Source organism: Lethenteron reissneri, chromosome 7 (genome assembly GCF_015708825.2).
Source record: "Lethenteron reissneri isolate LAM-NWPU_2019-01 chromosome 7, ASM1570882v1, whole genome shotgun sequence".
In the NCBI taxonomy this organism is placed as follows: domain Eukaryota; kingdom Metazoa; phylum Chordata; class Hyperoartia; order Petromyzontiformes; family Petromyzontidae; genus Lethenteron; species Lethenteron reissneri.
This window is the reverse complement of record NC_083785.1, coordinates 7,346,136-7,833,780: the sequence shown is the minus strand read 5'-3', so window position 1 is coordinate 7,833,780 and position 487,645 is coordinate 7,346,136. Positions and strand designations below refer to the sequence as shown.

Below are 487,645 nucleotides of genomic sequence, written 5' to 3'. Positions count from 1 at the left end.
ATAATGCCACTCGACTGATTCGGAGTGAGACCTCTGCTGTCAAACCGGAGCCGGTCATGAGCACACTGGCCAGGTATGGGAAACTCTCCACACTCTCTACAACTGCCCCATCACCGATTGGGAATTGTGGGGTGGATTGTCCTATGGTACAAAATACCCAGGCAGGTGCTTAGTTTTGGTGAGGCTGATGGTAAGGCCCCACCTCTTAGTGGCAAGCTCCAGATTCAGCAGCAGCGCCTCCAACTCCTCCTCAGAGTGAGCAGCAATTACCAGATCATCACACACACGCGCACTAACACACTCACACAACACTCACTCAGTAGAGAACACACAAACTCGACACAGAAAGACGGGACTCAAACCCAGGTGCTTCTTGCTGCTTAGCACAAGTGACACTGCCCGCCGGAGTTGCCGTATTTTCTAGCTCCGGAAAGTAAAACGCACCTGGTTGTCAATTTTTTTAAAAAGGTGTGCAAAAATGTGGTCACGCACGCGCGCGCGCACCGATAATAAGACCCACCCAGGCACCTACCCACGCACCCACCCACGCACCCACCCACGCACCCACCCACGCACCCACCCACGCACCCACGCACCCACGCACCCACCCACGCACCCACCCACCCAACCACGCACCCACCCACGCACCCACCCACGCACCCACCCACGCACCCACCCACCCACGCACCCACCCACGCACCCACCCACCCACGCACCCACCCAGGCACCCACCCACCCACGCACCCACCCACGCACCCACCCACCAACCCACCACGTGTTTGCTTAAAGACACGCAGCGGGGTGTAAAAGTGCGTCTCGTAATGCGCATAATTCGTTGCATTCGCGAGAACCAAACTTTTGCTCGACCCGCACTAGAAGCATCGTTACGTTGTTGAACACCTGATTTTGCGAACATCTGATTTGGCGAACAGCTGATTTGTTGAACAGCTGATTTGTTGAACACCTGATTTGGCGAACACTTGATTTGTTGAACAGCTGATTTGGGGTTGACAGGAATGCGATGGAGACATCTCTTGTATGACAGTCGACCCCCAAAATGATTGATGGCTGAGCCCTGTAGATGATTCCGCAGCGCCGATGGCCACGGTTGGCTACGTACGGTGCGAATGAAGTTCAACATACGGTACATACAGTGACATCATCACATGCCCCAGCTGCGATGATGTTGCTTGACTTGCAGGGAGGGCTGTGCGGGCAGCAGAGGGCAGCAGCTACCCACAGTAGCCGCAGGACCAGAATCCACATCAGCTGCTCCGTCTCCAGGCCTCCCACCCCCTCGCCTCTCTCCCTCGTGTCTGGGACTCCGCACCCGAACCACACACAGACCGCGTCATCCGTCTCTCCGTCGCTTGTACAGGTCCCTAGCAACCATAGCAACGCTACCATCTATCCATCGCCTGTACAGGACCATAGCAACCATAGCAACGCTACGGTCTATCCATCGCCTGTACGGGACCATAGTAACCATAGCAATGCTATGGTCTATCCATCGCCTGTACAGGAGCATAGTTACCATAGCAACGCTACGGTCCATCCATCGCCTGTACGGGACCATGGTAACCATAGCAATGCTATGGTCTATCCATCGCCTGTACAGGAGCATAGTTACCATAGCAACGCTATGGTCTATCCATCGCCTGTACAGGAGCATAGTTACCATATCAACGCTACGGTCTGTCCATCGCCTGTACGGGACCATAGTAACCATAGCAACGCTATGATCTATCCATCGCCTGTACGGGACCATTGTAACCATAGCAACGCTATGGTCTATCCATCGCCTGTATGGGAGCACAGTAACCATAGCAACGCTACCATCTATCCATCGCCTGTACGGGACCATAGTAACCATAGCAACCTACTCAGGGCTCGAGTATTGCCTCAAGAGCAACTGGAGCAGGAATCACTTTGCCTCTCTCTGTCCCAAGATGAAGCCGACGGCTTTGCACTTTGCCTAATGGACTGTGCCTGCTGGGATTTCTCGAGGCGCTGCTTAGCCGAGACTACGTCACGCCACGCGAGAGGATCAACACACGGAGATCCGCACAGATGGATTTGTTGTAATTGTGTTCCGTTCAGCCAACGTAGGTGCTTCACAGGAAATACAAATCTTGACCCCCCACGCGCCCTAGGATAGTCCCCAGGCATGTCTAATCTCCCATGGAGGGAGGGAGGGAGGAGAGGGAGGGAGGGATGGAGGGAGGGAGGGATGGGAGGGGAGGGAGGTCAGGCAGGTGCCTTCGCCGCTATGGTGCTGGTAGCGCAGCAGCAGGGGATCTGTTTTCTTGTTGGTGTCTATGAACACAGTAACACACAATGGGACTAATGTTACACGGGAAACCCGCGTTATAGCTTTGATTTAAAAAGGGAGCACATAAGCAAACAAAAAAAACGACATGGTGAACAAAGCAAAGTGCCGAAAGACCGAGCATCTTTCTCGTCTGATCGTTAAAAAATGGAGGGAGGAGAGGGAGGGGAGGGGCGGAGGGAATAATCGGGAGAAAGGAGGGAGCTAAGGGTAAGGGAGGGAGGATTCCAATCGGGAGAATTCGAGTGGGGAGAAACGGAGCTCATAACGATGCAGACAGCGGAGGCAGAGAAGAATGAATGATGGAGGAAACGAGAGAGGCAGGGAGGAGAATGATGCAAAGAGGGAGAGAATGAATATTGAGTGACACACATGGAGGGAGGGGGAGGGAGAGGGGGGAAAGCAGCGAGAGTGATGGAGATGAAGACAAGTGATGGGAAGGGAGGCAAGGGAGACTCAGGGCCTCGCCTTTCAGTCCCACTAAATAAGTAACTCCGCTCTCAGTGCTCTGACATGCGCGAGGTCGGAAGGCGCGCGCGGCACAATGGGCGAGGAGCGAGCGATGAATGAATGCGGACGACCGCAGAGGTCAAGGGATGAAGCGGGGGGAGGAGAGGGGAGCCCCTGGGGACAGGGGGCAGCGGGGGGGGGGGGGGACCTGGGGGGGATGGGGGTGGGGGTGATGGGGAGGCGAGACACACTCGGTCAGAGTGGAGGAGAGGGCTGTGTGAGTGACGTCGCTTCCAAGACTCAGACGTTTGTTTGTTTGTTTGTCTGGAAGTTACTGGCGAACTCTCTCCACCCCCGACTGCAAACATAAGATGTTGTTAGCCTCGGACTTCTCAGGTGGTAGTCCTATCATCATCAGCAGCAGTAGCAGCAGTAGCAGCAGCAGCAGCAGCAGTGGTCTATCCACTGCTGGTTAATGGATTCGTCACGCCATCGGTATCCTATAAACTATTAAACTAAACTTTTTTTTATTTTACCAGGTAAGGCTGAGCAGCTCTTTATTCAGAAGCGACCTCGCCATCACAAATGATAGCTCAACGAAGTGGCTTATCATCACCGCGTAGATGATGTTATTATTATTGTCGTGCAATATTGTTACAGTATACGTCACAGCAAAATTTACTGTATCAAGGTCCCACCTGAAGACGGAGACTTGTGTTGCCTCCTAAACGTCGTGATTTAATTTAGTTATTTTCATGTATTATTATTTTATTTTTTACTTACGTGACTTTACCGAAAAAACCTAAGAGTTTGATTTGAAGCTTTCGTGACTACATGAATCCATACTCTTTGGTTATTTCGGTGAAGTCACGTAGGTAGAAAAAATAAAACAAAAGCAGTTCCACTGCTGGATTATTTTTTCCGCCTGAGGATGACCGCTTGTGCCGCGATCGAAACGTCGTGAAATATTATTTTTTGTTTTATTTTTCTACCTACGTGACTTTACCGAAAGAACCAAAGAGTATTAAAAATGTGTGTTTTAATATTTGTGTGTTTTTTCAATCCTTTATATTAAGTTCGCTTGCTTGCTTGCGTGCTTGCGTGCTTGCTTGCTTGCTTACGACCGTGCAAATCTTTCGGTCGTTTTTTAACCCACTTCCCGTGATCCAATAGAGCTGACATTTTGCACACAGACTCGTTGTGCGAGACAATGAATGTTCGTAAAAAAAATTTCCAAAATGTTACACTGTTTAGGGAAAACAAATTAAATATTTAATTACCAATTGCTTAATAATGGCAGACAATCATCTGATCCATAGGTGGCAGCCATCTCAAGCCAGAGGACGAGAGGACTCTAGCCGCCACGCATATAAAGGATTTATAGTGAAAAACTTTGTTTTTACGGGTTATACTTATTTATTATTCAGGGCCTCTTCATAGCATATGCTACAGGCCCCGCACTAGCTTAGTCCGTCACCGCACGAGGACGGACACCACGTGGTGGGGGCACGTCGACTCGCCACGTCACAGGCGACGACTGTGACGTCACAACATTCAATTGTGACGTCATCGATTTGCATTGGTTCCCTGTTCCACGTGACCTGTACTCGCAATATAAATACATGTACATTGAAAGGAATTGACTCACGCGTTTCGGTTTTTTTTTTTCTCTCTCTCTCTTTAAAATTACGTTTCATGTCCACGAACTCCTGGACTATCGCAAGTTAACTGTTTAAAAGCAAATTTAATCGCACATTTCTGACGTGACACGATCACGATTGTTCCAGCTACTCTCTCCGGCGAGTGTCGACGCCGTAAAGAAGGGCCATTGCCCGAAACGTTGCCTACGTTAATTTTAATTATCATATCGGGCAATGTTACTGTCAATGTTCATCTTATTTGAGTTGATGCACTTCAGGAGGAACATTTTTACCAACACGTATTCGCTTAGTTGGCCTCCTGAATTATTGAATACGATTCTTGAAAAGAGCTCACACAACAACAGACAAAGATACCCCGCGTAGCCTTTACAGACTATTGGGGCAAGTGCAGTCAGCGAGCAACACTTGAAGGCCGGTACGGCGTATGGAGGAGTGGGTGGCCACAACGACGCCCGGCCGCCTTTGTCTTCCTAGTGGCACTAGTAACAGTACACATTTTAGGCTGAGCCGACCTAGGGGAGGCCCAACACAGGTTCAGATAATCACCACTGGTGTTGGCCGTGAGCGGGAATCGAACTCGGGTCGCCGGTTTCGTAGCGCAGCGCGAGCCGCTGCTACGCTACCGCACCCCACACACGCGCGTGCACGCACATACACGCACGCGCGCACCCGCGCACGCACATCCATTAAACATTGAGAGGAAGTTTGACGTGTCAGCTTTGAGTGGCTCCGTTTGTAAACGTATCGAAAGACCATTGTGTTGAACGCACGCGCGCACACACACACAGACAAAGATCCCCTATGTAGCCTTAACAGACTGTAGGGGCAAGTGCTGTTAGCGAGCACCTATGAAGGCCGGCACGGCACGCGAGGGGGTGGGTGGCGAACACCACGCCCCAGTGGTGATGTTTGCGTACCTCATCAGGTGCTCATTTTAAGGCTGAGTCGACCTAGGGGAAGGCCCCCGGGACCGGTGCAGATATTCGTCACGGACGTTGGCCGCGAGCGGGAATCGAACCGGGGCCGGGCGGCTTCCATAGCGACGCACTTAGCGCACCCACCGCACCTCCACGCGACCTCCACCCGTTGAAAAACAAAATAAAAGAAAAGAAACGCGCTCCCTTCAGGGCGCGACATTCCACAAGGAGCTCGCGGTGCGAAACGTCGGACGTCATGCCGAAGAAGGCGCGGGCGCAAAAAGTCCCGCCAGACGACACCACGGGAGAGAAATCGCCACCGCTCCTTCGGATGAAGCCATCAAGCGGCGAGTGATTGATCGACGTTCATGGGGCGGGCGGGGCCATGGTGGCGGTGGTGCTGCGGCTTGATGCTGATGATGATGATATATGAAACCACGGGGACTATGGTGGTGGTGGTGGTGGATGCTAATGGTTGATGGGGGGGGGGTGTTGAATGTGGTAGAGAGATGGAGGGCGCCACTCTGACGCCTGCGTCGTTAATGCCGCATGCTTGATCAAGTCGTAGCAACGGAGCGATGATGGGGGGTCGAGGGGAGGGGGGGCGGTGAGGGAGGGGGGGGGGTCACTTCATCAATGGGTGGTCTCTGCTCGAGTTTTTTCTCCTGTCTTTGTGGGGGGGGGGGCGGGTGGGTGGGAGTGGGGTGGTCCCCGGTGAGAATCAGTGATGGGGAGGGGGGTTACGGCTGTCAGCGGAGCCGTCTCAACACTAACTGGGACATTAAGGGTGTGTGTGTGTGTGGTTTGGGTGCGTGTGAGTGTATACATGTGTGTGTGTCGGGGGGGGGGGTGGGCAGCGGTTAGCGCTACGAACTCGGCGACCCGAGTTCGATTCCCGCTCACGGCCAACACCAGTGGCGATTATCTGAACCGGTCCTGGGCCTCCCCTGGGTCGACTCAGCCTCAAATGAGTACCTGGTTCGGTGTGAAAAACATCGCCACTAGGGAGACAAAGACGGCCTGGCGTGGTGTTGACCAGCCTCCCCCTCGTGTGCCGTGCCAGCCTTCATACGTGCTCGCTAACAGCACTTGCCCCAACAGTCTGATAAGGCTAAACGGATGGGCAGGGGGGGTCTTTGTCTTTATGTAATAGTGGGGAGCGGTAGTGTAGTGGTTAACGCCCTGCGCTACGAACCCGGTGACCCGAGTTCAATGCCCGCTCACGGCCACTTAACGGTGATGACTATCAGAACCGGTCACGAGAATCCCCTAAGTCGGCCTGGCCTTACGCTAGAAACTCGTGCGGTAAATCTTGATTTGAAGCTTTCGCGACAGCAGGAATCCATACTCTTTGGTTCTTTCGGTAAAGTCACGTGGGTAGAAAATTAATAGATCACGACGTTTGGATCGCAACACGAGCCGACCGTCTTCAGCTGAGAGAGAGAAAGCTACTGAAACGAGGGCTTATATAAGCCTGAGATGGTCTTCAATAGCCACTTCCACAGCCTCGGGCAGACCATCTCTAGCCCTGCCATCTTCCCCCGAGGCTGCACCCAGCTCAGGCCCATATAAGACCTTGTCTCAGTAGCTTGATCTCTCTCTCACTTGAAGACGGTCACTTGTGTTGCGATCTCAACGTCGTGATCTATTCATTTTCTATCTACGTGACTTTATCTGATAGAACCAAAGAGTATCGTGCGGTAAAGGTTAATATCCGCTGCTCGAGTGGACACGTTCAGCCTCAGCCTGCCCTAGCATCCACCCTGGGGTTTATACTGGTAGGAACCCACTGGTTCCACCAGCCCACAGGGGTTTATTGTGTCCGTCCGTCCGTTCGTCGTGCAGGGAGGGGCTGGGTGGGGAGGGAGGGAGGGGCTGGGTGGGGAGGGGGGGTGGGGAGGGGCTGGGTGGGGAGGGGCTAGGTGGAACGGGTGGGGAGGGGCTGGGTGGGGAGGGTGGGGCTGGGTGGGGGGTGGGAGGGATGGGGCTGGGTGGGGAGGGACTGGTCACCCCGTGGTGCCCTTATAAAACTCAACGTTTAACCTACTCACGCCGGCTTGTGCCTGCCCTCACAGTCGGGCATATTTGCGGAATACACCACGCCGCTGTTGACCCTGGCCATTGACCGAGCAACCCAACGTTCCTACCAGCTCCCTCCGCAGGAATGTGTTACCCTGCCAGGCTGAAGCGTACGGAGCGCCCGTGCAAGTCTCCAGCGACCCCAAACCACCTCCGGGTGGGCCCAGAGCGCAGACCCCCCCCCCACCCCCCAGCCACTGCCTCTGGGAGTTCCGCTCTTCATCGAAGAACCTCCTGGTGCTGTGGCCACGTGGCCTGCAGGATGGACTGCTGCTCGAGAGAGATCCTCTCCCTTGGGTGGTGTGCAGGGGCGCTTCGAGCTATTTCCACGAGATGGCAATTGCAAAACACCGACTGTGGGTCCCCTCCTCCTTCCTACCGGCTCACTTTTACTGAAATTCTTACGGATGTTTTTAACCCCGTGTACAATCATATGTAGGCTATGACTATTTGTAGTATTTTAGTTGCACAGTGTATTGGGGTTAGGGAGAGACAGGCTCACAGTGACAGGCTATAATACAGGTTTTTTTTGGGTTAGATCGCGTAAATATATAAATGTGTCGTTAAACCCGCCACCACCCGGCACAGCCAATTAGTAAGGTTTATCACGTGAAGAGAACGTGCCAATTCGTTACTAGTGTGGTATTGAACACGGAGGCACACACTTGACTTGAAGGCAACACGTTTATTACACAGCCCCAACAGGGCTAAATACATCAACGTACACACTCTAGACCCCAACAGGGTAACTACATAACCGGGTCAGTCAGTAACGTCCTGACTGACCCACGATGCCGAGCGGAGACTGAAGATCGGAGAGACGTGACGCCGAAGGTTGATTCCAGAGAACAGCCAAGAACACCCTGGGGACTGCCCCTTTATGCCACTGGGCGTGGCCTCGCTCCGCCCTCGACAACGCCCCCTTCGAGACCTTTCCTGAAGGATCTCGACCAAGCGTCACGTGTCCCTCAAGCCCCCCTCGGGCTCCTTTCATTCCTCTGTTCCGGTCACGTGCCCTGCCGGGTTCATTACCATGTCCTGACATTCCCTCTCTCAGGCCATCACCAGTTTGACAGCAGAGGTCTCACTCCGAATCATCGGCTGTGTGGTCTGTCGCTCCACACAAAGCTTTGGGTCTTCTCAGCCACGGTCATCTCCTCCCTTCTCTACGCTCGCGAAACGTGGACCCCCTTAATGGAACATCTTCGCTGGTTAGAAACATTTATTCTAGATTTGAAGCTTTCGTGACTGCAAGGATTCATACTCTCAGGTTTTTTCGGTAAAGTCATGTGACTTTACCGAAAAAACCTGAAAGTCATTTGACTTGACCGAAAAAACCTGAGAGTAGAAACATTTAGGCTGGCCTGCCTACGATCCCTGGGTTTAACCTGCAGGCTGGATTGTGTGAGGAGCTCACAAATACTTGAAAGATCTGGACAAAGTCCCATTGGTGAGCTCCTCCAGCAGGCAAGGTTGCATTGGCTGGATCATGGAGCCCGCACGCCCAAGCACCGCATGCAGGCAAGGCACGGGCTAGAGAAGAGATGGAGTGATGTGGTACAGGAGGACGTGGAGCTGAGTGGACTTGCCGACGACTGGTACCAGCGGTGTCAAGATCGGCCTCTGTGGAGGAGGCTCGTGAAGGACACTACTGGGCAGTTGGAGGCAGTCGCCCTCCAGCAACAACGGAGGGCAGTGGAGCGAAACACAGCAAGTTGGCACAGTAGGGGGCACAGGTGGGGCATCGGCCAGTCATCTCAGTCAGTCGACCCGTGGCACCTGGGTCTGTCCCGTGAGACCTCCTTCCAGCGGACATTCGACACTTCACGTGACCTTAACGTGCACATAGCCTGGCACAAGCATCGTGGTGACGTCACCACCACTTAGTGGCGAATGGCGGTTGTTGTTTAATCTGGAGCAGCGGTTAGCGCGCTGCGTTACGAACTCGGCGACCCGAGTTCGATTACCGCTCACAGCCAACACCAGTGACGATCGTCTGAACCGGTCCTAGGCCTCCCTCTAGGTCGACTCAGCCTCAAATGAGTACCTGGTACGATGTGTAAAAATCGCCACTGGGGAGACAAAGGCGGCCGGGCGTGGTGTTGGCCACTCACACCCCTCGTGTGCCGTGCCGGCCTTCATAGTGCTCGCTAACAGCACTTGCCCCAACAGTCGGATTAAGATTATACGGGGGATCTTTGTCTTTGTGCTGCTATTGGACGCCTGTGGAAAAGAGCTTCATAGCTCATCGGATTTCTCCAGCTTAAATAGAGATTCTGATTCTGATGCATTGTACATACGATACCATACCGAACACATTAGACGTACTTATTATTTTACATCAGTTAATACAAAATATTATATACGCCCTATATACTAAACAAATCAGTATTTTATATGAGTTAATTATAATTATTAATTAATAAAAAATTAACCCGTAAAAACTAAGTTTTTCACTATAAATCCTTTATATGCGTGGCATCGGTTTTATTTTATTATTCATTTCTGTTTTTCTTGAGTAAGAATTTCATTTTTATCACATTGGTATTTTAAATAAAATATGAAAAAAGACAATTCCTAAAAAGTGGAAAATATAGGAAAACATTTTTCACGAAAATAAATTGTCACGCACAACGAGTCTGTGTGCAAAATGTCAGCTCGATTGGATCACGGGAAGTGGGTTAAAAAACGACCGAAAGATTTGCACGGTCGTAAGCGCGCAAGCAAGCAAGCAAGTGAACTTAATATAAAGGATTAAAAACAGAAATAATTCTAAAATATATTGCTGCTATGCACTCCCGGGGCTGGAATCGAACTCGTGGACCCTGGGAAGGGGGCGGGGCAAGGGAGGGGCTTGCCGGGGCCGACGTCACGCGGTTACGTGGTCACGTGGCGCTCCTTCCACTACCGCACTGCGGAAAAACATGGCGCCCCGGGTGAGTGTTTGCTCAGCGCTCCTCTCGGTCCACAATTGAAGACTTTGTCACCTGTCAGAACGATCACACATAACCATAACAACAATAATGCCATTTCGAGTGAAATATACACACGTGAAAAAAATGTATTTGTCGCGGAGAGACCCGCTGGCCGGATCTGATCGGTTTGCTCGCGTTTGTTGACGTGTTTATGAATGGACCCCCTCCTCTCATTTATCGATCGCGATGTGCGGAATTTTAAATCGGCATGTTGCTGTAATTAAACAATCAAAAACACCGATACTACAACATTGTAACAGCAGTCTGCCTCGGCAAGCAACAGACCGCGCTTTCCCACCTGATGACGGACGCTTCTGCTGCGCCCGAAACGTCGTCGATTTATTTTATTTTCTACCTCGACGTGGCTTCACCGAAAGCACCAAAGAGTATGGATTCCTGCAGCCGCTAAAGCTTCGAATCTAGATTGTAACGAGAGTAACCCAACAGCGAGTGTGTCCGTCCGCTGACGTGTTTTGAATGACAAACGACGTACAAGGCGCGCTATATCAACATAAATAATATAAACAGAAGAGAATATAAGAGTGGGGGACGGTGCCACGTTCTATATCGCATGATGTGACGTGCCGGTATACTTCACCACACCGGGCATTGCTCTCGTGTCGGCTTGTGAAGATGTTGACGTGGCGTGACAATCAACGTAACGAGGATTAGCAACGTCCAGCCCTTTTTAATTCCACTGCTGTCGGTCGTGGGAGCGGATTTGGATGCGAGGGGGTGGTGTTTGACCATACTTCACCACTCTTGGTGGTGGTAAAGGTGGGTTGGTGGGGGGGAAATGGAAGCACAGTGCAGTGCAAGTATAGATTTTTTTCTGCAGTGACCTCTGCTGGTAGTAGAATCACGCATCAGCCTACAGCACCGTGTTGTATGCACTGTGGTGGCCGTGCCCGTGCCCATCCCCAAGTTAGGGTCCAAGATCGAGCGCATTACAAGTGGTTTTGGTCATTGGCATTGTTATTCCTGCATTTTCAGTGCGACTGTGGTCATCCAGAGCAGACCGTGTAACGTATCACGACGCAACGCCCCCCGATCCACAAATACCGAAAGACCAAAGAATATGAGACCCAAGAATATGAGACATCGACAGTGAAACACTCCGCTGCTCCTGACGCGGTTGTCTGACTTGACCAGCCTGAATCAGAGGTCGCAAACGGGTTTTGATTCCTTACCCGTACCCGGCCGCACCAGGGTCGCAAACCGGTACCCGTACCCAGCCGGGTACGGGTAGCCGGGTATCGGGTAGGGTACGGGTATCGGATACCCAATTGCGACCTCTGGCCTGAATGTCGAATTGTAGTTGTTGCTGTGCGTCTACGTCTGTTATACGAAAGAAGTAGAAGGATACACAATAGATATGCCCCATGAATTACGTTGTTAGCTATTAGGTGTTGTCGACATGGCTAAGTAAGGTGAGCCCCATGGAAATGGAGCGATGATGTCAGTTCAGATTTTGCCATCGCAGGACCATTGAGGATAACTACAGCATGGGAATACTTTCAACGATCAGTGGATAGAACATGGATATCATGATGAGAGTGAGGGTGGTGACGATGAGGCCATCAAACAGCAGTGGAGAGACCGGTGCTGTTGGAAGTGAGTCTTCATCCAGTAGTGGATAGACCATGGCTGTTGATTATTATTTTGAATGTTGTGCTCTGTACATCACAGTTGATGATGCGAATGCAGTCTAACGATGTGAATGTTGTGCACATTTTTAACCAGCAGTCGATTGAGCATGGCAGATGTATGATGCTGATGATGTTTGTTGCTGCTGCTGTTGTTGTTCGCTTTGTCACAGGCGATGAAAGCGGCGAGATGCCCAACGGACGAGCTCTCCATCACGAACTGCGCCGTCGTCCACGAGTCTGACCTCAAGTCCATGTGAGTGAATCAAACGCAACGCTTCCACCGCAGCAAAAGCGAGGGCATGCAGCGTCCGCACCATCCTTTCGGTGCGAGACGTATCTCGGAATTGCTGTGGTTCACAGACCAATTGAACATTTCGATTTAAAGCTTTCGTGACTGCAGGGATTCATCTTCTTGGTTCTTTCGGTAAAGTCACGTAGAAGGGAAGTAATAAAATAATAAAAATAAAACATAATAAAATAATTCTCACGACGTTTCGGCCACAGCACAAGCAGCCGTCCTCAGGTGAGAATTATTTTATTATGTTTTATTTTTTATTATTTTATTACTTCCCTTCTACGTGACTTTACCGAAAGAACCAAGAAGAACGATTGAACATTCTCAGATTAACATAACCCATTGTTATTAATATGATCACATTAACCCCTTTCTGATATTTGCACCTGATAGGCTCACAGTGATGCGATCACCTTACTCTTATTTCAGACCGGAAACAGGAAGACTTCTTCACATTCTGGCAAAATCGCCTGATGTAGCTGGTTGTAATCACCAGCGAAACGTCGTACTCGAATTGTAAATGTTGTGGGTTTACTCTCCAACACACCGGTTTTCTGAAGTAGTTACTAAATCACATGTTTTGTTAACGTGACAAACCTTACTAATTGGCTGTGTCAGGTGGTAGTGGGCTAACGACACGTATTTATATTCTTGGTTCTTTCGGTCGGTAAAGTCACGTAGAAGGGAAATAATAAAATAATATAAATATAAAACAATAAAAATTCTCACGACGTTTCGACTGCAACATGCGCAATAGACACATATTTATGCGATCTAACCCAAAAAAAACTTATTATGACTAATATTGGTCGCGAAAGCCTAACTGTTAAATCCAATAAAATCTGCCGGTAGGGAACGATGTTGCTATGCGGTATTACCCGGTTAGGAAATCTGCTTTTAATATTTTCGAATTTTGCCTATGTTGGACCGTGACTCCAGCACGCGTGTGAATGATGCTACAGGGTCTTTAACGTCCACTATGTGACCTGCCCATGAAGTGTCTCTTTGAAGTGTAATTCGCATGTCTACCACAATCTGGTCTTGGTTCCCTCCCTGGCCTGGACAAGAAATGTTCATATATTCTCGATTCACTCATTTCCCTATTTGCATAGCAGCTTCAGATGTGGTCCCATTTAGGTGCTTTATGATTCCAACTTGTACCGATTGATTCCATGCCGACGGATGTAATTCCATCCGCAGTATTCCGGCCTTTTTAAACACAAAATTGTAGTAAAAACACAACAATGCCTGCAGTGGAAGCAAAACGTATCTGACAAAATAAAAGTGGAAGTCAGAGCTCTTAGCTCAGACAATTTCTGAATATTTTTGTTGTTGTTTTTATGCTATGTCACCTGGTCAGAGAGCAGCTCACAATCGGAAAATTCAGATCCTAGCTGACGGGTTACTCAGCCCATCATCTCATGGAATTTCCACGACTGGCGCAAGGCTGTTTACAGAAAACTATCATCGCCTCGATGCTCATTTGAGCAGGAAATCACTTGAACGTTTGTTCACTGCTTCCTCTTTCTCTTCTCAGTCACGTGGCGGTGATCACGGGCCCAGGGCAGCGCTACGTGTTCACGCTGAAGAGCCATCACTCTGTAGTGCCAGGGACCATCGCTTTCAGCCTACCCCAAGTAAGCGCCAGCACAGGCACCGGCGACCCCTCCCTCCCCAGCGCACGGGCAGGAGGGCGCTCAAGTTTTTCTCTGTCACGCGAACTTAAAGCTGATTCACAATCATTTATCTTTTGGAGGTTCGGCCACTTTGCATGATCTGACCAAATGTTGCGTTAAGGTCCCGCCAGCACCCGAAGCAGCCAAACAGATTTAGCCGTTGCGCGTGCAAGCGTTTATCGCACTCATTATTATTAAATCGGCTCGCAGGGTAAGTTTAAGAACAATTCTCGCAACCAAATTTAGTCAATTGGGATACGACGTCTCATTTGATAGTACGTCAAACGTAATCGGGACAAGATCCAGGAAGTCATCAGGACAAGATCTGTGAATAAAACATTTTCTAAAACGAAGAATTAAGCTGCACGGCAAAATAACCATGCGGCTTAGTACGCATTAAATTTAAACGTAGCACATAATTCGTATGTTTATAATGTGTGAAATGCTCAGTACGCAGCTTATTTGAACACTGATTCCATCGGTCTTAAGTGGCTGTCCGCCAAAGCAGGAAGCTCGCTCACCCTTGTATCCATATTGCTTGTGTTGTGAGCAAGTGAGCTTTTATTTAGGACACTGCGCGCCGTTGACAAGATGTGGAAGTGTTTCTACTCAGTGATATTTGGACCTAACTTCACGTCCACAACAATGATCCAGACTGCTATAATTTGTATCGAGCCACGTGCAAAATTGTAATAGTATTTATTGTCATTTGTTTCTTGTGGTTTTACAGAGGAAATGGGCGGGGTTGTCACTGGGACAAGATGTGCAAGGTATTCTCAATTTTTGTATTTGTCCTCCGTAAAAACACCGAGCGGTTCTAGCGATACGCTGTGAACCCGCCGAACCTCAGTTTCGATTCCCTGTCGCGGCTGACACGAGTGGCGAGTGGCTTTCTGAACTAGTCTACATCAGGAGGTGCAAAATTAGACGAGAAAAATCTTGAGTCAAATCACAGTCTCGAACCGTGACAGCAAGAGGGGTGACTGGTCACGTGGAGTGTTGGACCTGGCCCAGCTGTAGTGCGCTCAGCAATTGTGGCAGAGGTTCGTGATTCGTACCCTCACGGGCCACCCCCCTGGTTAATGCTGTGGCTGTATATCAACTGTAAAATAACATGCACCATCTGCATCACAGTGGACATGAAAGAGTATACTCTTAGGTTTTTTCGGTAAAGTCACGTAGGTAAAAATAAATAATAAATATAATAGAAATAATAGATTCACTGTCTCACTTGAGACAGTAAATCTAGCTGTGACGGTCCCACCTGATGACGGAGACTTGTGTTGCCTCCGAAACGTCGTGATTTATTATTTTATTTCTGTTATTATTTGTATTATTTATTTGTATTATTTATTTTTTCCTACGTGACTTTACCGAAAAAACCTAAGAGTATGAATCCTTGCAGTCACGAAAGCTTCCAATCTAGACATGAAAGAGCTCCGTGACATCATTCGAAAAAGCCTAGGCCATTGCGTGCCTGCGTCATGGTGCAAATTTTGGAAAATGAGAAAAAAACTACTGAAAATTACTTTATCGGAAAACACGTAGAAATCGACGCTCACCGTCCTGCGAAAACCTAGCAGGATCCTCCGGTAAAAAGAGTCTTGAGAATCATTGAGCTTTTTTCTGTGTTAATAAGCGTTGTAATTACAATAATAGCCGGCGTATTTCACATCACATGTGGCGCGTTGCGACCGTTTAAAAAAACTAAACTGTTTATTTTACCAGGTAAGGTCCACTGAGATATATAGCTGTTTTTCAGAAGTAACTTGGACACAAGTGATAGCCCAATGAAGTGGCTTATGTGTAAATGTATAGCACCCAAATACTCTAAATGCATGTTGATTCTAAATGTGGAAGGAAAAACTGTAGGACCTGAAGAAAAATCCACGCGACAGTGAGGAGAGAGACATGCAAACTCCATATATACAGGCCTGAGGGTTGGGATTGTATCCACGACCTGTATACCAGGGAAAGTAGTTAACATCTGGCCATCGTTATGCGACGGTGGGGCGTGCGGTCGGTACCCGGAAAAATCGGGATTTGTGGTGGCACGATGGTCAAAAGCGGTATCGTGATCCGGATTATACGCCAGTGCTTACAGGAGCTTAGCGTGGTCTTGTTGGGGGGCATTACCACCCCCAGAGAAACTTGGTGTGGAATAAAATCGATTATTGAGTTCGCGACACGTGTGGAATTGTGTTTGTGAAAAATCAACTGGAATTTGGATTCCCGACCTTCCAGAAGGTGACAGCATGACTGAGTAGGTCCTTGGTATGTCTCCACGGCTGCCTGCAATTACACCCAGGTTCTCTCGATTGGAGTGAGGTGATGATGGTCTCGACCCGATTGCCAAATAAATAAAATCGCACAAAATTTGGATTGAATTTAACGTGGCTAAATTCCAGTTCTTATGAATAAAAATGTAATTTATTTTACGTGTTGTGATATTCTTCAGAGTGAGTGGGAAAGTGCTGCTGCTCCCTACTGTGCGGACTAGAGGTCACTTGAAGGGATCTCAGAAGTAGTTCTGTGATGTCTACTTCTGTGATTTGTTGTCTACAACAGAGAATTGCATTGCTCAGCGAGAAATCTGAATGGGTACTTCATCTCAAGACATGATGTTGATAATGCAATTCGAACTAAAAGTAAAAAAAAAGTATAAATATGTATTCCGACATTTCCGATTAGTAATCATTCACCACCACCACATTACCGCCCGGTCAGTAAATTATTGAAGAAGCGATTGTTGCAACCAGCAGGGCATCGCGCACAAACGGCTCGGACTGCCCACTTGCAATATATTTCCACACCCGGCACACCACATCCAGTATACCTCCAGTATGCAGCTCGCTATGGCTGTGGCTTCTAGTCACATGCCTCTTCAGTTGATGAGCCACCCTGGTCCTGCGCGGTCACGAGTGTAATCTCCCTCCCTCCCCATCTCCCCCCTCGCCTCCCTCGCTCTCCTCTCCCCAGTGGAGCCGTTTGAGTTTGACAAAACCAAGAACAGCATCGGCGCCATGACCATCGAGGTCGACTTCCTGCAGAAGAAGACGGCCGACTCGAATCCCTACGACTCGGACAAAATGGCCACGGACTTTGTTGGCCAGTTCATCAGCCAGTCGTTCAGCGTGGGCCAACAGGTGTGTGAGTGCGCGTGTGTGTGTGTGTTAGCGACGGCACTTGCCCCTACAGTCTGTTAAGGCTATACGGGGGATCTTTATCTTTGTGTCTGTGTGTTGTGGGCAGCGGTAGTGTAGCGGTCAGCACACTGACCTACGAACCCGGCGACCTGGATTCGATACCCGCTCACGGTCGACACCGGTGACTATTATCTAAACTGGACCTGCGCCTCCCCTAGGTTGACTCGGCCTAAAATGAGTACCTGGCGCAGTGTGTAAACATCGCCACTGGGGAGACAAAGACGGCTGGGTGTGATGCTGGCTGCCCACCTCCTCGTGTGCCATTCCGGCCTTCATAGATGCTCGCTAACAGCACTTGCCCCGAACAGTCTGTTAAGGCTCCATGGGGGATCTTTGTTTCTGTGTGTGTTGGGGTTGTAGCGGACTAAGCTGTGGTTGCGGTCATAGCGTTTAAACACCAACCATGTTTTGAAATAAGCGTTGTTGCTTTTGCGGCTCGTTTGAAAAAAAAAAACATGAGCACTAAAAGTGGCCGACGAACTCTGCTCACGTCAAGAGGTGCTTGGCGGATGATCACATCACAGCGTCGTGAGAGGTGGTGGCAGCTTGGGAGGAGGCCTTCATCCACCGGTGTATTGAGCGTGGCTGACGGTGGCGGCGATGATGAATGTGAGGCGTGCGCTTGCTCCTCGGTCTCGTCTCGGGGATAATTTGGCTCTGACCGTTCCCGTCTGTGCGTGATCACACTGCCGCCGCCGCCGCCACCGTCGCTGCCGACCGTCACGGGGCGGCGGCGTTTACGAGTGGCGGCGCGCTGATTGATGCGTGCTGCTCGGCCACGAACGCACGGTGCTGCGCTGCCTTTTGTTTGCTCTGCACGCGCGTAATTAACGACCACCTTAAACCCACCGTGCGTCCGCAGCTTGTGTTCAGCTTTGCCGGAAAGCTGTTTGGGCTGATAGTGAAGGGAATTGAGGCCGTGGACCCAAATATCCTCAAGGGCGATGCAACCAGCAGCAAACAAAACAAGGTGAGGTTCTTGTCTCTGTGAAGCAGGGGTGCGAAATCTGTAACAGTTTGGGCCCGATGTGGCCAGTGACTTCATTTCATGCAGTCCGTGGTCACGTGAGGCCTTCTGCTTTGAAACAGCTATTGAAATCCCAGAGTTGCCCGGTCGTACCGTGCCTTGTTCAGGGTGACGGCCGACGATCCGTTCCACGTCCTGGGGCCTTGCAAATTCAGCTCCTTTGTTCAGTATTCAGTTCCTGAAGAAGCTGCCAGCACAATGGAGCAAAACGTCGGACATCGTGCCGAACAATGCCGCACAAACCAAACAGCGTCGTCGTGATATTAATCCGTGACTGACTGCAAATAATTTAGCTGCGTTAATCGTGCGCTATAGGTGAATATTTCCGAACCTGGCAACACTGTCTTGATAATTTATTGCATGCTTAAGTCGTGTTGTGATTACAGAAGTGACAAGTCTGTGTGTGTGTGTGTTGACTTGTGGTTGGGGAGCGGAAGGGTAGCGGTTAGGCGCGCTACGCAACAAACCCAGCGACCCGAGTTCGATTCTCGCTCACGGCCAACACCAGTGACAATTATCTGAACCGGTCCTGGCCTCCCCTAGGACGACTAAGCCTTAAATGAGTACCTGGTGCAGTGTGTAAACATCGCCACTGAGGAGACAAAGGTGGCCGGGCATCGTGCTGGCCATCCACCCCCTCGTGTTCCAAGCTGGCCTTTATAGGTGCTTGCTAACAGCACTTGCCCCAACAGTTTTTGACGTGTAGTTAGCCCGCTTAAGGTCCTACGCGGCCCTCGGTAAGGAACCTCGTCCTTCCCGCTGCTCTACACCGTCCGCCTGAACCCACATTGACACCTAATCCTGGCCTGGGCAACCTCGATAATGACCAAAAAATACCTCCCTTGCCCCGTGACCCCCTCTCAAAATGAGAACTCACGAAACAATTACCCTACGACTGTAAACCGTGAACTCTGACCCGCCAAACTATCGCCCCACTGAATATAAAACATTTCGACGACAGGCGTCCCAAGCGTGAACCCTGACCCCCAGCACCTGACCGCTGACTCCTGAACCGTAAAATATCTCCACCAATAAAAATTAAAGTGCAAATCGTCATTTTAAAGGGCTAAAAGGACTCAATTGTGCGTGCGTAGCGCGCGGCTTCCACCGACTGGGCCTCCTCATGCCTCGTTAATGTCTCTGCGGAAGGTCGCCATCGCAGTTGTTGAACTCGGGGAACATTTTGGCAACTTAGATTTTCTTACGGCAGCGGACGGGACCGGCAGCTGTTGCCGGTGATGATCGCCAGCAATGATCGATTGCGCTGAAATTGCCACGGGGCGCGTCCATGGCCCTTGACAAAGTGCTTGTGATGTCCGCTCTGTGCTCAGATCCTGACGGGTGTCAGCTACCAGAACACGCAAGTGATCTTTGAGAAGGCGGAGAACTCGAATCTCAACTTGACGGGTGACGATGCCGCTGCGTCCTTCTTGTCTCGCACAAATCATTCACGGATCCGTTCGCAGATCATTCAAAGAGCGGTTTGCTCGTTCATTCCCAGCCACGTCTTGCACAATTCAATTTCGCATCTTTCGTTTCCCAGCCTTGGGCAGATGCATATGTACACGCATCCGAGATAAAAGCTCTTAAAAGACGAGTTGGAAGATGATGGCAAAGAATGAAATGGCCTTATCCAGAATGTAAATAAGCAGGCGTGTAGCGATGCATCGATTCGTCAGTTATAACCGATTCTTAACGCTCAGGATACGTGCATTGAATTACCTGTAAGGTTTGATTGAGGTCAATCGCCACGTGCTGCGTGAAGTCACCCCGCAGACTATAACAGCCTGTTTTGTGCGTGGTCGCCCATCCGTCCAAGCAAAGATCTCGGAAGCTACCCTGGAGTAGCTTCAGATATGTGATGAGTTCAAGCGTGTAGCTCCCACATCTATGCTGTGTGCCTTCACCAACCGACTGACCAGCGTGGTGAAGTATGGTCAAACGAACCCCTGACCCGCACGGCACGTGGGAGACCCTCGTTTACATGTGATTAGCCCAAACGAGCTCTGACAATCCTGGCCATTAAGGGGAGCCTCTATTCTGTTGGACTCCACGCTCATGCATTCTAACACTGGCACACCTATTGTGTGGATACACAGCATCGTCTTGAAAAATGCTTTTTGTCGTCAAGCATTTTGTTGTTCAGCCGTTAGTCGAGCATTAGTATGACTAAGCTGCGCGGTAAGTTTCATAGCGACTGGGCAAGTGGACGGGGGTAACATTCCGAGCATAGCAAATAAGCGGTCGGCGAGCTCCATACACACCGACAGCCAGCAGGTGTCAGCAGCCACCAGCGGCAGGAGCTGCGGCTTCGTCAGGTCATGCATTTTCCCACCGCCGCAGTAGGCCGAGAAATCAACTATTATTATTCTGTGCTTATTTTTCACTTGTCAGCGAACCTGTCGCCACTGTCCTTTTTTTTTTTTTACTCAAATTAACTTTACAAACTGGCAATTATAATATTCGCCGTCATTGTGTCGTGTGCTTGCGCATTTCCCTGGCTGTGATTCGAGTTCCTCGCTCGCCGTTTTTACGTTTTTGTTTTTTTTTGCAGGAAAATCCAAAACCAAGCAGGGTCGGCAGTCGATCATCAACCCGGACTGGAACTTTGAGAAGATGGGAATCGGTGGTCTCGACCGGGAGTTCTCCGACATCTTCCGGCGGGCCTTCGCATCCCGCGTCTTCCCTCCCGACATCGTCGAGCAGATGGGTGAGTACCGGGATGAGTTGCGAGTGGAGCGTGTGCGCTCGTACGTCGTGGCCGCAGGGTTTTGGGTTGCTCGTCGTGGCAGCGGGGATTTGGGTTGCACGTCGTGACTGCGTGGCTGCGGGAGGCCGCAGCGGTGGTTACCGGTGGTGAAGGTGTCAACCCGAGTTCGATTCCCAGCCATGGCCGATATCTTTCGAGCGCAATACGAGAACCGGTCACCAACCCACGCTGAACTGCATCTGCGAGGTTTGCTCAAACAACTCCCGTGACCCGATATGTTCCGGCCTTCATCGGCAGCCTACAAAGGCCTGTAAATTATTGAGATATTTTTTATAGAGTGTGCAGCGGTAATCCCAGTCAATGCCGTCAGTGTCACCACACCTCGCCCTTGCTTCCTTCTGATAGATTCCAGAGTTTGTTGAACGTTCAACTACCGGCCTTGAAGGTTTGCTCTTACAGCCTCTTCTCTGCCACCACCGTATGGTTCTCGGTCTTGCAGCTCATGCGCCCTACAATGACCGCTACTACAGTCTCAACACCTACATCTGCATGTAGATCTTTCCCTTGTTGCCTGTCGGTACGTCCTGCAAGCACCAGTGGTATACAGTCTCAACCCCGCCATCTGGCTGAGATCTTCTCCTTTGTCGACTGTTGAACTATGGGGCGCCGCTTCTGTCTCGGTAATTCGCCGTCCTCCGTCCTGGACCGCATCTCTAGCCATCGCCCGTCGGCATGTATGTATGCATGGTGAACGTCTTTCTTACGCACCGTACGTAGCCAATCGTGCTAAACACAAAAAAGCAGCTTTGAAGAAATGAGTTTTCAATCCAGTGCATCGCTTGTGACGACGGGCGGCAGCAGCGTACGACGATACGCCGCGACTGTGGCGACAAGGGCACGCCTGCGATCGGAAGGCTCGAAGGTGGGTGTTGGTGGACACCCTCCTCCGGGCCGACGATGGCGGCGCTTGTTGTAGGAGACATGAAGCCAGGTCGCTGACCCGTCTGTAAAGAGGTCGCGCACCTGCGCGTGCGTTGTCCTCGAGAAACTGTTGTTTCCTGCTGAGCGCAACAACACATCCCGTCATAATATATTTTACGGACAAATTGAGGCTTGCCCGTAGATAGATTTACTTCAATGTGTCCTTGTTATCTCATTGATACAATAATAAAGACAAAGGTCCCCCTTATAGTCTTAACAGGCTGTTGGGGCAAGTGCTTGTTAGCGGGCGCCTTTGAAGTCCAGCACAGCACTCGAGAGGGTGGGTGGCCAGCACCACGTCTGGCTGCCTTTGTCTCCCAAGTGGTGATATTTACACATCACACCAAGTACTGAATCGACCTAGGGGAGACTCAGAACCAGTTCAGATAATCGTCACCGGTGTTGGTCATGAGCGAGAATCGAACTCGGGTCTCCCGTGTTCGTAGCGCAGCGCGCTAACTACTGCACCACCGCTCCCCACACACTGACATACACTCTGACAGACATGCACACACCCACATGTCTACCAGGAGCCGCCAGACCTTTGGAACAGGAAACTGCACCTGTGCACCCGGGATGACCCCCACCACTGCGCTTACCCCTCTCCACCCCTCCTACCATCCCCCATCACCCGCTCCCTTCCCTCCCATCACCCTGGCCACCACACCAGTTGCACCAGATGAGCAGGGGATGACAGAAGCCTCAAATTCAACTGCCCCATAATTGATATCGCTGTCATGATTAGCATCCTCGCTGCGCGCAGATTAAGGCAGGGGAGAGGCCACGGGGGATACAGTCTCCTCTGTGCACCTGGATGATCAGGCAGCCACCAGTCCTACTCACCCACTCAACCACACAACCACCCACCGACTCGTTTAACCACCCACCCACCCAAACTTTAATTCAAATCCCCGACCAGCCACCCACCCCCCCCCACTCAAGCACCTACACAAGCACCTACTCAACCACCCACCCACTCATCCAAATACCAAACCAGCCACCCACCCACTCAGTCATCCACACAACCACCTATTCAACTACTCACTAATTCAAATACCCAACTAGTCACACTCCCACTCAATCACTCGCTCAACCACACAGCCACCCATCCAATCATGCAACCACCAAGCCACCCCACCCACCCCACTAACCCACCCACTAAACCAACCACCCACCTAGCCGCTTCACGTGGAGGGCCTTCTGCCAGCAGTGGCATGAGCAAGAAACTTCAGGGCTGCACCTTTACCTTTGTTTTTATTTGGAGCCCGTTTTGTCACGCATCCTACAGATTTGTGCAGTCACCTGGCAACGCTTGTTTGGCATAGGTATGCGTGTGTGTGCACCGTCTGACTCTTGTCTGTCCGTGTGTGTGTGCGTACGTCTGTGTATGCGTGTGTGTGTCAGAGGGGCTAGGTGGGTTGTCTCCGGCCACAGAGGCTCAGGGCTATCGATTAAAATGTCCAGTGGAGACGTGCCGTGGAAATTACAACTTATTAAAAAAAAACCCGGTTGTTTGCGCGGCCCATTGGGCGAAGCATGAACTCGCAATGCAGTTATCTACGCGTTGGTGTGGAGTCATCTGCACTCTTTGATTTTCGTCGTGGCTAATTTGTTAATTGCCTAATTAAACTTGCGATTAGTTTTTTTTATGTAATATGCTCACAGTTGGCACAAATAAGCGGGCATTTTTTTTCGCGGCTACTTTTACGTGCGTATGTTGACGTTGCAAGACGCTCATACGCCAATAACTTGTTCGGTGACAACGGCAAATGAATCTGTTTTGCCGTGATGAGTGTCTTTTGTGACCGATTGAATTCATAAATTCATTGGGTCCTTCCTGTTTAAATAAGTAAAATAAATCAAATCTATCCAATCTGTCTCATGTGAAATGTGTTCCAGTTGAAGGGAAGCGCCCAACATTTAAAGGTGTGATGTTGAATGTGTTGGGCTCAACCATGCAATTCAAATCTAAGTTGCAGAAACAATTTTTCTGTCGTTGCTTAGATAAACTAATATTGTAGTAATAATAATAGCACCTTATTTACAAAAGAAGGGCCTCCCCCGAGTCTCAAGGAGTATTTTTTGTTATTTTTTTATCGGGAAGATCCCTGTGCATTGAGATGTTTATCCAAACTGCATTCGTGATTGTTTGGTACATGGGAGGAAGCTCCGCACAGATTGATTCAAGAATCAATGTCTCTACTGCCATCTCCTGGTTACCTAACAGCCCATGCCGACAACACGTGGTGCTTCCAGGCAGCCTGTCACCCGAGTGTATGCTGGCCCAAACTCTGCTTAGCTTCCGAGATCCAGCAGCATCGCTCGCTTTTCGGACGACCGATCATAACACTTTTTTGTACATCTGCCCTGTCCACAGTGGTGACCGTTCGCACACTGAATCGAGATTGAGTTGATCGGTTTTGCGTTACTAACAAAGGAAATCACGAATTGATCGATTCAATCGGTTGTAATTTATTTATTAATCACATTATCTGGCTGGATATCTCTGCTCCGCAAAGCCAAAAGATCGCTCTCTTACATTGTCCCGACAAGCTTCGATAGGAGTCAGCCAGCTCGTCCAGATTTCTGGCATTTTTCAATGACAGACACCGCCGTGTCTCATTGTAGCTCGGGGCCAAACGATAATTAAGTCGAGATTTAATAAATTATCTCGGCGCAAAAAGAGAAAAACATTTTGCCAAAAAAGCTTGAGGAGCGGCGCTCTGCCCGGACCTGCCGCTGTCTGCCGCGTGTTTGCCGGTTGTTGTTTGTCAAGGCGAGCGCGGTGCTCTTGGCCGATCGGTGCACGCCATGCCGTTCGGCTAACGGCTTAACAGCTGGCCTGCTGTGTGCCAATTTCTCCCCGTTCCTGCAGCCGCCACCACCGCCGCTTATTAAAACAAGCCTTAAGTGATTCCCTGCTCAAATGAGCATCAAATGAGCATTGCTGCGTTGCTCATCTCCCTGTTTATAGCCCTGCAGAGCCAGTGGTCGAAATGCCACATTCTTATGACGGTGGAGATTCTCTTCAGTAGGACGACGACCAATGAATGACCTTCCCCACAAAGCGGTAATTCATTTCATCGACCCCAGTTTGATGATGGGCCGATTCAACCCCTCCGAGTCAGCCACTCCGCCGTTCTGGTGGGGTTGCTGCCGTATTCTCCAGATTATTTAGTAAGACACTCCGGAAGACAGTCAGACTCACCCCAAACTTACGCCCGGTGTCAATGAAGTTGTTTACACATAGACACCACACGCCAACATGGGATCTTTCTTGCCAGTATTAAAATGTAACAGTAGGTTTTACCCTTTCTGGCAATAAAACAGGTGTCGATGTTCAAACACCAAACAGAATCCTTATTCAAGGAATCTTGTCATTCACCACACGTACTTGTGGTGAACATGCAAACAAAAAATAAAAGCGTGTAAAAACACCGGGGGGGGGGGGGGGAAACATGCGTCTTATAATCTGGAGAATATGGTGGTACGTTGAACTTGCAATCCAGAGGTCGCTGGTTAGTTTGACCTCCCAACGCGGCTGGGAGGTCAAACGAGTGTTTTTAGATCTCCCCACCAACGTCCAACCAGCAGTCTAGATGGGTTGCACGGCAGTTCGACACATTTGGAAAGTGTGGGGACTCCCACCTCCCTATTGCCGATTCGAGGTGCGATGAGTTATTTTGGTTTGCATTTATATCTTGACCAGCTCTCATTTTGCAGTGTGGAGAGAGCGAGAGAAGCAGTCAGGGATAGGTCAAGGGAAAGCGAGAGGTTAAGGACAGGGAGTGGACAGCACGGACTGCTGGGGGAAGGAAGTTTTGGATTATAGGGGGGGGGGGAGGGGGGTTACTTGGATGAAACTCATTATCTGCTTTAACCTCGTGCACAGTTCTCCCGTACGAGGTTCTCGCACGGTGTGTGTACACTCGCGCACGCTAACCGGTATTCCACACTTCCTCTTACCACGCGCGCGCAGGGTGCAAACACGTGAAGGGCATCTTGCTGTTCGGGCCGCCAGGCTGCGGCAAGACGCTGATGGCGCGGCAGATCGGCAAGATGCTCAACGCGCGCGAGCCCAAGATCGTCAACGGGCCCGAGGTTCTCAACAAATACGTGGGCGAGTCGGAGGCCAACATCCGCAAGCTATTCGCCGACGCGGAGGACGAGCAGAAGCGGGTTTGTGCGACCCCCGCACCTTCGGAGAGTCGGTCACGAGAAGGCCAGACCGGATATCGCGCTCTCTCTTTGGGACAAGCCTCACCAGGGGTGGCGGCGTAGCTTTCGTGGTTCCCATTTTCTGACGTGGCCAATGACAGTGCAGCCGCCTGGAACGCTCTTCCGTCCGATATTAGCAAAACACTGGAGCACTGCACTTTCAAATCATCTAGGTTGGAAGCTCATTTGTTTTGAACTGCTTTTCATGTTTAGTTTGTTGTCCTTCCCCTGCATCTCCGATTAGCAGGGTAGGCTACGTACGCTGCGAAAGAAAAACATTTAAAAGTGCATAGCTCTAGTGGCTTTCTAATATCGGAAGGAAGATCATTCCAGACGACAACAATGAGACAGGTATGGAGATATCCCATCGTCCTGCTGGTGGATGAAATGTTGCCACAACTTTGACTTTTGAGTTGATGGTCTTAAAGCGTAACTGTGCGCAGTATACACAAGAGTGATGAAAAAATAATAGGCTTTACTTTTTCCCGTAATAATACAGGAGGTGTGAAGATGTCCAAACACCCAATAGACACCTATCGCAAGGCATCAAGTTTGCATTAACCACACATCATGCTTGTGGTAAAACATGCAAACAAACATGCTTTGATGATAGTATATGCATTGGCTTTGAAACAGATTGGCCTACACCAGGGACAGCCATCTTTGCAGCCTTGTCTCACAGGTGTTAAACCAGCGAACAACGGCAAAAGAGTTTTGCGATGTCATGTGACATGAGAGGTGCAATGGAAGGACCGATCCTATGATCATGATCTTCCCACGCTCGGTCTAGGGTCTCCCTTTGCACCAACCCGCACTTTAATCAGCCTGGCGAGGTCTCTTGTTTTTCTAAGTTATTTCGTTCGTATTTATATCATCTTTTCCGCCACCCCCCACCCCACCTTCACTCCACCGCCCGTGCGATCAGTGCGGCGTCAACAGCGGCCTGCACATCATAATCTTCGACGAGATCGACGCCATCTGCAAGCAGCGCGGCAGCATGGCCGGCAGCACGGGCGTGCACGACACGGTCGTCAACCAGCTCCTCTCCAAGATCGACGGAGTGGAGCAGCTCAACAACATCCTCGTCATCGGTGAGCGCAGAGAGTCACAAATATTCATAATAGTTCGGCACGCTCAGCATTGGCCCGATCGTTTGTATGACTGTCGCGGAAGGAAAGCGTTGCTATGTTTTGAAGATGCGGTAGTTTGACAGCACGAGGTGTGTGGGCGATGTTGCCGTGTGTGATGCCAGTTGAGTAATTGGCCATGCAATTTTTCGAATTTGGCAAAATTTTGGACACTGACGCCAGCGATTGAAGCTATGTCACCGGACGGAGACATGCGTTCCGCTTAATGCGCCCACTATAACAATCATGGTGGCCTCCTGGATTCGAACCACGATCATCTGCAACAAGCGGCAGACGCTCATCTTCCCTTCCCGTGCTCGTGCCGCGTCGCACGTGCACACACTCTCGCGCGTGTGCCTGCGACTGCGAGTTCCCATCGGATAGGACAGGTTCACGTGCGCACGCACGCTTCACCCATCTGCACGTCCCACGATACCCGCTCTGGCATTTTGAGATGCTGGCTCAAACCCACCTGCTCGCACGCCTGCTCACTCGCTCGCCCGCCCGCCCGCATACTCGCCCGTCGTCCCACCACTTCTCAGAATTTGGCGAAATCCCAGCAGTGTGCGCGGCGGCGGTGGCTGGGCTTGGGGTAACACCGCAGCTCTGCGTCAGCCGCAGCTCCCCTCCCAGCCAAGTTCCCTGCGTGCCGCGCGCGGTGCCTAGAGGGCGAGGTGGCTGCCGTCCAGCTCTTGGCTCATCCGTCACAATAATTTGTCTTACCCTTCAGCGGGCCCACTCAATCGCATTAGCAGTCCCGCGAACCCCGGCTCGCGCACGCGCGCTCGCCTCGGCGGTGCTGGCGACGGGGGCCCCAATGCCGTCGTGGCCTCTGCGCCCTCCCCGGTTATGAGTTTTGGCGATGCGCGATGAGCACCGCTCTGCTTCCTTCCCCCACCCCGCGTAGCCCCAAGGTGGTGTTTCCAGTAAACTACTGAGATGTAGAAACGCGTCGCGATTATTTCGTCTCGTGTATGTGTTTTTTTGTTTTGTTGCGGTGGTGGTGGTGTTAGTGTTGGTGGGAAGTCCATCCGGTGGTAGTGGAGATGGTGGAAGATTTGCCAAGAGATGGGTTTTTCGGGGTCTTGATGGTTTAGCGCAGCGTGTCGCACATGTGAGCGCATGCGTGCGAGTGTGTGCGTAGATGTGACTGGATTAGTGGTTGTGTGTGCGCACATATGTGTGTACGTACGTACGCGCACATGAACATGAGCACGTTGTGATCGTGATAGAGGGTATTAACATATGTTCATTTATTTTTAAACCTCGTCCAACTTATCCCAGTTCACCGACGCTCTTGGATGACGAGCACCCAGATAGGACGACAAAATATTCCGGCCCACTTTTTCTTCCCCGTCTCATCACCGCAGCCTGACTGTTCGCCGTCGGCAACATTTTTAACTTTCTTTTTTTCCTACCGTTGTTAATTAAGTTGGAATCAAAATTTTCCTTTTTCGCTGCCATTTGTAACCTCCTATACATATGTGCGCGTGCGCTTGCGTGCACCCTTCCTCGTTGCTAATCCACGTGACCAAATCTGTCGGTGGAGCCCAGCGCACTGTGTCCGTGGACAATGCAGCTGGAATGAATGAATGAGCAACCTCTCCATCGCTCGCCCAAGCCCAGCCCGCAACCGCCTAAAGCGTAATTGAATTTCTGCTGCGGGCCAATGCGATCGGCGGGGTTTTTTTCTTTTTTGCCGGTCATAAACCGCATCATTCCCTCCCTTAATGACTCTGTAGCCAGGAGACTGGGAGTGGTGGGGGGGGTTACGGGGGTACGGGCGTCTTTCCACCCCCTTTCAAAATTGCTCCCAACTCCAGAAATGGGCGTACGAAATCGCGTTTATCCCCCTTTGTCAGCGCCACCGTTACCCCTGTCCTCCACGCCCAGCGCCTTTGTGTCGGCGATCCCCGGGTGGTGAGAGATTGTGACTGGCTGATCGGGCGCGCACAAGGCATCCCCCTCACACTCGGCCGAGCAGCGCCTTGGAAAAAAAAAACCCCGCGCCCGATATCGGGTCTAGGAGCCGGCGGCCAGCGCGGGAAATATTTAATTTAACTCCCCATTATGTCGCTGTTACCTGGAATTTGCCGCTTTGTCGCGAGATTGATGGGGCACCCCCCCCCCCCCCCCCCCGCTGCTCCATCCGCCACTCCAGATTTACCCGGCACCCTGGCAGCGAGCGACCCAAACCAAACTAGAGTTTATCCCCGCGTGTGCGTGCGTGCGTATGTGTCCCCGTGTTTGGGGAACGGCAGTGTACCGGTTGGCGCAATGCGCTGCGAAGCCCTGCCACCCGAGTTGGATTCCCGCTCACGGCCAACATCGGTGACCGATGTCTGAACTGGTCCTGGGGCACGCACCTTGGGTCGACTCGGCCTTAAATGAGCACATGGTGCGATGCATCAACATCAGCACTGGGGAGACAAATGTGGGCCGGGCGTGGTGCTGTGTATATTTGTGTGCCTGGCTATCCGGATGTGCCTGTGGTGGAGCGGTGGTGCAGTGATTAGCGCACTTGTGTATGGTCCTCCCAACCCCACCATGACTGAACAGCGTGGAGAGGCCTTCAACCGCACTAAACGTTGAGAAACCCAGTCCGACGACTCCACCTTGGCCTCACCTGTGGGCTTCACCTTCCCCCCCCCCCCCCCGCTCCTGTGCCGCGTGTCACCCCTCCAGGAATGACCAACCGCCCCGACCTCATCGACGATGCTCTGCTGCGACCGGGGCGTCTGGAGGTCAAGATGGAAATCGGTGGGGACGTCGCGTGTGTCGTGCGTTTTGCCGTTGACTTTAACCCACCGCTCGTGCGTGTTTGTGCTGCACGTAGTGATTATTAGCAACGACAAATGCTTTATATTAACGGTCGTGTCGTTCAGTGCCCCGTTGAAGTTGTGTCGCGCAACGGGGATTTTATCGTACGGTGGCGCGGGAAACCACAGACTAAGCGGGAAGGCAGCCCGAACCGGCGCCAACTATCGCCCAAGCTCCGATGGTCCTCTGTTTGGCTAACGCACAAGGAGAGAGATAATCGACGACTGGGGTGGAGAACCTGTTCCTAGCCGAGGACCAAATAAGGATTTTGTGATTTGTCCTTCGTTCATAGTCACGTTACGATATCCGTACTTCACATTGTCATAGTCACCTAACGTTGTTGCCGTTGTTGTGTCTTCTTACACGCACGGTCCCTTGCATTCACTTCCTTCCCCCCCTACTCACCCACGCCCTCCCGCGCCGGCCCGCTCTCATTTCCCCCAGGTCTCCCGGACAATAAGGGCCGCATCCAGATCTTGAACATCCACACGGCGCGCATGCGTGAAAACGGGCTGCTGGCGTCCGACGTGGACGTCAACGAGCTGGCGGTGGAGACGAAGAACTTCAGCGGCGCCGAGCTGGAGGGGCTCGTGAGGGCCGCGCAGTCCACCGCCATGAACCGCCACATCAAGGTAACAAACCGCCAGTGCCGATCACCACCATGAACTGCGAGTGCTGGCTGCCGATGCGTGCCACGGCCCCCCGCAGGAAGTAGGTAGGATTTGTACGTCGGCAATTGATTGCGTTACCACGAGGTCGAAAGTGTTTGCATTTGCTCCGTCCGTTCGCTTCATCCGGGTTTGTGTAATCGGCTAAAGTCAATGACCCAACTGAGGTTGAAAACGTTCCGTCATCGGCTCCGTCTGGCTGTCCGTAATGGGGCAGGGGGGTCATGGTGTGGGGGGGGGCCACGATATATCTCTTACTGATGATCCGGTACGAGCAAACTTCATTATAAAGCAGTGTTGCTACTCGGGAGTGTGCCTTCTTGAAAATTGGCCAAATTGATTTTCAAAAATTAGGGCTCGCCCAAAAGTTTGGAGAGAAGTGGTAAGTCATCCAATGTACTCATGAGGCTCACTGGTTTAGCTTCCGAAAAATGGCACGATTGGCAACACCTGGCGCGGTTCGGCAGTGGACATCGGCATAAGGGCGCCAAGGTGGCGAGATGTCAACTACCTCGCCTGGTATACAGGAGGTTTTGGGTTCGATCCCGACCGTGACGCCTGCTGCTGCTGTATATTTGGAGTTTGCGTGTCTCTCTCCCCGCGGTCGCCTGGGTTTTTCTCCGGCCCTCCAGTCCAGTTTTTCCCTCCACATTTAGAAACACGCTTTTAGAGTATTCTGCTGCTGTAAATTTTCCACGCGATGAGTATCTTCGTTGAGATATCAATTTGTGGCCAGGTCGCTTCTAAAAAAGAGCCATACAGTTAAGTGGCTTTTACCTGGTAAAATAAATAAAAAAGTTTAGTTTTAGTAATGACGTGTGTGCGACGTGTGTGCACGGTGCCCAACAGGCGACCACCAAAGTGGAGGTGGACATGGAGAAGGCGGAGCGACTCCAGGTGACGCGGGAGGACTTCCTGGGAGCCCTGGACAGCGACATTAAACCCGTAAGTGCACGCGGGCACTGCGGGGTTCGCAGCTTAACCTTGTCACGGCATGCGCGCGTGCGTGCGTGTGCGTGCGTGTGCTGTGTGGTATCTGGTGCGGTGTGTCAACATCGCCGTTGGGGAGACAAAGACGGATGGGAGTGGTGCTGGCCACCAACCCCGTTCTGTGCCATGCCAGCTTTCATTGGTGCTCGCTAACAGAACTTGCGTGTGGCAGTGTAGTGGATAGCACTCCAAACCCGACGATCTGAGTTTGATATCCCCTCACAGTCAACATCAGTGGCGATTATCTGAACCGGTCCTGGGCCTCCCCTAGGTCGACTCGGCCTCAAATAAAAATATCTGGTGTGGTGTGTAAACATCACCACTGGGGGAGACAAAGGTGGTCGGGCGTGGTGCTGGCCACCCATACCCCTCGTGTGCAATTTGTGGCCTTCATAGGTGCTCATTAACAGCACTTGCCCCAACAGTCTCTTAAGGCTATATGGGGGATATTTTTCTCTGTTGTTTCCGCACTTATAATCACGATACTTGAATCTGAAATGAGAATAAAACTCGCAACGAAACCTGACAACAAGATGAGATGACAGAAAACTTTCCATGTGGCCCGTCGTCACTGTGGTTGTCATCGGCGTCAAACTCCTAAACCCCGTCTGAGTAAGGAGATGGGTAATATTTAGTTCATCTTGTGCCTCGACCGACACACGCTGCGAAATTAAATTGGTCCACAGTGTGCTTTGAGGTTACAGAACCACAAAGGGCCCTGACCGGTAACCAAGGTGTGATATCCGTTGTAGCGGGGAAAGTCAACGTCACTACAGGAATGTCAAAATGACAGCTTTGAGTTGACATGCACAGCAGTATATCTGTCTGACATAGGAAGTCATTTAGAAAAAAATATATATTTGGAATACGTCTGCCACGGAGTATTTACTTTCTACAAAATAAGATCATGCGAAACGTACGTTAAATCTGGTGGGCGTTAGTTCCACGTTATTCTCGGTGTATCGTATCGGGGTGCAATGCTGGTCCATCCTGTAAGTTTCAGATGTATTTGGTGACGTGAGTCGGTAACAGTCATCCACAGGCTTCTGTGCAAGAGAGACCCATGGAATACCTTATCAGAGATTTTACATTGTTAGCGTACAGAACAACAAATAATAAAAAATACAGAACAATAATATATATTTTTTAATACAACAGAAGGGTGACACGGTGGTTCGCACACTATGCTATGAAACCGAGTGACCCGGGTTCGATTTCTGGCCGTGGCAAAACATCAGTGGCGAGCGATATCTGAACCGGCCCTGAGCCGTCCCTACTCTCCACCGACCCGCCCTGACCAGCGTGGCGAAGTACATGTCAAACAAACGGACTGTGGAGCAGTTTCGACCTGCTGGCTAAATACAAGTCTGGAAAACCAGTTGGCTCAATGAATACACGAATGTAAAACCTGTTCATTCCATCATTCCGTTCCAAGATCAGAGCTGTTTTTATCGTTTTCTCACCGGGGCGCAACTCCCTCCTGCTCGCGTGCCCGGCACAGGCGTTCGGCACCAACACGGAGGACTACCAGGGCTACATCATGAATGGAATCGTGAACTGGGGCGAGCCGGTGCACCGCGTGCTCGAGGACGGGGACCTGCTCGTGCAGCAGGCCAAGATGAGCGAGCGCACGCCGCTCGTCAGCGTGCTGCTCGCGGGTACGGCTCCCGCTCGCGCCAGACACTCATCGCTCACATTACACCGCTAGCTAAGAGGGCTGTTCGTGGGTATGGCTTTCACACGTGCTGGCGTTAGACACTCATCGCTCACCTTACACCACTAGCTAGGAGGGCTGTTCGTGGGTACGGCTTTCACACGTGCTGACGTTAGACACTCATCGCTCACCTTACACCGCTAGCTAAGAGGGCTGTTCGTAGGTACGGCTTTCACGCGTGCTGGCGTTAGACACTCATCGCTCACCTTACACCGCTAGCTAAGAGGGCTGTTCGTGGGTACGGCTTTCACGCGTGCTGGCCCCAGACACTCATCGCTCACATTACACCACTAGCTAAGAGTGCTGCTGGCGGATTTGTCGAGCGTGCTCGCTGGCGCCGGGGGCTGCTCGCCGCACCCGAGTCGCTGCGATCCCCGGTTTCGCCACTCGACTACCTCGTCGCAGGTCACACACCACAGAGACCCATAGACTCACGTAGAGACCCATAGACTCGTGTAGAGACCCACAGACTCGCGTAGAAGCCCACAGACTCGCGTAGAGGCCCACAGACTCGCGTAGAGGCCCACAGACTCGCGTAGAGACCCATAGTCTCGCGTAGAGACCCATAGTCTCGCGTAGAGACCCATAGTCTCGCGTAGAGGCCCACAGACTCGCGTAGAGACCCATAGTCTCGCGTAGAGACCTATGCCAGACAGCCTCTACAGAATAACTATGCCCACCATTCCTGTACAGCGTGTTGAGATACGTGTGCATTTGGACGCTGCGTGTATACACATCCACACTTTGTCGTGCTGTACAGTAGCGTTTCATTTTATGACCGCTTAAGTGCACTTAGAGCGTCGGAAAAAATGTGACTGCAGTGACGTCAACCGTTCGGCTGTCACAATCCCAGTTTGTTTAAGAAAAATATATATACACGTGCGGCGGCCGTCCCGTAATAAGTCCAACACAGCGGCGATGCTATCAATACGTCGCATCGCTTATTGCCGCAGCACGGGATAGAATTTAATTAAAACTAATTGTTACTTGCTGTGACAGGGCTGACAAAGCACGCTGGCCCTGACAGATTGTAGATTGATGGTGAAGATAGTGGCCACAATGAAGCTCTTGATGGCTCTTGCCTGCGCTCCCAGGCCCCGCCGCTTGGTGCGCGGTCCACACGGCGACTGATGCTCGCTCGCGCGTGTGCGTTCCCTCGCGCGCGCGCTCTTGAACGAAGCGCTAATTATCCGACCTGCGTCGCCTGCGGACGAACGATTGCACGGATGGACGGGACGGACAGACGGGGAACTTGCGAGACACGGGCCGTGCGTGTAAAACGATGCACCTGGGCATCAACCTGCTTCCTCCACCCCTCGCCGCCCAGGACACGACACCCTCCCCCACCTCCTCCCGCCTCCGAAAACCCCCACCCAAAAACCACCCCGGGGGTCGGTTAGCGACGGAGCGGAGTCGCGAGCAAACTGGCAACGGTGATTTACGCGAATTGCGCTCGCTTTTTATAGATCTTTCGTATGAAGTCACGCTGGTTTAACGCGATGTAACGGGCGCACGCAGGTTTGTGGACACCTGATCGTGGACTTCTGGGATAATTAAAGTTTGCTTGGGCAGGACGCGTCGCTAGAAGCGATGATGGCCGGTGGTCGAGACTTAACGACGAAGGAGGCGGCCAAAAGAGGGAACGCGCAGGAGTTCGACATCTAGTTGCTTGGCGAGACGTTCGTACTGCCCCGTAACATATCCTCATCTTTTGTCATCGGCTCCCTGACCCCCTTTTCATTCACAATTTCACACAACTTGTGGTTCCCTCTCCCGTAAAGCATCTTGCGATGCCGTTGTATTCTGGACGCTCTGCCCTTTTGCGTTTCCCACGCGAAAATCCGCCCTGCGCCGAGCCTGGCGCAAACGCGCGCCCCCCTGCTGACGCGGCGGCCACGCTGCCGGCGATCCGGGGTGGGACGGGTGGGTGGGTGGGTGGGTGGGTGGGCGCGTGGGCGGGCGGTCAGTCGGGCGGGCGGCAGGCAGGACGGGTGGCGCGGTGACGACGCGCGCCGTCGCGAGATGACACGCGGTTTCACGTCTCGCTGCCGACTGACGACTGAAACTCTCAGCGTGTGCATGCACGTGCGTGCGTGTGTGCGTCTGTGCGTTTGTGTGCGCGTCTGCCGATGGGTTGGCACGCCGACGGACGGACAGACACATGGGTGGGCAGATAGACGGATGGACGGACGGATGGATGGGTGGGCAGGCAAACAAATGGACGGATAGACTGATAGACATATAAACGGACAATGGACAAGTTGGCAGACGGACGCACACACTTATACCTATATACTGTATCACTGTAAACGCAGCGATAAGCATCTGGTTACTGGCTTGTACATACACATAAAAGACAAACACAAAGATCCCCCGTATCGCCTTAACAGACTGTTGGGGCAAGTGCTATTAGCGAGCACCTCTGATGGCCGGCACTGCACACAAGGGGGTGGGTGACCAGCACCATGCCCGACCGCCTTTGTCCCCCCAGTGGCGATGCTTACACACTACGCCCGATATTCATTTGAGGCTTAGTCGATCTCGGGGATGCCGAGGACCGGTTCAGATAATCGTCACCGGTGTTGACCGTGAACGGAAATCGAGCCCGGGTGGTCAGATTAATAGCGCAGCACGCTAAACGGCTACACTACCGCTCCCCATACATATATGCACGTCAACATCTCAACGTCCAACATTTACCCGTTGCACAAATAAACGTGAGCTTTCAAAATGTACCGCAACGCGTGGCGAAAACGTGTGCACGAGAAGCGGTGGCATAGCCACTCGCTGCTCCTGCGACCCCGGCGATCCGATTTCGCTACGATCCTAACCTGGGCTTCAGCTATAGCTCGCCTCGGTATGAAATATATACCTGGTATGGCCACGATGTGGTCGCGAACATCGCCAGTTGGCGGAGACAAAGGTGGCGCGTGGGGCGTGTGGGTTCGTGCTGGCCTCTACCGCCGCCACCACCACCTCCGGCAGAAAACGCGAAGAACGGTTTTGAAACGCGGCGATATAGACAAAGCCGCCCATTGATCGTAAACAAATAATTTAATGAAGCGATCTTTATCTTGCATGTCACTGCCGGTATCTTCGTAGCGATTCAGGTATCGAGTATCCGTTGTACAGTGTCGGCGTTTCTGCGTACGCACGGGGTATGCGCGTGTCCTCTCTAAGCCCGGTCGGTGGACGTGTTGCGTACCGGCGCACGTGTTACATTCCAGTGCATGTATTAACATACTGGTACATGTCACGTTTGGATTTGAGTGGTGACGTGGCCCAGCGGGTAGTGCGTTCGGCACAGTTCGAATCCGGCAGGCCACCCTAGTGAATTTCTGCAGGTGTGTACTCGCCGTATAATACACGATGTCTGCTTCGCGCAGCGGCCGTTACAGATCCCTGCCCCCTTGATGTCGTTCGCAAAAGAGTCGGCCGTTGTGCTCCTGCGTCGTGGTCCACATTTGGAAAATTGGTGGAGAGAACGAGTTACTCGATTGGGACTGGCAGACTGATGCCCTAGGTCACTCCTGCGAAGAGGGATAACCGTGGTCCCTTGAGTTATCCCCGTCTGATTCAACAACGCGACCAGGGTTGCATTGTGGGGTTTTTTTTTTTCGTGGGAGGGATCGAAAAGGCTGCCGTGCAAGGGACGCGAGGAGGGGAATGGACAGCAGTTGGTTAAAGTTCAAGTTCGTCACGTTCAACCCAGGTGAGGGCTCAAGAGGCCAGCATAGAGGAGTGTCGTTTGCAAGCGTGACCTGGGTCACCGACATGACAGGGGGCCGGGGGGGGGACCTCCCGTTCTGCGGAAGTTGACTGAAGGTTGTTGATTGTGTTCCCTGCATTGCTCGGGTTTTTTTGGTTATTCTATCTCATTATGTTTCGACCAACTTGGCCGTAAGGAAGATTTGTGGTTTCTCAGCGAGGCAGACATACCGACTTTTGGAGGCTTACGAGATAATTTATTAAAGGCGGATATGTGTGCACTGTATGTGCAAATGTGTGCGTGTCTGCATAACACGTGCCTCCGCGTGTCCGTAATTTACGTCTTTAAACGTGTAGCCCTGCGTCACTCCACTGCTGGATGAGGGTCTCCCCCCACGCCTTGTGGGTCCAGCGTGTTATTTGACCGTATTTCCCTACGCCGGTCAGTGCCGGTCGGCGTAGGTTACGGAGCGTAAACCCGGAGGTGTGGAAGTTCGGCGCAACAATGTTAGATTTTTATTTTTTTGCTGCGCTGCCATCTGCCGCCCACGCCGTAGCCCCGCAGCAGCCTATGGCAGCCTCAATCATGCCCGGCGGTCGCCCGTTCCGGCGCCGTCCAGCCTCTCGCCGCCTCTTGGTGTCTTGAGATCCGACGTGATTGGCCGCATTCCGGGTGACCCGGTCACGGCGGTGTTGAGCACGCATCGCGCGCTCGACATCCGTTGTCGCGGTTGCTCACTGCGGTGCGTCCCCTCGATCGGTCGGTCGGTCGATCGAGCGTGCGCGTCGCGCGGCCCAGCCCGTCGCGACAGCTGTGGTGTCGGCGGTCATTAACGGACGTGGTGGTATTCCCGTGTGTGCGTGCGTCTGGCAGGCCCGCCCAACAGCGGCAAGACGGCGCTGGCGGCGCGAATTGCCGAGAAGTCCAACTTCCCCTTCATCAAGCTGTGCTCCCCGGACAAGATGATCGGCTTCTCGGAGACCGCCAAGTGCCAAGCCATCAAGAAGGTGGATCGATCGCACGATCTCGATTCATCACACGCTGCTCGATCCCTCGGTCGCTCGTCCACCCACCCCTTCGCTGACCTTGTCGACCGCTCGCGCGTCTGCTCACCCTTTGACTTGTCAACCCCCACTCGCTCGCCCACTTAGCCGCCCACTCGCAATGACACCCGTTCGTACAGACGCCTACCCGTTGACCTACTTGTCAGCCACTCAGGTCACCCGCTTAATCGTACACCACTCGCCATTTCACTTGCCAAACTGCTCACCCACTCACCCACCCACTCAGCCACTTATCCACCCGCTCACTCGCCAGCACACCCATTTGTGTACATGTCTACTCAGTCGCCCACACACACCACCCTCCCACATACACAACCACTTAATGTTTTATGTAACCGATCACTTGCCCCTTTTATGCCCACACCCACTCACGGGCTCACTATTCCTCTTGCTGAATCACATGCCTGCCTCGTCACTCACACGCTTGTTCACCCACTCGTACATATGCCTACTTGCCCACTTTGCTCGCTCACTGATCACCAATTCACTCGCTAATGCACCGGCTCACCATCTCTCTCATCAACACACTCACCCTATCACTCATCAACCAACTCACCTTATCACTCACTCATCCACCCACTTACATACCTATTCACTAACTCACACACTCGGCCGTGCACTTACCCACCCACTCAAGTAACCTACTCGCCCATTTATGCACTTACATATTCACACCATCACCCACCCACTGTCAAACATGTTTCAGTCTCACCTGCTCGCTTGTTCAGCTTTTGACCAATTCTTCGCTCATGTATACACTCACCCACCCGCTGTCTGACCCACCAACTCGCTCACTCGCTCGCCCTCTTGTCTACACACTCCGCCGTGCACACAACTGTGCATGCGCTTACCTCTTCACCGGCGCCATCACTCGTGCAACTCGCTCGTATATACAGGAGTGCGTAGACGCTCACCCACTCCTGCAATCAACCACACGCTCGCCTATCCACCCGCTCACTTATGCATCCACCAAACTTTCTCAGTTATCAACCTACTCGCTCACCTGCTCACCCACCCACTTATCCATCCACATGCATGTACTCGATCAGTTATCCATTCACACATCCACCAACTCCTTTTAGTTGTGGACCTACTGTTCACAAAATTCAGTCATTCATGGCAGTCATCCAATCATGTGTCTATATACTCACCCACTCATGCACTCACCCAGGCTCCCGATTATACACCCACCCACCGACTCGCTCACTCGCCCACCCGATCGCTCGCCTTGCCACTGCAAAGCGTTTATCAATCACTGCCACTCTCCCATAAACTCCGCGAGGGCAGGGAAACGCTCGCATGAGGTGGCCGCTTTTCAAAATTAAATTGCGTCGCCACTCACCCGCGGCCCCCCCCCTCGCCCCCCACCCCCGGCCCCCCACGTCACCCACCCAGCGGGCCACGCGTCGTGCGACGGGACGCTTGTTTTGCTGGCCCAGGTTAGAGATAACTATTAATAATGGCGAGGCAGCGCGAGATAGCATCGGTAATTTTGTAGAGCGCGAGCACCCAGGGTCGTGCGTTTGGCCACAAAGCGCCGGGTCTGAGCCAAGACTCATTACGCCACTCATTTTGAGACAGATTATTCCGCTGAAACGAGTTATTAGTGGCTCGTAGTCATTTTCTCAAGAGATTATCTGCTTCGTGTCTTTCCGTTTTTTCCCCCATCTTCTCCTTTGTGTTTTGTTTTGGGTTTTTTTTCTCTCTCTCTCTCTCGTGCCCATTTTAAAGCACGATTGTCACTGTAAATAAAACTGCCATTGTCTTGCGCGGCCGGCAGACTTTTGACGACGCGTACAAGTCGCAGCTGAGCTGCGTAGTGGTGGACGACATCGAGAGGCTTCTGGGTAAGGGCTGCAGCCGCCACCTTCACCGCCACCGTCCGCACCAGCGGCAGTGACAGCAGCACCCACCACCACCACCAGCAGCAGCAGCATCAGCATCAACTTCGCCATCAGCACCACTACCACGATCAGCAGCAGCATCACCATCGCAGCAGGCACCACCAACATTATCAACAGCACCATTGTTACCACTGTCACCAGCACCACTATCACCAGCACCACCACTTATCACCACCACCATCGGCATCAGCACCACCAGGACCACTTTAACCAGTATCTCTAGCAGCCCCACCACTATCAGCAGCACCATGAGCCACAGAATCACAATCACCACCAGCAGCAGCACCACCACCACCAAAATAACTTGTACCGCTACCACTATCACCAGCACCAACCACCAGTAGCAGCACCACCTCCTTCTCTGTAACAATGCCACCTGTCGCCAGTGCATGTTGCATCGGCAGCGTATGTGGCATTAAAAATACAACTGAAATTATCTTCAAATTCATTGGCCAATGAGCCCTGTACAAGAATCATGTTTCCACTTGTTTATTAAACATTTAAATAATTCGACTGGTTTCAGCTTCAGTGGCTTCAGCAGCAAGGCGCAGCCTTATTGATAAACAGCACTGAATGCCCTCGTGCTATGTGAGCCGGAGCTTTTGCAGTTGTTTCACCTTGAATTGGTATCATCAGGATGTTCTAGATTTGAAGCTTTCGTGACTGCAAGGATTCATACTCTTAGTTTTTTCGGTAAAGTCACGTAGGTAAAAAATGAAAATTAAATTAATAAAAATAAAATAATATTAATAAATAATCACGACGTTTCGGAGGCAACACAAGTCTCCGTCATCAGGTGGGACCGTCACAGCCAGATTTGCAGCAAATCTGGCTGTTACGTTCAACCCACCTGTTTACGGAGACTTGTGTTGTCTCCGAAACGTCGTGATTTATTATTATTTTATTTTTATTAATTTTAATTTCATTTTTTACCTACATTGTGACTTTACCGAAAAAATCATCAGGAAGGCTCGACCTCGCAAACTCCGCAGATAAAGAATTGTGCCCTGCCTGCCGCTCTTCCCCATAGCCGCCTTCCGACCCATGGTGGAATTCTGTTTTCACGGCGCCCAGGTTCGCCCTGCGTATCTGGGGAGACAATAACTTTGTGTGTGCGTGCTTGTGCTTGTACACGCGCGTAGGTGCGCGTGTGTTCACACGCATGCGCTGCCCTACTAGCCCGGAAACCGGAGTTCAATTCCCGGTCACGGCTAACGTCGGTGGTGAATATCTGAACCAGTCCTGAGGCCCTTTTGGAGAGGCACAGGCGGCCGGGCGTGGTTCTCGCCACACCACCCGCTCGTGGGTCTGGCCGACCTTAATAGGCGCTCGCTAACAGCATAGCTTACACCGAGTGTGGGGGGGGCGGGGCTCGCTGTCGTTGGCAGACTACGTTCCCATCGGCCCTCGCTTCTCCAACCTGGTGCTGCAGGCGCTGCTCGTCCTTCTCAAGAAAACTCCGCCCAACGTGAGTACCGCGTTGTGGGGATCGCGCGGGGTGAGAAATCTCTTTGTCGACATTGGGATTTTGTTTGGCGGAGAGAGAGGTGGTGGAGCGCGGGGGTTGAAGTTGGCAGAGCACCGCGGCAGAGACGTTGCGCCAGCTTCGCTTGGCACGCTTTTGCCGCACTAATTTTTCTTCCACACATCCCCCGCCCCCCGCCCGTCCGTGTAAAGTAAAAAAATAAACGATCGCCGTCATTTAGCCATTCGTTGGGGGGGGGGCGTCGGGGAGGTCTTCTTGCTCGAAGGGTCTCCCCGACCACGTCCGCGCGCCTGGCTCGCCAGACTTCCTCGACTACGGGGACCGCTCAAGCCTCGTGCTGACCGCTAACTTTGGCCGCCGCTTGCACTCTGCCCGGCCGTTCCGCGTGTCGCGTACTAAAGCAAAACAAATCGCCGCGGCGCCCAATGTTTTTTTGCGCGCATAGTCCTCCGGCGGCAGGGGGGGTGGGGGCGGACGACTGAAAACGTTCTCGGCCTTGACAGCTCGGCGGGCACGCACGCACGGTCGGTTCTCAGCTCGCCGCTGCGGAGTGAAAGGGGCAGGCCTCATTTAGGTGTCTCCGCGCGCCACCCCTGTGCGGTAAAATAAAGGCACCGTGCGAGTGAATGCGCCGGGGGGCTGTGAGGGGTTTTTTGTTGTGCGCGGCATTCCGGCGCGCCGGCGATCCCATCTCCTGCCGGGCGTCACTTCCCTGCTTGCTTGTGTGCCGTTTGTGTGGCGGCGGCGGCCGGATTATGTAAATGTTCAGCTGGCTGCCTCGGCCTGGCCCCCCCCCCCCCCCGATCCCCCCACGCCCGCGGCGCTGGGAAAAATGAAAAAGGTGGCGGCGACGTGGCGGTCGTGACGACGTACCGCGGTGCTGCCCGAGCTGGTGGCTCGCTCGCTCGCGCTCACTCTCGCTGCCCCTGTCCCCCCCCCCCCCGCTGCCCCCCTGCTGTTGCCCACTCTGCGATCCTCTGTGACCGACACCAGCCACCCCCCTCCCTCCTCCTGTGCCCCCCTACCCTTCCCCTTGCTCTTCGCTGCACTCTACTCTCCGCTACTCTCTACGACCACCGTAGGGCTTAATTTCTCAAAAAGTCTCGTCCCGGTAGCCGGTGGCCTGCAGTAGGTGGCGCGTGACTAGCAGCAACAGCCACAGCCATGGCCAGAGGTGTACTTGGATACCTTGTGAAGTGAGCCGGGTGCGGAGATAGTTTTCAGGTTGCCGAGCTGGAATGAATCCCCGCTGCGACGCACCCTCCCGAGCAGGGTTGAGTCTGGTTCATACTTTTAGCTGATAGAATTTCGGCAGCCTGCGGCCACCTTATCCTGGCTTCTGCAGAGGGCTTCTCAGCGCTTTGCGCCTCGCTCGTCGCCCCCACCGATGTCCTCTTATTCCCCTCCCCCCCCCACAAAATGTGTGCAGATAAATCTGACTTGTATGTAGGGTGTGCCAACAAAATAATGGGTTTTTTGGGGGGTTTGGGGACAATTTTTGGAAACCTGTGGGATCAACATTTTACCCCCAAATCTGAGGGGAAGGGTCCACTTTCTGTAACTTTTCGATTCAGGCCTTCTGAAAGGCTCTTATAATTTATTTGACGGACAAACGGAATGCTGGGCTTTCATAAAAATAGATGCGATGCTGCCATGGTGCGTGCGGTGGTTTAGCAGGCTTTAGCGAAGGCCTCCTCAACCAGTCGCCATCTCTCGTGGTCGACTCGAGATTCATCCGGCGCACCGCACACCGGAGCTGATGTCGTCACTCGGCACCTCCAATTAGCACGGTTGGCTACGTACGGCGCGAAAAAGTTTTCAGCGGACATACTCCCGTTTCATACTCCCGCGGCATGTACTCCCGATTAGCACGGTTGGCGACACACGGCGCAAAAGAAGTTTTCAGCGGACATACATAATACGCATGTACTCCCGTTTCCATGGTGGAAGTCCTCTTTGGGCGTATTCCCTCCTTGGTTTGCCGCCGTCAGTCGGCCGTCGTCATCCCATCCGGCGACGGCGCTCTGCTCTAGTCCACTCTTAACTGTCAAGACGACGTCTCAAACCTGAATGTATTCTCCAATCACGTCCGCGTTCCTCATCCGCTTGCCGTAACAGCCGATAGTCGCTGATTGATTACTTTCTTCATTAGCCCCACTGGGATGTGGCTTTCCATTGTCAAGGTCAGTTTTACAAAAGCGCTTCGAGTGACGGTAACGGAAACCATTGTTGATTTGTCATCGTTTTTTTTGTTTATTCACCCGACCTTGTATGCGTACGTTTACAGAAGTAGCAACTTTACACCTGTTGTGAACACGTTTGGTAAAACATCAAACGGAGGGACGAGTGCAAAGCGTCGGCATGGATAAATTGCAGCGTTTCCCCGTGTTCTTAAAGCCACAGTGCTGCTGAGAAGCACTGGGAGACTTGGTAAGTGCTTTCGGCAAAAAGTAATTGTCCTCTCTAACTTAACAACCCATAGGCCCAGTTCTACGACACCGTTGACTCTAATCCCAGTAGATTACATACGGCCAGATGGACACTTTGACATGCTCTGTGAAGTTGGGTACACTTCACAGTTCTTCAGCGATGGCTTATTCTCGGGATTATGCACAACCTGTGATGCGCGTGCTATCGGTGACAAAATCTGTAATTCTTATAAATGTAATTCTTATAATTCTTATAAATGCGCATGCTGCCATTCACACTATTTAATGCCTATAACGCACACACTGTCAATCGCAGCCTGTAGCGCTTACAACGCACGTGGTGTCAGTCACGCTATTATAACGCACATGTGCCATCCATTGCAAAACCTGTTATGCTTATAGAAGATTTGCCGTATTATATCGCAAAAGTTTTAGGTGGGGCTTATAATCCGCTAGGTGTGTGTGACCAGATTTTGTAGAATAGTTGTATTAGACACCAGGCAAAGATTTGGAGTTTGTTTACGGAGCGTCTTATAATGCGGGGAATACGGAATTACAACGTAGCCTGACATCTGATGTCGTCACAAACACGCCGACAAGGCATCCATGCTCACACCGCAAAACACATCAAACCCACGTTCGTTATTGCTGCCACGCTTGTTTACCCAGCAAAGCCTCGCCGAGTCTCTTCTTCAAGAGGGTCGTGCCAAATTTCTCATTTTGTGGGCGATGTTGCTGCTGCTGCTGCTGCTACTGCAGTCTGATCCCAGTTGAGGAATTCTGCAGGTGATTCTTCAGGGGAGCGAGTCAGAGCAAAATAACCAGATCTGTCATCGCAGCGCTGGCGATCGCGAAGGAGGGCACCGCCACCGCTGTGTCTCACGGACGCAGCCTGCGGTTGTTCCACCGTACGGGGGCCGATTTTGATGCTTCTGCTGCGTGCGATCCCAATTGAGTAATTTGCGGCGTAATCTTTCAGCATCGGGACGTTACGTTGTTTTTTGGAGCAAATAGGTGCCACGTTTCGATGCGCGGGGGCCATTTCAGATCTGCGAGGGAACCTTCCGGATTGGGTGAAAGCCGAGAAGGGGGAGTCAGAGATGGAGGTTTGGGGGGGGCGGGTTGGGGGGGGGGCATCGTGAGGGTTCAGGGAGAAGTGGGGGGGTGGGGGGCTACAGCAGGAGCAGGGGAGAGCAGGGACGACCCGTGCGATGCTCACACTTCATCTCTGTGCGGCGCGCTCGTGTGCGCGCGCTCCCGTGTGTGTGTGGCCACCCCCTAATTGCACCGGCCGTCCACACGGCGACAGCCAATTAGAGCGGGCCGAGCATCCGCTCCTCCTCGCCACCGCCGGCGTGTACGCGGCGTCCTCTCGGCCCTTCCTTTCCCGCTGTCTCCGGACAAAACTCTGTTATTCATTGCCCAATAATTCCCGCGAGCGCACGGCTCATTGTGCGCAACAAAGAGGCCGGCGGCTTTTCTGCTCCGCTTGTCGTGGGGTTTTATTGCTCCGTTTCCATTGGCGGGGCCCCCGGCGCGACCGAGGGCGGCGGTGGCGGCGGCGGCGCACCGCTCGGGAACCGTGCGCCCGCCGGTGCCGCGCTCGCTATCGGGCGGTGACACCTGGCCTTGCGGCCTCGGCTGCCCGGTAGTTGCCGGTCGTCTCGGAACTCTTTGAGTGTCGTTGTTGTTGTGGTTGTTGATGGTTGCGGCAGTGGTGTTTTGGCGACAGGTTGGTTGACTGATAGGTTTTGATTGTCAATTCAATCAAATGTTTTTAATATTTCTCATCGTGAGAGGTGGCAGTGGCTTATACAACATTATATTAACCATGGCGGATGATGATGATGATTTAATATTTCCATCACAATGACAGGAAGAAAAAAAACATTTGTGGCACTATTTGTTGTCGCGTAAAATATATGCTGACAGTTTTTAGTTTCAAGATCATCATCCTGGTACTCGTCTTGAAATGCATTTATGAACAAAATTATGAACGCAGACGGGAAGGAGTCCCTTTCACCACTTACAAATAAAATAAAAGTTGAGTCCAGCAGCCTCATTTGCCCACTGGAACAATAATTACAGCCACCACTTGGGTTTAAGCAGCAACAACCTTGAACTGGTTTTGTCTTCTGTGAGTCCCACCAGCAGAGCATGGTATCTTATCTGATCGTAATTTATACAGCGCCTTTTCCGAGGCGCTTGACAGCGATTATAAAATTGTACATAAGACGATCGTTGTTTTCAGATGGTGAATGCGATTATAAAAAATGGTGGCATAATTCTAGTGACAATAGACCAGGCGCCCGTGTTAAGGAAGGAGGGGTTTTGGTAGGCCTGCTCCTAGCTGGCGGGGCGGGCGATATCATCATCGTCAGCCATGGCCGCTGCACTCCTGGACGAGGGCCTCTCCAAGCCACTGTCCATCCCCGTGGTCGCGTCACGCAGCAACCCGTCTAGCTCCCATGTTGTCCATCTACCAGAGGTCGCAACCGGGTACCCGATACCCGTACCCTCCCCGATAACCGGCTACCTGTACCCGGCCGGGTACGGGTAGCCGTTTGCGACCCTGGTGCGGCCGGGTACGGGTACGGGTAGGCTGTGAGTCACTGGTGAGTAACCGTTTGTCACTCATTTCGGGTAGGGTACGGGTATGGGTAGGGAACGGGTACCCGTACCCATTTGCGACCCTGGTGCGGCCGGGTACGGGTAAGGAATCAAAACCCGTTTGCGACCTCTGCCATCTACTCGATTGCTTCGTCTCCCCCCCCCTCTGGACGTGGCCCCATCTCCCGCCGCCAGTCAACGTGCACGACACCTGTCTCATCGCTTTGTCCCGGTAACGTCAGCCTCCCTCTCTCTGTCGCCGTATCATCAAATGTCAGAATCGGAATTAGAATCTTTATTTAGACTGGAGGAGGAATCCGATGAGCAGTGAAGTTTTTTTTCACAGGTGTCCGGTATGGGGCGGGTCCGCAAGTTACAACAGAAAACAATACAAAAAGTAAAATAATATCACCTGATGCCAAGTTCAATTTGCTCCGTGTAATTCTTCCCCGTTTGTCATTCATTCTTTTTGGATTGTCCTTCCCCCGCACCTCCGATGAGCACGGTTGGGTACATACGTTTCAAAAGACGTTCAGCATACATTCAACCCAGAGGAGTTACAGCTGTCTCCTTAGAATCGATATTTCTCGGAACAATCCAGCTTCTATTCCACCCCTGTGCTAACCGTCCCGTGTTCAAAGTTGACCAAATGTGACGTTTCAGCGCCCTAATCTGTGTCGAGAGTTATTTTTCCTGTTGTAAGTGAGCACCTGACATTCACGACCGCAGTCTTTGCTACCGCTTATCCTTTCTTTCCCCACGTCTTGCATTACTGTGGCTTGGGGAGTCCAGCTTCGAATAATTTCATTCCAAGTCACTTTCTAATCGGGAGAAGCAGTAGGGGAATCGTTGGTGACTGTACTCCTACGCTATGAACCCAGTGACCTGAGTTCGATACCCGACCACGGCTAACGTCAGTCGCCCTTGATATCTGAACCGCTCCTGGTCCCCAACTGTGCCCTCCCCCTCTACCAGCCCAATCACTGAACCAGTGTCGTGCTTGGTAGAGGGGGAAGTATGGTCAACATAACTCACACGACCAACACGGCATCGGGAGGTGTTCATCCAGCAGTGAACTGACGAACGACAACGTCCCATTATCACCGTTATCGTTTTTTTACCTGCGAGTTAAAATGCAGTCACGCGGTGGGCCGTTGCTGCTGCGGGCGTTGTGCGCTGGTTGACGGTCGCAATAACGTTTACAGTAATCCCTCGCCACTTCGCGGTTCAAGTTTCGCGGCCTCAGTGCATTGCGGATTTTTCGAACTGATTTAAAGACCTCATTATACCTGTGCAGTAACATCATCATCATTCATCATCTCATTCATCGAACTGCACAGGTCTGTCATCGTCGTCATTGTCATTGTCATCATCGTCGTCGTCATTACTGGAGTCAAGTCTCAAGATACTACTGTCATTGGTGAGTGTAGAACACCATAATACGTATCGTATGAGAGAGAGAGAGTGAATGCATAATATTAAGGTTTTATAATTAAATAGATTTAAGTAATATATATATAAAGTATAAATATACATATTTTAAACATTCTGGTACCCACATACACATATACGGAAATTCTTAGGGGGCCAATCCTACTTCGCGGATTTCACCTATCGCGAGGGGTTCCGGTCCCCATTAACCGCGATAAACGACGGATCACTGTATAAAGAATTGGCGCAAGTCTTGCTGCTGTGGGAATTCCACCGCCCAAACCGAAAACGCGGTTAAGCCCAACACTGCAACGACGGCGTATCGGTCTGGGCATTCCACGCCGCTGCTTCTTCTTCTTCTTTCTGTTGTCATCGTTGTAAGAGTGACGTTTTATTTTTTTTTAAAAATTTCCCAACGTAATCCGACGGGTGCATAAACGCCAAAAAAGTTGGGGGGGTGGTGGGGGGTGGGGGGGAATAGATGGCCGCTGCTTTCAGCCGGTGTGGTTGGTGATTGACACCATATCCAATAAATTTCTTTAAATAGCGGCTGAATGAGCCGCAGTACCTGCTGTGCTAAGCACCATTTTACCAGCGCTGGGGGATTTATGCAAAGCCGGAATTAGTTTTCACTCTTCAATGCTCCTGTTGTGATTTTGGCACAATGGGAAAACTCGAGACACTGCCAAGTGCCCCCGTAACTCCTTCTCTTTTCTTGGCAGCAAATATGAAATTTTTCCTGCGAAAATATTTCGCCGGTCCCAGGCTGGTGCGGAGAGAGAGCCGCCCCCCTCGCCCGAGAGAGCGGGCGGGCGGGCGGTCCTAGCAAACGTCCTGCGGGCACGGTGCGCGCGATGGATCAGGACACAGACGGGGTGTGCGGTGCGTGCAGTGCGTGCGGTGCGTGCGGTGTGGCAGCGGTGGCGGTGGTGGCGGTGGTGGTGGTGGTGGTGGCGGTGTGTGCCGGAGCTGTGGAAGTGCGAGAACCCAGCGGTGGCCTGGGCCAGGCCTCTCTGTGGGCCCTTTCAGCCACCACCGCGGGTATCCCACAGCTGCTCAGACCCGCTGCTCAGTTAGACGCCATCCATGCGCTCGCGCACGCACACTCCAAACACAGCGCTTGGGTTTTTTCCACTGCTTAGAAGCTGGTTTTTCCCGCAGCCTGTCGGAAAACGAGGACGCGTAGCTCGGCGTTATTCGGCGGCGGCGGCGTACTTAGGTTCGTGTTTTTGTCGCGCGCAAAAATGTGTCGCTGCTGGAACCGCCAAACGTTTATTCTGTAATCGCGTCTGCGTTTGCAAAACGGCAACCATTTGTGTTTTTGTATTGTTTACAACGTTTTAGTGGTGTTAAATGTGACGAAGCAAGGTTTTTATTTTTTCCAAAGCCACCGTTAATTTTAAACGGCAGCGGCATGTAACTTTTTTAACTGCAGCGGTGCTCAAAAACTTCACGGCTACTTCGCTAGAAAATCCCCCAAACATCAGCGCTGCGTTTCATTTAAAATAAAGCAGCGTGTAACACACAGCGGCTGCCTGCAATGCACAGCGGCAGTGGCCGGAGCGTTTTAACTAAATCTTCGGTGAACCCATCGTGTCCCGACCGTTCTCCGGGTCTCCCCCCCCCCACAACATTTGCTTTGCGTTCCCACAGAACGACGTCACTCTCGCTTGGCTCGCTCAGCTCCACAGCTACCTGGTGGGGCTACCGCGTGGGGCTACCGCGTGGGGCTACCTGGAAGGGTCACCCAGTAGGGTCACTCAGTGGGGTCACTCAGTGGGGCTACTCGGTGGGGCTACCCCGTTGGGCTATCCATAATAGAGGTTTTTGGGTTAGATCGCGTAAATATATGAATGTGTCGTTAAACCTGCCACTACCCGACACAGCCAACTAGTAAGGGTTGTCACGTAAACAGAACGTGCCAATTCGTCACTAGTACAGCACACCGGTGTGTTGGAGAGCCAAGCCACGACATTTACAATCTAAGCATGACGGTTCGCCAGTAATTACAACCAGCTTCATCAGGCGACAGCCAGATTTGTGGAGAAGTCCACCTGTTTCGTTCCTTATAAAGTGGCGTAGATGTGTTGACCACCCTTCTGTGCTCTTGCACAACGATGGGGGGGGGGGGGGGGGGGGCTACTCGGTGGCGCTACCGTAGCTCGCACAACGCGGGGGGCTCCGTGCGCCGGGCACCGCGGGTCTGCGAGCCTCCTCCATTGGTCCCCGTAACGGCGGCGCTGCGCCGGCGATGTCTGGCTGTCCGTCGTCGCTGCGGCCCCCGTGCGGACGTTGGGAAGAGCGTGAGCGTGACCGCTCGGGCGCGTCTGCGTGGGAGGTGGGGTCACTTCCCGGAGACAAAGGCGGCGCATAAGACTCTTATTTTTAATCAGATTAGGGACGGGGTCAAACTTCGTATCAATTAAACTCCGGGGTTGGAAAATACGAGGGACATTTCTCGGCCGCGCGCGGCATTGTGCTCGTGGCGCCGCGGACCGAACACTCGGGGAGGGAGGGGGGCAGGATGGGGGGGGGGGGGGGGACATTGGGAAAAGGAGTAAAAAAAAATTAAAGCGAATAGCTGGGGGGAAATAAATAAATAACCCCGAATTGAAAGCTTGGTTAAAATTAACCCTGCGTCTCCTGCCGGACCTCCCAGCGGCATCGCGCTGCTTGCCGGGCAGGATGAGAGCAGCGAATCGACCGCCCGGTCACACATCCGGATCTTGAGACGCGCCCCAACTCTGGCGTTTGCTGCAGAGATTCGTCGAGAAAGTGTCCGAGCTTCGGGCAGGGATGATCCGTCGATCGCCCTTGCCGGTGTCAGGTGCGAGGTGCAGTTGCGAGCGGGTGTTCCCGTCACCCTTCGCTTGGTTGCGTGCGCCTCCGTGGGTTTGCGTGTTGTGGGCCTTGTGTGCGTGTGGAATATTGGCCGCGTGTCCGTGTGTAAAAACGTAGACACGAAGACTTTGGTTTTGTATTCGCACCCACAGTCGCACGTGTGTGCACGCGCGCTGACGAGCGTCTGCGGAGCGGTGTCTATAGTGGGGCGAGCGCACTTTGCTACGAAGGTGGCAAAACCCAGGTTCGATTCCCAGCCAACGTCTGCGGTGAATGGCTGAACCGATCCCAGCTTCAATTGGGTACCTGGTGTGGTGCGGTGGCTTAAGCATCAGCGTTGGGGGGAGGGGGTGCAAATTTGGCGAGACGTGGTGCCGGCCTCATCACCCCCGTGTGTGCCGTGCCTGTCCTCATAAGCACTCGCTGATGGCACTTGCACCGACTGTTTAAGGCTTCACAGGTAACCTTTGTCTTTGTGTGAGTGTCTTGCATGAGTGTCTCGTTGTCTGCAGGTGTTGAGTGGAGCGGTGGGGTAGCCGTTAGCGCACTGTTCGATTCTCGCTCATGGCTAACATTAGTGTCGAATATCTAGACCGGTCCTGGGCCTCCCCTAGGTCGACTAGGCCTCAAATGTGTACCTGGTGTGACGTGTAAACATGTAAACATCGCCACTGGGGAGACGAAGGGAGCTGGGTCTGGTCTTGACCCCACCCCACCACCACGCTCGTGTGTCACAGTCCCGGCTTTCAAAAGTCTACTCCGCGAGCAGCACTTGCCCCAACAGTCCGTGAAGGCTATTACGTTGGGTGGGGGATCTTTGTCTTTGTTGGTGTCCGTGCATTGCTGCGGCAGGGCCGGAAGCTTCTCATCATCGGCACGTCGAGCCGCAGGGAGGTGCTGCAGGAGATGGAGATGCTGGACGCCTTCAGCACCACCATCCACGTCTCCAACATCTCCAAGGGCGAGCAGCTGATGGACGCGCTCGAAGTAAGGACACCACAGGATTGCATTGCCCTGCAGACTATAGGACTATAACTTGAAACTCTTTTTTTGTTTTACCAGGTGAGGCCCCCACTGGGCTTTGTAGTTCTTTTTCAGAAGCGACCTGGCCATCACAAGTGATAGCTCAACGAAGTGGCTTTATAGCAGCCGAATAATGTACAACACACGTCGATTCTAAATGTGGAGGGAAAATCCGGAGGACCCAGAGAAAAATCCACGCGACCACGGGGGGAGAAAGAGAGAGACGTGCAAACTCCACAAACAGAGGTTGCCCGAGTCGGGAATTAAACACATGCTCTTCTTGCTTTGAGGCACAAATGTCACCACTGCACCACCCTGCCCCCCCACCCCACCCCGCCACCACCCAATATCTGCAGCAACTGAGCAGCTTTGAGGACAAGGAGAGGGCCAAGATCTCTCAGTACGTGAAGGGCAAGAAGGTGTGGATCGGCATCAAGAAGCTTCTCACGCTCATCGAGATGGCCATGCAGGTTCGTGTGACCCCTGCCCCCCCCGCATTGCCATTGTCATTTCCGTGTTTGCGTCATGATCAGGTTTGTCGTAGGCACCCAATTGAGTAGTTACGGTGGCACGCAATCACCTGCTCTTTTCAATTAATGTCCACTGTGAAGCAGACGGCGCGTAGTACAGGGACTCCTTTACTTACAAACGAGTTACGTTCCAGAGGTCTGTTCACAAGTCGATTTGTTCACAAGGCCAACTTGACTCCCGTCGAATCCAAACATGTGGTACGGCATGTACACTAAACACAACGGATTTAAAAGTTGTATGATCTGCTGTACATGTAGATTCCACTGGTTCTTCATGTTCTGCAGATGTAGATGCCACTGGTTCTTCACGTTCTGCAGATGTAGATGCCACCGGTTCTTCATGTTCTGCAGATGTAGATGCCACTAGTTCTTCACGTTCTGCAGATATAGATGCTGCTGGTTCTTTATTTTCTGCAGATGTAGATGCCACTAGTTCTTCATGTTCTGCAGATGTAGATGCCACCGGTTCTTCACGTTCTGCAGATGTAGATGCCACTGGTTCTTCATGTTCTGCAGATGTAGATGGCACCGGTTCTTCATGTTCTGTAGATGTAGATGCCACCGGTTCTTCATGTTCTGCATATGTAGATGCCACCGGTTCTTCACTTTCTGCAGATGTAGATGCCACGGGTTCTTCATGTTCTGCAGATGTAGATGCCGCTGGTTCTTCATGTTCTGCAGATGTAGATGCCACCGGTTCTTCACGTTCTGCAGATGTAGATGCCACCGGTTCTTCATGTTCTGCAGATGTAGATGCCGCTGGTTCTTCATGTTCTGCAGATGTAGATGCCGCTGGTTCTTCATGTTCTGCAGATGTAGATGCCACCGGTTCTTCATGTTCTGCATATGTAGATGCCACCGGTTCTTCACGTTCTGCAGATGTAGATGCTACCGGTTCTTCATGTTCTGCAGATGTAGATGCCACTGGTTCTTCACGTTCTGCAGATGTAGATGCCACTGGTTCTTCACGTTCTGCAGATGTAGATGCCGCTGGTTCTTCACGTTCTGCAGATGTAGATGCCACCGGTTCTTCACGTTCTGCAGATGTAGATGCCACTGGTTCTTCACGTTCTGCAGATGTAGATGCCACTGGTTCTTCATGTTCTGCAGATGTAGATGCCACTGGTTCTTCACTTTCTGCAGATGTAGATGCCACCGGTTCTTCACGTTCTGCAGATGTAGATGCCACCGGTTCTTCACGTTCTGCAGATGTAGATGCCACTAGTTCTTCACTTTCTGCAGATGTAGATGCCACCGGTTCTTCACGTTCTGCAGATGTAGATGCCACCGGTTCTTCACGTTCTGCAGATGTAGATGCCACTGGTTCTTCATGTTCTGCAGATGTAGATGCCACTGGTTCTTCATGTTCTGCAGATGTAGATGCCACTGGTTCTTCATGTTCTGCAGATGTAGATGCCACTAGTTCTTCATGTTCTGCAGATGTAGATGCCACTGGTTCTTCATGTTCTGCAGATATAGATGCCACTGGTTCTTCATGTTCTGCAGATGTAGATGCCACCGGTTCTTCATGTTCTGCAGATGTAGATGCCACTGGTTCTTCATGTTCTGCAGATATAGATGCCACCGGTTCTTCATGTTCTGCAGATGTAGATGCCACTGGTTCTTCATGTTCTGCAGATGTAGATGCCACTGGTTCTTCATGTTCTGCAGATGTAGATGCCACTGGTTCTTCATGTTCTGCAGATGTAGATGCCACTGGTTCTTCATGTTCTGCAGATGTAGATGCCACTGGTTCTTCATGTTCTGCAGATGTAGATGCCACTGGTTCTTCATGTTCTGCAGATGTAGATGCCACTAGTTCTTCATGTTCTGCAGATGTAGATGCCACTGGTTCTTCATGTTCTGCAGATGTAGATGCCACTGGTTCTTCATGTTCTGCAGATGTAGATGCCACTGGTTCTTCATGTTCTGCAGATGTAGATGCCACTAGTTCTTCATGTTCTGCAGATGTAGATGCCACCGGTTCTTCATGTTCTGCAGATGTAGATGCCACTGGTTCTTCATGTTCTGCAGATGTAGATGCCACTGGTTCTTCATGTTCTGCAGATGTAGATGCCACTGGTTCTTCATGTTCTGCAGTTGTAGATGCCACTGGTTCATCATGTTCTGAAGATGTAGATGCCACTGGTTCATCATGTTCTGAAGATGTAGATGCCACTGGTTCTTCATGTTCTGCAGATGTAGATGCCACTAATTCTTCACGTTCTGCAGATGTAGATGCCACTGGTTCTTTATTTTCTGCAGATGTAGATGCCACCGGTTCTTCATGTTCTGAAGATGTAGATGCCACTGGTTCATCATGTTCTGAAGATGTAGATGCCACTGGTTCTTCATGTTCTGCAGATGTAGATGCCACTAATTCTTCACGTTCTGCAGATGTAGATGCCGCTGGTTCTTTATTTTCTGCAGATGTAGATGCCACTGGTTCTTCATGTTCTGCAGATGTAGATGGCACCGGTTCTTCACGTTCTGCAGATGTAGATGCCACTGGTTCTTCATGTTCTGCAGATGTAGATGCCACTAGTTCTTCATGTTCTGCAGATGTAGATGCCACCGGTTCTTCATGTTCTGTAGATGTAGATGCCACTAGTTCTTCATGTTCTGCAGATGTAGATGCTAATTCCCTTTGGTGCTCGTGTCTCCTCTCTGCTCTCTTGAAAAACTTACCAAGAGATGTTTGGTTAATATAACACACTGCGGTGTTAACCAGGGCGGCCTGGCACATTCTAAACGCGAATCAACAATCGGCGAACGCACTTCCGCCGTGCCGCGTCACCGCCCATTGATATTGACATTGCTCCGGCCTCGTGTCTTTGTCTCTCTGTGTCTCTCTGTGTCTCCCTCTGTGTCTCCCTCTGTGTACCCTTGCAGACTGAGCCACACCTCCGCGTGAGCAAGTTCCTGTGCCTAATGGAGGAGGACGGAGGGTACGTATGTTAACACCTCACCACAATGAGCGTTGCTTGAACTCTCAATGCGCTTTGTATGGAGTGGCCCTTTTGTTGTCAATCCACTGCTGGATGAGGAGCCCCCCTTCCCCATGCCCGGTCCGCTTGGGTTGTTGCAGTGGGGAGGGGAGCACAGATGCTGAAGCATAGAAGTGAGGTACAACGATACATATCGGTGGCATGTTCGCACGCTGTGCGAACATGCCACCGATATGTAAACATCGATTGTGACTCGTAATCAGAATTATTACTATTACCATAGTAATAATAATCACTCTCGTCATTACTACTGCTGCTGTTGTTGTTGTTGCCACAGGTTGCAGGAATCGTGAGATGGGAGGCACGGCGCGGGAACGAGCGTGACGATCGCCCACCCACCCCACTCATTCCCACCCCACTCACCCACACCCCACTCACCCACCACTCTCAGCCACTCCTCTCACTCCCACCCGACTCACTCACCCACACCACTCACTCCCACCCCACTAACCCACCCCCACTCACCCATCCTAATCACCCACGCACCACTCTCCCCCCCTCCCCCATACGCTGTCCCAGCCATAGGCACACCCAGGGGTGGGGTAATAGGGGTAGTTGCGTGACTGTGCGTACGTATCTACTTGTGTTTTTAATTTATGGGGAGCGGTGGCACAGTGGTTGTTGCGCTACGCTTCGATTCTCGCTGAGAGCCAACATCGGTGACATTTATCTGAACCGGCCCTGGGCCTTCCCCAGGTAGTTTCAGACTCAAATGAGGACCAGCTGTGGTGTATAAACATTGCCCGTAGGAAGACGAAGGCTGTCGGGCATGCTGCTGGTCCACTCACCTTGGTGTGCCATGCCGGACATTATCGGGTGCTCGCTAGCAGCACTTTAAAGGCTATAGGTGGAAGGGGGGGGGGGGATCTTTCTGTCATGCGTGGGGAGCGGTAGCGTAGCGGCCGACACACTGGGTGGTGCAGTGGCTGTCGCGTGCCCACGTACATCCTTGGCAGCAACACAACCCACTCCCACGCGCGTAATTAGTTTACTGGGTGCGCATCTCTCCGACACTCCCGCACGCGACACCGCATCGTGTATGTGTGTGTGTTGAACTTATTTCGCACCGTACATAGCCAGCCGCGCTAATCGGATGTGCATTGGTACCTCGGCCTGCGCCCCAGTCACAGCTCACGTCGTCATGCACGCTCTCCTCAAACGCACATGCGCACAAACGCACAAACGTGTACGGCTCGTATCCTCGCCACAGCAACGCGCGCGCGTGTACGACCGTTAGGGCTGCGACTAAACGGCGCGAGGTTTGCACGGCGGTGTCGTCGCTCGACGCAATGCGGTTGTCCGCGTCGCTCCGTTCTGAATAGTTTTTGAGTGTCCACTCTTGCGTGTTTGCAACATGCGCTCGCGCGACCCCATTGGCCGGATGGGAGGTGGCGTCGTCTCACCCCCGCGCGTAGCTGCGCGTGGCGATTCATCTCTGAAAGTGCGGGCCGTCGTTTGAGTTTTTCACAGCTCTCGTCCGCGTGCAACGAAGTCGCTCCGCCGCATCCCGCGGGACCCAAGTTCGCCACCCGGGTCGCCCGCTGTCCCGTTTCGCCGCCCGGCTTCGGAGACGTCCTCGCTTGTTCGTGATCTTGCCGCTCGCACCCCCCCGGGGCCCCTGGTCGCACGCCGCTTCCCCCGGGATCGCTCGAAACAACAACAACAACACAGGCTCCAGATCGCTCGCCCCGATTTGTTTTCCTTCCGGTATTGAGGCGGCTCTCCCCCCTGGGAGTACCCCCTAGCGCCGCTCGCGCCTTCAGCCGGGCACCTGCGCAGCCCCCGTGGGTCGTCATTTCGAAAACCCCCCCCGGCTGATCGCTCGACCCTATTCGCTGTATCGTCGGGCTCTCGCAAACTGGCCGGCGAATGTTCTTAACATTCCTTTTCCTCGCGGGTCCGATGCCGCTCGCCCTCTCGCGCCCTTTTAAAGTGGGTGCGGAACGCCGGGGCCCGGTTCAAGACTCTGCTTCAAACCTGACGGGAGCGACGTGCAATTGGTCTTTGCGGTTTTCGGCGGACCCTGGCAGCAACGGGCCGATGTCAACTCCCAGCCACTTTTTAAACTACGTGTGTGTGTGTGCGTGCGCTTATATATATGTGCAATATGTAGCATCTCACCTGCTCACCTTGAAGCATTTCGGTGCGTTGTATACGTTCGCCGGACTGCCCACAGGGCGGTAGCATGTACCTCCATGGCAAGCGTACATCCGCTGCGACTGATGACTCGATTGGCCAAAGCTCGGTTGTTTAGTTGACTGCGTTGGTTGTCGATGGCAAGACAGCAACAGTGTGTACATATGTCACGGTCTTTTAACCAGACGTGACGTCCGAGAACCCGTCGCCACAAGTCAGCGCAGATCTCATGTGTTAGGCCCAAGTGACGAGGTGAGGGTTCTTCTGGATGGGATTTGACGAGGGTTGGTGAGATTTGAGGGCTCCCGTTTCGGATTGGCCGGCAACAATATCAGCCAAAAGTAACATTACACAAACACGCATCACCGTTCAAGTCTTCACAAAGCGTAGAGGGTTCTGTATTGGATAGGGGAGGGGGGGAGCAGGGGTTAAAGTTATCTTATCGGATTTGGTTGTGGCTTCTGTGTTGAATGTGACCATGGTTCTTTATTGTATGAAATGGAAGAGTCTGTGCTGGATGTGACGAGGGTTCTGTATTGGACAGGCTAGCTCGAGGCGACAAGCTGTGTGGGTGGTAATTCAACTGCAGACCATAAACCCCAACTCTCACAAATCACCATCTCCGATTAGGTGTTGATTTTTTGTTGTTGACCTATACCGACAAATATTCTACCAAAACGAGCGGCTTTAATAGACTCGATTATAATAAATAAGTATATATAAATACATATATAGAGAGATGAAACATGTCATTTTGGCCATTAAATCAAAGTTGGTGAACAAATTGCTTGCTGCTTAGTCCGTCCCTCGACATTTCTCGAGACTTTAACCCCCCCAACCTCCACGGGTTTTGCCGGGTCACGTGTCCAACTCTCCCCCCCTCGCTCCCGGGTCACGTGACCAACTCGCTCCCGGGTCACGTGTCCAACTCGCCTCCCTCGCTCCCGGGTCACGTGTCCAACTCGCTCCCGGGTCACGTGACCAACTCGTCACCTCTCGCTCCCGGATCACGTGTCCAACTCGCTCCCGAGTCACGTGACCAACTCGTCACCCCTCGCTCCCGGGCCACGTGTCCAACTCGCTCCCGGGTCACGTGACCAACTCGTCACCCCTAGCTCCCGGGTCACGTGTCCAACTCGCTCCCGGGTCACGTGTCCAACTCGTCACCCCTAGCTCCCGGGCCACGTGTCCAACTCGCTCCCGGGTCACGTGACCAACTCGTCACCCCTAGCTCCCGGGTCACGTGTCCCACTCGCTCCCGGGTCACGTGTCCAACTCGTCACCCCTAGCTCCCGGGCCACGTGTCCAACTCGCTCCCGGGTCACGTGACCAACTCGTCACCCCTAGCTCCCGGGCCACGTGTCCAACTCGCTCCCGGGTCACGTGACCAACTCGTCACCCCTAGCTCCCGGGCCACGTGTCCAACTCGCTCCCGGGTCACGTGTCCAACTCGTCACCCCTAGCTCCCGGGTCACGTGCCGTGCTGAGTGACGGCGCCCAACAGCCCATGGAGCCAAGCGACCAGCGACAATCGGCGCTGTTGACGGTGTAATAGATTGTCGAGTTTAGGCCTTGTTTGGCTTGTGATGTATTTTTATTTCATTTTTTCTTCACCCCCTCCCGCCCCCACACAGTGTCATTCCTGAGTGTACATCCCACCCGTACGCGTGTGTGTGTGCGCACCGCTGCAGGTGGCACAGACTAAGTTTTGAGGCTTAATTTAATACCCATGTGTCCCCCACGTGTACAGACAGTGGTGTGAGTGTTGTGGTGGTGGTGGCGCTTCTGTTTTGCGAGTCCGGCGCGTGCTATGATCGTCGCTTCCAGTTGCTTTTATCGGGTGACGAATCGTGCGCTGCTCCTTACCGTCCCGTCTTGGCTGTGATCCGATTTTTTGAACAAGGCGATTTGCTTTACGGATATATATTACGTGTAGAAACAAAAATATGGCTCCGAGTTGTCGATTGTAGCACTGCTGTCGTTCGGCGTTGTCTTCTGTGACGTGCTATTGATTTTGTGATGCAGAAATAAAAGTACAAAAAAATAAGCTTGCAGTGCAAAGATGAGCAATGCCATCCACCCATAAGGTATCCATCACTTCACCTCCACTCATCTGGTACGGACGGTCAACGACCATACCTGGGTGATGCCATCGACCCATAGGTCCCATCACGACACCTCCACTCATCTGGTACGGACGGTGAGCCACCATACCTGGGTGATACCATCGACCCATAGGTCCCATCACAACACCTTTCATCTGGTACGGACGGTCAACTACCATACCTGGGTGATGCCATCGACCCATAGGTCCCATCACCAAACATACGCTCATCTGGTATGGAGCTGCTGCTGCTGTGTGAAATCCACGCGGCTTCGGACAGCGGAACGAAGCTTCCCATCTTAAGTCCTCGCGGTGGTCTGGAACGGTCTCTTGCCGACTGAAGTCCACTCAGCCCGTGACAATCGGTGAATTTAAAACCGGACTAAATCCCCCCCCCCCCACCACCAATTGTCAGAACATGATCAATGAACAGAAGCTCCGTCCGTCACTCTGCTGTCCGGATACGGAACTGCCTCCCTTGATTACACATTGAAGGCGAAATCACCGATTCTGAGTCTTCAGGCCTTCAAACGCCGAGCTCGCAACATGGACATCTCCTAGCGTCACCACGCGCCTTGTAGGACCGCCGAGTAGTTGAGCTGCAGTAGAGCAATGGTTATGACGATTAGATGTACTCAATTGCATCAAAATAAAAAAAGAGATGTATCTTCCGGCTCAGTACACTGGGAACGCCTGAGAATTCCCCATGGAGAGCTAGAGTCTGCGTATAGTAGTGTATAGTGTATAGCCGTGTTTCCTGTAGTGTACAGTAGTGTATAGTGTATTGTAGTGTAGTAGTGCTCGAGTCTGTCACCAGGGAAAGGGAGGTGTGGACCGCCCCGACTCAACACGCTGCTGCCGCGACCCTCACCAGGGACCCGCGGACTGAGAAACGAACCCACGAACAGTTCCTGTGGGCCCTCCGCGCTTGCTTCTCAGCTTGTTGCTGAAGACGGCTACAAATCTCGCATTGATTGCGGTGCCACGTGAAACACCTCGCGGTGCACGCAGGGTATTGAACAATAGCTTAGGCTTCTAGATTTGAAGCTTTTTTGACTGCAAGGATTCATATTCTTAGGTTGTTTCGGTAAAGTCACGTAGGTAAAACATTCAAATTAATAAAAGTAAAATAAAATAAAAATCACGACGTTTCGGAGGCAACACAAGCTTCCGTCTTCAGGTGGAACCGTCACAGCCACGACAGCTGTATCAATTAAGCTTAGGCATCAGCAGAACAGCGTAACGGAGAGATGCGTCCTTGGAATAACTTCGAGAGAAGGGTCACGATGCAGTTGCGAAACTGGAGACATCACGTTGACCGTGAGGAAAAGTGAGATAATGTATGCGCTGTGAAGAAGGCCCGTTGCCTAAAACGTTGCCTATTGTATATATTTTTTTTATTTCAAGCCCCGCAGTGTTTTTAAGGAATGTGTGTGTGTAGGGGAGATGGGTTTATCTTATTTGGGGAGCGGTAGTGTTGCGGTTAGTGCCGCTGCGCTACGAACCTGGCGGCCCGAGTTCGATTCCCGCTCAGGGCCAACACCAGTGGTGACGATTGTCTGAACCGGTCCTGGGCCTCCCCTAGGTCGACTCAGCCTCACATGAGTACCTGGTGCGGTGTGTAAACATCGCCACGTGGTGCTGGCCACCCGCACCCATTGTGTGCCACAGTGTCGGCTTTCATAGGTGCCACTCGCTTTGTGTTTGTTATTTTTTTCCATTATTAACCGTGTCAAATGCAAGTTGCAGCATCGCCAAAGAATGTTTGGTTTTCATAAAATGGCACGGGCTTGGATTGGACGCGTCGTTCGGCAGGGGTTGATGCCCCGGGGTGGGTGGCGATGTTGGTGATGGGGATGGAAGTCGAAATTGGGATTCGTCTTGGAGAGAGAGAGAGAATCGGTGGGGTCACCCCCTCGGAGATGGAGCGTCCCGAGTCCGTCTCTTGGTGTGGGGCAGGAGGCTCTTCATCCAGCAGTGGATTGACCAGAGGTCTGCACATGTGATACTGTATGTTCAATGTATGCGGTACTGAGTGCATTACACGATGTAACACGATTTGTGTCGCTGGGTAGTAATTGTTCTTTTTTTATTGCTTATGCCTCAAAAGTATAGAAAATGGCTATTATTCCCCACAAACTTTGCTTTTGTGACCAGGACTTTACGTGAAGGAATGACACAAATACACACGTTTTCTCATTGCAAAAGTAGGTAAATTTCAGAATATCACTGTCCTGGTCACAAAAGCAAAGTTTGTGGGTGATAATAGCCATTTTCTGTACTGTTGAGGCATAAGCAATTAGGAAATAACACTGACCACCCAGGGACAAAATTCTTTTTTTTTCTTCCACAGTGCTATCACAGAGTTGCCCTTTTTGTGAGTCCGCTGTTGGATGAGGGGCACATGCCCATCCACGCCGTGCGGGGTGCGTTGTCGCGTGGGTGGGTGGGTGGTGGTGGTGGTGTTATTTGGTGTGGTGTGGGTGGGTGGTGGTGGTGGTGGTGTTATTTGGTGTGGGTGGGTGGTGGTGGTGGTGTTATTTGGTGTGGTGTGGGTGGGTGGTGGTGGTGGTGGTGTTATTTGGTGTGGGTGGGTGGTGGTGTTCTTTGGTGTGGGTGGGTGGGTGGTGGTGGTGTTATTTGGTGTGGTGTGGGTGGGTGGTGGTGGTGGTGTTATTTGGTGTGGGTGGGTGGTGGTGGTGGTGGTGTTATTTGGTGTGGTGTGGGTGGGTGGTGGTGGTGGTGTTATTTGGTGTGGGTGGGTGGTGGTGGTGGTGGTGTTATTTGGTGTGGGTGGGTGGTGGTGGTGTTATTTGGTGTGGCGTGGGTGGGTGGTGGTGGTGGTGGTGTTATTTGGTGGGGGTGGTGGTGGTGGTGTTATTTGGTGTGGGTGGGTGGTGGTGGTGTTATTTGGGGTGGGTGGGTGGTGATGGTGGTGGTGTTATTTAGTGTGGGTGGGTGGTGGTGGTGTTATTTGGTGTGGGTGGGTGGTGGTGGTGTTATTTGGTGTGGGTGGGTGGTGGTGGTGGTGGTGGTGGTGTTATTTGACCAAACTCCACCACGCTGTTTAATTGCCGTGGCACCTTCTCAGAACGCGACGACCCGCAGTGTTTATGGTCATCTGCACGTCGCGAACGAACGTGCCGCCAACGTTCTACGACGACGACGACAAAAACACAATTCAAACGGTGGGTACAACACGTTCACTTTTATCGTTAACGTCGTTATCGTCTAACCTTTTATCTTAAAAAAAAAAAACGTGCAATTATTTATTTCTGCACTCGTGTTAATAGAAAGCGGCTCTCTCTCCTCTCTCTCTCTCTGCGTCGATGTTCCGCCAGCTCGCGGAGACGGCGACGTTGACCACCTCGCGACCCCACGCGCGCATCTCGTCTCGACAGAGCCCTTGGCCCTTTCTTGTCTTGCGTGGCCCCCCCTCTCCCCCCACCCCTTTTTTTTAAACGCATATATATACATTATGTTCAATAAATACGTGCTTTTATTATAGAGGTTTTAGGACATAACACATTAACAATTAAGTAAACGCTACCAACTAGACACATTTAGCAGTGGAGTTTTGCTGTTCTCTCTCTCAGGCCGGTTGGGGGGGGGTGGAAGGTGAGTGGGGGGGGGGGGGTCAGAGTGCGAGGCCCCGCGAGGGTGAAAGGTCACGAGTTCACATCCTGACCGAGGAGGGCGGGCGGCAAGGTGCGGACCGATCATAACCCTCCGTGGCACCGCTTTAGAAGATGTCTCACGGGCGGGTTCGACCTCCCACCCACCCACCCCCTGTCCCTTCACGCCACACTAACGTGGAATGTCCTCCGCTGGTTCGGCCGTCAAATGGAGCCGCCGGCCAAACCCGGCATGAAGAGTTTCGGGAGGAGTTGGGAATGGAGCGTCGTTTGTCGAGGTCTCTTGGAGTAAAACTCCGGGGCATTCTCAATGTGACGGTGAACGGAAGTCATCAGATGTCAGTGAGAGTGAACAGGAGGTGGATTCCAATGACAGTGAATAGGAGATCGCTTAAGAGATATCAATTGGGTTCACTTTAACAAATCTCAATAAGAGTCCAATGGGGGTCACTTCATAGATCTCTATGCAAGTGGACAGGAGGTTACTTTAAATAAGAGACATTTGAAAATAAACGGCGCTCACTGCAAGCTATGTATATATATGGAGAACGATGAGTGTGTTAACTGCAGGCGCTCGAATGAACCGGTGTCTTATTAAGGCAGCGAATGGGAAGGTGACGTCCTCAGATTTCTGGACAAAGTATCGAGAAATTAAAGATGTAGGTCTCCACGAAAGATTAACAGCAACGAGAACATCTCTGCAAAGGCGAAGCGATCTTCGGTGAAAGTAAATCCACGGTTTGCTGAAGGGATTTCTGTAAAAATCGATCCAGGAACTTTATTGGACAGATCTCTATGAAGAAACTGGAGGTCTCTAGAGAAACCAGCGCCTGGCACAACGGTGGCAGTGGCCGTTGGTGTGAATGACGACGACGACGATGATGATGAGGATGATGATTCTCATGATTGTTAGAATGAAGGTGAGAGTACTTGTGGTGGCAGCGGTAATGATGGTGATGATGGCAGTGGTGATGAAGACGGCGATGATGATTATAATGATAATGGTGGCAGTGGTAGTAATGATGATGATGGCAATGGTGATGAAGATGGTGATGATGGTTGTAATGATGATGATGGCAGTAGTAATGATGATGACGATGGCAGTGGTGGTGATGATGATGATGACAGTGGTGGTGATGATGATGATGATGCTGATGACAACGGTGGAATGAGTGGCGGTAGAGATTGTGACATCTGTATTGGTGTTAATGACAGCGGTAATGATAATAACGATGATCGTCACACATCGCGGTCGGCTACGTACGGCGTGAAAGAAGTTCAACATACATCGTTTTCAGTCACAATTGCGGCGACGACGACGACGACGATGATGGCGGAGGCGGCGGCGGCGGCGGTGACAATGGTGACGACGTTGCCAACAACAGCTTCGGTATCCATCACGCCGCCATCGGCCGTCCCAACCAGCAACAGCGGGCAACCCTTCGCGTGACGAAACCTCCTTGGCGCTCACCTCGGCGCCTCCAAACCTCAACCGCCGCTCCGTGGGGCACCGTCGCCAAGAATTACTTTAGCGCAGAGATCTTCACTCATTCTCAGGAGGGGCTGGGGAGGGGGCGAAGGGGCCGCACCGCACATTTGAAACCGCTGAGGGTTTGACAGCAGCACGATAATGATGATGGTGGAGGGCTGATTTCACCATCTGTGTACTGACGAAGGGGCCGCACTCAAGGCCACGCAAGGGGGCCCCAGTGGGCCCGCGCGGGCGGGGGGGGAGGCTGCAATGAGGAAAGGCCACTCGGGGCACAGGTTGGTCTCCGCGCTATTCTCGTGGGGCGGCAAGGGGGGAGCGGGAATGCTGCAAGACGCGGGGGGGGGGGGGTAGGGGGGTGCTGCTGCGTTGCAGACGAGACGGACGTAGTCCGAGTGTGCCCACCGAGACAGCGACGTCGCTCCGTATTTATTAGGGGGTGGGGGTTCCCAAACATCGAAAAGGTAATTTTTTTTCGGCTGTACATTTAAAAAAAAAATTCATTTTTCCTTTCCTCCCCTCTCTCTGCCCAAATGTGTGGACCGCGCACTCCGCCCGGCACGCGGTGACCTCCTCACGCTCCCTCCTCGTTTTAGAACGACGACTCCACGGCGTCTCTTCACCTCCAACTGCGACGCAGTGGGCGCCGTTGCACTCATGCGGTTAACACAAAGATACAAATACCCCCACCCCCCGTATAGCCTTAACAGACTGTTGGGGCAAGTGCTGTTAGCGAGTGGCACCTATGAAGGACGGCACGGCGCACGAGGGGGTGGGCGGCCAACACCGCGCGCGGCCGCCTTTGTCTCCCCCAGTGGCAGCTGATTTTACACACCGCACCAGGTACGGTTAACGCACGACCACACACACACACACACGTATGCACCGAGCAGTATTAACCGGGGTGGCCCGTTGAAACCGAACCGCGCACCTCCGCAACACGCCGTGAACACCGCTACCTTTGCCCCCCCCCCCATCCCCCAGACATCTACTTGCACGTGTGCACGTCGTAGACGCGCGTGCACTCCTGGCAGCTCACGTAGCAGCACCAGTGGAAGGCGCATCGGCACTTGTCCCTGCGCCTCTCGGTGCGCGTGTTGTGCCCGCGGCCGCAGCACAGGAGGTCGCAGCCGTCGATGCCGTGCGAGGTGAGGTTGCAGGCGCGGTCGCGCGTGCCGAACGAGCCCGTCTCCGGGTCGGGCTCGCAGAAGTTTGGCGACGTCTCGTAGTAGACCAGGTCGCCGTCGGTGGGCGGCTTGAAGAGGGGGTACTTTGGCCGCAGCGTCTCGACCCAGCCGCGCGACTCGCGGTGGCGCTCCACCAGCATCTCGGAGGCGCTGTCGTACTTGTCCTTGAGGTGGTCGCCGAGCGCACGGAAGTCGGGCTGCGCGCCCCAGCAAGTCTTCACCTCGCAGCTGCCCGATAGGCCGTGGCACTTGCACTTGAGCTGCATGTGCTCCAGGATCGACTGGGGGTGGAGGGGAGTGGGAAGGGAAGGGAACCAGTGGCGTGTATGTCACTTGGCGAGCGCGCGGTGCGGTCGTGGTGTAGTCGTGGTGTAGTTGTGGTTAATTCTAGATTTGAAGCTTTCGTGACTGCAAGGATTCATACTCTTAGGTTTTTTCGGTAAAGTCACGTAGGTAAAAAAATATAAATAAAATTAATAAAAAATAATTATTTTACTTTTAGTAATTTTTTATTTTAATTAATAAAAAAATAATTATTTTACTTTTATTAATTTTATTTTTTAGCTACGTGACTTTACCGAAAAAACCTAAGAGTATGAATAGTTGTGGTGAGCCACTGCCTCTGCTGCTGCTGCTGCTATGAACCTGGCGACCCGCGCTGAGCCACCACGAGTTCGATTCACGTTCGCGACCAACGCCAGTGACGGCTATCGGAACCGGCCGTGGGCATCGCCTAGGTCGACTCAGCCGCAAATGAGTACCCGGTGGAACAGTGTGTAGCAAACATCGCTACTGGGGGAGACAAAGGCGGCCGGGCGTGGTGCTAGCCAACCCACCACCCCCTCGTGTGCGGGTGCCGGCCTTCACAGGTTGCTACTCGCTAAAAGCACTTGCCCCGACAGTCTGTGAAGACTATACGGTGGATCTCTGTCTCTGTAGTGACTCCGTTATCGGCTCAGCGGCGGTGCGGCAATTGGTCCGGGTGGGCCCCCCCCATGGGCCCCCCCATGGGCCCCCCCATGGGCCCCCCCCCAATATTTGATGGGCCCCCCCACCAATATTTGATTTGTCTCGCACGGTCGCACCCTAGAGGCGATTCTAAATCGCGGGGCTTCTTGGCTAATCGCATCGGGACGTGAGTTTGTTGTTAATTTCCACTGCTGTTGAAAACAAATCTCATGGTTGGCTGTCAAGGGGAGGCCCCCCCCCCAACTCGTAGCTTTGGCCACGCCCGTTACGCTACCGGGAAGGAATGGAGGGATGTAACATGTCGTCACTGGAGGTGGTGAGTGGAGTAAACTAAGGATCAATATGTGATCAATATCGATTTTTATATAAAACGCTGGTAAATATGAATCAATAGCGACAACTCTATGAAACTTGGAGCCAATTAATGATCAATAATTACTTATAGGAAACTAATGCTCACTCAATAGGGGATCAATAAACAGATGTAGGGCACTTCGATCAATATATGATCAGTATCCACCTACACCAAAACTATTGATCAATAGGAGATTAAATACAGATTTAGGGCACTTGGTATGAATAGGTGATCAATATGAATCTACACGAAACTCAGCAGGGGCTCAATAGTCCAATGGTGGTGATGAGGTGCTCAATATTTTCACGTGCAGTAGTGGGGTGGGTGTGTGGAGCTTGTGATCAATATTGATCAGGTGCAGCGGTAGTTACAGTGGTAGCGGAAGTGGATGTGTGGGGGTTTTGATCAATATTGATCAGTGCGGTAGTGGCGGTGGCGATCTGGGGCACGTGATCAATATTGATCAGTGCGACGGTAGTGGTCGGCGTTTGTGTGGTGCTCGCGATCAATATTGATCAGTGCGGCGGTAGTGGTCGGCGTTTGTGTGGTGCTCGTGATCAATATCGATCAGTGCGACAGTATCGCACCAGGCGGCCGGCCTCGTTGTTGTGCCGGTTCATGGCGGAGCGCGCGTCGGGCCGATTCTCGCGCGCGTCCGCAAACTCTCGCGACACCATCACCCCGAAGTCGGCGTCCTCGCTGCAGCCCCCCCACTTCCAGCCCTCCCCGGGGGGCCCGCGGTGCTTTGTGTCGCAGCCGCAGATGGCGGAGGCACCCTCGGCGCACGCCCGAGTCACCGCGTAGCCCACGCCGGCCGAGGCGATGGCGTGCACGAAGGCCGACTCGCGTGTCGCTGCGGCGAATTGGGGTTGTTAGGGGCAGGGCGTAGGGGAAGGAACACAGCGTTGGTGTACGGTGCTTTTTCTGCAATATATTTTGCTGTCTTTTCTTGGATTTTCTGTTTGCACTTAGTCACTTTAAGAGGTTTGTTTGTTCATGTTTTTGTTTTTTAAATCCTTTATATTAAGTTCGCTTGCTTGCTTAGGACCGTGTAAATATTTCGGTCGTTTTTTAACCCACTTCCCGTGATCCAATCGAGCTGACATTTTGCACACAGACTCGTTGTGCGTGACAATGCATTTTCGTGAAAAACAATTTCCAAAATTTGACACTGTTTAGGGAAATTTTTTAAAATATTTAATTACCAATTGTTTAATGCTGCCAGACAATCATCTTTTTTTGTTTTTACGGGTTAATTTTTGTTTGTTGCGGTTGCACCCGATTCAAGAGCCGAATGGCTCACAGGGCTATACTTAATGCATGAACTTGAACTTGAACAGAGATGTCGCACGTGCGCGCGTGTTTTGCCACAATCGGGATCGGCGTGTTTATTTTATGGCGGAGGAATCCGACGAGCTATGAAGCTCTTTCTTTCAAGGGGATGTCCAGTGGTCGCGTGTCTATTCCCGTGTCCGTCCGTTCGTCTTTACATTCCATCGGTCTTTCCTAATTCCATTCATCCGTCCATTTATTCATAAAATCCATCGTCCGTCAATCCATCCGTTCACCCGTCCATCCTTTAATCCATCCATACATAGCGCTACATAGAGCCTCACGGAGACATACAGAGAGATACATAGAGCCTCACGGAGACATACAGAGAGACACATAGATATTCATAAAGATAGACTAAAGATAGAATGCGGAACAGCGACACGACAGGAGCTCAATCTTTGCTGAAGCCCTCTCGCCATGGGCAACAGCGGAATTCCTCACCTCTCATCATCATCACCCTCTCATCATCATCACCCTCTCATCATCATCATCACCCTCTCATCATCCCCGACATCGTGACCCGGTCATTCCTTCTCCACGCCCTCCCGAACTGTCCTGCCTTTCCGTTGATTTTAAAATCATCGTCTTCATCATCTTATTATAATTATTTCCCATTCTCTCCCTTCGCGCTTCCCTTTCCCATGCCTTCCTCTCTTTCCCAGAGCCGTCTATAGGGGGCAAGTCTTACATCCGACATCGTGACGTAGAATCGTGGGCCACAACCCCCCCCCCCCCCCAAAGTGCGGGGCTCGGGGCAGTCGCCCAGATTGGCCGTACCCTGCCCCCTTCCCGCGGTTTTTAGTTTCAGTTTCATTTATTAGGTATAGCCCTGTGAGCCATTCGGCTCTTGAATCGGGTGCAACCGCAACAAACAAAAAATCTAAAATATGAACAAGAAAACATCTTAAAGTTACTATGCGCAAACAGAAAAATCCAGGAAAAAACTGCAAAGTCTTCCAGAAAAAAAAGCACCGTACACCAACGCTGTGTGCAAAAATCCCAGTGGGATGCAAGTCAAACAACAACAACCACAAGACAACTTAGATTAAAGCCATCATTCTAACTCCGTACTACAACAAACAAACATGGCCAAACCAAAAAAGGTGAATAGATGCAGAGCTATGTAATAAATATCTATACATTGAACTTCTTTCGCACCGTACTTAGCCAACCGTGCTCATCGGAGAGCTTAAAAAAACAACGCAGAGACAAGGAAACTGACTGGCGATGGTCATGAACGCCTTGGCCTATCAGGACCCTGCTGGTACAGGAGTCTTCAGACGCAGTGCGGCCTTCACGGGGTAAATCAGTCGTCGTTGTTGTTGTGATTCATGCACGACCAAAAACAACCAGGTCCGTTGTGGGGCCCTGTTTGTGTGAGGCTGGCGGGGGGGGGGAGCCCCCTCTAAGTCTGGCCCAGGTGTGTGTCCTCTCCCCCTCCTCCCGCACCTCCCCCACCTCCTCACCCCCACCTACTCACCCCTCCCTCACCTACTCCCTCCCTCCCCACCTCCCCCCTTCCTCCCTCACCTCCCCCCCTCCCTCACCTCCCCCCCTCCCTCACCTCCCCCCCTCCCTCCCCCACCTCCCCCCCTCCCTCCCCCACCTCCCCCTTTCTCTCCCTCACCTCCCCCCTCCCTCACCTCCCCCCCCCCTCCCTCCCCCACCTCCCTCCCCCACCACCCCCCACCAACCCCCTCCTCCGCCCTCCCCCCCTCCCTCCCTCCCCCACCTCCCCCCCCTCCCCACCCCCCCCACCTCCCCCCCTCCCCCACCCCCCACCTCCCTCCCCCACATCCTCCCTCCCCCCTCCCCCACCCCCCCCACCTCCCCCCTTCCTCCCCTCCCTCCCCCCATCCACACCCTCCCTCCCCCCATCCCCCTACCTCCCCCCCTCCCCCACCCCCCCACCTCCCCCCCTCCCTCCCCTCCCCCCCTCCCTCCCCCACCCCCCACCTCTCCCCACCACCTCCCTCCCCCTCCCCCCACCCCTCCCACCTCCCCCCCTCCCTCCCCTCCCCCCTCCCTCCCCCACCTCCCTCCCCCCACCCCTCCCACCTCCCCCCCTCCCTCCCCTCCCCCCTCCCTCCCCCACCTCCCTCCCCCCCACCCCCAGCACCGCCGCCCACCTTTGTCGAGCACCGGCCCGAAGATGGCGAGGCTGTCGCTGAGCGTGGTGCAGTTCCAGCGCCGCCCGCGGAACTGGTGCTGGCACTCCTGGATGCCCAGCTTGAGGCCCTCCGCCACGCTGGGCATCAGCTCCAGGTAGTTGCGGCAGAAGCGCAGCTGCTTGGGCACGAGGCCCGGGATGGAGGCGCACAGCACGGGCTGGGAGCCCAGAGCCGCGTACTGGTTACCCACGGCCAGGGACCTGTGGAGTCACGGTCAAGGACAAAGACAAAGATTCCACACTCCCCGTAATAGCCTTGGCGGACTGATGGGGCAAGTGCTGTTAGCGAGTTCCACATGTGCTAAGGCCGGCACGGCACACGAAGGAGGGGGTGGGTGGCCAGCAGCCACGCCCGACCGCCTTTGTCTCCCCAGTGGCGATGTTTACACGCCGCACCAGGTACACATTTGAGGCTGAGTCGACCTAGGAGAAGCCCAGGACCGGTTCGGATAATCGTCACCGTTGTTGGCTGCGAGCGGGAATCGAACTCGGGTCGCAGAGTTCGGAGCGCAGCGCAGCGCTAACCGCAGCGCCACCGCTCCCCATAGTCCACCACTGTCACCATCACCACCCATCACGGACAGACGGACGGAGAGGGGAGTAGGGATACGACGCTCAGTGATCGAGCGAGTGAGTGCGAGAATGAATGAGTGAACGAATAAGAGACACGTGGGTCAAAGCGAGCGAAAGATTAGTAGAGACACGTGGAGCAGAATGAATGATTGAGTGAGAAAAACGTGGAGCAGAATTCATGAATCAATGAGAGAGGCACATGAAGCAGACTCAATGAATGAAACACTGAATGAGCAGAATGAATTATGGAGTAATTTATTGAATGAGAAAAAAAGTGCAGCATAATTAATTAGTGAGAAAAACGTGGACCAGAATTAATGAGATACTTGGAGCAGAATGAATAACTAACTCAACGAGAGAAAGCTACATGGAACCAAACGCGTGAATTTAATGAACGAGATACGCGCGGAACGAAAAAAAAACTATCGGAGCAGAATGAGAGAGAGAGAGAGACACGTGGAATACGATGAATGACACACGCGAATGAGAGCGAGGTGGTTAGACTCATCAGTCAGATCAGAATCGGCAGCAATCGTAACAATATGTTATCATTATCAAAAGCGCCTCGCGTTGCACTATAGCCATCAGCGGCAGCAGAACTAATCGCGGTGGCATCATCAGCAGCAGCAGTAACATTACCAGCGTCGGCAGTAGAATAACAGTGATCATTAGCAGCAGCATCATCATGAGGTCCGTGTCATCGGCGTCACTGTTGAGCATCATCCGTTCAGATAATCGCCACTGATGTCGACCTTGAGTGGGATCCGAACTCGGGTCGCCGGGTTCGTAGCGCAGCGCTCTAACCACTGCGTTACCGCTACCCACACACACACACACGGTATGTATGCACACAGACACAAAAACAAAGATCCCCCGTATAGCTTTGACAGACTGTCGGGGCAAGTGCTGCTAGCCGGCACGGCATACGAGGGGTGGGTGGCCAGCACCACGCCCGGACGCCTTTGTCTCCCCAGTGGCGATGTTTACACACCGCACCAGGTACTCATTTGAGGCTGAGTCGACCTAGGAGAGGCCCAGGACCGGTTCAGATAATCGACACTGGTGTTGGCCTTGAGCGGGAATCGAACCCAGATCGCCGGGTTCACAGTGCAGCGGGCTAACCGCTGCACCACCGCTCTCCACAGACACAAACACAGATAAAGATAAAGATCCCCCGTATAGCCTTAACAGGCTGTAGGGGCACACGAGGGGCTGGGTGGCCAACACAGACACACACACACAGACACACATTTATCATGCACTTTACACAGAGCGCGTATTAAAATCGCTTGGAACAGTGACGCAGCGAGTTGACACACGTGCTACCCCCCCCCCTCGCCGCCCTCCCCCCCCCCCCCACTGCCGACAACGAAGAACCGCAGCAGCCTATAACACCTGTCACGCCATGGTAAGTATCCCATGCAAGTGCTGTCCAGGCTGGGAGCCTGTGGAGCTTCCGAGATCTGCCTGGATGGGACGCGCTCCCCGTGATCTGGCCACTGGAGGTGACAGCTTCCCGGTCCTCGGCATGTGAACGCGGAGGGTGACTCGTACGTCAGACGCGTTGACCACGTGGGGTGGCTGCCCCCCCTGGCATAACGGTGATCAACCACTGGCCGAAATTGCAATCCAGAAGGCGCGGCAGTTCGATTGCGTCTCCCGGCTGAGAAGTTGACACTGTGGCATTGGCTTTCGAATCAACCTACGTTCGGAGTTGACTACGGATATGGATAATGTTCAGGGTGTAAAAACAAGTGGTACACTGACAGGGAAAATGGAACAACGATACGAAGAAGAGACGCCATGTGGCTAAGAGATGTTAACTACCTCGCCTGGTACACAGGAGGTTGTGGGTTCGATCCCGACCCTGACGCGTGCTGTATATTTGGAGTTTGCGTCTCTCTCTCTCATCATCATCACGGTGGCTAGGAAATGTTAACTACCTCGTTGGGTATACAGGAGGACGTGGGTTCGATCCTGACCCTGACACCTGCTGTATATTTGAAGTCTGCGTGTCTCTCTTTCTCCCCGTGGTCGCATGGATTTTTCTCCGGGTCCTCCGGGTTTTCCTTCTCCTCCACATTTAGAATCATCGTCATCGCGTTCACAGTATTTGGCTGCTGGACATTTCCACGTGATGATGAAAAGCCACTTCGTTGAGCTATCATTTGTGATAACCAGGTCGCTTCTAAAAAACGAACTCTGTAGCTCAGTGGGTATCTTACCTGGTAAAATAAATAGTATAGTTTAGTTAAGAAAAGTTAGCGGTCTTGGCAGGACGCATCAGCGTTGGAAGGGACGGCGATGGCGGTAATGATGGTGATGGTCATGATGGTGATGATGGTGATTATAGTGGCGATGTTGGTCATGATGCTGATGGTCATGATGGTGATGGTCATGATGGTTATGATGACGATGGTGATGATGATAGTGACGATGATGGTGATGATGTTGATGATGATGATGATGTTGATGACGTTGATGATGGTGCTGGTGTTGATAATGTTGATGATGGTGATGATGTTGAAGATGGTGATGACAATGGTGATGTTGATGACGTTAATGATGATGTTGATCATGATGATGGTGATGATGATGATGACGGGCCGGTGGTCGAGACTCGTGACGGAGTGACGCAGCGCGCAATAGAGTGCGGACCACCGCAGAGATGGAGCAATGGAATGAGCGATATCGCAGGATCCGCGAGGGATGGCGAACGTGTGGGAGCGCCTTCATTCAGCAGTGGAGAGAACATGACTCGGCCTCAAACGAGCGTACCTGCCGCGGCGTGTAAACATCGCCACGAGGAGAGACAAAGGCGGCCGGGCGTGGTGCTGGCCATCAATGCGTGCCATGCCGGCTTCCATAGGTGCACCTCGCTGACAGCACTTGCCCCCCAAAAAATGTTAAGGCTATACGGGGAATTTTTGTCTTGTATATGTATGGATGAAAATATACGTGCATTGATGTGTTATTATATATATGTGTGTATACGTGTGTGACAGCAGTACATGTGCGTGCTGTGTGTGTATATTGTATTGTATTGGGGAGCGGTTAGTGTTGTGGTTAGCGCACTGTGCTACTCGCCCGGCGACCCGAGTTCGATTCCTGATCACGGCCAATGCCAGTGACGATTATCTGAACCGGTCCTGGGCCTCTCCTAGGTCGACTCAGCCTCGAATGAGTACCTGGTACGGTACGTAAAAACATCGCCACTGCGGAGACAAAGGCGGCCGGGCGTGGTACTGGCCACCCAACCCCTCGTGCGCTGTGCCGGCCTTCATAGGTGCTCGCTAACAGCACTTGCCCCAACAGTCTGTTAAGGCTATACGAGGGATCTTTGTCTTTGTAGCGGGGAGCGGTTATTGTTGCGGTTAGCGCTACGCTGCGCTACGAACCCGGCGACCCGAGTTCGATTCCCGCTCACGGCCACCAACACCCAGTGACGATTATCAGAACGGTTCCTGGGCCTCCCCTAGATCGGCTCAGCCACAAATGAGTATACTGTATCGTGCGATGTGTGAACATCAGCCACTTGGGATGCATAACCGGCCGGCCGTGGTACTGGCCACCCTTAGCACGTAGTTTGTCAAGGCTATACGGGGGAACTTTGTCTTTGCTTGTGAGATGGAGCAGTGTCATCGCGCAGGAGATGGCTTTCGGTAAGGGCGAGTGAGCGCGTCCATCCAGCAGTGAAGAGACTATGGCTGACTATATCGATGGACGATTGATGATGATAACGAATGTATATACATATATAACTACGCGTGTGTAGTGTGTATATGTGTGTATACGTACGCATACGGAATGTGTGCACGGGTGTTCCCTAACAGCACTTGCCCTAACAGCCCGTCTCAGGCTATACGGGAGAGCTTTGTCTTGTGCTGTGTCTATATTCGTGCGACTGAGCAATACGATAACATCATACGCAGAAGTGAGATAGATCGTGGATATTCTCCAGCAGTGGATAGACCATGGCTACAAATATTTACACTTCGAAACAATTAGTAGAAAACTAACTTTACGATGCATTAGGTTGGTTTTTTTTTGCTGCTAATCGGGATTTAATTGCATTTCTCAAAACTTTTTTACCACATATTTTTGACCGCATAATGATCCCGTATAATGCAATACCATCACCGTGAAATCCATTCACACGCTTTCACTTACTCGTAGGTAGCAACCGTCCTTATCAAGGCCCCTTGGATGAAACGTCAAAATATACAGTTTCTTCTTACTGGCAATCAATAAATGAAAGTATTTAAATCGTCAGCAACAGCCATGTTCCATCCACTGCTGGGCGAATGCCTCCACACAGTCGCCACCCACAGCACCCACGTAAACTGTCAATTATTATTAATGTCGTCAAGTATTCTGTAACATTTCTGCTGCAGCGGCAACACTTACATCGGGTTTTGTATTATACAGCACTGCAACAACAATGCGTGTTTAATTTGGGTATCCATCTGCAATGTTATCCCGCATGGCTTCTTATTGTGTACACACATATATATACTGTCCTTAAATTACACTCGATTATCTCACGTTTAGCTCGAGTCGTGCACAATGCATACGGCGGTAATCTTCGCTGAAATGTCACCCCCCGTTTTTTTCGTTCGTGTTACATTTGTGGCGACGACGGACGGCTCACAGTGGCCAACTCCAATTTAATTTATTATCTTTTATTGTATTTCCTATCTATACGTGACTTTACCCAAAGAACCAACAGTATGAATTCCTGCCGATGAGTTCACAAAGCGTCTGTTGCCGCCGCTGCTGCTGCTGAGCACGTGGCAGCACCACGGAGGGTGATGTCGGACCACGAGATGACACTTAATGATAGTCAACGTTTTTTTGGGTTTAGATCGCGTTATTTATAAATGTGTCGTAACCCTCCACCACCCGACACGGCCAATCAGTAAAAAAACAAAGTGTCACGTTGACAAAAGACAAATAGTTCACTGCTTTAGCCCATCGGTGTGTTGAAGCGTGAAACCACAACATTTACTATTTTTGAGTACGACGTTTCGCTGGTAATTGCATCCAGCATCATCGGGCAATTCGCCAGAATGGTGAGGCTCTGCTCTGGCTCCCAGTCTTATATAGAGCAGCAGCAGCAGCAGCAGGGTGACGTCATCATTAACTCAAATAACGCGATCTAAACCCCAACAAAAACGTTGATTATGAATAATATTGGTCGGGAAAGCCTGCGTGTTAAACTGACTTATTGATAGGTTGCGCTTTGATTACCGGGCGCCCGGGGCTAGAGTTGAACCGATGAGAGCCTTACTCGGGGGCTAAGTAGTAAAGTCGATACAATCGTCGTCGTTGTTGATGTCGTTCTTGTTGCATTGCCGGTAACCGCGAGACGGCTGACTTTGAGCACAGCGACACTCGAAGTAAGTCGACGATTCTCAGCAGCACATGCGAGCATTCACACGTTCACGTATTTACCAATCCTGGAACCCACAAATGACGACCCAGCCAAGCGTGATAACGCAGGGGGAGGGGAGGGGGGTGGGTAATCATCATCCTCACGAACAGGAGACGTCGTCTCGTCGAATTCGCTAAACTACAACAACAGTAACAACAAAGTCATCAATATTTCAAGAGCACGCAATGCGATGTGAATACGAGACGGCGGTGGTTGGTGGTGGTGGGTGGTGGTGTGGTGGTTGGTGGTGGTGGTTCCTTAGTCACTAAAGTCGCGCAGCAGATCGCCTTCGAAGAGGCCCATGCGGCTCCGTGAGTCTCATGCGGCTCCGTGAGCCTCATGCTGCTCCGTGAGCCTCATGCTGCTCCGTGAGCCTCATGCGGCTCCGTGAGCTGCCGTCCCCCCTCGCCGAAGAGCCGCGTGTCGGCTCCGTGATCGGCTCCTAAGTCGCAGGTTCGTCGACCTCCGCGCTACACCCCTCGTGCCCGAAGGCAACTCGTCCGGAGAGTTTGCATGATGCCGTCAGCCTGCTGCGTGTGTTCTCGAATAATAATGATACTTTATATGGGTTTTTTAAGTTTTGCTGGCTGGCTGGCGGGAGCGAGGGACGGGCGGTGACGTGCAAAGCGCGTGCGCGTTGCTCGTTACTATTTTCACGAATCGAATGAAGTCGTCTAATGACACAATTGCTATGGGCAACTATTTAAACTGTGCGCGTAGCTTTTGTTTGTATATATATGTGTACGTACGTATTTATTCCTTCCACTATGGGTACTGAATATACATTGCACGGTGCTGGAAGTATGATGAACGGCGGGAACATTGTCTTCCATCTACATATTTACAGAGAGATAGGGAGAGAGGGGGGGAGCCAGGAAGGGGAGGAATTCGTGGTTCTCGAGGACGCAACGACAACACAAAAAAATTAACCCGTAAAAACAAAGTTTTTCACTATAAATCCTTTATATGCGTGGCGGCTAGAGTCCTCTCGTCCTCTGGCTTGAGATGGCTGCCACCTATGGGTCAGATGATTACCTGCCACCATTAAGCAATTGGTAATTAAATAGAATTTTTGTTTTCCTAAAAAGTGTAAAATTTTGGAAAAAGATTTTCACGAAAAAAAATTGTCACGCACAACGAGTCTGTGTGCAAATGTCAGCTCGATTGGATCACGGGAAGTGAGTTAAAAACGACCGAAAGATTTGCACGGTCGTAAGCAAGCAAGCAAGTTAACTTAATATAAAGGATTTTAAAAACCCATCATCACAGCAACTGTTGAGATTTATTCGCGATGCGCGGTTCGGGCCCGGACGTCGTCGCGGTCGCCAGGATGTGCACGAGTCGAACTACGGAATGGCAGTCAAAGGAGAGAGCGAGAGAGAGAGAGAGAGGAAGGACCCCAACACGACGAACGCCGATCGGAGGAGACGGAGCGACGCATTTCACGGATCGCTACATCGCGAGAGCGGTGCGTGCGAGATGGATGGCCATCGTTCAGTAGTGGATGGATCGTGACTTGCTGATGATGATGATGATGCTCGTACGAATAAAGAAGAGCAGTGTATTATGTAATATAATTCGTTGGCAAAAATTATCACATTTTACATATATACAGTATACATTAATACATGTATACTGTATGTAGGCAACGTGCCAGTCGTGTAGGACTGCATGGATATACGGAGAGCCAGGATTGTTAATCCGGTAACCGGTTACCGCATTCCACAATAGTACGTCATGAACCTGTAACCGATTCACGTGGATTTTGTTGTTGTTGAGCGGCCCCTCCCCACGTGTGTGTCTGTGTGTGTCTGTGTGTGTGTGTCTGTGTGTCTGTGTGTGTTTGTGGTGTGTGTCTGTGTGTGTGTGTGTCTGTGTGTGTGTCTGTGTGTGTGTGTGTGTCTGTGTGTGTGTGTGGTGTATGTGTGTGTGTGTCTGTGTGTGTGTGTCTGTGTGGTGTCTGTATGTGTGTGTCTGTGTGTGTGTCTATGTGTGTGTCTGTGTGTGTATCTGTGTGTGTGTCTGTGTGTGTGTCTGTGTCTTATCTTTGTCTGTGTCTGTGTGTCTGTGTGTGTTTGTGTGTGTGTGTGTGTGTGTCTTGTGTGTGTGTGTGCGTGTGTCTGTGTGTGTGTGTGTGTGTGTGTCTGTGTGTGTCTGTATGTGTGTGTCTGTGTATGTGTGTGTCTGTGTGTGTCTGTGTGTGTCTGTGTGTGTGTCTGTGTGGTGTCTGTGGTGTGTGTGTCTGTGTGTGTGTCTGTGTGTGTCTGTGTGTGTGTGTGTCTGTGTGTGTGTGTCTGTGTGTGTGTGTGGCGCACACAGTGCAGTGCGGTAACCATTACATCAGTTATCCATAGCGAAGCATGTTACGTGATGTTTGCTCTTACAGACAATACGGGAAAAAAACTGTTTTAACCGGTTTAATTCTTGCGGTTACCGGTAAAAATTTTAACAACCCGACTACCTCGCCGCCGAGTAAGGCCGCATCAGTTCAACTCTAGCCACGGGCGCCCGCTAATCAAAGCGCACCCTATCATTAAGTGTCATCTCGTGGGCCGACATCACCCTCCGTGGTGCTGCCACGCTTTCAGCGGCAGCAGCAGCAACAGACGCTTTGTGAACTCTTCGGCAGGAGTTGGCCGACCGCGAGCCTCTCGTCGTCGCCACAAACGTAACGCGGACAATTCACCGAAAAGTAGCGCCGCGTGCATTGTGCGATGAGCGATGGAGAGATCGGTGGTGGGAGCGCCGGAGGATCGGGGAACGTGGCGCAGCAGGTGAGCGCAATCCGATAACCAAACCAACCCCCGTCTTCCGAACCGAGTCCCATTCCTAGTCCACACGCTGCTGACCACTGCGCCACCGCTCCCCCCCCCTACATTGTAACAAACGGGTCGGCGTCTCTACGGTATTTTAATACATTTATCATCGGCCATGCTCAGTCCACTGCTGGATGAAGGCCCCCCCCCCACCATCCGTCTCCCTCGGGTCTGCGATGTACGACTGAGAGCCACGTGATTTGCAATACGTTGTAAGACAAAGACAAACATCGCCCGTATAGCCTCCACAGGCTATTTGGGGTAAGTGCTGTTAGCGAGCGCCTATGAAGGGCGGCACGGGGCACGAGGAGGGAGTTGGGGAGCCAACACCACGCCCGGCCGTTCCATTGCTCACATATCGCACTGGGTAATCGTTTCAGGCTGAGTCGACCTAAGAGAGGCCTGGGACCGGTTCAAATATTCGCCACTGATGTTGGCCGTGAGCGGGAATCGAACTCGTGGTGGTCGGTTTCTTAGCTGAGCACACTAACCACTGCGCTACCCCTCCCCACACATGAATGTACACACACATACGGACACATTTTTATACAAAACAAAGACAAAGATCCCCCGTATAGCCTGTAATCGTCTGTAATAGACTGTTGGGGCAAGTCCTGTAAGCGAACACCTATTGTACGAAGGCCGGCACGGCACACGCCCGGTCGCCTTTGTCTCCCTAGCGCAATGCCTACACACCGCGCCAGGTACTCATTTGAGGCTGAGTCGACCTAGGGGAGGCCCCCGAACCGGTTCAAATAATCGCCACCGGTGTTCGCCGTGAGCGGGAATCGAACTCGGGTCGCCGGGTTCGTAGCGCAGCCGAGCGCTAACCGCTACACCACCGCTCCCCCACTTTAATGCACACACATACACAGATATGTATTTACGCACAGACACATCGGAATGCGGTTGAGTGGGCGTAGCGCTGCGGGGCTCTGTGTGTAGCGGAGACTCCAGACCTGTTAGCGTCACGGTTCGAGCTCGGGTTCGGGGTTAGATCACGCGTCAAGAGTTACGACTGATGTTAGGCTACTGGATTAGCATTTACCGCTAACTTGCTTCAAGGGCAGGTTGCTCGAGTTTGTTTACAAAAACAACCTCGTGGTCGAGCGAACCGGTCCTGAGTTTGCTCGCGCTCAGAACCAACGCCGCTGTGAATCGCTCGCTCCAAGAAACAAGCCCCAGCTGCCGCTGATGGGATGCGGTGAGGAATCTTGCGGCAAGGCAGACCTCGCTTAGCGAGCAAGAAGCTCGTTCACGGGGGCAGTGAGCGCCCGTCGAATCAGCGTTGTGCGGGGTCGCGCTAAGCGAGGTCTGCATGTATTTACTACGTAGAGGCGGGGGGGGGGTTACCGCTATTGGCTACGTGGTGGAGCGCAGAGTTGCAGTACAGCAGCATCGCATTGTTGTACGGTACTCTAACTATTGCACCTACGTCTCACCGGAACCCAGCGTCGGGACGGCACCGTCAAATCACCGTCACGATGACCGTGCTACTGGCTCAGGGAGGCACTCATCCAGCAGTGGATTTGATACACAGGCCTGTGGGGGGGGTGTAACGGGTGTGTGTGTAACGGGTGTGTGTGTGTAACAGGTGTGTGTGTGTGTAACGGGTGTGTGTGTGACGGGTGTGTGTGTATGTGTGTGTAACGTGTGTGTAACGGGTGTGTATGTGTGTAACGTGTGTAACGTGTTTGTGTGTGTGTGTGACGGGTGTGTGTGTAACGGGTGTGTGTGTAACGGGTGTTTATGTGTTTGTAACGTGTGTGTAACAGGTGTGTGTAACGGGTGTGTATGTGTGTGTAACGTGTGTGTATCTGTGTAACGTGTGTGTGTGTGTAACAGGTATGTGTGACGGGTGTGTGTGTAACGTGTGTGTGTGTGTTTGTAACGTGTGTGTAACAGGTGTGTGTAACGGGTGTGTATGTGTGTGTAACGTGTATGTATCTGTGTAACGTGTGTGTGTGTGTAACAGGTATGTGTGACGGGTGTGTGTGTAACGTGTGTGTGTGTGTTACGGGTGTGTGTGTGACGGGTGTGTGTGTAACGGGTGTGTATGTGTGTGTAACGTGTGTGTATGTGTGTGTGTAACGGGTGTGTGTGTGACGGGTGTGTGTGTAACGTGTCAGTGTGTAACGGGTGTGTGTGTAAGTGTGTGTGTAACGGGTGTGTGTGTAACGGGTGTGTGTGTAACGGGTGTGTGTGTGTGTAACGAGTGTGTGTGTGTAACGTGTCAGTGTGTAACGGGTGTGTGTGTAACGGGTGTGTATGTGTGTGTAACGGGTGTGTGTGTAACGTGTGTGTGTGTGTAACGGGTGTGTGTGTAACGGGTGTGTGTGTAACGGGTGTGTGTGTAACGGGTGTGTGTGTAAGTGTGTGTGTAAGTGTGTGTAACGGGTGTGTAACGGGTGTGTGTGTAACGGGTGTGTGTGTAACGGGTGTGTGTGTGTGTAACGGGTGTGTGTGTAAGTGTGTGTGTAAGTGTGTGTAACGGGTGTGTAACTGGTGTGTGTGTAACGGGTGTGTGTGTGACGGGTGTGTGTGTGTGTAACGGGTGTGTGTGTGACGAGTGTGTGTGTAACGGGTGTGTGTGTGTGTAACGGGTGTGTGTGTAACGGGTGTGTGTGTAACGTGTGTGTGTAACGGGTGTGTGTGTAACGAGTGTGTGTGTGTGTCACTCGTCACGTGACAGGACCCGTAGCTCGTTACTGAGACTCAACCGCCGCAGGCGACGCGCGCTGCTTCTTGTGAGTTCAAAGGCAAAGGCAAAGCTGCCCCGTGTAGCCTGCCTAGACTGTCGGGTCAAGTGCTGGTAGTGAGAACCTATTGAAGCTGGCACGGCGCACGAGTGGATTGGGGGCTAAGGGGGTGGATAGGCACGACACCCGGCCGTCTTTGTATCTCCCACTGCTGATGTTTACACACCGCACCAGGTACCCAAAGCTGCAGACGCGGCTACGTCTCGCGACTTCATGTGCAAGATCCGTGTCTCGATTAGGCGCTCACTCTCTCTCTGCGCCACGACCAGAGGTCGCAAACGGGTTTTGATTCCTTACCCGTACCCGTACCCGGCCGCACCAGGGTCGCAAATGGGTACCCGTATAGCCGTTCTCTACTCGTACCCGTACCCTACCCGAAATGAGTAACAAACGGTGACTCACCAGTGACTCACGGTCTACCCGTACCCGGCCGCACCAGGGTCGCAATCGGATACCCGTACCCGGCCGGGTATGGGTAGCCGGGTATCGGGTAGGGTACGGGTATCGGGTACCCGGTTGCGACCTCTGGCCACGACGCGAGACGGGTTCACCAATCATCGGACTCGTGCAGCGTGTAACGTAGTAATTTTGCGTGTTGACGGATAATCGTAAACGGCCAAAGGCGTGGTGGTCCGCGAGCACTATAAATTCCACGTTCGTATGGCCGAGGGCAGTACATCAGTGCTGCAAACCCACGGATAAAACTTCCACTCATCTTTACGACGGATTTTATCTCCAGTACAATTCTGCTTTTATCGACCTCCCTGTGTGATGATCGGCTGATAAGCGAACTATAAATTCCACGTTCGTATGGCCGAGGGCAGTACATCAGTGCTGCAAACCCACGGATAAAACTTCCACTCATCTTTACGACTGATTTTCTCTCCAGTACAATTTTGCTTTTATCGACCTCCCTGTGTGATGATCGGCTGATAAGCGAACTATAAATGCCACGTTCGTATGGCCGAGGGCAGTACATCAGTGCTGCAAACCCACGGATAAAACTTCCACTCATCTTTACGACGGATTTTCTCTCCAGTACAATTTAGTTTTTTATCGACCTCCCTGTGTGATGATCGGCTGATAAGGTGGCTGAGTCACGCACTCACGGGCACAGCCGTTATGGATCGCAGGCACAGGAGCGGTGGCACTGCGGTTAGCGCACTGCGGGGTGGTGTACTCGCGATAACCGAGATCGATTGCTGGTCCTCGGTGAACGAGCCTCCTACCCTGGGTCTCTTGTGTATCCCATCCTGCTCACGCAAAATCAACTCGAGCCTGCTCGTGCCCCTACGCCCTGCGTCGCCCAACTCTTCTGCCGTGACCAGCGTGGTGAAGTATGGCGCATAAGCCGCATGGCCGACACGGCGTGGGGAGGACTTCATCTGGCAGTGTATTGACAATGGATGGAAATTATTGAACGGGGGAGGGTTGAGGAATTCTAAGCTGCTCAATTTAAACACCGGATTTGATAATGCAAAAAAACTAAATCGACAAATTGGTTAATAATTAAACATTCATTAAAAACATTTTAATTAGTAATTGTAGATAGTCATTATCTTTTTAAGGGGGAGGAGGGGGGGGGGTTAGGAGAGCGGTGGCCCAGTGGTTAGCGCACCGCGCTACGCACCCGGGAGGGCCAGGGTCTCGGTTCGACTCCTGGTCACGGGTTTAACGCCGCCTGGCGCGTGACGGCCACTGAAGCAGCCCTGCGTCGTTAGGCCCGCACTCCCCTTCATTCAACAACCCGCGTTGACCAGAGTGGTGAAGTATGGTCAACAACAACAACAAGATGAAACGCCGACTACCGACAGAGCGATCTTCACACGCAGCAGTGGATTGACAGAGGGCTGCGACATGAATCGTCCCATGCCCGAACCTTCACCGTAATTATATTGATTACGTGTAACACGTAGGCTTTCGCTACCAATATTATCCATTATAGAGTCGGGGGGGGGGGGGGTAGTGGGGGGTTGGGTTAGATCGTGTAAATATAGTAACTATAGTTACTAATTAGCATGCATGGGCCTCTATTTATATATGTATCTCTATTGGTTTATGTATCTCTATGAGTCTCTATGTGTCTATGCATCTCTATGGGTATCTATGTAATCTCTACGAGTCTCTATGTATCTATGTATCTATGTATTTCTACGGGTCTCTATGTCATCTCTACGTGTCTTTATGCATCTATGTATCTCTATGGGTCTCTATGTAATCTCTATGAGTTTCTACGTGTTTATGTATCTCTATGGGTCTCTATGTAATCTCTACGAGTCTCTATGTATCTATGTATCTCTATGAGTATCTTTGGGGTCTCTATACAATCTCTATGAGTCTCTATGTAATCTCGACGTATCTCTATGTATCTCTATGGGTCTCTATGTCATCTCTACGAGTCTCTCTGTATCTGTGTATCTCTATGGATCTCTTTGGGATCACTACGCAATCTCTATGAGTCTCTATGTAATCTCTACGTGTCTCTATGGGTGTCTATGTAATCTCTACGAGTCTCTATGCATCAATGTATCTCCATGGGTCTCTTTGCGATCTCTACGCAATCTCTATGAGTCTCTGCGTGTCTCTATGTGTCTACTTTGTGGTTACACGGCAAGGATTGCGCGACGGCTTATCGCATTGCCTGGGACAAACTTTGGCCCGTGCATCGTGAGACCGAGGAGGTATGTGAGCCGTGGGTGCTGCTGGGCTGTGACGATGCGTCTTGCGCGGGGCTGAATTCATGTCCCACCGTTGACACTTATAAGCACGGAGAGTCATAACGACCTACGTACTTGTGCACAGGAGCTGTTCGAATGCACAGTGATCATTCATTTAAGTTTGTTTCGCTGTTAGGCGGTGCGCTATGATATATAACGGGGCTGTACACACATACACACAAAATAATCGAGCACCATTTACAGACACAACTACGACATCCAATATCCATAGACACGCTCACACACATGCCCCGTGTAGCCCCCACAGACTGTTGGGCGAGTGCTGTTAGCGAGCACCTATTAAGTTTCGGCACGGGTGCACGAGGAGGGTGGTGTGGCCAACTCCACGCCAGGCCGCCTTTGTCTCCCCGGTGCTGATATTTACACACCGGGCCGGGTACCCATTCGAGGCTGAGTCGACCTAGGGGAGGCCCAGGAGCGGTTCAGATAATCGTCACCGGGCGTTGGCCGTGAGTGGGAATCGAACTCGGGTCGCCGGGTTCGTAGAGAAGCGCTGCACCCAACGCTGCTCAAAACTACGCAGCACACATCGATGGTGGAGACATTATACAAAACAAAGATCCATCCCCCAGTATAGCCTTAACACACTTTGTGGGGCAAGTGCTGCTAGCGAGGAGCACCTATTAAAAGCCGGCGGGCACGTCACACGCCGGGGGGGATTGGTGGCCAGAACCACGCCCGGCCGCCTTTGTCTCTCCTCGCGGCAGCAGCTTTGCTCATCCGAGGGGCTGAGTCGATCGCGAGGAGGCCACCGAACGCGCGCGCGCCACGAGTCGCAGTGAATGTTGAGCGAAAGAAGCGTCGACATCGCGTTGCGACGAGAGACCACGGCGGCGGCGTCGTCTTCACGCCGCGTGGTCTGCGGCGATCAATTTCGCACGCGACGAAGGAAAGTCGTTCAGAGACACCTTCCGATTGAGAGAGCGGGTGGTTCAACATGCACGCGCGCATGCAATCTCGGCGACAATTGAAACAGTAACGAGAAGACCACGTGGTTTTATAATTATCGAACCAACAATTACGCACGGAACGCGACAGTCGCGACCCACACGGATGGACTCGTCTCATCGTGCCTCTTGATCATCTCCCGCACGCGCCGGTGTATCCGGCCACAACAACAAAAACAACAACAAACACAACAACAAAAACAACAACAACACCGCTGGCTTTGCTTGTCGGGGCTGTTACGGGGGAGCGGCGGTGCAGCGGTTAGCGCAACCAACCCCGCTACGAACTCGGAACCACCCGAGTTCGATTCCCGTCCACGAGCAATAGCAGCTGGCGTGATTGTTTGAACCGGTCCCGGGCCTCCCCTAGGTCGACTCAGCCTTAATATGAGTCACTTGGTGCGGTGCGTTTTTTTTCGACATCAGCACCGGGAAGACAAATGCGGTGGGGCGTGGGTGCTGGCTACCCACCCCCTCGTGTTCCGTGCCGGCCACTCGATAACGGCACTTGCCCCAACAGTCTGTTAAGGCTACACGGGGGATCTTTGTCTGTTTTGTGATGATGTCGGTTACAACGTAAATGATAATCGGGATAAAATATTGAGTTTGTGTGTTCGTGTGTCTGTGTGTATCGCGGTGTGTGTATTGTACATGTATACTATGCGTGTGTATATATCGTGTTGTGTGTTGTTTGTGGTAGGTTTTATGTATATGTGTGTCTACGTGTATGTGGGGAGCGGTGGTGCAGCGGTTAGCGCGCTGCGCTACGAACCCGGCGACCCAAGTTCTATTCCCGCTCATGGCTAACACCGGTGACGATGATCTGAACCGGTCCTGGGCCTCCCCTAGGTCGACTCAGCCTCGAATGAGTACCTAGTACGTTGTGTAAACATCGCCACTCGGAAGACAAAGGCGGCCGGGTGCCGTGCCGGCCTTCATAGGTGCTCACAAACAGCACTCGCCCCAACAGTCTGTTCAGGCTATACGGGGGATCTTTGTCTTGGTGTATGTTTGTGTTTCGTTGACGTTGCAATGATGATTGTTGCAATTTCATAACACAAGTTGTTTCCCCACTCACGAAATCGCCCACCAATTCATTCACCGTTCACTCATTCACTCACTCCGCTCACCATGGTTCTTTGCTCAGTAGATCATTCGCTCACTCACTCATTCACTCACCAGATCACTCACCCACGAAAGCATTCACTAAGTTACTCGCTCGCTCTTTCACTCAATCACCGAACTATTGGCTACAACGCTCACTAAAATCGCCCACTCAACTCACTAAATCACTCACTGGCCCAGTGAATCGCTCGCCTATCAAACCACTCACTGGCCCACATAGCCACTCACCCGATCACTAAAGCATTCACTAAATCACTCGTTAAATCACTCAACCATTCGCGAAATCACTCGCTAAATTACTCAATCGCTCCGCAAATAACACACACTCACTAAATCACTGCGGTCGTCTGGAACGCTCTTTCTGTCGATATTGACAAACTAATTTCTTTAGAACTGTTTAGCACGGTTAGCTACGTACGGTGCGAAAGAAGTTCAACGTAAATACATACCTACAAATCACGCTCGCTAAATCTCTCAGTAAATGTCTTCTCGCTCACGCACTTAATCACCCAGTCCCGCATTCACTCATTGAATCGCTAAACCACTCCCTCGTTAAAATGTTGGACTCGCTCACTCAACGGCTCACCCATTGCAGTTGCTAAGACTCACCTTACACTCGTCAACTCACTCAGCCGCTCGCTCACGTGCTCAATCTTTCACCTAGCAATCGAATCATCCGTTTCCACACTTCCACGCTCACCACAGCGCGCCCGCTCATCTCCACAATAGCTCACCCGCTCACGCACTCACCTACACACTCACTTACATACTCACTCATCCAAGCACTCACTCACCCACACATTCACCAACGCACTCCCTCACCTACTCACGCACCCAACTACACACTCACCCACGCACTCACCCACGCACTCACTAAACGATCCACTCACCCAACCACGCAATCACCAACGCACGCACTCACCTACCCACGCACCCAACTACACACTCACCCACGCACTCACCCACGCACTCACTAAACGATCCACTCACCCACCCACGCAATCACCAACGCACGCACTCACCTACCCACGCACCCAACTACACACTCACCCACGCACTCACCCACGCACTCACTAAACGATCCACTCACCCAACCACGCAATCACCAACGCACGCACTCACCTACCCACGCACCCAACTACACACTCACCCACGCACTCACCCACGCACTCACTAAACGATCCACTCACCCACCCACGCAATCACCAACGCACGCACTCACCTACCCACGCACCCAACTACACACTCACCCACGCACTCACCCACGCACTCACTAAACGATCCACTCACCCACCCACGCATTCACCAACGCACTCACTCACCTACCCACGCACCCAGCTACACATTCACCCACGCACTCACCCACGCACTCACTAAACTATCCACCCACCCACGCAATCACCAACGCACGCACTCACCTACCCACGCACCCAGCTACACACTCACCCACGCACTCACTAAACGATCCACTCACCCACCCACGCATTCACCAACGCACTCACTCACCTACCCACGCACCCAACTACACACTCACCTACTCACTCACTCACTCACCACCAGTGTGGGTAGGCGCACAAGCCCCGGTTCACCACCTGCACCAACATCAACACGAGCAGCGCCAAGGGCAGGCGACAACCACGCGGAGACGAAGACGACGACGATGAAGAAGAAGAAGAAGAGGAGGAGGAAGAAGATGGGGATGACTTGCTGGCCATGATGAACTTTATTTCCGTGGTCCGGGAGTTTGAGTGGCGCCCGATGTCAACGAGCCGAGTCGGGTGATGGAATCACCAGGAGTCTCAACCGCGGTGAGTAGCCGGCTGATGGGAATGGGATGGAGAGGTAGGTGATGGTGCGGCTGCTGCTGATGGTGATGATGATGATTATGAATAGAGTTAATGCTGCTGCTGATGGCGATGATGGTGCTGGTGATGTTGGGAGTGTTGATGATGCTGCTGTTGGTGTTGATGATGATGATTATGAATAGAGTTAATGCCGCTGCTGCTGATGATGATGGTGCTGGTGATGTTGAGAGTGATGATGATGCTGCTGTTGATGAAGACGATGATGATTACACAAGTTACGCTGCCGCTATTGATGACGATGCTGCTGATGATGATGATGCCGACTCGATTTATGTTGCTGGTACTGATATGTCCGTGTGCTGATGATGATGATGCGAGTTATTGCGCAAGCGATGATTATGCTTTTGCTGCTACTGCTGATGATGATGATGCCGACTCGATTTATGTTGCTGGTACTGATATGTCCGTGTGCTGATGATGATGATGATGCGAGTTATTGCGCAAGCGATGATTATGCTTTTGCTGCTACTGCTGATGATGATGACACGATAGAGCTGATGAAGATTCGATGGCGCTGCTGAGAATGTTACCGAAAGTTATTTACTCGATGGACGCTCCTGCTGCTGCTGCTGTCCCTGCTACCGATGACGACGACACGACGCTGATGATTAACGGAGGCCCGATTCGAGTTATCACACCGATCAAGGTACTGACGATGGTGCCGATGGTGACCTGAATGACAGTCCAGGTGATAGCGCAGGTGTTGCTACAGACGATGGTACAGGTGGCGATGCAGTGGCGTTGATCGTGATTTGTAAAAGGCGGCTGTCCTCTATGGCAGTGTCTCTGTGTTTCTCTCTGTGTCTCTCGTCATGTGTCTCTCTCTGTCTCTGTCTGTTCCCTCTCCCTCTGTGTCTCTCTCTCTCTGTGTGTATGTTCCTGTCTCTCTCTCTCCCTCTGTGTCTCTGTCTCTCTGTGTGTATGTTCCTGTCTCTCTCTCTCTCAATGTGTCTCTGTCTCTCTGTGTATCTCTTCCTATCTGTCTGTCCGTCTCTCCCAATGTCTCTCTCCGTGTCTCTCTCCGTGTCTCTCTCCGTGTCTCTCTCTCTCTCTTTCGTGCTTTGCAGACGGGGGGCGCGACTCTGACAATCTGCACGATTTTGCCCGAGGAGAGAAAGAGAGAGAGACGAGGAGGCGGAGGGAGAAGACGGGGGTAGATTTCGACTGAGACCACTACAAAGACAAAGATCCCCCGTTTAGCCTTAACGGACTTTTTGGGGCAAGTGCTGCTAGCGAGACCACTACACACACATGCATACACAAGGCTCGCACACACACACACGCGCACTCTCACTTACTCTCGCACTCTCACTCAGACACCGCTGGGAGCCAATTGCGCAGCTCAATTGTAAACTCGCCGATGATCGGTGGGGCTGTCCTAAGCAAATTATACCCCCCCCCCCACTCCCAAAAACAACACACACAGCCAGGATTCTTGAATGGGCAGGGAAAGGAGGAGGAGATAGAAGAGGAGGAGGAGGAGGATAAGTAGTAGGAGGAGGAGGAGATTTTTTTTTATAAAATTGTCATAGACTCCCCGCTGATTCGGTCTCCATGGATTCTTCAAGCGGGGCTATAACGAAGTCTGCGTCACTTCTCAGGCGCTCTGCCACAAAGCGAGAGGAGGGGTGGGGGCTGCAGTGGATACGTGGAGGCGTCAGTGGCGGCGGCGGGGGGGGGGGATTGAGGGGGAGGAGGTGGAGGGGGGGGGGAGGTGGGATGGAGGTGGAGGGGGTTGGGGGGGGGTAGATTTGACTTCCCTGGAGGGGGGAGAGAGGGATGGATGGATGGAGGGGAGGGAGTGGGGGGGGGTAAGGGTGGGGGGGGGTGATGCACACCCTCAATGGAAAAGACAAGAGGCTGATGTGGTCGCATTTACTGGCAACAAAGGACACTTTGACATCAGAGCCGGGTTCAGTGGCGCCGGGCGCATTTGCACGGCCAGAGTAGGGCGTGCACTGACGCCCGGCCTCATTGACGCCCTTCATTAATCCAGCTGCCAGCCCCTGCAATGAGACCCAACGTGAGATGACAGTCGTGGTGATGGTGGTGATGACGGCGATTGTCTAAAGAGCCAGATTTGGGGAATTACACCACCTGATGCCGTGTGTGTGTGTCGTTAAAGATGAGACCGTGCATTGTAATCGTTTGACTTCTCTGCATTGTAGAACTTTAACACCGTGCATTCTGCTATCACGCGCTCTGCGTATTAGCATTTGACACCCAGCATTTCCCGCACCTCCGATTAGCACGGTTGGCAAGTTCAACATGCATACATATCACCAAACACCCTGCACTATAACACTTAACACCCTCCATTATACTATCAGATTCAATGACTTGCATAACATGGCACCGTGATTGACAGCGTCTGACAACCCTGAATGGTAATTGACTCCCTTGCACTATACGAGCAGACTGCCTGCGTTCATCATCAGCAGCCATGGGTCTATCCACCGCTGGATGAAGGCCTCCCCCAAAGCCACCGCCGTCTCTCGCGGCCACGCGAAGTTGCGGACAAGGGCATCCTCACCTGCTGCACGCGAGCCGAATTGCATCGCTCCATCTCCGCGATGGACAAACTGCCTCTCTCGCTCTCTCTTTCTCTCTCTTTGGCGCGCCCCCTTCTTTGGCTGCCATTCCGTGATTCGTCTCGACCATTGGCTCCCTTATAACAGCCACGTGTTGTGCCCAAGCCCACGTAACCTTTTTCAACGATCAAGACGATGTCTCTTAATCATCCACGTGTCTTTTTTGTCGGGCGAGGCCACGCGGTGTTAAGTCTTGCGTCCAAATGATTGTCATTAACCACTCCACCATCCGACAAGATTGTCACGTTCATAAAGACATTATTATTATCATCATCATTAACACGTGGCCAATATATTGATGATTAAACTGTGACCGGAAAAGCTGCCGCTCATCCTCATCAGGTGGTTTAAGATTTCGATTAAAAGCTTTCGTGACTGCAGGGATACATCTTCTTGGTTCTTTCGGTAAAGTCACGTAGAAGGGAAGTAATAAAATAATAAAACTTAAACATAATAAAATAATTCTCACGACGTTAAATATACGCCCCAAGCGTGGTGTTGTTTCATTCAGACGCTGTCTCACCGACAGACCTGGTCTTCACCTGAGGACGGCTGCTTGCGTTGTGGCCGAAACGTCGTGAGAATTATTTTATTATGTTTTATTTTATTATTTTATTACTTCCCTTCTACGTGACTTTTCCGAAAGAACCAAGAAGATGGTTTAAGATTGTTTTTTCACGACTGGATTTAAGTCCAACCAACGTACCACCGGCGCACGTTCTCTGAAACCATGTGCTTCTCTCTGCGTTGTTCTTCGCCACGACGCTTTGCGTGCCACTCTTCAGCTTCGGTTCCACGCTCTGTCTCTCGCTCTCTCTCTCACTCTCTCTGTGATCCGTGTTCATGAACCACGTGATTACGCACTGGTTGAAAACTTTCTTCACTACGGACACAATGACGCGTTGGTCATTACACTGGTCAACAAAAAATAATCATTCTGGCCTGGACTTTTGCAGCTGTTTTAGACTAATTTCAGGGTGCTGATTCCAAATCTGATCACATCTCATTTTTATGCTATCGGCATACCCCATTTTCACTGCTTTTATCCGAAATTAACTCTGCCACTTATGATTGCAAGTTGTTGCGAGTCAGTGACTGCTTTAGTGTTAAAATATGGTGCTGTATTTTTGGGATAGTGTGTTTATAATATCATTTTATGTAGATATCCACATTTATTTAATATTTTTCTTCTGCAGATTTTATTGAAAATGCAATATTTGATATCTCAAAAACCTGATGTGATAGACAAAAACTGATGCCAGATTTGGAATCAGCACCCCAAAATTACATAAAAACCGTTGGAATACCTTATGCGAGAAAAAAATGTGTTGACCAGTGTTATCCGTGCATCATACCAGCTGACACCGTTAATTAATTAAAGGGGCAAGGACACTGGAGGGAAATGCCGGTCCTACTTGCTGTACCTGCCGTGTAGGAGACACCTCAGCACATAGAGATGTCCAGTCGATAAAATTTTATTTTGTATTAAACACGCGCCGCCGTTACCGACACAAACCTGACACTCAAAGCGTCATCACCGCTGGATAACTCAGCACGAATATCCTGTAACCATTGCAACAACACTGCCCCCACCCACTGCTTGATATCACGGTTCGACTCATTCCATCAGCCCTGCTGGGGTCAACTCAAACAAGTCCTGTGCCGTATGGGAGGGCTGACCCCTGGCATAGTAATGTGGAATTTTTTTACCGAAAACGTTCAGGACATTAGCCTTTGCACTCATTACAAACGCGTACGGTCACGGCCGCAAATAGATTTATTGTCGAATTCATTTGGAGTATTAAGCTCTCGATACAAGCATCGCGTGTGTAAGAATCGACGCTTCTCCACCACGTAGCACGCGTCACACGAAATGCGTCCTCGTGATTACTCCAGCCACCGGAGGCCGCTACAGTCACAGCAATTTCCAAATAATCGATGCTTACGTAGTGACTGACTCAAGAGACAGGAAGAGCAGGTGGCACTCTGTTTATTAACACGGCCTTAACATTTTGATTCAAAGCTTTCGTGACTGCAGGGATTCATATTCTTGGTTCTTTCGGTAAAGTCATGTAGAAGGGAAATAATAAAATAAGATTTTAATGTTTTTATTATTTTATTATTTCCCTTCTACGTGACTTTACCGAAAGAACCAAGAATTCGGCCTTAACAGTTAACACTTGGTAACTACGGCTCCCAGTCAGGACGGCTGGTAAACTGACTGACTGACGACGCCGAGACGGTGAAGACTTCAGCAGCATCACGACGGGGACCCCCCCCCACTCCACACGACAGTCCCGAGCTCCCCTCCCGGGGCCCCTTTTATACCGTCACGTGGCCTGCTGGCTCCGCCCCCAGTCACGCCCCCTTCTGGAACCTACCAGCGGGTTCTCGATGTGCCCCTTCCGTGACCTTTCCCCTAGAGCCCTCTCTGGTCTATCACGTGACCTGCTGTCAGCCAAGTGGATGCTGCACTTAGTCACGATTCTATTAAATACTCAATTGTTGTACCGCAGTATGCGTAGCGCCGTTGTGTACCCATGTAAGCCAGCACTGCGGGGGCAGCAGCGAGGGTTGGTGGGTCACACACACAGGTGGGCTGTGGAACTCCCGTCTTCCCCGTGAGCGTCGAGGAAGAGCTCATACCGTGGCTTGCCAGGAGAAGGCAGTACAGCGAAATGTGAACTCCACCTGTTCCATCTGCATGGTATAACGCATTTCCCCTGTTTCCTCCCCCATGGAAAACATAACCATGAATTGGCCGATAACATCTTAGTATATAGAGGAAGGCAGAGCTTGGGGGAGGAGAATTTGGCGCGTGGCTGCTGCTGCTTGCCGTTTCCCACTCGTCTGCAGTTCCTCCACGCGCCTCTGAGTCGTCCTCTCTCTCCTCTCTCTCACTCGACGAGCGAATGTACTCGGTCATCCTCGCAGCAGCAGCGGCGTTTGGCTGCGAGCCATCAAACAAAGACGGTGGCCACCGCATCGCGCGCTTTCGGATGTGCTCTTGGGGCCGTCTGGAACGCTCTTCCTTCCGATATTAGGAAGCCCCTGGGAGCTATGCACTTTTAAATGAACTCTCGATTGGAAACTCAGTTCTTAAAATTGCCTTTTTATTATTACACGCTTTTATTTAACTCACTCTGTTGTTGTTGTCGTATCCTCAAATCTTGTAACTCAATTTTAACCCACTTCCCAATGTGCTATCGACTGCAAACTTGGTTTACTTATGTCATACTGATGACAATACTATATTCTATCATTAAAATAGATATATTAAACAATCTTTTTATATGTTATGTTTCGGCTTGGGTCTAATTGTCCACGCTCAACATACGTTGGCTGTAAATAACCACGGTCCCTTACGTTATGGCAAGCTTCGGGGCCACTTTCTGGAGTCGTGGAGTTTTGCCATTACGAGTAGGGTACATTTCATTAAAGCGTGTTTTTTAAAAAGTATTTTTAAATATTACTTATTTGTGTTTAGTATGTGGTCTTTCTGCCGCACTTTCGATTAGCACGGTTGGCCACGGACGGTGCTAAAGAAGTTCTACATGCATGCGTACGACTTTGCACTCCCGTCGTGTTTTTTATTTGTTTGTTGTAACCCTCTGACCCCAGTGGCCCTACTGGACGTGTGTGTGTGGGGGGGGGGGGGGTGAAGAGCTTCATAGCTCATCGGATTCCTCCAATAAAAAAAATATTTTGATTCCGATCATCTTGTGGCACAGAGCTTCTGAGGTGTCAATAAATTAAGTACCAGTACCGTTTTTAAATGACATTTATTTCTGATGAACTATTTTCCGGAGTTCAGCCCTGACCGGGCGCCACGGTGGCTCGGAGATGTTAGTTACCTCGCCTGATATGCAGGAGGTCGTGGGGTCGATCCCGACCCTGACGCCTGCTGCTGTATATTTGGAGTTTGCGTGTCTCTCCCTCCATCATCATCACGGTGGCTAGGAGATGTTAACTACCTCGCCTGATATGCAGGAGGTCGTGGGGTCGATCCCGACCCCGACGCCTGCTGCTGTATATTTGGAGTTTGCGTGTCTCTCCCTCGATCATCATCACGGTGGCTCGGAGATGTTAGTTACCTCGCCTGATATGCAGGAGGTCGTGGGGTCGATCCAGACCCTGACGCCTGCTGCTGTATATTTGGAGTTTGCGTGTCTCTCCCCTCATTATCATCATCACGGTGGCTAGGAGATGTTAACTACCTCGCCTGGTCTGCAGGAGGTCGTGGGTTCGATCCCGACCCTGACGCCTGCTGCTGTATATTTGGAGTTTGCGTGTCTCTCTCATCATCATCATCACGGTGGCTAGGATATGTTAACTACCTCGCCTGATATTCAGGAGGTCGTGGGGTCGATCCCGACCCTGACGCCTGCTGCTGTGTATTTGGAGTTTGCATGTTCTCCCTGTGGTCGTGTGGATTTTTCTCCGGGTCCTCCGGTTTTCCCCTCTTAAATTTAGAAACATGCGTTTAGAGTGCTATAAATTAGACATTTTCACGTGATGAGCCACTTCGTTGAGCTATAAGTTGTGACCAGGTCGCTTCTGAGAAAGAGCTGCATAGCTCAGGGAGCATTACCTGATAAAATAAAATAAAAATGTTTTGGCTCGAAATATGTGCGGCTGAAACTGAGCCCCAGTTCGCTTGGTTCCCCCTGCTGGGAAAAAGAACGACATTGATTCTAGATTTGAAGCTTTCGTGACTGCAAGGATTCATACTCTTAGGTTGTGTCGGTAAAGTCACGTAGATAAATAATAATAAAATAATAATCAATGAAAATAAATCAATTAAATCACGACGTTTCGGAGGCAACACAAGTCTCCGTCTTCAGGTGGGACCATCACAGCTAAATTTACTGTATCAAGTGATACACCTGAAGACGGAGACTTGTGTTGCCTCCGAAACGTCGTGATTTAATTGATTTATTTTCATTTATTTTTATTTTATTTTATAATTTTTTACCTACGTGACTATACCCAAAAAAAACAAAGAGTAGAACGACATTGGTTTATCCTGCCCTGTGGCGTGGCTGATTGTTGTACTCCTCCAAAAACGTTGTGCCTCTCTCACGGAGCAAACGCGACCTCTGGCGGAGAGCCAACGGCGGTGAAGCAATCGGGGAGCAGAGTTTTCGCGCACACGTCATGGTGTAAACCCGTGAAACACGCCGCACAAGAGACGCTAAGAGGAGGAATCCACAGACCAGTGGCAAGGCAGCAGCAGCAGCAACCACGCGGCGATGAACCGACCGCAAGCTCTGCGGTTCTATGTTTATAAGCGTGATTGCATGCGGGGAAGGCGGTAGTGTAGTGGGTAGCGGTGAGCGCGTTGCTCTACTGAACCCGGCTAATCCGGGTTCGATTCTCGCTCACGGATCAACACCCGTGACGATGATCTGAACCGGTCCTCGGCCTTCGCTCGGTCGATTCAGCCTCAAGCGAGTGTCGGGGTGCGGTGTGTAGACATCGCCTGTAGGGTGATAAAGACCGCTTCGGGCGTGGTGTTGACCACCCACCCTCTCGTGTGCCGTGCCGGCCTTCATAGGTGCTCGCTAACAGCACTTGCCCCAACAGTCTGTTAAGGCTATACGGTGGATCTTTGTCTTGGAAATAGAAAGCTGAGCTGTGAATTAGTATTTACGATGACAATTCCTCATTTAAAAGACAACATGGAGGGAGAAATCTGGAAGAGGATATTTTGGTTTACTCTTCCACCCTGGGCCAGAATATGGGCGTACCAACATTTTAGGGGCCGTCCATAAATGACGTCACGCGATTTTGGACGATTTTTGACCCCCTCCCCCCTAGTCACACGGCGTCACAAAAAGTCAGACCCCCCCTCAAATATGACGTCACAAAGCTCTGCCCCCCCCCAAAATCCTTCAAATCGCTTTAAACTATTGTCACTGTAGTGCGTATTTAATGTGCCGCTGCACTCTGATGTTGTAGGATAAAACATTTATTACAAAGTCTATTTAATTAAGTAGAACGTGCTGTTTATATTTATTTAAAGTTGCGCATTTTGATCTGACGTCACATTTCTAACCCCCCCCCCCCTTCGTCACACATCGTCACAAATATCTAACCTCTCTCCCCTCCCTAGGTGCGTGACGTCATTTATGGACGGCCCCTTACCCCGCAGTTGTGGATACAGGACTGTTGTGGTTAAATAAAGCACATCCACCCCGAGAAATCGCGCTCATCGACAAGGCAACGTGGTTTGGTGAAATTCCCAAATCAGTCGGTGGCGTCGAATAACTCTGCACGTGGCCAGACGATCACGTGACCCCCACCCCCTCCCCGGTCAGGAGAAATCACGTGACTCCCCCCAAACCCCTCACAAGGTAAGGGGGGGGTCACATGATTCCTCCTCGGGGTGGGGGGGGTAATAGAGTCACGTGATTCTTCAGGGGGGTAATGGTGTCACGTGGTACCTTCGGGGGGGGGGGGTGGATAATAGAGTCACGTGATTCCTCAGGGGGATAATAGAGTCACGTGATTCCTCAGGGTGGGGGGGGGGAGTCACGTGATTCTTCTTCAGGGGGTGGGGGGTAATGGAGTCACGTGGTTCCTTAGGGGGGGTAATGGTGTCACGTGATTCCTCAGGGGGGGTAATGGAGTCACGTGATCCCTCAGGGGAGGTAATGGAGTCACGTGATCCCTCCGGGGGTTAATGGTGTCACGTGATTCCTCAGGGTGGGGGGTAATGGTGTCACGTGATTCCTCAGGGGGGTAATGGAGTCACGTGATCCCTCAGAGGAGGTAATGGAGTCACGTGATTTTTCAGGGCGGGGAGGGGGTAATGGAGTCACGTGATCCCTCCGGGGGGGGGGTAATGGAGTCACGTGATCCCTCAGGGGAGGTAATGGAGTCACGTGATTTTTCAGGGCGGGGGGGGGGTAATGGAGTCACGTGATCCCTCCGGGGGGGGGGGGGGTAATGGAGTCACGTGATCCCTCAGGGGAGGTAACTGGAGTCACGTGATTTTTCAGGGCGGGGGGGGGGGGTAATGGAGTCACGTGATCCCTCCGGGGGGGGGGGGGTAATGGAGTCACGTGATCCCTCCGGGGGGGGGGGTAATGGAGTCACGTGGTTCCTCAGGGGAGGTAATGGTGTCACGTGATTTTTCAGGGCGGGGGGGGGGGTAATGGAGTCACGTGATCCCTCCGGGGGGGGCGGTAATGGAGTCACGTGATTCCTCTTCAGGGGGCGGGAGGATAATGGAGTCACGTGATCCCTCCGGGGGGGGTAATGGAGTCACGTGATTCCTCTTCAGGGGGCGGGGGGGTAATGGAGTCACGTGATCCCTCCGGGGGGGGGGTAATAGAGTCACGTGATTCCTCTTCAGGGGGCGGGGGGGTAATGGAGTCACGTGATCCCTCCGGGGGCGGGGGGGGGGTAATAGAGTCACGTGATTCCTCTTCAGGGGGCGGGGGGGTAATGGAGTCACGTGGTTCCTCCGGGGGGGTAATGGAGTCACGTGATTCATCAGGGGGGGTAATGGAGTCACGTGATCCCTCTGGGGGGGGGGGGTAATGGAGTCACGTGATTCCTCTTCAAGGGGGCGGGGGGGGTAATGGAGTCACGTGGTTCCTTAGGGGGTAATGGTGTCACGTGATTCCTCAGGGCGGGGGGGGGGTAATGGAGTCACGTGATCTCTCCGGGGAGGGGGGGCGGTAATGGAGTCACGTGATCCCTCCGGGGGGGGCGGTAATGGAGTCACGTGATTCCTCTTCAGGGGGCGGGAGGATAATGGAGTCACGTGATCCCTCCGGGGGGGGGGTAATGGAGTCACGTGATTCCTCTTCAAGGGGGCGGGGGGTAATGGAGTCACGTGATCCCTCCGGGGGGGGGGGTAATGAAGTCACGTGATCCCTCGGGGGGGGGGGTAATGGAGTCACGTGATCCCTCGGGGGGGGTAATGGAGTCACGTGATCCCTCCGGGGGGGGGTAATGAAGTCACGTGATTCCTCTTCAAGGGGGCGGGGGGTAATGGAGTCACGTGATCCCTCCGGGGGGGGGTAATGAAGTCACGTGATCCCTCCGGGGGGGGGGGTAATGGAGTCACGTGATCCCTCCGGGGGGGGGGGGGGTAATGGAGTCACGTGATTCCTCTTCAGGGGGCGGGGACTGGGTGATCCCCCCCCCCGACGCGACTTAGCCCCGCCCCGCTCGCCCCACGTGATTCGCCGCCGCAGCGCGCGCCGGTTCCGGCCTCGCGGGGAGACAGCGGCGCTGGTGGTGGCGGTAGTCGTCAAAGTGACATCAAGCACAGCGGTGCTAATACTACTAATAATACTACTACACTACTCATCATCATCATCACAATACTCACCATAGTCGTGAAGGATAAGGATGGCTGTAGGCAGGGGCAGCGACAACCACTGACAGCAACAATCGGCGCAGGCGATGTTGATGTTTTTATTGTTGCGGTGATGACGGTGCTGTACCTCACGTTGATTAAAAAACTATTTTGTGTTAATAGCGACAACTTTGTTCAAAACAACAACAGCAGCGGCGGCGACGACGACTCCGACTGACGATACTGACAACAAGCGGCGGCCGCTTAAACATCGGCAACTGGATTTTTTGTAGTTCCATCATCTTCAGCAACAACATCAACATCAACTGGGTACGGTGACAACATCATCAACAGCAACTGGATCTACACGGTTGGCCTACTACTACGTACGGCGCGAAAGAAGTCCCACGTAACATATGGCCACGAGAGCTCCAGCAACGTGGACAACAGCGACTTGGATGCAGCAACAACAACAACATCATCATCAACATGCATCGGTAGCAATTAACGAGCAGTGCCCCACCTCATTAAGTCCTTAATTAGTACCGGGGCCAAATTTGGCGAATTGGTAAAGGTGGTCGAGACCCATGCGGACAGCGATAGAGACCCCCCAGTAAGTAACCCACCCCACGCCCTCGATTCCCTGCCAAAGCTGATGGTGGTGCCGGTCAAGGATGCACGTGGCGAGATCCGACGAGTTGACGCCTCTGCTCAAGGCGCAGCCCTGGCAGCAGGAGGTGGACATCGACAAGCCGTGGGCTCTGGGTTCAAATCGGGAGCAGGGTCACAATAGGAGCCACTGCCAGGGTCACAATTGGAGCCACGGAGACTTGTCACGCAGACCTGGCCATGGAGGACAGGGTGAGGGTGCGAACCCAGGTGACCTGGCTCGAGATCCCATCTGGGACTCGGTCACTCCGGGCCTCCGGGCCGTGGGGTTGGTCAACGACGCCGACGGTGGCGTGAACGACGAGGCCACTCCAGGACGCGCGTATCGGCGCCGCTGGGCCGTGTTGGCCGCCTTCTGTTGCCTCTCGTTCCTGCAGGGACAGGTGTGGAACAGCTGGGGGCCCGTGGCCGAGTCGGCACGGCTCGTGTTCGGCTGGGGCCCGAGCGACGTGGCCCTGCTGGTGGTGTGGGGCCCCGTGGGGTTCATCCTCTGCCCGCTGTCTGTGCTGCTACTGGACAAGCGAGGTGACTAGGGGGTTTTTGACTGTCGTGCCGTGGCGTGGGGTGGATTGTCTTGTGTCTGTAAACCAGCTCTGTGGCGGGGAGATTTGGTGGATCGCGCGCAAATTCGTGAATCTCCTAGCTTTGAAAACGCTCCATAAAAAATTTACCCGTAAAAACAAAGCTTTTCACTATAAATCCTTTATATGCGTGGCGGCTAGAGTCCTCTCGTCCTCTGGCTTGAGATAGCTGCCACCTATGGGTCAGATGATTGCCTGCCACCATTAAGCAATTGGTAATTAAATATAATTTTTTTTCCTAAAAAGTGTAAAGTTATGGAAAAAAAATTTCACTAAAATAAATTGTCACGCACAACGAGTCTGTGTGCAAAATGTCAGCTCGATTGGATCACGGGAAGTGGGTTAATAAACGACCGAAAGATTTGCACGGTCGTAAGCGCGCAAGCAAGTGAACTTAATATAAAGGATTTAAAAATGTAAAAAATGTTGACAAACATCCCAATGTATTCCGACCATCCTGATAAAACGGTTGAGATTTTATGAGGCGTCCCTGATTTAATGGAGGGCATCATTATTGTTAAATGCCACAAGTCTCCTTCACTGTTCCGCTTGTTTCGCTGAACTCTCTCGCCTGGCAAGATCAGGGCTAACGAGGCACTTGCTGGCTTTGTGCTCTGATCCTCTCTGTGCCCCCCCCCCCCCCCCATGTCTCCCCCTGCCCCATTCCCACCACTGCTACAGGCTTGCGCAGCTCCCTGCTGGTCACGTCGCTGGTGGTGGTGCTGGGCTGCTCGCTCCGAGCGATCCCCACGGCCGACAACGCCACCAGGAAATGGTAATTACTTAACGGGCTCTGTAATCCCTCCTCCGACGCTAAGCGCAATAACAAAGTTAATCCGAGCTAGGCGTGATGGCGGTTGTAACCGTGGCCAGTGGTCCGGCGCTGCAGAGGGAAATGTTGAGAATGGCAAACTCGCTGGGCTGTTGTGAGGTGGCCAAGAGATGGCATTATGGGATATTGTGGTAATCCATGAAATAAAACTTTTTTTTTACTAACTAAACTATTCTAGATTTGAAGCTTTCGTGACTGCAAGGATTCATACTCTTAGGTTTTTTCGGTAAAGTCATGTAGGTAAAAAAAAATAATAATGAATGAAAATAAATCAATTAAATCACGACGTTTCGGAGGCAACACAAGTCTCCGTCTTCAGGTAGGACCGTCACAGCTAAATTTAGCTTGTATTTAAGATCTTGTCTCTTGGATTTCTCCTCCCTTGATACAGTAAATCTAGCTGTGATAGTCCCACCTGAAGACGGAGACTTGTGTTGCCTCCGAAACGTCGTGATTTAATTTATTTATTTTCATTTATTATTATTTTACCTACGTGACTTTACCGAAAAAACCTAAGAGTATAACTAAACTATGTATTTTAGCAGGTAAGGCCCACTGAGCTATATAATAAATGAGAGCTCAACGAAGTGGTTTATGATGTGGAAATTGACAGCAGCCAAATACTCTTAAACGCATGTTTCTAAATGTGGAGGGAAAAACCGCAGGACCCGGAGAAAAATCCACGCGACCACGGGGAGAACATGTAAACTCCAAATATACAGCAGGCGTCAGGGTTGGGATCGAACCCATGACCTCCTGTATAGCAGGCGAGATAGTTAACATCTCGCCGCCATGACGGCTATGAATAGCCTACTTGAGTTTTTTTTTCTAGATGATGAACAAATTAGTTGGTGCTGCTGCGTTGGCAGTGGTGCACAAGCGCACGTAACAAAACAACTCGGACACATTCGTTAAAAACACAGTGGCCTTAAAAGTAAAACAAAAATAGCAGGCGAGGTTTTGGATAATGGCTCTTCTTCAAAGCGATACAAATAGAGAGGCCAGAGATATAGATTGGAGACTGAGGCCTGATATGCATTCAATGTTAGCTTTTTTTTCCATATGAACAAATTTAAATTGGCATATTAATAGCTATCTGTTCGCAGCGAATGAGTTAACAAAGATATACACTTCCAAGGAAAAACTTATGCTGGAAAGCGTCAAAAACCCATGCACATGCCTGTTTTTTCTTTCCTGTGTCTTTGCCCACAGATGGGTACACGGTACTGCGTGTTGCTAATGCATGCACAGTGACGTCTGCACTGCCATAACCTGCCCAGTCCCTAGTTCCTCTTTTGCAGTGCATCATCGCAGCCCACACATAGCTTTGACGATAACATTCTGTGTTGTCGTCAATTTGTATCCTTTAAGGCACCAACTACCGCTATACGATTTCTTAGAATTCAAATCTGTAGCTCAGTCAATGGGATGATATCATTTCTGTGAAGTATGGAAATTCAGCTTTTTTAACGATCCTTGGCTTATACTGTAACCAAGCCACTCTCGTGCGGCGGCTCCATAAACAGCCACACAAACCCAGCCAATGCTCAGTCTTGTGAGAAAGATGAGTCACCGTGGGATAATTATCTCAGTCCGTCATCACATGATGGCCAGTTTGCCTGTCATCCTTGGCAGCTTTACTGGTGAGGGTGTGTCTGGTGTCTTAACCTCGCTCCTGACATCTCGTCACTGACCTCTGTCCTCTGACTTCACCATTGACCTCTCACCCATGGCCTACCAATCATCTCCGACCGCTGACCGGCGTTAATTTCGTCAGCACGTTAGTCTTTATAGTCCTCAACTCGTCGCCGACAACCTGTGTAAGTTTAGTGAAGTCTCAAGTCTGAATTTCACTTTGTCATTACATACTGGCTACGTTAACGCTGGACAACGCGTGAATGCGTCGTATTTTTTTGTTACATTTTATTGAATGAACTAACTCTGCCGTTGACCTCTCATCGCTCGTCCTCTTGCGGCTAACCTCCGAACGCCACCGCAGGCTTATCCACGCGGGGCAGCTGCTGAACGGCGTGGCCGGGACGACGACCATGGCGGCGCCGCCGTACCTCTCGGCCGCGTGGTTCCCGGCTAAGCAGCGAACCACGGCCACGGCCATCGCCTCGCTCATCGGATACCTGGGCGCCGCCTCCGCCTTCCTGCTGGGCCCCGCCGTCGTGCCGGCACCAGGGCCCACGCCGGGGCCTGCGGAATTGCAGCTCATCTCCAAACGCATTGACATCATGCTCTACGCGCGTACGTGGCCGGTGGTGGTGGTGGCGATGAGGGTGATGATGATGATGAAGGTGGTGATGGCAGTGGTGGTGGTGCTGACAATGGTGGTGGTGGTGGCAGCAGTAAAAAGTAGTGTCATGGTGGTGATAGTGATTACAGCGGTGGTGCTGGTGGTGTAGTGATAGAGTTTGTAGTTGTAGTGATGTATGGCGATTGTGGTGTGGCAGTGGTGGTGTCTTGTTGTCGTAGTGTTCTCGGTGGTGGCGATGATATTGACGGTGGCGGACACGTAACAGTGCAGTGATCATCGATGAAAATCAATTGTTACGCCCACGGTACATGCTGCGCATGTCGTGAGCGAGACACGACACAAATGAGACGGCGGAAACGATGCGTGAGAGAGCAGACACCTGTAGTGGACTCACGGCTCCGGCTCTAGACAACTCGCACCTACTGGGTACACACGCGACGGCAAGAGCGCTTTGTCTTTTCTTTGGGTTGCGCCTTGTTGCTTTTGGACGATAACAGTCGCGACCCCCCGGCACCTACCCTCCGCACACGCACGCACACACACAGAGGCGGCCTACGCTGGACTGCTGCTGGTGGTCGTCCTGCTCTTCCTGCCGGCGCTGCCCCCGCGCCCGCCCAGCCTCTCCGCCGCTGCCACGCGCCTGCCGTACCGCGTCGCCTTGCGCAAGCTCGCCAGGTCGGAAATCAACGCGCTCCCCCCCCCCCTTCCACATCAGCCCTGCCAATTGACCTTTAAATGGGGTGTGGGCACAGTTGAGACAAACTTTCAGCAAAAGTTAACCGCTAAACGGACTGATTAACGACGTAATCTGACATTACCTTTCGCGCTTACTCTGTTCCGTCTCTCGAACTTCACCGAAGGGGATAACACTGAATGAAACCCACCACTGGCGTTAAATGTTGTATCAAGATTTTTTTCGGACTTTACGATAAGAATTTCGAAGGGGTGGCTGAGCTTTCAGCTGTGGGGGATGGGGCGGTGGGGGAGGGGGTCTCAGCCCTCTGCAGCCCACAGCTGACACGACAGGGCTGACTAACACAGCCACCTGTAAGGTTGCCACCTGTCCAGGTTTTTAACAGGTTTAACCTGGACAATCCGAGAAGTGGCAGCTGTGTTTGGGTGGCCGCGGGCCACTGGCAGAGCCTGGTGGCCTTCAGTGCGACCCCTGAGTGTGGCCCCCGACAATACACAAAGAGTGGTGTGGCGACACTCGCACTACCGATGTCTTATCGGCGAAAGTGGGCCCCCCCCCCTTTGAAAATGAGTGAAGAACACTGGACTATTGTGTTGAACTTTATCGCAGTACGCACACTGCACGACTTTGACAGACCTCGTAGCTGGCTGACTGAGAGATGTGCGTGCGTCGCGCCACTGCAGAAGCCGGCGCTTCTGGCTCATCGCCCTGGCCTACGGCGCTGCTTCGGGCGTCGTGGGCGGGTGGAGCGGAGTCCTCGATGTCATCTTGAGCCCCAACGGCGTCTCGCAGGTGACGGCGCTCGCCGCGACACGGCGGACTGTTGAGAAGTAGTTCTACAACGTCTTCTTCCACAGCACAGCCGTAGTTTCTGGACACCGGGCGGGGGGGACCATTACCGTTCTGCTTTCGAGAGTTTTCCCCGAACGGACGCTTTTGTGTCGTCACACGAAGGCGACGGCACGGTTGCGATATATCTTCGCCCGTTCACGTAGAGCCCTCGCTCAAATCCCCTTGCCGGATGAGGGCCTCCCCACCCGTGCCTGTGCGGGTTGTAGGCTACTTGACCGTTATCTTCTTGGTTCTTTCGATAAAGTCATGTAGAAGGGAAGTAATAAAATAATAATAATAAAACATGATAAAATAATTCTCACGACGTTTCGGCCACAACGCAAGCAGCCGTCCTCAGGTGAAGACCAGGTCTGTCGGGGAGACAGCGTCTTCACCTGAGGACGGCTGCTTGCGTTGTGGCCGAAACGTCGTGAGAATTATTTTATCACGTTTTATTTTTATTATTTTATTCCCTTCTACGTGACTTTACCAAAAGAACCAAGAAGATGAATCCCTGCAGTCACGAAAGCTTTAAATCGAAATTTACTTGACCATTACTTCTTCAGCACGCTCGTCAGTGCGGGCTGGTGAGTGAATATCTATAAAAGCAATACACTTTCTATGAAAAGTAAATTCCTCCATTCCATATAGAGCTCTGTATGCTATATATTCAAGAAAAGTCGGAATTTTAATATGAATAATAAAAAAACGACTAGCTAACCTTATAGATTTTGAAATATACACCTCAACATATCTATAAAAGCAATACACTTTGTATAAAAAGTAAATTCCTCCATTCCATGTAGAAGTCCGTATGCTATATATTCACGAAAAGTAGGAAGTTTAATATGAATAAAAAAAACCCAACATGCTCACCTTATAGATTTTTCAATATACACCTCAACATATCTATATGAACAACTAGCTGTACTACCCGGCTTCGCCCGGGACTTGTATCCACCACGGCCGGCCGCCTTTGTCTCCCCAGTGGCGATGTTAATACGCCACAGCAGTTACTCGTTTGAGGCTGAGTCGACCTAGGGGAGGTTCAAATAATGGTCACCGGTGGTGGCCGTGAGCGGGAATCGAACTGGGTTCGCCGGGTTGGTAGCGCAGCGTAGCGTTAAGCACTACACCCACCGCTCCTCACACACCACACACGCACAGACACACACAGACACACACACAGACACACACACACAGACACACACACACAGACAGCACGCTAAGCACTACACTACCGTTCCCCCTACACAACACACGCGCGCGCGTCCATAGCTACACATACACGCGCTTGCTGCAGACACACACGACTTTCAGGGTGCGTACGGCAGTAAACAACTGAAATAATAAAGCGGCAATGCTACGCAAGGAACGCCTTAGACCTGCAACACATTTGTGTAATGCGAGCGTAAACACACAAACACATACAAACACATACACAATACACACACACATACATGCAGACACACAGACAGACACATAACACACATACATACACACACATACATACACAGAAACACATACATAGACACACACATACATACACACAAACACATGCACACACGTACATACACACATACATACAGACACGCAGACATACACATAAAGACATACAAAAAAACCCACATACATACACACACACATACACACAAACACATACACATACATACACACATACATACAGACACACAGACATACACATAAACACATACACACATAGACATGACCCGGCTTCGCCCGGGACTTGGATCCACGATGGCCGGCCGCCTTTGTCTTCCCAGTGACGATGTTCACACACGACAGCAGTTACGCGTTTGAGGCTGAGTCGACCTAGGGGAGGCCCAGGTCCGTTTAAAATAATCGTCAGCGGTGGTGGGCGTGAGTTGGAATCGAACTGGGGGCGCTCAACCAGCTTAATGACTATTTGTACAAAGAACATATAAAGAATCGATTATAATAAGCAGGCAACAGTCCACATTATAGACTGCCAGTACACGCACTCAGCTTCATAAGCAGGCTAGAGTGTACATGATAGAGTGGCAGTACGCTCACCGAGCTTAATAAGCAGGCTACAGTCTACATGATAGACTGGCAGTACGCTGACCCAGCTTAATGACTATTTGTACAGTGAACATTTAAATAATCGATTGTTGGCGCGTTGGGTTTAAAAGTAATATTAATTGCACACATTGTGGTGGGGGTGGAGTGAAGAGTACGAAAAACTTTGATGAATTTACCTCAGAGTGGCGTGGTGGGTGTCGAGGCCTAGTAGCGTGCAGAGCCTGCGGCCTCGCCAAAATTGGGCACCCGACAGAGGCAGGGTACGGGTGGCGTTCCTTCCTCCCCCCCCTCAGCGCTCCAACAATACTGTGTAATGGCTATTATTTAATTATTTACGGAGCCTATGAAAGTGGCGAAGGCGTGGCTAGCCATTGGCAGGGGCAACCGCCGTCCAATGAAAGTGCAGCCCTTGGCGAAGGCGTCGCTAGCCGTTGCCAGGTCCAATGAAAGCGGCGAAGGCGTCGCTAGCCGTTGGCAGGGGCAACCGGCGTCCAATGAAAGTGCGTATGGTCCGGAGACACACAGACACACAGACAGACAGATAGACAGACAGATTCGCGATTTTATATATATAGATACACTATTGGGGGGGGGGGAAAAAACGTACAAGTTCGACATCGCTTGATCACCCAGGGTAATGAGCGGGGCAGGGGGGGTCCCGGATATAACGAAACCACAGATTTGGTGAAATGCACGCCAATTCAGCTTTGAAGCAGATGTTTGTTGTTCACCGACGTCTAATGGAGGACGAAGACGTAGAACGTTGCTGTTTGTTCTCACGGCAGATTAATCAAATTAATCGGTCACGGCGGACTTTCGATTGAGGAGCAGCTGTTCAATTGGCGATTGAGCGTGGGATGCCACATTCTCTGTCTTTCTCACAATCTGGATAACAATCCGCACACAAACATTCCAGAGCTATGAACCATATATTCTGTGGATTATTTGACGTCCTGGAATGTAAGGCGCACCCCAAATTTGTGGCCAATGTCAATAAAGTTATGCAACACACGACAATGACACCAACCGCCATTCGCAACTAGGTGGCGGTGGCACGACCACGGCGCATGTGCCAAGTTTTGAATGCTCGCTGTTGGCAGGAGTTCATGGGACAGAGCCAGGGTGTTATGGGTTTACTGACTGAGATGAGTGGCAGATCGCACCACCTATGTAACCTCGCTGTGTATGAGTCACCCGACGCTCCGCTTTGCCCTACGCTGTAGCTGGAGAGCGCCTGCTTCTGACTAAAAAAGACAAAGATCCCCCGTGTAGCCTTAACAGACTGTTGGGGAAGTGCTGTTAGCGAGCACCTATGAAGGCCGACACGGCACACGAGGGGGTGGGTGGCCAACACCACGCCCGGCCGCCTTTGTCTCCCCAGTGGCGATGTTTACACACCGCACCAGGTACTCATTTGAGGCTGAGTTGACCTAGGGGAGGCCCAGGACCGGTTCAGACAATCGTCACTGATGTTGGCCGTGAGCAGGAATCGAACCCGGGTCGCCAGATTCATAGCGCAGCGCGCTAACCTCTACACTACCTTCTGACTAACACACACATGCACACACATGATTATGAGACATTCCCCCCAACTTTTTATTTAAAATACAGGATGCCAAAAAAGTGCATCACAATCCAGAGATAACGGTTAACTCTGTAAACGTCAAGCTGAGTTTCCGTGATCTGTCGTGTTGTGTCTTACGGCAGGCGAAGGCCGGCTGGGTTGGTTTTTCTTGCACCACGGTTGGAAGTTTCGCCGGCATCATCATATCCAGGTGAACGAGAGTTACATTTTAACTTGCAATTTTATCGGGGGCACTGTGTGTCGTCTTGGTGTGGTCTGGGATTGTTCTTGTTGTTGTGTTGCTGCCTTACCCAAGATTGCAAAATTGGCAGGAATTTATGGACTTTTTATTTTTAGTGACTTGCTTACCTTTTCTATACTTTGCATTCTTCGTTGTTGTAACTTGGTGTCCCTTCCCCACTTTGAAAGAGAGCTTCATAGCTCATCGGATTCCCCCAAGGTAGATAAATATTCTGTTCTGATTCTGAACAGACCTGCTCCCCCCGCCACCTGATGTATGGCCCTGTGCAGAAACTACTTCGGCAAATAACAGTGCATTGTGGGCATCAGAATGTATTATATGTGATATTAGCAATGGGGTGGGGAAACCGTCATCAAGCAGTGAATGGGCAATGGCTGATGATGATAATACCAACTGTAATGTCACATGCTACAGCCACTTTGTAGAACTCTCTTTGTCTCTGCGATGACATTTGGATGGTTCATCGCATGCCGATCTGCCGAATCCTTGCGGTACTAACGGCAAATTTCCCAGAACCCCCTTGGCGATTTTCTTTTTTTCAAGGTCTGGTGGCGGCCCACATTTGAGCGGTGGTGGCGTGGTGTTAGCGTCGCGTGCGTGCGTCCGTGCGGCAGGTTCGCTGACTACTTTGCGGGGCAGCTGAAGGCGATGCTGCTGGTGATCTACACGGCCGCCACCCTCGCCGCCGTCTGGTTCACGCTCATGTCCTACGGCAACATTCCCTTCTTGCCGTTTGACACAGGTGCGAGCGCGCGGACCGCCGGGGCGAGTGCCGTTTGCGAGCGCCTATTGAGGGCGCACCTCCGATTAGCGTGGCTGGCTACGTACGGTGCGAAAGAGGTTCAACGTACATACATGCGAGGGAGTGGCGAGTCCAGCACGACTCCCCTGCTGCCTATGTATCCCCAGTGCCGATGTTTTATATACCAAACAAGGTACTAATTTGAGGCTAAGCCAGCCTCGGGGTTGGCACAGGAGTGGTTCAGATAGCACAGAACTAATTTCACGATGCCTTAAAGCGCCCTCTTTTATCCGCTTCCATGCGATGCTCTCTGATAGAGGGGCGAGTGACCAGGTGCCCCACCTAGTATAGATGAAGGGTAATCAATGGGGTTAGTTGGCCTGTGGCTGCATCTCCAGCATTTGGTTAAATTATTTTTCCTTAAATCAACAGGAAAGTTTAATCTCTGGAGGCCCCACCTCTTCCTCTGCATTTCCCACCCCCTTAGTCGTTGGGCCCTATCCCATCCTGATTTTGAGACCCCATATTTTCCTGTTTGGGCTCTGCACCTTTCCTTTTTATGCCACGCCCCTTCATCTCTAGGCCCCGCCTCTTTCTCTTTAGGCTCCAACCCCTTCCCCCCCCGGACACAACCATCGGCGGGTCTGGGTAGTGGCGGGGGTTGCGGACGGTGGAGGGGAGTGAGCACGTGTGGCAATAAATAGCTCTTGGTGAGTGGGGACGTATGTTGAACTTTTTTCGCACCATACCTAGCCACAAGTGTGTTAACCCGAGGTGTGTGACAGCGCAGGTAGGGATGGCGCAGCCTCACGATGATGCCCAAACTCTCTTTGGCCCGCAGGCAGCCTGTACGCGTGCACGCTGCTGTTGGGCGTGAGCACCAACAGCAGCATCCCGCTGTTCTTCGAGCTCTTCGTGGAGACCACCTACCCCGTGCCCGAGGGCATCACTTGCGGCATCGTCACCTTCCTCAGCAACCTCTTTGCGGGGCTCCTGCTGGTCTTCCTCATGGTTTACCCCCAAGGCAGGTTCTCTCGCTCTCCGCACGCCTCACACGCCCCTAGTGTGGGTCGCCAGTGTTACTGTTACTACTAAAGCTAAACTATTTTTATTTGACCAGGTAAGGCCCACTGGGCTTATACAGCAGTTTTTCAGACGTGACCTGGCCAGAAATGATAGCTCAACGAAGTGGCTTACCACGTGGAAGTTTGCAGCAGATAAATACTCTGAACGTGTGTTGATTATAAATGTGGAGGGAAAAACCAGAAGACTTGGAGAAAAATCCACGCGATCACGGGGAGAACATGCAAACTCCAAATATTCAGGCGTTGGGGTCAGGATCGAACCCACAACCTCCTGTATTAATTCTAGATTTGAAGCTTTCATGACTGCAAGGATTCATACTCTTAGGTTTTTTCGGAAAAGTCACGTAGGTAAAAAAGAAAATGACGTTTCGGAGGCAACACAAGTCTCCGAAACGTCATTTTATTTTTTACCTACGTGACTTTTCCGAAAAAAAAACCTAAGAGTATAACCTCCTGTATACCAGACGAGGCAGTTAACATCCCGCCACCGCGCTGTTGTACTGTGTTATAGTTCTGAGTATGATCTCTGCTCGTTCCAGACGTGCTGTGGTTGAACTGGGCGCTCGTGTGCTCGTGTGTCCTCACCGTGTTCCTCGTGCTGCTCTACCGCGAGGGATACAACCGCCTGCAGCTGGAAGCTGTCGCGAGCTCGTGAGCCGGAGAAAGTTGGCTCCGGTCGCACCACCACCACCACCACCGCTCACCACAGCTCACCACAGCTCACCACCGCTCACCACCGCTAAAACCCCGATGCACTCAGGCAGATTCAGAGCAATAGTTGCCGGCGATCGACGCTAGAAATAGTTGCCACGAAATCTTATGGTTAAAAAAAATAATAATGCGGTTTTCCGAAATCTGGATCAATCTAATTACTGCTGCTATCTGTCGTGGGCAACTGAGATGGCAATTTCCGATACGATCGCAGTTGGAGGTCACATGACTACCCGAAGTTGTGCGCCCAGCACTGTTGGTTAGAAAGCACACGTTTTCAACAACAAACTCTGCTTTAACTGGACAGACGTAACCCCCATAACTCTACGACAGTGCCGCGTCAAGTTGCCGTAACTGCTCATGATAAAAACACGTCGGTGATGATTTTTGGCGACGATTTGCCTGGATGTTGCCCGGATGTTGCCCACGTGCATCAAGACCTTCAGCGGGCTCTTATCCCGGCGATACGGAACTTCCAACGACACTACGGGCGAACGCACGAGGAGGCGCGCGCGCGTGCTCAAATTCACGCAAACGCTTACGCAGGAACCGGGATCCCTCTTTTAACGAGTTTATAACCGCGCGTCGCGGAGAAAACGACGCGCAAAAACGGCACAGAAATCTTCCTGATGCGACTCGCCGGTTGAAGGGGCAGGCGTCAAAGCACTGTAGCTGGGAAGCGCTGCTGCTGCCACGTTCGCAGCGTTCGTTTCCCCGACTAACGAAACACGTGCAATAATTTTAAGAGATACCTTTTTATTTTTCATAAAATATATATATTGAGAGAATGCATGTTTTGTTTTCATCCGGGTGGTTTTAAAAGGACCTCTGCGTTTCCGTAGCGGGCTGATTCGTGTTCCCACCGTGCTCACTTCATTCCTGGCGTTTGACCCCCGTGACGGTTGTTGTTTTACTGGTGACGAACCTTGCAGCTGTAATGGGAGGATTCAACTACCCTCCTCCTCCTCACCCATGTGCACTTGGTCTCACCCAAGCCGCCAGCGTGCACACTCGGGAGATACCATTACGGGTTGTAGGGGGGCAGGGGGGGAGATGCAGGAATTCGGAACCATCGCCCGATCTCGTGACGAGTTTACGTCTACGTATGATGAACTTCCTTCGCATCGTGTTGTCGTGATTTTTAAATGTGTATACAACTTTAAAGGACTTTGTTTGCCAGTGATTTACCACAGACTGGGAAATATTTTACCAGTATTTTCTCAAACACTGCCTTGAAATGTGTAATGTGTAACAATGATACATTTCGGGTGAGAGCCCATTGTTTTATTCTTTTAAGCACCGCACACATGTGTGCGGTACGTGCCACTTTAGCCGACATAACCGGTTGCACTGACCTCCGGAAGAGGTTTCATCATTTTTCCGGGAATTATGTTTCCAGATGGCAAAGTTTTGGCCGTAAAAGTGTACTTTGGATCCAATGACCACACTGAAAATCTTGTTGTTGCTGATTGTTTTTAAATACTGTGCATATATATACACATTTCTCACGTGACGGCCAAAACAAATAAACACGTTTGTTCTGCCGAGCGATGTGGTTGCCTTTCCTATTTTCTTACGGGCTCATTGTTTGTGGACTGCCCCTGTTGGGGTGGATAGAGAAGGCCGATTGATTTGGATGAAGTGCAGATCAAGTGGGGGCGAGTGGCCTGAATGGTCGGACTTGGATGGCAAACGCAAGCGGTGTTGGGAAATGCGGCCTCCTCAATCAGGGACACCACAGCGCGCCCCAGGACCCTGCTACTCTAAAGAAAAAACACAAAGAGGTTGCCGCTGGTCACAAGACAGAGATCACGTGACGTTTGTTTTTATTGTGCGTTTTGTGTAACTGAGTGTGTGTGTGTTCCTGTGTTTTTTGTATTGTCACGTGACCCAAGTTCGCGTGCATACCTGCCAACCCCTTACCTTAGTACAGACCGATAAAGACATTATTGGTCACCCCGTGCCCTGATGAATCTCAACGTGCATTCTACAAAGTCTCATCACAAGGGAGAAACACAAATAGACCAACAAATGTTTGTACCCGTATTGAAACGGCTGTACGCCCTATGGACCTAATAACTCAATTTGCCTGGCCAAGAATACGAGGTAAACCGTATGGGTTGACAGCTATGAGGCAGTGTCGTGTCAATTTAACCTCAGAGTTGTGATAAACTAAGATGCACGAGAGGACATACACTCCTCCTCTGTGCGATGGTGATCAAGTGGGCACAGTAAACTCTCTCCCTGTGTGCGTTGGTGGGGGGAGGGAATGGATGGAGTTAATTCTAGATTTGAAGCTTTCGTGACTGCAAGGATTCATATTCTTAGGTTTTTTCGGTAAAGTCACGTAGGTAAAACATTAAAATTAATAAAAGTAAAATAAAATAAAAATCACGACGTTTTTGTGTTGCCTCCGAAACGTCGTGATTTTTATTTTATTTTACTTTTATTAATTTTAATGTTTTACCTACGTGACTTTACCGAAAAAAACTAAGAATATGGATGGAGTTAGATTTGAAGCTTTCGTGACTGCAAGGATTCATATTCTTAGGTTTTTTTCGGTAAAGTCACGTAGGTAAAACATCAAAATTAATAAAAATAATAAAATAAAACAAAAATCACGACGTTTCGGAGGCAACACAAGTCTCCGTCATCAGGTGGGACCGTCACAGCCGGATTAGCTGCATCAAGGGAAAAAAACCTAAGAATATGGATGGAGTTAGTTCTCTGGCTGACACTGAAGAGAGAGAGAGCGCGAGAGAGATGATTCTTGCTCGACCGGTTTGGATGACCGACTGAGCGAGTGTCAGCAGCAGGAGTCTGGAGGATGGGGAGGAGGAATTGCCACAGGGCTCGGTGGTCCACACGTCCTGGAGCTAGTCAGTTCCACGTGTCCCGAGGCCAAGCAAGAGAAGCGGCGAGTTCCTCCCAGCTCGCCCAACACCAACCCAACAACAGCTAAGTGGAGTTCACCTGCCGTTCGTTCACCTCGCTATGTTGAGATGCAGTGTTGAAAAATGCGGTGAATGTTTTTTTGCGCGTGGATGTTCAGTGCGTTGGGGTGGGTGTAGAGTATCTCCGGTGCCGGATTAAGCTAGTGCGGGGCCTGTAGCATAAAGGGGCCCTAAATAAAACAACACATACATCTTAAAACACTTAATTTCAGCTTGCACAGTAAGGTAATTGTATTTTTTCATTCGCTATACGGCCAGATAATACGACACAACGCCAACCTTAAACACCCAGTCGTTCATAAAAGTCGAAGGCGGTATAGTACTACAGTAATAGAGCAAGTGCAGAATCACTGAACCGGAATTGATATCTTGAAAGCATTTAGCGCGGGGCCCTTGAAAGTGCGGCGCCCGTAGCACGTGTCGCTACTTGTGCCCCGAGGGTAATCGGCACTGAGTCTCACCGGTGTGTGTGTGGTAATCTGGGCGAGGCTAGCAACAGGGGGTGGCCGAGATGGCCCACTCTTTGAGAGCGGCGTAGCACGGTTGGCTACGTGCGGTGCGACAGAAGTTCAACGTCCATGCAGACTCTTAATCTTGCATACGAGGGAGCTGGGATCCGTGCCGCGTCCTCTCAACTCTCGCCGTGACCGCCAGCGCTGCGCCCTCGAGAGGACCATACTGGCCTCCCGGCTGAACTGTTGTTTAAGGGGCCGTCCATAAATGACGTCACGCACCTAGGGGGGGGGGGGCAGTCAGATATTGGTGACGATGTGTGACGAGGGGGGGGGGGTTGTTTGAGAAATGTGACGTCACATCAAAATGCGCAGCTTTAAATAAATATAGACAATACATTCTATGTAATTAAATGGACTTTTTAATCAATGTTTTCTCCTACAACATCAGAGTGCAGCGCCACATTAAATACGCACTACAATGACAATAATTTAAAGCGATTTGAAACATTTTTTTGGGGGGGGGGGCAGAGCTTTGTGACGTCAAATTTCAGGGGGGGGGGGTCTGACTTTTTGTGACGCCGTGTGACGAAGGGGAGGGGGGTCAAAAATCGTCCAAAATCGCGTGACGTCATTTATGGACGGCCCCTAAGGGAAGCACCCACGAAAGCGGATATCACAGAACAACCACCGAGTTCCCTTCTTACTTCTTCTTCAAGTGACGCTCCGCTTTGCACGCGGTAGAGGGCATCACTTCACCACTTGCTCTGCCATATGAGAGTAACGTTCGATCGCATTACAACGAGTCACACCGATGTCCTTAACACTCGGGGATGAGCAGATGCCGTGACCGGCTGTACCACAGTAACGAGTGAAGCTGCGTTACTCTTCAGCGTGGTTGTGATTCGTCTCGTTCGGTTCTTCTTCCACCACGCGTTTGTCCCACTCATGCCGGGCGTGTGCGGCTCCCATTGCCACCTTCCCCACGCTGCCCGGCCCTGCGCCATCTCTCTCTCTCTCTGTCCGCTCCTCGGGCCACCATTTACGATCGCAACCAAATCGCCCCCCGGCCCCACAACCACCACCTCCTCTTCTGCCTTTGTCTTGATCTCTTTCCTTCCACTTGAACCACTTGCCACCTTCTGACCCACGCAAATGTCCCTCCAACACGACCGAATCACTCCCAGAGCCCTTTTTTCTCTCGGTTGTTATTCACTAAACTTCAGAGGAGGGTTTTGCCCCCCACTTTCGCCGTGGAGACATCATCAGTGCGAGAGGGGTCACCACGTATTTGACAGGGGGGGGGGGGGGGGGAGTTCACGTGCTGTGTATTGTCCGGTGGGCCCGCACTAAAGGTCAGTGGCCCGCGGTGCCTTGCAATGAACAACACTGGACCAGCCGAATGGCAAGTAGTCAGTAAACCGTGTTTGTATTAATTAACACGTCCGGGTTTTAAAGTTTGTGTGGGCCATGTGATGGATACTCTTAGGTTTTTTTCGGTAAAGTCACGTAGGTAAAAAAATTCAATTAAAAATTACTAAAAGTAATAATAGAAATAAAAGAAACTAATAAATCACGACGTTTCGGAGGCAACACAAGTCTCCGTCATCAGGTGGGACCGTCACAGCTAGATTTACTGCATCAAGTGAGGCAAAATTCCAAGAGACAAGCCCTTAAATACAAGTTAAGGGGGGAGGGCGTATCTGAATGTGGTAACCAGGGAACGGAACGTGGGGGTGGTGGGCGGGGCTACAAGAGAAATTGGCCAACGTTGTCAATGTGTGCAAGAGAACAATCGGTGTACCTCGACATAAACCGTTCTTAAATACAAGTTAAGGGAGGAGGAGGGAGGGAGGAGCTTATCTGAATGTGGTAGCCAATGAATGGAACGTATTGGGAGGGGGGGGGGCTAAAAGAGAGTGAATGTGGAACTGTTGGACCTGTTGGTGCACATGCTAGAAGAGAACGAAAATGCCCATGTTGTTTTACTCAGTGTTGGTTGACAATAAAATACGAAAAGGAGAGAACTGTTAAACGTTGGGGATGTTAACACTCGGTAAAGTAAAATAGTGCCTGTCAAATAAGATGGTCCAAAAATGTGTAGTTACATCTTTTTTGCATGGTTAATCACATCTTTCCAATGATTACTCAGTTTGTACCCATCATCACGGTTGAAATTATGTCTGTGTTTGCAAATCTGGATGGCTTCATGTACAAACCTTTGATGGTAGCCAGAGGGTTTGTAGAGCACCTTGGTCTCGGAAAAAACAATATCATGAGAGCCCACAACGTTGTAGCAATGATCGGCAACGGCAGAAGACTCAATTTTGCCGTGTTTCAGATCTGTCTCCAATTTGTTTGTTGCGACCGGCTTTGATGCCCAAACTGGCACGCGGCTACTCAGGATGAGTGATCCAGATGTCTTGTGATTCACACCCCACCCCCCTCCCATTTAATGCTAAAAAAACTTGGAAGATTTTTTTTGTAAGCTTTATTTAAAAACAGAAATGAATATGCAAAGTGTGTTTTAAAAAAATGTCAAGGGTCAATGAATTTGTGGGTCACAAGACATCTGGCACCACCACGAGCTCGTACCGAGGGCGGCTCCTTCCCACGTGGTGCTGCTCGCCCCGCCAGTTTTTGAATCCCGTGGTGCCATTTCCGATTTTTATCTCCCCCGCACATCCTCGTCCACCCGCTTCTTTATTTTTTGTTAATGCGACGCTTGTCTCACGTTACCGGCCAAGTTCTTTTTTTTGGCTACGGCCCGTGTTGACTGAACTTAATAAGTATAACCCGTAAAAACAAAGTTTTCACTCTAAATCCTTTATATGCTAGAGTCCTCTCGTCCTCTGGCTTGAGATGGCTGCCACCTATGGGTCAGATGATTGTCTGCAGTATTAAACAATTGGTAATTAAATATTTAATTTGTTTTCCCTAAACAGTGTAAAATTTTGGAATTTTTTTTCACGAACATTAATTGTCTCGCACAACGAGTCTGTGTGCCAAAATGTCAGCTCGATTGGATCACGGGAAGTGGGTTAAAAAACGACCGAAAGGTTTGCACGGTCGTAAGCAAGCAAGCAAGCACGCAAGCAAGCAAGCGAACTTAATATAAAGGATTTAAAAAAAGAGTCTCTCTCGATGTCCAGGTAGTTTTGTTTTTGTTTGGATGGTTTCGTTTTGATCTGGGACATTTAGTGGCGGTGGTTGCTGTGCCTCATTGAGGGTGACCGCAATGGTTCATCCGGCGCTCTACCGATTGCAGTTTTCCTTGAACGTCGAGTGAATGTTTTTCGGGTTTGCGAAAGACTTCCTGAGCCGAGTGGGCTTGACATTTAAACCTTACAGTTTTTCAAGCCGATTCATCGGTGTGGGGTCTTTAATGTCACGTTGAGCGCTACGCTGCACTACGAACCTGGCCACCCGGGTTCGATTCCCGCTCGCGGCAGGCAGGAGTGACGATTATATGAACGGGTCGTGGGCCTCCCCTAGGTCGACTCGGCCTCAAATGAGTACCTGGTGCGGTGTGTAGAGAGGCAAAGGCGGTCTGGCGTGGTGCTGGCCACCCACCCACCCACCTCGTGTGCCGTGCCGGCCTTAATAGGTGCTCGCTAACAGAACTTTCCGCAACAGTCTGTGAAGGCTACACGGGGGATCTTTTGTCTTTTTGGGGGTCTTTAATACCCTGCTCGAATCTCCCCGACTGTGTCGTGTCATCTCCTGGTGTGACCAAAGCTTTTTTGGCAAGCAACCTCTTAACAAGTCGTCTCTTTTTATTTGAGGGGGCGAAAACATTGATTGCAAAAAAAAAAATCCCAAGTTGCTCGAAATATATAGCGTTTGTATTTTTTGTTGAGAGCGAGCAAGTTGGTTTACGTGTTTTTTCCCCCTTCACGTTATACATTAGTGCGTCGCTTTAAGCGTGCCGCTGGTGTGCCCCCACGGATCAATAACCGCTGCTTTCCAGATTCGGTGCGATTTAAACACATTCCTGCGGAGGGAGCTGGTAGGAACGTTGGGTTGCTCGGTCAATGGCCAGGGTCAACGGCCAGGGTCAACGGCGGCGTGGTGTATTCCGCAAATATGCCCGACTGTGAGGGCGGGCACAAGCCGGCGTGAGTAGGTTAAACGTTGAGTTTTATAAGGGCACCACGGGGTGACCAGCCCCTCCCCACCCTCCCCACCCAGCCCCTCCCCACCCTCCCCTCTCCACCCAGCCACACCCCTCCCATTTTTGGATGCACGACGGACGGACGGACACAATAATCCCCTGTGGGCTGGTGTAACTAGGAGGTTCCTACCAGTACCATTCAATTGCTTTCGTCAGAGCGTTGGAGCATTGCAGGCTACAAACCGCGCGACCTTGATGTTGAAATGTCAGGCAGTGCAAAAGTTACACGGTCCATTCCGTTATCGTTGCCATGTTTCGAACAGCCGACATAGGGAAACACGACACGGAGTGGTGGCTGATTGCAAAACACGTTTAATCAGTAGTTTCTTAAGGCAGTAAGGTGGCCACACAATGTTAACTGCACAGCAGCGCAAAAACAGAACTTCTAGAACTTTAGTTCTTCAGTATATATATTTATCTGTGAATTGGTTTCAGGGGAGGGAAAGAAAATTATATTTTCTATACAGTCTAGAACTTACGTTAAATAAAAAATCGCATCGTTAATTTTGCCTCTGTAACCACAGGCTTGAAAGACAGACTCTGCCAAAAAAACAGTACAAAGCGATAATCCTCATCGTCGTCGTCACGCAACTTTTTGTTAACTTTTGAATATTTTTTTTTTACAAAATAAAAACAACAAAAAATGGCTTGCGCTAAATACAGGCCGAGTACCACGCGACAGCTAAAACTAAACAAGTACCGTCGTTTTGTTGGCAAGAGGTCACATGGGGTGACGCGGGGGGGGGGGGGGGTTTGGGGGATAAGGTGGGGGGGGTGTGTGTGCAAGTCGAGGAGCGGGACACCCCGAGCCACCTCAGCAGTCCGTATTCGGAGTCACGGCCTGGATCAGGCTCGGCTCTGGCTCAAACGAGTCGGCTTGAAAGCGCTCAACTCGAGCCCGTCTTTGAGAACAGCCGAGCGACCCAAGCCTGAGCTAGGCCACGATAAAGAATGCGACCTGAGGCCTTGTCAAGACGGGAGCAAAGCAGCGATCTTCATGTCTGCTCGCCATCCATTGTCAATCCTGGAATATATACACTATGCTGGAATACACCATCAGTCTTATTCGAGGGATTGCCAAGAGGGGGTGGTTGATGGGGGCGGTGGAGGGGAGGGGGGCGCTCGCACAGGAGGTCAGGTCCAGTGTTGACGATGAGCGACTTTTAAGGCGTAAAGTGCCAGAGTGCAGCGGGGGGGGGGGGGGGGGGGGGCGAAGGTACCTCTTTCTCTCGCCCCACTATGGCGTGGCCGTACCTTCGTGTGAGGCATCATACCGTACCGCTTAACATCGACGTGCAATTCCGATTTTCAAACGTAAAAAAACAAACACGGTGAAATGGCGTAGTCGTAATCGGGGTACCATCATTGCTGAAGGCACGATTTGTTTTCGTTGTCTTTCCTCGAAGCGATTTCGTTGCGTCCATTCGGCCCGTCGCCCCTCTCGGGTCGAAACAAATGAGTACCTCAGTGTAAAGTGGACGACGGTGGTCCGAGTCCCATCCTCCTTCGGATGGACTTTGCCCACCCGTCTTAGGAATGTGGAGTTTACTCCACCGGCTCAAGGCCTGCCCATGGAGGCGAGCACCACCGGCTTGCGCTCTCGCTCGAGCGTGGAAATGCTTTTCGACTTCACAAGGCGATGGGATTTTTTCAGGGCTGGTCGCGTGGATTGGCTGACGCACACAGCCGGCTGCCACCTCCTCAGGGTAGGTTCACACTGGATGACTTTGATAAAATCAATTCCGCTGGTCGATAACACTGCCCTAAAAATGAAAAAAATATGAACGGAAACGTTTCAGGCAACAGCCCTCCTTCGTAGTAACTTTACATGGCACCCCCTCCCGCCATCACTTCAAGCTTCTCCGAAGCGATGGTGAGGGTTGGTTACATTTTACAACGTTGATTAAACGTTAAGAGAACCGGTAGCCAATCAGGGTGTGGGTGGTGCAAGGGGGGGGGGGGTGGGTTCTGATCATTTTGTCGTCGAACATTCATGGCGCGGCTCGCCACGCGACACAAACGTCGAGCTCGAACGCGCCAGCGCGAGCACTCTGCCGCATGACACAACGCGAGACTCGACGTCGTGCGTGTAAACGCCAAGTCTGAAATACATTCTTTCTGGGACGGGCGGTGACGGAGAGGCAGCAGCTATGGGTGGGTGGGGGGCAGGTTCACGACTCCGACCCTGGAGAGTTTTGGGGGGCTGTGGGGATTGAGCGCTTGAGGTCGTGGAAGTGCGTGGCGGAGGCTAAGGCCGTGGGGGCGAGCACGTGCGCCCGATGCGGTCGCCAACTCTCCCGGCTCCCTTTTCCTGGAACGTTCCTTTTAAAGCTCTTTTACACCTCGTGACACGGTGGGGATGGGGTGTCACTCGGTCATGGCTTGGATAGGTTTTTTTACAAAAGGAGGTGGTGTTGGGGGTGAAACAAATATTTGCACAACATTCGTGTGATTGAATGCACAAAGGTTTTAGTCTCTGCCCAAGGGTAGCGCGGTGCCCCCACGCACGCCCGCTGGCATCGCCGGCAATCGCTCGTCGTGTAAAGAAGGAGCGGGCGGAGTGCGTGAGAACGTAAACACGACGTCTCGAGTCTCCGTGACGGCGGGACTCCGCCGTCCCTCGAGCGACGGAACGTCTCCCCGGCTAACTGCCGCTGCCGCCTTTTGAACGTCCGACGGAGTTGGGGGTCGCATCCGTGTTAAGGGAGGGGGGGGGGGGAGCTGTCGCTGGGCCACCCCAGAGTCTCCGCGTGCTCCCTTTGGTCGTGCTTGCGCGCTTACAAACGCGCGCGAGAAAGTCCGATGCCGTGAGCAATCCGGGTGTTGCGCACGGAGGAGGGCAGCGTTACTGTGTGGGTCGCGCCGGCTTGCCGCGGTCCTCGAACACCATCTCCTCGTACACCTGCAGGATCGCCTCGCACACAAACCTGTACTGGCACTGTGGGGAGGGGGTGGTGGCAGGTGGAACACACACACACAGCAGCCATAGAACAGACACTTAGTCGGGATTGCATGTGGACCTAGCCTGGCACAAGCGCAGTCGTGACATCACCGCCACGTCGTGGCGAATGGCGGCTGTTGAACGCGTGTTAGTGTGTGCATAATGGGGAGCGGTGGGTAGGCCTCGGCAAGGTAAGGTAAATTACCCTTTTTACCAGGGTAAAAGGGTAAAGGTGTCGACATGCCAAGGGGTAAGGTAAAGGTAGGGTAAAGGTAGCTGAGAAGAATTACCCGGTAGGGTAAAAATAGCGCGAAGTATTACCCGGTAAATACAGTAACTTGTTTAACCGCTAGAAGCTCCGTGGCGCAGTCTGTGGCCTCCATTTAATAAGTAATATTAAAGCAAACTTAAAAAAATAAACACGTTTTTATAAAATGTACTCGTAATGGCAGAACTCCACGACTCCAGGAAGTGGCCCCGAAGCTTGTCATAACGTAAGGGACCGTGGTGATTTACAGCCAACGTGAGTTGAGCGTGGACAATTAGACCCAAACCGAAACATAACATATAAAAAAGATCGTTTAAAAATATGTATTTTTTTAGTGATATAACATAGTATTGTCACCATTATGACATACGTATACCAAGTTTGCAGTCGATACCACATTAGGAAGTGGGTTAAAATTGAGTTACAAGATTTGAGGATACGACAGCTACGACAACAATGACAACAACAGACAGAGTGAGTTCAAAGACAGCGTGTAAAATTGGAATCATCGAGAGTATTCTATATGGATAAAGCGCTCTAACTAGCATTTACCGTTATAAACCTTGTTCATGTGTAGTAGTACCCCAGTAATTACCCTGTAATCGGGTAATGTGTATGGGGTAAGGGTAAAAGGTAGGCTCGTTGTTTTTTACCTTTTAACTTTTACCTTAACCTTGCCGAGGCCTAGCGGTGGGGTAGTGGTTAGCGCGCCGCACTATGAACCCGGCGACCCTCAATCGATTCCCTCTCGTGGCCAATACCAGCGACGATTATTTAGGGATGACGAAGGTGAACGGGGGTGGTGCTGGCCACCCATCCCCTCGTGTGCCGTGCCGGCCTTCATAGGTGCTCGCTAACTGCACATGCCCCAAAAGTCTGTCGAGGCTATACGGGGGATCTTCGTCTTGAGTGCATGTGAGCGACTGTGACAGTTTGAGTGTTTGTTTTCCAAATATCAGTGTGTGAGTACTTGTGTCTGCATGTGCACTGGAATGAAGGTGTGTGTGTGCGCGCGTAGCTCACGGATGTCTGTATCATCATCGCGCGCTGGTCCCTCATCGTCTTGACGATGTCGAGGGGGTACACGGGCTTGTAGCACTCCATCAGGCACTGCGCCGTCTCCATGGTGACCAGCACGCCCGTCCGCCCGATGCCCGCACTGCAGACAGCCGCGTGACGTCACGACGGTCAGGGTCAAGAGGTCACCGTGAACATTGCCGTAAGTCGTGTTTTCCAGGAACGTAACCCCGACTTAAACAAATCATACCCAGTACCGTGTATGTGCAGGCTGGCCCAAAAGTCTGCAATCGTAGGGAAAAATAACTAATTAATGTTTCTGTTTCTGCAGGCCAAAGATGTCCAGATAATTATACTCAGAGGAAATCGGAGTCAGAGGTCGCTGTTGAATTTAACAGACTGCATCCAGACCCCGAGCCAATAACACAGAGCTGTGTTTTTCCCTACGATTGCAGACTTACGGGACACCCTGTAGAGAGGGGGAGAGAGAAAGACACGGTGGGGTGCGTGGGGTGCGTGTTGACGTCGCCCGCGTACCTGCAGTGCACGATGACTGGTTGCGGGGGCTGCGCCGTGCGCTTCTCCCGCACGCTCTTCACGAACTGCAGGAACTGGTGGGGGTCGTCCGGGACTCCGTGGTCCGGCCACGCCACGTACTGCAGGTGACTCACCAGCCGCTCCTCCTCCTTCTCCGAGGCAGCAGCAATAGCTGCTGCTGCTGCGTCCGCACAGTCCTCGGGCTCAACCTCCTCACTCTCCTCTTTCTCCACCTCATTGGCTTCCACCTCCTTGGCTTCCGCCTTCTCTGCCTCCTCCTGCTTCTTCGGCCGCTCCTTGTCGTCGTTGTCTTCTCCTCCTTCAACCGCCGATTCTTCGCCGTCCTCCTTCCTCTCCTCTTCGATCCGTTCTTCCGCCACTTCCTCTGCTCTGCTCGCCGGTTTTGCCACCTACAAAACGCAAAAGTGACGCTTGCTTGGTTGTGCGCGCGGCGCCCAGGGTGCCAGAATAATCCGTGGCGACGAGAATAGTACAGGACCCTTGCCGTGGGCATGCCCTGCCCCCCCTACTCGTGTGCCCATCTACCCAATCATCAAACACTGCAACCCTTCTGTACCCACCACCCGCTCGTCGCAATCCTACCCAACAGCACACCTACTCAATCGCCCCCCCCCAACCTCCCATCCAACCACTCATCCACCCCCTTAAACACCCACCTGCCCACCCACCTGCCCACCCACCTGCCCACCCACCTGCCCACCCACCTGCCCACCCACCTGCCCACCCACCTGCCCACCCACCTGCCCACACACCTGCCCACACATCTGCCCACACACCTGCCCACCTGCCCGCCCACCTGCCCCGGTGTGGTCGCTCACCTTCTTGGTGAGCGTGAACTCCCGGAAGACGCACGCAAGGTTGCAGTCCTCCTTGACGCAAGTCACCACATAGTCGCCGTACGTCTCCGTGCCAGGCGGGTTGGGCCAGTACTGGTGACATTTCACCTGGGGGGGCGGGGGGGGGGGAAGGTGGGAAGGGGGGGGGAGGCACGATGAGATTCGCATTCGCACCACGGGGCACGTTCACCTCAACTTGCCCCTGGCTCAAATCCGGCGCCGCCTTTTATTTAACCGCAAGGTGACCTCATGAGATTCCTCGTCTTGAGCTGTTACGGAGGTTACGGAAAACTGTGCCCATTGACGATGTTACTCGGATGGTGATGAATGGTCATCGTGGCTATGAATAGTCTCGTGGTGATTGATGGGTGTTGGTTGGATGCCGACGGTTGGGTCATGATAATAATCATTTCGCACATCTAGAATTTTACCTTTAAACGTCCGCTGCGAAGTAGACTGGGCGAATTTGTGCAGCTAAAATAACCAGGGGGGCGGGCCACGGTGGTGATTCAAGCGAAGTTGTTGGTTGAGCGGTAGCAAAGTCTGGTGGTGGCGATGACGACGACGACGGTGGTGGTGGTGTTGGATGGGGTACCATGAGTGGTCATGTTGGTCCATGGCAGCGTTGCCAGTGGTGGTGGTGGTGGTGTTGGCACCTACCCGGCCGCGCTCTGTGATGGTGGTGAGCATCACGATCATGGTGCTGCCCTGCTCCCACACCATCTGCCAGAAGTCGGCCGACGTGGCGGGCAGGGGCCCCTGGCAGGCGATGTAGCGATTCACGCGGTCGGCCAGCTCCATCTGCCACCAGGAAGCCAACACCCAGAATGCACCACCGCCTCACCCTTGTCAGCGAGCACGTTCAGCTTTTTTTTTCAACCGTCTGTCTTTTCCCCCCAGATTTTATCGCTTCACCGTATCTCTGTGGAGACAATGATTTATATTTTGTATGTCTGTGTAGAACCCCTCTTAACGACGGTAATTGCTTCCACGGAACCGGTCGTTCCGATAGCATGGAAAGTTACCCTTTTTCACCCAAAAAACTAACTTGATCATATTTAAACAAGTGATTAATACATAAGATACTAACAAATTATAAGCACATAATATTAAAAGAAACATGGTTAATTGATGCATTAATTAACATTTACTTTTCCTACAACGGCCCGTTGTTAACAGGGGAATGGTCAGTAAACAAACACATTGGGCTCTATAGAGGCACTACACTACTATACATTACACTATACACTACACAGTGGGCTCTATAGAGGCACTACACTACTATACACTATACACTAGGCTCTATAGAGGCACTACACTGCTATACACTACACTATACATTACACTATACACTACACAGTGGGCTCTATAGAGGCCTGTCGTTAAGCGATTAGTTGTTAACAGGGGTGGTCGTCAAGAGGGGTTCTACTGTTCGTTAAACTTCTTTTGCACCGTACGTAGCCCACTGTGCGAACCGGAGGTGCGGGGGGGCAAGGACAATAAACTAAACACAAAGAGCAGGTTCTAAAGAAATGTTGTTTTACGAACTTGGACCTCTGTTCATAATAAACGTTTTTGGGTTAGATCGCGTTATTTGTAAATGTGTCGTAACCCTCCACCGTCCGACACGGGCAATCAGCAAAAATGTGTCATGTTGACAAAAGACAAATGGTTCACTGCTTTAGCCCACCGGTGTGTTGAAGAGTGAATCCACAACATTTACAATTTTTGATTACGACGTTTCGCTGTTAATTACATCCAGCATCATCGGGCAATTTTCCAAAAATGATTATTATTAATAATATTGGTCGCGAAAGCCTACGTGTTAAATTGGACCTCTGTGTAAGAAGAGAGGGTCCATACCACACCTATAGACACGTGGCAATTTTACCACACCTTTCAGCTGCAGTTGCGAGCGGCAACGGGGAGGGGTGGGGGTGAACTCACGTTGATGTGGTTGGCGTTGATGTAATCGTCCTCCCCGCACAGCAACACCCTGGTGTCATCATCTGCAAGAACCACGCGCGGAGAGGCGTGAGCACTCCCCCCTCCCCCGCGATTGGGCAGCTGTAGTGTGTGGGGGGGTGTGTTGGGGGTGTGTTGGGGGGGGGTGTAGGATGTGGGGAGCGGTAGTGTAGTGGTTAGCGCTACGCTGCGCTACGAACCTGGCTAACCGGGTTCGATTCCCGCTCACGGCCAACACAGGTGGTGACGTTTATCTGAACCGGTCCTGGGCCTCCCCTAGGTCGACTCGGCCTCAAATTGAGTACCCGGTGCGATGTGTAAACATCGCCACTGGGGAGACAAAGGCGGCCGGGCGTGGTGTTGCCCACCCACCACCTCGTGTGCCGTGCCGGCTTTTATAGGTGCTCGCTAACAGCACTTGCCGCTACAGTCTGTTAAGGCTACACGGGGGAACTTTGTAGGGTGGGTGGGTGGGGTGGGGTTGTGCTTCGGGTGTGGCGGTGTGTGTGTAGGGGGGAAGACAGACAGACCGGCAGCAACTCACACTTGCACATTTGTTGTGTTACTTGAGCGTTATGATTTACTCGCTGCTCTAAATTTCGTTTTTTTTCACCAAGGTACCCCTGCGGGTGTCTCTTGGAACACAGCTCACGGCAGCCGAAGTGATCCCTAACCCCGTCAACGGACAAAGACGACAACTCACATGGTGAGATGTCGCGGTAGCGGTTCTTGCCGGCGTTCTGGGGTAACCGGGCGCATGACATGCTCATGCCGGGCTTTTTCCTGTACAGGTCCTGCGAGAGAGAGAGGAGAGAGAGCGCAGCGGGGCCCGGGGAGTGAGCGGGGGCGCGTGCTAAGGGTGAAGACCACACAGCTCACCCACGAATGGCTGTGGAAGCACGGGAAGATGGACAGTGAATTAATCAACGTGAACGCATTGATCAGAAATATCTATGAGTAATAATTACACGAATGAATTGACAGGATAATGAACACCAATAAATTGATCGCGAATTAATGAACAAACACGTGAATTAAGCCTTAACTCATAAATGTTTGCCAATAACCAAATTAGCAAAATATTTCCCATTGAACGAATAAGCAAACAAATGTGCCTACTCCCTCGTGTGCCGCACAGGCCTTCACAGGTGCTACTCACTAACAGCACTTGCCCCAACTGCCTGTTAAGGCTATACGGGGGCGGGGAGTCTTTGTGGGTAGCGGTAATGCAGTGGTTCACTCACTGCTGCTACAAACCCTCCTAATACTGATATGAACTCACTGGCTCCACCAGCCCACAGGGGATTATTGTGTCCGTCCGTCGTGCAGGGAAGGGCTGCGTGGGGAGGAGCTGGGTGGGGAGGGTGGTGCCCCTTATAAAACTCAACGTTTAACCTACTCACGCCGGCTTGTGCCCGCCCTCAGTCGGGCATATTTGCGGAATACACCACGCCGCCGTTGACCCTGGCCATTGACCGAGCAACCCAACGTTCCTACCAGCTCCCTCCGCAGGAACGTGTTATCCGAATTGGTCCTGGGCCACGCTGAGGTTGATTCGGGCTTAAATGAGTACTTGATGCATCGGCACCGCCAAGACAAAGGCGGCCGAGCATGGTGCCAACTACACCACCCTTTGATTAAGGTGTGCCATGCTCGCTAAAGGCACTTGCCCCAACTGTCCGTGTGTATATATACAGGGTGCTTAATTTTTTTTTACACTTATATGGGACTATCGATTTTAATGGAAAACGAACGGATAAGACTACACTGTGACACGATAACAAATGTATGTTTATAGTTTCAAAAGGTAAAAAGTCTTCACTTGTTCGCCATCGTTGTCAACGCGTTGCCTGGAATCTTCTCCAGGTGGTCTCCAGAGCCCGGAGGCACATTTCTCGTGGCATTGTTGCAAATGTTAACATTTTTTTTAAGCACCCTGTATGTTGAACTTTTTTCGTACCATACGCAGCCAACCATGCTGATTGTAGGTGCGGGGAAGGCGATGCGGGGAAGGCGATGCGGGTGTGTGGGGAGCAGTGGTGTAGCGGTTAGCACGATGCACTACGAACCTGGCCACCCGAGTTCGATTCCCACTCACGGCCAACACCAGTGACAATTACCTGAATCGGTCCTGGGCCTCCCCTAAGTCCACTCGGCCTCAAATGAGTACCTGGTACGGTGTGTAAACATCGCCACTGGGGACACAAAGGCGTGGTGCTGGCCAACCACCCCCTCGTGTGCCGTGCCGGCCTTCATAGCTGCTCGCTAACAGCACTTGCCCCCACAGTCTGCTAAGGCCACAAGGGGGGTGGGGGGGGGGATCTTTGTGTGTGGGTGTGTAGGCCACCTCGAACTGCTCGACGGCGATGCTGGCCTCCAGGTCGCGCTCCAGCTGCTCCATGGAGAGGCGCAGCGCGTCCTGGCCGCCCTCACTGCCGCCGTCGTGAGGCTCCGCGGGCTCCAGCGCCGTGTACTGGAAGTCGGGCTCGCTGTCCACCTCGTCGTCGTCATCCTCCTCCTCATCCGCGCCGTACACGGCTGCCCCGGGCAGGAGACGGGGAGCACAGAAAGGGAATTATTTTAAAAAATAAATTTTTACTCGGTAATATATTCTGTATAGCGACCTGGCCAGCACAAATGATAACTCAATGAAGTGGCCGATCACGTGGAAATTTATAGCAGACAAATACTCTTAAACGCACGTTTGATTTTAAAATGTGGAGGGGGAAAACCGGAGGACCCGGAGAAAAATCCACGCGACCACGGGGAGAGGAGAGACAGGCAAACTGCAAATATACTGTTGTCAAGGGCTGGGATCGAACCCACACACCTCCTGTATACCGGGTGAGGTAGTTAACATTTCGCCACCGCGCTGCCCTGAACACAGTGGAGCCCCATCCCATCAACTTCACCTTCCCTCCTGCGCATTTAGCGGTTCTGCCATCGGCAGGGTCGTTTTTCTCGTCCATTTGCCCACAATGTACCGCGATTTTATCCAAAATGCTGTGGGTGTCTTTCTTAAACGCCCCCCCTCGTCTAAAACACACGGTAAGAACGCCCGTAAGCGATGCGAGATTCGTATCCATTTTCCCTGTATGTTCTCATTGTTATCGTCGTCGTTAAAACCCCCCCCACCCGACCGAGCGCGCCTCTCTCACCGTTGGGCCTCACGAGCAGCAGCAGCTCGTCGTGGCCACCGCCCTGGCAGCTGGAGCGGATGAACTGCACCACCTCCTCGTGGCTGCACCGGGAGACGTCGCGGCCGTTCACCCGCACCAGCTGGTCGCCCTCGTTCAGCCGCGGCACGCACAAGTCCGCCTGGCGCAGGCAGCGGGCATCGTTAGTTCACCCGCGCGGCCGGTCGCCCCCTTATAGATCTTCTATGGCTATAGATCGCAGCATGCTTACCCACCCACCCAATCGCCACACTGCAGGTCACAACACTTCTCTTTCTGCTTGGCTTGGAACGCCTTCCCAAGTTGTCATCAACGCGATCAATTCTTAACGCTTTATATATTTCAGCGGCAATTTTTTTTCGAGCATTTGGGATATGCTGGGGCCTCTACTCGGCAGCCGTGAAAACACCACCACCAACCATTGGGAATTTGTAAAACCTGTCCGTGTGCTTGGGAGTAAACCTACAAAATGTTGTCTCGGTTATGTCCTGCGTATGACGTAAAACCGCCAACTGGCGACGTCATTTCCTTCACTCACCGGCGTGCCCGGGGCCACGCGCGAGACGATAATGGGCATCTTGTGGTCGGACCCTCCCTGCCACAGACACGGCCGTCACACACGCGGCACGGGTCAGCGGCACAGCAGCAGGCGGCGGCGGCGGCATCTAGATCTATTTTACAAACTATAAACTTCAAATTTAAAGCTTTCGTGACTGCAGGGATTTATATTCTTGGTTCTTTCGGTAAAGTCACGTAGAAGGGAAATAATAAAATAATCAAAATTCAACATAATAAAGTTCTCACGACGTTTCGGCCACAACGCAAGCAGCCGTCCTCAAGTGAAGAAGCAGAGCTGTCGCAAAGACAGCTCCTAATGAGGATGAACTGCACCAGCTTAGCAGTGTTCATTAGGATGCTGTCTTTCCAATAGCTCTGTTTCTTCACCTGATGACGGCTGCTTGCGTTGTGGCCGAAACGTCGTAAGAACTTTATTATTATTTTTATTATTTCCCTTCTACGTGACTTTACCGAAAGAACCAAGAATATGAAACTATAAAGTATTATTGTTTTACCAGGTAAGGCCCACTGAGCTATGTAGCTCTTTTTCAGAAGCAACCTGGCCACACATGGATAGCTGAACGAGGTGGCTTATCTTCGTGTGTATATTTATATCAACCAAATACTCTTAACGTATGTTTATTCTAAATGCGGAGAAAAAAACCCGAGGACCCGGGGAAAAATGCACGCGACCACGGGAAGAGAGACATACACACTCCAAATACACAGCAGGCGTCAGATTCGGGATCAAACCCACGACCTCCTGCATACCAGGTGAGGTAGTTAACATCTCCTAGCCACCAGGGAACCCTCTCTCTCTCTCTGTGCCCACCCGCGTGTCGCAGCGAGACGCACAGACGCAACAAGGGCCTACAACGGAGTCCGCCCGGGGTTGCGCCCATTCGCGTCAGATCTCAGAAGCTAAGCAGGCTGGGGCCTGCATGGTGCTCAGATAGGAGGCGACCGACACACACGAACACAGGCTGCCGTATGTCTGGAGGAGTGACGTAGAGGGCAGCGTAGCAATAGTCCATTGTTGTACTGCACTTCGACGCTTCCACAGCTACGCTTGCCGCCTTCACCAACCCGCACTGACCAGCGTGGTGAAGCGTGGGTTGAACGACAACCGCGAGTGATGATTCGCGGGGCAGCCCTCATCCAGCAGTGGATTGGTGCAAGGGGCGCCCGCCGATTGTTATTTGCGCAAGATTAGACGCCGGTACCTTCACGTTGAAGCCGAACTTGCAGTTGTCGTCCTGCTTGATCCGTATGAGCACCAGGTTTTCGTAAGGATCGGCACCGTTGAGCTGTGAAACGAACGCAAACCGACGTCAAAATCACAGTGACCGCTCCGCCGGGACGGAGGACATTCCAGTAACGCGGACAACCAAGACGACGAATTCAAGCGCCAGCGCGGAGGACCCGGAGAGGCAGATCTATAGAGAGACGATGTCGCGATAGGTGAACCAGGATAGCAAGAGCTCGACACATTCGTCCACAACACTGTGGCCTTAAAATTCAAGAAAGTGACGTTCAGGGCGACGGCTCTTCTTCGTCGAGCGTACGATCACGATGCTAAGGACTGCTCGAGTGGACGTGGAGACGCTGGGCCCAGGAGAGGAATGAGTGGAGTAGAAAGGCAATATATATATAACCCGTGGGGCGGGGGGGGGGAGACACACGCCAGGGGGAGGAATCGTTGCCGCTGCGGTTTAAGACGCCGTGACGTCTGTTTAGTTGCACGGCTCTGTTCTGTTGCGTCCGCCGGCAGCATGAATGTGTTCCAGGAACTCGATTCTAACATCGTGGTCTGCGGGACCAAGGCGCTGTGCACTTTTAAATCATTGACATTGACAATGACAAACTCAGTTCATTAAAACTGCTTTTTGTGTTTAGTTTGTTGTAGCTTCCCCCGCACCTCCGATTAGCACGGTTGGCTACGTACGGTGCGAAAGAAGACAAGAAGGCTTCAGGAGAGACAGAGTTCGTCTAGCTTTGCTATATCTCCTCTGTTGAAGGAGCGTAGTTAACCGTGGTTTACGATACGGTCCATAGTGTGGGTCACATGGCCCACCGTCATTTTCGTGATGGGAACATTAGGATGCAAATTAACGCCGATTGTACACAAGCTCGGCCTACACTAGCAGCAACAGTAGCGGCATGCAGCAGCAACAGCAGCAGGCATCTCCCATGCAGCAGCAACAGCAGCAGGCATCTCCCATGCAGCAGCAACAGCAGCAGGCATCTCCCATGCAGCAGCAACAGCAGCAGGCATCTCCCATGCAGCAGCAAAACAGCAGTAGACATCTCTCATGCAGGTAATCGCGAGTGTGGCACACCTGTCCAGAGCCGCTGCTGGTGAGATCTGTGATGTCGTAGGACCGGCTGGAGGGGGAGTTGAGCAGGCCCTCGTGCGAGTTGGCGTGGCTTGGCGTGCGGCACACACTTCCGTTGCGCACCTTGGACGTCTGCCCCGGCGCTCGGAACTCGGCCACGGAAAACCTCTGCAGGCTGTTTGAGTGAGCGTGTGTGAGCGTGTGTGTGAGCGTGTGTAGTGGGGAGCGGTAGTGTAGTGGTTAGCGCGCTGCGCTATGAACCTGGCGACCCGGGTTCGATTTTCGCTCACGGCTAACATCAGTGACGATTATCTGAACCGGTCCTGGGCCTCCCCTAGGTCGACTCAGCCTTAAACGAGTACCTGGTGCGGTGTGTAAACATCGCCACTGGGGAGACAAAGGCGGTCGGGCGTGGTGCTGGCCACCCACCCCCTCGTGTACCGTTCCGGCCTTCATAGGTGCTCGCTAACAGCACTTGACCCTACAGTCTGTTAAGGCTATACGGGGGATCTTTGATCTTTGTGTGTGTTTGGCAGAGATGTAGACACATTATATCTTATGTTCGCCGAGTATGAAAATACAGGAGGGAAAATAAAACCGCTTGATCAATTTTTTCACGTGCGAATTCACTGTGAGAGTTGTGTGCAAGCAAGTGTGCCTGCAAGTGCGTATGCCTGTGCATGTAGGTGGGGAGCAGTCGCGTAGTGGTTCGCGAGCTACGCTGAGAACCCGGAGATCCGAGTTCGATTCCCGTTCACGGCCACCGACACCGATGACGATTATCTGAACCGGTGCTGGGCCTCCCCTAGGTCGACTCAGCCTCAAATGAGTAGCTGGTGTGGGTGTGTAAACATCGCCACTTGGGAGACAGTCGGGCAGGCATGCTGCTGGGACAATGTACCTGTGCAATTTGAACTTAATATATATTCTGCTTACCTTTCCAATATACTTTGCACTTTCTATCGCTTTTTGTATTGTTGTAACCTTTCGACCCGCCCCTACTGGACATTTGGCGAGATGTTAACTACATTCCCTGATATACAGGAGGTCGTCGGCTCGATCCCAACCCTGAATCCTGTATACTCTCGTGCAGCAGCAGCAGCGTGTTCTCTCTCTCCCCGTGGTCACGTGGATTTTGCTCCGGATCTTCCAGTTGTTCCCTCCACATTTAGAATCAACATCACGCTTCGGAGTATTTTGGCTGCTATAAATGTCCACGTGACGATAAGCCGCTTCGTTGAGCTACCATTTGTGAAAGCCAGGTCGCTTCTGAGCTCTATCTCAGTGGGCCTTCTTACTTGGTAACAAACAACAAACGGTAAAAAAAAATAGTTTAAGGTAAGCGCGTGACCTTGGGCCCGGGCTCACCGCGATCATCATAAACCCACCCCCACCCCGCCCCGGTTGGTCGGCGCGGCGAGCACCGACCTGAGCGATTGTCGCGAGTCGAGGCGCGTGACGGAGGCCGCGCGGAGGGGCCGCAGGGTCACGCCGCCCACCACGCGGCGGCTGAGGTCGCCCAGCGAGTTGGCGGTGCGCAGGCTGCGCTGGAACGAACCCGACGGCCTGCCAGGAGCAAACAGCGCCGATGCAAATGCACGACAAAGACAAAAACCTCTCCGTGTAGCCTTACTAGACTGTTGGGGCAAGTTATTTTAGCGAGCACCTATGAAGGCCGGACCGGCACACGAGGGTGACGCGATGTTTACACATCACACCAGGTACTCGTTTAAGGCCGCGTCGACCCAGGGGAGGCCAAGGACCAGTTCAGATAATCGTCACTGGTGGTGGCCGTGAGCTGGAATCGAACCTGGGTCGCCGGTTTCGTAGCGCAGCGCGCTACCCGCTACGCTACTGCTTGACGGACACACACACACACAAAGGGGCAAAGAAGTCCCCACCGCCCCCACCCTACCCCCATAGCTGTACAGACTGTTGGGGCAAGTGCTGTTAGTGAGCACCTATTAGTGCCGTCACGGCACACTGGGGCGGAGGGTGTCCAGCAACACGCCCCAATGCTGATGTTTACACACTGGTGCTCGTTTAAGTAGGCCGAGCAGACCGTCGGGAGATCCAGAACCGGTTCCGAGTGCGATCGCTGGCGGTGCGCTGCGTGCAGAGACGTACGTCAGCAGCGTCGGGGAGGGCGGGCTGGAGGAGTTCTCGGAACCCGAGAGCCGAGCACTGCGGTCCCAGATCTCGTCGCTGTTTCTCCGCCGCGCCAGCCTCCTCGGGCAAACGGGTGGCAGCAAACAGAGACGGAAAGCGTCGTGAGAGGACGTGGGCGCTAACGAGCGATCGGCGGAGGGGGCGAGTTGGTGCTGTGAGTTGGTGGTGTGATGTGCTGCTAGTGGGTGTGACGTGCTGCGAGTTGGTGCGACGCTCACTGGGCGCTGCCGACGCGATCTCCGTCGCCCGAACCGAGGCCCGAGCGACCCGACGACGACTTCCTGGAGGGGGACGGTCGCACGCGCGGAAAGAGCCGCGTCAGCCGCCGCGGGTGGCAACGCGCACGCGCCGGTGATGATGTCATTCGCGAACAGGCACGCGCAGTCAGCTGGCGCGGGCGATAACGAAACGTACGCGCACAGAGGCAGGGCCGCATCACGGGGTTTGCTCAAGCGATCCCGCGGGCGGGGCGTGCGGGCTCACCTGCTGACGGCGCGGCTCCCGTTGATTCTCTCCGAGCTGTCGCGATGAACTGAATCCGGCCTCCCCCTGCGTGGCCGCAACGGAGGCGGGAGGGGGTCAACACGGAGTGCGCCGAGCGCGTGAACGGGGGGGGAGGGGGGGGAGCAAGGACGCCGCGCGCCGTCAGCCGAGGCCGTGCTGTGCTGCAGGCAGCAGCGCAGCAAATAAAAATGTCGCCGCTTGCTACGCGGAACTTTGTACGTGGGCCTACGAGTGCAAGTGTGGGCCCCCCTGTCCCCCTGCCCCCTGCACTCACGCTGCCCCCCCCCCCCCCTCCCCCCAAAGTCCTCACTTGAAGAGCGACAGCGTGAAGATCTGCCCCAGCAGCGACTTCTCGGAGCTGGAGCCCGGCTGCCTCTGGGTCCGGAAGAAGCAGTGGTGCTCCACGCACGCCTTCCACAGCCCCTTGCAGAGCCGGTAGCTCTCCATGTGGAACTCCAGGATGTTGTCGCGCATTTCCATCTGGGAATGCGGGAGGCCGGGACGGGAGGGGAGGGGCACTGTGGTCAGACTGGCAAGTGCTGGTGTGGCCAGCCGCCTTTGTCTCCCCAATGGTGATGTTTAGACACCGCACCAGGTACTCATCGAAGGGTGATGACACCAGCCGTAGACATATCCGTGCACACACACACACACACCTCCGTGCGTGCGTGCGCACACACAAGCCGAACTGAATCATTGCTTTTCATAAAGCTAGGCCTGGCCGAGCATTGACCGTCACGAAAGAGCATTTAACAATGAATAATAATCAGGTATTTGTGCCATTCTTATAGTGGCATGGGTTAATGTTACTGTGCCTAACCGCAATGAGCAATTATTGGCGCCATTTCATTAAAATTTGGAACGTATCGCACCCGTGATGCCGGCACACAGCGGCCGACACTTCACGAATGACGCCACGGGGTTCTTAACTTCCACCGCGAACCACGACGCCGCATCGGATTTTACAGGGAAATACACCCGCAGCATTAACTAGGGCGGCCTTCTAGGTTTGAACCGCAAAGCTCAGCAAACAAGGGCGCCGCGATGGTGAGATGTTATCTCCCTCGCCTGGCGAACAGCAGGCGGCGTGGGTTCGATCCCGACCCTGCTGTATATTGGGACTTTGCGTGTTCTCCCTGTGGTCACGTGGATTTTTCTCCGGGTCCTCCGTTTTTTTTTTTACCTCCACATCTAGAATGAACGTCACGCGTTCAGAGTTATCGGCCGCTATAAATTTCCTCGCGATGATGAGCCACTTCGTAGAGCTTATCATTTGCGATGGCCAAGTCAGAGCTACCTAGCTCAATGGGCCTTCTAACCTGGTAAAATAAAAAATAAAAAATGGCTTAGTTATAAACGTCGCCACATCATTGTTGCTGATCTCGCCCCCCCGGCACTCACCGGCCGCCTCTCCAGCTGGATGAAGAACTGTTTCGACTTGAAGAAGATCTTGACGATCTTCTTCCTGAGCGCAGGGAAGTCAAGGGGGGGGGAAGAGCAGGAGGTGAATGTGGGATGGGGCGTTCTCAAACGACGGACCGGGGTTGCCCGTTTTCAGAATCAGTTACCCGCTCCCGGAAGGCGTGGGGGACCGGTAACCGTTTGCAGGCAGCTTGAACGCACTGATCGGCACGCGCCAACGAACAAAATCCACGGTAGACCCAAGTGCATTTGTCCGCGTTTGTCAGCGAGGAGGCAAAGGCGCAGCCCTGCAACTGCGTGTTCGCGCCACTGCTGGCGGATGGGCCTCCGCTAGCGGGAGCTCCCCTGGGAGGGCGTTTGGTCTCCTCGTCCACGCCGACCACGGCCGAGCGTCTTGTATGTTGAACGTATTTCGCACCCTAAGTAGCCAACCGGTGTTATGTTGACCGGCCGATCGACTGACTGTGGTGGTAGCGAATTACGCTGTCGTGTGGACAGTGGCAGGGGGAAGGGGCGGGGGTATTTAATAAACTCCTCTCATTGGTTGAAACGTCGATGGAATTGAACCGGCGACCTCTGCATTGCAAGTGCGGTGCAAGCCGCCATTCCATCGCTGAGGCCGCTCCCTTCGTCTGTCAGTCAAAAAGGTAAAACACGTTTTGCTTATCGCCCGGTGACATCATCTGTCATCAAAAGCAATAACAGCTTTTACAGGGCCGTTTTTAGTTATTTCTCCATTCAGTTTACCACCGGTGCCGTTCACAAACGATTTTAAGAACCACCCCCCCCGCCCCAAAATACGGGAGACTCGCACCCTTCTCCCTCGCAACGTGAAATGTTAACGAACCACCGCCCCCCCCCCCTGCTCTCCCTCTCTTCTCTCTCTCCCGGACGTAAACCCCCCCAAAACAAAAGCCGGCGTGGCTTCGCTGCATCGGCCGGCCGAGCTGCGAGCAAATGCTCGCCGTTGCGATGACCCAATTCACGCGAGCGAGGGAGCGAGTGATCGATGCCCGCGGCGGCTTGGCCAACGAAAAATATTGACAGGTGGAGAGGAATGAAAAAACGGCGGATATATGGGAGGGGGAGAGGGGTGCGGACGAGAGAAGTGGAGGGTGAGTCACGGGGTAAACAGAGTGCATTGGTGGGCACGGTACTTTACGACACGTTTGAAATTGTGCAAGGATGCATCGTAAACAAAGTGCGGCTGGCGGTAGCTAACGGTGGTGTTGGTAACCGTGGCAATGGTGGCGGTGGTGGTGGTGACATAGTTCGAAGGGGCGACAGCCAACGGTCGAGCAGGAACCTACACGTGGTCGGCACGGTACTCGGTGGGGTAAGGGGGCGGATAAAAGAAAAGGGTGATCGCCACAGCCGAGCCACCTTTGTCTTCCCGGCGCCGAAGCTGAAATGTTTTGCTCTCATCATTTCATTCCAACTGTGCTGTTCACTTTACACCGCGTGGTAGCGGTGGGGGGGGTGAGGCGGTGGGGGGGCGGTGCCCTGTGTGAGGGAACTGCCCCGGAAGAGGACGCCACAGAACTACTTCTCAAACCGCTCACACAGACGTCTGTGCCCACACCTTTTTCAGGTTCCTGCATGTAATTATTATTGTCCCGCATCAATCAAACCCAAAAACATTTTCATTCTCGAAGCTGAAATTTTGTCAAACCGATTTTATTGGCTTAATTCCCCCAAGTGAAAAATAAATGTAATTCTAGATTTGAAGCTTTCGTGACTGCAAGAATTCATACTCTTAGGTTTTTTCGGTATATAATGGAAATAAAATAATAATTCATTATTTTATTTTATTTCCATTATTACTTTTATTAACTTTTAATTTTATTTTTTACCTACGTGACTTTACCGAAAAAACCTAATAAATGTAATGTTCATGGGGTTTTTGTGTGTGTGTGTAGTCATTGGTGACTGCGCTGACAACCAACTACACTTGAAAGCCCAGCTTAATCACAACTAAGACTCTCCGAGTCTATGGATAGGTCTCTACGGTAGACTGGTCTTGTGCTATCAGCTGCACCTCAACTTGAGAATTCGGTTTTATTCACAGGCAGTGGCCTTATCCCAGATTCGAACCCAGGATCTATTTTTTGTATTTTACCAAGTAATACCCCACTGAGTGATACAGCTCTTTATCAGAAGCGACCGACCCATCAAACAAATTTAACCTCAACCAAGTGGCTTATCAATGTGGCAATATACAGCAGGCAAATACTCTTAAACGCCGTGACGTTGATTCGAAAAGTGGGGGAGAAAACGCAGAGGAACCGGAGAAAAATCCACACGACCACAGGGAGAGAGACACGCAAACTCCAAATATACAGCAGCAGGCGTCAGGGTCGGGATCAAACCCACGACCTCCTGCATACCGGGCGAGGGAGTTAACATCTCCTAGCCACCGTGAGGATGATGATGAGAGAGAGACACGCAAACTCCAAATATACAGCAGCAGGCGTCAGGGTCGGGATCGAACCCACGACCTCCTGTATACCAGGCGAGGGAGTTAACATCTCCTAGCCACCGTGAGGATGATGATGAGAGAGAGACACGCAAACTCCAAATATACAGCAGCAGGCGTCAGGGTCGGGATCGAACCCACGACCTCCTGTATACCGGGCGAGGGAGTTAACGTATCCTAGCCACCGTGATGATGATGAGAGAGACACGCAAACTCCAAATATACAGCAGCGGGCGTCAGGGTCGGGATGGAACCCACGACCTCCTGTATATCGGGCGAGGGAGTTAACGTCTCCTAGCCACCGTGATGATGATGAGAGAGAGACACGCAAACTCCAAATATACAGCAGCCGGCGTCAGGGTCGGGATCGAACCCACGACCTCCTGTATACCGGGCGAGGGAGTTAACGTCTCGCCGCCGAGGCATCTCGGCGACGTCGGCTCGGCGCTCTGACCCCGTGAGCGACCCGGCCACCTCGGCTACTCGTCCAACACCAAGTCGAGCAAAGTGGGTGATCCCAGGCAAGAGTCGAGGCGCCCGCTCGCGATCGAACGTTGTGCACGGCGCAGGGCGGCCAGGGTCGTGGGCAACTGTTTCTAAGCGCGCATTTAAAATGCACGCACGCGCACATCAACGGCAGTCCTTAATGAAGCGCACTTTTAAAAGAGCAGTTGCGATTACAACACGTATGGAAAATTCCGTTAACTCTGTTTAACCACTGCAGATTTCCTGTAGGTACAGCTCATGGTAGGGGAAGGTTTGGGGGGGATGGAGACGGGGGGGGAGTGTTGTGGTTAGGTGTCAGGGTTGGTCCCAAACCCCAGCCCAAGCATGCTCCACTGCACCCCGCCCCCCCCCTCAGCCCCAGCCTATCCCCCCCACCCCCACCGTCTAACTTTCCACGTCGGCCAAACTTCTCCGCAAAAGTCCAAATCGAGCCACGCACATTGCGCCTGCCCCGGCGATGACGATCTGTCTAAGGTGGGAACTGGTACAGTGTCCCCAGGGGTCTACACACGCAGGGAGTTGTGTCACAGGCCGTGCGTGCGTGCGTGAGATACTTCGAGTTTTTTTCTGTTGTACGGCTACATTCTTTTGTACCGCTACATTGTTGACGTTCGCTTTTCAAGACGCCGTGAAGACGCGCGGTCGAATTGGACGAATGGAAGGCGGTGTAAAAAATATATATATTTTACAACAAACCGCACGCAACGATTTTGCCATTGGATCGAAGACTGGACTCCTCTGGGTTGTGAGGGTTGAGTGTTGGAATAACTTGAGCATGATTATATCATCATCATCATGTTATATTCATGCAATTGATGAGACAACAAATGAAATGCCAGTGTTACATTGGAGGTAAGGGAACCAAGAAAACGATACAAACGGGCCAGAATAAAAAAAAATGATACAAAGATGACGTAAACTGTGCTAACAAAAAATTAAATCGTAGATTCTTGAATCGAATCGTGAGCTCGAACCGTGACAATTGACAGAATCACCGAGATGTTAAATACATTTAATTTTGTCTTTTTCAATCGCAGACCTCTGCCCCCTCTCATCTCCATCTGACTCCCCATCCACGCAGATTATTATTATTCATCATAAAGAATCTCAAATCAAATTCCTCAATTGGGATGACACGTGAGAACATCAACCGCTGCAGCGAACACTTGTCGGGAAAAAGAGTCGTCTTCAGACTCGGCGAGACTTTGACGGTTCAAACCGGCGCCGTCACCACCCGAGAGAAGCTCACCCACATCCGGCAGAACGCTGCTGCTACTGCTGCGTGAACAGCGTGGAAACAAAGTGGACGTCCAGAATAAACGCCTGCCCTATTCGAGACCCAAACTTCATTGCACTCCACCCCACCCCCCAATCCTGGCTTCGACACTGCTGGTGGAACCAATCAACCGCATCAAAACGTCGGCAGGTCGACGCCGTATCACATCTCCTTCGTAAATAAAAAAAATTCAGAGTCACGGAGCCGCAGTCGTGCGATTGTCACCGTGCAACCAAACTGTGGACCATATTATAATAAACACCACTCTGGTAACCTGCACGCTCATTTCACGGAGGAGGAGTAACAGCAAAGCGACATGAACTTTCTCTCTCACTGCTGAAGCCCTCCCGTCGTGGCCAGAAGCAGACCTCGACATTGGCACACTTTGCTTCTGCCATCATCATGACCGGTGCCATGCAATGCGAGAGGCGGTGGTGGTGGTGGGGGGGTTCTGTGGTGGAGGTGGTGGCAGTGCAGGTGCTTTACCAGGGCAGGTGAATGCGAATGCCGTTCTTGTAGATGACCATCCCCGTGGCCATGACGCCCAGCATCACCTCCAGATTGTTGCCGTCCTGCTAGAGAGAGAGGCCCAGCGGATCAAACGGCGCATGTTCCACGCGCGCACACACGCGCACCACATACACGTACCACACACACACAGGTACCACGCACACGCACGTACCGCACACGCACGTACCACGCCCATAAAAAAAATGCAAGGTCAATCTAAAATGTGGAGGGAAAAACCGAACGACCCAGAGAAAATCCACGCGACCACGAGGAGAACATGCAAAGTCCAATTACACAGGTGTCAGGGTTGGGATCAAACCCACAACCTCCTGCATACAGGCGAGGTAGTTAACATCTCACCACCGTGGCGCCCTAGAGGCTCATAGAAATACGTAGAGAGACACACAGCAGAAATACAGTACATTAAAGGCAAGCCCCAGTAGTGCGATTGTGGCCATGAAACTCAAACTGTGGCCCATATAGCAAGCCCATAGAAACACGAGAGATACATACTCACATAAATACAGAGAGACACACAGAAACACAGAGACACGCAGAGGTAGTTATCATCCCGCCACCGCCACGCTCCCATGCTGGATACTTGACCCGCCCATACTGGACGACTGTGAAAGAGATTGGATTCCTTCCTGCAGTCCAAATGGAAGATTCCGATAGCGACTGCGAATCGGCGTGCGGAGCAGTACCCGGGCATAATGCAGCTCCACTCCGTAGAGCTCCAGAGTCTTGACAGCGGCCAGGTAACTCCGCACGGCGTCGGCAGCCTTCATCCCACTGCGGGCAGCCGCGGTCGCAACGCGGTGAGGCCCGGGGGGAGGGGGAGGGTGCGTTGGGAGTGAGAAAAATAAAATCCACGATTGATATTTGATAATAATTTAGCACGCGTGGTACTCGCGCCGCTCACACGGCGTCCCGTTGCGTCGCGCCGCCTGCCGGCATGTAGGGAGGGAGCGCCGTTGTTGCCGCGTGTAACCCCGGTCGAGTCATTTACGGCGTCATTATTCATCGAATTTGGCAAATTTTCGAATCGCGCCCGAGTGATAACCAGGGTGGCCTGCCAGATTCGAGCCGCGAACCGCTGCCGCTGGGTCGCGCCTCCGCCCCCAAAGTTACCAACAGCGGCGCTTCCTTTAAACCACCAAATCATAGCCGTGAGAACTGTTGGTTTATATTTTCTGGTAAGAGAGAAAAGCAATGGTTAAATAAAATATGACCAATCTTGATTAGAAGCTTTCGTGACTGCAGGATTTCACACTCTTAGGTTCTTTCGGTAAAGTCACGTGGCATAAGAAAAGAAAGAAATAACAGATCACGACGTTTCGATCGCAACAACAAGCGATTAACAATTATGGTATTTTCTGTTGCTGTACACTTGTACCACAACACAGTTTTGGTTGGATGTGTTTATAATTTTATCCACATTCTTCTGCCGCGGTGCAATCGTTAAGACACCGTACTTGCAAACCAGAGGTCGCCGGTTCGATTCCAACTCCTGGGTGTGGCAGTTGAAACAACGATACAAGTTTTTCACATCTTCCCACCTCTTTCACGCTGGCTAGATCTCTTCTAAAAGATGGGGGAGGGGTGGGGGGTCCCACCTCTTCCAAGAAGTCTGACCACAGTGGAAGAGTAGACCAAATGCCCTTTAAGCGGGACTCTCAAACAGAGCTCCCCTTCTCTAGTGGAGGCCCTTTCGCCAGCAGTGGCGTGAGTGGGCAATTGCAGGGTCTGCGCCTTAACCTTTTATCGCAGTCACCATGCAGCGGTATCCCAGGCCGCTCAACAATAAAAACTATTGACAACGATAACGACTGGCCAATCAATCCCGGCTCCAGTATCAGCTCGGGCAAAACAAATGTTTTTCTTTTGACATTTTGACTTTAAATATTCTACCGTTTGGCCGCGTTCCCGGTGACTTTGGACATCATTCCAAAGGCAGGGAAGAGAAAAAGCAAATTGATAATTAGGGGACGGCTGTCATCAGGAAAGTCCCCGAGGCCAAAAGAAAAAAAGAAAACTAGGGGGACATCAGAATGATTGAATTTGCAGAGACATCACAATGATGTAAGGTGCTTTGTATGTATATTGAACTTCTTTCATACCGTACGTAGCCAATCGTGCTAATCGGAAGTGCATTGAGATGCTGGGGGCAATTAACCCAGTGCACAACAACACACAAATCCCTTGGCCACAAAGTAGAAATAGCTGCTGAGCAGACAGCCGCATCAGCAGTTCTCAGCAGTTCTCAGAATTTCAGCGAGACTTTAGGAAGCAGATTTAAGCAGAGATTTATTCGGAACCGAGAAAAAAGTGAGGAACTGTGGGCCAAGTCAGGTGGCAGGGGCGGAAACTTAGTGCCAACCTCAAAAGCCTTCTCTGCACGTGTTGCGGGAAGATGCCGAAATGAAGGTGTTCACTGACATAGAAAAACTTTATCCTTGCACCGTCCTGGAACGACCTTCCACAAGTTCGGCAAAATCCACAGATCGCACGGCGAGGCCGGCAGCGTAAAAAGGTACCAATGGGTGTCCTGGAAAATACAAAATCGGCCCAAAACGCACGAACGTCTCTCGTGTGCTCGGTGTTACTCGTGGACAAACGCAGGGAATCTGTCCATACGCAGGGTCACGTCGGCTGACGCAATTGGTTTCTCGTTTTTTTGTTTGTTGTTGCAACGTTCGGAATACAAACACCCGGGATTATTTTTCGACCCAAGGGCGATTCAATACAAAATCTGCAGCCTCGAGACAGACAATGAGAGGACGTGAGTTTCACGTGGAGTTGATTTTCTTAGAAATTGTTAAATCGCCATCGTCGTCATCGTCGCCATCGCCGCCAAACACAACGGCTGTTTATCATCACAGCCAGCAGTGGCATCATTATTACCAAGAACGTAACATCTACACACATTACCGCAATTTGATACATTCTCAAAATTCTGGGAAACTATTTGTTGCAACAATAATACATATGTTTAAATGACTGTCCTTGTCACGCATGTGTAATCTATACCAGTGGCGAAGCTACTGAACTCTCTCCATCCCAGATCAACAATCCCACCACTGGCACTTGTTTTTCAGGAGGGTGCTGGCACGGGCACGTGCCGCCAATTCCATGAACGAGCGATTGGCACGCGAGAGGCAACCGGAGAACCCCGGGAAAAAAACCCGCCACGCATAACAAGGGGGAACTCCCGGCCACGCCGCCACGGCCCAGGCCTATGAAGACCCCTGCTGTCGCCTGGCAGCTCGCCCCAGAGATCCGACGAGATCGGTCGGGCGCACTCAGGGCGATTGGGTCGTAGAGCCTTGGGGACGTCAACCGGCGGGACCACGCGACTCGCAAACACAGGGCGACGCTGCTGACAGACCACTCCCGATTCACCAGATTCACCATTGTGGGAAAAAAACCGCACGTTTCGAACAACGCGCACGAGAAACGTGCCAACAAGCGCTTGGACAAATAAAACACACCGTCAGTAGAACTAACGCTCGTCTCTCCACCAGGACGCTGGCATTTCAACCACTGCCACCCACCACCCTCCGGCCGGCCCGGTCTCTCTCTCCGCCGCCCGCCGCCACACCTGTGCTTGGAGTGCTGTTTGGCGACATCCAAGAGGAAGTCCTGGGGCAACTCCGGCAGGAAGCGGAGCCGCGAGAGGTAGCCGGTTCCGGACACCGCCGGGTTGGAGTTGCCGAGCTCGGCTGTCGGACGCACGCGCGCACGATCGCACGCACGCACACACGCACACACGCCAACGACGACGCGAGTTAGTGACGGCGAACAGAGCCGAAAACGCTTCCGTCAAAAAACGCCACCTGTTCAGCGGCAGTAAGCACTCGGGCGTGTGTTGGGGTAGAGTGTGGGTACTTTCCGGCTCTTACAAAATGTCTGGCCAGAGTGGAGGAGTAGGCCAATTACCGTGGAGAACTCCCTCTAACGGAGGCCCCAGCAGCGGTTGCGTGCAAGCAACCGCAGGGCTGCACCTTTGCCTTTACTTTAGTTGCCCGACTGCCTTCAGCCCTGCGTTGGTTGCTGCGATCAGCTGGGACGAATCGAGGTACATTACGCGCTGCAGCTTGAAAAGCCGTGGAAGAGTAGGCCAAAGTACCCTCTGGAGAGACGCCCTAGAGCTACCTCTTAAGGTGGTCACCTGAACCAATTACATACGACACGTACGGATCAAAAAACACAACGATTCGGTTTTCAGATGGAGGCCAGGTGGCTCAGCTGGCTGAGGGTGCACTACGCCCATCATCTGTCGGGGTGGGTGTTCAATAAAATAAGTACCACTTTGTGAGAAACTCAGCATTGGTCGTCTTATGGATAAACTTTCCCCCGCAATAGGAATGTGAAATTCTCATCAATGGCTCAGAGCTGCAAACGGGAGATGATCACCAACGAATGCCTCGATACTCATTTTTCGAGCTCAAGATTCGGTGAAAACCCACCGAGTCTAATTCACCGCGCCGTCGTTACTCCCCATCTCGAGGGCAAAGCGAGGGGATCGGCCATTCAGCCGTTCCGGTGTCGACACCCGGAGCGCGGGAGCCGGGCGTATCCGGCGATCGTTCGCTTCCACGGCCGCCATCAACCCACCTCCCCCGCCACCTCCCCCCTCTCCTCGCTAATCGCCCGCGTTTCACCACTTGTCACAGAAGCAGGGCCCCCCGAAAACGACGGGGAGGAGCAATTATCCCCTAATTATAGCCGTAGCGGCGCGCCCACCAGGAGACACCGCCACCGCAAACAACGCCCACCCGGCCAACGCGATCATTCGCGGCGATTACCGCGGCATCGTCGGTGGCCGGCGATAGCGGCGGCGGCGATTTCCGACGTACGTCGCCGCGCTCGGGATTAGCGTCGGCGATGCCAGTTCACTCGGCAGGAATAGTCTCCGGGCTCTCCTTCAGAGGGACCCTGCCGAGTTTTCACGGCAGGGGACGGTGTCGCTGCTGGCCAACGGCAACAAATTACACCGCGTGCTTTTTTGTAGCTAAGGCAGGAGAGCGGCGAACCCGGAGGGAACGCATGCGGAACAGGTAAGAGAACACGAAGACTCCGTGCAGAAAAGCCATCCGAGTAGGGAATCGAACCCAGGGCGATTCTTGCTGCGAGGCACGAACACGTTTGCACTGCGCTGCCACCCTGCCAGCCAAATATCACCACGTCCCCGCTCTGCCTGTGTCTGTAACTATGCACGCAGCGACCAGTCGGGATCCGGGACAGTGTCAACGTTGGTGGACTTGTAGAGGGCGGTTGATGGTGGTGGCGAGACTGAGCATGAAATTGTTGGGGCGTTTTGAGGAGAGGGGGGGCGATAGGTGGGGGGGGGGGGCAATCAGCCCGTAATTTAACAAACGTTTGGCCGGTTCCTCATCTGACAGCTGTGCGTTGATGAGGCCCATCGCTGCGATGGCTTTCTCCCAGAATTCACGGTTCATGAAAAGCGGTACCAACCGCACGCCCCCTTCCCAGCAGGAATCACCGAGAGCCCTCGGCTGCTGGAAATGATGCCACCTGCCCACTGCGCCCACCGCGCCCCCCGCGCCCCCCGCTTTCAACGACGGGGGGTCGTTAGACGGCGCTTAACGGGCCTACGCCGAGGCGAGCCAGGGGTGCGCGTTCGTGTGCTTATTTTAAGCGGCAGTGACTCACTCACCCTGCGCCACGTAGGAGGCGAGCTGAATGGCCATGTCGCGCGGGCAGGGCAGCCTACAGCACACAGCGCGCACGTCACACCGCAGGGTTACACACGCGTCACAAAGGCAAAGGATCCCGCCGTATCGCCTTAACAGACTGTTGGGGGGAAGTGTCGTTAGCGAGCACCTTCGCTCACAGTCCGCTTCACAAAAGATCCCGCGGCGTCATCCGCAAGAGCACGCTACCGTGTGCCGTTGTCACGGTCAAAGTTTGTCAAATGTGAAAGGCCGCAAATTACTCGATCGTAAAAAAAACAAAAACAACGCAAACCGTCGCATCTCCCTGCCGCGAGAACTTGGCAGGACCCCACTCCGGACGGAGAGACGTTAAGACTCGGTTCGAGCCTCTTCCGGATAAACAAGCGAACGATAATAAATAGCACGTCTCCAACAGAGGGGGTGAGTGGGTGGGTGGGGTGGGTGGGTTGGTGGGGAGGGGTACTGGCCAGCGCTCACCGAATAGATTTTTCGAGTGGAAGCGCACGGGTGGGCGGAGGTGGGGGGGGGGCAGGGGGGGCCGTGTGCACGCCTCGGCGAGCAGGGCCGAGAGCTCCGCGCGCACGATTTTCTATCTATAGCCCGGGCCGATCGATACGAACGAGCGGCGGCGGACGGATCGTTGAGATTTTGCAGGCGCTCTCAGAGGTGGCGAATCACTTACCAGCCCTCGAGGATGTCCTTCTTGATCTGAAGGTAAAACAGGTGCCTGGCGGACAGATAACGCGGGGTCAAAGGTCACAACAGGTCGCCGTGCTTCACTTCATCCAATAGGGCCCGGGCCCTGTGTGCGTGCGTCTTTGTGCGTCACTGTGTGCGTCTTTGCGTGCCGCCGTGCGGGGTTAGGGTCGTTGAGGGGAGCGGTCGGGCGGGCAAGACGTTGATCGGAGAAGCTTACCGCCCCCATCGTTAATGCTTTACGGTCCCCTATCCCGATTCTCTGAGCTTCCGCCATCAGTCACGTTCATGTATACAAACAACAGGGTGTGTTACATCACCCAATGTTTGCTTTCCGACGCGATGCGGCCAAACGCTCAAGCGGCGTTGGGCTGTCGTTGGAAGCCCGCCGGCCTGCTTTGTGGAGGGGGTCGGCGGATCATGCAGAGATCTGTGGAACACTCAGGCCCGCTGCTGGGCTTGCTTACGAGGCGGACCAGCGCTGTTTGCGAGGCGGCCAAAAGATGGCGGTGCGGTGGGCGGGGTTCGCCAACAACCAATCTGTGCGGACTTGTGAGAGTTTTTCCGTTCCTTCGTATGCATGGTGGGTTTTTTCTCCGGGGACTCAAGATCTCCCTCCCGCATGCACAGTGTGAACAAGTATAACTGGCAAGACAAGCGGATGCAGGAACCTCGTGAAGACGGAAGCTTGTGTTGCCTCCGAAACGTCGTGATTTAATTAATTTTCTTTTATTTTTTACCTACGTGACTTTACTGAAAAAACCAAAGAGCACTCGTGAATTAGAGTCACATGACTCATTTGTTTGTGAAGCTTCCTTGAGACAGTCTCCCTACCCCCAGACGCCCGTGCTGCAGACTCCCTGCCCCTATTCAAGTCTCGCCTCAAACCACTTCCCCTTCTCCGCTGCCTAAGACCGACCGCCTCTTTGCTATTTGAACTATTTTTTTTTATTTTACCAGGTAAGGCCGCACCGAGCTACGTAGCCTTTTTTTAGAAGCGACCTGGCCACCACAAATGATAGCTCAACGAAGTGGCTTACGGAGTGGAAATTTATAGCAGCCAAATATGCTAAACGCACGTTGATTTTAAATGTTTCTCCCACTCTCGACTCAACGAACACGCCCGTCGTTCCTATACCGCACCGTGATATGAGGTCACTTTTAGACGGCGCTACATCAATCGACGTTGCATCATAAACCGTAAGTGTTTGAAAAATTGCGATTGCACCGTAGTATATTGTAATAAACATGCAAGCCAACAAATCCCACTGAGAAAAACGTATTTCAAGACAGATCAAGAGACAGAAAGCAAACAAAAGAGATGAGAGACAGATGGCGGACAGAAGAAGACAGACAGGAGACAGGCAGGAGACAGATGACTGACAGAAAACAGACGACAGCTAAAACATGACAGACAGACGGCAGACACAAGGCTGACGCTGCCTGCGCCGTTGACGTAGTGAACGGCAAACATTTGAATGGCGAGCATGCGCTGTGTTTTGACCCGGGTGAAAAATCGCCAGCCGCCTAGCACTTTTTCTGGGTAAAGTGAAGAAAAAAAAAAAAGTACTTTCTGAAAAAGGAGAATGTTTTTCGCTGCGCCCCTATGCTTCTCGCCGAGCATCGTCCCCCCCCCCCCCCCCCCCCCCCCATCGCTTATCGGCCGAGATGAGCGGATTATCTCCGCAGCGCCGCTATCCATCGGCTCCCACGCAAAACGAGGTAATCATCGTCGCATTCGATTTAAAAAGAAAAACGCGACGATCTGAACGCGCCATTTGATAACACGAGTCCTGAAGACCAAACGATGCTTTCCCGAATCAAAGATGCAAGACGTGCCGTTACTCTCCCATGTACCGCGAGATTAGCTCCTTTTATCACGATCGTAACTTCTGTACTGTGTTCTAACATCTGTACTGCATTATAACATCTGTAATGTGTTATCACATCCGTACTGTGGTATCACATCTGTGCTATGTTCTAACATCTGTACTGCATTATAACATCTGTAATGTGTTATCACATCCGTACTGTGGTATCACATCTGTGCTGTGTTCTAACATATGTACTGCATTATAACATCTGTAATGTGTTATCACATCCGTACTGTGGTATCACATCTGTGCTATGTTCTAACATCTGTACTGTGCTATAACATCTGTAATGTGTTATCACATCCGTACTGTGGTATCACATCTGTGCTATGTTCTAACATCTGTACTGCGTTATAACATCTGTAATGTGTTATCACACCCGTACTGTGGTATCACAGTACGGGTGAATTTCGATTTAAAGCTTTCGTGACTGCAGGGATTCATCTTCTTGGTTCTTTCGGTATAGTCACGTAGAAGGGAAATAATAAACTAATACAAATAAAACATAATAAAGTTTTTTTCTTTTTTTCTTTCGCTTCTTCGTGACTTTACCGAAAGAACCAAGAAGAAGTGGAGACTCTTTGACTTTTTGAAGCAATTAACATTCATTTGTTATCATGTCACAGTGTTCTTGGTTCTTTCGGTAAAGTCACGTGACTTTACCGAAAGAACCAAGAAGATGAATCCCTGCAGTCACGAAAGCTTTAAATCGAAATGTCACAGTGTATTTATCCGTTCTTTTTCCAATAAAAACAATAGTCCCATATAAGTGCTAAACAAAAAATGTAAGCACCCTGTATATATCTATAAATATCACCAACTGGTATGTTCTAGATTTGAAGTTTTCGTGACTGCAAGGATCCATACTGGTATGTTATTAGCCGAGGTTGTAATGTGATTCGAGCGTTAATCAGCTGTCCGTGAGCCTCACTTAGTCAATGAACTATGAGCACAACGCACCTGCACAGGATCAATGTACACTGCTCAGCCCCATTCTGTCAATCCACTGCTGGATGAGGGCCTCCCTGTGCCGTGAGGGTCGCGGCTTTATCTGACCGCGCTTCACCGTTCGCCGCGGGTTGACGGCGGGGCACACAGATGCGGGAGTGTAGAACAGTACAACGGTGGGTCTTGTTGAACTGCCCTCTGCTGGTCACGTAAACCTCCCAACCCCCAACCCCGCAGCAACCTATAACATCTGTTACACATGGCCTTCACGTACCAGAGATCTGCCCAGGCTCCAGCCTGCTTAGCTTCACAGGTCCGACGAGATTGAGCACCGCATTGCGGGCGATATGGTCATCGCGATTTACCGTGTTGCAAAAAAATTGCGCGCGAGCAGTGAGCAGTGAGCAGCGAGCAGTATCACCTGGTGGCTTCTTCTGTCAGCCGGTCGGGGTCCCGGACAAAGTACTTGACTCGAAAGCTCAACACGGTTGAAGATCCTTCTGTGTTAAAATACAGAGCGCCCCGTGTTAAACGTACACACCCCTCCGTGTTGAACGTACAAACCTCTCCGTGTTAAAACGCGCACATGCACAGACACGTCACTACGCTAACACGCAAGCCAAACCTAATTCAGTGTGTCTCTCTCCTTGTCTCCTAATTTTTTCAAGCTTTTGCACCGTGCCACTCACCGTGCCACTCACCGTGCCACTCATTGACATGCTAATTTCTCTAACCCCTCCCTCTCTCTCCGCCCCCGCCCCCTCTCTCTATTTAAGGCCTCGACACAGAGGCGTGATTTCTCTGTGTGCCTATGTATGTATCTCTCTCTATGTATCTCTGTGATATCTGTCTGCTTATATGTCTGTCTATATGTCTCTGGTTCTGTGTTTTATCTCTCTCTAAAAGTTAGCATTCTCAGGAAGAACGTAATCAACCAGGTAGGGTGTTGACTGTTATGTTATCTCTGTTGTATTACATTACATTTCTAAGTATACTAGATTTGTGTTTCTATTTCATTTATACCTGATGATGATTGCTTGTGTTGCAATCGAAACGTCGTATGCTAGTATTTAATTTATTATTTTCTCTTTATACGTCACTTTACCAAAATAACCAAAGAGTAATCTTTCATTCCACGGAGTCCAGCGCAGACGTTCCACTTTGTCTGGTACCACCGGACTAGGACTAGGGGGTGCCGCAACTTAAGTGGCTCCAATTAATTTCAAGTGGCCAGCAACAGCGAATTACGTGATAACCATTTGAAATGAGCGAGGCTATAAAATGCAATCCACTCTTACTGGCCATGTGTGCCTAAACAGAGCGGCGCTGATAAAGTTTTAGCCACCTCAGCTGCTCCCGATTTCTGCTGCGGCTCACAGACCGGTGTCGTGTCGACGGTTACTCGGCAGGGCTCGGTCAACAAACATTCTGCCGGAAGCGTTGTTCAAGAACCCATTAAGGTCACCGGCACGCAACGGCGCGGATGCGGCTGGGAGAGACGGTCCTGCGGGACTTTCGATCAGTGGGCACCCGAAAGTGAAAACGCAGGAAGCCCCGTAAAGCGGCGTTACCATCGGCGGTCACTGAACCCAACGCGAGAAACGCGACGTGAGCGAGAATCAATCGGCGCTGCCGACGACGCCAATGCCGGCGGACCGAGCCAGGCTTAGATTTTATCTGCGGTGGACGTTTTCAACCGGGTACCGCTTTACCCGTTGGACGTCATCAAACCGGCCACTGCGGCGCTTTCTGGAGGCAAGGGGTTGCTGGATCACGCAGAGGTTTGTGAAAAGCCAAAAACCCGCTAATCGGCTGGGAGGTCTTGAAGACGAAACGATGCTTTCCCGAATCAAGATGAACCGATACCCACCGATGTACCGAGACTTGCTGTTTGGGTCGCGGTGTTTTTTAGAGGCAAAGGGGTTGCTGGATCACGCAGAGGTTTGTAAAAAGCCAAAAACGGCCACCGCTGGCCTGGGAGGTGGCCGGTAGATGGGACCGTACGGCAAGTGGGATCGTGGACCCGTCTATGCGGACTGGCGAGCGCGTTATCCCTTCGAATGCGTGGTGGGTTTTCTCCGGGCGCTCATGAGTTCCTCCCACGTACAGTAAAGCGCCCGTTTCTAAAACGAATTCGGGGCCAAACCTCTCCCCCCCCCCCCCCCCCCCCATGCAAGGAACCTCAGGAAAAGGAGTCTTGAGACTCAAGTGAGCGCTAACCTTGATAAACGTTAATTATAATTTTTGTGCACACGTCAGGGATTTAAATTCTCACCGAATTAAATTGTTTTCTTTCCCGGTCACCGGAAGAACTTGATCGGGTGGCGGGAAAGTGACCAAGGAGCGGGGGCCGCAGCCACAAGCAAGCGGTATACAGGATGTGGTGTGCCGAGGGGGAACGGCGTACTTACTTCCGAGCTGTTTTTTGATTGGCTTGCTTGGATCGAGCCATTTCTGCGGGGAGAGAGCGAGCGACAACATCACATTCTTAAGTTTTTTCGGTAAAGTCACGTAGGTAAAACATCACGCTCAGCTTCACACTCACTCCAGCGGCGCTAACAAAGCCTGTGGCGCCAGGAATGAAACTCAGGTACAAGTACATCGGCTCCTGTTTTGCCGACAGGCTCCTATCGATAACACTGGTCAACACACTTTTTCTGGCATAAGGTATTCCAACGGTTTTAAGGTAATTTTGGGGTGCTGATTCCAAATGTGGCATTAGTTTTTGTCTATCACATCAGGTTTTTGAGATATCAAATATTGCATTTTCAATAAAAACTGCAGAAGAAAAATATTAAATAAATGTGGATATCTACATAAATTTATATTATAAACACACTATCCTAAAAATACAGCACCATATTTTAACACTAAAGCAGTCACTGACTGGCAACAACTTGCAATCATAAGTGACAGAGTTAATTTCGGGTAAAATCAATGAAAATGGGGTATGCCAATAGCATAAAAATGAGATGTGATAGAGCAAATCTGATTTGGAATCAGCACCCTGAAATTAGTCTAAAACAGCTGTAAAAGTCCAGGCCAGGAAAAAATGTGTTTTTTTTGTTGACCAGTGTATTCACTCAACAGAGCCACGCACTCACACAGATATCCCCCCATACACTCACGCAGAGCTGTATACTCACATCAAGACTGATACATTCACAGGGATCCATAGACTCACGCAGAGACCCACGCAGAGACCCACAGGTTCCCACAGGGGAGGGACTCACACAGAGACTCATACTTCCATAGAGACCCATAGACTCGCATAGAGACGCACAGACTGGCATAGAGACCCATAGACTCGCAACATAGAGACCCATACACTTGCATAGAGACCAACAGACTTGCATCACAGAGACCCAAAGACTGGCATAAGAGATCCATAGATTCGCATAGAGACCAATAGACTCGCATAGAGACCCACAGACTCGCATCACAGAGACCCATAGACTCGCATCATAGAGACCCGCGAATGCCGCCCTATAAAATAAACATGCCCCCCCCCCCCAATTTCTGTGCGGCGTCGTGACATGTAATCACATTTGGACGTTGCATAAAATCAACTTGCATCTGGATTTTGTGTACGCACGAGCGCTCGCGTTAATAGTGTGGCCTGGACAGGTGTCACGGATTTCGAGTGAATGGCAACGATGAGCGATAACCCACACTCGAGAGCGCGCAGGAGGAGGAAGAGCAGAGCAGAAGGAGACGGAGTGGAATCATCCGACGGAATGATTCGAGGGGCGGTGCGTTCGCCCTGGTGATTACTGCGGGGCGTGTGCAGTAGTCCCTCGTTTAACATTGACATCGGTTCACGGATTTTCGGTTAACGTTTTGCCTCCCATAGAGGACCCCATGATTTCGACTAACGTTAACATTTTGACTAGCGTTAACATTTTGACTAACAGTAACGTGTTTACGTTATGCACGCGGGTGCCAATTTCAACTAATCCGAGCGCTCGTAAGTGGGGCTGAGCCATGCCCTCAGCCAATCAGCGACACCTCGGCTTGGCTTTGTTTACATTGTTATGTTTTCTGTTACGGCAGTGGAAAACGCTCTCTTGCAGACAGTGTGATTTTTCATAATAAAGGTTTTGGGGTTCTATCGCGACCTAACCCAAAAATATTTATCACGAATGAAATTGGTCGTGAAAACCTCAGTGATTTTTACTTACTTTTCAACTTACAATTGAATTCTATGAACAGTTATTTTGTGGAACGGATTAAAAACGTTAACCGAGGGGCGACTGACCGGGCCACCCGCTTCATAGCGGACGTTAAAGAGCGGGGGGGGGGGGGCAGGGTTTGTCTGTCGTCGTCACGTTCAAAATTTGCCGCATTTGCAAAAATCACAAATTACTCAATAAGGATTACAAACGCAGCAGCAGCAGCTGCCGCATCAGCAGCTGCGATGTCGCCCACGACCATGTGACCACCGCGGACCGAGTGTGCGAAACGCAGCAGCGCCCTGCCTTTGCTCCGGCCCCACGCGATGAGAACGTCATCGCCAAACACACTCAACTATCAGTTGACCGCGGAGGGCGAGCGAGTACGGCCGAAGCAACAGCGGCGGCGGCGGAAAGACAACGCGTCGAAGACGGGAGAGGAAGTTCACTCATCCCGCGGAGCACACGTGAAGAAGAGGTCAGAGGCGCTTCTGCGGTCAGCCCGCGCGCGTTTACCCACCGGGCCGGCCTTGCCCTCTCCCGGGATCTGCAGCCCGAAGAAATTGCGCTCAGCCAGCTGCAGGTACGTGCAGACGTAGTCCAGCAGCATCTGGGCATTCTCCTGCTTCTGAAGGCCACAAACACGGAGAGAGAAAGAGTGAGAGAGCGCTCGGCACGGCAGCGCAGCGCTCGCCACGGTCGGCGGTCAGCGGACTCGGCGCACGCGACTCCCGGAGCCAGGGACGAAGCCGAGAGAACACCCCGAAGCGTGCCGCCGTCAAAACGTCTTTTCGAGCGAATGAACGACGGTGCTCGTCGCTTGTGAACGATCGATCCTACAATCAGGGCGGCAAGGGGGGGGGGGGGGGGGGGGGCGCAGTGGTAATGCTCGCGCCTCACAGACAGAAAGGACTGGGTTTGATTCCAGACTTGGGCCGCCTGCCTTTCAGCGTGGAGTTTGTATGTTTCGCCCCCTGTTCTGCATGGGTTTCCTCTGAGTTCTCCGTTTTCCTCCCATAGCTAGAAAGAAACATACAATGGAACTGGTACTGGCCAAACATCCCAATGCTGAAAAACCACTTGCAACCTACTCTATTTGGATTACACACAACAACATTGCCCCCCCCACCCGCCCCCGCTGTGAAACTACCGAAGACTATATCCACCTGTGATGGCTTTGCGCTGTAAGAATATGAAACTACTAAATTATATTATCACGATTATTTGTGCTCGTTCAAGAGAAGGTTCGGGAACATCGCCAGCGCAGTTCAGGGAGAATGAAACCATCGAACCGGCCACAGTAGGTAAAGTGAAGAGCAAATCATCAGCGAAAGGGACCCCCTCCCCTCCTCCCCCCCACCCACCACCACCCATCCCCCCCTTCTCCCGATCCATGCTCGGTCAGCTTGCTCCGAACCCTAACGACCCGCGGCCCTCGCCCACAGAGCGCTAATTGGTGCGAGCGCTCGGGCAGATGTGGGCCATCGTCCCACCACCCCACGTGTGTGTGCGCGCGTGTGTGCGTGTGTGTGCGTGTGTGTGCGCGTGCGTGCGTGTGCGTGTGTGCGCGCGTGTTTGTTTGTTTTGGAACGGTAGTGTAGCGGTTCCCGCGCTTCGCTGCGAATCCGGTGACCCAAGTAACATTTTTGCTCGCAGGCAATCATGGTGACGAATATCTGAACCATTCCTTGGCCTTCCCTAGGTCGGCTCAGCCTTAAATGAGTACCTGGCAGGATCAGCATTGGGAAGACAAAGGAGATCGGGTGTGTTGTTGACCATATCGCCCTGTCATTCTCCATTGAGGTTGCATGCTAACAGCACTTGCCCCAAAAGTCTGTTAAAGGCTACACGGGGGACGCGTGTCGTTGTGTACGTGTGTATGTTCCTGCGAGCGTGCGCGCGCGTGAGCTTTCCAAAACAAGCGAACAAGCCACTTACGAGGATTACAGCAAACATATGGCTGGGACTGCGTGGGGGCAGCAGGGAGTAGTGGTGGTGGTGGTAGTGGTGGTAGTGGTGGTAGTGGTGGTAGTGGTATAGGAGGTGGAATCGCTGGTCTGCAGCACAGGCGACGGAGATATGGAGACGTCAGTCGGGGCAATAGGATTGGAGGTTGGGATATGGGGCAGCAGTGAGTGTCAGTGGAATATGGAGGTACAGGTTCAGGAATAGCGGCATGGGGGCAGTCAATAAGGGGGGGGGGATGGGGGGGTGATGGCGTAGGAGACCGTGGGATAGGGGGCGGTAGTAGGGGGTTGCAGCAGCATGGAGTGCGGCGGGGTAGGGGACAGCGAATGGAGGAGGGTAATGGGATGGGGAGACTGGACGGAGGGCAGCAGATGGGGAGAGCGACTGGCACAATATACGGGGGCCGGCGGCATGTGGGAGCGCCAGCAAAGGGGCAACGGGGCTCAGTGTCCGGAGGTGGTAGGACAGAGCCTGGCAGCGGAAGAGGGCGCGGGATGGGGGAGGAGGGGAGGCAGCAGAGAGAGAGACAGGAGGCAAGGGAATAGACGATAGCAACTTTGGGGGGCAAGAGGATAGCGGGTGGCAGTGGGGTGGGGGCAAATTAGCAGGAGAGAACGGGGGGGGGGGAAGGTTTGCGGAACAGGGGGAGGCAGCAGCAGGAAAGGGCGGCGGGGTAGAGAGGAGAAGAGAAAAATGGGGGGGGGGGGGTGGAGGGGGGAGGGTGGCAGCCACTGTAGGTAGGGAGAGAACCCCCATCCCCCCTCCCCCCACCCCCCCGCCCCCCACCCCCCCGCCCCCCACCCCCCCTCCCCCGCGCAAGCGCACGGAGCGCGCGGCGGGGGCGTCGATAAGAACGGCTCCCCGGGGGGCATTTGAGGCTCCCGCTCCGGGGCAATCCATCACGCTCGCCTCTAAGTGGGTCCCCGGTTTCGTGCACGCCACATGTCGCCCGCGCTCGCAAACGAGCAAGAGCGGGGGCCCGCCCCCCCTTCCCCCCCCCCTCCTCCCCTCCCCTCCTCCCCCCGGCGTGCTCGCTAGCGTCCACGCGGGTCCGAGGCTGCCACGCGGCAAAACACAAAACAACTGCGGCGAGTTTGTCCAATCTCGCGATTGTCGTTCGACAAAATAAAATGCGTTGGTCGCCGTCGCCGCCGTCATCGTCGTCGTCGCTCAAGGGGTCACGCGGTCCAACGATCCATCTCCCTTCCGCACGCGAGCCGATTCCATCGTTCCATCTCCACGGTGGCTGTCGTTTTCAGCCTAAAGAATGCGGCGAGTTTCCAAAATTTGACGGCCTGCCGAGCAAACTAAAACTCAACAAATGTTTATTTTACCAGGTAAGGTACCCATTGAGAAGTGACCTGGCCACAAATGATAGCTCAATGAAGTGGCTTATCACGCGGAAATGTATAGCAACCAAATACTCTAAACGCGCGTAAAATTCGGAGGGAGCAACAGGAGGACCCGGAGAAAAATCCACACGACCACAGGGAGAGAGAGAGAGACACGTAAACTCCAAATATACAGCAGCAGGCGTCAGGGTCGGGATCAAACCCACGACCTCCTGCATGCACGGCGAGATAGTTAGCATCTCCTAGCCACCGTGATGATGATGAGAGAGAGACGCAAACTCCAAATATACAGAAGCAGGCGTCAGGGTCGGGATCGAACCCACGACCTCCTGCATGCACGGCGAGATAGTTAGCATCTCCTAGCCACCGTGATGATGATGGAGAGAGAGGCACGTAAACTCCAAATATACAGCAGCAGGCGTCAGGGTCGGGATCGAACCCACGACCTCTTGCATGCAAGGCGAGGTAGTTAACATCTCCTAGCCACCGTGATGATGATGGAGAGAGAGACACGTAAACTCCAAATATACAGCAGCAGGCGTCAAGGTCGGAATCAAACCCACGACCTCCTGCATGCAAGGCGAGGTAGTTAACATTTCTCCACCGCGCAGCAGATGGAGCGAGGAAATCTGGCCGCGTGTGCAAGGAACGGGGGGGTGGCTCGCTTGGGCCGCACTTCATCCAGCAGCGGATTGAGCATAGTGGCAACGGGACGACAGCAGCGAGGGCCGTGACCTTGCCGGCAGCGCGAAGCAGCCTCGGCCACGAGGAAATTCCGATTATTAATTCCTGTTACCACGGGACAACAAATACGGCACGATCCTCAATCCCGCGAAACGTTACGGAACAGATTTACGTCGTAAAAAAAAAGTGCCGGCCACTTTTGGGAGTAAATTTGCCGCTCGCTGGCGTATCGGGTTTTCCAAGAAGCGTTTAACTACCGTGCATCTGCTGGGCAGTAATTTAAAACAGGAATCCCCACCCCCGCACGCCCAACCGCAACCAAGCCCCCAACAAACCCCCACACCCCCACGTGCTTTTACCACGCCATGGGCGCGGAGATGAACAGCCGTGCGCTGCTCAGAGGTCCCCGCACGCAAAGGAGCGATTGCACCGCGCCGACTCGGAGGAGGACGAGTGGGCCCGCTGGGTGGGTCAGGTGGAGGGTGGCTGGGTGGGTCGGGTGGGGAGGGTGCATAGGTCGGGGTGGGTGGGCTGGGGGAAATGCTGCACCCGTTGTTTCTCCGAGCGACCGAGCGGAACAGCGGCACAACCGCGTGCGTTTTAACTTCTTCCGCAGGTTGTGCCGTTCAGCTTCTCCTCCGCCACGCAATCCGGGGGTTGTGGTGTGTGCACTGTGCCTGGTTCGGAGCGATGCCCCCCCCCCCACGTCAGTGCCAGATTATCGTAGTAGCAAAAATGGCTACATATGCACGTGGAAGTCCAAGTTTATGCTGCGTAACGTCGCAGCAGTTGGCGTACACTGCTTCAAATCTCCCTTGTTTGGAGACTATAAAAAAAACAACTCTAAAACAATTGTTATCTTACCAGGTAAGGCCCACTGAGCTATGCTGCTCCTTTTCAGAAGCGATCTGGCCACAAATGATAACCCAACGAAGTGGCTTTTTCAGGGTAAAATTCATAGCAGCCAAATACTCCAAATGCATATTGATTATAAATGTGGAGGGAAAAACCGGAGTACCCGGAGCAAAATCCACGGGACCACGGGGAGAGAGAGACACCGCAAACTCTAAATATACAACAGGCATCGGGGTTTGGATCGAACCCACGGACCTCCTGTATACCAGGCGAGGGAGTTAACATCTCGGTACCGTGGTGCCCCTAGCAACGTTGCTTTCAATTTTCTCAACAACGAATACAGACGTTGCTGAAGAGCGCGCTTTCTCCAATCCCCGCGTCAAGCTCTCTCCCCGCCTCTCTCTCCATCTCCACCTCTCAGCACGCCTCGCAACCAAAACCGCGGATGATGGGCGGTGTGGTGGCGGGGCGTGCAGGCAAGCGATTGGGTAAGTGGAAAGGGGTCTGGTTTGAGCTGCAGGTCACCAAGTGGGTCGCTGGGAGTGGCCATGCAGCAGATGCGAGCCCGTGATAGCGCTCTCATACTCACACAAATATCCCTCCCCGTATAGTCTTACCAGACTGTTGGGGCAAGTGCTGTTAGCGAGCAGCACCTATGAAGGCCGGCACGACACACGAGGGGATGGGTGGCCTGCACCACGCCCGACCGCTTTTGGCTCCCCAGTGGCAATGTTTACACATCGCACCAGGTACCCATTTGTGTGTGTGTACACAACCGCCATTTGCCACTAAGTAGCGGTGACGTCACCACGCCGCTTGTGCCAGGCTCTGTGCACGTTAAGGCCAGGTGAGGTGTCCAACGCCCGCCGGCAAGAGATCACGGGACGGACCCAGGTGCCGTGGGTGGACTGAGTGAGATGACTGGCCGATGAACCACAGGTGGTGCGCGCGTGCGTGGCAGCTCCCAGCACACAGCTCTCCAACGTTCCGGCGTGATTTCCAGGAAGTTACACTTGTGCGAAAGAAGGAACGTGCGGTTTGCTGGAAATTCAGAAACACGACCGCTGGAAGAGTGCCCACGGGTATTTTTCGCGAAGCGATGCAATTTGCAGGCACGCCACCACCGCTTCCCGAATGCACTCGAGGCACGAGTTTGAATTCAATCCACGACTTACGCAGAGGCCGTACCCAGCAGCAGCAGCGGTAGCGGCGGCGGCCGGGGCAGACAGCATTGCGTTCCCAACAATCGCAATAATTTAATACGTTTGGTATTCCGAGCCATTCTCATAGCGCGGGGCGATCGCGATGGCAGGCGCTGCCAGCACGCAGCGACGTTGTCGTTGCCGTGCGGAACCTCGGCCGAGTTAATCCCGCGGTGTCGCCTTTCAGCGTTGGGACGTTTGGCCAATACCAGTTAAATTGATTTTTTTAATCCTATTTGGCTACGGGAGGAAATCGGAGAACCCCGGAGGGGGTACACGCAAGGGGGGCGAGAACACAGAAACTCCGCACGGACAGAAAGGCAGGCGCCCGAGTTTGTAAGCGAACGTAGGCTCGCGCGGGGCGGGGGTATCGGTCCCTGGTGAATGAGCGGGGCCGACTGCGCGTGAGCTCGGGGACGGGTTCACGGAAACTACCGCCTGCGCCTCCCGGTGGTCAAGCGCTGCCTGGCGTCGAAGCACGCCACTGTAAATCGCCCCCCTCCCCCGCGCCACTACCGTGGGGTACAGGGTCGCCACGCAGGGGGTGGGCGGGCGGGCAGGCAGGCAGGAGGGCGGGGGGGAAACCGCGGCCGAAAAGCCGACAGGTCGCCAAAAGCCCCAGCGAGTGGAAACGGCGTACGGCCCTTCCCTCAAGCAGCTACACGTGTTCCTATTTCTGAAAAAGTTATTGAACGAACAAGATGCCAATCGGCACGCGTACAAAAATTCCGCCGCGCCACCCACCCCCACCCCTCCACCGCCATCAACAGAACTGAGTGCCATCACTGTTGAAAGATAACGTTTTCATTCAGAGGGTGCCTTTCAAACACCCATATTGACTGCGTTGTGAAGAGCGCGCTTTAGTGGCGACGAATTAGTCAGCCCAGTCCTCTTTTGACATTTGCAGTTGTGTTCCTGCCCCCCCCCCTCCTCGCCCGCCACTCTCTCTTCCTCCTTCTCTTCCTCTCTCTCCTCTGCTTCTCGTTCCTGCTTCAGATCACAACTGGCTTCTACTCTCTGGATGCGTCCGTGTCTCCGGGATACGGCGCTCGCTTGCTTTGTTGACAAAGACTCGAATTAAAATAACGGCCGGAAAAAAGAAAAAAATGGACACTTTACGTGAGCTCTGTGACGTGCATTTCAGGGGTTCAACCGCGCGTGCCTGAAGAAGACCCCCCCGGGCACGTAATAATAATGATGATATAATAAGAATGCAATTTGTAACGCGCGCAAATTTGCGGACGGAACGGCCGCAACTCAGAGGCGCGGAGCCAAGCTCAGAGCCGCTCGAAAGTCAGGTCGTCGAGGCGAGTTTTTAAGTGTCTTTTGAAGGAGACGATTGAGGTGACGCTGCGAATGTGCAGAGGGAAGGTGTGCAGCGAAACGTCGGACATCGTGCCGAACAAAGAGCGGCACCACCCAAACGAAACACATCGGACGGCTGTACGCTGCGCCTGGGTGAATGGAGGCTTCTGGGCCGTGCGATTCCTATGCAGGGCCCGGCCTGGCTCGTACTTTGGCCGGCGGACCGCCCTCGTTGGTAACGTTCCCATAGTGCGGCGAGACTGCGAAAACATACGCGGCGATACGCGCCCCTCACCCACCTCCCCCCCCCTACTGCCAGCGAGTGTTTTTTTATTCGCCAAGCCACGTGCCACTGCCAAGCACACGTCGGATTACCGAGGGTATCCCTCGATACGGGGAACTTTGTCTCAGCGGTTCTAATTATAAAAACTCAATGGTTCCAGTTGATCGCGGGTTAAAGCGTTCGCAAGAGACGCTGCTGGGGTCCTTCTCATGAATGCTCCGCAAAGCCTTGTGGGCCATCGACAACGAACGGCACTTCCCAGTCGAGGCCAATTACTCAAGAGGGCCCCCCCCCCCACCCTCGTGCGGGCGCCACCGCCAGATGTGACGACCCAACTTAATTATTGACATCCGGTCCCTTCTAACTATGGTGCCCACAATGCACGAGGTACGCGCCCGGGACCGACGCACCGATTCCCATCGATTCACACGCGCACAAAACGTTGCCCCCCGCACCTCCGATGAGCACGGTTGCCTACGGACGCTGCGAAAGAAGTTCAACATGCGTGCGTACGTAGACACGCACGCACGCAGCGAGTTGTGCGGGCAAAGGATCGATTCTGTTCCGCTTAGATGCGTTTCTCTACAATCGGTTCACGTGAACCCCCCCTCCCTCCCCCACATCCCCCCCCCCCCGCTCCCACCATACGACCACTGAAGTGCAGGCGCACGCTTCGAATTAATAAAACCGATCCAGGGCAATGATTCCAATGTGCAGTCCCAAATATGTGGATAATTTATTTCCCCGAAAATGGTAAATTTGGAAAGTGACACCGGCACGGAATTGGCCACTTCTCGCAAATGACACCAGGGGAAACCGGTGACGTCCACCGTGAAGCAGACAGCGTGCATTTACCATGAACACACCGCTAGTAATAACATGCCTGACCCGAGCCATCACCTAAACTTGCCGAGCCCTAGCCTGAACTCTAACAAGCCGAGCCCTAGCTCTAACACACCCGGACATAAACTTGATTTGGAGAGTAACACCCTGACATGCCTAACCCTAGCCATCATCTAAACTTGCCTAGCCCTAGCCTGAACTCTAACAAGCCGAGCCCTAGCTCTAACACACCCGGACATAAACTTGATTTGGAGAGTAACACCCTGACATGCCTAACCCTAGCCATCATCTAAACTTGCCTAGCCCTAGCCTTAACTCTAACAAGCCTAGCCCTAGCTCTAACACACCCAGACATAAACTTGATTTGGAGAGTAACATCCTGACATGCCTAACCCTAGCCATCACCTAAACTTGCCTAGCCCTAGCCTTAACTCTAACAAGCCTAGCCCTAGCTCTAACACACCCTAACATTCCCAGCCCGAACATGCCTAGCTCCAGCCCTTACTCTTACACATCTTACCCAGCCACGCGTATCTCTGGCTGTCAGCCTGCGCACCTCTCACACAAGATCACCGTGACTCTAACAAGATAGTCATGAGATCACCGTGACTTTAACAAGCTCCACGGTGGCTCGGAGATGTTCACTACCTCGCCTGGTATGCAGGAGGTCGTGGGTTCGATCCCGTCCCTGACGCCTGTTGTATATTTGGAGTTTGCGTGTGTCTCTCTCTCTCTCCCAGTGGTCGTGTGGATTTTTATCCAGGTCCTCCAGTTTTTTCATCCACATTAAAAAATAAAAACGCGTGAAGCCTATTTGGCTGTTATAAATGTCCACGTGGTAAGCCACTTTGTTGAGCTATCGATTGTGGCCACGTGACTTGTGAAAGAGAGCTACGTAGCTCTGTGGGCCTTACTTGGAAAAATAAACATAGTTTAGTTTTTTCTTTAAACCGCAAACCGCTGCTACCTCTGGGCCACGCTGGGTGGTAAGCATCCCAGGTGCTTAAATGAGCGCTTGGTGGTGCTCCGTCGACAAACCTGAGCCAGTGGTGGAAATTCCACATCCCTATGACAGGGGCTATAATATCTCCATAGAACGGCCACTTTTGAGTAATCATAACACGCACAAAAAACACAACCTTCCGTCATAAAGTAACAAAAACAATCCAAGCATTACGTAAGCGTGGTTGGCTATATAACCATTAACTCACCCGTATGACTAAGCGGAGGAATGTACCACTGCTTCCCTCCACCTTCCCTCCCAATCACATCCGACAGTGCCAGCAGCAACAGCAGTGCCAGCAGCAGCACCAGCAACAGTACTAGCAGCAACAGCACCAGCAGCAGCAGTACCAGCAGCAGTATCAGCAGCAGTACCAGCAGTATCAGCAGCAGCACCAGCAACAGTACTAGCAGCAACAGCACTAGCAACAGTAGTAGCAGCAACAGCACCAGCAGCAGTAGTATCAGCAGCAGTACCAGCAGCAGCACCAGCAACAGTACTAGCAGCAACAGCACCAGCAGCAGCACCAGCAACAGTACTAGTAGCAACAGCACCAGCAGCAGCAACAGTACTAGCAGCAACAGCACCAGCAGCAGCACCAGCAACAGTACTAGCAGCAACAGCACCAGCAGCAGCGGTATCAGCAGCAGTACCAGCAGTGCCTTCTTCTGCCGGCCGTCAATCGCGCGCGACTGCAACTCTCGCGTCCCCCCCCCCCCCCACATCGCTGACAGGAAAAATGAATTCGCAACAGAACTCTCGCTTGACCTGCCCTCCCCACGACTGCCAACCATCAGCAAGTAAATGACGGCGAAGCAGCCCGCGAGCTCGCCCGCACGCCCGCCCGCTTGCCCGCCCGCACGCTCGCTCTCCGCTAAAAACACAGTGACCAACGCGCCCCATGTGGTTCGGCCACTAGCCTCACTCTCCCGTCCACCGCCCACCCCCCTTGTGAGTTTTCAGAATGTACTGCGAATTCCTGACGAAGCGTATGCACTGGGAGTGAAACGTCGGACATCGTGCCAAGCAACTGGGGCGGTGCAAACCTAAAAACCCATCGGTCGGTTTTTCTTTTTGACCAGCATCAAGCAGTAAGCGTTAATGTTGTAAAGGACGAGTCGGTGGGTCTTATTGAATTGAGCAGGGAGGGAAGAAGCAGATAGGAAATTGTTGTAGTGAGCGAGCGAGCGAGTGGGTTGATGAGTGAGTGAGAGGGTGTACGCGTGTGTCCGATGCTGTGACCTGCAGCAGCGGTGGTGGTTGAACACAGTGCGGATGCGACAAAGCTGTCAATCTGGTCGACCGAGTCAGCAGCATGGGTGGAGGAATCAACGAGCAAAGTTCGTGGGAACAGTAAGCACGGCGCTAGCGACATGGGGAGTGACGAGAAGGCGTCCGATCACCGCCGGCGAGCGAGCGATCGAGCGAGTAGTGCGAATCGGTGAGCGTGTGGGTTCGTCAATCACGGCGACGTAGTTTGCCAGGAATTCCATCAGGTGTAGTGAGCTAGGAACGGGGTTGCCATACCCCAGATACGTCGACAGCTACACGGACGACACAGCCGTGAAATCTTACACAGCGGGGGGGGGGGGGGGGCTTTGTTGTCGTCAGCGGGTGGGTGGGTGTGGCGTGGCGGTTTTGGGAGCGGTCACGACAGCGGGGAGGCGATGGGGTCGGGGGAGTAGGTGGGGAGGTGGTGAATAGTGGGGGGGTTGGGGGGGGTAGGGCGTCACCCAAACGCAGGTGCGCTGCGGCCGAGAGATGGGGAGGGGCGGTGCCCTCCGCCGCGCTCTCTCTCCGGAGCGGCATTCCTTCGTCGTTGGCGGCAGCGGCGCAAACACGCAACGGAGGAGGAGGGGGCGCCTCCGTTGCGTGGCGCGCTGCCCGGACAGTAACATTTTTGAGATCTGCAGTGGGAGGCGGTAGGTCGACCGGTTGCTTGCGGGAAGCCTCCCTCGCCTTAGATGTTGATAAACACACCGCGCTGCACGTAAGCTCCCCCGGTGCGAGTTTGAGGTTGCAGCGCCGTGGCGCCGTTCGCCACGGTGGGGGGGGGGGGGGGAGGCAATCACTCTCTAAAGAAGCAACCACAAGAGGACAACTTCGGGCAACTTTGATCAGGCTACGCACAGTGGTGCTTGGAGGAGCACGGTGTTGTGTGGCGTGGCACGGTGAGATATGGTGCGAGTCAGCGTGGCACGGTGTGTCACAATGTGGCATGGCGTGGTACAGCGTGGCTCAGAATGGCACAGCGTGGCACGGCGTGGCAGGGCGTGGCACGGCGTGGGACGGTGTGGCACGGTGTGTCTCAATGTGGCATGGTGTGGCACGGTGTGGCATGGCATGAGATGGCATGGCACGGCATGGGACGGCATGGCACGGTTTGTCTCAATGTGGCACAGTGTGGCATGGCATGGGACGGCATGGCACGGTTTGTCTCAATGTGGCACAGTGTGGCATGGCATGGGACGGCATGGCACGGTTTGTCTCAATGTGGCACGGCGTGGCACAGTGTGGTACGGTGCGGCACGGTGTGTCTGCACGCGGCACGGTGTGATACGGCGTGGCTCGGAATGGCACGGCGTGGCACAGCGTGGCACGGCATGGCACGGTGTGTCGCGGTGCGTCTCAATGTGGCACAGTGTGGCACGGTGTGGCACAACGTGGGACAGCGAAGCACGGTGTGTCTGAACGCGGTACGGCGTGGCACGGTGTGGCACGGCGTGCCACGGCGTGCCGCGGTGCGTCTCAATGTGGAGCGGCGCGGCACTCACGTTGACGGCGAAGACGTGCCGCGAGCCGTCGAGCAGGCTCACGCTGCAGGCCACCGTCACGCCATCCCGGTCGCGGCTCGGCTCGCCCGGCTTCCCGCCGTGCACCCCCGCCGCCGGCAGCCGGAAGCGCGCGCTCATGCCTGTGTGCCGCCAGCCTGCACGGAGACAACGACAAAGATCCCCCGTGTAGCCTTACCAGACTGTTGGGGCAAGTGCGGTTGGCGAGCGGCACCTATGAAGGCCGGAATGGCACACGAGGGGGTGGATGGCCATTACCATGCCCGGCCGCCTTTGCCTCTAGCGGCGATGTTTACGCACCGCACCAGGTACTCATTTGGGTCGACCTAACGGAGGCCCGAGACTGGTTCAGATAATCGCCACCGGTGTTGGGCATCAGCAGGAATCGAACGCGGGTCACCGGGTTTGTAGCGCAGCGTGCCAACTGCTATGCCACCACCCCAGTTGTGACGACATGAACTCACAAACACACAGACGTAAGCACACACAAGCACACACACACACAAACACACAAGTACACACACACACACAAAAACTAAGATGTCCCATATTATTGGTTCTTTCGGTAAAGTCACGTAGATAGAAAACAAAAATCGAAATTAAAAGCAAAAAACCTACGACATTTCCATCGCAACACAAGCGGTCTTATTCATCTACGTGACTTTACCGAAAGAACCAAGACTATGAATTCCTGCAGTCACAAAAGTTCGAAGTCTAAAGACGTCCCAGTATAGACTTTAACACACAAATCCGCCGTTACATTGTATTTTTGTGCTCCCACAAAAAGCGTTAACAGCTCTTGCCCCAAAGTACAGTCTATACACACATACACGTCCACGCAAAAAAGACAAAGCTCCCCCGTATATGTGCGGCAAATGCCATTCGAGAGTAGCAACTATGACGGCACACGAGGGGGTGGGTGGCCAGCACAACACTCGGCAGCCTTTGTCTCCCAGTCGTGATGTTTACACACTGCACCAGGTACTCATGTTAGGCCGAGTCGACCTAGGGGAGGCCCAGGGAGCGGTTCAGATAATCGTCACCAGGTCTCCAGGTTTCGTCGCGCAATGCGCTAACCGCTGCACCACCGCTCCCCCCCCTCCCCGCACAGACGTACACACGCAGGTACAAGCGAGCGAGTGTGCGTGGCTGGCTCTCTGCAAGCCACGATGGGGTTGGTGGTTATTACGCTCACAATCTCGCCATCAATGTTCTCGGGTAGCAACTTGGCAGGAGGGCTCTAACCACCGACACACTGCGATTGGGGTGCGGCGGCGGTGCCGCAGTGGCGAAACGGTTAGTGCCAACGCGCTACGAACCCGGCGGCACGGGTTCGATTCCCGGCCACAGCTGCGACCCGCGTGGCGAGCGGTGTCCGACGGCGTGAGGTGGATGGGGGGTTGGTTAGGATTGTTGGTGGGGGGGGGGGGTTGAGGAGGATGGGGCCTTCGTTCAGCCGCGGATTGAATCCGGGCTGTACAATTGAAAATTAAGAACCAAGAGTGGAGAGCATGGCCCCAATCAAAACGAGGCGGCCATCAAGAGAGATTTCAATCACTTTCCCGATTTTCTTTCCGTTTGTTCACCGCTGTTGCAACGCACGGACTCTCCACCCCGATAGCCAAACAAACTCCAGCACCACCCCACCCCGCGGCGAAACAACGTCGATAAGCTTCCCAGTTTCAGCTCACCGGCCCTATCGGAATCAACGACGACAATGTGTACACAGCGACCGGCCGACCCAACGCACGGAGCGGACGGAGGCCTACCCACGCCGCGCCGGGGTCGTTAGGGTTCGCCGGGTCAATTCAGGTCACCGAGGCCCGGTTCGGAAAGATCGCTCTCACCAGCGGTGTTTCAGCCGCGGCCGGGGAAGCCGGGCGCGCCGACCGCTGCGCCACCGCTCCACCACCAACGAGGCCCCAAGCGGCGATCCGAACGGCCGGGTTGTGCCGCGCGGTCAGTCCCCACCGAGTGCGACCTGCCCGTTCACTGACCGCGGCGCGGTGAACCCTTGGCTCCTCTCACCCTCAACCAGTATATATACAAGGATGGTTTTCTTGGAATTTCTCTTACTTGATACAGCAATCGTGCTGTGACGGTTCCACCTGAAGACGGAAGCTTGTGTTGCCTCCGAAACGTCGTGATTTTTATTTTATCAATTTTAATTTTTTACCTACGTGACTTTACCGAAAAAACCTAAGAATATGAATCCTTGCAGTCACGAAAGCTTCAAATCTAGAACCATTTGACACCGCTGGGCGGACAGAGGCGGTGGGGAAGAGTGAGAATTTCAGAAACGTGCCCAATCATTAGGACTGTGGGGGCCGGGAGGTCGAACCGGCGGGGGCCGGGAGGTCGAGTAGGGTACACGATCGACAGCGACGTGCTGGTGTTCGCGCGGTAACCCCCACGGTCGTGTGGGGGGGAGGGGGGGGGAGGCGGCGGGCGACGTTCCTTCCCTGCGTTTGCGCCAAACCAGACGGGCCGAAGAGTCCCGGCGTCAGGGCGGAAAGAGCCGCCGGTCGAGGAGACGCATCGCCGCTTCTCCGCCAACCGTTACCGCTGCGCCGCGCGCGTTTGCCTTTCTCTCCAAGCCGGAAACTTTAAAAATAGCGTCTCGCCACTGTCGGGCCAAGAACCGCAAGCGTCAAAAAACGGCAATAGGATCCCCCCCGCGCGTTGACGTCAACCGCGGCGGCCATCGCTGGTACGGAAGAAATGGTCTCTGCCAGAGGAATGTGGATTTTCCACCGGCGGCGGCTTGAGGTTCGTCGGCGGTGGGGAGGGGACGTGCCCCCCCCCAACTGTCGCCAGAGCCACGGCTCTTGCCGTGGCAGCTCACCGGGACATCGGTGGCCAACAGCAGCGGGGAATGTTCAATCGGTCCGTCCCGACGGCCGGGGGCGTCGCACCCAGACGATTGGCACGGGGGTTTGGCTACGTGCGGTGCGAAGGAAACAATTCCACCGCGTGGGTTCCTCGTGGTTGTAGCTGCTCGCACGGCTCTCTCCCGACGCGCGTTCAGGTTTGCGCCGCGAGCTGCTCGGCACGGAGCCCGACGTTTCGCTCCGCGTGCTGCTGGGAGCCCCGACGGCAGCGGTGGCAAGCGCATGGACCCGCTTCCCCGAGTCCCCTTCCTTTCGGCCCGCCACGTGTTTACATTTTCATGACTATATTAAAACAATTATATATATACATTTTAAGCTTCTACCTAAATTGAACCTGCATTTAAACGTTGAAACGTGGGATTTGGCGGGCTCTGCCGAGGAAAAAAGAAAAATCAACTCTCTTTTCGGATTTTGAAAGGGTAAATTAATACCGTATTCATTATGCGTTTAATTCTCGTTGGCCCCAACTGTGTGGCCTGCTGGAGGTTGCATTTGAATCCAAACCGGCCCACCGTCCGATTGAGTTTGACACCCCAGCTCTACGGGAACCGAATGAGCGTCAGCGTGCCGAACAACACACGGCTCGGCCCGCGGACACGACTGAGAGCGCCACATCAGAAGAAGCTCCCCGGCGCCCGCTTCCACAGGCCGTACTCTTCACCAAGTCGACGCGATTTCCCCGCTGTAGCGAGCACAGACGCATCGGCGCTCATCTCAGCCCCGAGCCAGGGGTAGGAATTCCTCATGCCGATGGCGGAGGAGTCGGCAAGTCTATCCATCCAGCGATCACTGTTCACTTTCCAACCAAGTAGTAGAAGTCACTCCCCCACGTTCCAGATATAAACTGTCATCTCGTGCCGCGGACGCCTGATAGCACGACACCAACTCGACGAGTGTAAACAAAAATAAATGTGTTTACCCCCCCCCCGCCGCTGCGGATTTCAATGCCCTGTCGCGTTTTTCGGGAAGGGCTGAGGTCACAGTGGGGAAGGGACGGAGAGGAGGGGGAGGATTGGTCGATCAGGGAAGGGGCGCGGGGGCTGCTACGCACGTTTCTGAGAATTGGATATTGGTCAAAGTTTTCCCCGACAGACTTTCGCAACAACTACCTTTGCTTATGGCAGCCGCCCCCCCAACCTTCCCCGGACTGCCTGTCCATTTCCTGCATATGTGAGCGTGCGTGTGTGCGTGCGTGCGTGCGTGCGCGCGCACGTGCGCAGCGTCATCTCAGTCAGTCGACCCATGGCACCTGGGTCTGCCCCGTGACCTCCTGCCTGCGGGCGTTCGACGCTTCACGTGCCCTCAGCGTGCACATAGCCTGGCACAGGCGGTGACGTGGCGACATCACCGCCACTCAGTTGCGAATGGCGGTTGTTGTTGTGGGCAGCGATAGTGCTGTGGTCGACGCAATAACCTGACGGAGGCGTCAGGGCGATCGGCAGGGACCAGGAGGGATGGCGACGGCGTGGGGAAGCCTTCATCCGGCGGTTGGTGGGCAGCAGCTAGCGATAACGACGACGACGACGCCACTCGTCGTTGAAGCTGGACTCGTGTTAATCCGTTGCTTAGTTGCGCCACGGTGGCGAAATGTTAACTACCTCGCCCGGTGCGCAAGAGGTCGTGGGTTCGATCCCGATCATGACGCCCGTTGTATATTTGGAGTTTGCGTATCTCTCTCTCTCCCCGAGGTCACGTGGATTTTTCTTTGGGTCCTCAGGTTTTGCCCTCCAGATGTAGGGTCAACATCAGGCGTTTTAGAGTATTTGGCTGCTATTGATGTCCACGTGATAAGCCACTTCGTTGGGTTATCATGTGGCCAGGTCGCTTCTGCTCAGCGGGGCCTTACCTGGTAAAATAAAAATAGCTTCTATATTTTATTTTGTCAACACAAGAATTGCTGAGTCCGTGTGTCTGGTAGAGTACATGTTTGCGGTTTGAGTCCCCGTTAAATTAAAACATATTTTAAGTTCAGTAGTAGGTTTTTACCCTTTAAACTGGTACAAAACTGACACCTTTATACAAGGCATCATGTTTGCAATAACCACAACACAAGCAGTCAAAATGCAAACAAAAAGAAACAACTCTGATAATGATAATAATATGCACTGTTATCATTATCAGAGTTGTTTCTTTTTGTTTGCATTTTGACAACTTGTGTTGTGGCTATTGCAAACATGATGCCTTGAATAAAGGTGTCAGTTTTGTACCAGTTTAAAGGGTAAAAACCTACTACTATATTTTGCCACTGGCCACTGGTAAAGGAGGTCTCATAATATTTTAAGTGTGTTGCTTACCCGTTGAACAGGACATGTACAGGCGGCACAGTCATTCAAGCGGCGCAGATTCCTCTCCCGGGGTGGGGGGGGGAGGGGGCGAAGGTCGAATTGAGCAATTGGCAAGCTGCGCCGCAGTGGCGCAGATGGTCACCGCGCCAGGTTAGGTGCACGTTTTAGAGCCCGCGGAGTGGCCGAGGCTTTTAACCGACGGGAAGTCCCGTGCCACAGAACGCCTCGTCGCAGCTTTGCAACTACCGCCACCCCCCCGCCCATGAATGACGAAAATAAACACACGACGTCGCTTGGACGGACGATCGCAAAGTTAAACGAGTGGCGATTGCGGCAAGCACCAGCGCATGACAATATCGAGCCCGGGTGCGCCCGCTCTCATTCCGCGTGTGAAAGCTAAGCTAAGGTTGGGCCTGTTTAGCAATGTGCTTGGATGACAGACTGCATGGGAATACAACTCAAACTGAAACGAAACTATTTTTTTTATTTTACCAGGTTATGGCCCACTGAGCTATGTAGCTCTGTGTTGCCTCCGAAACGTCGTGATCTTTATTTTATTTTATTTTTATTAATTTTGATGTTTTACCTACGTGATTTTACCGAAAAAACCTAAGAATATGAATCCTTGCAGTCACGAAAGCTTCAAATCTAGAAATATGTAGCTCTTTTACAAAAGCGACCTGGCTACAAATGATAGCACAACCAGGTGGCTTATTGTCACGTGGGAATTGAGAGCAGCCATATACTCGAAGCGCGTGATGTTGATTCTAAATGTGGAGGGAAAAACCGGAGGACCCGGAGAAAAATCCACACGACCACGGCGAGAGAGAGACACGCAAACTCCAAATATACAGCAGCAGGTATCAGGATCGAGATCGAACCCACGACCTCCTGTTTATCAGGCGAGGTAGTTAACATCTCCGAGCCACCGTGATGATGATGAGAGAGAGACACGAAAACTCCAAACATACATCAGGCGTCAGGGTCAGGGCGAACCCACGACCTCCTGTATACCAGGCGAGGTACTTAACATCTCCGAGCCACCGTGCCTACGTCCCGGGATTTTGCTGCAGGCTCGAGATGAGCTGCACAGCGGCCAGGAGATGGCGGGCACAGCAACGAATTCCTAAATCCAAAGCGTGCAGTTTTGAGTGTTCCTCCCTCGTACATTCCCCCCACAGGAAGAAAAACACTGGGATCATGGACACGGCCAGACATCCCAGTGCGCCAGGAGACTCGGTGAGGCTCCACCGCGTGCGATGGCTCCGGCGGTTTGAGAAATTCTTGATGACAGGAAGCAAATGGAGCAGCGGCGAGGAAGCCACGTGAACTCGGCAAACTCGAGTTCGATTCCAAACCCTTCGCGGAACCCGCACGCGCTGACCGGCGTGAAGTATGGTGAAAAAGGCCCCCCAAGACTGACATTTCAATTCAAGAAGCGCGGACGGACGGCGGGTAACAGCAGATATATTATAATAATTATTTTTTTTAAACTACGGGAACACGCAGCAGCGTTAGTTCGTTGTTCGTTCAAGGAGCCAATGGGAACGAGTCGGCCCAAGACCAAAACGGCAAAGCGCTCGCAGAACCTGCAGCCGTCGTGATTTCGGCACGAGATAAACCAAAGCGAATTATCGGCCGCGGCAAAGCCAACAAGCCTGCGCACGCACGCAAGCACGGCCCCGAGCGGCAAGCCGAGTTTGTTTTGAGAAACGAGTTTATTGTGTGGCGGCGGCGGCGGCCAGGGCCTGCCAACTCACGGCAACGGTGCACGCACATACCATCGCTGTGAGCCGTGCGAGAGTGCGGACCGGGGCAGGGCACGCTTACGTCAAACGCACACCCCGGGGTCTCACCTTCTCTCCCCCCCCCACCCAGCCCCCACTCACCCCACACACGCCCAACCCTGCGCTCGTCGCTCGCCGATCCTGCTCGACGTGACAAACCCCGCTCGCCGCAAAGCTCTCTCATCCCTCCCTCTCCCTCCCTCTCTCACTCACCTCTCTCCCTTTCTCTCCCCCCCACTCTCTCCTCCCCCACTCTCTCCTCACTCTGCTCTCCCCCTCTCTCTCTCCCCACCCCCTCTCCCTCCCCCACTCTCTCGCGCGCGGCCTGCACACCTCTCGCGACAGCCTCCTGCAACGCCTGCGGGCAACGATGGGCGGGTGCGCGGTTGCGCCTCCGCTGTACGGCTCGCACACGAAGCTTTGGGGTTGTGCCCCGCGCGTCGTTCGGTGTCCGACGTTTGGCTCCGCGCGCCGGGGGAGAACCTCCTCGGCTGCTCGGTTTGATCTCGATTGGACTCCGTCTAACCCTGGGGATCAAATCCAACGCGGTCCGGAAGCTCCCGGTACGCGGGGCGGAACGTCGGACACCGTGCCGAACGACGCGCGGTGCCGACGCGTGAACGCCGTAACGCCGCGACCGCGAGAGCCTGCGCTTTTGGTTTGGGCGATTACCAAGCAGGGCTCAGCCTGGTCTGTGTCTGGCTGCTGGGCTCCTCTGCCTTTCATCGTTGGCAAGGTGGCCTGGAGATGGCAGCGCAGCAAGAGATTCCAGATTCTTGCATCTGTCTGTGCGGCGCCTGGGAATACCGAGCGGCGGCAGGCTACGATGTGGCCTACTAATTGTAGTGGGACAGCGGAATGGGATTCTTGAACCCATCCGTGCAGATATTCGATCGGACACCGCGGTCGTAATCGCGGTGGCTTTTTCTCCGGGGCACTCGGGTTTGTCCCTCCCCGCGCGAAGCCAAAACTCTTGTTCGACCGAAGCGGTTCCAACGATCCCAACGATCCCGACGCAGTGGGACGACTCTCCGGGTCGACGGGTGTTGAAACTCGTGAGAGAAAAAAAAGAAATCTCAAAGATAAACAAAGCAAACCCATGATCGCGGTCACCCCAGGTACACGCGCACCACACGTCCGCACCTCCCAAACTACAGACGCACGGTCACCTTCGCTGTTTTTCGCCCCCTTCCGCATTTAGAATCAACATCGCGCGTTCACAGTATTTGGCGACCGCTTTAGATTCCCACGTGACAGGCCACTTCCGTTGAGCTAGCATTTGTGGTGGCCAGGATGCTTCCGAATAAAAGAGCTGCATAGCTCAGCGAGGCTCTTACCTGGTCAAATAAATAACAAAAAAGTGTCGTTTTTGTTCGAGCCCCTTTCAACGACGACAAACGCGCACGTTTGTTTTCGGCGACCGATCCCATCCCCGGCCGCCTGGCCCCCCACGAACAGCCACGGTCACCAAAGAGTACACTTGGCCGCCAAGAGAGTCTGCCAAGATGAAAGTAAAATATAAAAACCATAGAACTAGAAATATGTTTACAGCGCTCTCAAGTCCCTGCGGCTTCTACCACGACGTGTTTTGCTTGGCACGATGTCCGATGTCAGACAGTACAACTCCTGAAGAAGCTCCCAGGAAGAGAAGCGAAACGTCGGATAGTCCAGTGCCTGAAGAAGCTCCCAGCAAGAGAAGCAAACCGTCGGACAGTTCAGTTCCTGAAGAAGCTCCCAGCAAGAGAAGCAAACCGTCGGACAGTTCAGTTCCTGAAGAAGCTCCCAGCAAGAGAAGCAAACCGTCGGACAGTTCAGTTCCTGAAGAAGCTCCCAGCAAGAGAAGCAAACCGTCGGACAGTTCAGTTCCTGAAGAAGCTCCCAGCAAGAGAAGCAAACCGTCGGACAGTTCAGTTCCTGAAGAAGCTCCCAGCAAGAGAAGCAAACCGTCGGACAGTTCAGTTCCTGAAGAAGCTCCCAGCAAGAGAAGCAAACCGTCGGACAGTTCAGTTCCTGAAGAAGCTCCCAGCAAGAGAAGCAAACCGTCGGACAGTTCAGTTCCTGAAGAAGCTCCCAGCAAGAGAAGCAAGACGTCAGACAGTTCAGCTCCTGAAGAAGCTCCCAGCAAGAGAAGCGAAACGTCGGACAGTCCAGCTCCTGAAGAAGCTCCCAGCAAGAGAAGCGAAACGTCGGACAGTTCAGCTCCTGAAGAAGCTCCCAGCAAGAGAAGCGAAACGTCTGACAGTTCAGCTCCTGAAGAAGCTCCCAGCAAGAGAAGCAAAACGTCTGACAGTTCAGCTCCTGAAGAAGCTCCCAGCAAGAGAAGCGAAACGTCGGACAGTTCAGCTCCTGAAGAAGCTCCCAGCAAGAGAAGTGAAACGTCCGACAGTTCAGTCCCTGAAGAAGCTCCTACAGCACGTGGGGCGAAACGTCGGACGCCCTGCGAACGCGAACAGCGCCCGGCTGCACTCCAGCACGCCGGCTGCGACCTACGTACGCAGCAATGAATTCCGTGCGTCTCTCATGGAACCAAGACGCTGGAGTGGCCGCACACGGCGCAGCGCGCAAAAACGGCCCGACCCCCGCGACGCTCGCGAACGAAGGTGTAAATCGACCGAGGACACAGACTTCTGGTAGTGGTGGTGGGAAGGGGGGGGGCGCCACGGGCTCGTGCCACCGACGACGTCGCTCTGACCTTACGAGAGGCGCATTATCCTTCGACTGCCCACAGCGAGCGAGCGAGCGAGCCCCGACCCCGCGACGGGAGCCACGCGCACGCAGCGGAGGAAGAGGTGAGTGTGCCTGGGCGTTCCACGAGTGGGCGGGCGAGCGGGCGGGCGGGCGAAACCGAGAGCCAAAGCGAAGGCTATTCGAAGCGTCACTCGGCTATCCACCAATGGGACCGCGCGCTCCGATACACACACCTCCGTGGACACCCCCCCCACAACCACCACCACCAACACCCCCCCCCGCCGCACCCCCAACCACGCGATCTCTGCCTGCACGATGAAGAGTTTGTTGATAAGTCAGTGCTACGGGATCGGGTTGTACTTGAACAACACTGGACCCCCATGCGATCTGTTTGTTGACTTGGCTGGAACGGGAGGAATCCAGTCGTATTTTAACGAGACTTAGCCCCCCCCCCCCCCCCCCCCAAGGGAACGTGTTGCACGGTACGTTAGGTTGAATATGTTACTTAGTACGATAAATCTATACGCGTGTTGACGAGAACTAGCGCACCGTTGACTTGTTTTGTACGATCGTCGTGTTGCGAGCCCCCATGGGATCCGTCTGCGTGATAAGTTTGTTGACTGATGCTATTCCTGTGGCATCCGGTTGAATGTTGGGATTATTAACAAGACCGGGGCCCCTTCTGGAATGTTTGCATGCTCGTGCTTGTTTTCTTTAACCCTTTGCATCCCTACCAATCGCAAACGTCCCAACGCGCCCCTTCTCTCCTGGCGGCGGCGATGACGACGACAATAATGCTTTTGCACATCTGGCATTGGCGCGACGATTCTCACGGCGCAAGGGCCGTTCACGAAGGAGCGAGCACCCACCGCGTGTCACGGACGCGGCCCCGCAGTCGATTCGCGAATGGGGGCGATGCCGCTTTGTGCGATCTCGAACGGGCAAATCTGCGGCGTACATTTTTGTCGGTGTTGAACGTTTTGGCAAATTGGAACCGCGAAGCCGGCGCGCAGTGGCCAACCCTTGCCGCTTATCCGTTCTGCCCACGCTCGGCGTTACCGGGAACTCCCCCTAACCGTGAAGAATGTTTTTCTCTTGGCGACAACCTCGCTCGATCGCCGACGATTGGGAAACAACGTCGGGTGGAAACGAATGGCGAACGGCGGCCGAGGCCGACGATGGAACGGCAGCCAAAGGTGGGGGAGAGAGAGAGAGAGGGAAACAACCACCACGGCGATTCGGAGCGACGAGTTCGGTGCACCGGCGTCGCAGATCCATGGCATGGGGAGGCCTTTGCCCAGCAGTGGATAGACCCTGGCTATTGGCGGAATGTCGCGACGACCTCATACGACCCTGACCGTTTCTAAAGAGCAGTGGTGAGCAGGTCGTGCCAATCCCTTCCTTGCAAGACGTCGTGTCAGCGTGGAAGAGTAGGCCAAATACCCTCCCAGTGGAGGCCCTTCCGCACACAGCAGCGTGAGCGACCCATCACAGCATGGCACCTTTTTACCTTTAACTGAAAATGGGCGCGGGGGGGGGGGGCAAATGTACCACGTGTTTTTGTTGCCGTCGTACTTTTGCGAGCGCCAATCAACCGGGTTCCTCCTACAATCGCACCAGAAACGGGTTATCGGTCCGCGACGTTCGGAACAAACCGGTAACCCCGCTCTGCTCGGCAAAAGGTTTGCCGGTTGGTTTCACCGCTCGTCATTTCACAAGCGAACAAAAATACGGAAGGCTCTTCTCGGTCTGTCGCTCGCAGTCCCGCATCCACTACCCCCACACAACCACTGCCACCACCGCCACCACCCCGAAACCTCAAACTCTATCCCAGAGCCGCCTGCTGCGCCTTGCGTGCAGGGAGGGGACGTCCGTTTCGAACGCTGGCGCTGTCATCGCCGTGCCACGTTCCCCGCGGGGGGGGGGGGGGGGGGGAAGTGCAGGAAGTCTGTATTGCTTCCTGAATGCAGCTCCCAGGGTGCAGCCGCCAGTGCCGACGATCTCCTGAGCCGGCTGCTCACCGTTATGCCCGCGCGTCCGGCGCGGATTTCGTCGGCCGTTGTCGTTTTACAATCGAAATATTTCACCCGGACAATGCCTTTTCCGATCAAACGTCCATCCGTCCGTCCGATCGGTGCTCTCGTGGCTCCGAGGATAGGCACGACGGATGGCGCTGCTGCGTTTCACAGGCCTGTCGTCATTTCGCAGTCGGGGGGGGAGGGGCGGTGTGGGGGCGCATGCTGCTGCGTGTTATGCCAGTCGAGTAATTGGCGGCGCCGGCAAGCAATGGCCTCCTCTTGTGAACGATGTCACGCGACTATTTTCAGAGTGTGCCATGATTTCTAAGAAGAGATTTTACCTCTTTCTGGCACTAAAACAGTTGTGTTAAGATGTTAAAACACCTAACAGAATCCCTTTTTCAACGAATCTCGTCTGCATTAACCACACGTACTTGTGGTGAACATGCAAACAAAAACATGCTCTGGTAATTATATCTGGCATTGTCTTTGAAACTGATTGGTTCACACCACATCAGACAGTGTTAGACCAGAGAATGCCGAAAGGAGAACACCACAAGGCCAATGCCACCATCAGGGCATGCATAGCTCGGGGCGAGCACCTACAAATATCATGATTATATTTGGTTCTAGATTTGAAGCTTTCGTGACTGCAAGGATTCATATTCTTAGGTTTTTTCGGTAAAGTCACGTAGGTAAAACATCAAAATTAATAAAAATAAAATAAAATCAAGTGAGGCTCACTTGATGCAGCTAATCTGGCTGTGACGGTCCCACCTGATGACGGAGACTTGTGTTGCCTCCGAAACGTCGTGATCTTTATTTTATTTTAATTTTATTAATTTTGATGTTTTACCTACGTGACTTTACCGAAAAAACCTAAGAATATTATATTTGGTGTTGTAACATGTTCACACAGCTGTTGTATGGCCAGAAAGGGTAACACCTATTGCTATATTTTGATACTGGCACGAAAGGTCCCATATTGCGCCATGATTAATCCGCCACCCCCCCCACAGTATTAACCGGGGTGACTGGCCGGGATCGAACCGCGAATTTACGCAACAGGCGGCAATCACGCTACCGCTGGGCCGCGCCAAGGTTTGCGAGATGTTAACCAACTCGCCAGGTATACAGGAGGTCGTGGGTTCGTTCCCGACCCTGACGACGCCTGCTGCTGTATATTTGGAGTTAGCGTGTCTCTCTCTCTCTCTCTCCCCGTGGTCGCGTGGATCTTTCTCCGGGTCCTCCGGTTTTTCCCTCCGAATGTAGAATCAACGTGCGTTTAAGAGTATTTGGCTGTTATAAATGTGCACGTGATTACAAGCCACTTAGTTGAGCTATCATTTGTGGCCAGGTCGCTCCTGAAAGACGAGCTATATAGCTCAGTGGGGGCCCTATCTGGTGCAATGGCGAAAGGTCGGGGAAAAGTGCCCCCCCCCTCACCCCCCGCCCCAAGGAGCAGTTTTCGGAGATTGCTCGCCGCCCGATATCAACCGCGGACGGGAATCGAACCGAGCGAGGGGCCATCGGCGCGGAACTTGCTGCTGCGCTAACCGCCGTGCCACCGCTCCGCCGGGCGCCCACGAGGCGCTGCAGGATTCTCGATGCGGCCACTCGAGTTGGCGACGGTCGCATGCGCACGCACCGCCACCACGAGGAGGAGGAGGTACAGTGATGTTTTCGTTTGCGGTTTGAAAATGTTTATGTTCAGCATTGCCCCCCCCCGCCCCCCCCCCGTCCCCCCAGCCCTGCCCCCCCGGACGCCACGATAAGCATCTGCCGACCCGACCGCACTGTACTGGCCGTGTCGCCATCCGGGTGGCCCGGGGGAATCGCCTAACGATCTCAAGTGGAAACTACGAGCCGCTCCACGGAAACTCTACTCCTCCTACCTCTTCCTCCGCCCTCCCCCAGCGAAGTCCCCAACGCACGGGCGAGCAGGCCGGAGCGGGGGGGGGGGCAGGCTGGGGGGGGAGGGGGTTACAGAGAGCCGTCAAATCGCCAGCGCCGTGAATGTTCCCCCGGACTGTTACGTTCAGATGCAGCGCCGGCGCTTGAGAGGAGTTGGCCGTGGCGGGTTGGGCCCTGCACCGCCAAGCGTCGCTTTGTCCCCCACCACCACCACCACCACCCACCCACCCACCCAAGTTCACGTTCCTTAGCGGCATCGTCGGACCGTTCCATGCCCGGCTCTACTGCTGCCCCCCCCCACCCCTTCCACCAACCGAGCGCCTGGCTCAGATCGGTTCGTACGAAACGCGACGGTCAACGATGCCATCGCAGAGCTCCACGTCGCTTCCTTCCATCTGCTAGATTACGGAATGAATGCGCGGAAGAGTAATTGCATGAGACTGAAAGCAAGCAAGGGGAGGTTGTCGCTGCCAATTAACCCTGAAATTGGTTCCTTCCTTCTGATGGATATTGCATGAATGATTGGATCAGTCAATGAATCAATGAGACACTAGAAAAACACACAGAGGTCATCACAGCCAATACAAATTGAAGCCACCATTATTTCGCCACCGCTTCCTTCCCTCTGCGTCGTGCCGAGCGAACGACCGCGCGCACGAAACGCCCAAACGAAGGACCGAAATAGGTCGATCCTTTTTGCACGAGCGGCGTAATAATTAAGCCGACGGAACGACTCAACGAGTTAATAGCTCGATCGATGATGCGCAGCTGACACCCAACCTCCGAGGTCCGCTCTCAAAATATCCAAAACCCCCGCCGGCGTTTGAACGGCATCGCCGCCGCCGCCCAGTCACGTGTGACTAACGCAGGCGCTGGCTCGGACGCTTTGTTGACGCCCCGCCTGCGACGCGCACGTTTTGCGCGTTCATCTGCGGTTCATCTGTGGTCCTCGTTAACGGCGCCGAGGTACGCCTACGCTCATCATTATTATCATCACCGACCTCAGCCGCGACGTATCCGCTGCCGGGTGAGGGCCTCCCCCCAAGAGCCGTTGGCCACGTCTCACGGCACCGCCGCTTGTGCGACGATTCACCGAGCTCCTGCTGCACCACGAGCCGATTTCGTCGCCCCCCAAAAAAAAAAAACTTGCGCGATGGACGGGGCACGCTCTCCTTCGGTTGCCAATCTGTCATTAGTCTCGGCCGACGGCCACCATGCCTTCTAGCGACGTCTTCTGCCCAAGTCTCTTCATCCTCCTTTTTGGAAATGACGGCTTCCTTCCAAGTACTCACAGTCTTTATTGATAGTCCATGGACTCGCTCCTACCTGCCTCTCCCCTCTCATCTCACTCCACTCTCCCCCCTCCACGCAATCTCCTGCCTCTCCCCTCTCATCTTACTCCACTCCCCCCCCCCTCCACGCACTCTCCTGCCTCTCCCCTCTCATCTCACTCCACTCCCCTCCAAAGCACTCTCCTGCCTCTCCCCTCTCATCTCACTCCACTCCCCTCCAAAGCACTCTCCTGCCTCTCCCTTCTCATCTCACTCCACTCCCCTCCACGCACTCTCCTGCCTCTCCCCTCTCATCTCACTCCACTCCCCCCTCCACGCACTCTCCTGCCTCTCCCCTCTCATCTCACTCCACTCCCCCCTCCACGCACTCTCCTGCCTCTCCTCTCTCATCTCACTCCACTCTCCCCCCTCCACGCACTCTCCTGCCTCTCCCCTCTCATCTCACTCCACTCCCCTCCACGCTCTCTCCTGCCTCTCCCCTCTCATCCCATTCTACTCCCCTCCATGCACTCTCCTACCTCTCCCCTCTCATCTCACTCCACTCCCCTCCACGCACTCTCCTGCCTCTCCCCTCTCATCTCACTCCACTCCCCTCCACGCACTCTCCTACCTCTCCCCTCTCATTTCACTCCACTCCCCCCTCCACGCACTCTCCTACCTCTCCCCTCTCATCTCACTCCACTCCCCTCCAAAGCACTCTCCTGCCTCTCCCCTCTCATCTCACTCCACTCCCCCCTCCACGCACTCTCCTACCTCTCCCCTCTCATCTCACTCCACTCCCCTCCACGCACTCTCCTACCTCTCCCCTCTCATCTCACTCCACTCCCCCCTCCACGCACTCTCCTACCTCTCCCCTCTCATCTCACTCCACTCCCCCCTCCACGCATTCTCCTACCCTCTCCCCTCTCATCTCACTCCACTCCCCCCTCCACACACTCTCCTGCCTCTCCCCTCTCATTTCACTCCATTCCCCCCTCCACACACTCTCCTGCCTCTCCCCTCTCATTTCACTCCACTCCCCCCTCCACGCACTCTCCTGCCTCTCCCCTCTCATCTCACTCCACTCCCCTCCACGCACTCTCCTACCTCTCCCCTCTCGTTTCACTCCACTCCCCTCCACGCACTCTCCTGCCTCTCTCCAATCATCTCACTCCACTCCCCTCTCCACACTCTCCTGCCTCTCCCCAATCATCTCACTCCACTCGCCCCTCCACACACTCTCCAGCTTCAGCACCCAAGGCTTTGTTGAATCCCCCCAATCAACCTTCGCTCAGCAAAAGGCCGCTCATTCTCCACTGCTGCCTCAGTCGCCTGGAACTCCCCCAAACACCTCCCCCCCCCCCCCGAGGCATCCGTGCTGTCGACTCCCCCGTTCCTCTTCAAGTATAGGTCCTCTTTTTAACTCCCGCCTACGGATGACTGCTGCTTTTTTCCTGCAGTGAATAAACATAGAAGGTTTATACTTCCATTGTTTCCGTACGGCATCTTGGGACGCGGCTGTATTCGGACGCCGTGTGAATGCACGTTGCACGGCACTCTCAAGGGCCGTATTGGTAGTCGCGGCTCGCCTCACGCCGGGGCTCTGGCTCTAGTGAGCCGGCTCAAAGCCCTGCGCTCAACTTGAGCTGACTCCGAGCCGCGCTCAGGATTTCTGCGAGCCTCCCCCGAGCCACACGGCTGAACCCGCTCGCTCCGAGCCTCCGTCTTTGCAAACAGGAGCCGAGAGCTGTGACTGAGAATACGCCCTCCCCCGAGGCTATGAGACGTCATGATAAGACGGCAGGGGAGAAGGAATGCAGACCCTGTGGTGAGCGCAGGTGGACGCATTGGCAGACCGCCGCCGCGTCCCTTCACTGGCACGCAACGTGGACAACGGCGTTTCTCCGCGGCCCCGTTACAAAATTCTCGTTTGTCTACGGTTGCGTCACCTTCACGTTCCGCTTACTTGCCCAGTCGGCGCCGCGATGGAAAACGACAATGAGAAGGGGCAGGAAAATGGGAAACGATGAAATTAGATTTCTATATTCTGCGGTTTGAGCGCGGCGGCGGCAGTCGTACGGGAATTGACGGGCAGCAAGCGAGCGCGTGCGTGTAAAAGAGTCATGGTCATGTCACGGTTATATTTAAACTATTTGTTTTCTCTTAACAGGTAAGGCCCACTGAGCTATGTAGCCTTTTTTTCAGAAGCAACTTGACCACAAATGCTAGCTCACCGAAGTGGCTTATCACGTGGAAACTTATAGCAGGCAAATACTCGGAACGCGTGATGCTGATTCTAAATCGGGAGGGAAAAAACGGATAAATCCATGCGAGGACGGGGAGAACACACAAACTCCAAATATACAAGTTGCAGGGTCGGGATCGAACCCACGACTTCCTGAAAAGCAGGCGAGGCGTTGAACAATTCGCCACCGTGGCGCTTGTTACAGTCATGATCATCTCTCATGGTTATCTTGTGTGAGAGGTGAGCGGACTTACAGCCAGGGGTACACATGGCTGGGTAAGATGTGTAAGAGTAAGGGCTGGAGCTAAGCATGTTAGGGTTAGGCATGTCAGAGTGTGTTAGAGCTCGGGCTAGGCTTGGTAGAGTTAAGTTTAGGGCTAGGCAAGTTAAGGTGAAGGCTAGGGTTAGGCATGTTAGAGTTTGGACTGGGCATGGTTAGGTTGTGTTAGGGCTAGGCATGTTAGAGTTAAGGCGAGGGCTAGGCAGGTTAAGGTGAAGGCTAGGGTTAGGCATGTTAGAGTTTGGACTGGGCATGGTTAAGTTGTGTTAGGGCTAGGCATGTTAGGGTTTGGCCTGGGCATGTTAGGGTGTGTTCAAGGTAGGATTATTCGAGTTAAGGCCAGGAATAGGCTTGATACGGTTAGGGCTGGCCATGTGAAGGCATGCTAATGTTAGGACTAAGCATGTTGGGATTTGGGTGACAAACGTATTCGGATTCTAGATTTGAAGTTTTCGTGACTGCAAAGATTCATACTCTTTGGGTTTTTCGGTAAAGTCACGTAGGTAAATAATAAATGAAAAACAACTACATTTAATCACGAAAACCAAAACGTATTCTGGTTAGGGCTAGGCATGTTAGGGTTAAACATGCAAGAGTTGGGGCTATATCTGTTAGGGTATGGGATAGTTAATGTCAGTATTATGGCGAAGGTTAGAGCAGTGTTTCTTAACCTGGAGGTGCGAGATGCCCTTTCTGGGGGTGCGAGACACGGTCAGATTTTTTTTTGGAAGGTAAATCATCGAAACACAAATTCAGCTCGGGGCATGTAAGTAACAACTTCCTTTGTTTCATCAAACCCTGTGTATTGATTAACTTTTTTTAATTACGATTGAGAACCAAAGGGGTGCAAGACTGCAGTAAAGTACACGAACAACTGGGTTAGGGTAAGAGCTGGACTTGTTAGGGGAAGTGTTACATGGCCAGAGTCAGGGCTAAGATTGTTAACGTTAGGGTTAGACTTGCTATAGTGATAAGGTTATGACTAGGGCTAGAGTAAGTACTAGGCTTATATCAGGCTTAGGGCTAAGCTGTATCATGGTAAAGCTAACCTTGGCAAGGGTTAGGATTAGTGCTAGGGTTACATACCTTTCAACCCCTTATCAGTGCCTAACTTATCACAGACCAAATCAGACCTTATTGTTCACCCCGTGCCCTTATAAACATCAACGTTCATCCGACAAAGTCCCATCACAAGGGAGAAACACAAACAGACGAAACAATCTTTGCCGGTAGGGTATAGACCTGACAACCGTATGGGTTGACGGGTGTGGGCCTAAGATTCCATGCTTAAGTGTAAAATGATAGGGCTCGTTCGTTAGGGTCAGGGTTTCGGCCAAGGGCTATAGGACTGCAAAGGTTTGGTCACAGCACTTCTCATCTCGCTAATAGTTACCCATTAGGTGTAATGGCGGGCGCGGCGTGTGTGTACAGTCGATTCTGTTGGCGGTGTAGCAGTCACTTGAAAGCAACTTTGGACGTAGATTGTTTTTAAAGGGACGTCTTAACACGCCGTGAGAAGTACGCATCAGTTCAACACGTGTAGGCTTTCGCGACTAATATTCATAATAAACGTTTTTTTGTTAGATCGCGTTATTTATAAATGTGTCGTAACCCTCCACCACCCGACACGGTCAATCAGCAAAAAAGTAGATAGGAGAGACAGCTACAGCTAGACAGGTGAGACAGCTACAGCTAGACAGGTGAGACAGCTACAGCTAGACAGGTGAGACAGCTACAGCTAGACAAGTGAGACAGCTACAGCTAGACAGGTGAGACAGCTACAGCTAGACAGGTGAGACAGCTACAGCTAGACAGGAGAGAGAGTTGCAGCTAGACAGGTGAGACAGCTACAGCTAGACAGGAGAGACAGCTACAGCTAGATAGGTGAGACAGCTACGGCTAGACAGGAGAGACAGCTACAGCTAGACAGGTGAGACAGCTACAGCTAGATAGGTGAGACAGCTACAGCTAGACAGGCGAGACAGCTACAGCTAGACAGGAGAGACAGCTACAGCTAGACAGGAGAGACAGCTACAGCTAGACAGGTGAGACAGCTACAGTTAGACAGGAGAGACAGCTACAGCTAGACAGGTGAGACAGCTACAGCTAGACAGGTGAGACAGCTACAGCTAGACAGGTGAGACAGCTACAGCTAGACAGGTGAGGCAGCTACAGCTAGACAGGTGAGGCAGCTACAGCTAGACAGGTGAGACAGCTACAGCTAGACAGGTGAGACAGCTACAGTTAGACAGGAGAGACAGCTACAGCTAGACAGGAGAGACAGCTACAGCTAGATAGGTGAGACAGCTACAGCTAGACAGGTGAGACAGCTACAGCTAGACAGGAGAGACAGCTACAGCTAGACAGGAGAGCCAGCTACAGCTAGACAGGTGAGACAGCTACAGCTAGACAGGTGAGACAGCTACAGCTAGACAGGTGAGACAGTTACAGCTAGACAGGTGAGACAGCTACAGCTAGACAGGTGAGACAGCTACAGCTAGACAGGTGAGACAGCTACAGCTAGACAGGTGAGGCAGCTACAGCTAGACAGGAGAGACAGCTACAGCTAGACAGGTGAGACAGCTACAGCTAGACAGGTGAGGCAGCTACAGCTAGACAGGTGAGACAGCTACGGCTAGACAGGTGAGACAGCTACAGCTAGACAGGTGAGACAGCTACGGCTAGACAGGTGAGACAGCTACGGCTAGACAGGTGAGACAGCTACAGCTAGACAGGTGAGACAGCTACAGCTAGACAGGTGAGACAGCTACAGCTAGACAGGTGAGACAGCTACAGCTAGACAGGTGAGACAGCTACGGCTAGACAGGTGAGACAGTTACAGCTAGACAGGTGAGACAGCTACAGCTAGACAGGTGAGACAGCTACAGCTAGACAGGTGAGACAGCTACAGCTAGACAGGTGAGACAGCTACGGCTAGACAGGTGAGACAGCTACAGCTAGACAGGTGAGACAGCTACAGCTAGACAGGAGAGACAGCTACAGCTAGACAGGTGAGACAGCTACAGCTAGACAGGTGAGACAGCTACAGCTAGACAGGTGAGACAGCTACGGCTAGACAGGAGAGACAGCTACAGCTAGACAGGTGAGACAGCTACAGTTAGACAGGTGAGACAGCTACAGCTAGACAGGTGAGACAGCTACAGTTAGACAGGAGAGACAGCTACAGCTAGACAGGAGAGACAGCTACAGCTAGACAGGTGAGACAGCTACAGCTAGACAGGTGAGGCAGCTACAGCTAGACAGGAGAGACAGCTACAGCTAGACAGGTGAGACAGCTACAGCTACACAGGAGAGACAGCTACAGCTAGACAGGTGAGACAGCTACAGCTAGACAGGTGAGGCAGCTATAGCTAGACAGGAGAGACAGCTACAGCTAGACAGGTGAGACAGCTACAGCTAGACAGGTGAGACAGCTACAGCTAGACAGGTGAGACAGCTACAGCTAGACAGGTGAGACAGCTACAGTTAGACAGGTGAGACAGCTACAGCTAGACAGGTGAGACAGCTACAGCTAGACAGGTGAGACAGCTACAGCTAGACAGGTGAGACAGCTACAGCTAGACAGGTGAGACAGCTACAGCTAGACAGGTGAGACAGCTACAGCTAGACAGGTGAGACAGCTACAGCTAGACAGGTGAGACAGCTACAGCTAGACAGGTGAGACAGCTACAGCTAGACAGGTGAGACAGCTACAGCTAGACAGGTGAGACAGCTACAGCTAGACAGGAGAGACAGCTACAGCTAGACAGGTGAGACAGCTACAGCTAGACAGGTGAGGCAGCTATAGCTAGACAGGAGAGACAGCTACAGCTAGACAGGTGAGACAGCTACAGCTAGACAGGTGAGACAGCTACAGCTAGACAGGTGAGGCAGCTACAGCTAGACAGGTGAGACAGCTACAGCTAGACAGGTGAGACAGCTACAGTTAGACAGGAGAGACAGCTACAGCTAGACAGGAGAGACAGCTACAGCTAGACAGGTGAGACAGCTACAGCTAGACAGGTGAGACAGCTACAGTTAGACAGGAGAGACAGCTACAGCTAGACAGGTGAGACAGCTACAGCTAGACAGGTGAGGCAGCTACAGCTAGACAGGAGAGACAGCTACAGCTAGACAGGTGAGACAGCTACAGCTAGACAGGTGAGGCAGCTACAGCTAGACAGGAGAGACAGCTACAGCTAGACAGGTGAGACAGCTACAGCTAGACAGGTGAGGCAGCTACAGCTAGACAGGTGAGACAGCTACAGCTAGACAGGTGAGGCAGCTACAGCTAGACAGGTGAGGGAGCTGTAGCTGGGCAGGTAAGTGGGCGAGACGAGGTTTGGCAGGTGTAGTAGACACGTTGTGGTACAACTTATCCCACAGACTCATCGGCGATGCAGGTGGCCGAGACGCGACAGGTAGGAGAACTCACGACGAGTTCGGCAGATAACAACTAACTACAAGGGTGAGGTGAGCACACACACACACAGGCGCACAGGCAGGCTGACTCGCACAAACACTCGGAGGCGGACAGGTGGACCGACACAGACACGGGTAAGGTAGACAACTTGGTTCACATACTGGTAGGTGTGCATGGCAACAGGTGTGTGCGTGGCAACAGGTGTGTGCGTGGCAACAGGTGTGTGCGTGGCAACAGGTGTGCGCGGCAACAGGTGTGCGTGGCAACAGGTGTACATGACAACAGGTGTGCATGACAACAGGTGTGTGCGTGGCAACAGGTGAAGTGCGTGGCAACAGGTGTGCGTGGCAACAGGTGCGCATGACAACAGGTGTGTGCATGTCAATAGGTGTGCATGACAACAGCTGTGCATGGCAACAGGTGTGCATGGCAACAGGTGTGCATGGCAACAGGTGTGCATGACAACAGGTGTGTGCATGGCAACAGGTGTGTGCATGGCAACAGGTGTGCATGGCAACAGGTGTGCAGCATGGCAACAGGTGTGGATGACAACAGGTGTGCATCATGACAACAGGATGTGTGCGTGCAGACTGACAACAACAACACAGGGAGACGGACGGACGTGGACACGAATAGGCAGGTACAGGTAGACCGGCACAGGTAGGCAGGTAGCAAGACAGGTAGGCAGACAGGTAGACCAGCAGGCTTACACAGACATAGGCAGGCAGGCAGACAGGTAGGAAGACAGGTAGACCGGCACAGGTAGGCAGACAGGCAGGTAGGCACAGGTAGACAAGACAGGCAGGCTAAGTAGGCTTACACAGACACAGGCAGGCAGGCACAGGTAGACTGATAGTCGCTGGTAGGTAGGCAGACTGACACACAACGAGGTAGGAGAGTCGGCTGACTGACACAGACATGAACCGTAGCTGGCACAAGTTGGTCGACAGAGTGACTGGCACAGAGAGATACGGGCAGGCACGGGTACAATTAAACAGGCACACACAGCTACTGCACGTAGTCACACGTAGGCAGACGAACAAAAAGACGAACACAGGGAGACAGATACGCCAGTCAGAGACGCACGGAGTGACTGACACATGCAAGGCACGGGGCAAGGCAGTCAACTACTCACCTCGCCGGGCTGGGCTGAGCCGATGTATTGGGCAAATCTTCTCCGGGGCTTCGTCCTCCGTGTGTCGGCCCCGCAAACTCCCTCACCGTCTCCCTGGTTGTGTACCGGGGCGGGTGTGCGACTGAGCTAATGCCCCAGTCACCACGTGCGTCCTTGACTTGAGCACGGACTTGGTGCCTAGATGGCTGACGCGCTGCACCGACTGCCTGTGTGCGTGTCTCAATCGCTGAGTGACTGACTCACCGAGTGACCGACTCACCGAGTGACTTGACTGATCTGCTCGAGTGACTGATTACCCCGACTGAGTGCTGAGTTCCTTGCTAAGTGATAGAGCACCCGGGCCGAGTGACCGAGCACCCAGCTAAGTGGCTAAGTACCCAGGTTGAGTGGCTGAGTGGCTGAGTGACTGAGTGGCTGATTGACCCTGGGTTGAGTGGCTGAGTGACTGAGTGGCTGAGTGGCCCTGGGCTGAGTGACTGAGTGGCTGAGTGACTGAGTGGCTGAGTGACTGAGTGGCTGAGTGACTGAGTAGCTGTGTGACCCTGGGCTGAGTGACTGAGTGGCTGAGTGGCTGAGTGACTGAGTGACTGAGTGGCCCTGGGCTGAGTGACTGAGTGGCTGTGTGACCCTGGGCTGAGTGGCTGAGTGACTGAGTGGCTGAGTGGCCCTGGGCTGAGTGGCTGAGTGACTGAGTGACTGAGTGGCCCTGGGTTGAGTGGCTGAGTGACTGAGTGGCTGAGTGACTGAGTGACTGAGTGGCCCTGGGCTGAGTGACTGAGTGGTTGTGTGACTGAGTGGCTGTGTGACCCTGGGCTGAGTGGCTGAGTGGCTGAGTGACTGAGTGGCTGAGTGACCCTGGGCTGAGTGGCTGAGTGACTGAGTGGCTGAGTGACCCAGGGCTGAGTGGCTGAGTGACTGAGTGGCTGTGTGACCCTGAGCTGAGTGGCTGAGTGGCTAAGTGGCTGAGTGACTGAGTACCCAGGTAGAGTGGTTAAGTCACCCCGGGCTAAGTGACTGAGTCTCGCCGGGCCGAGTGGCTGAGTCCCCTCGCCCCACAGGCGAATATGGCGAGGGGCAGGTCACGTGGGGGGCTGGGGAGAACGACGCGATGGCGAACAAAACTGTTCACGCGTAGAGCAGAGAGAGAGACAGAGGGTGGATGGTGGACAATACTGGTCACTTACACGGAGTGGATGGTGGACAATACTGGTCACTTACACAGAGTGGATGGAGACGAAGACTAATGCTAGATTTGAAGATTTCGTGACTGCAAGGATTCATACGCTTAGTTCTTTCGGTAAAGTCACGTAGGTAAAAAATTAAATTAAAATTAATAAAAAAAATAAAACAAGAAAATCACGACGTTTCGGAGGCAACACAAGTCTCCGTCATCAGGTGGGACCTTCACAGCCAGATTTGGTGCTTCATTTTTTTTTACCTACGTGACTTTACCGAAAGAACTAAGAGTATGAGACGAATACTGTTCACTTACACGGAGAGAGTGGATGGATGAGACTGTCAACTTACACTGGGAGCGTGGATGGAGTACAAGACTGGTCACTTACACAAAGTGGCTTGGAGGATGAAACTCTTCCCTTACACGGGGAGAGTGGATGGAGTACAAGACTGGTCACTCATAGGGGGTTACCTATATAATCAGAATGTATATTTCTACTGGACGAATCCGATGAGCTATGAAGCTATTTTTCAAAGATGTCCAGTAGGAGCACGGGGTAAGAACTTTACAACAACAAAAATAAAAAAAACTCGATAGTCGTGCAAAGTACAAGAAAGGTAAACAAATCACCTAAACGCGTACAAATAGTACTGGTAGGAACCTCCTGGTTACACCAACCTACAGGGGATTATTGTGTCCGTCCGTCCGTCGTGCGGGGAGGGGCTGGGTGGGGAGGGGCTGGGTGGGGAGGGGCTGGGTGGGTGGGGCTGGGTGGGGAGGGGCTGGTCACCCCGTGGTGCCCTTATAAAACGCAACGTTTAACCTACTCACGCCGGCTTGTGCCCGCCCTCACAGTCGGACATATTTGCGGAATACACCACGCCGCCGTTGACCCTGCAGGCCATTGACCGAGCAACCCGACGTTCCTACCAGCTCCGTCTGCAGGAATATGTTAGCTAAACCATCCCCATCCTACCAGGCAAAGCCCACTGAGATTATGACTTATTTTAAAGAAGCAATTTGACTACCACAAATGATAGATAGCTCAACGAAGTGGTCCATCATTTGGACTTTCACAGCCGCAAACTAATCTAAATCATCCCAATGGAATGTTTTTCAATGTGGAAGGGAAACCCGGAGAACCCGGAGAAGGAAAATCCACGCGACCACGTGGAGAGAGAGACACGCAAACTCCAAATATACAACAGGCGTCGGGGTCGAACCCACGACCTCCTGCATACCAGGCGAGGTAGTTAACATCTCCTAGCCACCGTGATGATTATGGAGAGAGAAACACCGCAAACTCCAAATATACAGCAGCAGGCATCAGGGTCGGGGTCGAACCCACGACCTCCTGCATACCAGGCGAGGTAGTTAACATCTCGTAGCCACCGTGATGATGATTATAGAGAGAGAGACACGCAAACTCCAAATATACAACAGGCGTTGGGGTCGGGGTCGAACCCACGACCTCCTGCATACCAGGCGAGGGAGTTAATATCTCCCTAGCCACCCGTGTCACATTAAATCACAAGGGGTCCGGAAACCAAAATAATAAGAGCCTTTTTTAATTAGTCACAATACCATCAGTAGTGTTATTAGTGTGTAGCTCAACATACTTCATAATCAACGTTTTGGGTTTAGATCGCGTTATTTATAAATGTGTCGTAACCCTCCACCACCCGACACGGCCAATCAGTAAAAAAGTGTCACGTTGACAAAAGACAAATAGTTCACTGCTTTAGCCCACCGGTGTGTTGAAGCGTGAAACCACAACATTTACATACTTGCTGTACACCAGTCCTTGGAGTATGCGTGTATGGACGTGTATGTTAAACTTCTTTCGCACCGTACGTAGCCAACCGATCAGCAAAATCGGAGGTACCGGGCGAAGGGCAGCAAACGAAAGCACTTTTGAAGAAGAAATTAGTTTTCAATCTCTAAAAGTGATAGGGGGACTCCCTGTGTGCATTGCAAGTGGCTGTCCAGAGTCACCAGGGGACAGGGATACATCACGCGGCAGGGTGAGAGGCAAGCCGAAGGATCAGAAGAAGACTGACCCTCTACCACCCCCTTGTGGCACGGGAGAAAGCGATGCTACAGAACTTGCTGTGGACTGTGCTGTGAACGCGGCCTCGGTAAGGTGAAAGTTAAAAGGTAAAAACAGCGAGCCTACCTTTACCCTACCTTTTATCTTACCACAATACAATCACTCTACCCTACCTTTTACCCTTTAGCACAGGGGTCGGGAACCTTTTTGACTGGGAGAGCCATAAAAGCCAAATATTTCTAAATATATTTCATTGAGAGCCATGTAGTATTTTTAACGTATAATAAATTAAATGTCTTACTTTTAATGCGACTTCTGGTGCTGCATGGTTTTGCTGATGGCCTTGTAGTAGTCTGGTTCGTACGTGGTGAGGTTGAGCTTCGTGCAGGCGTGACCCGTGAAATTTATCTTCAAAACTAATTTCTGTTTACTTTAAAATGACACAATATTATTAAGCAATATCACAAGTATTTTAAAATCAGTTCCAAACTGATTTTTTTTTATTTTTTTTTCAACTCAAAATTGACTGGGAGCCATATGCCGTCACCGGAAGAGCCATATATGGCTCGCGAGCCATAGGTTCCCGACCGCTGCTTTAGCAGGTAAGGTAAAGGGTAAAAAGTATAACCCGTAAAAACAAAGTTTTTCACTCTAAATCCTTTATATGCGTGGCGGCTAGAGTCCTCTCGTCCTCTGGCTTGAGATGGCTGCCACCTATGGGTCAGATGATTGTCTGCCAGTATTAAGCAATTGGAAATTAAATATTTAATTTGTTTTCCCTAAACAGTGTAAAATTTTGGAAAAAAAATTTCACGAACATTCATTGTCTCGCACAACGAGTCTGTGTGAAAAATGTCAGCTCGATTGGATCACGGGAAGTGGGTTAAAAAACGACTGAAAGATTTGCACGGTCGTAAGCACGCAAGCAAGCGAACTTAATATAAAGGATTTAAAAAGCAACGAGCCTACCTTTTACCCTACCTTTTAGCCTTACCCCATACATTACAGGGTAATTACTGGGGTACTACGACATGAAAAAGGGTTATAACGGTAAATGCTAGTTGGAGCGCTTTATACATATAGAATACTCTCGATTCCAATTTTACACGCTTTCTTTGAACTCACTCTGTTGTTGTTATTGTTGTGGTTGTCATTGTTGTTGTCGTATCCTCAAATCTTGTAACTCAATTTTAACCCACTTCCTAATGTGGTATCGACTGCAAACTCGGTATATGTATGTCATAATGGTGACAATACTATGTTATATCACTAAAAAAATACATATTTTTAAACGATCTTTTGTATATGTTATGTTTCGGCTTGGGTCTAATTGTCCACGCTCAACTCACGTTTTGCTGTAAGTCACCACGGGCCCCTTACGTTGTGGCAAGCTTCGGGGCCACTTCCTGGAGTCGTGGAGTTCTGCCTTTACCCTACCGGGTAATTCTTCCGAGCTACCTTTACCCAACCCTTTACCTTACCCATTGGCATGTTGACACCTTTACCCTATTACCCGGTAAAAAGGGTCATTTACATTACCTTGCCGAGGCCTAGTGTGAACATCGGTGTTACGACTGCTGTATCAGTGTTTTCATTGCAAGGCCCACTGGCTCACTGGCGGCCTCTTGTGGCCATTAGTGAGGGCCCACCGACAATACGCAACACGTGAACTCGCCCCCATCACAGAGGTCGCAAACGGGTTTTGATTCCTTACCCGTACCCGGCCGCACCAGGGTCGCAAATGGGTACCCGTACCCTACCCGATCATCATCATCATGCTGCTGCCAAACCCCCAACGGTTTCAAATGTGGGGGGCTCTCTCACATTGATGATGTCGTCCCGGCGAAAGTGGTGTCCCTTCCCCCCCCCCCCGCTCTGAAAATTAGTGACAAACACTGCGCTGGATGTCGTGAAATATTGTGCTCGCTGGATGGTGTCAAGTCGCCGTTGGTGTCTGGCATATCGTGCTGAATTGATGGTGCGGAGTTGCTGCCATCTGGTGGATTGTTGTGGTTTTGGAGGCCACGAAGAGTCTGGTGAAGAGGGGTTCTGGTCGGATAACAGTCGTGGGTCCCTCGGGATCCACACCGATCTCCAGAACCCAACAATGTGACAAAGACATCATGGGGCCTCCCTTGCCAGTAGTAAGGTTTTACTCCTTCTGGCAATAAAAGAAAGCGGTCTCTGGTATGGACCAATCCGTTTCAAAGACAATGCATATACTATCAGAACATGATTTTTTGTTTGCATGTTCACAAGTATTGTGGTTAATGCAGACATGATTCCTTGCAAAAGGTTTCCGTTTGGTGTTAACATTTTAACACCGCTGTTTTATTGCCAGAAAGGCTAAAACCTATTCTTGTGTCACAAAGGATTGCGTAAAATCACGTGTGCGTGTGTGATGCGAGACCCCACCAGTGAAATTCTAATTAATTTGGCGGACATCCGGATGGCTATCCAAACCAGCCCTGGTGCCTGTTGGTGGTTGAGGCAACGTTGCTTCAAAAGTACGAGTTCGGGAACGTGCTAGGGTGTAGTAGGTATGAGTGTGCACTGGATTTGCGTAAATTACACTTTAGTCACTGTATGTTGAACTTCTTTCGCACCGTACGTAGCCAACCATGCTCATCGGAGGTGCCGGGGGGGGGATAAACTAAAACTGCACGATCGGCGAAAGCCCTCGTGGTGTTCCATCCTCAAAATAAAGACAAAGTCACCGTGAACCCAGGTGAAATTGTCTCACGCCCCGCAAAACTCCACCAGACGTAACACGCATAAAGTGACCTGGGGCTGGCCCCCAACACTGGAAACTCTCCTTAAAGTCACGCAAGATTTAGCCTGCATCTCGGACCCAACCACAACACGAGAAGACAAATTCACCTTTCGTTTATTGTTAAAACTCCTTAGACAGCAAATGCATTTTGCCCTGCATGTAGTGATTACTGCCACAACCGACCGACTTGTGTTCAACGGTGAACAGGCTGCAGTGGTTTACAAGATCGGAGAGTGAAGAAGCTGATTGGGCCACGCAGACCCTACACACAGCAGCAGAGGTGGGACAAAGTCATTGTTATGCAAGTCCAAGTCGAGTCTGAAGTCATCAAATTCATGACTCGAGTCTGACTCGAGTCCAAGTCACATGACTCGAGTCCACACCTCAGAGGTGGGACAAAGTCATTGTTATGCAAGTCCAAGTCGAGTCTGAAGTCATCAAATTCATGACTCGAGTCTGACTCGAGTCCAAGTCACATGACTCGAGTCCACACCTCAGAGGTGGGACTAAGTCATTGTTATGCAAGTCCAAGTCGAGTCTGAAGTCATCAAATTCATGACTCGAGTCTGACTCGAGTCCAAGTCACATGACTCGAGTCCACACCTCTGCACAGCAGTCGCCCTCCTAAACGTTTACATTCAATGTAAAAGTCCTTCACTTAGCAAACGGAGAACTTTGTGAGGCACGGCTAACCTCTTTGACAAAGGGTGGCGAATAACCAAACTTTCAAATAGCTTCCTATTTTGTATTCATCTCACAGCCTTTTGCCAATCCCACTGTGCGAAGGGGCCCCCTTTCCCCACCGCCGTGTCGACCGTGGGAATTTGTTCGACCATACTTCACCGCGCAGCTCAGTGCGGGGTGAAGGAGGGGCCCAGAACCGGTTCAGATATCGCTGGCCACGGACATTCGAATAAGTTGAGAATTTTTTTCCATTTCAACTTGTAACGCACGCAGCCGCAGTAGCGGTAAGGCGACCACGTGGAGAGCAGGTGCCAACGATTGCCCAAGCTCTGCGATCCTCTATGTCAAGGTGTTATTGGCCAATTAATGAGTGGTTTACATGGGGGAAGAAACCAGAGCGCTTGGAGAAAACCCACGCACTCAAGGGGGAAACGCTCTATCCCACACGGACTTAAACCTGTGGAGTCCACATTTTTTGCTGTACCGCATTCTCCTGACAACGCCAAGGTATAGCAGCACATCGACGTCCCCCCCCACCTCTGGAGTTCGTGAGAGCCCCACCAACCCTCACGTCAAGATTAAAAGGCCACCAACGCCTGGCTAATTGGTTATGGCTAGGAATCAAACTTGGGGCATCTTTTACATTTTGATGTATTTTTAGAGACCGTTGTCAACCCACTGCTGGATGAGGCCTCCCCCACGCCATGTTGTTGGTCATTGCTTGAACGACCTCTACTTCATAATACTGGCTGGTGTGGACTGGGGTCAGATATCATTCACCATCGAATTGCCAGGAAACGAACTCTGCTTGCCAGGCTGAAAACGATATGCAATTAACCACTGCGCCAAACACTCTGCCCAAACGATGGGATTGGTGGCACGATATTGAAACACAACGGTATATACTGGACTTACAAAAAAGGCATCACATATTTAACATTCGCTCTGCCCCACCTGGTTTTGGCAAAAAAAAAAGGTTTTCCAATGTCTTGGCTAATATTGAGTCGCAAAGGGAGTTGGGGATTTCTCAACACAAACTCAATACCTTCAGTCTGAACATCACCGGTCATTCATGTGACGTTGGTGAAGCAGCTCTTTTCAGGAGGCACTGTTTAGTGTTGTTCATGTAAAAAGGACAATTCAACTACGAAACAAATTACGACACAATCACATTCTACACACGATTCTCAAAACAAACCGTTTCTCGCCACTGAGGCTTTCTCTCCATGCCCTCCCAACACGGCATCGAATAACAACACGAAAGTGCGCTGCTCGCAAAAAAATCCTTGCAATGGCTCGCAGAAAAATCATTGCAATGGTAAAAGTACAATTACTTGCCACGTTTCAAAACGATAAGTTAACGGGGGTGGGCAAATGCACGTCGCTGAGTAGCGTAGAAAGGCGCTTGAGAAGGAGGTGCGTACCCCGCAAGCCATCGCGATCTTTCGCTAGTCGCCAACCATGATTAGCACGGGCACGCCCCCCCCCCCCCCCCCCCCCGCTGCAACGAAATTAAATCTCTTCTACAAAGCCCGGTGCCTAGGCGTCCAACCCATCGACCCATGGGGCTGCACACACTGGATAGCCCACGCCACAGTCTCCCAAACCCTGCGCCACGCGTTTGCCCCCCCCACCCCCAGAACCAGACTCAACCGCCGACGCTCGTGCCGTCCACAGGTTCGTCCGCGCGTCGATTACGCCCACCACTTTCGCGTACACCCACCACGATCGCCGCAATTGCGAGCGCCCGCCAGCCCACCCGCCAGCCCGCCAGCCAGCCAGCCCGCCCGCCCTCTTTACATTTCACAAACCCCGCTGAAACAAATCCGCGCTTCGCAGCCTCATCGCGAAGACGTGGCGTACTGTAATGGGAGGGGACGGGGTTTGGTATCATGGGCGATATTGGCCTCAGTGGGGAACGGGGCAGATGGGAAATGAGTCCTGACAAGGCTGACCACAACAATGCGATTGCACACGCGTCTGTGCGTGCGTGTGCCAGATGTGTACGGGTGCACGGAGGAATGAGGGCGTCACATGAGCATGCAATGGCACTGCACGCTGGGAGTTCTCTCTCTCCGCCACTTCTCCCTCTTCTTGTTCTTCTTCTCTGGAACCTGCTCCCTGCAGAAGACAAACAAAACGATGATTCCCTCGAGCGAGTGCCAAGAGCCGAGAGGACCGACTGAGGCCGACACGGTGCGCTTGATCTCATGGGGCAACGCCGACGCCACGACCGGTAATGCGACTTGGGGGGGATTTTTTTTATTTAAAATTTGGGTAGCAGAACGTCAACCGGTAAACCGGGAGCCGTTTTCGGTGGAGCGAATGCACCGATTGGCACACGCGAACCTGCAAATCGCACGGCGGTCCAAGTCCTCGTGTGGGGCATTCACGCCTCGTTTCTAAGTGGCAAGGTAAAGGTGCAACCCTGCAACTGCTTGCTCACCGGCACCGACTGCGAGAGATTGATGCTCCAAGAGGTTAACTTGGCATACCCCTTCCATTGCTGACCAGACATCTCGGAGAAAACACTTTAACCCCCACCAATACTTCACGGAAATCAGCCAACCTTTCCGCCCTCCCATTCAGTTATCGGCAATGCACACAGAGAAAGATTTTAACAACGAGATGCATTTTAAAATGATACTTTTTACACACGATAACCGCGCCGTCGCTTACCGGATGACTCGCACGAGCTCGTGGAAGGCCTGGTCGACATTCAGCGGCGGGTCCTTGGCGCTCGTCTCGATGTACGGGATCTGCACGACAGAATTCTTACGCGTCATTTTGGAAACCCCCGAGGGTTTACGCATTTCTACTGAAGACAATAAATAGGACTGGCCTGCCACTACCCCAAGCAGAGTGCCATGATGCTGCTATGCAGGGTTAGGGCATCTGCCAAAGGTTTTTTAACTGCATCGTTCAAATTGGCTTTTGTCTGTAAAGGTACATGATTAATTGGCCGACTCCCAACATACTTACAGCTGTGAGAAAATAATGACCCAAAATGGATGCAGGGTTACGCAAACACAAGAGGTGTTGGGGTCGGGAGGTCAAATAATATATTTCGACCCTGGAATTCAGGAATACCCCGAATTTACGTCTCCCCCTTTTATGTAATTTAGCAAATACGTCGTCACTTAATTAACACCGCTACCCGATTTGCGTTGCCTCAACCCACACCTACGTCGCTGCCAGCGTCATCACCGTCCGTCCCTCCCTCCTTGTTTTCCGTCACCTCTCGGCCTTCGCCTCCACCTGCCTACCCCTGTGAACATTGCTTCGATTGACGTCGTCACGTACTTTCAGGAAACGCATCCCTGACGGAAACCGGGGTATTACTGCGTATCCAATGAACAAAATAATGTATTATCTTGTGCCGGGGCGTTACGACCGCTGTCCTCACGTTGTACTTGGCCGCCATGTCGCGACCCTGCTCGGAGGAGATCTTGCGAAGATGCAGCAGGTCCACCTTGTTAGCCACCAGCACCATGGGGAACGAGTCCCTGCGGGGGGCGGGGGGGTGGAGGGGGAAGAGGACAGGGTTATTTTCACCTACGTGACTTTACCGAAAGAATCAAAGAGTATGTCTTTTGTCAACGCGACACATTTTTTTACTGATTGGCCGTGTCGGGTGGTGTAGGTTTGCGACACATTTATAAATAACGCAATCTAACCCAAAAAAACTTTATGTATGGTAGGCTTGATGTCTGCGACGTGTAAATGCCCTCCGATCCACACGATCCTCTTTCCGTCTCTCTATGTAATTCCAAGCGTGCAAGCAGCCCCCTACGCTTGTTGCGGAGGTTCAAATCACGCAGGACTCAATCGGGATCACACACACGGCAACGTCGACGCCCACCACCCCTGCTGTAAAACTAGCGACTACTTCTGTGAAAAAAAAAAAATCGCACCTTTCTCTGTGATAACCTCACACTGTAAGAATACGCGGGGATACCTACACGTAGTACTAAACCATCGCTGTTATCGACAGATCACGAAGATCTATCGATAACAGCGACGGGGGCTGCCCCCACGCCGACACACTCACTTGTCCTTGACGCGCAGGATGAGCTGGTGGAACTTGTCGATGTGCTCGAAGCTGGTGCGGTCAGTGACCGAGTAGACGATGAGGAAGCCGTCGCCCGTGCGCATGTACTGCTCGCGCATGGCGCTGAACTCCTCCTGTCCGGCTGTGTCCAGCACTGCAGTGGGCACAAAGACACAGATCCCCCCACGTACATAGCCTGTAACAGACTGTTGGGGCAAGGGCCGTTAGCGAGTAGCACCTACGAAGGCTGGCAAGGTACACGAAGGGGGTGGGTGGTTAATACCATGCCCGGCCGCCTTCGTCCAATGTTCATACGCTGTACAGGGTATGCATTTAAGGCCGAGTCGACCTAGGGGAGGCCCAGAACCGGCTAAAATAATTCGCCACCATTATTGGTTTCCAAGTTTTTTTTTTATTGGTCTCCACGTAAGCAAGTGGGAAGGTTATCCATAGGGCAATTTCCAAATAGCAACACACCTTTTACACAAATGTTTTGTTCACATTGGATGATTTTTAACGAGCGTTATCATAACCCCGCGTTACACAAAGCTAATGCATTAACTCTTTCAATCAGAGTTAGAAAGCCTAAAAAGAGACACGGGTTCCCTGTGTGCAGCCTTTACCAGACTATTGGGCAGAGATCGCAATCGGGTACCCGATACCCGTACCCTACCCGATACCCGGCTACCCGTACCCGGCCGGGTACGGGTACCCGTTTGCTACCCTGGTGCGGCCGGGTACGGGTAGGCCGTGAGTCACTGGTGAGTAACCGTTTGTCACTCATTTCCCAACGTCTTGTCTCTTCTCACAATTCAAGTTCCTAGAATCAACCCACCCGTGCCTGCAACATGGCTTCATCCCAGAGGTCGCAATCGGGTACCCGTACCCTATACCCGGAAGGGTACGGGTAGCCGGGTATCGGGTAGGGTACGGGTACCCGATTGCGACCCTGGTGCGGACGGGTATGGGTACGGAATCAAAACCCGTTTGCGACCTCTGCTATGGGGAGACAAGTGCTCTTAGCGAGAAACTATTAACGACCAGTGTGGTAACGTATGGTGAAATAACCCCCACGACCCCACATGGCATTGGACGTCACTCATTCAGCAGTTCAACGACAAGAGTGCTATAACACATGGACACGAAAGCCCATTGACATGTATGTTTGTTGAACTTTTTTTCGCACCTTACGTACCCCAACCGCGCTAACTGCAGGTGCGGAAAAGTACAACAAACAACGCAAAAAGCAGTTCTAAAGAAATTAGTTTTCAATCTCGAGGATTGAAAAGTGCACAGCTCCAGTGGCTTCCTAATAGATGAAGAAAAGAGCGTTCCAGACGGCCGAAGAAGCGCATCTGAAAGCGCCCGATGCGGTGACCAACTTTGACGCAACAGCAAAGGGATACCCGGTGTACCAACGCAAATGTGAATCGGCCAGCGCAGGCCTAAAGAACGGCTGACGATGAAGGCAGAGGATGAAGGCCGAGGATGAAGGCCGATGACGCAGTGTCGACGCGGTGTCGACGCAGCCTTCGCATAGCGCCTTGCCCAAGACGGCAATGATTTGCCAAATCAGGACTAATAGAAACGACCTCGCAACCCTGGAGAAGCCATTAAGGGGCGACCACACCCAGCGGATCCGACATCCGCGGGCGAGAACGCCCGCTTAATAAAGCGGGCGTCTGACCCCGCGCGGCTACTCCATTAGGGCTTTTGTTCCACATTTTATTATTTATATTCCCTTGGCACACATCAAGCAACAGGGCTAATGGCGCCGTCAATTTCGTTGTCGTTGAGAATGGTGCAACTAAAAAAACATAACAACCACAAAAGAGATCTTATCGTGCAGATGCGTATCTAGGTCGTGCGTTCTCTGCAAGTTCCCGATCTGTCCGATACAAGCATATGGCTTTCATAATGAGACGTAAACAGACTTATAAAAATGACAGCTGCGTGCGTGTGACGAGCACGTGGCTCCGAGGTCAGAGTTGCCGAGCCGACACCACCGAGATCCTCGGTTCGAATCCAGCCACACGTCGACCTGCGATTAAAGTGCCTTCAAGGTCACCAATGACGAAACGCCGGCTCAAATTCCCCCCCTCCCCCCCACGGGTTCCCGAGAACCGTGGTCTCTGGCCCAGTGGGGAGGGGGGGTCAACGTCCGTCGATGTAAACGCCGCGTCGCTCGCAGCGCGGCGCATTTTATCGCGGGTGGGAGGTCGCCGGCGATAAGAGCGGCGGGGGTGGTGGCGGTGGCAGTTGTAAATATTTGGTCTGCGTGCACTTGAGGACAATATAGAAAGGTGGCACAGCACACACTCGGAAAGCGCAGGCTATTGTTGTTTCACAGCATACGTAGAGACCGGTTTAAAATCGTGCCGCAAGGTCACAGCTCCTCCAAGAAATGGAGTGCCATCCCCACAAGATCGACGCCGCTTCAAGAAAAAAAAAATGGACCTGCCGTGAAATGAAGGCGCCTGAATAATCAGCAATAACGGCTGCGCCGAAGAAGGCATTAATTATATTTTAATGAGCTACCCCGACCACGCCAAGACGGCTCGACATGCAACAGAAGTGCGTGCGGATTTAAGACGCCACAAAGTTGGCACCGCTCTCCACGGAGACACGTTAACGTCGAAACGCACACACGCACGCACCACATCCCTCTGGAAGATCGTCGGTCACCGTGGGTGTCACGGTGGTGGCGCAGAGTTTCAACGCGCCGCACTATGGACTCGCCGACCTGGCCTTCGCTGCACCATCTGAACAGGTCCCTGGGGGTACGCCCTTTAATCAACCGGTACCAAATCAACGTGGCGAAGTGTGGCCAAAACAACTCCCGTGACAAACACCTGCGCAGAGAGGCCGTCGTCCAGCAGTTGATTGATGAAGGGTTGTGGCCCGTGTTTACGCAAACTGCACCTTTGTCAATACACCAGTGATTAAGAGGTAACGGTAAAGGGAGCGCTTTTGCATCGCACGAGCAAAAGTGGAAACATTATTGGTGGCTTGTGACTGGACGGGAGGGTTAAAGCCTGGATTCCAGCCCAGGACTGAAGCAGCGAGCTCGCAGCTACCCAGCCACCTCCAAAAACATCGGTCAAATTGCTTGCAGCCGATAAATATTAAGAGCGCACTTTGCTTAGAATCGACGTTCGTAAGTAAACAAGTAAACCCGTAAAAACAAAGTTTTTCACTATAAATCCTTTATATGCGTGGCGGCTAGAGTCCTCTCGTCCTCTGGCTTGAGATGGCTGCCACCTATGGGTCAGATGATTGTCTGCCACCATTAAGCAATTGGTAATTAAATATTTAATTTGTTTTCCCTAAACAGTGTAAAATTTTGCATTTTTTTTTCACGAAAATTAATTGTCACACACAACGAGTCTGTGTGGAAAATGTCAGCTCGATTGGATCACGGGAAGTGGGTTAAAAAACGAGCGAAAGATTTGCACGGTCCTAAGCAAGCAAGCGAACTTAATATAAAGGATTTAAAAATATATTCGCCTGTGGAGGACGCGGGGATCGATCCCGCGACCTTTGGCATGGGAAGCGAGGGCGCTACCAACTGCGCTACTCCGCCACGGCCTGTGGAGGGGTTACGCTCTGGGCTCTTATACTATGACGTTCAGCCAAAGCCATGAATGCGTTCTATTTGAATATATGTAAAATAATTTTTTTTTCCCTAAAAAGTGTACAATTTTGGGAATTTTTTTTCACAAACAATAATTGTCTGGCACAACGAGTCTGTGTGGAAAGTGTCAGCTCGATTGGATCACGGGAAGTGGGTTAAAAAACGACCGAAAGATTTGCACGGTCCTAAGCAAGCAAGCAAGCACGCGAACTTAATATAAAGGATTTAAAAATAAAAGCCCTGCAGAGATTTACGCAGTTGCTCTGTAAATCTCACCGTTGATGTGCTTTCCTGTTTCAGTGCGCACCTGAAAAATCTTACGGCGCTTGGGGCAAAACGTCGGACACCAATGCGGAACAACACAGGCCAAAACAAAAACACATCCGACGGCTATTTGTGAAAGCATGATAATGAAAGCTGAAACCGGTATCGTTTCATCGCGACCTTGGTGGCTTTGAGTATTTTATTTATCTACCATTTACCAAGCCGGAGATTCTCGTAAAAAAAAAAGGCGACCCCCAGGGCGACGGCCAATACCAATACCCACCATATGTCACCAAGTGACGGTGACGTCACCACGGTGCCTGTGCCGGACGCATTTTGAGGCCACGTGAAGTGTTGAAGGCTAGCCGACCAAACGCGGAGGTTGTGCGCGCGCGCCGATGGCGGGCGATCGGGTGAGAGCAGCGGAAAAAGTGTTTTGCGTGGGCAGTGGAGCCAGAGGCCACCAAAACAACTCTTACAGTGCGAACACTGATACGCTACGAAGCGCTCGAATACGCCATGACGTGGATTTACGCAATCTCCGAGTGCGACAGTCTCAAACCTGCTGCACGGAAACGGTGGGCGTAGTATTTTTTTTAGACGGTCATACATTTCGATTTAAAGCTTTCGTGACTGCAGGGATTCATCTTCTTGGTTCTTTCAGTAAAATCACGTAGAAGGGAAGTAATAAAATAATAAAAATAAAACATAATAAAATAATTTTCAACGGCCGTGCCGCGAGATGGAATCGAACCGGTGACCGTGGATTGCGAGTCTAGTGTGCAGTGGCCAACCACATTACACACCACAAGTGGCAGCTGCCTTCCGTCTTTCAGTGGAAAACAAAAAGAAAAAGAGGTCAACGCTTTGCTTTTATTGCGCCGGGCAGTTGCTATACGTGCGGGAAACCGATCGCCAGTTTGTTTCAAGCGGTTCCAGGGAACGCAATTAATAACAATCCCAAGTTGCAACGGAAATGAAGAGCGGGGGAGAGAACAGAGGAGGATGGAAGATGATAGAAGCCGAGGCCGCACCGTTGAGGCGGAGCGCCTACCAAGAGGTCATTGCAATGCGTGCATCACGGGCAGCGCAATTGATTTGCAATCAATCAATGTTTACGTATTTACTCAACGCGCACGCACGAAAAAATGTACGATCAAGAGCTGGGGCTAGCTGCAATATTATTCAAACCTGAACACGTGCCAGGAGCTTTTGTTTGCGCAGTCATTTGCCGACCACACCGAGGCAATAAACTAACCGCGCTTGACAACATAATGTGATCCTGGACCAGTGCCCAGCATTCAAAAACCAAAAACCTCTGCAAGTGCTGGACGGTCGCCATTGGCACAGGCTCAGCTTTTAACTCCCCGAGTGACCCACGGCCCATCTCACCTACGCTGCACTCCACGAGCAGAGAGTAGAGCAGCAACAGCACCACAGCGAGGAACGCCCCCCCCCCTACCCCTGCTTATCCAGGCAAGCCTCATCGAGTTATTTTAGCCAGGCAAGCCTCATCGAGTTCTCTTAGCCAGGCAAGCCTCACGGAGTTCTTTTAGCCAGGCAAGCCTCACAGATTTCTTTTAGCCAGGCAAGCCTCACCAAGACTCTTTTTGGATGGTCATGCACTGGGATGTTTGGCCAATTTTAAACGAGTTGGGGTTTTTTATTTTTTTATTTTCACGAGTGCCACTATAATGGCTGGACTGGAGCCCCTGCTGATTGTGACGTTTCGGGGGTCATGATTCAATTCGAGGATTGATCCATTGTCTTCAACTGTGGTGGACATTTGTGCCTTTGGATCACGCGAACCTGTTTTATTTTATATATATATAAGTAAAACAGGTGTACGAATTGAAAAATAATATAATGATCTAATCTGTCTGGGTGTGATTATATATATGTATCGTGAGCTATAAAAAATTATGTTAAACAGATCAATTGATTTATTCATTTACATTTTTACAAGGCGCAGCAGACCAAACGGAGAGCTTCAGGGCGCAGTACAGAAAAAAACAATTTAATTTAATCCAAAATATTAGAGGAAATGAGAATGTTTTAGTTTATTCTTAATTGGGAGAGAGTCTCAGGTGCAGGTTCTTCACACAGAGCGTTAAAAACCGAGGGCCAAGAACCGAAACAGCCCAAGCTCCGAAGCGTTTTTTTTCCCCATCGTTAGATCTGCATCGTAAATTGGTCGTACTCTGTTAAATCGTAGCGACAACGACTGGGGTGCCACAGTGCCTTGCTTCATAAGTGAATCAATTAATATCGCAAAGCATACATTGAATCCAGTACGTTAAGAACCATTTTTCGAATCACTCACGTCGTACGCAAGTGGGTTCACGCAACGCCTTCTGCTACTGCAGACTTTTCCATGAACCTAAACCCTTTTTTTATGTACTCCTGACTCAAACCGCAACACCAAATCGCGACGATTCACCGAATTTCCGGGAGGTGACGAATCTTTACACCTCCCTGCTGTTAGCTCAACTGTTGGGAAGCTCACCAGCTGCATATTTAAAGTAATAAAGCATACTCTACCATCAACTAATGCTGCCTTAGAAAGATAAATAGTAGTCGTGTTGCCGGCAACTGCTCGGATATTTTTTGTCCATTATATACTGGTCGATATATTTACGCGACACCTGCAGACACTAGCAGCCTCAATGTTAGTACATTCCCAAATCGAACCACAATCCACGAATTCTGTCAATTCACCCAAACGCCGGGGAGGGGTTCAAATGACGTCACCCGGCAGGAGGAGCGAGCGAGCGGTCGGTCATACCGTCAAGGATGGCCCACTGGCCGTCGATCTCCGTGTGCTTGAGGTACGAGTCCTCGATGGTCGGGTCGTAGTCGGCCACGAAGATCTTCTGAAAGAACTGGATGGTGAGGGCGCTCTTGCCCACGCCGCCGTCGCCCACCACCACCAGCTTGTACGTGGGGAGGTTCTCGTTGGGCACCGAGCCCGCCGCCATCATTGCTGGGAGCGGCGCCGCTGTGCGCTATCCTGCGGTGAAGCGCAGGGGGAGAAGATGGTTAAGAAAAGTAAAGTCCGGTGGGGTGGCTCAGAGGTCAGGGTGGTGAACTGGCGGCATTGAGATTCTGGGTTCCAATAACCGTTTCTGCCACCTGCGATTAAAAGCGTATTCTCAAGTGGAGCGAGTTGGTCTCAGCCCGAGATCACCAGTGATTGCACAAAAATCCACATCAAACATTTATATTTGGACCTGCACTTCATTTGCCTAAATTACAGCTCTGAGAATTCAAAATATCGGGTTGACAAACATTACTCTCTCTAGTAGGGTGAATGGGAAAGTACCGTTTGGACAAACGGTCATTTTGAAGGTATTCTCTTCCATAGGTCACTCCCAAACACAAAGGATCGCACTTGCTGAGTGAGAGATAAGAATGGCTACTTCATCTCATAACACGACACCGATAGATCAGGATAAAGACGACATCTGCTAGATCCTAGAATTGTCGCAAAGTCGACCCGCTGACACCCCCTTAAGGTTTGCCTTTTTTTACATTTCACATGTTCTCCAACCTCTGGGTGCCATGCCAATTGCCTTGTCTTGGTAACCAGCTTACCTCCATGCAAAACATGTGCCCACCACATTACAACCTCTTTTACTAATTGTTCTTTTATTAACTTTCAAGTTGTTTAGCCTATCCTTCGATCTTGTGCAGCCCTTTTTCAATCCACTGCCGGATGCGGGCCTCCCAACACTGTGCGGGTCACGGGGATTATTTTGACCGTACTTCACCGTGCTGGTCTGTGCGGGTTGGTGATGGCGGGGTGCGTGGGTGAGAGAGCGATGCATTTTGGTCCAGTGTCCTCTGCTGCCCCCCACATAGCTCCCGCAGCCTATAGCAACAACTTTCGATTTAAAGTTTTCGTGACTGCAGGGATTCATCTTCTTGGTTCTTTCGGCAAAGTCACGTAGAAGGGAGATAATAAAATAATAAAACATAATAAAATAATACAATTCTCACGACGTTTCGGCCACAACACAAGCAGCAGTCCTCAGCGTCTTTCCGACAGACCTGTTCTTCACCTGAGGACGGCTGCTTGAGTTTGAGTCCGAAACGTCGTGAGAATTGCATTTTATTATATTATATTTTTATTATTTTATTATCTCCCTTCTACGTGACTTTACCGAAAGAACCAAGAAGATATAGCAGCAACCTTTAAGATTTTCTAAATTAACTCATTTGTTTAGAACCGCTTTTGTGTTTAATTTGTAGTCCCCCCCCCACCTCCAATTAGCACGGTTGGCTACGTACGGCGCAAAAGAAGTTCAAGATACATACAACCTGTTGTGCACGTTAGTCACCCATCAAAGCAACTATCCACATCCAACGCCGTTTAGTGTTGATAGGTGATGAGTTTTGGGCTCATTGCAGGTGATGTTATCAGAGGCTCATTACAGCAATGCAGGGTTAAAATATAGAGCTTCGAAATGCAACATCGTAAGTGGTGGGAAACAGGTCGTGAGAGAGAGAGAAAGGCCGAAACACCCTAGGAACCAAAGGGTCACTACTGACGATGCGCTCCCCAAATTTCACCAGGCTCACTGTTCATGAACTCTTGGAAGTGCTTGCACAAAGGATAGTAACATCTCATCCTGTGTTCTTTGGAATCAGGAGACGAGAGGGATTTTAAGAATGATGGACACAACACAAGATGGAGATAATGAATCATCGGTGTAAGGAGATGTCGATTGATGTCGCTCCAAGTGTTGGGAGCTCCTTCGGCTCCTTGCTGCAGCGCTTGGAGCGAAACGTCGGACACGAAGATGGTCTTGTAGACAGCAAATTACTTTAAATGTTTTAAAATGAAACGTGATCATATTCCAAACGCATCCAAATTCGACACATTGTATTTCCGGAATATTATACGGGTAAATATAGTCAAGTGTGTATACAATCAGTTCAATATGTAGGTCACCTATTTTCATAGTATAGCTTCTAACGCATTTCATCATGCGCATTTTACCTTACAGAACAGGTCCCCTTTATAAAGAAATCAAAAATGAACTTGGTATCGGTGCCTAAAACAACTAAAATTTACACATCTATTTCCAATATAAATCAGTGTAAATACCGTACTGTACATTTTTCATTTCAGATGTTTTATGCAAACTGCCCCTTTGGCCCATTAGACGCACGACCTCAATATGCAAATACTGTAACTGTTAAGCCTTGTATATTTATATTGATGATGGTGATGAAGTTAACCCGTTTGGGAAATGACTTGAAAAAAATACTTTTAAAAAACTACCTGCAGGTCTCCCATGGACCAATCCTCGTTAAAGCAACTGGCTATCGGATCGATAGAGGAGCAAACGTCGCACGGTAACTTCATTGTGAGTATTTTAACCTTTAAAGATGTATTAATACTATTCATACTGTCACTGTGAGTTTAACACGTAGTAGGATTTCGCGACAAATATGATATCCATAGTAGAGGTTTTTGGGTTAAGATCGCGTCAATATAAATGCGTCGTTAAACCGGCCACAACCCTGGCTGTCCCGCCTGATGATGTTGGTTGTAATTACAGGTGAAACGTCACTGTAGTCGAATTGTAAATGTTTGTAGTGGGGGTGTTTACTCTCCGACACACTGGTGTTGCTGTACCAGTAACGAATTGGCACCTTTTGTTTACGCCACAAACCCTGACTGGTAATCGGCTGTGTCGGGTGGTGGTGGCGGGTTTAACGACACATTTTTGATAGTTATGCTATCTAACCCAAAACACCTCTAGAGTGGACTTGACGATGATGATGATGATGCTGCTTGTGAGAAAGATGATGAACACACCTCGTAAACGATGACGACATTCACTTTTGTGTCTTACCAACCCCGCCTCCCAAAAAGAGCGTCGTCTTCGAACACAATGGGCTCAGAGAGATCATGCCGATTGTGAGTATCAACGTGCACACGAACATTATTTTACCTTACTCCACTTAACACACACACACACTGCTTGCCTGTCCCACCTCGCTGTGCGTTGCACTACGCACAATGCTGCGATGGTAGTTGCATTAAAACCACGTCTTTGTATAGCTATGCTCCTACCTCTATGCTCTCCCCAATTGATCCAACCCGCACGGACCAGCGTGGTGAAGTATGGTCAAACCACCCCACGACCCGTACGGGATGGGGTGGCCCTCATCCAGCAGTGATCCGACAAAGCCACACTGTAGGTGCACGTACTGTACACGAAAGAGAAGATCACGGCCCTCAGTGGCGTTGCTGTTTACGGGCGGTGTACATTTGTCCGTCCACACGATTTACACTTAAATAAACACGACTTATTATAGGTTTAAAAAGAGGCTTTTATTAAACGCGGTCACAGTTAAGCCCCGCTCACTACATTATTCATGTTTAGCAACAAGTGGGTGGGTGGGTGACTAAATCTAGACGAATCCTCTATAGGTTTATCGTGAGTAAACAATGTATCGGCTAGGCAGTTGAATTAACAAATACACCACAATAACAACAACACCACCGCCGCCACCAGTAACCATAACAATAATAATAAATAGTAATTAATCACAGCCGTCATCGTCAACAAACAAACCTTGACCGCACTCGGGCGCGACCGCGGACCGCCACCCGCCGCGGCCTATTAATTCTCGCCGTGTATCCCTCACCTCTCCCGGTAGTGGCTTCTAGGCGAGGCCGGTGAATACGCCGAGGTATGAAAATTCTCGGTTGGAAGAAATCTAAAACGGAGGCTGGCTCCGAGGTTCTGCTTCACTCCACCGGAGCGCTCGATAAGTCTCCTCTCCAAATACGAAGACTATCTTTATTCGAGCAAACGAGTTCAGTAGCGAATAGAGCACGGGCCACTCAACACCCTTTATAAAGGCGAGCCGGCGCAGCTAAAAATAGCCTTAACCTTAGGGGGGGAGGCGTTGCTCAATAATACCTTATGTCATCAAAATATTGCTTCGGGTCAATAACTATTATTAATTAATATTTGTAAACAATATTATCGCACGCAGAATTACGTAAATATTGGACGTATCCATGGTTTTAGCTTGTGAAATTCGCTTTGCCTGATTGTTTCCCCCCCCCCTCCCTTGCGCGTGTGCCATAAATGGTTTGCTCCAAAGGTAAGCGCCACATTAAATGGACCGAGGGAATTACTAAATGCCGCGCTCTGATTGGTGGATAGCTGCTGTGACGTCACCGGTATTCTTACCTTACCGCTGACGTCATTGCGTCGTTGTTTAAATGTCACCAAATCGCGTGGAGCGAATGGGGCGATGAATTAATTGGGGAATGACGAATGAATATTCATATTCTTAGGTTTTTTCGGTAAAGTCACGTAGGTAAAAACATCAAAATTAATGAAAATAAAATAAAACAAAAAATCACGACGTTTCGGAGGCAACACAAGTCGGAGGCAACTTGCCTCCGAAACGTCGTGATTTTTTGTTTTATTTTATTTTCATTAATTTTGATGTTTTTACCTACGTGACTTTACCGAAAAAACCTAAGAATATGAATACTTGCAGTCACGAAAGCTTCAAATCTAGAATTGACTAATGAATGTTGATATAAAACAACGAATGAATAACTTCGAGGGTTTTATTACTTGTTTGATGTATGATCAATGTGTTCATCTATCCGTTAATCTGTTCGTGCTACCGGCTGCGCCATGTGTCTCTGTTTTTTTTAGCCATCCGTGTTATTTTATAAACTTCATCAATCAATGCACCATACATTCGTCAGGAACACCTCCATCGAGTCTCAAGACCCTTGTTTCCGGGAGGGTCCTGTCGAATTGGCATGTTTGGCCATGGATTCCATTATCAACGAGAGTTCGGCTTCGTGTGGGATTCAAGCAGAGATCTAAACTAGACGATTTTAAACAAATGTATTTTTTTCCAGGTAAGGCCCACTGGGCTTTTTACCGATTTTTCAGAAGCGAGCTGGCTATCACAAATGATAGCTCAATGAAGTGGATTATGTGTAAATTTATAACGGCAGCCAAACACAAAATGTGGAAGGGGAAAAAACGGAGGACCCGGAGAAAAATCCACGCGACCACGGAGAGAGAGAGAGAGACACGCAGACTTGAAATATATTAAGCAGGCGTCGGGATCGAACCCACGGACCTCCTGTATACCAGGCGAGGTAGTTAGCATCTCCTAGCCACCGTGATCGCTCATCCCAGATGGCCGGAGGAAAGCCATCACCACGCAGACGACGGGGGTGACACCCAAAGCGACCGTCCAGTGATTAATGTGCACAGCCCTTGTGTCCATCCACTGCTGGATGAGGGCCTCACCACTCCGGTAAACATTCGACGTTGGGCCAACAACGCTGTAGGCCAATCGTGGCCCAGCGTTCCGTGTTTTCCAGAACGCCGTGCGGATTCGGGACGGTTTTGTCGTTGTTGAACCAACAATGCTGCCGAAATTACAAGCTCCCAGAAGGCCGTGTCTCTGATGAGTTGCGTAAAAAAAACCCATGTCACGCGGAGGGGCATACGTAGAGCATTGGAAATGTGCAGTTATTCTGAATTGTTACCACGCAGTTCGTGGCGTGTACGCCAGAGGGCGCACTAAGCTTACAAATCATCAACAGCTGCTCACGAAAGGGGCTCGTGACACGAGCGGTGAGTGAATGCTCAAAGACTCCCTCTTCCCCTTGGTCCTCAACAGCTTTGTTTTTTGGTGGATCTCCAATCACGGCTAACGGCCCTGCCCCCGACCATCACCCGGGGTGCCACGGTGGCGAGGAGATGTTCACCTGGTATGCAGGAGGTCGTTGGATTCGATCCCGACATTGACGATGCCCGTTTTATATTTAGAGGTTGAGCGTGAACTTTCTTTCCGTGGCCGCGTGGGCTTTTCTCGGGGTCCTCCGGTTTTTTTATCTCCACATTTCCGCAACGCATGATAAGCCACTTCCCTTGAGAGTTATTATTTGTGATGGCCAGGGGTGGCTTCTGAAAAAGAGCTCTGTGGTTCAGTGTTCGCCTTACCCGGTAAAATAATAGCGATAGATCGATGCATTCCCACCCCCACCGAAGGTACACTGACACATCTCAATTGAGGTGCACGAGGTGCCCCACAAGCATTGTGGTGAAAATTATCCCGAGCCTTGCGGCCTGCCTTTGGCTCCCGCCGCATGGAAGGAGTTTGCGGGTGGGGGACGCGGAGGTGGGGGGGGGGGGGTTAACACCCACCTTCATAAATTGATTTCAATTAGTTTACAATTAAGATTTAAAATGAATTAGTTATATACTCTTGAGATTCGTAATGTGTGGGACAAGACGAACCCCCCCACCCACCCCCGCAAATACAGGGTGCTTCAAAAACAATGTTAACACTTTTGAGAATTTTGAAACAATGCCACAGGAAATGTGCCTCTGGGCTCTGAAGACCACCTGGAGAAGATTCCAGGCAGCATGTTGACAACGATGGTGAACACGTGGGAGACTATTTGAAGCTATTAACTTACATTTGTTATCACATTACAGCGTCTATATTTTCAGTTTTTTTTCCATTAAAAACGATAGTCCCATCTAAGTGCTAACATTGTTTTTAAGCATCCTGTACAGAAGTCAAACTCCGCCTATGCCGTAATGACCTCGAGCCATGACGTATGGCCTCACAAAGGCCACGTTTATCATCGTTCAATATTCAGATAGAGTTAGGGGGGCTGGAGGCCCCACGTGGGATAAAATATTTCTTTTGTTTGTCCTGGCGCCGACAGTCATGATGTAAAGAAACCCCTCGCCAACCGCGGGGGTTAGGTTCCTGAACCCCCCCCCCCCACACACACACCGTGATTGGCAAGGGATGGCTGCATGTTGAACTTCTTTCGCACCGTACGTAGCCAACCAGCCACGGTCAGGTTGGGGTGCAGATCGTCCCTCTCCTCCGGAGGCTCTTGCTGCCGCTGCTGGTTTGAAGCTCAACAGACAAAACCAAAAAGAAAGCCGCCTCCTATAGACAACCCTTTAATGGCCACTCCTGCAGATTAATAAAAAAATAACATCTAACCGTTCTTGGAAAGTAGCTGGTACACTTTTGGAGGGAGGCACCTCTCTTTATCTCTCTCTGTGTGACAATTATTGCCCTGGAGATTAGCAGTTAACCCAGCGGCAGCAGCTGCTTGCAGGCGTCATTGGGAAGTCTAGAAGTGATATCACACACACACACAGAGTCGCATCACTGGTTTGAATATATAACTTCATGTGTTTCGATGTCCCTTTGATAAATTCCACATGTGGCTCAATCTTGATCGAGTCGAAGATGTTAGGGCGGTGACACGCCATTCGCCGACTGGAGGCTACCGCTTATTAAACTTTTAGTTCATTTAGTGAAATGATTTTGAAAATGTATTTATATTATTTTCATGCTGGGTGTCTGCTGCTGCTGTGTCCTGTACAGCGCTTTGAAATCCTTGATGAAAATCGCTTTATAAATGTGGCAATCTTTGGTTATTTCGGTAAAGTCACCTACGTGACTTTACCTGCAGTCAGGAAAGCTTCAAATCAAGATTGTAGTAATTATTAAGTAACTTCTCCTGCACAGTATTCACGCCGCAGCCTGCGACCATGAAACCCGAGGGAAGTGGCGATGCGTGGATGGCACAATGGGCCGTGATTCAGGGAATGAATAGGTCCCCTATTCAATTCTAATCTGCCCTCTCCATAGCCCAGCGCATGAACCCCTCCAGCCCATGCGGTCCCTGTCCGTACACTCGATAGCTACTCAGCATCGTGCAGGCGACACAGTGTTTAACATATGGCAGCAGCAGCAGCAAACATCGATGACTGTACTGGTGAATCTTAACAAGAACGGAAACTTGTTAACAAGTTTGCGTCGTTGCTTTACTGTTGCCCCGTCGTGTTGGGTGGCCACATTTTAAGTCAGCAGTTTATTTATTTTTATGTTGAAAAAAAGTGGCCAAAACGTTCAGTTCTGTTGAGATGGTGGCCTGGATAAGGCCGTGAGGTTTCGTACATGCGACGCTGCGCTCCATCTGCGGTGCGTGTGTGGATAACGAGGGACACACAACAAGGACAGGACTCAGACGGAGGTCGGCGGCGTACGACTGGGCAGCCACAGCGCCCCGCGGCACAACTTTTAATCACGCAATTCCACCTCACCCCCCTCCACCACCACCCCCAAATTACGTCGATTAAACACACGGACAGCGACAAACGCCACACACTGCACCGTTATTGTTAATGTTGTCACCACCACCGTTACCAATTACAGTAATAATATTACAATATTATTAAACACTTTTTTTGTTTAATTATGTACAGCGGGTTACAGCACACAACACACTGCCCGGGTTATGGGCAACTGTAAACTACACCTGTCGGCGCTAGGACAAAGAAGGTTCGATACCGAGGGCTTCATTTCAGTCGGGAGCTGTCGGGGGCCTTAGCTCCGGAAAACAATTCCCCCGCGCTCCCTCCCCACTGTCAAATGAGTGTGGGGGAGTGGGGGGGTGGAGATTTTTGAAAAATATACCTTGTCAAATTAAGCTCTGGTTGCGATTAACTTTTGGGAAACATTTGGAACGGAACATGTTGTTTGTATCGTAGAATCTTGGGATAGATGAAACTTTAATGAAAATAAATAAATATGCTTGAAAACTAAACTCTTTATTTTACCAGGTTTTACCAGGTTTCTTATTCAGGTTTCTTATTCAGAAGAAACCTGGCCATCGCAAATGATAGCTCAACAAAGTGTCTAAATCACGTGGAAATTCAAAGTAGATAAATACTCTCTATGCATGTTTTTTTAAATTTGGAGAAAAATCCACGTGATCACGGGGTGAACATTCAAACTCCAAATATACAGCAGCAGGCGTCAGGGTCGGAATCTAACCCACGACCTCCTGCATACCAGGCGAGGGAGTTAACATCTCCTAGCCACCGCGGCGCCCATTATGAAAGTCGTGAAAGCCACACGCGAGTCTCAAGACCTAAAAAAAGCAAGTTTTCCTGGAAGGTCCCGATACACTGGAATGTTTGGCAAAATCATTGTTTCAACGAAGAAGGGCTTTGCTTAATATGTGTGAGGATACTTGAGTACCCAGAAAAAACCCACCACACCTACGACGGAAAAACACCGAAGAGTCCGCATAGATGAGTTCGTGAACTCGTTTGCTGTTATACGGCCACCTCATGGCCACCTCCGGGGGTGATCTACGTGCGATCCACGAACCCACGCGCATCGCCACCTGCCATTTGGCCAATCGGCTACCGCTCTCCTGACCTCACAATCAGCCCGCAATAGCTCTCCACTGCTGGATGAAGGCCTACTCATCAAGGCGTCTCTCCATCCCTCATGGTCCCGCGATGAAAAATTCCATCGACCGCCTGCACACGTGCCGATTCCGACGCTCCATCTCCCTCACAAGGGATGGATGTCCCATTCCCGATGGGGGTTCTCCTCCCTTTGGCTGCCAATCCATCATCAGTCTCGACCATCGGCCATCATCCTTTTCAGATTTGAACATGCCTGCTCAGGCCTACGACTTACTTCGCTGACAATTAAATGTTTGAAACATCCCTTAACGACCACTACCCCAGCTTAAAAGAAGACACCGTTCAATGTCTTCAGAGAACTGCTTTTTGCGTTTAGTTTGCTGTCCTTCCCCCGCACCTCCGATTAGCGCGGTTGGCTACGTACGGTGCAAAATAAGTTCAACGTACATACACACATTTAACCATTCTTGGAATATAGCTGTTAACTTTTTATGAGGAGGCACCTGTGTAGGTGCGTATGGTGTATCTGTATCTCTCTATCTCTCTCTGTGCAAGATATTGCCTGGAAGGACCTGTATTTTTTTGGCCAAAAAGCCAACCAAAACCCATCGTTGGCAAACGCTGAGAACCGGCGAAAGTTGCTGAGGCCACTGTTGTCAAAACGATGCCCCCCCCCCCAACCTTGCTCCATACGTTCCCTACTCAAAGTGTCATCCCCGACTGTCGCAGGATTCTCAAATTCTGACCGCACGGTTCAGACTTTGATCAAAACCATTTCACCCTAACCCCCCCCCCTCCTCCCCACTCCTCCCCACACACACAAAAGCCACATCAATGCCACATTAAAGCATTGATGACGAGGACGATGATTGGACTTGTTTTACCGTTCTGTAAACTGTCGCTAACAAGGTAACACAAACAAAAACGCACGTGCGTACGTCGGTGAGTTTAAACCCCTATATTTGGCACTCGGAAATTGTAATTCTTTTTCAACGTTTTCTTTTAAATCGCCTCTTTTTGTCATACCGGCGACACGGTTGTGGTCTAGCTACCTCATTCTCGTGTCAGGTCTAGAACACGAGCCATGCGTCACTCACCCAGGAAGGCCTCCCTGAGCCTCGAGACGCCTCGGTTTTTATTGTCCTTTCCCCAACGAGGGCAGCTGAGAAGAAATCCCTCCCTCGCGTCTTTCCGCCAACTTTTGCGCGTGGGAGGAAACCGGAGCGGTTCGACAGACCGCGCACACGGACTAGAACGGAACCGTTCAACAGCTGCTGCAGCACAGATCGACACCGAGTAAACCTACTTGCTGTACTGCCTACCGCGGGCGCAAATCCGTCATCGCCTCTGGCCGAGGGGGCAGCGCGGTTCGTGCCGTGCATCGCTCCGGTGCGTGTTGCCCCGGGGTCGTACCGAGCGCTCCCTGCGAAGCGACGTCCGACGTTTCTCTCCGCGCGCTTCCGGGAGTGGAAAAAAATAACAACCGAATCGGCTCCCGATCTTGATTAGGTAGTTCCTGGAGCGAAACGTCGGCCGTCGTGCCGAGTCCGAACGCGCGTCGGAGAGAACTTAAGACCTTTCGTCCTTCATCTGTAATTGCAAGCCATGCGGTTCGGTTTGTGCCACGCGCGCGCACACGTGCACGCGCGCGCCGCTGAAGCGGAAAATGACGATGAACCGACTACAGCCCGGTAAACGGTAATGCCCCAAGCGAGAATTAATCGCTGCGAACACAGCAACAGAATGGGCTTCAATGGCTGTGCCAAAAAACCGTCTCAGCTCGCAACTCTCCCCCGACTTCCCTCTCCGTGGACACGGTCAGCCGGGGATTCAGGTATAAAAATAAATAAATACGTCGAGAAGTAGATAAATAGGTAACTAAATACATCGCGTGAAAAAATAAAAAAAGCAAATCTCGTCCTATTTCAGCAAAGTCACGGAGAGTCAAACGGCCCTGCTGCCTGCCACCTGGAGGCCGCCCAGAAATTCCTGGAGCTACTCCTCGATTCCTGGGGTTATCACCGAGATTTCTGGGGTTACCCCGAGATTCCTGGGGTTACCACCCAGATTTCTGGGGTTACCACTGAGATTCCTGGGGTTACCACCGATATTTTTGGGGTTACCCCGGAATTCCTGGGGTTACCACCGAGATTCCTGGGGTTACCACCGAGATTCCTGGGGTTACCCCGAGACTCCTGGGGTTACCACCGATATTTCTGGGGTTACCACTGAGATTCCTGGGGTTACCACCGATATTTTTGGGGTTACCCCGGAATTCCTGGGGTTACCACCGAGATTCCTGGGGTTACCACCGAGATTCCTGGGGTTACCCCGAGATTCCTGGGGTTACCACGAGATTTCTGAGGTTACCACCGAGATTCCTGGGGTTACCACCGATATTCCTGGGGTTACCACCGAGATTCTTATGGTTATCCCCGATAATTCTGGGGTTACCACCGAGATTCCTGGGGTTATCCCGAGATTCCTGGGGTTACCCCGAGATTCCTGGGGTTACCACCGAGATTTCTGGGGTTACCACCCAGATTTCTGGGGTTACCACTGAGATTCCTGGGGTTACCACCGATATTTTTGGGGTTACCCCGGAATTCCTGGGGTTACCACCGAGATTCCTGGGGTTACCACCGAGATTCCTGGGGTTACCCCGAGATTCCTGGGGTTACCACCGATATTTCTGGGGTTACCACTGAGATTCCTGGGGTTACCACCGATATTTTTGGGGTTACTCCGGAATTCCTGGGGTTACCACCGAGATTCCTGGGGTTACCACCGAGATTCCTGGGGTTACCCCGAGATTCCTGGGGTTACCACGAGATTTCTGAGGTTACCACCGAGATTCCTGGGGTTACCACCGATATTCCTGGGGTTACCACCGAGATTCTTATGGTTATCCCCGATAATTCTGGGGTTACCACCGAGATTCCTGGGGTTATCCCGAGATTCCTGGGGTTACCCCGAGATTCCTGGGGTTACCACCGAGATTTCTGGGGTTAACCACCCAGATTTCTGGGGTTACCACTGAGATTCCTGGGGTTACCACCGATATTTTTGGGGTTACCCCGGAATTCCTGGGGTTACCACCGAGATTCCTGGGGTTACCACCGAGATTCCTGGGGTTACCCCGAGATTCCTGGGGTTACCACGAGATTTCTGTGGTTACCACCGAGATTCCTGTAGTTACCACGAGATTCCTGGGGTTACCCCGAAATTCCTGGGGTTACCACGAGATTTCTGAGGTTACCACGAGATTTCTGAGGTTACCACCGAGATTTCTGGGGTTACCACCGATATTCCTGGGGTTACCACCGATATTCCTGGGGTTACCACCGAGATTCTTATGGTTATCCCCGAGAATTATGGGGTTACCACCGAGATTCCTGGGGTTACCCCGAGATTCCTGGGGTTACCCCGAGATTCCTGGGGTTACCACCGAGATTTCTGGGGTTACCACCGAAATTTCTGGGGTTACCCCGAGATTCCTGGGGTTACCACCGAGATTTCTGTGGTTACCACCGAGATTCTTGGGGTTACCACCGAAATTTATGGGGTTACCCCAAGATTCCTGGGGTTATCCCGAGATTTCTGGGGTTACACCGAGATTTATGGGGTTACCCCGAGATTTCTGGGGTTACCCCGAGATTCCTGGGGTTACCACCGAGATTCCTGGGGCAACCACCGAGATTTCTGGGGTTACCCCGAGATTCCTGGGGTTACCACCGAGATTTCTGGGGTTACCCCGAGATTCCTGGGGTTACCAACGAGATTTCTGGGGTTACCACCGAGATTTCTGGGGTTACCACCGATATTCCTGGGGTTACCACCGAGATTCCTGGGGTTACCACCGAGATTCCTGGGGTTACCACCGATATTTCTGGGGTTACCACCGAGATTCCTGGGGTTACCCGGAGATTTCTGGGGTTACCACCGATATTCCTGGGGTTACTCCAGAATTCCTGGGGTTACCACCGATATTCCTGGGGTTACCTCGATATTCCTGGGGTTACCACCGAGATTTCTGGGGTTACCACCGAGATTTCTGGGGTTACCCCGAGATTTCTGGGGTTACCACTGATATTCCTGGGGTTACCCCAGAATTCCTGGGGTTACCACCGAGATTCCTGGGGTTACCCGGATATTTCTGGGGTTACCACCGAGATTCCTGGGGTTACCTCGAGATTCCTGGGGTTACCCCGAGATTCCTGGGGTTACCACCGAGATTTCTGGGGTTACCCCGAGATTTCTGGGGTTACCACCGAAATCCCTGGGGTTACCACCGAGATCCCTGGGGTTACCACCGAGATTCCTGCGGTTACCCCGAGATTCCTGTGGTTACCACCGAGATTCCTGGGGCAGGCTCCGGGTTGCAATTCTTTTCCCAATGTTGACGATGACGAATGAGCCCAACGTGTTCCACCATCCACACGTATCCGTTGTGGGGCCTCCGCTTTTACACGCGACGTGGGGGTGAATCCCCCCCAACTTGAGTCCCTCACCCCCCCCCCCCTTTGGCCATCCCTGGTGCTACACCCAACCCCCCCTCCCCACCTCAAGGTACATTTTGCCCAAGAGGGACGAGTTTCAGGTTTAAAATGTTAAGATTTGTAATTTTCTCAACAACAGAAAAATTGGGAACAAATCTGGAGGGGCGGGGTTGTCGGGGGGGGGGGGGGGGGATTTCGCCACCGTTTAACGTAACGGAAACGTTGTGTAATGACGTAACGTAAACATGCCATAACGTAAAGTAAATGTGTGCAATAACGTAAAGTAAACGTTGTGCAATAACGTAAACCTTGCGTAATAACGTAACGTAAACGTGTAATAACGTAATGTAAACGTTGTGTAATAGCGTAACCGTTGTATAATAACGTAACGTAAACATTGCGTAATAGTGTAACGGAAACGTGTAATAGCGTAACCGTTGCGTAATAACGTAACGTAAACGTGTAATAACGTAGCGTACACGTGTAATAACGTAATGTAAACATTGTGTAATAACGTAAAGTTGTGTAATAACGTAACGTTAACATGTAATAACGCAACATAAACATTGCGTAATAACGTAACGCCCCCTCATTGCGTACAAAAGTGGCATCTCCCAATGCTGCGTGACACCACGTGTCCTCTTTTGCGGGGGGGGGGGGATATAAGTGACATTGTGGTGCATCCAAGTTAATTGATTACATTGGCGAGTCCAAGTTGATCGATTACATCGGTGCGTCTTAGTCGATTGATTACATTGGTGAGTCCAAGTTCATAGATTGCATTGGTGAGTCTTCGTTGATTAACTACATTGGTGAGTCCAAGTTGATAAGATTACATTGGTGAGTCTTAGTTGATTGACTACATTTGTGCATCCAAGTTGATCGATTACTTTGATGGGTCTTAGTTGATTGACTAAATTTGCGTATCCAAGTTGATCGATTACTTTGATGCGTCTTAGTTGATGGACTACATTGGTGCATCCAAGTTAATTGATTACATTGGCGAGTCCAAGTTGATCGGTTACATCGGTGCGTCTTAGTCGAGTGATTACATTGGTGAGTCCAAGTTAATAAGATTGCATTGGTGAGTCTTCGTTGATTGACTACATTTGTGCATCCAAGCTGATCGATTACTTTGATGGGTCTCAGTTGATTGACTACATTTGTGCATCCAAGTTGATCGATTACTTTGATGCGTCTTAGTTGATGGACTACATTGGTGCAACCCAGTCGAAATATTACATTGGTGAGCCGAAATTGATAGATTTATATTGGTGCATCAAAGTCGATAGACTGCATCGGTGCGTCCCAGTTGGGATCGGTGCACGGTGCACAGTCAACAACAACAACAGCAAAAACCTCACTTCGTGTTTTACATCGTTTCCGGCGAAGCAACATTTTTTTTGGCGGATCGATCCGAACTAGAAAATAGAAAAAAAAACATTCGTTACCATTATACAAAACATCGTTGTAGTGGGGGCTCCAAATGTTCCCGAACGCGACAACGCTCGCCAACGATTGGTGTCAGGCGCGCATCGCACGTTCAAGGTGGGAGCCTCGCCGTGCCTCAAGACTCAATTATCGCGAGGGGTCCTGCCGAGGTTGCGATGTTTGGCCAATTGTATTTAAATTCGGTTTTTTTTCGGGTTTTTTCTTCTTCACCACGTGGGAGCGAAAGCCGGAGGACCCGGAGAAAACCCGCGCGTGTACGCGGTGGTAACGACTCAAACAGCCGCACGGAAAGGCGGTAACCCCCCGCCGCCCCCACCAGCCGCTACGCGTACCACCAAACATCTCTTGGCCACTTGTAATTGCGTACGAAACGTATACTTTGTACGAAAGGAAAACCCTTGCCGATGCGTCGTTTTAACATTATTTTATTATTATTATCGTTTACGACGCTTGTGTAGCCCGCTTAAAGGCTCCGCGAGTCTCGAGACTGGAATTTATTGGGAGGGTCCTGCCACAGGCTTGGGGGTAGCGATGCCACCGCTGTAATCCGAATTGACGACCGGAAACATTTTTCCGCAGGCGATTTTTCAGCATCGGGATGATTTTGGCCAACACCCGGTTAAGATTGTTTTTTTTTTCTCCCCTTCTTTTCTTTAGCCACGGGAGAGAACCGGAGAACCCGGAGGGGACCCGTGGGGAAAAGGCGCAGAAGCCACAAACCCACGCACGGAAAACCACGCGAGGTCGGGGAATCGAGCCCAGGCGCTTGTTTGCTGTGAGCCGTCAGCGTGACCACCGCCACTGTGGGCGCGACTCAACACCAGCCTTTGACGTTCCTTGTTTTTTGTTTTTGGTTGTTCCGAGATCGGCATATGAAACCCTCTCTCGGGAGTACACTGTGATTCGTAATTGTTTGGGTTAGCTCCTTGTCGGTATCGTGCCAAATCAGAACAATTTTATATATACTTAATGTTTTTTTTATCGTACATTGTCGTAAAACATGACACGCTGCTGATCCGTCTCCCCTCCCTTCCCCGACTTCTCCCAAATGTCTAAAAAAAAAAGACCGCGAACCAACAACCCCCTCCCTCCAACACCCCCACCCCCCCCCCTGGATACGTGGGGAGGGGGCGGAGGAAAGGGGGTGGGGACGGGAGAGAGATGGCGCCTTCATATGAACCACTCTTTCTTGCTCTCCTCGATGGGCTCCGAGAAAGCCGGGTCGTGGTCCATGATGGCCGAGTCGCCGTGGTCGGCCGTGTCGGAGCCCTTCACCTCGTGCGTGTGGTACGTGCCCTTGTGCCGCAGCATGCACCGCGCCAGCAGCGCCAGCAGCGCCAGCAGCGCAAAGCACACCGCAGCGATGACCCCTGCACACGGCACAAGCAGAAGGATCGTCAGCACCAGCAGCACCAGCAGCGCGAAGCACACCGCAGCGATGACCCCTGCACACGGCACAAGCAGAAGGATCGTCAGCACCAGCAGCAGCAGCAACAATGAGCAGCTGCGACACCACGATCACCCCTTGCCGTCTAGATGTTCCTGTTGCAAGGCGGCGTTAATGACAAAGTGTGCGTGTAAGATATGATTTATTTATTTGTTCGCGATGTTCCATGTCGGAACTGCGGGCACTTCGTTCAGGTCACCGTGGAATTGTACGACGTGTAAATTGTCGAAAAATCGCAGGTTTGGAATCCCCTGGATACAACGCAACCGTGCCGATGCTGCTACTGCTGCATCGGAAAACAACTCCAGGCTCCTGGTTTGCGTCGCAAAATAATTCCTGGCTCCTGGTTTTGTGTCGGAAAACAACTCCTGGCTCCAGGGTTTGCGTCGGAAAACAATTCCTGGCTCCTGGTTTTGCGTCGGAAAACAACTCCTGGCTCCAAGTTTTGCATCGGAAAACAACTCCTGGCTCCTGGTTTTGCGTCGGAAAATAATTCCTGGCTCCTGGTTTTCATCGGAAAACAACTCCTGGCTCCAAGTTTTGCATCGGAAAACAACTCCTTGCTCCTGGTTTTGTGTCGGAAAACAACTCCTGGCTCCTGGTTTGCGTCGGAAAATAACTCCTGGCTCCTGGTTTTGCGTTGGAAAACAACTCCTGGCTCCAGGTTTTGCGTCCGAAAACAACTTCTGGCTCCTAGTTTTGCATCGGAAAAATAAACTCCTGGCCCCAGGTGAAATGAACTGATCCATCCACACCACCCTTAACACTACTGACTTAGAGCAGTGCCAAGTTTGGAACAAAGAAAAAGACCCCCACCCCTTTAACAGACTGGTGGGGCAAGTGTTTTTTTGCAGAGCACCGATTCATTGCGGTCGGCACGGCGCACGAGTGGTTGGGTGGCAGACACCACGTCCGGCCCAACTTTGCCTCCCGGTGTAACCAACGGTAACCCAGAGTAACCCAGAGCCACACTGCTCTGGGTTACTTATTTGAGGCTGAGTCGACCTTACGGGAGACCCGGGACCGGTTCAGATAATCGTCACTGGTGTTGGCCGTGAGCGGGAATCGAACCCGGGTCCCCAGCGCCAGCGTAGCGCTAACCGCTACACTACCGCTCCCCAGAGACACACACACACTGAGACACACACACACACTTTACCCAAACCAAGCAGGGATACCTATCAAACGCGCGCACACACACACACCACTCGTCTACCCCCAATCTTTCAAGAGCGACTCCACCCACCCTCCCCCACTCTGCTCCCCACTCGCCTTCTCCCGCTCCTCGTCTCTCCCCTCGTTTCACACTCTTCCATCCCGGGGGCCAACGCAATCAAACGCGTGGATCATTCCCGGGGAGGCGAAGCTGAGAGTGAATCATTCGCGAATTACCGCGCACCACCGACAAACTCCCCCCCCCCACCACCGCCCCCCACACCAGCCCCACCCCCTCTCGAATCACCGGGGCCACGTGGCGTCTACTCCGCTAATTCCCCCGGTGGGGGGGAGCGGTGTGGGAATCAAGCCCGGGGCCCTCTAATGAGACCGGACGGGGGGCGGAGGAAGCGGCCGAGAGGTAACGAAGAGAATCGAAATCGACGAGGCGGGGAGAGGAGATCTGCTGCTGCTGCGAGCGGTACCAGGGGGGGGGGGGAGGTTGCCGAGGGTTCAGTGTGAAAGCAGAGTCAGACTAAAGCCTACATGCCCAGAGGTTTATACGTGGGGGAAACCGAATGCCCGTAACGTTACATCGGGAAAACGGAATGCCAAGAGGCTAACACGGGGACAACGGAATGTCCATGGGTTTTTGACCTTCCCCGCACCTCCGATTAGCACGGTTGGTTCTACGTACGGTGCAAAAAAAGTTCAACATGCATACGACATTGGGAAGACGGAATGCCCGTAGGCAAACTTTCCATGACCCCATCTAAGTCTATGGGCATTGGTTTTCCTTTAAATAATTGTAGTCTGTTGCATTCGTTTTCGTCGTCGTAGAAGAAGAATCGTCACGGTTCATCGATTTGTGAAACACTGTCATCATCATCATCGCATGCGTTCATTTCCCACTCAGCATCGTTGATTCCCACATTATAATAGTTGAGTCTAAAAATAATTCCCCGCGTCATCATCCAACATCATCGTCGTCGTTAATTTCCAATGCATCCGCACTCTAATACAAATCCCCATCATCATCATCATGTAAATCAGCGTAATTAATGCAAAGTAATAAAAACAATCTAAAAATATCGTCAACTTGTAACGTGACACCCAAAGGCATTCACTAATTTTCGCTGACAGCGAACGACTGAGAGTCACAGACAAGCGGGAACATTTCATCGGCCAATTAACGAGGGCTTATTAACTAACTCTAACTCACGAACTAACTTTAAAAAACAAATTACCAGGTAAGGCCCACTGAACTATACAGCTTTTTTTATTAGAATCGATCTGGCTACAAATGATAGCTCAACGAAGTTGCTTATCACGTGGACATTTTTATAGCAGTCGCGAAATACTCTAAACGCGTGTTTTTAAACGTGGAGGGGAAACCCGGAGGACCTGGTGAAAAATTCATGCGACCATGGAGAGAGAGACATGCAAACTCCAAATATACAGCAAGCGTCAGGGTCGGGATCGAACCCACGACCTCCTGTATACCAGGCGAGGTAGTTAACATCTCCTCGCCACCGTGATGATGATAGAGAGACACGCAAACTCCAAATATACAGCAGGCTTCAGGGTCGGCATCGAACCCACGACCTCTTGTATACCAGGCGAGGTAGTTAACATCTCCTAGCCACCGTGATGATGATGATGATAGAGAGACACGTAAACTCCAAATATACAGCAGGCTTCAGGGTCGGGATCGAACCCACGACCTCCTGTATACCAGGTGAGGTAGTTAACATCTCGACACGGTGGCACATATGGGAGGAAACCGGAGCACCCGGAAGAAGAACCCACGCGTGCGAGGGGGAAACACGCTATCACACGCAGACGGCACCACAGGTGGAGTCAACATTGTTTGCTGTAGATTTGAAGCTTTCGTGACTGCAAGGATTAATACTCTTAGTTTTTTTTTGTTAAAGTCACGTAGGTAAAAAAAATTAAAATTTATAAAAGTAATAATAGAAATAAAATAAAATAATTCATTAATTTTTATTTTATTTTACCTACGTGACTTTACCGGAAAGAACCTAACAGTATTGTTTGTTGTGCCGCCTTCTCCTGGCCGGCTCGGGTATGGGCTCCTCCTCGACGCCCACGGGGAAGGGAGTTTCACAGCCCCCACCATCTGTGGCCGTGATCCAACAACCCTCACTGCTGCCTCCACAGCGTTGGGTTGCAGGTAGCCGCGTGCAGCAGCAGCAGAAGCAGAAGCAGCAGCAGCAGAAGCAGAAGCAGCAGAAGCAGAAGCAGCAGAAGCAGCAGCAGCAGCAGAAGCAGCAGCAGCAGCAGAAGCAGCAGCAGCAGCAGCAGAAGCAGCAGCAGAAGCAGCAGCAGCAGCAGAAGCAGCAGCAGCAGCAGAAGCAGCAGAAGCAGCAGCAGCAGCAGCAGAAGCAGCAGCAGCAGCAGCAGCAGCAGCAGCAGCAGCAGCAGCAGCAGCAGCAGCAGCAGCAGAAGCAGCAGCAGCAGAAGCAGCAGCAGCAGCAGAAGCAGCAGCAGCAGAAGCAGCAGCAGCAGCAGCAGCAGCAGAAGCAGCAGCAGCAGCAGAAGCAGCAGCAGCAGAAGCAGCAGCAGCAGAAGCAGCAGCAGCAGCAGAAGCAGCAGCAGCAGAAGCAGCAGCAGCAGCAGCAGAAGCAGCAGCAGCAGCAGCAGAAGCAGCAGCAGCAGCAGCAGAAGCAGCAGCAGCAGCAGAAGCAGCAGCAGCAGAAGCAGCAGCAGAAGCAGCAGCAGCAGAAGCAGCAGCAGCAGCAGAAGCAGCAGCAGCAGAAGCAGCAGCAGCAGAAGCAGCAGCAGCAGAAGCAGCAGCAGCAGCAGCAGAAGCAGCAGCAGCAGCAGCAGAAGCAGCAGCAGCAGCAGCAGAAGCAGCAGCAGAAGCAGCAGCAGCAGAAGCAGCAGCAGCAGAAGCAGCAGCAGCAGCAGCAGAAGCAGCAGAAGCAGCAGCAGCAGAAGCAGCAGCAGCAGCAGCAGCAGCAGAAGCAGCAGCAGCAGCAGAAGCAGCAGCAGCAGAAGCAGCAGCAGCAGAAGCAGCAGCAGCAGCAGCAGAAGCAGCAGCAGCAGAAGCAGAAGCAGCAGCAGCAGCAGAAGCAGCAGCAGCAGAAGCAGCAGAAGCAGCAGCAGCAGCAGAAGCAGCAGCAGAAGCAGCAGCAGCAGCAGCAGAAGCAGCAGCAGCAGAAGCAGCAGCAGCAGAAGCAGCAGCAGCCATCCTCTTGTGAACAGGAGTCTACTGAACAACCCTCGTCTCGTTCACGAGCGTTGTTTTGTCTTACTCCAGGTCCGTGGCGCAGATGGGGAGCGCACTCGCAGGTGCATATGAAGTGTTGTTGAAGACGCGTGGACAACGGGGTAAGGCACACGTATTTATTTACACAAAGGGCTTACAGTACTAGAGGGATGTATCGGCCCCCTCACCCGTACAACTGGGAATTCACCCCTAGCTAGCCTTCCTAGCTGAGTCCTCCGCTAACGGGCTAGGGGAGGCTGTCTGGCCCGACACTGGTTAGTCGGGCTACGGTACCCGGAATCCCAGAGGTCTGACTCTGGTTCCGGGACCACGCCACTGGCTCCAGCCTGCACTGCCCTTACAAGGGCGGCGTCCCAGGGGGAGTCCAGGGCCTATCTGGCTGGTCTTCTCTCTTCTCTTAACTACTCTAAGACTGAGCCCCGAGCTCTCTGGCTCAACCCTTTTTATACCCCGTTAGAGGATCGAAACCCCCCTCACGCCGTCCAGTACGGACGTCGTTGCGGGCACCACCCCGTGTGCTCACGGAGACCCCGCCCACTGTGTCTGTTTTCCATTAGCCCCTATGTAAACAGCCCTACACAAACAGACCCTCTGTAACAGCCCTACATCACCCCCCCCTGTACAGCTCGCAGCCGTCCCGGCTGCAACAACTTTCAATAAAGGTTATTCAACCCCTGGATCCCCGCGTGTGCCTTAAAAAAACGTTTTGAACGCTAACTTGAAGGAACCAACAGTAACAACAACAACAACGACAATGACAACAACAAAACCCTCAACCCTGAAAGGGAACAATCCGACGCACCCCCCCCCGAATAAATACGGATACCGTAAGAACGAGCTATATACAATATGTAGCGAAGCCACAATGCACACCAATGGGCAGGGGACACCCCCCCCCCACACAACACACAATGAACACAACATATATATACAAATCTTGCGGTTCCTCAACAGTCTGCGCATTTTTGCGCGTGTCCTTGCGGTTTCACAACAGTTTGCGCATTTTTGCGCGTGTCCTTGCGGCGGGCCCCTCACACGGGGGAACCCCGGGTGGCGGACCGTCAGGTGGCAATCGTCCGTCCGGGAGCGGGGTCTCCTCTGATGCCTCGTGACTGTTGGTATCCCCAGAAGGGGTGGTCGGGCGTGAGCCCGTCAGTCTCGATGCACCTGGAGGTGGCACGGCCGGCAAGGCATTAGGTGAGCGCGGTGGGGACGGACCTAGTGAGTCGGTCGACCCCCCACACGTCTGGCCACGCATGTGTGAAGTGGGTTTGTGTGCCGCGACGAAAGGTTTCAACCGAGAGGGGTGCACGAACCATCGCCGCTTCCCCCAACGAATGCGCACGCACTGTGGTCGCAGGACCTCGACCACTTCCACAGGCCCCCGCCACGGTCGCGCCAGCTTTGGGGAGGTAGCCAGGGGTACTTGGGGACAGTGCAACCATGCCCTGTCCCCCGGTTTCCACTGTATGACATGCGCTCGACCCAACCTGAGGCGCTCGTTCGCCTTTTGACGGAGGTCCGAGTTTAACCTCGCAGCATCCCGTGCCTCTGTTAACTTAGCCAAATTAAATTTGACGTGGTCAGCCAATTTTGTTTTACCTTGCTGGTCGGGGATCTGCAGCTGGGCGCGAACAGGCGGGTCGGGTTCGCGACCGTACATAAGGTAAAAGGGGGAAAACCCCGTAGCCGCATGGGGTGCCATCCGATATGCCGCCAAGACCCCCTGAATATGCAGGTCCCAATCAGTCTGGGAATCTGAGACCTGCTGTGCCATCATTGACGAAATGGTGCGATGCAGGCGCTCGACCATTCCGTCAGTCTGTGGGTGATACGGGGAGGTCCGAATTTTCTTTGTGCCTAAGAGGTCACAGACTTGTTTAAGTAATTTGCTGGAAAAATTTTTACCCTGGTCGGTCAGCAGCCGTTCCGGGGCACCTTTGTCCAGGACGTATCCCTGAACAAAGGCGTCCACGATGGCTGCTGCCGACTGGTTGGCAAGGGGCCAGGCCATGGGCCAGCGCGTAAAATACTCGACACCTGTCAGCAAATACTTATTGCCCCTGGGGGTGGCGGGAAATGGGCCCAAGATGTCCAGTGCGACCAGCTCATTTATCCTGGACACCTTGATCGATTGTAAAGGCGGGTTAGACTCCCGCGCCGGCGGTTTCCGCTGCGCACACCGCGGGCATGAACTCAGAAGATCCCCCACATCCTTTGTCATACCAGGCCAAAAAAAATCTAGCTGTATTAGTGCGAGGGTCTTTAGAGTCCCCAGATGTAACAGGCGCTCATGCGCGGCCCACACCACTTTGCCTCGCAACTCCGAAGGGACGACCAGCCGATGTCGCTGTGATTTTGCGTCCCAGTGCATGAGCAGACCCTGTACCATTTCCCATGCACCCGAATCACCTTTCACCCGGCCAGCACCCCCGACGCGACGACGCCACCCGAGGAGGGAGGTGTCCTCCATTTGGAGGCGCCCCCACTCAGTGACGGGCAACCCCAACAGGGAATCCCTTCCCTGTTGTTCGATAGAATTATCAGCCAGTGGCTCGTCATCGTCGGTGGCTGCCAGGATCGGGACCGATGCGTCCCCTGAAGGTCTGCAACGTCCCGACCCCAGGAGGCATGCACATTCCGAGGCGGTTGGCATGCGTGACAGAGCGTCCGCGTTGGTATGGCGAACGCCCTTACGGTAAGTGGTCTCAAAATCAAAATCCTGGAGAACCTCCAACCATCGAGACAACTGTCCCGATGGTTGTTGAACTCGCAGGGCATACTGTAGTGCCGCATGATCTGTGCGGACGGTGAAATGCCGACCGTACAGATATGGGCGGTATTGTTGGATGAAAAAAACAATTGCCAACAGTTCTCTACGGGTAACACAATATCTCTGCTCCGCAGGAGACAACACCCGACTACCGTATGCGACCACCCGTTCAACGCCATCAACCACCTGGGAAAGCACACCCCCAATACCCGTGTTGCTCGCATCGGTGTCGAGCAAAAAGGGTTTCGAAAAATCAGGGTAGATCAAGGGAGGGGCTTTCACCAGGGCGTCCCGAAGGGAGCGGAACGCAGCCTCCTCCTCTTGACCCCAGTGGAAACGAACCCCTTTAGATGTTAGAGCGTGCAGGGGTTTTGCAATTGTTGCAAAATCAGCAACAAACCGTCGATAATACGACGCGAACCCAATAAAACTCCTGACCTCTCCCACTGTAGTGGGAGTCGGCCAGGAGCTGACACACTGCGTTTTGGCGGGATCGGTAGCAATACCCGAGCGTCCCACGATGTGCCCCAAATAACGCACCGAATCACGCAACAAATGGCATTTTTGGGGCTTAAATTTCAAATTAGCAGCCCGCATCTTTAGGAAAACTGCCCGCAACCTCTGGAGATGGTCATCAAAAGTTTTACTAAAGACGATAACATCATCCAAATAAATGAGGCACGACTCCCATTGCAGTCCAGCCAAAACCAATTCCATCAAACGCTGGAAAGTTGCCGGCGCTGAGTGCAAGCCCATCGGCAACCTGTTGAATTGAAACAAGCCGTGCGGTGTACGAAAAGCAGTTTTAGGCTTAGACTCATCATCCAGAGGAAGCTGCCAGAATCCCGAAAGTAAATCGAGTGTGGAAAAGAATCGCGCTCCCGCCAAAGCGTCAAGCGATTCATCCATCCGAGGGAGCGGGTATGCGTCGGCAACCGAAATTTTATTAAGACGCCGGAAGTCAACGCAAAACCGCAACGAACCGTCCTGCTTTTTAACCAGGACGATCGGCGCTCCCCAAGGGCTGGTGGAAGGAGAAATGATGTCCGCGGCTAACATGTCATCAACAGCCGATTTGACATGTTCCTTTTCGGCGGGACTCAACCGAAACGGATTTTGGCGAATTGGCGCGCTGTCACCCGTGTCAATATGGTGACGCAGCAAGTGAGTGCAGCCCAAATCATATTTATCTCGACTAAAAACGTCGGAAAATTCTCGCAATAGCGTTTTAAGTTGTTGACGCTCTGAATCGGACAGGTCCGTCGATCCCGCACAAAGCGCCTCGAGCCACCCTTCATCGCTGTCCGAACGTGGTCGCGACGCAGGGACAGTGTTGACGGAATTTACGGCGGGCTCCTCACACGGCACCGGCGTTGCGTGAGCAAGCACGGTCCCCTGTGGGAGCACCACCGTCTGCGAGCCCACGTTTAGGACCGCGATGAAGGGTTCACTATCCCCTCTCACTATGGTCTGGGCCGGTAGTAAATCAGGTCCACTAACCCCGGCCCTAGACGGTCCCAACAGTACCCCTTGCGCCCCGGCACCCTTAACGAGGGGCCGCCGAAGCTTCAAGGGCACCAACATTTGCGTTCCCGGAGGAACGCGTACCGTTCTCTCCACGAACGCCGGCACCGTCGCGAACGCCGTCCGAGTCGCAACTGGTGATGGCAGGAACGCCATGCGTCTGCCCGATGGAAGCTCTATGCACCCCTGGTCGATCAAAATTACAATCGGCATTTTGGCCAGGAAGTCCGTCCCCAGCAGGCACGGAACCGCCAGCGAGGACGAAACAAAAATCGGCCCAGACAATTTAATTTCCCCAATACAAATTTGGGCACGAATTTGTCCGATGATGCCAAGTGAGCCCCCGTTAGCCGCATAGAATGGTACGTTAACAGGCATCAAAGGACGGCTCCGGACAGGGAGAATATTGTAAATTAATTCCGAAATAATAGTCGCCGATGCCCCCGTATCGACCAGGATGCGCACTTCCACCCCGTCGATATATCCTACAACGGCCGACGACCCCGACGATGCGGCAACCACACGATCGGCCAGCACGGACCACTGGCCGGGTTCGATATGGGTACCCGGAGTGGTGCGTGATGGTGCGATGGTGCGTGATACCGGCCCCCCTCTCGTCGCGGTGTTTGAGTGCGTGACGGGTGTGTGTGTGGGCCAAACGTGTGGGGTGCCGCGACTCGCCGGTTTTTGACGGTGGAGCTTGGGATGAGGCCCGTCGTCCCGGTGAGGTGTCGTCCCGCGCTGACGAGGAGAGCGGCACCCCGAGGCGACGTGGCCCCGGACGCCGCAGTTATAACACCGCGGGAGCGATGTCGGAGGTGACGAGTGGTCGGAACGGCCTGACCCGTCCTGGCCCGGCCGTGCACTCGTCGCCTGTTGCCGTCGGTGGTCGACGGCGTAGAGTTCCTCCGTCGGAAGGGTGGCTGCAGCCACCGCACGCCCCGCCGATGCCCTGCTGGCTTTGCGTCGAAGCGACAAGAGGTTTGCGTGGAGGAGCCGCGCCGCCTGGAGCGATGTCATTTCCGCGTCCTCCTGTGCGACGACAGCGATGTCTAGATCGTCGGCCAGGAGGAGTATCTTCTCCGTTACCATAGCGTCGATGCCGTCGTCATCCATCCGGGGGAAGGCCGACTTGGCCATCGCCAGGAGGCTCGTTCGGTACGCTAGGGGCGACTCCTTCTCTCCCCGCTTGCGGTCGTAGAACTCTTGTCTGCATTCCGCCGACGGTCCGTAGACCCCTCCCAGCAGCTGCAGCGCCATCGGTAACGTGGAGCGCCTTTCCTTGGGTGCCGATGTTAGGGCGGCAAGCGCGTCGCCGTCCAGGAGCGCCGGCAGGGCGCTGAGAGCTTCTTCGTCCGTCCATTTAGCCATCTCCTGGTGGGCGAGGAAGCGTCTTTGAAAGCCGCTCCAGTCGCCCTCTGCGCCCACGAATTCTTTAAGCGGGGGCAGCCTTTGGTGTAGCGCAGCGGCTGCCGTGGAGTCCCGTGGACTGCTGCCTCCCCGACTCGGCTGCGTCTCGGCGCGAATGGCAGATGGCATCGCCTGTCGCAGCTTTGATGACGCGCCCTCCTCCGTCGTTGATGCAGCAGCCCCAGCGCGGCCGATGTCGGACCCCAGGTTGAGGTTGGCCACGCCCCTAGCGGTCGCTGCGTCGATGGCGGGAATTTCAAAATTTAAATCTTCAGAAATGGCGGGGAAGACGCTCCACACGCCGGTTCCTCTCGCCCCGCGGTGGACCACCAGCCGCCAGCCGTGTGATGTCCCCCAGCGCAGCGGCAGCGGCGTAGAGCAGTTCCGCCAGCCTCTCATGAGCCAGCCTCAGGTCGTCTCCCCGCTGCTCCTCTTCATGGCGATGCTCCGGTAAGCCCGCATCCGGCCCCGGCTGCACGTCGTCTAGTAGAGCCATCTCGGGCTCGGCAATTTCGGCGGCGTCCTCCGCCCGCTGTTCCCTGGCTCGAGCTGTTTGGCGCGTGTCCATGTTCTTGGTACTTCTGACGCCAGATGAAGTGTTGTTGAAGACGCGTGGACAACGGGGTAAGGCACACGTATTTATTTACACAAAGGGCTTACAGTACTAGAGGGATGTATCGGCCCCCTCACCCGTACAACTGGGAATTCACCCCTAGCTAGCCTTCCTAGCTGAGTCCTCCGCTAACGGGCTAGGGGAGGCTGTCTGGCCCGACACTGGTTAGTCGGGCTACGGTACCCGGAATCCCAGAGGTCTGACTCTGGTTCCGGGACCACGCCACTGGCTCCAGCCTGCACTGCACTTACAAGGGCGGCGTCCCAGGGGGAGTCCAGGGCCTATCTGGCTGGTCTTCTCTCTTCTCTTAACTACTCTAAGACTGAGCCCCGAGCTCTCTGGCTCAACCCTTTTTATACCCCGTTAGAGGATCGAAACCCCCCTCACGCCGTCCAGTACGGACGTCGTTGCGGGCACCACCCCGTGTGCTCACGGAGACCCCGCCCACTGTGTCTGTTTTCCATTAGCCCCTATGTAAACAGCCCTACACAAACAGACCCTCTGTAACAGCCCTACACATAGAAGTACAGTACAACGACGTGTTTTTCATCATCGCTCCGCATTCGTCACCGACATCGCGATGGAGCCCCAAATCATCGTCGCTGTGCAATCGCCGACAATATCGTCGTTAGCCTCATCACACTCATCGCCGTGATCACTAACTGCAAGTGTGGGAGTGAGTGAGTATAAAAGTGTGAGTGAGTGTGTGTGAGTGTATGAATGTGTGAGTGTGAGAAGGTGAGTGAGTGTGTGTGAGTATGAATGTGAGAGTGAGTGTGAGTCTGTGAGTGTGACAGGGTGAGTGAGTGTGAGTGTGTGTGAGTGTGTGTGAGTGTATGAATGTGAGAGTGAGTGTGAGTGAGTGAGTGTGAGTCTGTGAGTGTGAGAGGGTGAGTGAGTGAGTGAGTGTGAGAGTGAGTGTGTGTGAGTGTATGAATGTGAGAGTGATTGTGAGTGTGAGAGGATGAGTGAGTGAGTGTATGTGAGAGTGAATGTGAGAGTGTATGAGTGTGAGAGTGAGTGAGTGTGAGAGTGTATGAGAGTGAGTGTGAGTCTGTGAGTGGGTGAGTGAGGGAGTGTGAGAGTGAGTCTGTGAGTGGGTGATTGAGTGAATGAGTGTGAGAGTGAATGTGAGAGTGTATGAGTGTGAGAGTGAGTGAGTGTGAGAGTGAATGTGAGAGTGTATGAGTGTGAGAGTGAGTGAGTGTGAGAGTGAATGTGAGAGTGTACGAGTGTGAGTGAGTGTGTGTGTGGTGCAGTGAGTGACTCACCCCCGATAATAGCCGCTCTCGTGTTGTTCCCCTTCGACACGCGCTCCCCATCGCCCGCTCCGTTGATTCCATCTGCAACAGCAACAGCAGACGGAAGGATGCACAAGCGCTGTTAGCGAGCACCTATTAAGGCCGTCTCGTCGGCATCGACCTTCGCGATCGCACCACGCCCGGTACGTATTTAAGGCCGAGTCGACCTACGGGAGGTCCTGGACAAGTTCATATATCGTATGTCACCGATGTTAGTCGTGACTTGGAATCGAACTTAGGTGGCTGGCTTCGTCAATTACTTTTTACGGCCGTCCCCACCCCCTGTTGCACACACACACACTCAGACACACATTCAATCAAAGTACAAAGATAAAGATCCCCCGTATAGCCTTAACAGACTGTTGGGTCAAGTGCTGTTAGCGAGCACCGATGAAGGCCGGTACGGCACACGAGGGGGTGGGTGCCCAACACACCCAGACACACACCCAGACACACACTCAGACACACAGACACACACGAGATTTAGCAAGGCGGCACAGTGCGAACAAGGCAACCAGCAACAACAAAAACAACCAAACACAATATACCGTAGGCGATTTTCGAATCGAATTACAAGCTGGAGTCACAGCGCTTTGACCCAATAATGCCGATGTGTAATTTCGGGGCTCGGGATTTTTGGGGTCCTCAGACTTGGAGCTCTCTGTCTCTCTCTCTCTGCCTGAAGAACCTGGCGACTGAACGCTGAGATTCTCCCATTTCGAAAGAAACTTAAAACATGCTTACTGCCTCGGATATGTTCCATAAACTCGAGACGTTCTGTTTCTCTTTTGTTTTTCTGTACGGCGCTCTGAAGCCCTCCGTTGGGTCTGCTGCACATTGTAAAAACTTAACTCGTAACAATAATAGTCCATGGGAGGTTTTTTGGGGGGGTTACATCGTGTAAATATGTATGGCTGATATTGGTCGCGAAAGCCTACGTGTTGAACCAAAAATAATCCTGTAATTATAATAATGACAAATGCGTAAAGGAGGGTACTAATTCTTCAGGAAGTGCTGAATGATTTCTTAACATTACGGCTGTGTTTTTTCTTTTTTACAAATCCGTGCGTCTTGCGTGAAACTGCATTCACATCACGCAATCCTCCGACCGTGATACCTGCTGCCGTATATATTTGGGAGTTTGCGTCTCGCTCTCTCTCCCCCGTGGTCGCGTGGATTTTCTCCGGGTCCTCTGGTTTCCCCCCCTCCGCATTCAGAATCGACTTCACGCGTTCCGAGTATTCGGCCGCTCGAAATTGCCACGCGGTGATGATAAGCCACACTTCGTGGAGAGCTCTCGTTTGTGATGGACAAGTCGCTTCTGAAACAAAGCTCCACACAGCTCCGCCGGACTTCCTTACCTGGTCAAATAAAAATAAAATTAAAACAAATAAAATAAATTTCTCACGACGTTTCGGCCACAACAGCTTGGCAGCGTATTTAAGCTGGGTGGGAGGTCTTTCCGACAGCTGTTTTTTCACCTGAGGACGGCTGCTTGTGTTGTGGCCAAAACGTCGTGAGAATTTTATGTTAAATTTTTATTATTTTATTATTTCTTCACCGAAAGAACCAATAAGATGAATCCCTGCAGTCACGAAAGAAGCTTTAAATCGAAATATAATTTTTTCAAAAATAGTTAAGTGGTCGCTTTGATATCCTCTCCTCCGAGCCACGCGTTCCCCTTCCTGCCTCCCAATGGAATCCCCCACGCGCTTCGTTCACCGGCAAGCTCGACGCCGCGAGTCTCCCGCCGCCGGCGCCGACTCACCGAGGCCGTGCGCCCACGGCTGGGTGCTGCTGGAGGCCGGGGGCACGGTGAGGGGCACGGCGCCGCAGCCCGACTGCAGAAGGCGCCCCCGCACGGTGACCCAGGGCGGCGGGGTCGAGCGCAGGGCCGCCTTGAGCGGCGCCGCGCCGTTGAACTCGACGCGCGACAGGCAACCGCTGAACCCCGGCGAGTTCGCGCGCAGCACCTCCGCGTCCACGCCGCCCGAGTCTGGCGGCACGCAGGCGGACGGATGGATGGATGGAAGGTTAGATGGACAGATGAACGGATGGATGGATGGAAGGTTAGATGGACAGATGAACGGATGGATGGATGGGTGGAAGGTTAGATGGACAGATGAACGGACAGATGGATGGATGGATGGAAGGTTAGATGGACAGATGAACGGACGGATGGATGGATGGAAGGTTAGATGGACAGATGAACGGACGGATGTATGGATGGAAGGTTAGATGGACGGACGGATGGATGGATGGAAGGTTAGATGGACAGATGGACGGACGGATGGATGGAAGGTTAGATGGACAGATAAACGGACGAATGGATGGACGAATAGATGGACAGATGAACGGACAGATGGACAGACGGACAAATAGACATACGAATCAGAACATGTATTTATACTGGAGGAATCCTATGAGCTATAAAGCTCCTTTTCACCGATGTCCAGTACGATGGACGGATCGTCAAATCAACAGATGCGTAGACGAACAGACGGATGAACGGACGGGCAGACAAATTGAAAGACGACAAGCGCCCAAGGCTCACTTGAGCATAGAGACAACAACTTCATTTGGGGGCTGATGGCCTCCATCTGAAATCTAGCCGTGAACAAAACGACTCGATGGTAGCACCACCTCCACCACCTCCACCACCACCGCCACCACCGCCACCACCACCACAACAAGCGCGACGATCCGACTCGCATGACTCCAGGCTCACCAAAGCTCTCATCATCTAAGCGATCAGACGACCACCACCACCACAGCGACCGCGGCGTCGGTGAACGTGTGGGAGAGGACACGGAAACACCCAGGAGGTGGATCATCGACAACTTCCACACACACACAAATAAAACACCGGCAGGGCGCGCTCGGAGGAAGAAAAAAACAAATCTCGGCGCGCGAATTCCACGACAGGTTGAGAAGGCCGCCGCGCTAGATCAAGAGCTGTCCGCCGTGAGGGTCAAAGAGCGACTCGCTGGGGCCTTCGCTCCAGCAGGGGCTGCCCTGGTTGGCACCCGCCACACCCAACGAGCAGTGTCTACGACTAGCCACGTGCCAACCGACTCTGCTCTGCCAGCGGCCAGGCTAATGTTGTTCGCTAGAGCTCAATTAAGCCCCACGCGCGCGCACGCGTGCGTTCAATTTGCTCAGCAGTGCGCCGACGTCTCCCATCGCCGACTGCGCGGCGCGATGTGGTGCGATGTGGTGCGGCCTTCAGGCCGTGCGGACCCGCTGGGGGGACTAAGCGGTGTCGGCGAGAGCCCATTCAAGGCACCGCACGGCACACACCGAGAGAGGGCGACGCGTCCAGCACGACGCTCAGCCTCTGTGTCTCGAGTTGAATTGCGTGCGGACAAACACAAAAATAAACAAAGATCCCCCCCCCCCGTGTAGCCTTTGTTTAACACGGACTGTTGGGGCAAGGGCTGTTCGCGAGCGCCTATTAAGGCCGGCACGGCACACGGGGGGGGGGGGCGGTGGTGGCGAAGCCAGCGGCTTGGTCATGTCCTGGCCACCCACTGGTGCTTGTCATACCGTAGCAGGGCCCTCGGAATTGTAGGCTGAGTAGACCTACAGGCAGGCCAGGCCAGGTTCCACTTGAGACACTCATTGCCACCGATGACAGTGTATTTAGGGATAATGATGCTGTCCTACAAGTGAAGCTAAGGCAATGAAATGTGCTGTTTTAGTAAAAATTTGATAAATGGTTTGGATGAGTGCGCGTGTGTCTGCGCGCGTGTAAGTGACCGGGAGAGCGGTGGCACAGCGGTTAGCACACTCCGCTACTCATCCGGCCATCTGATTTCGATTCCCACCCACGCCTATCATGGGCAGCGATTATCCGAATCGGTCGCGGGTCTTCCCCTACGTCGACTCGGCCTCAAATGTGTACCCTGTACACTGTGCGCTCGCTGTCGGCAATTGCCCCCAAACAGAACTGCTAAAGGCTTACACGGGGGGTGGTAGGGGGGAGGAGGCGTGTGTGTGTGTGTGTATAAAATACTGTGCATGTCTCTAATGGGCAAGAGATTTGCGCGAGTGGCCAAGGATACTGATGAGTATTCCGGTGTAAAAAAACAACAACTCCAAAAAACGATTAGCGCGAAAAGAAAGAACCCCTGGCATCGTAGGATAATCGTACAGCCCGCGTGTGTAAGACAATCGCGGCGCTCTCGTCTCTCTCCTCAACTCTCTCCTTCTCCTGCCGAGTGCTTGGGCCGATGCCCACATCTGTCTTTTTTTAATTGATTGAATATTTTATTTGTTAGTTCACAAATGAATGCAATCTATAGCATATATATAATAAAACATTATTTACATCAAAAACAACAACCAGAAATTGGAGTTAACTGCTTGTTTTCATGAATTATAGTTAAAAAAAACAAAACTAGAATGTGTTGTTCTGAAAAAAAAGAAAAGCCCAAATTTGGTTACCAGTTTTAACCGATTCAACAATGAACAAGAGAGCGGCTTGTAGTTGCCCTGCTGAAAGTGAATATTGCCGCTACCACCTTTGAGTTTTCCCTCCATCACCGTCGTTTGCACCCGGTTCAGAGTTATAGATGCAGTCATTAAAGAACTGCCAATCTCTCATCCAATCGCGGGATCCAAGCAGCAATTTTCATTTCCCCCAGAACACACAAAAAAAAACATTGATTTCAAAAGCCGTTTAATTGGCCGTCGTTAATTAACAGAACGCTTCCACGCCCGGGTGATGGAGAGAGAGAGAGAGAGAAGGGCGATCGAGACGGGAGAGATAATGTTTGAGAGAGAGAGGAGAGAGTGCGAAAGAGAGAGGGGGGTGGGAGGAGGGGGAGATATCACACATCAATTTACGCGCTCCGCACTTCTCCGCACTGCTCTCTCAGCAACGCATGCCACTCACTACTCCCCCTTGCTCCCTCTCCTCCCTAACTCCCTCCTCTCTCTCTCCCTCCACTCCCCACCCCCCCCACACACTCTACCATCCCACATCGAGCCATGTTCAACTCTAAATGGGGGCGTTAAGAGCCCCGTACCTAACAGCCCCTGCGAGACCAATTTGTGATCTTGTTGGTGTGAGAGGGAGCTCGGGGAGACATCTCGGTTGTGGCATGGCCAGATGGAGGAGGGGGGGGGGGGCGGAGGAGTGGAGAGGAGGAGGGGAGGGGAGGAGACGGTAGCGATACTGAGCACTTCTTATCCACTGCTTCCGATTAGTTCTCCGATCTTTTACTTTCGGGCTTCGGGTGGTTTTAGTTGCGGCGCTCTTATCAAGGCGTCTGAAGAAGGCTCCGGCGGTGAAGCGTCGGACATACCCCGAAATGCGGCGCCGAGGATGCGTGCGGGCGAACATAGCAGGCGGATCGCCGCGGAGAATTTCCTGCCACGTGTTTTGTCGCTGATCGGGAGACACCGCGCGAGAGGCTCTCTCTTCGTCGCGTCGGATCGCGCAGAGATTTTTTTATATTTTTTTGCATCCCTCTTCATTCGAGACCGAAACAGGAGGTAGGATTTCGATTTAAAGCTTTCGTGACTGCAGGGATTCATATTCTTGGAGAAGTCAATGTAATGTGAGCCCACTGAACAACTGCCAAATCGCTGTCCGTGGTGCTGACGTTAAGAAGAAACCGCCACTTTTTATCAAAATTTCTTGCTGTGGATCTCACACCTGATGACGATTGCTTGTGTTGCAGTGGAAACGTCGTGAGAATGTTATTGTTTTATATTTTTATTATTTTATTGTTTCCCTTCTACGTGACTTTATCGAAAGAACCAATAACAGGAGGTAGGATGTCTCCGCAACTCTGTGGATGCCGGCCTGGCGATGCCGCCTTGTAAGTACCGGCGAAACATCACGGTGTCGACCTGTACATGTTGCAGTGGGTTTACTCTCCCAACACACAACCCGTTGTGCGCTGTACCAGGAGCAAAATCGGCCACGTGTTGTTTACGTGGCAAAACACCTCACTATACTCTTTGGTTCTTTCGGTAAAGCCACGTAGGTAGAATTTAAATAAAACAGATCACGACGTTTCGATCGCAACACAAGCGGTCATCATCAGGCGATCGAAACGTCGTGATTTGTTTCATTTTATATCTACCCACGTGACTTTACCGAAAGATCCAAACAGTATGGATTCCTGCAGTCACGAAAACTTCAAATCAAGATTGAATTCCTTACTAGTTGGCTGTGCCGGGTGGTGGCGGGTTCAACGGCACAACATTTATAATTTAACATTGGCCGCGAAAGCCGACTGCTGCTATACTGCTACTTGTTAAACTGGAGACACCGAAACATTCGTGACAAGATCCGCAGGTGCGATGCTGCGCGCGTGCTGTTTTAGCCCTCCCCGGAGTCTCAGGTATCTTTGCCAGGAGGGTCCTGCCAAGTTTTTTTTCGCAGAAAGGGGGTCTATGATTATGCAGCTGCTGCTGCTGCCGTGCGTGATCCCAATCGAGTGATTTGCAGGCACTTTTTTTTATATTTTGCACTGTAGATGTGTGTGGGGTGTGTTTTTGTTGAGCTCTGGGGAGGTGATCGGAGAGCCCGGAGGAAGCCCACGCAGAGCAGGAGGTGGAGACAGAGAGAGAACACACAAACTACACACACAGAGAGAGAACACACAAACTCCACACACACACATAGAGAACACACAAACTCCACACACACAGAGAGAGAGAACACACAAACTCCACACAGAGAGAGAGAGAGAACACACAAACTACACACACAGAGAGGCACCCGTATCACGAGTCGAACACAGGCACCCTTCTCGCTGCGCGGTGCGAGTGCCACCACAGAATCAGAATCTTTATTGAGACCGGAGGAGGAATCCGATGAGCTATGAAGCTCTTTCTTCACACGTGTCCGGGATGGGTGGGTGGGGGTGGGGGGGGTGAGCGAGTGTCAACCACCGTGCCCGCATCGCCCTGCCCGCTGAATAACTTGCCGGGGTGTTGTTGTTGTTGTTTTTGTTGTTGTTGTGTCGTTACTTGCCATAGAGGGGTGCACTCCGCAACCCCACGTGGTCGATTCAATCTCCCGGCGCGGCAGGCGAACAACCCAACGGTGCTAGATTCTTCAATTCCCCCCCACCCGCCCCCACCCAACCCCGCCCACCAACCTCCCCCCATCCACCCCTTACCCCCCCCACCATCCTACCCCCCACCCAACCCCACCCAACACCGCCCACCAACCCTCCCACCCAACCCCACCCACCAACCCCACACCCCCCCCATCCACCACCCATGTCGGTGGCGACCCGGGCCACGACCTGCCGACTCACCTGGGACGCGCCCGAGGTAGAGCTCGCGGGGAGAGGTCATCTGGATCGGCGCGACGACGGCCAGGACGTGCCTCACCGCAGGGTAGTGATCCAACTTGGACACACACACGCGCACACACGCGCACACACACACAAACACACGCGCACACACGCACACACACGCACGCGCACAAACACGCGCGCACGCAGAAGAGACAAAGATCAAAGATCCACCCCCGCCCCACCACCACTCTCCCCCGTGTAGTAGCTACTACTAGTAGTAGCTACTACACGTGTAGTAGTAGCTACTACTAGTAGTAGCTACTACTACACGTGTAGTAGCTACTACTACACGTGTAGTAGTAGTAGCTACTACTACACGTGTAGTAGTAGTAGCTACGAACGAGACGTTCGTGCAGGAAGCCGTTCGCGGCCGCGACGACTCTGGAGGTCACAGCGAGTTGAGAACCACGCCCTGAATCCATGCACCCTTCTCGACCAATACGGACACAAAGCCACAGATCCCCCGTGTAGCGTGAACAGCACCTATGAATGCGGGCACGGTGGCACACGAGGGGGTGGGTGGGGAGGGGAGGGCGGGGAGGGAGGGGTAGGCGGGGAGGGTGGGGAGGGAGGGGGGGAGGGTGGGGAGGGAGGGGGGGAGTGAGGGGGAGGAGGGGAGGGGGAGAGCAGCCTCGCAGCATTTCAGACACCACTCTCCACTGCCGCTAAACACGGCCAGGAACAGCTCCCAGCTGTGCCACTCTCCAGCGCATAATACGAACAATTACAATAATGTTCAGGCAAATTATCTCTTTCCTTGAGCTCTCCGTGCTACCCAAGAAGGTGGGGGGAGGGGGGGGGGCTTCCATGGCTCAAGCTCAACTTCACTTCGCTCTCCCCCACACCCGGCTCGCATCACCACCACACTCGCACTCGAGGGCCTCGAAGCCTGCCAGGAGCTGGTGGCCTAGCTGGTGTCCTCTCTGGTGACCTCTCAGCTGGTGGCCTCTGAGCTGGTGACCTCTGAGTTGGTGACCTCTGAGCTGGTGGCCTCTGAGCTGGTGACCTCTGAGCTGGTGACCTCTGAGCTGGTGGCCTCTGAGCTGGTGACCTCTGAACTGGTGACCTCTGAGCTTCTGGTGGCCTCTGAGCTTCCTTTGCCCGTCCCCTCAACCCCCTCCATGCCTCCGTCAGCAGCGTCTTTCGAGCCGACACCACCATCAACGCAACGCACCGTCAAAGCACAATCACGACACCACCACCGCTACCGCCAAAGCGTTTGCCTCCACAATGAACCCCTTTGGTGGTGGTGACGCCACAGCGGTTTCGTTTTACTCTACGTTCTGACGGGGTCAGAAGCGGCTCACGAGTTCCCTTCAACTGTGGGCGTGCCTGGGATGAGACACGATGGGAATGTCGGTGTGTAGGAGGGGGCAGTAGCGGAGCGTGATGAGAGTAAATGAAGTGTGTTTAATGCAGCGCTTTCTCCTAACGACGCCGCGCAAATGCCACGGAATCACCCAGCGGCGTTTCGCTTAACGGCGGAGAGCGCCCCACGGCACCCGCAGCGGCATCGTCATCGTCACCGTCGTCGGGTCTTTAACAATCCACTGCGGGATGACTCTAAATTATCATTGGCGTCGATGGTTGCGGAAGATTAACAACAAGAAGAAGAATACGACGACGCGACGCGTGAGCAGGTGACGTCTCCTCCGTTCCGCTCCGTCGATCCGTCTCGCCACGCATCCCATGAGCCGCACGGTCTTCTGGGAGCGCGTCATCTCAGCGCCGTTGATTCAGGACGAGCGAACTCCGGGCCGGTTTTGACGCGCAAGTGCCTCATCAGCAGGGGTCAGGCTCGCCCTCAATCGATACTGGCAAAACTGTCGATCTTACAGGCGAGGACCCTCCCTATCTACGCTAGTTCGCTGTACAACTTTTGGGTCGTCAGCAGCAACATCAGCAGCAGCAGCAACATCATCATCAGCAACATCTTCATCAGCAACATCAGGAGCAGCAACATCAGCAGCAACATCAGCAACAACATCATCAGCAGCAGCAACATCAGCAGCAACATCAGCAGCAACATCAGCAGCAGCAACATGAGCAACAACATCAGCAACAACATCATCAGCAGCAACAACATCAGCAGCAACATCATCATCAACAACATCAGCAACATCAGCAGCAGCAACATCAGCAACAACATCAGCAACAACATCATCATCAGCAACAACATCAGCAGCAGCAACATCAGCAGCAACATCAGCAGCAGCAACACCATCAGCAACAACATCAGCAGCAGCAACATCAGCAGCAACATCAGCAGCAGCAACACCATCAGCAACAACATCAGCAACAGCAAGAACATCATCAGCAGCAACAGTAGTAGCAGCGTTGCCCTCCCTACTGCAAAAACTTTTGTCAGGACCCTCCTGAAAATGTTCCTTGAGACTCGGTGAGGCGTAAGGGGTGCCACGGTGGCTAGGAAATGTTAACCCTCTCGCCTGGTATACAGGAGGTCGTGGGTTCGATCTCGACCCTGACGCCTGCTGTATATTTGGAGTTTATGTGTTTTCTCTCTCTCTCTCTCTCCCGTGGTCACGTGAATTTTTTCCAAGTCCTCCGGTTTTCACATTGAGAAACACGTGCCTCAGACTATGTGGCTGCTATAAACGTTCACGTGATGAGCCACTTCGTCGAGTTATCATTTGTGGCCAGCTCGCTTCTGAAAAAAAAGCTACACAGCTCATTGGGGCCTTACCTGGTAAAATAAAAAATAAAAGCAGTCCAAGTGTTTCGTTTAAATACACAATGCACCGCTATAAATAATAATCATCGTTCGCGCGTCCTTTCTCATCATCCTGAGCTCCCTGATTCGCGTTGGCCTCGATTGCAATCCCCCACCCCCCCCCCCCCGTCTCTCTGCACACTCCGTCTGCAGATATTTGGCAAACGCGGCGAAGGTATGAATAAAACCTCGGGGCAAGCGGATTGCCGGGCGGAATGAGGGTGCAGGAATCGACGCCAGGATCCTGGCAAGGTGAACAAAGCAGGGTAGAGAGCGAGAGAGAGCGAGATCCTTTAAGGTAATTTTTTTTTGTAAATGACTGTGTATGCATGTACGGCGAACTTCTTTCGCACCGTACGTAGCCAACCGTGCTAATCGGGGGGGGGGGGGGGGGGCAGGACACGGAGGACGCTGACAAACGAGCCGCGTTTATCCGGACACTGCCACGGCGCAGCCTTCGCGACGTGATCCAATCTGCGCTCGCCCGACAACGACAACAACAACAAAATATAAAAGCGTCTCGAAATGCGAGCGGCCCTTCGAAAGAAGCCCCAACGACGCAAATTGGCTGACGCGAGAATATTAAGGAGGAGGGGAGGGGGGGGGAGGAGGGGGAGGAGGGGAGGGGGGAGGAGGGGAGGCGGGAGGGGGGAGTTGGGGAGGAGGGGGAGGAGGGGAGGGGGGGAGGGGGGAGGAGGGGAGGCGGGAGGAGGGGAGGGGGTAGTTGGGGAGGAGGGGGAGGAGGGGAGGGGGGAGGGGAGGAGGGGAGGGGGGAGGAGGGGGAGGAGGGAAGGGGGGAGGAGGGGAGGCGGGAGGAAGGGAGGGGGGAGGTGGGGAGGAGGGGGAGGAGGGGAGGGGGGAGGAGGGGAGGCGGGAGGGGGGGAGGGGGGAGTTGGGGAGGAGGGGGAGGAGGGGAGGGGGGGAGGGGGGAGGAGGGGAGGCGGGAGGAGGGGAGGGGGGAGTTGGGGAGGAGGGGGAGGAGGGGAGGGGGGAGGAGGGGAGGGGGGAGTTGGGGAGGAGGGGGAGGAGGGAAGGGGGGAGGAGGGGAGGCGGGAGGAAGGGAGGGGGGAGTTGGGGAGGAGGGGGAGGAGGGGAGGGGGAGGAGGGGAGGAGGGAGGAGGGGGAGGAGGGGAGGGGGGAGGAGGGGGAGGAGGGGAGGGGGGGAGGAGGGGGAGGAGGGGAGGAGGGGAGGGGAGGAGGGGAGGAGGGGGAAGAGGGGAGGAGGGGAGGGGGAGGAGGGGAGGGGGGGAGGGGAGTTGGGGAGGAGGGGGAGGAGGGAAGGGGGGAGGAGGGGAGGGGGGGAGGGGGAAGGAGGGGAGGAGGCGAGGGGGGAGGTGGGGAGGGGGGGAGGTGGGGAGGTGGGGGGGAGGGGAGGAGGGAGGAGGGGAGGCGGGAGGAGGGGAGGGGGGGAGGTGGGGATGAGGGGAGGAGGGAGGGGATGAGGGGAGGGGGGAGGATGGGAGGGGGCGACACGACCCAGCCGTAGCGCGCGTCGCGGCTTGTCGCAGCGGGGTTCGCGGTTCGAACCCCACGCGGCCGCCCTGGTTATAACTTGCGGGTGTGCCGACAAGTGGCGAGTGCCGCTCTGATTCACGGCGGACGTTCGAGGTCTGGCGCGGTTGCCCGAACAACAGCAGGCCGTTGTGCGCGGCAGTGTCAGGTGGTGAAACTAAAAACAAAACAAACAAAAAACTATCTCCAGGCTCCGAAATTGCAATTGAGGATTCTCCGCGGCAATCCGTCACCCTCCCCCGGCAGACCGATGCCCCGGGGGTCACTCGGAGGCTCTGCCCTGGCCGCGTGGGCTCCCACCTGGCTAAACGATATAAACCTGAGGCTTGGCCGGTAACGATAGGAACGAGAGCTCCCGCACACGCGGCTGATTCCACCGGCCCGTGTCGCCCGCAGGATCAGCGCCTCTGCGGGGCGGACCGCCGAGGGAGTTCCCAGACAGTTGGGGGCAGCTGCCAAGGAGGAGCGACCTCACGGGCGGCGGGGACCTTGAGCAGAGGCGGGTGTCGCGCAGATCGCGGAGGCGGTGAGTGATGAGCGGTGAGTGGTGAGCAGCGAGCGGCGAGTGGTGAGTGGTGAACGGCGAGTGGTGAGTGGTGAGTGGCTAGTCGTGAGTGGTGAGCGGTGATTGGTGAGTGGTGAGTGGTGAGCGGCGAGCGGTGAGTGGTGAGCGGCGAGTGGTGAGTGGTTATCGGTGAGTGGTGAGCGGCGAGCGGTGAGTGGTGAGCGGCGAGCGGCGAGCGGCGAGTGGTGAGTGGTGAGTGGTGATCGGTGAGCGGCGAGTGGTGAGCGATGATCGGTGAGTGGTGAGTGGTGAGCGGCGAGTGGTGAGTGGTGAGCGGTGATCGGTGAGTGGTGAGCGGCGAGTGGTGAGCGGTGAGTGGTGAGCGGTGATCGGCGAGTGGTGAGCGGCGAGTGGTGAGCGGCGAGTAGGTGAGCGGCGAGTGGTGAGCGGCGAGTGGTGAGTGGTGATCGGTGAGTGGTGAGTGGTGAGCGGTGAGCGGCGAGTGGCGAGCGGCGAGTGGTGAGTGGTGAGCGGTGATCGGTGAGTGGTGAGCGGCGAGTGGTGAGTGGTGAGTGGTGAGCGGTGATCGGTGAGTGGTGAGTGGTGAGCGGCGAGCGGTGAGTGGTGAGCGGCGAGTGGTGAGTGGTGATCGGTGAGTGGTGAGCGGCGAGCGGTGAGTGGTGAGCGGCGAGCGGCGAGCGGCGAGTGGTGAGTGGTGAGCGGTGATCGGTGAGCGGCGAGTGGTGAGCGATGATCGGTGAGTGGTGAGTGGTGAGCGGCGAGTGGTGAGTGGTGAGCGGTGATCGGTGAGTGGTGAGCGGCGAGTGGTGAGCGGCGAGTGGTGAGTGGTGATCGGTGAGTGGTGAGCGGCGAGCGGCGAGTGGTGAGCGGCGAGTGGTGAGCGGCGAGTGGTGAGCGGCGAGTGGTGAGCGGCGAGTGGTGAGCGGCGAGTGGTGAGTGGTGATCGGTGAGTGGTGAGTGGTGAGCGGTGAGCGGCGAGTGGCGAGCGGCGAGTGGTGAGTGGTGAGCGGTGATCGGTGAGTGGTGAGTGGTGAGCGGCGAGTGGTGAGTGGTGAGTGGTGAGCGGTGATCAGTGAGTGGTGAGCGGTGATCGGTGATCGGTGAGCGGTGATCGGTGAGTGGTGAGTGGCGAGTGGTGAGTGCGCACGCTCGCAGAAGTGACCTCGAAAATCACAGCCAATGTCTTCTTCGCGCATGTCATCGCTGCCAGAACAACGGCTGCACCCCCCCCCCTTCTCCCCCCCAAACTCCATCCCCCCCTTCTCCCCCCCCCCCCCCACAAACTCCATCCCCCCCTCCTCCCCCCCGCAAAACTCCATCACCCCCCCTCTATCTCGGCGAGCTCGCAGCTCACGTGGTGCGGTTCCAAAGCGGAGCCAGGACAGAGCCCGCAGCATCAGCATCACACAGCGGCCACAACACAGCAAGAGCCCCAACAGAGACAAAGATCCCCGGTACAGCCTTAACAGACTGTTGGGGCAAGTGCTGTTAGCGAGTAGCACCTTGTGAAGGTCGACACGGCACACGAGGGGGAGGGCGGCCAGAACCACACCCGACCGCCTTTGTCTCCCCAGTGGCGATGTTTACACACCGTAAACAAGTACTAATTTGAGGCCGAGTCGACCTAGTGGAGGTAAAAAAAAACGGTTCAAATAATCGTCACCGATGTTGGCCGTGAGCGGGAATCCAACTCGGGCTGCCGGGTTCGTAGCACAGCGCTCTAGCCGCTACAACTCCGCTAGCCGCAACACACACAGCTAACCACAACACACACAGCTAACCACAACACACACAGCCAGCCACAACACACACAGCTAGCCACAACACACAGCTAGCCGTAACACACACAGCTAGCCACAACACACACACACAGCCACAACACACACAGCCATAACACACACAGCTAGCCACAACACACACAGCCACAACACACACAGCCACAACACACACAGCTAGCCATAACACACACACAGCTAGCCACCCTCCGGCCACAACACAGATCATCGACAACAGGGACCGGTCATTATACAGCTATCGCTACAACACCGTTTTTCGGGCCACAACCCAGGCGGCCACAACGCAGTCCGGCTACAAAGCGAAACACAGGCTCCGGCACAACACAGAGGCCACGTGGTGCCCGCCCCCCGCGTGTCTCCTTTGGGATCCGCACCGAGTCACACGAGACGAGTGACACGACTCCAAGTGGCATTTCTTAAAAAAAAAGCCGCATTAATTATCCCCGCTCCTATCAACACCACCCACGAACACCTGCGTCCCCCCCCCCCCCCCACTTCCACCCACCATACACAAGAGCTGTCGCAAATCCACGTTCACCCAACAATCAAATAAAAAATAACCGACGTGCTCTGATGCATCCTTCCCCCCCCCCATCCTTTTGCTGCCGTTCCATCGCCAGTCTCGACCATCGGCCGCCGTTCCTTGCGGCCACGGTGCGTCCTGCCCGCGAGCTTTGCTCGCTCTCGTCAACGGCCGGTGTCGACCTCTGTGATCCACGCGTGCGTGCATCTTTCTTTCGGTGTGGGCGGGTTGGAGGGTGGGCTAGCGGCTGGGTTGGTGGGTGGGTGGGTGGGCAGATTGGTCTGTGGGCGAGCGGGCGAGCGGGTGGGTGGGTGATTGGGCAGGTTGGTGGGTAGGTGAACAGGCAGGGTGGTGGGTGGGCAGGTTGGTCGGTGGGCGAGCGGGTGGGTTGGTTGGTGGGTGGGTTGGTGGGTGGCCGAGCAGGCAAGTTTGTTGATCTGTGGGCGAGCAGGCGAGTGGGTGGGCAGGTTGGTGGGTGGGCGAGCGGGCGGGTTGGTGGGTAGGTAGGTGAGCGGGTGGGTTGGCTGGGTTGATGGGCAGGTTAGTGGGTGGGCGAGCGGGTGGGTGGGCGAGCAGGTAGGATGTTGGGTGGCCGAGCGAGCGAGCAGGCGGGCGGGTGGGTGCGCGTCCTCCCGGCTGTGCGCGTTACCTGCACGTAGAGGTCGGCTCCGAGGCGCGTCACGTTGAGGAGGTGGGGCTGCCCGTTGGTCAGGTTGCGCACGTCCACCGCCACGGAGGTCGTTGACTCCTCCGTGCTCCCGAAACCCAGGCGCACGTGTAAGCTCCCTAACGCATGGCAGTCACGCAAAGGTAAAGATCCCCCTCCTCCCTGCCACCCATCGAGTAGCATCTAACAGGCGGCTGGGGCGAGCGCTGTCAGCGAGTGGCACCTATGAAGACCGGCACGGCGCACGAGGGGGTGGGTGGCCAGCACCACGCCCGGCCGCCTTTGTCTCCCCAGTGGCGATGTTTACACACCGCACCAGGTTTCTCAGATAATCATCACCGGTGTAGGTGGCCGTGAGCGGGAATCGAACTCGGGTGGCCGAGGTTCGCAGCGCTAACCGCGACGCTGCTGCGACACACGCACAGAGAGACGCACGTGAACCATCGCTCAGACGGGCGAGCGGAGCGGAGCGAAGGCCTCACCGTCGCGATGCAGGAGAACGGCGAGGAACTCGTCGGGTGCGGACGAGCTCACGTGAAGGAGCACGGCGGGCGCGTGCGTCGTGCTGAACCCAAAGCGCACGCGGTCCCCCGGCTCCACGCCGAGCCCCGCTCCGGGCCAACTCCCCTCGCCCGGCTCCCCCGACAGCTCCCCGCGCTGATCCCCGCCGGACAGGGGAGGGGGCGGCTGCTGCGGCTGATGCCACCCCAGGGGGTCTGCGGCGAGGCCGGGCTCCGGGAAGGAGTAGCGCACCTGGGTGCCCATCTCAAAGAACGCGCCCACCTCTGCACACCGAAGACAAATGGGGTACACCGCACACACCGCCCCTGTGTAGCCTCCTCCGTATGTTGGGGCAAGTGCAGTGTTAGCCCCCTCTCCCAGCTGCCCCCACCCCTCACCCAGTGCCGGATTAAGCTATTGCGGGGCCTGTAGTATATGTTATGAAAGGGCCCTAAATTTAAAAAAAACGTAAATATTAAAACACGCATTTTTTACTTGCATAGTAAAGTAATTGTCTTTTTTCATTTGCAAATACAGCCAGACAATACGACAAATCGCTAACCTTAAACACCCAGTCGTTCGTAAAAGTCAAAGGCGGTATAGTACTATAGTAATAGAGCAAGTGCAGAATCACTGAACCGGAATTGATAGCTTGAAAGCATTTAGCGCGGGGGCCCTTGGAAGTGCGGGGCCCGTAGCATTATGTAGCTACTACATGTGTAGCTACTACATACGAGGATAATCCAGCACTGACCCCACCCCCTCTGTTTTCCTCCCCCTGCGCAAAGGCTAAAACGCGCCTTGACGGTTCTGGTGAAATGTCGAGATGGCAGGACTCTCCTGACAAACGGAGGAGTCTTGAGCCTCATTGAAACTATACTGGACTCATGAATGGTCGCTGTATCATCGTCGTTATCGTCACAACCACGGGTTGTGCACAGCAACACGCACACACACCGTGCACAGGCGACGCGACACGCACATCATGGCATGCAACAAAGACAAAGATCCCCCGTGTAGCCTTAACAGACTGGTGGGGCAAGTGCTGTTAGCGAGCACCTATGAACGCCCGCACGGCACGCGAGGGGGTGGGCGGCCAACACCACGCCCGGCCGCCTTTGTCTCCCCAGTGGCGATGTTTACACATCGCACCGGGTGCTCATTTGAGGCCGAGTCGACCTAGGGGAGGCCCAGGGCCGGTTCAGATAATCATCACTGGTGTAGGAGGCCGTGAGCGGGATTCGAACTCGGGTGGCCGGGTTCGTAGCGCAGCGTAGCGCTAACCGCTGCACCACCGCTCCTCATGCAACACACACACACATCACATGCACAACACGTCACAAAGGCAAAGATCCCTCGTGTAGCCTTAACAGACTTGTCGGGGCAAGTGCTGCCAGCGCGCAGCGCCTGTGAAGGCCGGCACGGCACGCGAGGGGGGTGGGCGACCAACACCACGCCCGGCCGCCTTTGTCTCCCTCGCGGCGATGTTTACACACCGCAACGAGGTAGTAATACGAGGCTGAGTCGACCTAGAGGGCGGTCCAAAACCGGTTCAGATAATCGTTGGCCGTGAGCGGGAATCGAACTCGGGTGGCCGGGTTCGTAGCGCGGCGTGGCGCTAACCACTGCACCGCAGCTCCCCCGAATGTACAACTCCTCACACAACAACAATTCATCACACACAACAACAACTCACACACACAACTCCTCACACACAACAACAACTCACACACAACAACTCACACACAACAACAACACTTCACGCGCGCGGGGTGTTAACGCCTTTCCCTGCGGGCTTGCTGTGCCCCAGGTGACCGCTGCAGTTCCCATAAACAGAACAGCCTCCGCGCAATCGGCGATTGATGGCGATTAACAAACACTGCGCACAACGCTGCGTGCACACGCCAAACAGCACGGGAAAAGGAGCATCTACACAGCGGTCATACACACAGGATGAAGACCACACAGCACACACACAGCATGTAAACCGTACAGCAGACACACAGCATGCATACCATACACACAGAGCACACAGCATGTATACCACACAGCACACACACAGCATGTATACCACAAAGCACACACATAGCATGTAGGCAGCACACACACACAGCATGTATGCAGCGCACACAGAGCACACACACGCAGCATGTATGCAGGACACACAGCATGCACGCTGCACACACACACATACATAGCACACACACAGCACACACATACACAACATGTACACTGCACACACATACATTGCACACACACAGCACACACATACACAGCATGTACACTGCACACACATACACAGAATGTACACTGCACACACACATACATAGCACACACAGCATGCATAGTGCACACACATACATAGCACACACAGCATGTACACTGCACACACACAGGGTGCACACACAGCATGTACACTGCACTTACACACACACACAGCATGCATACTGCACACGCACACATACATAGCGCACACAGCATGTACACTGCACACACACAGCACACACATACACAGCATGTACACTGCACTTACACACACACATAGCACACACAGCATGTACACTGCACCACACAGCACACACATACACAGCATGTACACTGCACTTACACACACACATAGCACACACAGCATGTACACTGCAACACACAGCACACACACACAGCATGTACACTGCACACACACACATACATAGCACACACAGCATGTACACTGCACCACACAGCACACATATACACATCATGTACACTGCACACACACACAGCACACACACATACATAGCACACACAGCACACACACAGGATACACACAGCACACACAGCATGTACACTGCACACACACACAGCATGTACACTGCACACACACACAGCACACTGCACACACAGCATGTACACTGCACACACACCACACACACACATACATAGCACACACAGCATGTACACTGCACACACATACATACATAGCACACACATACACAGCATGTACACTGCACACACACACAGCACACACACACACAGCATGCACACTGCACACACAGCATGTACACTGCACACACAGCATGTACACTGCACACACACACATAGCACACACTCTTGCTCGAGGCTGCGTTGCCTTTCCCATTAACACAGCAGCAGCATCATCGCTGTGCGATCGCCGATTCGCGTTTGCGATCTTGCAGAGTGGACATGTCAGCCCGGTATGAGACGATTCACGTCAAAGACAAAGATCCCCCGTATAGCCTTAGCAGACGTTTGGGACAAGTGCTGTTTGCGAGCAGCTCCCAGGGAAGGCCGGCACGGCACACGAGGGGGTGGGTGGCCAGCACTACGCCCGACCGCCTTTGTCTCCCCAGCGGCGATGTTTACACACCACGCACCGGGCAACTCATTTGAGGCTGAGTCGACCTAGTGGGAGACCCGCGACCTATGGAGAAGGGTCATTGCCCAAAACGTCGGTTATCATCTATATTTGTTTCTTTTAAGGCCACACACAACGGAGTGTTATTCACGAATGTGTTGAGATGCAAAATTTCGATTTAAAGCATTCGTGACTGCAGGGATTCATATCCTTGGTTCTTTCTGTAAAGTCACGTAGAAGGGAAATAATAAAATAATAAAAATAAAACATAATAAAATAAAAGTCTCACGACGTTTCGGCCACAACGCAAGCAGCCGTCCTCAGGTGAAGAAACAGAGCTGTCGGAAAGACGTTACCGAACGCTTATGTTTTATTTGTATTATTTTATTATTCCCTTCTGCGTGACTTTACCGAAAGAACCAAGAATATGTTGAGATGTTGCGTTCAGTGTGGTTTGTGTGCCTCTGTTCTATCGTGACGACATCATCATCACCACATAGCTAGTTTAGCCCAAATCAGAATGAGAATATTTATTCAATACAACAACACGATACCAAGCACAAGAAAAGTCAACAAATCACCCAAACACACCCAAACACACGAGACTAAACTTTCCCCATCCTACCAGGCAAGGCCCCGCTGCGACGTTAACTTGTTATTAGCTCAACAAAGTGGCCCATCATTTGGACATTTACAGCACCGAAATCATCTGAACAATCTCAGCAGACAAAGTGTATCCACAGTACTTTTAGTTTTTTTCGGTAAAGTCACGTAGGTAGAAAACAAAATGAATTAAATTGAAAACAACTAAATTAAACCACGACGTTTCGGGCGCAACACAAGCGTCCGTCTTCAGGTGGGGGACAGACACAGTAAAAGAACAACCGCTTAAGTATGCCTGGGCATACTTATGCCCGTAACGTCGTGATTTAATTGAGTTGTTTTCATTTTAATAGAAATATTTTATTTCTATTATTATAAAAAAAAAAATTATTTCTATTATTATTGCTATTATTTGTATTATTTTTATTAATTTTTTTACGTACGTGACTTTACCGAAAAAAACTAAAAGTATGGATCCTTGCAGTCGCGAAAACTTCAAATCTAGAATGTATCCACAGTGCCGGTATTCGGTCCGGAGGAGTTTCGTTGATTGGTAGACACACAGCCAGCTAGACAAACGAAGGGATTTAAGTGGAGAGAGAGAGATTTTGACACGTTGTGAGATCTGAGTGAGACGCTTTAACCCTTCCTTGACAGAGGCCCACAGTGAGAGACGGAGCAGAAAAAAATGGACAAGAACCGGTTAATATTTCGCTCAGCCACTTTGGTTCGCCATGGCCAGGAATGAAACTCAGTTGGAGGGGTTCATAGCCCGTTGCGCTCGCCTCCTCGCCCCCCCGCTTTCACCATGTCAGGGTTAAACCCCGGTAAAATGCGGAATAAATGGTAAACAAATGTAAATTATACACAATGTGTTTAGAGCAAAAAACACCACCGGAGTGTGAATATATGGAAGCATGCGCAGTAATGGACAATATAAGACACGCGCACCGACACATGAAGTACAGTACATTACTATGGATGTGTATTGAAATCGAGTGAGTGAATGAATGAGTGAGCGATCCTAGCGAATGAATGAATGAAATGGCCTGCCTCCCCAGTGAGCCCATTAGTGGAGGCTGCCTGATTGATGAGCGTTGCTCCGGCAACACGAGAGCGCTCGCTCATTCACTCACTCGCTCGCTCTCTCACTCGCTCGCCCGCTCGCTCATTCACTCGCTCGCTCACTCACTCTTTCACTCACTCTTTCACTCACTCTTTCACTCACTCGCTCTCTCGCTCACCCGCTCACCCGCCCTCTCACTCACTCGCTCTCTCGCTCACTCGCTCACCCGCTCACACTTTCACTCACTCGCCCTCTCACTCACTCACTCACCCGCTCACCCGCCCTCTCACTCACTCACCTACTCGCTCGCTCATTCACTCGCTCGCTCACTCACTCTTTCACTCACTCTTTCACTCACTCTTTCACTCACTCGCTCTCTGGCTCACCCGCTCACCCGCCCTCTCACTCACTCGCCCTCTCGCTCACTCGCTCACCCGCTCACACTTTCACTCACTCGCCCTCTCACTCACTCACTCACCCGCTCACCCGCCCTCTCACTCACTCACCTACTCGCTCGCTCACTCGCTCTGCTCGCTCCACTTCTCCACCCCTCTGCCCTTCTCGTGCCAGAGACTCCTCTATAGCACCCCCCCCCCCGCTCCCTCGAAAACGCGTCCATCCCCTATCCCCTCCCATACAGCACCATCCCATACCCTCCTGTTCCCTCCCATACAGCACCATCCCGATCTCATCCCATACCCTTCCATCCCAGCTCTCTCCACATTCCTCCCACCCCCCCTCTCTCTCCACATCCCTTCCCATCCTTCCGTCTCGTTCTCTCCACCGCTCTCCCACCCCTACTACCTCCACATCTCCCCTCTCTTCACACCGCTCGCATCCATTCTTCCTCATTCCGCTTTCCATCTCCGCTGTTCCCTCTGCATCGCTCTCATCTGCACTGCTTACGCATCCTCTAAAACCGTAAATTCATAATAAATTTCGATTTAGTACTAATCACATACCTGCATTTCCCATATCCCCTCCCTTTGATGCTGCTATTCCTGCATAATGCACGGGCATAAGTGGTACTGGTCGCTTACCTGCATTTCCCATGGGTATGCTAGATTCCTCTTGATATGCGAATTCTTTTGTCGGGGCGCTCTTCCCCCTCCAACCCAGCTTAAATATACGCTGCCAAGCCTGGTGGTGTTCATTCAGACGCTGTCTTTCTGACAGACCTGTTCTTCACCTGAGGACGGCTGCTTGCGTTGTGGCCTGAAACGTCGTGAGAATTATTTTATTATGTTTTATTTTTATTATTTTATTACTTCCCTTCATAACAAATGTTAATTCATCAACCTGTCGGCCTTCGGGACCAGTCTTGTTGAGCAGCAACGTGAGTTAAAGCAAAACATTCCCGGAGTGGTTCTGATTCCTCTGAGGCTCGTGAGCAGAGGTTGCAGGACTGCCAACAAAACAATTGCCGCTGGGTCTGCCCGAGGTCGAGGACACTTCGCGTGAACCGTCGGACCCGTTCGGTGCGGTGCAGCAAAACGGTGCAAAGCGATTTTCTTGAAATGATAATAATTACAAAACAAACAGGCAAGGCTCGGTTTTGTGACCTTCTGTGATATTCACCACTCGTTGATGAATGCTGCTGAATAATTTTACTGATTACTGGGGGGGGGGGGGGGTGGTGAGGGAGACGGAGATGGCGGGGGGTTGGGTTGACACGTGGCGCTTTCAGACGCGCTTCTGCGGCCGTCTGGAACGCTCTTTCCTTCCGATTTTAGGAAGGCACATTGGGAGCTGTGCAATTTGAAGTCATCATCGAGATTGAAAACGATTTTCTTTAAAACTGCGTTTTGTGTCTAGTTTCTTGTCCCCCACCCCCCCTTCCGAACCTCCGATTTGCACGGTTAGCTACGTACGGTGTGAAAGAAGTTTAACAAAGAAAGAAAACAAAGAACACCGTGCGGCCAGTGAAATAAGTTCAGAATGCATAAAGACTGCAACTAAACTAAAACCTTTTTTACTTTACTAGGTTATGACCTGCTAAGCTAACTCTCCTTTCAGAAGCGGCCTGGCCACAAACGACAGCTCAAAGAAGTGGCTCATCATCACGTGGACATGGATAGCGGCCAAAATAATCTACAACGCAGGTCGATTATAAACGCCGAGAGGAAAATCCCTTTGGACCCGGAGAAAAAAATCCACCTTAAATTTCGATTTAAAGCTTTCGTGACTGCAGGGATTCATCTTCTTGGTTCTTTCGGTAAAGTCACGTAGAAGGGAAGTAATAAAATATTGTTTTATTTTTATTATTTTATCACTTCCCTTCTACGTGACTTTACCGAAAGAACCAAGAAGGACATCCTCACCTTGCTTGCAGAAGGGTCCGTGGAAGGGCGTGTGGGTGCAGTCGCAGCTGTAGCCGTTGTAGCGCTCCACGCAGCGTCCCCGGTTGCGGCACAGCACCCCGTAGCTGCTGCAGTGGCCAGTGCAGCCGGGCTCCACGCCCTCGGTGACGCGCGCACGCTCCTCCAGCGCCAGCGCGGCGCCGTTCATGTGCAGCGCGCGCAGGCAGCCCAGGAAGCCGCGCTGGCCTGAAGCCGAGGCTCCTGCGACCCGGCGGACGGAGGCTCGGTCGGTCGGTGGGTTGGTGGGTCGGTGGGGGGGGTGTGTTGGTCTTTTGGTGGGTGGGTCAGTCGGTGGGTCGGTGGGTGGGTCGGTGGGGGGGTCAGTCGGTGGGTCGGTGGGTGGGTTGGTGGGTTGGTTGCTGGGTGGGTGGGTTGGTGGGTCGGTGGGTGGGTCGGTTGGTGGGTCGGTGGGTGGGTCGGTGGGTGGGTCGGTGGGTGGGTCGGTGGGTGGGTCGGTGGGTGGGTTGGTGGGTTGGTTGCTGGGTGGGTGGGTTGGTGGGTCGGTGGGTGGGTCGGTTGGTGGGTCGGTGGGTGGTCGGTGGATGGGTCGGTGGGTGGGTTGCTGGGTGGGTGGGTTGGTGGGTTAGTTGGTGGGTCGGTGGGTCGGTGGGTTGGTGGGTCGGTGGGTTGGTGGGTTGGTGGGTGGGTCGGTGGGTGGGTCGGTGGGTGGCTCGGTTGGTGGGTCGGTGGGTGGGTCGGTTAGTGGGTCGGTTAGTGGGTCGGATGGACCGTTGGTTTATTGGTCACCACCGGCAATTGGGATGCCAGGCTAGGTCCTGCCAATCCACACGCACCCAGCCACCAACAAACCCAGCCGCCGTACACCCACCCACCACCAACCCGCCCACCAAACCACTCCCCCACCGCAAACCCACCCAGGCACCCACCCACTACGCACACCACCCAATACGCGCCTACCCACCCACCGCGCGCACGCCACGAACGCACCCACGAAGAGCTTGCTGTTGAGCAGCAGGCGCGTGTGGCCGTGTGCCGGCGCCTGGAAGGAGCGCGCGGGCAGCGCGTCCACCTGCAGCGAGGCCTGCTTGACGCTGCGCTCGGCGCGCACGCCGTGCCACTGGTTGTCATTGAGCGGCCGCGGGCTGGAGGCCGTCACCTCCACGGGGCCGTCGCCCACGTCAAACGCGAAGCTCACCTCCTGGGGGGCTGCGGCGGGGGGGGGGGCACGGGGGGAGCAGGGCGTGGGAAGGTGGCAGGGTGAGTGGCGGTGGTTGTGGTGGTGATGTACGATGAACTTCTTTCGAGCCGTACGTAGCCGGCCGGGTCCAATCGGAGGTGTGCTTCTGCGGCCGTCTGGAACGCGGATCCAGTGAGCTGGGGGTTCAAGGGCACGTGTGCTGCAGGCGCTGACGTTCTCATAGCGGCAGGCCGATCACGTAAGTATGTACTCTATATTATTTAGGTATTTCGGCAAAGCCACGTAGATATATCAAATAATACAAATAATAAAATATAGTGTTTTTTATTACTATCATTCGTTTTGATCTATCTACGTGGCTTTACCTAAAGACCCAAGGAATATGAATTCCTGCAGTCACGAAAGCTTGAAGTCAAGATTTATGTACTGTATGTTGAACTTCTTTCGCACCATACGTAGCCAACCGTTGCTAATCGGAGGTGCGGGGGGAAGGACAACATACTGAACACGAAAGGCAATTTCTAAAGAAATGCGTTTTCAATCCAAATTTAAAAGTGAATAGTTCCAGTAGCTTCCTAATACCTATGCAGGTGAATAGGTAAGTACTATAGTAGTATTGTTATACTGGTAGGAACCTCCTGGTTACACCAGCCCACAGGGGATTATTGTGTCCGTCCGTCCGTCGTAGAGGGAGGGGCTGGGTGGGGAGGGAGGGGCTGGGTGGGGAGGGTGGGGAGGGGCTTGGTGGGAAAGGGCTGGGTGGGGAGGGTGGGGAGGGGCTGGGTGGGGCTGGGTGGCGGGTGGGAGGGGTGGGGCTGGGTGGGGAGGGAGGGGCTGGTCACCCCGTGGTGCCCTTATACAACTCAACGTTTAACCTACTCACGCCGGCTTGTGCCCGCCCTCACAGTCGGGCATATTTGCGGAATACACCACGCCGCCGTTGGCCCTGGCCATTGACGGAGCAACCCAACGTTCCTACCAGCTCCCTCCGCAGGAATGTGTTTCTCATAAATGCCACTGCCTGTCACTCCACCACCTCCACTCACTCACTCAATGGCAACCGACCATCACTCACTCACTCGCCACCACCGTGACCTCCTCACTGAAGCCACCGCCACCACCGCCGCCACCACGGTGGGTGCTGAGTGTGTGGCAGTGGGCGAGTGACGTGGGGATATTATTGATACGGCGCAATGGTGGCGGTGATCACGAATGGGGTGGCGGTGGTGGCGGTGGTGGCGGCGGGTGTGTGATGGTGTGGGATAACGTGCGGTGCTTGTGGCGATTGTGGGGGCGAAGGTGAGTGGGGTGGTGAGTGAGTAGGTCACGGTGGTGGTGGTGGTGGTGGTAAGTGACGGTCATTTGGCATTGAGTGGTGGTAGTAGTGCTTGAGTGAGTGGCAGTGGCATTGGTAATACATATTCATAACAAGGAAGAAAAACCGTGCATATGCGTGGCTTCTTTAACACGAGCCAACGCTCGTTTGCCCTTGTTTTTAATTATCACCACCGTGACCTTCCCCCATCGGTTTGTGCCGTGTCGTTTGCTCCACATTGTTTGTCCCATAAGCCTCGAGGCACATCAGCATTTCAGTTGTGCCCCGCGAGACATGATTGACTGTGCGAACGCAACATTAAATAATCAAACTAGGATGACGACAATCATTATTATTATTATTTGACGCATGCCTAGCGAGAGAACACACTGCGATTGATTGATGATTTCCCGTCCCCTTGTGTTTTCCGCCACGCAAATTTGATTCCGGTCGCGCTGTCGGCGTCGCGAGAGGCACGCCCGCCCGTGCGCTGCATTCGCGATTCTCGCAGAGCCGCACAGAACGGCCCGTGGAAAGTGGCGTCGCGGGAACTAGTTCTGACGTGCCCTCAAGGTGACCTCTGATCCGCACGCAATGCCCGCACACTTTTGCCGCGCGCCCCGCTGCGGATATGTTCGCTTGCACGCCAATGAACCATTTCCCCCATTCCGAGACGTCTGCAAGCCGCGCGGCCACCACTCTGAATTTTTAAACAGAATACAATTAACGAATCGTTAACACACACACGCGCGCGCGCGTGCGCGGGGGGGGGGGGGGCTTAATTGAGCTCTCCAAACAACATTAGCCTGGCCACTGGCAGAGCAGAGTCGGTGGCACGTGGCTAGTCGCAAACACTGCTCGTTGGGTGTGCCGGGTGCCAACCAGGGCAGCCCCTGCTGGAGCGAAGGCCCTAGCGAGTCGCTCGTTTGACCCTGACGGCGGACAGCTCCTTGCTCTGTCGGTGTTTTCTGTGGAAGTTGTCGAGGATCCCCCACTGGGTGTTTCCGTCGCCGTTGTGGTTGGTGGTGGCGGTGGTGGCGGTGGTGGCGGTGGTGGCGGTGGTGGTGGTGGTGATGAGGGGTGGCGGTCGTCTGATCGCTTCGATGATGAGAGCGTTTGTGAGCCGGGAGTCATGCGAGCTGGATCGTCGCGGAGGTAGTGGTGGTGGCGCTGGTGGTGATGGTGGTGATGGTGGTGGTGATAGCGGTGGTGATAGCGGTGCTGATGGTGGTGGCGGTGGTGGTGGAGATGGCGGTGAAGGTGCTCCCACCGAGTCGTTTTGTTCACGGCTAGATTTCCGATAGAGGCCACCAGCCCCAAATAAAAGTCGTAGTCCCCGTGCTCAAGTGAACGTTGGGCGACTGTCCTCTCTCTCAATTTGTCATCACGATACAGGGGTAGATAGCCCCGTAGGTGTCCACTGCACATTCCGTCATTTGTTGTTTCCACTTTCCTCTCTGTCTTGTGCCAATGTGCTCAAGTAGTGGCCACACCTTTCTGGCACCGATCTCCTACTTCGTCGTCATCGTCGTCCTCGTCGTCGTCGAGCCATTTCTCTGTGAGGTCTTCCTTTCTTTCCGGTTACTTCCATTTTTAATGATGGAAAGCCACTCGCTTTGTCTGTCCATCCATTAATCTGTCCTTCTGTCCATACATCCATCCATCCGCTTGTCCACCAGTCCACCCGTCCGTCCGTCGTCACGTTTACATTCACTGTGCGCATAACAAGCCGGCCGACAACGACGAGGGCTGGTGCCCACGTCGACGACCTGCACGTGACGTGGACCTGCGGCGGTGTCGCGATTCGAGCGCCGAGCTACGAATTACCGTCGGCCCGAGTTCGATTCCCGCTCGTGGCCAACGTCGGTGACGATTACAATCTGTGCCTGTCTTGGGCCTTGCCTCGATCGACTCAGCCCTGGCTGGGCACCTGGCGCAGCGTGCAGACATCAGCACCGGGGAGACAAAGACAGCCGTGGCCACGCCATGCCCTCGTGTTACGTGAATAACAGCTGCTCAGCTCGCAGCGCTTGCCCTGACAAGTCTATGCGGGGGGGGGGGGGGGGGGGGAGGGTAACTCTACGTCTGTACGTGTGAGCGCGACGCACACCGGCCACCTACACTTGAGCTGGATGCGCATGAAGTGCTGCAGGCCCAGGTTCTCGAGGAAGATCCCGTGTGACGCCGACGTCTTGAAGAAGAAGGAGATGTCGGCGTTCGTCTCCCCGCGGAAAGTGGGGAAGAGCAGGTAGGCCGACTGGCTGGTGAACAGAGCCGCGTTCCAGAGGCCCTCTGCACAAAGACAAAGAGCGGTGGCGTAGCAGCGGTTAGCGCTACGAACCCGCGCTGCGAACCCCCGCGACCCGAGTTCGATTCCCGCTCACGGCCAACGATTTTCTGAACCGGTCGTGGGACTCTCCCTAGGTCGACTCGGCCTCAAATGAGTACCTGGTGCGGCGCGTAAAAACATCGCCACTCGGGAGACGTGGTGCTGGCCACCCACCCTCTCGTGTGCCGTTCTGGCCTTAATAGGTGCTCGCTAACAGCACTTGCCTGAACAGTCTGTTAAGGCTATGCGGGGGTTCCTTGTCTTTGCTTTCTGTACACACACGCACACATAAGACAAAGGTCTCCCCCATGTAGCCTTAGCAGACTGTTTGGGCAAGTGCTGTTTTTAGCGAGTGGCACCGATGAAATGCCGCTGGCGTGGCATTACGAAATGATGAACGAAGCAAAGTGCCGACTACACCGAGCATCTTCTTGTTTCCACTGATCGTAAAAAAAAAGAGAGAGCGAGAGAAGGGAAGCCTGTTTCACAAACCACGCATGCAGCCGTGCCCCCCTCTCTCTGTCGCAAATCTACATAAATGTTTGTTGGGGCCGACTGGGGGTACAACGCCACACCCAGGTGGCTCGACGGGGCTCAGCGAGCGGCCTCACAAGCGGGAGGCTGCGAGTTCAAGTCCCGGTTGTGGGATGGACTCAGGCCATCATCCCCCCCCCACCCCCCCGGGGGACCACTTTGTGAGTAAGTCAACAGCGGTCGTCCCGTGTAGTCCACCACCAACCACCCTCATGCCCCCCCCCCATTACACCCCCCCCCCCCCGCCTGCCCCGCCATAGGAATGATGAGGGCTGTAAACAGGGGGGGTGGGCACCAATACCTCAATGCTCATCTGATGGTCAATATGAATATTTCACTTTTGACGTTTAATTTACAAAATGAAGTTAGGTAAACTACCCTGATTAAACTACTCCTAACCGTAAGATCTAAACGCACCCCCCCCACCCTACAAAAAAAATCAAACTTGCGCTAACAAAAAACATGTTGGTGTGTTCCGGTAATATGAATAGTTTTGTATCAGAGGCATTTAGAGAGAGAAGTGAATTCGTATTGTCACCGGGGGGTGGGTGCTGGGCTTGGCGGTCTGTAGGAAATGTTTGCATCGGCCGAGTTGGTTCCGCGGGCCATAAAAAGTTCGAGACGCGCCGCCTCTGTCCCGTACACAAAGGGCCCAGGTGTGATGTGAGCCAGTCCACAATTTTGGCTGGTCGATGGGGAACAACTCACTGTCGCCGTGGCAACGCAGCGGACCCACGCGGTAGGAGGCGGCGGAGTTGGTGCGGTTCGTGTCCGCGATGACGAGCTGCTGCAGCGGCAGGTGCTCCTTGTAGGTGAGGAGGCCCGAGTCCCGTTGCCTGGGCAACCGAAAGAGTGAGAGAGAGGGTGAGAGAGAGGGTGAGAGAGGGTGAGAGATGGTGAGAGAGAGGGTGAGAGAGAGGGTGAGAGAGAGGGTGAGAGAGGGTGAGAGAGAGGGTGAGAGAGGGTGTGAGAGAGGGTGAGAGAGAGGGTGAGAGAGAGGGTGAGAGAGGGTGAGAGAGAGGGTGAGAGAGGGTGAGAGAGAGTGAGAGAGAGGGTGAGAGAGAGGGTGAGAGAGAGGGTGAGAGAGAGGGTGAGAGAGAGGGTGAGAGCAGGTGAGAGAGAGGGTGGGTGAGAGAGGGTGAGAGAAGGTGAGAGAGAGGGTGAGAGAGAGGGTGAGAGAGAGGGTGAGAGAAGATGAGAGAGGGTGAGACTTTTGACTTTTAACAACTTTTATTGCCGCCAGCAGCAACAGCACTGGAGGCGATTTCGATTCGAAACACACAAAGTCACCAGCAACACAAATGAAAATAAACGCTACAAATCCACGCGCTGTGGCGCTACAAGCACTGCGCACAACACGAAAGAAAAGTCACGTGGTGGTGGTGGTGGTCATCGCGCATGCCATGGTGACGAGCGAGCGCTTCAGAAGGTGAACACGAGGGTGCCGTCCACGCTGGTACAGAGAGGGGCTTTTCCGGCTCCCCAGCGTTCGAAGAAGACGTGCACATCACCGGCATGTGTGTGGTACGCGTGCTCCAGCCGGAGCCGCGCCTTAAGCAGACTTTTGAACACTGGAAGCATCGAGCAGTCATCAGTGTCATCTTCCAGCATCTTTTTCCTCCTTCTGAATACCACCATCTTCGCCTGAGCACAGGCGAAGTTGGCGAGGTCATGGCACTTGTTAGCCAGGTAAGGCACCACCCCATATACGAAACTCCTGTTGTAGAAGGGCACCCCCAGTTTCCTGAAGATGTCCCCCAAAAGGCGGAACATTGGTTTGAGCCGTTAGCAGTGTAAGTACTGGTGGGGCAGATCCTCCCTGGCACCGCAGGAAATGCACAAGTCTGTTACCCCTGGCGAGAGATTCGGCTGAGCCACACGGCCGATGGCAACGTGCAGCGTGCCAACCTCCACTGGAGGTCACCGCAGCGCTTGGCTACGGGAGACGTGTACATTTGTTTCCACTGAGGGGCGGCCGCAATGAGGGGAGAGAAATGGGGGGAGAGGGAGCAGAGCTTGAAACCTTTCGTAAAATATTTCATTTAAACAGGGGGGGGGGGGGGCATATAAAGCAAAGCATTGAAAAAAAAACACGAAAAACCGAAATGATAAACGAAGCAAAGTGCCGACTACACCGAGCATTTTCTTGTTTCCTCTGATCGTTAACAAAAAATAAATAAAAATAAAAAGGGGGGTTGGGAGAGAGAGGGAGTGAGAGAGAGTGAGAGAGAGGGGGGATGTGAGAGGTGGTTGGGGTGGGTAGAGAGAGGGATTGGTGAGAGAGAGAATGTGAGAGAGAGTAATGGGTTGGAGATGGTGGAGGGTAGAAAGACGTAAGATGTAGGATGAGAGAGAAGGTGAGAGTGAGGTTAGAGATAAGAGATTGAGGTGAGTGCTAAGAGAGCGAGGTGAGAGAGAGGTAAGAGAGGAATGGGTAAGAGAATGAACGAGCGAGAGAGTGAGCGAGAGAGTGAGCGAGAAAGTGACCGAGAGAGTGAGCGAGAGAGTGAGCGAGAGAGTGAGCGAGAGGTGGGGGTTTTACATAAAGCTATGTTAAAAAACAATACGAAATGATGAACGAAGCAAAGTGCCGAATACACCGAGCATCTTCTTGTTTCCACTGATCGTAAAAAAAAGAGAGAGAGGTAAGAGAGGAATGGGTAAGAGGATTCGTGAGCATGGAGAGAGAGAGAGGTGACAGGTGGGTGGGTGAGAGGATGGGGGAGGAAGGTGTTAATGGAGAGAAAGAGAGAGAGCGAGAGGGGTGGATGTGAGATGCGGAGAGCAAACGAGCTGTCGCGTGACGAGGGTGAAATCCGGCACCGATATCGACTCTGCTCAACGCAATCTTACTCGGGAGCACCGCAGACCCTCGCAAGCCTCGGTTGGACTCCTCCCGGCCGTGGCGAACAACAGCGGCCGACCGACAATAGTGGTGAAGTATGGTCAAAACAGACTTACGTGGGGGTGAGAGGGGAGGGAAATTTATCGGGGAAGAAGTCCATTGACTAGAGGGCTACGAAATGATGATTGCTACTGCGGTTGCGTAACCGTAGTCACTGAACGAGCAAAGAGACCCGAAACGTCTCAGTGTGTGTGGGGGGGGGGGCTGCTTCTCTTCACTTGGCTACACAGCGGGGGGGGGGGGGGTTGTCAATTTCCCCACGCGACGACGTGAAGTGATGCCTCGTGCATTAGTGGGGGGGGGGGCGATGTGGGGGGGGGGTGAGCGGAGCGAAGTTGGGGGGCGAGGGAGCGGAGGGCCGGGGGAGCGAGGGGGCTGAGGGGCGAGGGGGGCGTGGGCGGGGGGGGGAGGGGTGGGGGAGGGGCGGGGGGGCGGGGGGACCTGAAGTTGGGGGGAGGGGGATGCGAGATAGAAAGTTGTCTCGGGAAAACACGATCCGACAACTCAGTGGATGTAGCAGGGCCGCATCGAATGGGCACTGAACAAACTTGAGGCTGAAACACTCCGAAGCGGAGGGAGCGAGACGGGAAACAGAGGGGGCAAAGGCGACAACCAAAACACGAAATATTTACAAGTTGCAAAAAAACGCCGTAATACAAAACACGACACATCTCGAAGCAGGGGAAAAGTCAGCGAGGGTCAAAGCGAGCGAGCGTCAGAGAGAGAGAGCGAGGGGAGGGAGGGGGGGAGAGATGGAGTCGCGAAATGCATCGCAGAGTGAGAGAGGGGAGGGGAATAAGCCGAGCGAAAGGCGAACTTGGAGCGAGGCCAAATAACGGAGAGAGGAGGAGGAGGGGGGGACGAGGAGGAGGGAGATGGGGCCTGGAGACGAGGAGCGGAGGGACTACAATTGCGTCAGTGGCTGGGCCTTGCTCACGTCAAATCAGCCGAGCAATAATGGCAGCTGTCAAACTTTTATTTGATTATCAGAAGCGATTTTCCCAACTCTGTTCCACAACCCCCACTAACACCCCCCCCCCCCCCCCGTTACAATGGAGAGGCAATAAACGCCTCGCAAATTCCCCCAAGAGCAGACGGGCGAGGCGAGAGGCATGGCACTGCGGATCGGCAAATCATGTTTGCCAGACAAAGAGGATTGTGTGGGATGCTGGGGGGGGAGCGGCTGGGCTGACTTATGGGATAACGAGTGGACGTGGAGAAGGGGGAGGAGGGGGGGGGAAGTGTGAAAGTGTTGAGCCCAGCGAGCGAGACGTTCGTTCCCGACGTGGTGAGCGCTCTCACGCCTCCCGTCCGTGCTGCCAACTCTTCGGGGCAGCACGTGACACTCGTGGAGTCCCAACAACGATCGCCCCCCACCCCCCACCACCACGTGGAGTCCCAACAACGATGCCCCCCACCCCCCACATCACGTGGAGTCCCAACAACGATTTCCACCCACCCCCCCACCCCCACGTGGAGTCCCAACAACGATGCCCCCCACCCCCCCACCCCTCGTGGAGTCCCAACAACGATCACTGCCGGACGAGAGGGCCTCCTTTACTTGATACAGCAGTCGTGCTGTGACGGTTCCACCTGAAGACGGAAGCTTGTGTTGCCTCCGAAACGTCGTGATTTATTATTTTATTTCTATTATTACTTTTAATTATTTTTATTTTTTACCTACGTGACTTTGCAGAAAAAACCTAAGAGTATGAATCCTTGCAGTCACGAAAGCTTCAAATCTAGAACTCCTAGCAGCTGTGTGGGGTCGTGGGGGATTATTTTGACCTCACTTCGCCCTGCTGGTCCGTGCGAGTCGGTGAGGTGCGTGGGTGAGGGAGCGATGCATTTTGCCCCAATGTTCTCCGCTGCTCACCACGTAGCCTCCCGCAGCCTACAATAATAATGATAATTACAATGTATAATTGCGCATTCCATCTGAGGATCCCAATGCACGATGCATGAAAGGCAGGAGGCAACAACAGAGCCAGGAGCAACCGAACGGACGATAGAGCGATGGCCACTTTAAAGAAATTGGGTTTTCAAAGCAGACTTAAATGTTGAGCAACCTTTTCAATTCTCTAAACTTAAAAAACACGTTTCTTTAGAACTGCTACTTTTTGGGATTAGCACGGTGGGCTACGTACGGTGCTAAAGAAGTTCAACGTACGTACACACACACACGACTCGCTCTCCCACACCTCTCCGTACGTACACACACACGGGACTTGCTCTCCCACAACTCTCCGTACGTACACACACACACGTACACACACGTACACACACACACACGGGACTTGCTCTCCCACTCCTCTCCGTACACACACACACACGTGGGACTCGCTCTCCCACCCCTCTCCGTACGTACACACACACACGTACACACACACACGGGACTCGCTCTCCCACAACTCTCCGTACACACACACACACGTGGGACTCGCTCTCCCACCCCTCTCCGTACGTACACACACACACACGTGGAACTCGCTCTCCCACAACTCTCCGTACACACACACAACACGTGGAACTCGCTCTCCCACAACTCTCCGTACGTACACACACACGTGGAACTCGCTCTACCACAACTTCCGTACACACACACACACGTGGAACTCGCTCTCCCACCCCTCTCCGTACGTACACACAACGTGGAACTCGCTCTCCCAAACTCCGTACACACACACACACGTGGAACTCGCTCTCCCACAACTCTCCGTACACACACACACACGTGGAACTCGCTCTCCCACCCCTCTCCGTACGTACACACACACGTGGAACTCGCTCTCCCACAACTCTCCGTACGTACACACACACACGTGGAACTCGCTCTCCCACCCCTCTCCGAACACACGTGGGACTCGCTCTCCCACACATCTCCGTACGTACACACACACACGTACACACACACACGGGACTTGCTCTCCCACAACTCTCCGTACACACACACACACACGTGGGACTCGCTCTCCCACCCCTCTCCGTACGTACACACACACGTGGAACTCGCTCTCCCACCCCTCTCCGTACGTACACACACACACACGTGGAACTCGCTCTCCCACAACTCTCCGTACACACACACACACGTGGAACTCGCTCTCCCACAACTCTCCGCGACATTGCCACGTAGTCTCAACCATGGGCAGGAATCGTACTCGAGAAATTTTGATGATCATGATAGTGATGATGATATTATTATTGCAACTACGAGGCCTTCACCCGTATAAGCCTCGCCGAGTACCAAGACTCATTTTCGGGACGATCCTGCCAAGCTTTCGTTGTTGCGGCTGGGCGGATCAATGCTGCTGCTGATGATGATGCTGCTACGTGTAATTCCCCCGCACCCCCCCCCCCCATTAAATGATTTGCAGATCGTTTTTCCGCATTGGGATGTGTTACGTCAATACGGGATACGCTCTGGTGTAGCTTTTATTCCGAGCTATGTGAGATGAAACCAGGGGCGCTCTGGAGAGAGAACGGAGATTCTCATGAAGCAGAAAGGCACCCGAGCAGGGGAATGGAACCCAGGGGTTCCTCGCTGCGAGGCACAATCCGTCACACCACCGCGCCACCTAAAGCTTCCAGGCTCAAGGGTGCAACGTCCAAAGCGATGCGCCATCACCCTCCTTTCACCCTCCTCTGCCCAGTGTGGCGCTGCGCTACGAATCCAGCGACCCGAAGTTCGATTCCCGCTCACGACGGCCAACACCGGTGACGATTATCAGAACCGTTCGTGGGTTTCTCCCCTAGGTCGACTCAGCCTCAACTGAGTACCTGTTGCGGTGTGTAAACATCGCCACTCGGGGTGGGGTGAAAGACAAAGACGGCCGGGCGGTAGCGGCGCTGGACGGCCTCCACACGTGCCGCGACTCCGCCAGCGGCACTTGCCCCGACAATCTCTTTAGAGGCTATACGGGAGGGGGGGGGCACCTTTGTCTTTGCGAGCGCACGTACCAGACGGGCAGGTCCGCGTCGCAGTTGCAGTGGACGCGGGGCTGCGTGCAGTTGCGCTCGATGCCGCACGCGCACTTGTGGACCCCGGGGCTTGAGCCGCCCCAGTAGGACTGCCGCTCACCGCTTCGAGCGACCCACCACACCATGGGGGGGCCCTCTGCCCAGGGGGAGGGGGGGAGGAGGAGAGAGCGGCGCAACCGCAATCATCGTCGTGGTCGTTATCATCGTCGTCGTCGTAGTCGTCATCATCGTCGTCGTCATCCTCGTCATCATCGCCATCATCATCGTCGTCGTCGTCATCGTCATCGTCGTCATCGTTATCACCATCGTCGTCATCATCGTCATCGTCGTCGTCATCGTTATCATCATCGTCGTCATCATCGCCAACCAACACCACGTGTGCGTGCGAACGGACATTTTCAACGCGCGCCGTAGCCGGTTTCCGGTCGCTCTCACACGGAGTCGGAGGCACGCGACACCACTGACAAGCGGAAGGGGGCAGCCGGAACCAGCGCCGACAATTGCCCAAGCTCTGCGGTCCTACAGCGGGCGTGTTTGGTCAACTCCGTTCAACAGCAGCGCAATGAAGCGAAGACACGACTCCCACCGTGCCTTGCGTGAATGTCACGTGGACCACCAGGCAGCATTGCACGTGCAACGCTCCCTCGGCCTTGCTAGACCACCAGCTCGACGGGGCTGAACACGCAGTCGCATTGTTGCGTGGGCCACCCGCAACAACCACTACCGCGTGTAACAATCACACGCAACCACATTATGATGATGATGAAGGAAATGACTACGACGATGATGACAATAATGACGATGATGGCGATGACAGCCGTATGATGATAATGATAATGACGACGACGACGACGATGATGTTGCCATTGACGACGACGGCGACGACCCAATCACAATCGGCCATGTGCACGCGGACGCGCGCGCACCTGGCGAGTTGAGGAGTCGCGAGCGTCGGCAGGAGTAGTCCACCTGCTGCTCGCAGCTCTCGGCCTGCGCCGCCACGGCCGCCAGCTGCTCGGCCGTGGCGTTGTAGGAGAAGCGCGCCACGTGCGGCCGCTCAGGGCTCGAGCCCGAGACGGCGACCGCCGCCGTCGCCACCACCGAGGCGGCCGCGGTGGCACCCCGCGGCGTCGCGGGCAGCGTCGTCCACACCGCGTCCTCTACGCGCGCACGGACGCACGCGCGGACGGATGAACACACGCACGGATGATCGGACACACGCACAGACGGACACACGCATGGATGATGGGACACATGCATGGACGGACACACGCACGGATGGACACACGCACGGACACACGCACGGATGGACACACGCATGGATGATCGGACACACGCACAGACGGACACACGCACGGACGGACACACGCACGTGGGGATGTGGGGTCGCACGCATCTCCCACCCACCTCCATCTCTCGCCCCCCTGCAGCCCCCTCATCCCACCTGTGATGTTGCAGAAGACTTGCACGGGCCCCAAGGGGCCGCTGCCGTCCGTGTCGATGGAGTAGAGGCCGGAGGAGCGGCCCAGCTGCTTGTAGGCCTCGCACGATCGCTCGTGCACCGCTACGCAGGGGCGCGACACGCGCGGCACAAGCGAGAGGGGGTCGGTAAAGAGCGAGCGCCGGTAAAACCGAAGCGGTTACCGGTTAAAACCGGCAACGGTTGGCAGAAACGATCACCGCTGTGCGAAGGTCAGGGACTTGTTTACACCGTCACCCGCGAACGTACAAACCGCACGGCGGTGAAAGTCACCGCGTGGTCCGAACTGTTTATTCTTATTTCACCACTGAGAAGCGACCTGGCCAACACAAACGATCGCTCAGCAAAGTGGCTTATCACCTGGAAAGTTATAGCAGCCAAACACTCTAAACGCGTGACGTTGATTTTAAATAACGAGGGAATAACCGCAGGACCCGGAGAAAAATCCAAGCGACCACGGGGAGAAGACGCCCAATATTACCCTCGCGTCTCAGTTCAAAGGTCAAGGTGCAGCCCTGCAAGTGCTTGCCCACGCCACTGCGGGTGGATGGTCCTCTACCAGAGGGAGCTCTCGACGGTGCTTGGTCTACTCTTCCCCCCGCGCTGACCAAAAGTCTTGTAAGAGATGGAAGTACCCACACACACCCCCCCACCCCTCCTCTGCCCCCCCCCCCCCCCCCCGCGTGGACTCACAGCGATGGCAGGTGGTGCCGGTGTATCCCGTGCCCTCGCACTGGCACGAGAACGAGTCCCACGTCTGGGCGCAGCGGCCACCGTGCTCGCAGTGGTCGGGGAGGCACCTGCACACGGCACGTGACACGCGCGTGTGTGACATGTGACGCACGCATGTGTGACACGTGACGCACGCGTGTGTGACACGTGACGCGCGTGTGTGTGACACGTGATGCACGCAACACGTGACACGCGTGTGTGACACGTGATGCACGCGTGTGTGACACGTGACGCGCGCGTGTGTGACACGTGACGCACGCGTGACACATGACGCACGCGTGTGTGACACGTGACGCACGCGTGTGTGACACGTGACGCACGCGTGTGTGACACTCAGCGCACGTGGCACGCGACACGCGTGTGTGACACTCAACGCACACACGCGACGCACGCATTCAACACGAGACACGCACTGATATCACAGACGCACACATGTGTAAGGTAAAACATACTTAACACACACATTTCACGTGCACATATAAGCCGTAACAGTACGTTAGACACAAACAGCAAGTTACACACAAAGACACACACGCACTAACACACACAACTAACACACACACCTAACACACACACACCTAACACACACACACACACCTAACACACACACACACACCTAACACACACCTAACACATACACCTAACACACACACACACACACCTAACACACACGCCCCCCCACCTGTCCAGGATCCCACAGGTGTCCACCTGCAGGTGCGAGTGATTCCCCAGGATGCCGCGCTCCAGGAGGCGGAGGTCGACTTCCCGCTGGTGGACAACGACGGATCGCACGCAGCCCAGGAAGGAGGGCGGCAGGGTGGCGACAGGGCACGAGGTCGCGTCCGGGCAGCCTGGCCGAGGGGAGGGGGGGGATGGGGGGTGAACGGAGTTGCTCCAACTGGAGGACCGCAGAGCTGAGGCAATTCTTGGCGCCAGCTCTGGCTGCCTTCGCGCGTTCTCGTACAGTTTCCAGCACCTCTGAAATCATTCTCAGCCATTCTCACTCTCTCTCTCTCTGCGCGTGTGAGCGTCGTTATTGATATCCGGGTGCTCCGGTTTCCTCCCGCGTGCATAAACAACTCAATCATTTTTGGCCGAAAACATCTTAATTTATTTTTTAGAAAAGTATACAAAGCAGGTCCTTGCTGAAGAAAGAGTCATGAGGACGTCCTCGGTAAACAAGTACCTAATGTCATCTTGTTCATCAAACGTCGCGAACATAAAAAGAAAAAAAATCAGAAAACTATTCAACTATCTTCTATTTTACCAGGTAAGGCCCACTGAGCTATGTAGCTCTTTTCTCAGGAGGGACCTGGTCACACGTGACCGCTCTCAACGAAGCGTCTTACCATCACGTGAACATTTATAGCAGCAGCCAAACGCTCTGAACGCGCGGCGTCGATTCTAAATGTGGAGGGTAAAACCCGCAGGACCCGGAGAAAAATCCACGCGACCGCGGCGAGAGAGAACCCACGGACCTCCTCGACACCAGGCGAGGCAGTTAACGTCTCGAAACCCCAAGAAGCGGGACGCAAATGGAAGGGTGGGAGGAAACGGCAATGTCGCGAATTTGACGCCACCCCACGTGGGGTCCACTCAACACGCAGACCCGGCACCGCCGTCACAACGCCACCGCCGAGGAGAGGGGACGGAAAAGATGAAATTTGTTTTTACTTCTAAATTTGAAGCTTTCGTGACTGCAAGGATTCATATTCTTAGGTTTTTTCGGTAAAGTCACGTGGGTAAAAAATTTAAAATTAATAAAAGTAAAATAAAATAAAAAAAATCACGACGTTTCGGAGGCAACACAAGCTTCCGTCTTCAGGTGGAACCGTCACAGCACGCTTGCTGTAATCAAGTAAATGAGAAATTCCAAGAGATACTACCCCGTATATATGCTGGTTGAGGGGGGGATGAGCCAGTACAGGCCCCCTTTTTGATATTATTATGGTAAGGTTGGTGCGGCTTGAAACTACGGCTAATCTACATAACAAAGGACTGAGCCTTTGTTATGTAGACTGGCTGAGAAGGGGGGGGGGGGGAGTGAAGGGTTTCTGAGAAGAGTCTCCAGGTGGTGTTTGTGAGATCACCCTCGGGTCGAGGAGCCCCAGACGTTCTTCCGAAGCTGTCATAGTCGCCTATTTGTCTTGGGGCCGAATGATGCCAAACATTTCCTCTCCCCTGCGCCTCGCTGTCGGGAGCGCGAAATAATTTGACTTCGCGAAAATTACGCGCTTTTTTTTTATGGAATAAAACCGATAACGTTCGCGATGATAATTACGATAGTAACAAAAATAATTTAAGTTAAAAACAGAAACAATTAAATTAGTTATTTATACACAAGATTGTTACATTTACAGCGTGGACGTTATGGCGTCATCGTGTTCTGAAGCGGACGCTCTCCGTGCACGCAGACTGTGAGGTTGCAATGATTACGTCGTTACGATGATTACGTGATTATGATGATTACGTCTTTACGATGATTACGTCGTTTTGGCGATCGCATCGTTACGATGATTACGTGATTATGATGATTACGTCGTTACGATTATTACGTCGTTATGGCGATCGCGTCGTTACGATGATTACGTGATTATGATGATTACGTCTTTATGAAGATTGCGCCGTTACAGCGATCGCGTCGTTACAGCGATCAGCGGCAGGTTCTTATTCCGGGCGAATTGAAATCAAAAACCTCGTAAACATTCCGATTCATAATTGCTTTTTGGGGTCAGGCTACGTCATGGGTCTGACCGAATCTGTGCCGTGAAGACCCTCCACCACCCAACATGGCCAAGCACATTACATTGCCATTAGATACGCGACGCTTCACTCGAAACTGCGTCAAGCATACGCAGGACAAGCCGTCGGGTGGCGGAGGCTCTTACGACACAAACCTGGCCAGATCACTTACGTGGCTTGACACGCGTATCAATTCCGAACTATACGCTCGCTCTACTCTGTTGATTAGAACACTATTTCACTTTAACACGTGGGCTTTCTCGACAAACATTGCCGATAACCAAGGTGTTGATAATTGTTTTTTTAATATATTTATATTCGTCACGTCGTCTCTACGTGGCGATCCTTACTCATCGGATGTTTGGGGTGGTGCGCGGCTTCAACGATTAGCACGGTTAGTCACGTGCGGTGCAAAAGAGGTCTCAACGTACACACATTTAAACGTATGCGACCTTAGCCCCAACCCCCCTTCCTCTAGTATGGATATCTTCACCCTCTGACCTATTTGACCTCACCTCCCAGGTAGCAGTGGTCACCCGTGACGATGTCGAGCTGGCTGTTGGAGTGCATCGCCGTCGAGGGCTCTCCGTCCAGAACGAGCGAGAGGAAGTTGCGGCGAGCCTCCACCAGCACCGAGTGCCACTGCCCGTCGTTCACGGCCGACCCTGCCGCCCAGCGACGCAACAACAACAAACAACAACAACAACAATTGCGACAGCACCAACAGAATCGTCATCGGCAGCAGCAGCAGCAAGAGCACTAGTGACATCCGCAGCACCAACAGAATCAGTTGCAGCAACATCATCAGCAGCAGGGAAATCAGCAGCTGCAGAAACAGAATCATCATCAGCAGCAGCACCAACAGACACGTCATCATCAGCAGCAGCAACAACAGAATAATCATGAGTAGGCAGCAAAACAACAGTAGTGACATCAGCAGCTGCACCAACATAATCATCATCAGCAGCGACATCAGCAGCGACATCAGCAGCAACATCATCATCAGCAGCAGTAACAGCAGCAACAGCAGCCACATCAGCAACAACAACAGCAGCAGCAATAACAGCAGCAACAGCAACATCATCATCAGCAGCAGCAACAACAACAGCAGCAACAGCAGCAGCCACATCAGCAGCAGCACCAACAGAATCATCATCATCAACAGTAGAAACAACAGCAGCAAGAGAATCAACAACAGCAACAACAACAACATCAGCAGCAGCATCAACTCTACAAGGGGTGACCGATGGAGTTCAGTGGCCCCCGCCCTTTTCCCTCCCACCGTTCGTCCGCCAGCAGCGTCGCGGGCGAGAAATTGCAGGGCCCTCGCACCCTCGAACCAACAATCTCCCACCTCGGCGGGTCGCGCCTAATCACCTGCGGTGATGTGGGCGTTGGTCCGGCGTGCCTGTCGCACCGACACGCTGACCTGCCCGTCGGCCAGCACGACGGACAGGGAGCCCCCCCCCGCGGCCCCCCCGCCACCCGCCCCCGCCGTGCCCCCCAGGGGGAGGTGGAGGAGGAGGGCGCGCTCCTGCCACGTGCGGAGCTCCAGGGAGAAGGAGAGGGAGGCGAGGCCCGGGGGAGCGTCGAGACGGAGCCAGGAGCCAGGGCGCGGGAAGGTCACGGAGGTCGAGCCGGGGTCAAGGCAGCGGGACGTCACGTTGCCCTGTAGCGGGGGGGGGGGGGCAGGGAGGGGGGCAGGGGGGGGAAGTGTTCAATGTAGGAGGGGGGAAATTATGGATTAGTGGCACATGCAACATATAATATCCATAAAAGAGGTTTTTGGGTTAGATCACGTAAATATATAAATGTGTGTCGTTAAAACCCGCCACCACCCGACACTGCCAACTAGTAAGGGTTGTCATTCAGACTCTGTCACCTCGACGGACCTGGTTTTCACCTGAGGACGGCTGCTTGCGTTGTGGCCGAAACGTCGTGAGAATAATTTTATTATGTTTTATTTTTATTATTTTATTACTTCCCTTCTACGTGACTTTACCGAAAGAACCAAGAAGAAGGGTTGTTACGTCAACAGAACGTGATGGGGGTCCGGAGTCCCCGCGAGGGTTCTGGAAGGGGGGCGTGGCCAGGGGAGTTATCAGCGGGGTCCCGAGAGGGATCGCGGCGGTCAACTCTGGGCATGAAGTGGCCATCCTCAATTCTCGGTCTCGGGTCTTCACGCGTGGACCAGGCAGCCCGCTCGCTGTCCTGGTCCGACTGTAGACTTGTGTCAGTCTAGTTGGCCGTGGTGGTCACCACCCTCTGCTGTTATCCTGTTCGAGTTGTCTTGTGGTTGTTGTTGTTTGACTTGCATCCCACTGGGATTTTTGCACACAGCGTTGGTGTGTAACGGTGTTTTTTCTGCAATATTTTTGCTGTCTTTTCTTGGATTTTCTGTTTGCACTTAGTCACATATTCACTTTAAGATGTTTTTTGTTCATGTTTTTGTTTGTTGCGGTTGCACCCGATTCAAGAGCCGAATGGCTCACAGGGCTATACCTAATAAATGAACTTGAACTTGAGTTACCCGTTGTGTTAAATCAGGGGTGGGGAACCTTTTTTCTGCCAAGGGCCAATTGGATATTTATAGCATCATTCGCGGGCCATACAAAATCATCAACTTAAAAATTAGCCTGTTACATTAGGTCAAACATTTTATTAACTCACCCCTAATGTGATGGCTGGAACTGCTTCTCTTTGGTGAGGCGTGTGACGTTAGCTGGTATTGATGATGTTGCTGCTACTCGTAACTGCTTTTCCAGGTTTGCTCCGAGATTTATTGAATTTCGAGTCCCGCCTGCGGTTGCCTTGGCAGGGCCACACCAAATGATTTCGCGGGCCTCATACGGCCCGCGGGCCGGACGTTCCCCACCCCTGTGTTAAAGAAACGTGTTGCCTCCAAGAACAAGTGTGCGCCTAAGTTAACACGCGACACACGCGCTCACGCATCAACATGCGGCGCGCACACGAAGCTAATGAACTCATCGTCGGATCCCGTCAAGGGCTTAATTTTCACTCTGCGCCGCTTAGCGCGAAGCCAAAATAAACACGGAGAGAAGTCGCGCGCCTCCATAGAAGCAAAGAACGACATTTCCCCGACAATAAGAAAAAAAATCGCTCCGATAAATAAGAATTCCATCGCTGGTGACGGCCACCTGGTCTGCGACGCCGCGGGAAAAAACGTGTCCAGTGTTTCATGTTTTGTTGTCATTATCATCATCATTATTTTGCCGTTGATCCAGGAAAAAACTACGAGCAGCTTTTAGTATTTTTGCCAGGCAAGGTTCCCGCTGAGCTTTGTAACTCGTTTTCAGAAGGGACCTGGCGACCACAAATGATGGCTCAGCGGAGTGGCTTATCATGTGGACGTTTATCGCAGCGGCCACATACTCTTTATTAACACGCGTGATGTTGATTCTAAATGTGGAGGGGGGGGGGGGACCCGGAAGATCCGGGGAAAAATCCACGCGACCACGGGGAGAGAGAGACAGACCCACAAAGTCCAAATATACAGCAGCAGCAGCAGGCGTCAGGGTCAGGATCGAACCCACGACCTCCTGTATACCAGGCGAGGGAGTTAGCATCTCCTAGCCACCGTGACAACCCTTACGCTTCACCGAGTCTCAAGGGTCATTTTCAGGAGGGTTCTGACGAAAGTTTTAGCAGTATGGAGGGCAATGCAAACAATAATAATAATAATAAAAAGAGGCTCGCGACTGCCCACGGGAACAGCCGAGCACTGAGAGTCACCGCCGCCTCCGCCGCGTGACTCCGCTAAGTTGCTCGGCGCTCGACTCAACAGCGCCCAGAGGCGTCGCGTGAGCAGAGGTCGCAACCGGGTACCCGATACCCGGCTACCCGTACCTGGCCGGGTACGGGTACCCGTTTGCGACCCTGGTGCGGCCGAGTATGGGTAGGTCGTGAGTCACTGGTGAGTAACTGTTTGTCACTCATTTCCCACCCACGCCTGCAACATGGCTTCATCCCAGAGGTCGCAATCAGGTACCCGATACCAGTACCCTACCCGTACCCGGCTGGGTACGGGTAGGGTACGGGTACGGCCGGGTACGGGTACCCGTTTGCGACCCTGGTGCAGACGGGTACGGGTACGGGTAAGGAATCAAAACCCGTTTGCGACCCTGGTGCAGACGGATACGGGTAAGGAATCAAAACCCGTTTGCGACCCTGGTGCAGACGGATACGGGTATGGAATCAAAACCCGTTTGCGACCTGTGCGCGTGAGGCTGCGTGAACGCGCAGAGCCTCGCGGCGGCCTCCAGACGGCTGTTACATTCCAGACGGCATCACGGATGTGACAATTCAAACGTGTGACGAATGCATGCGAGCAGCGTATGCGTTTTTAAACATTTACAACAAAAAAAAGCTTGCAAATTAAATCGTGTTATTCTGAGCAGACTGCAGAATGGGGAATCCGTGGTGAGGTGGGGGGGGGGGATTGGGTGGGGGGCAGAGGTCGCAAACGGGTTTTGATTCTTTACCCGTACCTGTACCCGCCCGCACCAAGGATCGCAAACGGGTACCTGTACCCGTACCCGGCCGGGTATGGGTACCCGTACGCTACCCGTACGCTACCAGAAATGAGTGACAAACGGTGACTCACCGGTGACTCACGGCCTACCCGTACCCGTACCCGGCCGCACCAGGGTCGCAAACGGGTACCCGTACCCGGCCGGGTACGGGTAGCCGGGTATCGGGTAGGGTACGGGTATCGGGTACCCGGTTGCGACCTTTGGTGGGGGGAGGGAGGTATCGGCAGGATAAGGGCGACGAGGGCGATGATGGTGATAACACCCGGCGAGACGAGGTCACGAGGGTGGCCAGGCTGGAAGAGGAGCAGGCGAGGTCACGAGGACTGCGTGAGCGAGCGGCTCACTGATCCTTCGCCGAGGTTGGGCGGGGACGTGGGGGTACAGCGTGAAGACTGAACCGTGAAATTTCACCGGCAAAGTCAATCTGCCTGATATGAATAAACACGGAGCGAGAGAGCGAGCGAGCGGGCGAGAGCGAGCGAGCGAACATCAGACGTCGACGATGCGAGCGAGAGAATATCGCCGTCGGTCGGGGAGCAAATTGAGTGAGCGGCATCATCGGGTTCGCGCTGACCAGTGCGAGCCAGTGCGAGCCAGGAGGCGCTCGCGCGAACAAGCGAAACAATGCAGAGGTGAATATTTGATGAGCGCGTTATTGTGGGGTCAGTGGGTCGACGCCCGCCTCACCGCTCAACCTGTGCGTGTGAGCGCGCGTGTGTGTGTGTGTGCGCGTGTGTGTGTGCGTGTGTGAGCGTGCGTGTGTGAGCGCGTGTGAGCGTGTGCGTGTGGCGCGATAGTGTAGCGGTTATCGTGCTGCGCTATGAACCCGGCGACACGAGTTTGATTCCCGCTCACGGCCAACACCAGTGACGATTATCTGAACCGGTCCCGGGCCTCCCCTAGGTCGACTCAGCCTCAAATGAGTACCTGGTGAGGTGTGTAAACATTGCCACTGGGGAGACAAAGGCAGCCGGGCGTGGTGCTGGCCACCCACCCCCTCGTGCACCGTTCCGGCCTTCATAGGTGCTCGCTAACAGCACTTGCCCCTACAGTCTGTTAAGGCTATATGGGGGATCTTTGTCTTTTATCTTTGTGTGAGCGAATGCGGTTGTTGTGTGCGCGGGGAGCGGTAGTGTTGTAGCGGTTACCGCTACGCTGCGCTACGGATTCGGCTACCCGAGTTCGATTCCCGCTCACGTGCCCAACACCGGTGACGATTGTCTGAACTGGTCCTGGGTCTCCCCTCGGTCGACTCAGTCTCAAATGAGTACCTGGTGCGTTGTGTAAAAACATCGCCACTGGGGAGACAAAGGCAGCCGGGCGTGGTGCTGGCCACCCACCCCCTCGTGCGCCGTGCCGGCCTTCATAGGTGCTCGCTAACAGCACTTGCCCCAACAGTCTTTTGGAGGCTACACGGGGGATCTTTGTCTTTTTATGTGCGCGCGTGTGTGAGCGAGTGCCCGTGTGCGCGTGAGTGTGTTGATGCGTGTTACCGTGTGCGAGCGAGCGAATCCATGTAATGGAGTGCGTGACGGAGCGAGCGAGTGACGGAGTGGTTGAGCGGGTGAATGGGTGTGTAAAAGGGAGTGGATGAGTAAGTGCATGAGTGAGTGGAGGATGAGTGAGTGGGTAGGTAAGAGTGAGTGGGTGAGTGCTTGGATGAGTGGTCAGTTGAGTGGATGAGTGAGTGGGTAATTGAGTGAGTGAGTGAACAAGTAGGTAAGAAATTTTAAGAAGTGTAAAACGATTTGATGCATGCGTGAATGAGTGGGCGAGGAGGTGAGTGGTTGGTATGGAGGTTGAGTAAGTGGGTAAGGGGCAGTGAATGAGTAAGTGAGTGAATGAGTAAGTGAGTGAATGAGTAAGTGAGCGAGCGAGCAAGTGGATTGGCAAGTGGTTGGTTGTGCAAGGAGGTACACAACTCAGTGGATGAGCAAGTGAAACATTGAGCGTGTGAGTGTCTAAATAAGTGAGTGGGTTAGCAAATTGGTCAACTGAGAAGGTGAGCAGGCGTGCGAGTGAATAATTGAATGAATAGACGGTTGAGAGAGTGGGCGAGTTAGTCACTGAGCAGCTGAGTGAGTGAATTGGCGAATTGTGCGAGCGTGTGAGTGAATGAGCGATCGGGTGAGTGAATGAGCGAGCGAGTGGGCGGGCAGGCGAGCGAGCGGGCGAGCGGTCGGCTGAGCAGCTGAGTGGAAAAGCAGCTGAGTAGGTGACGAACCGAACCTGGAGGGCGGCGGAAGCGAGTTAGCCGTTGAGCAGATGCTTGAGCAAGCAAAGCAGGGGAAGTTGATTTAGTGAGCTGGCTGGTCAAGTGAGCGACTGAGCGAGCGAGCGAGCGTGAAACGGGCGGGGAAGGGGGCGAGTTGGGGAGGGATGGCGAGTTGCGGTGGGGCGGGGCGATTTTGGGGGGGCAAGTTGGGGGGCGGGATGGGGGGCTCGCACCGTCACGTGCACCGCCGGCTTCTTCCGCTGCGCGAGGTCGATCACGTTGACGCCGTTGTACATGACGTTCTCCAGGCACCCGCGGAAGAAGCGATTGGCGGACGGGCCAGACTTGCCCGCTCCGGGCATTCCGCCAAAGCTGACCTGCGTGCGGGACACGCGCACGCGCGACAACGTTTCCCGCGCGTTCGTAACAAATAAAGACCGATTCGTTACGGAGGAGTGAATTGGGGGGGCGGGGGGGGGACGAACGAACGTCGTGCCGCTCTTCCCACGTGCAGTTGTGCAAGGGCGCCGTCATATCCGACCACGTGACCCGGCACGTGGTGCTGGAGCATCGCGTCAACTCACCCACCCACCTGTTCGCTCACTCACCCACCGACTCACCCACCAACTCACCCACCCACCTGTTCACTCACCCCCCCCCCCCATCATCCTTCCGCTCCCCACCGACTCACCCACTCCCCCACCGACTCGACTCACCTGGAAGTCGAGGTCCAGGTAGTCGAAGTCGCCGTTGGTGCGCGCGTGGCGCGAGTGTCGGTCCACGGTGAGGTTGACGTAGCGGCCGTGGCGGTGCACGCTCACCGCGTGCCAATGCTCGTCGTCGAGCAGGTTGCCCGCCGACACGAGCGTGTGGCCGCTCACCCCTCGGGACGCGCTGCTGCCTGCGGGCGAGGGCACGCGGGGTGCGGGCGAGCGGGCGGGCGAATGGGTGGGTGAGTCGGGTGGGTCGGTGGGCGAGTGGGTTGGTGAGTTGGTGGGCGAGTGGGTGAGTGGGTGAGTGAGTGGGTGAGTGGGTGGGTGAGTGGGTGAATGAGTGGGTGAGTGGATGGATGGGTGAGTGGGTGGGTGAATGGGTGAGTGAGTGGGTGGGTGAGTGGGTGAATGAGTAGGTGAGTGGGTGGATGGGTGGGTGGGTGAATGAGTGAGTGGGTGGGTGAATGAGTGAGTGAATGAGTGAGTGAGTTAGTGGGTGGGTGAGTGGGTGGGTGAGGATGTGAATATTTTATCGCACCTCCGATGGGCACGGTTACCTACGTACGGTGCGGAAGAAGTTCAACAAATGTGGGCGACTAAAACACAGCAAGTTGGCACAGTGGGGAGCACAGTTGGTACATCTGACAGTCATCTCAGTCAGTCAACCCATGGCACTCGGGTCTGTTCCGTGACTTCCTGGCGGCGGACCTTCGACGCTTCACGTGGCCTCAAAGTGCACCTAGCATGGCACAAGCTCCTCCGTGGTGACGTCACCGCCACTTAGTGGTGAACGGCGGTTGTTGTTATGTGCGTGGGTGAATGAGTGGGTGTCTGTGCGGCCGGGCGTGGTGCTGGTCACCCACACCCTCGTGTGCCGTGCCGGCCTTCATAGGTGCTTGCTAACAGCACTTGCCCCTACAGGCTGTTAAGGCTACAAGGGGGGGTCTTTGTCTGAATGTGTAGGTGAATGAGTGGGTGGGGAGTGAAGTGTGGGTATGTGCGTAGATGTATAAGGGAATATCATAACCAGTTCTGGGCCTCCCCTAGGTCGACTCAGCCGTAAGCGCGTACCTGGTGCGGATGCGTATGAAACATCAGCAGAAGGTTGGCAAACAAAGGCGGCCGGGCGTGGGTGCTATAAAGACAAAGATCCCCCGTATAGCTTGAACAGACCGGTGGGGCAAGTGTCGTGAGCGAGCACCTATGAAGGCCGGCACGGCACACGAGGAGGCGGTTGGACAGCACCACGCTACGCCACCTTTGTCTCCCCGGCACTCGCTAACACCATTTGCCCTCCCCACCCACCAGCCTGTTAAGGCTTTAGAGGGGGCAAAGGTTGTGGCGTCGGTGGGTGGGAAGTGCGGGTAAGATGGGGGGGGGTAGGAGTGTGGGTGATATTTGTCTTTGTAAATGTGGCGCGCGCGAGCGAGCGTGTGTGTGTGCACTCACGCAGAGGGCCTCGGAAAACAAAAACTAAAAACCCAGACGGCACTCGCGGGAGCCTCTCGCTGACATTAAACGCGACATGAAAAGCTGTTTCATGAAAAAGGACTTCGCACTCCGTGGAGCTGTCTGCTGCTACGCGCTGCGCGGACCGCTCGGGGCGATGGCACCGCAAGACGCCAATAGCGGCGGCGGCGGCGGTACCCGCGGACCGCTGAATGTGCAGAACGCTCCTCTCGGTTGAATTCATCCGCGCGATTAAAAAAAAGAAATAAAATAACAAAATAATAAGAAAAATGAAAAATAATCACCCGTGAAATTTCGCAGTTTAAGACGCATTCGCTCCCCGATACTCCACCCACCCACCTCACCGCCCACAACAACCACCAACCCCCCCCTTCCCCCAGGACCCTCAAACGCTTTGATCATCATCACCCGCATCTTTGCCAGATTTCGGGTTTTTTTGTTGTTGTATACATTTAAAATAAATAGGTTTTTTTTCGCGAATTTTTTTATGGAAATAATCCCAGCGGTGAGACTTCTAAAAATTGTTGGACAAATACCGGAACACTGTGACGCGTGGAGGGACACTGCGATGATGTTAACATCAGAATATTGATTTAGACTACAGGAGGAATCCGATAGCTATAAAGCTCTTTTTCCACAGGTGTCCAGTTTAGGGCACGCGGGTTAAAACGTCACAATAACAACCGATACAAAAAGCACTATAAGTGTATAGGAGAGGTAAGTAAATCACTAAATATATGTACAGATAAAACTGAAATATTTGATTTAACCAGGTAAAGCCCATGCACTGACTGAGCTCGCTTCTTATTTCAGAAGTAACCTGGCCATAAAAATGAGGGCCCAACGAAGTGGCTTATCGTCTGGAAATTTATAGCATCCAAATACGTTGAACGCACGTATCCATCACTGCCACCATTATCGGTGCCCTTATCATCAATGCCATTGCCAAGATTGTCATCATCTCCATCACCGCCACTGTCATCACCTCCATGGTCATCATCAGTATCATCATCGTCGTCGTCGTCGTGAATTAGTTTGACTTGCATCCCACTGGGATTTTTGCACACAGGGTTGGTGTACGGTGTTTTTTCTACAATATTTTGCTGTCTTTTCTTGGATTTTCTGTTTGCACTTAGTCACATATTCACTTTAAGATGTTTTTTGTTCATGTTTTAGTTTTTTTGTTTGTTGCGGTTGCACCCGATTCAAGAGCCGAATGGCTCACAGGGCGATACCTAATAAATGAACTTGAACTTGAAGCGCGGCTCCCATGCGGTGCACCTCGAGGCGTCGGCACAAAGGTGGCAGTTGAGATCATTGCACGGCACGGGGAGCGACCGCAAATCCAAACAGAATGTTCGAGAACGGTACAGCGCAGGCACCCAGCGCCAAAGCAGAGCGCTGAAGAGCTAATCCACGTTCTGTCCATCACCACTATTGTACTCACCGTCACCGATGCCATCATCATCATCACCATAATCATCATCGCCGCCGCCATCATCATCGCCATTCCTCCAGAGTTAAATAAAATCGGTACCACACAGTGGGAGGAGGAAAATTTTTTTAAAGGGTCATTATTCAATGCCCCGCGGAGGAAATGGCCTCGTGCGCTCAGGGAGCGAATTCCAATTCGACGGCTGGCACGTCGCCTCCCTCCCTCCCTCCGCATTAAAGACACGACCAGCGGAGTGATCGTAACCGAACGTCACAACACCAATGTCGTTACCAGCACTACCGCCACCGCCACGATGCTCGCAACGGCTTGCGCACTAGGCCGACGACCCAAAAGCCGGGTTCGAGCCCATCTGCCCGCGGCGCGGCAAGTTGACAACCGAACGAAGGGGTGGCCACGTTTCTTAACCCCCCCTCCCCTCCTCTCCCCCCGCATCCCATCAACGGCTTACAATCGGTGGGTCGCGTGCGATGGGGTAAAGTGTGGGTAAGGCCTTGGTCACGTGGCTTTGTTTTGTTGATCTCTGGGTCCTCCGGTTTTTTGTTCTCCACCCCACCCCCGCCCCCTTCGCATTGAGATTATTTAGAATGATTTTGAGCGATCATTTGTGGTAGCCAGGTCGATTGTGGGGGGAAAACATACGTTAATGCTATCTCACCTTTCTTGTACTTTGCACTCCAATCGTGTTGCTGTTGTGTTTGTTGTTGTTGTCACGTGATTACCCCGTGCCCCAACTGGACATCTGTGAAAAAAGAGCTTTATAGCTCATCGGATTCCTCCAGTCCGATACTGACGTCTACCCTACGTAGGGGGTGCCCCCCCCCCCCACCCTAGACTTAGAGCCCTCTTTGTTGTGAGTGGAAGGGCCATCCGCCAGCAGTGTGGTGAACAAGTTATTGCAGGTCTGCTCCTTTACTTTCTACTTTTTTTCTTACATTATAATCATCATCCTCATCATGAAAACAGGCGATTGTGAAAATGAATGAAGGAAAGACATAATGAATAAATGAATGCTGCCCCGGTGTGCTGGTCACTCAACGCTCCCGAGTGCTGAAACGGACTTGGGGGCAAGAAGTGAGAATTTGTAAAAAGGTCACAGATCCATTAGTCGTGCTGCTCTCCGCCTAATGCAGCCTCGATCATCGCGGCTCGTCTGGGGAGCGCCGGGACGGGGAGCAGAGCGCAGGGACGGGTGGCGAACGAGGCAGGGCGGTCAGAGCTTGGACGTTAAACAATGGGGGAAAGACGAAGCGTTTAATTGTTTTTTATTTGACCACGTGAGCGAAAAGAGGTCTTTGGGCAGAAGCAACCTGGCCACCAACAATTGTAGCTCAACGGAAGCGGCTTATCGCGTGGAAATGTATAGCAGTCGAAATACTCTAATAAACGGGTGTTGATTGTAAATGTGGAGGGGGGAAATTTAACCGGAGGACCCGGAAAAAAAATCCATGCGACCACGGGGAAAGAGAGAGAGAGACACGCAAACTACAAATATAGAGCAGGCATCGTCAGGGTTGGGATCGAACCCACGACCTCTTGCATAGCAGGCGAGGTAGTTAACATCTCCTAGCCACCGTGATGACAACGATGAGAGAGAGAGAGACACGCATACTCCAATTATACAGCAGGCATCGTAAGGGCTGGGATCAAACCCACGACCTCCTGCATAGCAGGCGAGGTAGTTAACATCTCATAGTCACCGTGATGATGATGATAATGATGAGAGAGAGAGACACGCAAACTCCAATTATACAGCAGGCATCGTGAGGGTTGGGATCGAACCCACGGCCTCTTTGTCCACCCGGCGAGGCAGTAAACATCTCGTAGCCACGGTGGCGCCCTAAGCCGGAATCCGCGTGACGAGAACGCGGTCACCGACTCGCAGCGCCAGCTGTCGACGTCACAAAGGAGCGGGCGGGCCGGGCCGTCCGCGTCACTCGACCACGTGATACGCGAGAGCTCGGAAACTCCCCCAGCCGGCACGTGCGGGCTGACGGTGAGCTCCGCCGTGGGTCGACGAGCGGCATTTACAAACAACAACGACGGCCCCTTCGCTGCCGCCGCCGCCGCCGTTACCCGGAGTGGTGAAGTATGTTTCGATTTAAAGCTTTCGTGACTGCAGGGATTCATCTTCTTGGTTCTTTCGGTAAAGTCACGCATTTCACAATTAGCACTATTCGCATTCCTGCATTTCCCATAAATATGCTAAATTCCTCTTCAAATGCAAATTATTTTGTCAAGGCTCTCTTCCTCCTCCCTCACAGCTTAAATAGACACTCCAAGCCTAAGACGTGTCATTTAGACTCTGTCTTATCGACAGACATGTTCTTCACCTGAGGACGGCTGCTTGCGTTGTGGCCGAAACGTCGTGAGAATTATTTTATTATGTTTTATTTTTATTATTTTATTACTTCCCTTCTACGTGACTTTACCGAAAGAACCATGCGGCCGGGTGGTCGAGCGCGAGGGCGGTGGGAAGGTTCGCGTGAGTCGAAATTCCCATCGGCTCTACCGAGGGTCGATTGAGACGAGCAACCGCGTTGTGGGCACATCGACGGTTGTTTGGGCTCCCCGCCAGAGGAATGTGGAATTTCCGCCGCGGCCCTCTGGGCTGTTCAAGGGGGGGAATGAACACCGATGCCTCGACGCTCATTCGAGCAGCGATTTCATTCTAGATTTGAAGATTTCGTGACTGCAAGGATTCATACTCTTAGGTTTTTTCGGTAAAGCCACGTAACGCCCACTTACAGCGTGGTGAAGTATGGTCATTTTGTAAGTGGGCGGTTTATTTATTTAAATAAAACGCGTGCTTTGGGTTTTATTATTATGTTTAATTAATAATACATATTGGTGTCATGATTAATGCGACAAGCATCTGCATGCCAGGGTAATTGTTTAACCGTAACTCGTGGCGCTGTGACCCGTTCCAATGGGACACACTCTCCATCTCGCACCATCGGACTCGCAGTCCAACAATCGATATTGTTTTATTAACCTTCGCGCACGCCCGAGCCAGCGGCGTGGGTCGAACGGGGGGGGGGGGGGATATCGAATATGAAATATTTTTCATTTTAAATAAATCATCGCATTAGCGGAAACAGAACCGACAGCGCAGCCTTGGCTGAGATTTCAACAAGTGTAAACATTTGCCATGAATAAAATATATTACGAGTCGGGGTGGAGTGGTGGCGCAGTGGTTAGCGCGCTCCGCTACGAAACCCATGGCGACCCGACTTAGATTTTCGGCGACGGCTGGCATCAGTGGCGAGTGATATCTGGACCGGGTCCTGCGTTCTACGCTTCAATAACCCGCACTGACCAGCGTGGTGAAGTATGGTCAAACAGCTCCCATGATCATCACAGCGTGGCGAACACCGTCACACAGCGGTAGATTGACACAGTACTCTAAACTATTGCGATTACATTTGTGGTGCCTGCTTATAAGTTGGTCACACCTTCATACTGGTAGGAACCTCCTGGTTACACCAGCCCACAAGGGATTATTGTGTCCGTCAGTTCGTCCGTCGTGCATCCAGAAATGGTAGGGGTGGGGCTGGGTGGAGAGGGGAGGGTGTAGAGGGGCTGGGTGGGGAGGGGCTGGGTGGGGAGGGGCTGGGTGGGGAGGGTGGGGCTTGGTGGGGAGGGTGGGGCTGGTCACCCCGTGGTACCCTTATAAAACTCAACGTTTAACCTACTCACGCCGGCTTGTGCCCGCCCTCACAGTCGGGCATATTTGCGGAATACACCACGCCGCCGTTGACCCTGGCCATTGACCGAGCAACCCAACGTTCCTACCAGCTCCCTCCGCAGGAATGTGTCTTAATTCTTCATCAAAGTGCTGCAACGCCGCGCTGATTCTCCAGAGGCTTCTGCCGTACGGGGAAAAGTTTGGCCCCGTTACGTCCAAGAGTGTTGGTCTGCAGACGAGCGCCGGGCCTCGGCGAGGCTTCCCCGCATCGGTACGCGACGCCACTCTGCTTTGGCCGCCTTTGCTTGTAGGACGTGCCATCCGTCTTCAAAGTCTACTCGGCGTCAGGTCGCGATGTGCCGGGAGGTCTCAAGGACGTCACTCGGAGGGCGGCTTTGCGGTTCGCCGCTTTGTTGCGAGGGGCTCGTGGTTCGATTCCTCCGTCCGCCCTGGTTAATGCTGCGGTGTCCGCAGTGGGCGTTAGGGGATCCCCGCGTTGGACACTTTTGAAAAATCGACGCCGAAAATTACTCAACTGGGATCACGCACACAACAAGCAGCGATCATTGCCCCCAAGCCACTCCTGCGAAAACTCGACGGGACCCTCCTGAAATAGGCTCATGAGACGCAGCGAGGCTTGCCCGGATAAAAAAAAATAAAACACGCGCGTCGTAATAATAATGACGACGATAAGGGATTCTCAAAGAGTAGTTGTGCGACGTCTCCTTCAGCGCGGGAGAGTCGTCGCACGCGGGGCGGTGAGCGCCGCTCTCTCCGTACATCGTCTCGCGACGCCGAGAGCGAATTTTGAAATTAAACTCAGAGCGAGGGTCGGGAGAGGAGACAGAGAAAAAAAAAATGTTAAAAGCGACGAAGCGGATCGCGAGTGCCATCTGATGAGGTCTGCAGAGCGAGCAGAGCGCACACGACTCTGGAGGGGGGAGGGGGGGTGGGTGGAGGTGGGGGGGGGTGACTTTGTGTCAGAGGGGCTGTCTCTCCGCTCAGACATGCGTGACTGGGGGAAGGAGGGGGAGCAAGTGGGGGGTGGGGGGGGGGTGCAGGAGGGAGGGAGGGAGGGTGTTGATCCCACCTGATTACATCTGGTTCACACCAACAAATAATAATTATAAACTAAACCTTATTTTTGTGTCATTTTACCAGTTTAACACGTAGGCTTTCGCGACCAATGTTATTCATAATCAACGTTTTTGGGTTTAGATCGCGTTATTTATAAATGTGTCGTAACCCTCCACCACCCGACACGGCCAATCAGTAAAAAAGTGTCACGTTGACAAAAGACAAATAGTTCACTGCTTTAGCCCACCGGTGTGTTGAAGCCACAACATTTACAATTTACTGATTGGCCGTGTCGGGTGGTGGAGGGTTACGACACATTTATAAATAACGCGATCTAAACACAAAAACGTTGATTATAAATCATTTTACCAGGTAAGGCTCCGCTGAGCTACGTAGATTTTTTGTTTTATCAGTAGCGACCTGGCGATCGCAAACGATAGCTCACCGGGGTGTCTTATCATCGTCGCGTGGAAATGTGTCGCAGCCAAATCCTCTAAAGCTGGCGTCGATTCTAAATGTGGAGGGAAACGCCGAAGGGCCTGGAGAAAAATCCACGCGACCACGGGGAGAGAGAGAGACACGCAAACTCCCAAAAAAATACAGCAGGCGTCAGGGCCGGGATGGAACTCATGACCTCCTGTATACCGGGCGCGGGAGTTAACATCTCCTAGCCACGGCGGCGCCCTAAACACGTGGATGGGTTCGTGGGTGGGAGCGTGTTGCGTGGCTGGTGTTAGGTGCTACGGGCTGGGGCTACTGACAGGTCAGGGGGTTGAAATCGGGGTTCAGTATTCGGAGTTTGAGTTAATATTGGGGTAGGGTTTTAGTGTTAAGGTTAAGGTTTGTGGTAGGAGGAGGGTTATCTGGTGGGGGTAGAGTTAACAGTAGCGTTAGAGGTAGGGGTAGTGTTGTGGTTAGGGTAAGGCTAGGGTTAGTGTCCTGGTTAGGATTAGGGGCAGAGTTTGTGTTCATGACAGTGTTTGTGTTAGGAGCGGGTTTAGGGTTCGCGGTGAGGGAAGGTGAAGAGTAGGGTTTGTAGTGGGGTAAGCGTATGGGGTAGGGTTATTTGATTTAATCGGGGCATTGGTAAAGTCATCGGAGTAAGATGAGAGTTAGGAGTATTATCAGTGTTCGGGGAAGGGTCACTGTTCGGGTTCGCGGCATGTCAGTGGTGGGTGTTAGTCAATCAATCAGCCAATCAATTCCCCCCTTATTTACAACCAGGTGAAGAGAGTCTGTTGAGAGTGGGAGGGGGGAAGAAAGGAGCCTCTTTTACAGAAGAGGGACTCGAGTCACAAAATCAATGCAGCAAACAGGTGCTCGGCATGCCTCCCACGCAGAGCAAAAAAAGAACACCGGTGATTTTAAACGGAATTGGCCAAAGATCGCATCGCAGGACACTGCCCACTCAAGGGTGCTTTTTGTGCTGCTCAAACACAAAAAAACGCGGCTGCTGTTACTGCTGCTGCTGCTGTTATTGCTGCTGCTGCTGCTACTGCTGCTACTGCTGCTACTGCTGCTGCTACTGCTGCTACTACTACTGCTGCTGTTGCTACTGCTGCTGCTACTGCTGCTACTGCTGCTGCTACTACTGCTACTGCTGCTGCTACTGCTGCTACTGCGACTGCTGCTAATACTGCTGCTGCTGCTACTGCTGCTGTTGCTGCTGTTGTTGCTGCTTCTACTGCTGATACTGCTGCTACAACTGCTGCTGCTACTGCTGATACTGCTGCTACTGCTGCTGCTACTGCTGATGTTACTGCTCATGCTGCTGCTACAGCTGCTACTGCTGCTGCTACTGCTGCTGCTGGTGCTGCTGTTGCTGCTACTGCTGCTACTGCTGCTACTGCTGCTGCTACTGCTGCTACTTTTGCTACTGCTGCTACTGCTGCTGCTACTACTGCTTGTATTCAGTCATCCTCGATCCGACGGTTTGGCCGCACCATGGGCAATCCTTCGCTACTGCACTTCTGTTTCCAGCTATCCTCGTCGTCTGTTCCCGCGTGAGCCTCGTCCATGCTTGGATGCGATCTCACCCATTGCCGTCCTTGGGTCTTTCTCGCGCACGTGCACCGGGCACTGTGCCGCTGCTGCTGCCCCGACAGACCTGGTCTTCACCTGAGGACGGCTGCTTGCGTTGTGGCCGAAACGTCGTGAGAATTATTTTATTATGTTTTATTTTTATTATTTTATTACTTCCCTTCTACGTGACTTTACCGAAAGAACCAAGAAGATGAAACCTCGTGTGTGGAAGAGAGCCAATGTGCCGGTGGGCCCCACGCGACGGCTACACTTCACAGGTGTGGCGTTCTTTGTTGTTGTTGTTTGCTGCTGCTGCTGCAAGCGAAGCAGCGGAAGCAGTGCGGACGAGCAAGGATGTGGCTGGGACAAAAATCTCCCGAACGCCGTCAGCCCGTGGGCCCCGTCACGAGCATTGTCGAGTGTCTGGCCACCTGGCTCAGCGGTAGAGCGAGCGGATCGCAATCCGGGAAAGTTCACATTCCTGGTTAGGCACGGGATGGTGGTGGTGGAGGGGTAGTGACTCAGCCCATCATCACACCGGGGGATGGGGGGGAGGTCGAGAAAATGTGTACCACTTTGTGAGTAAGTCCAACAGTTTGTTTGGGTGATTTTGAGTAAGTGGGGGGGGTGTAAGTGGGTGGGGGGGTACAGGGATGATGGATGGATACGGAGAAAGAGAGAGAGAGAGGATGGGGCGCAACTACGGAACGGTTGGCAGCCCTGGAGAAAGGAACGAGCCAGACAGAGCCAGGGCCAGGGATCGAACCGCGGCTCACCGAGGTTGATGTGCAGCTGTAGCCGCCCGCGGTGCAGCGCGAGGGTAAGGTAGTCGCCCTGTTGGCCCTCCCCGTGCAGCAGGACGCCGTCGCTGGCGCCCGTCTTGAAGTGCAGCGCCACCACGTCCTTGATGGTGCGCTCCGTCTTTCTCGCGAAGCGCAGCGAAAGCAGACTGCGCCCGTCCAGGTAGGCCACGCTCGAATCTGCGGCGGTGGACGTGACATCGTGGGGTTGGTGGTGGTGGTGGTGGGGGTGCGTGAACTGGGCTCACAGCGGGCAGGTAGGAGACACAGTTGGTGACGCGACCACGTGCGCGCGCGTGTCTGTGTGTTGACTGGCATCGGCCATTCATCTCAGTCTGTCAAGCCATGGCACCTGCTAGGTCTGTTCCGTGACCTCATGCCAGCGGGTGTTAGACACTTCACGTGTGTGTGTGTGTGTTGACTGGCATCGGCCAGTCATCTCAGTCAAGCCATGGCACCTGCTGGGTCTGTCCCGTGACCTCATGCCAGCGGGTGTTAGACACTTCACGTGTGTGTGTGTGTGTTGACTGGCATCGGCCAGTCATCTCAGTCAAGGCATGGCACCTGCTGGGTCTGTCCCGTGACCTCATGCCAGCGAGTGTTAGACACTTCACGTGTCTGTGTGTGTGTGTGTGTGTTGACTGGCATCGGCCATTCATCTCAGTCTGTCAAGCCATGGCACCTGCTGGGTCTATCCCGTGACCTCATGCCAGCGGGTATTCGACACTTCACGTGGCCTTAAAGTGCACTTGGCCTGGCACAAGCGTAGTGGTGACATCACCGCCGGTGGAGAATGGCGGTTGTTGTTGTTGCGTGCCGCTGTAGTCTTTGTGTTTTGAGCCACGCATCGATTGCCCAATGAGGCGCGCACACTGCACACGTGCCCCCCACCACCGCCACCACCACGGTATTCTCCATTACATTTCAGAGGAGGGTTGGCCCCACTTTCGCCGAGGAGACATCATCAGTGTCAGAGGGGACGCCACAGCATTTGAAACCGTTGGGGGTTTGACAGCAACACGATGATGGTGTTGATGGGGGGGGGAGTTCACGCGTTGTGTATTGGGGGGTTGACAGCAACACGATGATGGTGTTGATGGGGGGGGGGGGGTCACGTGTTGTGTATTGGGGGTTTGACAGCAACACGATGATGGTGTTGATGGGGGGGGGGGGGGGTCACGTGTTGTGTATTGGGGGTTTGACAGCAACACGATGATGGTGTTGATGGGGGGGGGGTCACGTGTTGTGTATTCTCGGTGGGCCCGCACGAAAGGCCGCCAGGGGCCGCTAGGGACCCGCGGGCCTCGCAACGAAGAATATTACCCGACCACAATGACAAAGATCCCCCCCCCGTGTAGCCTTAACAAGCTGTTGGGGCAAGTGCTGTTAGCGAGTTGCACCTTTGACTCCCCAATACTGCTGCTTACGCACAGCACCAGCTACTAAGTTAAGGCTGAGTCGACCTAGGGGAGGCCCAAGACCGGTTCAGATAATCGTCACCGGTGTTGATGGCCGTGAGCGGGGAAATCGGTACTCGGGTCGCCGGGTTCGTAGCGCAGCGTAGCGCTAACCGCTGCGCCATCGCTCCACACACACGCGCGCACACAGACACATCGTCCCAGCCACTCTCGCCCACCCTCCCGCGCGCACGAACCTCGCGCCCTGTGCGTGTGGGGCGAGTGGGGTGAGTGGGGCGAGTGGAGTGAGTGAGGTGAGTGGGGTGAGTGGGGCGAGTTGAGTGAGTGGGGTGAGTGGGGCGAGTGGAGTGAGTGGGGTGAGTGGGGCGAGTGGGGTGAGTGGAGCGAGTGGGATGAGTGGGGCGAGTGGAGTGAGTTGGGTGAGTGGGGTGAGTGGAGTGAGTGGGGTGAGTGGGGTGAATGGGGCGAGTGGGATGAGTGGGGCGAGTGGAGTGAGTTGGGTGAGTGGGGTGAGTGGAGTGAGTGGGGTGAGTGAGGTGAATGGGGCGAGTGGGATGAGTGGGGCGAGTGGAGTGAGTTGGGTGAGTGGGGCGAGTGGGGCGAGTGGGGTGAGTGGGGCGAGTGGGGTGAGTGGGGCGAGTGGGGCGAGTGGGGTGAGTGGAGCGAGTGGAGAGCGGTGGCACCGTGCGGGGAGCAGTGGCGCAATGGTTAGCGCTACGCTGCGCTGCGCTGCCAACCGCGGCGACCCGAGTTCGATTCCCGTTCACGGTCAACACCGGCGGTGACGATTATCTGAACCGGTCCTGGGAATCCCCTAGGTCGACTCGGCCTCAAATGAGTACCAGGTGCGGTGTGTAAACATCGCCACTAGGGAGACAAAGGCGGCCGGGCGTGGTGTTGGCCACCCACCCCCTCAGTGTGCCGTGCGGGCCCTTCCATAGGCGCTCGCTAACAGCACTTGCCCCAACAGTCTGTTTAGGCTGTACGGGGGGTCTTCGTCTTTGTGCCGATTTGAACATACGACCGGGACATCGTCCGGGCCGTGCCGGGCGGTGCTGGCGGTGGTGGTGGTTGTTGTTGTTTGTGCTGCACGTGCTGCAGGAGGCTGTCACGTGACTCTTGTGGCTACGTGGGGGGGGGGGGGGTTGCTGACGTCCGCCCACACATACATGACACCGACATGCACGCGCGCGCGCGCGTTGATTTAATTCTTTGTTCGCATCGTGTATCCGGTGCTCTAAAAACGGCGTAAAAGCACTCGCCACGTCAACGCTTTGTGTTGGCCACGCGCTCCCCACTCACCTTGCCCTAGCAGCCCGGTGTCGGCTACAGGGGGAGGAAGCTTTGTCTTTGTTTGGGAGGGGTGAGTGATTGGGTGAGTGGGGAGGGTGTTGGTGAGTGGGAGGAGGAGGGTGGGGGAGGGGTGGGGGAGGGGTGGGTGATTAGGTGAGTGGGGGTGGGTGATTGGGTGAGTGGGAGCAGGAGGAGGGTGGGGGGGTGAGACACGTGTCAGTGGAGCGACCAAGTGCGGAGAGGGGACAGCGGTGCTGACAGACGCAGCGCGGCGTTGGCGCGGTGCTGATGATGGTGGTGATGGTGATGATGGTGGTGATGGTGGTCGTGATGGTGTGATGGTGGTGATGGTGATGCTGATGATGGTGGTGATGGTGGTGATGATGGTGATGATGGTGGTGATGATGGTGGTGATGGTGGTGATGGTGGTGGTGATGATGGTGGTGATGGTGGTGATGATGGTGGTGGTGATGGTGGTGATGATGGTGGTGATGGTGGTGCTGATGGTGCTGATGGTGGTGGTGATGAGACGGTGGCTCGGTACAACGCGCGTGTTGGGATTCTTTCAGCGTCCAGCAAATAAATAATCACCTGCATCTCGCTCAAGATCCTGGGAAAGGGGCTGCTGCAGCTGTTACCTTTAGCAGCAGCATCTTACAAGACTGCGGGAGGTAGCAATGTTGTTGCTGCTGCTTATGATGAGAGTACGCATGCTGTTTTTGATTTTTTTGTTAAATGATGTACGTTGAACTTCTGTTGCACTGTACGTAGCCAACCGTGCTGATTAGAGGTGCGGGGGAAGGACAACAAACTAATCACAAACAGCAGTTCTAAAGAAATATGTTTTCAATCCAGATGTAAAAGTGCTGATGCTCCCTGCTGCTGATGATGGTATTTACCCTGGTGTAACTAAACGCGGCCAATTAGCACAAACTTTGCGAAACATTTGGCCGTATTAAATGACCGTTTCTGAACGCAGGTGTAACCACGAGCACAATTAATTAAGGGTTTCAAGTAATTTCAATCGTAATTCAAATTTGTCGGAGGCAGCTGCTCTTTCGCCAAAATGGAAAGAATGGAAATCAATTTCATTTTTTTTTTCAAATTAATTGTAATTAGGTTGGGGAATTGATGCGGTAATTGTAATGCTAATGAATTACCTTTCAGCTAAGCTGACCTGTGATCGTATGTGTGTGTGTGGGTACACGTGTGTGTGAGGAGCTCACATATCCTTGAAAGATCTGGACAAAGTCCAATCGATGAGCTCCTCCGGCAGGCAAGGCTGCGTTGGCTGGGTCACGTAGCCCACATGCCCAGCCACCGCATGCCTAAACAGCTTTTGTTCGGCCGGATCGAGGAGGCTAAACGGGCGCGGCACGGGCTAGAGAAAAGATGGAGTGATGTGGTACAGGAGGATGTGAGGCTGAGTGGACTTGCCGATGACTGGTACCAGCGGCGGAGGAGGCTCGTGAAGGACGCTACTGGACAGTTGGAGGCAGTCACCCTCGAACAACAACGGAGGGGGGAGGAGCGACGCTCACAGCAATGAGCGGAGCGCCGGGTGGCTAAAGCACAGTAAGTTGGCACAGTAGGGGGCACAGGTGGTGCATCAGCCAGTCATCTCAGTCAGTCGACCCGTGGCACCTGGGTCTGCCCCGTGACCTGCCAGTGGGCGTTCGACACTTCACGTGGCCTCAAGGTGCACCTCGCCTCGTGGAGACGTCACCGCCACTTAGTGGCGAATGGCGGTTGTTGTTTTGTGTGTGTGGGTACACGTGTGTGTATGTGTTGACCCAGCGCTTGGCGCTACCAAGCCGGCAATCCAGGTTCGATTCCCGCTCACAGCCAACACCAGTGACGATTATCTGAACCGGGATTGGGTCTCCCCTAGGTCGACTCAGCCTTAACTTAATTGCTGGTGCTGTGTGTAAGCAGCAGTATTGGGGAGACAAATGCGGCCGGGCCTGGTTCTGGCCACACCAGCACCCTCCTGCGCTGTTGGCCTTCGTAGGTGCTACTCGCTAAGCACTTGCCCCGACAGCTTAGTCAAGGCTATACGGGGGATCTTTGTTTTGTTGACCCAGAGCTGCAGGTGCAGTGGTTAGCACTGCACAGCTACGAACCCGGTGAGCCAGGTTCGAGTCCCGTTCACAGCCAGCATCGGTGTGAGCCGAAAAATGTGAACTGGTGCTGAGCCTCATCTAAGTCGACTCAGGCATACGTGAGTGCATGCATGATGCGATGTCTAAAGTATCAGCATACGGGGATACAAAGGCGGTCAGGGCTTGGTGATGGAAATGCATCGACCTTCATTTGGTGATCGCCAACAGAACAGCCTGTTGGAAGCTTTACGGGGGGTCATGTGACCTCTTTTGCAGACATGATTCCTTGTAAAAGGTTTCAGTTTGGTGTTTTAACACCTTAACACAGCTGTTTGTTGCCAGAAAAAATGGGAAAACCTATCCTCATACCCTACGGGGGATCTTTCTCCGTGCGTGCGTACGGTGAGCGGTGGCCGCAGACGTTTCGTGCACAGCGAACATCAGTGGTGAGCGATGTCAGTTACCGTTCCTGTGGTCTCCCCCCTAGGTCAACTCGGCCTTAAATGAATCTCCGGTGCGAGGTGTGAACATACGCACTTGGGACGGAGAAATCCTCCCAAGCGCACGAACATCGCGCCCTGTGCGTGTTGGGCGAGTGGGGTGAGTGGAGAGCGGTGGCACGGTGCGGGGAGCTGTGGCGCAGTGGTTAGCGCTACGCTGCGCAGCCAACCGCGGCGACCCGAGTTCGATTCCCGCTCACGGCCAACACTGGTGACGATTATCTGAACCGATCCTGGGCCTCCCCTAGGTCGACTCGGCCTCAAAAGAGTACCTGGTGCGGTGTGTAAACATCGCCACTCGGGAGACAAAGGCGGCCGGGCGCGGTGCTGACCACCCACCCCCTCGTGTGCTGCGCTGGCGTTGATAGGTGCAGCTCGCTAACAGTACTTGCCTCCAACGGTCTTTGTAGGCTACCTGGGGGGCCTTTCTCTTTGTGCTCTGCGGTGTGTTGAGCGAGGGGGTGGAGGCTGAGATTAGTCGACACTCGTGGCTGCACTCACACCGTGAACAATTAGCGTCATCAAGAGTGTCCGCCCAGGAAGCTCAGTGGGAGAGCGAGCGGCTTGCGACCCAACCCTTGAGGACCTGCACACTTTGAGGACCCTGAAGCGAGCGAGGAAGATTGCGGACGATTCCTCGCACCCTGGATACTCTCTGTTCCAGCTACTCCCCTCCGGCAGAAGGCTGCGGTCCATCAAGACCAAAACCTCACGTCATAAAAACAGTTTTTGTCCCATCTGCTGTTGGCCTCCTCAACAAGGCCAAGGGCTTAAAATGACTTTTACACTTAAAATGACTGTTACACTTACTATAACATTTTATCTACATAATTACACCGTTCCATACTTATAACGTGTACTCTTATTTGTATTTTTGTATTTTAAGATTGTTTAATACGGCTAATTAACATTTTACATTCGCATTTTATAAGGTCTACTTATTCATACTTTTAAAGATTTTAGCCCTTTGGTATTACTTATACTTTGTAACGTTAGTATAGTTAGAGTGTATACCTTTTATATAAGTTAAGATTCCTACTTGTTCAATGTATGCACCGTCCCGCCATAGTGAATTCCTTGTTTGTGCAAAATTACATGGCGATTAGAACCGTTTCTGATTCTGATTTCTGATTCTGATTCTGAGGAAGGTTGCGAGTGCAAATTCCTGATTACGGGAGGATTGACTTAGCCCATCATCATCATCTCCCCGGTGGTCGATAAAATGATGTACCACTTTGTGAGGAATTCAACGGGGTTTATCCGATGGGTAAACTCGCCTCTCCCCCCCCACCCACCCCGGAATGGGAATGCAGAAATTCCCCGCTGTCCCAGAGCCGTAAACAGGAGATTAGCACCAATTCCTCAATGCTCATTTTGAGAAGGAAATCACTTTGACTTTGACTAATCAACTGATTACCACCTGGCGCTCTCTCATCCTCCAGGGAAGCGAATGGGGGGGGGAGCGGGGGGGGGGGCTCTGGTTTGGAGCGGGATGAGTAGCTGGCAGCCCCTCCACAGCAAACTTAATTGCCAAGAGACAACAAAAATGAAAATTTAAAGAATGTACCAGAGACCACCCCCCCCCCTCCCCCCCGTTTGGCGAAGCCCAAGCGGGAACTATCGGCAGAAGCGACCTGCAATCGCTGCGGCTGTCCACGTGGAAATGTCTGAACGCTCGCCGCGTGGACGTCCGATAAGGAGGCTCGGAGGACTGGTTCCAGCTCACGTCACAGCGAGGGGTGGCCAGTCGTAATGGTTGCGTTCTTTTGGTTTCAGAGAGAGAGCATCGTTCGTGGAAAAATGCATCTCACAATCGCTGAGTAGGAACCACAGGACGAGTTGGAACGACTGCCAGGCGGGCAGCCGGTGCTAGCAACAATTGCTCCGCAGTTCTCTGTGTATTAAGCTGGCCAATTAGTAGTTTATTATGCGTATGGGATGAAATATGGGCATTAGGAGAAAACCCACATGTGCGACGGGGCAACGCTCGATCCCATACAGAAGAGACCCGCGAGATCAGTCCACGTTTGCATTCTGCTGGCTCGCCTCCACAGTGCTGGACCACAGGCCACATGCATGGGCCACTAACACTCAATCCTCTCGTCGGGGTAGATAGCGTTAAACAACGGGGAAGTGGATCCTCTTTTATAATGAAACAAAATCAGGGCACGTGTGAGAACGTGGCGATGATGTGTGTGGGAGATCGTGAGTGAAAGGCTGTAGTGGATTCGCCTGGCTTACAGCAGGAGGCGACAAACGGTGGTGGTGTTAGCCTCTACCCCCCCTCCCCCCACCGAAGATGAACATCTGTGGAGGGACGCCAGCGAGGCAGATGAGTCAGATGCCTCGCATGACCTCCTAACCCGTGCTTTAGCCAAAGTGGCCCCTCAGGACAAAGTCGTCTTGCTGAAGTGACTTTAATGCCCGAGTGGGTCACGACGCTAACGCTTTGAACACGGAGTAATTGGAATGCGTGGGCCAGATTGGCTCAACAATAGCGAGAGAAGGACGCTGCCAGATTGTGGAGCGACCCCGTGGGCTTTTAATCACCGACACGCTGTCTCTTCATCAGCGAACTCCACGCAACATCTTGGGGCCCAAACAAGAACATCTGCTTGATTGTGCAGTGGAAGAAAAGCGAATTCGAGTGCAGGTACTTGACACCAGGACCGACAGTGAAGGCGATCTGACAATCTGACCGTAGGCCCGTCATTTTCAAGACGCGCTTGCCACGGGCGCCACGGTTGCAAGATGTTAACTACCTTGCCTGGTATGCAAGAGGTCATGGGTTCTATTCAGGCCCCGACGCCTGCTGTATATTTGGAGTTTGCGTGTCTCTCTCCTCGCGATCGCGTGGATTTTTCTCCGGGTCCTCCGGTTTTCCCCTCCACATTTAGAAACATGTAGTATTTGGCTGCTTTCAATCTCCACATGATGAGACACTTCGTTGAGCTATCATCTGTGGCCAAATCGCTTTTGAAAAAGAGCTAAATAGCTCAGTGGGCCTTACCTGGTGGCGGGCATCCACCTCGGGGTCCCATCCAAAAAACCCACATACAATGGGCCCGCTCTTGGTGAATTCTTCAAAAATTGCGAGCGAGAATCTGATTATCGCTTACAGCTGGGATTGGCGTCTGTTCCCCTCCCCTGCTGATGATGCCGGGAGGAACACAAAAGTGGGGGGGGTGAGAGATGCAGGACTGTGGCTCGTGCGAGCCGCCACGGCTGAGTTTGGTACCCAGTACAGGTCGCAGCAGAAACCCAATCGTCTCAGCCGGTGTTCACAATATTTACATTTCCCCTCCACATTTTGAAACTCGCATTGAGGCTATTGAACATTATTTTGGCTGCTATAAATGTAAACAATGATGGGCTACTTTGTTGAGCTATCATTTGTGGTGGCCAGGTCGCTTTTAAAAAGTAAGTTAATGCCTCAGTGGGCTTTGTCTGTTAGGATGGGGGTGGTTTAGTTTTTATTCGTACGTGTTTGGGTGATTTGTTTATCTCTCTGCTACTTTGCATTGCTATTATGTTTTGTATTGTGTTTGTTATTGTAGCTTGTTTACCTGCCCCTATAGGACATCTGTGAAAAGGAGCTTTACAGCCCATGGGGTTTCTGCAGAATAAATAAATATTCTGATTCTGGTGAGCCGTGTGGCGTTTCAAGGCCAAGTGGTGGGTGTGCTCGCTGGTTGCTGGGGAGATGGAAACGGTATCAGTGGCGCGTGAACAGAAATGGCAGAGTAGGTGTGTAGGTGGAGGAGTGTAGGTGGGGGACTGAGTGTGGTTTGTGGATAGCTGCGTGGAGGGGTGGGTGTGTCGGTGGTTGAGTGTGTAGTGTTTGGTTGAATCTGTTCATGGGCGAATAGCAGGTGACCTGCTTGGGTGGTTGATTATGTTGCTGTGTGTGTGTGTGTGTAGGTGGGTGTGTCGGTGGGGGTGTGTGTGTCGGTGGGTGCTGTGGGGAGCGGTGGTGTAGCGGTTAGCGCGCTGCGCTATGAATCTGGCGACCCGGGTTCGATTCCCGCTCACGGCTAACACCAGTGACGATTATCTGAACCGGTCCTGGACCTCCCCTAGGTCGACTCAGCCTTAAATGAGTACCTGGTGCGGTGTGTAAACATCGCCACTAGGGAGACAAAGGCGGTCGGGCGTGGTGCTGGCCACCCACCCCCTCGTGTACCGTTCCGGCCTTCATAGGTGCTCGCTAACAGCACTTGCCCCTACAGTCTGTTCAGGCTATACGGGGGATCTTTGTTGTTTGTCGGTGGGTGGGCATATAGTTGGGTTGGTGTGCAGATCGGTCGGTGTAGGTGAATGGCTGGATGTGTTCATGGTTGAGTGCATCTGTGGGTGGGTATGTGGATAGATGGTTGTGTAGGTGGGGAGGGGGTAGTGCAACGGTTAGCGCGTTCTGCTACGAACCTGACGGCCCGAGTTCGATTCCCGCTCACGGCCAACACCGGTGACGATTATCTGAACCGGTCGTCGGCCTCCCCTAGGTCGACTCAGCCTCAAATGAGTACCTGGCGCAGTGTGTAAACATCGCCAATAGGGAGACGAAGGCGGCCGGGCGTGGTGCTGGCCACCCACCTCGTCGTGTGCCGTGCAGGCCTTCATAGGGTGCTCGCTAACAGCACTTGCCCCCGCAGCCTGTCACAGACTACACGGGGGATCTTTGTTGGGCGAGTGCGCGTCGCGGTAGGTGCATGTGTTGAGGGTCGGGTGTATGCGTGCGTGGTTGGGGCGTGCATGTGATGGGTACGCAAGCTCGATGTGGATGTGTGAGCGCGCGTGGGCGTGCGTGTGTGCAAGGGTGATGGCAGAGAGTGACGGGGAGAGCACGGGGCGTGGGGTTCCTCAAAGCCCCATCTGTCAGCTCTGCGCTCACCTCCCCCACACGCTCGCTGCCCTCCTCCTCCCCTACCACTCTCTTAGTTTCCGTGGAGAAGTCATCAGAGCCTCAATGTTTCAGAAATCATCTCCGTCTAGACGGAGTGTGCGCGCGTGGTCTCCCTCTGCGCGCGGTGGCTGTTGTGCGGGCACTTCTGACCCCCCCTCCCCCATCCTCGTAACAATGATTATTGAAATTATTAAATATATATACGAATAAAACATTGGCTTTGACATCCCAATGTAGTGCCCCCCCCCCTCCTGAAAACGAGCCATGAGACTCGGCAAGACTCTGTCGGGTAAGATACGGAAATTATAACGACAGCTCAGGATCCAGACATGGGCATCATCCTCGTCACCATCAGTATCTCTATCATCATCATCCTTGTCATCGTAATCATCGTGAGTCGTAGCATTACACCGTGGTCACTATCGGGACGCCAGTTTCGTAACGCGGTGCCGCTCATCACTACAACACCGCTTCCCACGGTAGCGCTGTATCACCACACGGCATGACCTAGGCAGCGATGTTGCAGTGGTCTCTATTGCAGTGGTCTCTAATGCAGTGGTCTCTATTGCAGTGGTCTCTATTGCAGTGGTCTCTACAGACTTGCTTGTCCATAACCGCACTGAATCCCCACGTCCACGGGACACCACCCAGGGCCCATCGGCGCGTGCAGATACGACAGCGTGGCTCTCATTATCAACGGGGGAGAGCAGATAACGAGAGGGAGGGGAGAGGGATGGGAGAGTTAATGGAGAGTGAATGGAGAGTGGAGTGGAGAGGGGCGAGAGAGGAAACGGTGAGGGAGGGGAGGGGAGAGAGGGAGGGAGCCGTGCCGGCCTTCAAGGAGCAGTGGGCGATGGAGGAGGCCGTGTACTTGGTGGCAGATGACGGGGAGCTCTGCATGTAGTTATGAGCTACCCGTCGGAGGCCGTCGGACTGCGAGAAGGGCTGCGTGCAGAACGAGAGCGGGTGAATGAGCGAGAGAGTGAGCGAGAGAGTGACCGAGAGAGTGAGCGAGAGAGTGAGCGAGAGAGTGAGCGAGAGAGTGACCGAGAAAGTGAGCGAGAGAGTGTGCGAGAGAGAGAGTGAGCGAGAGAGTGAGCGAGAGAGTGAGCGAGAGAGTGACCGAGAGAGAGAGCGAGCGAGCGAGCGAGAGAGTGAGCGAGAGGTGGGGGTTTACACAAAGCAAAGTTATATAAAAATACGAAATGATGAACGAAGCAAAGTGCCGACTACACCGAGCATCTTCTTGCTTCCACTGATCGTAAAAAAAGAGAGACAGAGAGGTGGGGGGGGGGGGGGAGACCAGATTGGAAACGCAAGCAGCGGCCGCTCTCGGCCGTGGGCACAAGGAGTGAGCACCCTGGGTGGACACCCGTAGTGGACACGAGAAGTGAGCGCTTCCTGGCGGCAGATGGTCATCTCGGTCGTAACATAAATGGTAATCGGCAGCGAATGAAAGCGAAAGGGAGAGCCTTGTAATGTAACCCGTTGGGTGGGCACCCCCCCCCACCTCACCCAACAGCATTCGTAGGCAGCACGGCCCCCCCCCCCATCTCGTCTTCCAGCCCCCACCCTGCATCGCCCCCCCCCCTCCCCCCAACGCCGCCTCTCCACTGCATGCCAATCAGGGGCAGCCAAGTCCAAGAAGCCAGTGGGGGAGGCGAGCCTCGTTTGAAAGGGCACCACAAAAAAATAAGAAGAAAACGAGGTGGACACAATGGCCGTGCCTCCGCTGCACTTTTACAAGTTGCACCCAAGACTGACAACGTTTTTTTTTTAAAGAAAGGGGGGGGTGGCTGGGGGGCGGAGGTTACAGATGCAGCCCTGCACGATGTCTCGCTCATCTTCGTCCCGCGAAACCGCGCACTCACGCGCGCTCCCCCGCTGCTGCGCCTTCACGATCCGAGGCGCGCCCAAGCAGACAGCCCCCCTCCCCACAGCGCTCCCCCACCACAGCCCCCCCCCCCCCCCCAGCGCGCCCCCCCCGGCCCCCCCCCCCCATCACCGCACGATGCTTCGCGACGCGCCGAGTGATGCGCGACCGCCGATTCGGCGTGCCAAGGGCACGGGCACTCGCTGCTTGTGCGTCCGTCTCTTCCAACCACCACCCCCCCAGCCCCCCAGCCCCCACCTGACGCCCACCCCCGACCTCTCGTTGCAATCAGGGCCACTTCTGCCGCGACCAGCAGCAGCGCGCCCGAACCTGCGAAACGCACTCACGATTTGTCACCAATTGTCCCGTTTCAGCTTGGCAGGATCGCCGCGTTTCATCCAGAAATTGCCCCTCTTTCTCCTCCCCCCCCCCACTCCGTTCGCTCCTCCAGCTGCTACTCCTTACCCCCCCCCTCCCCCCGCTGTGATTTTCGCTCGAGGGAGGGAGGGAGTAGGAGGAACCGAAACCTTCACAAGGTACACGGTAATGGGCTTTCCGAATTATAGATGGGCGCCTCGGAAAAGCAATTTTCAATTTGTCCCAGTATTGTGCCGTACTCTCTTATTAAAATTTACGCTCGTCTCTCGTTGCGACCACCCACTGACCTCGCCCAACCCTGCCCCGCGCCACCCCCCCCACCCACCCCACACCTAGCTATCAGCCGCGGATAATAAAATAAAAGTAAAACATATCAATGCCCCATTCGCCCTTTTACTTCATCGTTTCCAAGCCACCCACACCCACCACCCCCCTGTCTCTTCCTCCCGGCCTTTCATGTTCCACCTCGATTCCTTTCGGGTTTCACGCAGCAACGTTCAGGTTTCACGTGGCCCCGAGGAGGAGGAGGCTTTTAAAAATTCGGGCCACTTTTAGGCCTCTCCATTAGCCGTAGAAGCGCGTGGGCTAAGAGGGGACGGTCAAAATAAAAATCCGAAAGGGATAATGAAAGGGGAAGCATAAATAAATAAATAAAAGCGCGCCGACCCGCGAATGAATAATTCTTTGTGATTTACAGGTTCCAGGCTGCGCGGTGACCGCTGCTGGGCCTCTGCCCCCCCCCCCCTCCCGCAGCCCCCCCCCCCTCCCGCAGCCCCCCACTTCTAAACAGCGCCGCCGTCTTCTGCCGCGCGTCTTTGCAGCGAGAACTTCGCGGTTTTGCGTACGCACGGTTTCCGAACCCGCGCCGGATTTTAGGAGAAGCAATTTCTCCGCTTCGAACCTGCCCTTCGCGATCCGTTCTCGTCGCCCTTCCGCTCTCCGACGAGCGCGGTTGGCTACGCACGGTGGCGAAAGAAGTTCGACGGACAAAAAAGACAAAGGTCGCCCGTGTAGCCTGCAACAGACTGCTGGGGCAAGTGCTGTTAGCGAGCACCTATGAAGGCCGGCGCAGCACACGAGGGGGCGGGTGACCAGCACCACGCCTGGCCGCCTTTGTCTCTCCACAGTAGCGATGTTTACACACCACCACCAGGTACTCATTCGAGGCCGAGTCGACCTAGGGGAGGCCCAGGTCAGGTTCATATTTTCGCCACTTGCTGTTGACCGTGAGCGGGAATTGAACCCGGGTCGCAGGGTTCGTAGGGTAACGCGCTAACCACTGCTACCACCGCTCCCTACATAGAAACACGTGTATAGTGTGCTAATTCACAGACACGAGTAAAAAAATACTCTCTCTTTCATTCCGGCCTTCACAGCCTTAGGAGATAACCACATACTGTGTCGGGACAGCCACCATGCTGCCAGACCCACAGCTTGCAGAGGGTAAAGATCACGACAACGACGACGGCACGGCGAGTTCCACTCCAGATCGCAGCAGCCCGACTGTGAGTCGGAGCTCGTCTTTTATCCTCCCCAACGTGGCCAGGCCCCGCACCCCTCTAGATTCCGTCAGAGGGTTCCGTGCCTTGCCCACAGGTGCAACTGGCAGAACGGGGTGCTACCCCGAATTCTATTGTCTGCCAATCTCCCAGCGGCACGCGCTCCAGTGACGTATTCCCTGTCACGCCACATGCGCTCCTGGTTTAAGGAATGACCGTGGCGTGAACCATGCAACCGCCAAGTAACCATGGGCCCGGAACAACCAAAAGTCGTCGCTGCCTATTGCCGAAAACGCGGCCTCCCAGCTGTCACCTGATGCGGACGCCGAACGCAGGCGCGGTTCATCCCGCATTCGGCCAAAAAAAAAAAACCTCGCCTCTCTACGACTCACCGAAAAATGGAATCTAGAAGCTGAGCCATTTCCACTGGACCGTGGCAAATCCCTCAGGGCGAAGCGAAACCCAGAGCCCCCCCCCCCCCCCACCTGTTTTTTTTATCGAAGTCAGATCTAACTGATGTGAGTCTGATTGTATTAAAGCCATCTCCGAACACAAACTGAATTCCGAACCCTGACCCGTTGAGCCAACAGCCGAACCCTTGCCAAAGCCACCGACAGAAGTCTGGCCCATTGCGCCGATAACTTTACCCTCATCGGAGCGCATAAAACCCGGCCCTAAACGCACCACTCGTTTCACCAGCAGACACCAAAATCCCAAATCCATTTCACCAAAAAAAATACGCCGAACCTATCGGAATGCAAACCCGTAGCCCCTGACCCACGGGAGCGAATGCGCGCTCGTCAACACGTTCACCGGTGGAGATGGAGCAACGAAATCAGTTCGTATTCAGAGATAGGTGGAGGCGCTTTTGGGGGAGAAAGCCTGAACAGTTGGACCCTGGACCCTGGACCCTGACCCCCCCGGGGTCACGCGAGAAGTGGCACCGGGCAAAATTGCAAATCAAGCGAAAGGCTATTTTAGTGAGCCCACGCAGCTCGCGTGGTGTTGTGAAACAACAACAATAACAACAAAATAAACTATTCGGGAGTGAATTTAGATTTAAAGCTTTCGTGACTGCAGGGATTCATATTCTTGGTTCTTTCGGTAAAGTCACGTAGAAGGGAAATAATAAAATAATACAAATATGAAACAATAAAAATTCTCACGACGTTTCGACTGCAACACAAGCAATCATCATCAGGTGTGAAATCCACAGCAAGAATATTTGAAGAAGAAAAAAGTAAATTTAAATAAAAGTTGGAATTTCTATTTTAAAATGCCATGTTATCCCGTGCTACATGGACATTATCTCATCTCCCATCCTCATGCCTCACCCAAATATCTCAGCTCACCGCGTCCGCCTCATCTCTCTACCTCTCTGCTCTCATCTCTCTCGCTCCTTCGTCAACAATTCATTTCTCTCGTAGCCACTACATCCGTTATCGCTCGTCTCCATCTCTTCTGTCATCTTCACCACCTGCAACTTCACAAATCGAACGAATGGGTGCGGCGGATGGGAGTTGACTCCCATCCACCCCCCCCTAAAAAAATGTTCTGCTGTCACAGCCCTCCACTTCATGCCACCTCCACCCCAATTGGGGGGGGCACGGTGCCACCCTGGCTCACGTACTGTACTGGCAGCCGTAGACGGCGACCCTGAGTCCAGGCCGGCCCCCCGCGTCTCCGGCCTGGCCCCCCACCGCGTCTCCCGGGGCCCCCCCTCCGGGGAGCTCGAAGCGCAGGAAGCGCGTGACCAGCGGGCGCGGCAGCTCGTGGCGGACCACGGAGTCGGCGTTCTCGTTGCCGGAGAAGCCCTGCGCACGCACAAGCACACGCGCACACACACGCGCACGCACACACGCACGCACGCACACGCGCACACACACACGAACACACAAGCACACGCGCACGCACACACAAGCACACGGGCACGCACGCACACGCACGCACACACACACGCGCACACACAAGCACACGCGGACACACACACGCACGCACACACACGCACACGCACACACGCACACGCACGCGCGCACGCACACACACACACGCGCGCACACGCGCACACACGCACGCACACACACACGCGGAGACACAGAGACGGTGAGGAGACTCGCATGGACATAGAGACTTCAGATAGAGGCATAGGGACTCACATAGAGACTCGCACGGAGACTCGCATGGACATAGAGACTTCAGATAGACACATAGGGACTCACATAGAGACTCGCATGGAGACTCGCATGGAGACTGACATAGACATAGAGACTCCAAATAGAGGCATAGGGACTCACATAGAGACTCACACGGAGACTCGCATGGACATAGAGACTTCAGATAGAGGCATAGGGACTCACATAGAGACTCATACAGAGACTCGCATGGACGTAGAGGAGACTCGCATGGAGACATAGAGACTCGCAGACACACAGAGACTGCCTGCTTGCTGCAGAGGTTATACGGTTCAAACCCTGCGGGCCGCCCTGGTTAATCCCGCGGGTGTGTATCCACCCGGAATGGGGCTGGGTGGGGTGGGGCTGTTCACCCCCATGGTGCCCTTATAAAACTCAACGTTTAACCTACTCACGCCGGCTTGTGCCCGCCCTCAGTCGGGCATATTTGCGGAATACACCATGCCGCCGTTGACCCTGGCCATTGACCGAGCAACCCAACGTTCCTACCAGCTCCCTCCGCAGGAATGTGTTTTAAGGATGACGTTCGGCCCGGAACAGGTTCAGATAAACACCGCGGGTATCGCCAGCGGGGCCCTGAAATCAAATGCAGGTGGCTCAATGCGTCCGTGGAGCGTGCTAACCGCTGCGCCACCACTCCGCCACACTCCCGCATGCTCGCTCACACTCACACACACAATGGTGTGAGAAGTAATTACGTTCTATTTGTGTGTGCGCGCGCGTCATGAGCAATTAGTTTACACGACCCCAGGAGCCACTCGTGGTTCCGAATGTGAAAATTATTTTTCTCGTGATTCTCGAATGAAAACTCGACTCGTGGCGACTTGCGGAGGCTCTTGGCGACCCGTGACGACTCGTGGCGTTTTGTGGCAACTCGTGGCTACTTGTGGCGACCCGTAGCGATTTCTGACGACTCGTGACAAGTTCGGCAGCCACTCTGGGCAGCCCCAAACCCAGACGCGAAGCAACGGCGCCGGCAAAACCGAGAGAGAGAGGCAGTCAACCTTGACCGCGGCTCGCAACGGCTCACCACCACAACCACCACCACCAACTACCTCCTAGTGGGAAGGGGGAGGGAGGGATGGGGAAGTAATCAAATAAATAAATCGACCGCCCCCTCGCGCGTTCCCATTGTCCTAACGTGACGCACGCAGAGGATCGCGACGTATCCCCCGTGGCTCGCATCGCGGAGAGGTGACGACCCAATCATTTTCTTAAATTAATCAGCTTCGCTCTCCCCCACCCCCACCCACCCACCCACCATCAAACCCCCCTCCCCCGCCCCCCACCCCATTGTATGAGTTTGTTTCTTAAATATATTACAACGACACACGCACACAAAGCACCACCACGGTGCCTCGCGGCTGTGAGTAGAGCAATTTAATGAGATGCCACCGTGTCGATGTTTTGGTGTTTTTGTTTTGACGTTGAATTAAGAAGAAGGGGGTTGGGGGGCGAGGGGAAGTCACGGCGCGTTCCACTCGCCCCGCGCAGATCGCTCAGCGTCACGCTCGCCGCCGATGATAGCTTCGTATGCGAGTCGAACTTCTTTCGCACCGTACCGAGCCAGCCGTGCTGATCGGAGGTGCGCGAGGGTGGTGGTGGTGGTAGGGGTGGTGGTGGGGGTGGTGGTAGGGGTGGTGGTGGTGGTAGGGGTGGTGGTGGTGGTGGGGGTGGTGGTAGGGGTGGTGGTGGGGTGGTGGTAGGGGTGGTGGTAGGGGTGGTGGTGGGGGTGGTGGTAGGGGTGGTGGTAGGGGTGGTGGTGGGGGTGGTGGTGGGGGTGGTGGTGGGGGTGGTGGTGGGGTGGAGGTGATGGTGGTTGGGTGGTGGTGGTTGGGTGGTGGTGGTGGTGGGGTGGTGGTGGTGGGGTGGTGGTGGTGGGGTGGTGGTGGTGGGGTGGTGGTGGTGGGGTGGTGGTGGTGGGGTGGTGGTGGTGGGGTGGTGGTGGTGGGGTGGTGGTGGTGGTGGGATGGGATGGGGGTGGTGGTGGTGGTGGTGGGATGGGGGTGGTGGTGGTGGGTGGGGGTGGTGGTGGTGGTGGGGTGGTGGTGGTGATGGTGGTGGGGTGGTGGTGGTGATGGTGGTGGGGTGGTGGTGATGGTGGTGGGGTGGTGGTGGTGGTGGGGGTGGTGGTGGTGGGGTGGGGGTGGGGGTGGTGGTGGTGGGGTGGGGGTGGTGGTGGTGGGGTGGGGGTGGTGGTGGTGAGGTGGGGGGGAGTGGTGGTGGTGGGGGGGGTGGTGGTGGTGGGGTGGGGGTGGTGGTGGTAGTGGTGGGCTTTGCTTAACGAGGAGTCGTTGGCTTTGGTTTGCCTCGTGGAGCCGAACTCGACCCTGCCATAGGAATGTGGAATTTCTGACACCGGCAAGGAACTGCCGACGGCGATGAACATTGGCCACACGCACACACACACAGAGAGAGACAGATGGAACAACACCCGATATATTTGTTTAAAGGGAGCCAACGAAAGTGCACTCTGGCTTTGTCTGGGAGATATTGCGCCCGTCAATCCGTCTGTGTCCGCGTGTCAATCAGCGTGTCCATCTGTAGGCCCATCTCTCACCCGCGCGACTGTCCACGTCAGTCTATCTCTGAGTGCGTTGTGGCTGTCCATCTACCTGGCAGTCCACACATTAGCACTCCATCCCTCCGTCTTCGTCTGTCTCCGTCTGTCTCTGTCTGTGTGTCCATCCATCCAATGAATCTTCTCATGGATTTTGATTTTATTACAACGGCGCCGGCATTGAACTCACTGCATCAGTACTAACCTCACCACGCAAGCTCACCAATATCTGTACTAAACTCACTTAAACCGATACTAAACTCACCACACCACGCAGCTCACCAACACCGGTACTAAACTCACTTAAACAGATACTAACCTCACCACACCACGCAGCTCACTAACACCGATACTAAACTCACCACTCAGCTCACCAACACCGGTACTAAACTCACTTAAACCGATACTAAACCCACTAAACTGCTCACCAACACCAGTACTAAACTCACTTAAACCGATACTAACCTCACCGCACAGCTCATCTGCACCAATGCAAACCAAACCAACCATCGCGCATTAATATATATTTTTTAAAAGTGCATTTTTTGTGTGTTTTAGGTATCCGAAAAGCTTTTACACGCGACCCACCCCCCCCCCATTCGGCTCCCTATGGCGTCAGAGTCAACTCGCAGAGGGCATGGGCCTTGCAGGACGATGGGGCGCGTGGGTTGTCAAAGCGAAGCGAGCGAGAGAACGATCCACCCACAACTCCCTCCACCCCGTGAAATCCGAGGCATCCCTCGCTCCGCCGGGCTGCCCGGCTCGCCCTCACTGTGCACCGTCGCTAATGGGGGAGGGGGGGGCGGATTGAGATAACGCGCCCGCCGTGTTATTAATTCATTGGGGCTGCATTTTTTTATTTACTCTTTGGTTCTTTCGGTATCAAATATACAAGCAGCCCTTTTGCCCACTTCAGCAATTGTTTCTTGCTGTGGTTGTCCCACCTGATGACGGACGTTTGTGTTGCGCCCGAAACGTCGTGATTTAATTTATTTTATTTTATACCTACGTGACTTTACCGAAAGAACCAACGTGTATGGGTCCATGCATTAACGAAAACTTCAAATCTAGATTTTTTAAATTTGTTTCATCAAAAGCCTTGCCAGGTAATGGATAGAAAGCTACGTGCGGTGGCACGAAACTCATCTCCCGCTCGGGTGGATGTGAAAACAATCAGCATTTAGTGCCCGTTTAGCGATCTCCTCCTCCTCATCCTCCTCCCAGAGGTCGCAAACGGGTTTTGATTCCTTACCCGTACCCGGCCGCACCAGGGTCGCCGTTCCCTACCCGTACCCTACCCGAAATGAGTGACAAACGGTGACTCACCAGTGACTCATGGCCTACCCGTACTCGTACCCGGCCGCACCAGGGTAGCAATCGGGTACCCGTACCCGTACTCGGCCGGGTACGGGTAGCCGGGTATCGGGTAGGGTACGGGTGTCGGGTATCCGGTTGCGACCTCTGCCTCCTCCTCCTCTGTACGGCTGCTGATGTTGATGCATAGAGCAACAGCTTTCATTTTACGTGGACGTTGCCGTGGCAGGTGACTGCGTCAGGAGTAGCAAGCGGAGTGGTGAATCGTCGCCGCTGTGATGATGATGATAGTAATGATGATGATGATAATAATGATGATGATGATAATAATGATGCCTCCATCCTTCGTGTTTGCAAATCGGGCACCGAGTCGTTCCGCGTTCCGTGGTCTCTGTTCTGGGTGGAGATCACAGCAGGGAGTATTTATATCTCCATGTTGTGCATCATCATCATCAGGGCGTGGTGCTGGCCGCCCACCCCCTCGTGTGCCGTGCCGGCCTTCAACAGCTGCTCGCTAACAGCACTTGCCACAACAGTCTTTTGAAGGCTATACGGTTGGTCTTTGTCTTTGTCCTGCATCCTCATCATCATCGTCGTTATGAAGTATATGCGCAGCTGCTGTGGCTCCCATTGGCTTGGTCTGAATCGTCGACGCACTGCGATCTCTGCGGGTCTCGTCACAGTCCATCACGCTTCGGCCTCTGGTGGGCAGACGGTGATGATGATGATGGTGGTGAAAATGATGGTGGTGGTAGTGGTGATGGCAATGGTGGTGATGATGATGATTTTGGCAGTGATGATGATGGTGAAAATGATGGTGGTGGTAGTGGTGATGGCAATGGTGGTGGTGATGATGATAATGATTATGGCAGTGATGATGATGATGGTGAAAATGATGATGATGATGATGGTAGTGGTGATGGCAATGCTGGTGATGATGATAATAATTATGGCAGTGATGTTGATGATGGTGAAAATGATGGTGGTGGTAGTGGTGATGGCAATGGTGGTGATGATGATGGCAGTAATGACGATTGAGCCCACAGGCATGTCCCTGGGTAAACAGCGGAATGACAACAACAACAGCAACAATCTAGACCCAGGTGACGGGAGGAGCGCAGGTGAGACCCACCACCCATTCTACCAGGGGACACCTGGCCCACGCACAACGCAATGCAGAAAACACGTGACAGCACATCGATAGCAATCATGTACAGAAGCTTAAACACTGCGAGGCCCTTGATCAATACAGCGATAACAATTACACATTAACATTTAAACAGAAACTTTACATTTCATCACGAGCCATTCTAAATTGGGCTGAATGAGGGATCTCTCAAAAGCACTTACAATCGTATTGACACGCCGGGTCAATGACACTCCGCCCCCCTGCGCTTACTAGAGGTCACGTCCGACGTTTCGCCCCATCTACCGGCAGCAGAACTGAGGGTCTGTAACCCGGCGCTGCGGAGACAGCGGCCAGGGTAGGTGGATCACCGCACACTCATTGTTGTAAAAAACTGAAAATAACCTCTCGTCCATTGGGCGTCTGGGAGATGGAATTTAAGACCGGAACGGAGGGACTTCTTCTTGACAATTCTGGCTAATCATCCTGACGAAGCTGGTTGTAACCACCAGCGGAAACGTCGTCCTCCAATTGTCAACGTTCTAGTGGGTTTACTCCGCAACACAGCGGTGTGCTGAACAAGTAACTCATTGGCGCGTTTTGTTTCCATGACAAACTTTGCTGATTGGCTGCGTCGGGTTTAACGACGCAATTATATTTACGCGATCGAACCCTAAATCGCGTTACAAAAAACCTTTATTACAAATGATATTGGTCGCGAAAGCCGATGCGTTAAAGCGCCGTACCCTGGTTCTCCAGGAGAAGGCAGTGCAGCAAGTGTGGACTAATCGCCATCTGTTTCTATCTGTACGGGGATAGAGCATTGCCCCCTCGCATAACATGTGGGTTTCCTCCCCCGCGTGAGGCTCTCCTGGACAAACAAGTAATTTATTATTTTTCGATTTAAAGCTTTCGTGACTGCAGGGATTCGTATTCTTGGTTCTTGCGGCAAAATCACGTAGAAGGGAAATAATAAAATAGTAAAAATAAAACAATTAAATTCTCCGAATTTTACTGAAAGAACCAAGAATATTATTTATTATTATCAACAATAACGAATCCACGTGAACTACACCGTTTGCAAATAAAATTCGCTGAACACGTCTCCCGTATAAATACATATTGAAACGTTCCAATCGCAAAGACAGATTTTAATTTAATCGTCGCTGCGAACGAGCGGCAAGCCCAACGGAGCGCCCAAGAACTCCTCCACAACGCTGTTCCCATCTCCCCTACAAGTGACATTTTATGTTTGTTTCTGTTTGTCTATGTGTGTGTCTTTCTCTGTGTGTGTGTGTGTGTCTCTGTCTGCTTGTGTGTCTGTCTATGCGTCTCCGTGTCTGTGTTTTGTCTCTCTCTCAAATTTAGCAATCTTTGGAAGAACGTAATCAACCAGGTAGGGTGTTGACTGTTGTGTTAGCCGACTCTCTGTGTTGTATTGCATTATATTTCTAAGTTTACTATGTTTGTTTTCTCATTCATTCATACCTAACGATGGTTGCTTGTGTTGCAATCGAAACGTCGTATTCTATTATTATTTAATATATTTTCCTTCTACGTGACTTTACCGAAAGAACCAAAGAGTAATTCCTGCAGTCACGAAAGCTTCGAATTTAGTTTGACATTTTATGTTTCTATCTCTCTCTCTCTCGCTCTCTCTCTCTTTAAACTCTTTGCTCCATGCATCGCCCATCTCAGTGCCCGCCGACCAACTGCGTGCGTTTTCTAGAAATATGTTTTATTTTGTTTCAGAAGCTCGACGGGTGGGTGCAAAAACAGCTAACGCAGCTAACAAGCGTAACACCTCTGATCTGATTGCGACCGTCTTTTGATTCGCTGTGTAACAAACCAAATTATTATTTTTGTCCCTGGGTGGTAAGTGTTATTTTTCAATTGCTTATGCCTCAAAAGTACACAAATTGGCTATTATCACCCACAAACTTTGCTTTTCTGACCAGGACACAAAAGCAAAGTTGATAATCCACTCATTTAATAACACTGTGTAACAAAAAAAACATTTGTTGCTGGGTAGTAAGTGTTATTTCCTAATTACTTATGCCTCAAAAGTACACAAATTGGCTATTATCACCCACAAACTTTGCTTTTGTGACCACGACAGCGATAATTTGAAATGTAACTATTTTCAATGATAAAACGCGTGCATATGTGTCATTCCTTCACGTAAAGTCGTGGTCACAAAAGCAAAGTTTGTGGGGGAATAATAGCCATTTTCTATACTTTTGAGGCATAAGCAATTAAAAAATGACACTTAATACCCAGGGACAAAAATCGTGTTACATAGTGACACCCACAAAGCACCAGCCCCCTCCTCCCCCCTCCCTCCCTCCCTCTCTCCCTCCCCCACGACTCTCACATCCCACGGGCGTTAGATGACTTCTGAGTGGCCTTAACGAGGAGTTGAACTGTGACGCCTGCACCACACTGGCTCGAGACACAGAGCGCATCTTACATTGTTGATAACGACGACGACGACACTGCAATCTCATCGCACACCCCGTATCAGTGCCCTGTATCAGCCAACCCCGTATCAGCGCCCTGCCTTATTACAGATCAATTCACACCTCATTGGCTCACCCCGTGCCCCTAATACATTTCAACGTTCATCCCACAAAGTCCCATCGCAAGGGGGAAACACAAACAAATAGAGACAAATTATGTTCTTCTTGGTTCTTTCGGTAAAGTCACGTAGAAGGAAAATTATAAAATAATAAAAATAAAACATAATAAAATCATTCTCACGACGTTTCGGCCACAACGCAAGCAGCCGTCTTCAGGTGGAGAACAGGTCTGTCGAGAAGGCAGAGTCTGACAGACCTGTTCTCCACCTGAAGACGGCTGCTTGCGTTGTGGCCGAAACGTCGTGAGAATGATTTTATTATGTTTTATTTTTATTATTTTATTATTTTCCTTCTACGTGACTTTACCAAAAGAACCAAGAAGATGAATCCCTGCAGTCACGAAAGCTTTAAATCGAAATAAAAATTATGTTACTAAACAAAAACTGTGCTGTATTAGTTTTGATAATTGGTGTCAATGATGCTACTTATCATGCCACTACTGTCTGCGATCGTGCATGCTGATGCTGCTGCAGCTTAAATTTCGATTTAAAGCTTTCGTGACTGCAGGGATTCATCTTCTTGGTTCTTTCGGTAAAGTCATGTAGAAGGGAAGTAATAAAATAATAAAAATAAAACATAATAAAATAATTCTCATGACATGTTCTTCACCTGAGGACGGTTGCTTGCGTTGTGGCATAAACGTCGTGAGAATTATTTTATTATGTTTTATTTTTATTATTTTATTACTTCCCTTCTACGTGACTTTACCGAAAGAACCAAGAAGACTGCTGCAGCTTGCTTGATATGTGGATGTACACACTCACATACCTGTCAACCCCTAATTAGTGCCTACCTTGTTACAGACCGATTCAGACCTAATTGGTCACCCGGTGACCCTTATAAGTCTCAACGTTCATCCCACAAAAACCCATCGCAAGGGAGAAACGCAGACAAATAGACAAAAACAGTTTTTGCCCCTATTGAAACGGCTGTATGACGTATGGACATGAAAACTCAATTTCCCTGTACAAGAATACGAGGTAAACCGTCTGGGTTGACAGCCGTGTCATCATCCCGCCATGGTAAAGCCACTGCTAGATGAAGGATCCTTCTCCCCCCCACCACCCAAGCCGTCCCGGTCTTGCGGATTCGTTTGACCATACTTCACCACGCCGGTTACTGTGTGTTGGTGCGGCGGGGAGTTGAGGCAGGTGGGTGTAAACAGCCGCACGTCAATAATATAATCAATACTCGCATTCGCGATCGGAGCTTTAATTTCACTGCGGTCTCTCCGGCGAACGGGCGGCCGTGGAAAACATTATTACCGCACCCGAGCACACCACGTCGAGCACACGTCTCGCGGTGCCTCGCCTACTTCCTAACCACGTGGCGCGTACTACAATCTACCGGCAACGGTGAACATATCGAGCGATATCATCAAGGTGGCATGGCAGGTGGCATGGCAGGTGGCAAGCACTCTAGATGCTATTAGGCAAAACACGGCTGCGCTGGGTGGGACGCGTGTGCAGGATGGAGGGAGGGAGGGCCCGGTTACTGAGGCCGGCTTTGGAGTGGTCTCTCTACGTGCCTGGCGACCACGGGGCAAGAGAAGGCCTAATACCAGATGGTGGTGGGATACTGTGAGGGCAGGATCTATGGTTCTCTGCGTGAGTATGTGGGTCTCTATTTGAGTCTGAGGCTAAATGATGATGTACTCTGTGAGGGCAGATATATGGGTCTCTGTGTGAGTTGAGTCTCTGTGTGAGTCTAGTCTCTGTGAGTATATGGGTCTCTAAGTGAGTCTATGGGTCTCTATGTGAGTCTGTAGGTCTCTATGTGAGTCTATGGGTCTCTATGTGAGTCTGTGGGTCTCGATGTGAGTCTGTGAGTCTCTGTGTGAGTCTATGCGTCTCTGCGTGAGTATATGGGTCTATATGTGAGTCTGTGGGTCTCGATTCGAGTCTAAGGCCAGATGATGGTGGACACTGTGAGCGCCCCCAACTGTCTGCTAAAGGCTATGTGGGGGCCTCTTTGTTTTTGACGGTGAGGGTGCGCGTGTGTGCGTGTGTGTGCCAGCGAGCGACAGGGTGTGTACGTGCGTGTGTGTGTGCCCGTTTAGCCCCCTCGATCCGGCCGAACAAAAGCTGTTTAAGCATGCGGTGCGGCACGGGCTAGAGAAGAGATAGAGTGATGTGGTACAGAAGGACGTGGAGCTAGGTGGACTTGCCGATGACTGGTACCAGCGGTGTCAATATCGGCCTCTGTGGAGGAGGCTCGTGAAGGACGCTACTGGGCAGTTGGAGGCAGTCGCCCTCCAACAACAACGGAGGGCGGAGGAGCGACGCTCACAACAACGAGCGGAGCGCCGGGTGGCTAAATCACAGCAAGTTGGCACAGTAGGGGGCACAGGTGGTGCATCAGCCAGTCATCTCAGTCATCTCGGTCAGTCGACCCGTGGCACCTGCTGGGTCTGCCCCGTGACCTCCTGCCAGCGGGCGTTCGACACTTCACGTGGCCTCAAGGTGCACATGGCCTGGCACAAGCGTCGTGGTGACGTCACCGCCACTTAGTGGCGAATGGCGGTTGTTGTTGTGTGTGTGTGCGCGTGTGTGTGTGTGGGTGTGTGTGCGTGTGTGTGCGCGCGTATGTATGTGTGTGCCAGCGAGCGACAGGTGTGTGTGCGCGCGTGCGTGCGCGCGTACGTGCGCGTGCGTATCTGGCAGGCGCACCCGACACAGTAACCGTATTGTGCGGATTCTAGAGTAGACGGCTGCCAGGGAGAAAGCAGAGAAGCTCTAATAAGTCGTAGCGCTATGCTCGTGGCTGATAAAGCAATTCAATTACACAGTTTTAGTCGTGGGCACGATGATGTGGGGTGGGGGGCGAGGGGGTTGGGGGCAGTTGTAGCGGCGGGGGGTGGGGGGAGTAGAAGGATGGTGGTTCAGGTGGGGGGATCTCTCGCTGTCTGTCTGTGCCCCACCGTGTTCTTATCAAGCGTCAGCCAGCAAATGACTCACGCTGGGCACCCACAGATGGATAAGGTTCGCGCGCGCGTGCACGTGTGTGTGTGTCTGTGTGTGTGTGACTGTGTGTGTGTGTGTGTGACTGTGTGGTTCTACGTGTGCGTGTGTGTTTGTGACTGTGTGTGTGACCGTGTGTGTGTGGGGAACGGTAGTGTAGCGGTTAGCGCGCTGCGCTACGAACCCGGCGACCCGAGTCCGATTCCCGCTCACGGTCAACATCAGTGACGATTATCTGAATCGGTCCTGGGCCTCCCCTAGGTCGACTCAGTCTCAAATTAGCACCTGATACGGTGTGTAAACATCACCACTAGGGAGACAAAGGCGGCCGGGCGTGGTGTCGGCCACCCACCTCCTCGTGTGCCGTTCCGGCCTTCATAGGTGCTACTCGCTAACAGCACTTGCCCCAACAGTCTGTTGAGGCTATACGGGAGATCTTTGTCTTGCAGTGACGATTCAGTGGTTCCTGGTCCAGGCTAATAACGCGAGTGGCAGGTGATCGACACAAGCTCGAGTGCGTGGAGCTTTCCCCCCTAGGTCAGCTCAGGCCTAAGTGTGGTAACTGGCGCGGCCGCAACCAGCTACCTGGCGTGGCGGCGTGCCGGCCCCGAAAGACCAGGCGCGCCACTCGTGTCAGGTAATCATTTAAGGTTCAGTTGACCTAGTGGAGGGCCAGGCCCAGGATCTGCCCCGCTGCCCCAGCAAGCCCGGAGGACGCCACGCGAGGAGGGTTCCCGCTGTCGTTGAGGATCAACGAAAAAGGATCCGTGGCGAGTGAAGGGAGCGCACAACAGATGCAGACGGAACACGCGAGAGGATTTTCGAACGATGGCTCGCGACATTTGTCATCAGATTGTTGTTGTGTTTGTTTGTTGTATAAAGGGCATTTCGGAGGAGTGTAATCCGACCGCTCCGGATCGATCGCACGAGTCGCGGGTGAAGTGACGACACAACAACAACAACAACAAAACCAACAACACCCCGGAAAATTATTCAGCGGGCAGGGCGGTGCGGGCACGGTGGTTGACACTCGCTCACCCCCCACCCCCACCCACCCATCCCGGACACGTGTGAAGAAAGAGCTTCATAGCTCATCGGATTCCTCCTCCGGTCTCAATAAAGATTCTGAGTCTGTGGTGGCACTCGCACCGCGCAGCGAGAAGGGTCCTCGTGTTCGACTCGTGACACGGGTGCCTCTCTGTGTGTGGAGTTTGTGTGTTCTCTGTGTGTGTGTGTAGTTTGTGTGTTCTCTCTCTCTGTGTGGAGTTTGTGTGTTCTCTCTCTCTCTGTGTGGAGTTTGTGTGTTCTCTCTCTGTGTGTGGAGTTTGTGTGTTCTCTCTCTGTGTGTGGAGTTTGTGTGTTCTCTCTCTCTCTGTGTGTGGAGTTTGTGTGTTCTCTCTCTCTCTCTCGTGTGTGTAGTTTGTGTGTTCTCTCTCTCTCTGTGTAGTTTGTGTGTTCTCTCTGTGTGTGTGGAGTTTGTGTGTTCTCTCTCTCTCTGTGTGTGTGTGGAGTTTGTGTGTTCTCTCTGTCTCTGTGTGTGCAGTTTGTGTGTTCTATATCTCTCTCTGTGGAGTTTGTGTTCTCTCTCTCTCTCTGTGTATAGTTTGTCTGTTCTCTCTCTCTCTGTGTGTGGAGTTTGTGTGTTCTCTCTCTCTCTGTGTGAAGTTTGTGTGTTCTCTCTGTGTCTGTGTGTGCAGTTTGTGTGTTCTATCTCTCTATGTGGAGTTTGTGTGTTCTCTCTCTCTGTCTCCATCTACTATTCTGCGTCGGTTTCCTCCGGGCTCTCCGATCCCCAGAGCTCAACAAAAACACACCCCACACACGGTGTAACGGATGGCCGCCCAAACATCAACAATGATAAAAACCAAAAAACACATTACCTGTCAATCGCTCGATTCGGATCACGTACAGCAGGAGCAGCCGCCACATCATCATCGACCCCCACTTGTGCAAACAACTTGGCAGCACTCTCCTTGCAAAGAGCCTTGAGACTCCAGTGAGGCTTAAACAAGTGTAGCAGCAGTCGTAATAATAACATAATAATAATATAATAACAAGTTATTCACAAAAGGGAACGCAGAGTACACACATCCAAAGCCGCGAATTCCCCGGCAGGATTCCCGTTGAAAGCCACAATCCCGATGGATTTCACCGCGAATCTCCGGGGAACTGGGCTAGAAAAACATATCCTCGGCGTCAATCTCAAAAAAAAAAAAGATCCCCGCGGAATATCTGGGCCGCTGCTACCGGAGCAATCAGACGCAGAGGCAGCAATGCGAAGCTTTCGCTCGCTCGCTCGCTCTCTCTCTCTCTCGCACGCACATTGATCAAGCAATCTCGCACAAATCCCTCCAGAAATTATCTACAAATAATTATTGGAACATTGGAGGGGGGGGGGTTAACAGAAAACTAAAAAAGTAACACGAACGAATCCTCGCAGGAATAAAAACCACTTCGGAGCGGGACAGCGCTGGCACAGCGAACGCGGACTGTGTTGCACATTTGCCGCGGGACGAAGCTTTCGTGATGTCGCTTTGCGAATGGAGGAAATAAACAAATATAAACATTGAGATATTCTCCCCGCCCACCCCCCAACCCCCCCAACTTTTTTTTAAAAATAAAATAATAATCTTGGAACTTCAAACGAGAAGGGGTTAAAACTATTCTAATTCCGTGTCACATGTGACTACACCGGGAGCCCCCCCCCTCCCCTCCCCCTAATTGTTTTAAATTTCTAATTAAGGAGCTGACGGAACGTAGCGGCGTTTTCAAACGACAACCTCAATCAGAGAGGATGTGGGAGGGGGTGAAGGGCCCCCACCCCGCAGTGAAGAGACGGCGCGGCTGCTTGTCGTTGCAGAGGTGCGCGGCGGTTCAAACTCAAGTGGCCGCCCCGGTTAACGCCGCGGGTTGTGCGATAACCTTACCTCTAAATTTCGATTTAAAGCTTTCGTGACTGCAGGGATTCATCTTCTTGGTTCTTTCGGTAAAGTCACGTAGAAGGGAAATAATAATGTTTTATTTTTATTATTGTATTATTTCCCTTCTACGTAACTTTACCGAAAGAACCAAGAAGATGAACCTTACCTCTTTTATTTTTACAAATACAGTCGACTCGATTATCCGCGCTCATGACGGAGATAATCCAAAAAATATCCATTTTCCGCGGATCTCTATGCCAAAAATCACTAAAATAGGTACGAATTATGTTTGAGTTAACAAAATGTTGTTCGGTTAAAGCACGTGACTTGCAATAAACATTTCCATGAATAACAATGTATAACTGTTTTTAGATTATTATTATTATTCTTAATTTTGGGCTGAAGGGAAAAATCCACGAGTTATTCATTCGCGTCACAATCTCAGGTGCGTGATTAATCCGCAAATCGGAAAACCGCACGTGGATAATTAGAATTCATTCTAATTATAATCGAGTATAATTATTTATAATTATAATCGAGTATAATTAAAATCTATTATAATTATAAATTTTATTTTATAATCGATTCTAATTCTAATCGATTACTATAATAAAATCGATTATGATTATATGTAATCGATTTAAAGCTTTACATAATTATCCGCGTGCGGTTATACGCGTTGCCCGTCTGCTCGATTTTGGACGATTTTCGACCCCCCCCGTCGTCACACGGCCTCACAAAAAGTCCGACCCCCCCCCCTGAAATATGACGTCACAAAGCTCTGCCCCACCCCTCCCCCAAAACCATATTTCTATTTTCAAAATAAAACATGCTTAAAATCGCTTTAAACTATTGTCATTGTAGTGCGTATTTACTGTGGCGCTGCACTCCGATGTTGTAGATGTGTCGTTATAACAATTAGTTTTGTTATAACAATTCTATATTTATTTAAAGTGGCGCATTTTGATGTGACGTCACATTTCTCAACCCCCCCCCCCCTCGTCACACATCGTCACAAAAATCTGCCCCCCCCCTAGGTGCGTGACGTCATTTATGGACGGCCCCTAAGGCTAACATCGGCGGCTGCGATCTGAACCTGTCCTGTCGCGTTCCCCCCACCTTGTGACATCTCAAACCCCACACTGGCCTACTCTTTGGTTCTTTCGGTAAAGTGACGTATAAAGAGAAAATAATAAATTAAATACTAGCACACAACGTTCCGATTGCAACACAAGCAATCATCATCAGGTATAAATGAAATAGAAACACAAATCTAGTATACTTAGAAATGTAATGTAATACAACAGAGAGTTGGATAACATAACAGTCAACACCCTACCTGGTTGAGTACGTTCTTCCTGAGAATGCTAAATTTAAGAGAGAGATAAAACACAGAACCAGAGACATGTAGACGTGGGGAGGTACAATCAAACAATCTCTATGACCGACTCATCCAGCAGTGAATCGACACGGGCATATTACTCGGATTTACACGAATAAATTACACACCAATAGGGGCCGTCCATAGAGGGGGGTTGTGGGGCTGCGGGGCCCGGGGCGACTTACACCACGCGGGGCCACCCTTACGTTTTCAAACCAAACCATAAGTATTACATCTGACACCGTGGCGTAGAAGCGCCCCCCCCCCAAAGCGCGGGGCCCGGGGCAATCGCCCAGATTCGGCGTACCCCAGGGGGCGGCTCTGCAAGTCACCAATCAAAGCATGCCACAAGCAGAGGTTACATTCACATGCTCTGCCAACAGTTAACCACAGTGAACTCTCTCCTGCGTACACTCATCTCCCCCATCACCATCTCGTGTGCTCTCTCCTGGACACCCTCTCCCCCATCACTCTCCCATGCACGCTCTTCCACCTCTCCCGTCTACTCTCTCCCGTGCAATGCGTTGCTCTGCCGTCTTGGCTCTCCCACGTAATGCTGCCATGCACCATTGCCATCTCTACTGCGCACTCTCCCACTCGCACGCTCTCGCTCTCCACCGTGTTCATCTCTGACCACCTCCTTCGCCATCACTCCCCCCCCCCCCCCCTCCCAAATAATCTCCCCGCCTGCCTCCCCATCTCACTTCTCCCCACACCGCCACTCTCCCGTTCTCTCAATGCACATTACTCTCCCATTCTCCCCGCCCTCTACTCTGGCTCCTCAGTCCTCACTCTCACCCCGCTCGCTCCCCACTCCCCTCCCTCCCTCTCTCTCGCTGTTAAATGTCAGTAAATATATCGCTGCCTCTCTCCATCTTACGTGTCCTCTGCTTCTCTCTGCCCCTCTCAGCGCTTTACACTTCTACATAAATCAGCCCCCACTCTCATCCTTACAGAGATATTCACCTTAAACCTCACCCCACTCACCCCACTCTCATCCTTACAGAGATATTCACCTTAAACCTCACCCCACTCACCCCACTCTCATCCTTACAGAGATATTCACCTTAAACCTCACCCCACTCACCCCACTCTCATCCTTACAGAGATATTCACCTTAAACCTCACCCCACTCACCCCACTCTCATCCTTACAGAGATATTCACCTTAAACCTCACCCACTCTCATCCCTGCAGAGACTCACCTTAAACCTCACCCCACTTACCCTTCTCACCCCGCTCTCATCCTTACAGAGACTCACCTTAAACCTCACCCACTCACCCCTCTCATCCCACTCTGATCCTTACAGAGACTCACTTTAAACCTCACCCACTCACCCCACGCACCCCACTCTCATCCCTACAGAGATATTCACCTTAAACCTCACCCACTCACCCCACTCACCCCGATCTCATCCCTACAGATACTCACCTTAAACCTCACCCCACTCACCCCACTCTCATCCCTACAGATACTCACCTTAAACCTCACCCCACTCACCCCACTCTCATCCCTATAGATACTCACCTTAAACCTCGCCCACTCACCCCACTCACCCCACTCACCCCTCTCACTCCGCTCTCATCCCTACAGAGACTCACCTTTAAACCTCACTTCACCACACACCCCCACATCACCAAACAAGCTCCATCCTCATCCCTACCGGCACCACCACCTCCACCACCAACACCACCACCACCAACACCACCACCTCCACCACCAACACCACCACCACCAACACCACCACCACCTTCTCCCAACGTCACCACCACCCAGGGGCGTCCCGAGGGTGTATGGGCGAATCGGGGCGACTTAGACGTCAGTGTCAGATGCCATATTTCCCGTTTAGTTTGAAGGAGTCCAGGGAGGGGGGGAGGGCACACCGTGGGGTTTGCCCCGGGCCCCGCAGCCCTCCCATGGACGTATGTTGTACGTATGTTGTACGTATGTTGTACTTCTTTCGCACCGTACGTAGCCAACCGTGCTAATCGGAGGTGCGGGGCGGGGGCAACAAACTCGGCACGAAAATCGCAGCGCGAAAGAAATGAGTTCTCAACGGAGGCGATGTCAACGTGCGCAAGCTCCAGGTGCCTTCCTAACATGGGAAGGGAGAAGCGTTCCAGACGGCTTCACGAGCCCACGTGACCGTCTCGTTGTTCGGCGGGCCGGCCAAAGTCGCCTCTCCTACTGCCACGATGACGAGAGGAGTCTGCGCGATGACGGCTTACACTCTTTGACAGCACTGACATACACCACCACCAACCACCACCAACTAGGGACTACCCCCCCCCCCCCATCTACCCTCCCACGCCATCACCACGCACCACGCCGCCTAACCAAAGCCTTAACCCCCTCGCCCCCGCCTCCTCCACCTCTACTGCCCCCCCCCCGCCCCCCACACATCACCCGGACAGGGGCGACGCAAGGGAGGGGAGGGCACGGCAGGGCAAAGGGGGCAAGGCTACTGAGCAGGGGCGTTACCGGAGTGGATTCAAACATTGCACTGGGCACGGCAAAGGGGAGGCTTGGGCGATATTTGAAGAGACTGATCAGCACTGGGCCGAGCTTGGGAGGAGAGGGCATGGCCGGGCAGGGCATTGATGAAATTAATAACAGGGTATGGTTATTGTAAGATTAGTGGGGCATGACAGGGCAGGGCTGGGTAGGAGAGGGCCGGGCTGATGAGGGAGGGAGGGAGGGCTGCGAGTCCGCAGTGCGGCTGCCTCTGGGAGGGGCCGTTGCCGGGCGGGGTAGACGCTGACTCTGCTCCACGGAGGGGAATCTCAGCCTCGCCCCCCTCGCCCATTACCCCCACCCCCCCGAACATCGACACGGGCAATTAACAGCAGCTCAGCCCCCCTCCTCCCTCGGGCCCCCACCACCCTCAGCCCCCCCCCCACGACCCGCTCTCACCCCCTCGCAGCACTGTACAGCATCGAGCCATTATGCGATACGGGGAAAATATAAATACGGCCGCTGCAATCTGTTGAGAGCCCTAAAGATGCAGTTTTATCGTCCAATTAGCGCTCAGCTGATGAGATGATTGGTGCCCCCCGCCCCCCAATCGGACGGCTGATGATGATGCTGCTGCTGCTGCAGTTGGGCAGTCAGCGCTGCCACGCGGTACAGAGGCAAAGGTTCTATTCCCGATAAATATAATTATGCAACGGGAACGCCATTAATTGTCGATGCGTCGCCACGCTATCTCGCTGACACGTTTGTAGAGGTAATGTGTTTTTGTGTTGCGGCTGAGATGTCATCGGGGTACAATCGCCGTCACCAAGGCTCTTAGTTCGACGTTAGCCCCAATTTTTTCAACCCTGAAATCTATGGCCTTTAAACTCCACCATTTGCCTGACTCTGAACCCGGTTGTAATCCTTGCCCTAACCCTGACAAAACACGAACCCTTGCCTTGCACCTAACCTTGACTCTAACCCTAGCTCTGACCCAACCAAAGCCATAATTTATCCCCGAACCCAGGGGTAGGGAACCTTTTTTCTGCCAAGGGCCATTTGGATATTTATAACATCATTCGCGAGCCATACAAAATTATCAACTTAATAATTAGCCTGTTATATTTGGTCAAACATTTAATTAACTCACCCCTAAAGTGATGGCTGGAACCGCTTCTCTTTGGCGAGGCGCGTGATGTTAGTTGGTATTGATGATGTTGCTACTCACAACTGCTTTTCCATGTTTGCTCCTAGATTTATTGCATTTCGAGTCCCGCCTGTGGTTGCCTTGGCAGGGCCACACCAAATGATTTCGCGGGCCTCACACGGCCCGCGGGCCGGACGTTCCCCACCCCTGCCCAAACCCCTAACCCAACTTAACTTATACCATAACCCTGCCCCAAACTTAGCCCTAAACCTCATTGGAGACTAGCCCTAACCCCGATATAAACTCAGCCCTTTCTCGAATCGAACCCGAGCTCTAACCCTGACCCAAACTTCGTTCAAACCCGAACTGAACCCTAGCCCTAAATCCAACCCGAGCATCGACAAAACCCGACAACCCGCACACAATCCTCGTCAAACCCGGACAATCCCCGCTAGCCTTAACCCTAATCCTGGCTCTAGCATTACAATCTTGGCCTCCATAACCTGCGCTGTACAGCAGATATTCCTAATGCTGAACAAATTAAACACCGCCCGACCTGTGTTTGTTTTGTTTCAACACAAGCGCCGGTGTTCATTACGGCTGAACGTAACTCACACTCTCTCGTGCTGTCTCTCCGCTCAAACCAGTATGGGGCGATTCACTCCGTTCTGCGCACGGCCCTAAGCCAGCGGTGTCAACTCCACATTCCTACGGCGCGTGCCAGTCGCTCCATAAAAATAAAGAAAATACAATTATTACAGCTCTTGATCAATGATGTGCTGCTGCGTGAAGACCTCCCCAGGCAGACTCGATCGATCGTGTGTGTTGGTCAGTGGCGGTTGGCTGATATTTTTTTATTTATCTCGATCGCCACTGATTTTATCCATGGGCGGGCACTGCAAGAACCGCTGCCGGGGAATCGAACCCCTAACTCAGACTGGCGGCTCATTCGCAGCGCAGTGCGCCGACCACTGCGCCACCGCTCCAACCCAAGTAACCACGACACAATAGACAAAGACCCCCCGTATAGCCTCTAACGGACTGTTGGGGCAAGTGGTGTTCTCGCGAGTAGCATCTTATGAAGGCCGGCGCGGCGCGCGAGGGGGTGGGTGGACAGCAGCCACGCCCGGCCGCCTTTGTCTCCGCAGTGGCGATGTTTACCACACTCGTTTGAGGCCGAGTCGACCTAGGGGAGGCGCAGGATCGGTTCAGATAATCGTCACTGGGGTTGGTGACCCAGAGCGGGAATCGGAACTCTGTGCGCCGGGTTCGTAGCAGAGCGCGCTGACCACTACAATACCCCTCGCCATGCTGTGTGTGTATATACATTACTATATTACAAATACAAAGATCCCCCGTATAGCCTTAAAACACTGTTGGTGCAAGTGCTGTTAGCGAGTAGCACCTATGAAGGCCGGCACGGCACACGAGGGGGTGGGTGGCCAACATCCACGCCCGGCCGCCTTTGTCTCCCCAGTGGCGATGCCTGCACATCGCACCGGGTACTCATTTGAGGCTGAGTCGACCTGAAACGGCCCAGGACCGTTTCAGACAATCGTCACCACTGTTGGTGGTGTTGGCCGTGAGCGGGAATCGAACGCGGGTCGTGGGGTTCGCAGGGCAGCGCGCTGACCGCTATATTACCCCTAGCCGTGGTGGTGTGTGTGTGTGTGTTACTATATTACTCCGAGCCATGGTGTGTGTGTGTGTGTTGCTATATTACCCACACACACACGCGCGCCCCAGCTCGCGTGACGGTCCAGTAATTGGTCACCGGTGGAATCGATGTTGGGAGGCGGCGAGGCAGGGCAAATTCATGCGACCTCGCATCCCTCTCTCCCATCCTTTATTAACCCTGAAGGGTCAAGAAGGTTGTGTATTATTCATGCTCTCTAACCCCTCCCTCTGCCACCTCCCCCCCCTCCCCCCACCTCCCTCCCCATACTTCACCTCCTCGGGAGCCCTCCGACCGCCAATCGCAGTAAATGAGATCAGCGATTGTTCACGTGACAACCCCCACTCGTTGGCTGTGTCGGGTGGTGGCGGGCTTAACGACACGTTTATATTAACGCGGTCTCAAACGACAAGAATAAATAAATAAAAATCCCTTTATTTTGGACAACATTGCTCGCGAAAGCCGACCACGTGTTCAAGTGAATTGTATCCTTGCTTCGCTTAACGCTTGCCATTGAACAGCCACAGACGCCCAATGGATTTTTTTGTTGTCAGCGATTGAATTCATCATTTTCTCAGATGTTGTGTCCTCCTCTCCCGGATCGATTCTCAAATCCGGATCGTTTTGAGAGAGACACACAAAGAGAGCGAGAGACACACACAGAGAGAGAGAGAGAGACACTGGGGTTGCAGGTGTTGATTGTGTGTGTTTTTTTGCTCTTTGTTTGAGATGCAACGGATATACTGACACACACACAATGTGTTGTGTGTGTGTCAGTGTGGGTAGCGGTTAGCGCTACGCTGCGCTACGAACCTGTCGACCCGAGTTCGATTCCCGCTCACGGCCAACACCAAGGACGATTATATTATCATAACCGGTCCTGGGTCGCTTCTGCCTCAAATGAGTACCTGGTAAGGTGTGTAAACATCGCCACTGGGAAGACAAAGGCGGCCGGGCGTGGTGTTGGCCACCCACCCCCTCGTGTGCAGTGCCGGCCTTCATAGGTGCTCGTTAACAGCACTTGCCCCTACAGTCTGCCAAGGTTATACGGGGGATCTTTGTCTTTGCGTCAGTGCACACTGCGCTACGAACCCGGTGACCCGAGTTTCATTCCCGCTCACGACCAATAATAGCGACGAATATTTGAACTGGAACTGGGCCTCTCCGAGGTCGACTCAGCCTTAAAGTTAGTACCGGGTGCGGTGTGTAAATATCGGCAGTGGGAAGACAAAGGCGGCCGAGGGTGGTGGTGCTGGACACCGCACCCCCTCGTGTGCTGTGCCACACTTCAGTGGTGCTCGCTAACAGCACTTGCCCCAACAGTTTGTTGAATGCATAACGGGGGATCTTTGTCTTTGTTTTTCGAATGGCTATTTAAGTTTCAATTTACCATTGAAATGTTTTTAGAGGACCAACTTCCACTCGGCCTCTTACGTTCTCGTGTCCAAAACGAGGGTTGTGACTCCCCTAGGTCGACTCGGCCTTAACACTGAGAGCCTCCTGGTCCATTCAGAGCCTCTCATGTTCACAGTCATCTCAATAATGGGCACTTCGAGTGCAAATGCACCACTACCAGAAGCACTTTCATCCGGTAATTTATTACGAATCACAGACATCGTGTGTAAGCGAAAAGAGCATTATACAAGTAATTACAGCAAAACCAATGGGAAAGAGTAAAAACTTGAGATAATGTGAAAATATATATACTATCAAAAGATATTCGTGCTCCGTATAATATACCCTTTTACAGACGGCGCCTCATTCTGACTCAACATTCAGGGGGATAATTTTAACATTTTCTGCTTTGTATGAAAAAACCCTAAATAGAGACAAAGATCCCCCATATGGCATTAACAGACTAGGGGAGCGGTGGTGCAGCGGTTAGCGCGCTGCGCTACGGATCCGGTAACCCGAGTTCGATTCCCGCTCACGACCAATAACAGTGGCGAAGCATTTGAACCGGTTCTGGGCCTCCCCTAGGTCGACTCAGCCTCAAATGAGTACCCGGTGCGATGCGTAAACATCGCCACTGGGGAGACAAAGGCGGCCGGGCGTGGTGCTGGCCAACCACACCCCTCGTGCACCGGCCTTCATAGCTGCCATTCGCTAACGGCACTTGCCCCAAACCCCGTGTAAAGGCTATATGGGTGATCGTTGTCTTTGCCCGTCGATCTTTCTTTAAAAATCTTGACATTTCAGAACTGTCCCCCACTCACCCCCCTCCCCCCACTCACCCCCCCTTCCCAATCACCCCACGCGCACCCACTCACCCCCCTCCCCCCACCCTCCCCCTCCCGTGCATCCCCCCCCCCCCAATCACCCCACGCGCACCCACTCACCCCCCTCCCCCCCACTCACCCCCCTCCCGTGCAACCCCCCTCCCCCCACTCACCCACAGGTTGTCGTCTCGCTGGTAGCGCCTCCAGTTTCCGGCGCCGTCGCTGTAGAGCAGCTGGTAGCGCTGCACCCACTCGGAGGAGCCGTAGCGGCCCTGTGTGGCCACCCCCGTCACGCGCACACGCGAGCCCAGGTCCAGCTGCAGCCACGGGGCAGGGTCCCCGGCGGCAGGGGCCCAGCCTCCAGCCCCTACGCAGGGTCAGAGTCCGCGTTTGTACTCGTGGGGGGGGGGGGGAGCCGATGAGCTGCAACGCGCTTTTTTTTCTTCCTCCACAGATGTCCAGGAGGGGCACGAGGGGTAAGGGGGGTGGTGGAGAAAGGGGCGATTAAGGGGGAGGCATTGGTGGGGGGCAGGGGGGTATGGGAGGTGGGGGAGAGAGAGAAGTGGGGGGGGGGGGGGGTGAGTCAGTGGAGAGAAAGTTGGGAGGTGGAAGGGGGGTATTAGAGAGGGAGGTTGGAGAGAGATAAGTGGGGGCATGGGGAGGGAGGTTGTGGAACAGAGAGGGGAGATCGGTTGGGGAGATACAAAGTATGGCAGTGCCAGTGTATGAGCGTGTGTGTGTGTAGGGCTTGCGGGGAGTGGTGGTGTAGCGGTTAGCGCGCTGCGCTACAAACCTGGCGACCCGGGTTTGATTCCAGCTCATGGCCAACACCAGTGGCGATTATCTGAACCGTTCCTCGGCCTCCCCTAGGTTGATTCGGCCTCAAATGAGTAGCTGGTGCGGTGTGTAAACATCGCTACTAGGGAGACAAAGGCGACCGGGCGTGGTGCTGGCCACCCACCCCGTCGTATGCCGTTCCGGCCTTCATAGGTGCTCACTAACAGCACTTGCTATACGGAGGATTATTTTGTCTTTGTCTTGTATTTACATCATCCCCCCATCTTCAGCCATGTTTAATCCACTGCTGGACGAAGGCCTCCGCCAAAACATTCGGCCACCCTGGCGGTGCTGCGATGTCGCAACGCGCCGAGTGCCGCACGCACGAGCCTACTCCACGGCTCCCCCATCTCCCCCGGTGGCCGACGAGTTTCTCCCTCCCTTGTGCGCCACTCCGACGTTCGCCTTGACCCCACCGGGGGTCATCACCCCCCGCTAGCCTCGACCAGTCCTCGTGCCAAGCTCCCCTAACAGCCTGCGATCTGCCACGTGACTTCAGAGTGCACCTATTCCTGGCACCCGCAACTCGCACCGCACGCGGCTACCGACCTCACATCACCTTCAGCTCGGTGCTAACGTCTCGGGCGGGCGGGGGGGTGGTGCTTTCCTCCGCGAATCTTCGAGATTGAATCATTAAAATCTTGCTCTCCCTCCCCCTCCGCCCCCCTTCCCCTCCATCCCCACCTCAAACAACCCGAGATTCCCCCCCCCCCCCCCCCTTGAAGGATTGCGCGCGTTATCTGGAGCGGCATATCCGTGGGAATTTAATGTGAACGAATCTGTCTAAATGTGCATTACATTTGCATCGCATCGCGCGGCGTAACCGCCGTCGTTCCTCACAGCGCGCCCCGCACCCTCGCCAAAGATCTCTCTCGCCCTTGTGTCCACCAACCCACCCCCCCCCCCTTTTCCCGCACCACACAACCCCATGTGCCCCCCCCACTCCCTTCCCGGCGGTTAGCACGGGGCGTGTGGGGTTCCCTCCCCAATAACATCTGTCGGGTGGAAAAACGAGATTTTCGTTTTACCCCCGGTCGTGATGGCTCCGTCGATTGTTACATTTGTGTGTGTGTGTGGTCGAGCGTGCTTGCTGCTGGCTTCTTGGTGGGGGTGGTGGGGGTGGTGAGGGTGGTGGGGGTGGTGAGGGTGGTGGGGGTGGTGGGGGTGGTGAGGGGTCGTGGGGGTGGTGAGGGTGGTGAGGGTGGTGAGGGTGGTGGGGGTGGTGAGGGTGGTGGGGGTGGTGGGGGTGGTGGGGGTGGTGAGGGTGGTGGAGGTGGTGGGGGTGGTGGGGGTCGTGAGGTGGTGGGGGTGGTGAGGGTGGTGGGGGTGGTGGGGGTCGTGAGGGTGGTGGGGGTGGTGAGGGTGGTGGGGTGGGTGGGGGTGGTGAGGGTGGTGGGGTGGTGGGGTGGTGAGGGTGGTGGGGGTGGTGAGGGTGGTGGGGTGGTGAGGGTGTGGGGTGGTGGGGTGGTGAGGGTGGTGAGGGTGGTGAGGGTGGTGGGGGTGGTGAGGGTGGTGGGGGTGGTGAGGGTGGTGGGGGTGGTGGGGGTGGTGAGGGTGGTGAGGGTGGTGAGGGTGGTGGGGGTGGTGGGGGTGGTGGGGGTGGTGGGGGTGGTGAGGGTGGTGGGGGTGGTGGGGGGTGGTGAGGGTGGTGAGGGTGGTGAGGGTGATGGGGGTGGTGGGGGTGGTGGGGGTGGTGGGGGTGGTGAGGGTGGTGGGGGTGGTGGGGGTGGTGAGGGTGGTGAGGGTGGTGAGGGTGATGGGGGTGGTGGGGGTGGTGGAGGTGGTGGGGGTTGCCGTGCATCCAGGCGAGGTTCGTCCACTCGGGGCCTTGGGGGCGTCGCCCCACCAAGCAGCTGGAGATGAGAAATTATTTTTGCACTCTGTCCGTCGTTGTTGTTGTCGTTGTTATTGTCGTTGTTGTCGTTTCCTCAAATCTTGTAACTCAATTTTAACTCACTTCCCAATGTGGTATCGACTGCAAACTTGGTATACTTATGTCATACTGATGAAATCGGCCAGTGGGGAGGAAACGGAGCCCCCGCTATTGTGAGTCGCTCATCTTGGCGATATTATGCACAGTGAGCCATGTTAATTATTTGATGGCAATTTAATAAGTTAATTGAAATATGTTCGAGATTTGAAGCTTTCGTGACTGCAAGGATTCATATTCTTAGGTTTTTTCGGTAAAGTCATGTAGGTAAAAAATTAAAATTAATAAAAGTAAAAAAAATAGAAATCACGACGTTTCGGAGGCAACACAAGCTTCCGTCTTCAGGTGGAACCGTCACAGCACGATAGCTGTAAATGTACTTGATACAGCTATCGTGCTGTGACGGTTCCACCTGAAGACGGAGGCTTGTGTTGCCTCCGAAACGTCGTGCTTTTTATTTTATTTTTATTTTACTTTAATTAATTTACATTTTTTTACCTACGTGACTTTACCGAAAATCTAAGAATATGATTGAAATATGGTTAAGCATATAGCCTAAAAGCACTAATGTGGCTTTAAAACCAGAAATATTTGTTACACTGCACTTCTAATCGTGGCTTAAACCCAAGATCAAATGTGTAGGCTAATGCCAGTATAGGCCTAGCTTTCGATTCGACAATGTAGTCAGTGTCAAGTGATGTTACCGTTGCCACAGATAACAGTGAGACAAACAGTGACCACACACAACGAGGCGAGCTCTCATGAAAAGTGAAATAGTAGTGCCAGCGAATACAGATCAAAGCTTTTTTGTGTAGGTCCGGTGTACGACGGTGTGTGGCTGTCATTGTGCAGTATGCGGTGTCCGGCTTGCCTTGGCTAATTTGTCGAGTCGTGTCGGCTGATCTTTAATTGTTCTTTCGGCTTTTGGCAGTGCCAAAGGGGTTGTGTTGTGTGGTCTTGAGGGTCATGGGGACAGCTTTTGAGTGCTATGTTGTTGTTTTTTCCGTGCAAAATAATGTAAATTATTTTGTCAAGGCTCTCTTCCTCCTCCCTCACAGCTTAAATAGACACTCCAAGCCTAAGACGTGTCATTTAGACTCTGTCTTATCGACAGACATGTTCTTCACCTGAGGACGGCTGCTTGCGTTGTGGCCGAAACGTCGTGAGAATTATTTTATTATGTTTTATTTATATTATTTTATTACTTCCCTTCTACGTGACCAAGAAGATTTTTCCGTATCGTTTATAAACGCATACCGTTGCTAGATACGACGGTGAAATCACGTTTACGAGAAGGCCAATAACGTGACGAGCTTTTTCCTCAACTAGAACACCATCTTTTCAGAGGTCACTCACAACAGCACCACCCTCGTGGCGACGTCACGAGCCGCCACCGCGTGCATCGCCACGTTTTAGCCGTGCGCGCTTTTATCTCTGCAGGGCCCCCCCCCCATCACCACCCCGCTTGACTGTGCTGGCCCCCCCCCCCCCTCCCGTCACTTCGGCACTCGGTCGATCGCCCCCCGCGGCTCTTCGTTCGACACCGCTCCGCTTACGACGGCGCCGTTGTCAATTTTGAGACGGACCACATTTCTCTCTCTCTCTTCGCTGCGTTCAACGTTGAATTATTTATCCCTTTATTAATGGGGGCGCGGGGTTAGGGGGCAGAGGAGGAGATGGGCGGGGCGGGGGGGGAGCTGGGAGGACGGAGGAGGGAGGGAGCGGGGGGGGGTCGAACCCTCTCGTCGGTTGAGGCGCGCGTAGCTGGGCGCGTGAGCGCCTGTGAGCTCCGAGGAGGCGGAGAACGCAGTGGCCAGGAGCACCTCCTCGCACGAGTCACCTGGAGGAGGAGCGCGGGGGGGGGGGGGGGCGGGGGCAGAAAGGGTTGGGAGGTGGCAGAGAGGGTTGGGAGGGGGAGGGGACAACCAGAAGAAAAAAAACGGGCCTTAATTTCAGCCGGAGCAGTCCAGGGCCGAGCTCCAGAAAAAGAGAGGTTAGGGGTTAGGAGCCACCGCGCAATATTCCATGACGAATTAAAATCTCTGCTGAAAACCGAGCGGCAACGCGAGGGAGTTGGAGGGGGTGGGGGGGGGAGTCAGTGTGGGATCAGGAGGAGGAGGGGGGTGCAGTTGAACCCCGCATGTTTCATCATCGTCATCATGGTTACGGCCAGCCATGCTCAATCCACTGCTGGATGAAAGCCTCCTCATCCTCCCTCCCCAAGCTGTGGCCATCTCTCACACGTTTTCCCGAGTGTGAATTCATCTTTACGAAACAATTCTAAAAACTCCCAACTCAACAAACGTAAAGAATTGAGGGGGTGAGAAGCGAGAGAGAGAGAGACACATTCCATCTCTTAGAATAAATACAAACAAATATCGGGTTGACTCTGTCACGTGATGAACAAGGCTCCGTGTGCCAGGGCAAGTGGTGACAGGGCTGCTACCCCCCCCCCCCCGCAACGCCCCCCCCCCCCTCCTTCTGCTCGTGCGTGGACCCGCAGATCGCTTGAAATGATTCTCAGAAGTAGTTCTGCGACATCCGCTTCCGCGGACCGTTATCTAAAAAGTTGGCGTAGCACTGCGCTGGAGATTCGAACGGTGCCTCCCGGTCTCGTGGGCCGACGCCAATAACGCAATCAGAGATTACACTTAGAGGGGAACAAACTAATAAAAACAAAGTATTACACATCAACAAGATAAAATAAAGACGAAACACGGAACGATTCGCATCTACAGCAGCGGCAGACACCGGAGGTCAGCCACGCCAGAGGTAAATTGCTCCATTATTGTACAAATGCAATTGCCTAACGAGCTGTATAATGGCATTAATTGCTCCGCTAATTAGCGACGGGAGAGGCTCCTGCGCTGCTCCGGGGTGGTGCCCGCGGAAGGTCGCAAAGGCCGCCAACCACCCCGCCACCCCCCCGCCACCCCCCCCCCGCCCCCCACCACACCCCCCCCTCATTTTCAGATTCATGAACTCCCAGGGCGATTATCAGGGGGTGGGTGAGCGAGCGTCTCGCAATCGCGAGGTTGCGAATTCACCGAATTCACATCCTGGTTGCGGGGTGGGGGGGGGGGGTTGACTCAACCCATCATTCCTGTGGGGTCCGATAAAACGAGTAGGGCACTACTTTGTGGCGAAGTCAACGGTGGAGGTGATGCTATGGAGAGCAGAAAATCGCCCCCACCCCTTCCCTCCGCCATAGGAATGTGGAATTTCCACCACTGCCCCTGCGGGACCGTAATCCGGGTGGCCGGATGAGCGCCAACGCGTCCGTGTGGCTCCGCGCGAGCGCGCAGGGAGCCGTTCTGACTTTTTTTTTACTTTTCGAGCGAACGAGAAGACACCGGAGATGCAGACGAGCGACGGAGGATGTGGCGACACGAAGAGAATGGAGCAGGCAGCAGTGGCGAGACGGATAAGGGGGGAGCCGCGCACGACACGACGGGAACGAGAGATTATTAATTAGCGCCTTCATGTAAATCGGCGTTTGATGTTCATTAGAATTTGAATTCGAGTTGACATTTGGGTGCACCGCCCAAATCTTTCATGAATCCGAGGCCTCTTCGGGCTGCTTGGGGACCCGAGGGGCTTTTGCTTTTGGTTCATTGTAAACACGCTGATGGTAAACAGGTTCATTGTAAACACGCTGATGGTAAGCACACGTGCTGACGGTTGACACAAATGGTTGATGGTAATCAGATTGATGGTAAGGGTTCATTTTGGCGCGCCACATCCATCTCGCCTTATTATTTTCCGTGAACATCTTCATGTGATTCTAGGAATATAGAGTACAACGGTAAGGGATTGTTGTTATTATTTCCGTGGAGAGGAGTAGCGTGTACTCTAGTGGTAGTGCCTTACGCCGATAACGCCTACACCCCCCCCCCCCCCCAAAGCAAGCCTGGCGTCGTTCCGAAAAATATCGAACGAGGAATGAATCCATAAGTGAATAAATGGGATGGTAGGAAGAATGGCTGGCTGGATGTCGGGGGAGATAGATGAATGGAAAAGAGGGGGGGGGGCTGTATAGATGGGAAGATGGACAAAGTGTGGTGCAGGGAGGGAGAGGGGGAGGGGAAGCTGGACGGGGGGGGGCGTGAATCACGCAGCAACTCAGGCAGCCGCGCAGCTCCCTGTAACTAAAGCCACGACCCACAAACACCAAACGAGGCGTGGTGGAACATCACCCGTGGGGGGGTGGAGGGGTGGGGGTGGTAGGGAAGGGGGGGATGGCACGGCGAGGGGAGACACTGGGTGGGGGGAGGGTGACGAGGGGTGGGGAGGCTGTAAGAGAAGCACGCGTCAGCAGGAAGAGGGGGGAGAGGACGTGCAAGCGACAGGGAGAGTTGAGCACAGCAATGGATTCTGCTGCTGCCCTCAGCAACGCCTCTGACCCCCCCCCCCCCCGTTCACGCCCACCGTGACCGCCCCCATCAGACCACTCGCCCGGGGCTCACCCCCCCCCCCCCCCCCCCACTGCTTATAGGCTGCGAGATGGGCAACGTTGCCGGACTGTGGGTGGCCGTTTTGGTCACAGAGCAGGCGCGCTGTGCGGTGCGGCCCGAGGCGCAGGGACGGAGGGAGGTGGCGGGGGGTGGGTGGTGGTGGTGGCTGCCCTCGTCTTGGGAGGCGATTTCCTCTCGGCGAGGGAGACGAACGGGGGGAGGGGGCGACGTGGTATTGGCAGCGGGGGTGGCGGTGGTGGTTCCGGGATTGATGCGGGGCCGATGCCCCCTATTCCGCGGGCCGTGATTTCTTTGCTCTAATTATTTCAGACCCCTCCCCACCTCCCCAACGCCCAATCTCACCCCCCCCCTGCCCCCCCCCCTTACACCTCTTGAACGTCCACATTGGCCATCGCTAGAAGTTCAAGCGCACGAACGCGCCAACTTGGGGCCCTGCTAAGTCACGCCAGGCCGATCAGAAGCAGCGGCAGACGCCACCAAGCAAGCCCGCCCTGAGCCAGCTCAGTGAAGTATGGTCATCACTCCCCCTCCCCTCCTCCCGCCCCCCTTTAACCGACACGGCGTGGGGAGGACGTCATCCAGCAGTGGATCGCCACAATGGCCCGTGCGTGAAAGGGGTAAATAAAGGGGCAACCCTGCAAGTGTTCCCGCTCACGCCACCTGCCAACAGAATCGGTCTCTCGTTAAGGGGGCTAAGATGAATATGCATCGTTACTCGTATATCTATCTATATGAGGGAAATTTGTGATTATGTGTGTCTGTTCAAAATGTTTAGCGTACTTCCTGACATGCAACTAACTGGAAGTTTGCCATGTGGGTACTTTCCTGCAGACTGTACACAATGCAACAATTCTAAAAATACACTTTTGTATTTTTTTTTGGGGGGGGGCTCAATAATACAAATATATAATCAGCCAGCAGGAGCGTGGAGCGGTGGCGCAGTGGTTAGTGCCACTGCGCTACGAGCCAGGTTAGCCGAGGACGATTCACGGCCACGGCTAACATCAGTGTCACGTGATATCTCAACTGGTACGAGGTTACAAACACACAACGAGATAGATTAATACCCCCCCCCCTATAGCGTTTAACAGACTGGATGTACACGACGGGGTGGGTGGCCAGCACCACACACCGCACCAGGTACTCATTTGAGGCCGAGTAGACCTAGGAGAGGCCCAAGACGGGTTCAGATAATCGTCACCACCAGTGTTGGCCGTGAGCGGGAATCGAACTCGGGTCGCCGGGTTCGTAGCGCAGCGTAGCGCTAACCACTCTGCCACCGCTCCCCACACACACACACACTCTCACGCACACATTTTCCCTCTCACACGCACCAATCACAAACGCACTTGTCAAACATCTCTCTCTTTCTTTTATACTCATATGTGCACGCCAGTGTGCACTTATTCTTTTTCATACACTTATCGGTGATCACAGACACAATGACACACGTGCACACAATCGCAAGCATGCGCTCATCTCTCTCATGAATGCACTCACTCTCACCCTCCCCCTTATCCTATCTCTCACACACACACACTCACGCCATCATGTACCTCACGACAGATTCACCCATTCTCTCACACACACAGACACACAAAGATGTTCCGTCTAAGAAGAGAATAGGTTTTTTTCCCCTTTTTTCTGGCAACAAAACAAACCTTTTACAAGGAATCATGTTTGCATTCTAACCACAATGCTTGTGGCCAGAATGCAAACAAAAAACAAACTCTGATAATATATGCATTGTCCTTGAAACTGATTGGTCTACACCAGAGACAGCTTTCTGTTGAGCCTCGTCTCAAACGGTGCGAGACCAAAGGACGCAAAAAGGCGTACAGCCCAGAGACAATGCACTATCAGAGTAACGAGAGCTCGGGGTGAGCATCTACATCATGGGACCTCCTTTGCCAGTACCAAAATATGAGAATTGTTTTTTCCCCTTTTGTTCCCTATCGCCTTTAACAGGCTGTTGGGGCGAGTGCTCTTTGCGAGCAGCACCTATGAAGATCGGCACGGCACACAAGGGGGGTGCGGTGGCAATGTTTACATATCGCACCGCGTTCTCGTTCAAAGCCGAGTCTAACTAGAGGAGGCCCAGGACCGGTTCAGATAATCATCACCGATATTCACACAACAACAACAACAGCCGCAAGTGGCGGTGACGTCACCACGACGCATGTGCCAGGCTAGGTGCACTCCGAGACCGCGTTAAGCGTCGAAGGGTCGCCGGCAGGTCACGGAACAGGCCCAGGTGCTATGCCCCCCCCCCCCCCATCTACGGTGCCAAATTGCCGTGATTTATCCGCGCGGTATTCCGCTCGCGGTTGTGAGCGCCGTCCCCTCTCCGTTGTTGGAGGGCGACTGCCTCCAACTGCTGCCCAGCAACGGCGTCCTTCACGAGCCTCCTCCGTCGAGGCCGACCTCGACACCGCCGGCACTAGTCGGCGGAAAGTTCTCCAAGCCACACGTCTTTCCGTGCCGCATGAGCTCCATCTCTTCTCCAGCCCATGCCGCGCCCGTTTAGCCCCCCAGCAAACAGAAGCTGCTTGGGCATGCGGTGGCCGGGCACGCGGTGGCTGGGCCATGCGGTGGCTGGGCATGCGGTGGCTGGGCACGCGGTGGCTGGGCATGCGGTGGCTGGGCATGCGGTGGCTGGGGCACGCGGTGGCTGGGCACGCGGTGGCTGGCCATGCGGTGGCTGGGCATGCGGTGGCTGGGCATGCGGTGGCTGGGCATGCGGTGGTTGGGCATGCGGTGGCCGGGCACGCGGTGGCCTGGGCACGCGGTGGCTGGCCATGCGGTGGCCGGGCATGCGGTGGCTGGGCCATGCGGTGGCTGGGCCATGCGGTGGCTGGGCATGCGGTGGCTGGGCATGCGGTGGCTGGGCCATGCGGTGGCTGGGCATGCGGTGGCTGGGCCATGCGGTGGCTGGGCCATGCGGTGGCTGGGCCATGCGGTGGCTGGGCATGCGGTGGCTGGGCCATGCGGTGGCTGGGCATGCGGTGGCTGGCCATGCGGTGGCTGGGCCATGCGGTGGCTGGGCATGCGGTGGCTGGGCCATGCGGTGGCTGGGCATGCGGTGGCTGGGCATGCGGTGGCTGGGCATGCGGTGGCTGGGCCATGCGGTGGCTGGGCCATGCGGTGGCTGGGCATGCGGTGGCTGGGCATGCGGTGGCTGGGCATGCGGTGGCTGGGCATGCGGTGGCTGGGCCATGCGGTGGCTGGGCCATGCGGTGGCTGCGTGACCCGGCCAATCCATTCTCGCCTGCCGGATGAGCTCGCTGATGGGAATGTGTCCAGATCTTTCGGGGGGATTTGTGAGCTCCTCGCACAATCCAGCCGGGTTAAGCCCAGGATGGATCGTAGGCAGGCCAGCCTGAATGTTCCTAACTGCTGCGAATGTTCCATTCGAGGGGTCCACGTTTCGCAAGTGTTGTTAGCCGAGGCAAAGATCCCCCGTATAGCCTCAACAGACTGGTGGGGCAAGTGCTGTCAGCGAGCACCTACGAAGTGTTCACACGCACATTTTTCTCCCGGACGCAACAACAGCCACCATTCGCCACGAAGCGACGGTGATATCATCACAGCACTTGTGCCAGTCTAGGTGCACTTTGAGGCTATCGTATGCAGTGTGCGGAAGGATGATTGGCAGAAGGTCCCGGGACAGACCAGGGTGCTGTGGGTTGACCGACTGAGATGTGCGACAGATGCACCACCTGCGCTCGTCACTGTGCCAGCTGTCTTTTACACAACAAAGACAAAGATCCCCCTCCCCGATAGCCTCAATATACAATTGAGGAAAGTGCTGTGAGCGAGCACACACGCACACGCACGTACGTATCCTATTCCACGCTCACACACAAACGTATCAAATCTCTATCTCGCAAACTTACCTTATCTGTCTGTCACACGCACAAATGTTCTCTCGCTCTCCATCTCACCCACACATACGCACGCGCGCACGTTTTCCCCCTCTCTCGAGCACACACACGTGTCTCACACACGCGCGTCATACTCTCACACACCCTCCCCCCATGCCTCTCTGTCTCCCCGAATCACATTTGTGAGATGCGCGGTGCTTGGACCCCGAGCTGCGACGACGGAGATGTGCTCGCACCACGAGGAGACAGAGAAACGAGAGGGCGAGACGGAGAGACGCGAGAGATGATAGAGCGAGCGAGAGAGATGAGAGATGGAGCGAGAGAGCGAGACAGAGAGACGAGAGAGATGAGAGAGCGAGCGAGAGAGACGAGAGAACGAGACAGAGAGATGAGAGAGAGAGAGCGAGAGAGACACACACTCACGGAGGGGAGGTGGAAGCACTCGCAAAAAGCTCCTTATTAATTCGTCATCATGATTTGTTTTGCTTTGCATGCGACAGGGGGATGATTACCGCGTCAGGCTGTACTCGCCTTGCGAGACGCTAAGAGCCGAGACGTGCGAAATCTTCCAGCAAACCCTGGAGAGTCATGGGGAGGAGGACGTAGAGGTGATGATGGTGGTGATGATGTGATGATGATGGGAAGCGGTGGCGTGGTTGAAACAAAGAGAGACACCGCAAACTCAAAAGATACAGCAGGCGTCAGGGTCGGGATCGAAGCCACGACCTCCTATACACCAGGCGAGGTAGTTAACATCTCCTAGCCAACGTGATGTAGAGAAAGAGAGACACCCAAACTCCAAATATACAGCAGGCGTTGTCAGGGTTGGGATCGAACCCACGACCACCTGCATACCAGGCGAGGGAGTTAACATCTCGCCACCGTGGATACAGAAACGTCCCCGCGGGTGGGGAATGTAGGACGGTGGTTCCGAAATGTAAAGCGTTTGAAATAGCGCCTTACAATGGTGGTGATTATAATAATAAATAGGAGACAATCAACGTAGTTCCTTTAGGTAAATATCACTAAAATGCCAACATGTGTGATCTCAAATGTGAGGGGGAGGGAGGGGAGGGAGTGGAGGGAGGGAGTGGAGATGGGAGGGAGAGAGGGAGTGGAGGGGGGAGAGAGAGTGGAGGGGGGAGGGAGGGAGGGAGAGAGGGAGTGGAGGGGGAGGGAGGGAGTGGAGGGGAGGGAGAGAGGGAGTGGAGGGGGGAGGGAGGAGGCAGGGAGTGGAGGTGGGAGGGAGGGAGTGGAGGGGGGGGAGTGGAGGGTGGGGGGTAGGTGGGGGGAGATAACCCGTATCAGGCCCTACCCCCGGACCGGTGGCTGGTGTTGGAGGTGAACTCGTGCCCTCCAGGTGGGGGGTGTGGTGGTAGTGGTGGTGTGGTGGTGGTGGTGGTGGGTCGCAAGGCTCCCTAGGCCGGTGGCTATGAAGACCCTCTCTCTACCCCTCGCTTGCAGCTTTGCGACCGCTATGATCTTAACCCCACATCGTGCGAACTCTCCCCCCCGACCCTCACCTCACCCCCCTCGAGACCGACATCGCCCTCCCCAACTCCTCCTCTGTCGCCCCCGGAGATCTCACCTGGTTCCAACGAGATCAACTTGTGAGCCAATTGTCACTCAATCGTTTACCCACTCGCCCGCCTGCCCACCAACCTGAACTCATTCTTCACCTCACCCACCCGAACCTGCGCCGTGTCATTCACCCCACGCATTCATTCGCTCGATTCCTTTCCCGCCCCCACCACCGTTTTTCCCTCCCCCCCCCCCCCCACTCACTCCGCCCCACTCCACTCACTCCACTCGCCCAATCGCTTGAGCCCAACCCCACTCATCCATTCGCTCGCAGCTCTCGCGAACGAGACTCACATCCTGGTCCCTCGGGTTCTTAACGCCGCGGTTATAAAAGCGACATCAACTTGTACATCTGAGAGCGGCGAAGAGGCTAAGGAGGCAGAATGCGCACAGTCCGATTTGTGCAGCCCGTGGGGACCCAGGCCAGAAATCGGAAACAACTCAAGGGTTCTAAAGCTCTCAGCAAACACCGAGTGGATTAAATTTCAATTTAAAGTTTTCGTGACTGCAGGGATTCATCGTTCTTGGTTCTTTCGGTAAAGTCACGTAGAAGGGAAAAAGCTTGAAATCGAAAAATTATATTCTTTTGTTACGATTGAGAACCGAAGTAGTGCAAGTGTGCAATGAAGGTTAAGAACCGCTGCATTAATGGAACGCTCATCGCAGAACGCGTATGTCACGCGGTTTCTGAGCGGTCGACGGCGAACTACTTTCTTGAGCTGCGCGTGCTGGGCGGAATGATACAGCAACGCGGAACGACGGAGTAACGTGGCGGCGTGCCCTCGGTTGCTTGTGCCGCTATGGAGTAACCGCAGGCTGATTTTATAGCCGGCCTTATAAATATCGGCAATATTGAAAGTAAACAAGAAACCCATATAAAATATAACAGGCGCTGTTGGGAATTGGGTTTCGTGTGGCTTCATGAGGTTATCTCGGGATCCATCTCACTCTGAACCTTGACCTTACCCCTCCCAGCTGAGACTCAAAAAATACCTCTGGGGGCCGAAGGTCACGAACCCCACCAACACGGGGGTCAAGGCTTTTTATGAAAGAAATGGCACACGCAGTTATGTAGACACGAACGTGTGTGTGCCGTACTCCGGCACCGGAGCGAACCAGGAGCGAAGCCTTCAACCGTTTGGGGCAAGTGCCATCAAACAGCGCCTATTTAGGGCGGCACCAGCTAACGAAGGGGTGGATCGGTGGTCAGCATCGCGGCCGGACTTCTTTGTCTCTCCAGTGCTGATGTTTACACACCGCACCAGATAGTCTTTTTTTTAAGGCTGAGTCGACCTATCGAAGGACCATGACCGGGTTCAAATATTCGCCTGACCAGGGATTCGAACTCGGTGCGCACCCCCGCGTTTGTGGCGCGGTGCGCTAACTACTGCACCACCGCTCCCCACCGCAAAACACGCACTCACCTACATACACCGTCAATGCACAAAGACAACGATCTGTGTGTCAATGTTACACACTCATACACACGCACACTCGATGCAGTGAATGCACGCACAGACACACTGACTTACACACACAATACAGACACACTGACTTACACACTCACACAATACAGACACACACACACACACACATATTACAGACACACTGACTTACACACACAACACAGACACACTGACTTACACACACACACACAATACAGACACACACAACACAGACACACTGACTTACACACACACAATAGAGACACACTGAGTTACACACACACACAACACAGACACACTGATTTACACACACACACAATACAGACACACACAACACAGACACACTAACTTATACACACACACAACACAGACACACTGATTTACACACACACCATGCAGACATGCACACTGCCAAACGTACAGACAATGCAAGCACGCTGACAATCATATACAATTAAATATAAATACACACACACATGCATAGAACCACTGCTCAGCCTTATATTAAACGCAGCTTCAATTATGCGATGCAAATTACATTCTGAAAGCGTCTTATATTGCAAAAGATGATTTGCAATTATAAAATTCCCATCACACACAGGCTACACCCATGTTGACGTTTTTGCCTCTCAAGCTCTGGTTGTTTCGTCTCATCCAACACTCTTTAAGCACCACCACACTGCAGCTCACATTCACTTACACTCACCCTAACCACTCACCCTAACCACTCACCCTAACCACTCACCCTCCTACTCACCCTCCTACTCACCCTCCAACTGACACACCTCACGCACCCACTCACACAGTTCATCTCCTCACGCACCGTTCTCACCCACTCACCTACCCACCCACTCACCCTCCCACATCCTTCTCACTCACGAACCCACCCACGCATCCATCCACTCTCTCACCCACTCACTCTCTCACTCGCTCACCTTCTCACTCAGACACTTACTCACGCACCCACTCACTCTCTCACCCACTCACTCTCTCACTCTCTCACCTTCTCAATCAGCCACTTACCCACTCACTCTCTCATCTTCTCAAACACTCACCTACCCACTCACCCACCCACTCACCCATCCACATCCTTCTCACTCACGAACCCACCCACGCATCCATCCACTCTCTCACCCACTCACTCTCTCACTCGCTCACCTTCTCACTCAGACACTTACTCACGCACCCACTCACTCTCTCACCCACTCACTCACTCTCTCACTTACCCACTCACTCTCTGATCTTCTCAAACACTCACCTACCCACTCACCCACCCACCCCCCTCACCATCCCACACCTTCTCACTGACGAACCCACCCACGCATTCATCCACTCACTCACCTACTCACCCACTCCCTCTCTCACTCTCTCACCTTCTCACTCAGCCACTTACTCACTCACCTACTCACTCACTCTCTCACCCACTCACTCTCTCACCATCTCACTCAGCCACGTACTCACCTTCTCACTCACTCACGCACCCACTCACTCTCTCATCTTCTCACTCACTCACCTACCCACTCACCCACCCACCCACTCACCCTCCCACACCGTCTCACTCACGAACCCACCCACACATTAATCGACTCACTCACCTACTCACCCACTCACCTACTCACCCACTCACTCTCTCGCCTTCTCACTCACTCACGCACCCACTCACTCTCTCGCCTTCTCACTCACTCACCTACCCACTCACCCACCCACTCTCTCACCCACCCTCTCACCCACCCACTCACTCGCTCACCTTCTCACTCAGCCACTCACTCTCTCACTCACCTACTCACCCACCCACTCACCCTCTCATCCACCCACTCACTCGCTCACCTTCTCACTCAGCCACTCACTCTCTCACTCACCCACTCACCCACCCACTCTCTCACCCACCCACCCTCTCACCCACCCACTCACTCGCTCACCTTCTCACTCAGCCACTCACTCTCTCAATCACATACTCACCCACCCACTCTCTCACCCACCCACCCTCTCACCCAACCACTCACTCGCTCACCTTCTCACTCAGCCACTCACTCTCTCACTCACCTACTCACCCACCCACTCTCTCACCCACTCACCCTCTCACCCACCCACTCACTCGCTCACCTTCTCACTCAGCCACTCACTCTCTCACTCACCTACTCACCCACCCACTCTCTCACCCACTCACCCTCTCACCCACCCACTCACTCGTTCACCTTCTCACTCAGCCACTCACTCTCTCAATCACCTACTCACCCACCCACTCTCTCACCCACCCACCCACTCACTCGCTCACCACACTGCAGGTCTCCTCGCACTGCTCCACTCTGGAAGTTCCTCCCTCCTATCGTCGCCCCACGTCCTAACAATGACCTTGCTCCATCGAAGGAACCTATTACAGCATCTCTTATCCAACACACCTTCGATCGTGCTGTTTGTTGCTGGCCGCTTGACACATGGCCCACTGTGTTCGTCCACTGGGGGTTAACACCCTCACAAAAAAAAACAAAGATCCCCCGTATAGTCTTAACAGACTGTAGTGGCAAGGGCTATTAGCGAGCACCTATGAAGGCCGGAACGGTACACGAGGTGGTGAGTGGCCAGCACCACGCCCGACCGCCTTTGTCTCCCCAGTGGCGATGTTTACACACCGCACCAGGTACTCATTTGAGGCTGAGTCGACCTAGGGGAGGCCCATGACCGGTTCAGATAATCGTCACCGGTGTTGGCCGTAGCGCTAACCGCTACACAGCATCCTTAATCTTCATTTGAAGCTTTCGTGACTGCAGGAATCCATACTCTTTGGTTCTTTCGGTAAAATCACGTAGGTATCAATTAAAATAAATCACGACGTTTCGGGCGCAACACAAGCGTCCGTCCGCTTGTGGTGTCGTGCCCGAAACGTCATGATTTATTTTATTTTAAGCATCCTTAATTTCTCGGAGCCACACCGCGTGGCTCACGGAGGGTTTTTTTTTTGACCAAACTTTCACCGACGGCTGAAAGTTCCTTGCATTGAGCAAGGAGCTCGGGGAGCAGAGACGACGACGATGACGATGACGATGATGATGACGATGACGATGATGATGACGATGATGATGATGATGACGATGATGATGACGATGATGACGACGATGATGACGATGATGATGACGATGATGACGACGATGATGGGGAGGAAGGAATTGCAGTGACGAGCAGTGCGAGGGAAGGAGCGTAAATGTGTTGTGACCTGCAGTGTGGTGATTGGGTGAGTGGGTGGGCGGGTGAGTGAGTGGTTGGGTGAGTGTGTGAGTGTCTGTGTGAGTGCGTGGGTGAGTGGTTGGGTGAGTGTGTAAATGTCTGTGTGAGTGGGTGGGTGGGCGGGTGAGTGAGTGGTTGGGTGAGTGTGTGAGTCTGTGTGAGTGCATGGGTGAGTGGTTGGGTGAGTGTGTAAATGTCTGTGTGAGTGGGTGGGTGGGCGGGTGAGTGAGTGGTTGGGTGAGTGTGTGAGTGTCTGTGTGAGTGCATGGGTGAGTGGTTGGGTGAGTGTGTAAATGTCTGTGTGAGTGGGTGGGTGGGCGGGTGAGTGAGTGGTTGGGTTAGTGTGTGAGTGTCTGTGTGAGTGCATGGGTGAGTGGTTGGGTGAGTGTGTAAATGTCTGTGTGAGTGGGTGGGTGGGCGGGTGAGTGAGTGGTTGGGTGAGTATGTGAGTGTCTGTGTGAGTGCATGGGTGAGTGGTTGGGTGAGTGTGTAAATGTATGTGTGAGTGGGTGGGTGGGCGGGTGAGTGAGTGGTTGGGTGAGTGTGTGAGTGTCTGTGTGAGTGCATGGGTGAGTGGTTGGGTGAGTGTGTAAATGTCTGTGTGAGTGGGTGGGTGGGCGGGTGAGTGAGTGGTTGGGTGAGTGTGTGAGTGTCTGTGTGAGTGCGTGGGTGAGTGGTTGGGCGAGTGTGTAAATGTCTGTGTGAGTGCGTGGGTGGTTTGGCAAATGTCTGTGCAAGTGGTTGTGTGGGTATCTGTGTGAGTGGATGGGTGAGTGGATGGGTGAGTGGTGAGGTGAGTGGATGGGTGAGTGGGTGGATGTCTGTGTGAGTGGGTGGGTGGTTGGGTGAGTGGGTAAATGAATGTCTGTGCGAGTGGGTGGTTGGGTGGGTATCTATGCGTGGGTGATTTATGTGATTTCTATTCCATTGAGAATTGTTCGGAGTTCGAGGAGGCTATGGTACCGCTCTGGTACGGATCTGTCACGGCTGACTGGTTTCACTCCTAGGGCAGGCTCAGCCTCAAGCTCCCCATTGCTTCGAACATTCTCACACAACGCACACGATCCATATCATCAGCGGAGCATGACGCTAAAGCTGATAGAAAGCGGGCACATACTAATGCACACTCCGGCACGAAGATCCCCGTATAGCCTTTAACATATCGTCGGGGGCAAGTGCTTGTAGCGAGGGAGTGGGTTGCCAGCACCACGTCCGGCTCGTTTGAGGCCGAGACGACCTGTTCAGATAATCGTCGCTGGTGTTGGTGGCCGCGAGGGAGAATCGATCAGCGGGTTCAGAGCGCAGCGCCCTAACCGCTACACGAACGTCATCACAGCGCTCGTACCAGGCTGGGTGCATTTTGAGGCCACGTGCTCGCTTAGAGGAGGTCACGGGACAGACCCAGGTGCCAGGAATAGACTGACTGAGATGACCGGCAGATGCGCCAGCTGTGCTCCCTACGGTGCCAACAACAACAACCGCCAATCGCCACTAAGTAATGTAACCACGGCGCTTGTGCCAGGCTATGTGCACTTTAAGGCCACGTGAAGTGTCGAACGCCCGCTGGCAGGAGACCACGCGACAGACCCAGCGGGTGCCATGGGTTGACTGACTGAGATGACTGAGATGACTGGCCGATGCACCACCCGTGCCCGCTACTGTGCCAACTTAGCTGTGTTTTATCCGCGCCCCGCTCGTTGTTGTGAGCGTCGCTCCTCTGCTGCCCTCCGTTGTAGCTGGAGGGCAGCAGAGACTGCCTCCAGCTGCCCAGTAGCAGCAATAGCAGCGTCCTTCACGAGCCTCCTCCTCTTACACAGAGGCCGATGTTGACAACCGCTGGTGTCGTGCACCCTTGACCCTCATCCACACAGACAGCCCCGGGGGGCGGAGGGGGAGGGGTGGCTGTGTCCGTGATGCCAATGTGGCATCTCGTTCCGCGGCACCACCATCACCACCACCATCACCACTATCACCACCACCATCACCACCACTATCACCACCATCACCACCATCACCACCATCACCACTATCACCACCACCATCACCACCATCACCACCATCACCACCATCACCACCACTACTACCATCACCACCGCCACCACCGCCACCATCACCACCACCATCATCACCATCACCAGGGTCAAGTGTGAGAACGCCATTGTCCCGAATAGTCACCTCATCACTGCCTATAGTCACCTCAACCGAGTCACCTCGTCATTACTTAGAGACACCTCGTCACTGCCCTGGTCGCTATAGGAAGTCTACCAGAATTAAAACATCTTCACCAACTCATTCCGGGCCCAGGCGCGTGCCCATACCCTAGAACATTGCCTCCTCCTCCTCGTGACCGCGGCTGAAATGTGAACGAATCCAGGCCCAGTAAAGCGCATCAACGTTTACCCTTCCGACAGCGACCATCGGTTCTAGCAGGCTCGGCACATTTGCGTGTCCACACACAAGCCGCCCCTACCGAGACCTAAAGTTGATTCACTCAACTCTGATTCGCTCTCCTCCTAACCGCGACTTTGCAGGCTATCTCCTGAAACACGACTCCCCCCCCCATCTCTCTCTCTCTCCCTCCCACGAGGCGAGCCTACCAATCGATGGCTTTGACATCTTCACAACTGATCGGCTCACTCTGTCGTGGGGTGCCGCAGTTTGTGTCTCTCTCGCCTGCTACCGCAGGAGGACACGGGTTCAATCCCGGACCCTGGCAATGCCTCGTTGTTGTTGTTGTATGTTTGTAATCTCTCTCTCTCGCTCGCCCGGTGGTGGTGGCGTGAATTGTTATCCGGGTTCCTTCAGTTTTGCCATCCTCCTACACATTTAGAATCGACGCGCGTTTAGATTTTTTGGCTGCTGCTGTTGCTATGAATTTCCACGTGTGGCGATGATGATGATTATTATGATGATGATATCAGCCACTGTAACGATGACCTATTATCACGCGTGGTGAGGTTGCCTCTGAAGAAAAATTGCCGTCTGCTCAGCGGGCTTTTCACCCGATATGTTCATTAAAATAATGTTATTTGTTGTCGGGTCTTAATTTACGCTGAATCGACTAACAACTGCACGCTCGCAACATCTGCATCCCAACCAAATGAATTCTAATGAACATCAACAACAATAATTATATTATCATTAATATAATTATTCTTGTCAAGGTCCAGCTATCGCGTCAACGCCGCAACAACACCTCGAGATCCGTGCCGCGACCCCCCCCCCCCGCACGCGAGTCCTCGACACGACACGTGTCCTCTACAGTCTCGAACGCACGCGCGCGCGTAGCCAACGGCGGCGATCATTATCGGCGGTGCACCTAGCCTGGCACGAGCGCCGCGGTGACCGTCACCGCCACTCCCGGCTGGTTGTTGGAGCAGTTGTGTTGTGGTGTAAGCGGGGAGCGGTTGTGTAGTGGGTTAGCGCGCTCACGTTCACAAACACGCCAGTGGTGAACATCTGAACCGGTCCTTGACCTCGCCTAGGTCGTCTCGGTGTGAGGTGTCAACATCGCCACCGGTGAGGCAAAGACCCCAGCAATAAAGATATAATTGAGATATATTTTTTGTTTAAAAAACTACAAACCCCCAAAATGCATCGGATGACATCCATGCAGTAGCGGATTTGTCTTCGGTCCTAAATTCCAAATGCAATCGTGTCCGTGCGCGCCCTCCCATTCAGGCACAGTGAGTGAAGAGTGTGAACGTGAAACATCGCCCATCTCGTCAAGGAGCATAAACCACCATCACGCGAACCTCCTCTGATCATCCTCGCCGCAGCCGCAGCAGCAGCCGCAGCAGCAGCAGCAGCAGCCGCAGCAGCAGCGCAGCAGCAGCAGCCGCAGCAGCAGCAGCAGCCGCAGCAGCAGCAGCGCAGCAGCAGCAGCCGCAGCAGCAGCAGCAGCCGCAGCAGCAGCAGCCGCAGCAGCAGCAGCAGCAGCAGCGGCGGCTTTTGGCTGCGAGCCATCGAGCAAGAGACGGCGGCGGTCACCGCATCGCGCGACGCTTTCCAGACGCGCTTCTGCGGCCGTCTGGAACGCTCTCTTCCTTCCGATGTTAGGAACCCACCGGTGCGCTATGGCCCTTTTGAAACCGAATACTCATTTATGCAGAACTGCTTTTTTTTACAGCTAGTGTGTTGTCCTTCCCCCGGCACCTCCGATTAGTGACGGTTGGCTACGTCCGGTGCGAAAGAAGTTCAACACGCGCGCGCACACCGACGCTGCTTTACTTCCGAACCAAGCGACGCACCACCTCTGATAGAGAAACAAACAAACAAAAAAACAACGCGCGGTGATCAAAGGCGCCTCGCAGCCACCTTGAATATCAGAGTCCCGACCCTAATGAGTGCGCTGCTCTGCATCACATCAAAGCCGAGTCTGAATGTTTTAAAAGACTGAACGTTGTTGGCTCCGTCGCCGCAGCGGACCGCCAGAGGCGGAAGCAATCTACTCGTCCATTTGCGGAGGAGCGGGTGATGGTTTGCGGTCAAAAGAATGTACTCCTTGAAGGAAGTAATCAATTGACGTCTCTCATCCTCCTTCGACCACGACTAACACCCACGCGTCATTACTCCCCCCCCCCTCACTCCCCCCGCCCTCTATTCCGCTAGGCATCGCACCAGGTACTCATTTGAGGCCGAGTAGACCTAGGGGAGGCCACGGACCGGTTCAGATAATCGAACTCGGGTCACCGTTACCGCTGCTCCACCGCTCCCACCTAACATCTACTTTCACTCTCACGCGCACGCTGTGTGTGCGTTAGTTTCAGTTTTCAGTTTCGTGTATTAGGTATATAACCCTGTGAGCCATGCGGCTCTTGACTCGGGTGCAACCGCAACAAAACAAAAATATGAACAAGAAACATCTTAAAGTGGCTACGCGCAAACAGAAAAATACAGGAAAAAAATTGCAAAGTCTACTAGAAAAAAACACCGCATTTCAACGCTGTGTGCAAAAAATCCCAGTGGGGTGCAAGTCAAACAATAACAATCATGAGAACGTATTTCACGCCGTGAGGCGCCAACCGTTAAGCGAGAGAGAGGGAGGAGTGTGTAAGACAGAGGTGGGACAAAGTCATTGTTATGCAAGTCCAAGTCGAGTCTGAAGTCATCAAATTCATGACTCGAGTCTGACTCGAGTCCAAGTCACATGACTCGAGTCCACACCTCAGAGGTGGGACAAAGTCATTGTTATGCAAGTCCAAGTCGAGTCTGAAGTCATCAAATTCATGACTCGAGTCTGACTCGAGTCCAAGTCACATGACTCGAGTCCACACCTCTGGTGTAAGAAGACAGAGATCTTACAACGCTCAACCCCCCAGCGTACCGCCTGGACCACGTGGCCTTGCTCCGATGTCTCTGAAACTCCGTGCCAACGCGCCTGGACACATCTCCAACGCACCACCATCTGTCAATAAGTTCCAACTCGATACCCACTGATTGGAAGTTGTCCCATGTCAGTCCTTGAAAACGACCCGTTCGATTACCCGCACCCCCCACCCCCACCACCGTCTCTCTAATCGCTTCCGTATCTCGTCTAAAACGTGAGAAAATCCTGCTTCGGAAAGATTTCATCGACGAATTTTGAGCGCCGTGGAAAAAAAAAACAACAACGGCGCGTCGATCTGACCGTCACAGCCGAGGGTATTGCGGGAATGCAGCCAAAGGCCTCCCGCTCATCCTCATGCACGGGCGTTTTGGGAGGCAAGTGCTTAGACTCTTATTTCGGTAAAGTCACGTAGGTAAAAAAAATGAAATTTAAATTAATATAAATAAAATAATAATAAAAAGCATTTAAAAAATATTTTATTATTTTTTTATTTATACTTATTTTAATTAAAATTTTTTACCTACGTGACTTTACCGAAAAAACTAAGAGTATGAATCCTTGCAGTCACGAAAGCTTCAAATCTAGGCAAGTGCTTGTCGCCGTGGTACAATCGCCGCCTCGCCGAGCCAGCTGTAGACGAAGCGCGTGTGCGCGTGTGTATATACAGACACCTCGACAATGAGGTCATCTTCTTGCTCAACAATCCTCGCGGATTTGGCGAAGGCATTTCGATAGCGGCGATCCGACGCAAGCCGGCAGCTGGATGTGCAACGGCGTTTTGATTCGTCTTGTTCGTTTGTCATTTCGGTCACCCAAGGGGGTTTTGGCCTCTTGCAAATGAGACTCGTCCCGGACTGTGGAGTTCTCGCTTGGTTCAAAGCAAACCTCACACTCTCCGTGCCTGCACTTGAATTGAATAAAAAAGAAAACATTGCCTATCCGAAGTGGCTACGGCAGGGGAAATCACCTTCAGCCACACTCCTACTCGCGATGATGTCCCGGAAATGTCTCCAGCGGCACTCACTCCAACACAACAAAGACAAAGATCCCCCGTATAGCCTTCACACACTGTAGGGGCAAGTGCTGTTAGCGAGCACCTCTGAAAATCGGCACAGTACACGAGGGGGTGGGGTGGCCGGCACCGCGCCCGACCGCCTTTGTCTCCCGAGTGGCGATGTTCACACATAGGACCAGGTACTTATTTGATGCTGAGTCGACCTAGGGGAGGCCCAGGACCGGTTCAGATAATCGTCACTGATGTTGGCCGTGAGCGGGAATCGCGCCGTGCGCTATCCACTGCGCCACCGCTCCCACCTTACATATATTTTCACTCTCACACTCACGATCTACGTGTGTATGCGGAACTTCTTTCGCATCATACGTAGCCAACCATGCTACTCGTAGGTGCGGTGATGTCCCGAAAGGCACTCACCCCAACCACACACCCAAAGTCACACATACACTCACAACTCACACATTCACACTTACACTCAAAGACAAAGACAAAGATCCCCCGTATAGCCTGAACAGACTGTAGGGGCAAGTGCTGTTAGCGAGCACCTATGAAGGCCGGAACGGTACACGAGGGGGTGGGTGGCCAGCACCACGCCCGACCGCCTTTGTCTCCCTAGTGGCGATGTTTACACACCGCACCAGGTACTCATTTAAGGCTGAGTCGACCTAGGGGAGGCCCAGGACCGGTTCAGATAATCGTCACTGGTGTTAGCCGTGAGCGGGAATCGAACCCGGGTCGCCAGGTTCATAGCGCAGCGCGCTAACCGGTACACTACCGCTCCCCGACACTTACACTCACACACTATTACACATACACTCACAACTCACACATTCACACTTACACTCACAGCTCACACAATTCACACTTACACTCACAGCTCACACATTCACACATCCACTCACACACTATTACACTCTCGTAGTCGCGATGGTGTCTCTAAAGGCACTCCAACACATGGAGGCCAGAGACTCCGCAGAAAACCCACACAAGAGATTCACCTTTATCTGGCGGTCGGTGGCAGCGCATCAATCAGGGGCAATCCGGCGTGAAGCCTCCAAGAGATTTCATTAGCCCAGTTCTATTTTTTGCGTGCGGTGGCCGGGTGGGTCAGTGTGTTTGTGTGTGTGTGCGTGTGCATGTGTGTGTGTGCGCCTGGATATGTGGCCGTGTGGGTGGGTTGGTTGGGGTGCAGAGTGGTTAGGTCAGCGCGTGTGCTTGTGGCTTTGTGGATGAGTGGGTCGGTGGTTGGGTGGGTGGTTGGGTCAGTGAGCGCGTGTGTGTGTGGGTATGTGGATGAGTGGATGGGTGAGTGGATGTGTGTATTGTTGGGTGAGGGGGTGAGTGGGTTAGCGAGTAGGTGAGTGGCCGGGTCAGTGAGTGTGCATCTGTGAATATGTGGATCAGTGGGTGAAAGGGTTGGATGGTTGTGTGGGTGATTGGGTGAGTCGGTGGGTGAGTGAGTGAGTAGGTGAGTGATTGGGTGATTGGGTGAGTGAGTGAGTGAGTGGATGGGTGATCGGGTGAGTGAGTGGCTGGGTGGGTGGATGATTGGGTGAGTGTCTGAGTGGGTAGGTGGGTGATCGGGTGAGTGAGTGGGTCGGTGGGTTATCGGGTGAGTGAGTGGGTAGGTGGGTGATCGGGTGAGTGAGTGAGTGGGTGGATGATTGGGTGAGTGGGTGAGTAGGTGAGTGATTGGGTGAGTGAATGAGTGGGTGGGTGATCGGGTGAGTGAGTAGCTGGGTGGGTGGATGATTGGGTGAGTGACTGAGTGGGTAGGTGGGTGATCGGGTGAATGAGTGAGTGGGTAGGTGGGTGATCGGGTGAGTGAGTGGGTAGGTGGGTGATCGTGTGAATGACTGAGTGGGTAGGGGGGTGATCGGGTGAGTGAGTGAGTGGGTAGGTGGTTTATCGGGTGAGTGAGTGAGTGGGTGGTAGAATGGCTGGCCGGCTCTGAGTTCGCACGGCTAAATTCGCGTCTCTGTGGCTGAATGCTGGCTGAGATGACGCAGCCCAAGGTATTCATTAGCAGCTATCTCGCTCCGGCCACGGTGGGCTGACGAGCACCTCACACCGAGCGGCGTTCCGAGAAAAGGAAAGGTGCCAAATACCTTTATGGAGGTCAGCCGGGACCATCGCCCATCTCTGAGTCATCCCAGCCGGGGTGAGGAGTCCCGGGGGGGGGGCGGGGGAGGAGCACGGGCTGGGAGCTCTGAGAGACCCGATGGGGCTGAGGATGGAGGAGGAGGATGGGAGATGAGGGGAGGGGATGGCAGAGCGGGGGAGGGGGCTAGCGAGGGCTTGCGGCTGACAGGAGCTGGGGACGTGTGGCTCGGCTCCAAGGGATGATGGAAATTAGTGTCGCTGCGTAAGCTGGGTTATCGAGACCAGTGGAGCGGTGAATCGCATTTTGTGTGTGTGTGTGTAAGGGGCAGCATTTTGCTGAGACGGTCGGAGCCACTCATTTCGGCGAGGGCCCCTTCGGTGTAGCGGCGTTACAATTCACCCGCCACTCATCACCATCCTCCACAACAGCCCAGCCACCCAATCACTCCCCCATCCAGTGGAGGCTCCTTTTCGCCGGCTGTGGCGTGAGCAAAGGCATTTGCAGGGCTGCACTTTTACCTTTGTGTCTACTGTGTGTTAATCCAGCACGGGTGTGGATCCAGCACGGGTGTGGATCCAGCACGGGTGTTGATCCAGCACGGGTGCGGATCCAGCACGGGTGCGGATCCAGCACGGGTGCCGATCCAGCACGGGTGCCGATCCAGCACGGGTGCCGATCCAGCACGGGTGCGGATCCAGCACGGGTGCCGATCCAGCACGGGTGCCGATCCAGCACGGGTGCCGATCCAGCACGGGTGCCGATCCAGCACGGGCGCGTATCCAGCACGGGCGCGGATCCAGCACGGGCGCCGATCCAGCACGGGTGCGGATCCAGCACGGGTGCGTATCCAGCACGGGCGCGGATCCAGCACGGGTGCGGATCCAGCACGGGCGCGGATCCAGCACGGGTGCGGATCCAGCACGGGCACGGATCCAGCACGGGTGCCGATCCAGCACGGGCACGGATCCAGCACGGGCACGGATCCAGCACGGGTGCCGATCCAGCACGGGTGCCGATCCAGCACGGGCGCGGATCCAGCACGGGCGCGGATCCAGCACGGGTGCGGATCCAGCACGGGTACGGATCCAGCACGGGTGCGGATCCAGCACGTTTGCGGATCCAGCACGGGTGCGGATCCAGCACGGGTTCGGATCCAGCACGTGTGCGGATCCAGCACGGGTTCGGATCCAGCACGTGTGCGGATCCAGCACGGGTACGGATCTAGCACGGGTGTGGATCCAGCACGGGTTCGGATCTAGCACGGGTGTGGATCCAGCACGGGTACGGATCTAGCACGGGTGTGGATCCAGCACGGGTTCGGATCCAGCACGGGTGCGGATCCAGCACGGGTACGGATCCAGCACGGGTGTGGATCCAGCACGTGTGCGGATCCAGCACGGGTGCGGATTCAGCCCGGGTAAGGATCCAGCACGGGTGCGGATCCAGCACGGGTGTGGATCCAGCACGTGTGCGGATCCAGCACGGGTGCGGATTCAGCCCGGGTAAGGATCCAGCACGGGTGCGGATCCAGCACGGGTGCGGATCCAGCACGGGTCCAGTACGGCAGTTGGTGTAACGGCTCTGAGTTGGGGGGGGGGGGCCGAGGGGTCTCAAAATGCATCCGCCGTGGAACGAAATTGGAAATCAATGAGAAGGCGGCTCCACAGCTCCACAGCAGCCGGCTCCGATTGCACCCAAAACCCGGGCCATGACGCCCCCCCCGCCCCCCCGCCCCATTTAAAAGCGAATCGCCACAACGTGATGTGCGCTACGCACGCTAAATTAATTTTGCATCCCACGTGCAAGCGCGCACGCCGGCTTCTCCCGTTGCCGCGCGCGGGCGCCGAGGAGCGGTGGCGCCGCGGTTGGCGCCGCGCCGCGCCGTGACCCCGTGGCGGTGACCCCGTGGCGGTGACCCCGTGGCGGTGACCCCGTGAGCCGATTTGACCGGCCAGGCACTGTGACAGCAGGCAGCGGTGGTGCCGACGAGGGATTTATAATAACCCCCCCCCCCCCCGCCGCTCCTCCCCCCACACCAAACAAACATCCCCCGCAGAGCCTTTAACAGATCGTTGGGACAAGTGCTGTTAGCGAGTTCCTCCTATTAGCACGGTTGGCTACGTACGGTGCGAAAGAAGTTCAGCGTACGTACCTATGAATGGGGGGTGGCCAGCACCACGTCCGGCCGCCTTTGTCTCCCGTACGGTGATGTTTTTTTATATATACGTCGTAACACGTACTCGTTTGAGGCCGAGTCGACCTAGGAGAACCCCAGTACATGTTTAGATAATAGTCACCGGTGTTGGCGGTGAGCGGGCTAACCGCTACGCGACCGCTCCCCACACCGCCGGCGCGGCGTAGGGGAGGCAATCATCCAGCAGTGGATTGCCACACCGGGCTGCACGTGAGTGCACGTGACGCAGGGTAAAGGTGAAGCCCTGCAAGTGCCGAGCTCACGGCGCCGCTGACGGGGAAAGCGCCTCCGCTGGGCGAGCGCGTCGGAGGAGGCGATCTCACCCCGCGTTACCCCAGCACGCGTTACCCCACCCCACGTTACCCCAGCACGCGTTACCCCAGCACACGTGACCGTGCCGATCGAGAATACTCGGAGGGAGGGGTGAGAGAAATAATTTAAAAAACGTTCCCGTTTGGCTATCAATCATCAACCATCAACAACCATCAACAACCATCAACCATCAACAACCATCAACAACCATCAACCATCAACAACCATCAACAACCATCAACAACCATCAACCATCAACAACCATCAACCATCAACAACCATCAACAACCATCAACAACCAACAACCATCAACAACCATCAACCATCAACAACCATCAACAACCATCAAACATCAACAACCATCAACAACCATCAACAACCATCAACCATCAACAACCATCAACAACCATCAAACATCAACAACCATCAACAACCATCAACAACCATCAACCATCAACAACCATCAACAACCATCAACAACCATCAACCATCAACAACCAACAACAACCATCAACAACAACTATCAACAACCATCAACAACCATCAACAACCATCAAACATCAACAACCATCAACAACCAACAACAACCATCAACAACCATCAAACATCAACAACCATCAACAACCATCAACCATCAACCACCATCAACAACCATCAACAACCAACAACCATCAACAACCATCAACCATCAACAACCATCAACAACCATCAGCAACCATCAACAACCATCAAACATCAACCATCAACAACCATCACCCATCAACAGCCATCAACCATCAACAACCATCAACAACCATCAACAACCATCAACAACCATCAAACATCAACAACCATCAACCATCAACAACCATCAACCATCAACAGCCATCAACCATCAACAACCATCAACAACCATCAACCACCATCAACAACCATCAACAACCATCAACCACCATCAACAACCATCAACAACCATCAACAACCATCAACAACGATCAACCCGACCGTCGACCCTGCGACTTGGAGATCGCAAATCCCGTGCGCTGGCAATTTCATAACCCCGCCACCACCACCACCACCTCCACTACCACCACCACCACTACCACCACCACCACTACCACCACCACTACAACCACCACCACTACCACCACTACCACCACCACTACCACCACTAACACCACCACTAACACCACTACCACTACGACCACCACCACCACTACCACCACCACCACTACCACCACCACCACGACTCTGTCGGCATCTCAAGAACGACTGCACACCTGCATGTTAATCTATTATCTTTGCGTCTCCATTATTTAAAATAAAATTCAATCATAGACTACGTTATTTTATTTTTTAAATCATATTCATTACCGCTCCACACAATTAACTCTGCCTACCTTGAGTCTAATAACTCCCAACCTCCATAATAACGGGAGGGGGGGGGGGTGGTTCTGGGTTTAAATAAAAAACCTTTATTGTGGATAATTGTGGTCGCCATAGCCTACGCGTTAAACTAACCCCACCTCTACAAATCTCCGTTCCGCCCCCGACACCACCACCACCACCGCAGGAGAGGCCCCCTCGCTCCATCTCTGGGAGACAGAGCGGGTGGGGGGCGTGGAGAGGTGGGGGGGCTGGGAGGTGGGTGATGAGGGTAGGTGTGTGAATAAATGCGATGTTGTGATCCCCACTGGGCGCAGGGAATGGCAGACGAGGAGAACTGTCGCTCGCTCGCTCGCCCGCCGCTGCTGCTGCTGGTGCTAGGGATGTGATTTGCATAAATTTCCGGCCCATTGAGAGCCATTACCGCCGTTGCGAGCGGGAGAAACCAGGAGGGAGGTTTGCGGCCATCAGGCAGCCGCTAATGACAAAAGCCCGGGGTCTGACAGAAGTTCAATTGAATGGGTTTTTTTCCTTCGATAAAAATAAGAAAAAAAGATATATATATATACCTCCATATTTATTTGAGAAGTTAAATATAATGAGGTGGTCTGTTGGTTCAGGGGTGGGGGGAAGGGTGGGGTGGGGGGTAGCGATGTGATGAGCCGGTGTTGCTGAGCAGTCTGGATTTGAATCCAGGTCTCTGTTGCCCAACCGAAATCACACCGTGTTGTCGAACGACTGACACATTCACAGAGACCCACAGGCCCAGATTCCCCGCAACTCCAGTGAGCACGGGTGGCTACGTACGGTGCGAAAGAAGTTCAGCATACATACATACATAGAGACCCATATACTCTCAAATATACCCATAGACTCCCACAGAGACCCACAGACTCACAGAGACCCACCGACTCCCACAGATACCCGCAGACTCACAGAGAGATCCACAAACTCACATAGAGACCCATAGACTCACAGAGACCCACAGACTCACGTAGAGACCCACAGACTCACACATAGACCCACAAACTCACCTAGAGACCCACAGACTCACATAGAGACCCACAGACTCACAAAGAGACCCACAGACTCACACATAGACCCACAAACTCACCTAGAGACCCACAAACTCACATAGAGACCCACAGACTCACATAGAGACCCGCAGACTCACATAGAGACCCACACAATCACATAAAGACCCACAAACTCACATAGAGACCCACAGACTCACATAAAGACCCACAGACTCACATAGAGACCCACAGACTCACACATAGACTCACAGACTCACCGATATACCCACAGACTCACACAGAGGACCCACAGACTCACAGAGGACCCACAGACTCACATAGAGGCCCAATGCGTCCACTCGCACCGGGACTCGAAGACTGAGTTGCGATGAAACCGGTTTCTGGAGTGGAGAGCGAGCGAGCGAGCGAGCAAGCGAGTGAGTGTACAATGAGCACTCAGCCTTCAAAAGGTCGGGCAGACGAATGTGCGTGGCTGCCGTATGCAGCCCGGTGCACGGTGCAGAATGTGCAGTGGTATTTTGCCGCTCACAGCCTCCGAGTACGCGGGGGGGGGGGGGGGTGCGTTGCTCGCACTCGGGGTGGCTGTGCGTGGTGGACATCGCCACGAGGCAGTCACAGGCGACCGGGCGTGCGGTGATGGTCACCAACCGGGCCCCCCTCGTGTGCCGTGCCGGCCTTCGTAGGTTGCTCGCTAACAGCGCTTGCCCCCGACATTCTGTTATGGCCACACTGGGGATGTTTGTCTTTGGTTGCGGTCTGGAGGGAGGGCACCTTCCATCTGACAGACGTTCAGGACACTCACGACATTCCCCGCAGAATGTACGTGATGACGTTTTGTCGTAACATCGCTCACGATCGATCCACTGCTGAATGAAGGCCTCCCCGATCCATCACCGTCGCGCACCGTTCTGCGATGCAAACAACCCACCGAGCGGCTGCACGGGAGCCGATCTCATCGCTCCGTCTCTACGGTGGACGTGTCTCTGTCGGGCGCGTTCCCTCCGTTGGCCGCCACTCCGCAGCTATTCCCGCGAAGACGACGCGTCCTGGCCCGAGCCCACTCAGTTCACTTCGCGATCAAGACTGCGTAGGTTTGCCTGCGTACAGAGCCGTCCCCTGGGGTACGGCGAATCGGGGCGACCGCCTCGGGCCCCGCGCTTTGGGGGGGGGGAGTAGCCCGTGCTTTAACGTCGGGGAGCCCACACGGTGCGATTTTCCCCGGGCCCGGCACCCCACTCACGGACGGCCTGACCTGTGTGTGCTCTCAAATCCACGGTGTCTCCCTTTCTGTCTCTCATATATATAATTATTTATCACGTACAATTCCCTATCGCATCGTCTCTCTAACCCAATTTCATTTATATATATGACCTTGTTCAATTCAAAAAACATATTTACTCTTATCCATCTCTCTCTCTCTCGATGAATCCCACGTTATTTCTCGAAGACGTGGGGGGCGATTGTGGCCATCGTTCCATTCCGCTGTCTCTCCGCGTTATTTACTCGACGACTTTGCATTTAGAGGCTCCTCTCGGTTTGCAGCCGAACTGCACAAATTGCCTTTTGCGGTCGCTTAATTCGCCGCGTTCGCCTCCTCCCTGTGCCGTAGCCGGAATTGACTTTATCCGTCGCGACTTTAACGGCGCTTGCTCGCCACTGGCCTCCTCGGCGTAATTTCCGGGGGGGGCTTTGGCTCAGCAACTGCGATAAATATTTAAAAAAAGTTTAACAAAAAAATATTTTAATGGGGAGAAGAATAAAAAAAACATTTAATAAAAAAATGTTTTTACGATATGGGGAGGGGAGAATGGTGGGAGTAGGGGGCGCTATGCTCCTATCACGTTCATTATTATGCGTTTATTGCCCCGGGTCTGTGGCTGGGATTTTTTGGTCTGCTCGCGCGTGACCGAAACGTTGAGATGTTAAAGTCACGGCGCGTGGTGCCGGTTGGTGTCCCGTAGAGTTAACGGCGGCCCCATCCGCCACTCGCTCGGAGATTACATTACGGCCAAGATTACATCCGCACAGTCGCTCAGCTGACAAATGTGTTGGGCCGAGCCTCACTTCCACCTTACACCAAAGACAAAGGTCGCCCGTGTAGCCTCCACAGATTGTTGGGGCAAGTGCCGTTAGCGAGCAGAGCCTTACGAGCGCCGGCACGGCACACGAGGGGGTGGGTGGCCAACATCGCGCCCGGCCCCCTTTGTCTCCCCAGTGGCGATGTTCACACACCGCACTATGCACTCATTTGAGGCCGAGTCGGCCTAGGGGAGGCCCAGGACCGGTTCAAATAATCGTCACCGATGTGGATGGCCGTGAGCGGGAATGGAACTCTGGTCGCCGGGTTGGTAGCGCAGCGTAGCAGAGCGCAGCATAGCGCTAACCGTCGCACTATCGCTCCACGCCTCACACCACCACCACCACCACCCCCACATCACCCTGCCAACCCCCCACTGAACAAACGCGCCTCGATCTCGTCCAATCCCACAGGCGAGGCAGGGTTCGGAGGCCGGGTCGTGACTCGGGATATTGAAGGTGACCGGCGCAGGGCAGTTGGCAGAAGCGTTGCCTAAGAGAGACGTTTCAGTCTTCAGGCCACACACACGGACACACAAGTGTTGTTATTGACGAACGTATTGATGCTGTTGTTTGTTGTTAATTGTGCTTGTTCGCCACCGCCAACGCAGCAGCAGCCAATACCAAGCAACCGCCATTCGCCACCAAGTGACGGTAGCGTCACCAGGGCGCCTGTGCCAGGCCAGGTGCACTTTGAGGCCACGTGAAGTGTCAAAGGCTCGCTGACAGGAGGAGGTCTCGGGACAGACCCACGTGCCATGGGTGGGCTGACCGAGATGACTGGTAGATGCACCAGCTGTACCCACTACTGTGCCAACTTGCTGTATTTTAGCCGCCCGGCGCTCCGCTCGTTGTTGTGAGCGTCGCTCCTCTGCCCTCTGTTGTTGTTGGAGCGCGACTGCCTCGAACTGCCCAGTAGCGTCCACATGCTGCGGTAGCAGGAGCAGCCATCACCAATATTCTACAGTTTGCAAGCAAAAGCGATTTCAGCACCACGGACAGCAGCCCGCACAGCCACCGCCACCACCACCACTACCGCCACCACCACTACCGCCACCACCACCGCTACCGCCACCACCGCCACCACCGCCACCACCACCACCGTCACCGCCACCACCACCACCACCACCGCCACCACCACCGCCACCACCACCACCGCCACCGCCACCACCGCCACCACCACCACCGCCACCGCCACCACCGCCACAACAATAACGCTGTTGTTGACGCAGCAGTGCGGTTCACCAACAAGCACCGCGAGCATCGCTACAATTCAGGATGCAGAACGACGACTGGCACACACACACACACCCACACACACACAGCGACACACACACACACAGACACACACACACACACCCACACACACACACAGCGACACACACACACAGTGACACACACACACACAGTCACACACACACACAGCGACACACACACAGCGACACACACACAGCGACACACACACACACCCACACACACACAGCGACACACACACACAGACACACACACACACAGTCACACACACACACAGCGACACACACACACACACACAGCGACAAACACACACACAGACACACACACACACACCCACCCACACACACAGCGACACACACAGCGACCCACACACACACACACACAGCGACACACACACACACAGCGACACACACACAGCGACACACACACACACCCACACACACACACCCACACAGCGACACACACACACACACAGCGACACACACACACACCCACACACACACACCCACACACACACACCCACACACACACGCACACCGACACACACACACACCCACACACACACAGCGACACACACACACACACAGCGACACACACACACACACAGCGACACACAGCGACACACACACAGTCACACACACACAGCGACACACACACAGTCACACACACACACACAGTCACACACACACAGTCACACACACACAGCGACACACACACACACAGACACACACACACACAGCGACACACACACACCCACACACACACACACCCACACACACACACACCCACACACACACACACCCACACACACACACACACACCCACACACACACATACACAGCGACACACACACACCCACACACACACCCACACACACACAGCGACACACACACACACACCCACACACACACAGCGACACACACACACCCACACACACACCCACACACACACAGCGACACACACACACACCCACACACACACAGCGACACACACACACACACAGCGACACACACACACACACAGCGACACACACACACACAGACACACACACACACAGCGACACACACACACACAGCGGTTTTCAGAATCGGTCAACAGTCAGGATTCAGTTGTTTAGTTTTTACCAGTTGCCGGTATTTCACACGAACAAATCCGTGTTAACACGCCGTAATTACAATAGGTGCCGTATTCCCCGGATAATAAGACGCACTACCACCCCCCCCCCCCCCCCCCATGTATTCTTAAGCACGCGTTTGGTGGTGCGTCTTATAATCCGGTAGGTGTACGTGTGTGTATTGACACAAACATTCAGCACAGTCGAGGATCGATTCCTGAGTGTAATCGCGACACCAAATCTTGACTATTTCATCGACTCAACATCGGAGTGATTCGTTACAGTCGCAGTAAATAATACATCCAGTGCTGCTGTACAGTGCTGTAGCTACACACAGAGACCTCCCCCTAGCCTCACCTCCCCCTAACCTCACCTCCCCCTAACCTCACCTCCCCCTAGCCTCACCTCCCCCTAACCTCACCTCCCCCTAGCCTCACCTCACCCTCACCTCACCTCCCCCTAACCTCACCTCCCCCTAGCCTCACCTCCCCCTAACCTCACCTCCCCCTAACCTCACCTCCCCCTAACCTCACCTCCCCCTAGCCTCACCTCCCCCTAGCCTCACCTCCCCCTCACCTCACCTCCCCCTCACCTCCCCCTCACCTCCCCCTCACCTCCCCCTCACCTCACCCCCCCCTCACCTCACCCCCCCCTCACCTCACCTCCCCCTCACCTCACCACCCCCTCACCTCACCACCCCCTCACCTCCCCCTAACCTCACCTCCCCCTAACCTCACCTCCCCCTCACCTCACCTCCCCCTCACCTCCCCCTCACCTCCCCCTCACCTCACCTCCCTGTAGCCTCACCTCCCTCTAGCCTCGCCAAGTTACGCGGCGAGGAATTGCGTTGCCAAAGATTCATGCATTCATCCTGCGATGCTTAATTGCTTTTAGCTCTTCGTTCTGATTTTCATTTGCGTTCGCTTTTTAGTGCGTAACGTTGGTCGTGGCCCGGGGTCACTCGTGCAAATCTAGACTCCACCCGCGCCTCTTGAGGTCTCAATCGGTTCAAGTCGCCGAGAACAGAACCGTGGAAGATGCAACGCAGACTCAAAAGTCCAATTCACGAATACAAAGGAGGTGGAGGGGGAGGAGGGGGAGAAGGGAGAGGAGGGGGAGGAACAGGGGGGGGAGGGGGAAGAGAGAGAGGAGAGAGGAGGGGTGAGGGGGAGGAGGAGGAGGAGGGCGGAGGGGGAGTAATAAGGGGGGGAGGGGGAAGAGAGAGAGGAGGGGTGAGGGGGAGGAGGAGGAGGAGGAGGAGGGCGGAGGGGGAGGAGGGAGAGGAGGGAGAGGAGGGGGAGGAACAGGGGGGGAGGGGGAGGAGGGGGTGGGTGAGGGGGAGGAGGAGGGCGGAGGGGGAGGAGGGAGAGGAGGTGGGGAGGGGGAGGAGGTGGGGAGGGGAAGGAGGTGGGGAGGGGGTGGAGGGGGAGGAGGAGGAGGCGTCACGGCACCGATTCACCACTCGGCTCCTCCCGACTCCGCAATCATCTGGCTGCACCACCTCAAAGTAAAACGATCGCCGTTTCTCTTCATAAAAAAAACATTCGCAAATGCAAAGACCTGGTTAAACAATATTCACTCGAAACTCACGGGCTGTCGGGGCAAGTGTGGTTAGCGAGCACCTATTAAGGCCGAAAACGGCACGCGAGGTGGGGGGGGGGGTGGTGTCCAGCCACCACGCCCGCCCGCCTTTGTCTCCCGAGTGGCGATGTTTGCACGCCGCACCAGGTACTCGTGTGAGGCCGAGTCGTGAGCGGGAATGGAACCCGTGGCCCCCGGGGGTCGCAGCGCAGCGCAGCGCTCGCCCGCTCCGCCACCGCCCCATTGGTGGGCGCTGTGGGCAGCGCCACGGTGCGGTTTTGATGAAGAACGAGGAGAGGAGGGGAGGAACGGGGGGAGGGGAGGAACGGGGGGGGGAGGAACGGGGGGAGGGGAGGAACGGGGGGAGGGGAGGAACGGGGGGGGGGATGAACGGGGGGGGAGGGAGAGAGCTCTGCTCTCATTATTCCCGGGACTGCTCAGTTGTCATCCCCGGAGGTGGATAAATGTATATCCCCCTCTCTCCTGCCGAATAAAAGATGTTGAATTGACAATTCCAGGGTTCGGGGTTGGTTAGCACTCGAGTGGGAGACGGCTTGAGGTGTGGGGACTGAGAGCGGTGGTGATTTGCCCAGGCAGCGCAGCGCGTGCTATCAAGATTCTTGAATCTATCTGTGAGGAGCTGTGGGTGTCCTGTGCGCGCTGGGTTTTATTCGGGTTCTGTGGTTCCTTGCCACGTGGGGCCGAGCGCTCATTGTCGGCTGCAAGCCACGCATCTCAATGTAGGCAGGACCCTCCTCGGAGGGAGCCTTGAGACTCACTGAGCCCCCCCCCTCCCCCAGGGTAGAATGTAGTATTACTTGAAAGTGCGTATAAAACATGAAAACAACATCACCGGTTTAAAAATTCAACAAGCATCAATTTCTTATTGCATTAAGGCATCGTCACGCCCTGGGGATTTTAGCATCATTCACTAGGCTGGTCAGTGCGGGTTGGCGATAACCTTCCAGTTGTAACCTCCGCCCCCCCCCCCCCCCACGGGAAATTCAACAAATTGCATCCCGTGCCGCACCACGCCCGGCCGTTTTTGTATCCTCAATGCTGATGCTTGCACGCGGCATTCTGGCAAAATGCTGGCAAAATTCTAGCAAAATCGCCCGATGCTGCTGGAAATAATAAACCAGCGAAACGTCGTGCTCAAAATGTAAATGTTGTGGCTTTACTCTCCAACACACTGAAGTAGTAACTGATTGGCACGGTTTGTTTCCGTGACAACCCTTTACTGGTTGGCTGTGTCGGGTGGTGGCGGGCTAACGACACATTTACACTTACGCGATCTCACCCCAAAAATGTATTATTCATAATATTGGTCGTCAAAGCCTCTTACGTGTCAAACTGTCACGATAACGAGTTACTCATTTAAGGGCTGGGTGGACCTTGTGCAATCCCAGGACCAGTGCAGATAATCGTCACCAATGTTAGCCGCCGGGAATCGAACCGCAAGTCGTAGTCCAGTGCGCTAACCGCAGCGCCACCGCTCCCCAACAAATATACCGACAAGCATTCATACAAATTAAAGGCCTCCCCCCAGAGCCATACAGACTGCTTTGGGCGATTGCCACACGAGGGGTGAGTGGCTAGCACCACACCCGGCCGCCTTTGTCTCCCCAGTGGCGAACCGGTTAGTCATTTGAGGCTGAGTCGACCTCGGGGAGGCCCAGGACCACACACACACATACGAACACAATGACACTGACGCGCACGCACACACGCGCACGCACTCTGTGGCGCGCACACAGCGTGGGTTCACAATCATGAATGATTACAAATAAATGCCAGACGCCTGCGTGATCGCGCGCCCGTGATGAACGCAGTGGAACTCGTCATGGTGACACCCCCCACTCCTCACTCACCACACAAACAACCAGAGGCGAGGCGGGGGGTGCTTTGTTCCACAACCCCCACCCCAGCCCTTAACACTGTTGGGGGCAAGCACTGTTCGCACCGATGAAAGCCGACACGGGCACACGCGGGGGTGGGTGCGTGGGGGGGTGGGTGGCCAGCGCCACGCCCGGCCGTCTTTGTCTCCCGAGTGGCGATGCTTTTTTTTTTTTTTACTCATCGCACCAGGTACTCATTTGAGGCTGAGTCGATCTAGGGGAGGCCCAGGACCGGTTCAAATGTTTGGCCACTGCTATTGGTCGCGAGCGGGAATCGAACTCGGGGTCTCGCCGGGTTCGTAGCGCAGCGCGCGAAAGCGTCGCGCCACCGCTCCCCAGCACTTTGTTTGTATCACAACCACGACGACCACCACCAGAGCCACCAATCACCACCAAATTATCAGCTGTACCGCCACCACCGCCATCTCCAAGTCCACCACCACCAGTGAGCACCTCTCCCCCAGCTCCCACCACCAACCACAACAACCCTCGCAACCACAATTCCTGCGTTCCGTTCAGCCGCAACAACTTCGCCTGTTCCCCTCCGGCCAAAGGCACCTCCGCTGCCCGTGAGATGAGTGGCCGCTAAACGCGCCGCGGAACGAGATGCCACATTGGCATCACGGACACAGCCAACCGCCCCCCCCCCCCCCGGGGGCTGTCTGTGTGGATGAGGGTTAATGGTGCACGATACCAGCGGTTGTCAACATCGGCCTCTGTGTAGGAGGAGGCTCGTGAAGGACGCTGCTGCTGCTGCTAGGCAGTTGGAGGCAGTCGCCCCTCCAGCAACAACGGAGGGCAGCAGAGGAGCGACGCTCACAACAACGAGCGGGGCGCAGGGCGAATAAAACACAGCTAAGTTGGCACAGTAGCGGGCACGGGTGGTGCATCGGCCAGTCATCTCAGTCATCTCAGTCAGTCGACCCATGGCACCCACTGGGTCTGTCGCGTGGCCTCCTGCCAGCGGGCGTTCGACACTTCACTTGGCCTTAAAGTGCACATAGCCTGGCACAAGCGCCGTGGTTACATTACTGAATGGCGGTTGTTGTTGTTGTTGGTGCACGGTGCTGTGTGCTGCGAGGGTGGGGGGTTAGGGGGCTGTGGGGGGTTAGGGGGCTGTGGGGGGTTAGGGGGCTGTGGAGGAGTACGGTGGCGAGATGTTAATTCCCTCGCCTGGTATGCAGGAGGTCATGGGTTTGATCCCAACTCTGACGCCTGCTGTATATATGGAGTTTGTGTCTCTCTCGCTCTCTCCCCGTGGTCACCGTGGATTTTTATAGTTTTTGGTTACTGCTCTAGGTGATGAGAGAGGCGTGGGAGTGCAGGGTTATTCAACATCATCAACAGCAGCAGCAGAAACCGCGGGAGGAATTGGCCGCCCAGATAAAAGCATGAGCCCACTCTATTGACCATTGACCCCGTCGGCTACTAACCCGTCAGGTGACCCATTGATATAACAAGTTGGACCACCACCTCCTCCCATTGGCTAAGGCATCAATGTACATCGTACAAGATTCACCACCAACCCATTAAAATACAATTCGTCCATCAGATAAAGAAAGCATTACACTGCCAGATAAACCGTAACCTGTGCAATATTTTTGTTCATTAATCCACCTGCTGGATGAAGGCCCTATCCCCAGTACCGTGCGGGACGTGGGGGTTATTATGTTTTTGTCATACTTCATCACTCTGGTCAGTACGGATCGGTGAAAAATCGGAGCATAAAACGATTGATTTTGCTACACTAACCCTCTGCTGCCCATAAAGTACACCTGCAGCAGCCGATAGCACCTGCGATACACGGGTAGTCGCCTGTGCAAGCCCGATCCAATCACCTGGAATGTATTCGTATGCTCTACGGGATCTCAGAAGATAAGCAGGCGTTTGAGCCTGCAAATTATAATTCAGCGAAGCCACGGGCCACTAAATTAAGGTACCGATTTCTGTTCGAGATAAGCCACCAAACTATAAGAATCGACGTGGGGCATCAGTTGAAGTAACCTCCCCAAACTCGGACCCAAACAACTCACCATCCAGTCACGTTTAACCAAACATTCAAGCGCTCACCCACCCAACCGGCCATCCAACCATTTACCAAACCAACCGCTCAGACATTGAATCACTCAATTAACCAGCCAGTTACACTAAATCAACCCGATAACCTACCAGCCAGCTACTCACCTACCCTAACCAGTAAAACAACTCACCACTCACCCACCCACCCACCCAACCACTCACTCACCCACCCACCCACCCAACCACTCACTCACCCACCCACCCACCCAACCACTCACTCACCCACCCACCCACCCAACCACTCACTCACCCACCCACCCACCCAACCACTAACCACCCACCCACCCACCACCCACCCAACCACTCACCCACCCACCCACCCAACCACTCACCCACCCACCACCCACCACCCAACCCACCCACCACCAACCACTCACTCACCCACCCACCCACCCAACCACTCACTCACCCACCCACCCACCCAACCACTCACTCACCCACCCACCCACCCAACCACTCACTCACCCACCCACCACCCAACCACTCACTCACCCACCCACCCACCCAACCACTCACTCACCCACCCACCCACCCAACCACTCACTCACCCACCCACCCACCCAACCACTCACTCACTCACCCACCCACCCACCCACCACTCACTCACCCACCCACCCACCCAACCACTCACTCACCCACCCACCCACCCAACCACTCACTCACCCACCCACCCACCCAACCACTCACTCACCCACCCACCCACCCAACCACTCACTCACCCACCCACCCACCCAACCACTCACTCACCCACCCACCCACTCACTCACTCACCACCCACCCACCCAACCACTCACTCACTCACCCACCCACCCAACCACCACCCCCTCACCCACCACCCACCCAACACTCACTCACCCACCCACCCACCCAACCACTCACCCACCCACCCACCCAACCACTCACCCACCCACCCACCCAACCACTCACTCACCCACCCACCCACCCAACCACCACCCACCCAACCACTCACCCAACCAACCAACCACTCACCCAACCAATCACTCACCCACCGAACCACTCACCCACCCAACCACTTACCCAACCAACCACTCACGAAAACAACCAGTCAGCCAACAACGAATTCATCCAGCCACCCACCCATCTCAACCGTCAACCAGCCACTCGCCCGTCCACCACCGGCACACATCGACTCGCTTCTCCGATCCGACGACTTTTCTCCCATCCACCTCCCCCTTTCACGCGAACCCCTCGACCCAACCCGACCCGGTCCTAGCCGAGCCGAGCCACGCTAGAGCCAAACCGAGTCGCGCTAGAGCCGAGCCTAGCCGCGCTAGAGTCGAGCCGAGTCGAGCCGAGCCGTGCTAGAGTCGAACTAATCCGAGCCGCGCTAGAGCCGAGCCGAGCCGCGCTAGAGCCGAGCCGAGCCGCGCTAGAGCCGAGCCGAGCCGCGCTAGAGCCGAGCCGAGCCGCGCTAGAGCCGAACCAATCCGAGCCGCGCTAGAGCCGAGCCGAGCCGCGCTAGAGCCGAGCCGAGCCGTGCTAGAGTCGAGCCAATCCGAGCCGCGCTAGAGCCGAGCCGAGCCGCGCTAGGGCTTCACCTGGCGATGCGGCCGGTGCTGGACGTGCACCTGCGAAGAGCGCCCAGAGCCCGATGAGTGCTCCCCGTGTCCACCTCATCACGACTCCTCCTCCACCTCCTCCTCTTCTTCCACCACCACCTCCTCCTCCTCTTCACCTGATGATGCTCGTCCGACTGGCAGTGGTGATGCTGCTGCTGCTTGTTGCTGATGCTGCTTGCTGATGATGGTAATGCAGATGATGATAATACTGCTCGCGCAACTGATGGTAATGCTGATGATGATACTGCTGCTGCTCTTTATGCCGATGCTACTGCTGCTTCTGGTGATGATGTTGGTATTGCTACTGCTGATGCTACTGATTCTGATGCTACTGCTGCTGATGCTACGGCTGCTGCTGCTGCTACTGACGATGACACCGACGCTGCCGCTGATGATGCAGCAGCTGATGCCGATTCCGCTGACAATGGAGCGATTATTGCCTAGACGGGGTGGAGCGAGAGCGCCTATTGTTTGCTGGACGGTGATGGTGGTGGTGGGGGCACTGTGATGCTGTCGATGCAGTCGAGGATGGAGGTGAACGTATGCTCTGCCCTGTTTGTGTGTCTCTCTCTCTCCTCCTCCTCTCTGAGAGCACAGAGAGCAGCCGCCGGGAGAGACAGCGGAGAAATGGGAGACGGAGTGGAGTGGTGGGGGGGGGGGTTGGTTTGGAGGAGGGGGGGAGGGGTAGCGATGGTGATGATGTTGGGGGCTGGGATGGCAGTGGGGAGCCGAGAGGTCCGGAGAGGTGGGGGGGGGGCACTGGGTGGGGATGGCGTGAAATTGAGGATGACGGCATCGGAGTGTTACGTGACGCCCCTGCCTCTGGTGATGTCATAGTTCAGTGGTTGCACTCTGTGTGGTGACGTCATGGTTCTCAATGCTCGAGTCAATATTCACAGCGCCGGAGCAGCACGCCGTGGTGTGTGTGTGTCATGTTGAACTTCTTTCGCACCGGTAGTTGCGACGCAGGTAAGACTCGCCGAGTCTCAGAGCTCGCTGGGGTGTCTAGCCAATGTTTGTGGGTTTTTTTTGTCTTTGTGTAACGGCAGTGCCAATGTTTGTGGGGTTTTTTTTGTCTTTGTGTAACGGCAGTGCCGGATTAAGCTCGTGCGGAGCCTGTAATATATGTTATAAAGGGGCCCTACGATTTAAAAAAGCACAAATATTAAAACACAAATTTTGAAATTTGCATGATAAAGTAATTGTATTTTGTCATTTGCTGTACAGTCGGATAATACGACAAATCGTTAAGCTTAAACACCCAGTCCTTCGTAAAAGTCAAAGGCGGTATAGTACTATAGTAATAGAGCAAGTGCAGAATCACTGAACCGGAATTGATAGATTGAAAGCATTTAGCGCGGGGGCCCTTGAAGGTGTGGGGTCCGGAGCATGTAGCTGCTACATGTGTAGTTACTACACGTGTTGTAGCTACTACATGTGTAGCTACTACATGTGTAGCTATTACATGTGTAGCTACTACATGTGTAGCTACTTGTGCTACTGGGATAATGCGGCACAGCGTGTAGCGGCTCGGACGACGATGTGATCGGAGCCACTTTATTGGTCCACGGACAGGACACGGGGCCCTTGGGCTACGTCCTTACCTGCAGCTCGTCACCCCCCCCCCCAGCCCCCCCAATCTGGAACCTACTTGTCCTTGTGTGTTGTTGTTTTTCTTCCTTAGCCCAATCACAGCCGTTCCCCTCTAAGGGACCCGCTCTGTTTTCCGCTTAACCGCATTTTAAACGTATTCCTCCAATCCCTTTAAAAGTCTGCCTACCGACCAATCACCGCAGAGGCGCCTTTCGACCAAATCGGAGACCTTTGTATATTTTCAAATTTTTATTTTCAAATAGTCTATTGGATTTTGGGGTCATTGTTCGGTCATTGCATTCGCACCAGAGTGCTTGAGCGATGTGTGGTGTGGGGAGCGGTAGTGTGGCGGTTAGCGCGCTACGCTACGAACCCGGCAACCCGAGTTCGATTCCCGCTCACGGCCAACACCAGTGACGATTATCTGAACCGGTCCCGGTCCTGGGCCTCCCCTAGGTCGACTCGGCCTCAAATGAGTACCTGGTGCGGTGTGTAAACATCGCCACTGGGGAGACAAAGGCGGTCGGGCGTGGTGCTGGCCACCCACCCCCTTGTGTACCGTTGATTGCTAACAGCACTTGCCCCTACAGTCTGTTACAGTCTGTTACAGTCTGTCACAGGCTATACGGGGGACCTTTGTCTTTGGTGTGCAAACGTTTGCACTTGTTCCGGTGTGGAACACGAGCAGCGGAGTTGAGAGCGATCACCTCCAGCTGCGACCGGGACAGCACCGAGTCTCAACCCACGGGGCCGTTCCATCGTGGGGGGCTTTTCAAGCAAGGTTCCGCGTTGTTGGCATTCGGCGGCTGACGGCGAGTAGCCGAGTGGATGATGATGATGGTGGTGATGATGATGATGAAAACATCGGGTGTTCTGGGCGGGCTATAAAGCTGCAAGGTGGCTCGCAAAAGCACACGAATGCCAAAAACCAAAGTGCAAACCACCAACATGCAACGCTTGTCAATAACAGCGTGGCCTTCAGAGGAGAGCAGATAAATCATCGGCGACGTCCGGGGGGGCAATGTGTGCCTGCTGTACTGCCAACGCCGCAGCGTCGCCAAATCGTTTGACTAAAATTTGCAGCGCAACGTTTGGTGGCATTGTTACCCCGCCCCGCCCCGCTCCCCCCCAATATTTTCCGTCCATCTTCGTCACGACTCCGGCCCGGCTCTGGCGCGAGTGAGCTGGCTCAAAGCCACGCGCGCGAACTAGAGTCGGGTCCGAGCCATACGGCGCCAGTCAGCGGCGCTCAGGATTTCCCCTAGCCGAGGCCGAGTCGAGCCACACGGCGGAGCCTCGCTCCGTCTATGAACAGCCTCCTACTCCTCCGTCTTTGGGAGCTGCTGAGCGGCACAAGCGGCAGCCGAGCCACTCTTTAGAGGTCACGCCCGAGCCAGTCTTTAGAGGTCACGCCGAAGCCACTCTTTAGAGGTCACGCCCGAGCCACTCTTTAGAGGTCACGCCCGAGCCACTCTTTAGAGGTCACGCCGAAGCCACTCTTTAGAGGTCACGCCCGAGCCACTCTTTAGAGGTCACGCCCGAGCCATTCTTTAGATGTCACGCCCGAGCCACTCTTTGGGGGTCACGCCCGAGCCACTCTTTAGAGGTCACGCTCGAGCCACTCTTTAGAGGTCACGCCCGAGCCATTCTTTAGAGGTCACGCCGAAGCCGAGAGCTGCGTCTTAGGAACGCGGCCCAGAGATCCAAAACTCAGGTGTTCGGATCTAGGGAGCCGGTCAAAGTCATGGGTGTGACTCGACTCTGTGATGATGTAACGGCACTTTTTTTAAAAAATCAAACGCACAAAACAATTGACGCTTGGTTTTATTATTTGTATAAAATTTTTGTATTAAAATGGTTGTTCATTATTATTGCTGATGGAAAGAGTTCGTCGCAAATCAAAACATTTCACAATTCAAGAAAATGTTGACGTTCATTTGTTGTTAAGGTTTTGAGTGGAAGTCGCCAAATGTTCACTGCAGTCCGAGGCACCATCGCTGATCGGCGTCTTCACATTGACCTCTCGCGACCACACCAATCATCACCACCACCATCGCTTTGGTCGTCATCATCATCATCACTCGTATTAATCATCACTACTATCAATCGTGTTAATCGTTAGTTGTATAATCAACATCTCTTACATTGGTAATCGTCATGAGCATCACGATCATTATACTCATGTCATTATTGCTATCTTGTTAGTCATCACCACGATCATGTCATCATCTAACATTGGACATCTTTGTGATCACCATCACCACGATCATGTCATCATGATCCCACATTGGTCATCGTCATCGTCGTCGCCACCACGACATCGTTCTCATATTGTCATCATCGTCATCACCACCGTCACCTTTATAATCAGTAGTCAGTAACTCAAGGGAATGAGGCGTTGCTAGCTCAGCAGAATCACTGAACACGAGGAGGATGAGACTCATAGCCGGGCCTCACCGCGTGTTGGGGTAGTGGGGGGGGCAAAGACCACCCCCTCCCCACCCAACCCCTCCCTCCCTCTATGCTGCTGTGCCCCCTGGCGGCAAAGCGGATAAGAGTCGCCGAACACGAATTCACATTCGCCACCCAGCGGCGTGGATTTAGGGTTGTTGGATCAAGGGGTTAAGATTGGGATAATGCGGGAACGGGGGTTCGTGCGAGGGTGACGGTTCGGACCATGTGATGATCAGGGCTGGTACAAGGGTTCGGGTTAGAGCGAGGGTTTGGGTTATTTGGGTTGGGTTTTTGGGTGAGAGTTTAAATTATGGTTAAATTACAGACGTGATTAGCGCAGATGGTTATGTGTAAGGACTGCAGTTATGATTTGGGAAATGGCTATGATTAGGGAATATTGTTTAGAGAGAGAATGAGGGTTTATGGTTAAAGTAAATATTAGAGTTAGGGTTATGATTACCGTTGCTATTCGGATTTGGGTGAGACGGACGGTTAGGTTTTGGGTTAAGCTGAGGATTTAGGTTTAGGGTGGGCATTGGGCAGCATTCTGCTTTGTCGGTGACCCTGAGCCAATGGTGGAAATTCCACAGTACTTTGCCAGGGTTCATTGTCACCATAAGACGTCTTATTCATTGCGAGCGCATTTATTATTCATATTTCCAGTTTTCGCGACCAAGCACAGCCGTTCCCCATAAAATACAAATTTAAAAAAAACAATACATTTTACATTAAACTATAACCTGACAATCACATTCATGACAATCACATTTCGTGAGTATAATCCCAGGCCACCATTTAATTCCCCCCCCCCCCCCCATTACTGCACTCCCCTCCCATGCAGCCTCCCATGTACATAACGAATGCCAGCATGGCGCGCGCGGCGATGGTGTGACCGGAATCGCTGCGGATTAGCTGCTGGCCGCCTTTGTCTCCCCAGGTGCTGATGTTCCAGACGCCTGGCCAGGCGCTCATTGAAGGCTGGAATTGACTTGCAGGAGGCCCGGGGATAAGTTGAGACGTCGCTCGTGACTAATATTGTCCGAGGGCGGGATTCGAACTCGGGCGTTCTGCTTTTTTTTCGCGCAGCGTGCCAAGCGCTGCACCACCAGGGCTTCAATTTAGGCGGAAAATATTTCCGCACCCGTCGCAACGACATCCAATATTCACCATCCCCCTGGCTGCTAGTCACGTGCCACTTACTCCAGCCAACGAGCTGCCCGGGTAACATTCGGTGAGAAATTATGCACTGGCTCCAAACACCACCACCATCACCACCTCTACCACCACACAGAAACCATCAGGCATACGGAGAGGCGGAGAGGGGAGAGAGGGGATGGAGAGAGGAATGGAGATACAAGGGGGAGACGTGGGAGGTGGGGAGGGGGGGAGGGAAATGGAGAGAGACAGGGGAAGATGAAGAGAGACAGGGCGAGATGGAGAGAGACAGGGGGAGATGGAGAGAGACAGGGGGAGATGAAGAGAGGCAGGGGGAGATGGGGGAGGGACCCAGGGGAAGGAGGTGGATGGGCTCAGGGCAAAATGTGAGTGGTGAAGTTTTGTGGGAAGACCCCGGAGTGGCCGAGCACGGTTCGATGCTGGGTCCAGGCCGCCTCCCGCATGCCCAGCAGCCAGCCATCGTCCTGCAGGGGTCACGGGGCATGCGAGGTCATGGTCATGAGAGGTCAGTGGTTACAATCGTTTTTTTATTTTTTACCAGGTAAGTTCCCGCTAAGCCACGTAGCTCTCTTTCAGAAGCGACCCCGGCCACCACAAATGATAGCTCAACGAAGTGGCTCATCACGCAGAGAACGTATAAGCAGCCAAATACCGTAAGCACGTCTTTCCAAACGCGTGTGTTCTCTGACCCAGCGATCCCAGGTGTGTACGTGCGCGCTCACACGCAAGCTCAGGTGTGTACACTCCGTCGCAGACGAGTTAACGACGTGGACCCAAAATGCGTCCCGGTGGGCACACGAGCCTTTTTCACGTCCGCGTTCGTAATTTTCCCAGCCGTACCGCCGCTTCAACAGCCGCGTCACCACAGCAATGCCCGGCTGGTGCGTTCCCCGCGTTATTATTGCTTTCGTTTAATTATAATTTAATACGACTTTTCTTTTTCCCAGGAAAGGCTCGTCGCGTCCCAGCGTTTTCTGTGCGCCGTTTGCCCCCCAATTGAGCGATCAGCGAGCAACTCGGAAGAGATGTGACGGGCGGCACACGAAGGCCCGCACTCTTCGCCGAATGACGTCATCGGGTGGCCCCGCAACGCTGCGCTCTGTAGGGGGACGGGAGCATGTTCGCACGGTTGGCGCCACCCAGCGGCTATTCACCAGGGCGACCTGCCGGATTCCAAACGCCGCCGCTCGGCCACGTCACGTGTTCCCTGGCGGTGCGTTACGAAGCGTGGGGGGCTGAAGGGGGGGGGGGGTGGTGCGGGAGGTGGGTAAAGCGCAGTCAGCGATACACCTGTGAAGGCCGGCACGGTACGCATTGGAGGTGGGGTGGCCAGCACCACGCCGCCTTTTGTCACCCAAGTCGTGATATTTTACGGCCGCTTCCCCCCCCCCCCCCTTGCTCACTCACACTCGGCAGAACATGGCGAGAACGCGCAAACTCCACACAGAAGAAGCAGAAGAAAAAAATTGCCGCAGTCGGGAATCGAAACCCCGGCGGCTGGGAGGCGCCAGTGCCTGCCTCTGCACCTCCACGTGGCTGTGCGCCCGTGTGGGACTCACCGCGTGTGTGATGGGGAGCGGCGGTGTAGCGGTTAGCGCACTGCGCTATGAACCACCCGAGTTCGATTTCCGCTCACGGCCAACACCAGTGATGATTATCTGAACCGGTCCTGGGCCTCCCCTAGGTCGACTCAGCCTCAAATGAGTACCTGGTGCGATGTGTAAACATCACCACTAGGGAGACAAAGGCGGTCAGGCGTGGTGCTGGCCACCCACCCCCTCGTGTACCGTTGCAGCCGCTAACAGCACTTGCCCCTACAGTCTGTTAAGGCTATATGGGGGGTCTTTAGCTTTGTGGGCCCCTCCACCACCCCCCCCCCCCCTCGTGTGTGAGCTGCCCACCTGCTCGTGGCCGTGCGTGTAGTCGAGCACCAGGAGGACGTCACCCTCCAGGAAGCTCAGCTCGTCCGTATCAGCGGCCTCGTAGTCGTGGCTGGCGCACACCTGGCGCAGGTGAGGGCAGCGGGCAGGACCAGGAGAGTATAAGGGGAGAGTGTTGTGTGAGAGTGTGTGAGAGTGTGCGAGTGTGTGAGAGTGTGTGTGAGTGTGTGTGAGTGTGTGTGAGTGTGTGAGAGTGTGAGAGAGTGTGTGAGAGTGTGAGAGAGTGTGTGAGAGTGTGTGAGAGTGTGTGAGAGTGAGAGTGTGTGAGAGTGTGTGAGTGTGTGTCAGGCGTGGTGCTGGCCACCCACCCCCTCGTGTGCCACCGTGCCGGCCTTCATAGGTGCTGCTACTCGTTAACAGCACTTGCCCCAACAGTCTGTTGAGGCTATACAGGGGATGTTTGGGGAGCGGTGGTGCAGTGGTTAGCATGCTGCGCTATGAACCCGGTGACCCGAGTTAATTTCCCACTCACTGCTCCCAACACTAGTGGCAAATGAATCCTTCCTGGGCCTCCCCAGGGTCGACTCATCCTCAAATTAGTACCTGGTGCGGTGTGGAAAACATCGCCGCTAGGGAGACAAAAGCGGCCGGGCGTAGTGTTACCCACCCACCCCCTCGTGTGCCGTGCCCGCCTTAATAGGTACTCGCTAACAGCACTTGCCCCAAAAGTCTGTTAAGGCTACACGGGGGATCTTTCTGTGCGTGGAGTGGTTGTTGAGGGCGCCCTGCGCTACCGTGTCCGGCGACCTCGGTTTGATTCTCAGTGCCACGGCGAACAGCAGCGGTGATATCTGAACCGGTGCCGGGCCTCCCCCTAGCTCGACTCAGCCTCAAATGAACACCTGGTGCGGTGTGTCAACATCGCCAAAGCATCCTGCTGTGATGTGTAAAACTGTGGCGGCCGGGCGTGATGCTCACCGCACGTCCAACCACGTGACCGCCCCCCCCCCTACCACCTTAATAGGCGCTCGCTAATCTCGCCAGGGCCCATACCACGTGGAGTGCGCGAGACCTCAGAAGCTGTCGCCAGGGGGTGGCCCAGCCTGGACATCGCTTGGGTGAGCAACCAGCAGGGGGCAGTGCAGAAAACAGAAATTGTTGCGGCGCTTTATTGTACTGCACTCCTATGCTCTCTGATCGGCGTGGTGAAGTATGGTCAAATAACCCTTGGGGGGGGTGGGGAATACCTTGAAAAGATATCCGGGTGGTAAGCTGAGATTCGCGGCATCTCCTTTGCTCTCGCTGGTGACATCGCCATCACCTCCACCCGTGTCTCTGTCGCTCCCTCCTCTGTGCTGCCCTTGATCGGGGTCCCGAGCGGCGTCATCTTGAACCCCGACCGTCGTCGCTTGGAAATCCGCGGAAGCCGCCTCGGCGACGGCCACGGAAGTGGGGGCCGCGGCGCTCGGCGCGCCCTCGGAAGCCGTGCCGGCCAACCTCGAGAAATCCCCAGAAGCTACTTGAGCCACAACGTCTTGCCCGAGGACATCCTCGGCAGCTGTTTTAGCCACGCTGCCTCGTCCCGGGATATCGTCGGAAGCCGCACTGGGGACACGGGGCTCTGAAGTTGCACCGGTCGCTTCGGAAGCATCCACGGAAGGCGGTTTAGGTTCTCCAGAGACATCCTGGGAAGCAGATTTATCTTGGATAGAGACATCCTCCGAAGCCGATTTAGTTTCTCCAGACAAATCCTCGGAATCCGCGGGGGTGACGACAGAGAAATCCGTGGAAGCAGGTCTAACTTCCCCAGAGACATCCGTGGAAGCAGGTATATCTTCCCCAGAGACATCCGTGGAAGCAGGTCTAACTTCCCCAGAGAAATCCGTGGAAGCAGGTCTAACTTCCCCAGAGAACTCCGTGGAAGCAGGTCTAACTTCCCCAGAGAGATCCGTGGAAGCAGATCCATCTTCCCCAGAGACATCCGCGGAAGCCAATTTCGGCCCTCTGCATTCATCCTCGGATGCTGCGTTTGCGTTCTCCGCTCCGTTGTGCGTGGCGTTGGGCGCGTTGGGTCTGGTCGCGTCTCCCTGCTAACCGCACGACAACAACAACAACAAACGCAAGATCAGGAGCTGATGCAGAACGATAGAACTGTTACCGTACTTACAGATCGTGTCGCCGCGTCAGTCAGGCTCACCCCCGAACCTGTGCCCGGCGTCAAGAGAGCGATGGCAAATATTGCCCCGCTCGAGTCTCAGGGCTCCTTATCAGGAGGATGTTGCCACATCGTTTGGCCAGGAATGCCATTAATGGGAGTTGGAGGAACCAGGCAGACAGCCCCAGCACGCATACGATGCGGGGTTGGGGGTAGCATGCAAAGCTCCGTACAGATGGATTCAGGAATTGCTGTACCGCCATTCACTGGCCACCTCGCAGGCCTGTGTTCAGGAGGAGGAGGGTGGTGGTGGTGGTGGTCGTGGTGGTGTCATCTCCGCCTCAACAAAAGGCGTGTGCACGTGCTTAAGAATGGCAGCAACATTTACAACAACGCAACAACCACTACAACACTTACAACAACCACAACATTTACAACCACAACAACAGACTGGTCAACGTGATTGCCATCATGTAATGTGGATTGTCATCATCATTACTATCACATTGGTTATCATAATAATTGTCTTCATCGCCATCAGACAATGACAATATTGTCATCATCACTATCATATTGTCATCACCGTTATCACTACAATTTCATTTTCACGTATGTACCGTATGTTGAACTTCTTTCGCACCGTACGTGGCCAACCGTGCTAATCGAAGGACATTTTTGTGTCATCATCGCCATCGCTATCGGAGCCGCATTCGCGCTCTTGACACCGCTTACCCAGAGTGACTTCACCGACGACCAAATCGGTGCGAGCTGCAGTTCACAGCCACAACGCAGCCCCCTCTCGTACCACCCAACACCACCCCCCAACACCCCCCCACCACCCCCAACCACCCCCCAACACCCCCCCCCCACCACCCCAGGTCACGACCGCCACGAACTATCGCCGATCCGGCCGCGTGGCGCTGCAGACGATTTTCCCTTTGCGGTTTCATTAGTCGGGTGAAGCGGCCTTCCGCTATCAACAATGCCCCCCCCCCCTCCGAGTCTTATCGCATCACCGCAGGCGCATCAGCGCGCACCCGCCGGGAGACACGGGGCTTGGGCCAAGACGGTTCAGTGGCTTCTGAGCAGACGCGCCGCGTACACTCCTAATACACAGGTGCAGACAAAGATCCCCCGCGCAGTCTCGGCAGACTGCTGCTGGGGAAAGTGTTGTCGGCGAGAAGCACCTACGACGGCCGGCACACGTGGGGGTGCTGGGTGGCCAGCGCCACGCCGGGGAGGCGATGTTTTACTCCACACCGCGCCGGGTACTCATTTGAGGCTGAGTCGACCTAGGGGAGGCCAGTACCGATTCAGATAATCGTCACCGGTGTTTGCCGCGAGCAGGTTTGTAGCGCCCTGGGCTAAACGCTACATTTCCGCTCCCTACCGCCAGACACACATACACGATATAGAGACAAAGATCCCCCGTATAGCCTCGACATACACTGGGGCAAGTGCTGTTCGCGAGTAGCACCTATTACAATGAACACGGTACACGAAGGGGGGCGGGGGGGCCAGCACCACGCCCGGCCGCCTTTGTCTCCCCAATACTGCTGCTTACGCCCAGCACCAGCTACTAATTTGAGGCTGAGTCGACCTAGGGGGAGGCCCGAGACCGGTTCAGATAATCGTCACTGGTGTTGGCCATGAATCGGGCTCGTAGCACAGCGCGCTAACCGCTGCACTACCGCTCCCCCGCAGATGGAGAAACGCACACAAACACTGAATCGTGTGAAGAGACGCACAGATATCCACAGAGACCCATCAACAAAAAACGAGCACACACGCGGACCCCGTCGCGGACACACACCCGCACTTACAGAAGCACAATGAGTTACACACACAGTCACACACACAATAGAGTACAATAGAGTTATACACACAATAGAGACACAATAGAGGCACACACACAATAGAGTACAATAGAGTCACACACACGATAGAGTACAATAGAGTCATACACACACAATAGAGATACACACACACAAGAGTCACACACAATAGAGTTACACAATAGTCACACACACAATAGAGTTACACACACAATAGAGTACAATAGAGTCATACACACACAATAGAGATACACACAATAGAGTCACACACAATAGAGTAATACACACACAATAGAGTTACACAATAGTTGCACAATAGTCACACACACAATCGAGTTACACACAGCGCCGGATTAAGGCGCGGGGGGCTTTAGGGGCCGAAGCCCAGGGGCCCCCCGCCAGCTGAAGGGGCCTCCAGAGATTCAGTGAAAAGTTATTTCATCTGTGAATGCTGAATTTTATTTGTTGTTAGCCTTGTAAAAATAAATTTTACTTTTCTTTTGAAAATATTACTGGGGGGCCCTCACAGTGCCTGTAACCCAGGGGCCTACACAATCTTAATCCGGCCCTGACTACACACACAGAGTAGAGTTACACACAATAGTGTCACACACACAACAGAGTTACACACGCAGACGGAAACAAAGATGCCCCGTATAGCCTTTAACAGACTGTTGGGTCAAGTGCTGTTAAGCGAGTGGCACCCTACGAAAACTACCGGCACGGACACACCAGCCCTTGCAGGCCAGCACCACGGCCGATGTTTACCACACACCACACCAGGTACAGGTACTGATTTGAGGCAGAGTCAACCTAGGGGAGGGCCAGGTACCCGTTCTTACGACGACGACGATGATGACCGATGAGGCTTTTCCCGTCACCCGCAGGGATTTGAGCAAAAGCATCGAACGTGAAAATGTTGCGGGCGGAACGAAACGTGAAAGGGTGACACCACCGGCCTATATAACACGATCCGCTTTCCTGTGATGATTATATTCTTATTGCAACCGCGGCGCAAGAGTCAAATTGCCGGCGCCTCGCTCTGCCGCTCGAGCAAGCTAATGAGAGTAGCAAAAAAAATATGTAAGTCACCGTTCATCGACACGTTCTTTAAATAACCACGGTCACAACAGCAACACTAATAGCAATCTCGGCAACTGTGGACTCACAATGACAACCACACGCATCATCCTTCATTATCCAGCAGTGGATTGACATCACGCGTTTTACATTTAAATAAGTAATCGTGTCCGGGGGTGTTTGTAGTAATTGAGGATTTGGCAGAGCAATGGACAAACCCTGCTGGCAGATTAACCCGGAGTTTCTTATCGGACTCGCTCAGCCGAACGTGGGCCCCGGCTGCGCTTTTCTTTTTTCTCTCTTGGACACGGGGAGCGGTGGCGCAACGGTTGGGCGCACCGCACCACTAATCCCAGCCACCGCCACCAGAGTTCACGTTCCCTGCGGCTGCAGCGGACGGGAGCAATCGGCTCCATCGGAGACATCACAGTCGTTCCCACACCTCCACAAGGGTGGAGTTGGTGTGTGTCTGCGTGTGTGTGGGCAGCGCTAGTCTCGTGTGCCACACCGGCCTTCATAGGTGCTGGCTAACAGCACTTGCCCTAACAGTCTGTAAAGGCTTCACTGGGGATCTTTGTCTTGTGTTTGTGTGGGGAGCGGTGGTGTAGCGGTTAACGCGCTGGCAATACGAACCCGGCGACCCGGGTTCGATTCCCGCTCACGGCCAACACCGGTGACGATTATTTGAACCGGTCCTGGGCCTCCCCTAGGTCGACTCAGCCTCAAATGAATACCCGGTGCGGCGTGTAAACATCGCCACTGGGGAGACAAAGGCGGCCGGGCGTGGTGCTGGCCACCCACCCCCTCGTGTGCCATGCCGGCCTTCATAGGTGCTGGCTAACAGCACTTGCCCTAACAGTCTGTAAAGGCTACACGGGGGATCTTTGTCTGTGTCTTGTGTGTGTGCACGTCGCGACCGAAACCGCAGTCCCTGGAGGCGAGAGGCGTTTCCTGTTTTGTTGGCTCCAACTTTCTTGTTCAAAATACTGTAGCGCTTGCAACAGCAAGAGTAATAATATTAATAATCATAATACATTAACACAACAAACGAACACACAACATTCAAGAGAAGTGCCTGTTGGCACTCGCTCCGTGGTTTGCAATTTGCATCTTCGGGGACAAATCACGATCAATGTGTCACCGTGGTCCTCGCTGTCGATGTTACCGCTTGACTATTGTTTTATTTTACCAGTGAAGGCGCCGCTGAGATCTACACAGCCACATGTGATAGCTCAACGAGGAGGCTTATCGCGTGGAAATTGACAGCAGCCAAATAATGCAAAGGCACGTTTCTGAATGTGGAGGGGGGAAAAACCGGAGAACCCGGAGAAAAACAAGCCACACGCGACCACGGGGAGAATATGCAAACTCCAAATATACAGGTGTCAGGATCGGGATCTAACCCACGGCCTCCTGTGTTCATAATCAAGGTTTTTGGGTTAGATCGAGTAAGTATAAATGTGTCGTAACGACGTTTCGCTGGTAATTACATCGAGTGATTGCATCCAGCATCATCAGGCGAATCTGGAAAATCGCCCGATGATGCTGGATGTCATTATCAGCGAAACGTCGTACTCCTCAAATTGTAAATGTTGTGGATTTATTCTCCAACACACCGGTGGGCTGTAGCAGTAACTAATTGGTGCGTTGTTTACGTGACAAACCTTACTAGCAATGTCGGGTGGTGGAGGGTTACGACACATTTATACTTACGCGATCTACCCCAAAAACCTTTATTAAGAATAACATTAGTCGCAAAAGCCTACCACGTGCTAAACCGACCTCCCTCCTGCACACCAGGCGAGGTAGTTAACATCTCGCCACCGCGAGACTGCTCCGGCCGCTTTGCCCCAATCGCACCTCCCAACGCACCGCGGCCGTGCGCTCACCGCTGACAAAGTCCGCGGTGTGTGGCGAGGGCGAGCACTCACCGGGTGAGCGGCGGCGGCGGCGGCGGCGGCGGCGGCGGCTGCGGCCTCCCCGTTGGCCGCCCCCCCCCAGGCAGCGTCGCCCGCGCCGTGCACCACCAGGGACCTCCTGGGCGGGGGTCGTGCTGGAGGGGTCTTCTTATCCCCCTGCCACGCGCGCGCGGTGTGGAGGGCGCAGCGTCGCAAAGCTGAACGTCGCAATATCCGCCCCCCCGGCAGTTAACCGCCGTGTGACTCTCATCCCGACGGCGTTACGTTTCCGCTCGCTAAAATATTGAGCCGACTTGCACCTGCGCCTCACTTTTTCCGCCACCGCTCGCTCTCACGTGACATCCGCGCCGTTTCATTTTAATTTGACGACCGTTAAATACTTGAGCGTTGTGCGAATATTCCTTAAGGACTCTGCGACTCATTCTCCGCAAAATATCGATGTTGTTGCTGCTGCTGCTGCTGAGCTCACGCACCACGGATCTCCCGGATAAAAATACCCCAGGCAACTGGCTCAATGGGACCATTATTCGTGTAACAAATCAAAATAAACTTAATTCTCACACACACACACGTAGGAAGGTGTTCCTCATCTCGCGAATATATCAGAACCGCTCCTGGGCCTCCCCTAGGTCGACTCAGCCTCAAATGAGTACCTGGTGCGGTGTGTAAACATCGCAACTGGAGAGTCAAAGAAGGCCGTGGGGGCTGTCACAGCACTTGCCCCAACAGACCGTTGGGGCTATATGGGGGATCTTTGTCTTTGTTTATTTTACCTGGATGACTGTCGATGATGTGGACCACCTTGGACGAGGAACGGGAATGGCTGTGGGGGGCTCCGTCGTGGGGGGCTCCGTCGGGGTCTCTGTGGGGGTCTCTGTAGGGGGCACGATGGGGGTCCCTGTGGGGGTCTCTGCGGGGGGCATTGTGTGGGGCCGTGTGGGGGGCCGTGTGGGAGTCCCTGTGGGGGTCCCTGTGGGGGTCTCTGTGGGGGTCTCTGTAGGGGGCACGATGGGGGTCCCTGTGGGTGTCTCTGCAGGGGGCATCGTGTGGGGCCGTGTGGGGGGCCGTGTGGGGGTCCCTGCGGGGGTCCCTGTGGGGGTCCCTGTGGAAGTCTCTGCAGGGGGCATTGTGTGGGGCCGTGTGGGGGTCTCTGTGGGGGTCCCTGTGGGGGTCCCTGTGGGGGTCCCCATGGGGGGTGCTGTAGACGCGTCTCCGTGAGAGGGGTTCCGCTGGGGACGCAGCGGGGGGGTCTGCCCCCCAGGACTCGGAGCTTCCTTCAGGGATCCCTGAGACCTCCTGTTGGATTCCCTGTGCACAACAACAACAACATCAACAGCATCAACAACATCATCAGCATCACGCCACCGCCTATATAACAGCAGCAGCACCTCGGTTTTTATTTTGGCTAACCATCAAACAAAGACGGTGGTCACCGCATCGCGCAGTGCTTTCAGATGCACTTCCGCGGCCGTCTGGAACGCGCTTCCTTCCGATATTAGGAAGCCACTTGGGCTTTGCACTTTTAAATAATCTAGACCGAAAATTAATTTCTTCAGAACTGCATTAAGTGTTAAGTTTGTTGGCCTTCCCCCGCACCTCCGATTAGCACGGTTGACTACGTCCGACGCGGTATAAGTCCAACACACAGTACACGCACCCTCATTACGATTCCATTGTAGGAGTATCATCGTCATTATTGGATTCCCGAACCATCATACCCCATCATCATCCACCGCTGTGGACTCCGCTCCATTGCATCATCATCACTCAATTGTAATCATAACCAAAATCTCAATACATTTGTAGATAACACTGTGGGGGCCTTAAAAGGAATATATCTGTGCGTTCTGTATACACGAAGGCAGTGTTTTTTGACAAATGTGTTGCGTTGCTGTTGTTAACTGTGCTCGTGTACCACCACCGACGTAGCAGCAGCAATCACGAAATACGTTATCATCGTCGTTATCAGCAGTCATCATCGTCTGTGACAAACCGCCATCGTCCATCACTCAATATCCTAATCATCCACAACATCAACAATGTCAATAGCAGCAGCAGCACACATATCAGCGTCGTCAACCACCGGATCAATATCTGTCTGTGAGGGCACGGGGGGGGGGGGTCTATCAGTGAGTCACTGTGCTCCTGTGTGTATGTGTTGGTGTGTGTGTGTTGGTGTGTGTGTGTTGGTGTGTGTGTGTTGGTGTGTGTGTTGGTGTGTGTGTTGGTGTGTGTGTGTGTTGGTGTGTGTTGGTGTGTGTGTGTTGGTGTGTGTGTGTTGGTATGTGGGTGTGCTCGTGTGTGTATGTGTTGGTGTGTGTGTGTGTTAGTGTGTGTGTTGGTGTGTGTGTGTGTGTTGGTGTGTGTGTTGGTGTGTGTTGGTGTGTGTGTTGGTGTGTGTGTTGGTGTGTGTGTTGGTGTGTGTGTGTTGGTGTGTGTGTGTTGATGTGCGTGTGTTGGTGTGCGTGTGTTGGTGTGTGTTGGTGTGTGTGTGTTGGTGTGTGTGTTGGTGTGTGTGTTGGTGTGTGTGTGTGTGGTGTGTGTGTTGGTGTGTGTGTTGGTGTGTGTGTTGGTGTGTGTGTGTGTTGGTGTGTGTGTTGGTGTGTGTGTTGTGTGTGTGTGTTGGTGTGTGTGTTGGTGTGTGTGTTGGTGTGTGTGTGTTGGTGTGTGTGTTGGTGTGTGTGTGTGTGTGTTGGGGTGTGTGTGTTGGTGTGTGTTGGTGTGTGTGTGTGGTGTGTGTGTTGGTGTGTGTGTGTGTTGGTGTGTGTGTGTGTTGCTGTGTGTGTTGGTGTGTGTGTTGCTGTGTGTGTTGGTGTGTGTGTTGGTGTGTGTGTTGGTGTGTGTGTTGGTGTGTGTGTTGGTGTGTGTGTGTGTTGGTGTGTGTGTGTTGGTGTGTGTGTGTTGCTGTGTGTGTGTTGCTGTGTGTGTTGGTGTGTGTGTTGGTGTGTGTGTTTGTGTGTGTGTGTTGGTGTGTGTGTTGGTGTGTGTGTTGGTGTGTGTGTTGGTGTGTGTGTGTGTTGGTGTGTGTGCGTTACCCTGAGGGTGCAGGGCGAGGCGGGCGCGTGTTGACTTGGGACACGTGGTGCTGACGACACGCCTTGTGCATCACCTCGTACAGCTGCTTACTCAGCTACAAAGACACAAACAAAGATCCCCCTGTAGCCTTTTAACAGACTGTTGGGGCAAGAGCAACTATGAAGGCCGGCACGGCAAACTGAGCTAAAACACACACGAATGGACACACACACACATGGACACAACCACGGACACACACACGGAAATATACAAAGAAATGCATGCACAGACGCACAGATACAGACAGCGATGACACACAATCATACTCAGAGTGCAGGGATGATGAAGATGATGCAATGGAGTGACAGGTGATGATTATTTATCTACTATGATGATGACTATGAAATGGTATTAATATTAAGCAATGGAGTGATGACGATGGTGATTAGTGATGACAATGATGATAATGATGACGATGATGCGGATGATTGCCTCCTACCTTGCTCAGCTCTGTATACACATTCTCTTCCACACCAGCCATGCTTTGCAGAGTGTTCACGTACACACTGACACGACTGCAAAGACAAAGGCAAACACCCCCCCGTGTAGCCTTAACAGACTGTTGGGGCAAGTGCTGTTAGCGTGCCGACATGGCACGCGAGGAGGTGGGTGGCCAGCACCACCCCAGCCGCCTTTGTCTCCTTAGTGGCATACAACAACAACAACCGCCATTCGCCACTAAGTGTTGGTGATGTCACCACGGTGCTTGTGCCAGGCTATGTGCACGTTAAGACCACGTGAAGTGTCAAACGCCCGCTGGCAGGAGGTCACACGGACAGACCCAGATGCCATGGGTCGACTGACTGAGATGATTGATATGACTGGCTGATGCACCACCTGTACCCCCTACTGTGCCAACTTGCTGTGCTTTAGCCACCCGGCGCTCCGCTCGTTGTGAGCGTCGCTCCTCCGCCCTCCGTTGTTGCTGGAAGGCGACTGCCTCCAACTGCCCAGTAGCAGCGTCCTTCACGAGCCTCTTCCACAGAGGCCGATCTTGACAATCGCTGGTACCAGTCATCGGCAAGTTAGTGGCACACGCACACACGCGATTGCGCCTTTGCGGGCGGGGGCGGGAACGGGAAAAGGGTCGTAGGGTCACAGCGCGTCAGGGAGAGGATGATCGTAGCGGTTGTGTCCACCTGGTAAACAACGCCGGCAGCTCGTCCTGGAGCTCCGAGTTGATCTCCTCGAAGACTCGCTGGGCCTTCTGCAAGTCCTCCTCAGCCTGGAACGAGCAACAGCAGTGCAACCTCGTCACGAGGGTCAAGGCAAAGGGCGCAGCCCTGCAACTGCTCGCTTGAGCAGCAGCTGGTGGAAGAGCATCCTGCTCGGAGGCAGCTCTGGAGATCCTCCTCCAGACGGCACTTTGGCCTGCTCCCCCACGCTGGCCAGACTTTTTGGAACAGATGGGGGGTATTTAATCAACTTGCACCATCGTGCGCACGAGGGCGTGAGTGGCCAGCACCATGCCCAGCCGCTTTTGTCCCGCAATCCTGATGTTCACTCATTTAAGGCTGAATCGAGCTAGGGGAGGCGCAGGACCAGTTCAGATAATCGTCACTGGTGTTGGTGGCCGTGAGCGGGAATCGAACCCGGGTCACGGGATATGTAGCGCGGCGCTGCATCGCTGCACTACCGCTTCCCCTGCGTCATACACGGACAGACGCGCAGAAAACCAGGAACTTGTGAATGTCGTGGCATGCCGTGGTCTATCTCGTGTCTATCTCGTGTCTACCCCCTGTGAATGCGACACATGGCACCAGATGCAGTTCTTGGCAAAGCTGCCAACGATTAGCACGGTTGGCTACGTACAGTGTGAAAGAAGTTAAACATACATACAAAGTCCATCTCCTTGGCATTTGAGACAACCTACTTCTGTTTAATGTTGCTGTACCTGGATTTTTAATTGTGCTATTATCGGCCTGAAAATAATTCGCCGCGGGCCAACTTACACTTACAGGAACTATTAGTATTTAACACCGATTTATATTTTAGCGCAAGGTGTTTAATTTCTCACGCGAAGCGGTTGACTTTGTTGTGTTTCACTATTCACTTAATTGCTGCAACTTTAAATCGCTCTCCTTCTTGTCACTTCTTTGACCCAGGGTCGCTTCACTCGAACGCGACCCCTCCCGGCTGTGCGTCCTTACCTGACGACACGAATAAAACGCAAAACCTAAAACTGACCTCGCTCGCTCGCTCGTTCACTCGCTCTCTCGCCGTCTAGACCGTTTACCCACTCACCCACCAACGGCGATGTCATCGTCGGCGCCGGTGGCGGTTAGAGTCGCGCCGGCAAGCTTTGCGAATGCCTTTATTTGTTCATAATGAAGGTTTCTTGGGTTGGATCGCGTAAATTTAAACGTGCCGTTAACCCCGCCACCACGCGACACGACACAATTGGTAAGGGTTGTCACGTGTAAAATAAAAAGTGCGAGGTAGTTACTACTTCAGCACACCGGTGTGTTGGAGAGTAAACCCACGAGATTTACAATTTTACTCACCAACACATCGGTGTGCTGAACTAGTAAGTAATTGGCACGTTTTGTTTACGTGACAAAGCTTACTAATTGGCCGTACCGGTTGGTGGTGGGTTAACGACATATATTTATATTTACCTGACCTAACCCCAAAAAAAAAAAACCTTTATCACAAATAATATTGGTTCGCGAAAGCCTACTGCGTGTTAAACCGTTTTGTTTGTTCGTAAATGTTTCACCGAGGCGCCCCCCCACCCCCACCTTGGATATCTTGGCCTCGTCGCGCTTCTTGCCGGCCTGCAGGGCCTGCAGGTGATGCCGGGCCCCGTCGACATCCACCAGCTTGCGCGCCCGTTTCGACATCCTGGCCTAAGCCGCACGCAAACACCGAGGGAGACGCCCGTGCCAAGCCCGGTAAGCCAGCCCCTCTAACCGGCCAAACGGAAGCTGCTTCGAGCGTGCGGTGGCTGGGCACGCGCGACACGTGACCCAGCCAACGTAGCCTCGCCCGCCGGAGGAGCTCGCCGATGGGACGGTGTCCAGATCGTTGGAGAATCTGCGAGCTCCTCGTGCGGTAATCCAGTCTGGTTAAACCGAGGATGTCTCCAGCCGCCACACGGCTTCCTCAAAAAGGGGGTCGCGCATTTCGCAAGCGCAGATAAGAGAGGGCATAATTGTTGCCGAATAATTTCGGAGCTTCGCCACACAGCTTCCTCACCGGCGTTGCAGTGTCGCCGGCGAGACGGTGCCGCCCCGCCGATTGAGAACAAGACAAACCCGGCGCTGGGTGATGGGCTCACTGCCCATGTATGGGGAAACTCCACCACCCCCCTCTCTACAAGCACACTCCGTTACTCATGGAGAGCCGAGGGGTCAGAATGTCGAATGCCACAAAGTGTCCAGCCTGGTGATTTGTCTTGGTGGGGCTTGTGGTAAGGGTCCATCCCTTAGCGGTGCACTCCAGGTTCGGAAAACAAAGTCTGCAACGGCTTTTCAGAGCGAGCAGTAATTTACCGGCTCATCAGCACACATAAGACGGTTCATCAGTAAGGGAGCCATCCTGCGACCGCACCCGGGCATCGATCAGCCTCCCACTGTACCCGTGCCAGATGGAAATTCCATTGGCAGAGCCATGGAAAGCTTCTTTAACTGTGGTTGAAAAAAAACAAGTTAAATAGTCCAGGGGCCAGAGGACATCCTTGTCGCACCCCAAGGCAAACAGAGAATGGCTCCGACTCCCAGAATAAAATCAATGATCACGCGCAGCACTCACTCACGCACACATTCTCACACATACAGCCATACACACGTGCTGCCTCTCTCTCGCTCTCACACATACACACACAAAGACAAAGATCCCATGTATAGCCTTAGCAGACTGTTGGAGCAAGTGCTGTTCGCGAGTATCTATGGAAACCAGCACGGCACACGAGGGGGTGGGTGGCCAACACCATGGCCGGCCGCCTTTGTCTCCCTAGCGGCGATGTTTACGCACCGCACCAGGTACTCATTTGAGGCTGAGTCGACCTAGGGGGAGGCCCATGACCGGTTGAGATAATCATCACCGACGTTGGTCGTGGCGTGGTGGTGGTGCGCTAACCGCTGCGCCACCGCTCCCAGAGCGCCGCCTGATGTGGAGGGACAGATACTGTAAAAAAAAAAAATTTACCGGGTAAAGGCCCACCGAGCTATATAGATTTTTTTTTCAGAAGCGACCAGTAGCCAAACACTCTTAAACAAGCACTCTCTAGATGAGTGAGGACGGCATAGCGTGTATCCGCTCATAGTCATCATTACGCAACTAGAGTTCATGCATTGCTCGATACGACGCGAGGGAGAAGCGGTGGGAAGGCCACGGGTGCACACGGACAAGGCTTGGCACCTTGACGTCGCCGAAGGGAGCCTGGTGGGTCTCCAGAGCGGGCAGGGTCTGGTCCCAGAGCTTCTGGTGGTAGTCCTCCCATAGCAGCTCCGTGGTCTGCGCGCAGAGACGAGATCATCGTCATGATCATCGTCATCGTCACCATCGCTGATGGATTTTTTTGTTTGGTCAATACAGACGGGATTCCTTGCAAAAGGTCGAACATCTTAACACAGCCGTTTTACTGGTAGGAACCCACTGGTTCCACCAGCCCACAGGGGATTAATGTGTTCGTCCGTCCGTCGTGCAGGGAGGGGCTGGGTGGGGAGGGAGGGGCTGGGTGGGGAGGGGAGGGTGGGGAGGGGCTGGCTGGCTGGGGAGGGTGGGGCTGGGTGGAGAGGGGAGGGGAGGGTGGGGAGGGGCTAGGTGGGGAGGGTGGAGAGGGGCTAGGTGGGGAGGGTGGGGAGGGGCTGGGTGGGGAGGGTGGGGCTAGGTGGGGGGTGGGAGGGCTGGGGCTGGGTGGGGAGGGGCTGGTCACCCCGTGGTGCCCTTATAAAACTCAACGTTTAACCTACTCACGCCGGCTTGTGCCCGCCCTCACAGTCGGGCATATTTGCGGAATACACCACGCCACCATTGACCCTGGCCATTGACCGAGCAACCCAACGTTCCTACCAGCTCCCTCCGCAGGAATGTGTTATTGCCAGAAAGGATAAAACCTATTCCTATATCGTCAATCTTGATTTGTTCAAGACTAGCCTATCGCTAATCTTAGAGAGGCTAAGACTGCTCCATTTTGAACTTGATCATTTAGCGGGTTCAGCAGTTACACTGCTGGATTATTTTTTCCACCTGAGGACGACCCGCTTGTGTTGCGATCAAAACATCGTGATATTTTGCTGCCTACGTGACTTTACCGAAAGAACCAAAGAGGATGTTCTTATATCGTCGTCAGTCATCATCCTTATCGTCGCCATGCCCTGGCTATCACCGCGGGGTGTATTCAACGTACGAACACGACACGCCGTCCGCTTAATAACCAGGCTACAGTCTACATTAGTGTTTTTTATTTATTTTTATTTACTGTATTTCTTTTTTATTATCTATGTGACTTTACCGAAAGAACCAAAAAACATGAATTCCTGCAGTCACGAAAGTTTTAAGTCAAAAGACAGAAATGTAACCCAGGTTACCGGATTCATAGCGCAATGCGCCAGCTACCACACTGGCACCGTTTAAAAAATAAACAGCATTTGAGGTATGTGCAATGTCAAAGGAATGGACTTCACAAGATAAACTTCTGCTCTTCGAAACACAAATTCTGGGAACCTCATGGCAGGGCACGTAAACAACTTGGACATTTGTAACAGGAAAGTGCTGTTGATATAATCAGGAGGAGGAGGAGGTTGTGATGGGCGGGACACGTGGCGTGCTGGGTAGGGGAGGAAGGTTGGCGACTGAGGAGAAGATTGAGAGTGGTGGTACTGTAAGACCGGTCCTTGAGGCATGTGTCATCTGTAACAAGGCGAAGTAGACCTTAATCCAGATGAGAGTGGTGGCTGAAAGAGTGCAAGATCGGACCTTGAAAGGTCAAGCGTCAACGTAACAACAAGCACGGCATCCGGCCGAAGGAAGCAAGCAACTGCGGGGCGCGGTGACATCATCATTGGAATGGCCGCGATGACCTTTTGACCTTGACCTGATGAATTTGCTCAAGTGGCGGTGCGCTCCGCATACCTCAGCGATCCTGCTGAGTGTTTCCCTCTCGGGCCAATCCTCCTCGCTCAGCAGCAGCAACGACTCCCAGAGACGGCCGCTCGATTCGTGCAGAGCTGCGCGCACATCGCACACACGCACGCGGACCGTCGGCTTGCACGGAGACTCATCGAATTGCATAAAGACCCATCGACTCGCATAAAGACTCATCGACTTTCACAGAGACCCATCGACTTGCACAGAGACCCATCGATTTGCACAGAGACTCACAGACTAATATAGAAACCCAAATACCCCTCTTCCACTGGCACATCCGAACCGAGCCAGTGCAGCATCCTCGCGGTACGGGTTTTGCCGTGCTGAGCCTGAGCCAAAACAGTGTGATGCTGACCTCACAAAGAAATCGGATTCTGGATCGGGGGGGGGGGGGGGGCCAAGCAGGGCCAGGGTGCGGTGCTGATGTCGCGTTCGTTTAGCGTGCCGCCAGTCGGTAAAACTCGAACGCTTTGATGGAAAGGCGTCGATTGCATCAACAGTGAACCCTAAGAATCCCAGATGTTTCCGCCTGGCTCGTTGCGAGCTCCTTGTAAAAGTGAAACAGCGATTTCCTCTGTTGGCTGTGACTGTTGCAGACCTGCGATGACTGCCTGGCTGCGTAAGAACCCCACTCACAGAGGCGTTGGTGTGCGTGTGTTTGTGTGTTGCCACGGTGGGGGGCACAGGTGGTGCATCTGCCAGTCATCTCGGTCAGTCAACCCATGGCACCTGGGTCTGTCCCATGACGTCCTGCCAACGGGCGTTCGACACTTCACGTGGCCTCAAAGTGCACCTAGCCTGGCACAGGCGCCGTGGTGACGTCACCGCCATTTAGTGGTGAGTGGCGTTTGTTGTTGTGTTATGGGGAACACCTGGTGCGGTGTGTAAACATCGCCACTAGGGAGACAAAGGCGGCCTTCACAGGTACTCGCTAACAGCACTTGCCCCAAAAGTCTGCATGAGCTCAACGGCCACTCCCGGTGACGATTATCTGAACCGGTCCTCGACTCAGCCTCAAATGAGTGCCGAGTGTAGTGTTTAATCATCAACACTGGAGAGACAAAGGAGGCCGGGCGTGGTGCTGGCCACCAACAACCTCGTGTGCCCATGTACCAGGCCTTCATAGGTCCCTGTTGAAGGCTACATGAGGGGGGTGGGGAATCTGTGCATTTGTTCGTGAATGCGCGCTGCCCCGAATGCGCCGTGATCGCAGCGAGTCGTGGAGGCGAAGCAGGCTTGAGCCGCATGGGGGCGAGTGCTCGGGGCATGATGTGGCATCCCGAAGGTGGCAGCACCAGCGATTGATTCCCGAATCCGTCGCCGGGGCTGCCGTCAGCAAACGGATTCCATTGCCGTGCAGAGTTTTGCGCGCAGTTTTTTTTTCTTTCGCTTACTTATCCGGGCACTCCGGTTTCTTCCCATATGAGGCCACACAATTGATAACGGAATTGAGCAAACAAGGGGAATGCAGGACCCTCGCGAGAGAGAGTCTTCAGACTCAGTAGATACATTGAGGGCATTATGATTATTATTATGATGCCGGTCATGTGTTTCATCATCTCACCTTTGATAGAGGCCAGGTAAGCCCGGAGATCCCTGGTCAGTCTGCTGCTCTCTGTCTGCAATGGACCACAGCATCAGGATGTGCTCATAAAATGCCCTCTTGCCTGGAAACTCGGAGAAATTGCTTGTGTACATATTCACGTGTGTGTACGTTTGTGTGTCTTTGTGGGGGGTGAGGGAGGGGGTGGTACAGCAGTTAGCACCCTGCGCTACGAACCTGGCGTCCTGAGTTTGATTCCCGCTCACGGCCAACACCCAGTGACGATTATCTGAACCGGTCCTGGGCCTCCTCTAGGTCGACTCAGCCTCAAATGAGTACCTGGTGCGGTGTGTAAACATCGCCACTAGAGAGACTAAGGCGGCCGGGCGTAGTGCTGGCCACACACCCCCTCGTGTGCCATGCCGGCCTTCATAAGTGCCCGCTAGAAGCACTTGCCATAACAGTCTGTTCTAGGTTATTCTAGGGATCTTCTGTTTTTGTGTGTGTGTGTGCATGCGAGCGGTTAGGGCGCTGTGCTACGTACAAACCCACAGACCCACATTTGTTTCAAGGCCATGTGGCCATGGCTAACATCGGTAGCCCTCAACCAGCAGTGGATCACCAAATGGTTGGTATGGCACTTGTCCATGTGCAGTGACATAGAATCGGTCACGTAGCAGCATAGCGCTGGCTGCTGGCGGGGAAGGGCATCTGCAGCTTGCAGCAGCCCTGGCTGACAGCAGGTCACGTGATAGACCAGAGAGGGCTCTAGGGGAAGGGTCACGGAAGTGGCACACCGAGAACCCGCTGGTAGGTTCCAGAAGGGGGCGTGACCGGGGGCGGAGCCAGTAGGCCACGCTGGCGGTATAAGAGGGGCCCCGGGAGGGGAGCTCGGGGCTGTCGTGTGGAGTGGGGTGGGTCCCCGTCGTGCTGCTGCTGCAGCCTTCACCGTCTCGGCGTCGTCAGTCAGGCAGTCTACCAGCCGTCCTGACTGGGAGCCGTAGTTACTAAGTGTTACTGTCAGGCCATGCTAATAAACAGAGTGCCTCCTACTCTTAGTGTCTCCGAGTCAGTCACTACCCATGCGACCAGCTCAACGTCTCCGCCCATTCGATGCCACCATTGCGGACGTTCACAAAACGCTCAAGGTAGTCTTTTGAGGCTGAACTTAATCTAGGCGAGCCTCAGACACGTTGACAACAGTCGCCGTTGACCACGAACTCACGGAGATTTGACGACGGCGTTGTGCCAGGCTAGGTACACTTCGAAGCCATCGTGTGAATTATCAAAGGCTCGCTGGCAGGAGGTCATGGGACAGACCCAGGTGCCATGGGTTAACTGACTGGGATGACTGCCAAATGCACCGCCTGGGCTCCGCACTGTGCCAACTTGCCGCCTTTTAGCCGCCCGGCGCTCCGCTCGTTGTTGTGAGCGCCGCTTCTCTGCCCTCCGTTGTTGCCGGAGGGCGGCTGCCTCCGACTGCTCGGCAGCAGCGTCTTTCACGAGCCTCCGCCTCCTCCACAGAGGCCGATGTTGTCTGACACCGCCGGTGCCAGCCATCGGCGAGTCCCGATCACGCGCTCACACACACACGGTTACCTGTTGTTGTGCAAAGTTCTGTGCCAGCTGCTCAAACTGCTCGTCCCTCGTCTCGTCGGCCTTGCCAAGTCTTTGCAAAACCTTCCACGGGGGGGGGGGGGGGGGGCGGGTGAAACATGATAGGCTATTAGGAGAGTGGCGACTGAGAGCGACGATTGAGAGTCAGCGATCGAGGGGGATTTATGCTCGAAAGGCATGCACCAGGGGTGGTTGAGTGGTGGTGAGATGTGGAGTGGTGGTGGCACGCTGAGTGGTGGTGCATGGAGTGATGTGGTACAGGAGGACGTCGAGCTGAGTGGACTTGCCGGTGACTGGTACCAGCGGTGTCAAGATCGGCCTCTGTGGAGGAAGCTCGTAAAGGACACTACTGGGCAGTTGGAGGCAGTCGCCCTCCAGCAACAATGGAGGGCGAAGGAGCGACGCTCACAACAACGAGCGGAGCGCCGGGTGGCTAAAGCACAGCAAGTTGGCACAGTAGGGGGCACAGGTGGTCCATCAGCCAGTCATCTCGGTCAGTCAACCCGTGGCACCTGGGTCTGCCCCTTGACATCCTGCCAGCGGGCGTTCGACACTACACTTCCCGTGGCCTCAAGGTGCACATAGCCTGGCACAAGCGTCGTGGTGACGTCACCGCCACTTAGTGGCGAATGGCGGTTGGTGTTGTTGGTGGTGGTGGATGTGGTGGTGGTAGTAGTTAATAGTGGGTAATGGTGGTATAGTGTGCAGCGGTGGCGAGTGGCGTGGTTGGTAAGTGGTGAATGATGCGAACTGGGTGGCGAGTGGCGAATGGTGGTGAGTGATGTCAGACAGTTGGTGACATCGGCTGTGGATTGTGAGCGGTGCTGTTCGTGGTTAGCACAATCCACGGGTGGCAAATATATAACCCGAGTTGTGAGTGATAAGCGTCAGACGCTGGCGAACATCGGTTGTGGCTGGTGTGGGCAGTGAGCGGTGAGCAGTGGCCCTGGCGTCCAGTGCTGTTTGCTGTGGTCACTACAGGTGGTGGTACGATAACCACTGCGGCTTGCAACACAGTCTACAATTGTGGCGCCACGGTGGCTAGGAGATGTTAACTACCTCGCCTGGTATACAGGAGGTCGTGGGTTCGATCCAGACCCTGACGCCTGCTGTATATTTGGTGTTTGCGTGTCTCTCTCCCCGTGGTCACGTGGATATTTATCCGGGTCCTCTGGTTATTCTCTCAACATTTTGAAACGCGTTTAGAGTATTTGGCTGCTATAAATTTTCACGTGACAAGTCACTTCGTTGAGCCATCACTTGTGGTGGCCAGGTCGCTTCTGAAAAAGAGCTACATAGCTCAGTGGGCCTTACCTGATAAAATAAAAACATTAAAAGTTGAGTTTAGTGCTGTGCCCAGGCCCTTTCCTCACGCAGGAATGTGTGTGTGTGTGTTTTCTGGCCTTGAACCGCCGCTCTTATTAAATCCTCCACCCCATGCGGTGTGCCGGGCCGTGCTGACTCGGCTCGTTGGAACGACCGACTCAAAAATGAAGATAACAAACACGCCCATTGTTTCGATTTAAAGCTTTCGGGACTGGACTGCAGGGATTCATCTTCTTGGTTCTTTCGGTAAAGTTACGTAGAAGGGAAGTAATAAAATAATAAAAATAAAACATAATAAAATAATTCTCACGACGTTTCGGCCACAATGCAAGCAGCCGTCTTCAGGTGGAGAACAGGTCTGTCCTCTCGACCGAAACGTCGTGAGAATTATTTTATTATGTTTTATTTTTATTATTTTATTATTTCCCTTCTACGTGACTTTACCGAAAGAACCAAGAAGACGCCCATTGTTGTTGTTGCCCACTCCCAACGACGTTCGCCGTCTGAATCATCATTTATCGTCACGACCCACATCGTTCGGCAGCCGTATCGCGACCGCCCACGGCATCACGGGAGGCAGGGTGCAGCAGGGTGAGCATTTATAGATAGTCGCCCGGCAAGGGAGTGACGACCCAATCCCGCACTGATAACCCGTAAAAACCCGTAAAAACTAAGTTTTTCACTATAAATCCTTTATATGCGTGGCGGCTAGAGTCCTCTCGTCCTCTGGCTTGAGATGGCTGCCACCTATGGGTCAGATGATTGTCTGCCAGTATTAAGCAATTGGTAACTAAATATTTAATTTGTTTTCCCTAAACAGTGTAAAATTTTTGAAAACATTTTTCACGAACATTAATTGTCTCGCACAACGAGTCTGTGTGCAAAATGTCAGCTCGATTGGATCACGGGAAGTGGGTTAAAAAACGACCGAAAGATTTGCACGGTCGTAAGCAAGCAAGCAAGCACGCAAGCAAGCAAGCAAGCACGCAAGCAAGCGAACTTAATATAAAGGATTTAAAAACTGAAGGTGGGCTGGTAATTGAGAGACTACACTCTCTCTCGTTTGAATCGAACAACTTTGAGATTCGTGCATTTCAGGATTGTGGTGGGGGGGGGGTTTGCTAAAACGCAACGCAATAAGAACACAACGACATAACAACGACGATAAACACCACCGCTCCATCAACCAAATAATCGCCGGCCCGCGAACGAACCGCGGTGCAGTGAAAGAATGCGCGAGTTGACTCGCTGCCAAGTCGGCAAAATTCATGGCATGCGGATAGCCACAGGGCCAGCAAGCTCTGACCCCCCCTCTCTCCCTCCCACTCTCCCTCCCCTCCCCATCGCTCCCTCTCGCCCACTCACCCCTCCCCATCTCTCCCTCTCGCCCACTCTCGCTTGTCATCTCCACCACTCTCCATCCCCATCTTCCGCTACCTCTCCCACTCTCCCTCCGCATCCCTCCATCTCTCCCCACTCTCTCCCTTCCAATCGCTCCCACTCACCCCTCCCCATCTCTCTCTCTCTCTCCATCCCCACCCCCCTCTCTCTCGCTCTCTGGGCGCAGTGTTTTTGCTTTGGTACTGCCAGAAGCCAGAAGCTAGGGCCCCATCCTTTCGTGTCAATCACGCCCATTCGCCACGCTCGCCTCTGAATGGTTTATTTATTATTATTTTTAGGGAGAGGCGCCCGGAACAAGGAATTTATTTACGAGAAATTCAAGTTACAGCTCTGTCCAGTGGACTGCGAAAAGACTTGCCCCACCCCCGTGTCATACGAATGTGGAATTTCCAGAACGTACATACAGGTAAAGCAACAGTTGTTGCCCGATCTGATGGAATATGAATATACTTGCCACCGTCGTAGGACTGTGGAATTGCTACAAACGTTACTGCATGGAATTCAGCACCTTTTTATGTCTCATGGACTTTGAAAATACTGGCTCTGTCATAGGAATGTGGAATTTCCAGCAATGGCTTAGGGCGGCCAACGTTGATTAATTACACCACCCCCTCCCACGCCGCCCGTTTAAGCTGGGAGACAATTACAAGAGTTAAAGGCGCGGCCCTGCAATTGCGTCCTCACATCACTGGTGGTGGAAAGGCCTCCACCAGAGGGCGCTCTAGAGGGCTCCTTGGGGGGATATTTGGCCTACTCTTTCGCGTTGGGCACTTTGCCGCACCACACGCGGCGTGCCGATCGACTGACTGTGGCGGTTTTCCCATTCATGCCGCTCATTCGACTGCCGCGCCGGGAAATCGAACGGGCACCCCCTCGTTTAAAAAGAAAAATACATTTATATAGGTGACATTTCGGGCTATAGCCCTTATTCCTTGTACATTTTTTAAACAGGAATCGGAAAAATATATGTAGCTTTGGCTGATGAAAAAAGTTGTGATGCATTGTTCTGTCTCTCTGGGCGATCCAGCTAAGTAAGGGTGGTGGTTGGTGAGCCATCTCTGTTTGGAGTTGTGTAATGGCAATTCAACGTGTCTCTGGGCGGGGACAGTAGGCCCGGCCTGACCACAATGCTCCATGAATTAGACGCGGAAACAGAAGCACATTTACACACACACAGGATGTGTGACCACCCAATGACATCACAATCATACAATGACAACGTTGATGACACACACACACACACCCCACATATCTATACAAAATTGCATAGACGTGTGTGTGTGCGTCCAAGTGTACACGTGATTCCCTACATATGCCCATCGTATACTGTACTAGCAACCATATATACAAACCCCCCTCGCCCCCTCCAACACACACACACACCAACACACACAAAGCACAATGATAGCCTTAACAGACTGTAGAGGCAAGTGCTGTTAGCAAGCACTTATGAAGGCCGGACGGGTACACGAGGGGGTGGGTGGCCAGCACCACGCCCAACCGCCTTTGTCTCCCGAGTGGCGATGTCTATGCACCACACCTGCTTACTCATTTGAGGCTGAGTCGACCTAGGGGAGGCCCAGTTCCGGTTCAGATTTTCGTCGCTGTTATTGGTCGTGAGTGGGAATGAAACGCGGGTCACCGGGTTCGTAGCGCAGTGCGCACTGATACACAAAGACAAAGATCCCCCATATAGCCTTGAACTGTTATCTTTGAAATGTTGGGGCAAGTACTGTTAGCGAGCACCTATGAAGGCCAGCACGGCACAAGAGGGAATGGGTGGCCAGCACCACGCCCGGCCGCCTTTGTCTCCCGAGTGGCGATGTCTATGCACCACACCTGCTTACTCATTTGAGGCTGAGTCGACCTAGGAGATGAGGCCCATGACCGGTTCAGATATAATCGCTCCTCACACACACAAATACACATACACCGCCACACACACACAAAACAAGCAAACTGTCACAAACACACAGAGACACACGTAAACACACTGTTGCCCTGACCTAAACATACCCAAACAAACACACACACACACGTGTATCTGTCCAAACTACACCCACACACACAACATGAGGACAAAGTCCCCCATATAGCCCACAAAGACTATTGGGCCAAGTGTTAGTTAAGATCGGAACGGGGCACGAGACGGTGGCGTGGTTGCCACCGCGCTCAGCCGCCTTTGTCTCCCCGGTGCTGATGTGTTCACGCCGCAGCAGGTAACTCGTTTGAGGCCGAATCGATCTAAGGGAGGCCCAGAACTGGTTCAGAATTCAACTCAGGCGCGCTGCGTTGGTCGGCAGCACAGCTGACTCCTGGCACGCCACCCGCCCCCGTCCAAACTTTAATCTCTCACAAGCACCCGAGTCACATTCACACATTCACACGTACGTGTGTGTGTGTGAAATCAACCAGTCACGAACTCAACCACCCACATACCCTTCAACTACCCATACACACACACAGCAGGGAGCTGTTTTTACTTGCATTCACCAACCCATGCAGAGGCACCCACAACCACTTACCCAACAACCCAACTTATCCATGCCCTTACCCACTAATCCACCTACCACTCAACTATCTGCCCATCCAACTATCTCCCATCCAACTATCGACCCATCAAACTATCTACCCATCCAACTATCGACCCATCCAACTATCGACCCGTACAAATATCTACAGGTTCAAATATCTACCCATCGAACTATCGACCCGTGCAAATATCTACCGATCCAACTATCGACCCGTCCAAATATCTACCCATCCAACCATCTGCCCATCCAACTATCTGCCCATTCAACTATCGACCCATCCAACTATCTCCCCATTCAACTATCGACCCATCCAACTATCTGCCCATTCAACTATCTGCCCATCCAACTATCTCCCCATACAACTATCTTCCCATCCACTTACCCAGCTACCCATTCATCCGTCCAACCACACACCCACCCACCTAACCACCCACCCACCCAGCTAATGCACAAACTCGGCGGCGACACATCGTCGCCTACCTTCTCGTGAGCACGATTCCAGTGCTTGTGCACGTTCCTGGCGAAGAGAGCGGCGCGCGGGGAACCCTCCGCCATGGCGAGCGGACGCGCCGCTGAGACAGCTGCTGCTGCTGCTGAAGCTGCTCGCCTCTGCTGCCTGCACTAGAGAAGAGGGGGGAGGCGTCTTGGTGGTGGGATGGGTGGACCGTGGGGCAGGGCAGTGGAGGCAGGAACAACAGCGTTTCCTCGAAACGGCCACCACCACCACGAACCACACACGCTCCTCCCCACTCGTGCACTCACACCCCCTCGAACGATGCTGCTACTTCCTCCCAATCACCCTCCACTTCCACCCTCCACTGCCACCACCACCATACCCACCAGCCACTACCACCGCTAGAACCACTCACCAACACCCCACCCACCACTATACTCACCCACCACCATATCCACCCACCACCATACCCACCCACCAACACTCCACCCACCAACACCTCACCCACCAACATCACACCCATCACCATACCCACCACCATACCCATCAACACCCCACCCACCACCATATCCACCCACCAACACCCCACCCACCACCATACCCATCCACAAACATTCCACCCACCACCATACCCACCCACCAACACCCCACCCACCACCATACCCACCACCATACCCACAAACACTCCACCCACCACCATACCCACGCACCAACACCACACCCACCAACACTCCAGCCATTATACCCACCCACCACCATACCCACCCACCAACACCCCACCCACCACCATACCCACCACCATATCCACCCACCAACACTCCACCCACCCATCACCATACCCACCCACCAACACTCCACCCACCACCATATCCACCCACCAACACTCCAGACACCACGATACCCTCCGACCGTTCTGTGTGGAGTGTGTCTGTTCTGTGTGGAGTGTGTATGTGTGTGGAGTGTGTATGTGTGAAGTCTGTATGTTGTATGGAGTATGTTGTGTGGAGTGTGTCTGTTCTGTGTGGAGTGTATTTGTTGTGTGGAGTGTGTATGTTGTATGGAGTATGTTGTGTGGAGTGTGTCTGTTCTGTGTGGAGTGTGTATGTGTGTATGTTCTTCCGCTGTTCTGCAAACCCGGCGACCCGAGTTCGATTCTGGATCACGACCAATAACAGTGAACCGTTACTGGACTTCCCCTTGGACGACTCATCGATGCGTGAACATCGCCACGAGGGAGACAAAGGCGGCCGGGCGTGGTACCAGCCACCCACCCCTCTTGTTCCGTGCCGGCCTTCATAGACGCTACTCGCTAACAGCACTTGCCCCAAGAGTATGTGAAGGCTATACGGGGGATCTTTGCCTTTGTTGAATGTGTATGTTCTCTCCCTGTTCTGCGTGAATTTCCACCGGGTTCCCCGGTTTCCTCTTATAGCAAAAAAAAACCCAATGTGACGGATGTTTGGTCAATATAAGTGCAGAACTAAATACTCAGATTACTCATCTGGAATTGTATATCGCAACGTCTCCTCGCCCTCCTCCTCCTGCGAGACCTTGGCAGGAGCCTCCTGACAAAGAGCCTTGAGACTCAGCGAGGCTTTCTTGAGAGAGAAAAAAAACGACGTGTAAGCAAATAACTAAAGATATATATGATACAAACGGGTAAATGTTTAACTCTCGTTTATTATAACCATATTTTTAGTTCACCGTTATGTGCCATACAAAAAAGATAAAGGAGCAGCCCTGCAAATTGACTTGGTCACCCCAAGCCAATTAGCACGGTTGGCTACGTACGGAGCAAAATAATTTCAACATACATACATGAAATGATAGTGATGATGATGGTGGTGGTGATGACAATATGATAGTGATGATGGTGACAATATGGTAGTGATGACAATATTATTGTCATGGCAATATGGTTCCATGATGATGACGTCACCACGACGCTTGTGCCAGGCTATGTGCACCTTGAGGCCACGTGAAGTGTCGAACGCCCGCTGGCAGGAGGTCACGGGGCAGACCCAGGTGCCACGGCTCGACTGACTGAGATGACCAATACGGTAGTAATGACACCTACGTTGACCAGTATAGACGGCTATGACACACCCACTCGCGGAAACCATAGATAACTCTTGTGGAGGGTAATTTGGCCTACTCTTCCACGTTGGTCAGACGTCTTGGACGAGGTGTGAGCAGGGCCGGATTAAGCTAGTGCGGGGCCCGTAGCATATCTTATTAATGTGCCCTAAAAACACGTAAATATTAAAACACATACATTATTAACTTGCCTAGTAAAGTAATTGTATTTTTTCATTTGCTATACAGCCCAGATAATACGACAAATCGCTAACCTTAAACACCCGGTGGTTCAAAAAAGTTGAAGGCGGTATAGTACTATAGTAATAGAGCAAGTGCAGAATCACTGAACCGGAATTTATAGCTTGAAAGCATTTAGCGCGGGGCCCTTGAAAGTGCGGCGCCCGGAGCATGTGTAGCTACTTGTGCTACGAGGGTCATCCGGTACTGCGTGTGAGTGCCCACACTTTAGCCCATCGCACGAGACGTGCTGATCGAGGTTACCGTGATGTCCCCACGCTTCGGTATGTTGCTGTGGGGAGACAAAGGCGGCAGTGTTAGGGACAATGGCCGTGTTTTCAACAGGGAGATAGAACCGGTGGACCTCTGTGTCGTGTGCTTTGCTCATGACAGTGGCATTAGCACTCCAGAGTGTGCCAACCATTAACAACAACACCACGGAATCAGCCAATGTGCCGCTCATTTATGATGAAGGTAAGGCACATGCACCGCCCGTTTGTCGATCCACTGCTGGATGAAAGCCTCATGTCGGATCATTGAGGGCATAACGGTGGCTCCGAGATGTTAACTCCCTCGCCTGGTGTGCAGGAAGTTGTGGGTTCGAACCCGACCGTGACGCCTGCTGCTGTATATTTGGAGTTTGCATGTCTCTCTCTGCCCGTGGTCGCGCGGTTTTTTTCTCCGGATCCTCGGGGTTTTCCCTCCACATTTAGAGACTGCGTTTAGAGTTGTTGGCTGCAATACATTTCCGCACGAACACATTCCTGCGGAGGGAGCTGGTAGGAACGTTGAGTTGCTCGGTCAATGGCCAGGGTCAACGGCGGCGTGGTGTATTCCGCAAATATGGGCGACTGTGAGGGCGGGCACAAGCCGGCGTGAGTAGGTTAAACGTTGAGTTTTATAAGGGCACCACGTGGTGACCAGCCCCTCCCCACCCAGCCCCACCCCTCCCACCCCCCACCCAGCCCTCCCCACCCTCCCCACCCACCCACTCCCCACCCTCCCCACCCAGCCCCTCCCTTCACGACGGTCGGACGGACACAAGAATCCCCTGTGGGCTGGTGTAACCAGGAGGTTCCTACCAGTATATACCACTCCTTGAGCTGTCATTTGTGGTGACCAGGTCGCTTCTGAAAAAGATCTACGTAGCTCGGTGGGGCCTTCGCTGCTAACATTTTTATTTTTTTAATAAACCGTTGCATCCCTTTTGCAGCGTGGGTGGGTGGCTGTTGTTTTGTCAGGCGAGGGGAGGGAAACGTTTCGATGTCATTGCCATTGAGGAAAGGGAAATGCGTGACATTTTCCGTTAATCACCAGCAGGCGTCACTGGAGGCGAAATTTAACAGCCCCCATGGCGAACGGAACGCTTCGAAGAACAACAACAGAATTTTGACTTTTTTGTACTTTCAAACAACTTTTATTGCCGCCAGCAGCAACAGCACTGGAGGCGATTCCGATACGAAATATACAGTCACCAGCAAACAAATAACAAACGCTGTACATCCACGCTGTGTGGTGCTAAATGCGCCGCGCTCAACACAAAAGAAAAGTCACGTGGTGGTGGTGGTGGTCACAGAAGGCTCAACGCACTCGTCAATAACACGATCCAGGCTCCAACCTGCTCAGCTTACGAAATGGAGACGAGATCGAGTGCATATTCGGTCATGTGGACGACATTTTCAGAATAAATCAATTTTATAACAGTTCTTTCGTTTCTCAGTCCGCTTGCATGTTGAGTAGGGTGGTCCAGACCTTCTTTCCCTGGCGACAGACTCTAGTACTACTACACTATACACTACTACACTACACTATACACTATTATACACTACTACATGATACACTACTATACACAGACTCTAGCTCTTCCTGGGGAATTCCCAGGCGTTCCCAGGCCAGTTTACATTGCAGTATACATTACAGTAGACCTCGAAAATCAGATAAAGCCTCCCATAAAACACGTGACCTGTGTAGCCACTCCGACTGAATCCCTCCCCCCGCCGCCCACTGTGAAAACAGACGATGCTCTTCCTGACCCTGTGCTCCCATTTCTCGATTCCTTTTCCATCATTTTCCTCTCATTTCCCATTCGTTCTCTTCTCTCTTCCCCACCACCGCCCCCATACATTGCATCCTTGACTCTACGATCCTTGCCGTGGCGTGCCACTGCTACCAAGTTGCGAGCGATCGCAACCAACATTCCCCAAACCCATTCGAAATCGCACATTCTGAACCGGCACGAAACATGATTACGCGGTATTTATGATTGTGCATTCGCTAACATTGTTGCAGAAGTCAAGGCGCAATTGGTGACCTTAATTAGAAGCTCTCAGCGCGGATGTATTGTGATTGGAGCGCCGAGCATGTAATTGCCTGCTTGCTTTGTCAAATGTGTTGTCGTTCACTAATTGCAATTAAAGTTCACCACGGTATCTGCCACTAATGAGCTATGAAACACAAGGCGGTGTGAGTGCTGCCACGATGCTTATAATCTCGTAATTTATATTTTATTTTTCTACCCAGCAAAGGATCCCCGTGTACCTCAGGAGGGTGCGAAAACGTTGGGATGTTTGGCTAATTCCATTCAGGGTTGTGTTGCAGAGAGAATGTAACAAATACACGTGCGAAAGAATAATTTACATACATTCGCAATTCCACTGCTGGATGAAGGTCACACCCGGACGCTTTGCAGTGCGAATAATGAAACCAACTTGAACACAATTTTGATTTAAAGCTTTCGTGACTGCAGGGATTCATACTCTTGGTTCTTTCGGTAAAGTCACGTAGAAGGGAAATAATAAAGTAATAATAAAATAATAAAAGAAAATATTGTTTTATATTTGTATTATTTTTCCGCCTTAGGACGACTGCTTGTGTTGCGATCGAAACGTCGTGATATTTTAATTTTTGTTTCATTTTATTTTTCTACCTACGTGACTTTACCGAAAGAACCAAATAGTATGTATGTAATTAGTACTTATGTAGTGACATAGCGCTGTTGGACAGCAGCAGCGACTGCAGGTGGACACTTAGCGTACACGTCGCTGAGCATACACGCGGGTGTGCCGGCAGGGCGGAGGAACTGGGGCAAGGGTCACGGTAGACCTCGTGGGGAAGCCCCTGGAACCCTCTGGAGGCTAGGGCGGAGCCAAGCCGCGCCGAGGAGAATAAAAGCAGCGGAGAGCAAGAGCTCCGGGCTGCCGGTTCTGGGAGTGGACTCGTCTCGTTGTCGTCACCGCCCTCGTCGCTGCCGCCTTCGCCCGGGCATTGCGCGGCCGGACAGTGGTTGGCTGTCCCGGTCGACGCCGTCGGTGCAACGCGGGCAGCGTCGTGTCGGGGACGGGTCATGCGGCAGCGGGGTCGTGTGTGTGAGAGAGGGGGGGGCCCGAGTGGTGGCGTGAGCTCGGCAACAACAGCAACGAATAAAGAGGGCAGAGCGGTGCCCAGAGGTCGCAAACAGGTTTTGATTCCTTACCCGTACCCGGCCACACCAGGGTCGCAAATGGGTACCCATACCCGTACCCGGCCGGGTACGGGTACCCGTTCCCTACCCGTACCCATACCCTACCCGAAATGAGTGACAAACGGTTACTCACCAGTGACTCACGGCCTACCCGTACCCGGCTGCACCAGGGTCGCAAACGGGTACCCGTACCCGTACCTGGCCGGGTAGCCGGGTATCGGGTAGGGTACGGGTATCGGGTACCCGGTTGCGACCTCTGGCGGTGCCTTCCTGCAACCACCTCGTCTCCGGCTCATTGTGTGTGCGATGTACGCCACCTGCATACACAGACGACACTACACTTGTATACGTTATTTTGTATTTATTTGAGTGACTTGCTTACCTTTACTACTGTTTGTTGTTGCAACTTGCTGACCCACCACCTACCGGACATCTATGCAAAAGAGCTTTATAGGTCATCGGATTCCTCCAGTCTCATTCAAATATGTCGATCCTCTGCTGGAAAAAGGCATCTGGGACCGTCCATAAATGACGTCACGCGATTTTGGCCGATTTTTGACCCCCCCTCCCCCCCTCGTCACACGGCGTCACAAAAAGTCAGACCCCCCTCAAATATGACGTCACAAAGCTCTGCCCCCCCCCCCCCTTAAAACCATATTTCCATTTTTAAAATAAAACATGCTTCAAATCACTTTTAACTATTGTCATTGTATTTAATGTGGCGCTGCACTCTGATGTTGTAGAAAAAAACATGTATTAAAAAGGTGTTGGAAAGCTGAAATTTATCATAAAATTCACTTGAGAACTGCAGATGTTCAGAATATTATATTGAAATTCTCTTACAATTATCAAATATTTAAAGTAATTATGACTATAAAAAATACTTGAAACTTTGTAGTAGAACGAAGCAAAATGGAGAGTCAAATTATAACAATCACATTTTCATTCCACAGAACGAAAAGCCCTGGTAGAATCATTAGAATCAAAATGTTTAATAGTAATCATTTAAAAAATGTACAAAATGTATGCTTCTCCTTTCTCCCATGGAGAAGCAAAATGCTCCTTCATGGAATAAAAAATACAATTATTTTTTTGCGTGTAAAATACTAAATCGTGCACACGATATACTGAATCGTGAGCGGTTTACAATTTTTTTTTCATTTCCATAAGGGAACTCCGTAGTTAAATCAAAGATCCTAAATGGTTACATTCAGTCACGCCTTGTTCATAGTCGGACAATGGTGAAAAGAAACCTGACGCCATTTTCAAGGTACAAAGAACAAAAATTTCACGGATGAATAATTAATCATGGAGGACGCGTTAGCTATTGTACGCTTGCCGAATGACGTATATTTAGTAGGAACTCCATGATTATCCCTCCACGCTCAAAAATGGCCGTTTGATATCTTAGTGTTGTTATAACAATTATATTTAATTAAGTAGAACGTGTTGTTTATATTTCTTTAAAGTTGCGCATTTTTACGTGACGTCACATTTCTCAAACCCCCCTCGTCACACATCGTCACAAATGTCTGACCCTCCCCCCTAGGTGAGTGACGTCATTTATGGACGGCCCCTCTGCCCACGCGGTGTTGTTCATCAAGAGTTTGTTTCACCATACTCAAGCACGCGGGATTAGGTTGGCGGGCGAGTGGTTACCACTGATGTTAGCAGTGGCCCGGATTCGAACTCAAGATTTTCCGAGTACGTAGTGCAGTGCACTAACCACTGCGCCACCGCTCCCCCTAAATACTGGACACATAAGATTAGGATGTGCAAGTTGATTTTCTGATTAAGTGTTTAGGAATTATTTAATACTAATTCAACCCATGTATATGTATGAGGATGAGCTCATGTATTTATAAGCATAGTTTTACATATAATGTATATGCATTATATGTTAATGTTCTTAATACTTCAATACAGCCCAATGTAATTATGGTAATATCTTACTAGTGCCTTGTGCAGTACACTACTGTAGTTCGCATCAGTAGCAGCTATGATTTATTCTATCCACTGCTGTGTTCTCAGGTGAGCTGGATGAAGACTATATTTTTTGTAGCCAAAACATTGATCCATATTGAACCTATATTTAACCTATAGTGAACCTCCATTGAACATATATTGAACATACAACATAAAACAATGGGGTTTTGTAGCCAAAACATTGATCCATATTTATTCTCGGGTTCAGCCAAGTGGTAGTTGCATGCCATAATTATCGTAATCAAACCTTCCACCACCTGCCAAGACTGTCAAGATTATAATATTATTATTTATACGTGGCCAATGTATTGATAATCAAATTCCCACCATGCCATCAACCAATTACCAAAAAATTAGTAATTTAGACATTTATTTGTAGCTTGGGCCTTCTGTCTGAGACCTTACAACCATTCACTGGCAAGACCACCTCAGCTGTACTTAACTCAGCTCACTTGGTATCGTTAATTAAGGACATCTCACTATCTCCAGGTGATTTGCTCGTTAGTTTTCGATGTAGCCTCTTTGCTGATGTCTTCAATGCAATCATTGAAGACTTGGTCCAACATGGACTGAATGCTGATGTACCAGCCCTGGAGAGACACTGCCTCACCAACACTTACTTCACCTGAAATGGAACTTTCTACAAACAAGTTGAAGGTACCCCAATGGGTTCTCCCTTATCTTCAGTTGTAGCCAATGTTTTCATGTACAAATTTTAGACAAATGCCATCCAGGCATCTACGCTACGTCCGTCCTTGTGGAAGAGGTACATAGATGACACGTTCGTCATCTGGCCACATGGCCGACCAGATCTGAACCAATTCCTCAACCATATAAATTCCATACACTGAGCCATCAAATTAACCACGTAGGTAGAAAAGGATGGCAAGCTACCATTCTTGAATGTTTGAATCAAAAGGAGACCAGATGGCTTAATGGGACACTCTGTCTACAGGAAAGCCACCCATACGGATGCATATCTAAAACCTGACTCCTACCACCATCCTTCCCAGAAAAATTCCCTCATCAAAAGTCTACACCATAGAGCTCAATGTATTGACGACCACCATCACCTAGCGAGTGAACTGAAACACGTACACCAAGCTCTCAAGATGAACGGATATTCAGACTGCACAATCCGTAAAGCTCTCACCCCAACCGTTGGGAAAGAACCATCTGAGGATCCAATCAAAACCATCACCTTGCCATACAGAGCAGGGGGTTACCAAAAAGATCTCCAAAATCATGAGCAAACACAAGATCCAGGTTCGATTTAACACAGTACGTAAAATTCGTGATCTGATCCCATCTGTGAAGGATGTGATCCCTGACATGCAATACCCCGGCGTCTACAAACTAAGCTGTGTCTGCGGCAGTAATTACATTGGGGAAACTAAGCGACATGTCTCGGACCATGTTCGTGAACATAAGGCAGATCTGAAACACGGCAGGACCAATACCTCGGCCGTGGCTGATCATTGTTTTAATGCGGTGGGCTCACACGAAATTGATTTCTCTAAGACGAAGGTACTTTGAAAACCCACCGGCTATCAACAAAGATTCGTTCATGAAGCCATCCACATATACAGACAGAACTTCAATCGAGAAGACGGGTAAAAACTGAGCAATCATTGGAAGGATAGTATCAACCAATTTAAGTCATAACTGGCTGTGACGTTCCCATCCTACCACCTTCTGATGTCAGTTATCATTTTCGGCTCTCTGATTTCACATTAACAGGTTAAATTTCCCACACTAACACAGCTGCCGAGCTCGACGTTGCTGCTCTGCGATCTACCATTAACATGCTAATTTCTCACATTTACATAGCCACCTCTGCGCCCTTGTCGTGGTCACCCTCCGATCTCCCATTAACATGCTAATTTCTCACATTAACATCGCAACCTTCGCGACCTCGTGGGGGCCGCTCTCCGATCTCCCATTAACATGCTAATTTCTCTCATTAACATAACTAGCCCCGCCCATTTCTTTTATGACCCATGGGCTACACCCATTTTAACCTTTAAAACAGTCTTCTTCAGCGACTTTCCCCTTCTTTTTTTCCTCCTGATGACGATCGCTTGTGTTGTGATGGAAACGTCTTAGTTTTTTTTTCTTATTTTTTTGTTATTTTTTTTGAACCTATTTACGCGACTTTACCGAAAGACCCAAAGAATATGAATTCCTGCAGTCGCGAAAGCTTCAAGTCTAGGGTTATGAATCCTTACACATAAAGAAAAAAGTCTTGCGTCGTCGTCTCTATCGGTAAAAAGTTGTGGAGCTCCCATGATGCGGGGAAGCACCACCAACACCACCACCACTAACCACCCCGTCTCGTCTCAACGCTGTCTCCCCGCTCACTCGAGTGATGAGCGGCGGTGTTGTGGGGGGGTAGCCCACCCGCTCGCTCGCTCGCTCTATTTAAAGAGGAGATAATACGAATCGAGGTGGGGTGGTTGAGAGAGAAGTGGGGAGAGAGAGAGAGAAAAAACCCCAACGCGGCGGAGAAGCGAAGACGGGAAGAGAGCGAGCGACATTTAACAACAACAAACCGCACGCGGACATCGAACGGGGCTACCGACGAGTGGCGAAACACAACAAGGTGGGGTGAGGAGAGGGGGGGGGGTAAAGAAGACGAAAATAAAAAAGCGCGCGCTGTCGGGATTTATGAAAAATGATAATTCTGTTATCTTATTAACATAATTTATCAATGTATGAAGCGCCTCAGCACGTTAATTGTACCGCCGCGTATTTCCGGTAGAATGGGGCCTAGGTCTCCCCGGGCCCCCATGCGTCGCCTGGCGGTCGCTGCCGCTCTTGGAGCAGCATCCTCCGGCGGAGCGGTCAGGCAAGGCGCCGGCCTTTGCCGATTCCGCGAACTCCCCACCCCCACGGCTAAGTGGGGTCTTGCCCGTTGAGGCGCGCCGTGTCCGGCCGGGGTGCTCAGGAAAGGGTCGGGGGTTGGGCTCGCGAGAACGGCCCGGCCTTGTTTATGTAGCGTGCAACTCGGCGAATATAATTGTTAATTGCTATGCGATTTGTTATGAATGTCGATGCTATTTGAGAATTTGTATGCTGTGTTTTAGATTCACGTGTTGTTTTGATAGCTTGATCGAAGTTTGTGGATTTTTGAGCGGGATTATGGAGCCGATGGCTCAACGAGCGGCCTAGAAGCAAGTGAATATTTGTGGTGATGTTTATTTAGAATTAACAGTTAAATAATGTAATGGTTCTACGAAATTAAGACATTTCTGAAGGTATACCACATTATGTAATATCACTGTCTGTATTGGTATCCGTGCAGCTGCGAGATGTTTTTGCACTGTCGCATTGTTTATTCGGTAAAACTCGCGCCTTCGCAAAACAAGCGAATACTTTTTTTTAAAGACATTGTTTTTAAGTAATTTATTCTCATCCGTTGCATACGTTTCGCAGTTTACAACGCTATAGTGTTGGCAATAAAGGCGCAACATGTGGCAATATAATCATTATTGGCTAAACATATCTTACCTACACAGTACAGTATTGTACGTCACTGTATTGGATTTTTTAATTGCCAGTTCATGAGTGAAACAGACCTCGTTATTATGATATAAAGGTTCAGTAGTGACGAATTTCCTCTCAATATCTGACGAAACAGGCTTCGATAGCGTTTGTTTATTGGCACTTCAACGAATCGACATGTGCGCCGTGTGTTAAGCAATCGCCAATTAGCAAGCGACACAAATGCCTTACAATTTATATCAGTAAAAAAAATGTATTCTGCAAGTGGCAAACCCGGGAGGCCGATTCGGAACAAAAACGACTTGAGTGCCTTTGCACGTTGTTTAAGACAAGAGTTGCCGGGGTTGAGTGGTGTTTAGTCAAATTACTTCCACCACCACCACTCCAATGTTGTTGCGAAAATTGAGGAGCCCATTTGGGATTTACTGCAGCTCTGTGAGATTTGTTCACGTGATCACATCAAGACTATTAATGGTCTTTAAAAATATATATACAGAGTTTTGTTTGTTTCAGCTATGACTGATGCACAATGCCATTTTTCAGAAATGTTAAGTTGGGAGATTGACTCTTCTGCCCCTTTCACTGTGCGCGGTGACATGTCCTAGCGAAATTGTACAGGTGTGTCACGGTTAGAACCCAGCGACCGCCCTGATAATTATTACAGCAAAGGTGCAATAGTCAAAGCAATACGCGCCGTCTATTTTATCACAGTGGACGCTAAGTCCTTGACTTCATTCACAAAAGTTAGGCCAGGGTTCGGGAACCTTTTTGACTGGGAGAGCCATAAAAGCCAAATATTTCTAAATATATTTCATTGAGAGCCATATAGTATTTTTAACGTATAATAAATTAAATATGTCTTAATTTTAATGCGACTTCTGGTGCTGCGTGGTTTTGCTGATGGCCTTGTAGTCTGGTTCATACGTGGTGAGGTTGAGCTTCGTGCAGGCGTGACCCGTGAAATTTATCTTCAAAACTAATTTCTGTTTACTTTAAAATGACACAGTATTATTAAGTAATATCACAAGTATTTTAAAATCAGTTCCAAACTGATTTTTTATTTTTTTAAATTATTGTTTCAACTCAAAATTGTCTGGGAGCCATATGCTGTCACTGGAAGAGCCATATATGGCTCGCGAGCCATAGGTTCCCGACCGCTGAGTTAGGCCATTGTGTGCTGCCGTCAGGGTGCGAACGTGAACATTTACCTGCAAAATACTCAATTGGGATTTTACGGTAACATTGCCCTCGACTGCAACAACTGCTTCCAGACCATGTCTGTGAACCGTAGCACCTTTTCAGTGATAGCCTTGCATGATTGGAGTGGTGCGAATACCATCAGTGCACATGATTTCGTGATTGATTTGATCAGCCTCAATTGATTTTCAAGTTCCCAATCAAGTGAAGCTCAAAGCAGTTTGTGCAAAACGTATGTTATTCGGTCATGAAAATGAGCTTTATTGTTCAGAATTTTATCAAAACACTGGCACGTATAAATGTCTTTGTAAACGTGACAATCTTGTTAGATGGAGGTGGGTTAATGACAATAACAAAACGACCACGTGGCCTAACCAAAAAAGCTAATATGTAAGTTTAACACGTAGGCTTTCGCGACCAATATCCATAATATATTGTTTTAATGGTTATATCGGGGCCAAATTTACATTTCAAGTCAAATCAAGTCAATCTGTGCACAGTCTAAAACAAGCCTCATCTATAATAGAGGTATGTTGGGTTATATCGCGTAAATATAAATGTGTCGTTAAACCCGACACCACCCGGCACAGCCAATGAGTAAGGTTTGACACGTAAAAAAACATGCTAATTGGTTACTAGTACAGCACACTGGTGTGTTGGAGATTATACCCACAACATTTATAACTCGAGTACGACATTTCGCCAATAATTACAACTAGCATCATCAGGCGACAGCCAGAGTTGTGGAGAAATCCTCCTGTTTAGTTCTTAGAGGGATAAATGTGATGACGTCAATTATTTAGCCAATCGGTTACAAATGCTGGGGGGGGGGGGGTCATGCCATTTAGAGAAATATTTGTTTTACCATTCTCATAGGTACAGGCAAAGTGCTTCTTGGAAGCGAATTATCAAGTAATACACTGTTTAACTGCACAGGTCACCATACATCGATGGTGATTATCTGTGAGCAGACAATAACAGGTATTGTGATTTCTTGCACCCAAAAACGGTAGGATGTGCATGTATGGCGTGCATGCATAATGCGCATGCATAATGTATGTGAATCGCGCATGCGCGTTGTGCATGTACATTATGTAAATTGATTACCATATGAATAACCCAACCAGTAAAGGATATGCATAGTAATTTATATGCATACATTAACCCCCCCCCCCCCCTTCTAGCCTTCGCTCCTGATTGGCTCACAAGTGACAGCATCACATTTATCCCTCTTAGACCGAAACAGGAATTGTAAATGTTGTGGCTTTACTCTCCAACACACCGATGTGCCGTACTAGTAGCGAAGTGGCATGTTTTGTTTATGTGACAAACCTGACTAATTGGCTGTCGGGTGGTGGTGGGTTTAACAACACAATTATATTTACGTGATCTAACACAAACACCTAGATTATGGATAACATTTGTAACATTGCATTGGCGAATATGGATCATTGCAAATGAAAAAGCAGTGTAAACTCGGTGTCTACAACATCTACATGACATTCAAAGGTGGGTGTAAAATATAATGCCACAGCATAACAAGCAGGCATGTGAGGCAAAACAACAAGTCAAAACCGGCTCAGTAGTGTACGCGTGAAGGTACTAATCCTAAAAGTCTGCAACCACACTGTTGATGAACCTCAACAAGCCGAAACCAATTCAGACTTGGATGCTGCCGAGAAGCACTAGTCCAGAATACCCGTGATATATTGGTGATGCTGCTCCAACCATCGTCCGTGAACCCTATTTCCTCCGAGGCCCTTGCCTGTGTATTACTGTGTTAATAACACCGAGGTTGTGTTTGTCTGGTGTACAGGGAGTCTGGTTGGTGGCCTCAGCAAACAGTGGGGCCTCAGTGTGACAATGGAGCTGCTTGCAGGTGTCACCCTAGCCGACCACGGTGGGCGGGTGAGTGTCCGCGCACAATTGATAAAAACATTTTTCATACAATCGGTATTTGCAACATTCTTATAGCTTAAGGCTGTCGCAAAGTAGCAGTCAGCAGTAGTATTACAGTGGGGGCGATGTTGCTGTGTAATCCATATTTTATTAATTTGCAGGTAATTTGGTAAATTTGGACCGTGATGCCAGCACACAATGACTTCACGAGATCTCTATTGTCCACCGTGAAGCAGATGGTCCATATTTTACGGGTAATAATATACCCTCATTAATAACTAGGGCGGCCAGTCAGATTTAATCTCCAAAGCTCGGCAACGAGTAGCGAGTGCTGCTGGGCCACTTGACCTCTCCAAAAATTGTCGTCGAAGGTTGGATTGAGACCCCTGGACGTGCAGAGTACAGTAGATTAGCACTCCATCGCCTTAACCACTCGGGCACCTCGTCTGCATATTCTCAGATTAACGTGATCCATTGTAATTTATATGACTACATTAACTCCCCTTTAATCTATTTAAAACTCTCCGATCTTACATTAACATGCTAATTTATTACATTAACATCACTAGCCCCACCCACTTCGTTTATATTCCTTGGGCTACGCCCATTTTAAACCTCTAAAACAGACTGCCTTAATCAGTTTTCCCCCTCTTTTTTTACTCCTGATGACGATCACTTGTGTTGTGATGGAAACGTCGTAGTTTTTTATTTATTTTATTAATTTGAACCTATCTATGTGACTTTACCAAAAACCCAGAGAATACTGTAGTAACTCATTGGCACGATTTGTTTACGTGACAAACCTTACTAATTGGCTGTTTCGGGTGGTGGCGGGTTTAGCGACACATTTATATTTGCGCGATCTAACCTAAAAAACACCTTTATCATGGATAATATTGGTCGCGAAAGCATTCGTGTTAAATTCACATGGCATGCTGATGGCAGGAGTACAATATACGCTTCGATATTTCGCCATTGCTCTTTGCCAAACTTCTCGCGTAGTTAAAGTGACACTCGGTGACCCTGGCAGGAGGTGCTGATGTGCGGAGATCAGTCGGACCCCGTGGGTCAGACGTTTGGGGACGACGTGACGGACGGCGAGAAGGACGCAGGGGACATGACCATGGAGGTGGTCGAGGAGGAGGCGGGCGCCATTGAGACGGAGGAAACGCACGGTCCAGTGGACGGCGGAGACACGACAATGTTGATGAGTAAAGAAGGTATGGAAGCTCTTACGACAATGCACTTGTAAGCCAACTAGCGTTTCCACTTTGGAGGAGGGGAAAAACGGGACGTGTCATGGGAAGAAAAATACCTCAATACCAAACGAGGGCAGAACTACATTTAAATGCGTTGTCTTGAGTGGTGCATTATTATGCAGCTGACAAAAAGTGGGATATTCAATGTCTCGGGAACAATTATAGATTGTCTAGGACAGCCACATTAATATAAGGACGTACTGGGAAAACCAGGACAAGTGGAAACCTTAAAGCTAACTCTATTTTTAAACAGGATAGTTTTACAATTATGCAGCTTGGTTGGCTTCTGCAAATAATTTGGTTGCAAGGTCTGGATATGAGGTAGTCAACTCAAATTTCCAGGGTGAAGACGGAGGGATTTCCCTGATAAAAAAAATCACCGATAATGTAGAACACATATAAAGTAGCTGATAAAAAACACATACAGTACTAAAAACACATAATGTAACTGGTATTGGCCAAACATCCCAATGCTGAAGAATTACCTGCAAATGCATTGAGATTTTACACACAACTACATCACCTTAAACTGTGAAAACTGGGCAGTACCCTCCTGAAAAAAAAGTCTTGAGGCTTTCCAAGGTAGAGAAGCATAATCATAAAATTATTTTTGCGTATTATTGCTTACCTCTGTAGAATGAATGGTGATGGAATGTCTCATCCGTTTGTAATGCTTATTAAAGTAATTGAGTCACGAGTTATGAGTAACTATTACTAGGAGTGTTCATAAATAGGCACGCACCAGCGTGAAATACCTTAATTTATATTTTTCATTTATTTATTCGCACGGATGATTAATCCGCAACCGCGTAAATCTACCCACGGATAACCGAGCATGAGCTGTAGCTTGACATGTGGCGATGCATTCGCCAGGTGAGGTACGCCGTGCATCTGTCTTAAGATGCTGCTCACTGCTGCTTTGACACACTCCACTCCCTCTTGTTGAGTGGAGCTTAAGCTGAGCCTCAATTAAAATCATCATCTTCATCATCATCTTCTTACACTCTATCTTTTTTGCGAGCCTTGCTGCCCAGCCTCACCCTGTTATCATTATCTCATTATTGATGTGGCTGTATAATGGGTTTCGTGCGCGATGGGTTTTGTCCTCGTTGTGCAATTAAGAGGTAAGCATCTGGGTAATTACAGAACAGTGGCCGGAAATGTGATAATTACAAATGAGTGGACGACCGAATGAATTCCTTTTATTGGGATAATTACGTCTGATTCATGAGAGCGATAAAAATAAAATAAAAAATACTCTTATTTGTATGCGGTTCCAAGCAGCTTCAATGTAATTTGTTGGTTTGTTTGCGCAATCACGTGTGATGGGATGCCACAGTCCAGAGCACCCGCTAAAGTGGAAATGGCTTCATGAAGCTGCTCTGCTAATGAGACCATGCATGACCTCGGAAAATTTTACAGGCGAACTCTAATTTCTTCAGAATTAAGTGATGACCGAATCCATTTCCATTCCTTTTTGGAGATATTATGCCATGGCCTGCTTCCAACAGAAAATAGTAAAAACGCATACGGCAAGGGGCATTTACTTCCTGTTATCTCGTATGGCGGGAAGGTGATCAATGACGTTTCTACGTTCATGGTGGGGTGGATGAGCCAGTGGACAGCATCAGGCTGAATCTCTGGCAGCGAATGATCGAAGCAGGCAGTGACGTTACTTTGTGCTACATGCTTTAAGATTGCCGACTGTAGTTGGACTGTGCGCTCGTATGCATTTTTCATCAAGTGTAGGAGACGTGACGCAAGTGTGGTGATTGTGCATTTGTACGTGTGTTTTGGCAGAGTCTCAGGGAAACCTACAGGAAGCTGCCAGAGCTGTCGTCGAGATTGGCAAGGCAAACCACGTGCCTGGCAATGCAGGCGCAACACAGGTGTGAGCGGCGAGCGTGTGTGCCGTGTGCATATGTGTGCCCCAGAACGGGGGAGCGGTGGCCCACCTTTTCACGCGTGTGCACTATGATCCTCGCATTCTGAGCACGTTTCCTGGCCATGGATAACATCAGCAGCGAGTGATATATAAACATTTCCTGGCCCTCTTCTAGGTTGATTTGGCATTAAATGAGTACTTGATCCCTGTGTGTATTCATTAGCGTTGGTTGCGATGCTGGCCACACATCACCTCATCGTGTGCGGTGCTCCCCAACAGCACTTGTTGCAACACTTTGTAAGTTTAAACACGGGATCATCACATTTTTGTACCCGCCTGTGTGCCTCTGTCTCACCAGGCGAGTTTGCCAGTGATTGTAAGGCGACAATCACGAGTAAGATCCTCCCTTGGGCCAAGCTTGTCTTAAGGAGATTACTTGGCGGGTGTGTGTGAGTCACCATCCTTAACGGAGACCAATGTGCTTGAGCATGTGTTGTTCCGGTTCAGTTGCTCCCGCGGTTTATGTGCTAGCCTGATACAAGGTGCTCTATAATCTTGATCACGCTTGTTGAAAAAAATATGAAAAATAACAGACAGCCGTTTATCAATCCAACAGTGAAGGCCTCCCCTCTAGACAAAGTCGATTATGCAAGTGTGTTTATGTACTATCATTCACCGTACTGGTCAGTGCAGGTTGATGGAGAGTTAGGACCCAGAACCAGTTCAGATATCGTTCACTGCTGATATGAACTGTGATAAGGAATAAAATTCAGGTGACTGGGTTCACAGTGCAGTGCTCTATCCACTACATCTCCATCGCAAAATTACTTTGAAAGTTGATGTAATCCTACGCTGAACTTCCACAATATTTTTGCAGGTGTTGCCCTAACCTCTTTAAATTACTGCGCATGAACCGCAATTGTAAGGTGTGACTAATTGCAATTTACACTTTCTGAGAACAGCAGTGGTCTGCAATTACTTGATCTCATTATTGCGAGAGGGGTCGCTATCACACCTGTTGCACATTGTCAAGCAGCTGAATCTGCGGCTCATTATATTTTTCCTGGCAAGGTGAGAAAATAAGTACCCTCACAGTTGTACCGATATATGCAAACACCATGGGATCACAAAAAATCTCCCCATAATAGAGGTTTTTTTTGGGTCAGATCACGTAAATATAAATGTGGCGTTAAAACCCGCCACCAGCCATAACGATAAATAATACTGCCCTTAATCCAATAAATATTTATCGACTCTCAACTATTTTTCACAAGGGTCCTGCATTGGGATTGTTTAGCCAATTCTTTTAAGGAGTGTTTGGTATGTGTTAGGAAACCGGAGTGCCCAGCGAATAATTTACCATGCATAAGAGAGGATTAACATTCATAGCTCAACATAAATTACCGAATTTACTGCTGTGCAGCCGTCCCCTGGATGCCTTCTGTCCCGTGTACAGCGTGTGGTGTTCTCCCATCCAAACACTAACCAGGTTGAAAATCCTACTTGGCTTCCATGGTCCAGATTACAATCATCGTAATTCTCTCCGATGTGTTTACGGGTTGTATTGCACATTATTCGGCACGATGGCCGACGTTTCGCTCGACGTGCTGATGTGAGCTTCGGAAAAAAATATTTCTGGCTGCTGCTGGTGGTGTTGCTGGTGTGCCCTGTTCTTGAGGCTGTTCGGCTTAGCTTTATGACATGAAGCCGGTTAATTGAGCGAAACGTCGGGCATCATGCCGAACAACGTGTGATGCACAACCCGAGCACACGCCACGGAGCAATACAGCTCAATCCCAAACACCTACACAGCGATATCACTGTAATGCTGTGGTGGCGAGATGTTACCTACCTCGGCTGGTATACAGGAGGTCATGGGTTCGATCACGACCCTGACACCTGTTTAGTTGGAGTTTGCATGTCTCCTTCCCCGCGGTCACATGGTTTTTCTCCGAGTCTTCCGGTTTTCCCCCCGCACATTTAGAATCGACATGTGTTTAAGAGTATTTGGCTGCTATAAATATCCATGTGATAAGCCAGTTCATTGGGCTATCATTTGTGACCAGGTCGCTTCTGAAGAAAGAGCTACATAGCTCACTCAGTGGGCCTTAGCTGGTAAAACATAGTCTAATTTTATAGTTTAAACTGGTAGTTGCTCACTCGTTTTCATTGTTCGCTGCCATCGTCGTTTGCGTTTGTGCCAACAGATAATTTTTAGTCAGGCGCTGGGCCAAACGCTGGGGCAGACGGTGTCTGCCGGGATGATGGCCCAGCCTGGAGGTCAGCCCTTCCTTATCCCCATCAGCCTGGCAGGGCAGCTGGGTGGCTCCCAGCAGAGCCTGCTGTTCACGCTCCCATCCGGGGGGCTCGGCGATGCCGCGACAGCAGGAGGCGGAGCAGTTGGCGGCACGAGTGGCGGCGGTGGTGCTGCACCCATGTGGTGGCAGCTGCTGGGTGCCGGGGGCTCCGGTGTCCAGGGTGCCTTGATGGGCACCGGCAACGCCGGCGGTTTGGCGACCAGTGCGCTGAATCTGGCCGGGATTCAGACGCTGGGGATGACAACGGGTGGGGGAGGGGGGCTGGTGGTGCTGCCCCTACAGACGCTGCAGGGTACGTGCGTTTGTTTTTGTTGTTTAGATAAAAACTCAATTCAGTCCGTTGTCCAACAAGCTGGTACAAGCCCATCCTACGTACAGGGTGATTTAGTTATTTTGCTAAGCTGCTTTTATCTTTAAAACTATCAAGAACCCTGAAGCCCGATTAGGGTTCATCCTCAACTGACCGGTCAATTATTTACATTGGGTTCTTGAAAATCAAGCTTTGTCCGCCAGATGGGACAACCACTCATTGAGATTACCACGGAACCATTTCATTACAGATTTTGTGATGTAGGTAAAAAATTACAGGTATATGCAATCAAAACCAAACGTCCCTGGTTACTCTTGAGTAAAAAATAGTCCTCTATTATAAAAGCCCGGCGTTCCGTTTGTCCGTCCGTTTGCCCGTCAACTAAATTACAAGAGCCTTTCAGAAGGCTTGAATCAAAAAGCTATAGAAAGTGGACCCCTCGACAGATGTGGGGGTACAAAGTTTATCAAAAAATTGTCGACCGCCCCCAAAATGTTTTTTTATTTTGTAGGCAAATATAACTACACACCCTACGTATAATAGAGTCCTGATTTCTTTTGTAGGCAGGAGCTAGAGTAAGGCCGCCGAAATTCTAGTTACTTAAATAAACACTGTGATGGGTAATTAGGTCAAAAAAACTTACGTTTCTACGGGTAAAGATTAGAATGTAGTGGGGTAGTGGTTCGTGCACTGCGCTACAAAGCCAACAAACTGAGTTAAATTCCAAGCCACGGCTCACGTCAATGGCAAGGGACATCTGAGCTCGTCTTGGGAACCCCCCCTCATCGCCCCCCCCCCCTTCACCAGCATGGTGAAGTATGGTCAACCCCCTTGGCCAACATGGTGTGGAGAAGCCTTTGTCCAGCATTGGACTGACAAAGATTTGTTCATTATATTTAATAACTCCTTTCGTTTATTGAGGCAAGACTGAATCTGAAGATGTCTGTTATAGTCCTTACACTGGGATGTTTGGACAATTCAATGAGCGAGTGTTTCAAATGCGAGAGGGAACCGTAGAAATCCAGAGCAATTGACGTCACACAGTTGGATGGGTTGCACAAATCTACTTGCTCTGCTGCCTCATGCTGGCCACTTCGCCGCCCAACACGTATGGGAGTTTCACAAACGCGCACATGATCCGCCATTTGATTGGCACGGTTAGCTACGTACGGTTGCGAAATAAGTTTAACATATATACGCACAACCGGGGGCTTCCACAATCAGGGATTACGGGCATGCGCCGCTGCGCACGGCGCGATTATCATTAATGTCAAGTTACTCCTCTCGGCTCTCTCCCAACGCCATCTGCTGTTCGTTGTCGCCACTACAGCTCCGACCATCGTCGGCTCGCAGATGCAGCATGTGCAGCAGGTGCAGCAAGTGCAGCAGGTGCAACAGTTCCATCAGGTGCAACAAATGCAGCAGGTGCAGCATGTGCAGCAAGTGCAGCAGGTCCAGCACGTGCAGCAAGTGCAAGCTGTTCAACAGGTGCAAGCCGTGCAACAGGTGATGGCACAGCAGGCCTGCCCCAAGCAGACTGTGCCAAAGGGCCCAGCACTGCCCACCGCCAGCCGCACGGGCCCCCTACAAGTAAGTGGACTTGCATAGCAGGTGGACATTGTGCTCCGAGGAGACTTCATCATCACCAGCCATCGTCAGTGCGCTGCTGGTTGAACGCCTCTGCAGGCCACCGCCATCTCCCATCTCGCGTCTCTGACTTGTGTTCGTGACTCGTCGCGTGAATTTTGTGCGCATTGTAAATCTGACATTTGTGATGCCGGGATAATATCAGCGGCGAGTAATACCAGAATCGGTCCCGGGCCTCGCCTCGTCAATTCAGCCCAACGTGTACCTTGTGTGGTCTACAAACATCAGCACTGGGGAGACAAAGGCAGCCGAGCGTAGTATGGGCCAGACCACTCCCTTGTGCATGCAGTGTGCGTCAGCAGCATTTTCCCCAAGTCTGTTAATTATAAATGATTCATTCAAAACGAAGGTTTTCCGAGCCAGTGCAATGATCCAAGTTTGTTTTTGGGTTCTGCCACAGTAGTTTTATGCCCACATTCTTGTTCACCCGACAAGATTTCCACGTTTACAAAGACGGCATTATTATTTTTACGTGGCCGATGTATTGACGATCAAATTCTGACCGATTTGAAGCTCCTCGCTGTTGGCTTAAGACTTTCCTTGACTGAATTCGACGTCGACGTATGGTGACGTTTCGCTCAGACTGCTCTTGCACTTCACCAGGGAGAGAATTCGTGCTTCGAGTGAGAGGCTGCTGCATCCGGCTGTACTCAGGTACTAGCCGTGACGTCACCAACTACCAGAGAATGAGTCATTTCCATTTGTAAATTGGACCTGGCTACTTTTAACGTCAATTATTTCACACAACTGCAAAGAAATCCATTTCATAAATGGCGTTTACTTAATATCTTCGTAAACATGTCAATCTTTTTGAGTGGTGGAGGGTTAATATCAAAAGCTTGGGCATGAAACTACTACGGATGTTTTATGAGTTTTAAATTTGAATACCTGGGATACATTGCTTTATTTTAAACTAAAAGTCTTGTATTTCACAAATTGTATTGAGCATTCATGTAAATGTATTTTATGTGAAGGACTCTGAGACGCCTTTACTGATGCGAACTTCGCTATGCAAATAAAGATTGGTTTATTCGTAACGACTGCACGGGGATCCTTGTCTCTTTGCAGCAGGCAGTGAGCATCATCCCGCTCATGAGCTTGCCTCCCCAGACGACCCCACAGCCAGTGCCGGCACCTCCAGCACCCTGCCAACTACAGACGGCCACGCCGCAGATCGTCACCAACGCCCAGGGTCAGGTGGTCGGCGTCCTCATCGGCAACCAGCTCATGCCCATCGCCGGTCCCGGCACTCAACTGATACAGCCCACGTCTCACTTCCTCCCCATGGACCCCAGCGGACAGCTCTATGCCACCACGGCCGCCGCCACCTCCACGCCGGCGCCCGCCATCAACCAGGTGGCGACGCCGAAGTACAGCGTCGTCGGCAACCAGTTGATAACGGCGGGCGAGCAGCTGCTGGAGGGCGTGAGCTCGCCGACGCAGATAGCCCTGTCGCCGGTAAAGGTGGCGCAGAAGGCCGGCGGCTGCGCGAGCGTGACGTCGCCTCTGAAGATTGTCACGGCGTCGCCGGTTGGCGCGGCGGAGAAGCCGGCCAAGGCCATTAGGAACGTCCCTATACTCAAGCGCAGCAAGCAGGTAGCGGCTGTCGGGTCCATTGCGGGCAGGGGTGGGGATATTTATCTCGCAGCGTGCCAATGAGCGGTAACTTGTTGACGATTGCGCTTTCAAGTGACGGCAACAGAAACGCCAGCGGAGTCTATGGTCAAACGACGCCACGGTGAATCGCGCTCGCATGCATTCGTGTGTGAGTGTTTTATCTGCTAGATACTAAAAAATAATAGTTAACCGTATTTTGTCAATCATCTACTGGATGAAGGCTTCCCCGACGAGATGGTACACATGGAACAGGTAGTAAAAACTAAACAATGATATAAAAGAGGTTTACATTAGAAACAGTATAGACGAGGCAGGACAGACAGGGACAAAATAATCTATTCTTGAAACTAATTCATCCCAACGTTGTGGGTGGTCAATCTTTGCATGGATGAATGTGTAAGAGCGTGATTCATATTTCACCAGTGGAGACCGGTAGACACAGTGATGGTGACCAGACATCATTGTCTCCCATGTGGAAACCTCCCCTACACCACCCCCGCTGCCCCATCCCTGCAGACGGCGCAGTGCAGCGTGCTCCTCGCGCAGCCCAACGGAATCACCCCCACCCAGACGGCTGGCCAGGGGGCGCCAGCAGTCATCAGCGTGAACCTCTCTGCCGGTTCGTGCACACCTTGACATTTTGCTTTTACTGCATTCTTCCAACTCTCCCCTCTCATCTCACTCTACTCTCCTCCACGGTGGCGAGATGTTAACTACCTCACCTGGTGATAATTGTTTTTTTACCCTTTTATCTGGCAACAAAACTGTTTGCATTGACCACAATACCTGCGGTCGGAATGCAAACAAAAAACACAACTCTGATAATGTATGCACTGTCCTTGAAATTGCTTGGTCCACACCCGAGACAGCTTTTCTTAGAGCCGAGCTTTCGTGACTGCAGGGATTCATCTTCTTGGTTCTTTCGGTAAAGTCACGTAGAAGGGAAATAATAAAATAATAAATATAAAACATAATAAAATACAATTCTCACGACATTTTGGCCACAACGCAAGCAAGCCTGAGGACGGCTGCTTGCGTTGTGGCCGAAACGTCGTGAGAATTGTATTTGATTATGTTTTATTATTTTATTATTTCCCTTCTACGTGACTTTACCGAAAGAACCAAGAAGATGAAAACAAATCGCTTAAGAAAATATATAAATAAAACTGAGGTATGAGACTTATTTTTCAGTTAGGAATCGAACCCAGGGCCTTGTTGCTGTGAGGCACGAGTGTTACCTCTGTGCCACCCTGCCGCCCTAATATCAATGATGGGAGTTCAAATCTCGGTTGCGGGTCAACTCGGGGCCCTTGATCCCCCGAAGTTTTGTACAGTCTTGTGTCAATCCACTGCTGGACGAAGGCTTCTCCACACCGGGTCATTCAAGTAAGTTCTTTGACCATACTTCACCATGCTGGTCAGTGTGGACAGGTGAAGTTATGGCGGCTCAGGACCAGTTCAGATGTCACTCGCCACTGATGTTAGCCGCGGCCGGGAACTCCGTTTTAGAGGCTTAAAGCGAAGTGCCCCCAACCTGTTGTGCCACCACTCCACCTCGGCTATAAATTATATTCATTTTAAATTAGGGTGAAGTTAGCTTCATGACAGAAATGTTGCATGATATTTGTTTGATTAACTATTTTATATATGTGGAAACACAGAAAGGCATTGTCCTTCTGTATTCTCTTACTTAATATTCTCTGTAACAATGCATAATGAGGTGATTCATCGTAAGTTTTTCGGGTCAGGCCACGTAACGATCTAGCCAAGACCCTCCGCCGCCCGACAATGGCCAAACAACTTGAATTGGTCACGTGTACAAGCGTTTCAACGTGCCAATTCCCATCGTTTGAGCTTAGACGGTAAATCGGACGTAAAATTCTGACAGCCAAATGTAAAGAATAAGAAATGGCGTTGTGCTTCCGGCATTTAAATGGGGGTGTTTTCTGGGTATCCTGCGAACGTCGGTTTCTGCATCAGCGGAAGAGCGCCCGGGCAGTGGCGTCGGCCTCGGCAGCGGCGCCTGCGGTGCCGGCGGCGCCGGCGGCGCTAGCGGCGGCGGAGTTCTGGACCTGAGCGAGGCCGTGGACCTGGAAGAGATCCGCGAGTTCGCCAAGGTGTTCAAGCTGCGCCGCCTGGCGCTGGGCCTCACGCAGACGCAGGTGGGGCAAGCGCTGAGCGCCGCCGAGGGGCCCGCCTACAGCCAGTCGGCCATCTGCAGGTACCCGGCGAAAACCAGGAGCGCTCGCCGTCTCGTTTAGTCATTTTTGGCCGTGCAAACGTTTATAGTCGTCGATAAACATGAAAGGGAGGTTTAAATGCTTCATTGTTTTGTTTGCTTTAATATCATCATCGTCGTCGTCGTTCATGATCACTCCGCTTCCAGATGAAGCCCTTCCCCGAGTAGATAACATCACTCACAGTTATGCAATGTAACGTTCTTCCATATGTGGCATTAGACTTTTTGGTTTTGCGAATCATGAATGTCGACATCATGAAGCCAGAAGTGCCATTATTGCACGGGATGTGCTTCTCGTGAGGACATCCACTGTCCTCAAATCTCACTCCACCACATCCTTCCATCTCACCATCATTCTTAGCTTTATTATCTACTTCCGCCCCCTGCATCACAAAGCTTCAGTTTTAACTCCATACGTTGCCTCCAAGCGCCCACCCCGTTCCTCACATCGTTGCCTCCCAGTCCACAGCCCGCCCACACACTCACCATGGCCCCTCCCCTCCCTCCATCCCCCGCGACTATATAATTCCTCGTCACAGCCATCTCTGAGACACACTTAAGCGGTTGTGCTTTCGCTATGTTGTCCCCACCTGAGGAAGGACGCTTGTGTTGCGCCCGAAACGTCGTGATTTCATTTAGTTGTTTTAATTTATTTTATTTTTTACCTACGTGACTTTAACGAAAAAACCAAAGAGTATTCTGCTCCTGCTCTCCATAGCCCTTCTACTCCATGGATGTAAGTTTAGGCATTTATATTCATAGTGGATGTGTGGCTTGGCTACACGGCAGTTCTCTAATCCATGTGTTCCTCTTTTCCATCTCTCAATGTAATTCCAAAACATTTTTCGTTTTTGTCACGACTTGTTTTGTTAATGACCACGTTTCTGAACCGTGTACATCACTCGTGTTAGATTATAACTTGGCTAAAAACTATTCTCGGGTGCCTATCCCGCCCGCTGATCCCTCGGCAGGTTTGAGAAGCTGGACCTGACGCCCAAGAGCGCGCAGAAGATGCGCCCCATCCTGGAGCGCTGGATGGGCGAGGCAGAGGCGCGGCACCGCATGGGCACGCATACGCTCACCGACTTCATCGGCAGCGAGCCGTCCAAGCGGCGCAAGCGGCGCACGTCCTTCACGCAGGAGGCGCTCGCCATCCTCAACACGCACTTCGACGTGGGCATGCACCCGACGAGCGCCGAGATGACGCAGATCGCCGAGCAGCTGGGCTACGACCGCGAGGTCGTGCGCATCTGGTTTTGCAACAAGCGCCAGGCGCTCAAGAACACCATCAAGCAGATCAAGCACCACCAGCACATCCAGCAGAGCTTCGCCGCCAGCGCGCAGGCAGTGGCTGTTAGTGCCGCAGCCCCCGCGACCTCCGTCGTCACTGCCACCACCGCGGCCATGGACACGTCCAACGTAGAGCAGGTCTTGGTGATGGTGCAGGCAGAACATGACGCGCCGGATGCCACCGCCGACACCAAGGCCGGCGCGGGGCGTGGTACGAACGAGACAGAAACGTTGGGGGACGCAAGCGCGATGGAGGGGCCCGTGGATGGCGGCGGTGCTGGTGAGGAGGTCTCGGCCGAAGCTCTGATGAGGGCGCTGGGCAAGGTGGTGTGAGAGGGCGAGGAGCGCTGACGCGGTGTGGCAGCAGCATGGCTTCCGTGTTCTGGCGCTCGCCGCTCCACCACTGGCGAGTTCAACTCGTGTTACCGGGCGGTGCCGCGTTTTGTCTGTTTTTAAACAGGAACTAGTGGGAAGTGGTGTGTGCCATTTCCCACACCACTGTTGTCTGTTTTTCGGAAAGTATTTTAATTCCAGGAAATATTGCCTTGAAGCGTGCCCATTACAGTGAAAAAGAGGTGGAAAGAGGGGTGGAAGGGGAAAGAAAATATAAAGTTACTTTCTGGCAACACAGAACTTGTGGAGGAATGACAATTCTGCCAAATCAAGGGGCAGGAGATAGCTACAGAAAGCGATCGCACCTCTGTAAACTCGTCTGCGATTCTGGACTTCACTGCTTATCACTACTGCCGATACAATCGTATAACATCAGTGCCTGGTTTTTGTGGTTATGTTAGAAATTTTACTCTGAAATTGCTCCCATTGCTTGCCGAGCAGTCTGTTAAGGCACCCACAGTGGTTTTGTTTTGAGTAAAATGGTTTAGCAGTTTCAGAATTAAGCCCCCTACGAGCACTGTCTCAAAACTCATCTCTGCAGATTGTAACTTTTTAAAACGAGCTACTTAAAAAACATGTTAGTGGGCTGTTCCTCGGAGGCGTTCTCAGCCCACGTTGCAATGACTTCCAGCTATAACATTTAATCAACTTGCTCATTCGCGTCATTAACACTAAACCACCGTAAGTGTTTGCAGGTTTTATTCGTCGCGTGTTCGTTCTACTATAAAGCGATCAGCCACACAGGGTCATTAGCTTCGTAGAAGCGACATTGAATCCCTGGTGGAGACGCGTGGCTTCAGCCCAATTGTGTGTGCACTGTTGGTAACCTGAACTACCCCAATGCACGCTACCACACCTGCACCTTGTTCCAAGCGTGCTGGCTGTCAACAGGTGCTGTGTGCCCGGGTTATGACCTCTGCGTGTATCTGACCATCAAAGCAGGGCGGTGTCAAAACGGCTGTGAACGGCTTTCATGACCGCGTTTTTGCGATTCGGCATTGAAAGCCCCACATTCCCCACCCTCGAGCCCTCTACTGCCCCGCTGAGTGTAGCTCAGAGCACTGTCAGTTATATGTATATAGCAACACGTGTTTCAGAGGTAAACTTAAGTTTCAACCATCATGCTGACTTAAGAAAGACAAGGGAGCTTTTGCAGGGCATATCACTCGACAGAATGTTGACCGGTGGCCGAGGCTAAACGGGAGAGTGACACCCAAAAGGGAGGGATCCGAAACGCTGGCCGTGAGAAAGTCGACTGTTGTGAAAATGGAGCAATGAAACCATCTCATATCATGAGACCACGAGAGAGGGCCGTGGTCTTGGGAAGGCCTCGATCCAGCAGTGGAATGATCAGGATTGCTGATGGCAAAAAAACAATTAAAACCGCACTTTTGTTTGGGTGGCTGTTTGGTAACGTGGAGGTACGGTGCCAAGGGTTCAAGTGAAGGGCCCACCATTAACCACCAGTAGCTGACGATAGCGTCTGCTCTTTAAATAGCTCAACCATTATCAATGTCCACTAAGGTTATTCAGACCACTGAGCATGGTAAAAATTCAAGCTCGAGAGCGAATAAAAAATATCGGGGGGGGGGGGGGGTGCGATGAACATTTCTGTGCAGCGGGGGGGGGGGGGGGGCATGTGGGACTTTCCCCACGTGTGTGAATGATAAAGGTCGTAGAGATCTCAGAAGCTGTTCTGTAGTTTTCAACAGGCCGTTCGCTAACATGGGACGGAACTGCGAATTCCAAATGGACACCTTGCCTCGTGCTGCCGTAACGGTCGCCAACACAATCGCAATAAAATTGTGAAAATGATGAATAGGGAACAACATTTTTTTTAAGTTGAAAAAAAAATTGAGAGGGCTTTACTTATTTTCGTGGGTTTTTTTTTTTTACAAGGAGGCTTACCCCTCGTCCCGAATGGGACGCGGTATGTTCACCCGTGATACACGTGGTACACCGAAAACGTTCTCGTATTTAACCACGTGATATTCCATTGAGGTTATTACAATTTTATATGGGTCATATCACTAACCAAGCATTACCATGGGTTGTTTTAATTCTATGTACAATACACGAGCACTGCCCGGGCAATTGCACGGGATACGCGGCCAGAGTGGAGATTGGGGGGGGGGGACAGCTGTTGGGATGCAAGCGACGTCATCACGCAGATGTGCGTGAAGCACGCAACGCCAGCCAGCAAAACTTAATTCCAGTACAACTCTGGATCTTAAATTAACAGCGATGTGTCGATCAATTTCTGGATGAGGGCCTTGCAACGGTGCGGGTCAATGGGGGTTGTTTGACCACAACTTCACCACACTGGTCAGTACCGGTTCGTCGTGATGGGGGTGTGGTATCAGGCCTGTTTCTAATGTCACTCGATCCACTGCTTTTCGCAGGGGCCTGGGAACTCCGACTCGGGATAGCCAGATGCGGAGCCCAGGGCGCTAATCACTGCAACCACTACTCTGCCCACCGCATCCGAATATGTAATTCGAAAAAAAAAATCGTTTTTTACACCCGCGGTTCAATGCGTGCATTGTCAGCGTTATTGATATTCTTCGATGTATCATAATTTACCAGCAATTACTGAGCAGATGTGGCAATAATAAAATAGAACCACGTGCAGTCAGGCTTGGTATAAGAGTGAACTCTCGTCTTATTGATGAGGCACATTTTAAAGGAGCAGTACGGTTTAAATGGGGGTGTTATGTTTGCAGTAACAAGGCCCACAGTGATGTCTACTGCTGTACAAATACAAATTGTGCTTTTAAATATAAAACAAGGTTCTCAAATGGGCGTTGACCGGTGCCCAACGTTATCGATCCTACACCAGTGTGGAAGTTCCACATTCACATGACGTGAGATTGTCTGGGTAAAGGCGCAACTCTGCAATTGATTGCTCACCCCTCTTGAACAAGACGGCCCTTCTTGGGTTAACAAGACTAACCCTCATAATTGTGATGGCATTGTTACGTTCTCGTGGCAAAGACTCAGTCGACCCGAAGTTGCCAATGTTTACCTACCATCCAAATAACCGAAATTCCATGATCATGTGGCAAGGCTCAGCCCATCCTTAGCTACCATTGGTTGACCTCACAAGTGGTGAAAACTCCACGTTACTATGGCAGAGGTCAGTTGATCCTAAACCACGAAAAAAATCGCTCGCCTGGTTGGGTGCTATTTTAACTACCGTGACGGGGATGGTGGTGATGATGGGCGACTGATGGCTGATATCCGGCGTGTATACAGTGCGTGTACTGTGCCTGCGGGTGACGTCATTTCCCACTGTACAGTGCTCGGGGTCGACCACGTGGCTGCCTGTTTATCATGCTCGTTTTTATTTAACTTTAAATTAACGGCGCGATTTAACTCTACACGAGATTTAGTGTATGTTATTATTTTATTTCTTACGCGTTTACAATTATAGGAGTAATAATAAAAAAAAGATTTGTATACAACAGCTGTGCGTTCCTTGCAATAGCTATAAAACGACTGCGTGTACACGTCAATCCACGGCTGCACGAAAACAATAGTTTCTTTTTATTAATTTTAATTTCATTTTTTATCTACGTGACTTTACCGAAAGAACTAAGAGTATGAATCCTTGCAGTCACGAAAGCTTCAAATCTAGAATTCACTACCTCTGGCCACAATGCGGGGCCGGATAAGCAAGCACTTGTAGTTGGGGTTTTGTTACACTGCCCCCTGCTGCCCAGAGACACATGTGACGCACACTGGAACGCATGGCGGGGGGTGATGGAAGTTGAGCGAGTCGGGGTCAGATTTGCAAGTTTGTTGTTTTGCTAACCCGGCGCTGCAATGGGGCTACGACCCATTATGCAATGTGCCAGTAACGTTGTACAATGTAGCTGCTAATACAAGTGAGTTTGTGTTTGTAATATTTTTGTTTATTGACAGATTTGAAAACTTTAGTAAAAAAAAGTGGAATTGTTCTCGGTTCAGTCTCCAGCTATTAATAACTCTTACCTCTGGTCTCTCTGTGTATGTTGTGTGAAGGGTCATTGCCCGAAGCGTCGCCTATAACACAATGTTTCTTTTCAATCCAGTGTTATTGACGAAATCTTAGATGTCCTAATCAAAGAGACCAGATGGCTCAATGAGCCATTCTGTCTACAGGAAAGTAGCCCATAATGACGCCGACCTAAAACCTGATTCCCACCACCATCCATCCCAGGAGAATTCCCTCATCAAAAGCTACACCACAGAGCTCAATATATCTCCGACCATGAACACCTAACCAGTGAACTCAAACACGTACACCAAGCCATCAAGGCGAATGGATATTCTAACTACACAATCCGCAAAGCCATCACCCAAACCGTGAGTAAGGAGCCATCTGAGGATCCAATCAAAACATCACCTTGCCATACATAGCAGGGGTAACCAAAATATTTCCAAAATCATGAACAAACACAAGATCCAGGTCCGATTTAACACCGGATATTAAATTAGTGATCTGATCCCATCTGTGAAGGACAAGATTCCTGACATGCAATATCCCGGCGTCGACAAACTAAGCTGTGCCTGAGACAGTAGTTACATTGGGGAAACTAAACGACATGTCTCGGACCGTGTTCGTGAACATAAGGCAAATCTGAAACGGTAGGGCCAATACCTCAGCCGTGGCTGATCATTATTTTAATGGGGCTGGCTCACACGAAATGCATTTCTCTAAAACGATGGTACTTTGCAAACCTACTGGCAATCAACCAAGATTCGTTCATGAAGCCATCCACATATACAGCCACAATTTCAACCGAGAGGATGGTTATGAACTCGGCAATCATTGGAAAGATGTCATCAACCACTTTGGGTCGTGACTTGTGTTTTCTTGTCAACCTCCGCCATCAGCAGTGTGGGTATGTGGAGCGAGGTGCAATGATTGCCTGGCGGCCCTTTGATTGCTTTCTCCTACATTAACATTAGCTGCCCTGCCCATGCTGCTGACATACTCGAAACCTTTATCAACAGTTTGCCTTTTGAGGCTAACCCCCATTTTCCTGATGACGACCGCTTGTGTTGCGATCGAAACGTCGTGGTTTGTTTTTATTACTGAAAGAACCAGAATAAGTCTACATTATAGACTGCCAGTACACTCACTCAGCTTAATAACCAGGCTACAGTCTACATTATAGACTGCCAGTACACTCCGATTAACAACCAGGCTACAATCTACATTAGTGGTTTAATTTTTTTGTTATTTTTATTTATTTTTATTAACTTTATTTTTATATCTACGTGACTTTACCGTAAGAACCAAATAATGAACATTTTGGGTTTATCGAATACAATGTAAACTACTAAGCCACACCCACTTATATAAACATCCCCGCTAAGCCACGCCCCCTCATTAGCATAACGCCTCCCCCCTATGCAAGGCCCCGCCCATTCCAACACTCAGCACTGCGAAGGGACCCGCCCCCTCCCCCTAATTGAATATTCATGAGGCGCGAAGGAAACGCTCCCTTTGACCCCGCCCACCGGCTTCCGGTTTTGCTTAGTAAACGGCAAGGAGCCGGGGCGTCCATTTTCTGGTGCAAAGCTCAGGGAGCCGCATCCCAACAACAAAAATCCACAGCCATCCTCAATCGCGCAGCCTCGGCTCGAGCCCCGCCGTCCGCCAAAACATAGCCCGACCGATAATTAACCCTCCTGAACGAATATGGGCCAAATAATTGGACGCGAACATAAAAACTTTTCTTTCCAAAAAAAGTGATGACCGTCAATGTAAAATGGAGCCCGATCATGAGCTTGTAGGCATGAAGGACGACATGGCTTCGGGAAGCCAAGTGAACGCCCATTAATACTACTTGTAATATACTATTAAATACTTTAAAACAAAGAGAGATTAAAAAGAGAATAAACTTAACTAGGGCCGCTTCGTCTGTCTGCCTTCGTCACTGCGTGTCGTTCAGACTGGGGTGGGCAGGCAGAGGCAGTCACTACTTGGAGCAACAACAAAAATATACAACTTGTAAATAGAATTATAATAGTAGCAACAATAGTACAAAGTGAGTAGGAGAAGCGGGACACTTCCTCCTCGTGTCTGGTTGTCTGATTTAAATCCATTGTTAAAGTAGCGCCAAGTTTCTCTTCTATTTTTTTTCCTATCCCGGCCCGTGCTGAGGGCCCCGTAGACTACTGCAGTCCTCTGGTCGAACTTAACCAACAAACTGCGGAGTTAGAAAAACCTTCCAGCTAGCAGCAGTGAAACAACGACGCCTTTAATTGTGTGGGGGAGGAGGTGTGTAACCACAGCGTAATTTAAGAGTTAGTTATAGCTTAAGGTGAAGAAGAGAGAGGGGGGGGATGTGTCGGCAGTGGGCCGCCCTCTGCCTCCTGACCTGAGTGCGGCGCAAGAGAAGGCGACGCAGGCCCCCGACGAGGAGGATAACAACAACAACATCATTACAAAGGCGGCCACAGACATCACGTAAACGCCATGCCGAGCTCCGAGGTTCAGCAGCAGCAGCAGCAGAGGAGAACTCGCAGCCCGGGGCAATCGAGGGCCCGGGAGAGGAGGGGGGCCGAGAGGTCCCAGGGCCGCGACCCGGGCTCTGGGGCCGATGGCTGCGGGCAGGAGACCTCGTCAGATGGAGGTGGTGGAGGTGGACGTCGCTCCGGGACAACCAGGCCGACGACGTCGTCGTCCTCCTCCTCCTCGAAGCACAAGCGGCAACGTCGGAAAGAGTCGAAGGAAAAGCAGAAGCAGCTGCAGTTGCTGCAGCATCAGCAGCAGCACCATCATCAGCAGGAGGTGTTGCGCAGGGTCGAGGTGAGCGGTAAGGTGTCCCTCGGCAGGGCCGTGTCTCTCGTCGAGTACGACGAGATCACGTCGCCTTCCGAGGGACAGTCTCGCAGTCCCTCGCCAGCATCCTTGCCACCGCCACCACTTCCTGCTGCTTCGTCTTCTTGCTCAGCTGCTGCTGCTGCTTCTGGTGTCGCCGCCGCGAAACGTTCTGAGAAGACCAAAGAGAGGCACCGGTCGAGCCGGCAGGACCGGGAGCACGCCCGGCGCAAGGAGCGGGACGCCGCCAAATCGAAGCACCGGGAACGGACCAAGGACGGTGGTGGTGGTGGTGATGTTGTTGTTGCTGCTGCCACTGCTGCTGGTGCTACTGGTGGTGGTGGCAGCAGCAGCAGCAAGGAGTCGAGGAGACACGACAGGGAGCGTGAGAGTGGCACCATCAGCAGGTCCAGGCACCAAGAGAGGGCCTCCGCCAAGAACGCCGAGCAGCAGCAGCAGCAGGACGTGGTTGTCACCCCCGCCCCGATGGCCACCACCACCACCGCCAGCACCTCGTCGTCATCCTCGTGTTCCAAGGCCGAAAGGAACAAGGAGAAGGAGGCCGCTGCCTCGGCGGCGTCTTCCAGACATTCGAGATCGGCAGCAGCGGCGGCGGCATCGTCATCATCCGCAGCAGCGGCGGCTTCTTCTGCTGCTGCCGCCGCCGAACACGAGGACAACAACGGCAGGCCCAGGCAGTCGTCTTCGTCCGCTAAGAGGGACAAGGAGAAGGAGGAGAAGCGAGAGGAGAAACCGTCCAGGAGCGGCCGCGACAAACGTGCCAAGAGCAAGGAGCCAAAGCCTCCTCCTCCTCCTCAGAAGCCCGAGCGTGAGTCTCGCAAGAGCCACCGCAGCAACAAGGAGGCCCCCAAAGCCTACAGGACATCTCCTAGCCCCCCTCCACAGAGGCACAGGTCTCCGAGTAACCCCAGGAGGAGCCCCTACCGCTCCTACTTCAGCGGAAACTACAACAACTACAGCCCGCCCGGCTCCAACGACGTGTACAGCTCCAAGCGGCGCTCCTCCAGCCCCTACTACAACAACAGGTTGGACAGCAGCCCGTACAGCAGGAGCTACCAGAGCCCCTTCAGCAAGAGGGCCCGCTCGCCGAGCCCCTACGGTGCCAGCAGCAGCAGCAAGAAGAGGTCCCCTCGCTACAGCAGGAGGAGCAGTCCCTACGAGTACGGGGGGGGCAGGTCGCCGAGCCCCTACAAGAGACGGAACGATGACAGCCCCGGATCGGACACTAGGTAATGTCATCCATCGTGCGTGCCTCGAGATGATGAGGGGGGTGGGGGAGTTGAGTTTAAGCCATTGCGTGATGATTTGGTGTAAATTGGTCATGGCCATGGCTTGTGGATTTGAGTTTGTGAGAGAGTAATCGATTGTTAGAACCAGATAGAGAGAGAGGGTCCCTTGCTGATTGGAGATGCGAGGTGGTGAGTGTTTTAAGTTATTCGTTATGTAATAGCACAGGATCACACCGCTTGCAATGTCCATTCTACCGTCTGGGAGGAGGGGAATTTGAGAGCGTGGGATTAAGCCATCGTGTTCCTGGTTGTGCGTTGTAATACAGCCGCCAGAGCTATAGTGCACGAGGTTGATGTCCAGCGGTGCCTTGAGGAAGGAGGTCGATTGGAGAGAAGAGGGGAGCAAACCGTAGTGTCCTAGCATTTAAATACAGAAAAACTGAGAGCCCTTTAAGAAAGTGTCATTTTCAAGGCAGGACTGGTCACAATTTGCAGCATCAACAAAATAGTAATAACGAAACTAAATTGCAATGCAATTTAATATTTATTGAGGCGCATAATCAAATCTCTCGTGTAGCCCCATTTAAAGTAATTCAATGGGGGTAAACACATACACGTGAGGTTAATTTTATGCAACTGGCCACTGCTGCTTCCACTGCTTCTGCTGCTAGTATAACATGTCATTAACCCTGGCATCACGAGATAAAAATGTGGCATTTCCTATCGAGCACCAGATTCTATCCAGTTCAGGCCACGGTTTTCTTATCCGTGGTCATTGCAGCTACATAATTCGCGTCCCATGTAATCGGCAGAAATCAAATTGAGACCAATACTTTTATGCGTGCGATGGAGAAGACTTTGGTTGCTGTGGGTTAGTTGACGGCCTTCAAACAGTCGTGGCAAGGGGATTCACACGCTCAAGTAAGAAAAGTTAATAAGCCAGTCGCCTCTCCCCTCCCCCTTCGCCACTGTATGCTACTGAATTGGTATTTAATGGCAGCTGATGTAGCTTCCTGCTAGTGAATATGTCTGGCGTGTCACCAAACCGAGGTTCTACTGACGCTCTGTCAGTTGTGACATTTATTTCGTTAACGTTTTGAACGTGAATATGATGTGCGGAATATTTTTGTTTTTACTTGGGATCATGGCAATAGAGGTAAGATAAGCACTCAGGAAGTGACGGTACAGCAGGAGATAATTGAGTCCATCCATACGGAGCTTCTTGTGGTTATCCGCCCTAATGTACACGATATTTGTTTTTCTCCGGGTATTGCAGTTTTTCTCCGACACTAAGTCAAACATTAATGCATTTGACCAACTACACTAAAGCAGTACCGTCGTCAAAGTATTGAGACTCGGACTTTTCTGGATAAACAAATCACATTAGTGTAAAGTAATGTCTCGTGTCATTCGACCTTGCACAACCACTTACAGAAGTTGGTTTATTTTGGAATTTCATATTTTTTCATTTAGGCCTCAGGCTTCGTGTAACCTTCAATTTGGTTTTGTGGCCTTTCTCCAACATTCACTTGACCAGAGTGATGGTTTAATTTGTAGTGAGCTGACATTTTAATTGCCTGGGTTTATAAAAGACAGTGTGAGGTAATACTCTATTGATGATGATAATAATTAAAGACTATTTGAATGTAATTACTGATCATTGTTTTTTGCGTAAATTAACCATGCTATTTTTCAATACCCAAGCCATGTTGGTCAATGGGGGTTGTTTGACCATATTTCACCACTCTGGTCAGTGCAGGTTGGTGAAGGGGGTGCCCAGGACCGGGTCAGAGAGCAAACACAAGTAAGAGACATTGACTGTTAAGAAATATAAGTGGGCTTGGGCAGGCGACGTCACTTGGAAGAGACGATGGCCAGTGGTTGAGGCTTAATGACAGTGGAAGCTTCAGGAAAAAATACATGCCTGAGAGGCCGTCTGCCAGCGAGTAGATGGCGTGATATCAGCTCGTGCGCAGGAGCTGTGCTGATGATGTTAGATGGAAGGACCGTGAGAGATGGTGACGGTACAGGAAGGCCTTTATCCAAGTGGACATATCAAGGCTGATGATTAGTTTTGATAATCCACGATGATTAGTTTTTAAAACCTGAACTTTATAATGAAAATCAACCTCACAGTGTGCCTAAAGAAGAACGTATTTAAACATTTCATATTATCTGCCTGGCATAGAGATTATAAAAATGGGCATGACTCCCAAGATTTTAAAAAGAGGTTAACAGCCCTGCAATTGCGTTCTCACACCACTGTTGGCCTCCACTAGAGGGAGCTCTAAGGAGCCCTTGTCCCTTATAGTGACGATTTTCACCTCATATACGTTAGCCAGACAGCACTTAAGTGAGCAAATGAGCTAATAGATATCCAGCGACGATTGAAACTTCACGTGCGCTTTTAAGGACCAGCCCTGCCGTTTAGTGCATTGCAAGTGCGTAACCCCAGTGTGTTGTGCTGTAATGGTGGTAGATATGTGAATTCCAGGTACCGGCGCTCTGCGCTGTCTCGGAGCCGCAGCCCCTACCACCAGCGCCGGTCGCGCTCCCGCAGCTCGTCCCGCCGCTCGCGGTCACGCAGCCGCCACTCCAGCTACTCTCCACCGCCGCGCCGCACCATCATCACCACCAGCCTCATCTCGGAGCTCAGCAAGAACAAGAAGCCGAGCGCGCCCAGGTTGACGAAACCTGCCACCGCTGCCACCGCTGCCACCGCAAAGGAAACGGCCAGGGACTCAAACGCCAGGGAACGCCACGAGGAGGTGAAGCCTGTGAAGACCGAGAGGCATTCGCCCGATCCAGGCGTGAAGCAGCCGGCGCACAATGAGAAGCCAGCGCCCAAGCAGCAACCCCCGCCACCGCTGCCACAGGAATCGCCATCGAAACCTGACAAAGAAGCGGCGGTCTTGACCAAGAGCGAGGTGCAGCCACCGCTGCCACCTCTGCCACCGGCTGTACCAAGCCAGGATGTGGCCAAGACTGTGAAATCTGAGCCGACGGCGCCGGCGCCAACGCCAACGCCGGAGCGGACAGAGAAGGAGAAAGTGAAGGCGAAGGAGGGCAAGGAGAAAGAGAAGGTGGCACAACCAGCATGGGCCAACCAGGACAAGGTGCTCACCATGCCCACGTACACCCTACCGCCGCTGCCGATGCCACCCATGTTGCCTGAAGATACGGCCAGGGACAGGTGCGTGGCCCATATTTTGTTTGTGTGTGTGTGCTTGCATGGGTGGTGAGAATATAGACGTTAAATAAGTTGTATGTGATGCAATTTGAACGCTTGGAATTCCAGATGTTTATTTTGTGAATATTGTTTTAAACAAACTTGATCCAGGATTGGGAAGGCCACAGTCCGATGGTAGGTGTACAGCATTTTGCTATTGCATAAGTTATTAGGTTGTCTCTGCCTTTAATGTTGATGACCACGTGGGTTGTCTTGGTGGGTGAGAGCTAATGCCATGTTAGACCAAGTAAGCACGACCAGGATCCTTAATTCGCATCTAGTTTTCAACCACCCGTGATTAAACTAGCCTTTCAAGTGTTGCAAATTGATGGGCTTGGGTCCGCCAACAATCGCTGAACACTAAAAAATAACCCATCACATTCGGTTTTCACTTTGGTATATTTTAACTCTTGAGTTTTTTTATGAATGAATACGTGAAGAACATGCTTTTTTAAAGCGTAGAAATACAGCCGTATAAGTTACTTTGGAAGTGGCTCTGTCACGTCGCATTCCAGTGTCATTCTCTAACACGTGATGGTCTACTGCGAGGGTTTCGAATGAAACTTTCCATGTCTCATGATGTCACACCAATTGTACAATTGAAATGGAATGTAGTTGTGGGGAACACATAAAATGGTACTGCGAAGTAAAATGCCTTGTTTATCAACCTGCTGATTTTTATGTTTGTGCCACCGATTTCGGTACGTTGCAGCCCGCTCGAGTCGCGGCCCAGGAAACCGCCGAAAAAGGAGAGCGACAGTAAACCGCGCCGCCTTCTCACCGATCTCCCGCTACCACCCGAGCTGCCCGGTGGGGACTGCTCGCCGGCGCTCACCAAAACTCCGCCGGGAGAAAGGACACCACCCGTACAGACGCCCACTCGCCGCAGGCCCAAGTGCGGTTTTATTCCGTGGTGTTTGCCGTGTACAGATTTGCAAGATGTGTCAGAGTGCAGTCGATGTAGCGTGAAGGAGGGATTTTATTGTTAATGGAGGGCAAAGATGGCTTTGTTGGAAGTCACGATCCAGAAAACAATCCGTTCTTGTCTTGTAGGACCGCTTGCGAAAACTAACGAAGGTTTAGTCCTTTAACGATGTATCAATTCATTGATGACAAACGATTCTTAAAGTTGAGGTCTCATACATACAATTGTGCGTGTTTTATGATAATACTTAACCACACTGGTTAGTGCATGTTGAAGGCAGGGAACATAGATCTGGCAGCAAATAAGTACAATGCAACAATGTATTTTGCTGCACATCTCTCTCAGCTGCTCGCAACAGCCCCGCAATTTGTGCATGGTAGTCGCCTATCTCGGCACTGTCCAGGCTCATTCCTGCTCAAGTCTTTTGTGATCTCATGAGGTCTGGTGCGCTCCGGGTGATTCTATATGTAGTAAGCTTGTGCTATTTACTGAAACGTAATGGCAAGCGTGACGCACAATCGCTCGGGGTCTGTGCCGTGCGCAGGATCTGCGGCCCGCGTTACGGGGAGATCAAGGGCACGGAGGCCGACTGGGGCAAGCGCTGCGTTGATAAATTCGACATCATTGGCATCATCGGGGAAGGTACCTATGGGCAGGTGTACAAGGCCAAAGACAAAGACACCGGTAAAGGTAATTATCCGTCCACTCGCATCGCACTTCTCACTCTCACGCAGTCCATACGCCTTTCTCTTGACACTTTGCACCCCTGTGGCTTTGGGAATTAATCATTTAAATTGTTGCTGGATTATACACACACAATACAATATGATGACAAGTTATAGGCAGTAGCGGCTATATACACGCCTGTAATCCAGGACTTAGAGGTGGGTGTCGGTCGATCATGCTCCCTTACCATGAGGCATCTAGCTGCCATACCCTGGCTTGTCAGGAGATTGCAGTACAACAAATGTGGACCCGACCTGCTCCATCTGTAGGGGGGTATAGTGTTGCCCCCTCGCACGCGTGGGTAACCTTCCGGATGCTCCGGTTTCCTCCCACATGTACACGCTAATATGTTGGCCGATAACTCTTTAATATATAGAGGACCACAGAATTTGGTAGGAAATGGTGGCCAGCTCACCACTTGGCCACCTTTCCCCAATGTCTGGCTCCTCGTGCCTCCTGAGTAGTTCTCTCGCTTTGAGAGTGAGCGACTACTTTGCGGCGCATTTCAAGTTTAAATAATTATTGTCTCTAACTTTACTTTGTTATATAATACATGCGTTCTTCTTCATATCTTTCAATGCCATTCCGAGCATGCTTCTTTGCGCATGCATCAGTTTTTGTTCCATCTTTTTATCGAAGTCCATTTTTGTGACATTTTTGTGGACAACCTAAAATTAAGTTTACGTAAGGATTATGGACCAGCTAAGCAAATAGTAAAAGGAAAGACACCCTTCATGAAAACATGAATGTTGAATCACCTTACAAAACATGTACGACAAAAGCAAACCGTGACTACTATCTTAAACAATTAAATTGTGATAAAACTGTTTGTGAGAAGGTTTGGTGTAACGATGGCAGCCCACCTCACCGTTTTTTCTCAAGGCAGGATAATTGGCCATTTTAAGTGCATGCGTCTATGGAGTGATTGTGATTTAATTAGGTATGAACTCTCCTTAAAAGCTGCACACTTACTTCATTAAGCATTTAAAAATATCCCCTTAACTTTGGGTAACAAGCCACCATTTTTTATATGCTGTACTATTATAAAATGGCAGTTTATCATAGTTTAAACAATATCCAGGAAAGATTCGCTAAATATCAATTTTCATCTCAAGTTCAGCTTTACAAAAGCATCAACCTGCTCCCGCCTCTGTAGTTCACCTCGTATGAAAAGAGATGGAGACACGTGAAAACATACGTGGTGTAAACCGCCGAGGGGGCCGCGTGTCTTTCGTTTCTTCACATCCCCCCCCCCCCTCAGGCGAGCTCGTAGCGTTGAAGAAAGTTCGCCTGGACAACGAGAAAGAAGGCTTCCCCATCACGGCCATCCGCGAGATCAAGATCTTGCGGCAGCTCAACCATCGCAGCATCATCAACATGAAGGAGATTGTCACAGATAAGGAGGATGCCATCGACTTCAAGAAGGACAAGGGTAAGATTGTCGCATGGCTCGGGGCCGGCCAGCTTGTATTATATGTATGCTGAACTTCTTTCGCACCGTACGTGGCCAACCGTGCTAATCGGAGGAGCTGGATAACAAACTAAAAGCTACTGATTAATACCATGTTGGAGCCACGTGCCAGCATCATAGAGACCACCCTGGGTATGAAACTGGGTTTTCAGACACCCTGTGATTAAACCGGGTTTTCGAGTGTTGAGTTGATCTTCTCATACCAGTCACCCATCGTTGTCACATAGCCATGCTTTGGTCCGAAGCAGATAATCGAAAGTCATTATGCTTCGTCCGCTCATCATCGATGACTAAGATTAAAAAAAAAGCTTTGTTGAATAATTATTATAGTCATTAATTGCGTGAAACAAAATTAATTATGTTTGCTTGTGCGCTGCCTCTTGCGGCAGGCGCCTTCTACCTGGTGTTTGACTACATGGACCATGATTTGATGGGCCTGCTCGAGTCCGGGCTGGTGTCCTTCAGCGAAGATCATATAAAGTCCTTCATGAAGCAGCTCATGGAGGGCCTCGACTACTGCCACCGCAAGAACTTCTTGCACCGTGACATCAAGTGCTCCAACATCCTGCTAAACAATCGGTAACGTTCCTTATGCCTGCCTCCCCAGCGTCATCACCTTCGTTTAAATTATTCTGCAGCTCGTTAATTTGCAAAGTGCTTTCGAGATGCAGTCATTTCAATGCTTATCTATGACGGGGAGGGAGGGATTGCAGTTGAATTTTGCGATAGAGTTTGACCACCAATTTGCTGCAGTACAATTGCAACGACCAAGTCACGATGAATCAAACCGCTCTCGTCAGATCTTGGAAAGCCTGGATAATACATTAAAGTCATCGTTTAACGCGGTAGATGTGTTCCTGAAAAGTTCCGCATTAAGTGAAAAATGCGTGAAGTGCAAACATTTTCCACGTAAATAATATAACGAAAAAGTTTGGCAAGATACGGTGTACGCACACAGTAAGATGTGCCAGGCCAAATAACTGAGGGTATGCGGCCACGTGACTGTATCATTCCAGTTACTGTACAATACCTCTCAGCTGCGCAATTCAAGACAGTAGTTTGTCGTCGACCGCTCAAAAAACGCGTTATAACGGGCGCTTTACGCTTCGTGCCGAAAGTGTTCACTCATGGAAGAACCACGTTCTCGCAAAAATGCATTGTGTGAAAACCACGCGTCCAGGGGTGACTTGCCGTGTTGGGGTGGGGGCCTCCACCGTGTGAAGCAGGTAGGCTGCAGAGTTACGTGGTGGACAGTAGATGGCAGTGCTGCCGTAATACAGAAGAGGCCCGACTTGCGTAAATCCATAAATCACGTAAAAAATGTCAAAACGGTATGCGTAAATGTTGGCATTTGTTACGTAAGCGCAAATAGTATATAATTACATAGTATTACTTGTTATTGTTTTAGATTTTTTTTGGTATACACACACCAAACCATGTAATTGCCTGCAGACTAGAGTACCTGTGGAATTATTAGGATTAAGTGTTAATTCTCAAGTCTCGGAAATCCAGACTGACACCTTTCGGAATCTTTAGCGTTTGCTTCTGCGCATCGTCTAAATGTTTTGTTGTGTCTTTCAGGGGCCACATCAAGCTCGCAGACTTCGGATTAGCGCGATTGTACAGCTCGGAAGAGAGGTACGTTCTGCGGGCGCCTACGCACGTTGCATGAAGGGTTCGCTTCTTGTTTCTTCACGTATTTTTTTCGTTGACGTCAACCTGTGCAGTTAGCATTCCTTTTTTAGGAAGATGCAACCCAAAATGAGGGTTTTGTAGCAGTAAGAGTTGGTTATTCCTGTAACAGGATTACATACCATCCTGCTAATGAGGCTAAATTCTACAATGAATCAGGGTGCTAATGGGATATATTGACAGTGCATTGGTAAGATGAAACTTGAATTACATTTTAAATATAAAGCTTAACTGGTTTCAATTTGATTAAGTTTTGAAGATTTAGATCAGGTTTTATTGAGCCATTGTCTCATTCCGTGCATTTTCTCTCGCGTTGCTTCTGTACTTATGTTGCGCGTACGTACGTCTTTCCTCTAGCCGGCCGTACACCAACAAGGTGATCACACTGTGGTACCGACCACCGGAGCTTCTCCTGGGCGAGGAGCGCTATGGCCCAGCCATCGATGTGTGGAGCTGCGGGTAAGCACGAGAGAGGTCTCTACGTGTGTGTGTGCAGAGCGGAATGGTGGGTAGCAACAGTGTAGTGATCAGCGCACTGCTATGACTGGTTACCCGAGTTAAAATCTCACTCGCAGCCACTCAGCCTTAAATAAGTAACTGGTGCAGTGCATAAACACTAGCACCGGAGAGACATGCGGCCGGGGTTTGGTGTTGGCCACCCACCAGCACCCTCTTGTGCCATGCCAACCTCAGTAGGTGCTCTCTTAACAGCATTTTCCCCAATAGTAGGTTAAAAAAGACAACAAATAAATTAAATCACGACGTTTCGGAGGCAACACAAGCTTCCGTCTTCAGGTGAAACCGTCGCAGCAAAATTGCTGTATCAAGTGACGGTTTCACCTGAAACGTCGTGATTTAATTTATTTGTTTTCTTTTTTACCTACGTGACTTTACCGAAAAAACCTAAGTATGAATCCTTGCAGTCACGAAAGCTTCAAATCTAGAAATATTCGGGGGATCTTTGCGTGAAGTGTTCTGGCGCAGGGAGTGCGCGGGGCCCTCCCTTAACACGGCCCTGCCGCGCCCTTCCGAAACGGGCGCTCGTTTGAAAACCACTCTCCATCTTTGGACGTGGAAGAACCAACAGTATCGATGTAAAGCTTTCGTGACTGCAGGGATTCATCTTCTTGGTTCTTTCGGTAAAGTCATCACGTAGAAGGGAAATAATAAAATAATAATAAAAACATAATAAAATAATTCTCACGACATTTCGGCCACAACGCAAGCAGCCGTCCTCAGGTGAAGAACAGGTCCGTCGGAAAGACAGCGTCAGACGCCGTCTTTCCGACAGACAGAGGACGGCTGCTTGCCTTGTGGCCGAAACGTCGTGAGAATTATTTTATTATGTTTTATTTTAATTATTTTATTATTTCCCTTCTACGTGACTTTACCGAAAGAACCAAGACGATGAGCCAAAAGTAGTTGCAGTAGCGGTGTCTTTCTGGTTAAGAAGCAAGCAAAAACACAGCAATACAAACATGTGAAATTGAAACCTTTACATCCAAAAGACAAATCCCCTTACCCAAGCACTGCTAACTTGGCCCAATCGTGTTAACGCAGTTTTTTTTCTGGCACCGTTTTAGAGTTTAGTGTCGTGATAGCTGCCTCAAGGTGGCAGCACAGACCTCCAACATCCATGTGGAATGGTGATGTTCCATTCTTCCCTTGACCACTTGTTAGTGCGGCTTTCATTAGCCGACATGTTTTTAGTGACAAGAGATATGGAGTGTGCATTGTGAACGGTCTGTGAGATATTTGTTGTTCTTTGCTAAGATATATTATGGTTGTTTTAGCATTAGAAAGGCGTTGGTAAAATATTAAACGTGATTTGGTGATGCTGCACTTCCAGTGCTGCACACGCACAATTAGTACATTGGTCAATAAGACTGTAAAAAATATAGGCGATGGTTTGGGCATTGGCCCTGCTTCCTTTCACATATCTAGAGAGGTAGAGTGAACAATAAAGTTAAATGAAATTAAGTCGAAGTTGAAAGAATGGTATTGCTCAATCAAGCAATGGGTTAGCACTCAATCACCTTTGGTTGCCCTGAACCATGGATATAAATTACTCGTTCTCTTGGTACGGGACCAGTCTAGCGGTACTCCTTGAATCGACCCCAGAGTGAAACTACCTCCATATCTCCGCCCAGTCATATGGTAAAATTAAGCTTTTTGTGAAATTGATGTGGTGTTGACGAGTTTGCGGTGGCGTGCGTGTGTGGTGCCTTACAGCTGCATCCTGGGAGAGTTGTTCACCAGGAAGCCCATCTTCCAGGCCAACCAGGAGATGGCACAATTGGAGCTCATCAGGTCTGTACCTTACCAGACCTAACACTGGCCACTCACCCCCTACCCCCCACTCAAGTCTAGCCCAGTCTGTAGCCCAATGCTGCATCTCTGTCACCGATTCTCCCTCCCACACAAGCAGCTCATTCTTGCCAGCCATCTGCAATTTGAATATTCTGCGCTGTCCTCCTACAACCTACTAAGCCTGCCATAACTCCTCTGGCGAGTTGCATAACTGTTGTTATGCAACTCGGCTCTTGAAGCAAGCAATGTTGTGTTTTATTACTTAGAACTAGTGTAATATATCTACACCAGTATGCACCTCCTTGGAGGACGAAGTCACTTATTGACCTGGGTCATCTTTGTACAATAAGAGTCATTATTGGTTCACGCCGAGTAAAAGAAAAGTAACTAACTAAGAAAACACTTAATTCTTTGGTTCTTTTGGTATAAAACACTTACAGCTGTTTGCTCTTAGTGCATATCTGAAGCTGTCCTACTCAAGTCTGAAGCTTTATCGATGAGATAAAAAGGACCCTTCAACATTTTTGCCATCACTAGGAGAGTTGCGCTGTTGTGATGTCACGGTGGTGTGATCTTGCAAAATTGATAATGCACCTTGCTGAGCTACCATCAAGTTTCATAAAACACGTGAGATGTTGATTTGGATACTTAGCGGTTCTAACTTCATGGGTACTCTTACTTATGTGTAGTGCTTTGTTCACTTGTGCTTCATAACTCCAGTGGTCCCTAGGGACTCATATTGTACTTGTGTTTGGCGCTATATCAAGCAATAAATTATGATGATGATGATTCTACCTCCCTTGGTTCATCTGGAATTACGCTTGCGGTGATTTTTTGGCAGCCGCCTGTGTGGGACACCGTGCCCTGCCGTGTGGCCCGACGTCATCAAGCTGCCCTACTTCCACACCATGAAGCCCAAGAAGCAGTACCGGCGCCGGCTGCGCGAGGAGTTCTCAATGTGAGCAGTGAGCGCGGGCCGCATCACCATTGTGGCCGCTACGATGGTGGTGATGTTCCGTAAAATCGTCAACTCTCAATAAAGAGACGTGAAAACGATGTTCACGTTGGAATACAGGTACGGCGGTTAGCGAGGTGAGATTGGTAGCGAGGTGAGAGCGGTAGCGCATGAAGCGCTCGTGAGCTTTGATTCCCTTCAACAGCTAACATCAGTAAGTTAATCGTGTGCCCCATCACCTAATTTCACCAAACCCGCACTGACCGTTGTGGTGAGTTATGGTCAAACAATCTCAATGACTGACCGTGTGGAGAGGCCTTCATCCAGTAGTCGATTAACACAAGGCCTGTACATTGTATGTTTGTTGTACAATTATTTTTTGCATTACATGGAAATTTGGAATATTATGTGGCAGTAAGATTGTACAAGTATCGGTCATATTTTCTCTTTCATCGCATGAAAGTACATTTGACTCGGTGTTAAATTTGTAGGGTCAATTATCCAACTACCCCCAACACCTTATCAGGACTGCTGGATACAAACATGCGTTCCAAACTTTTTACGTTCTTTTGTACGTGCGTTTGAGGGTTTCTTTGTACACATGAATCTATTAACAAAAATAGACATTCTGTTGAAGTCCTGTAACTAATCCCATTCTGAGACTAACACGTTTGGCGCATCTACACGCGTTTGAATGTGCATTAAGCGCTGTGGTGATAACACCATTTTATACGGTTGTGCTTTTTGTATAGTAAGGTGCACTTAGTCTGGCACAAGTGCCACGCGCGTGTGCATTCCCTGGAGTTTTATCGCCATGTGTGTGTACCCCCAGGCTCCCGACGGCCGCCCTGGACCTGTTTGATCACATGCTGGCGCTCGACCCCAGCAAACGGTGCACCGCAGAGCAGGCCCTCCAGAGCGACTTCCTGCGTGACATCGACCCCTACAAGATGCCCCCGCCCGAGTGAGCCACACCGCTTACAAACACACGGCGGACATTGATAACGAAAATAAGAATTCGTGATAAAGGTTTTTGGGTTAGATTGTGTTATTTATGAATGTGTCTTAACCCTCCACCACCCGACACGGCCAATCAGTAAAAAATGTGTCACGTTGACAAAAGACAAATAGTTCACTACTTTAGCCCACCGGTGTGTTGAAGAGTGAATCCACAACATTTACAATTCAGATACTTGAATTGGAAATGTTTACAAGAGGTTTATTTTAATAAAAAATTATGTATGCATTATTATCTCTCTCCACCCATAACAGAGACATGAGTTAACTGTCGTAAAGATGATCCGATATGAACCAAAGTGCAGTGTGTGATATTGTGTTGCTATTCGGGACATACTCCATTGAAAACCGATCACATTGATAAAAGGATTGCCTCGGACTTGGAGACAAGGTAGAGTAAAGGGGGTGATTTGCTAATGTGCAAAAGAGTTTAGCCTGAACTCTACTCACCGGCTTACATACTGCTACTGAAATACTTCTGAGGACAAACGCGTGTTGGAAAGTGTTGCATACTCCATGCCTAATGCATGCTTTTTTTTACTATTATTAAGAGGAAAGATCTCCATGCTTTAACTAAAATATATATTCTCTGTGTTGGGCATCGGTTGAGATGCATTCAAATGTAACGCTGTCATGAAATTATGTATATGTAGATTATATATATTTTTACAATGGGAATTTTAAATATCTTGGAAGAGGAGGGTTGGGTTGCTATGCAGGAGCAGCAACCATCCCGTTCAGCCAACCTCGCCTCATCTCATAAAATGCTTTCCCCTTAATTTTGGAGCTTTCGTGACTGCAGGAATTATTCTTTGGTTCTTTCGGTAAAGTCACGTATAAAGATAAAATAATAAATTAAATAATAATAATAGCATACAATTAAATAATAGCATACAAATAGTATGCTATTATTTAATTTATTATTTTATCTTTATACGTGACTTTACCGAAAGAACCAAAGAATAATGCTTTCCCCTGTATACTTGCCCCCCTCCCCCCCGCTTTGCGCTGCGCCAGCTTGCCGCTGTGGCAGGACTGCCACGAGCTGTGGAGCAAGAAGAGGCGACGGCAGAAGCAGGCGGGCGGCGTGGAGGAAGCTGTGGCGCCGAAGTTGACGCGCAAGGACGGCCTGAGCGGTGGCACGGCGGACGAGAGCCGCAACAGCACGCCACAGAAACAGCCGGCGCCGCCCAACGACTCGGGCCTAGCCGGTAAGAAGTCTCCTCCCGGCTGTGATCCTTCTCGTCGTTAGACAACAGCGCTTGTCCCAACATCCCGCATCTGTGTGTGCGTGCGTTTGAGTGCAGCAGGTCAACCGCAGCAGTTGTCCGCCGCCGAGCTGGCCATCCTCGTGAACCTGCTGCAGTCGCAGGCGACGCTCAGCCTGGCGCACCTGGCGCAGGCGTTGAACATCCAGGTGACGGCCGAGATGCGTCAGCTGCTCAGCGGCCTCACGCTGCCGCTCGGGCTGTTGGGCGCCGTCGTGAGGCAGCAGCAGCAGAACAGCGCCGGCGGCGGTGGTGGGAGCCAAGGGGAGGCACCACGACCACCGCAGCCACCGCCGGTGGCAGCACAGGTAGAGGCATTTGTTCTGTTAATCATCAAAGTGCCCATGAGAATCTCTGTGATCTGTTTGAACATTGACTTATGATATTCTTCGGTTTTTTCGGTGAAGTCACGTAGGTAAAAAATAAAAATTAATAAAAGTAAAATAAAAATTAAATAAAAATCACGACGTTTCGGAGGCAACACAAGCTTCCGTCTTCAGGTGGAACCGAAACGTGATTTTTATTACATTTTTATTTTACTTTTATTAATTTGTATTTCTTACCTATGTGACTTTACCGAAAAAACTTAAGAATATGAATCCTTTCAGTCACGAAAGCTTCAAATCTAGAATTGACTTATCAGTTGCCCACTAGGAAGAGCAGCAATCCGATGTGGAAACTTTTGTTTAAAATTGCTGGCATTGTCCCCAAAATACTCCCAATCGGAAAGTTGCAACTTAATCTAGGTTTCACATGGCCAATCATCTTACCTCTCAAGGTCGATAAAAATGAGTACTACTCTGTGGGAATTTAATAACAGTTGTCCTCTGGATAAAATCAGCCACGCCATAAGAATATGGGAGTTTCACCATTAGCTCGGGGCTATAAATGGGAAGAATCAAGCTACCCAAATACTCATTGGAGTGGAGCTAAGCTTAATTATGTGACATTTATGTGAGTTGTCTCGTGTGTCATGAGGGATGTTTAAAAGAAGATGACACCCACAATAAAAAAGTACCCCGTAGATACACACCTAGGCGATATCTCACTAATGCAGGTTCACATCTGCATTTTGTTCGCCTAAAATATACTCGACTATGATAGCTTTAAAATTAAGAGGTTGCTTTATCTTATTTCTAGATTTGAAGCTTTCGTGACTGCAAGGATTCATACTCTTAGTTCTTTCGGTAAAGTCACGTAGGTAAAAAATGAAATAAAAATTAATTATATTGTTTTATTTTTATTAATTTTAATTTCATTTTTTACCTACGTGACTTTACCGAAAGAACTAAGAGTATGCTTTATCTTACTCTATCAGGCCCCACACCCTACCGATGAGACTCAGTGAAGTTTAAACAAGTCCAGGGTTTGCCTTGCATTTGTATACAATGCTGTTTGGATATTAAATCTAATACACGTGTGTGTGTGTGTGGGCATTGAGCCTTCACATCGCCTTGGTTTGCTTTGTCCCGTAAACGACACGACATTGAGTGTCACACAACACTCGGCCGTTGCGGACTTAACACTCCACCGAGTTATAACATCAACCTGTCTTGACCGTTTGTTTACAGGCGCCGAGTAACTCTCAGCCCACGGCATCTGGCGGCCACGATGGCGATGCGGCCCAAAACGTGGTGGCGCTGCTGCTGGCTCAGCTGCTGCAGGGTGCGGGGGGGCAGGAGGCCGGGGGGCAGCAGCAGGGAGGACTGGGTGGGAACAACCCTCTCCCAACGCCGACAGCGGAGCAGCCCAAGCCCCCACCACCGCTGCCTACCACTCCCTCCACGCCCGTCACCGTGGCGCAGTCCAACTCTGTTCCGATGCGAGCGGCGGAGGAGGCGTATCCACGACAATCGTACCAGCACAAACTGGACTCAGGTGCCCGTACCATGTGTTTTTTCTTTATTATCACAAGTTGCCGAGTGCAATAGCAAAGGTCCAAGATGCCAAGAGACCTGGACGTCACTTTCCGCTGCTGTTAGCCATGATCAGGAATCAAACTCGGGTCGCCAGGTTCATATATCAGTGTGCCAACTGATGTCACCGCTCCACCCCCGTCCCATACAGAATACCAAGGATGTAGTGAATTCAATGAATTGTCAAGATATGGGGGTCGCAATTCGATTCAGAATGGATGTTCTTTTGTATCGTCGGTCCCGTATGTTCTGTCACACGACCTTCCTGTGTTTCCCCACACCCAGGCTCTGATGGCTTCTCTGCCCGCTCGTCCGCCGAGCTCTCCAACGTGTCCCCGTCTCCTCCGGATGAGCAGCATCAACCGGCGCTGCCTCCTCTACCGCCGTCGTCAGCGCCGCACACGCCGCTGCACCGACCGCGCACCCCGCAAACTCAGCCGCAGCAGCAGCAGCAGCAGCGCATCCTACCCCCAAACCAACGCCCGCCAGAGCCCCCTGAACCGCCGCCCTCCTCCTCGTCCGATGCCGACTTTTCCGGCACCGGCCAGGACTTCCGGGAAGACAGCGACGGCAGGCCGCCTCTACCGGGCGACCCAAACGCCGGCGTGAAGGCGGCGCTGATGCAGCTCCTGGTGCAGCACCGGCAGCAACAGCAGGGTGACGGCAGCGGCGGCGCCGAGGACTACGACTACGACTGCCGGCGCCAGCTGCCGTCCGACGTGTTTGGCGGCGGCGGCGGCGCCGTCGGGAGCTCCTACTCCAACGAGGGTTACCGCAGCGCGGACCGCTACGGCGGCTCGGATCACTACTCCACCGCGGCGGAGGGCTACGGCTCTGAACGCTCGCGCCACCGCATCGACAGCCTGGGCTCGGCGGCGGGCGGCGGCGGTGCGGGCGGCGGGGCCTACTCGGACCCCTACCCCCCCGGAGCGGCCGCCTCCAGCTTCCTGTCCGGCGGGCAAGCCCTGCAGCAGTTCCTCGGCGATCAGGACCTGAGGTTCGAGTTCGGCCATCGGCCTTCGGCAGAATCGGCTCTGCGGAGCGCCGGGAAGCCCCACGTGTACAGCGACGGTCCGGCGTACGGGGCCGGTGGCGGCGGCACGAACTCTACGGCCATCGGTGGCGCGGGGCAGCCGGCGGGAGCGACGGTGAACGCGTCGGGACTTGCGCACACGCCTCCTGGAAACGCCGCAGCTGCCGCCGGCGTGCCGGCACCGGCATCCTGGGGCTCGCCGAAAACGGGCATTGGCTTCTCGCACCCGGCTTACGGATCGGACGGGAACCGTAACCGGGGTGGATACCCCTACTAGCGCCCTGGGGACAAGACAGGATTGGAACAGAGGGAGTGATGAGGGGCCAGCCCAGCTGTCTTGCTTGCCTGCCTGCTCCATCGCTCTCTCACATCCGCGGAGAGAAATGCCCCCCGGCACAGTGCTGTCCTGGCTGCATTGAATGTAGATCCTTTGCCAGGAGTGTCTATAGGGCGAGGAGAAAGTTGCCCCCCACCCGGAATCTGTTGTTGTGAGTTCTGTACGATAAAAGGAAGTTAAATTTAAACGTAAAAGGACGTTGTGTGAACATACGTTTCGGTAAACTCAACCGCCGTTTATAATTGGTTTTTTTGTTTGCTCTTTTGTTATAGTATGGATTTTAATTTCGTTTTTGTACACAATATGAATTCAATACGAATAAATTTAATACCTAATGCATAAAAAGAATACAGGAAAAGCTTAAAGTACGGTAATTATTAACTGAATTGAAGCGCACGTAATTATTCCGTAAAGAGCTGAACTGAACATTGTTACACAACTGATGTGACGACGTCCCCTGAAAAGGGGTGGGCGGCTTTGACATGGGACTGTCCGTGACCTTTCGTCCTTCTGCCACAAGGCCAGCGGGCTCCTTTGGCGCGTGCGTCCGCCAATCTTCGCTTGTCCGCCATCCTCGCTACAACAAGCGGTGGCTCCAGTGTACGTCACCGCCAATCCAGAGCCTCCACGTCCCCTCCATCCCTCCTGCTCCCCTCCCCCCGTGTAGTCTCACGCGACGCTCTCGATATGTGAATGGTTTCGGGACGAGAGAGGCGGCCAGAATATACCCAGGCATTGCTGCTGAAACGGGGGACTGCCCGTCGAATCGCGCGTGTGTGACGCCTTTTGCGAATGCTCGATCGAACGAATGACCGAACGATCATCGGACGAACGAAAAATAATGCACTGTCCTTGTTTAAGGTGAACCTCGTTGGGGGGGTTGGGATGGGGGGGGGGGGTAAGCGTGGTGGTCGGCGTGTGAGGCCACGGACTCTGGCGTCGGGCCTCCGCCGCACATATCCCCTCGCCAAGGGGGTCTGTGCAAGGGTCGGGGGGGGGGGGGTGTCCCCTGTGAACCCCTGATTTGGGATCCAGGGCGCAGTTGTGCTGCACTGGGCAAGAAAAGCAAAATTCCCTGTAAAGTCCCTTCTCGTGTGCTGTTTATTACGATATTTTTACCGCAACAAGGAACTGGAGGGTGGGTGGAGGGGTTTTTGGTGGCCGTCGTTTCCATGTTCCAGATTTGACCGATGAGCGCTCCTGTGAGCGTCAAGGCATTTAGGGGCTGCCCAGCCTCGCCACGGAGCGTTTACTGCGAAGTGTGACGCAAAGGAACACAAATAAACTTGTATGGGAGGGCTGTCTGCACACTCGTTGTTCGTCTCCATGTGTGCGCCTGTTTGTGGATGTGTGTCGGTTGTGTGGGGAGCGGTAGTCCGCCCCGAACCCGGCGACCCGAGTTCAATTCCCCACTCAAGGCCACCAACGCCGGTGACGATTATCTGAACCTGTCCTGGGCCTCCCTCCTAGGTCGACTTGGCCTCAAATGAGTACCTGGTGTGGTGTGTAAACATCACCACTCCGGAGGCAAAGGCGTTTGGGCGTTGCAGGCCGCTCACTCCCTCGTGTGCCATGCTGGCCTTCATAGCACTGTCCTCACAGTCTGTTCAAGGCTACACGGTAGATCTTTGTAGTTTATGCACTGGGCTGCAGTTTTTACACCTCATTCACGTGGGGAATACATTTGGATCATTGGAGTTGTACTCAACACTACTGCCCTTCCTGTGCTTTGCCCGCCTTTGCGGGTGCTTGCTAACAGCACTTTAGAAGCTTGAAGATAATGTTTTCGTGGATAAATTACCATTTTACTGGTAGGAACCACCTGGTTCCACCAGCCCACAGGGGATTCTTGTGTCCATCCGTCGTGCATACAAAAATGGGAGGGGTGGGGCTGGGTGGAGAGGTGAGGGTGGGGCTGGGTGGGGAGGTTGGGGCTTGGTGGGGAGGGGATGGTCACCCCGTGGTGCCCTTATAAAACTCAACGTTTAACCTACTCACACCGGCTTGTGCCCGCCCTCAGTCAGCCATATTTGCGGAATACACCACGCTGCCGTTGACCCTGGCCATTGACCGAGCAACCCAACGTTCCTACCAGCTCCCTCCGCAGGACAATGTGTTATTCCCATTCACGATTTGAGGATAAGGACAATTTGTCCTTTTGGTAAGTGGTGAAAGTCTTCTCGGAAGGAGACATTAGATGTATAAATATACAGGGCGCTTCAAACATTTTAATCACTTGTGAGAATTTGCAACAATCCCGCAAGAAATGATCCTCCGGGCTCCGGAGACCACCTGGAGAAGATTCCAGGCAATGTGTTGACAACGATGATGAACAAGTAGAGACTGACTTTTTGAACCTATTAACATTACATTTGTTGTGTGGCAGAGTTATCCGTTATGTTTCCATTAAAAACGATAGTGCGATGTAAGTGTTCATATTTTTTGAAGCACCCTGTATATGTATAATCTGGGCTGGGAATCGTCGGTCCACCTGGCACGAGCACTTGGTATGATGTATGTGATCGACGACGGTGGCCACGTTTGTACGATTTCGGCCACGACACATCAATGTCACATGGTAGCCCCGAGTAGGAGGCGCTCGGCGGCACTTTCCTCAACAGCCGGTGTGGCACGAGGGACGATTTTGAGTTTCTCCACCCACCCACCCGCACTCAAATCTCAAGTGGAAAGGCAGCACAGGCCAGGTGGCATGTGGTTGAAGTTCAAAATATCCCGAGAGTTGGTGAGTAACTGCCACAAAAGGATACAAAAAATAATGAACAGGATGCCATGCTGTCGACATTTTTTGTCCGTTACCATAACACGGTGCCTTTGTAACTATTTTGTAGGCTTTTATTTTTCGATTTAAAGCTTTCGTGACTGCAGGGATTCATCTTCTTGGTTCTTGCGGTAAAGTCACGTAGAAGGGAAATAATAAAATAATAAAAGTAAAACAATAAAAAAATATATTTTTTAATATTTTATTATTTCCCTTCTACGTGACTTTACCGAAAGAACCAAGAAGATATTTTGTAGGCCTCAAGTGATTTCCTGCTCGAATGTGATCGATGGCGGTGCTCAACAGCAACATGCAGTGGTGTATATTCTACATTCCTCTGGTGGGAGCGATTATATCCACAGGACGACCAATCTTGACTTCCCCACAAAGTGGTTTACTCATTTTACCAACCCCAGTCGATATGTGCAATACCCAAATCCAATTACTTTCGTATGATCAGGAAAGTCAAAAAATAAAAACACGGAAATGCATGCAGGTGGGTATAGGGTACCCTCCTGGGAAATTATCAGAACATTATTTATATTCAGCTCTTACCGCTGAATATTAAACCCAATGTCCATTTTACTTTTTGTCCAAAAGCTGATGCCAAGACACTGACATGCAGCTCATCTGCGATTGTTTTCCCCAACTCGCATTTAGTGAGTAACCGATTCGCCAGCGTTTTCCCGACTTTGGATGTTGCGCGTCGGGTCGAGACGAGTTGTGGCGATGGTGCCGGTGGTGCCGTTATCGGTGTCTGGAGGAGAGACTGCGCTCGCAAACACGAGCCTCTCCAACTGAACCATCGCTTAAAAGTATCCCCCCTCCCTTCTGAATCGCAGAGCCTTTGCAGGTTCAAGTCCCCTCCAGCTGGGAAGGGTGTGTCAGATGGACCCACGAGAGGGCTTCCACGGGGGAGACCAGACGGTTGCAATGAAATGAAGAGCGATCATTGAAGGCTGTCAAATTGCAGCTCGTTCCGATCACAGCTGCTTGACCTCTGAACCCATGGCCAATCGACGCGACGTGCGGTTGCCACGGTGGCTAGGAGATGTTAACTACGTCACCTGGTACACAGCAGGTCGTGGATTCGATCCCGACCTTGACGCCTGCTGTGTATTTTGAGTTTGCATTGTTCTTTCCGTGGTCGCGAGGACTTTTTTCCGGGTCCTCCGGTTTTTCCCCTCCATAATTAGAAACAAACTCCTGCTTTAAATTCCCACGTGATAAGCCACTTTGTTCAGCTATAATTTGTGGCCATGTCGCTTCTAAAAAAATAACCATATAACTCGGCGGGTCTTACCTGGCAAAATAAACATTTTCGTTTATACTCGTTTAATGCATTACACAGCCCTTTCTATCAGGGTTACAATGCTCTTGCCTTCGTTTTTCATTAACAGATGAGGAAAAACACATGTCACCTGATATTACTCCAAACTTCATGCAAACGAGTGGACGGGAAAGCGATTGAGAATCGAGAGACGAATCGCCCTTGGCTAGGTCACTCGGAGCATTTCGTGAGACGCGGGCGGGAGACCAGGAGGCACGGGTAGAAAGAGAGAGACACGTGTGGGAGGGAGACGTGAGAGTATGGGAGAGACGAGGAGAGACGCGCAAGGACAGACGGAGATTTGTTGAGACACTGGAGCGACGCATGGGGAGACACGAGGAGAGAGACACTTCGCGAGACTCAAAGCCATAGACCAGCACAGAGACTCGTTGACTCACATCGAGACCCGCTGAGAGACTGGAATGCCCTAGCAGTAGCTTCAGCAGCATCACCGCTTTCTCCACCACACGGACGCTCAAAGCCCACACAGCTTCGCAGGAGAACTGGTCTGGTGGCGCCCAGCACTGTATGCATCATCATCACCATCACCCACTGCTATTGTGTTCCAATTATTATCAATTCGCCCGGAGCCCAGGACCGGCACAACATTATCACCACAAGTTGCCTTTGTCCTCCCAAATACCAATTAGTCCCATCGACTCGTTGGACTCGTGTATAGTTAGAAACCCGTACACTCACACAGAGCACCATACACTCACACAGAGCACCATACACTCACACAGAGCACCATACACTCACGCAGAGACCCATAGACTCGCACACATAACAACAGTGTCAATCAACTGGATCGTATTGTGTCGTGCACATGGGTCAGTTCCAACGAGGTTGCATGCGATGCGTCGTCATCATCAGCAGCCATGGTCAGTCCACTGCTGGATGAAAGCCTCCCTCCCCCCCCCGCCCAGCCTCCACCATCTCCCACGATCCTGCTATGTGAATTATAATCCTCCAGCACTGCCGTTGCGTGCGGGGGAACGAGTGTGGTGCTGATTGCCACGTGGCCTCACGAAAGCGTGGAGACGCGAGGTATGAGACATCGAACGTGAGATTTTTAAAACAACGCTGACATGGCAGTGCTGCACAAACACAGCTTATTTTAAGAACACATTCCTCGTTAATAATGCAGAGTGTGCGTGCGAAGAGAGATTGATTTATGGGGAGGATGATTCCGAGGCGTGGGGAACTACAGAAAACTATTTCCCAAGTTCTGGTGTCCTATATCGGGATGTTTGTGACCACCTCCATGAATGCAACGGTTGTGCGTCCTGGGGTTACCAGGGTTGTCAGCTGTCCGGGATTTTTCCCGGATTGTACTCGTGTTGTGTTTGTAGGAAGTCGCCGCCGCTGTGCTCGGAATTTTGCCAGTTTTCCCGGGACATTAAAAGTCCCATTTTTTAACCAGTTGTGTTAACAACAATAGTCACAATATGACTAAAAATACACCACTCGCCGAAGGCTATGCTTTTTACATGCGGGTCCCCCCTCTTTCAGTAATATGAGATGTTGAACTTGAATCATACACACACAGAGGCAACAACGTGTATTATCTAGTAAAGGGCAGATACTTTATTCAGCACCAATTGAGGTTTTATCTGGGTTTTTTTTTTATTTTGAAATAACCTGAAATTCCTCAACAATTATACCCATACATAGTTTCAGGGGAGCTTGTTTTTGTATCTTAAAAAAGCGTGATATATATTATGTCAATCATTAAATATTGCATATATTAATACGTTATACGTTGACATGAATAGCAGTTAAAACAGGATAACGCAAGTGCCATCAGTTAGCGTGCATGTCTCTGGTCATAGAGACCTGGCAGCGATGGTTAAACGCCACGGCGGTTTTATTGAGTTGAGATGCAACCACCAGAGTCACAGAACCTCTCCACCACTCACCACCACCAGTCACAGAACCGGTCCACCACTCACCACCACCACCAGAGTCACATTACCTCACCACCACTCACCACCACCACCAGTCACAGAACCTGTCCACCACTCATCACCACCACCACCACCAGAGTCACAGAACCTCTCCACCACTCACCACTCACCACCACCAGAGTCACAGAACCTGTCCACCACTCACCACCACCAGAGTCACAGAACCTGTCCACCACCAACACCAGAGTCACAGAACCTCTCCACCACTCACCACCACCAGAGTCACAGAACCTGTCCACCACCACCACCAGAGTCACATGACCTGTCCACCACTCACCACCACCACCACCAGAGTCACATGACCTGTCCACCACTCACTACCACCAGTCACAGAACCTGTCCATCACCCACCACCACCAGAGTCACAGACCCTCTCCATCACTCAACACCACCACCAGAGTTACAGAACCTCTCTACCACCACCACCACCAGAGTCACAGAACCTCTCCACCACTCACCACCACCAGAGTCACAGAACCGGTCCACCACCGCCACCAGCGTGGACGTCGTCCGCACTCCGTCACGAGCATCATCAAAACTCCATCGCCCACCGCAACCGATTATCAATGACCCCTTCTCGCATCAGCACGACCACGCACCACTCACGCCTCTTCAACACCACCCCCACCACCACCACCACCCCCACCACCACCCCCATCACCACACTTCCCATTTCTACCCACGCTGCACCAACCAGAACCACCCCCCCCTCCACTCACTTACCAGTCCTGGTTGGAATCCCCTAGCTTCGTCTCTTGTCCCAAGCTCGCATCACCTCGTTCAAGAGACGCACGAGCTCTGATCTATTCACGATCTATTCACGATCTATTCACGATCTATTCACGATCTATTCACGATCTATTTATGATCTATTCACGATCTATTCACGATCTATTCACGATCTATTCACGACTGTAACCGTGCTGCTTTTTTGCTGGAAGTTTGGCGTTCTGTGTCTTTGGTCCCGTATCCAGCAACCGGCGTCGATGCATTAGAAGAATACAAAAAGGAAAAACGCTGAGCTGGAATATCGCGGTTTAAAACGTAGCAGGACTTTCGCGAACAATATCATCCATAATATATAAATATATAAAAGTGTACAGCGCACACCGGTGTTGCTGTACTCGTGACGAATTGGCCACGTTCTGTTTACGTGACAACCCTTACTAGTTGGCTGTGTCGGGTGGTGGCGGGTTTAACGACACATTTATATAAAACCTCTATTATGAATTTACGCAATATAACCCAAACAAACTCTATTATGGATGATGGCATATCACTGACAACCTAAGGGGCCGTCCATAAATGACGTCACTCGATTTTGGACGATTTTGACCCCCCCCCCCCCTTCGTCACACGGCGTCACAAAAAGTCAGACCCCCCCAAATATGACGTCACAAAGCTCTGCCCCCCCCCCGCCCCAAAAATAAAGCATGCTTCAAATCGCTTTAAACTATTGTCATTGTAGTGCGTATTTAATGTGGCGCTGCACTCTGATGTTGTAGGAGAAAACATTAAAAAGTCTATTTAATTAAGTAGAACGTGTTGTCTATATTTATTTAAAGTTGCGCATTTTTACGTGACGTCACATTTCTCAACCCCCCCCCCCCCCCCACCTCGTCACACATCGTCACAAATGTCTGACCCCAGGTGCGTGACGTCATTTATGGACGGCCCCCTAAGTTCAAATCCGGGTGTCAGCCAGCTGTGATTGACACCGTGTTCTCAAGCAGCCTGCGTCGTCACCGACTCACATGCGGCCGCCTCGAACCCAGCGCTGTGGAGGCAGCAGCGAGCATTAGTGGATCACCGCACAGATGGTGCTGCGTCCCACGAGGACGTGCCAGTACCCTGCCTGGCTCGCCAAGGGAGGGCAGTACGAACAGCTGGACCGGTTGCCATTTGTTTCCGTCTGTAGGGGGATTGAGCGTTGCCCCCTCTCGCACGTGCGGGGTTTCTCCGGGTGCTCCGCTTTCATCCCACGTTGTAGAATAACAATAATAATGAACACAAATCGTCGTTAATTTGGCTTTAAAAGATCTGAACATAAAAATCGCAATGCAGCAGCAGGACCCTTCTTCAAAAATATTCCTAAGACTCAGCGTGGCTTTCCTGGGTAAACCAGTAAATCATCATCGTCGTCGTCAAGAGTCCCGAAGAGACCTAAACAGAGACACGGAGACTCAGGGCGGACAATCCAAACACTCGCTTAACACCGCGGCTCTTGATACATTTGTATAGTGGGAGCAAGTGAGGTCATCGGCAGGAAAGAGCTGGATGACGTCATCGGGTGACGTCATGTCACCCAGAGAAGAGGGGTAATCAGGGGGGGGGGGGTCGTTGTGTGGAGCCGAGAGGACACGGACGACACGAAGGACGCGCCGCTTGGCACCGGACCCTCATCCGGAGTCGACCAGTGGGGAGCTTGGGCCGTGGAGTTAAGCGGGTCACGGCACGGTCCACGGGAAGGACCACGTGTAGAAGCGTCTACCTCTGGCGTCATCCGGTGATTCTGTACGTGAGTGTAGCAGTTAATAAACTGGCAATAGCCCTTACAGAGAATCTACGTGATGAGTTTACACCTCGACACGTTTATTACACCCTCCTGCAACCCCGTCGGACGCGTCGACGCGCCGACCCTAGGCACACCCGCACGCCTCCGCCACCGTGTCGGGCACGTTCCTCTTCACCACGTGCTCGCCGTCGTCGTAGTAGAGCAGCGACATGGCGCCGAGACGCGTGGGAACGCAGCAGGCGGGCTGCGAGTTCGCGGGCAGCAAGCCCCTGAGGCGGTACTGGTTGACGAGGACGCTGTGGAACGACGCGGCCGTGCCCGGGGTGCCCGCGGTGTGCGGCGGGCACGCGCCGCGGCAGAAGTTGGCGAAGTAGCCGTCGGGCACGAGGATCCAGTCGTGCCAGCCGATCTTCTTGAAGTCCACGTAGAAGCGCTGCAGGCAGCAGCGCCCCTCGCTGGCCTCGCAGTCCGAGTCGCCGCCGTCGTGGCGACGGACTCGACTGGACGACCACGAGGACGAGGAGGAGGGGGAGGAGGCGGCTGAGTCACCGCGAGATCCGCGCATCACCAGGAAGGGTCGCTGGCCAAGGTCCTGAAATGGCTCCTCCTGCTCCTGCTGCTGCTGCTGCTGCCCCCCGGCGTTCTGTTCGCCGTGCCGCCCTGTCGCGCCTCGCCCCGCGAGCCGCTGCCCTGCATCAGCTCGCTTTCGACGCCGCTGCCGCTGCTGCTGCCCCGGATCTCGCGACGTGTTCTGCGCGGACCTCGCCCCGTGGGCTGGCTCCAAGCGGCGCCATTGAGCGCGCTGCCCGACGACACCGCTAGCACCGCCACCACCGCCGCCATCATCATCACCACCATCGTCATCACCACCATCGTCATCATCACCATCGTCATCGCTGCAGCCGTCCTTCGCAATCACCAGGGCGAGGGTTCCCTCCCCACGGCGCAGAGCGGAGCGCACCGGTCGAGTCAGACGCACGCGAACCCAGCGGCTCGGGTTCGACACCCGTACCCGGACCTTCCAGGGTGTGCGCCCCGTAGCCTCCCCGCTGCCGTTGACACCGCCAGCGCCGCCAGCGCCACCGGAGGTGACTGGTGGGGACGAGATGGTGACGGTGCAGTGGCCGAGGCCATGGACGTCCGCCGCGGCCGCCGCCACGTGGAGCCACAGACGCGCCCTGCTCACGTCCAGCCCTTCCTCGAGTGGCAGAGAGAACAGCAGAATGTGGCCCGTGGCGTCTGTGGGGAGAGGAGGATAGGAGGCAAACCTCGTCGCGATCTCACCTCGTTACGATCTCACCTCGTCGTGATCTCACCTCGTCGCGATCTCACCTTGTTGTGATCTCACCTCGTCACGAGGCACACCTCGTCGTTATGTCACCATCACACCTCGTCACGATCCCACCTCGTCAGCCATACATAATCTCGACACAAGTATGTATATACTACATATGTAGCTACTACTACACGTGTAGTAACTACTACACGTGTAGTAGTAACTACTACACGTGTAGTAACTACTACACGTGTAGATACAACATATATACTACATATGTAGTAGCTACTACACGTGTAGTAGCTACTACATATGTAGTATCTACATATGTAGTAGCTACACATGCTACGTGCCCGCACTTTCAAGGGCCCCGCGCTAAATGCTTACAAGCTATCAATTCCGGTTCAGTGATTCTGCACTTGCTCTATTACTATAGTACTATACCGCCTTCAACTTTTATGACTGGGTGCTTAAGGTTAGCGATTTGTCGTATTATCTGGCTGTATAACAAATGAAAAAATGCAATTACTTTACTGTGCAAGTTACAAATTTTATTGTAATATTCATGTTTTTATTTTATTTAGGGCCCCTTTATAACACATGTTACAGGCCCCGCACTCGCTTAATCCGGCACTGATTGCACCCGCTCTTCCATACGAGGGTAACGTTACTTCTCAGAGACGGAGTTCAGCCAAATTAAGTGCCCAACTTGAGCCAAGTAAGCTTTAGCCAGAGCTCAGCCAGTGGATCTCTCTGTAGTCGATATCAACATTCAGTATATCGGGCTCTGTGTACGTCATTGGCGACTCTGCTAAGCCCATCAAACTCGCCATGCTCTCGTCACAGGTGGCTGATATCTTGGTGCGAACTCAGGTTATCAGTCGGGTTGGAAGCTCAGCGTTCTAATGATATATTTATATATTGATATATGCCAATGGAAGTTTCTGGGCACGGGACCCAATGGCTCAAAAACGCCAAACGGCCAGCAACAAACGTTGTTTAATTGAGCAAGGCTCTTGTTGTTTTGAGGAACTTGAAGGAAACGACGAAGGGAGGGAATTGCAAAGTGGAGCAGTGCCAGAGAAGAAGCAGAAAGAGCAGTGAGGCAACCTGCGTGAGTGTGGCGAGTGAGCGGGTGGGTGAGTGAGTGGGTGAGTGAGTGAGCGGGTGGGTGAGTGAGTGAGTGAGCGAGTGGGTGAGTGAGTGGGTGAGCGGGCGGGTGAGTGAGTTGGGCGGGTGAGTGAGTGGGTGGGTGGGTGAGTGAGTGAGTGAGCGGGTGTGTGAGTGAGTGAGCGGGTGGGTGAGTGAGTGAGTGAGCGAGTGGGTGAGTGAGTGGGTGAGCGGGCGGGTGAGTGAGTTGGGCGAGTGAGTGGGTGGGTGGGTGAGTGAGTGAGTGAGCGGGTGGGTGGGTGAGTGAGTGAGCGGGTGGGTGACTGAGTGAGTGAGCGGGTGGGTGAGTGAGTGAGTGAGCGGGTGTGTGAGTGAGTGAGCGGGTGGGTGAGTGAATGGGTGACCGGGTGGGTGAGTGAGTGGGTGAGCGGGCGGGTGAGTGAGTTGGGCGGGTGAGTGAGTGAGTGAGCCGGTGGGTGAGTGAGTTAGCGGGTGGGTGAGTGAGTGAGCGAGTGAGTGAGCGGGTGGGTGAGTGAGTGAGGGGGTGGGTGATTGAGTGAGTGAGCGGGTGGGTGAGTGAATGGGTGAGCGGGTGGGTGAGTGAGTGGGTGAGCGGGCGGGTGAGTGAGTTGGGCGGGTGAGTGAGTGAGCAGGTGAGTGAACGGGTGGGTGAGTGAGTGAGCGGGTAAGTGAGTGAGCGGGTGGGTGAGTGAGTGAGCGAGTGAGTGAACGGGTGGGTGAGTGAGTAAGCGGGTGGGTGAGTGAATGGGTGAGCGGGTGGGTGAATGAGTAAGTTGCTGGATTAGCGAGTGAGTGAGTCAGTAGTTGTGACCTGCAGTGTGGTGGCAGTGCTTCTTTCGGCTATACGCAGCCAACCGCGATAATCGGAGGTGCGGGGTAAGGACGACAAACTAAACACAAGAAGCAGTTCTCAAGAAATGAGTTTTCAACACCGTGGGTAGAGTAATCAGAGCCCAATTCATGGGAACTGTAGCCACGGTAGTAGCGATAGAAAACACCCGATCCACCCAAAGCATTCTCAATAACGATGTCACCATCCCTCTCAGTCACCGACTCACAAACTCACTCCCTCACTCTGCCACTCACCCTCTCAGTCACAGACTGACTCACAAACTCACTCCGTCACTCACTCTCTCAGCCACCCACTCTCTCACAAACTCACTCCCTCTGTCACTCACTCTCTCAGCCACCGACTCACTCACAAACTCACTCCCTCACCCTGTCACTCACTCTCTCAGTCACAGACTGACTCACAAACTCACTCCCTCACCCTGTCACTCACTCTCTCAGTCACAGACTGACTCACAAACTCACTCCGTCACTCACTCTCTTAGCCACCCACTCTCTCACAAACTCACTCCATCACCCTGTCACTCACCCTCTCAGTCACAGACTGACTCACAAACTCACTCCCTCACTCTGCCACTCACTCTCTCAACCACCGACTCACTCACAAACTCACTCCCTCATTCTGTCACTCACCCTCTCAGTCACACACTCACTCACAAACTCACTCCCTCACTCTGCCACTCACTCTCTCAACCACCGACTCACTCACAAACTCACTCCCTCACTCTGTCACTCACCCTCTCAGTCACACACTCACTCACAAACTCACTCCCTCACTCTGCCACTCACTCTCTCAGTCACCGACTCACTCACAAACTCACTCCCTCACTCTGTCACTCACCCTCTCAGTCACACACTCACTCACAAACTCACTCCCTCATTCCGTCACTCAACCTCTCAGTCACCGACTCACTCACAAACTCACTCCCTCTGTCACTCACCCTCTCAGTCACCGACTCCCTCACAAACTCACTCCCTCACTCTGCCACTCACTCTCTCAGTCACCGACTCTCTCACAAACTCACTCCCTCACTCTGTCACTCACCCTCTCAGTCACACACTCACTCACAAACTCACTCCCTCATTCCGTCACTCAACCTCTCAGTCACCGACTCACTCACAAACTCACTCCCTCACTCTGTCACTCACCCTCTCAGTCACACACTCACTCACAAACTCACTCCCTCATTCCGTCACTCAACCTCTCAGTCACCGACTCACTCACAAACTCACTCCCTCTGTCACTGACCCTCTCAGTCACCGACTCCCTCACAAACTCACTCCCTCACTCTGTCACTCACCCTCTCAGTCACACACTCACTCACAAACTCACTCCCTCTGTCACTCACCCTCTCAGTCACCGACTCCCTCACAAACTCACTCCCTCATCCTGTCACTCACTCTCTCAGTCACCCACTCTCTCACAAACTCACTCCCTCACTCTGTCACTCACTCTCTCAGCCACCGACTCACTCACAAACTCACTCCCTCTGTCACTCACCCTCTCAGTCACCGACTCCCTCACAAACTCACTCCCTCATCCTGTCACTCACTCTCTCAGTCACCGACTCACTCACAAACTCACTCCCTCTGTCACTCACTCTCTCAGTCACCCACTCTCTCACAAACTCACTCCCTCACTCTGTCACTCACCCTCTCAGTCACAGACTCACTCACAAACTCACTCCCTCACTCTGTCACTCACTCTCTCAGCCACCCACTCTCTCACAAACTCACTCCCTCTGTCACTGACCCTCTCAGTCACCGACTCACTCACAAACTCACTCCCTCTGTCACTCACTCTCTCAGTCACCCACTCTCTCACAAACTCACTCCCTCACTCCGCCACTCACCCGCTCACCCTTGCACCAATTCTCTCAACCCACCGACAAACTCACTCGCCGCATCTCTCCCCGCTCACCACCTCTCCCGCACGCCGGAGCGCAATCTCCCACCCACGACCTCGCCGTCTCCACCTCACTCTCTCGCCCCTCCTACCTCTCTGTGCAAACCGCACGAGCCGCACCACCTCCTCCTCCTCGTCTCTCCGACGCCGCGCGCTCCTCTCCGCCTCCTCCATCACCGCTCGGAGCGCGATCCGCGGCAGCGGGGCCCTGGGACCCCCCGAGAGGCCCCCCGTGGCGAAGGAGTCCCCGAAGGAGCGGGGCCTCTCCTTGAGATTCAGGGTGCTCAGGATGTGCCTCTTCGCCGCCTCCACCAGCACCTCCTCGTCCCACGGCGTCCGCGCGGCCGGCGACTTCGAGGCGCACGCCGACGAGGAGTTCATCACGAAGCCGCCGACGACGACGAGGAGGAGGAGGGGGAGGAGGAGGAGGGAGGTCATGCTCGACAGCTGTCCGGAGCTCACGCACCCCGTGCTCGGAGGGGATAGGAGGGGCACGAGAGGGGCCGTGGTGGTGGTGGAGGTGGTGGTGTGAGTCTGGAGACACGGGCAAGGAACTTTCCAGAGTGGCGTACCTCTCCTGTTTAAACCCCCACCCCCCGCCCTGGCTCCTCGCTGGGAACCCCTCTAGCCCTGTGCACGCAATAGCCACGCTGTGGACACCTAAGGGGTAGCAGATGTCGGGAGAGTTCCAGCGGGTATGGGGTTGTCTGGCTCCCAATCTTCCTGACTGTGGACCCCCCCCCCCACACCTCCCCACACCTCGCGATGTTTTGACAGAACCCCTCCCCCCTCCCCCTCCTCGTCCACCCGACCCCGGTGCGACGACGACGATGATGATGACAATGAATGATGATGATGACGATGATGATGACGACGAAGATGGTGATGATGACGACGATGATGATGACAATGATGATGATGACGACGACGATGATGATGATGATGACCTGGTGGGTAACTCGGCGTCTGTGATGCGTAAGCTGCGTGGGGGTGGCACGCGCCGGGGGGAGGGGGGGTCGAGGGGAGGAGGCGGTTTTAAGGTCGTTGGTTAAAGTCAGCAGCAGCAGCTGATGATGATGTTGATGATGATGATGTTGATGATGATTGTTGTTATAACAGTCAACTTCTTCATTTATCTTGTCAAGCACTGTCGTTGTCATCTTTCGCATCGTTTAAAAATAAATTCTACAATTGTCCCATTGGTGCTGCGATTATAATTGTCATCGTGACCGTCGCTATCATCACGATCCCCGTGTCCCTATCATTGTCATCCTCGCTAGAGGCCAGCGAAATCCATTGTTCGTCTGTGTGGTAGCGATGCCGTGTGCGGTGATGTTGCGTGCGATGATGATGTGTGTGATGATGTTACGTGTAATGTCGATGTGTGTGCGATGGTGATGTTACGTGTGATGTTGATGCTACGTGTGGTGTTGATGTGTGATGATGTTACGTGTGATGTTGATATGTGTGGTGGTGGTCTGTGATGATGTTGATGCTACGTGTGGTGTTGATGTGTGTGTTGATGCTACGTGTGGTGTTGATGTGTGATGATGATGTTAAGTGTGGTGTTGATGTGTGTGTTGATGCTACGTGTGGTGTTGATGTGTGATGATGATGCTACGTGTGGTGTTGATGTGTGATGATGATGCTACGTGTGGTGTTGATGTGTGTGATGATGATGTTACGTGTGGTGTTGATGTGTGATGATGATGTTAAGTGTGGTGTTGATGTGTGTGTTGATGCTACGTGTGGTGTTGATGTGTGATGATGATGCTACGTGTGGTGTTGATGTGTGATGATGATGCTACGTGTGGTGTTGATGTGGGTGATGATGTTACGTGTGGTGTTGATGTGTGTGGGTGACTGCTGCTGTGTGTGTTGTAGTGATGATGCTCCGTCCGTTGCTGGTGTGTCACGTGTGGGGTGCACGTGGGCGGGTGTGGACGATGCTGGTTGAACTTCTTTCGCACCGTACGTCGCCGACCGTGCTAATCGGAGGTGCGGGTTCCGATGCGATGTGATCACGGTGTGTGTGGTGATGCCGTGTGAGTATGTCAGCGAAATTAGCGACAGCATCGCGCAAGATAAACCAAAATGCTAAACTATAAACTCGTTTTCTATTTTACCAGGTAAGGTATTCACCGAGCTCCTGAGCTCTCTTTCGGAAGCCACAAATGATGGCTCAACGACGGTGGCTCATCGTGTGGAAATGTACAGCAGTCAAATACTCGAAACGAGTGATGTTGCTTCTACACATGGAGAGGAAAACCCGGAGGACCCGGAGAAAAATCCACGCGATCACGGGGAGAGAAAGAGACGCGCAGACTCCAAATATACAGCAGCAAGCATCGTCAGGGTCGGGATCGAACCAACGATATCCGTCATAGCAGGCGAGGTAGTTAACATCTCCTAGCCACCGTGATGATGATGAGAGAGAGAGACACGCAAACTCCAAATTTACAGCAGGCATCGTCAGGGTCGGAATCGAACCAACGATCTCCTGCACACCGGGCGAGGCAGTTAACATCGTGGTGTTGGAGGTGGCGTGGTGGTGGAGGTGGCGTGGTGGTGTTGGAGGTGGCGTGGTGGTGGAGGTGACGTGTTGGTGGAGGGAGCGTGGTGGTGGAGGTGACGTGGTGGTGGAGGCGGCGTGGTGGTGGCGTGGTGGTGGAGGAGGCGTGGTGGTGGTGGAGGTGGCGTGGTGGTGGAGGTGCCGTGGTGGTGGAGGTGGCCTGGTGGTGGAGGCGACGTGGTGGTGGAGCGTGGTGGTGGAGGTGACGTGGTGGTGGTGGAGGCGGCGTGGTGGTGGAGGTAGCCTCTTGCATTTCGGTTAAAACGCCACGTGGAACGACGGCAGCGATGGAGAGTTGAGTGCGGCTATGAAAAAATAAGAATCGGTTGTTCCCTCTCTTGCAATAAAACAGGAGTCGTGTTGGGATGTTCAAACACCAACTGGAAACATTTTTTTTTAAGTTATCAAGTTACTGCATTAACCGCACACGGTACTTGCGGTGAACATGCAAACAAAACATGCTCCGATGATAACGATGGTATCGTCTTTGAAACCGATCGGTCTACACCAGAGAAAACAACGGCCTTCTTTAGGGCCTCGTCTCACCGGTGTCAGACCAGAGAACAACGCCAAAAAGACGAACAGCAACAAAGACAATGCCACACGTATCAAGAGCACTTACAGCTCGGGGGGTGGGCGGGGGGGGGGCTGGTGTGAGCAGCTTACAAAATGAGACTTTTTTTTTATACTGCCAAAAAAAGGGTCCCATTTTGAGTGCGGGTGATGGGATTGTCGCGGGCGCCCTCTCGCGGTGAGTGCGAGGACCCTGCCGACGAATCCACGCCGGCTTGAAACAGGCTGCGCTGTGCCCAGGGGCTCACACAATCCTTGAAAGATCTCGACACGTTCCGACTAGTGAGCTCCTCCGGCGGATGAGGGGCACGTAGCCCGCGTGGCCCGGCCACCGCGTGCCCAAAGCAGCTTCTGTTTGGCCGCATAGAGGAGGGTGGGTGGGGGGGCTAAACGGGCACGACGTATTTACACCGTTGGAACCTCATTTGCCAGTAAAAAATAGAATTGGTTTTTTACCCTTTTACAGTATTTGGCAACAAAACTGACACCTTTTTTTACAAGGAGTCATGTTTGCATAGACCACAATACCCACCTTTTGGCGTCATGTGGTCCAACACCATGTGAGACTAAGGAAAGCTGTCTCGGGTGTGGACCAATCAACTTTAAGGACAGTGCGTACATTATCAGAGTTGTGTTTTTTGTTTGCATTATGACTGCAGGTATTGTGGTCTATGCAAACATGACTCCTTGTAAAAAAAGGTGTCAGTTTTGTTGCCAGATAAAAGGGTAAAAAAAACAATTATCGGGCACGACATAGTCTGGAGAAGAGATGGAAGCTGATGCGGTACAGGAGGATGTGGAGCTGAGCGGACTTGCCGAAGACTGGCACCGGCGGTGTCAAGATCGGCCTCTGTGGGGGTGCAGGTGGAGCATCTGCCAGGTCATCTCAGTCTACCCATGGCACCTGGGGCTGTCCTGTGACCACCTGTCAGCGAGCCTTCGACACTTCACGTGGCCTCAAAGTGCACCTGGCCTGGCACAGGCACCGTGGTGACATCACCGCCACATAATGGCGAATGGCGGTTGTTGTTGATCCAAATTGAGTAAATTGCAGGTGATTTTTTTAGCATTGCTATGTTTGGCCCGATACCAGTTACATTGTATGGAGGATTTTTTAAGCGATGGGAGGAAACGCAGACCAGGGGGAGAGGGAACACACAAACTCCACGCAGAAAGGCACCCCGGTTGGGAATCAAACCCAGCTCTTCTCGATGTGCGGTGCGAGTGTAAGCACCACGCCACGCCAGCCTGTCGCCATGGCTTCCTTCCTTCTGCCAGATCCCTCGTCGTCGAGCTCGAGCGAAAATAACTGAAAACTAATTTCTTTAGAATTGCTTTTTGCGTGCGTTTAGTTTGTTGTCCTTCCCCCGCACCTCCGATTATCACGGTTGGCTACGTACGGTGCGAAAGAAGTTCAACGTACACGCACACAACCAGGACAAGACTCAGAGTGACAAATCAGGCACGCGTGGACAGAGCGATTTGCTGATTTAAGATGCTCCTTTATTATAACTTTTATTTGACTCTCGCGAAACTCTCATCACCAGATTCGTCTACAGAGCAAACTGCTTCGACGGCATGCGAGGCGGCCATTGTGCGGCGAGGTGGACTCAGAACTCCTCCCCCTCCTCCTCGCCCTCTCCCTCCACCGAGTCCACGCCCACCTCCTCGTAGTCCTTCTCCAGCGCGGCCAGATCCTCGCGGGCCTCCGAGAACTCGCCCTCCTCCATGCCCTCGCCCACGTACCTGCGGGCAACAGAGTCAGCGTCGTCAACGGCATCGTCGGCATCGTCAACGTCGGCATTGTTGTCATCGTCGGCATCGACAATAACATCATCATCGTCGGCATCGTCAACATCATCATCGTCGGCATCATCAACGTCATCAGTATCGTTGTCATCGTCGGCATCGTCATCGTCGTCAACATCATCGGCATCATCGGCGCGACCGCCAAAATCAGTGGTGGCGGTAAGATCGTCGTCGTTGTCATCATCGCCGTCACATGATGACCAACAGCAGCATCAGTCATGGCATCGGCGCAATCATCTCTCGGCAGCATCAGTGTCATCATCATCGTCGTTAGTAGCAGCGTCGTCATCATCGGTATCATCGTCGTCATTATCTCTACCTTACCATGCGGCAGCATCAGCAGGCACGGCATTAGAAACCCCAACCCACACCGTCTTCGTCCGTCATCGGTGGGACTCACGCCACCGTCACAGCGGGGCCTAACCGCTCTCCAGATCTCGCACGCAACCCGATTGCCCGCAACCCAATGACCCGCAACCAGATTGCCCGCAACCCAATAACCCACAACCGGATTGCCCGCAACCCAATAACCCGCAACCAGATTGCCCGCAACCCAATAACCCGCAACCAGATTTGCCCGCAACCCAATAACCCGCAACCCGATTGCCCGCAACCCAATAACCCGCAACCCGATTGCCCGCAACCCAATAACCCGCAACCAGATTTGCCCGCAACCCAATAACCCGCAACCCGATTGCCCGCAACCCAATAACCCGCAACCCAATAACCCGCAACCGGATTGCCCGCAACCCAATAACCCGCAAGCAGATTGCCCGCAACCCACGGACGTACATGCACGAGCGGGAAACTCGGTGGCGGGCGAGATCAGGAGAGAGCGATTCTGTTGCGCGGCCGACGGGCTCAGGTGTGCGCGGAGCCAACTCGTTGCGGTGGTGATGGTGCACGGTCTACACCTGTGTACACGGTCGACCGATACCACAACAACAACAACAGCGGCGGCAAGGTACGTACCAGTGGACGAAGGCGCGCTTGGCGTACATGAGGTCGAACTTGTGGTCCAGGCGGGCCCAGGCCTCGGCGATGGCCGTCGTGTTGCTGAGCATGCAGACGGCGCGCTGTACCTTGGCCAGGTCCCCGCCCGGCACCACGGTGGGCGGCTGGTAGTTGATGCCCACCTTGAAGCCCGTGGGGCACCAGTCGACGAACTGGATGCTGCGCTTGGTCTTGATGGCGGCGATGGCGGCGTTGACGTCCTTGGGCACGACGTCGCCGCGGTACAGCATGCAGCAGGCCATGTACTTGCCGTGGCGCGGGTCGCACTTCACCATCTGGTTGGCGGGCTCGAAGCAGGCGTTGGTGATCTCGCCGACGGACAGCTGCTCGTGGTAGGCCTTCTCGGCCGAGATGACGGGCGCGTAGGTCGCCAGCGGGAAGTGGATGCGCGGGTAGGGCACCAGGTTGGTCTGGAACTCGGTGAGGTCGACGTTGAGGGCGCCGTCGAAGCGCAGCGAGGCCGTGATGGACGACACGATCTGGCCGATGAGGCGGTTGAGGTTGGTGTAGGTGGGGCGCTCGATGTCCAGGTTGCGGCGGCAGATGTCGTAGATGGCCTCGTTGTCGACCATGAAGGCGCAGTCCGAGTGCTCCAGCGTCGTGTGGGTGGTGAGGATGGAGTTGTAGGGCTCCACCACGGCGGTGGACACCTGGGGGGGGGTGGGGGCCGGGGGGGCGACGCGCCGAGTCGGTGAGCGGTTTTCACGATCGTGCCGGGGGGGGGGGGGGGGGGGGGGGGCGCCGTCGCTGATGCGTTCTTGTTTTACTCTGCAGCGGTCGTCGGCCAAAAACTAGATATTTATCGGCCCTGGAATCGCACGCTCGTAACGCAACGACAGCAACGGCACTGCGGACGAGAGGACGGAGCGGTGACACCAGGGGTGGATTATTACTTATTATAATTATCATTTATTGTTGTTGTTGTTACACCGTTGGATTGTGAGAGAATGGCGACTGCTTGGGGAGGCCGCCTCTGATAATGATGACGACGACGACGATCGTGACGACGATCGCACAAAGACGGTCACCACGTCGCAAACTTTTGAGTGCGCTTCTGCGGCCGTCTGGAAGGCGCAACCTTCCGAATTTAGAAAGCCACTGGAGCAATGCACTTTTAAATCTCCATTGAAAACTAATTTCTTCATCGCTTTTGTGTATTAGTTTGTTGTCCTTCCCCCGCACCTCCAATTAGCTCGGTTGGCTACGTACGGCGGCGCGAAAGAAGTTCAACGTACAGTACATACATACGGTCTGTTAAGGCTACGTGGAAAATCTTTGGTGGTGGGGCGTGGGGGGGGGGGGGCAGGGAGGGTGGCCACCTGGGGGGCCGGGTAGATGGAGAACTCCAGCTTGGACTTCTTGCCGTAGTCGACCGAGAGGCGCTCCATGAGCAGCGAGGTGAAGCCCGAGCCCGTGCCGCCGCCGAAGCTGTGGAAGATCAGGAAGCCCTGCAGCCCCGTGCACTGATCCGCCTGGGGGGGGGGGGGGGAGGTGAGAGGGGGGGGTGGAGAGGAGGGAGCGGCGAGCGAGGGAGCATTAGGATGACACCGAGGTCTTCGCGAAGCTGGGGATTGTGAGTGGAGTTTTCTGCAGCTGCTCTGGTTTCCTTCGATACAAAGGTGGCCCCCGCCCGCTCTCCGTGTCCGTTCGCAGGCTCTTGCACCCAGTGAGGCCGACTGATCAGGTCCTGCGGTGGTTCTCCACGCGCCGACATTTAGCGCGGCGTCAGCAAGGCACTTGTTCCGTTACTTGGTGCGTCCTGTCGCCGCGCCGTACGACATTAATCCTGCACGGTATCCATGCCGCAGCCTGCGCTTCCCTCTCAAAGGCCCTAGTGGCCCCTTACCCCCCCCTCCCCTCAAAGAAGGATTGAGAGCCGCTCGTTACACTGAGGCGCTATTGTCAATGGGCGCCTGTGTGTGCGGCTGTTATTTGTGAATGGGTGCCTGTGTGTGGGGCCTTGTGAAACGGGGCTCCAAATGCGAGGTCATGGCCATGAAAAGGGCGATGATTTGGAGGCTTCATTGTTTAGGCAATGGAGGGCTGCCTCATTCGGACAATCTCCCACCCACCCACTGCCCAGCTGCCCCCATCCCCCATCTCCCCCTCTGCACCCACAAACTCCCACACTAATCCCTGCAGTTCTCCCTGCCCCCCCCCTCCTCTCTCTCCGCTCCCGCCCGCTCTCCTGCGGTCGGTCGTCAACTCGCGCGAGTGGCCAGCGAGTCGGAGCGAGACGACAGAACGCTCATCGCCGCGCCGGCGATCGCGGAGGAGGGCGCCGCCGCTAGCTGCGTCTCGCGGACGCGGCAAGCGGTCGTTCCACCGTTGAATAGGTGGAAACTTGGGAGGTGATGACTCCTCCAAGCTCCCTCTCCCCCACGCCCCCCACGCCCCCCCCCCCACGCCCCCCCCTTCTCACCAGCTTGCGGATGCGGTCGAGCACCAGGTCGACGATCTCCTTGCCGATGGTGTAGTGGCCGCGCGCGTAGTTGTTGGCCGCGTCCTCCTTGCCCGTGATCAGCTGCTCGGGGTGGAAGAGCTGGCGGTACGTTCCCGTGCGCACCTCGTCTGTAGAAGAGGTGGCGGGGGGTAGGGGGCCGTGGACAGGGGGGTTGGGGGGAGGGGTGAGACATGTTTGCACCTGGCACCGTTTTTTTTCCACTGCCGCACCCGAGCCGAGCCAGAAGAAAAACTGATGACGTCTACGTACGTGCACGCACGTGCACGCACGTCATCGGAACGGGAAAAGGGTTGATTGGCCACCACAGAGCGCCGCTTAGCCTCTCAACAACCACCGTGGGCTTCCAGGTCGTGGCTTTTTTTTTTTTCGCACTGCGGCCGTTTGCTAAGCCGGAACAGAACTGCGACGACGTGACGCGACGCGCTGCTGGCCTGGGCAGGAAGGCATCGGAATCTAACTCGGGGGGGGGGGGCAAAGCAGGGCGGGGCTGACGACGCCTCCGTTGCGTCTCGACGACCAACGGTAGGCCGTGAGCCTCACGCGGCCTCACCGCGCCGTCCCGCCTGCACCTTGACGTGAGCGAGCCGCGCCAAGACGTAGCCCAACTTCCGATTCCGTTCGGAATCTATTCCGTTCCGACGACGCACGCGTGCGCGTAATCGGAACATAATCGGAAAGAAAAAGGGATGCCTTGCATGTCCGTGCACGTATGTCGTTGGCACGTACGTGCACGCACGTTAACGTAGGTGCATGTACGTCATCGGCACGCAGGTGCACGTACGTCATCGGCACATACGTCATCGGCACATACGTGCACGCACGTGAACGTAGGTGCACGTACGTGGTCGGCACATACACATACGTACACGTAGGTGCACGTGCGTCATCGGGACAGGGGAGAAGGGTTGATCGCCGCTTAGCCGCTCACCGACCACCGTGGGCTCCAGGTCGACAAAGACGGCGCGGGGCACGTGCTTGCCGGCGCCCGTCTCGCTGAAGAAGGTGTTGAAGGAGTCGTCGCCGCCGCCGATGGTCTTGTCGCTCGGCATCTGCCCGTCGGGCTGGATGCCGTGCTCCAGGCAGTAGAGCTCCCAGCAGGCGTTGCCGATCTGGACACCGGCCTGGCCCACGTGGATGGAGATACACTCGCGCTGCGCGGGGAGAGGAGGGGGTGAGCGGAGGGGGGAGGAGGGGAGGGGGAGAGGGGAGGAGAGACACGAAGGTGATGATTAGAGGGTGGCGGCGCAGCGGTAACCCTGGTGCCTCGCAGCGACATGCTGCCGGGTTCGACTCCCGACTCGGGCCGCCACACTGTGCGGAGTTTGCGTGTTCTCTCTCGCTCTCTCTCTCTATCCAAGTTTCCGCAATGGATTTCCTCCGGGTTCTCCGGTTTCCTGCCATAGTTAAAAAAGAAACTAAAGCCCGGTAACGATGTGGCCGGTATTTCCCACTGCTGATAAGCGCCACTGCAAATTCCTTAATTTGGATCGCACGGCAGCAGCAGCAGTAGCAAGGTGGCCCCCTTCGGCAAACGTTTAGCGGCACTCTCCTGAAAGAGAGTTGCGAATCGGTAAGGCCTTCCTGGCTAAACGAGCAGAATAACACCGCCAACAACAACAACAACAAATAAATGAATATTAAAGGAGTGAATCAATGAGGCATTCATGAATGGAGTTGGTTAAACGTCTCCAATGTAGGACCACAGAACTTGGACAATGTTAATGGCGCCGTCTTTGGCTGCATCCCACGAATGATCGATTGCCTGTGCATCCCTCCCCCGCGCCTCCGCGTTACAAATCCTACAGCGGCGTTTGGATTTACAGGGCGCTTAAAAAATGTTAACACTTACATGGGACTATCGTTGTTAACGGAAAAAGCACAGATAATAAATACACTGCAACATGATAACAAATGTAATGTTAATAGCTTCATAAAGTCAGAGAGTCTCCACATGTTCACCATCGTTGTCAACGCGTGCCCTGGAATCTTCTCCAGGTGGTCTCCAGGCACATTTCTCGTGGCGTTGTTTTGTTAACATTGTTTTGAAGCACCCTGTATGTTGTATACACGTAGATATATCTTCAACAATATTTGTCAATGACACCACCCGAAAGCGAATGGAAGGGCCGTTGCCCGAAACGTCGCCCACACTGTTGTATCCGTATATGGCCAAAGTGTTATTGACAGAGAATGCGTTGATTTTGTAAAAATGTATTAGTTGTGCTTGTGCACCGCTGCCAACGCAGCAGCGGCATCATTGTCACGAAGTAATTTGCATAATTAATCAGGCTGGAAATCAAGCAGTAGCGTAACTGGGCAGGTAGGCAGACTGGCGGGTGGGAAGTCAGTCACTGACTCGGGCAATCAGCCGAGCGGGCGGACAGTCAGAGAGCCGAACAGGTAAGCCGCCGTGCAGTCAACCGGTTGTGCAGTCAAAGAGTCGGTCACACGAGGTGAGTTGCGCTAAAGGCGCAGCCCTGCAAGCGCTCGCTCGCGCCACTGCTGGCGGAAGGGCCCCCCACCCACCAGAAGGCAGCTCTGTTCTCGACAGCCTCTCGAGTGAATCACAGAGGCGGCGAAGGTGGCATTAATTCCGTGCAACGATTAGCCCGTGGGGCATGCACGCACGGATGATGCAGTCAGTCAAGCATGCGACGAAGCAGTCAGGCATGGATGCAGTCAGGCAGGCGGTGGAAGAGGCACTCAATCCCGAAGGCAATCAGGCAACGACTCAGGTTTGTGGTTTACGATTTGTGTTGCGGAGCCGGCGAGGAATCATTGAGATCTCCTCGGCAGGAAACCCGATCCGTGCGACAACAGATGCTGAATGTCGGGGATGGGGCTGGAGAGGGAGGGGGGGCGATGCAAGAATGGAGGGAGGGGTTTTGTAGCCAGAGAGAGCGGGGAGATGAGTGCATGGGAGATGCAGCGGGCCAAGGCGAGAGAGGGAGGAGCGTGCAGGGAGATGGTGGGAGGGGTGGGACAGATGCAGGCAGCGAGAGAGAGGGAGGGGAGACTACAAAGGGAGGGGCGGGAGCGTTGACGGGGGAGCGGGGGGAGATAGCGGGGAGAGAGTGGGAGGGAGGGGAGGGGAGAGAGTGGACGAGAGAGAGAGGTGCGAGTGTGAGGGGAGGGCGCAGGGAGGGAGCGAGTGTGCGAGCGAGGGGCGTGATTGAGAGGGAAGGAGGGAGGATGGTTGGGTGGTAAGTGTGAGAGAGGGGGGTGGGAGGGAGTGAGGGAGCCAGACCCCCACACCCCCCCCCCCAGCAATGACGCAGGAGATGTAAATCTGGGAGGGGCCCGAGGAGATGATGGGAGGATGAATGGAGGGGAGGGGGCGGTGGGGCGGCTGCTGTCGGGGTTGAGCCTTGGACACAATGGAAATTCTCGACGACTCGGAACTGTGCGCATCGAGTCACTGACAACGCAACGGGCGGAGCGACGACTCGAATCGGATCTCGCAGCTTCTATCGAACGGGGATCTGCGCGGCTCGAGCTGCTACGTCCAGAAGAGTTTTGTTTTAATATTTAACAACAACAACAAAAAAAGAGATCGATTCGCGATTCCCCCGGGCTGTCACTTTGCGTGCGCCCCCGGTACGAGGGTGTTCTGGGACGTGGGTCACAGCGCGCGTGATTCACTGGCCCCAACAGTCGTCGCTGTGCTTTTTGCGAGCACCTATTAAAGGCCCGCGCGGCTCACGACGCGTGAATGTGATCAGCCACCATGCCCCCGACCGCCCTTGTCTCCCCGGTGGTGATGCCGGTTTTTTTGGTGTTTTCACACCGAAACCCATTTAAGGCCGAGTCGACCTAAGGGGAGGCCCAGAACCGGTTCACGATAAACACTCGTCCGCTGATGTTGGCTGTGGCCGAGAATCGAACTCGGGTCAACGGGATCGTAGCGCAGTGCGTCATTCACTGCGCCATCGCTCCGCGCACAAAGATAAAGACCAAGATCGCCCGTGTAGGCGACGTAGGCTGTTGGGGCAAGTGCCGTTCGCGAGCAACCCGTTAGCGAACAGCAAAAGGGCCAAGACGCACACGCGCACACTGAGGCACACACATACACCATCATCATGGTATAAATACAACAACTGCCTCAGCGATCATTCGTAACGTTAACACAAATAAAACATTTTTTTTTTTTACCAAAAAACCCAATACAATCGTCGCTTCCGTTATCCACCGTCGCATCTCGCCATCCCTACCATGTTGACGTCGGCGGTCGGCTAGAGTGTGCCTTGGGGGGAGAGACAAAGACGGCCGAGTCGGAGGGAGGAGAAGGAGAAGGTGGTGGTTGACAGTCTGCGCCGAGCGCTCACGGAAGGCGCGATGTGCCGATGGTGAGTGGGACGAGACTGGGGGGTCGAGGGAGCGGTGGGGCCTTTAAATACTGGGGGCGCGGGGGTGGGAGGCGTGGGTGGGTGGGGGGACTTTCGTGCGGCGCGTGCGTCTCGTTGTGCCGCCCGCGCCGCGCGAGACGCATCCGCGGGTGGCGAGCGAGCGCATTGGACGGGGCCGCCGTTGTCGCGGGGTAGGGGGCCCATGGGTGAGGAGGAGGGAGGGAGGATGGATGGATGGGTGTGGAAGGATTTGGGGGGTGGCAAGGGAGATGATGGTACAAGGAAGAGGAGGGACGAGATGGAGGTTGGTGGTGGAGGGAG

General features: G+C 52.8%; 11 protein-coding genes and 1 long non-coding RNA gene across 19 annotated transcripts; 5 read left to right on the top strand and 7 right to left on the bottom strand.

Moving 5' to 3' along the window:
- Nucleotides 1-10,318: 10,318 nt before the first annotated feature.
- On the top strand, nt 10,319-59,702 carry NSF (N-ethylmaleimide sensitive factor, vesicle fusing ATPase). The gene is made up of 21 exons (XM_061575065.1): nt 10,319-10,372; nt 12,231-12,313; nt 13,893-13,992; nt 14,762-14,801; nt 17,011-17,177; nt 18,100-18,207; nt 19,596-19,671; nt 20,819-20,974; nt 25,935-26,134; nt 27,099-27,264; nt 29,986-30,060; nt 30,565-30,752; nt 31,638-31,733; nt 33,280-33,436; nt 38,075-38,208; nt 40,046-40,112; nt 41,558-41,637; nt 51,819-51,953; nt 52,346-52,459; nt 55,412-55,467; nt 55,805-59,702. Exons 1-21 carry the CDS (start codon nt 10,361-10,363, stop codon nt 55,818-55,820), a joined length of 2,226 nt encoding a protein of 741 aa, XP_061431049.1. The 5' UTR covers nt 10,319-10,360; the 3' UTR covers nt 55,821-59,702.
- Nucleotides 59,703-63,147: 3,445 nt separating this feature from the next.
- LOC133357211 (proto-oncogene Wnt-3-like) lies at nt 63,148-89,014 on the bottom strand. 2 transcript variants are annotated; one of them, XM_061575044.1, is made up of 4 exons: nt 88,854-89,014; nt 70,867-71,108; nt 67,990-68,255; nt 65,784-66,359 (listed from the first exon to the last, which is right to left on the bottom strand). In XM_061575044.1, exons 1-4 carry the CDS (start codon nt 89,012-89,014, stop codon nt 65,880-65,882), a joined length of 1,149 nt encoding a protein of 382 aa, XP_061431028.1. In that variant the 3' UTR covers nt 65,784-65,879. The 2 variants fall into 2 exon arrangements, with proteins under 2 accessions (XP_061431033.1, XP_061431028.1); XM_061575049.1 differs by lacking the exon at nt 67,990-68,255 and having other exon boundaries at nt 63,148-66,359.
- LOC133357226 (uncharacterized) lies at nt 88,975-90,601 on the top strand. Its single transcript, XR_009756942.1, has 3 exons — nt 88,975-89,107; nt 89,657-89,810; nt 90,232-90,601. It is a non-coding gene; the product is annotated as an uncharacterized LOC133357226 (long non-coding RNA).
- A 9,382-nt stretch (nt 90,602-99,983) lies between these two features.
- Nucleotides 99,984-113,906, top strand: SLC49A4 (solute carrier family 49 member 4). The gene is made up of 9 exons (XM_061575033.1): nt 99,984-101,263; nt 102,001-102,094; nt 104,151-104,404; nt 104,960-105,089; nt 105,792-105,900; nt 109,711-109,778; nt 110,444-110,571; nt 111,413-111,595; nt 112,196-113,906. Exons 1-9 carry the CDS (start codon nt 100,744-100,746, stop codon nt 112,309-112,311), a joined length of 1,602 nt encoding a protein of 533 aa, XP_061431017.1. The 5' UTR covers nt 99,984-100,743; the 3' UTR covers nt 112,312-113,906.
- Nucleotides 113,907-120,243: 6,337 nt separating this feature from the next.
- On the bottom strand, nt 120,244-192,157 carry LOC133356763 (tyrosine-protein phosphatase non-receptor type 4-like). Of its 3 annotated transcripts, none has more exons than XM_061574430.1 (28): nt 191,080-192,157; nt 168,125-168,279; nt 156,376-156,483; nt 154,095-154,137; nt 152,105-152,183; nt 148,848-148,892; nt 148,147-148,199; nt 146,068-146,188; nt 143,171-143,258; nt 142,443-142,531; nt 137,677-137,740; nt 136,586-136,755; nt 136,255-136,320; nt 135,990-136,052; nt 135,730-135,828; nt 135,031-135,168; nt 133,606-133,777; nt 132,490-132,573; nt 131,247-131,303; nt 130,691-130,850; nt 129,880-130,070; nt 128,236-128,326; nt 127,515-127,576; nt 126,228-126,368; nt 125,550-125,675; nt 124,711-125,120; nt 124,180-124,315; nt 120,244-122,885 (listed from the first exon to the last, which is right to left on the bottom strand). In XM_061574430.1, the coding sequence occupies exons 2-28, from the start codon at nt 168,260-168,262 to the stop codon at nt 122,793-122,795; spliced, it is 3,087 nt and encodes a 1,028-aa protein (XP_061430414.1). In that variant the 5' UTR covers nt 168,263-168,279; nt 191,080-192,157; the 3' UTR covers nt 120,244-122,792. The 3 variants fall into 3 exon arrangements, with proteins under 3 accessions (XP_061430414.1, XP_061430430.1, XP_061430422.1); XM_061574446.1 differs by having other exon boundaries at nt 142,443-142,528; XM_061574438.1 differs by lacking the exon at nt 191,080-192,157 and adding an exon at nt 177,798-177,920.
- Nucleotides 192,158-197,177: 5,020 nt separating this feature from the next.
- On the bottom strand, nt 197,178-212,750 carry LOC133357104 (ras-related protein M-Ras-like). The gene is made up of 6 exons (XM_061574887.1): nt 212,376-212,750; nt 208,498-208,722; nt 201,815-201,968; nt 201,170-201,269; nt 200,443-200,522; nt 197,178-199,884 (listed from the first exon to the last, which is right to left on the bottom strand). The coding sequence occupies exons 2-6, from the start codon at nt 208,691-208,693 to the stop codon at nt 199,794-199,796; spliced, it is 621 nt and encodes a 206-aa protein (XP_061430871.1). The 5' UTR covers nt 208,694-208,722; nt 212,376-212,750; the 3' UTR covers nt 197,178-199,793.
- A 4,079-nt stretch (nt 212,751-216,829) lies between these two features.
- On the bottom strand, nt 216,830-377,014 carry LOC133356668 (contactin-associated protein-like 2). Its single transcript, XM_061574311.1, has 24 exons — nt 376,375-377,014; nt 338,589-338,690; nt 334,257-334,450; nt 311,126-311,309; nt 295,506-295,709; nt 285,023-285,207; nt 284,540-284,683; nt 278,916-279,207; nt 278,054-278,203; nt 275,479-275,647; nt 274,758-274,864; nt 274,029-274,148; nt 273,511-273,744; nt 272,564-272,720; nt 266,407-266,534; nt 264,957-265,127; nt 261,310-261,528; nt 260,323-260,562; nt 252,959-253,261; nt 252,459-252,595; nt 244,680-244,773; nt 239,168-239,395; nt 237,370-237,441; nt 216,830-225,293 (listed from the first exon to the last, which is right to left on the bottom strand). The coding sequence occupies exons 1-24, from the start codon at nt 376,451-376,453 to the stop codon at nt 225,094-225,096; spliced, it is 4,113 nt and encodes a 1,370-aa protein (XP_061430295.1). The 5' UTR covers nt 376,454-377,014; the 3' UTR covers nt 216,830-225,093.
- Nucleotides 377,015-379,799: 2,785 nt separating this feature from the next.
- Nucleotides 379,800-409,548, bottom strand: LOC133356800 (myc box-dependent-interacting protein 1-like). Its single transcript, XM_061574496.1, has 15 exons — nt 409,409-409,548; nt 408,557-408,692; nt 402,798-402,878; nt 401,220-401,274; nt 399,641-399,735; nt 397,925-398,020; nt 396,304-396,411; nt 394,702-394,787; nt 394,002-394,077; nt 393,523-393,617; nt 391,261-391,795; nt 390,500-390,643; nt 384,746-385,588; nt 383,520-383,621; nt 379,800-382,082 (listed from the first exon to the last, which is right to left on the bottom strand). Exons 2-15 carry the CDS (start codon nt 408,629-408,631, stop codon nt 381,972-381,974), a joined length of 2,502 nt encoding a protein of 833 aa, XP_061430480.1. The 5' UTR covers nt 408,632-408,692; nt 409,409-409,548; the 3' UTR covers nt 379,800-381,971.
- A 9,549-nt stretch (nt 409,549-419,097) lies between these two features.
- LOC133356793 (POU domain, class 6, transcription factor 1-like) lies at nt 419,098-437,434 on the top strand. Its single transcript, XM_061574483.1, has 10 exons — nt 419,098-419,135; nt 422,810-422,901; nt 423,923-424,112; nt 425,952-426,040; nt 428,244-428,646; nt 429,995-430,254; nt 431,380-431,907; nt 432,445-432,547; nt 433,909-434,149; nt 435,139-437,434. Exons 2-10 carry the CDS (start codon nt 422,857-422,859, stop codon nt 435,788-435,790), a joined length of 2,511 nt encoding a protein of 836 aa, XP_061430467.1. The 5' UTR covers nt 419,098-419,135; nt 422,810-422,856; the 3' UTR covers nt 435,791-437,434.
- Nucleotides 437,435-441,361: 3,927 nt separating this feature from the next.
- Nucleotides 441,362-462,101, top strand: LOC133356560 (cyclin-dependent kinase 12-like). 5 transcript variants are annotated; one of them, XM_061574158.1, is made up of 16 exons: nt 441,362-443,914; nt 445,674-445,718; nt 446,409-447,107; nt 447,856-448,038; nt 448,613-448,758; nt 450,056-450,226; nt 450,655-450,844; nt 451,847-451,903; nt 452,315-452,416; nt 454,190-454,267; nt 455,109-455,225; nt 456,055-456,186; nt 457,257-457,450; nt 457,547-457,815; nt 459,079-459,385; nt 459,709-462,101. In XM_061574158.1, the coding sequence occupies exons 1-16, from the start codon at nt 442,320-442,322 to the stop codon at nt 460,731-460,733; spliced, it is 5,310 nt and encodes a 1,769-aa protein (XP_061430142.1). In that variant the 5' UTR covers nt 441,362-442,319; the 3' UTR covers nt 460,734-462,101. The 5 variants fall into 5 exon arrangements, with proteins under 5 accessions (XP_061430142.1, XP_061430134.1, XP_061430157.1 ...); XM_061574150.1 differs by having other exon boundaries at nt 446,394-447,107; nt 448,613-448,752; XM_061574141.1 differs by having other exon boundaries at nt 441,363-443,914; nt 446,394-447,107.
- A 7,407-nt stretch (nt 462,102-469,508) lies between these two features.
- On the bottom strand, nt 469,509-475,125 carry LOC133358858 (inhibin beta A chain-like). The gene is made up of 3 exons (XM_061577314.1): nt 474,639-475,125; nt 470,397-470,623; nt 469,509-470,162 (listed from the first exon to the last, which is right to left on the bottom strand). The coding sequence occupies exons 1-3, from the start codon at nt 474,982-474,984 to the stop codon at nt 469,509-469,511; spliced, it is 1,227 nt and encodes a 408-aa protein (XP_061433298.1). The 5' UTR covers nt 474,985-475,125.
- Nucleotides 475,126-479,172: 4,047 nt separating this feature from the next.
- LOC133356986 (tubulin alpha-1A chain-like) lies at nt 479,173-487,371 on the bottom strand. The gene is made up of 6 exons (XM_061574726.1): nt 487,190-487,371; nt 483,907-484,129; nt 482,937-483,085; nt 481,834-481,986; nt 480,473-481,164; nt 479,173-479,437 (listed from the first exon to the last, which is right to left on the bottom strand). Exons 1-6 carry the CDS (start codon nt 487,190-487,192, stop codon nt 479,302-479,304), a joined length of 1,356 nt encoding a protein of 451 aa, XP_061430710.1. The 5' UTR covers nt 487,193-487,371; the 3' UTR covers nt 479,173-479,301.
- Nucleotides 487,372-487,645: the final 274 nt, after the last annotated feature.

What these genes read in the sequence shown, in the direction of transcription:
- NSF (XM_061575065.1), top strand. An exon ending in CTCGAATCTCAACTTGACGG is followed by an intron (nt 19,672 to 20,818) that starts GTGACGATGCCG and finishes TTTTTTTTGCAG; the next exon opens with GAAAATCCAAAACCAAGCAG. An exon ending in CGGAGGACGAGCAGAAGCGG is followed by an intron (nt 26,135 to 27,098) that starts GTTTGTGCGACC and finishes CCGTGCGATCAG; the next exon opens with TGCGGCGTCAACAGCGGCCT.
- LOC133357211 (XM_061575044.1), bottom strand. Translation starts at nt 89,014, where the DNA reads ATGGCCAGCAAGTCATCCCCATCTTCTTCCTCCTCCTCTTCTTCTTCT. An exon ending in TGCGCCTACCCACACTGGTG is followed by an intron (nt 71,109 to 88,853) that starts GTGAGTGAGTGA and finishes GTGACTCCACAG; the next exon opens with GTCCCTGGCCGTGGGTAACC. An exon ending in ACAACGAGGCCGGCCGCCTG is followed by an intron (nt 66,360 to 67,989) that starts GTGCGATACTGT and finishes CTCCACCCCCAG; the next exon opens with TCGATCCTGGAGCACATGCA.
- SLC49A4 (XM_061575033.1), top strand. Translation starts at nt 100,744, where the DNA reads ATGCACGTGGCGAGATCCGACGAGTTGACGCCTCTGCTCAAGGCGCAG. An exon ending in GCCGGCATCATCATATCCAG is followed by an intron (nt 109,779 to 110,443) that starts GTGAACGAGAGT and finishes TCCGTGCGGCAG; the next exon opens with GTTCGCTGACTACTTTGCGG. An exon ending in CCTCATGGTTTACCCCCAAG is followed by an intron (nt 111,596 to 112,195) that starts GCAGGTTCTCTC and finishes TGCTCGTTCCAG; the next exon opens with ACGTGCTGTGGTTGAACTGG.
- LOC133356763 (XM_061574430.1), bottom strand. Translation starts at nt 168,262, where the DNA reads ATGAGCGCGCGCTTCCGGCTGCCGGCGGCGGGGGTGCACGGCGGGAAG. An exon ending in TCCAGCTGGAGAGGCGGCCG is followed by an intron (nt 136,756 to 137,676) that starts GTGAGTGCCGGG and finishes CCGCATTCCCAG; the next exon opens with ATGGAAATGCGCGACAACAT. An exon ending in TTCACGCTGTCGCTCTTCAA is followed by an intron (nt 136,321 to 136,585) that starts GTGAGGACTTTG and finishes GCGGCCACGCAG; the next exon opens with GGGGAGGCCGGATTCAGTTC.
- LOC133357104 (XM_061574887.1), bottom strand. Translation starts at nt 208,693, where the DNA reads ATGATGGCGGCGGGCTCGGTGCCCAACGAGAACCTCCCCACGTACAAG. An exon ending in ATCCTGCGCGTCAAGGACAA is followed by an intron (nt 201,270 to 201,814) that starts GTGAGTGTGTCG and finishes CGCCCCCCGCAG; the next exon opens with GGACTCGTTCCCCATGGTGC. An exon ending in GAGCTCGTGCGAGTCATCCG is followed by an intron (nt 199,885 to 200,442) that starts GTAAGCGACGGC and finishes TGTCTTCTGCAG; the next exon opens with GGAGCAGGTTCCAGAGAAGA.
- LOC133356668 (XM_061574311.1), bottom strand. Translation starts at nt 376,453, where the DNA reads ATGAGGTGGACACGGGGAGCACTCATCGGGCTCTGGGCGCTCTTCGCA. An exon ending in CAACGCCCACATCACCGCAG is followed by an intron (nt 278,204 to 278,915) that starts GTGATTAGGCGC and finishes GCTGGGCGGCAG; the next exon opens with GGTCGGCCGTGAACGACGGG. An exon ending in AGTCTTCTGCAACATCACAG is followed by an intron (nt 273,745 to 274,028) that starts GTGGGATGAGGG and finishes GTGCGCGCGTAG; the next exon opens with AGGACGCGGTGTGGACGACG.
- LOC133356800 (XM_061574496.1), bottom strand. Translation starts at nt 408,631, where the DNA reads ATGGCGGAGGGTTCCCCGCGCGCCGCTCTCTTCGCCAGGAACGTGCAC. An exon ending in CATCATCGACAGTCATCCAG is followed by an intron (nt 390,644 to 391,260) that starts GTAAAATAAACA and finishes CGCGCGTGGCAG; the next exon opens with GGGGATAAGAAGACCCCTCC. An exon ending in ACACGCACGGCCACGAGCAG is followed by an intron (nt 382,083 to 383,519) that starts GTGGGCAGCTCA and finishes TGACCCCTGCAG; the next exon opens with GACGATGGCTGGCTGCTGGG.
- LOC133356793 (XM_061574483.1), top strand. Translation starts at nt 422,857, where the DNA reads ATGGAGCTGCTTGCAGGTGTCACCCTAGCCGACCACGGTGGGCGG. An exon ending in GCCGCACGGGCCCCCTACAA is followed by an intron (nt 430,255 to 431,379) that starts GTAAGTGGACTT and finishes GTCTCTTTGCAG; the next exon opens with CAGGCAGTGAGCATCATCCC. An exon ending in CAGCGTGAACCTCTCTGCCG is followed by an intron (nt 432,548 to 433,908) that starts GTTCGTGCACAC and finishes TTTCTGCATCAG; the next exon opens with CGGAAGAGCGCCCGGGCAGT.
- LOC133356560 (XM_061574141.1), top strand. Translation starts at nt 442,320, where the DNA reads ATGCCGAGCTCCGAGGTTCAGCAGCAGCAGCAGCAGAGGAGAACTCGC. An exon ending in ATCGATGTGTGGAGCTGCGG is followed by an intron (nt 452,417 to 454,189) that starts GTAAGCACGAGA and finishes GGTGCCTTACAG; the next exon opens with CTGCATCCTGGGAGAGTTGT. An exon ending in GCACAATTGGAGCTCATCAG is followed by an intron (nt 454,268 to 455,108) that starts GTCTGTACCTTA and finishes ATTTTTTGGCAG; the next exon opens with CCGCCTGTGTGGGACACCGT.
- LOC133358858 (XM_061577314.1), bottom strand. Translation starts at nt 474,984, where the DNA reads ATGACCTCCCTCCTCCTCCTCCCCCTCCTCCTCCTCGTCGTCGTCGGC. An exon ending in CGTGCGGTTTGCACAGAGAG is followed by an intron (nt 470,624 to 474,638) that starts GTAGGAGGGGCG and finishes CTCTCCCCACAG; the next exon opens with ACGCCACGGGCCACATTCTG. An exon ending in GCACACCCTGGAAGGTCCGG is followed by an intron (nt 470,163 to 470,396) that starts GTACGGGTGTCG and finishes CGCCGCTTGGAG; the next exon opens with CCAGCCCACGGGGCGAGGTC.
- LOC133356986 (XM_061574726.1), bottom strand. An exon ending in TCGACCGCATCCGCAAGCTG is followed by an intron (nt 481,987 to 482,936) that starts GTGAGAAGGGGG and finishes CCCCCCCCCCAG; the next exon opens with GCGGATCAGTGCACGGGGCT. An exon ending in CCATCTACCCGGCCCCCCAG is followed by an intron (nt 481,165 to 481,833) that starts GTGGCCACCCTC and finishes ACCCCCCCCCAG; the next exon opens with GTGTCCACCGCCGTGGTGGA.